Source organism: Bos mutus, chromosome 14 (genome assembly GCF_027580195.1).
Source record: "Bos mutus isolate GX-2022 chromosome 14, NWIPB_WYAK_1.1, whole genome shotgun sequence".
Taxonomy (NCBI): domain Eukaryota; kingdom Metazoa; phylum Chordata; class Mammalia; order Artiodactyla; family Bovidae; genus Bos; species Bos mutus.
In genome coordinates this window covers 54,939,504-55,516,219 of record NC_091630.1, presented here as the reverse complement: position 1 = coordinate 55,516,219, position 576,716 = coordinate 54,939,504, and the positions used below count along the sequence as shown (strand labels likewise).

The 576,716-nt window shown below is 42.3% G+C and overlaps 2 protein-coding genes and 1 pseudogene across 9 annotated transcripts; 2 read left to right on the top strand and 1 right to left on the bottom strand.

Annotated features, from left to right (window-relative positions):
- Nucleotides 1-33,345: 33,345 nt before the first annotated feature.
- Nucleotides 33,346-54,740, top strand: LOC102283447 (SKA complex subunit 3-like; annotated as a pseudogene).
- Nucleotides 54,741-222,220: 167,480 nt separating this feature from the next.
- Nucleotides 222,221-380,428, top strand: CLVS1 (clavesin 1). The gene is made up of 5 exons (XM_070382354.1): nt 222,221-222,675; nt 272,500-272,674; nt 344,142-344,252; nt 348,611-348,846; nt 379,374-380,428. Exons 1-5 carry the CDS (start codon nt 222,221-222,223, stop codon nt 379,459-379,461), a joined length of 1,065 nt encoding a protein of 354 aa, XP_070238455.1. The 3' UTR covers nt 379,462-380,428.
- Nucleotides 380,429-381,122: 694 nt separating this feature from the next.
- ASPH (aspartate beta-hydroxylase) lies at nt 381,123-568,441 on the bottom strand. 8 transcript variants are annotated; one of them, XM_070382345.1, is made up of 27 exons: nt 568,101-568,439; nt 536,264-536,413; nt 535,479-535,523; nt 533,976-534,044; nt 505,549-505,641; nt 503,909-503,980; nt 499,274-499,363; nt 499,053-499,172; nt 496,186-496,218; nt 494,883-494,939; nt 494,339-494,392; nt 493,855-493,887; nt 490,406-490,444; nt 489,840-489,875; nt 488,528-488,572; nt 474,660-474,701; nt 443,953-444,038; nt 434,597-434,683; nt 429,392-429,542; nt 425,652-425,788; nt 422,723-422,821; nt 418,704-418,793; nt 413,715-413,852; nt 399,025-399,160; nt 392,879-392,970; nt 392,373-392,506; nt 381,123-383,372 (listed from the first exon to the last, which is right to left on the bottom strand). In XM_070382345.1, exons 1-27 carry the CDS (start codon nt 568,210-568,212, stop codon nt 383,222-383,224), a joined length of 2,391 nt encoding a protein of 796 aa, XP_070238446.1. In that variant the 5' UTR covers nt 568,213-568,439; the 3' UTR covers nt 381,123-383,221. The 8 variants fall into 8 exon arrangements, with proteins under 8 accessions (XP_070238446.1, XP_070238451.1, XP_070238447.1 ...); XM_070382350.1 differs by lacking the exon at nt 568,101-568,439 and adding an exon at nt 539,471-539,602; XM_070382346.1 differs by lacking the exon at nt 490,406-490,444 and having other exon boundaries at nt 568,101-568,441.
- Between the last annotated feature and the right edge of the window lie 8,275 nt (nt 568,442-576,716).

Here is a 576,716-nt window from a genome sequence, read left to right as displayed (position 1 = left end):
CATCACTGCTCGGGGTTCTTATAAACTGCAGTCACAGAGGGTGGCACTTCCTGCCGGGGAGGAACCTCGGCCTCTCCCTGACCTCTCTCATTTTCCCTTGCTGTCCATCTTGGAATCCCTCTCTCATTTGCATCGAGGGCCTCGTTCTGCCAACCTCAGTACACCTGCCCACCCACCTCACCCCTTGTCCCGGGCAGGGAAAAGACAGCATGGTTTGGAGGAGGAGGCAGGGGACAGACAGACAGTACAAGGCGGGCTGTGTCCACCTCCCAGTCCTCTCTGGGCCATTTGGCTGCCCTCAGGCTGATCCTCCCCAGAACCACTCAGGGCCTCAGGCTGGCAACATTCCTCAGCTCCACTGGTCAATTACATCATCGAATAAATACAGGTGGAAGAAGCAGGGGTTCCTTCCTGGCCCCTTTCTAGAACCTTCCTTGAACGACATGATTCCTGTCCGCAGCTGCAGCTGACTGTGTGTGTGTGTAAGGGCGCCACTTGAGACCACAGCCCCTCCTTCTCCAGCTCCAGACTGCATTCTGCCTCTCTCCCTCCCTCCCCCTCTCTCTCTGAGGCCCTCAGTCATCTTCTGTCCGGGTTTTTAAAAGGGGAAGGATTGGGAAGCAAACCCAAACTCTGGTTTTTGAGTGGGGAGAAGCCTTTCACATGAAGAAATAAAAGAATGTGTGTTAATAGCTCAGAAAACAATGGTAATATTTAATTAACCTTTTGGAATGGCTTCTCTGCAAATGTGCACGTGTCAGCTCATCCTCAGAACAGAGGGACTGTGTGTGCCGCTGCCGAGATCAACAGGCTGGTCCGTGCCTTTCTTCCGTGGGGACTTCACAGGGTGGGGGGTGGTATGGGTGGGGTGGTGGGGAGTAAGGCCTGCTCCCCTCCCCCGCCCCCAAATCCCTTGTTTTACTTCAAAAATGCATGCGATCCAGCTGTCCTCATCAGGGCTGGATGTGGCCTGTGGGGCTGCACAATTGAGGAGCCCAAGTTGCAGCCTGCCCCCCTCCCCTATTATTGCAACAGACAGGCCGTGGGCTCTGGGGTTGGGGGATTAGGTCTGCTGTCAGCAGAGATCAGCTCCAGGCCCTTGGAGCTCTCCCCAGGCCATGCATATCCACAGGACAAAGGGATTTGGCTCCTCTGCAAGTGTCCATTCTCTGGCTTTCCTAGTGATCTTTTTTCTTTAAAAGGCAGAGTGCCCCTCTTGTGGTGTGACAGGAGGCATCCTGTCATGCAGAGAGCTCTAGGGTTGGCTCATTAAAACATCACCTGGTTGAGGTAAATCAGCGTTGATGGGGTTATTTAAGGTATTCCGATCATGGAGCTGGTGTGTCAGGCTGAGCAACTTGTTACTCCCATCATGGGCTAGATGGAAACCCCTCTTTTCTTGCTCTGCACCCCACACCTGCTTTAATGAGCAAGCCTCACAAAGTGATCAGAAGCCTGAGTTGATGGGTGGTGACCGATAGTTTTCATTTTCTTTTATCAACAGCAGTAGCAGAAAGAGTTGAGGAGGGTGGTATTTTGCTCTTTGGGACTTTCAGAAAATAGAGTTCTAACATCAAGAAAATGGATATGGAACACTTGATTTGTACTTTTAAACTGTATGTTTCCATCAATCTAGCACTAAGATGCGTTTTGAAATCTTTAAGAAATTTCTCTAACTTGTAAAAAAAGACTTTTGTTGTTTCTTTTATGTCCTTTGAACCATCGAGGAAAAAAAGTTTGGGGATTTTAAAGAAATGTGGCCAATCTGTTCAGCTTTGGGGAGAAATATTAAGGCTTATGAAGGCCTGGCTTCCCACGTGGCTCAGTGGTAAAGAATCTGCCTGCCAATGCAGGAGGCACAAGAGACACAGGTTCGATCCCTGGGTCAGGAAGATCCCCTGGAGAAAGGGATGGCAACCCACTCCAGTATTCTTGCCTGGAAAATCCCATGGACAGAAGAGCCTGGTGGGCTACAGTCTATGGGGTCACAAATAGTCGGCCACTACTGAAGCGACTTAACGTGCGCGCGCACACACACGCACACACGATACTATGCGGCAATGGGCTACAAACACAAAGAGGCTTCATTCATCTCTTAAGAGGCTGATCTGGGGCCAGGGAGTAGCCTCTTTACCAAAGGCATCTTTATGATGCTGAAAATCAGAGGCCAACAAAAGGCACTGAATAGCAAAGTCATCAGTGATGATGGTGGAATCACCACCATGTGAAGGGACTTCTCTGCTGTCCTAGTATTCAGCCCATCTAATTCCCTCAGCTGCTAAACGATCACATTCAGCGATTAGTACTCTCGGAAAATTTAAGCTGACTCCCAGGAGGTGGAGGAAGAAAACTGTGTGTGTGCATACAGAAGACTGGAGCCTGTGTGTGTGTGTGTGTGTGTGCGCGTGTGCATACATTTGTGCCTGCAAGTGCTGAGGGTCTGAGCAGTTTTCTGAGATTCCCCAGAATACAGAAGGCTTGTGGTGCATATGGCAGAGCTGACAAGTACACCAGAAGGTGAGGAAGTGGCTGGAAGCAACGCTAATGCCACTCCATCTGGAAAGAGGGGGACTGTTGAGTACGTCTGGAAAGCATTATTTCTGCAAATAGCTCAACCTCTATCAACTTTCAGGCAGGGATCCCAATCCGCTGCCAAAATGAGATCTCCCTGACGGCTCTGCGGTGGAAAGAGGCCGAGTGAGTGAACGAGCAGCAGAAAGCAGGAAATCTGCGGGGATGGCAGCCGGCAAAGGTACCACACCGCAAGCACCTGCCACGCTCCAAAAAGACAGCCGGGGTTTCATATCGCATTAGGCCGGGGCTGTGCTCGGGGAGGGCCGAACCTGGTGGGATCTGGGCCTCGGCAGCCATCTCCAACAATTTCTCACCCTTTTTGGGCTCAGAAAAGCCCCTGATACAGTTAGCCAAATGGCTTTCCTGCATCGATTTTTATCCCCTTGGGTATTTTGGAGGAAATTAAATCCATGTGTTTCTGATTCCGTTGCCATTAGCACGTGAAAATGCTGTTTTGTGAGAGTTATGGGATGCCGTGGGTGCCTTCTCGCGGTGCCGCTAAATGCCATAAAACCGTCGAGCCAGACACGAAGGTGCGAGAAGCCGGGTGCGTTCTGCCGCCGCCATTTCTCTGCCTCTCCCAGAAGGCGATGTGTTTTTGTCATTTGCATCCTTTCTGAATGTAGCACAACACGTCTTCTCGTGCCTGCTAATCATCCATCATTTCCAGTTTGAATGAAGCCTTATCCGTGTGGATGATGAAAAACTGCCCTTAGCCACGAAGAGCTGGACAGGATTCCTACTGAAGCAGCCACCAAGACTGGGTTTGGTCTCCAAGTCTATGGGCTTTGAAAAAGGCCAGCTGACATGCATCCCCAGAAAGGCCCTCGCAGGCTTTGGTCTGCAACGCGGAGGAGCAGTAAGCTTGTGCTGGTGGGAAGAGTGGGAGAGTCCTGGGCTGTGAGCACAGGGAGGGGCTTATCTAAACCCTGCTACTTTCTGTCTCTGGTCTCTGAACTTCCTCCAGAGTGGTCATCTGATCAAATGCCATTGGTCTAGGGCCATCTCTACGCCTGGCATTCTATGATTAAAACCTGGCTGCTGGACACTTCCCTGATGGTCCAGTGGTTAAGAATCCGCCTTGCAATGCAGGGGACAGGGGTTCAATCCCTGGTCAGGGAACTAAGATGCCACAAGCCTCCGAGGGACTAAATGCTCCCTGTAACTGCTGAGTCCATGTGCTCTAGAGCCTGAACCACAACTAGAGAATCCATGTGCCACAATGAAGATCCTGCCTGATGCAAGGGAGAGCCCATGGACCACAACCAAGACTCAATGCAACCAAATAAATAAATGAATATTTTATAAAAGCCTAAAAAACTGGTCCTTGTGTGCCCTTAGTTATCACATTCATTGTACGATTCCATGTGTTCAGTCCTTAGTGTGTTCAGTGTAGAGGACACAACGATGAAAAGCATGTTTCTGTCTCTGGAGGGAGGAGACTAATTTATGGAGCACTGGCTGTGAGTCAGACCCAGGGCTGGGGGCTTTATTTGCCAATCTCTTGTCATCTTCACAAGAATACTCTAGGCATTATCACCGCCCCCCACCCCATTTTATAGGTGGAATTGCAAGATCAGGAAGAGTAGATAATTCATTCAAAGACACAGTTTGTAAACGGAGGAGTTGGGATATACAGTCTCATCTCTGACACCAAAGCTTTGGTTGTTTTCTCTCCTCCTTACTGTTTTTTGCAGTTTAATGTGATCAATGTTAATTGTCTGATCAGATGTATAAAATGTGATATTTTATGCCTGGAATCACAGAGGAGGGAGTCCTTAATTCTGTTGGGGAAGTAAAGGAGATTTCACGTGAAAAGATACTTGTGTTGGATTTTGTAGGGTGAGCAGGGTTGGCCAAACCGAGATGGAAGATGGGTTGGGAAATGACGGAAGGAATGGTATGTGCAAAGTTTACAGGGTGAAAATGAGAGCAAGGTGTTTCGGGAACTGAAAGTACATCACTCACCTCATTTCTGCAAAACTGATTAATGTTTAAACTGCTGAAACTGTTCTGGTCACATCTCTCCTGTGGATACATTTAAAGCTCGAGTGTGCATTTTCTTATCACAATGATAAGACCTCCAGTCTCCTTTGACCTCCAGTCCAGGCTCCTTATTGCACCTGTTGGGCCAGGCAGGATGACTTCTCTTCAAGGGCTGGGGTGGATTTTGACTTTGACCTTGGTCAACCTTGATGAGCTCTTGGTGGAGAAGGAGTTCCCTAAATTTTTCTCCACTCATGTTATCCTCACAGATGCTTCGTAATTCACTTGCAGTGGAGAAAGTTGAAAGCACAGCTGGTGGCAATTTTGCTTTGAATTTGGAGGTTGTGGAGCAAACAGGAAATTTCATGCTGCAGCCGTGGGGGAGGCCCACTGAGCTTTAGTAACTTACACGGTGTGTCCGCAACCTGCTTCCCATGAAATTGCCTATAAGCGCAGACAACTGGGGAGCGGCCAGTGAGCGGCATGTCTAGAAGTCTCTCTGGATTTTATAATGAGGCCAGTTTCAGCACTTCATAAAACTGCATTGTCCTGTGCTTGGACAAGTCAAACTTGCCCTCTACCTGCTCCCTACAGTCACTTTGCTTTCTGAAGCAGTTTAATTGGCAGTCCACGAAGAGCTGTCTGATCCCATCATAAGGACTTCAGGAGGTCCTAGCTGAACAAACTTTCTGACCTTGGTCTAGAATTTAACCTGTGGCTGGAGTGCCTTTGGTGACATGTCTGTGCTTCTAATAATGTCTAAACTGATCTTTTGGGAGCTGGTATCAGCCCATGGTGAGAATCTAGCACTCCATTTAGACCTAGGGGAACTACTTCTGGTCCAGAATTGTCCCCTAAAGAATAAACTTCATCATCCGTCAAGCGAAGAGGTCAGACCAGATTAGCTGTTAAGGACCTGCCTGCCTGCTCAGTCGCTTAGTCATGTCCGACTCTTTGTGACACCATGTACTATAGCCTGCCGTGGACTATATAGCCTGTCCATGGGATTATCCAGGTAAGAAGATAGGAGTGGGTTGCCATTTCCTTCTCCAGGAGATCTTTCAAGACCCAGGGATTGAATCCACATCTTCTGCATTGGCAGGTGGATTCTTTACCACTGAGCCACCTGAGAAGCCCTGCTAGGGACCTATCCAGCTCTAAAATGTTCCAGTTCCTCTTGTTCTGGTTGTTCTATAGGTTGAGAACCACTGTTTACTCTCAAAGACAAGCTCACTTACCCAGGATCATTCTGAAGATTGTTACAGGTCCCACACCCATTCCAGCTTTCCCTTTTTGCTCCATTAAAGCAAGTTCCAATGTCCTTGGCCATGTCTCAGGACAGTTTTCCCAGACATATCTTCAGCCACATGGATGTGAATCGCAGTAGGAGCCTCTCCACTGTCCTCACATACCACTCCAGTTGTACCTCCCAAAGAGAATGCCAATATGGTCTTGACTGCACTGGGATTGTGTGACTGGGTGTGGACATGGTCAGGTTCTGCCCTTCCAACCTTCCTTCTGTGAGAGTTGAGCCATTTTGGGGAGCTTGCAGCCCACTCTCTTCTCCAGTTGGCATCTTTGGGAGTGTAGGCAGTGTTAAATATGTCGCATACATGGCGGCCAATGGTGAGTGTCCTGGATCCTTTTCCCCTCCTGGCTTGTGCAGAGAGAGACCTGTCAGGTGGCATGGAAACGTTGTTGGCAGGAACCATCGCTCCCTCTATTTGGGAATGAAGGACCATAAATGGTGGCTGCCTTCCAAACTGCCAATAAATAAATATAGAGAGTGTTGACATTGGTCTTCCTGCCAAAAGCCGGGCTGCTTCTGTCCTCTGTGGGGTTATTGAGTAGGCTGTTGAGAGGTAGCCTCTGATCTGTTTAGAAGCTCTCCTCCTCTTGGAGACTTTTCAGTAGGCTTTCTGGTCCTTCTTGGAGAGTGAGACAATCTGTCCAGCATGACCTTATTCATAATAATGATCAGTAATGGGTTGAAATGGAGCCATTTCTAAGGATGGACTGTTGTCAACAGATGTGCACACATGATCAGTCGCTTTAGTCGTGTCTGACTCTTTGCGACCCAATGGACTATGGCCCGCCAGGCTCCTCTGTCCATTGGCTTCTCCAGGTAAGAATACTGGAGTGGCTTGTCATGCCCTCCTCCAGGAGATCTTCCCCACCCAAGAATCGAACCTATGTCTCCTGCACTGTAGGTGAATTCTTTACTCACTGAGCCACCAGGGAATCCAGTTGTCAACAGATACTTAAGCTCTAGTTTGGAATGACCACTGAACTCCTGAGAGGGTATCCTTTCAACATTCAGTGATCAGGAGAGATGGACTTAATTTCTTCTTGACCCACAGACTCATAAGGGTTTCACCTCTATCTCCTGCATTAGAGGATTTTGTACTTTGAGTCTGAGGTCAGACAAGATGGTGGCCATGTTCTCCGTAAGAAAGTCACTGAGAGGAAGTAGCTTGCTCATTTTCACTCTCCTAGGGTTTAATGGGTGCCTGTCACATCATGCCCATTTTCTCAATCCATCAGTCATGTCTGACTCTCTGCGATCCAATGGACAGTAGCCCACCAGGCTCCTCTGTCCATGGAATTTTCTAGGCAAGAGTACCGGAGCGGGTTACCATGGCCTTCTCCAGGGGATCTTCCCGACCCAGGGAGTGTCTCCTGCATTGCAGGCAGATTCTTTACCTCTGAACCATGGGGGAAAGCTGGCTGTCACATCAGGGGCACTTAATAAACCTGTGTGAAATGAATGAATGAACTTGGAGTTTGCTCTCTGCTGTGATCTACCCTCTCAGGCTGCTCCTGATTCTGAGTTACTCTAGAACTGTTCTCCCAGCATGTCGTAAAGCTTGAGAGCGGGTTCTTTCAGAGGCTTCTCTTGCCACCTACTCACGTCCGCCTTCCTTCTCCTCTGGACTCTCATCACCAGCATCCTGCAGGAATCGAGCCTACCCCATGCTCATCCTTGTCCTCTTCTGAAGCAAGGAAGGTCTCAAAAATGTCAAGGAAACGGGAAAGCAGTGAAACATTTTAAAGGAAAGGAGACAGTGCGTGCCTACAAACCCCAGGCACTTTCTCCCTCCTCTTCTTTTTTCCCTTCGGTGTCACTGCTGTCTTGGTCCTCTTTCCCTTCTCCTTGAAAAATTTCAAGACTCTCCAATTACAAACAACTCCCCAAATCTGAGAAACTGAGGAAGAGAAGGCAAAGGATTCACAGTGAGATGAATAGCACAATGGCTTCATAGCTTTTCTTCGCTCAAGACCCAGTGGGGTTTTCTCTCTCGCGGGCTGGTCTCCTGGGCACAGCCTCTGGCCTTAAAGGGCCGCGCACACTTCAATTTTCCACCATTGTTTTGACAGCTGAAGAGCAAAAGAATTAACCCTTTGAAGCCAAGTCTTCCATAGTTCGTTTGTTTACTGCTTTCCTTCAATGTATGATTTATCATCTACCTATTTAGGTATGATGGAAGGACAGATGAATGTACACACACACTGTTATTGGATTTTTGACTAGTTTAGAAATTACTGCCTTCTTTACATAATCTTGTGGCAGCTGAATGACCCAAAAGTTCCGTTAATGGTTTTGAGGCAAGACTTTTGGGTAATTAGGGAGATTCTAGTTTCCAGGAAAGGCTCATCTTTTCAGAATCCTGGTTCCAAAGAACTGTGGATTATTGGTACGAAAGGTTCAAAGGACAGCGTTCAATTTGGGGACTGATATAGTTTACTTCATCAGTTTACTGATAAAGCAGCTTATGCCTCACCGTAACAGTAAGGTTACATAAATGTGCCCCTTATAGGTTTTCACACATTTTAAAGAATATAATAAGCATGTTTGTGTCTATAAACAGACATGAGACCACATGATTGTTGGCTTTTTTTCCCTTCAGTTCAGTTCAGTTTTTTTCCTTAGGATACTTAATATACTTTCATTATTTATATTTTCTAATGGTGTGAAAGTGCCCAGAGGGTGAGTGGCAAAGGAAGAGAGTTGTAAAAATGGAATAAATAAATACATTTAATTTTTCTAAAAATCTGAGTTCATGATGTCTGACTTCTATTCATGTTATCGCTACTCTTGTTGCTTTTTGGTTTTTGTTTTGCTTCTTGACTGTTGTTGTTTTCCACCAAAGCTGTCATTTATCGTGAGAACAAGAGCAGCCATGTGTTGATTTTTCTGGATTCTTCTTGGACACTGTCCCAGTGCTAATGAAGGCCCTTCCACAGTGCTAAAGAGCTGGTGCCAAAATCAGTTATGCTGAAAACAATAGAGGAGAGGGGTATACAGACAGCGCGTGCATCCGTAACAGACGTGTACACACCCGAAGAGCTCTGAACCAATACGTGTGCCTGTGCACGCAGACACACGCTCACGTCTGTGCAAACACAGAACGCTGGAGCTACACGGAGGGGAAGGTGGGGTTGCGTTTTTATAAATGGACTTTTTGCATCTGCTTGTAGAAAATTTTTGTGGATCAGAAGATGAACAGAATTTCTAAGTTTTGCAGTGTCCTCATTTGTATTAGGGACGTATGTTCACCACCTTGGGCTTCCCAGGTGGCGCTAGTGGTAAAGAACCCACCTGCTAATGCAGGAGACATAAGGGACTTGGGTTCGATCCCTGCATCAGGAAGATCCTCCTAAAGGAGGGCATGGCAACCCACTCCAATATTCTTGCCTGGAGAATCCCATGGATAGAGGAGCCTGGCAGGCTACAGTCCATAGGGTCGCAGAGTTAGACGTGACTTAGCACACACACATTCACCAACTTAAAAAATTTCGATTTGAAAGCCGCAGAGGCTAAGTGCTTTCCAGGTACTTCTTGAAGTAGAATCCTTATCTCTTAATAAAACAAATAAAGTCTTTAATAAAGATGATTAGAGATTATTAAAGATTTTTAGAGATCTTATTTGTTTTTTTAAGAGATAAGGATTCTTCTTCAAGAAGCAGCTGGAAAACACTTAGCTTAGGCTCCGCTGCTGTGCTTATATTAAGAAGGTCCTTAGCACTGACCTTCCAGTACTTTTGAGGTGGTGCATTGCCCCTAAATGGGCAGTTTTGTAACTGGGCTCCCTCTCCCCCGCCCCCGACACCCCGTCTGCCTTTCACCCAACGTGCGATTATTCTCTCAATTTGTTTACAGGGTTTGGAGATCGGGACAGAGTTTCTCTGGCGACCAAGCAACCGAGCAATCGCCCTAAAGAGGAGCATTTAGAAGCCATAAAGCCTAAATGCCCTGCCATGCGTCATTACACCACAGTTATTCAAATTTAGTAAATTAAATTAAATAATCTCAAATAACTGGAGTTCGGGGCTTTAAAAATTCATCTCCATGGTGCCCAGTCGTCAATTTCCTTTATTATTATTGTTCATCAAGTAGAATTTATGTTTTTGAGGAATCAAAATCCTTGCTTGCCTCACCAGCCCAAGCGGCTCGGCCGGCTGAGGCGGAGGCCTGGTGCGCCATCTACCGGCCGATTCGAGCACAGCCGCGGGTTCCGGCGGTGAAAGCCGCGTGGCTGCATCGCGCTTGTCACTGTAAACATCACAGGCAGGACTGAGCTCTCAGCTCTTGTGCTAACTGCTCCCTGGGGCTTTGCCGATGTGGGTCAACTTGAAGTCGCGGGGACAACCCAGGGAGATTTGCTGTGGAGGTTGGAGGAGGGTTTTCTGTTTTGGTCTGGTCCCTGTTCCACTGCTCCCATTCTTCTTTATTAAAGGCCAGATGATCTAATCAAACTGCTGTTTACCAGGCAGATCTGGAAAGCCATTCCTTCATTACCAAACACCAGTCTCTGGCCTTGCATAGTACTGCTTCAAGAGGATACTGAAGCACAAACACTCTGCTGATGCCAAGAACATGATTTCCCAGATGAAGACAATGCCCAATCATGCCATGGGTTAAGTTTTAAAAGTATTTTATTTCCAGATAATTTTTTTTTCCCCTTTTAACATCTCTGAAACAGAGTTGAATTCTGGCGTGGTCAGGGCAACTGCAAACCAGCCCTTGGTTTAGAGGCAGGTTTAAACTATGTTCAATGCAGTGATCTTGTTTAGCAAGTCAAAAACCATCAAGGGACGATTGTGTGTTTTAGAAGAGAAATCCCTTCAAAGCAGCATCAAAATATTCTTCACTTCATAAGTCAGAGAAGAAGAAATATCATGTGACACTCCTTATATATATATGTGGAATCTAAAAAATGTTACAAATGAACTTACGTGACAGAAAGAGACTCACAGAAGAACTGAGGGTTGCCAGGGCTGGGCGGGTGGGGGAATATGGGAGGAAGGGATAGATAGGGAGTTTGAGATGGTCATGGACACACTGCTATATTTAAAATGGATAACCAACAAAGACCCACTGTATAGCACAAGGAACACTGCTCAGTGTCATGTGGCAGCCTGGATGGGAGGGGAGTTTGGGGGAGAATGGATACATGTATATGTATGGCTGAGTCCCTTCCCTGTCCACCTGAAACCATCACAATATTGTTCATGGGCTATACTCAATAAAAAATAAAAAAATTAAAAGAAAAGAAAAGGAAAAAAATTCCTTACTTCAAACTTCTTTGACACCTTTGCTTAATCTAAGTTGCTTCTCCAAAGCTACATAAACGTGTCACGTACATGCTTTCACACTTTTTTTTAAAGAACGTGATAATCTGAGCATCCCAGCAAGGGTCCCAGGCAGAGGACACAGAGTGGATATTTATGTGCGAACTTCTATTTGTCAGCCCCACCTCGTCTCCCAGTCAAATGGTTCATTGCAGCAACAGATGGTGTTTGGGGTTTTTTACTGAGTTTGAGATGGTCTATTTTTGTGTTTTCTTGGGACGATTTTCACTATTATTAATAAATTCAAATGGTGGCTCAGTGGCAAAGAATCTGCCTGCCAATGCAGGAGACAAGGGTTTGATCCCCAAGTCAGGAAGATCCCCTAGAGAAGAAAATGGCAACCCACTCCAGCATTTTTGCCTGGAGTGTCCATGGACAGAAGAGCCTGGCAAGCTGTATTCCATGGGGTCGCAAAGAGTCGGATACAACTTAGCGACTAAACAGCAACAACAGTAAATTCAGATGAGACGCCAGAACCACCTCTTAAAACTTAAGCTCGCTTCACCAAGCTCCATGGTTCAGTGTTTTTCTCATCCTCAAAAGTGTTTCTCCCTCCCTCTCCTTAAAAGGAAGCCTCTCTCCCTACAGCACTGTTGCCCACAGTTTCTGAGTACTTTCTTCAGATGTTTGTACAGGAAAAAAGTGTAAGGAAGAAGTTGCCAGGTTGGGAACAGAAGCACATAATTTATAGTCCTTCTGCACGTGTGAGGTTACAAATCTCTGGAGACCGTGAGACCACTTCATCTTGCAAGCAAGAGTCAAAACTAAATAACAGCTTTCATTTGGTTCAAGAAAAGCAGACAGAATGGTGCTCCAAGGTTTTGTTATTGAGCTTGTGTTTAATGCAGAAAATCTCAGTTTTATAGAACCCAGGGCCACAGAGCCTTCCTTCTTGCTACTCAGAGGAAAAACTCAGACTCTTTGGTCAGGTCATTAACCTTCAAGGTGGAATCATCCTTGTGTCATCTGGTGACTGAAGGAAAACTCCTCCATCAATAAATATCCTGACCATGCGTTTCATGTGGTGTTGATAATCTTGCCATTAGGATCAATTTTGTCTAAGTTGGGTCATTGCAGCAACGGTCCTGTTTTCGGGCAAGTTTCCCAAGGCTTTACCAACCAACCAGCACACTGTCTGGGTGCTGTGGCCTGGAGTCACCTTCTTGTGTGTTGGTCTCTCCCCCTGAGCACTATGGCTTTCTTTGTTGCTGTTGGCTGGTTTCTAAGTCATGTCTGACTCAGCAACCCCATGGGCTGCAGCACACCAAACTCCTCTGTCCATGGAATTTGCCAGGCAAGAATACTGGAGTGGGTTGCTATGCCCTCCTCCAAGGATCTTTCCGACCAGAGATTGAACTCGCATCTTCTGCATTGGCAGGTGGTTTCTTTACCACTGAGCCACCTGGGAAACCTGTGACTTTCTAGTTCCTATATAATATAATCATTTGTTTCATGGGTTTTTTCCTCTAATGAATTTAAAGGAGGTGGCAAAGAAACACAGGCATGAACTAACTCCTTCAAGCTCAGTCTTTCGTCTGTTTGGCTTATTCTTTTATGGAGAAAACCAGAAGCAAAAGTGTCTAAAGGTCGTGCTGCATGTGCGTGTGCTAAGTCGCTTCAGTCATGTCCAACTCTTTGTGACCCCATGGACTGTAGCCCACCAGCCTCCTCTGTCCGTGGAATTCTCCAGGCAAGAATACTGGAGTGGTTGCCATTTCCTTCTCCAGGGAATCTTCCTGACCCAGGGATCAAATCCAGGTCTCCTGCATTGCAGGCAGATTCTTTACCAGTGAGTCGCCTAGCAAACTGTCTTCTGTTTCCACTTTACATATCTTGACATCAAAAAAACTTTCCTGTGGACAAATCAAACACTTCAAAACACAGTGCTTTATGCATCTTTTCTGCAGACTCTTAAAATAATTTTGATCAGAGTTACTCTGTATTGGGGCTTTCCAGGTGGCGCTAGTGGTAAAGAACCCGCCTGCCAATGCAGGATACGTAAGAGATGTGGTTCAGTCCCTAGGTCAGGAAGATTCCCTGGAGGAGGGCATGGCAGCCCACTCCAGTGTTCTTTCCTGGAGAGTCTCATGGACAGAGGAGCCTGCTGTGCTGCAGTCCATAAGATCAAAAAGAGTTGAACATGACTGAAGAGACTTAGTGTGCACACATAAGCTCTGTGGACCTGCAAACTGCATCCTTAGGTACTGTGGTCCTCAGTGTCTGAGGGGGATTGATTCCAGGACCCCTCATGGATGCCAGAATCCGAGGATGCTCAAGTCCCCTTATTATAAAATAACATGGTATTCAAATATAACTTACGCATACAGACAGAAGGAACCTTGTGGGCTACAGTCCATGAGGTTGCAAAGGAGTCGGACATGACTTAGTGACTGAAACAGCAAAAACAACCACAACCCTCCTGTACACGTTAAATCAACAATACTTAATACAATCTAAATGCTATGTAAATAGTTGATCCCACTGCAAATTCAAGTTTGGTTTTGGAACTTTCTGGAATTTTCTTTTGAATACTTTGCCCCTGTGGTTCATTGACTCTACAGATGGGGAACAGGCAGATACGGAGGGCTGACTATCCTGGTGTACCTGTGTATACCTCCAGATAGAAGGCTCAGGTGAGAGATTTTGCTAGTACTCTAAAGGTGAGGCCTCATCAACACATGTTCTGTAAAGACTTGCCTGGTTCATCTTCTCATTTCCCCCCGATACAGCTGTTTTTCCCAGCGGGCACTTGGTCAGATGCTTAATTCTTTGCTGTACGCCATGGGCATGGAGTTTCTCCTATCTGGGGTTTGCAGTGATCTTGCAGAAGCTGAACTGGCTTGGTATCAGCAGAACACAGTGAGCACGGCCACCACTCCTGTACACTAGTTGGATCTGGGTCCGTGGACACGAGGAAATGTCTACAACTTTTGGCCAGACTTGGTTTTTCTTTTCTTGTTAGTAGATAAACGTTTCAAAACCGTGTCAGGTCATGAGAATTCCATTTCACTCAAGAGTGTTGAGCATTTTTATTTTCTTTAGTGCACCTCACTATGTAATGTTGGATTATTAATGTCCTGAAGTTTTCTTTTGTGTGTGTATGTAAAAGTGTATACAACTCAAAGTGATTCTTTGAGTTGTATAAAGGGATGGGAAGGCAGGGGAGAAGTGGAGCAAAGAAACACCTTTTATGTGGGCTTGTACTCAGTATACTGAGTTTTGAAAAAGTCAGGTATTATTATTAGTGTCCCTCTAAGAACCTGTGAGGTTACTAATGGATATAGGTCATAGTGACGGCCTTAAATAAACCTCCAGTAATAAACAAATCATGTTGAGTTTTCATCAGATTACCATCATCTCATGCCTGTTCCAATAGGGCAAGGAACACAGGAAGGAAATGAACATGATGGATCATATCCATCAACGCTGTCATGACCAAGAGTGAGACAAACACTGTCTCAAGGGGACTCACAGCAGCTTCTGATAGAAACCAACAAGGATGTGAGTTACATGGACCTTGTACTTTACAGTAAACTCCTGACTCGCCTGCATCATGCTGTGCTTTTCACACACACACACACACACACACCCCTATGGAATAAAAAAGAATTCAGTAGACACTAGGCATTTGCTCTAGGGGTTTGGGGTTACATACTAAGAGGGCTAATCAAATGTCAAAAGTTGGAGTGGAATTAATAAAAAAATGAGTCAAATGAGTTGTCTAACAAAATTATATACGTACGTTACCTCTGCTTTGGGTCTGTATCGCAAGACCCCACATAAATTAAATTTATAGTTTGACCCCTTAAAAACAACTCTCTTTTGCTATTGAGATCTTTAAGGTCAAGTTCACGAAGTGTCAGCACCATGATGATTTACCGTGTTGCGTTTCTTTGCTGAATATTTTCTCTACCGTTGGTGTCTCTTTCTGTTTGTTCCCATTTGCACCAGAGCAAATGGATGGGCTGTGTATTTAGAACATTCAGTGGTTAGAATATGACAAACATCCGCATGGTTTTTCATTTTTGAGTTGGCATCAGCATGTTTGAGGTGATATACTAAATATGTTTATATGAAGTCATCTGAGTTACAGTAACACTCCCCTTGAAGTAATCTGATTCAAATGTTCACATTCTAAAATATGATCTTGTTTCGTGGTGAATCGACCCCTCTGTGATAAGGTATGGTAGGCAATCAAGAGAATATTTTCATGGCATAATAGAAAAGATCCTGATGTGTTTCCTAGCTGGATGGTCCTTGAGATGAATGTGGTGTAAAAATATGATTCGTTTCACAGCTATAGAAGCTGCTCAGAAATCTTCACATGTATTGATGGACTAACAGCTGCAGACACAAGGTGACATCTTTAAAGACAATGACACGGAGGTATCGATTGGGCAAATCTGTCTGGCAAGGCAGCAGTGATGTATAGATAGGGCAGTGGGGTGCTGGGAGAAATCTCTGAATGCATACGTTTGAAAATACCACGTGCAATTCACAAATAATAATAGTTACAACAAAGGCTCTGCCAGTGGCTTAAGGACCCAAGAAGTATGACTTGATTGTTAACATTTCACTTCATTTTATTTGGTAATTTTATTTATTTTTGGCTGTGCTGGGTCTTTGTGGCTGCGCGGGCTTCTCTCTAGTTGTAGTTCGAGGGCTTCTCAGTGTGGTGACTTGTCTTGTTGTGGAGCACTGACTGGCTCTAGGGCACTCAGGCTTTGTTGCAGGAGTTGCAGCCCCTGGGATCTAGAGCACAGGCTCAATAGTTGTGGCTCATGGGCTTCATTGCTCCATGGCAGGTGGGATCTTCCTGGACCAGGGATCGAACTCATGTCCTCTGCATTGGCAGGCTGCTTCTTTACCACTGAACCACCAGGGAAGCCCAGCACTTCACATTAAAGAGAGATTAATTAATGCTGGATCATATAGTAATTCTTATGAAAGTCCTATACATATGACATTAAGATTTATACCAAATGAATATATTTCCAGTGGGATAACCGTGAACAACAGTCAGTAAGTTAATAACAACAAGACATTTAGGATCCCAGGCATTGAAGTAGTGAAGGGAGCAAATTCCTGGCCACTCTGAGGTGTCAGCTGGTGTCAAGATCAATTCTGGAAGTTCCCTGGCCTTTTAAAAAAATTTTCTTTCTTTTTAATTGGAGGATAATTGCCTTACAATATTGTGTTGGTTTCTGCCTCCCCGACCTTCCAATGTGAGCTACCCAGGTTCCAGACTTCTCTGCTGGCCACTTTGCCTCAGTTGGGCCAAAAACGCTGAGAGTGATGTTTTGGTTCCTTAGCTCTTCTAAGGGTGCTGGTTGCTAAGGAATCTCTTAAGTATCACTTAGGAGATCAGCTTCAAAGAAATGCTGATGAACTGAAGCCAATCACTGGGTCCTAGTTAACAAAGAATTGGTGAAGTTTCAGGAACTGAGAGTTCTGTTCTTTGGTTAGTCTTTCTAATCCTTGCTGTCTGCTACCCAAGCTGATTGCATCCTGGAGCTTGCCCTGGCCTTCAGTGGTGTCTAGTAGCAACCTCTCCCCCTGCTCGACCTGGAGGGACTTCCCCAAGGGCACACATCTGTAAATCCCCGGCCCAGGTTCTTCTTTCTGGTCTCTGGCAGGGCACCTTGACCAACAGTGAACTGGTGTCAAATGGGGAAAACGAGAAAGTGTCTATTATACCAGAGGCCCCATTTGAGAAACCATGAGATCAGATAGTAGCCAAGAAATCAGAGATTTCACGGAAGGCGTTAATTTTCTGACCTAGAAGAAGGGCTCTTGATTAGAGCTCTGGATTTTTGAAGTCTGCAAATAATTCAGAATCATTCCTGCTTTGCAAAAAGCAAAGACCTGAGGCTGCTTGCAGCTGGTTCTTTATAAATTCACTTGATAATGCACGAGTTCATGAGAAGAACAAAAATGAAATCTAAACATCAGATATCAATAGGTTCACCTTTCCCATGGCATCTAAGCAAGACCCTTTCTGAGAAGCCAAGAGAGTTTAAATTTCTTTGCATGAGAAAGGACGAGGAAGGGAGAAAACCTCCCCCGACAGGCAGGGGAGAAGGAAAAGAATTCGGAGCAGCTTCAATGGTGGCAATAGTGGTAAAGAACCCTCCTTCCAATGCAGGAGACATAAGAGACCCGAGTTCAGTCTCTGCGTTGAGAAGATCCCCTGAGAAGGGAATGGAAACCCACTCCAGTATCCTTGCCTGGAGAATTCTATGGGCAGAGGAGCCTGGCAGGCTACAGTCCCTGGGGTTGCAAAGAGTCGGACATGACTGAAGTGACTGAGCATGCACGCACTGTGCTAGCACCTACTGCAGGGACGCAAAAGTGACTAAGACCCCTGGACTTCCATAATTAACTCTTAAATTAACGTCAGTTTCTCCCAGAGACTGTAGTTTTATGGAGGCAGGGCCCAAATCTGTTTTGTTTACTACTCAGAGGGTAATAGCTCTATAGCTGTTGTTGTTTAGTTGCTGAGTCGTGTCTGACTCTTTTGTAACCCCATGGATTGTATGCGGCCTGCCAGGCTGCTCTGTCCATGGGATTCTCCAGGCAAGTATATTGGAGTGGGTTGCCATTTCCTTCTCCAGGGGATCTTCCCAGCCCAGGGATCAAACCCACATCTCCTGCATTGCAGGTGGATTCTTTACTGCAGAGCCACCAGGGAAGCCCAATCCCTGCTCAATAATATTTGTCAAATGCAGGAGGATTGTACTAGTAACAAGGGCTGCTGTAATAAACCCCCACAAACTAGGTGGTTTAAAACAACAGCTCTGGAGGCTGCGTCTGCAGGCTTGTTCCTGCTGTGGGGCTGGGGGGAGATTCTCCTCATCACTCCACCCCCAGTGGCTGGCCGTGTCCATCAATGCTTTGCAGCCTGAGGTTGCAGGGTAGCACTGTAATCTCTGCAGCTGTGGTCACATGACCGTCCTCCTTCATCTTTCCTCGGCATTTCCCGCTGTACGGGCGCCTGTCCCTATGTCTCTTCCTATAAGAACATCAATCACATTGGATTAAGGGCCCACCTGACTCCAGTGTGACCTCAACTTACATGTGGAAGGATGTGATTTTCTGTGAAGGTCACCTTCAACTGTGCCAGGGGTTAGGATGTCAACATATCCATTTTGGGGAGTGGGTCACTGTTTAACCCGCAACATCTGGGGAATAGCAGCAGGTTTCTGAGATGACTGCTTGGGAGAATCCTGACCCAGAACCCGGTGTGGACAAGGACAGTTTCCAAGACCCGTTGTCTGTCCTCTGAGAAGTGGACGTGGGTCGGGCCAGGGGATGTCTAGGGCCTGTGTTAACACTCTCAGGTCCTCTCTGCTTCCTTGGCTGCTTGATCAGGCCCCCGCCAGCCTCCACCTGCTGCCTGTGGCTCTCACTCCCTCCACTTGCTCCCTCCCTGACCAGTTATCCCCTACATCCTTCCCTGCTGTGTCCTTCCTTTCCTGTGTCTGTTTCTGCTTCAACTCTTTCTGTAGCTGCATGGACCCCGAGGAGGCTGAAGAAGGGACAAGGTGCCCACCTCTCTCTCCAACTCTTTTTTTTTTTCTTCAAATTTATCTACTTATTTATTTATTTTTGTCTGCAATGGGTCTTCATTGCTGTGTGTGGGCTTTCTCTAGTTGTGGCAAGCGGGGGCTTCTCTCCAGTTGCAGTATGTGGACTTCTCATTGCTACGGCTTCTCTTGTTGAGAAGCACAGGCTTTAAGTGTGTGGGCTTCAGTAGATGTGGCACATGGGCTTAGCTGCCCCACGCATGTGGGATCTTCCTGGACCAGGGATCGAACCCGTGTCCCTTGCATCGGCAGGCGGATTCTTAACCACTGGGCCACCAGGGAAGGAAGCTCCCGCTCCTGATTCTAATGCGTGCCATGCAAAGGGCTCCAGTAGCCGCGAGCAAGTGTCACCAGCTCTGGGGACTTCACTTTGGCCTCTGCAGTTTGACTAGGAGACCATAGCCAACATAGTGGCTCACACTTAAGCACTTGACACGACCCAGAGGGAGTGCTGAATGCTTGATGTGTATCCAGAGACCCAAGCTAAGTAACTGGCTCCAGGTTAACTCGTATGTGAGAGGGGAGTTGGGATTTAACCTGGGTTTATCTGTCACCAACGGTTGACTCCTTAGCCCAGACTTTCTGACTTTGAGGCTCCACCTGGCTCCAGTGAGGGTGTGGTCTCCCTGTGAGCATCTGCCTCCCTGCAAGGCTCCTGCAGCTGCCCCAGGAAACTAGGTCAGTGGTGGGGAGAGGATGGAGGGGAGGAAGGTGGGGCCAGGAGAGCAGCCACTGGAACGTGAGTGGAAGTGAAACTTGTCACTTCTGGGCTGAGGTTTTTAAGAATCAATGATGACTTTACCGCTGTCGTTCCCCTGTCAGTCAGAAGACAGTGGCATCATGAGATGAACCAGTCCAACCTACAGGGAACCTTTGTGTTGGACTCTTACTGGGTGAGAAATACATTTTGATCATGTTAAGCCACAAAAATGCTGGTACTTGTGTTTTTCCCTAACTAACATAGGATGTAAAGCAGGGCACAAGGTCAGGGCGATTTCAGTTCCCACGTGGCTCAGTCTGACTGTCCAACTCCTACAAGTCATGCTAGGATCTGGGACAGAGGGCCCTCTGACACCTCTCCCCTGCGTTGGAAAATGTGTTTGCATCTAAGATCTCCTTAGTAATCACAGAAACCATTGGAAAGCTCGGTGAATCTCTGACTCAGCCTGGTCTCTGGGAGCCCCATGGACTGCCCATTTGATGACAGGTGAACCCTGCCCTGGGCAGCCCCGGGCCAACCACATGAGATTCACACATCTGCCTTCAATGGGGACTTGCTATTAACAGTACCATAGTCTCTAAACACTTCATTCAGAAATAAAATTTTGGTCTTAGAGAAGAAACGCTCTTCTCCCCGAAACTTAGATTGTCTTGAGGAAGAAGGAAATGAGAAGGCACGAGGAGCAAAGTATGAATTGACTAAGTATTTACCTTAAATGGGCTGAAAAAAATCTCGTAGTGACTAAATTATCATCAATTAGCAAGTGTAAGTTTTCCAGCATCAGTGGAACGGGGAGCTCCAGAGATAGCAGGTTTGGTTTCGGAGAAATGAAGGCACTATGTCTTTGCACAGATAAGGGCTCTTTATTTTTTTAAGAAGATATTTTTATTTATTTGGCCATGCCAGGTCTTTGTTGTGACATGTAGGATTTTTAGTAGCTGCACTTGGGATCTAGTTCTCTGACCAGGGATCGAACCCACACTCACTGCACTGGGAGCAAGGGGTCTTAGCCACTGGACCTCCAGGGAAGTCCTGACAGGGGATCTTCACACACTTCATACTCATCTTCTCACAGATGTAGCCACTGGAAATGCTGAGCAAAGGTCTGCTCTCCTCCCATGCTCTCAGAATATCCTGACAAAGCAACCCTGGGGGAGGATTCTGCCCAGAGATAGAGAAGGTGGCTGCCAATAAGACACTCCCTTGTTGGTTCAATAATCACTGAACACAAACTCTGTGCTGGGCTGCAGTTTCTCCAATGTGCTGGGGAAACCTCTGCCTGGTAGGGTGGCTCCTTCTCTCCCTAAAGTCCCCACATCCCTGAGCTGCACTGGCCTGGAGACTTGGCTGAGGTTGGCTGCCATGAAGGCGGGGTGATGAGCAGTAGAAAGATGTCAAGTTGGGTGCCAGGCTTCTGGGTCCAGACCTCAACTGGGTTTGTAACTTTGGGCAAGCAAAGAACCCTTAGGGTTTCTCTCTCTTTCCCTGTAAAAGGAAGATGCTAAAAATGCCTACTTCATTGCAGGGCTTCTCTGTGGATTAAGTGAGATCATTTCTGTAAGCTCCAGTATATATTTGCTCCAAGTCTGCCAAGTTCTGAGCAACCCAGTAAACTGTAGCTGTTTGGGTGGATAGAAAGGACAGAAAAGTTCTTACAGAAGAACAGAGCTGGATGGAATGGAAGCTCTCTGGGGGTGGGTGGGGGGACAGAGGACTGGGATGTGTGGGTTGTGGGCAGGAGGGTCACAGGAAGGGAAAGAAGGTGCACGTTTCCTTTGGCTCTCGACCTGCTGCCTGGCTGTCACTGGGACAAACATTGGTGTTTGCTTGGCTCTTAGCAACGGCTTCTGCAACTATCTTCCCAGGGATGAACTCTTCCTCACCAGGTGCAACCCACCTCCTGCATCCCCCCTCCTCCTCCATCCATCTCCACGCCAGGTTCAACTGGACCCAAGTGCTAAAAGGGCAACATCTGTGCTTCTTTCAGAGCAAAAGACACTAGAATACTTGTGTCCCGGTTATTCTAGAAATGTTCCCATTTCTCTCTATGCCTTTTAAGAAAAGTCATCATTTTTTGCCTTTGGGTTTCACATTGTTACTCCCTCGTTAGTCTGCGTTTGGAGTAGTAAATGAACACAGAAATGCACAGCAGACGAAATAAACCAAACAAATCTCAAAGTTCATGGCTATTGCCTGCTTCCTGCTAAGTCGCTTCATTCGTACCCAACTCTTTGTGACCCTGTGGACTGTAGCCCACCAGGCTCCTCTGTTCATGGAATTCTCCAGGCAAGAATACTGGAGTGTGTTACCATTTCCTTCTCCGGGGAATCTGCCCAACCCAGGGATAGAACTTGTGTCTCTTGCGTCTCCTGCACTGACAGGCAGTTTCTTTACAATTAGCACCATCTGGGAAGCGTTCCTCACGGCTCTTGAGGAACTTGAAATCTAGCAGTGTGAGTGGCATCAATAATTCAGTGCAGAACGGGGACAAGGTGCTGAATGGCTTTTCTTGATGTAGGACAGGCGGGGTTTCAGGAGGAGCTAAAGCAGGAAAACATGAATTGGTGTCTGTTCTAAATGAAACAAGAAAATGAGAGGAAAGATACGAAATTAAGATTTTATGACCGAGAAGAAGACTGAAGTTCTTCTGGACTTGCGTGGAAGGATTCAAGGAAACAAAACAAGATAAATCAGGGGGCAGTGCAGTGGGTTAATTTCAGACAAGGATACCTGATCTTCACAGATGTTCAGAGGCATTGTGTGTTCAGATTAGGGTGAGGGCAGCAGGTGTGCAACCAGCCAGAAAGAGGTGGCCCAGAAGGAGTCTGGACCTAGGGAGTGTGTGCAGCGTTGAGGATGACAAAATTGTGCTGTGGGTAAGACCTGCTTCCACGCTGAGAGATGAGACTATGTCCTGGGGGGTGGGAAGGACATCACAGGGCTGAGTTGTGTGTGTTCTTCATCATTTGAGCCCCTACTGATGCTGTTTTCTTAGACCAGGTGGAAGCCAGGATTCAGTAACGGGCTGCTGCTTCTCCAGGGTTTGGTTATCTTGCCTTCCACCACCTCCGTGTGTCAGGGTCTCTTTTTGAACCGGCTTTCTGTCACCCTCTGTGAGTAATGCCTATGATGCAAGCCTGGCAATAGAATGGTGGCTGGCCAAGGCTCTGACAACCATCAATAGGAGATGTCAGTGACCAGTTAGCTCTTGAGAGGTCCAGGCCCCTCCCTCAAGATTGCAGGCCTTTCAGTTGTAAAAAAACAAAACAAAACAAAACAAACAACCAGGACACTGAAAGAAGGAGTCAGGGAATTGCTCCCCTTGGCAGAAGCACTTCCTCCACTGGCAGGCCTGGGCGTGTGAGACTTGGGAAGGGGCCCACAGGAAAGGCTGAGAGTAAGGGAAAAGCTACATTTCCTTCTTCCCCGTGCCTTCTGGCTCCAAGGGCTCTTCTGTCCTTAAGTAGAAGAGTTGCAGTGCAGAAGTCAGTGCTGACCCCGGTGGGGAAAACTAACAGGGTGTATTCACAGCCATGTAGCTGTGGCTTCAAAATATTGAGTTGGCCAAAAAGTTTGCTCAGGTTTTCCCTCTCTTACAGAAAAATCCAAATGAACTTTTTGGCCTACCCAATACTATGGAATCAAATTTCCCCCAACTCAGTGCTGAAAGTCACAGCCTTTCTTTAGCTCTTCCAAATCTGAGGGCTGGGGCTCCAGCTGGAGAGGGCTCTGACCGTGGGGTCTTCACCAGGTCCTCTGCTGGGTCAGCTCCCCCAAACCTCTTGGTCATTCAAGGGCAGAGGTCAGAGCCAGGGTTGCATCAGGCTTTACCCCAGGCCCGCAGCTCAAGGGTCAGAAACCAACAGTTCTTGACTCAGAGCTGAGGAATCAGGAATGACCCTCCCACATGTGGGACACCTAGGAGTCATTGATTAAGAAGTTTTACCAATTTTATGACCAGTGCTCTCTCTTTTGCCATTTTGGGAGCTTCTTTGTCAAGGCTATTGCCAGTCAGATATGAAAGTGAAAGTGTTAGTTACTCAGTCGTGTCCAACTTTTTGCAACCCCATGGACTGTAGCCTGCCAGGCTCCTCTGTCCATGGAATTCTCCAGGCAAGAATACTGGAGTGGGTTGCCATTTCCTACTCCAGGGAATCTTCCAGACCCAGGGGTCAGACCCAGGTCTCCCGATTGCAGGCAGATTTTTTACCATCTGGGCCACTCAGATGTATAACTGAATTATACATTCAGGTATAACTTTGAGTAAAACTTTTTCAGTGCAACTTAATTTTTTTACTTGCAGTTGTTCTCTGAGGAAGTTGTGTTCAGTGGTTCCTGAAGGAACTCAATCCAGTGGTTGCAAAAAAGCAGCAGAGGTCTTAGAAAAAGAGATAAACATAGGAGGTCCCCAAACTCAAGATCTATCCAATAAATGTATAATAAATACACAATTTGTCTTGAATTTCCAGATGTTTTAGATAATAGAGTCTACTTTTTCAGGCTAATAATTGGAACTAATGCTTTAAATTTAAGGCTACTTCATCAGAAAAGGAGTCTGGAAGCTGAAGATAAGTATTGAGCATATTATTTGAAAATGTATCTATGTATTTTTTTCATTTAAATGATACATATTTTCCTTTTTCATTAAAGTATAATTGACACACAGCATTATATATGTTTTAGGTGTACTACATAATGTTTAGTTAACATCTGTTACCATACATAGTTATGGGGTATTTTTTTCTTGTGATGAAACTTTTAAGGTCTCTCTTAACAACTTTTGAACATACAATACAATATTATTAACTATGATCAGAGGCTGTATGTTATATCCCCATGCCTTACTTATTTTACAACTGGAAGTTTGTACTTTTTGACTGCTTTTTACCCATTTCAACCGGCCCCCACCTCTTGCCTCTGGCAACCACTATCTGTTCTCTGTATCTACGAGCTTGTGTGTTTGTCTGTTTGTTTGACAATTAGTGAGACCGGGCAGCATTTGTTTTTCTCTGTCTGACTTATTCTACTTAGCATAATGCCCACGAGGTTCATCCATGTTGTCCAAAATGGCCAGATTTCATTTTTTTTTAATGGCTGAATCATATTCAATTCTGTAAACATACCACATCCCCTTTATCCATTCATCTATGGGTGAATACTGAAGTTGCTTCTATATCTTGGTTATTGTAAATAATGGAGCAATGAACATGGGGATACACATAGATTTTTGTGAAAATGTGTATTTAAAAAAAATTAGTTTCTGATTTTTTTTTGAATACCCAGAAATTTATTTTTAAGGTTAAAATCTTAAGCATGCAAATTGCATCAAGAAAAAAAAAAAACCCTGAAATTCTTGGTCTTTAGTCTTTTCTTTTGAGGAGAGCTTCAGATTTCCCATCCTGACCTCACACTAGGATGATGAAGTGGATGGGGGAAGGGAGAGTCTGAAATTCTTCCTTCACCAAAACTGGCCTGTTTTTGAGAGTTCAAAAATCAGAGTGTCATTTCCTACTATTGTTTGCATTTTCCAGTCTGAAGTTCTGTTTTTTGTTTTATTCTTTACAAAGTAGACTGATAAAATAAGGGCAAGACATCCAAGAGTAGTTTCGTGTTTTCTCAGGCTCACCACCAGGAGAGAAATTGCCAACACTTTGAATATGATCCTAAAGAAAAGTTGCACAGTGGCCGGGGCTCCTGTAACTGGCCCCGGGGATCTGACCTGTCTTACCATTACTGAGAGTAAGACTGCACCTTCAAGGGGTGGCCAGAATTCTGACAGGGGAATAAGGAAGGTCTGCTCAGTGTAATCTCTAATATGAGCTTGGAGATGCAGGTGTCTGCCCAGAGTAACACAGGGACCGGTTCTCTAAAGTACGGGAGGCCTTCCACAGACTTGTTTAAAGAATAAAGACCAGGCAGACACCCCAGCATTGATGACAAGTGACTTCTCAAGGAGAACAGAGTCCTAGTAAACACAGACTGGGGCTTCCGTGGTGGCTCAGACAGTAAAGAATCTGCCTGCAATGCAAGAGACCTGGGTTCCATCGCTGGATTGGGAAGACCCCCCAGAGGCAGGCATGGTAACCTGCTCCAGTATCCTGGCCTGGAGACTACCACGGACAGAGGAGCCTGGCGGGCTACTGTTTGTGGGGTCGCACAGAGTTGGACACAACTGAAGTGACTTAGTGTACACGCATGTACAAACGCAGACCACAAATTCTTTCCCCTCAAATTCTTTTCTTTTTTAAAAAATTACTGCTTATAAACACTATCTTATGTGTGTGCCAAGTCACTTCATTCATGTCCGACTCTTTACGACCCTACGTACTGTACAGCCCACCAGGCTCCTCTGCCCATGGGATTCTCCAGGCAAGAATACTGGAGAGAGGTGCCATTTCCTTCTCCAGGGGATCTTCCCGACTCAGGGATCAAACCCGTGTCTCTTAAATCTGATGTATTGGCAGGCAGATTCTTTACTTCTAGCACCACCTGGGAAACCCCGTCTTATATATAAACTGGTTTAACTTGGCGACGATGGTAAAAACATGTGTTAGAATAAATTTTAATTCTTTATTAAAGACACTTTTGGGTGCACCTGATGAATTTTTTTATGAGTAGATTGGTCTCTTTAGACCCAGTGTCATGGACTTTGTTGGACTTTCCTGGTCAGGCTCCTCCCTCCGTGATTTCCCGCTCATTCCCGTCCTGCTCCTGCCCCTTCCCCACCGTCCCCAGCCTCCACACCACGCCATTGAGGTCGTGGGTCTTCACAGAGAAGGTTGATGTCTTATCACTTTAAGTGCACTTTGAAAGGCCCCTTAGGAGATGTCGACCCAGAACAAAGTGGGGGGGGGATGGTAGGGTGGACTTTGTTCCCCCGCAGGCCTGAGGAGGGGGAAGAATGACCAGAGGAAATGAGGTCTTTTGAAACTCCAAGATGGGGGTTTGAGAACAATGCAGCCTCCTGGAAACCTGGAGTGTTTTAAGGGAAGTTACCCTCTGTTACAGGAAGAGTGAGCAAGGCGCTGGGTGTTGTGGGACCTCTGGCCCGGGCTCGCAGGGCGGCTGCAAGGGGTCGGCTTCCTGGGAATCAAGAGACCTCGTTTGGTGAGACTCGAACTGCAGGACACACAGAAGCCCCACTCTGCGTTGTTCATATTAGAATGTAGCGTTAAATTGGACCACAGAGTTGATTATGACTTGGCTTTTAAATTTTAAAAAGCTGAACTAGAAGGTTCTTTCCTTTCCCATCCCTCCCCCCTCTCTCCCTCCCCCGCTTCCTTCCTATCTTTCTTTCTTTAAGAGGAAGAACCAGTAGAACTTTTGGTCCATAGACGGGCTCTGACTTGTCCCCCAGCTCCTGCTCTCTCATTTTCTCAGCACGTGCTCTTGGGCAAGGTACTTCTCTCTCTTTGCTCCAGTGATCTTTCCTGTAAAATGTGGCTGATAAAAATGGCTAACTTGTAAATGTTAAAATGAGGATTGTGATTTCTTTTGACTCTTTGGGAATAAAATACTTCTTTCAGAAATAAATAGCACCATACAATTTTGAATTCTGCCTTTCTGATTCAAGATTACCCTCAAATTTGATTGAAGATATCCATCACTGGGGACTTTCCTGGTGGTCCAGTGGTTAAGACTCTGAGCTTTGAAAGGGGCACAGGTTCAACTCCCAGTCAGAACTAAGATCCCACTTGCTGCGTGGCTTGCCTCTTGCCCCCTCCCCCGAATTCCATCATTTATATGCATTTCTTTAGAAAAGGGAATGAAGAGATTTGAGAATATAAGGTGTCATAACTACCAAAGTGTAGGATATGAATTCTAGTTTCCGTAACATGCTTTTGAATGCCCTTTTATTGTGGACATTCTTTTTTTTAATCTGTCCACTTGTCTGTCCACCCATGCATCCCATCAGACCTCCAGCCGGCCATACGATGAGTATTTCCAAACTCCTGTCACGTGTCTGACATGGAACTAGACTCTGGGCCTCTCCGACAAGGAAGGGGAGAGAGGAAGCCTCCACTGAAATCACAGACAGAATACACAACTTGCATTCAATCGGAGACTGACATTTTCAGTATTTCTTCCCCCATAGCTCAGTTGGTAAAGAATCTGCCTGCAGTGCAGGAGACCTGGGTTTGATTCCTGGGTTGGGAAGATCCCCTGAGAAGGAAATACAACCCACTACAGTATTCTTGCCTGGAAAATCCCATGGACAGAGGAGCCTGGTGGGCTACAGTCCATGGGGTCATGAGTCAGACACAACTTAGTGAAACCACCACCAACATTTATATAAAATATGCCCTATACTGCCATGACACCAAAGTCATGCATTTGAGTAGTAAGGTCGCGAAGAGTCGGACACGACTGAGCTACTGAAATGAACTGAACTGAAGCTCCAATGCATTGGCCACCTGATGCAAAGAGCTGACTCACTGGAAAAGAACCTGATGCTGGGAAAGACTGAAGGCAAAAGGAGAAGGGAGCAGCAGAAGATGAGATGATTAGAGAGCATCACTGACTCAACAGACATGAATCCGAGCAAACCAAAGTGAAGGACAGGGAAGCCTGGTGTGCTGTAATCCATGGTATCACAAAGAGTCCGACACAAATGACAGCGACTGAAAAACAACAAAAGCCCTTAATATTTTAAAATATTTTCTAATTTTTATTTTTATTTTGTGATACTCATAATATAAACCTTACTATTGTCACCATTTTTAAGTATGTAGTTCCATGGCATTAAGTATATTCACATTTTTTTGCAACTGTGATCATCCATCTCCAGAAACTTTTCATCTTTCCCAGGCTGAAAAAGTGAAAGTGAAAGTTGCTCAGTCGTGTCCGACTCTTTGTGACCTCATGGACTATACAGTCCATGGAATTCTCCAGTCCAGAATACTAGAGTGGATAGCCTATCCCTTCTCCAGCAGATCTTCCCGACTCAGGAATCAAACCAGGGTCTCCTGTATTGCGGGTGGAGAAGCTCTGTACCGATTAAACATTAGATCCCATTTCTTCCTCCCCCTAGCCCCTGGTAACAACCATTTTCCTTTCTGTCTATGAAGGTAGTGCTAGTGGTAGAGAACCCTCTTGCCAACACAGGAGATAGAAGAAATGAAGGCTTGATTCCTAGGTCCGGAAGATCCCCTGGAGGAGGGCATGTCAGGCCACTCCAGTATTCTTGCCTGGAGAATCCCATGGACAACGGAGTCTGGTGGGTGGACTACAGTCCATTGGGTTGCAAGGAGTCAGACAGGATTCAAATGACTTAGCCCGCATAGAATAGCATGCCCTATGGATTTGGCTACTCTAGGTATTTCATGGTAGAATTCATAAGTAGAATTCTACAGTCTTTTTCCTTTCACAATTGCCTTATTTCACTTAACATAATGTCTTTAAGGTTTCTTCCTTCCCTGGTGGTCCAATGGTTAAGACTCTTCACTCCCGATGCAGGGAGCCCTGGTTCAATCCCTGCTCAGGGAACTAGATCCCACATGACACAGCTAAGATCCTGAGCGCCACACCAGAAGAACTGGCGCAGCTAAAAGTTCCTTCATGTCACAGCCTGTGCCAAAAGGGCAGAATTTTAAACTCCTTGGTTCCCGAAAGTGATTGTTTCTCAAATAGACTTGTTTAGGAAACTGGGACAGCCCTCCAGGTTGGGGGGCCCATAGGCAATGACTGACTGATGAAAGGGTTTGAAAGGCAGGATCTTTTGCATCCAGGTTAGGGGGGTGACTCTGCAGTTCTGTCCATGCCCTGGGGCTCCCTCTATCACACCGTGAATCAGGCGGTACTGGACTTCTCCCAAGACAACAGCCTCGCTCAGCTCTTCTCTCTCCCTTCCACACTTCACTCCCTTGCTTCCTCACCAGTTTTCCTTGTAAGGTGCCCCCTCAACGAATCCTGAGCATCTGAACCTTTGACCAAAACTTTGATCTTCTCCCTCTGTAAGTCCTTTTACCCAGGGAGAAGGCACTCTGTTCATTACCCCATGAACAAAAATAAGAACCCTGGGGAATGAAGCTTCTAATGGCAGACTTTTTAGAACTGAAAGGTGCCATAGAGGGCAAAATGTATTAAAGATCACCTCTTACTTTTTAAATTTTAAATTTTTAAATTGAAGTATAATTAATTGCAGTGTTGTATTAGCTTCAAGTATACAGCAAAGTGATTCTATATATGTATTTTTTTCAGATTCTTTTCCACTACAGGAAAATAATTTATACTCAATATCTTGTAATAAACAAGATATTGAGTATAAATCGTTGTGGTTCACAGCAGGTCCTTGTTGTTTACCTGTTTTGTATAGACTACCCAAATTTCTAATTTAGCCCTCCTCCCCACCCCGGCTATCCCCTTTGGTAGCTATAACTTTGTTTTCTAGGTCTGTGAGTCTCTTTCTGTTTTATAAATGAGTTCGTTTGTATCATTGTTTTAGATTCCACAAATAAATGATTTAATATATTTGTTTTTGTCTAATTTACTTCACTTACTATGATAATCTCTAGGTCCATCTATGTTCCTGCAAATGGCATTATTACTTCTTTCGTGGCCGAGTAATATTCCATTGTAAGGGCTTCCCAAGTGGCTCAATGGTAAAGAATACAGCTGCCAATGCTGGAGACATGGGAGATGTGGGTTTGATCCCTGGGTCAGAAAGATTCCCTGGAGAAGGAAATGGCAACCCACTTCAGTATTCTTGCCTGAGAAATCCCATGGATGGAGGAGCCTAGAGAGCTATAGTTCATGAGGTCGCAAAGAGTCAGACAGTTGGTGACTAAACAACAACAACAACAACAATATTCCATTGTATGTATATTATTTTTATGTTTTGTAATGGAAGCATAATGCATGTACAGGAAAGCACACTGAAATACACACCTTGCTGAATTTTCCCAAGAACACTGCAGAAAGCAGAGGAAAGGCATGATGTGTCACAGACTCTTTTGTAACTCAGCCTAGAAACTGCCATCACTCCCACTGTCAAGTCTGGGCTAAAACTTGGGACACGACCCATCTGTAAGTGAAGGGGAGAGCTGGATATGGGTAAGAATAGGAATTTCTATAACAATGAGCACAAATCTGGCAAAGTCGTTTTGTTCCCCACAGAGTTTTCTTGGGTGTATCAGTTTCTCTTCTCTCCTTCAGTTTTGGTGTCTAGCTCAAACTATTCCAACCCAACACAGAGACGTTGAGAGATTTTGCCTTTATTATATTCTTTCCAATTATGAAATCCAAAGCACTTGATTGATTTGTGTTAAATATCACTAAATGATAGAAAAATCACCTTGACTACAATTTGAGGTTCAATGTGAAACAAAATGGTAGCTAATAAGCATTCTACGACGCATATCTTCTGTAATTTTTAATGGCTTGCAGTGAAATTTTGCATATGGTTAGAGACTTGAAGGACCCATGATTATACCAGAAGACGTGCATCATTTAGAGGCTCACTGATGATACCAGGAAAATGTAAAAATAATTACAGATGCTTTGATATTAATGCACATGGTCATAATGACTGCCATTACTGGATCCAGGGCCACATTCCATAATGAGCCTTCTTGGGGGACTGAGTGTTACATAGAGGCGCCAGAAACACTGTTTCTATTAATGAATTTTAAGCTGTGACAATGGCAATACTGTATTATTCTGTGAGCAGATTCTGCTGAATTCACAGACAGGTGACATTGTGTGGGCCTTAATGTGTATGGAGTGCTCTGTTGTAATAAGTCTGCTATTATCTTTAGCACAATAACGCTGAATGTGCCCGGACGCATAAGTAGGCGCTGTTAGTTAAGACTGGACTTAACTCTTTGTGGTCTGATTTCAGCTGCTTCTCACAGCCCTATTGGTGATTTCCACCCTCAGAAATTCCCATTCTTGTTTTCATTTTACTTTTTGCTGCATTCACTCTCTCCTCTTTCCCTAGTCTCAATCCTTTCTTTCTTTCTCTCTTTTTAAAAGTCATTATGCTGAGTAATATTCTATTGTCAACCTAAAGGGGAGGGTTAGGGTAGGAGATGGGAGGGAGGTTCAAGAGGGACGGGACATATCTATAACTATGGCTGATTCATGTTGATGTATGGCAGAAACCAACACAATATTGTAAAGCAAATTATCCTCCAATGAAAAAATAGAGCTTTTATTGAATTTGTTAACAATATTGCTTTTGTTTTATGCTTTGGTTTTTTGGCCCTGAGGCATGTAGTATCTTAGATCCCCCACCAGGATTTGAACCTGCAACCCCTGCATTGGAAAGCAAAGTCTTAATTTTAACCACCAGGGAAGTCCCTTTATGTGTATTTCTATAACAACTGCCTTTCACATCCAAAGTCTTCTCTGTTTGAAAATAGGTATTTGCCTATTGGGGGAGAGTGTTGAATCCTGTTTGCATCCAGGGAGTCTGTGAGAGATGTCTTCTTGTGCTTTGTCTGCATCTCCCATCCCATGCCCCAGCCTCCAAGGGGCTCCACAGGGCAGGATCATTTCTCCCAAAATAATGCGTCCTCTAAGCCACGGTGATACCCTGGGCAGCAAAGGGACAGTAAACATCACCACTGATTTGAGTGGCACTCAGTTTGCTGGTCCCACAGAGGGGCCTGGGAGGCTGGAGAAACACCCTGGTTCTTGTTGGCCTGATCACACATGGTGCCCAAGGGCTTGTGGACACACAGTGAGACACTGCCAGGAGGGGACACAGGGCCAGCGGGTGGACGCAGGGGTCCTCAGAGCAAGTGCCTTCTCCTCCACGATCTGCTTGAGGATGTCCACTTTGGGGATCAGTCGTGGAGGGCAGCAGCTTTTGGTCCCTTTGGCCTTGCACCGCGACTGGCTGCCTGCCTTGCCCAGGGCCTGCAGCTTTGGCATTGTACGGGGAGAAGCGGGAAGCAGAGCCCAACGCATCCCTGGGCAGCATTTCTGTCAACTGAAGAGGCCATTTAAGCAAAACACTTAATTACCTTTCTGCCTCCCTGCAACCCCTGGGAAGGTCTGAGCCAGTCAGATAATGAGCTTAGAGGGCAAGCAGCCGAAACTTCCATCAGGCTGAGGAGTGACCCCTATCCCATTCCATCACCAAGTGGGGAGCACAGAGGGGAGGAAGGAGCGGGATGAACAGGCGTCGCTGCAGTGCAGCTTCATCATTTCAACCATCACGTGGCGAATTCCTAGGATATTAGAGAGCTGCTAATTCATAGGTGGGGCTTCCCTTGTGGCTCAGTGGTAAAGAACCCGCCTGCCATGCAGGAAACACAGGAGATGTGGGTCAATCCCTGGGTCAGGAAGGTCCCCTGGAAAAGGAAATGGCTACCCACTCCAATATTCTTGGGGCTTCCCTGGTGGCTCAGATGGTAAAGAATCTGCCTGCTGTGCGAGGACCCAGATTTGATCCCTAGGTCGGGAAGATCCCCTGGGAGAGGTCAGGGCAACCCACTCCAGTATTCTTGCCTGGAGAATCCCATGGACAGAGGAGCCTGGTGGGCTGCAGTTGGTGGGGTCGCAAAGAGTCGGACACGACTTAGTGACTAATCAATAGCAACAATTCACAGGAAAGGCAGCCAGGCCTGGTCTTGGAAATGCAAGCAACTTTCAATAGGACGGTCTTGGGAGAGCCCGCAGCTAAGCACCAGCACTGTGCGGCCACTGCCGCTAACCCAACCCTCCGGGCTCAGGTTTCTGGCTGAGAAAATGAGGACTGGACACTGGACCCTAGCTCCACAAGGCACCTTTAGATTCTGTAATGCTAAGGGAAGTTGCTCCAGGTGCAGTGGGGTTGGGAAGACAGGGCCTCCTCCATGCTGGCAGCCAGCCTGCCTGCCGCCAGGTCTGGGGGGCAGTATGGCTGTTTTCCTGAGGGTGTGGGCCCAGCTGGGGAAGCTGCCCTCTAGGGCTCACCAGAACCAGGCCACTGGGATCCTTCCTGAAGAAGCACAGTCAAGTGAGAAAGAGAAAGTGCTGAGCCTTTCAGGTAAGGGCAGGCACTGGCCTTGGGGAAGCCAGGCATCTTCAGAGAGCGGGCATCCATCAGTCCTGGCTGGGAGAGGACTCTGGATCACTTGTCTTTGGTTAAGCTCACTGGCTGTGTTTGGGCTCCCAGCCACTTGGACCTCTGTGTGTCTCATGAGTTCTGTCCCCAGTTTCCCCTGCCTGGCCCTGGCATCTGCCTAGTGCCAGTTCCACTAAAGACTGACACCACACACAGACTCTGCCCACTGCCTGGCCCTCTCCAGCCACTGTCCACTGGGGCCATCCCACGACCCGAAGGTCAGCGCACCAACGTTTACCCTGCTGGTCTGGGGTCTGGCCTCACCTCTCCTGGTCGGATATTACCACTGTGTTTCGGCCTAGGCTGTGACTATGTGTTGTCCCCTGGTCTCTGCAGTGAGAGCCCTAGAGGCTGAGACAGGTGAGTGGGGTGAGAGGGCCTCCCAGCCAGTGTGAGTCAGATTGGGGGGCTGAGCCAGTCACTCTATTTCATTCATTCCCCACGTCACTGAGGGCTGGCAGACCAGCACTAGACACACTAGAACACAGAGACAAAAAACATCTCTCCCTGCATAGTCCAGTGCTGGGGAAAGAGACAGGGACAAAACCAGTATGCAAAAAAATTAAACCAATCAATGAGTAAAAAAATATTAAAAATAAAAAGACTGATGCTGAAACTGAAGCTCCAATACTTTGCCCACCTGATGTGAAGAGCTGACTCACTGGAAAAGACCCTGATGCTGGGAAAGACTGAAGGCAGGAGGAGAAGGGGATGACAGAGGATGAAATGACTGGATGGCATCACTAACTCAGTGGACATGAGTTTGAGCATACTCTGGGAGATAGTGAAGGACGTGACTGAGCAACTGAACAACTACAAGTGAGTTAGAACATAAAAACTCCTGTGGGGAAAACTACATCAGTGAAGGAAGACAAAAAGTACCAGCATCAGGAAGGGTTCTGCACTTTTAAAGACGTGGTCAGAGAAGGCCTCATTGAGGAGGAATATTTGATTCAAAATCCGATAGACATAAGGAAGGAAAGAGGACTCTGGGCAGAGGGGAAAGCAGGTGCAAAGGCCCTGAGGCACGATTGTGCTCTGTGAGTGAGAGGAACGTCGAGGAACTGGTGTGAATGGAGATGTTGGTGGGGGTGGGGTGGTGGCAGAGCTTATCAGAGGGGAGATGGGGAGGGGAGAGGTGAGGGTGGGGGCCCTGAGGGGCTTTGCTGACAGCTGGACGAGGTTTACTCTGAGTGATTGGAGAGTCCCTTCGGGAGCTGACCTGAGGAAGTCATCATCTGACTGTGTTGCGGGTTCATTCTGACAGCTGAGAGGAGAGCCCTCTCATCTTGGTCCAAAGAGGACCAAGGAGAAGACAGCCTCCAGGTTGGGGGTGTTGTGATCATGCTGGTGAGGCATGACATGACTTGACCCAGACTGGCCAAGCTGGAGGAGGCGAGAACCAGAGTCCAGACAGCCTTAGAACAGCCCGATTCACTGACTGCCTGCACGTAGAGTGTGAGAGAAAGCGTGGAAGCACAGGTGTAGGGGGTGGATTTTTGGCCTGAACCACAGTGAACCTGGAGCTCTCCATCCTCATGACAAGGAGACGGCTGGAGGGGCAGTGTAAGTGGGGGGCTGGGGGCTGCATAGACCCCAGAGGACGGTCCATCACCACAGACAAGGAGTGGAGTCTGCAGCCCATGAGAGGAGAGTCCTCCAGGGATAGACTTGGCGCCCGAGGCACAGGGTTGGCATTCAAGGTCACAGGGCAGGATGAGTTTAGCAGAGCGGGGGTGCAGCAGTGCAGAGAGAAGAGAGTGATCAAGGCCTGAGCTTGTGGCCTCCAGTGACAGCAGGTCAGGGAGCCAAGGAAGACCAGAGAGAGACTGGAAAAGAAAGGCCCAGTTAAGAGGGAGACAGGACTAGGGGCTGAACAGGTCGGTATCTTGGGTGGTTGTCCGTCACAGCAAAGATAAGGCCTAAGGATGATAGCTGGTGCCAGCAACATGGAGGCCATTGTTGAGCTTGATTTTGTGTAAAGAAAACCCTTCAATACTCTTTAGCTGTAGCTCCAGCCCCAACCTTAGCCTCTTGGAGAAGGGACGGGCCCAGGCCTGGCTGACCACAGGGATCTCTTCCCTTGGCCTTGGTGCTTATTCAGGTCCAGCCTGGCTGGTCAGACCACCCTCTGGCCTTTTCCTCCTGGAGTTGTTAGGGCAGGCAGGCCTATCCCCTGGAGTTACTAAGCTGTTGGGGTGAACATCCCTGCCTCTGGCAGAGGCCTGCCTGTCAGGTGGACCCACTCCTTCTGAGATGAACAGCCAGATCCCTGACAGGAGCATCTGGATGGGGTCTGTATCCAGCCCTGCCTGAAGCCCGCTCCCGCCTTGGATTCCATGTCACTTCCCAGCCGGTAAGCTCTATTTTAAGCTCCTTGGAATCATCCTCTGTCCCTTGCCTCCATGGGGATTTCTCTGATGCCCGCTCCTGGGGAGAGAGCATAAGGAAGAGTGCGTTGCCAACTCGCTGACTGACCAGCTGGGTCTCTGAGCCATTGGGCAAAGACCCTGGCCATCCTTGACGGGGGTGACCCTCTCAGTGAAGCCTCACTAAGCAACCCCCGGATTCAGGACTTTTCTCTGCTGCTTGGAATTGCGTGGCCGAGGCTGACCTGGGCAAGACCAGACAGGGTCACCTCCCCTCTGCCTGTGGCAGCTTCTGACGCAGGTCTGCAATTGGGAGCAGGTAGGGTTACAACAAGAGATACTAGGCGAGGGCATCAGGTTCCACCTGTGACCCAGGAGGTGATGTCCTGGGGTCACGGGGTTTGTCCAGGTACTGGGAGTTCCCTGGGAGATTATGAAAACCATGACGGGGACTGCCACAGGCCGTGGGCCCAGCATCTGGGGAATGCAGATGAAGTAATGGGAGACCAGGGCACGGGAAGCTGTTGCTAAAACAAACTGACTAATTCTGCTGGCTGACGTTTCTCTGGCTTGGTGCTTTTTTTAAAGGGCCAGCCACACACTCATTGCAGTGTCTTAAAGACACCAGGAACAGAGCGTAATCCGCTGGTGCCGGCTTTCAGCTCTGAAGATCCAGTGTGCCACCTGGGGCATCTTCTCCATGTGTTTTTACCCTTAACAGGTTTAAGTGCAGAGGGGTTGTTTGGCTCATTTCATGGCTCTCTCCTGTGTGGCCAGATGTGTAAGTCAGCTCTGAGAGAGCCCTAATCTTCTCTGCACCCTGACCAGATAAATGATGCTCCAGTGATAATTCCTGGTTACCTAGGCTGAAACTAGAACTTCAGAGAGCTCTGGGTATCAAGACCCCAAGGTCTTGATATAAATCCCATTCATCTAAAATCATTGCCTCATTGTGTGTATGTGTGTGTTAGTCACTCAGTCGTGTCCAACTCTTTGTGACCCTGTGGACTGTAGCTCGGCAGGCTCCTCTGTCCACGGGATTCTCCAGGCAAGAATACTGGAGTGGGTAGCCATTCTCTTCTCCAGGGGATCTTCCTGACCCAGGGATTGAACCCTGGTCTCCTGCATTGCAGGCAGATTCTTTACCATCTGAGCTACCAGGGAAGCCCTATTGCCCCCTTGCTTGCTCCTATTTCAGGATTCCTTGTTTCCTTTGAGAAAACTTCTCTTTCACACCAACCCTTTCATCATCTAATGACACTGAGCCTTCCATCCAATCATATACTTTCCTGTGGAAATGAAGGAGACCAGCTCAACCAACCTCACTAACCCCATCTGGAATCTGTAGCACTTGACAGCGGAGAAGGCGATGGCACCTGCCTCCAGTACTCTTACCTGGAAAATCCCATGGACGGAGGAGCCTGGTGGGCTGCAGTCCATGGGGTCTCGAAGAGTCAGACACAACTGAGCGACTTCACTTTCACTTTTCACTTTCATGCATTGGAGGAGGAAATGGCAACCCACTCCAGTGTTCTTCCATGGAGAATCCTAGAGACGGCGGAGCCTGGTGGGCTGCCATCTATGAGATCGCACAGAGTCGGACACGACTGAAGCGACTTAGCAGCAGCAGCAGCACTTGACAGATGCGGAAACAAAATCTACTTATTGCTCAGATAATTAGGCTTCCCTGGTGGCTCAGCAGTAAGGCTTAAAGCAATGCAGGAGTGCAGGAGACATGGGTTCAATCCCTGGGTCAGGAAGATCCCCTGGAGAAGGAAATGGCAACCCACTCCAGTATTCTTGCCTGGAGAATCCCATGGACAGAGGAGCTCAGGAGGCTCAGTCCATGGGGTCGCAAAGAGTCAGATACAACTGAAGTGACTTAGCACACAGCATGCTCAGATAATTGGAGATAGTGCACGTTACCAGACTAAACACGCTTGCAGGAAGGATGGATTTAAAGTGTTTAAGGGAAAAAATGTTTTAAACACCCTCAAGCACTTTAGACTGACACATTGCACCCAAAAGATGGGTGCCAGGTCCACAAAAATCGTCTGGATTCACAAAAGCAGGGTTTTGAGGATTTCTGGAGGCAGCTGGTATTCACTCTTTTTTTTTTTTTTTACTTTACAATATTGTATTGGTTTTGCCATACATCAACATGCATCCACCACGGTGTACATGTGTTCCCCATCCTGAACCCCCCTCCCACCTCCCTCCCCATACCATCCCTCTGGGTCATCCCAGTGCGCCAGCCTCAAGTTTTCTGTATCGTGCATCGAACCTGGACTGGGGATTCATTTCTTATATGATATTATACATGTTTTAATGCCATTCTCCCAAATCATCCCCCTCCTCACTCTCCCACAGAGTCCAAAAGACTGTTCTATACATCTGTGTCTCTTTTGCTGTCTCATATACAGGGTTGTCGTTACCATCTTTCTAATTTCCATATATATGAGTTAGTATACTGTATTGGTGTTTTTCTTTCTGGCTTATTTCACTCTGTATAATAGGCTCCAGTTTCATCCACCTCATTAGAACTGATTCAAATGTATTCTTTTTAATGGCTGAGTAATACTCCATTGTGTATATGTACCATAGCTTTCTTATCCATTCATCTGCTGATGGACATCTAGGTCGCTTCCATGTCCTGGCTATTATAAACAGTGCTGCAATGAACATTGGGGTACATGTGTCTCTTTCAATTCTGGTTTCCTCAGTGTGTATGCCCAGCAGTGGGATTGCTGGATCATAAGGCAGTTCTATTTCCAGTTTTTTAAGGAATCTCCACACTGTTCTGCATAGTGGCTGTACTAGTTTGCATTCCCACCAACAGTGTAAGAGGGTTCCCTTTTCTCCACACCCTCTCCAGCATTTATTGCTTGTAGACTTTTGGATCGCAGCCATTCTGACTGGCGTGAAATGGTACCTCATAGTGGTTTTGATTTGCATTTCTCTGATAATGAGTGATTTGAGCATCTTTTCATGTTTGTTAGCCATCTGTATGTCTTCTTTGGAGAAATGTCTATTTAGTTCTTTGGCCCATTTTTTGATTGGGTCGTTTATTTTTCTGGAATTGAGCTGCAGGAGTTGCTTGTATATTTTTGAGATTAGTTGTTTGTCAGTTGCTTCATTTGCTACTTTTTATTTACGGCAATAAAACTACCTAAAAACCCTATCATTCGCTCTTTAAGCTAATTTCCTTTGGCCTTCTCCCACCATCATCTAAAAAAGATCGTTTTAATTTATGACTTTACCCTCCAATGAGATATAAATATTCTGGGTGCCACAATTGGATGCTGCTTTCTAAATCAGATAAAGAAAATGTTTTTGAAATTCTTTCCACACTCCCTGTAGTTGGGACATAAACACAAGAGAAGAAAGTCCTGAGGCTTAGAAGTCCATAGGTCTTTTTGTTTTCTGGAAGAGTGGGTTTTATTCTCCCAGGTCTCGAGCTTTTTGGTTCCCATCCTGATGCCAGGAAGGCGAGCAGAAGCTGGCTTTGACTGTGTTTGTTAAGGAAGTGTCAGCTGCTGTAGCAGAAAAATCACCCCATGGTAGCTGCTCTACATGCCACAAGTTTATGTCCTGATTTCCAGACAGTCCAAGGCTGACTCTCCCAGCCAAACAGCTCGCCACCTTATCTGTGGCTTCACCAGGTTCAGCATGTGGCTCTTGATACAGTTTCTGGGGTCCACTCATTCCCATGGCTGGAAGAGAAGAGGGCGTGGAAGGTCACAAGTGATTTGTGATCCAGAGCTGGGATTGGTATGAACCAGTTCTGCTCATTATCCACTGACCATTCGAACAGTGGTGCTGAAGAAGACTCTTGAGAGTTCCTTGGACTGCAAGGAGATCAAACCAGTTAATCCTAAAGGAAATCAACCCTGAATATTCACTGGAAGGACTGATGCTGGAGCTGAAGCTCCAATACTTTGTCCACTTGATGTGAAGAGCCGACTCATTGGAAAAGACTCTGATGCTGGGAAAGATTGAAGGCAGGAGGAGAAGGGGATGATAGAGGATGAGTTGGTTGGATGGCATCACCGACTCAATGCACCTGAGTTTGAGCAAACTCTGGGAGATAGTGAAGGACAGGAAAGGCTGGTGTGTTGCAGTCCATGGGGTCACAAAGACTTAGTTGGACACGACTGACTGACTGAACAACAACAGTCCTCTGTCCGGAGCAGGATGGATGCTGGACCACAGACAGCCACATCTCCCTGCGAGGGATGCAGCTTAACTGCATGCCAGCCTGAACTTATAACAATAGTGTCTGCTTTCTGTGACCACTGCCAGACTCTTACTCCAAATGATGTGGGAATACTTGCCAGGGCCTCAAGAGAGGGTATTAAATTAATTTCCTTGGTTTGCCACTGAGTTTTGCTTACCTCATTAACTTCTAGATTGGAATTCGACATCTTAAAATCTCAGTCTTTAATGACATAGAAAAAGACAGCAACCAAAAAGGAAAGAGTCTGTAGCAAAAGAAGTCTGCCTTTCCCTGTTTTATATATATATATATATATATATATACATATACATAAACCATCTGAAAATGAAAGTAGTAAAATAAAATAGTTTAGTGGTGTGGGGCAGGCCAGATCAGTCTCTCTTTCTGTCTCTACCTCTGTGAGACCGGGGTATCATTTATCACTGAGCGCCTGGCCCTAGTGGTAAAGAACCCGTCTGCCAAGGAGGACACTCAAGTTTGGTCCCTGGGTCAGAAAGATCCCCTGAAGAAGGAAATGGTAACCTGCTCCAGTATTCTTGCCTGGAGAATCCCATGGACAGAGGAGCCTGGGGGTGTGCAGTCCATGGGGCTGTAAAGAGTCGGGCACGACTGAGCAACCAAGTACACACACACACACACACACACACACACACACACACACCCCGCCCCTGACTCTCATGTTTCAGGATGTCAAGCCTTGTCCAGATCCCCAGTCCCTTCCCCCCATGGCTGAGTCATCTCCTGCCCTTGGACTGATGTAGGAAAAATTCTCCAGCCCACCACATGGTAGCTGGGGAGTTTGGGCAACTTATTTAACCTTATTTGTTCTGTGAAGATGGGGTCAATAATTCCCATCTCATGGCATGTCGTAAAGGTGAGGGCAGATAGTGAAGGAGCAATCATCTCCACCAGTGTGACTACCAGCCTCCTTCCTGCCTGTCTCCACGTGGGGAGAGGAGACCTCCAAGGCCTTTGTCCAGATGGTGGAGCTCCTCTCCTCTCCCCCCGACCCCCACTGCCCACGCTTCTCCCAGACTCAACTGCTGTGAGTTCTTTCCATTCAGGCAGAAATCAGAGGGTCTGAGGGCGAGAGGGAATCGGAGCCAGACAAAGAGGCGATTACCCCCACATGACTGCCTACTAAGAATTCTGGCTGGAGAAAGGGCTCTTCTGCAACTTGTTTTTTTGCTAATTCTGCCCAAAGAACCCAAGAGGAAGGCCTTTGGTGTGCAGACGGCCCTGGTCTCATTGTCCTGGTGTAATTCAATGAGGCCAACTCTGGTGTTTTCTATGCTTTATCTCTTTTCTCCTGTATTTCCCTGATTTATCAGCAGCTGTTAACTCCAGTTAGCACCAGTTCCATTGATCAAGTCTTGCTAACGCTAGCGTCTTTTACACACACACACACAACACACCCCTCCAAGAAAAACCTCACCTTTAAATGGACGGTGGGTGGTACACTGTTTCTCAGGTGAGGCCTGAGTATGTGATGGAGAAAGATGAAAATTGCTCCCCATTACCCCCACCCTGCTCTTCTAAGCTAAGTTTAGGAGAATCAATTATAATCCTTAAATCTTCTCATTCTTACATGGGCTTATTTCTTACTTAGCTCTGGTATCCCACTTTGAGCCAGTCAGAGGAAAAAAAAAAAAACCTTTGCACTGGCAATACCACACTCTATGCACCCACAAGGATGAGATTCTGGGATCCATCAGCAAAAGCCCTGGCTGCTTCCCTAGTAATCCTAAAGATCAACAAAAGAAAATTGCTTGAAGTGGGTGGATAAATTCCTTAGAATAATCCTGCCCAAACCCTTCAGAATTCTTTTACAATGCCTTTATATCTCTCAGCTTTCACCTAGGAAGAATCCAAAGTGTCACTAAAAAGAATGTGCCAGGCTGTTGAGAAGGAGCGTGGCAGCTTCCAAAGAACTTGGATTTGAAGATGTCTGTTTGAAGAGTACTTGGAGAAACAAGTTGATGCTAGCTGGAATGCTGAGGGAAAGTTTTAGCCAGGTTTCAATGGGATGCAGAGATAGTCACTTTTTTCACCCTGTTGAAAATGTCAAGGGAAGCAAAATCACCCGGTTGGCCAGGTCAGCATCAGCCCTACTAGAAGCTTGTCTGGTGGGCTGAATTGGAGTGAGGCCTGGGGCCAGCAGGCTGCAGTGAAAGGGGTGGTCTGGCAGGCAGAGCTGGGGCGAGCAGGCCAAGTCCCTGGCAGTGGGCGCTGTGGGCTGCACGCTACGGGTGGGAGATTTTCATGGCATCATGTAGGGCGGGATGTATTCACTGCGAAGAACAAGACCAGAGATGGAAGCTCGTTTGGTGCTTGAGAAGCACATGAGTTAGAGGCAAGGCCAAGGGCTAGATCCTTCTCCAAGTCTTATTTCTAAGCAGAAATCTTCCTACCATAGTCTCCCTTCCTCTGGTCCAGAATATCCCAGACTTCATAGTAACACAGCAAAAGAAACTAGCTGGAGCAGATACTTCTGACTGAGCACCAAGTTCTGTTATTCTCATTATCCGTTGAAAAAAGGGCCCATCCTTTTAAAACTGAAGTAGAATTGATATACGGTGTTACGGTGAAGATCGCTCAGTCGTGTCCGACTCTTTGCAACCCCATGAACTGTAGCCTACCAGGCTCCTCTGTCCATGGGATTTTCCAGGCAATAGTACTGGAGTGGATTGCCATTTCCTTCTCCAGGGACCTTCCTGACCCAGGAATCGAACCCTAGTCTCCCACATTATAGATAGACGCTTAACTGTCTGAGCCACCAGGGAAGTAAGGAGCAAATCCCAAGGGCTTCCCTGGTAGTGCACTGGTAAAGAATCTGCCTGCGATGCAGGAGACGTGGGTTCACTCTCTGACTTGGGAAGATCCCCTGGAGAAAGGAATGGCAACCCACTCCAGTATTCTTGCCTGGGAAGTCCCATGGACAGAGAAGCCTGGCAGGCTACAGTCTATAGGGTTGCAAAAGAGCTGGGCACGACCAAGTGACTAACACTTTCCTTTTCATACTCAAGAAATCAACGGTCCAATGGAGGTCTTTTGATTTTGGTTTGTCTCTAGCCAGTCTGGAATTAAAGAGTTGTCGGTAGTGTAGGGACAAGATTTTGCTTTCAACATATCTTGTCTTTTGAAAGACAAGATCTTTCTTTCAAAGAAGCTGGACAAGTGCAGAGATACGGCAGCAAGTCGGTGATTTTCTCTTGATATTTTTTAAAAAATCACATTAAGGTGAAACTGAACTTTGCCCCCTCTATCTGCCATATGAGAAGAAGGTACCCATGTATTGGTATATACAAACCTGTATTTGATCTAAATCTTCCTAGAGAAAGTGAAAATGTGTCATTACCATTTATTTAGGTTCTATTTAGGTTCTTACAATGGGCCATAAACTCTCGATGCATAAACACCTGATGTGAAGAGCCGACTCATTGGAAAAGACTGATGCTGGGAAAGATTGAGGGAAGGAGGAGAAGGGGGTGATGGAGGATGAGATGATTGGATGGCATCACTGACTTAACAGACTTGCATTTGAGCAAACTCTCGGAGAGAGTGAAGGATAGGGAAGCCTAGCTTGCTGCAGTCCATGGGGTCACAAAGAGTTGGACATGACTTTGCAACTGAACCACAACAAAACTCTTGATACAATCCAACCTATGTACTTCTCTCAAGAACCTAACTGATGCTTAAAGATAAGGAAACAGATTCAGAGAAGATAACTAACTTCTCATCACCATGGAGACAGTGTGGGACAGAAGCAAGTTTGAAACCCATCATGGTACCCAAAGGCCAAGTCCCCTCCTGAAGGCTCTGCTGCTTTGCATTTTGATTGTTCAATGTATTGCTTTGGGCTTTTGAATTTTACATGAGAAATAACCTCCCAGACTCTGGTTCTGCTCTCACCACCTCCTCACCCCCAGGCTGGAGACTAGCCTCTATTACTCAGAAGAACTTATGAAACTCTGTACTTCTTCATATTCAAGCATCAGCATGTCTGATTTTTGTTTTCAGTCCAGAACCTGTTCTATTTTCACAGAACAAAATTCCAGCTCCATTCTGAAAATGAAACGACAGTCGGTCCCTGGAAAACAAGCCAGATCCCGGGTCCCCACTTTAGCACAATCCAAAGTCACGGTTTTCTGGTTGGGTGCTTCCAAGGCCTGTCCCCTTGATAAAGGCTTTCAGAGAGACCAAAGCAGGGGAAAATGAAAGAGACCCTTTCTTTTTCTTGTTGTTCCAGATCAGATAACGTTGCCTGATTAGTTCCTCCACTGTGAATTCACACCGCATGTACCCACATGCCAGCCCTCTGCTAAAGGCCATCAGCTGTATTGCTTCCTGCACAATCATTCATATTTGCCTCACGCCTTCCCTCCTCTACCTCTGTTTCCTGCTCCTCCCCATGAAGCAGCAAAATGCCTGCAAAGAAAATGTGTCAACAGGTGAAATTTATAGGAGTTTCCTGGCCCACACAGAAACATGAACCACAGGCCTCCCCAAAGGAGATATTTTCTTACCCAAGACACTTATCCTCCTGAATACGCTGTGATTCATTCACATCTGAGTTCTCCAGAGACACCAGGTATCTTTTTGATAGAATCAGAGTGTGGAGCTCCCGTTTGGGAAGAGTGACTTTGATGAGGGCCAGTTGGGATTATTTAGTTGCGGTTACAGAAAAACCCAACCCAAACTGTCTTAGTCAAAAAGGGAATTTATTGACTCAGACACTGAAAAGAGAATGCTAGCTACAGACAAGACTCAATTCAGGGCTCAGACTTCTCCGTGGCACCTGCCTAATTTTAAAAACTTTATTCTTTGCTCTGCCTCCCTTTGTGTTGACTTCAGCCTTGGATTTTATGGCAGAAAGGTCCCCGCTAACCCACTTATTCTCTTATATTTTATGCCAAAGGTTTTATGTGACAGTCTCTTCCCCAGAAGATGCAGTGAAAATGTCATTGCACGTCATTGGCTTTGACTAGGTCACATATGGTCCACGAAGATCAAAGGATAGGGAAATGAGACATCCTGATGGCTTAGACCTGGATCACAAGATCCACCCCTGAGACTGGGTGTGAAGTCCACTTTAACACGGTGGCATGGAAATCAGGTACCATCACCAGGAAGACTCCAGTAATGTTCACTGCATCGTGTGTTGCCTTATAGCAAATGATGCATGTATATTATGTAGTGTTTAATGTCCACTGTTGAAGTCAGCTGCGTACCTTGAAAGTAGATAGAACCTGCTCATGTAAAATAAGAATTTATGCCCATAAGCCAGGCTAGTTGGAGAAAATATTATTTACTATTTAACTTTCAGGAGTGAGCCTAGTTTGCCAACATTTTGATGCAAGTGGGTCAGTATAGAAAACACACAAAAGTTCCTCAAAGTCTACAGCCGGACTGGCTTGCATTCTTAAAGCACAATGAGCCTCTGCCGGCTTCGTAGTGAGAACTATGGCAGTGAGCCTTTCTTATTGGTTTCGCTGAGTTTTTGTTTTCTAAGAAGACTGTGATGTTTTAAAGATCTCTGTAGCCTGGTTAGGCTGGTTTTGGAGGACTGCAAGAGTTTATGGCAGAAACTTGAGAGGTCTTTGGAGGTATTTTGACCATACAGACACCAAAAGATGTTCCCTTATAATATTCTTTCTTCCAGTCATTCAACTTCCTCATTTGTCTTTCTAAATAAACATCTGGGATTAGGTTATTCATTCTTCTTATCAATTCTCAATGATAAATATTCATCCTTTTAACCACTGAACAGTTGTTATCAGTTATATACTTCCTTAGATCAAACACTTGGTTGACTATATCAGATCTTCTCTAAGCACTTCACATGCATTATTTCATTTATGCTTCATAACTATTCTATGGCATAGAGACTATGATTACCATTCGAATTGTATGGAAGATGGAACAGATATAGAAGAGGTTACATATCTCTTGTGCTGAGTGAGGTTACATAGCCCAGGGTCACATGTGCTAGTGCTAAGTGCTAAGTTGCTTCAGTCGTGTCCGACTCTGTGTGACCCCACAGACGGCAGCCTACCAGGCTCCCCTGTCCCTGGGATTCTCCAGGCAAGAACACTGGAGTGGGTTGCCATTTCCTTCTCCAATGCATGAAAGTGAAAAGTGAAAGGGATGTCGCTCAGTCATGTCCGACTCCTAGCGACCCCATGGACTACAGCCTACCAGGCTCCTCCATCCATGGGATTTTCCAGGCAAGAGTACTGGAGTCGGGCGCCATTGCCTTCTTCAGCCCAAGGTCACATAGTTTGAGCCAAAGATTTTAAAACCATACTATATAAACAGATTTTGCCCCTGCCCCCCAGGGTATGGCATAGGAAGACATTGAGCGTGCTAAGTCACTTTAGTCGTGTCTGACTCTTTGTGACGCACTGGACTGTAGCCTGCCAGGCTCCTCTGTCCATGGAATTCTCCAGGCAAGAATACTGGAGTAGGTTGCCATGCCCTCCTCCAGGGGACCTTCCCGATCCAGGATGGAACTCATTCTCTTGTGGATCCTGCATTGGCGGGCAGGCTCTCTACCACCAGTGCCACCTGGGAAGCACACAGGAAGACAGACCTGTAAATAAACAAGTGCATTTAATACTATATTTGCTGTGAGAATGATGTGTACAAGGGACAGTGAAGAAGAGAGAGAGAGAGAAAGCAGTCATTTCCCTGGTAAGGGCTGGAGGATTTGAAACAACGGAATCTTGGGAAACATTCTCTAGAGGAGCTGAGGTGGATAAGAAGGTGTTTTCCATCTGGAAGGTGGTGGGGGCTGAGAACAGCGTCACAGAAATCAGAACCCAAGCAAGCAAAGCACAGATGCATTATGGGAGAAATGCAAGCTACCTGGCCTGGGTGGAGCCTGGGGTTCAAGAAGGACAGACATCAGAGGAGACAAGCAGGACCCAGTCCATGAAGGGCCTGGCTGGGACTTGGTCAGGAGAAAATGGGGAACTGTTGAAGGACTTTAAGGAAAAGGTACTGTACTGTATTCAGTCACTTTAGTCGTGTCCGACTCTTTGCAACCCATGGACTGTAGCCCACCAGGGTCCTCTGTCCATGGGATTCTCCAGGCAAGAAGACTGGAGTGGGTTGCTATTCCCTTCTCCAGGGGATCTTCCCCATTCAGGAACTGAACCTGAGTCTCCTGTGTTGCAGGCAGATTTTTTTTACCATCTTAGCCACTAGGGAAACCCATATGGATTATATGCATATGTGTATACACACATATACATTTATAATACCCATATGTCTGCATACCTACAAACATATACACACACATATTAGTGCTATGACACATGTACATGTATACTGTCATTAAATACACAAAGTATATATTCACTCATTGTATGTATATGTATGTATAAGCTATATATTTTGAGCACAAAAAAATTTCCCAACAATAATCCAAACCATTTTTTAAAAGCTCCCACTTTGGAATCAGTAGCTTCCTCCAGGCCTCATGCTATTTTTTTTTTTCTGGTAAACAAAGTTTTCACTTTTATTTATTTCCTATTTTTCCCATTCAGTTTGAAACAAGACAAGAGTGACTCACGCAGCACAAAAATAACTGAGTCGCTACCAAGCATGTGTTCGTGCTCAGTTGTTCAGTGGTGTCTCTTTGTGACCGCATGGACTGTAGCCCGCCAGGCTCCTCTGTCCATGGGGTTTCGCAGGCAAGAATACTGGAGTGATTTGCCATTTCCTTCTCCATGTGGGACACTATATATATGAAAGCAGACTGAGTTGTGTAATATACCACAAGGAATCTTTGCAAATAATTCATTGTCTGGTGTTGGCAAATCCTCTATAATCTTTTTCTTCTTTTAAAAGCAAAACTTTCACAGGCAACTATGCTCCATATTATGTAACAACCTAATTGGGAAAAAAAATTGGAAAATAATAGATACATGTATATGTATAACTGAAAAAAAGTTTAATCTGTATGGAGGATAGGGAAATAACATTCTGTTTATTGTAGATTTGGAGCAAAACTCAGAAACACTTAACCAGAATATTGTAAGCAGAAATCACTTTTGGTTTCAATTCTCATTAATGATATTTTGTGAAGGGCAGGAAAGCCTAGTGTGCTGCAGTTCATGGCGTTGCAAAGCCCGACATAACTTAGCAACTGTACAACAACAACAACAAAAATATTTTGTAAATTTTTAGGCTGCTTTGCTCAGCAATGACAGTCTATATAGTACAATTTAGTTTTAAGTTTTATTTGAAATCCCAGTGTGTCTTAGCTATTCAGGACGCGAATGCTCACAGAGGCAGCAGAAATGTGAGTGACCCTCATGCTATTTAAATATAGCAGTGACCCCGGGGGTGCAGAGCACAGGGGAGATGGGAGTGTTAACTGTCCGTCCCACACACAGCAGCGGGTGCAGAGCTGGGACCGTGGTCCCCGGTAAGAGGTCGCCTTCATGCCTCCGATGCCGGAAGACAGACCCGCAGTCCCCCTCAGCAACTGATTAGTTAGAAGACTATTTATAGACCTCAGCGCTTTCCTCAAGACTCATTCTCAATTCCTGCCCGCCCCTGCTCTCAGCAGACAAACTCACCTTGTGAGTCACTGAGAAAATTGAGGTCATGCGTGTGCTTTCTGGTAACTTCCCACCCTTTACCTACAATTTACCTACACCCACGTCCGTCCTCCCAGCCTGACCTCCAAAGGTAAAGTGGCCCCTTCCCGGGCACACAAGCCTCTCCGGGGGATCTGCGTCCTCCGGGCTCCTGGGTTCATTTCCCACTGCTTCCCCTTCCAGGAGGCTCTCCAATTTCCAGGTCCATTTCCACCGTGGATGCCCCTCTGCCTGTGGAGAGGCTGTGCTCTCATCACTTTCCTGGATTCTGCAGTGGCCTTCTGACCTGCCTCGCATTTCCATATGCCCTCTTTCACAGCAGCAGCCACATGGCATCTTTTAAAATGCAGGATCATGGACAATCCCCAGTGCCAACTCTCCTACATTGCATTATTTCCAGAAATTGTATCAGAGTATAGGTAACTACAGGTGATATTGTGTGCATGTGTGCTCAGCTGCTCAGTCCTCTCCTACTCTTTGTGACCTGATGAACTGCAGCCAGCCAGGCTCCTCTGTCCATGGGATTTTACAGGTGAGAATACCGGAGTGAGTTGCCATTCTCTTCTCAAGGGGATCTTCCCATCCCAGGGATCCAACCCGCGTCTTTTACATCACCTGCATGGGCAGGTGGATTCTTTACCACTAGTGCCACCTGGGGAGCCCAAGGGTGGTATTAAATCCTCTCTACTTTCCCCTTCCCTCCCTTCTCTCCCTTCCTTTCCTCCCTCCCTTTGAAAGTAAAGCCATTTGCATTTGTGAGTAGCTGTTAATAAGTAACACAGTTCTCAGGGTCCACCTTAGAGCAGATGTCTTGAGTCAGTTACCAGGCTTTCTTCCATGTGCCTTGTCAGGGACCTCCCCATCCTCCCCATCCTTCCCTGGCTCAGCTCTCAGCACCTCTTAAAAATTAGGGACACTAGCACCTCCTTGGTTGCTACCTATCTTTTTTCAGTCTTAACGTCCCTAGTCCCTGCCTGTTTTCAGACGTCCCAGCACACGACCCTCTTCCCCTCACAGCACTAGAAAGATTTCTTTTCCCCTCCCTGGATGTCTCTGGTTCTGCCTTCCTCTTGAATGCCTGTGTTTGTGGGGTTCTGAGCAGAACCCTTCTCTCTGAGCTCTCCCGGCTTTCTGTGGGTGACTTTATCCCCTGGCATGTTTTGTGTATAATCTATATCATGCTCATTATCCTCATCATTTTAGTTTCATCCGCCAAGTCTTCGAGAGCTTAAGTTTGTCAGCAATGAGGTTTGCTTACAGCTTGGTTTTTCTAAAATCCTTCTTCTTGTTTTATTGTCAATACTATTAATATATTCCTGAGGACAATGAACGTTTAATGACATGTTGAGATAAAGCAGCACATTTTCTCAAGTCTTCAAGAATTTTTGGTTGCAAAAAAGGCCTTTCGAGGCTCCCGGAGCCTATGGCATTTCCGGTGCTAGGATTCAAATGGGCGTGGGTGCTGAGGCGGAGAACCAGGCTCTTCTATGGATCTGATCCCAGCCTTTGGTGGGAAGCTGCGGTCTCTGGCCATCATCCTGGATGGGGAGACGGCCAGGTTGCAGCTAGTGCTGCACAGAGAGGACAGTGACTTTGAAGATTGTGCAATGAGAATTGGAAGTATGAACTCTAAAGGATGAAGTCAATGTTATTCTTGATAAAGCAAGCTTGGAAAGTCAACAAAGCGTTGGTTTCATAAAGGCAACAAAAATATTGATGAAAAAGAATTCAGTGGATATCATGAAAATGAAAGAGTTTTTCCATAAGTATGAATATAATCCACATGCCAAGAAAAATTCAGTGGATGAACAAGAAGTCACTGACTCTAAACCAGAGTCCAGTTCAGTTCAGTTCAGTCACTCAGTCGTGTCCAACTCTTTGTGACCCCATGAATCGCAGCATGCCAGGTCTCCCTGTCCATCACCAACCCCCAGAGTCCACTCAAACTCATGTCCAACAAGTTAGTGATGCCATTCAGCCATCTCATCCTCTCTCATCCCCTTCTCCTCCTGCTCTCAATCCCTCCCAGTATCAAGGTCTTTTCCAATGAGTCAACTTTTTGCATGAGGTGGCCTAAGTATTGGAGTTTCAGACTCAACATCAGTCCTTCCAATGAACACCCAGGACTGATCTCCTTTAGGATGGACTGGTTGGATCTCCTTGCAGTCCAAGGGATTCTCAAGAGTCTTCTCCAACACCACGGTTCAAAAGCATCAATTCTTCGGCGCTCAGCCTTCTTCACAGTCCAACTCTCACATCCATATGTGACCACTGGAAAAACCATAGCCTTGACTAGACAGGCCTTTGTTGGCAAAGTAATATCTCTGCTTTTGAATATGCTATCTAGGTTGGTCATAACTTTCCTTCCAAGGAGTAAGTGTCTTTCAATTTCATGGCTGCAGTCACCATCTGCAGTGATTTTGGAGCCCAAAAAAATAAAGTCTGACTCTGTTTCCACTGTTTCCCCATCTATTCCTCATGAAGTGATGGGACCAGATGCCATGATCTTCGTTTTCTGAATGTTGAGCTTTAAGCCAACTTTTTCACTCTCCACTTTCACTTTCATCAAGAGGCTTTTTAGTTCCTCTTCACTTTCTGCCATAAGGGTGGTGTCATCTGCATATGTGAGGTGACATATTGATATTGATATTTCTCCAGGCAATCTTGATTCCAGCTTGTGCTTCTTCCAGCCCAGCATTTCTCATGATGTACTCCAAATATAAGTTAAATAAGCAGGGTGACAATATACAGCCTTGACGTACTCCTTTTCCTATTTGGAACCAGTCTGTTGTTCCATGTCCAGTTCTAACTGTTGCTTCCTGACCTGCATATAGGTTTCTCAAGAGGCAGGTCAGGCGGTCTGGTATTCCCATCTCTTTCAGAGTTTTCCACAGTTTATTGTGATCCACACTGTCAAAGGCTTTGCCACAGTCGATAAAGCAGAGATAGATGTTTTTCTGGAACTCTCTTGCTTTTTCGATGATCCAACGGATGTTGGAAATTTGATCTCTGGTTCCTCTGCCTGTTCTAAAACCAGCTTGAACATCTGGAAGTTCACAGTTCATGTATTACTGAAGCCTGGCTTGGAGAATTTTGAGCATTACTTTACTAGCGTGTGAGATGAGAGCAATTGTGCAGTAGTTTGAACATTCTTTGGCATTGCCTTTCTTTGGGATTGGAATGAAAACTGACCTTTTCCAGTCCTGTGGCCACTGCTGAGTTTTCCAAATTTGCTGGCATATTGAGTGCAGCACTTTCACAGCATCATCTTTCAGGATTTTTTTTTTTTTAATTTTTCTAGCGCGGCGCCTTGCCGCCGGTGGACTTTCGAGCCGTTTGCTTAGTCCGCGCCATAGCTAGCCTGCAAGACAAAGGAATTCCATCTTTCAGGATTTGGAATAGCTCAACTGGAATTCCATCACCTCCACTAGCTTTGTTCGTAGTGATGCTTTCTAAGGCTCACTTGACTTCACATTCCAGGATGTCTGGCTCTAGGTGAGTGATCACACCATCATGATTATCTGGGTCGTGAAGATCTCTTTTGGCTCTTCCTTCTGGTTGTTTACTGCTTGGGGTGAGTTTGGCAGAACTTGGGATACAATGTACTACTCAAGTCCAAAATCAGAAAACTGTGAACTACGAGGTGACTTCTCAGAAACAGAAGTGCTTAGAGCACTAAATATTACTTGAATAGTACATTGTATCTCAAGTTCTGCCAAACTCACCCCAAGCAATAAACAACCAGAAAGAAGAGCCAAAAAATTTAACTCTATTTTACAAATAGTCACTAGTAAAAACTCCAAAATGTGCACTAAAGATGGATGATTTTGAGTGTGTAACTCCTAAATTAGAACACTTTGGTATCTCTGAATATACTATGTGCTTAAATGACGATTATACAGTTGGACTTAAAAATGTAAAGACTAACAGTGAGGAGACCACAGAAATAGAACGAGTGCCCAATGATAATGTCTTTGCCACTCCTGGCCTCAAGACCCAGCCGTTGGAAAAAAATGATGCTGAGCACACCCATTCTCCCTTCTGCACTCCTGGTTTGACAGTCCCTTCTGCAAAGAGCAGCACGGCTTTGGTATCCACAAATTCAGTTCAGTTCAGTTCAGTCACTCAGTCGTGTCCGACTCTTTGCGACCCCGTGAATCACAGCATGCCAGGCCTCCCTGTCCACCACCAACTCCTGGAGTTCACTCAAACTCACGTCCATTGAGTCAGTAATGCCATCCAGCCATCTCATTCTCTGTCATCCCCTTCTTCTCCTGCCCCCAATCCCTCCCAGCATCAGAGTCTTTTCCAGTGAGTCAACTCTTCGCATGAGGTGGCCAAAGTACTGGAGTTTCACCTTTAGCATCATTCCTTCCAAAGAACACCCAGAGCTGATCTCCTTTAGAATGGACTGGTTGGATCTCCTTGCAGTCCAAAGGACTCTCAAGAGTCTTCTCCAACACCACTGTTCAAAAGCATCAATGCTTCGGCACTCAGCTTTCTTCACAGTCCAAATCTCACATCCATACATGACCACTGGAAAAACCATAGCCTTGACTAGATGGACCTTTGTTGGCAAAGTAAAGGATGGAGCCAAAGCAAAAACAATACCCAGTTGTGGATGTGACTGGTGATAGAAGCAAGGTCCAATGCTGTAAAGAGCAATATTGCACAGGAACCTGGAATGTCAGGTCCATGAATCAAGGCAAATTGGAAGCGGTCAAACAGGAGATGGCAAGAGTGAACATCAACGTTCTAGGAATTAGTGAACTAAAATGGACTGGAATGGGTGAATTTAACTCAGATGACCATTATATCTACTACTGAGGGCAGGAATCCCTTAGAAGAAATGGAGTAGTCATCATGGTTAACAAAAGAGTCTGAAATGCAGCATTTGGATGCAATCTCAAAAACGACAGAATAATCTCTGTTCGTTTCCAAGGCAAACCATTCAATATCACAGTAATCCAAGTCTATGCCCCAACCAGTAATGCTGAAGAAGCTGAAGTTGAATGGTTCTATGAAGACCTACCAGACCTTTTAGAACTAACACCCAAAAACGATGTCCTTTTCATTCTAGGGGACTGTAATGCAAAAGTAGGAAGTCAAGAAACACCTGGAGTAACAGGCAAATTTGGCCTTGGAATACAGAATGAAGCAGGGCAAAGGCTAATAGAGTTTTGCCAAGAGAACACACTGGTCATAGCAAACAACTTGCAACAACACAAGAGAAGACTGTACACATGGACATCACCAGATGGTCAACACCGAAATCAGATTGATTATATTCTTTGCAGCTAAAGATGGAGAAGCTCTATACAGTCAGCAAAAACAAGACCGGGAGCTGACTGTGGCTCAGATCATGAGCTCCGTATTGCCAAATTCAGACTTAAATTGAAGAAAGTAGGGAAAACCACTAGACCATTCAGGTATGACCTAAATCAAATTCCTTATGATTTATACAGTGGAAGTGAGAAATAGATTTAAGGGACTAGATCTGATAGAGTGCCTGATGAACTATGGACTGAGGTTCGTGACATTGTACAGGAGACAGGGATCAAGACCATCCCCATGGAAAAGAAATGCAAAAAAGCAAAATGGCTATCTGGGGAGGCCTTACAAATAGCTGTGAAAAAAATCCACAAATTATCCATTATCAAAAGCAAACAGTTCATCAAATGATTTGGAAATGAAAGAAAGTGCATTGTTAGCTTCAAATTCAGACAAGTGTTTTGAGAATTTTGCAGGTCCCTCTTCTCCTACGATTTCTTCTTACAAGAATTTTCTCAAAACACCTACACCTCCAGAAGTTACTACAGAAGATTCCAAAAGATATTTGCCAGATTTTGTCAAAATGTAACTCAAACCTAGCAACTCTGGTAGCAATTAGAGTGGTGCCACCCAGCAAACTATTCCTTCCTCGGCATGGAGGACAGAACGTGTGAGATGCTGGCAACAAAGAAAACTGGTGAAGAAATGATGTGGGTCCATCCTTCCATTATAGAAACCGAACAGAGATGAAAGCAAATCTGGTCTCACTTTGTTTTTGACATTCCCCTACGTCTTCCCCCTTTTGAAAAACTGACTCATATTAAAGATGAGTATGGACTCTGATGTCATAAAATTCTTTTTGTTAAGTTTGATTTAATCTAACCTGTCTTGTTGATGTGTAGATCAGCTACTCAGTTTTGAAAGATCATTATTATTTCATTGATTTCAAGTTTACCCTGACTTGTGTAACTGTGTGGTTTAAATAATATTAGGAAGTAGGATAAATTGGAGAAGGAAATGGCAACCCATTCCAGTGTTCTTGCCTGGAGAATCCCAGGGACGGGGGAGCCTGGTGGCTGCCGTCTGTGGGATCACATAGAGTCGGACACGACTGAAGTGACTTAGCAGCAGCAGCAGGATAAATAATTTTTGAAATTTAAACGTTACTGTTTGTCATTCACATGAGACCACCTTCAGTCTTCTCAGGGCTGGACAGTTGTTGCTAGAGCTGGGCTTCTTCCTTGGGATTGGCTCTGCCCATTGTCTCCTCTGATGACTGTCCCAAGTCTTCTACACCTTTTATTTCAACAGTGCTCTTTAAGACACTGTTGTTTACAAAAGACAGCCTAAATTGATTCAGAAAAAAAGGAATTTACAGGCCTCAGTAGCTAAACTGAAGTGGGTGTCTCAAACATTTGGACTTATACACTCAGCTGCTGTCATGTCAGGATGGATGTTTTCCTCTGACTTGTCAATTTCATTCTCTCAAATCAGCCCTTCCAGCACATGACTGTGACCTCCCCAGACTCCCATGTAGCTCAGTGCCCAACAGAGCCCGAGCCTCACCCTCTGGAAGATCCTGGGCGTCCTCCTGAGTGGGTGCTCCTCTCTGAACTATCAGCTGTGCCTGCGGACCTGTCTCTGAGAGCATCAGGCTGCCCTGTCCATGGAGCCCAAGAGCCTTATGATCTACATCGGGCTGATTCAGCAAAGATTATCCTCTTTTATGGTTGTGCCTTGCAAGTCATGTGGGAAGACCCGTCACGTTGTGTCTCTTCATTTTGTCAGAAAATTGTCCCTAAAGAAAAACTTATTCTCTGTCCTAGGAACTACTGTGTAGTTATAATTTAAGTTTTGCTAAGTATAATATTACCTTGTTTTTCAAGGTAAGCTCTGGTCAACCTTATAGTATAATGATGCTAACTCCTGAACTGTTTCAACCTTTTGTACACTGTTTACTGTGGCTTGGTATATATAAGTCCGCAGAGTGGACAGGATTGCTTAAGGAGGACTGAGTATATTCACAGTGTACTAAGGAACGAATCCTGGAGTTCTCATTTTAGAAGATGGAAAAAGGCAGAAAAATCTAGCAAAGGAGATTGAGAAGCAGCCAGGGAAACAGGAAGAACATATTTCAAGAAGAGTGATCAATTTTATCAGTATTGTTGAGAATCCAAGTAAAAAAAGACAGAATTACCACTGGACTTGGCAAAGTCACTGTTACTGACAGCACTGATGAATCTGACGGAGTGCTCAGGACTGGTGTCTAGAGTTGAGTGGAGAGGTCGGAGGTGAAGAAGCAAAGACAATGGACTGAGATGGCTCTTTTCATGAGTTTTGCTCAAGGAGGGAAAGAGGAAATGGTGTGACAACCAGATGGGGTATGAGTTAAACAGGAGTGTTGGAGATGGGAAACAAAGAACATTATATGAAAAAAAAAAAAAAAGAATTTCTGGTTGTTTCCCATCCTCTATCCCTTGCTGACCTTAAAATTTGCTCCTCAAGTTCAGAGGGCCGAGTCCCAAACAAAAATGGTCTCATGCCTGAGCCCTCTACTTTGACCTGCGCTGATGGCATCACCAGTTCCCACTTCTCTCTTATCATCATCAAGCCTCCTTCAAGCCTTCCTTCCCACCCCCCTGAAACAATTATGACAGATCAGTCTGGCACCTCTATGTTTATCTGGATAAAAATGTATAAGCACCCTCCAGTGCCGACAAGATGCAACCTCTGCAGAGGCTGCCAGAGGGGTATCAGAGTTGAGACAATAGGACCATTCCTCAGATGCATGAGATAGATCCAAATTAAAATGAAGTGACTTTTACATTCATCACATCTTCCTAACTTTTCACTATGATTGAAGCTACTCTAAGTATGATGCAAACAAAAGTAGTTCCCAAATTGTAAGCTAATTTATTTATTATCTAATTATTTATCTTTTCTATAAGAAAATCACTTTATTTTTTCTCTTTCTTTTTTATGTTTTAAATTATGAAAGTATGATAACACATTTACAGGAGACTTGGAAAACACAGAACAAGGGTACATATAGTTCCACTATTATATTAAAATTATTTTTCTAAGTAGATAAACTAAGATTTTTAGTTGGAGTTTCAATATCAAAGTCTCAAAAATGACTAGAACAAATATACAGAGAAGTAGAAGGATATCAGATCAGATCAGTAGCTCAGTTGTGTCTGACTCTTTTCGACCCCATGAATCACAGCACGCCAGGCCTCCTGGTCCATCACCAACTCCCAGAGTTCACTCAGACTCATGTCCATTGAGTCAGTGATGCCATCCAGCCATCTCATTCTCTGTCATCCCCTTCTTCTCCTGCCCCCAATCCCTCCCAGCATCAGAGTCTTTTCCAATGAGTCAACTCTTCGAATCAGGTGGCCAAAGTACTGGCGTTTCAGCTTTAGCATCATTCCTTCCAAAGAAATCCCAGGGCAGATCTCCTTCAGAATGGACTGGTTGGATCTCCTTGCAGTCCAAGGGACTGTCAAGAGTCTTCTCCAACACCACAGTTCAAAAGCATCAATTCTTCGGTGCTCAGCCTTCTTCACAGTCCAACTCTCACATCCATACATGACCACAGGAAAAACCATAGCCTTGACTAGACGAACCTTTGTTGGTAAAGTAATGTCTCTGCTTTTGAATATGCTATCTAGGTTGGTCATAACTTTCCTTCCAAGGAGTAAGCGTCTTTTAATTTCATGGCTGCAGTCACCATCTGTAGTGAAGGATATAGTAGACCTGAAAAGCACTACGAATCAATTCAACATAACCAAGACTTACACAATTTTCATAAAATAGTAGGATACAAATTCTATTCAAGTTCCCATAGATTATAAGCTAGGAGACACTGGAACATATCCAGGGGCATAAAACAAGTGCAAAAATTTCATGGTCTAAAAGTATTGAAATTATACTGAGTCTGTTCTCATAACACTGTGGAATTATGTTAGAAATCACTATCAAACGGCATTTGAAAATAATGCACATGGTACAACGTGCTTAGTCGCTCAGTTGTGTTTGACTCTTTGTGACCATATGGACTGTAGCCCACCAGGCTCCTCTGTCTATGGGGATTCTCCAGGCAAGAACACTGGAGTGGGTTGCCATGCCTTCTTCAAGACATAGTACAGTGAAAACACCTAATTTGTGATTGCTCATGAATGTGAATGATTGGTGGAGTACTGGTTTCCCCCACTTATCCTTGCTCCCCTTTCGCATATGCTCTTCTCAGAAAACACCCAGGATGTCCTGGGCCATTGACTCAGCATTGCTGCTTTGGTTACCAATGGAATACGGTGGGCTCCATGGCTTGGACCACAATGCCTCCTTCCCTGCTTCTTTTTATAGTTCAATCAACTCAAGTTCAGAGAATTCTGTTTTCACATATCCTATTTAACTTCCTTCTTCCCCTACATCTTTCAAATCTTTCCAAATTAGATGAGAAAAAAAATGTAATATTAGATTTTCTATCAAGAGTTTGAGGCTATGGAATTAAACAAGGACTAGTAGCCTGCGTGGTTCTCACCGAGTTTAAAATCTAAAGTAGAGAATTATTTATCTTGGATTTCCCTGGGAGTTCAGTGGTTAAGAATTCATCTGCCAGTGCAGGAGACCTGGGTTTGATCCCTTGTCCAAGAGGGATTCCATATGCCACACCACAACTAGAAAGTAACTCCCATTCGCTCCAACTAGAGAAAGCCCCGTGCAGCAGCAAAGACTCAGTGCAGCGAAAAATCAATTAATTTAAAAAAATTATTTATCTCTATGGATGTCTACGTATCTGTGTACTCAATGTGAAATAAAACAAGGAGGGTACTCTGATCTGATTCAAAAGAAAGTTCTCTTAAGGAAAAATCAGTTTTACACATTTCTTTCTTCTTTCATTTATTTGTTTTCTCTTGCTTTCTCTCTCTCTCTCTCTTTTTTTTGGCACCATTTTACAGCATGTGGTCTGTTGATACGCTTTTGCCTTATTTACATGACCCTGTTCTATTTTTTAGTTTCACACAGGGATGGAAAGTGTGTGCATGCCTGGTGGCAGCCTCTTTGTCTCCCATTTGCCTTTTCCTCCTCCCTGTGAAATCGGATCTCTGCAAGAAAGGGCCAAGATCACAGCACGTGTTAGGGAACGCACAGAGTGACCTGTAATCTCTCTCTCCTTCTGTCCTTCCATTTCCTGTCTATGGAACAGGTCAGCCTGAATTTTTCTGCAGCACTGGCAGGATCAAAAGTCAGGCAAAATTGAGCTGTGTTCCACTTTTATTATGAAATAATCGTCATATCTGCATCTGCGTGGTAATACACACACACATGCCCGCAAAATTATCTACCTCCTAAGCATCCATTCACGCTGGGAGAGGATGATGAATGTACCAGATGCTCCCATGTCGTGGTGAGCTCATGGAGACGGGTGGAGCAGGGCAGCTTGCCAGCTGTTTGGGTGGCTTCATCAGGGGAGTGCGTCAGCTCAGTGGCTCCTGCTGTATCACCCCTGATACCCGTTCTAATATGTCCCATTGGAAGAAAGCCAGACCCCTGACACTAAGATTTAGGCCTATTTTTCATCTTCTGGCAATCACATTTTTCCTCTCTTATCGTCTCCCCTTGCAAACCTCCAGCTAGGCCGTTACTGTGTCTCCCCAAGAGTGCTACTAAGCCTTACTCTCAGGCTAGGGCTCCTGTTTCATATGGTTATATTTGGTCCTTGAAATATTTACCAAAACGTATTATTGGGTTTGGGCCAGACCTTGGCCTAGAAACCAGATGATCTCCTTTTCCCAGAATCAATAGCTTTCATCTATTCCTGAGCTCCTAAAAGCCAGCAAGTCCTCCAAAACGAAACACTCGCCAAACTTTTGCCAGCAGACCGAGCCCTGAAGTCAGAGCTGGAAGGGGAGGAGTATGAGAGCAAGCTCCTTGGATCAAGCAAAGTGCTTGTCCAGGCTCCCCTCCTGCAGCTGGCAGAGCATCGGCAGCCTCAGTGGACCCTGGACCATGCCGGAGCCACGTAATGACGCTCAGGGGCCTACGAGTCTGTGCCGCGGGTGTGGCCTGGCGGTGGCCAGCTCCCAGACTCCGTTCTCTTCCCACAGCCTTTGTGTCCTTGAGCTAGACTGAGCTGGCTTGACGAGATCAGACAGGCCCTGCAGTCCTATTGTTTTAACAAGTAGTGCTGGTGGTGGGGGAAGCCGAGGGGCGTGCTGATCTGAAGTTTTAAATAGAACCCCATCCGGACTCAGGACTAGATCCTAGACAGCATCCGTGCCCACACGGTTCACCCAATAGGGGTGCTTGTCTAAAGGGCGCACCAGGCAGCTGATAAAAGAAGCTGTGTGTCACAGGCTGTGGGAAGGAGAGGGGTTTATTTGTTTGAAATTCTGCAGTGTGGTTATTTTAACTATCTGGGGCACCAAGATACACACACACACACACACACACACACACACAGGAATTGCTCCCCTGTGCTGTGTCATGAGGCAGGAGTGATGACTTTATTCCCTAATTTGGAGTAGGACATTTGGGTGCTGTGTTTGTGTGTTTGTTTATCTGCCATCTCTGGCCATAGGGCCATGGCAGGGACCAGGGTGTGGCAAGAGGTAGTATTTTGGTCAGAAACTATGGAAATTTCTAGTTGTAGTTTATACCTATTTTTTATGGCCATTTTGATTTGTGTTACCTGCTGGGTTTTCTATAGAGTCTGTCAAGATTCAGAGTGAAACCTCAGAAGATTTAATCTAATTCATTCTGAAACTGGTTGTATTTTTCACTTTAACAATAAATCTAGTAAGTTCAAGGACAGTTGTTGAACTCAATAATTTTTCTTCCCGCGTTTTTGATGCTGGTCTGTGAAATCCACCAGTGTAGAGACCTCAGGCATTTTTGTGTGTATCAGGCCATTCTTTTTATTTTGGTTTAGTAACTACCCTGAATGATGTTTCCTCTGAAATTTTCTAAGAATTAGATACTGTTAGGTCAAAAGAGTTCTCTGCAGGCACACCTCACCTTACTGCACTTCGCAGACCACTGCTTTTTTACAAGTTGAAGGTCTGTGGCAACCTTGAGTAAACAAGCCTACTGGTGCCAGTTTCCAGTGGTGTCTGCTCAGTATGTGTCATCGTATCCATTTTGATTGTTGATGTTGCTTAGTCTGTCCGACTCTTTGCCATCCCATGGACTGCAGCATGCCAGGCTTCCCTGTCCTTTATCATCTCCCAGAGTTTGCTCAAACTCATGTCCATTGAGTCAGTGATGCCATCCAAACATCTCATCCTCTCTCGCCCCCTTCTCCTCCTGCCTTCAATCTTTCCTGGCATCAGGGTTTTTTCCAATGTCAGCTCTTCATATCAGCTGGCCAAAGTATTGGAGTTTCAGCTTCAGTCCTTCCAATGAATATTCAGGGTTGATTTCCTTTAGGACTGACTGGTTTGACTTCCTTGCTGTCCAAGGGACTCTCAAGAGTCTTCTCTAGCACCACAGGGCAAAAGCATCAATTTTGATAATTCTTCAGTTCAGTTCAGTCGCTCAGTTATGTCCAACTCTTTGCGACCCCATGAATCGCAGCATGCCAGGCCTCCCTGTCCATCACCAACTCCTGGAGTTTACTCAGACTCATGTCCCTTGAGTCAGTGATGCCATCCAGCCATCTCATCCTCTGTCGTCCCTTTCTCCTCCTGCCCCCAATCCCTCCCAGCATCAGAGTCTTTGCCAATGAGTCAACTCTTGGCATGAGGTGGCCAAAGTACTGGAGTTTCAGCTTTAGCATCATTCCTTCCAAAGAAATCCCAGGGCTGATCTCCTTCAGAATGGACTGGTTGGATCTCCTTGCAGTCCAAGGGACTCTCAAGAGTCTTCTCCAACACCACAGTTCAAAAGCATCAATTCTTCAGCGCTCAGCCTTCTTCACAGTCCAACTCTCACATCCATACATGACCACAGGAAAAACCATAGCCTTGACTAGATGGACTTTTGTTGGCAAAGTACTTCAAATATTTTCATTACCATGTTTGCGATGATGATCATGAGCTTGGATGTTACTATTACAAACTTCTGAAGGCTCAGATGATGGTTAGCATTTTTAGCAATAAAGTGCTTTTTAACTAACATAGGTACACTAGTTTTTAAAGAAATAACACTATTGCACACTTAATAGACCATAGTTTAGTGTAAACATAACTGTTACATGCACTTGCACTAGAAACCAGCAGATTTGTGAGATTCACTTTCTTGCAGTATTAGCTTTACTGTGGTGGTCTGGAATCAAATCTGCCGTGTCTCTGGATATGCCTATGCATTTTTCTCATTAAGTTCAAATTTTTCAAAACCAATATCCTGTTATATGATAAATATTCAATGTTAAGATGAACAGCTGCAAATTCAAATTAGCCCAGTTAGGGGCTATTTATATTTGAATTTTCTGAAAACATTTGTGAAGGTTGAAGAAAAAAAAAATAGGTAGGAATAATTGACCTAAGATCAAAAGCATGCCAAAGACTAAGGCATTATTTCTCTGAAAGAGGTTATTTGGAAAACTCAAAACATCTGGTTTATATTATAAAATATAAGCGTAGAAAAAGTAGCAGTCTTTGAGACATCAGCTTTTATATTTCTGGAATTTTACAATCTCTCTGTTCCCTGTTTCTTTAAAAACAAAACGAAACCTCTGTTTTACTGTTTACATTAGTTTCAGTTGGGGAGGGGCAGTGGTGTGAGGCTGGGAGAGTCATGTCACCGATGATATTAAAGGAGACCTGTGCGATTTCCTTCTTTACTTTTCATATCTCAATTCCCTGGCTGTTCGATTGAGTTCCTGAGGTGCTGACAGCTGGTAATACGCTAAACTGCAATCCACTTTCCCCAAGTTATTGATATTTCCTAACTGAGGTTTAATGGTGTGACTTGGCTTAGGTGAAAATGTGCCAAGGTCTTGGGTCTCCTGTGTTTCATCCAGGTTTGTTATAGTTCCAGGAATGTACTTGCCAGAGGCTAGAAAAACCATGTCACCCGCTGGTCCTCCCAAGGCAGGTGGCTGTCAATTGCCTATATTCTCAAAATACCTCTACACAGACCGAAAAAGGGATCCAGCAGTAATTCTTTTTTTTGGGCTATTTGTCCTATTGACAAAAGCTGGTGCATCTCAGAGACTGAAAATTTCAATTCGGCAAAAATGAATAGCTATTTACATTGTAGAAAATCGTCTTTATTTATTTTAGAAAAAGCGTTAGGAAAATAAAAGTAAAAATATCGTGTAGGCTTCCCTGGTGGCTCAATGGTAAAGATTCTGCCTGCCATTATAGGAGATGTGGGTTTGATCCTTGGTCTGAGAGGTTCTCCTGGAGAAGCAAATGTCTACTCACTCCATTACTCTTGCCTGGAGAACCCCACATACAGAGGATCCTGGCATGCTACAGTCCATGGGATCATTAAGAGTTGGACATGACTTAGCAACTGAACAACAAATATCTGGTGCTAGTTAATACTGATGGCTGCATGGCACTATGAACGCATTAAATGTCAGTCATCATGTATGATGTACATGTAAGATAAAATCTTACATGTATTTTATCACAATAAAAAAGTCAGTAGAGAAAATTTATCTTTCTCTAGTGGCTGAGAATGTTGATGTTGACTATCATTGTAGCTGTGTGGTTTCTAGTGAGGTGGAGGTTAAGCTAGTGGGGCCAAGGGGGAATATTTCACACCTGGACTTATATATTGCTGGCACTAAAGCTTATCAATGGCAGGTGGTAGATAATTAGTGTGTGTGTGTGTATATATATATATATATATATATATATATATATATGGTATATCTTAGTAAAGTAATTTCACAATAAGGATTTAACAATTGAAAAACAGTGTGAAGTCCATAATTTATAGTAATTAGTTATTTTGGGGAAATTAAAAAACCTAACAACACATATTGCAAGGCTCACTGACTGCCACTATCTTTCCTGGTTTGTTGTTGTTTAGTCGCTAAGTCATGTCCGACTTTTCTGTGACCTCATGGACTGTAACCTGCCAGGCTCCTCTGTCACCTACACCAAGCACATGTATAGTAATATTCATGAAGTGATTAAAAACTTTGTTCCTTTGAATAAAATGGCCATTAAGTAAGAGAAAGTTAAGTGAAGATAGAAAATGGAGTTAACTTGTGGAGAGTTGGTCAACACATAGCTTTTGACAGAGATGTAACAAAGGAGGAAGTAAGAGGTAAGTGGGGCTTCCTTGGTGGCTCAGTAGTAAAGAATCCATCTTCGAGCAGGAGACATGGGTTTGATCCCTGGGTTGGGAAGATCCCTTGGAGGGGGGCATGGCAACCCACTCCAGTATTCTTGCCTGGAAAATGTCATGGACTGAGGCGACTGGTGGGCTGCAGTCCATTGGGTTGCAAAGAGTCAGACACAACTGAAGCAGTTGAGCATGCATGCATGCATGCAATGGGTAGATGAGCATTTCGGAGTTCTACTGTTTGGGATTCATCTGATCCCTATTCCTTCTTTCCCTTGTGAATGACAGGGGTATTGTATCATCTATTTTATCCAATACATCAGGACCATAATGCCTGTGCTGAAACCCATGAGTTGCCTTCTTAAAATAACACAAATTTCAATTAAAGATATGTTTGCTGAGCATGTAGTTTGCAAAGCATAGTATTAGATGTTAAAATGGAGATTGGTATGGCACAGATTATATCAAGGAACTAGAAGTATTATAGAAAAGACAGGTGTCTGAAAGGACAATCACACTCTAATAAAAGAGGGTGTTAAATGCTGAAAGTGAAATTGGCCTGGAGGTTCACAAAGGAGAGAGAAAGAACCACAAGAACTAGCTTTTTAGTTGTGAGGTTGTGGTGTGTGTGGTGGGTCCTTTTAGAAAGGAGATGGTGTTGGAACAGTGGCTAAGAATTTGGCAAACTGAGAAAGAATTTTAAAATGGCAGAATTGAAAAGATAAGGCAAAGGCAAGGAATAGAAAATGCCCAGGTGTTGGGAAAATGCTGTAATTTTAGTTTGGCTGGCAGAAGGTTGTTTGTAGGGAATCAGTAAGAGTTAAGATTAGGAATGTAGGTTGGCTCTACACGTCAGGACGAGGCATGTTGTGTTTAATCCAGAAAGTGCTGGAAGATACTGACAGTTTCTGAGGAGGCAGTGACATGATCCAAGTCATGCTTCACTGATGGTGAGGACTGAACTGGGATGGTTTGGGAAGAGACCTGCCGAGCGGAAGCTGGTAGAGTGCCCTGTGAGGAAGAGAGAGCAGAAGGAGTCGGGACCTGGGCCAGGCTGGAGGCAGCGGGGGGGGGGAGAAAAAGAGAAAAGGCAGAATCTACATTTGGTTTGGCAACTAATCGGGTCCAGGTGGATTAAAGAGAGTTCTGGAAAGATGGCAACTTGAATGTGTCCAGGCTTCTTCTCCTGAGCCAACGCTTGCTGAAGCCAGCAGGCATACCAGGCTGGAGGGTATGAGGTTGGATGGCCTCGTCTCTGGCGGATTCCAAGGTTGAGGCAGGATTTCTGCTCCGTTTGTTTGACAAGAGCCTAGAGTTAATGGGTAGAGCCTGGGTGAGGCAAGTAAATTGTGTCTTGGTCTGCAGAGATAAGAGTATTCTTTTTATTTTTTAAAACTTTTTATTTTATATTGGAGTCTAGCCAATTAACAATGTTGTGATAGTTTCAGGTGGACAGCAAAGCAACTCAGCCGTACATATATATGTGTCCATCCTCCCCCAGACTTCCCCCTCATCCAGGCTGCCACCTAACAGAGCAGAGTTCCCCGGTGCTAGACAGTAGTGTTCTTACTGCTGGTAGAAACAGAAGGGAGGGTGCTTGCCTTTCAGCCCAGCTTATAAAAAGCTTAGAAGTCATTATTCCAGTCCTCGTAGCAAGAAAAAAATTAACAAGCTGAAAATCAACACCACTTATTAGATCCATCAGAGACCAAAGTCAAAGGGCAAACCGCCCGCCCCCTCCAAATTAGAGCTCTATAGGCAGATTCAGAGGATCACAGTTTATTGGAGCAGAGGTGCTGAAGCAGAAACCTCCGCGGGAATCAGTACCAGGTTCCTTTTACCTAGGGCATCATACCCAGCTTTCAGCAAAAAATTACAAGACATACTGAAAGACACAACGCACAATTTGAAGAGACAAAGCAAGTATCAGAACCAGACTCAGATATGGCAGATGTTGGAATTATCAGACTGGGAATTTAAAACAGCTATGATTAATAGGCTAAAAATCCTAATTCAAAAAGTGGACAACACGCAAAAAGAAATGCGTAATATAAACAGGGAGATGAAAACTCTAAGAACCAAAAGGAAGGCTTGAAAAAAAAAATGAAGGGAAAAACCAGAAATGAAAAATGCTTTTGATGGACTCTCCAATAGCCTGGACACAGCTGAGGAAAGAATCAATGATATTGAAATGTCAGTAGGCACTTATGAAACAATGCAAAGAGATAGAACGAAAAAGTTCAAACAGGATATGCAGGAACCATGGGACAATTACAAAAGGTGTTACATATGCATAATAGGCAAGAAGAAAGAGAGAGGAATGGAAGAAACCATTGAAACAATGATGATTGGAAATTTCCTAAAATTAATGATAGACACGGAACCACAGAGCCAGGAACTTCAGAAAACACCAGGCAGGATAGATACAAAAAGAAAAAAACCCACTTAGACATAGCACATTTAAACTTTAGAAAATCAAAGATAAAACAAATCTTTAAAGAAGCCCCAGGGTGGGATGGGGGAGTACATTATTTTATTTATAGAAGAGCAGGGATAAGAAGGGCTTCCCAGGTGGCGCTAGCGGTAAAGAACCCAACTCCTGTGCAGGAGACATAAGAAACACAGATATCATCCCTGGGTTGGAAAGATCCCTTGGAGAAGGAAATGGCAACCAACTCCAGTATTCCTGCCTGGAGAATTCCAGGGACTGGAGGGCTGCAGTCCATGGAGTCACAAAGAGTTGGACACGACTGAAGCAACTTAGCACGGATGCGCGGATAAGAAGTACTGATACATCAAACTTTTATTCAGAAACCAGACTAGACTTGGATTGTTTACATGTCACTCTCGTGCTGGAAAATAGGCAATAATGTGCTTCGGCTACTCTGAATACAGATCTAAGACCAGGAATTCAATGCTTAGCCAAGATTACGATTAACCGACAGAATGAAAAGAAGATATTGGTGGATTTGCAAGGATTTAAAACTCTTATCACCCAGTGGGATGACTAATTTGTCTTGGTATGTCCAGAACTTTGTCCATCTTAGCACTGAAAAGTCTGTCTCCTGGAAAACCCCTAGTCTTAGGCAAATGAGACAACTGGTTACTGTAAAATATTACACAAGAAGAAAACCAGTATCAAGTGAAAAAAAAAACACAAAACGACTTTGAGATGGGTAGTTTTATCAGTCAGGAAAGATTTTGTGCCCCCTCTTTTACTGGAACCCCTCTTTTCCTTTCTTAGAATTTGATAATATCGGGAACTATTTTTGGTTGGGGGAGGTGAGAATTCAGGTACTGGCGTTTAGGGGTAGAGACCAGAGATATTGCTGAATATCCTATCCTACAACGCACAGCACAGCACCCCTACCCCCAAAATGAAGAACTGTCTTGTTCAAGATGTCAGTAGTGCCAAGATTGGGAAACCCTGGATTCAGGGAAGGTAATTAGAAATGGAGAGAGTTGTGAGTCCAAACCTTACTGTATTTACATATAGAAAACTTAAATGTAAGTGGAGAATCAAAGATTGTCTTGGGACGTGCACTGTAAGAGCTAATAAAAGGTACCTGAAATGAAAAAGGTGAAGTGGGCTTCCCTGATGGTCCAGTGGTGAAGAATCTGCCTGCCAGTGCAGGGGACATGGGTTTGATCCCTGGTCAGGGAAGATCCCACATGCTGCGGAACAACTAATCCCATGAGCCACAGCTACTGGGTCTGTGCTCTAGAGCCTGTGGAACCTCCACTACTGAAGCCCGAGTGCTCTGGAGCCTGTGCTCCCAACAAGAGAAGCCACTGCAGTAAGAAGGCCTGGCACCAAAACTAGAGAGTAGCCCCTATTTGCCACAATTAGAGAAAACCCACGAGCAACAGTGAAGACCCGGCATAGCCAAAAAAATAAATTATTTTTTTTAAAAAGAGGTGAGCTGCAGAGAAATCCTCATGGTACAAAGCTACCTCTGCAAAACCTAGTCACTGAGGTCAGGACAGGAAGCTGGTAGGTAAGGCATTATAGTGTTTAAAAGGGATGACCAATGACCACTGGGTGGGAATGGAACCCATCAGGGTCTAAAGTATCTTGGAGAAGAAAATCTTAGGTATCTTGTTTTCATACAATAGTGAACAAACAGGTATGTCAGTAGGTCCCAGGAAAGGGACTCTGTGGGATGGAAAAGTACATTGGAATTTCCATGTTAACAATGGGTCTAAAAGAATAGAGCAGCAATTTGATCCGATCTTTGAAAAGAAGAGATGTGGTGTAGAAGATCAGTTCAGTTCAGTCGCTCAGTCCTGTCTGACTGTTTGTGATCCCATGAATTGCAGCACACCAGGCCTCCCTGTCCATCACCATCTCCCGGAGTTCACTCAAACTCATGTCCATCGAGTCGGTGATGCCATCCAGCCATCTCATCCTTTGTCGTCCCCTTCTTCTCCTGCCCCCAATCCCTCCAAGCATCAGAGTCTTTTCCAGTGAGTCAACTCTTCGCATGAGTTGGCCAAGTACTGGAGTTTCAGCTTTAGCATCATTCCTTCCAAAGAATACCCAGGGCTGATCTCCTTTAGAATGGACTGGTTGGATCTCCTTGCAGTCCAAGGGACTCTCAAGAGTCTTCTCCAACACCACAGTTCAAAAGCATCAATTCTTTGGTGCTCAGCTTTCTTCACAGTCCAACTCACATCCATACATGATCACTGGAAAAACCATAGCCTTGACTAGATGAACCTTTGTTGGTAAAGTAATGTCTCTGATTTTCAATATGCTATCTAGGTTGGTCATAACTTTTCTTCCAAGTAGTAAGCATCTTTTAATTTCATGGCTGCAGTCACCATCTGCAGTGATTTTGGAGCCCCCCAAAATAAAGTCTGACACTGTTTCCACTGTTTCCCCATCTATTTGCCATGAAGTGATGGGACCAGATGCCATGATCTTCGTTTTCTGAATGTTGAGCTTTAAGCCAACTTTTTCACTCTCCTCTTTCACTTTCATCAAGGGATAGCAAAATCCTGCTTGCCTTAGTTTTGCCAACTGAGGTTCTAAGATGTCACTGTTTTATTTCTGTAGAATATAATTCAGAAATCCATGACCTTTTAATAAATACATGAGATTTAGTTCAAGGTCCTTAATGAAATAGCACAACAATAATTATTGCTTCCCCCTCATCTCAAAACTCATTCACTGTATCTGAAATTCAGATAATTTTTTGCAAAGTATACTCCAAGTATTTTCTGGAGGAGGGCATGGCAACCCACTCCAGTATTCTTGCCTGAGAAAACCCATGGACAGAGGAGCCTGGAGGGCTATAGTCAATAGAGTCACAAAGTGTTGGATACAACTAAAGCGACTTAGCACAGCACAGCACCCCAAATGTTGGAGAAAGAAATGGCAACCCACTCCAGTATTCTTGTGTGGGGAAATCCCATGGACAGAAGGACCCTGGCGGGCTACAGTTCTTGGGGGTCACAAAAAGTAGGACATGACTTAGCAACTAAACAATAACGACATCCCAAATATTGCAAAACTATCCTAGACCATAATCCAAAGCAATATTTTTTGAACAGCTAGATATGATCATTCAGGAAAATGGCTATATTTTTCAAGTTAGTAATTAAAAATATTATTCAAATATAACACTAATGTTTTTAAGCAGCAAACATATTCTAGAACTTTTAATTTCTGAGCCCTTTTAATTATATTTTATTTCCCCCCAATTTAATATTTTCTAAGAGATCTTGATCTTGACTTCCATGCTATTTTCTAGACTATAATCTCCAAGATTGTCAAGGAAGTGCTCAATAGTCAAAGCAATAAAAACAAATTGGATTTGCATGGTGCTTTACTTCTGTATCCATCTAACACTCACCATAGTGAAGCAGGTAATATCATGCCCATTTCATAAATGAGGTCCAAAGTTATTGGACCTCATCATAAGCTTATGATGGTTGCTGTGTTGCGTGCGTGCTCAGTAATGTCCGACTCTGCAACCCCATGGACTGTAGCCTGCCAGTCCATGAGATTCTCCAGGCGAGAACACTGGAGTGGGTTGCCATGCCCTCCTCCAGGGGATCTTTCCAACCCAGTGATTGAAACCAGGTCTCTTATGTCTCCTGCACTGGCAGGCAGGTTCTTTACCACTAGCACCACCTGGGAAGCCCATAACAATGTCTTTATCAATTTTCCTGTCAATAGACAGCTGGATTATTGACATTTTTTGCCATTATATGCCACATTGTCTTAAGCATGTTTAAAGGGACCTATTTGCAAGAGTTCAGTTGGGGCATATACCTAGGACTGGGATTGCTGGGTTGTATGGTATTACTCTTTCATTTTTACCAGATTGCTTTCCCAAGTAGTTGATTGCCACTTTTTCAGTGTCCACCTTACCAGCAGTGGGGCCCTGACTCAGGAAAGACAGTTCTTGATGCTATTAATTTCCGAAGCAGTGATTAAGAATTTTCTAGGAAGCAGGTTCCATGGCTTCATGAACCATCCTGCTGTTTGTTTGGGATCCTAGGAGGAAGCTCTTCCTAATGCCTCCTGTGTCATTTGAGCCTCCCTCCTTTTAAAAATTATTCTCTGTTTATTAATCATAAAAGCATCCTCCAGGCAGTCCAGCTTCTACTTTTTAGCATTCATTCTGACTTTTCCTGTAAGGATATATATCACAGTTGAAAGGTCTTTCAGATAATATCGTGTTCTTGTGTATAACTTGAGATTTAAAGGTCTGACATGCCTTAAATCCACAGTTAAGAACGTGGAATGATTGCATTCTGTGTGTATAGTGCTTTATAATAACGTAGATAGCCAAGTCCACCCTCCAGAAGTCACGTTCCCCTCCCTTTATTAATTATCCTGTCCGTGCAATCTGTGGCAGGCTGAATAATGTCCCACAGGCTTTAAGAATGTTATTCCAGCAGGCGCACTTGGATGGAAAGGGACAGAAAGAGGGTGAAATAAAGCAAGGCTGGTGGGCTCCCCAAACTCCACAGGTTGGAGACAGGCTGGTGAAAGTTCTCAGCCACAAACATGCAGTATCCTTCAAGAAAAAGGGTGGAGTTGTGGACTGAGAGCCACAGAGAGTCATTCCCAGGACCTGAAATGTCAAGGAGTTTGCCTGGTTGCATGTGGATATTCACTGTCTGAGACCCACATACTCCTTTTCTTCTTTGGTTTTTACCCTTTTTGAATGGCACGCCTGTAACTGCTATTCTATGTATGTCCCATTGTTGTTATTGTGGTGCTGGGGAAGACTCTTGAGAGTCCCTTGGACAGCAAGGAGATCAAACCAGTCAATCCTACAGGAAATCAACAATGAATACTCATTGGAAGGACTGATGCTGAAGTTTCCATACTTTGGCCACCTGATGCAAAGAGCTGACTCTTTGGAAAAGACCCTGATGCTGGGAAAAATTGAGGGCAGGAGGAGAGGGGGGCGATGGACAATGAGATGATTAGATAGGATCATCAACTCAATGGACATGAGTTTGAGCAAACTCTGGGAGTGAAGGGCAGGGAAACCTGGCGTGCTGCAGTCCATGGGGTTGCAAAGAGTTGGACACGACTTAGCAACTGAACAACAACAACAACAAAGGAGGAGTCAGAGACAGAGGAAAAGGCCACGAGAAGCAGGGATTGGATGGTGTGGCCATTAGCCAAGGAATGTCAGCAACCTCTAGAAGGTGAAAAAGAGAAGAACAAATTCTTCTCTTGAGCCTCTAGAAATGACCGGATTCTGTTGACACCTTGATTTAGACCCCATGAGACTCATTTTGCTCTTCTGATCTCCAGACCTGTAAGTGATACTTCTGTGTTGTTTTAAGGTATTACGTTTGTGGGAATCTGTTACAGAGCAGCAATAGGAAACTGATGCACTTGCTCTTGCGCTAGGGTGCTTAACTGGTCTTGTAAATTCAAGAACATGAGCTAGAACAGTTGTATGAAAAGATGTGAGAGAGGAGACCTTTTCCCTAAGCAAACCATTTCATTATAATTGGTCAATCTTCTTTTTCTGAAACAAAACATCTTTAAAGGTACTAGAAAGAAGTAACTAAATTACAAAACCTTTTATAAAACGAATGTTCTATAATCTAGTAGATCCTACCTGGGATAAAATACTTCAGCTTTTACTAAAGGTCTAAACTGACTCCATTTAAAAAATCCTCTCTCTAGAAAACCTAAGGCGTCTTGGGAAAGAAACTAAGGATGATGTATGACATTATTTTTGCCAAAATGACAGCAAGATCACATTATTGATATTCTTGTGAAATCCTAACAGGGAAAAATGCCATGGTTAAAGCTTGAGAGATGTTTCTGATGGCACTGGTTATTTAGGACAGGTTTGGGCAGATCTGGCAAAACACTGAAGTAGAATGTATGTGCTTTTGATTTTAGGAAGAACATTCTGTAAGCTGAGGTCTTTATTCCCATGTTTACTTTCTTATTTTAATTGATGAGAGATGCAAGCATACAACATTTAATTCATTTACATTTGGTATACGAATGCAGATTCCTTCATGCTGGAAATTCTTCAGAGGGAGAAATCTGAAGATTCTATTTAGACAACTGGCTTATTAGCTAGTGTTTCGTCTGTTAGTGTCTGACCTTTTTGACTAAATAAATACCAGTTTGCTCTGATGGTTCTTACGTCAGTCACAGACCAGTCAGGAAACCAGACATGCAGGTTACACAGGGGATGAGTGATCTGAGAACCGGTCAAGGGCAGCAGGGAGACCCACTGGTCAGCAGGAGGTTGCCTGCTCCCTTAGCACTAGAGGCCACGGGGGTGGCATTGTGCATAGTTTCCACAGCTGCTGTAATAAACTGCCATAAACTAAATGGCTTATGATAACACAGATTTATTATTTTTTGCTTTTAATTTTTTTTTGGGTGAGAGGCATGTGGGATCTTAGTTCCCAGACTGGGAATCAAACCTGTGCTCCCTGTATTGGAAGCACAGAGTCTTAACCACTGGATGGTCAGGGAAGTCCCAACACAGATATATTGATTCTTGTAGTTCTGTAATTCAGAATTCTGCAGCGGGTCTCCATGGGCTAAAAAAATCACGGTGTCATCAAGGCCATGTATCTTCCTGGAGGCCAGGGAGAACGGTGTGTCCATGATCTGGGAGGCCACTTGCATATCTTGGCTACTGACTCCCTCTCTCCATCTTCAGAACCAGCAATGGCTGGGTTAGTCTTTTTCACATCACATCACTCTGACACCATGTTTCTGCCACCTTTTCTGCATTTAAGGGCCCTGTGTTTACATTGTGTGTGTGTATGTGTGCGTGCGTGTGCGTGTCTGTGTGTGTTCAGTCATGTCCAGCTCTTTTTGACCACATGATGGACTGTAGCCCACCAAGTTCCTCTGTCCATGGGATTTCCCAGGCAAGAATACCAAAGCAGCTTGCCATTTCCTCCTCCAAGAGATCTTCCTGACTCAGGGTTATAACCCTTGTCTCTTGTGTCTCCTGCATTGGCTGGTAGATTCTTTACCACCTGTGCCACCTAGGAAGCCCTTGGGATTACATCAGGTCTCATCTGGAAAATCCAGGCTAATCTCCCTGTTTTGAGCTCAGCTGACTAATGACCTCCGTTCACCTTGATTTTCTATTGTAACCAGTCATGCTTTGGGGGAAATTAGGACATGAGCATCTTTGGAAGCCATTATTTTTCTTTCCAGGGTGTTCTTGGGGCTGGCAGCCAGGGCGATACAGTGGAAGCTGGGCCGAGGCAGGAATTATGATGATGGATGGTGAGGTGTAGACAGAGAGAGAAAGAAATTCCTTGGCCCCACCTTGCAAAATGGAAAGTTTTCACTAAGTAAGCATCTAGTGCTAAAGATCTGACATCTTGCTTTTCCTTAAAAAAAAATATATATATATATAACATTTATTTATTTATTTGACTGTGCCACACCTCAGTTGTGGCAAACCCAGGCCCCCTGCATTCACACGGAATCTAGTTCCCTGACCAGGGATCGAACCCAGGCCCCCTGCATTGGGAACGTGGAGTCTTCACCACTGGACTATCAGATAAGTCCCTCCTTTTATTTATTTTTTTAATGTGGAATTTCAAAATTTTTATTAGCAGCAACAGAGTGTACTGTTCTTTTGTTTTTACTTTGCTGTATATGGGACAACTATACACAATTTTATGAACTGTACCAACGTTATGGAGAAAGAAAGTGAAGTTGTGTCTGACTTTTTGTGATCCGATGGACGGTAGCCTGCCAGGCTCCTCCATCCATAGGATTTTCCAGGCAAGAATACTGGAGTAGGTTGCCATTTCCTTCTCCACAGGAGAAAAGACAAGCCCTATTGAAATTGCCATATTGACCACACACAAATCCTTTCCTTAAGTCAGGTGAGAGTCTGAGTTGCTTGTGTGGGAAAATCATGTGATTAGAGCCATCGTCCATTGGAATTTTTTGTGACAACAGACAGCATGACAATTTGTAATCCAACATCTGTCTCTAGCATTCTTCCTGGATGTGGGCTGAAAGAGGCGAGTTTGGGTGTGTTAGCTTGTTCAACTCCACCCCCTCCCACCAATACTGGGAAAAGATAGCTCAATATAATGTGCCTACTAAAAAAAAAGTATTTTATATCACTCTGTAGAAATTATAGCAAGTGGAATTCCAAGGATCACTGCATGAAAGGATGGTCAATGTTAAATCTATAGATAGTCTCTTTGGTCAAGTATCATAAATTAAAAGCAAGCCCCAGGGAGCCTGGAAGAGGAAATGGCAACCCATTCCAGTATTCTTTTTTTTTTTTTTTTAAATTTTATTTTATTTTTAAACTTTACATAATTGTATTAGTTTTGCCAAATATCAAAATGAATCCGCCACAGGTATACATGTGTTCCCCATCCTGAACCCTCCTTCCTCCTCCCTCCCCATACCATCCCTCTGGGTCGTCCCAGTGCACTAGTCCCAAGCATCCAGTATCATGCATCGAACCTGGACTGGCATCTCGTTTCATACATGATATTTTACATGTTTCAATGCCATTCTCCCAAATCTTCCCACCCTCTCCCTCTCCCATAGAGTCCATAAGACTGTTCTATACATCAGTGTCTCTTTTGCTGTCTCGTACACAGGGTTATTGTTACCATCTTTCTAAATTCCATATATATGCGTTATTGTACTGTATTGGTGTTTTTCCTTCTGGCTTACTTCACTCTGTATAATAGGCTCCAGTTTCATCCACCTCATTAGAACTGATTCAAATGTTTTCTTTTTAATGGCTGAGTAATACTCCATTGTGTATATGTACCATAGCTTTCTTATCCATTCATCTGCTGATGGACATCTAGGTTGCTTCCATGTCCTGGCTATTATAAACAGTGCTGCGATGAACATTGGGGTACACGTGTCTCTTTCCCTTCTGGTTTCCTCAGTGTGTATGCCCAGCAGTGGGATTGCCGGATCATAAGGCAGTTCTATTTCCAGTTTTTTAAGGAATCTCCACACTGTTCTCCATAGTGGCTGTACTAGTTTGCATTCCCACCAACAGTGTAAGAGGGTTCCCCTTTCTCCACACCCTCTCCAGCATTTATTATTTGTAGACTTCTGGATCACAGCCATTCTGACTGGCATGAAATGGTACCTCCTAGTGGTTTTGATTTGCATTTCTCTGATAATGAGTGATGTTGAGCATCTTTTCATGTGTTTGTTAGCCCTCTTTATGTCTTCTTTGGAGAAATGTCTGTTTCCAGTATTCTTGCATGGAAGATTCCATGCACAAAGGAGACTGGTGGGCTACAGTCCATAGGGTGGCAAATCAGACACGACTGAAATGACTTAGCACCCACATACACACCAGAGAGAGGGTGAAGAAGGAAACAGTGAGGCGCCAAGTTGATCTGTTTGTCTTTCTTTCTGGAACACATTTGCTTGGTTGTTTTTTCTTGGGGCCCTTTTCCCCTCCAGGAAGAAATCACCACCTTTTCCCACCATGGTGTTGTGGGCTGCCTTAGCAATGTTGTCTTAGCAGCTGGCTGCTACGCCAGTGTCAGGGATAGCACCACTGGGTGACTGGGTGAATGGCCATGCATTTTCGCTGGAGAAGCAGGGACGGAAGGTCTGCCTTTGTCATCGCCAGGAGAACTCTGAACGTGAAACTCCATCCCAGACAGTGTGCCTGGGAGAGTGGGGTGCCAGTCACCTGGCCACTGCTTCTTCTCCGCGTGACCAGCTCTGTGCACGACTAGGTCTTCTTTGAGGGAAGGAAAATTCATCTCTCTTTTCTTGTTGTCATCCTGGATCCACATTTGGTTTGAATTCTAGAAGTCAGAATTTTATTTTTTGGCCGTGTAGCATGTGGGATCTTAGTTCCCTGACCGGGGATCGAACCTGTGCCCCCTGCATTGGAAGCGTGGAGTCTTAACCACTGAACCACCAGGGAAGTCCATAGACATCAGATCTTTAAACGGACCCTCCTCTGCTGGAATTTCCTGTGGATACAGCGATTTTCTGTTCTGAGATGATCTGTGTCAGAAATGGGACAGGAGTCTGGAGATTGTGTTTTCGTCTCTCTTTTTCCTTTGTCCATCCCTCCCAGTGCTGTCTTTCCCACTCAGCAATGCAGGGCACGGATGCTGAGTGTGTCCATAGGTGTTATCTCCTTCCTATGCCTTTGTTGATGGTGGCAGAGCCCACAGTTAGCATTCCCCAAGCTCTACACACCCTGCTAAGTGCTTTACTGCCTAATGGCAGTTTATCATCAGAATGACTCACAGGCTGTTACTATTATCGTTGTTTTAAATGTGAGTAAACTGAGACTCAAAAGGCTGGGTAACTGTTACCTGAATTATGTCTCCCCTACCCCAGGTGGCACCAGTGGTAAAGAACCCATCTGCCAATGCAGGAAGGGATGTGGGTTAGATCCCTGGTTTGGGAAGGTCTCCTGGAGGAGGAAATGGCAACTCACTCCAGTATTCTTGCTTGGAGAAGTCCATGGGCCGAGGGGCCTGACAGGCTACAGTCCATGGGGTCGGAAAGAGTTGGACACGACTGAGGCGACTTAGCATACAGGCATGCACACCCCAGTTCATAGGCTGAATCCCCAGTGCCTCAGAATATGGCTGGGCTTGCAGATAGGGTCTTCAAAGAAGTAATTACATTGGAATGAGGCCATGAGGGTGGACCCTAATCCAACATGACTGGTGTCTTTATAAGAGGGGATTAGACATAGACACCAAAGGAAGATCACTTGAAGGCATGGAGAGGGCTGCCATCTGCAAGCAGAGGAGAGAGGCCTCAGACAACAACCCTCCTGACCCCTTGATCTCAGACTTCCAGCCTCCAGAACTGGGAGAAAGTAGTTTTCTGTCATTTAGGGGTCCTCTCGCCTGTGGTTGGAGGAGGCAATGGCAATCCACTCCAGTACTCTTGCCTGGAAAATCCCATGGACGGAAGAGCCTGGTAGGCTGCAGTCCGTGGGGTAGCTGAGGGTCGGACACGACTGAGCGACTTCACTTTCACTTTTCACTTTCATGTATTGGAGAAGGAAATGGCAACTCACTCCAATGTTCTTGCCTGGAGAATCCCAGGGACGGGGGTGCATGGTGGGCTGCCGTCTATGGGGTAGCACAGAGTCGGACACGACTGAAGCAACTTAGCAGTAGCAGTAGCAGTCGCCTGTGGTATGTCATCGTGGGAGCTTTAGCAAAAAATCCAGTAACTTTCCTATACCCGTACACCTTGAAGGTGTATACACTGAAGCTCCGATACTTTGGCCATCTGATAGGAACAACCAACTCATTGGAAAGGACCCTGATGTGGGAAAGATTGAAGGCAGGAGGAGAAGAGGGACGACAGAGGATGAAATGGTTGGATGGCATCACTGACTCAATGGACATGAGTTTGAGCAAACTCCAGGAGATGGTGAAGAACAGGGAAGCCTGGGATGCTACAGCCCATGGAGTCACAAGGAGTTAGACACGACTTAGCGAGTCAACAACAGCAAATACCAGGCAAACCTGACTACAGAACCCATATTTTCAATGTAAGTTTCTGAATTTTTCTATAATAAGTTCCAAGTGATACATTTAAGCTTTATTTTATATTCTGAAAGGACATGTTTTAAAATACTAGATATGGTCTCTCCTTTCCTATTAATAATATAGTTACCACAATTTCAAAGTAATCACCCCCAAATCTGACAGTGCTACCCTGGTGTCCAATTTTGTCTAAGTGAGCTATGAACATTTCAAAACAACACGTACTCAATTTTTCTTTAATTAAAGGGACAGAAACAACTATGCAAAACAGCTTTTGGTTTTTAGGGGCAGAAGGCAGGTTTCAGGAAATTAAACAAACAATAAGGTTTGGAAATTCCCCAAAGAGTGGGGCTTTCTGACCCCAAAACAGGGGCGGGCAACTCTCAAGAAGTGGAGCACTTCTTATTTTCCCAAAGGATTGAGAGCCCGGGCAAGGATGGGTGCAGGCTGGGGTGGAAAGTCCACCCAAAGGAGGCCTCAGAGGACTGGACACCAGCTGGTGTCTTTTCCCAACAGGAAGCCTTGGATAGAAATGGGATGAGTGGGCGGCGTGGACAGCGCTGCCAAGGCCATGCCCCAGGGGAGCCAGGTGACACTACTGGTTGATCCCGATCTACTGGTTGGAAGTGTTTGCCGTAGAGGATCTTAAGTAACAGAGCTTTCCAAAAGACTGACCATAATGGCAGTTGGAGACTTGCTCTCACCGCATTCTCTGGCTTACTATGGGTCTTCACAGTAATTAATCATCACAGAGACCCCAAGCATAGACAGTGGAATGTTCGGTGTTTCAAGGCACATCTGGCTTTTTATTTTTAATACTTTAAGAAATTTATTCCATTCCATATATATATATATATACACATACATCATATGTATATTTAAAATATAACTTTAAGATATAATTGCATACTTTATTATTATTATTTTTTATTGTTAATAAAAAGCCCAGTTTCCTGGTTTCAGCTGTAGACCATTCATGGCTTTTCTGAATTTTCACTGTGTTAGTTAGCATGGGTTCTTTCTTCATTGCTTTCTTTCTAAAATCTACCTGAGAAGGACAAGAGAATAATAAACAACAGTTTGCGCTGCATTTATGTAGATTTCAGCAGAAGGAAAATAAAGGATTCAATGTGTGGTCCAGGTAAAAAAAATGTGAGTGGGGGCTTGAGCTGTGACCTTGCATGGAATCAATAGGCTACTTCTCCTTCCGTCAGGCAGAACCGATTTCTGGGGTTCTTTTTTTTTTTCCCTTCAGCAAACGCAGTTACCTAATGATATTAAAATTTTAATTGATTATGCTAGATGTTCTGGAAATGAAAGCAGCAGCCAGGCTTAAATTCACTCAACCCAGTCGCCCTCCAGCCGCCATTGAAGGGAAATTTGACAGCTGTAAACAAATGCTGCCACCTACAGGAAAGAGTTGGGACGTGCAAGCCAGAGTCATCCATCCTCCGCCATCAGGCTCACTGGACGTTTTCTTCTATCCACTTCCCAGTGCGATTTGAAAGAACGGAACTGTACTTATTTGAATTTTTAAATTTTGCTTCAGAATGCAAAGTGAAACCTTGTATTCTGTAGGAAAAAGAATTCTTCTTTATAGTAAAGCTTCAAATTCTCTAACATTTGAATTTGAATCTAAAATTCTCAAATTCTCTCTAATTCCTTTTCCAGCTCTTGCGACCCCATGGACTGCAGCCCGCCAGGCTCCTCCGTCCCTGGGGTTCTCCAGGCAAGAATACTGGAGTGCCATTTCCTTCTCGAGGGGATTTTCCTGACCCAGGGATAAAGCCTGCATCTCCTGCTTCGTAGGTGGATTCTTTACCACTGAGTAACCTGGGAAGCTACTTATAAAAAATAGGATATAAATACTGAAAGAGGAGCCTTGAGAGAAGGACTTATTCGACAGTGTCTGAACTGGTAAGGCAACCACTTCAAATTTTTCTTTATCCACCCCCCCCCACCCCGCCTTCTGTCAGCATGAGACTCAAGAATGCTTTTCACTGTAAAATGTCATTTAGAACAATTTAAATCATTCATAGTAACCTCTGCTTGAGTTCAGGAAGTGGCCAGTGCCTAGGTAACTCCAGCTTGGGTCAGTGTGTTTAGGAAGCATGTCCTTCTATTGGATTAAGCTGTGTCAGCCTGCTGGGCGTTGGGCCTGTTTCTGTGTTATGGATCAACACAGAGAAAGCAGATTTCCTCTCTTCACATTTATGAAGAAGTCATTCCAGCTCCCAGGGCTTCATCCTTCAGGCTACAGAGCCTGGCTTCCGAGATTTGATCCCTACATCCTCCACCCCGTGGCCACCTGCATGCACCTCTGGCTGTGCTCACTCATGGCAAGTCCTGCCTGGACTGCTGTACTCAAGTGTCCATGGCAGACTCCCATGAGGTTGATGGACAACGTCACCTCCATTCTGAAAACCCTGCTCTTTCTAGCCTGTCCAACTGAGACATCAACTTGACCAGCAAAAAGGCCATTTTGTACAGCTGGAGTGATTCGAGGCCGCTGAAAAAGAGTGTAGGCAGTCATTTGAGAAAAGGGTTGTGAGTGTGGTTATGTGTGATGAGCTCTCACAATACGCTGCCTTTTCACCCACAGAAACTAGGACAGCGGCGCTGGTCACTGTCTTCCCTCCCCAGATTTCTAGAGCATGTGGCTTGTGCGTTTTCCTGGGGGTGTGAGCGGAGGCTCTGGAGGAAGACGAGAGTGTTCTCCATGGTGCAGACTGTGCTCCGTGTGAAGCTGGGAAGCCAGCTGTGAGGTCTCTGGGTCTCTCCTTTCTCACGCAGCCTCTGTATGGTGGAGGAACTCACCTTCATGCCTGAGCTTGAGGTCATGTGTTCTCTCCTCTCTACTGAAAGCTGTGCTGAGCGGAGGGTGGGGTCTGCAATCAGTTACATCAGTGTGCTGTGTGCTCAGTCGTGTCTGACTCTCTGTGACCCCATTGACTGTTGCCTGTCAGGCTCCTCTGTCCATAAAATTCTCCAGGCAAGAATACTGGAGTGGGTTGCCATGCCCTCCTCCAGGGGATCTTCCTGACCCAGGGATCAACCTGGGTCTCTTGTGTCTTGGTGGACTTCATTCCCAGGCTGGGTGCTCTGCTCTACTACACTGGGCATTAATTATATTTTAAGTCTTCTCCCTAATTTGAAAAGGGTTTTGTTGTATTATTAAAAGAATATCAAGAATCTGTGATCATGTGGGGAAATGATTTGGAAGCAGTGGATTTGATGCCCCAAGAGTTCTCCAAAAAAGCTCATCTTAAAAGAGCTCACAGGGCTTTCTTGATGGTCCAATGGTTAAGAATCTGCCTGCCAATTCAGGGGACATGGGTTCGATCCCTGGTCTGGGAAGATCCCACTTGCTGAGGGACAACTAAACCCAAGCACCATAGCTACTGAAGCCTGTGCGCCTAGAGCCCATGCTCTGCAACAAGAGAAGCCACCGTAGTGAGAAACTCGTGCATCACAACATTCACTGCAACTAGAGAAAGTCTGCACACAGCTTGGAAGACCCAGTGCAGCCAATATATACATATATTCGTGGGTGAGAGACTCATGGTAGTCCTGGGTCAGGATCTGGGCAATAACTACTAACCACCTTGGGGCATGAATGGAATCATGCATTTACCCTTGGTGATTATGAAGCCTCTGCTCACAAGATGAGTTAGTTTGGAGTAATCATGCAATCAGACTGAAACCCCCTTTTAAGTTTAAAATTTAGAAATGGTATCTATTTGAAGATTAGTCCTATGTTATGTCGGAGCTCTGGTTGTGGTATTGGTGGTTAACTCAGACCAACGTTCCTGCTGGAGCTTTTAATTATGCATAATAACCCTCATACTTTGTTCTTCTGTATCTTTCATCCAGAGGTCCCAGTGCTCTCCAAGCATTATTAACTCATTAATCCTTGCAACACTCCGGGGAGGTGGATTGGAGACAAGGTGATTAACCCATTTTCCAGACAGGGCCATAGAGGCACAGAAGATTTCAGCAATTCCTGGGGTTGCATGAGTCAGGGCTGGGTAGAGAACAGAGCCTTTCTGTGTTCCGTTCCCAGTCTGCCTCCTCCTGGGAGTCATCACCAAGGATCTTGGGAATTGTCTCTACCTGCTTTTTTACTATTGGTGTGGAGCAACACAATGAACATCTTGCGGAAAACATAACCAAAATATATTTTTTTCTTGAAATCTAAAACGTGTGCACTTTAAGGGAAAAGAGATATACATATTAATCACCAAAGTAAAATGGGGTAACTCTTAGATAGAGTCCCAAAGCCCTCAAAGTCTTCTAACATAGACCATTCAACTTTCTTACGTAGAATCAGGAAATTCCATCTGGCCCGGCAGAAGTGAAACTTGAACTTCACAAGAGCTAGGATTCAGTTTGAAACTGAGAAGTACTAACATCTGTCTTTTGAGTTTGACAACCTTTTCTCCTTGGTTTCACTTGAATGCAGGCTGGTTTCACATGGACTTCATTGTCGTTTCAGTGGAGCCAGAGGAGGGGGCCTCTGTGTGATCTGGGTGGGCGTCCAAAGGGCTTATGTCCACGGAGCCACTGAAAGGCTGTGACCTGGGGTCAAAGGGCTCCAGAGACTGAGTTGAAAAGCAGAGTAGCAAGTTCAGTGGGAAGCCCTGAGATTTCTTCGGCCATTGTCTTTATTTATGATTCATTTATTTATTCAATAAACACTCATCGAGTATCTTTTATATGCCAGTTGTTAACCGGGTGCAAGGCATAATGCTCATCTTTCAGGGCTTTGCAATCAAAGAGCAAAGATAAACAAACAGGCAAATAATTATTACATAAAATAAAGAGTAATTGTAGAGATTTTTACAAAGTCTAATTAAGGCAAATTAGCTTGAGTGGCTCAGAAAAATCTTCCAAGAGGCATTTCTTGAAGACCACATGGAGGTTGAGTCTGAAGGATGAAGGGTTTGCTGAGGGCAGTGATGGAGTTAAACTTTCAAGGTTATCTATTTGCTGAAGGTCAGCAATTTAGGACTGACAGCATCTTTTACAGCAGCAGCAAGTGGTCCCTGAATTCCTACTCTGTGTGAGATGGGAATACCAGACCACCTTACCTGCCCCTGAGAAACCAGTATGCAGGTCAAGAAGCAACAGTTAGAACTGGATATGAAACAAAGGACTGGTTTAAAATTGGGAAAGGTTTAAAATTGGGAAAGGAGTACATCAAGGCTGTATATTGTCACCTTGCTTATTTAACTTATATGCAGAGTACATCATGCAAAATGCCAGGCTGGATGAAGCACAAACTGGAATCAAGATTGCTGGGAGAAATATCAATAACCTCAGATATGCAGATGACGCCACCCTTATGGCAGAGTGTGAAGAGGAACTAAAGAGCCTCTTGATGAAAGTGAAAGAGAGTGAAAAGGATGGCTTAAAACTCAACATTCAAAAATTGAAGATCCTGGCATCTGGTCCCATCACTTCATGGCAAATAAGGTGGGGAAAAAATGGAAACAGTGAGAGACTTTATTTTTGGGGGGCTCCAAAATCACTGCAGATGGTGACTGCAGCCATGAAATTAAAAGACGCTCGCTCCTTGGAAGAAAAGCTATGACAAACCTAGACAGCATATTAAAAAGCAGAGACATTACTCTGCTGACAAAATAATGTCTTTGTCATATAGCCAAAGCTATGGATTTTCCAGTAGTTATGTATGGATATGAGAATTGTGATAGATTATGGTGAATGATGTAGGATTCGTGATCTCTGAAGAAGAAGTTTTAGCTTCAGGACAAGGGACTGGCTTGATCACTCGGAGCTTTTGTGTGGCAGAAGTGTTATTACAGTGAAAAAGGACAGAGGAAGCTTCTGACATAGACATCAGAAGGGGAACGGAGGGGGCCCCACTCACTAGTCTTATTAAGGCCTTATATACTTTTACCAGACCCATTCCCACAACATACATTTTAAATTAACAAGATTAGAACTGACAATAGAAAGGTCTAACCAGACCCACTCCCACAACAAATGTCTTAAGATGACAAGATTAGTCAGAAGGTTCTTGTTAAGGAGAAACATGTCTTCCAGCAAGATACATTGTTTTTTTGTTTTTTTTTTTGAGTGAGGAAGACTTTATTGTCTATACCAAAATGGGTATGCATGTGTGCATAGGAATTTTTCCCTGTTTGTGTGGGATTCATGTGCATGACATGGATACAAGTGGTGCTTTAAAAAATTAAAGCAGGAGAACAGGGTCGTGTGGGAGTAGAGCTTCCTGTGGAAATAACATTTGAGCAAGTCCTGAAAAGGGAAAGCATCACATGAATATCTGTGGTGAATGCAAAGGCCCTGAGGCAAGATCCTCCTGGGTTTGTTAAAAGAATAGTAAGAGAAACAGTATATGCAGAACGGAGTGAGCAAATATAAAGAACTGCAATCATGATGGTGTTTGGGGAATGATGGATCAATTGGAGTAGGATATGGCTCCACTCCAGTATTCTTGTCTATTAAAAGAGAAATGAGTAGGGATGATATTTTCAGTGGAATTCTGAAATTTTGAGGGAAGACATAATAAATTCTATATAATTTAATTTAATTCAGTGTTATTGACAATGGAGACTTAAGACCATAAAAGACATTTTGTATTTCAAATGCCTAACTTCTTCACCAAGGTATAAATGATTCCCTGGGGAGAAAATAATTCAATTATCTCAGTGAAAAATAAGTGAGTGTCTTAATTTTGGGTTAGTATATTTCAGGCTTGTGTGTGTGTGTGTGTATGTGTGTGTGTGTGTGTGTGTGTTTAGTGTTTTGCAGAGGTGATTAAATCTCAAGAGCATCATCACAACCTTAATAAGCTGACCCTCAACCTCAAATTCAGAAGAAGTGAAGTGAAGTCTCTCAGTCATGTCTGACTCTTTGCAACCCCTTGGACTGTACCCCACGAGGCTCCTCCGTCCATGGGATTCTCCAGGCAAGAATACTGGAGTGGGTTGCCATTTTCTTCTCCAGGGTACATTGTTTTTAATAATCATTAGTACAGAGCTTAAGGAAAAACATACCCTTGATCAAGATAAGTTGTTTTGTTGTGTCATTAGCTCTGGGCTTAAAGAAAGTTAGTCTTAAAGACTGTTTGCATAACAACTCAAAGTTTAAGAAAAAACATCTTACATGACTAAGACAAAGCAATGTAGAAAAAAACATTTGTCCCTTTCTCCTCCTTGAGAGCCCCAAATCCCTTTCTCCTCTTTGAGGGCCCCAGACTCCTTATCAACCTGCTAAGTCACTTCAGTTGTGTCCGACTCTGTGCGACCCCATAGACAGCAGCCCACCAGGCTCCCCATCCCTGGGATTCTCCAGGCAAGAACACTGGAATGGGTTGCCATTTCCTTCTCCAATGCAGGAAAGTGAAAAGTGAAAGTGAAGTCGCTCAGTCGTGTCCGACTCTTAGCAACCCCATGGACTGCAGCCCACCAGGCTCCTCCGTCCATGGGATTTTCCAGGCAAGAGTACTGGAGTGGGGTGCCATTGCCTTCTCCGCCTTATCAACCTACCTAAGAATTAATGCTCTCAGTTGGACCATAAGGAAGGCTGAGCACCAAAGAATTGGTGCTTTTGAACTGTGGTGTTGGATAAGATTCTTGAGAGTCCTCTGGACTGCGAGGAGAGCAAATCAGTCAGTCTTTAAGGAAATCAATGTTGAGTATTCATTGGAAGGACTGATGCTGAAGTTCCAATACTTTGGCCACCTGATGCAAAGAGTCCACTCATTAGAAAAGACCCTGATGCTGGGAAAGATTGAAGGCAGGAGGAGAAGGGGACAACAGAGGATGAGATGGTTGGATGGCATCAGTGACTCAATGGTCATGAGTTTGAGCAAGCTCTGGAAGGTGGTGAAGGAGGGGGAAACCTGGTGTGCTGCAGTTCATGGGGTTGCAAAGAGTTGGACACAACTGAGAGACTGAAAAACAACAACAACACTTCTGGACTCCCGAGAAAATGAAGACACTAGAAATGATTCTGGTCCTCAGGCAGATTATAATCTGTTTGAGAAAAGAAGGTATATGTTAATGGATGAGTAGCAATAAAATGAGATGTGTAGTTAGTGCTACCGAGGACTCAGATGATAAGCACAATAGACATCCAGAGAAGTGAGGGTGGACCCTGAAATGCTAAAATTAGGGATACTTATGGGAGAGATGGGGGCTTCCCAGGTGGCAATAATGGTAAAGAACCTGCCTGTTAATGCAGGAGATATAAGAGACACAGGTTCAATCCCTGAGTTGGGAAGATGCCCTGGAAGAGGGCATGGCAACCCCCTCCCATATCCTTGCCTGGAGAACCCCATGAACAGAAGAGCCTGGTATGCCACAGTCCATAGGGTCCCAAAGAGTTGGACATGACTGAAGCAACTTAACTCAGCACAATGTTTTCTTATAATCACTTCACCTGTACTTGGCTCCAATTTTCTTGTTTTATATGGGTTAGGCTAGGCTATGCTGTAGTAATAAATTACATCATTTTAAACAAATAAGAGACAATAAATGCTGTTTTTTCAAAAACACAATATTTGGTGGATTGAATGCTCTTAATTACTCACAAGCCTCCAGTTTTGCTCAGAGCAATGGGAAGGGTAAGCCTGAGATACTGGAGACACCCTCTTTCACCTGCTTTTCACTCTCAATCTCATTGAATCCTGCTGCAGATTCCTGGATGACAAAGCACAAATCTCTTTGAGTCCTGACCAAAGAATCTCTTCTAAAGTGTTTCCTAAGCGCCAGAATTTAACTGAAAGGATAGACTTTTGAATATTTTCATTAGGCAGGATGAGAACCTAAGGTGGAGAAGGAAATGGCAATCCACTCCAGTACTCTTGCCTGGAAAATCCCATCGACTGAGGAGCCTGGTAGGCTACAGTCAATGGGGTCATGAAGAGTCGGACACAACTGAGCGACTTTTCACTCTCATGCATTGGAGAAGGAAATGGCATCCCATTCCAGTATTCTTACCTGGAGAATCCCAGGGGCAGAGGAGCCTGGTGGGCTGCTGTCTATGGGATCGCAGAGGGTCGGACACGACTGAAGCGACTTAGTAGCAGCAGCAGCAGAACCTAAGGGCCATGACAATGGCTACCACTGACGATGATCAGGACTCTCACAATGACTTGTTGAAGTGTTGAATTTGATTAATTGCTACTTTGGCTTCCGTCATAGCTCAGTTGGTAAAGAATCCACCTGCTATGCAGGAGACCTGGGTTTGATCCCTGGGTTGGGAAGATCCCCTGGAGAAGGTATAGGCTACCCACTCCAGTATTCTGGCCTGGAGAATTCCATGGACTGTAGTTCATGGGGTAGCAAAGAGTTGGACATGACTGAGTGACTTTCACTTAACTTATTAATCACTATTTTATGACATAAACAAAAATGATACAAGTAAAGCAAATGACTGGTCTAAACTTGGGATAAATCCCAGCATTAAAAATTATACCAGAACTTAAAATTAGTGGCCTAAAATTTTTGGTATTCTGGAGAATTTGCTTTGTCTTTTCCACAAAGCTTTGATTTTCAAGCTATGACTTACTTCTTTTAAATTGTTTCTTTTTTCTTCTTCTTCTTTTTTTTTTTTCAAAATCCACTTGAGATATAGTTCATATAGTAGAGAATTCACCCATTTAAGTGTATAATCAATGGTGTTTTAGTGCATTCACAGAGTTGTACATCCATTACCACAATCAATTTCAGAACATTTTCATCACTCCCAGGAGAAACCTTGTGTTCCTTAGCCATCAATCCCAAACTCCCATAAGCTACCCCCTCCTCCAGCCCTGGGGAACTAGCAAACTAAACTCTATGGATTTGCCAATTGTGAACATTTGATATAGACATATGGACCTTTTGAGTGCATTCTTTGACTTACGGTAATGTTTTCAAGGTTAATCCATGTTGTAGCTTGTATCTGTACTTCATTTGTGTGTGTGTGTGTGTGTGTGTAATATTTTTTGCTTGTATAAGCCACATTTTATTTATCCATTCATCAGTTGATAAACATGTAGGTTGTTTATATGTTTTGGCTATTATGAATGATGCCTCTACGAACATTTGCAAACAAACATTTGTGTGCACATGTGTTTATCTTTCTCTTCAATGTATACTGAAGGGATGTAACTGCTGGGTCTTATGGTAATGTGACCGTAGGTTTAAACATTTGAGGAATGGTCAGATTGCCTTCCAATGTGGTTGTACCATTTTCCATTCCACCCAGTAAAGTATGAGGTTTCCAACTTCTACACATCTTCACCAACACTTCACCAACACATCTTCCTAGTGGGGTAAAGTGATACCTCGGTGTATTTCCCTGCTACTGATGTTGAGCATCTCTTCATGAGCTTATTATTCATTTGTATATCTTCTTTGGAAAAATGTCTATGTAGCTCCTTTGTCCTCTTTAAAAAAATGGGTTGCCTTCTCATTAATGAGTTGTAATAATTCTTTATGTATATTTTTTTCAATACATATCCTTTACCAAATATGTTATTTACAAAAAATTTTATCCCATTCTGTGGGTTCTATTTTTTCACCCCATTCTTGTCAATTTCTGTAAAGAAACCATCTAGGGTTTTGATAGTGATCACATCACATCTATGGATCAATTTGGGGAGTATTATCAACTTAACAATAGCCTTAACTCTTCCAATCCATGAACGTGAGATGCCTTTCCATTTATTTAGTTCTTCTTTAACTTCTGTCAACAATGTCTTATAGATTTCAGGGTATACATTTTATACTATTTTGTTAAATGTACTTCTAAGTATTTTTATTTTTGTTGATGCTATTGTAAACAGAACAGTTTTCTTAATTTCTTTTGTATTTTTCTCATTGCCACTGTATAGAAATACAATAGGCTTTTGTACATTTTTCTCGCATACTACAACCTCACTGAACTTGTTTACCAGTTCTAATAGTTGTTTAGTGTATTCCTTAGGATATTCTATACATTAGGTTGTGTTACCTGCAAATAGAGGTGGTTTCCTTCCACCTTTCCAATCGGATGCCGGTTATTTAAGATTCTTGCCTAATTGACGTGGTTATACATTATAACTTCTTCAGAGGATATCATGGATCATAGTGACAAGCTCCATGCCTCTCCCAAGCTCTTTATTCCCAAATGCCATTACTGGAGTAAGTGGTCATCTGGGGTTTACTACTAGGTTCCTCATCTTAGGAAAAATGGGGAAAAGGGGAAATTGAGAGGGAAAAGAAAGAGGAGTAAAGGGAGAGAATAGGAAGGAGGTAGGTGAAGGAGGAGAAGAAGGGAAAGAACAGAAAAGCTAAGAGTTGGTTCTGAAACTAAAGCCTCTCTGAGCACTGTGTATGCAGTCATGCCAGCAGTGAAGTTGTTGTTTTTAAATTTTTTTCAGTCGATTTACAACGCTGTATTTATTTACATTTTGGCCATACTCTGCAGCATGTAGGATCTTAGGATCAAACTGGCACTGCATTGGAAGGCAAAGTCTTAACGACTGGACTGCCAGGGAAGTCCGTGAAACTGTTGGTTTTTGTGCATGGCCTGAGCACCCCCAGGAAAGGCAAGAGATGGTGCTCTAGGATAGTAAAGGTTTTCATTTTATTCGTGTAAAGCAGAAAAGCATCGAGTCCTTATGCAGGATGGGCAGCTTTAGAGAAAATAGTATCAGGATGGTAAACAGTGCAATGCAGGTTTCCGTGTAGAAAGCAGTGATGCGGTCCTTGTCAGTGACTTTGGGCCAGGACCAGAAGGGGAAGCCTGGTTTGTGTTGCTGCTCTTCCTTGGCCACTAAAGACCATCTATCCGGTTGCAGGTGAACAGTAGCAATGAAGAAGTAACTGCGGGGAGTGCGTTTCCATCCAAATGCCCCACCCCAAATGCGGCTCTTTGCTGAGGACCAAAGATAGCCTGAGGATTATTGACTTGTGATTAATTCATTCAATCTAATTATTGACTTGTTTGAACTTGGGTAATCTGAGGGCAGCTGGATCCAGAAAAAGATTGGTATCTGAAAGAAGTATGATTTTTCAGAGGCTTTGGGGTTATAAGTAAAACGCTTGGAGTACGTGACTTTTCCTAAGAGAATTAATCAGAAAGTGTGCACGTCCGAATGTGGGTAGCGCAGGGCAGTGAACTGTGCCACTTCTGGAACAACAAAAGGCAAACGGGATCCTTGAGGAAATGGGCTGGCCTAGAATTATGAATCACTGAGCCCATTCCTTATAGTGATTAATGATGAATCAGTGTTTTAACTTTGGATGAAATAATAGGCTGCATCCGAGTCGCTCCATTAATCATCATAAGAATTAGGCTTGTGCCAATTCATTACTGCAGGGTCGACATGTGCTGAACAGTTGAGTTGAATTTCAGGAAGGGGTGAACTTTAGGCAAGGGCTGGCTTAAAAGAATGCAAATGTTAGGATTCTATTCCCTCCTGGATGGGTGGGGATTTATAAGTGGAGAATAGATCCTATTATATCATCCCTCCACTGGACCCCTCCTCTAGAAGCGTAACAAAACACCACTACAAAGTCTTTTCCCTTTTGGTATTCAGGGGCGCAATACAGTAGATAACCAACATAGATCATAAAACCTGGGGTATTTTTTTTTTTTTTGCGTGTTTCATGTATTCAGAAAGCGATTAACAATCTACTGGACACTGGGATTTCAGCAGGCATGAAAATAAGCAAATTTAAGCCCACTGCTCTTTCTTTGAAGAACAAATCAACCTTGCGAAATTTCTGCTTTTCTAAAAACTTCTTAATATGGGTAATGAAAACTTGAGCTACAGGCAGCAGAAGGAAGAAACTTGGTCCATGTAAGCCAGTAGTCAGACTGGATTCATCATTTGGTCAACTTCAAAGCTCTTGAGCTGAATGGGAGGTAAAACAGTGGTTTCAACAGATTAAAATTAATGTGCTTGAAAGATATATAGATGGTGTGGATGTCCCTTGTCGTGGTCGGCAGTGACGGATATATAGATGGTGTGGATGTCCCTTGTTGTGGTCAGCAGTGACAGAAAATCCAAGATAAAGCCATGCAGTCCTGGATGCCAGTGATTTTGATGGAGCAGAAAAAGACTCACCCAGGGTACAAGAGAGATCTATTGTTATGTCTTAATGTTATTGGCTGTAAGGATCTTTAAGAATCCTGAAACACATTTGAGTCATCATTTGGAAACTTGGCTTATTCTATGCAGTACAGTTTTTTTTTTTGGTCAAATCAAATGCATATGAGTCTTTTTTTTTTTTTTGGAAGAAAACCTAAGATTGGATCAGAGTTTGAAAGTTTATTTTAAGAGATATTTTTAAAATACAGATTTTCTTAAGATAGATTTCATCAATATTTATAGGAAGAAGAAAAAGAACAAAAGGAATTAGAAAACTTGAATCAATGAGATGTACATTCAGAGTTTTTGTGCATAGTTTAGACACACACACACACACACAGTTTTGCATAAAGCTTCTGTCATTGAAATCTAATAGCTTCTTGACTGATTTCTCTGACCCCAGGTTCTTCCTCACTCGGTGCATTTCTCATACCTACCAGAGAGAACTTCTTAGAACAGAGAATGTGTCTGATGCCTGCCTGACCTCAAACTCCAGTGAGGGGAATAGACACAGCTCCCCACTCCCAAGACCCGGGCACCTATCTGCAGGCATGTGAGTGGAGGATAGGTACAGGGTAGCAGGGCATGGCCTGGGACACCGGAGCCCAATTCTCACACCAAGCACCATCCATGCTCTGAATAAGGCCTCACAGATGCTTGGAGATTGTAATTTGTAAAATAAGTAAGTTAATTTCAAGGTATGTGTTACTGTATTTTTTACATGTGTTTTCTTAGTCATAGGTTATTAAAAATATAGCCATTTTCATGCAGGAGATCCCTGAATTGTGTGTGTGTGTGTGTGCTTTAAAAAGGGAACTTCGTACTCAGAAAGGCTTTCTAGGTGGTGCTAGTGGTAAAGAACCTACCAGTCGATGCAGATGTAAGAGACTTGGGTTTGATCCCTGGGTTGGGAAGATCCCCTGGAGGAGGAAATTGCAACCTTCTCCAGTATAAAATTCCATGGATGGAGTCTGGCGGGCTACATACAATTCACAGGATCACAAAGAGTCAGACATGACTGAAGCAATTTAGCACGCATACTCCAAATACGTAGGAGTCAGCAGCTAAAGGACAAAGTAAGAATGTGTTGCCACCGATACACGTGACACGTCTCACCAACTTGAGCCACAGACTTGAGGAGCCTCTTTCTACTTCTCAGCCCCACCTTGATATTCTCTGTTTACCCCCAGGACTGTTCCGGAGGCTGGTTATAATTCCCCCAGCGGAGTTTTTGGTCACTCCACGTGACATGCTGAATCTTAGATCCCCCACCAGGAATCGAACACACGTCCCCTGCAGTGGACACTCGGAGTCTTAACCCACTGGGCCACCAGGGAAGTCCTCTCACCTCGGGGTTTTTGCCTTCCTTTGCTGCTCCATTCCAGCACTTACTTATCCCTGGATGCTGGGGTGTTTTTCATATCCTACCACCATTTTGCCTATCTACCGCTGCCCATCCACTCTGTCACACCTGCCTTGATGAATCCCTCCTTCACCCCTTCCCCAGCAGAGCAGGGCTCTTTTGTAGGCTCTTGGTTAAGGTTTGTTTAATTGAACGAAATTAAATCCGAAGTCACTGTGCAGATTCAAACATGGCAGGAATGCTGTCAATGGAACTCTCCAAAAACAAACAAAAAGCAAAACGGGGCACAGACACACACCCGCTATAGACAGGTGGCCAGCTGTCAGTTTAACAGCCAGATAGAAGATCTTCCCAAGGGTTGAAGAGATGGCACACAGGAAAGCAAGCTTGACATTCAAAAAGGATTTAGAGTGAAGGCTAAAGAGGTTTTGGGAGCCAAACAGCAAAACAATCCTGGAAACAGGTTCTGAGAGCCAGGCTGGGCATGGGGGAGGCACATAGTGATGGTGAGGATTAGAGATTTGGAAAAGGAGTGCCCAGGCTGCTCCAGACCCCGAGATCAAGGCGCTCCTGGCATCTCTCAGCGCACGGTGGAGGGTGCAGGGGCGCCACAGACCCGGGCAAGTTGACAAGCAGCCCAGGTGCAGGCTGCCAGCCCTGGTAGGCTGCACTGAGGCATTTGGCAATATGGAGACCCCTGATTTTGCTCCCTTCACACAGAGGAGACACAGCTATAGAAATCTTCCTGGGTAAACTCCCAGGTCCTATGAAGTTTATAGGTAAGAATCAGCCTGACTCAGCTTTAAGGGACTTACCAGTGAAGTAGAGAAGAAAAATCCAGGCTCCTTATCTCAGGATGTCTAGAGGCAAGCAGAGGGCCAGGTACTCAGTGTTGATGGAATGAATGAATGCGTGAGAAAATGAGTACAGTGGCCTGGTTTCATGTGATGGCACGCCTGGCGGGGGCCCGAGGCAGTGACGGTCCTGAATCGTTGAGAAAGCCATCTCAGGGGGTGCATGGAAACTGGCTGAATACTACTCCCTCTCTCCTCCCATATGATTGTCCGAAGGAATTTTAGACACTTTGATCAGCTAATCCCTGTTAGCCAGACTGAGGAAGCAGAACAGATACAAGCTAGGAGACAATCTGAAACCATAAGGGTTGGTCTGCAGGCCTCCAGGTGGCTCAGTGGTAAAGAATCTGCCTGCCAATGCAGGAGACATGCGTTTGACCCCTGGGTTGGGAAGATCCCCTGGAGGTGGAAATGGCAACCCACTCCAGTTTTCTTGCCTGGAAAATTCCATGGACACAGAAGCCTCATGGGCTACAGTTCTCTGGGTTGCAAAGAGTCCACCACAAGTGAGTGCACGCACACACACATGTGCACACGAACACATGTGCACGTGTGCACACACACACATACACACCCCCAAGGGTTGGTCTTCACATCGAAGAGAGTGAGAAATTGTCTAAAAATCAGGCAGAATTCAGGACAAAAGCCCTCCTCTGCGCTGTGGAACCCAATGTACTGAGATTCTGGATGTACTGAGATTCTGGGTCTGTGCTGACTAACCTGGATCCGCAGAGAGTCCCCTGTGAAGACAAGCATGAGCACTGCAGCACCTTCTGCATCTCCAGTGGCACAGTGTGGCATCAATTAGCACAAACACGTGTTTGCTGGATTGAACTGAAATGTCATAGGAGCTGCTTTGGAAATGGTTCCTCCACTCTTTGAAGTTTCCAGAACTCAAGTGACTGCTTTCTCCTTCAAGTCGGGGTGGAATTGTGAACCGATGTATCTTTATGATCCCTGGTTGATTGTAAGTTGAAAAGTGATTAATTCAATAAATGTTTACTGAGTGCTTGCTCCACACTTGGGATTCATTAGGGGACAAAGAAGACAGGAATTTCTGTTCTTTTGGGTCTTCCATTCCGGGTAATGACAATCTACACTATTAGCTGCAAATGTACACTAATGGCTACATTTCTCCTTTGTATCAAAAAGAGTGACTCTTGCTTGGTACTTTTGTGTGCCATTCATTTCATTGTGACTACTTAGTGAACCTTTAATTCTGGCATTCAAAGCTCTAAATGGCTCCATGGATCTTTGCTTCAGTCTATTCCAATTTGTCACTCTTTCTGTCTCTGTCTCTGTGTATGTGTGTGTGTGTGCACATGTATCTTTCTCTGTATATACTCACACTCAGATGATACATGTATCTCTAACAACATTTGGAAGAAACGATGAAAGGGAATCTATTATTATACTTAACGTGTGTGAACCTAGCTAAGATCATTAGAACGTCCAAGAAATTTTCTGAGACCCAGCCAAACTAAATACGAGTCCTAATCTAGGGGGTGTATTTTCTCCTGACTTTGTTGTTCCTTTCTACTTACAACCCTCTTGGGTGGCTGTGTCCTATCTCTCTGTTGTTACAAAGCTCAGCTCAGAGTCTGGGGCTCGCTGTTTATGTTTAGAAGACTCTTCTTTCTTCAAGGGGTCAGGCAGCTCTGCTGAGTCAGGGGCCCGTGGGCTTTCCTGTTCAGCCCTGTATTCCAGCTTGCTCATTTCTCTTGGTTCTGAGCCACGTTGCCTGGAGCAGGAAAACAGCCTTTCCTGCAAGATCAGGGAGAATTTTCCTCAGCAAGATGCCTGATCGGAGGGAAAAGGGTGAGCAGGCATTCTCTCATCTCTTTGGGGACTTTAAGCAGTTTTCTCTTTGGGGATTTCTCACCTGCTCTGGCAAAGCCCTGGCCGGTCCTGGTGTGATGGGGGAGAGTGACCAGAGGGGTCCCACTGAGTCAGTGGTGATGCTGTTTGTCCTCAGGCTAGTGGGGGGTTGTACTGGTCCACTTTCTGCTTCCAGTGAGTTTTGCAATTTTCCTCACTCGTAATTTAAAGAAAATACTATTACCCTTAACGTCTAAAGGCTTCCCAGGTAGCACAGTGGTAAAGAATCCGTCTGCAAATACAAGAGACACAAAAGACACGGATTTGATCCCTGAGTTGAGAAGATCCCCTGGAGAAGGGCATGCCAACCCACTGCAGTGTTCTTGCCTGGAGAATCCCGTGGACAGAGGAACCTGGTGGGCTACCGTCCATAGTGTTGCAAAGAGTCGAACACGACTGGGCACACACACAGTTAAGTTTAAAAGAAGTAATTTCCATAAAAGAGCCTGGTTCCTGTAGGCTACTGGGGAGGGGGTGTGTGTGTGTTGTAGTGACCCCACCTGCTGCTGCTGCTGCTGCTAAGTCTCTTCAGTCATGTTCGACTCTGTGCGACCCCATAGACAGCAGACCACCAGGCTCCCTTGTCCCTGGGATTTTCCAGGCAAGAGTACTGGAGTGGGGTGCCATTGCCTTCTCCAGTGACCCCACCTAGGGTTGCCAAATTAAGCAACTACAAGCAGGAAGCCCAGTCTGGGTGGAATTTCAGATGGTAGCTGAAGGACCCTAGTTGCCCCTGAACACAGCCTCCTTACCTGGGAAATTAAGGTTCCTCTGCTCTGCTCCCTCTCTCCCAAACAGAGGCAGTCTGCAGCTCTGACTGACTGGCGGGGCGGGGGGTGGGGGGCGTGGGGAGGGTGCGGTGCACAAGAGACAGCCCGCTTTCTCAGGGAGGGACCCTCAGTGCAGGCCCTGCAGGAGTGTTGCTCCAACGGGCCAGGCAGCAGCCAGGCTCCAGGGGGAGACCCGTCCTGAAAATCTGCTCCCTCCAACATCCCTCCCTCCCCTTCAGAGGCCGGTTTCTCAATGTCACAAGAATCCCTGTCTTAGATGGGAGACACATCTAAGACAGCAATCCATGAATATGATCTTATTTTCTCCTTCCCGTAATTAAAAAAAATTGTGAAGATTTGTAAAAATAAGCAGGATTCTTTTCCTGAAGAAAATGCAATGATGTTTAAGAGAACATTGTCAGATATGAATATTCAGCTTTTGCTGTGCGAAAAACTAGAAAATTTGTGAACATAAAGATCATATTTGTTAGATTATTAAAATTCTCTATGTAATGACGGCTCATCACAGAAGCCAGATGCTCCTCCCCTTCCAAAAGGCATTGTCACTTTCCCCAAGAGAAAATGACTCAGCATTTTTTTTTGTTGTCTTGGAATTTACTTTTGGTAAAGATAGATGTGTCAGATATGTGTTATCCTATGAATTTAGCATGAAAAGATTGGGAGTGGGAAAGAAATACAGGTAGGGTCCATTTGTGGCTTTATCTTTCACATTTTAACTTTAATTCGATTAATTTTTAGTTATCAAATTCTAGCTGTATTTGTTGATTATTTCTATGTTGATTTGAATGCTGCTATTATAATCTATTTGTTTATATATGGTTCCATTTCTGGTCTTCTACTTTCTTCTGCAAACCTTTCTGCCTTGTTCTTTGCTGTTATTAGACTTTTTACTTTTTAATTACTGTGGCTTTATAACATGTTGTAGCATATGGAAAAATGAGTCTTTCTTCTTTTCTGTTGTCTTTTTAAAAACTATTGGCTGTTCAATATTCATTCTACCAAAGAAGTCTATAAATGATTCTTATAAGCTTCAGAGAGTTCCACAGAATAGCAAGAAGAGACAAGAAGGCTTTCTTCATGATTAGTGCAAAGAAATAGAGGAAAACAACAGAAGGGGAAAGACTAGAGATCTCTTCAAGAGAGTTGGAGATATCAAAAGAATATTTCATCCAAAGATGGACATAATAAAGGAGAGAAATGGTAAAGACCTAATAGAAGCAGAAGAGACGAAGAACAGATGGAAAGAATACACAGAACTGTACAAAAAAGACCTTAATGAGCTGGATAATCATGATGGTATGGTCTCTACCCAGAGCTAGCATTTGGAACTCTTATCCAAAGAGAAAGCTAAGCCATCCCAAACTCTACATTTCAAAAACTGCCAAGTAAGGAAAAATAAAAAGAAACCAACTGAAACACTAAAGGGCTCTAGTGTCTAAAAGAAGCTTCAATGACTGCATTTATCTTATGCTAACTTTTCTATAAGAGGCCAGTTAGTAAGTATTTTGGGCTTTAGGGGCCTGCAGCCACTACTCAACTCTGTCCTTGGGTTTTGTTTTTATTTGAACTTTTTATTTTGTAGTGGGGTACAGTGATTAACAATGTAGTGACAGTTTCAGGTGAACAGCAAGGGGATTCAGCCATATATACACATGTGTCCATTCTTCCCCGGAGTAATTGTGTGTTGAAAGCAGTCATAGGTGACAACTAAATGAATGACCATGACGTGCTCCAGTAAAACTTTATTTATGGATAATAAAATTTGGATTTCATATAATTTTCACATGTCATGAAATTTTCTTCTTATGTTTCTTTTCAATTGTTTGAAAATAACAAAGCATTTTTAGGTTGCAAGCCCTAGATAGCAGGTGGCAGACCCTGCCTTTACCCACAGGAAAGACTCACTTGCCTTATGAACCAGGGTACAGTCCTTTGATAGGGCCAACACCACCCAGAGAAACAAAATTAAATAGCAGGAAGAGCTTGATGTGCATTCAGTAAAGTATCATCCGTAGCAAATTGCCCAGAAAACTCTCTGAATTTTGAATCAACTGGGCCTTCTTCACACTCTGAGGGAATGTCTTTCACAGAAATGGTATTTAAAAACAAACAAAAAAAAAGAGATCAAATTCTTAAATAAAACCACTCTGGCACTTAATGGATCAAAAGAAAAAAAAAATGCAATGACCAAGTTATTTTTTTGCCCTGATAAACTTAGTATTTATCCGCAAGCTACAGCACAACAAATTTCTTCCACTTTGAGCAAGATGTTGAAACTAACACCTAATACATTATTCTGAGGTTTTAAAAAAATAGTTTCACATGAGGCATGTATTCACCAGAGTTCTAGACTGGCCAAAATAATTTTGGCTATAGGAAATATCTTGCACATTTTAAAAGACAGTGAATGAAATTATCTCTATTCCAGCCTTCTCAAAGCTCTACATTCGTCTTTTGTTTCTCGCTTTCTAAGTGACATTCTCAAGTCACTCTATTGAAAAGCAACAAATAAAAATAAAACCAGAAAGTTGCCAGTGCTTTCATGTGAGTGTGAAAAATAGCCTCAGAAGGTACCAAAAATCTCTGTGCTCTTCAAAATTCCTTGCAGTTTTCTGGCTTGTCATTTTTAGCCATTGACGTTACTTGCAAGCTGGACTCTGTAACAACTGAAATGATTGTAAGATGTTTTCTGCAGACATTTTTGGAAGCAGCCTTTTGTAGAGAAGACATTAAAACACAGGGTTTCAAGGCACAGGCTTTGGCAGGATGGAGCCCTAGGCTCACAATGCATCTGATGCTTAACCGTGTGTGACTTGGGACAAATTACTCTGAACCGTTAGGAAAACGGGGCTGATAACAGTAATCTTTTACCATTATTGTGAAGCAAAATGAGATATTGTGCACAAAGCATTTAGTACAACGGTTGGCACATGGTAAGGGTTAGAAAAATGGCAGCTTGTGTTATTACAACTATGAGATTTACTGTGTGGTTGTGTGTGTGTGTGTGTGTGTGTTGGAATATATTCCAGGAAGAATCACTGACACGTGTGTCTTGTGGCCCTTACAGACTGATCAGACATGTTCTAGGAAATAAAACCACCGAAGAGATTTTGAAAGGACGTCTCAGTCCATCAGGCCTTTGCAGAAGAATCAAACCTTGAGTGACCAGATCCTGTGAAATCACAGAGATGCTGAGCATTTCAAGTACATTTCTCAGCTGACTGTCAAAGCACAACTTCCTCAACAACAGCAGGGCCGCTCAGAACGGAAACATGCCCACCCACACGCAGGCGTTAGAGCAGTTGGATGTATGTTCTAAGGTTTACACTTGCTTAAAGCAGCACAAAACAGAAACTCTTGAAAGAGCCTAGAGGGGAAAAGAAAAAGGATGCATGAATACGTGCAATCTGTCCATATGGAAGTGCTGCTTTCCCAAAGAAAAGCATGCCAGGGAAATAAAGACGCTGAGACACAATACAGCAAGTCTTCTACGTATGAACTTCTAAGTTGAGAGCTTTCAAAGATGTGAACAGGCGTGCCCGCCCCTGTATGTCAGCTGTTGTACCACTCTACTTTTCAAGGTGCGCATGCTGCCATATCAGTCATGTCCGACTCTGTGCAACCCTATAGCCTGTGAGGTTCCTCTGTCCACGGGGTTCTCCATGCAAGAGTACTGCAGTGGGTTGCCGTGACCTCCTCCAGGGGATCACTGTACTGTACTGTATTGTAAGATTAAAAATGTTTTTTTTGTTTGTTTGTTTTTTGTGTGGTTATTATTTGTGTGAAAAGTATTGTAAACCTATCACAGTACAGTATCATATAGACACCTGTGTTAGTTGGATACCTAGGCTAACTTTGTTGGACTTAGGAACAATATTGGACTATGAATGCATTCTGGGAATAGAACTTATTTGTATACAGGGGACTTACTGTAGTAAGACTTGGCATGGTGGAAGGTAAGAATCAGAATGAATCGAGGCATTATAGTCTCATAAAAAAAAAAAAAACACTAAATTTGGTAAAAATCTCTTCTGAGTTTAACTATAAAACTTCCTGAAGTATCTAAAGCCACTGTCTTCAACAATACCTGTGTCTGTTTCAGTCTGTTGCTGGTAGGCCTAACTTAGAGAAAGAACTCAGGTAAAATGAGCTGATCTGTTTCCTCTAAAGCTCTTTCTGTTTTCAGTTCAGTTCAGTCACTTAGTCGCATCTGATTCTTTGCAACCCCATGGACTGCAGCACACCAGGCTTCCCTGTCTACTCTCCCAGAGCTTGCTCAAACTCATGTCCATCACCATCTGGTGATTCCATCCAACCATTTCATCTTCTGTTGTCCCCCTTTCCTCCTGCCTTTAATCTTTCCCAGCACCTGGGTCTGTTCCAATGAGTCAGTTCTTCGCATCAGGTGGCCAAAGTATTGGACTTCACAGCAAAATAAAGTGTTAGTCACTCAGTCATGTCCCACTCTTTGTGACCCCATGGACTATAACTTGCCTACAGTCCATGGGATTCTCCAGGTGAGAATACTGGAGTTGCCATTTCCTCCTCCAGGGGATCTTCCTGACTCAGGGATTGAACCCATGTTTCCTGCATTGCAGCAGATTCTTTACTGTCTGAGCCACCACGAAAGTCTACAGCAAAGTAAGGAGAAGACTAATGCTGCTAAAGATATGGGTAGGGTCTTGTTGAGAGCTTTCTCACTACAAACCTCTTGGACCATGCAGTGGATGACACCATCACCACCTCGTCATTGCACGGGAGCAGGGAAAGAACCACACACAAGATGCTTGCCACTGATGCAAAATCCAGAGTTTTCCCAGGTTCTCAGGCCATGAATATGATTGTTAAGGAGTTGTCAAACACATTTTTCTGGCAACCTAGTGGCTGGCCTTTGCAAACTTTGGCTTTTGGCTCTCTTTACTTCTTACAGAATCCTATTGATCCATTTCCTCCAACATGCAAAAGCCAATGGCCTATATTAAGAAAACCCAACAAACAATAAGCCAAGAAGTGAAAGGAGACATAAAAGTGTGAGGCTGGTCTCTTGAAGATTCAGAAGGCAGTGAAAGGGATAAAGACTGAAACACACTTCCCAAGACCAAAGATGCTTTGGACCAGCTTCAGTTCCTGGCTCCTTTGCTGAAAAAGGATGCTTGACTCTGTAGTGGCTTTAAGCATGGAAAATGTCACTTTCTGGGACTTCCTTGGTAGTCCAGCGGCTAAGACTATGCATTTCAATGCAGGGGGCTCGGTTTCCACCCCTGGTCAGGGAACTATAATAGATTCCACGTGTGGCGACTAAGATGCGGTGCAGCCAAAGAAATATATAAATATTTTTAAAAACAGTCACTTTCTGTGTTCAACACTAGTGTTTCTGGTTTCCTTGGTTTTTGCTTGCTTTTCATAAACTGCTCAAAAGAGATACCCAGTGCTTTAAAGAGTTTCATAGTTTGTAACCACCCTTTCCTGAAAACATTAAAATCTTTGAAAATAAATTCAACTAGTACCTTTAGAATTACTAGGAGAAGGAGGTTTAGTTGCTCAGTTGTGTCCAACTTTTGCAACTCCATGGACTGTAGCCTGCCAGGCTCCTCTGTCTATAGGATTCTCCAGGCAAGAATACTGGAGGGGGTTGCCATTTCCTTCTCCAGGGGATCTTCCTGACCCAGGAATTGAACCCAGGTCTCCTGCATTGTAGGCAGATTGTTTACCAGCTGAGCTACAAGGAAAGCCCCTTAGAAGCTGCCTTCTTTCCTGATGCAGAGTAAAAATCATGAATTTCTTATGGCCAAAATGAAAAGTTACAACAAATGCCCCTTTGTGCTATTAACCTAAAAAGTATATGTAGTAAATAGATTACAAACTGTTCCCCCAAATTTCCACTTTTCACCAGGAATGTTTTAGAGAAAAAAACTAATATTAAATATTTTTAAATATTAACTTTTAAATATTAAACATTTCTAATGGTTTCAAAATCACTGGAAATATTTATTCTTTTCTTCATTAGTAGTTTAACAATAAACTTGGTTTTCCAAAATTGGGGAAGAGCAGGCTGTGCTGATTTGGGTCATTTGCTTGGAGTTTTATAAATTTCAGGCCCGCCAGTGTCCATGGACTAAACCCCATGAAGGCAGGACCTCAGCTGGGGGTGAGTGACCACAGCTGGTCCCCCGCAGACTTCGAGAGGCCCTTGATTTACATTTAAGTGGGCCTTGTTTACATTGCAGCTCTGGATTCACTCTGAAACAGACTAATCATCAACCTAGACAAAAAGAGAGCTAGCACAGGCATACCAGAGGAAGAGGTGACTGCTTCTCCTTTCTTTAGCTCCAAGCACATACAAAATAAGAAAAGAAAACCCTAAAAAACCCCAAAAAACAAACAAACAAAAAAATGGACTTTGAGTCTCAAAGAGGGGTTTAAAAATGTTTTGTTTCTGCACAACCAAGGCTCAGAGACAAAACATGTCTTACTTTCAAAACACAAACTTCTCCTTGCTAAAAAAAAAAAAAGAAATGGATGAGAATCAGTTGTTCAAAAAGTCAATTTAGTAAAATAACCATGTGTTTTGGAAGATCGCTGTTCATCGGTGGTTATCCTTTTCAGGTTCAAATCTTTGCACAGGAGCAGCCGTCCAAAATTCACCAGCACTGAGTGCGTTTTAAAACGATGTGAATGAGAGCAGCAAACGAAAACACCCAAATGACAAGATTTAGGAGGTCTTAAAACAAAACAAAACAGGCAAAGCACTTCATAGGAGATTCCACGGCTAGTAACTGATCCCTGGAAAGAGATGAATTGCTCCCAAAGTCATTGTTTGACGGGACCAGAGTGAGTCATTTTGTTTTAAAGTTGTTGTGTGCGTGTCTGGACAAGGCCTTCCTTTCTTATAAAGGTGGTATGCTCTTGTATGTTTGATCCAAATTCGTTATTTGTAACAGCCCCTTTATCTCACTCCCTTTCTAGTCAAGCTTGTCTGTTTTTCTAGGACTTGAAACCGCAGCGTGTCACTGTGGTTCCTTGCAGACCCTTTCACGAAAACCCCAGCCTGGCACTCGCTGGCCTGCGATCGTGAGGCAGGCGCTTAGGGTGGCTGAGCCTCAAATTCTTCACGTTAGAATTCCTCCAGTCATTCCTTGAAAATGTAGAGAGTGGCCACTAGAAGCTGGGCGTAAGGACAAATAAGACACAGCCTTGCTAGTATTAACCCTCGTGAGTTACGCTGCGGTGGAGAGCCACACATGTCCATGTTGTGTGTGCCCTAAGCTTTTTGGAAGTGTCTCCTACACCAGGAGAGAGTTGGAGGTGGATGACAGGTTCTCCCTGGGGACAAGAGGAGCAGAAGACGTCAGAGAACAGAGGAGAGGGACTGTTTGGAAAGTCCTTGGCTAATAGTAACAGCAAAGGATCACATAGCACTTACTGCGTGCTGGTCCTGAGCTGGGCGTTGGAGGTAGTTTTCATCTCTCTCCACACACCTCTGCAGTGGTTACTATTATTATCTGTAAAGAGGAAATGACGGACCACAGAGATTAGCAACCTGCCCAAGGTCATGCACGCAGAAGGACAAAGTGAAGATTCTCCCCAGCAATGAACCGGAGACTTCGCTTTTACTAACCCTGGAGCTCTTTCCTACTCCACATGGGTGTGCCTCTGATCCCCCCGCCCCCCATGCTGGCAGCTATGCCCACGGGTTCGACAATGCCCAGGGAAGGGGTAAGGGCTGGGTGGCAGACAGTTTACACCACAGCACAGCCAGCCTATACAAGTCAGGTTTTACCTATAAGGAGTTACTCAAAACTAAAACTAAAAAAAAAAAAAAAAACGTATATTCAGTTCCTCATTTTGGTTTGTCTCTTCCAGATCATATTTCTTTTCTCACTTAGTTCAAACTGACTGAAAAAGACATAAGTGATTTTTTTTTTTTCCCCTTTAAAACACATGATTAAAAGAACACTGGGTCATTTGACCGAGGCACAAGGACTTATTCTTGGGAGAGTTAAAACAAACAGGCAACAAACTTTCAGCTATTGTTTAAATTCTGTCCAAAGGGATTTTTGAATCTAAAGGGTTCATTTTTTAAATTTTTTTCAGGGTCAGAACAATGTCCTACTTAGTACACAGGAAGGTTTTCTATGAGAGAATTTAAAACAGAGATATGCAAATACACTGGGGAGATTAATAGGAAGACACACCTCTGAGACACAGGCAGTGAAATACTATGACAGATAATATATTTTAGTTTGATTTTTCAAAGTTATATAAATGTTCTTAATTAATATTAAAACAACAATTAATGAGAAATAGCCTTGCTGGTTTGATAAATGGAGCAGAGTTTTTTTCAAGGACATTTTTTTTTCCCCTGGTCTGATTCCAAAGTTAATATAGTTTATGGTGAATGGTTTGGAAATGAATGATAAGTGTACAAAGACACAGAGATCACTAAGTTCTGGAAGCTTCCTCAGAGCCCCACCGTGAACTCTGTGGAGGTCTGCCCTGCCAGGCTAGTGTCGTGTCTGTGTCATGACCAGCTCTGTGTCATGGTCTCGCGTCTCTCTTTCCCTTTATTTCAGGGGTCCCCAACCTCCAGGATCGGATGCCTGATGCTCTGAGGTGGAGCTGATGCAATAATAATGGAAATAAAGTGCACAAGAAATGTAGCTTGAATCATCCCTAAACCATCGCCCCCACCCCTGACCCAGGGAAAAGTTGTCTTCCACAAAACCTGTCCCTGGTGCCCAAAAGGCTGGGTTTATACACACACACGTTTAAATACACACGGAAGATCTAGGACGCAACAAGAGTGGGAAAAAAATTAGTTATTTTGAAAGCTCATTAACCAGCTGCTCTGGGGTGTTGATTAATTTTATTCTATTTTTTTAAGAAGATTTTTGGGATCAGTATAACCAAACATGGGGCTTCCTAGGTGGCTCAGTGGTAAAGAATCCACTTGCCAATGCAGGAGACGCAGAAGACATGGGTTCGACTCCTGGGTTGGAATGATCCCCTGAAGAAGGAAGTGGCAACCCACTCCAGTATTCATGCCTGGAAAATCCCAAGGACAGAGAAAGCTGGTGGACTACAGTCCATGGGGCTGCAAAAGAGTTGGACACGACTCAGCGACTAAACAACAGCAACACAACCAAACATCTGATTGTTTTGAGTTCGTGCTGAATATGATCACCCAGGTCCAAAGCTATTTCCTAGAAGTGATACTTGCATAGATACATGCAGTCCTGAAAGAATTACTGTGACTTAACTTCTTCTTGAATGTCATTTAGTCATTGAGGGGTAAGCCTGAGTTACTCCACAGGCATGTGGGTTCGATTGAACTCTCTATGATCCTTTACATGCTTTTCCCCCTTTACTCACAGACTTTATTGTTTGAATATCTGCAGCTATTATTCTATACACAAATTTTACTTTCTTATGAAACTCTACATTCCATATTGCTAGATCACTTCACTTTCCATTTTATGCCACATTTCCATCAAGAAGTATTTCAGGGAATTCCTGCATAGTCCTGTATAGTCGGAACTAGCCACAGAGTTGGGTCTGTTTGATTGTCTTTACCATCTATGCCTTTTTTCTGGAATCTTTTTCTCCCTATGTAGGGCTCCTTTCTCCATATTCTTTTTCTCTAACAATTGCTGTATCTTCTTAACTATCGCAGGCTCCTGCAATACAAAGCTCTGATTTGGTGAGTTATGTAACACGGTATGAAATCCAGGATGTAGAGGAGAAAGAGGCAGAGGGTCCGTGCCAGGGCACCAAGCCACCAAGCGTGGTCTCCATCTGTGCTCTTCCGTCTATACCCTGGAGCTTCTCAACCTGTCCCAGTGTTTCCATCAGTCTTGACTTTCAACAGCTTCACTGATACATGAATAGAATTTGCTTTTTTTTTCTTTGCTGTCTGTACCTTCCTTCTCACTCTCCAGCCCAAACCCCTGCAGAGCGTGTTGCTGAATGTTACCTGCCATATTAACCCGCTTAGGAAAACTGTTTTCTTACCATCAAGGGTTGACCTGGTCCAAATTTGCTGGAGGAATAGATAATAAGCTCAGCATCCTACAGTTTCTTTGATGATTTATTTAAAAAAAAATAAGCAAAAGGGATTCTGATGTTTACACGTTGGCTAAATCTGTGGTTACTGCTTCTTCAACTCTGATTCCTTTTATTTTATTTTACTTTTTTTTTTTTTGTTTGGAAAATTATGCATCCTTGAAAGGACCCATTAAGGTTTCCTTTCAGATCTTTTTTTTAAAATATAAATTTATTTTAACTGGAGGCTAATTACTTTACAATATTATATTGGTTTTGCCATACATTGACATGAATCCACCACTGGTGTACAGGCGTTCTCCATCCTGAACCCCCCTCCCACCTCCCTCCCCATACTATCCCTCTGGGTCATCCCAGTGCACCAGCCCCGAGCACCCTGTATCGTGCATCGAACCTGGACTGGTGATTCATTTCACATATGATACTATACATGTTTCAATGCCATTCTCCCAAATCATCCTACCCTCGCCCTCTCCCACAGAGTCCAAAAGGCTGTTCTGTACATCTGTGTCTCTTTTGCTGTCTCGCATACAGTGTTATCGTTACCATCTTTCTAAATTCCATATATATGCGTTTGTATACTGTATTGGTGTTTTTCCTTCTGGCTTACTTCACTCTGTATACTAGGCTCCAGTTTCATCCACCTCATTAGAACTGATTCAAATGTATGCTTTTTAATTGTAAGCAAGTTGGAGTCTCTACTTATGAATGATCCTCCGAGAGTCAAGCATGATAGAGAAGCCCTATATTACTTAAGGGCACACAAAACATTAACTGATCAGAGAAACAATTGGTCAAATGTAAGAGGAAAAAGGTGGTTTGTTACGTTGCAGTTAACAAATACCTTCTGGAGCATTTTTTTAAATTAAAAAATTCTATTCATTTATTTTGGCTGCCCTGGGTCTTTGTTGCACACAGGCTCTCTTGGATCTCTTGGTTGCTACAAGTAGGGGCTGCTGTCTACTTGGGGTACACAGGCTTCTCATTGCAGTGGCTTCTCTTGTGGAGTAAGACTCCAATGCACAGGCTCAGTAGTTGTGGCAAACAGACTTAGTTGTTCTTCAGCATGTGGAATCTTCCAGAACCAGGGATCAAACCCCTTGTCATCCTCCGCTTTGTCAACTAGATTCTTTACCACTGAGCTACCAGGGAAGTCGGCTGGACTATTCCTCATGAGAGCAGTAGAAATGAATATTGAAAATCTTGCATTTCCTTCCACATCACTGGTCTATTGCTGTGTAATAAGCCAGTCCCAAACTTAATGGTGTCTATTAACAATAATCATTTTATAATTAATCACTGTTTCTGAGGGTCAGGAAGACTTCTCAGGGTTGACATGCCATAGTGTCTACTGAATGGTTTCGTTAGCCAGTAACTGGAGCTGGAGCAGTGTGGGGCTGGAGGATGGGGCTCTGCAGGCATGTATGCACACCCTCCCTTTCTCTCTCTGTCCTTGTTGTCTCAGGGCCTCTCATGTGGTCTTCCCATGCAGGCTAACTTGGGCTTCCTCACAGAATGGCAGCCTCTCGGTGGTAGGACCTCTCTTCCTATGCAGAGACTACGCAGAGACTTGGAGCTTCACTTTGACTGTTTCATCTATTGTTGTTTAGTTGCTAAGTCGTGTCCGACTCTTGGGACCCCATGGGCTATAGCCCGAAAGGCTCCTCTGTCCACAGGATTTCCTAGGCAAGAATACTGGAGCGGGTTGTCATTCCCTTCTCCAGGGGATTTTCCCAACCCAGGGATGAATCCACGTCTCCTGCATTACAGGTGGTTTCTTTACCACTGAGCCACCTGGGGGGTCCTGACTGTTCCAGAGAACCAGGTAAAAACCACCCTGCTTTTTTGACACAATCTCAGAAGTCTTGTAGCACCATTTCTGCTGAATTCAGTGGGTCAGCTAGTCACTGAGGTTGGGCCAAGTTCAAAGGCAAGGTATACACACTGCTACCTCTCCATGGAAGGACTTAACAATTTGCAGACATATTTTCAAAGCACCACGCCTCTCTAACACAATGTTAACATATCCTTTGGTTTGAATCTAAATACATGCTTTTTCCTTTTTAAATGATCCTTACTGAGCAGTTGATTTAAAGAGTTAAAAAGCACATATGTATTGCAAAGTTCCACTGTAGAACAGTATATTCCATAAAATATCAGGAACAACGTGGGGCCTTTGTGTGCATCAGATCGCCCCAATTCATGACGAGCATTCTGTGGACAGTGAATAAAGACTACCAGAGTGAATGGATGAATAGATAATGAATTAGTTCACATATCTGTCATCAATCAAAAAAGCTCTTAAGCCAAATAGATTAGAAGCCAACAGAATGAATAATAATTTAGCATCTTGGGCGAGGAAATAAGTTTCTAAAATATAATTAATATAGCACTGGTTTTGCTTTGTTTTGTCTGTACCTGTAATTTTGTTAAAAGACAGTTATGTATATTCACAGGACTGTCTGATGGGCTGAAGGAAGGCAAAGGAGAGAACAGTTTCTGAAAAACTGTTTTTCATATTTTATTTTATTTAAAATTGGCCTGCATCAGGTCTTAGTTGCAGCATGTGGGATCTAGTTCCCCCACCAGGGATTGAACCCAGGCCCGCTGCATTAGGAACATGGAGTCTTAGCCACTGGGCCACCAGGGAAGTCCCTGAAGAGCTTCAAGAGGCTCTAGGTCAAGTGTTTGAAATGTCCAGACCACAGGCTCCCCCACACTCATCACTGCTGTTGGAGGAATCATTGGAATTCTCTCAGAATTCTGGAAGGTGGTTACCATGGGGCTCCTTGGTGGTCACCCTTGGCCCCTTCCTTTGTCTGCAAATTGCTGCCAGGGCAGGGGTCTAAAGCATATCCAAAATTCCAGATGAATCAAATCATAATAATTGCACTATTCATCAGGTTAGAAGGAGTTTTGGCTCAGGGCCCATTTCAAGCCTGAATGTCCTAAGCAAACCCTTTTTACTTCCAGATTATCAGGTGAGCATTCCCAGGGATCATTCTACACAAGGGTCTGTGCTTGAATCCTGGGCCGGAGACCCCACAATAACCACCCTCAACCCCACATTCCCTCTCTGATGGGCCAGTGTTGTTCCCTGGGGAGGTCACTTCCGTCTGTGACCCTGGGCTGAGATATCGTCATAATCGTGCACACACCATTACACACCAGAGCTTTTTGACCTGAGCATGTTTGTATTTTAAGACATTGCCTCTGGTAGCAGAAGGGAGAGTGATGCCAGACAGGGAGGAGACGAGTGACAGCAATCCCCGCGAGGAGGTGGCTGCAATAATCCAGGTGTCAAGTGGGTCACGCATGGCTTAGGGCACTGGTTCATAATGCAGCTGAGACACAGCGATCAGAGATGAGTCTGCAGACGCAGGGGTGATGCACGATCCTCCTGCTGCCCTTTACCCAGGGCTGAGAGGCAGCTTTTGTGGGGTGGGCCTCACTCAGGACAGGCTTCCCTTATGGAAAACCCTGAGCCGCATTGCTCTTTTCATGAAAATCTGTGAGATTCTGAATTGGAAGAGTAATAACTGCCAACATCTGAGTCCTGCAAGAACCAGCATCCTTCAGCTGCACTGTGAAGGCCTTGTGTCAGCTTAGTGGTTAGCGTTTTTATGCATATAAAGCATCTACCAGGGGCCAGAAGCTGTGCTTAGGACCTCCGCGGTGGTCCTGTGGTTAAGAATTCACCTGCTCCTGGTTTGGGAAGATTCCACATGCTGCAGAGCAGTTAAGCCCGTGCACCACAACTGCTGAAGCCCGCATGCCTAGAGCCGGGGCTCTGCAACAGGAGAAGCCACTACAATGAGAAACCCACGCACCGTGACACAAAGTGGCCCCTGCTCTCTGCAACTAGAGAAAGCCTGCATGCAGGAACGAGGACCTAGCACGGCCCGAAATAAATAAATTTAAGAAAAGAAGAAGATGTGCTTGGTCCCAGGGGCACCAAGAGAGGTCACCCTCAAGGACGTCGCTGCCTACAGGGAAGGCAGACAGGAAAGCAAACAATTTTGATGGAGTGAAATACATGCCAAGAGAGACAGATGTAGAAAGATGCAGAGGTGGAATAAAGGAGGACTCATCAGCTCTGCCCAGGAGGCGGCACCAAGGAAGTCTCCCCCGTAGATGTGAGAGCTGAGTAGGGACTTACAAACTGAGTCTAGATCAGCCACGTGGGCCCAGGGCAGGACACAGGGGCGCAGGTTTCAGGAAGAACCTGGTGTGTGCAAAGGTGTGACTGCACAGAACTGCATGCTTTTTGATGTTGCAAGTAGTTTCTGGTGACAGGTAATGAGGACGAGGTGGGATCAGCATGTGGACAGGCAGGCAGGGGCCAGGTCTTGCAGACCTTTCTTGCAACCTCAGGAGACTGGATGTCACCCCACCATGAAACAACTTCTTGTAGGGCTTTGGGTCCAGGAGTCATGGAGTGACCCTACCAAAGAGTTTGGAGGTTACTCTGCTGAAATATGTTGAAAGGATTGGAAGGGGCAAGATTGGAGTTTGCTAGGTCAGTTTTAGGGAACCTTTGCAAAGGGGAGTCCTAGGGATGAAGGATAGTCCTATTGGCTAGGTGGATAGTTCAAGGGCACAGCTGTGGTGTACTCAAGTGGTGGACAACACGGTCTCACAGCCGGTTGCAGAAAATGAGGGAGAGAAGGGGAGAATCATGCTCTGGAGGTCTGAATTGGGTGACCATGTGCATTGTGGTGCTAACAAGCAGGGAAAGCTGTCTAGAAGTTGTCTATTTCTGGTTGAGGTGGGTGAGTGTTGGGGGATGGGGAGAAAAAAGGGTAGAGATAATGAGTTCAGTGGAGCTTGTATACATTCTCAGTTGCTTAGTCGAGTCCGATTCTTTGAGACCCCATGGACTGTAGCCCATCAGGCTCCTCTGTCCATGGGATTCTCCAGGCAAGAATGTTGGAGTGGGTTGTAATTTCCTTTTCCAGAGGATCTTCATGACCAAGGGATCCAACCCACCTCTCCTACACTGGCAGGCAGATTCTTTACCACTGAATCACCTGGGAAGCTCTCAGTGGATCCTGCTGCTACTGCTGCTAAGTTGCTTCAGTCGTGTCCGACTCTGTGCAACCCCATGGACTGCAGCCTACCAGGCTTCTCCATCCATGGGATTCTCCAGGCAAGAATATTGGAGTGGGTTGCCATTTCCTTCTCCAGTGCATGAAAGTGGAAAGTGAAAGTGAAGTTGCTCAGTCGTGTCTGACTCTTAGCGACCCCATGGACTGCAGCCTACCAGGCTCCTCCATCCATGGGGTTTTCCGGGCAACAGTACTGGAGTGGGGTGCCATTGCCTTCTCCCAGTGGATCCTAGCTTGTGCTAAAAATGCGCTTAGCAACAGGAAAGTAACTCTAGTAGACATGCCTTGGTGACCACTGTGAGTTAAGGATGAAGCCACTGGGGATGCTCAAGGAGCACTCCAAGCCTGTGCTCCCTCTCCTGGGCTCTTCCCCTCACTCTGGCTACAACTGATCTGGGGCTGCAGTGCTCCAAGAATGAGCCCCAGACCAATAGCATCAGTATCACTGGGGAATCACTGTTATTGTTCAGTCACTAAGTTGTGTCTGACTCTGCAACCCCATGGACTGCAGCATGCCAGGCTTCCCTGTCCCTCATTATCTCCCAGAATTTGCTCAAACTCATGTCTGTTGAGTCGGTGATACCATCCAACCATCTCATCCCCTACCGCCCTCTTCTCCTTTTGCCTTCAATATTTCCCAGCATCAGGGTTTTTTCCAAAGGGTCGGCTGTTTGCCTCAGGTGGCCAAAGTATTGGAGCTTCAGCTTCAGCATCAGTCCTTAAAATGAATATTCAGGGTTGATTTCCTTTAGGACTGACAGGTTTGATTTCCTTGTTGTCCAAAGGACTCTCAAGAGACTTCTCTAGCACCACGTTCAAAGCATCAATTCTTTGGCACTCAGCCTTCTTTATGGTCCAACTCTCGCATCCGTACATGACTATTGGAAAACCCATAGCTTTGACTATAAGGACCTTTGTCAGCAAAGTGATGTATCTTCTTTTTAATACACTGTCTAGGTTTGTTATAGCTTTTCTTCCAAGAAGCAAGCATCTTCCAGTTTCATGATTGCAGTTTTGGAGCCCAAGAAAATAAAATCTGCCACTGCTTCCACTTTAGGAAGTGGAATTTGGTTTGGTTTCCAATTTAGGAAACCAAAATTCTTGAATTTCCCCAGGCCCACTGAATCAGAAACTGTAGGAATTGTGAGGCGCTGTATTTTCATAACTCTCCCGGTGATGGCGATGGACACCAAAAAGCTGTTCTCAGGCTGCTGTTTCTGACTGTTGCCCAGAGGGTCATATGAACCTCACATGGAACTCAGTGGCTCTTGATGGTGAGGAGGACTTGTACTTGGAGGCCCCCAGTGACATGGCACACTCAGGTTCTTAGCTCTCACCTGGTTCATGGCAACACCATTTCATGATCTAAGTTCAGACACAAGTCTGGGTTTTCCTGAACACCAATCTGTAAGTTCAGATTTCTTCCCTGAAGATTGTAATAGTCGATTAGATCTCTTTAGTTACTGCCATTTAATTCTACTGATGCCTAATGAAGCATGAGCGAGGGACGGAAAGTGATGGATGAGGCAGCATTCCACATCTCCTCGTGAACGGGTATATGAAAGTGGATGTCATCTCTGTAAGATGGGAAATGAGACTCTTCAATTATCGATCCTCGTCGTACCTAGGACATGTGCAGGCTGGCAGCTAGGAAGGGGTCTGAATCACAGGAGACCCTTATTCAATGGAGAAATGGAGAGATGGAGAAATCCAGCAGACTTCCACGATGCAGAGGATGATGGTCTTTAGAGGGGCTAGCCCACGTTACTCAGAGGCGGGAGGTTAGTTCCTGCTTGTGCTAGGTGATTTTTTACAGAGAGTTTGTATGGGGTCTGGCTGCTCGCCGCTCAAAAGCCAATAAACAGGCCAGTTGGTGGAAGGGAAAGTTGGCTTTATTTCAGATGCTGGCAACTAGGAGGGGGCGAGCTTTATAGACAGAGTCGGGGTGCTACATGCAGGAACAGCATAGTCATCTCTAACAGTCATTTTCAAACTGTCATCAGTGGTCTGGCCAGTTTCATCTTGGTTGTTTTAGGTTCAGTTAATCTTCAGTTCCTGGGTCCATTTGTTTCCATTTCTTTGCAACCAATTCTTAAAATTGTGGCAGTTCATGTCCTGAGTATAGTCTGGTCATCAGGCCATCTGGTCAACTTCTCCACCTGGTGCTTTTGTATCTACAAGACAGCTCACAGGCTATGGCTCAGAATATTATCCATAACCCTTGAGAAAGAACTAAAGGTCCTTGACTATGCTTAATGACTACATTATTATTATTTGGTCTCCTTTGACTGTTTTCCCTTTCTTTTTTGCATTTCTTACTTCTCTGATTCAACTTATTCTTTGACTAAAGGTGTCCACAGACAAAAGGCAGGCAGAGGACACCGTTGGGGGTGAGGGGCCAAGGACAGAGGCTCCTGCTCCATCTTACTTCTGCCTTTCTTCTCAGAGCAGAGCAAACGTTAATGTAATGGGAAAATATGGGCTTAGAAGTCAGGGAGCCTGGGTTTGAATCTTAGGGCTGTCACTTAGCTGTGTGTGACCTCAGGTCTGCAACCAAATCCATTTGAGCCTGAATTTCCTGTTGAGAAAATGAGGACCACAACCTTCCATGGTTGGCGTGAGGTTCAGAAGGAGTTTGAGGAGTATTTGGCACACACACGGGACTCAGCCCATTTTTCTCTCCTCTAAGTTCCCCTGCGAAGCTCCCACACTCTCTCCTTTCCTTGTGTGCCTGGTGTCTGAATAGCTCTCTCCTGGGTCTCAAAGCCTTGTGCTCCCACCAGACCGATTTCTGCCAAGTTCAAGTCTTCAGAACCTCTCTCTCCTCTCCTGCTCCAATAATCACTTCCCTTTGCCAAGGCAGCTTGATGTCGCCATCATCATCAAAGCAAAGGAGTTGAAGGTCCAGGTGAACTTGTCTGGACAAAGCCTTGTGGGTGGTGATGCTCGGTCCTTTCTAGCCCTCACGGGAGCAGATTAAGTCACGAGACTGAGTTGGAAGTACAAGGAGATGACTGGGGCAGGTAGGTGCCTCTGGGACTCCTCTGGTGCATGCATTCTTTCCTGCCTTGACTCATTCACTCATGCAGTGAACATGTGTGATTCTGAAACTGTGCTAGGTAGGGGATAGAAAGATGACTCAGACAGTCCTGGAATTCAAGAAGCTCAGAAACAGAGACTAAGGAAACTAACAGACACAGGAAACTCTTGAAGGAGATGAGGCCTTCAGGAAGGCTTGAGTCTTGGATAAACAAACAGATGAAGAGTCTGGGAGAGGGCCTATCAGATGAAGGGATTAGTGTTACCACTGGCAGATATCAGACCCATGGTGTGCATAGGGAGCCCAGGGGATCCATGGCTGGTCTATAAAGCTTCAGAAAATGTTTGAAGAGGAAGTGGAGAGTCAGGCAGATGCCCATGGATTTTTATCTGAGGTGTAGGAGATACCCTCAGAGAAGGCAATGGCAACCCACTCCAGTACTCTTGCCTGGCAAATCCCATGGACAGAGGAGCCTGGTAGGCTGCAGCCCATGGGGTCGCTAGGAGTCCAACACAACTAAGTGACTTCACTTTCACTTTTATGCATTGGAGAAGGAAATAGCAACCCACTCCAGTATTCTTGCCTGGAGAATCCCAGGAATGGGGGAGGCTGGTGGGCTGCTGTCTATGGGATTGCACAGAGTCGGACATGACTGAAGTGACTTAGCAGCAGCAGCAGCAGCAGCAGCAGCAGGAGATACCCTAAAAGCATTTACTAGGCAGGGTGTGGATGGTCAGATGTAACTACATTTCTAGCTAAAATTTTTTGAGTACTTACCCCTGTACCAAGCATTGTATGAAGAGCTTTACATTAATTGCATCATGTGATGTAGCTTTCCTTGGGTGGAGTGAAGGATGGACTTGGGAAGGAGGGCTGGTGTGGAAAGACTGGTCAGAAGCCCAATAGATGGGTTGTGGAAGGGGAAAGGGACAAGTTGGGGTGACTGCTGGGAGAGTAGTGCCTGAATCCCAGTCTGAGGTGGGGCATGGCTAGGCAGGTGGGGCTTGGTCCCTCTGGGAGTGCTCTGTGGGGGGATGGTGGTCCCCAACTGGAGTGAATATGTGGTTTATCCCTGGACCCCAAATCTGAATGTTTCACTCTTTTCTAGTAGGGACCTCCCTCCACCCCCACAACACACACATGCCTTTGTTCCACAAGCAGATCTCTTTCAGGGAGGAAAGTCCTGGCCACAATGGCTTTCTTCATCTGTGCAATGACAGGTAGCAGGGGCCGCGCTGCAAAGAGAGCAGCTGAGCGTCCATAGGGTGAGATAGGATGCCCTCGAAGGCGGTGAATTTCTGCTCTGCCCCTTTTATATAACCATATGCTCCTTGGCACCGTGTCCCCTCCTGCACAGGTGGTGGTGTTCAGTCACTCAGTCGTGTCCCACTCTTTGCAACCCCACGGACTGCAGCACGCCAGGCTTCACCATCTCCCTGAGCTTGCTCAAACTCATGTCCCTCGAGTCAGTGATGCTATCCAACCATTTCTTCCTCTGTCACCTCCTTCTCCTGCCTTCAATCTTCCCCAGCATCAGGGTCTTTTCCAATGAGTCGGCTCTACACATCAGGCGGCCAAAGTACTGGAGCTTCAGCTTCAGCATCAGTCCTTCCAGTGAATATTTAGGATTGATTTCCTTTAGGATGGGCTGGTTTGATCTCCAATGAGGGGTCATCTGTGATCTCAGCGTCCGGTTAACAGAGGTGAACCCTCTCGGTTAATCGCAGGGCGACCGCGCCTCTCCGCTCGGGGCGTTGCCAGCGCCGCCACAGCCCAGCAGAGGGCAGCATTGAGACATCGACGACGGAGCGGGAGGCCCTGGGGCCCAGCCTGGATGCAGAGCTTCGGTACCCGTGCACTCTGTGGGCGCCGACCTTTCAAGCATTTCTCGGGGGAGCCCTTCCTGCCGTGTGGTGGTTGCCCCGAAAAGGAGCAGGTGATAGGAATGAAATATTTAACAATTTCTGTTGTGCAGAATGCAAATGAGTTGTCATTTAGCATTTTATCAGTTGATGACACCTTCTTCCCGCTTAAAGATGGTGCAGGAGCCGGTGAACGCGGGGGCCTGGTGTCCCCACCGCCCCCCTCCCTCCCCAGCACCGAGAACCTTCTGTGGGGACACCGCCAGCAGCGGGAGCAGGCACGGGAGAGATGAAGGCTGAAGCCAGTAGGGACAAAGGGCTGCCGACCTGGGACCTGGGCAGGAGGGAGGGAAGGCAGGAGGAGGCATTGAGGATGCTAAGGATGCAGGCACGTTTTCAGCGAGGCTGTGATCTACAAGGCGGCAGAGCATCACAGCCTGATGAGGGAAGCTGAGACAGCAGAGTGAGGGGAGGCAGGCGCCTTGCTCTTCCCGTTGGCGACAGGTGTCTCCTTCCATATTGATTCTGTTGATGAGCAGGGAGAAATGTTAAGCATTTTCTTTGTCCTTCATCATCTCCATTGACCTGCCATTCCTCACCTCGCATCCCCGTTGCACTGCAGCAGACTCCTGGGCACACCCTGGAGGCTGCAAGTGACCTTGAATCCTTCCCTGTTTGGCCAGAAGGGCGAGACTGTCTGCATATTCTGTGTTTCCATTCTGTAGATGCTGAATCAGTGTTCCAGACCCTGAGCTAGTCCTCAGCACAGCTCTTGCAGACAGCGTGCTGAGATGTCTCCTCCATGGTCCACAGGCTGTCCAAACTAAGTCAGGAAGAGAAAAATAAATATTGTATATTAATGCATATATGTGGAATCTAGGGGGAAAATGGTACAGATGAATCTATTTGCAAAGCAGAAACAGAGACACAGAAATAAAAAACAAATGTCTGGACACCACCAGGGGAAAGGGAGGGATGGGATGAATTGAGACATGGAGGTTGGCATCTAACACTACTGTGTGTAGAATAGATAACTGATGAGAACCCACTGTAGAGCACAGGGAACTCTACTCAGCGCTCTGTGGTGACCTAAATGGGAAGGAAACCCAAAAGGGAGAGGATATATGTATAGGTGGCTTTCCCGATGGGTCAGCGGTAAAGAATCCACAGCCAATGGAGGAGACATGGTTTCGATTCCCCACTTGGGAGGATCCCCTGGAGGAGGAAATGGCAACCTACTCCAGTATTCTTGCCTGAAAAATCCCATGAACAGAGGAACCTAGTGGGCGACAGTCCAAAGGGTTGCAAAGAGCCAGACACAACTGAGCATCTATATAGCTGACTCACTTTGCTGTACTGCAGAAACTAACACAACATTGAAAAGCACCTAGAGGCTAATAAAAATTTTTTAAAAGTTAAATCAACTTAAAAGGGCACATTTATAGAGACAAAGAGGAGAAGAGTAAGGGCAGTTGAACCAGTTAGAAACACAGAGAAGTCCTCTCTCCTATCCTGATTAAATTATCATTAAATAATAATGATTTCATTCAGTAAACTTTCCTTGCTGCCACAAAAAAAATTGGAATCTTTTCTGTTCCTCGCATCTTTGTATTTCTTTATAGATAGTATTGATTCTTTCCTTCAGATGATTACTCTCAAATCCTGTGTTTTACCCACATTCCTGGCTTTGGCATAAATGAAAGCTGTCTAGTTTGATAATCATGAAGACCATAAAAACTCTACTGCTGAGTCATCTGGCTGTGGAGTGAAGTGTTTCTTCTGCTCTTGTAGAAGTGATTGATATATTTGGCTGGTTGAATCAAATGCCTACCTGGAACAGGTAAGGGAAATGTTTGTAACTGGCCAAAGAAAACCCAAAGCATGGCTTGGAATATGCATGTCATTTTTTTTCTCTTTGAGTTAAATATCTTGAAGTCATTTGAAAGTGTGTTTAGTGATGAGTCATGAGAATAGTGCGATGTCCAGGAAGTCAGGCTCCTCTGTCCGTGTTCCTAAGAGAATGGGGGTGGCAGAAAGAGCGGAGATTTGGGATCAGAAGAAAATGGGTTAGGAACCTACCTCTGCCTTTTGCTAATTATTTCACTTTCTTGAGCTCCTCTGAGCTCCTGTTTTCTCAGATGTAAGTTGGGGTAATAATAACAGTTGTTTCATCGTGTATGCACAACTAGGCATATGAAACACCCGCAGCGTGGCAGATCCTTTGTGACGTCAGCCCTCCCCTTCCTCCTTCGTTTCTTCTTTTCCCTCTCCTTCTTTTTTTCAGGTTACCTCATTCAAAAGAGCATAGATAAACATGGAGACAAGAGCAGCTTCACTCTATGACCTCAGTTGTATATCAACTCACTTAAGAACCACAGCATTCAGAAAATAGCATATATAGTATATATTTTTATATTTCTGTATTTATATGTTGAATATTGACACACTAAACCAGTATTTTGACCAGTATGTATATCATTAACATGACTGTGGAGCCTTTATAAAGCACTGGGTTAAAAGCATACTTTACGTATTGTTTTGGGAGCATACCTAATTAGTTAGGTGCAACCCACATTTGAATTCTTTTCCTGTTGACCAGATTGATCAACAGGTCAGCAGAAACCCTTGCAAAAGGGTGACTGAAACAGGACTTTCTTCTTTTGAGAATGCCTCCTTTACGACTGAAGCGACTTAGCAGCAGCAGCAGCCTTTACAAGATGGACAGTCTCTTGGTCAAGGTTATGAGAGAGAAACAGAGGGGTGTTGTCTATCCATGAGGAATTCCTTGGCCCCAGGGAGGGTGAGAGGCACATGTTTCCCACACAAACCCCAAGGCTGCCTTGAGGAGGGAGTGAGTCACAAGTGAGGGCAGGGGATACTGACACCTTGCTGGATGCCTCATTCAGTGAAAACAGAGTTGCAGAAAGGTTTTTTCCTCTTGTTTTCAGTGACAGTTCTATTTCTAGGAAGTTAAAAGAAACAACAATGGTTATTGCTACTGTGGAATTATTCCAGATCAAAGAGGGAGTGCTTTGTGATTATACAAACCTTGGGTGTGAAAGAGAATGTCATTTGAGGCTTAAAGAAATTCCTCAGCATAGTGGTTAGATAAAGCACATCTAAATTTAGAAATTTAATTTTCAAAATATCTTAAAAAGATCTGTGTAAAATCTCATTAAAATTTTTTTTAATTAAAGTAGCATTGGCTTATAACATGATATAAGTTTCACGTGTACAACATTATATATCTGTTTCTGTGTACCCCAGAGCTTATCACCAAAAGTTTCGTTTCCATCCATCACCGTATCGCCCCCTTTACCCTTTCGCCCACCCCCGCCCCTCCCCTTTGGTCACCACTACTCTGCTCTTTGGGTCTGTGTGTGTGTGTGTTTGTTTAGTTTGGTTTGTCCACTTTTTTTTATATTCCACATGTGAGTGACATTGTATTTGTCTTTCATTTATTTCTTATACAGGTTTCCTTTCTATCACTTACTGCTTTACCCTTGGGGAACTTCTCTACACCCTCAAATAAAAGGTATGGGCAACAAGAAGGATATACAAAAAGCAATAAATGGAGAAGTGCTCAATTCCTCTTTTCTACCTTTTTTTTTTTTTCAGGGATGAGAATTGTACTGCAAATGGCAGACTGATGACCATAAAAGGGACTCAACATTAGATCAGTGATCGTAAAAGTAAGGCTGTTATGGTTTATAACTTTCTAAACCTCTGGTCCCAAATGGATTGTGTCTTAGGCCACTGAGAAAAAACTTCCATTTTCAACTGCAGCAGTACTGTCAGCAACCTCTGGGGGATCCTGGAACATGATCCAGGGATTAAAGTTGGAATTTTTAAGGGGAAAATAAAAATATATGTTCCCTAAACGGGTGAGCCTATGTATAGAATAGGAAAAATTCTAGAACACATATTTAGAACAGAGTTTCAAAAGGGGAGCTTTTATTCAAATTCATGAGTCAGCACCCGTTTAATGCCACAAAGACCTTCTTTCTTTGTTCACTGGGTCTTTTTTGTATTAAATAGCCAGATGAATTTATTTATTTATTATAACCATGGCTTCACTTTTGCACAGATTTGTGCTGAGTTTTTTAAAATTTTTATTTATTCACTTATTTATTTTTTGACCTGTACTGGGTCTTTGTTGCTACGCAGGTTTTTCTCTAGCTGTGGTGAGCAGGGTGACACTTCTACAGAAGGTGTGTGGGCTCCTCATCGTGACGGCTTGTCTTGTTGCAGAGGATGGGCTCTAGGGCGAGTGGGCCTCAGTTGCTGTGGCTTGTGGGCTTAGTTGCTCAGCGGCACGTGGATCCTCCTGGACCAGGGATGGAACCCCTGTCTCCTGCATTGGCCGGTGGATTCTTCACCATTGAGCCACGAGGGAAGCCTGTTCATCGAGTCTTGAATGTGTAGATGTATGTGGATTTCAGCAAGTGTCTTGCATATTTCTCTTTTACGTGGACTGGCTCACTATATTTTAAATGGATTGATAACTGCCTGTCCATAGTCCTTTTCTGTCTCCTCTTGGGAGATATTTTTATCACGAGTCAGTTCTGATTATTGGTGTCATGCTCATCAAATCTAAGAGTGAAATGTAGAAGGCCAGTTAAATCCTAAGGACAATATCTGCACTAAGAAAGAAAGAAAGAAAGAAAGAAAGAAAGAAAGAATTTTAAGCAGGTGGCAAGATGGCTTTAACAGAAAAGAGGTGAAATCTACCTAGGTTTTCCACTTGCCTACCCCTCTCCACTCAAAATGACAAAATTACAGGACACTAGTGATCACAATTAGCAACAGCACACGTGACACACTTACTAAATACACTTAGTTGGCTGAGTGCTTCCGGGGAGAACTAATGAGATACAGGTTTTCAAGACTGATAGTGACTTTGGCGCTCCCGTGTCTGGAAGCACAGAAATCTAGTTAGCAGAAGGATGGAATCCAGAACTAGAGAGTGAGTACACGAACCTGTATCAGTCAGACTGAATTTAGACCCGCTCCAGTATTCTTGCCTGGGAAATCTCATGGAAAGAGGAGTCTGGTGGGCTACAGTCCATGGGGTCTCAAAGAGTCGGACAAGACTTAGTAACAACAACAACAATCCAGTTTTGAACACTATATTTTAAGATGAACACTATATTTTAAGATACACTGATGAAAAGATGTGTATATTTGAAATGATAGAGGAATAGAGATGTTTAACCAAGAGGATAGAAGCCAGCTGTGTCTACATGCCCACACAGGCCTACACAGGCACGCGTGAGCATCATGGTATCTGGCTTTGAATATGAGCGGAAGCTGAGGAAAGAGAGCTGGAAACATGCTGTGTGGTTACAGGAACATTCCTGTTGCAGCTTGAATACTGCCTTCTCAGGGGCTCACAGGAGACTTTTGTAAGCCCCGTAGAAAGCAGCCCTTCCCCTGGCCCCCGCTAGCTCCTTTCTCTCTTGTTCAGTGCTTGGTTGCAGGGCCCAAGCCAATACACAGCACAGAGTAGGTTCCTAATCACTAATAGCCAGAAGAAAGCAAGCAAGGCAGAAAACATGAATGAATTCCAACAGGCAAAAGCAGAAGCAGTGCGTAGAGTTCGGCAGAGACTAATTCTAACTTAATGGGACATGGGATGATCTAGCAGTTGGCGGTGTCTGGGGTTGGAGCCAGTGTTTTCTGGGACGGCTCCCTGTGCCTCAATGTATTCAAAGAGAACCCTGCAGGCCAGGACTAGAGTGAGAAATGGATTCAATGACTTCTACAATTTATTCTGACCTTGAGATTAAGCAAAAAATACTTTTTCTATTTAAAATTTCTCTTCCTCTTTAGGAACCCAGCATTCTGTGACGCTGACCAGACTTATCAGCTTAAACCACGTGGATTTAAACCTCTGGCTGCCACGGGAGAAGCAGAGGTGAGACTGTGGCCACGCTCAGAATCTGTGACCGTCACACTGCTCGAAATCCCCATCCCTAGGAGCCCGAGGAAAGTCACTCTTAACTTTTGTTTCAGTTGAGGAAGGTGAATAATGATACCTTCTTTACGGACATGTTGTGGTCTAATTAAATATTTCAAAAGTATTCCTGTGATCCCCAGATAAAAGACACTGAGTAAAGCCTAAACAACCTTCTTGTTCTCTCTGCAGACACTTCCCTGTGACCATCCTCACTGCAGCACCTGACCGTGTGTGTGTGTGTGTGTGTCCTTGGAACAGATGAGGGGAAGGCCAGAAGAGCTTTATCATTGTGATGGGATCCCCTGAAAGACTTGGCTTAGCTGCCACGCTCCAGTTTCACTCTTATTTATTTCTGGTCCAGCAAGACCTGAGTGGTATACAGGGTCAAGGTCATGGTGCTTCCTGCTGTTCCTTTCCACACTTTTCTAAGCTTGGTCTTCTGAGGCCAGATGCTGGGGAAACCTGCCTTTTCCTATTCTGTGATTCTCAAACTTCTCTGGGTTACTGGGAAGCCCAGTTAGGATTCTATTCCAGCCCCAAGGAAGAATCAGCCAGGGAGCCTGCCCTCCCTCCCATTACAGACCCCTGTTGAGGGGCTTCCTCTAATGCTGCAGTGATGAGGTCCTAGGTGGCTGGGCCAGGACCCCTGGCTGGAGGGGACATGTGCTGTGCTGGGTTATGCAGTTTCTGCCCTCTGGGATGTCATGATCACCCTTTCTTGCCCTGAGGTCCCACCAGAATCCCCAACCACTGTGATCTGCCTGTCCTCTCAGTCCTACAGAGATGTGGCTCTCCCAGGGCCAGCTGGGGCCAGACCCTGGAGCTGCCGTGTAGACGCTGAGAGTGATGCTTCCTCTTTTTATGGAGATCGATACTTTAGGAGCTTCCCAGGTGGTGCTAGTGGTAAAGAATTCGCCTGCCACTGCAGGACACATAGGAGAAGTAGATTCGATCCCTGGGTTAGAAAGACCTCTGGGTTAGGGCATGGCAATCCATTTCAGTATTCTTGCCTGGAGAATCCCATGGACAGAGGAGGTTGGCATGGGGTCACACAAGAGTCGGTCACTGAGGTTACTTAGCACAGCACACTGGGAGGGTGAAATTCTGGGGCAGCTGAAAGTCATCTTTCCCGGCCATGAGTGACAAGCCTCCTGCAGCTGGAGAAAGGGCTGACCCACCAAGGACAGCAGAATGTGAAGTGGAGCCAGAGAGAGAGCTGGGTGATGTTACAGAGCCCTGGATACACCAGGAAGTAACTTCTGGGTGGTGGGAATCCATGCAATTCCAGACCATGTTTGAGCAAATCAGATTTCTGTTTCTTGCAATGAATAAAGTCCAGACTACTGCACTGGCTTCCAGGGTTAGAGGATCACAGACTGTTGTACTTATGTGCACGTAACGGGAAGTCAATGTCAAGGTGGAGAGAAGCAACTGCTGGTGTTCTGACTTGTTAGTGCTGCAATCCAGGTGAATGGGGAGGGCCAGTTCTCAAGTCTGGTGCTGGTCAGAGGATGCTGGAATAAACCAGAACAGGGAAAGAGGCCAGAATGATGAAACTAATATTTCTTGAACATTTACTGGCTTTGAACCCTAGCCTATATTCTTTACTATATTATCTTGTTAATCCTCAGGACAATCTTATGAAGTAGATGTGTATGTGTGAATGTGTGCTCACTCAGTTGTATGTGATTCTTTGCCACCCCTATGGACTGTAGCCTGCCAGGCCCCTCTATCCATGGGATTCTCCAGGCAAGAATACTGGAGTGAGTTGCCGTTTCCTTCTCCAGGGGATCTTCCCGACTCAGGGATCAAACCTGTGTCTCCAGCATTGACAGGTGGATTCTTTACCACTGAGCCACCAGGGAAGCCCTATGAAGTAGATACGCTCCCCATTTTACTGATGAGAAAAGTGAGGTTTAGTGGAGTTGTGACTCTCTTAAGTATCCGCAGCTATGGAGGCAGAACTTTTACTGCAGTGGAGATCAGCCTGATTTTGAAGTTGTTGCCCTTTCAAGGACTCAGAGGGCTTCTTAAAGTGAGAGATTTCGACCTCAAGGAGAGCTGTGGTTCCTATGGAAAGTGTGAAGGGTGGGTGGCGGGGAGCAGCATAAGGGGGTCCTGTCACATGACCTGTCACAGGGCCGGGCATGTAGCAAGTGGTTCACAAGTATCTCCTGGAAGGAGGAGCTCCCAATTCTGGTGCTTTTCCCCTCAGGAAGGGGATCCACTTGACTCTTTCCTTGTACGTTTTCAGATCTGAAATCCTTAAAGTCCCGATTTATTCAGGTTGGAGGGATGAGGGCAGGTGCTTGCAGAGGAAGGGGAGGTTTCAGATGCCCACCTTCTGCCCCTCACTCTGCCTTGTGGGCCCATATGGTGGGGGGAGGAAAATACTGCCCCCTAAGCTGAAATTCCAGTACTTTGGCCACCTCATGCGAAGAGTTGAGTCATTGGAAAAGACTCTGATGCTGGGAGGGATTAGGCGCAGGAGGAGAAGGGGACAACAGAGGATGAGATGGCTGGATGGCATCACTGACTTGATGGATGTGAGTCTGAGTGAACTCCGGGAGTTGGTGATGGACAGAGAGGCCTGGCGTGCTGCGATTCATGGGGTCGCAAAGAGTCGAACACGATTGAGCGACTGAACTGAACTGAACACTGTCTTTTGTTTTTTTTTTTTTCCCCTATTTTTTCTTCTTGGTTAGTACAGGGCTGAGATTCTCTGTAGATCTCTGGAAAAGGTGACTCCTAAAGCAAAGAGTAACTAGTGCTACCCACCAGAGTGTTTTCCAAATCAGCAAAAGTGTAATCAGTACTCGGACCACCCCGAGGAAGCACTTGAAATGGGCAGATTTGCCTTTTAGAAATGCCATTTCAAATGCTCACATATGGATTTTTGAGGCCTAATCAAGGGGATGTAATTAAAATCCAAAATCGCAGTGTTGGCGGAAAGCAGTCGCAAGGCCGAGCCAAGTGGCTGCTTCCGAAGCTGTTGGAAACGTTTACATGTGGATGAAAGGCGGGCGCTCCCAGCTGGCAGCTGCAGGAGGGGGTTGCTCCAGCGGCAGAAGGTGAGGAGACCATTGGAAGTGCTGTTGTGGTTTGCTTTCGGCAGCTGTCAAGGCAGACAGAAAAATAGAGTCCTCCAGTAGTGAGAATAAAGAAACAGGAGAGTCGGCTGGTGCCTCTGATGGGGAGCCTGGGGGAGGGGGAGGAGTGGCAGGGACCCGAACTGGTCCCTGATTCAGGCTCCAAGTCTCCCCAGGAGGAAGGTGGTGGTCTCGGGGTTGAGGGAAGGGGCTAGGGCTGCCAGTGGGACCGCTGCCTCATGTCTGCATGCAGCTGTCCTGCATCACTGGGGGTCAGTGCTTGTCCTGGGTTTCCAGTTGTCTCCAGGATTCTGAGGGAAAGGATGAATTTCTGCTACCTGGTGGGCTTCTGAACCTAGAGTCCTGATGGCATTTCCAGGTAAAACTGCACAGATGGAGTTAGATGGAGTTCAAACAAAATACACACAAAAAGCAACTAGTCCTTTCAAGATGCTTTATAAGCCATTTTAAGCTAGATCCCAAGATTTTTAAGAATGACTATCTGGGGAACTGGAAAAAGCAATCTACAAATCAGAAATGAATATTTTCCTTCTCCACAAAGAAAAGAAAGCCAAAAGGGAAACCTCAAAGAGCAATAACAAGAGTCTCAGTACCATCCCTGCCTTTATTGCTTCTTTTTCAGTGTCTGGTCTTTCTTCCCCTTGAGTGTTTACCATTATTCACAATATTAACAAGGAACCTGAGATCTTTTTTTTTTTCCCCTGGTGGAGCATGTTACTTTATTTTTTAGGTAAGCAGAAATTGATTTCTGTTTACTCTGAATGAAGCTGAAATGAAAGAGGCTGTATTCAATAGCACCATCAAATTCAATGCAAGAAGTATCTTTTTTCTGCCAAGCATTCCAACTCAAAAATCAGAAACAACTGTGTCATCATTCCAGCCTTAAAAACTAAAGCTGCCTAAGTGTATGAGGTGCTATATCCTTTGACAGGAGAGAGGGGATTGTTTTAACACATGGTTTGATCTTGCAAAAAAAAAAAAAAAAAAAAAAAAACAAACCCAAACAAATAAACCCAAAGTAATACCGAGGAATCTAGGCTATATCATGGTTAGGAACAGGGCAAGAAGCCTGCAGATAGCCCTCTGTTCAAATTCAGGATTAGTTAGCTCTGTGTCCATGAGCATCTGGTTGAATCTATCTGGGTCTCTGCTTCTTTAATCTAGAAGATAATAAAGATGAAACCTCTCTCATACTGCGGTTGTGAACATTCAAAGGGATGCTGACCGTGAGGGTCTTAGCACAGAGTTAAGGCCCAGCAAATTCCCTCTCTGTGGTTTTCCAAGCACTCAATATATTCATAAGGCCCCTACATGATGATTTTGACAATGATAACTGCAAGGAAGATTTTCCACCAAGACTTCAAAGAGACCTATCTGCCACGGATTAAAAAAAAAAAATACTATTCTTAAAATGTCAGCTTCCCTATGATAAAAATCACTTTAGAATTTATGAAGGAGAAATAGGAAATTGAAAATCGGTCAGGCTACTTACTCCTTAATTCTGATTTAGAGCAGCCATAAAACTCTAAATATACCTGCTCAGTGCCCTAGCACTGAAGAGGCGTCTATGCAGTCCTCTAGAAATGAGAATAAAGGCCTGTGTTCTGGATCAAGTGGCCTCAGGGTTTCAGGAAGAGCCCGGGACTATTTTTCTTTCAGTGGGGATGGACGACAACAGACTAGGACTATGTACTTCGAAAATGCCAGCAGCTTTTAAAACTTACTCGCTTTAACTTCCTCTTTCTTACCAGAGAGCTTGAGAAACTAAAGTGAGAATTAGACCTCAGGGAGAAACGCCCCCTGGTTTATGCCGCTCAGCTCCCAAGCTTGAATGCTCTTGGGCTTCTTTCGCTGTTGATTTCTTTCTTTCTTTTTTCCTTGCTCTGCCAGGCAGCATGTGGGATCTTAGGTCCCCTATCAGGGATCGAACCTGTACCCCTTGCAATGGAAGCTCGGAGTTGCAACTGCTGGACCACCAAGGAGGTCCCTGGTTTCGTCTGCTTGAGGGCAGGTCAGTTGCTGCTTCTCTGGACACACAGCAGCCCCAGTGCAGTCCTCGTATGTATGAGAATTGATTTCTCTTTCCTTTCCTCCTGGTGGGAAGAGGCTCTTTTTCATGTAAACATATCAAATTCATGTTAAGTCCCCACATCAGCATTCAAAATTTTAGCCTGGGCACCAAAGTCATTTAATGGAGGAAAAAGAAATCTATTCAGCTGGCAGTGCTGGGATAATAGTATCTCTGTTTGGAAAAATAAAGAATCGTGTTCTATCTCACAACACACACACACACACACACAAAATCAGCTGAAGATGGATCACAGACCTAAGCAAGAAAGCAAAAATGATAAAACTTCTGGCATAAAACATAGAGATATCTTTACAACCATGAGGGGGGTATATATATCCTAGAGAGGGCATAAAAACCACAGACCATAAAAGAATAAACATTAATAAATTAGACTATCAAAATTAAAAACTCCTGTGTATTAAAGAAAACACCATCAAGAAAATTGATAGGGCATTTGCAGACTGGGAAAAATAATTCACAACACATACATATGACAAATGACTTGTATCTAGTATATCAAGAACTCCAGCAACTCAGTAATAAAAGAGACAACCAAATAAAAAATGGACAAAAGACTTAAGCACTAAACAAAAGATAATAATGAAACGGCAGCGAGCACATGAAAAAGCACACAGCGTCCTTTAGGAAATGCAAATGAAAATTAAAATGAGCTACTGCTGCACACCCACTATAACAGAAAAAATGATCAATAATGTGGGGTGATTGGAACTCTCATACATTGCTAGCAGGAACGTAAAGTGGCACATCCTGTGTGGTAGTGTTTTTAAAATTAAACTTACACCTACCCTATGACTTAAGTATTTATCTAAGAGCAATGGAAACAACATGAGCAAGCATGTTTAGAGTAGCTTTCTGTATAATACCCCGCAACTGGAAGCATCCTGCATGCTCCTCAACAGAGGGGATCAGCAGACTGTGTGATACGTCTCTACAGTGAAATATTACTCAGCAATGCAAAAGGAACAAACTAATAATATATGCAGCAAGATAGGTGCATCTCAAAAACACTTTGCTAGTGAAAGAAGCCAGATCTCTCCATAAGCCAAAACCTGCCTTGCATGTTCCTACTTATATAACATTCTGGGTAAAGCAAACTGTTGTGGTGACAGAAATCTGATCAGTGATTACTCTTGGGGAGCAAGAATTGACTGGGGAGGGGAAGGCAGGTTTTTTTGGGGTATTATTATTGTTCTGTGGAGAAGGCAATGGCACCCCACTCCAGTACTCTTGCCTGGAAAATCCCATGGGCGGAGGAGCCTGTAAGGCTGCAGTCCATTGGGTCGCTAAGAGTCGGACACGACTGAGCGACTTCACTTTCACCTTTCACTTTCATGCATTGGAGAAGGAAATGGTAACCCGCTCCAGTGTTCTTGCCTGGAGAATCCCAGGGATGGCAGAGCCTGGCGGGCTGCCATCTGTGGGGTTGCACAGAGTTGGACACGACTGAAGCGGCTTAGCAGCAGCAGCATCATTGTTTTGTGTTTTGATGCGTGTTCATTAAGACCGAGTGACAATAAACTCAAAATCTGGCCATTTCACTGTGCATGGATTAACCCTCAGTTTAAAAACAGAAGTTATCAGGGCAAGGTGGTCCAAAGGCCCAAACATTCAGTAAGAAGATACATAAGCACGAGGGACGTACTGTATGACGTGATGGCTGTCAGTTAACTCTGCTGGGTGATAACATAGGAAAGTCGATAAAAGACTAGATCCTATGAGTTCTCATCACAATGAAGAAAGACTTTTTTTTCTTATTTTTCTTTTTCTTTTCATTGTATCTCTATGAGATGATAGAGGCAAACTAAATTTCTTGTGCTAAACGTTTTGCAATATATGTAAGTCAAACCGTTACACTGTATGCCTTAAATCTATACAGTGATGTCTGTCAACTTTATTTCAATAGAACTAAAAAAATTAAAGTCACAGCCAATGGATCATGGGTTGCAAAAAAGAGCTTTCTTTGGCAAGTGCTCCCTGCAGAGGACCGAACAGCACGTAATGAGGGGCTGGATGACTTGAGCTACAGGACAGAGTCCCCTTCACTAGATTAACCTAAAGGGGCAGCAGCAATGTGAGTTGAGATCAGAGGGTGGGCAAGGATAGGAAAGAAAGAAGATCAAGAGAAAGGCCTCATTTGCCTGTCTGAAATGGGTTCTGAAATGCTGGAAGATGAGGGTGGGAATTATAGAGAAGTATGTTGCTGTAGCAGCTGGCTTTGACTGAAAAAGGCAAAGTTTTAGTTGCTCAGTCATGTCCGACTCTTTGCGACCCCATGGACTGTGTAGCCCGCCAGGCTCCTCTGTCCATGGGATTCTCCAGGCAAGAATGCTGGAGTGGGTTGCCATTGCCTTCTCCAGGGGATCTTCCTGACACAGGGATCTAACCTAGGTTTCCTGCTTTGCAGGCAGATTCTTTACCATTTGAGCTGCCTGGGAAGCCCATACAGGAGCTATTATTATTATTGTTTTAATAGCTTTATTGAGGTTTAATTTAACATACAATAAACCACACACATATAAGTGTACAGTTTGTAAATGTTGACTTATGTATACACCTGTGAAGTCATTCCCACAATCAAGGTAATGAGAACACCATTCCCCCCAAAGGAGCTCTTATCATTCACACCATTTTACAGATGAGACAATTGATTTCATTTGTATAAGGTTGCACAGCAGCTGGGTGGGGAGACAGAAGCCTTGTCTGCAGGATTTCAGAACCATGACTCTTCCCACAACACTAGCACGTGTCTCTCTTCCCTTCTCCCCAGCCCTCTGTTTCTCTCTCTTTCTGTCTCTGTCTTTCTGTCTGTCTGTCTCTCTCAGGTATTACTGATCACCCACTATTTGTTAATAGCTCTATATTTAGGGGCTCAACAGTGTCATGCTAAACCAACAGCAGTGGTAAGCAGCAATGACAATGACAACTAACACCGATGACAAGTCATTCCAACAAGCTCTTTAAATATGGTGCCATATTTCAGGCAATGTGACTCTTAAGCTCTCGGCTTTGCAATCAGGTTGACCTGGCTTTGGACTCCAGCCTCCACATTACTGAGCTGTCCTGGATGATTTTAGCAACCTTGTTGAGCCCCAGCCTACCAAAGGCGAAAGGAGAATCGTGATGCCCGTCTCAGAGGTGGTGTGAAAATCTCATGGCAGAATTGCATAGCACAGAGCTTAATAACAGCAAATTCTCCCCAGAGGTCACTGTGATGATGAAAAGCATCCTAACAAGTTGGTAAAAAGGCACATATCCTCAAATTTTAAGCAATGATTTTTCTCTTTTAAGACTACAATTGTTTTTAATGCATATATATGGAATCTAGAAAACTGGTACAAATGGGCCCGTTTGGAGGGCAGGAATAGATATGCAGACACAGAGAAGACTTGTGGACACAGTGGGGGAAAGAGAGGCTGGATGCATAGAGACAGTAGCACTGACATATATGCACTGCCATGTAAAATAGATGGCTAGTGGGAAGCTGCTGCATAGCACAGGGAACTCAGCTCGGTGCTCTGTGATGACCTAGAGGGGTGGGATGATGGGAGTGGTAGGAGGGAGGCTGAAGAGGAAGGGGGCATATGCATACTTATGGCTGATTCACACTGGTGTACAGCAGAAGACAAGACAGCTTTGTAAAGCAATTATCCTCCAATTAAAAAAAAAACTACAGTTGTTCATACACAGGGAGATAGATTACATAAAAGAGCACATGTCAATTTTCCAAAATTCACTGAGTACTTCATGGAACACCAGAAATACTATGTTGTCAAAAAAGGCTAGAGAAAATCAGAAATGGTCAACATCTGCTTAATTCCCTTCTTTATAAGTTTACTTTTACTAAAAGCCTCTTGAGCAAAAGATATGACTATCTTAGACAATAGTTAAAAAAAAATGAAAAAAGACATCTCCATCTAACTACCTGGCTGTCAGGCCAAGAGTGAGTTTCACAAGCTCCTATTAGCCCCCATTTCACTGGGTTTAAATGCCAGGGCTCCATTTCAGCACATAAAAACAATCATCGTTGAACAGATCAGTAAGGAATTTGAAAAACATTTTCTGGGTCTTGTGGTCAATACAAAAATCAAGTTAATCAATTATTATTGAAATAAATAGTGAGTTTGAATGTTGAAGAGATCAGCAGGTCAAGACAGGAGAGAAATTAATCAGTATAAAAAGTGTGGTGGAGGAGGGCCAATTTAAATGGATTTTTTTAATATTAGCAAATGAGAATAATCTAAGCCAGGGCCATTCATCTCTTTTTTGATGTTACTGAAACCTCATCTCGGAAATCTCAGTCTTCTAGATGTGCTTCAGGCAGAGGTCAGGGTGCAAGTTGCTTGCTTCTGAAAATTGGTCCTTTGCCTTCTGTTCAGTACGGAGATGGGATGGCTCACAAAGCTAAGCTTCATTCACCCCTTGCTCCTCATGTGGCTCATTGACACTCAAGCCCAGGGTAACATGAGACTGAAATAAGTCAGCAGGCACTTGTTCATTATTCTTTTTAAAATAAGCATGTTAGGGGAGCAGGCAGCATACTAGAGTCTGAATGTACAAAGGAATAAGGCCACAGTCCTTATCCATCAAGATCTATGATTTTAATTTTAGCTGGAACAACTAAGTTTACCCACTCTAAAAAAATAAATAATAGTGTATGGCCAAAAATAAGCACCATAAGAATGGAATGCCTTCCCAGGTGGCGCAGATGGTAAAGAATCCCCCTGCCAGTGCAGGAGATGCAGGAGACGCAGGTTTGATCCCTGGGTCAGAAAGATTCCCTGGAGGAAGAAATGGCAATCCACTCCAGTATTTCTTGCCTGGAAAATTCCATAGACAGAGGAGCCTGGCAGGCCACAGTCCATGGGGTCGCAAAGAGCTGGACACAACTGAACACACATATACTGCACTGGATAAACGGAATGGATATGAAACCTTCTGTAAGGAAGAAAGCACTCTGAGCTCAAGCTGGGTTATGACGGGGTGGGAGTCAAGAAAAGCTGTATGCAAGAGGTAGATTTCAAGCTGGACCGAGGGTCGTATTTCAACAGGAAAAATGGGATCCAAATAGTAAGAGGATGGAAAGCCCCCTTCACATTCAAAGTCATGCTGATCCATCGTTTTCTCTGCCCAGTCAACCTGTACCACAACGCCTCCCAACCCACAGCTGTCTCGGAATAGGATTAACACATTTCATCCATCACTCTAACATATCAGTCTGGTCTTAGGTTTCATCAGTCGTTGTGTCTTTTGTCTATATTAGCTGTATCCTGCAGGTGTCAGAAAGGGCATATAAAGAGGTGGGTGTTAAGAATGACTCTGGTTTTTGGCTCATGCATTTGGAGGTCTGGTGTTGCTCTTCAGTGAAGGAGGGAGCATTGGAAGAAGACATTACTTGGGTGGAAGATCCTGAGTTCAGTGCTGAGTAAACTGAGTTTGAATTGGCTTTGAGACAGTGGGTAGAGTTAACTGGAGTTATCTTTAGGTGTTTTATTATAGAGGACAGCTATTATCTCTTTTTCAGTATTTCTCTCTATTGGCAAGAGCAGCAAATTTTTACAAAATACATAATGAGCAGGCATTGCTTTAAAAGTGGAAAAAGCCATAAGATAATAAAACATGAAAAATTAAAGAGTTTTAAAAATTAGTAATATTCATTGTGAGATTATATTTTACCTTGATATAATTAGTTTATAGAAATGTAAACAGCAAAGCACCACATTCTGAGACTTCATTACAGAAGATGTCTTCAACTCCTGCAACAAAAGTCTGCAAAAAGTGTAATGGTTCCAAAGGGGAGGAGAATACATGACTTTGAAATATGCTGCTTTGACATGTGGACTATTATGAGCTGAAGGCAAGCAAGACCCAGCAGATTGAAGAAAAACTCACTTTCTCTATCTAAAAGAATTTAGATAGGGGGCCTGGATCCAAGAGAGAGCTATTATCAGAAAGAACCTCTATCTGAATGACCTATCTGTATAGCAGGGCAAGCATCTCATTATTGCAACAAACATCTGCTCTTCTTATTGAATTACCCTCCTCCCCCTTGAAGTCCTGACCTCATCCCATTTCTTAGCCCAGGATGGCAGATAGGCCTCAACTTCCTGACTTGCCCTTGGGTCTCATTTTCTTAGGGGATGCCTGTACTTACATAATTAAATTTGTTTTTCTCCTGTTAACCTATCCCATGTTAATTTGATTATTAGACCAGCCAAAGAACCAAGAAGGATAAAAGTATTTCCTCTCCATCAGCTCAAACACAGTAAAAATTTGTTCCCTGCTCATATAAAGTACAGAACAGTGCTCCAAATTAGTGGGCATTTCCTCCATGGGTGATTCAGGGGCCCTGGCACCTTTCATCTTGTGCTTCCACCACCTTCAGTGTGTGTCTTCTAAGGAGTCCATGCTTGTCTACATCAGCTGACAGTAGAATAAAGAGCATGGAGAATTCTCCATGAGATATTTATCTGCAGCAGGCCTGAAAGAGACACGGACCACTTCTGTTCAGATGCCTCAGCTCTAGTCCTGTCTGACAAATATTAAAAACAAGATCTAAAACTATGGAATGGCTTTCAAGAACTTAATTCCATCTCAGAACAAAGTTCAGAAATGTTTAGTGGAAAACAAAAATTTCTAGCATGAAGCAAGACAAAATTCACAATGTCTAGCATCCAGTGAAAACAAAATTCCCAGGCATACACAAAAACAGGAAAATACAAGCTGTAATAAGGTCAAATCATTAAAAAATGATCTAAACGTTAGAATGTTAGATGTTAGAATTAGCCTAAAACAGCTTTAACTATATTCTATATGTTGAAATTTATTTAGAGAGACATGAAAACCAAAAAAAGACCCAAACTCGATGTCTAGGATCAAACTGTAATGTGTGAAGTGAAAAATACACTGTATGATGAGCTGGGAGGACTGTAGCTGAGTGATTCATTCCATAACCAGGCTTCTTGCTGGGATTCAAAATGATTTCCTGACCATTATAATTACTATGTAACATGGATTTTCAGGGTTGCTTGACAATAGTTGAAACCATGACTGTCAATTCTTCAGTGGTTTGGTTAGGTAAATACTGAGAATGTGGGTTCTGGAATCAGAAGCCCTGGATTGGGCTACTAGATTCAGTAACTGAGTGGCAGTGTAATCTTAGACTATTTACATTGTCTTTCCAGGGCTCAAGTTCTTTATTAGTAGAATGGGAATATTAATGTAAACATATAGCTTTGAGAAAGGCTGTGATGATTTAGTGGCTGAGATGGAAGCTAATTGGGCTTTCCCAGGTGCTGCTAGTGGTACAAGAACACGGCTTGCCAATGCAGGAGACATAAGAGATGTGGGTTTGATCCCTGGGTGGGGAAGATCCACTGGAGAAGGAAATGGCAACCCACTCCAGTATTCTTGCCTGGAGAATCCCATGGACAGAGAAGCCTGGCGGGCTACACAGTGCATGGCGTTGCAAAGGGTCAGACATGACTGAAGCAACTTAGCACACACGGAAGTTAATATGGAAGCCCTGGGCAAGGTTTGGAAGCTGTACAGATGGTAGTTGTTAGTATGACAGCTGTGATTCCAAGTCTTATCTTCTCCCTGGTTGCCACCTGAAATATCATGGCCATGACCTGTTCCCGTGTGGGGTCAGCCCTACGGCTAAGGACTGTGTGAGTGAAGCTGGTGTACAGAGCTGATGGAATGGGGGAAGAGTCGCTGTGCCTTTCGCTGAAATCTCCCTAATGGGCATATATGCCTCTCTGACATCTCACGCCAACACTGCACGGCCTGGGAGGAAAAGGGTCACAGAGAAGTGCAGGGCCAGGCTACCTCATCACTGTAAATGTGCTTGGACTTGGACAAGAGAACCAAGTAGGGGTGAATGGTAGGCGGGCAAGTCTGCAGCTGTCATTGACCTTCTGTGAGACTAAAACATTCAGCTGCATGAATTGATATCCCATCTCTGTAGATCTGCAGGACACATAATGAAATGAAAATGAGATGCAAACACAAACTCCCCCAAGATGCAGTGTCTGTTCCTTCTCGGCATAGTTGAAGAGCTGTAAACACTGAGAGGAAGGCAATGAGGACCAGCATCTGAGGCTGCGCTGGGGGGACAGGCAGAGCTGGAGGGATTGGGAAGGGAAGGAGACAGATCGCTTTCATGAAGTTGGTCAGTCCAAGCAGTGTTAGTCAGATGTGCCGCCCTTGGGGCTTTGCTGGGTGGGGAGTATTCACCAGAGCACTGGAGGACGGGAACAACAACCGTGGAAAGAGAGAAAGACAGGCAGGGGGAAGGGAGGAAGAGAGGGAGGGAGGAAGAGGGAAAGGAGGAAGGGAGGGAGGAGAAGGAGGGAGTCACTGAAGGCGGTTACAACAGATGCCTTCAAAGAAGGTGAAGTGAAGTGAAGTGCAAGTTGCTCAGTCGTGTCCGACTCTTTGCTACCCCATGGATGATACAGTCCATGGAATTTTCCAGGCCAGAATACTGGAGTGGGGAGCCTTTTCCTTCTCCAGGGAATCTTCCCAACCCAGGGATCGAACCCAGGTCTCCCGCATTGCAGGTGGATTCTTTACCAGCTGAGCCACAAGGGAAGCCCAAGAATACTGGAGTGGGTAGCCTATCCCTTTTCCAGGGCATCTTCCTGACCCAGGAACTGAACCAGGGTCTCCTGTATTGCAGACAGATTCCTTACCAACTGAGTTATCAGGGAAGCCCAAAAGAAGTGTGCGATGCTGGCAATTGGACTTTACAAAGTGTAAAATCCCAAACATGTTTCAACTAGCTCTGTAGTTTCAGAAGGGATTTAACTGAGGTGTGAGGAAGGAGTTTGGACAGAAAGGGCTGTTGAGCTGAGAAAAATTGTAGCATCTTCTCTGAGATCTTTAAAGATAGAGTTCGCTAGAATGCTGAGAATGGATGTGTCAAGTTGAGCATCATGGTGGGTTTATTCAGATCCCGCCATTCTGGGCTACACAGCTGAACCACTTTCCTATGTAATGGGCAGTTTGAAATGAAAGGCCTAGAGTATAAAACTGAGAATAACTGCATTGTGATGTTTCCTAACATTCCCCAAGGCATTAAAATTGTTTTCCCATGGAAATCTGACTGATAACCAGTTCCATTCATTCATTCATTAAAGAGTTTAACTCTGAGGTGACATTTGAAATGGGTCATAAAAGATAGAAATTAATTATACAGGCAGACAAAAGAGAGCAAAATGACCATTTATATAAACAATTCATATAATGCCATCTTCATTCCAGCTCAGAGTAACAGAAGATCTGTTCTCAGAAATTTCATTTAAAAACATTACTAATTTTTAAGTGTCTTTTTTCTATTTATTTATTTGGCTTCATGCCTCATGGTATCTTAGTTCCCTGACCAGGGATTAAACCCACACCCCCTGTATCCCTAAGTGGAAGCTCAGAGTCTTGATCACTGGACCACCAGCGAAGTCCCAGAAACCTCATTTTCTCACTGCTTTGTTTATTACATAGCCCCTACTTGAGACTACCTTTCTTCCCTCCAACATTTGCCATCACCCAACGTATGCTCGACTTCCCTTGTGAAAAAGCCTTCACATTGAATCATGTCATGTAGTAATAGAAGAAGAAAGGCAACTCTTTTGTGCTAGGAATGGTAATGCATCAATATATGGTACCCAACTTATTCAATCTTCACAGCAAACTTACTTAGCCACTGAAGCTCAGACAGGTTTGATATTTTTACCAAAGAGCCAGGATTTTGAATCTGGCTCCTGCCTCTTCCTTTACACTTTTCTGGATATGTTCTATTTTCACTAACATCAGCCTAGGCTGGTTGGACCAACCATCTTATGGAAAACAGCTAAAATTAGTGCATGTAATATATATATTCTGTGCGTGTGTGTGTGTGCATGTACTCAATCGTGTCCAACTCTTTGGACTGTAGCCCACCAGGCTCCTCTGTCCATGGGATTTCCCAGGCAGGAGTACTGGAGTGGAGTGCCATTTTCTTCTCCAGAGGATCTTCCTGACCCAGGGAATGAATCTGAGTCTCCTGCATTGCAGGCAGATTCTTTACCCACTGAGCCATTGGGGAAGCTCTATAATTTTGGTGTTCTCTTTCAATATTGGTCTATTTTCTTGGCAATTCAATACTTTTTTGAAGAGAGATATATTTTTATGTAATATATATTATAATTGTAGTATATAGTTATATATATACTATATAGTTAATATACTAGTTATATATAATATATTACTATATAGGATAATATATAATACTATTATATAGTATAATATATAATATGCTTTTATATGTAGTATATATATTATGTATTAATAAAAATATATCTTTTAAAACATATTGGATTGCTAAGAAAATAGAACAACATTGCAAGAGAACACCAAATAAAAGGAAAACAGCATAATCATGAGGGAAGTCATTTTGTCCTGAGATAATTTGCTGAGAGGGACAAATCTTGACTTGTGTTTTGATGGCTTTATGAGGCATGGGGACAGAGAGTTAAATCAAATCTGTGTAAGTATGGAGTCTAATAGGAGACCCTTCCCAAACAGCTGGGACTTCACAGGACTGTACTCTTAGTGTAATGGTGAATCAGAAATGGACCGCTCCTTTGAAGACATCGTAACCTGAGTGTGTATATTGTATACGATGTGTTGAGGTCTCTCCTGAACATCTGGAAAGGTACTCGTTGTATATCGTACTGGGGAGAATTGAGAAAGGCTGTAAGGATTGAGCAAAGTGACAACAATCTGAGTGCTTGGGTCAGCTTGTGGATCAGAGAGCCTGTCTGTCTGGGATCTCCTGCCAGTTCTAGGCTTTGTCACCTGACTATAGCATGCTTGGGCTTCATCATTTCAGAGGCTTAGGTAATAAATGCTAAACTCTAGAACTAGGGCTGAGATGAGCTCTTGGTGAGAAACATTGACTGGGAGTGCAGCAGTCTGGTGCTCACAGATAAACTGGAGTGTGATGCTTGACAGGCAAAATAATACTTGCTACAAGCATTCACCAGGTTGCAGAGCTAAAAATGCTAGTTTTGCCAATTTCAAAATTCTATAATTGGAATAACAGTCATCATATTTTCCCTGAGCATTATCTTTACAGGTCAGGAGTCATGGAGCATATTAGATTCTTTTTTCAATTGATCATGAATTTTTCATTAAATATAAACATTCCTTTTTAGTCAATGAAGATAATATGATTGTGTAACCAGAGATCAAATTGCCAACATCCGCTGGATCATGGAAAAAGCAAAAGAGTTCCAGAAAAACATCTACCTCTGCTTTATTGACTATGCCAAAGCCTTTGACTGTGTGGATCACAATAAACTGTGGAAAATTCTGAAAGAGATGGGAATACCAGACCGCCTGATCTGCCTCTTGAGAAATTTGTATGCAGGTCAGGAAGCAACAGTTAGAACTGGACATGGAACAACAGACTGGTTCCAAATAGGAAAAGGAGTACGTCAAGGCTGTATATTGTCACCCTGTTTATTTAACTTATATGCAGAGTACATCATGAGAAATGCTGGACTGGAAGAAGCACAAGCTGGAATCAAGATTGCTGGGAGAAATATCAATAACCTCAGATATGCAGATGACACCACCCTTATGGCAGAAAGTGAAGAGGAACTCAAAAGCCTCTTGATGAAAGTGAAAGTGGAGAGTGAAAAAGTTGGCTTAAAGCTCAACATTCAGAAAACTAAGATCATGGCATCCGGTCCCATCACTTCATGGGAAATAGATGGGGAAACAGTGGCAACAGTGGCAGACTTTATTTTTCTGGGCTCCAAAATCACTGCCGATGGTGACTGCAGCCATGAAATTAAAAGACGCTTACTCCTTGGAAGGAAAGTTATAACCAACCTAGATAGCATATTCAAAAGCAGAGACATTACTTTGCCAACAAAGGTTCATCTAGTCAAGGCTATGGTTTTTCCTATGGTCATGTATGGATGTGAGAGTTGGACTGTGAGGAAGGCTGAGCACCGAAGAATTGATGCTTTTGAACTGTGGTGTTGGAGAAGACTCTTGAGAGTCCCTTGGACTGCAAGGAGATCCAACCAGTCCATTCTGAAGGAGATCAGCCGTGGGATTTCTTTGGAAGGAATGATACTAAAGCTGAAACTCCAGTACTTTGGCCACCTCATGCGAAGAGTTTACTCATTAGAAAAGACTCTGATGCTCGGAGGGATTGGGGGCAAGAGGAGAAGGGGACAACAGAGGATGAGATGGCTGGATGGCATCACTGACTCGATGCACATGAGTCTGAGTGAACTCCGGGAGTTGGTGATGGACAGGGAGGCCTGGCGTGCTGCGATTCATGGGGTTGCAAAGAGTCGGACACGACTGAGCGACTGATCTGATCTGATCTGATACATTTCAAATCCTAAAAGATGATGCTGTGAAAGTGCTGCACTCAATATGCCAGCAAATTTGGAAAACCCAGCAGTGGCCACAGAACTGGAAAAGGTCAGTTTTCATTCCAATCCCAAAGAAAGGCAATGCCAAAGAATGCTCAAACTACCACACAATTGCACTCATCTCACACGCTAGTAAAATAATGCTCAAAATTCTCCAAGCCAGGCTTCAACAGTACATGAACCATGAACTTTCAGATGTTCAAGCTGGTTTTAGAAAAGGCAGAGGAACCAGAGATCAAATTGCCAACATCTGTTGGATTATCAAAAAAGCAAGAGAGTTCCAGAAAAACATCTATTTCTGCTTTATTGACTATGCCAAAGCCTTTGACTGTGTGGATGATAACAAACTTTGGAAAATTCTGAAAGAGATGGGAATGCCAGACCACCTGACCTGCCTCTTGAGAAACCTGTATGCAAATCAGGAAGCAACAGTTAGAACTGGACATGAAACAACAGACTTGTTCCAAATTGGGAAAGGAGTACGTCAAGGCTGTATATTGTCACCCTGCTTATTTAACTTATATGCAGATTACATCATAAGAAATGCTGGGCTGGATGAAGCACAAGTTGGAAGGAAGATTACTGGGAGAAATACCAATAACCTCAGATATGCAGATGACACCACCCTTATGGCAGAAAGTGAAGAGGAACTCAAAAGCCTCTTGATGAAAGTAAAAAAGTTGGCTTAAAGCTCAACATTCAGAAAATTCAGACCATGGCATCTGGTTCCATCACTTCATGGCAAATAGATGGGGGAAACAGTGGCAGACTATTTTTTTGGGCTCCAAAATCACTGCAGATGGTGAATGCAGCCATAAAATTAAAAGAGACTTACTTCTTGGAAGGAAAGTTATGACCAACCTAGACAGCATATTAAAAAGCAAAAACATTACTTTACCAACAAATGTTCGTCTAGTCAAAGCTATGGTTTTTCCAGTAGTCATATATGGATGTGAGAGTTGGACTATAAAGAAAGCTAAGCGCAGAAGAATTGATGCTTTTGAACTGTTGTGTTGGAGAATACTCTTGAGAGTCCTTTGGACTGCAAGGAGATACAAATAGTCCATCCTAAAGGAAATCAGTCCTGAATATTCTTTGGAAGGACTGGTGCTGAAGCTGAAACTCCAATACTTTGGCACCTGATGCAAAGAACTGACTCATTTGAAAAGACCCTGATGCTGGGAAAGATAGAAGGTAGGAGGAAAGGGGGATGACAGAGGATGAGATGGCTGGAGAGCATCACTGACTCCATGGACAAGAGTTTGAGTAAACTCTGGGAATTGATGATGGACAGGGAGGTCTGGCGTGCTGAAGTCCATGAGGTTGCAGTTGGAGACGACTGAGCGACTGAACTGAACTGAACTGAACTGATACATTCCAGATGAACTCATGCAAAGATTGGAGAAGGAAATGGCAACCCACTCCAGTTTCTTGCCTGGAGAATCCCAGGGATGGGGGAGCCTGGTGGGCTGCCATCTATGGGGTCGCACAGAGTCGGACATGACTGAAGCAACTTAGCAGCAGCAGCAGCATGCAAAGATATGAATTCTAATTTTCTTCATCTCCCCTTAGATGGCAGTTTGCATGTATAAAAATGAACTCATATATAGATAGATACATTATATATGTAATATTGCTAGTGGTAAAGAATCTGCCTGCAATGCAGGAGACAAATGTTCGATCCCTGGGAAGAGTCTCTGGATAAGGAAATTGCAACCCACTCCAGTATTCTTGTCTGGAGAATCCCATGGCCAGAGGAGCCTGGCAGATTACAGTCCGTGGGATCACATGACTGAGCACACACGCGCAACACAGCTGTAATATGACACTGTTTTTCTCAATTTTTTTCCTACAGTTTGAGTTAAAGATTCTGATGTGATTTTTGAGTGTCTTAGGTTTTCCTCTCCCTTAACTCTGATGTAAATTACTGTGTCTTGAATAGCTCTTCGCATGGTGAACAATACATTTGGTTCAGTGGTTTTCTTGCTGCGCCTCGTTGATCTCATGCTCGAGTTCCGTGCTCCTCTGGAGACTCATGCTGGTGGCTCCAGCACCTGTGCTGTGGGAAGTCTTTAACTCAGTCTAGTTTTTATGCAGAAGATGGAGTCTGCCCAGAGACACCAGACATGGAGCTGCCTTGAATTCCAAGTGCATGAGGGGAGCTGGCAGCCTCACACAAGAGAAGCAAACAATGGCTTGGGACACACATGTGGGCTAGGGGAAGCAAAAATTTTCTTTAAGCAACTGTTTTTAGGGAGAGATTGGAATAAAATCCAAGTACAGTATAGCACAGAGTGTTTGTGCCTGAGCTTCCAGGCTGAATTGTCTTTTATTTTCCTCTTCCTTTCTGTTTCATTAAAAAAGTGTTCATTATAGAAAAAAAGAGAAAACTTAAACAACAGAAAAAAAATGACCACTGTATAAAATTTTAACTTGATGGTCTTTTAGAAATTTACTTAATGCAAACACAAACAAAGGAATGTATAAAAATAATGTACTGTTTTGAACCTGCTTTCTGGACTCCCTCTCAAATAATATAACTGCTTCTCTGGTTGCTCAGATGGTAAAGAATCTGCCTGCAATGAAGGAGATCTGGGTTCAATCTCTGGGTTGGGAAGATCCCCTGGAAGAGGGCATGGCAACCCACTCCATTATTCTTGCCTGGAGAATCTCCATGGACAAAGGAGCCTGCAGCACACCAGGCTCCACTCTCCATGACATTTTTCAAGCAAGATACTGGAGCAGGTTGTCATTTCCTTCTCCAGGGAATCTTCCCAGCATAGGCAGGGATCGAACCTGAGTCTCTTGTATGGCAGGCTGATTCTTTACCACTAGCACCACCTGGGAAGCCCTTAACTCTAAGGTATTCTAGTATATTCAAGAGTTCCTTGCTGCCTGTTTAGAGGTGCCTCAACTTTGGCCACCTGACATGAGGAGCCAACTCTTTGGAAAAGACCCTGAAGCTGGAAAAGACTGAGGGCAAGAGGAGAAAGGGGCAACAGAGGATGAGATGGTTGGATGGCATCAATGACTCAATGGATATGGGTGTGAGCAAACTCAGAGAGTTAGTGAAGGACAGGGAAGCCTGGCGTGCTGCAGTTCATGGGATCACAAAGAATCGGACATGACTTAGTGACTGAATAACAACAAAGACGCAGAATCTTGAACCCCAAGTGCAGTCGCATCCTGTCCTTGTGTTTCTTGCAGATATTAAGGGAGCTCTAACACACAACCCACAGTTGTACTCTTGGGAAGCCGATTCCTCTTTTCCTCAAGTTATTTTGGTTTATTTTCTTTGCACCCAGTGCTACTTAAGGCATCTTCCATGCCAGACACCTCCAGGTCTCTTCCATTCCCAGAACAATGCTCCCTACCTCTTTGCACCTTCTTATGTGGAGCAACTTGTTTTCTCAGTTCAGTCCAGCCTGCCCCTCATGCTCTGTCCCAGCAGTCCGGTCCCCTTGTCAATTTTCCGCTCTCCAGAGTCTGCATTAGCAAAGGTAAGGGACCTTCCTTGCTGAGAAAGTCTGCTGAAGGAGGGAGGAGCTGAGCCGGCAAGATCAACCTTTTCTTTAGTGAGTGGGGATGACAGGTCATAAAGGAGGAAATGTGAGTGTTTGGGAGTTAATAAAATTATTACTGCAGCATTAATGTGAAAGTTTTCCAAGACAAATAATAAATGCACACTCATATAGTCACTTTAAAAATAATTTTATTTCTTGATTTAGGCTGTGCTTGGGGCTTCGTTGCTGTGCGGGCTCTTCTCTACTGCAGGGACTGGGGGTTACTGTCTAGTTGCAGTGCCTGGGCTTCTCATTTCGATGGCTTCTCTTGTTGCAGAGTGCGGGCTCTAGGTTGTGAAGGTTTCAGTAGCTGCGGTGTGTGGGCTCAGGAGTTGCAGTTCCTGGGCTCTAGAGCACAGGCTCAATAGTTACGGCGCACATGCTTAGCTGCTCCGAGACATGTGGAATCCACCAGGAATCAAACTCCTGTCTCCTGCATTGGCAGGCGGACTCTCCACCAGGGAAGCCCTCAGATTGTCATTTTAAATGGCGAGATGGTGCAACACTCCATGTATAGATGTTATCCATATATGTATTCTATTTCCTATTTTTGAATATTTAATTTGTTTCACCATTTTTCATTAATGGGAAAAGCTTTACTATAAACATCCCTGCACATATGTCTTTGATTATTTTTCAAATTATTTATTTAGAACAAGTTCCATGAAATAATACTGCTGAGTCCAAAGGTATACAATTAATGAAAATGTTGCCTTAATGCCCTTTAGGAAAGGTTTGATGATTGGCCTTTCATTAATAATGTATAAGATATTACTGACCCTGTAACTGTGTCTATACTAGTTACTGTCATTCTTTTTGTCAATTCAGTGGGCAAACTTATTGTTATTTCATTTATTTAATCATTAGTGAGGTTGATTTTTTTTTTTTTATCATTATTGACCACTGTAGGTCTGATTTTGGGAACTATATATTTATCTTTTATTGGGGAAGAATTGTAATTTAGCATTTGGCAGTGCACAATAAGGTTTTGGAATCTGGAAATGTTTTTTAGAAAGTATTAGCCACAAACAATCATGGTGAAATGTACTAGATTGCAATTTTTCCTTGACTTCGTTTTCAATTATTTGCCTCTGTACCTCACAAAGAAAAAAAAAATACGCCAGCCGAATGAAATTTTGATAAATTAAATTTTGATTTTGATAAATCAAACCTCCTCCTTTGGGTTTGTGATGAGGCCATATTTTCTCAAAATATTGGCCCCAAAGGTAAGAGGCCTATTGTCATTAGGGAATGAGGTAGCTCGCCTGCAGAATGGGGGGCTCAGGAGCCCCAAACAGGTCAGCCCCAAATAGTAGCTCCAGGACAACCCATTCCAGTATTCTTGCCTGGAGAATCCCATGGACAGAGGAGTCTGGTGGGCTCCAGTCCATGGGGTCACAGGGTCAGACAGGACTGAAGCAACTGGGCATGCTCCCACCAGGACCTGTGCAGTGGCAAGTAAGGAAAGTTAGTGTGAGGAGGGTAGATATACTTCCCACAGTCCCAGAGGAACAGCAGTGTCAGGACTCAAATTCAGATCTGACTACAAATCCAGTGCCCTCACCATAAAAAAACAAAGACAAAAAGGAAAGAAAAGAAAATCTAAAAAGCAAAGAGAAGAGTGTGGGAATGATTATCTCTCTTGTAGGATGGCTATGCTTGATAGAGGTGACAGGAAGTGCTTAAATCTTTCTTTCTAGCAAAAAATAAAAGGCTGGGAAATCCCCCGGCCCTACAGTGGTTAGGATTCTGCACTCCCACTGCAGGGACCCGGGTTCAATCCATGGTCACGGAACTAAGGTCCCACAGGCCAGGTGGCGCTGCCAAAAAAGCAGACAAAACCCCCAAGAAACAAGCAAAAACCCCCAAACCAACCCTCCCACCCCCAAAGCAAAAACATACAATATAAAAGGTTAATTTGGTCATAATGAGAAAAGTTATGTTTATGGCATTGCTGTGGTGGGACAAAGAGATTGTTTTTAAGGGTTCGGTGCTTTGGCTGCTACATTTAGTGCCCTATATTTCTTTCTCTAACAATCCAGATTCTTGTCATCCTGGAAGGCTGCTGCCACCTCGTCCTCCAAGAAGCCTCCCAGGCAGGCAAGAGCAGAGAAAACTGCTTCAGCTTTCAGAGCCTGTCCCACCCAACATAGCATTGATCACCTTGCATCTTCTCTTTCTTTCTTAGCATCTGTGGATATTATTCTTATTTACCTATTATAATAAGGTGTTAGCTTCACTAGATTAAAAGTTTAATCTCAGTACAAAACCATTCACATAATAGAGTTTATCATTTATGCAAATTGATTGATCTAAGGGTTAAATGGGGCTTCCGAGGTGGCTCAATGATAAACAATCTGCCTGCAATACAGGAGTTGTGAGTTCGATCCCTGGGTCAGGGAGATTCCTTGGAGAAGGAGATGGCAACCCATTTCAGTATTCTTGCATGGGAAATTTTATGAACAGAGGAGCCTGGCAGGAAACAGACCGTGGAGTCACAAAAGAGTCGGACAGGGTTTAGCCACCAAACAACAAGGATGCCTTAAGACAGCTTTACAGAAGCTTCAACTAATATTTGTTAAGCAACTGCTACTATCTAGGTATTTCTACATAAGCTGTCTTATTTAATTCTTAAAATCATCTTGCCGGGTAGGAGATAGAGGTTTCTTTCTTTATTTTCCCCTTTTTTTTGAGGAGAAAACTGAAGCCAAGAAGAGTTAAATAATTTCTCAGGATTCCTCTGTGAGTTGGGTTTGTATTTGAATTCCTGCTTCCCAGCTTCAAAGCTCATGCTTTTTACACAGAGACACTCCTTCCAGGTTTGATCAACACAACCTGGGTGTGGGTGGAAGAGCTTCTCACAGAGAACTATCATCGCTGACAAGCTTATTGAGGGACCCTGAGAAAAGAAAGGCATCATTATTTTGACAGGTCTTGCTAACCAAAACCCATGGTGCCTATGTTCTTGGGCAAGGACTAATTTTAAAAAGCAAACTATGAAAGTATAGAGATGTTGCCTTTCCACCGAAGCCAAAATTGATGGGTTTTCAGGAAGAAAACTAATGGATTTTTGATTATCTTGCTGGCAAAACATCCACATGGAATTTTCAGGGGCTATCAGCACAAAAAATGTAGTTCTTAATGCATCGAGGACTTCTTAGCCTGTCTACAGAAGTGGATCATTTCTACAGGAAAATATTAAATGTGGGAAGAATATAATGAGGCTCCCTAAACATTCTGTGGATGACATTAGGTGCATTATTGTTTCATTAAAAAAGGAAAGGATTAATTTTATATAACAAAACAAATGGGAAGTCCCGTATATCACTTTGTTTAGCTGCTTGTCTATTAAAGCAATGTCCACTGTACGTGGACTCCAGCTTCATTAAACTTCCTTGAGGCCAAGTTATTTCATGATTGGATGACCTACAGGACTTATTCTATTTTTTTTTTTTCGAATTCTTCACCATTAAAACACTCAAAACCAAACCAAACAAAAGCAAAAAGGGAGTGGCTTATGGATGTCAAGTTTGTAAGCTAAAATTTAAAGATGTATCTCTTTCAGAATCTGCCAAGCCAGAGGAAATCCATAAAGAATAACTAGTGAGGAAAGAAATTTTGGAGATGGGTAGAATTATTTGGCTGAAAAAAACTAGAAAATCTGCCAAGTTTTATGAATTCATACATCACAAGGAAACTGCTTAAGTTTAATGAGGATACTAGGGTTGCAAAAGAGTTGGACATGACTTAGCAACTAAACCACCAGTGAGGATACTGCTTTTTATGTTTTTTAAATTGTATTTTGATCAGAGATAATTACAATATTGTTATGGTTTCTACCATCTATCAACATGAATCAGCCATAGGCATATGTACATCCTCCCCTCTCCTAAACTTCCCTCCCATCCCACACCTGTAGGTCGTCAAAGAGCACCAGCTTTGGGTTCCCTGCCTCATAAAGCAAATTCCCACCAACTAGAGGATAGTGCTTTAAAAAATATTCAACATTTAGAAATTGTGATTAAATATACATAACATAAAATTTTCCATTTTAAACTCTTTTTAAGTGTTCAGTTCTGTGGCATTAAGTACATACACATTATTGTGCAACTGTCATCGCTACCCAAATTCATCATTCCCAACTGGAACTCTCTACTCATTAAGCCATAATTCTGCATTCTCCTCTCTCCCAGCCCCTGGTTATCAAAACGTCCATTTTTTAAAATAATTTTTACTGGAGTAGAGTTTATTTACAATTCTGTGCTAGCTTCTGCTGTACAGCAAAGTGAATCAGTCACACAAACACATATATCCACTCTTTCTAAGATTCTATTCCCATGTAGGTCATCACAGAGTAATGAGTAGAGTTTCTTGTGTTATACAGTTAGTCTCAATTTCCCAATTAATCCCTCCTCCCTTTTCCCCCTTGCTAACTATTTGTTTCTTACAACTATGACTCTTCTGTTATGTGGGAAAAAAAAAAAAAAAGTGAAAGTGAGTCTTTACAACCCCATGGACTGGAGTGGGCAGCCTTTCCCTTCTCCAGGGGATCTTCCCAACCCAGGGATCGAATCTAGGTCTCCCGCATTGCAGGCAGATTCTTTACCAGCTGAGCCACAAGGGAAGCCCCCTTTGCTCTGTAAATAGGCCTACTTGTACCTTTCTTTAGATTCATATATAAATGATATCATATGATGGTTTTTTCTCTGTCTGACTGACTTCACTCAGTGTGACAATCTTTAGGTCCATCTATGTTGCTGCACATAACATGATTTCATTCCTTTTTATGGCTGAGTAATATTCCATTGTACATAATCATAACCTTTATTCTACTTTCTGCCTCTATGAATTTGGTTATTCTAGCTACCTCTCAGTTTTTTAATGGAAGTATAGTTGACTTACAATGTTGTGTTAGTTTCAGGTGTACAGCAAAGTGATTTGGTTATATGTATGTATCTCATATATTATTTGTTGAGCAACTTCTAGGAGTTCTGAGACCCATGCTGTCTTAGGCTCAATCCCAAGAACCGCTGGCAGCGCATGTGGAGGAGTCCAGCTTTCCTCTCCTGAATAATGTAGGGAGGTGGTGTGATGCAGAGCTGGCCTCCCCAAGCTGTGTGCACATCACAATTGCCAGGAGAGACAATTAAAACATATCATGGGGCTGCCAGGGCTCTGGGACCAGGCTCCAAATGTCCCTCAGGGATTCTCATGTACACTCAGCTTTGAAAGCTACTGACGGCAAATTTAGCCTTGGAATACGGAATGAAGCAGGGCAAAGACTAATAGAGTTTTGCCAAGAAAATGCACCGGTCATAACAGACACCCTCTTCCAACAACACAAGAGAAGACTCTATACATGGACATCACCAGATGGTCAACACCAAAATCAGATTGATTATACTCTTTGCAGCCAAAGATGGAGAAGCTCTATACAGTCAGCAAAAACAAGACCAGGAGCTGACTGTGGCTCAGACCATGAACTCCTTATTGCCAAATTCAGACTTAAATTGAAGAAAGTAAGGAAAACCACTAGACACTTCAGGTATGACCTAAATCAAATCCCTTATGATTATACAGTAGAAGTGAGAAATAGATTTAAGGGCCTAGATCTGATAGATAGAATGCCTGATGAACTATGGACTGAGGTTCGTGACATTGTACAGGAGAGAGGGATCAAAACCATCCCCATGGAAAAGAAATGCAAAAAAGCAAAATGGCTGTCTGGGGAGGCCTTACAAATAGCTGTGAAAAGAAGAGAAGCGAAAAGCAAAGGAGAAAAGGAAAGATATATACATCTGAATGCAGAGTTCCAAAGAATAGCAAGAAGAGATAAGAAAGCCTTCCTCAGTGATCAATGCAAAGAAATAGAGGAAAACAACAGAATGGGAAAGACTAGGGATCTCTTCAAGAAAATCAGAGATACCAAAGGAACATTTCATGCAAAGATGAGCTCGATAAAGGACAGAAATGGTATGTACCTAACAGAAACAGAAGATATTAAGAAGAGATGGCAAGAATACACAGAAGAACTATACAAAAAAGATGTTCACGACCCAGGTAACCACGATGGTGTGATCACTGACCTAGAGCCAGACATCCTGGAATGTGAAGTCAAGTGGGCCTTAGAAAGCATCACTACGAACAAAGCTAGTGGAGGTGATGGAATTCCAGTTGAGCTATTCCAAATCCTGAAAGATGATGCTGTGAAAGTGCTGCACTCAATATGCCAGCAAATTTGGAAAACTCAGCAGTGGCCCCAGGACTGGAAAAGGTCAGTTTTCATTCCAATCCCAAAGAAAGGCAATGCCAAAGAATGCTCAAACTACCGCACAATTGCACTCATCTCACACGCTAGTAAAGTAATGCTCAAAATTCTCCAAGCCAGGCTTCAGCAATATGTGAACCGTGAACTTCCTGATGTTCAAGCTGGTTTTAGAAAAGGCAGAGGAACCAGAGATCAAATTGCCAACATCTGCTGGATCATAGAAAAAGCAAGAGAGTTCCAGAAAAACATCTATTTCTGCTTTATTGACTATGCCAAAGCCTTTGACTGTGTGGATCACAATAAACTGTGGAAAATTCTGAAAGAGATGGGAATACCAGACCATCTGATCTGCCTCTTGAGAAATTTGTATGCAAGTCAGGAAGCAACAGTTAGAACTGGACATGGAACAACAGACTGGTTCTAAATAGGAAAAGGAGTTCGTCAAGGCTGTGTATTGTCACCCTGTTTATTTAACTTATATGCAGAGTACATCATGAGAAATGCTGGACTGGAAGAAACACAAGCTGGAATCAAGATTGCTGGGAGAAATATCAATAACCTCAGGTATGCAGACGACACCACCCTTATGGCAGAAAGTGAAGAGGAACTAAAAAGCCTCTTGATGAAAGTGAAAGTGGAGAGTGAAAAAGTTGGCTTAAAGCTCAACATTCAGAAAACTAAGATCATGGCATCTGGTCCCATCACTTCATGGGAAATAGATGGGGAAACAGTGGAAACAGTGTCAGACTTTATTTTTCTGGGCTCCAAAATCACTACAGATGGTGACTGCAGTCATGAAATTAAAAGACGCTTATTCCTTGGAAGGAAAGTTATGACCAACCTAGATAGCATATTCAAAAGCAGAGACATTACTTTGCCAACAAAGGTTCATCTAGTCAAGGCTATGGTTTTTCCTGTGGTCATGTACGGATGTGAGAGTTGGACTGTGAAGAAGGCTGAGCACCGAAGAATTGATGCTTTTGAACTGCGGTGTTGGAGAAGACTCTTGAGAGTCCCTTGGACTGCAAGGAGATCCAACCAGTCCATTCTGAAGGAGATCAGCCCTGGGATTTCTTTGGAAGGAATGATGCTAAAGCTGAAACTCCAGTACTTTGGCCACCTCATGCAAAGAGTTGACTCATTGGAAACACTCTGATGCTTGGAGGGATTGGGGGCAAGAGGAGAAGGGGATGACAGAGGATGAGATGGCTGGATGACATCACTGACTCGATGCACATGAGTCTGGGTGAACTCCGGGAGTTGGTGATGGACAGGGAGGCCTGGCGTGCTGCGATTCATGGGGTTGCAAAGAGTCGGACACGACTGAGTGACTGATCTGATCTGATCTGACAAGGACAGAGAGACCTGAGTCACAGCTGGGCTCTGTCACTGGCCAGATGTGTGACTTCTGGTGATTCACCTGCTGGCTCTCAGCCTCAGCTTCCCATCTGTACATTGGATTTTGGTGAGGAGGACGAGTATTTGGCTCATAATTTGACACCATTTTTATCCATGTAGAATGTGTGACAGAAAAGGGGGCTTATGTTTCTCAGCTCTAACTCAGTTTGTTCACTGAGAAGGCAGGTAGTGCCCTAGACTGAGAAATCACTCAACCCCGTGGCTGTCTAGGCAGCCTGTCACCCTGGTCTTGAAGTTCCAGCTTTCTGCCCCTGGGGGTCCTTGGAAAGATGCTGGCTGATAGATTGCTCAGGGAGCTAGGGGAGTACAGGTAGGCTGGGCAGATGCCCCCTGGTTATTGCAGGTAGAAGGAAGCCAGGAGAGAGCAGTGGGCTCAGGTCTTCAAGAAACTCAACTCCATCCCTGTAACCATTCACCTGGGTTCTTGATCCTTCAACAAACCTAAAAATGAGAAACCAGAAGTTAGCAATGCCTTAAAATATTTTCAGCTTCTCTGCTGGTTCAGATGGTAAAGAATCTGCCTGCAGTGCAGGAGACCCGGGTTCGATCCCTGGGTCAGGAAGATCCCTTGGAGGAGGAAATGGCAATCCATTCCAGTAATCTTGCCTGGAGAATCCCATGGACCGAGGAGCCTGGTGGGCTACAGTTCATGGGCTCACAAAGAGTTGGACTTTATTGCATGTAGATAGATCAAGTAACTTCTCTCTGTGATCCATCACCAGGACATTTGCTAAGAAAGGATATTTACTAGCTTTATAAAATAATGGATTTTTTTCCAGATACACATGCTGATTTTGTTTCAACGGTATGGCAGAATTCTGTAAAGAGCCTATCTTTCATATACTTTGGAGCAAGGTATCCAGATCATTAATTCTGAAGAAAGGGTTCTGACAAAATATGAGATAAATCAGAATAATATTACATTCTTACTCTTTCTTGGCAAGAGCTGCAGTAGTTTCAGAAATTAGCCCAAGGAAATTGCAAAGCTGGGGTGAATTTTGCACTTCAATGACTGAAGTATTTTAGTAGTGCTTGAACAGGAAAATCAACAAAATGTAAAAGTCATCAGAACATATCTGCCAGATATGAAAACTAATTTAGTGAACTGACTGCACACTCTTTTTCTAAAAGGATTGGAGAAATTTTCTCACAAATCCTCTTCCATTTCTAAGCGACAACTAAGGGCGGGTGTGTGGTCACTCCCATTGAAAACAGGGTGGACAAGGTAGAGTGATTCTTGCAAGATTACCCAGCTGGTATGGTTGTGCAAGAACTTAGGTTAATTCTCGTAAAGGTGGAGGTTAGTTTAATAAACTCCACTGCTAAAAAAATAGCATCCATTTCTACAGACACTGATATATTTTCAACCTAGTGATTTTAAGGGAGGTACGCAATGAGTAGAATGAACGGCAGGTGTGTAGATCAGCCTGGAAGTCGCTAAGTTGCTTGCTTCAGTTGTGTCTGACTCTGTGCGACCCCATAGACAAGAATACTGGAGTGGGTTGCCATTGCCTTCTCCGAGATCAGCCTGGAAGGGCCAGTCCTTATCCAGGGCTGACCTCTGAGCCCATCATCCAGCTGTGAGGCTCAGCTTGTTCTCAGGGTGTGGAGGTTGCTCTCTTGACTGCCCAGCCTAACTCATCAAGTTTAGAAAGTTTTACCCCATCTTCATAGAAAATGCTTACTATCACATTTCTATAGGTCTTCAAAAAAGCTGCAAGAGAGATTCAACTATGATAGAACATTGTGTGACTATGTGGGCAATCCTGTAAGTATGAGGACCTGCTTAAAGGTTTAGCTTCCCTGGTGGCTCAGAGGCACCCGGGTGCCTGCAATGCGGGATACCGGGTTCTATCCCTGGGTTGGGAAGATCCCCTGGAGAAGGAAATGGCAACCCACTACAGTACTCTTGCCTGGAGAATCCCATGGACAGAGGACCTTGGTGGGCTACAGTCCACAGGGTTGCAAAGAGTCGGACACGACTTACTGACTTCACTTTCTTTCTTAAAGGTTTAAAGACTGGCTTCAAGCACAACAGGACAACTGCCCAAGGCAGGGGCAGTGGAGATGGAAGAAGGGGATTAATTCAATTTCTGTTGTCTGGGTGGGAGTGGTGAGAAAGAATGAGTGAAAGATGACTGCTATGCTTTTGGACTTGAATGACTGGGCAAACATTAAATGAACTTTGTCAAAGAGGAGGAAGGGCAGGAGTTGAGGCAGAGATGATCAATTTACTTTTGGACATAATTTGTGATGTTGTAGATACAGACATCTAGCAGACAACTGGATAGATAATTTGAAGGTGAGAGTGGTGGACAGAATTCCAAGAGGACTCTTGATGACTCACAACCTTGAATAACCTTCTTCTTTGGAATATGTGTGTGTATGGGGTGACCTATAACTTGCTTCTGTGACCAAGGTAATAAATGGGCTATCACTTCCATGATTAGGTTACATCAAACTCTCTGGTGATTCCAAAACCTCTGAAGATTTTAAAGAGTAGTTTGTGGGTGGTAAATGGTCCTATTTAAATATCTCACCCTACCCTCCCTGCACATCTGGCCCCAAGGAGATGTCCACCATTGTTGATTGTCTCTTTGTGGGATTCGTTTTTTTTTCTCTCATAACTTTGGAAGTTTTTATCATTATTGGGGTGCTGGAGAAGACTCTTGAGAGTCTCTTGAATTGTAAGGAGATCAAACCAGTCAATCCTAAAGGAAATAAAACCTGAATATTCACTGGAAGGACTGATGCTAGAACTGAAGCTCCAATACTTTGGCCACCTAATGTGAAGAGCTGATTCATTGGAAAAGACCCTGATGCTGGGAAAGACTGAGGGCAGGAGGAGAAGGGGGCTACAGAGGATGAGATGGTTGGATGACATCAGTGACTCAGTGAACATGAATCTGAGGAAACTCTGAGAGATAGTGAAGGACAAGGGAGTCTTCAGGGCACTTTGACCCAGAGTGTGTGATTTTAGTCTTATTTATAGCCATGCCCATTTCTGGTCTATGTATTGTTCCTTTTGTTTTAAAGTGCACTGAAGTTATTCAAATTAGGGGTGTGTGTGTGTGTGTGTGTATGTGTGAGATCACTGATGTGTTTAAAACAGAAGGAAGCTTACAGTGTTAAATCAGCAACACCTTTATGAGAAGGGTTTATGGCTATATTCTATTTCCTGTTTCTTTAATCAATGGTTTGCTGCTGCTAAGTCACTTCAGTCATGTCTGACTCTGTGCGTCCCTATAGACAGCAGCCCACTAGGCTCCCCCGTCCCTGGGATTCTCCAGGCAAGAACACTGGAGTGGGTTGCCATTTCCTTCTCCAATGCATGAAAGTGAAAAGTGAAAGTGAAGTCACTCAGTCATGTCTGACTCTTTGTGACCCCATGGACTGCAGCCTACCAGGCTCCTCCATCCATGGGATTTTCCAGGCAAGAGTACTGGGTGGGGTGCCATTGCCTTCTCCGAATCAATGGTTTAGTGGCAACCAAAACACATAATGAAGAATTTTGAGGTGTGGTTGCCTTCTGTAAATATTGAAACCCACTGTGTAGATGGGCTTGGCCGTTTGTGGAAGAGAATAAGGGAGGGAGGAAATGTGGGACTCAGAAGTCAGGTGACACCCCAAATCCAAGGAATATGCCAGCTGAGAGAGGCAAGGTTGAAATAAAAGTACAACCCAGGAAGCTTAGATCTAATCTCTTGAAGGATATGCTGAAGGAAAATTGCAACACTGGTGGGACTGTCATTACTGAACTTGAGTGGGGATTCCATGGACTAAGAACTGGTGTTTCTAGCGCTGTGGGGCGGATGGCCCTGAAGGGACCACACAGCTGCACATCAGCTTGGTGGGCTCAGCTTGCAATGCGGATGGGCCACCAAGTTATGAAACTGTTGGTGAACTAGCCTTACAGTTCATCCATGTTAGGGGCTGAATTGTGTCTCTCCAGAATTCACATGGTGAAGCCCTCACTCCCAGGACCTCAGAATTAAACTGGGTTTGGAGACAGGGTCTTTCAAGAGCAGTTAAGGTACAGTGAGGTCATAGGGGTGGACCCTATTCCAGTCTAACTTGTGTCCTTGTAAGAAGAGGAGATTGGACACAGACATACAGAGGGAAGACATGTGGGGACGCAGGGAGAAGACGACCGTCCACAGCCTAAGGAGAGATACCTCAGGAGAAAACACTCAGCTGACAGCTTGATCTTGGACTTCTGGCCTCCAGAACCATGAGAAAATAAATTCCTGTTATTGAAGCCAGTTCATCTCTGGCACTGTGTTTATGAGAGTCAGAAAACCAATATGTCCATCCAACTCTTTGCACCCCAATTTCCCATTCCTGGGGTAACTTTCTGGTTATAACCTGACCTCGCATGCAGCTATTACTATGTGGAAGGAATTCACTAGCCAGAGCTCATGAGGATTCTGGCCCACTTATTAGCTTTATTTCCCACTGTGAATTAGGTGACTGGCTTTCTGCATGCACTGGTTAATGTAGCAGTCTGACCAGCATGTTTATGATGGGTCAGTCTTGGAACCGACTTCTTTTACTTGTGAATGCTGTAGAATCAATGGGGCTTCCCTGGTGGCTCAGCAGTAAAGAATCTACCTGCAATGCAAGAGATGCAGGAGATGTGGGTTTGATTCCAGTGTCAGGAAGAGCCCCTAGAGGAGGGCATGGGAACCCACTCCAGTATTCTTGCCTGGAGAATCCCATGGACAGAGTAGCCTGGCAGTCTATAGCCCATGGGGTTTCAAAGAGTTAGACATGACTGAAGCAACTGAGCACATATGCATGTATGCTGTAAAATTGAGTTGCTGAGCTCACAGAGCCATTTTCACACTAGAAATGTTTGGGTCATGTTTCCTACTGTGTGACCTTAAGTAAATATTACAAGCTTTTCCCCCTAAGATATGTGCATCACAGATGACCCTATTCTTTACCTCCTTTGTGGTCCAAGCTGAGATGAAGAAACTGGATAAGATTTGGGTACAGAAGGTCAGGTATTCAAAGGACATAGTTTAAAAATAATCTTTAGTGGTTTGTTTTTAGACTGCATTAAATATCCTCCTTATTGCCAAATTCAGACTTAAATTGAAGAAAGTAGGGAAAACCACTAGACCATTCAGGTATGACCTAAATCAAATCCCTTATGATTATACAATGGAAGTGAGAAATAAATTTAAGGGACTAGATCTGATAGACAGAGTGCCTGATGAGCTATGGACAGAGGTTCGTGACACTGTACAGGAGAGAGGGATCAAGACCATCCCCATGGAAAAGAATGCAAAAAAGCAAAATGGCTGTCTGAGGAGGCCTTACAAATAGCTGTGAAAAGACAAGCGAAAAGCAAAGGAGAAAAGGAAAGATATAAGCATCTGAATGCAGAGTTCTAAAGAATAGCAAGGAGAGATAAGAAAGCCTTCCTCAGCAATCAATGCAAAGAAATAGAGGAAAACAACAGAATGGGAAAGACTAGAGATCTCTTCAAGAAAATTAGAGATACCAAGAGAACATTTCATGCAAAGATGGGCTCGATAAAGGACAGAAATGGTATGGACCTAACAGAAGCAGAAGATATTAAGAAGAGGTGGCAAGAATACACAGAAGAACTGTACAAAAAAATCTTCATGACCCAGATAATAACAATGGTGTGATCACTGACCTAGAGCCAGACATCCTGGAATGTGAAGTCAAGTGGGCCTTAGAAAGCATCACTACGAACAAAGCTAGTGGAGGTGATGGAATTCCAGTTGAGCTATTTTAAATCCTGAAAGATGATGCTGTGAAAATGCTGCACTCAATATGCCAGCAAATTTGGAAAACTCAGCAGTGGCCACAGGACTGGAAAAGGTCAGTTTTCATTCCAATCCCAAAGAAAGGCAATGCCAAAGGATGCTCAAACTACCACACAATTGCACTCATCTCACACACTAGTAAAATAATGCTCAAAATTCTCCAAGCCAGGCTTCAGCAATACATGAACTGTGAACTTCCAGATGTTCAAGCTGGTTTTAGAACAGGCAGAGGAACCAGAGATCAATTGCCAACATCTGCTGGATCATCGAAAAAGCAAGAGAGTTCCAGAAAAACATCTACCCCTGCTTTATTGACTATGCCAAAGCCTTTGACGGTGTGGATCACAATAAACTGTGGAAAATTCTGAAAGAGATGGGAATACCAGACCACCTGACCTGCCTCTTGAGAAACCTATATGCAGGTCAAGAAGCAACAGTTAGAACTAGACACGGAACAACAGACTGGTTCTAAATAGGAAAAGGAGTACGTCAAGGCTGTGTATTGTCACCCTGCACAGAGTACATCATGAGAAACGCTGGGCTGGAAGAAGCACAAGCTGGAATCAAGATTGCCTGGAGAAATATCAATAACCTCAGATATGCAGATGACACCACCCTTATGGCAGAAAGTGAAGAGGAACTAAAAAGCCTCTTGATGAAAGTGAAAGTGGAGAGCGAAAAAGTTGGCTTAAAGCTCAACATTCAGAAAACTAAGATCATGGCATCTGGTCCCATCACTTCATGGCAAATAGATGGGGAAACAGTGTCAGACTTTATTTTTGGGGGCTCCAAAATCACTTCAGATAGTGACTGCATCCATGAAATTAAAAGACGCTTATTCCTTGGAAGGAAAGTTATGACCAACCTAGATAGTATATTCAAAAGCAGAGACATTACTTTGCCAACAAAGGTCCGTCTAGTCAAAACTGTGGTTTTTCCAGTGATCATGTATGGATGTGAGTGTTGGACTGTGAAGAAGGCTGAGCGCCAAAGAATTGATGCTTTTGAATTGTGGTGTTGGAGAAGACTCTTGAGAGTCCCTTGGACTGCAAGGACATCCAACCAGTCCATCCTAAAGATCAGTCCTGGGTGTTCATTGGAAGGACTGATGCTGAAGCTGAAACTTCAATACTTTGGCCACCTCATGCAAAGAGTTGACTGGAAAAGACTCTGATGCTGGGAGGGATTGGGGGCAGGAGGAGAAGGGGACGACAGAGGATGAGATGGCTGGATGGCATCACCGACTCAATGGACATGAGTCTGGGTAAACTCCAGGTGTTGGTGATGGACAGGGAGGCCTGGCATGCTGCAATTCATGGGGTTGCAAAAAGTCAGAAACGACTGAGCTACTGAACTGAACTGAACTGAACTGAAATATCTTATCAGTCACTTTAAATTGACTGTATAAAAATAGTAGCATCAAAATTTTTGCCTTGGCAAGGCTATCTGGCACACAAATCAGTGAGAACAGACATTAAAAACAGCTGAAGAGGTGGATAATTGTACCAGAGTCACACTGTGTACCTGAAATTGACAGCCTATGAATTAAAACTCATTCTAAGAGGCCAGCCTCATGATCTAGCTTGTTTCCAATGATCAAAGGTAAAGGTTAGCCAAGGTCTTTTTTTTTTTTAATTATGAAGAAAAATCATTCGACTTTTCATTTACCTACAAACAGGATCCTCCTAGCCAGAAGAGGTATTAAAACACCATCTTTCTCCCCCTTCGTGTCCAGGATGTTGAACACACAGCCCTGAAATGAAAAGTGTAAGTGTGTATGTGTGTTTCTGAGTGCCTTCCTACTCACATACTCACATACTCCGAGTCACTGTTAAGAGAGGAGAAATTTAACTGACCATGAGAGAGCTCAGGTGTCCTCCTAATTTTTAAAATCATGAATGCCTTTAGAATGACAGTTATGACTTTATCAAGGGAGAGCAAGGCTGACCCGGGGAAGGAACTGGCTCCTATGGCTGTGTCAATGGGGAGACGAACGTGGGTACCGTTTCGTCTGACCTGGTGGTCAACAGATCCTTCTCTCCTCCTGCTCCTGAGCCACTCCATCCCTTGTTCACTCCACTTGAGTCCTTCCCCAGGTGTGTAGACATGGAAACTGGGCAGTGGATGTTCAGTTCTCATTTGTGAGTCAGTCCTCCAACACAGGAGGATTTGGGAGACACAAAAATCACCTCTTGGCCTTTGTCTTTTCTTCTGTAGGTCTGCCCTGGGACTTGACATGACTTTACCATCAACTTGAATTTAGTCCTGCTAATGGGGAGCTTCCCTGGTGGCTCAGAAGGTAAAGAATTTGCCCACAGTGTGGGAGATCTGGCTTTGATTTCTAGGTCAAGAAGATCCCCTGGAGAAGAGGATGGCAACCTACTCCAATATTCTTACTTGGAGAATTTCATGGACAGAGGAGCTTGGTGGGTTACAGTCCATGGGATTGCAAACAGTTGGACACAACTGAGCAACTAATACTTTCTTTTTCTCAATATATACCGGAAGGTATACTGGCTTGTCTCACAGGGCAGTAGATTAAATGTTAGCACAGGCTCCCTACTCTTCAAACCCATTAGGATCTCACTGTCACATGGCAAAAACCGTGTGTTGAGGGAATATGACTGAGCTTCTGGAATCCTCAAGACTAGCTTGGGAGCTGCCCCCAAAGACCTTTTGTCTTGCTGGCCAAAACATGCTCTGGAAGCCATCATCTGTTCTCTAAACATATCTGCTTGGCCCCTCTACCCTCTGGTCCGTTTGGAGGAAGGGGTTTAGCAGACTTAGTAGCATCCATCTTATAGCTTCTCCACAAAGACAGAGATGCTACCCTGGGAGGTGGACCACAGACATGCTAACATTAATGTACTTAAATACAGAAGAGAGTCTGATTTGTGGGGATGAACATGGGGAAAACCAGATTGATTTTATCATCCCTCAAAGCAAGCTTATAAGATGGAGGTTTAGAAATAATATTTTTTCCCAAAGAACTTAGACAAATATTGTAGACATAACAAGGATTTGAACACATAGCCCAAAACTAAGGAGGTGGTCCTTAGCTCCCATCTGCAGGACACTGCTTTCTAATCCTATGTAAACACACCATGAATTCTCAGCTATAACTTTGGGAGCAATAGAAATGCATAACATGTTTATGTTTTACCAGAGTAATTTTATAGTTTTGAAAACAGAAGCTTTAAAAAAAAAGAACATAAAATCTTCATGCCTAGTGGTTATTAACTGTGATCGACAATGATTTATACTTATCAAATCCTGAGGAGCTAGTTTAAAAAGAAATCACCTATTGTTATTGTTAAGTGAAATCTTTGGCCATCTTGTCTCAATTCTCCAAACATGTTGGGATTTGAAAGAGATTTTTCCACTGGATTCTCAAATCCTGGTAAGGCAGTTTCAACTCTGAAGCGATACTTCTAAATTCATATCACAGTTCCCTTTACGGTTTTACAGGGAATAAACCCTGGTGAAGCCTAAACCAGCAGCAAAAAAAAAAAAAAAAAAATCCTACTTCGGCTGGAGAGAATGTATTTTGTAAGTCAGTGTGCATATTTCAGGCTATTTGCACGAGCTACAATAGTTGGAGCCACTTAGCTGGGTAACACATCCTAAGGCAAAATGATTGGTTGGAATTAATGGGATTCTGTCATCCACTCAGTGCCTTGGTAACCCCTGGGCTATCATTAATCCCAGGATGCATTCATCTGTCCTGGTGGTGCTTCCCACTGGATAGGAATCACTAAATGTGATGCACAGGAAAAAGTCATGTCCACTATCTCCAATTATACCCTGAGGGATGGTGTAACCATTGGGTTTCTAATATTAGCCCTAAAAATCCATCTTTACTTAGTTCTCAAGACATTTCCTGTAAGCTTTTGAATAAGGAGGAAAAAAGAGTCTGAATTTCCAATTTGAAATACATGGGTGATAACTACTAACTTTGTCTATGCGAACATAATCTCTAGGCTTTTGTTCTGGCTTTAGTAGTGTTGCAGTGGAGCAGAGATGCTTACTGAAGTAAGATACATTCCAGAAATGAAAAAGAAAAAGCTAGTCAAGTCACTTTTTTAAAAACCTACTGATTCTTTTGAAGATAGTTAAATCAATTATAAAGAATAGGTGTTACTTTTAAAAAGAAAATCATCCCACAGTTTATTGTTCAGTAGCATTTGTAGAAGTTGTGTTTCTGAGGAGTGACTGCATTCTTAGCTTGGAACACCTAAGACACTCTAAATGATTTATTTTTAAAATTCAAGCAAAATATCCAGAACTTTAAGATCATTGAAGTTTTTCAAATTGAGCCTTGGCCCTTAAAACTGGAAGATATTTTTCACGTACAGCTCTGTATTTTTGTACATATTGGTGTTGCTTTAACCTGATCAGAGTAAATGGGTGAAGAAATATCAAATTCTCCACTTTCGCATCTTGATGTCTTCTTGAAAGAGGATTTGAGGCAGAACTCTATTTGTCCTTAAAAATCAATAAAGTTTAAGAGTGAAGCATAATCTTGGGTTATTCTAAAGGTGGACTTTCTGCATCAAAACCAGTACCTGTTCACTGGCAACCATGCAGACCATCCTGTGGTGTCAAGATTTCATTTAAATACTGGGCCTGGGGACTTCCCTAGTGGTGCAGTAAATAAGAATCTGCTTGCCATTGCAGGGGACACGGGTTCCACCCCTGGTCTGGGAAGATCCAACCAGCTGAGGAGCAACTAAACCCAGGCACCTGCCACAACTACTGAGCAGGCATGCTGCAATTACTGAAGCCCTCATGCCTAGAGCCTGTGCACCACGAGAGGAGCCACCACAGTGAGAAGCCCATGCCCTGCAACTGGAGAGCAGCCCCTGCTCGCTGCAACTAGAGAAAATCCATGTGCAATAGCAAAGACCCAGTACAGCCAAAGATACATAAATACATAAATGCTGGGCCTGGGGAAGGAGGAGGCTCATCTTGGATGGGTGTGGGGCAGGTAACTGGTTCTGTTTGCGACAGTTAGTCTGGTGTCAGCAAATGAGAATTCATGTTCATCCAGGGAGGACATCTGAAGGTAAGAAGTCTAAAGATGGCACAGCCGAGGCAATGAGTTTCCCTTTGGAAAATAATTAGAATGAATGTGAATTACTTTCTTCTTTTTATTAATTTTTAGTGGAGTATGGTTGCTTTACAATGTTGAGTTAGTTTCTGCTGTACAGCATAAGCGAGTGAGTTATACATACATCCTCTCTCGTTTAGATTTCCTTCCCATTTTACTGGAGTATAGTTGATTTACAATGTTGATGCTTATACCTGTGACTCTATTTCTGTTCTGCAAATAAGTGCATCTGTAGCATTTTTCTAGATTTCACATATAAACCCTATTATATGATATGTGTTTTTCTCTTTCTGACTTACTTCACTCTCTATAACAGTCTCTAGGTCCACCCATGTGGAATAATGCAAATCACATTATTTCATTACCTTTTATGGCTGAGTAATATTCCATTGTGTATATATACCAGATCTTCTTTCACTATTTCTCTGTTAACAGACATTTAGATTGCTTCCATGTCCTGGCTATCGTAAATGGTGCTTCAGTGAACACTGAGGTGCCTGTGTCCTTTCAAACTATGGCTTTTCTCTAGGTATATTCTTAGGCTTGGGATTGCTGGGGAAAATGGTAGTTCTACTTTTAGTTTCTTAAGGAAACTTCACACTGTTCTCCATAGAAAGAGTCCTTCCTAATGATCTGGATTTTTAGAGTTACAGTAGTTCCCCCCTTATCTTCAGAAGACTCTTTAGAGTCTTCTCCAGCACCACAGTTCAAAGACATCAATTCTGTACATGCTAGAATATGAAACTGATTGAGCCAGACAATGTACCTCTAAAAGTATTCAGAGAATGATACTTTCAAAACAAAACTATGATCTGGAGTAAAAAATCCATGAGCCTTAGAGAAATGAAAAAACTGTGTGCCCCCCTCTCCGACCCCCACCCCCATTCACCTACAGAAGTAGTGGGATTAAAAATTGTACTCCCAAAAGAAGTTGAAATTTATATTTCAAATGTAAAGGGTGCTTCATCTTGTTTGTAACCACTTGCTTATACCTGCCTTATATTCGAAATTGGCTAGATGTGAATTTAATTTGACTTCAAGCTTTTCCAGAGAGCAAATTGCCAACATCTGATGGAGTTCATCTTTCAGTGTCCTATCTTTTTGCCTTTTTATATTGTTCATGGAGTTCTCAAGGCAAGAATACTGAAGTGGTTTGCCTTTCCCTTCTCCAGTGGACCACATTCTGTCAGACCTCTCCACCATGACCCGTCTGTCTTGGGTGACCCCACACAGCATGGCTTAGTTTCATTGAGTTAGACAAGGCTGTGGTCCATGTGATCAGATTGGCTAGTTGTCTGTGATTGTGGTTTCTCTTACCTTGGACTTGGGTTTCTCTTACCTTGGACTTTATTTTTCTGGGCTCTAAAATCACTGCAGATGGTGATTGCAGCCATGAAATTAAAAGGCGCATACTCCTTGGAAGGAAAGTTATGACCAACCTGGACAGCATATTGAAAAGCAGAGACATTAGTTTGTCAACAAAGGTCTGTCTAGTCAAGGCTATGGTTTTTCCAGTGGTCATGTATGGAGGTGAGAGTTGGACTGTAAAGAAAGCTGAGCACCGAAGAATTGATGCTTTTGAACTGTGGTGTTGGAGAAGACTCTTGAGAGTCCCTTGGACTGCAAGGAGATCCAACCAGTTCATTCTGAAGGAGGTCAGCCCTGGGATTTCTTTGGAGGGAATGATGCTGAAGCTGAAACTCCAGTACTTTGGCCACCTGATGTGAAGAGCTGACTCATTTGAAAAGACCCTAATGCTGGGAAAGGTTGAGGGCAGGAGGAGAAGGGGACCACAGAGGATGAGATGGTTGGATGACATCACCGACTCAATGGACATGAGTTTGAGTAAACTCTGGGACTTGGTGATGGACAGGGAGGCCTGGTATGCTGCGGTTCATGGGGTCGCAAAGAGTTGGATATGACTGAGAGACTGAACTGAACTGATGGAACATTGAAAAAGCATGAGAGTTCCAGAAAAACATCTATTTCTGCTTTATTGACTATGCCAAAGCCTTTGACTGTGTGGATCACAACAAACTGAGGACAATTCTTAAAGAGATGGGAATACCAGACCACGTGACCTGCCTCCTGAGAAATCTGTGTGCAGGTCAAGAAGCAACAGTTAGGACTGGACACGGAACAACAGACTGGTTCCAAATCAGGAAAGGAGTACGTCAAGGCTGTATATTGTCACCCTGCTTATTTAACTTATATACAGAGTACATCATGAGAAACACTGGGCTGGATGAAGCACAAGCTGGAATCAAGATCGCTGGGAGAAATATCAGTAACCTCAGATATGCAGATGATACCACCCTTATAGCAGAAAATGAAGAAGAACTAAAGAGCTGCTTGATGAAAGTGAAAGAGGAGAGTGAAAAAGTTGGCTTAAAGTTCAACATTCAGAAAACTAAGATCATGGCATCTGTTCCCATCACTTCATGGGAAATAGATGGGGAAACAATGGAAACAGTGAGAGGCTTTATTTTCTTGGGCTCCAAAATCACTCAGATGGTGACTTCAGCCATGAAATTAAAAGACATTGCTCCTTGGAAGAAAAGCTATGACCAACTTAGACAGCATATTAAAAAGCAGAGACATTACTTTGCCGACAAAGGTTCGTCTAATCAATGCTATGGTTTTTCCAGTAGTCATGTATGGATGTGAGAGTTGGACTATAAAGAAAGCTGAACGCCAAAGAATTTATGCTTTTGAACTGTGGTGTTGGAGAAGACTCTTGAGAATCTCTTGGACTGCAAAGAGATCCAATGAGTCAATCCTGAAAGAAATCAGCCCTGAATATTCATTGGAAGGACTGATGCTGAAGCTGAAACTCCAATAACTTTGGCCACCAGATGCAAAGAACTGACTCACTGGAAAAGACCCTGATGCTGGGAAAGATTGAGGGCAGGAGGAGAAGGGGACGACAGAGGATGAGATGGTTGGATGGCATCACCGACTTGATGAACATGAGTTCGAGCAAGCTCCAGCAGTTGGTGATGGACAGTGAAGCATGGTGTGCTGCAGTTCATGGGGTCTCAAAGAGTTGGACAGGACTGAGTGACTGAACTGAACTGAGTCCCCCCCCCTTATCTGTGGTTTTGCTTTTCAGTTTCAGTCATTTTAGGTCCTCCATGGCCTAAAAATATTGCATGAAAAATTCCAGAAATAAATAATTTGTAAAATAAAGTGCACCATTTTAATAGTGTGATGAAATCTTACTCATTTCCACTCAGGACATGAATCATCCCTTTGTCCAGCGTATCCTGCCCCTTAGTCACTTAGTAGTCGGTAGAATCGAATGATACCACATGGTAGTGTTTATGTTCTTATAAACCTTATTTTACTTAATATTAGCCCTATAGTGCACAAGTAGTGATGCTGGCAATTCAGATATTCTATTACTTGGCCCAATTTATAAACTAAACTGTATCATAGGTATTATCTATAGGGAAAAACATAGTATGTTCAGGGTTTGGTACCATACATTGTTTCAGGCATCCTTCTGAGGGTCTTGGAACATACTGCCTGTGGGTAACTGGGGACTACTGTATATGAAGAACACTTGTCATAATGGGAAAACCTGTTTTTCCTTGCTCAGCTTCCATGTTAAATTTAGCTTTTCAGAAGCAGTTCAGTATTCAATCAACACCTCGTTCAAACAGGTAAGTTGTGATAATAGTTGAAAGGACATTACAAAACGAAGTGTTACCAATAGGTCCAGGGTGGCTCAGTGGTAATGAATCTGCCTGCAATATAGGAGATGTAGGACACAAGGGTTCTATCCCTGGGTCAGAAAGATTCCCTGGAGGAGGGCATGGCAACCCACTCCAGTATTCTTGTCTGGAGAATCCCATGGACAGAGGAGCCTGGAGGGCTACAGTCCATAGGGCTGCAAAGGGTCAGACACAGCTGAAGAGACTGAGCATGCACACGTGCATGCACCAATAGGCCCACAATGTCCATCTGTCCTGGACAGATGAGCACTAATGAACAGACACCGAGGCAGACTGCCTCACAAAACAAGACTCTATCATAGACAACCAGTGCCATATTGAGTGAATTCTCATTAACAATGAAGTCCAGGACCTCCTTGGTGGTCCAGTGACTGCCCGACCTTCCACTGCAGGGAATCTGGGTTCCATCCCTGGTCTGGGAACTAAGATTCTATACGTCATGTGGCGCAGCTAAAAAACAAAACAAAAACCCCCAATGAAGTCCACTTGGACGAGAGTAACTAGCCCTTCAAGGATTCAAAGAGAAATGCAATTCCCTTTTTATGTAAGTAATTTTATAATCTTTCTGATCAGGCCCACAGCTGTAATATCTGATTCTGGCAAACTCTGTAATCACATTTCCAGCAAACCTTTGATGTACCCTGAGCTGAAACCACACCATTACATTTTCATGAGAACTTGCTGCTCTTTGCTTCATTTATAAGCATTTTGTCACATTTCCTTCTGTTTAAATAATCCAACTTAAAGAAAAATATCTTGAGGGGATGTGAGTCATTCTTTTTATATTTGTTTTGGCTGTTACAAAAAAATTAGTATTTATTTTCCACAAATGTGATACATTCATTCCCATGTTTACCTTTTTGCCATTGTGTTTGTATCCAAAACAAGACGCTGAAAGAGAAGGTGTATGTTGTTCTTTGACAAAGGTCAGGTGCAAAGGAGTAAATTATTTTGAGATATTTTCTATTGCAGTGAATGGTACACAAATGTTAAGCTTTCACAGTTCACAAATGTCTGGGTGCCAAGGAGGGTAAGAGAAGTTTATCCTGAATGCAGGATTATCAGTCCTAAAATTGTGAACCACTGGGCCAACCAAGACTCTTGTCTAACCTGTGCTAAGACAGTGACTAGACGAAGGAGGCAGCAAGGATAAAGACAGGGAAATCCTCTTTGAAGAAGAGGTGTTTTCTGTTTGGAAAGAAAACACATAGACATACAATACCAGAAGTGGTGGGAAGATAAAAAAAAAACTGTGATCCTGACAAATCAAGGTCTGTGGAATTCTGTGTTTAGTTCCAAATGGAAGTGACTTTTCTGAGAAACATCTGTTTCCAGGTTCCCTCAATTTCAGTGAGTGAGATAAAGCCAACAGTTAGTGGTTTGTTTCATTTACTCACTCACTAATTTATTCAAAATTATTTATTATTTTTTTCCTAGGCAAGACATTGTCAATAGGAAAACAGGTGTCCCTTGGTATCTGCAGGGGATTGGTTCTAGGACCCACCATGGACACCAAAATCTGTGGATGCTTAAGTCCCAGAGTCAGTCCCTGCAACCACCGATCTGCATCCTCAAAATCCACTGACCTAGGATGGTGTGAAGAGCCAACACATTGGAAAAAATCCTGATGCTGGAAAAGATTCAAGGCAAAAGGAGAAGGGGGCGGCAGAGGATGAGATGGTTAGATAACATCACCGACTCAATGGACATGAGTTTGAGCTAACTCTGGGAGACAGTGAAGGACAGGGAAGCCTAGAGTGTTGCAGTCCATGGGATCACAAAGAGTCAGACATGAGTTAGCAACTGAACAACAGGATGGTATAGTATAGGATTTACTATTGAAAAAACCCTGCACATAAGATGACCTGCATGGTTCAAGCCTGTGTTGTTCAAGGTCAACTGTATATCAGAGAAGGAATGGCCTTCCTTCTCTGGTGAGGTTTACACTCAACTGCTGAGACTGGCCCTCTCCTCATGCTGAGCACCCACGTGTTCTCGTTTATTCCCTGAAATAACTCTCATTACTGTATCCCATTGTGAGTTCACTTTCTAGGTAGAGAAACAGAGGCTCAGAGACAAAGGAAAGAAAGAAAGGCAGAAAGTTGGGATTTAAGCCGATGGAGTCTGAAATTAAAACCCCCGTGATGCCATGCTCTACCAGTGGGTGGCAGAATTCTGTTCCTTGAAGCAAAATCCTGGATTTAATGGACAGTTAAGTGATGAAGCATTCCAGTGGTGTCAGGCACATTTCTAACAGCTTTCACATAGGTCCTCCTACCTAATGTTGACATCAGCAAGGAGGAAGTGCTGAGCCATCTGAAAAGGGCATTCTTCTCTAAGATCTGGTTTGTTGTTGATGTTCAGTCGCTAAGGCATGTCTGACTATTTGTGACCCCATGCACCCCAGCACGTCAGGCTCCCCATCCTTAACTGTCTTCCAGAGTTTGCTCAGATTCATGTTCATTGAGTTGGTGATGCTGTCTAAGCATCTCATCCTCTGCTGCCCCCTTATCCTCCTGCCTTCAATCTTTCCCAGCATCAGGGTCTTTTCCAATGAGCTGGCTTATCTCATCAGGTGGCCAAAGTATTAGAACTTCAGTTGCAGCATCAGTCCTTCCAGTGAATATTCAGGGTTGATTTCCTTTAGGATTGACTGGTTTGATCTTGCAGTTCAAGAGACTCTCAAAGTCTTCTCCAGCACCTTGATTTGAAAGCATCAATCAATTATAAAATCAGTTAGTAGGAATAAACTAGGGGGTTGTGTCAGTTCTCAAAGACTTTTTACTAACCCCAGACAGAGACTACCACATAGCCTGCTTTGCTTTTTAGAGTGAAAATGTTAAGTATTCCAAATGTCAATATTAGCAGAAGGGCAGCATGGAGCACAGTGGCTGATCACAAAGACCAATTAGGTCTAGATTCCAAGTCTCCACCCCCTGCCTGTGTGGCCTTGGACCTGTGACTAACCTCTCTGAACTTCAATAATCTCATCTAGAAAATGATCACAAGGAAGACAGTGTCCTCCTTAGAGGTTATTAGGAGAAATTTTGGGAAAAAAGTTATGACAAATCTAGACAGCATTTTAAAAAGCAGAGACATCACTTTGCCAACAAAGGTCCATATAATCAAAGCTATTGTTTTTCCAGTAGTCATGTACGGACCTAAAGAAGGCTGAGTGCTGAAGAATTGATGCTTTTGAACTGTGATGCTGGAGAAGACTCTTGAGAGTCTCTTGGACTCAAGAAGATCAAACCAGTCAATCCTAAAGGGAATCAACCCTAGATATTCATGGAAGGACTGATGCAGAAGCTGAAGTTCCAGTACTTTGGCCACCTGATGGGAAGACCCGACTCATTGGAAAAGACCCTGATGCTGGAAAAGATTGAGGGCAGGAGGAGAAGGGGATGACAGAGGATGAGATGGTTGGATGGCATCACTGACTCAACAGACATGAGTTTGAGCAAACTCCAGGAGATGGTGAAGGACAGGGAAGCCCAGTGGATTACAGTCTACAGGGCTGCAAAAAGTTGGACATGACTAAGTGACTGAGGACATATCCCCAGATCTAGAACCTTTCTTAGTGAGAACCTCCCCAAAGTCAATCAATCTTCAATTATCCTTAGCCCTGGACTTTCTGACCCAACATTAAAAACATAGCTGTTACTATGGCAACTATCTGGCAATATTTTTATATCCCCCCTATGATAAGTGGGGCCTCTTGAGCAAAGCATGACAGCATTAATTACATTATTCATAATAAACCACATTTGATCATCTCTTTAGCTCTTTGTTTAATGGTTGGGATTGTTTTTTTTTCATTTTTGGTTTTCCTAGAATCTTTGTAAGGTAAAATAGCATAATAAAAATTATATAACCACATAAAACTTTAACAGAGGGTAAAATACCGTGGTTATTTTCTAGCATGTCTGAAGAAGACAGTAATTATTCTAATATCTTCCCTCAAACCACCACTTATTAATCAAATAATATTAATGAATCAAGTAGCTCTTTAGCAGGCATTTGAACATTTAAATGTTTGAACCTTTGTAAGGGAATCACTTAAGGGGGAACTGTGCATATTCTCTCTTTGTACTAAGTGAAAAAAACCTAGGAAATAGGTGACATTAGTGTATCTACCAGATAAATTATGCTAGTTGGTCATTTTATATTTCTAAAGGCTAAACGAGAATTTACAGTGTCAACATATTCTGCATATTCTGAATTGATTTGGATCATGAAGTACTCAGGATGGTTTTGTTGTTTAGTGTCTCAATTGTGTCCGACTCTTTTTGACCCCATGAACCCTAGCACGCCAGGCTGCCCTGTCCTTCACTATCTCCCGGAGTTTGCTCAAACTCATGTCCATTGAGTCGGTGATGTTATCCAACCATCTCATCCTCTGTCACCCGCTTTTCCTCCTACCCTCAATCTTTCCTAGATCTCTGTCATTTATATGTATGAAATTTTGTGGGGCACAAACATGTAATGGACTTATTGTTTTTATTCATCATTGCTGTTGGCCATTCTCCACCAACCATTTCTCATTCCTTCATGAAGTTTCAGGAAGTAACCACCCCTCCCCCCCTCCCCCACTGCTTTTTTTTCTATAACAACTTTCAGTTATTTTAAACATCTAGGTTGGTATAGTCTAGTCTAAAACTTCCCACTGGTTTCTGAGTTAATTCTGACCTCCTTCTCTTCCCCCAGAAACAGACCTAGTCCAAGCCTGCCTGCAGCACTCTGTCACCCACCTAAGGATCCCTAGTCTCTCAAAACTGGAGTCTCCTCACCTGGCAGCCCTTCTCCTTGGCTGAAAACGGGCCGACTTCATCAACAGCATCAATTCGACCTCAGGAACATAATATGCCCAACCCCCCTCCATCCTGGGCCGGCCCTCACTCTTGTGATTTGCCGGGGTGGGGGAGCTGCCCAGGGCTACACGTGGCAACATCCACCCCCAGAATGAGATGCCTGTCCCCTTTTATGCATATCCAGCACATGGTTTGGTTTTCTTGGAGACTTTCTCATCCTTTCTTGCTGAGAAGATGCCCCTAAAGACAGCGGCTTCACGGTTAGCGCAGCGGTAGTGAATCCGCGCCTGCCAAGGCAGGAGCGGCAGGTTTGATCCCTGGGTCGGGAAGATCCCCTGGAGGAGGGCATGGCGACCCACCCCAGTATTCTTGCCTGGAGAATTCCATGGACAGAGGAGCCTGGTGGGCTACAGTCCATGGGGTCACAAAGAGTCAGACACGACTTAACAACTAAACAACAAGGACCCCAGAGAGAAACGAATGATTGGAAGGGTGCGGTTTGCCCCTGGCGGGTAAGAGATATTCTTTTCTTCCCTCCATACCCAACTTGGGAAGGCTTGAGAAGAGGGGCTGGGGCAGCAGTTGGATGAAGAGCACAGCTGGTGGGTTGCTTCTTAAGTAAGCCAGGGAGGGATGCCTGGCGAGTAATTATGTATAACTTGCTTGAAATGGGGGGCCACACCACTTTGCTTTCAGACGTTCATCAGGGGCAACAAGGAAAAGCCCACTCAGCCCTAGTTGAGCCGCACTAGCTCCCCCTGGTGGCCGCAGTCCAGGATCTCACGTCTCTGGGCATCACCGACCCCGTGCAGAAGTCTTGCCCAATCCAGAGAGTGGGGAACGACGGTGGCTGGACCCTGTCTCTGGTTGGCAGGCCAGTGTGGGCATCCTGGCTGGAGGGACAGGGCCTCGTCTGTCGAGCGCCAGCATCCTTTGTCCTGTCCTTCCTGCTGGAGAGTCAGCTTGGCTCAGAATCCCTGCAGAAGTAACTGCAGATAATTAGTCCAAAGGAAGAGGTGAATTATCCCTGCTGGGCCCATCTGCATCGATAGAGCGTGTTCAGGCCTTTTATCCGCGTCCAGACAGGCAGGGGCCTGAGGCACATCCGAGGTCTGCTCTCATTCAGCTGCTCGGCAGGAGGGAAGGCCTGCCTCCCCAGCAGCACCACATCAGATCGGAGTTAGGGGGTGTGTGTGTGCACGCGTGTGTTCAGCCGCTCAGTCATGTCCAGCTGTTTTGTGACCCCATGAACTGTAGTTCACCAGGCTCCTCTGTCCATGGGATGTCCCAGGTAAGAATACTGGAGTGGGTTGTCATTTTTTTCTTCGGGGGATCTTCCTGACCCACAGATGTAACTCGTGTCTCTTTTGTCTCCTTCATTGGCAGGCAGGGTCTTTACCATTAGCGCCACCTGGGAGGCCCAGAGGTATATATAACTTGCCCCAAATTGCACAGGTAGACAAGGACAAGCCTGCTCTCTGACCCTGAACATAAACCATTAACCCTTGTGACACTGGCAGAGCCTTTACCAGCTGGGCAGGCATGGGTCTCAGCAGGCAAATAGGGGTGCCTGGAGCTCCCAGACCTCAGCATAAATGGTGCAGTTTTTGCTAGTTTTTATAGTTAGATCTTTAAAAAAAAAAAAAAATCAGAGCTGGCTGAACAGCTGCTGTAGCTCACTTCCACCCTAGATCTCTAAGGAGCCGGCTGTCTTCTCTGCATGGGACGCACAATTCTAGGTCACTTCAGAATGATCACTGTCGCTCTAAATGGAGCAAAGTGAATGCTGTCTTTAAAACGACCAGGCTAATTGCAGCTGTTAGGTGGACCTGGTGACCAGTTAAATAGAAAGTCTAGGAAGCCGACTAGAGAGGGGTATGGAAAGAAATCGTGGAAAGAGCATTTCAGTGGCTTGGCTGTTCTCCAAGCAATTACTGTTTAGATTGTAGAGTAAAGGTTTCAAAGGTCGAAATGCAAGCATGTGAGCAGAACACAAAAATTGCTCTGGTTGCCAGTGGATCTGTGAGTGTCCCCGACATGAACAGAGAAATGACCCACTGCTGCAGACCAGCAGAAGATTCCAATGCAAGGCCGGGGTGCTGCATTGAAATGCCCTCTGCCCTTGTTTTTTAATGTTTTCAGGAGGCAAGAATTTCAGATCACAGTTGCATTTACCTAGTTCTGGGTCATTATCAGTAACTATGATTAAAGCTCAAGAAAATGGAGCTTGAGTGGATACATGTTGTAGTTTTTGTTTTGTTTTACTCAAATTTAGCCCAAATTATCACTTTATTTTCTCAAAGCTTCTGAACATGTCTTTCAGTGAAAAGAAGCTATTATACATCTTGAGGGCAAGATTTTCTAGAGAGTAGAGAGGAGGCAGGTGGGGAAAGGAGAGTTTTCTGTGTGTCTATGTGTGTGCTCAGTCTCTTAGTCGTGTGCGATTCTTTGAGACCCTATGGACTGTAGCCCACCAGGCTCCTCTGTCCATGGGATTCTCCAGGCAAGAATATTGGAGTGAGTTGCCATTTCCTTCTCCAGGGGATCTTCCCCACCCAGGGATTGAACCCAAGTCTCCTGCGTCTCCTGCCCTGGCAGTTGGATTCTTTACCACAGTTCCTCTACTGAGGCTGATATTCAGAGTGTTCAGAGACAGCCTGCATTTGTAAAGACATTGGAAACCACAAATATCAAATATCAGATGAACTGACTTGAAGGTTAATATATGGATGCCCTGTTTCCTGGCACATTCTGAGTCCTGAAGCTGAAACGGAATGTCTGAGCCACTTCTTGTTGCTGGGAATAAAGACTGTCAAGGCCAAGATCCTTGTGACTTTCCTTCTTTGTTTACAGTCCCACCTCCAAGCCAGCAGGCCCATCTACAAAGCAATGTGCCCTCTGGCACGTGGCCAGCTGGGCCGGCACCCCCAGCAGTCAGCTTTCTGAGGGATGAAGTCAGAGGCTGGGGTCCAATCTGCTGAGATGTGCTGTCGATGTCAGGATCTTTTGTGAGGCTGCTGGACCGCTTTCCATGGTTGGTGGGGAAGCAAGAGCAGTGGGTAATGAGTTGGCTGTGCCATAAATCCCCCGGCACCTGAGCCAACCTCCCTTACATTCATCTCAGCTCTGCTGACCCTGATGCTGACGTGAGGCCATGTGCTGCCTGGGCCAAGGGCAAGGAAAGAACAGCATGTCAGCCAAGGGCATGGGAAGGGGGCAGGACAGTCCTCAAACTGGAGAAACGGTGAGAGAACCAGGAGGGCTGTGTGGGGACTGTTTACACAGCAGCAGGCAGTGATGCGGTGACAGCAAGCAATTCGACACGGATGTGTTCCGACCGAGCACTACGGGTCTGGATGGAGAGCAGGTAGGTTCGTTTCCAGCAGTAGTCCTTCTGAGATGCAGCTGGTGGAGGGCGAAACGTCCCCTCCTAGTCTGCCACTTGCTCAGACATCCCCCTGTCCCGGGGACCCAGAAATCTGACCCAGCACAGAGCTCTGGAGCCGAGAGTAAAATTTCACAAATGCAGCCCGGGCATTGGTCCTTGGCGGACGGCCTTTTCTTTTTGTGAAATCCCATCTCTCCTCCTGGGGCTCAGCACCTGCTCTGTTCTTTAATAGCTCCCTGGGGCCCGGATCCAGCTGGGCTGCACTTACAAAAACAAGAAGGATTACAGGTTTCTAAACAGCAACGACGGCAGAGATCATCCAGTTCACTGACCTCACTTTACAAATGAGGAAATGGTGGCCAAGAGAGGCTGAGTTACTTCCCCAAGGTTACACAGCTCGTGCTGGGGAATGGTTCAAATGCATGAGCCCTCACTCATCCTGGGAGAGGTCAGTGGAGCCACCGCTTGCATCCTCCACACTCTGGCCTCTCCAGCGCTGCTGGGCGATGGCCTGGAAGACCATTAATTAATGAACACAATATAAGAAAGTGTTATTAAGGTGGCCAGAGGACCTAGAAACTCTTAAATCCTGCCTTCGATCAATGAATTCTTTATATGAAGTCCCTAAGAGAAATAAATCCATGGGACAATGATCAGTGAGGCAAAAGAGAATATTTTTTAATTAGCCTAGGCTCTGTGCCAAACCTAAGAGAATTCAATCAAATTAAAGTCAAATCAGAGAATGACGCCTGTTTGAAGCAGAGCTTACCTAGGCAGGAATCCCCAGGCCAGAGCGATAAAGTCCATTCTTAGGAAGTTGGGAATGCCTGTAAGGGGGAAATGAAAGATCAAGGTGGTCCCTGGAAAAAGAAGTTCTCCTCTGTTCTAAAAATCTTGATGTCACAGAGCTGGACACAAAAATGGACTCGGGTCACTTTTTCAAACTTGTTCACTTAGTAATTTAAGAGCTGAGGGTGCTGAGGTCTAGAGAGATAAGGTAACTCATCTCTCCAGCTTTGACAAAACTCTAGGGCCTTCAGACAGACCACGTGGGGCAGCCCTTCCGGGGGAAGTGGTTTGATTGGACCCTGCAGAAAACTGAGAAGCTGCCAGAGGGCCCGCAGGGGAGCAGGACCTGCAGTCACACCTAAGAGCTCAACACTTAGAGACGTCCCCACTTGGAACAAACGGCAGAACCACGTCCTTCCCTCTCCAAAGGCTGATGGACTCGGAGACTGGTGAGGTCCAGGGGATTCACAGCAGATCTTCTTTGGTTCTCAGGTTCTGTCATCCATCCTGATGCTCCCGTGGTAAGCATCTGACAGTGGTGAAATGATCGGTTAACTTTTATAGGACTGGTATTTTGATCAGACTTTTATCTTGAATTTTACACTACCTAATATATTTCTTGCTGTTCAATTGGTAAGTCCTATCTGACTCTTTGTGACCCCATGGACTGCAACACGCCAGGCTTCCCTGTCCTTCACTATCTCCTGGAGTTTGCTCAAACTCATGTCCATCGGTGATGCCATCCAACTGTCTCATCCTCTGTTGTCCCCTTCTCCTCCTGCCTTCAACCTTTCCCAGCATCAGGGTCTTTTCCAGTGTCAATTCTTTGCATTAGGTGGCCAAAGTATTGGAGCTTCAGTTTCAGCAGCAGTCCTTCCAATGAATATTCAGGGTTGTTTTCTTTTGGGATTGACTGGTTTGATTTGCTTGCAGTCCAAGGGACTCTCAAGAGGCTTCTCCAGCACCACAGTTTGAAAGCATCAATTCTTTGGCACTGAGTCTTCTTTATGATCCAACTCTCACATCCATACATGACTACCGGAAAAACCATAGCTTTGACTATATGAGCCTTTGTTGGCAAAGTGATGTCTCTGCTTTTTAATACATTGTCTAGGTTTGTCATAGCTTTTCTTCCAAGGAACAAACATCCTTTAATTTCATAGCTGCAGCACTGTCTGCAGTGATTTTGGAGCCCAAATATTTGCTACTAGTTTTTGTGGGTGGTTTTTGTAGATTTTTTTTTTTTTAAATGGCGGGATTGTACCATTCTGGGAATTCACTTCAATGATATAATGCTGGCCTTTCTAGGACCTTAGGGAACACAGGATGAGATCACAGAGTAATACAGCTGGAAGAAACTTGGATTTCCTTCCATAAGCAAAGATACAGACTCTAAGAGAGCTGGTGGACATGCCTGAGACTACTACGTGCCAAAGCAAATACTAGAAATCTGATCTTTTGACAGAATCCTGGTACCTTCGAATCACCAGACTTCTCATCAAGTTTCTCCATGTATTCATTCTCTCGGCAAATATTTATTAATCAGTTAATTTGTGCCAGGAACCACATAAGGTGCTGAGAGTAGGGAAGACTACAGAGAACGCCTCAGTACTTACTGAAGTCAAATTCTCTGTGTGTGTGTGCAGGAGTGAAGGTGATAGAAAACAAACACAGGCATTAATACAATATGGGCTTCCCTGGTGGCTCAGCTGGTAAAGAATCTGCCTGCAATGTGGGAGACCTGGGTTTGATCCCTGGGTTGGCAAGATCCCCTAGAGGAGGGCATGACAGCCTACTCCAGTATTCTTGCCTGGAGTATCCCCGTGGACAGAGGAGGCTGGCAGGTTAGAGTCCATAGCATGGCAGAGTTGGAGATGACTGAGGCGACTAAGCACATTAATATGGTATGATTTCAGGTTTTGATCAGTGTTATTCCAGCTCCCTTATAAGCTTCTCTTGATAACCATTTCCATCCTGCAGATAGATCTCCACTTGTCTCTCTCAGGCATGGGATGCTACGATGTTTGGTTTCAGACACACCTTTTCAAGCAAGTCAACAGAGCAGGAGTAGAGGTCAAATGCATCTCCAGGGAAGCACCTTGTGGACTGTCTGTCCAAAATAACAGAAAGACTTGCCACTGAAACGGTCGTCATTTTTAAAAACTCTGAAAGTTGACCTTGCTATAAAAAACAGACCCTATTGAACAGAATAGAAATACATTCTTTGAAAATCTAAGTGTTAATAACATCTTTGACTTACAGAATACATCATCAATTTCCTCTCACACCAATTTTTTATTATTGCTTTGAGAATAAGGTAGCTCAAATGTTATATTTTTTAGTCTTATTTCTTACTGTGGTAAAACATACATAACAAAATTTATGATTTTAACCATTTTTAAGCTTACAGCTCTATAGTGTTAAATACATTCATGTGGCTGTACAACTAGCTTCCGAGGTGGTGCAGTGGTAAAGAATCTGCCTGCCAATGTAGGAGACATAGGAGTCAGGGGTTTCATCTCTGGGTTGGGAAGACTCCCTGGAGGAGGAAGTGGCAACCCACTCCAGTATTCTTGCCCAGAGAAGCCCATGGTCAGAGGAGCCTGGCCGGCTCCAGTCCACGGGGTCACAAAGAGTCAGATACTGAGCACACATACAACTATCACCACCATCTGTTTCCAGAAATGTTTACCATCCCCAAATGAAACGCTGCTGCTGCTGCTGCTAAGTCACTTCAGTCGTGTCCGACTCTGTGCGACCCCATAGATGGCAGCCCACCAGGCTCCCCCGTCCCTGGGATTCTCCAGGCTAGCTATACTTATAAAGCAATACGTTTCCACTTACCCTGCCCCCAGCCCTCGGTAACCACCATCCTGCTTTCTGTCTCTACGAAATTGTTTACTACCTCATGTCAGTGGAATCATATACTATTTTAAATATTATTTTAAAAGCCCTGACCTACCCAACAGAGGAATCCAACAGTAAATTACCAGCACAAATAACTCTATTCCGACCATTGTTATTGATTGTGATTTTTAGGCATTTTTCTAGTTAAACTGTGAGGTGGTGTTAGAGAAGGAGGCGATTTCAGATCATTTTGACCAAATAAATCACTAGCATTCTCATGATATACAGGGCTTCTAAGTGAATTTAAAAAGGCAAGTTTCATAACCAAGAGATACTTAATTACTTAAATGTCACTGTTTTTCTTAAGACAATTGTATTTATTTTTGGTTGTTCTGGGTCTTTACTGCTGTGTGGGCTTTTCTCTAGTTGTGGTGCAGAGGCTTCTCACTGCAGTGGCTTCTCTTGTGAAGCACAGGCTCTAGGGCGTGCAGGCTTCAGTAGCTGCAGCACAAGGGCTCGAGGGTTGTGGCTCCCAGGCTCTAGAGCACAGACTCAGTAGTTGTGATGCATGGGCTCGGTTACTCTACGGCCTGTGGGATCTTCCTGGATCAGGGATTGAACCTGTGACTGCTGCATTGTCAGGCAGATTCTTTACCACTGAACCACCAGGGAAGCTGGTGGTTATGTTGTTATTATATGTTGTTATTTTTGATTTCCTAATGGCAATAGAAGCTTTTTTTTCTTTTGGTCTTATGACTTGCAAGATTCCCCAACCAGGTATTAAACCTGGGCCACAGCAGTGAAAGCCCAGAATCTTAACCACTAGGCCACAGAGAACTCCCAGAAGATGATACAAGTTTATAAGAGCTTTCAGTCTTACACTGTATGGGCTTGAGATGATGCTTCTAGTGCAAATAAAAAAAGCTTCTCTGATGTTCAAAATTATTTTCTTTCGTGAAATAACACTAAAAATGGTTTTGATTGATCCTAATATATGCATTTTAAAACGGACTAAATCGATTCCAGCTGTACCATTTGATTTAAACAAAACCCAGATTGTGGGGATCACTCCAACAAATGCATTAACAGCATCACTTTCATTTTCTGTCTCTGTGCTAATTGAGTAGACAGATTTTCCCTTCACAGCAAACAGATATTGATAAAACATCTTTAGCTGTTTTGTCACCCATTAAATTGATGACAGGCAGGCCTTCCATGCCTATAAATTTGATCTGTGTTTAGCAAAGCCACACATTTTAAATCTTGACTTTTAAGATTGTGTGTCTTAAATATGTTTTAACTCCAGACCAGAAACGCTTAAATTATGTATGAGTCAAGCCAACTTGAAGAGGATGGGTAAATCGTTTTGGATGCTTTCAGTTCTCTGTCTTCTAATTAAATTAACTTTGGAAAGGCTCCCGTCTGCTCACAAAGTTGAAGCAAGTGGATTTGTATGCACCAGTGCAACTCACAGGCTACCAAGCTAGTAATGTTTGTACCCTTGTTCCAAGAGTGATTACTGAGTATTTTTCAGCAACATAAAGGGCTGGGAGACTGGAGTTTGGAAAATAAACATGCCTGTGTGCCACTTCTTGGCTCCTGCATATGCTCTAAATCGCTTCAGCCGTGTCTGACTCTTTGCAACCCCTTGGACCATAGCCTTGTCAGGCTCCTCTGTCCATGGGATTCTCCAGGCAAGAATACTGGAGTGGGTTGCCATTTCCCCCTCCAGGGGATCTTCTCAACTGAAGGATCGAACCTGCATCTCTTGCATCTCCTGCATTGGCAGGTGAGTTCTTTACCACTAGCATCACCTGGGAAGCCCTTATTGGCTCATACTAACCTGAATTACTGTGTATATTTTGTTCAGGGGTCCTGTGTCTCTATTGGAGGAGACCCGCTTTCCATTGCTATTTTATTAAATGTACACTTATGGTTGTTAATGGTGATGATGATGGTGATGATGATGACTTTTACTGAGAAAGCCACGGACAGGAGACAAGGCAAAGGGAAAGTGTTAGTCACTCAGTCATGTCCAACTCTCTGTGACCGCATGGACTGTGGCTTACCAGGCTCCTCTGCCCTTGGGATTTCCCAGGCAAGAATCCTGGAGTGGGTAGCCATTCCCTTCTCCAGGGGCTACTTCCAATCCAGGGATCAAACTCAGGTCTCCTGCATTTCAGGCAGATTCTTTACTGTCTGAGATACCAGGGATGGCAAGGGAAGATGGGAAGAAATAAAAGCACTAAGAAAAGCAGGGGGCAGAATCAGCTAAAGGGGGCCCACCCAATCTTGCTCCTCTGCTCTGCTTCCACTGGCCGCATTTCAGTTTCATAAACACTATGGACTTTTTTTTTTAAATGGAAACAAAATGTCATTTCAATTGCAAAAGTCTTCATTTACAATGACTTTAACAATGAATGAGAAGTAGATATGCTGGTGAGGCTGTGGAGGAAAGGGAACCCTTAAATAGTGTTGGTAGGAACATAAACTGGTGTAGCCACTAAGGAAAACAATATAGAGGTTCCTCAAAAAAATTAAAAACAGATCTACCATATGCTTCAGTGGTCCCACTTCTGGATATAGATCTGAAGGAAATGAAACCATCATCTTGAAGGGACAGCTGCACTCCCCTGCACATTGCAGAGTTATTCACAATAGCCAAGATGTAGAACAACCTGTGTCTGTCAACTGATGAATGGATCAAGCAAATGTTGTATATGTATACAATGGCAGATTATTCAGCCTTTTAAAAAGGAAGGAAATCCTGTCATTTGCAAAAACATAGATGAAAATGGAGGGCATTATGCTGAGTGAAATAAGCCAGGCAGAGAAAGACAAATACTGTGTGGTATATGTGAAATCGAAAAAAGAAAGAGTCAAACTTATAGAAACAAGGAGTCAAAAAGTGGATGCCAGGGGCTTAGGTTGGGGAAACAGGAAGAGGTGTGAATGGGTAAATCTTGAAGTTATAAGATGAATACAGTCTGAGGATGTAGGGTATGATGTAGTGACCACAGCTGATGACTCTGTGATTGAAATGTGCCGAGGGAGCAGAACTTAGACGTTCTCCCCCCAAAAGGAGGGGGATGGTAAACGTATGAGGCGATGGGCGTGCACGTTAATGGGGGGAATCTTTTCACAACGTATGTGCATATCAAATTATTGCTTTGGTACTCTTTAACAATTTTATATGTCAATTATACTCCAGTAAAGCTACGAAAAAGAAAAGTAAATTTGCTGACTTTTAATCAACCAAGTGCAAAAAATAAATTCTTGATATATAAGTAGTCAAGATAATAACATTAAGAAGAAAGCAGTCCAGCTCAGTTTCCCAAAGAATTGATTATTTTGTATTTTGTGTGTGTGTGCTCAGCCGCTCAGTCGTATTTGACTCTTTGTGACCCCATGGACTGTAACCCACCAGGCTCCTCTGTCCATGGGATTCTCCAGGCAAGTATACTGGAGTGAGTTGCCATGCCCTCCTTCAGGGGATCTTCCCCACCCAGGGATCGAACCCACATCTCTTGTGTCTCTTGCATTGGCAGGTGGGTTCTTTACCACTAGTACCACCTAGGAAGCCCATTTTATATTTTGCAAGATTGTTTTCTTCTACATCCTGGAAAGTACAAAGCAGTGTCATGCACTTGGCAAGAAGAGGAGAAGAAAATGTTGTCTCCTATTACTGAGAAAGTGCCTACACACCAGGAGGGCCTCTTTGAATCAGGCTTGAGGCAAATACTTACTAAAGGCAGTCCAGGGGAGGACTGCGGACCAGAAGACTGAAGCACCCCTGAGGCACAAGGCCAGCAGAATCAATTCTCACCCCTGTGACCCAGACATTAAACCCAGGACACCACCACAGATACAGCTGTTACTCACTGTTCTCCTTGCCCGAATCGGCTAATGGCTTCTGCCTTGACCACAGAGAACATCCTTGGTAAGTGCAGCTAAAATTCCCACTGAGTTTACATCACAGTAAGGAGGTATAAGGGGAGACATTGCTTAGATTAGAACTTCTATTTACTTGTCTAGTGAAATTATTACATAATTAATATTCTTGTTCCCATAAGAGCTTATTCTGCACAACATGTTGCGTTTTGAGGAAAAGCAATGCCTGTTTTTTTTTTTTTTCATTTGACACGTGCCCAAGGCATAGCATAAACCCAGAAGAGTAGGAGGGCGATGCAGAATTCCTAACTCTGGGGCCCAGTAGGTACAAAAACTTTAAACTTTTTATGTTTTTAAGTTTTTAAACATTTAAAAACTTTCAATGTCTGAAGAGGGCTTCCCAGGTGGCTCAATGGTAAAGAATCTTCCTGCCAATCAGGAGACACAAGTTTGAACCCTGGGTTGGGAAGATCCCCTGGAGAAGGAAATGACAACCCATTCCAGTAGTCTTGCCTGGAGAATCCCATGGATAGAGGAGCCTGGCAGGTTACAGTCCATAGGGTTGCAAAGAATCAGAAATGACTGAGCACAACACACACACAATGTCTGAAAAATTCCATAGTAAAGTATCCTGAGCCAGATGTAGGCAAGAATTCTACAGCCAAACTATTTACAGCACTTTAGTCAGAATCTTTGTTTAAAAAAATCACTGTTACAGTGATTTAATCCATCATCTCTGCTTGAAAACTGCAATATATTATTATCAAGTAACTTTGAAGTGCATTGAAGACGAAAACTTCATTTTCGATTTTAAAAATAAAATGCAATAACCATTGCTTAAATACCTGGAAAGTCGAACTGTCTTTCCTAGGTAGGTTTTCTATTTGGGTGAGGGCTCACATGTGAGGGAGCATCATCCACAGAGGGATGGTTTTTTAAAACTATTTCGTTTTGGGGTAGAATCAATTAACAAGGTAGTGACAGTTTAAGGTGCAGAGCAGAGTAACTCAGCTACACTTATACACGCATCCATTCTCCCCCAAGCCCCCTCCCATCCAGGCTGCCACATAACACTGAGCAGAGTTCCTTGTGCTGTACAGTAGGTCTTTGTTGGTTATCTTTTTTGAAGACTGCAGTGTGTAAGTGTTCATCCTCAACTCCTTAACTCTCCCTTTCCCCCATCCTTCCCCCTTCCCACCCACAACCTTAACACACAGTGATTATTTTATGGCAATCATACATTTGTGGATGCTAAGTCGCTTCATTTGTGTCCAACTCTTTGTGACCCTATGGACTGTAGCCCGTGAGGCTCCTCTGTTCATGGGGATTCTCCAGGCAAGAATACTGGAGTGGGTTGCCATGCCTTCCTCTAGGGGATCTTTCCTACCCAGGGATCAAACCTGAGTCTCTTATGTCTCCGGCGTTAGCAAGTAGATACTTTACCACTAACACCACCTGGGAAGCCCAAGTACATTTGCTGGTATACAAATCCCAACATCAGAGGAGCTCTTGACCTTGGCGTTTTGAAAGTCCCCCAAACACAGCAGATCAGTAAACCCTTCAATGCCATGATAATTCTCTACAGGTAGGAACTGCTCTCTTGCTAGCTTCCTTGCTGGGAAAATTGGTAGAAGGCAGTTATCTTGTGCAGTCCTGGGTGGGGTTAAACCTGACAGTAACTGCTGCCAAGGTGTTGAGGGCAAAACCAGAGATGTGACAACAGAAGAGGAGGATGTTGCAGGCAGCGTGTGGTCCTATCCATCCCAGGGAGAGAGATGGCAATAGCCTGGCTCCCGAGGCATCACCTGTGCCTCCGAAGTCACCTTCTAGCTTATCATTTTTTAAAAATTAATTCTTATTGGAATATAGTTGCTTCACAATGCTGTGTTAGTTTCTACCATACAACACAAAGAATCAGCCCCACGTATGCATGCATCCCTCCATCTCCTAGCTTAGACTTTGGGAACAGACACTTCACGGAGCTTCCAAGAGCACTGGGCAGCCTGGACAGCTGCCCAGATGTTGACTATGAGCCACACACGCTGAGCAGGGTGGTACTGGTATCCTGGGCATCCCGGCTGCAGCTGTTTGCACAGTGCTGCATGCATGGGCGCTTTGGTCCAGCTGCAGCACCATCCTGTGTTTCCGTCTTTGCTGGTGGCCAAGGCACAGCTGCTGCAGCAACTCTAGCCAGCCCCCTCCCCCCGCCTTTGAGGAATATGGTCTCCGAGAAGAACGCACGATCAAGCAGCACCCCTACACACGCGCGTTCTGATTTCTCCTCCTCCTCCTGCTCCCACTGTGAATGGTGCCTTTCCCCTGCCCCTTGCGCAGCGAAACTAGGGTGGCAGATCCTTGTTTTCATAATTCTCTGTTCCAGTCCCTTCTTGGTTTCCACCATACCACTTGTGTGCTATGTTGTGTGTTTACTTGCTAAGTCATGTCTGCCTCTTTGTGACCCCATGGACGTAGCCCACCAGGCTCCTCTGTCCGTGGAACTGTCCAGGCAAGAGTACTGGAGTGGGTTGCCATTCTCTTCTCCAGGGGATCTTCCTGACCCAGAGATCAAATCTGGGTCTCCTGCGTTGGCAGGCGAATTCTTTACCACTGAGCCACCAGGAAAGCCCACATGCTAGATTCTACTTATTTGCATGTCTAATCCTTCCTTTTTATAAATAAGGACATGAATGGCCAGAGAGTTAGGGAAGTGTTTGGGATTCCCCATTAGGTTAACAGTGGCATCCTTGGCTGTGTCTATAACATCTAAAGGGCAGGGACATCTGGATGCCCATTTGCCTATAAACAATTCTGACTGTTAGGTGATAAAGCCAATGCACAGCCCAAAAGAAGGAACCCAGCCCTTTTAGCCTTTTCCTCTAGATGCCAGCAAACAGCTGTTCTCCTGTCCTCTTCCTCTTCCTGCACACCAGCTGAGTGGGAAGAAGTATTTTTATCCCTCCCTCTCCTTCCCAACTCCCTGTGCCAGGGATGTGTCATTTCTTTCTTTACTCCTCTGGTGAGGCTGTCGGTTAACAGGGGCTAGGGGAAGGGTGGAGGCGTCTGATCTTCAGGGCTCTTGGGTCTTGTGCATAAAGCGAGGAATGGTCCCTCTTTGTCCAGCTAAAATGTACCCACAGCCTCTGAGCATCCAAGTCCCATGTTTAAACCTGCTGAGTCTTTTTTCTTTCTTCTGTCTTCTACTATCCTAGTGCAGACACGACTTAGCGACTGAACAACAAATCTTCGTGCACTGATGCCAGCTCCCCTTTAGCTCCCCATCGAATAAAAGAGCCAAGTAAGGGATGCTGGGGAAGGAGTAAGGATGATGAGAAGGAGATGCCAAACCCAGAGGTTTGCAAGCTTAGCATGCATGATGATGACACAAGGAGTTTCTCTAAATTTTGGTCCCCAGCCCTCCCTAACTACTTGCCTGTGGATTCAGAAGCTCTGGGATGGAAGTGCTGGTCTCCAGAATCTATATTCTGGCATCCTGATAATATCGTAAAAGCTGGTCTAGCGTGTTTTCCTGTCCTGAAAGAATCAAGTCACCGTGGCTGGGGCTCCCTGGTCTAAGACAGCACTTCCACGTGACACATACTCAGAGGCTGTTTCCCAGGGGATGGCCTGTGGCTCTGTCCAGAAGGATGACACTTTAAAACATTTTTTTACTTTATTTATTTATTTTTGGCTGCATTGGGTCTTGGTTGTTTTGCGGGGCTTCCTCTAGTTGTGGCAAGCGGGGACTATTCTTCCTTGTGGTGCCAGGGCTTGGTGGCTCCTCCTGTTGCAGAGCGCAGGCTCCAGGTACACAGGCTTCAGTAGTTGCAGCACACAGGCTCACGAGTTGTGGCCCGCGGGCTCAGTTGCTCTTCGGCACATGGTATCTTCCCAGCCCAGGGATGGAACCCGTGTCCCCTGCCTTGGCAGGCGGATTCCCATTCTTGTGCCATCAGGGAAATCCCAAGAAATGACGTTTGACCAGCCTCTTCCATTTCCCTTTCTGTCTTTCCAAATATTATCATTTGTCCTGAACGTGCTAATGAGAAAGAGGTTATGAAGCATGGGCTGAGCCATACTATTTCAGAACCCCACACAGGCTAGTTATCCCTTGAATAATAAACTTCATTTCAGAGGATTATAAAGAAAATAAAAGAAGAAAGGATATAGTCTGGGGCACCAGGATGGGTGCTGGGCACCCCTCCACACAACATCATCATCTATTGCACAGATCCAGAGACACAGAAAGCCGGGTGAGAGGGAGGGCCCCACAGCTCACTGTTTCAGGCAAAGAATGCTCTCCCCTGGTGCTGAATCACTGCTTCCTCTCTTTCTTCCACCTTGTGGCAGCAGTTCTCACTGTCCTGTGTTTTTAAAGCATCTCAGAGGATGTGTGGCTTGATGTCCGGAAAGATAGTACCCACCCATCAGATGTACAGTTCACAGGCCTATCTGGGGAGAATTCAGAGGGATTGTTCTGAGATCAGACAACAGCATCACTTTAATGAAAGCATATCTGCTGAACTTGACTTTGACATCAGCCTCTGGAGAGACAAAGATCAGGCCGCCTTCCTCTGCCCACCAGAGCCTGTGTTCAGGATGCTCTCGTCTTTCTGGTTCCTTGTCCTTGACTTGTCCCTTTTCCTGACTGGTGTCTGTCACAGGGTTCGGAGCCACAGTAGCAAAGAGCACTTGTTGCTCTGAGAGCCTATCACACGTCTGCTCCCGCTGGAGGCGATAAAAGGGATGGGGAGGGGTGGTGTGTGCCAGTAATTTAAAATGATCTTATTGACAATTTAGTTAAACCTGCCGTGCTGTACTGTCTCAAGGCAGGAAGATAAATGCACATTCTAGTGACTAAATCAGCTGGCATTTGAAAGAGGAGGAGCGAGAGAGACACACCTCCCTGGGAATCCTGACAGCTGAAAAAGACCCAGAAGAGCCTTGTGTTAAGTAGTCAGCATCTCTGGCACAAGTTTAAAAACCAACTCGTATTTGCTATATTTCACTCAAGATTTCTGCTAAAACTTCCTGCCCACTTTTACCAGCACACAGAGGATAGGAGTTGAGTTTTACACATTGTTATTTTCACCTGCATGCTTTTTTTTTTTGAATATCCACTCTCAATCATTCATAATATTGCAAACACATGATTGTGGTAAAAAAAAATTTCACAGATTATTTTTAGTTGACTTTTACATGGAATTTTGTATTTACAGATGAATATGGGTGTGCTTCATGCTTGGAAAATTCATGCTTAATAAAGTAATGAAGCCCTGCTGGGCAGGTCTCCCTCTACAAATGTTGGAAGGCTGCCCAACTCCTGTCTGACTCCTTTGATGGGCTCTTATCTATAATCCATGATGTGCTTGGATTCAGTATTATCAGCCTTTAGACATTTCGGCTAGTAGGAGAGATAAAGTTAAATGTTTGCATGTCTACCTTTGTCTTTTGACAAAATGAATGGGAACTGCAAATGTTAGAGCACACTGGGTGTGCTGAGCAGACTTCGTGCTTTTGAAAGGGAAAGGGCTGGTAGCACAAGGTGTGGGTTTGAGTCTCAGTTCTGCCCCTTAACAGTATGTGCGTGTGGGCTAAGTGACTTCAGTCATGTGTGACTCTTTGAGCCCACCAGGGTTTAAATCTCAGCTCTGCCACTTATTAGCTCTGTGACTTTGGGTAAATCACTTAATCTTTCTGCAATTCAGGTTCCTTATCCAAAATGGGAACAACACAGTGCCTACCTTTTGTATTTTCTGGTAAAGACAAAATGTGTGTTAGTACACATACGTAAAGTGCTCAGAACAGCACCTAGGTTCTATGTAAGGGTTTGCTTAGTTATCATTTCCTTATGCCTCAGCTAAGCTTCCAAAGCCTACCTTTGACAAATGGAATACTTCCTGCCATATCACTAAACAGGATGTCTCAGTCATCAGCAGTTGCACCTACCACCAATGGTGAGCCATGAGCCCTGAGGGAACTCAGGAAGGACAGAATATGTGCCATCTAACAGCCATCTGGCTGCAACCACTCCCCACGAAGAGCCCAGAGAATACTCAGGATGTGAAAACACAGAAAACTGGCCCCAGATAACTGAGGTGCATATCAAAGGAATGACTTCAGTGAGCCCAGACTCTCGCATCTTCCCACACGTAGAAAAGACCTAAATTCCTTAACTTGGGATATCTGGTTTTCTTTAATTAGTAATCATCTTTTGACGTTCAGACTACCTGCCCTTCATTGCAAAAGTTCTACATAACCTGGCTCCTCCCCTCACCTCCTCACAGCAGTTCTCTCAGGGTTACTTGAGATGCTGCCTCCTGGGCTTGAAGTCCTAAAATTTCCCAGCAAATAAAACATAACTCTCAACTTTTAGGTTGTGAATATTTTTTTTGACACTTTGAATTTGATCATTTTTCACCATTCCAACACCACAGCCCCAGTCCAGTCCATCATTCTAGCTCTGCTGAACCCCTGGGCTCTTCCTACTTGCCTCCCTGTCCGAGCTTTGCCTCTGCTATTGTCCATCCTCTTCAGAGAAGCTGAAGTCCAGGCTCCTTACCTGTGAGTCCCACCTGCTCGGGTCCTGCTCTCCTTTCCAGTCTCATTGCTGCTCTCTATCTCACTCAGGATGGTCTACCTGCCACGCTGTCTCATTGGCATCATTTATTTCTCAGTCCAAAAGTTACCTCCTCTAGGAGCCCTTCTTGCGTCTCCACCATCAGAAGCCTCCTCTACTGGTCACTGCGCACTGCTGTCATATCCTCCTGTCTCCTTCACAGACTTAACAAAATCTGAAGTGACCTTATTAATGGACAGGCCTAGAGGTCGCTGTTCACCTCTTCCTGTAGAATCTCAGCACCTTGACTGTGGGGACTCACTTTGTCTATTTTGTTGCCATGTCCTGACAATGTTGAACTTTATCTGATGCTTGTGATCCTGGAAAACACAAAAGGCTAAGATATCTACTCTCTCCCCATCCTTTGTATTTGATAAATGGTTTGCTTGCAGAGAACCATCTTTCCCCAAAATGACTTAAATAAGGTTTATGGATGTCTCTTTTTTACCTAAAACAAGGCTAGACACAGACCTTCCAAATTTCTATTCTTTGCCTCATGTATGATTAACAGAACTGCTTGTGTCTATGAAGTAATTGGAACAAAATATTTGTTAAGCAAACTTTGGTTAATATTTTCTCCTTTCCCCAGGCCACTGAACTTTGGCCCACCCTCAGCCTGAGCCAGCAGATAGGTGAAAATATTAACACATTGGCCACAGGATAAACTATTCATTGATCTACTGCCTGATCAGACCACTCCTTCACCCCATGTTCCCACCCAGATTCTTTCCAGCCTTTTCACTCCTTCCTATGAAAGAAAAACCCTTGTTACTTAGCTCTTGAGCTCACAGGTCTCGTGGCCACAGCTGTATGCCTGTTGTGATATTCCTCTTCTCGACTGCAAATATTCCTTTTCTCCTTTGCAATAATCCATCTGAATAAAGTCCCTCTTCAATAGATCTGGATTTTTTTTATTGGACAGCTCCCAGTGTCTAAAAGGTGTCTGGCCCATGACAAGTGCCTAATGGATATTTATTATGGAATGAAAGAGAGTGTTATTTGGGATCTTAGTTAAAATACTGTAGCTTTTGTATGGCAGCTCTATGCATGGTAAATCTGTTAAGAAACTGTTGACCTAAACCACCCACCTTGGCCATGATGATGGCCACTTGTCTGAGTTATCACAAGAGGAGGTCCTGATAAGGAACACAGTGCTGCCACTAAAAACAAGGAGGATTTGGGAGGACTGCTGGAGAAGACTCTTGTGAGTCCTTTGGACTGCAAGGAGATCCAACCAGTCCATCCTAAAGGAGATCAGTCCTGGGTGTTCATTGGAAGGACTCATGCTGAGGCTGAAACTCCAATACTTTGGCCACCTCATGAGAAGAGTTGACTCATTGGAAAAGACCCTGATGCTGGGAGGGATTGGGGGCAGGAGGAGAAGGGGACAACAGAGGATGAGATGGCTGGATGGCATCACCGACTTGATGCACATGAGTTTGGGGGAACTCTGAGAGTTGGTGATGGACAGGGAGGTCTGGTATGCTGCAATTCATGGGGTTGCAAAGAGTCGGACACGACTGAGTGACTGAACTGAACTGAAAGAAAGGAGGAGATGCCAACCCATAATATATCCTAGCAACCTCCCAGAATCCTTCACACTGAAACCCATCTTGGCTGAGGGATGCCCACACCACCAGGAAGGACCCTAAGTCAGACCAAATTTGGGCAACAAGCAAGTATTGGCCAGAGACAACCCAGAAACTAACCCTGTCTCCATAAAACCTGAGACTTCAAGCCACTTTGCAGAGCAGTTCTCCCGAGTTGCCATAGCCTGTTGATCTGTGCCTGGGCTCCCCTTTCCAATAAAGTCTTTGCTTTGTCAGTACGTGTATCTCCTTGGACAATTAATTTCTGAATGTTAGACAAAAGCCCACTCTCGGGCCCTGGAAGGGGTCTCCCTTCCTGCAACAAATCCAGCGCTCATTGCTTAACCCCCTACTCATCACTGCTATGAAGCACACAGACAAGGCATGCAGGCCAAGTGTGGGTGGCTGATGGTAGAGATGGCATTGCCATTTACCCATCAACTCATTTCATTCTTATTCACTCACAGAAAAAAACGTATGATCTGGTCCTCTGAAGAGTTCATCTCCCTCGTTCCTCACCGTGACCTTCATTGTGTACAGCTGGGGTGGGATGCTGACTAAAGATAAGAGAACTGCGGGATTTGTCTGCATCTGCAGGAGCCTAAATATCCATGTAATTCAGGGATAGTATTAAAAATAAAACTTTCTACTTTTCCTATTTGTTATCTTATAAACTTTGTATCAAATTTATGTCGTGTTCTTGATTACATTTAAAAATTAAAACCAGCAGAAACAAAACTGCAATAAAATAAAATAAAAATAAAATACTAAGTTGTAAATACTGCTCTCCCAATACACTCACATACACAATCTTCCATTATGTTTAAAGTTTTCTCTACTTCAGATCATCCGTGCTTAGTCTCACTCTTTGGTACAAATAATATAGCTGACTATAATTTTACTGGAAAGATATCTTCAGCCCTGGAAGACACAGATGGCTGTTTAGTTTCTAAGTTGTGTCTGACTCTTTGCGACCCCATGGACTGTAGCCCACCAGGCTCCTCTGTCCATGGGATTTCCCAGACCAGAATACTGGAGTGGGTTGCTATTTCTTCCTCCAGGGAATCTTCCTGACTCAGGGATCGAACCTGGGTCTCTTACATTGGCAGGCAGATTCTTTACCATTGAGCCACCTGGGAAGCCAGAGCAACTCCTATATTTCCCAAATACTGTTTAAACAGCTGTGATTAAAAAAACAAACTTTCCACAGCAGTTTAGTTTTTCCTCTTCTCATGACGAATCTAAGCATCCTTCTTAATTGCAAATATATTAAATGATAATCATGACTGAGGTACATAGCTAACTTGGGTTTATTGCCTTTTTACATGAATAACAATATGAGCTTTCCAAGTCAGTATAATTATGTCTCAAGATCCATAAAATATGCTTTGCTTTAACATAACTGTATTGTCATTTTGAGTTAATATATTTAAGAAAATTCTGCCCAATGCTATTAAGGAATCTTAATCTCAGGACTGGGCATGAAAAAGGCCATTAATTAACTCTTTAATGACGGATTGATCATGCAAAGAGAGTGCCATTGATGAGGTTTGTTGGTTACTCAGCACAATAAAAAAGTCCTGATGCCAGATGTTTGGTGATAGGACAGTCATTCTGAACTTATAAGAATTAGAAACGGCTAATTATAATGGATAAAAAAATTTAAAAACAACACTCAGTTTATTTTAAATGTTTCACATGGCAGGCAATCAGGTAGTTTATTGAGTAACTTCATTGTGCTTGGTGTTGCACAAAGAACTGATGGGTGATTTAAAAAATGGCAGAAGAGCTATTCTTTCAATGCTGTTTTAAAGAATCTATTTTATTTTGTTGCCATTTGCTTGGATTAAACATTCTCTGAAATTAATTTCCTTGTATTATGGATGTACTCCTTTACTCCAGCTGAAATTAGCTCTATTTCCCTGAGTTTAAATCTTCTTGACAGTTATTGATAATGCCATTTCTCTACCCCAATGAATCACTTAACCAAGGACATTCCTTTACATTTTCTCTTTCTGCTTTCTTTTCCTCCTTCATCTTAACCAAATTCTGATTAGTGAGCTCATTATGGTTTGTTCCTGGGTGTTTTTAACATGTAGCAAATCCGAAATGTTTTCATCAAAGCAGAGAAACTGCTACCTCCTTCTTTCAATGTGCTGTTATTGATTTTCAGGGTCCAAGAATTTATCTCCATTTTAAAGATACATCATGGCAAAGGAGAACACAATCACTGATTATTTTTAAGTTTGGGTGACTCAGAACTAGCCTGAAATACATCCTTTCTCTCCAGATAAAGTTGCTTAAAATTTGGTGCTACTTTCTTCGATTGATTAACGCTTGTAGTGGCTTATATCTTCATAATTCATATTATAGACAGTTCATTTCTCCAAGTACAAATAAGGCTGTCAGACAGCTTTAAGACTGCGATCATTGAGTAATACATAAAGAGTGCCACGGAATAAGCAATTTATGGAAGGGCTCTAGGGTGGTGCAAAGAATAAATGAAGTTCCCAAGTGCCCAGTGTGCAACCCAGGAGAGCTCAGATGCTGAGAGATCTTGACTTCAAGCCAAAGAAACAACAAAGACTATGGAATTATGAAAACTGGAGAGGAAAAGAATGATGATCTAACTCAGAGACTGCAAACAGGAGAACTCCTCCGACTTTGTCTAGCCATTTTTTTTTTTTTTTAACTTTGGTTTTGAATGCTTTCAGGTGGTGATTTGTCCACCATGCTTTCCACCATCAACAGTGACGACCTCTGAACTCATTCATGCATTTGTATTACCTGCTTTGCACCTCAAGGCATTTCAGTTTGTGATCCAGTTTTCACAGTAAAAACATGGGAGAACGGTGGAGGTAAGTGATTTGTTCAAGGTAACTGACGAGCAATGTGTTTTATATGTGGGTGACCCCACCTACATCCAGACTGTCCTTCTAGAGTCCTTTGTGTTCATCCTTGGTTACATTTGTCTGAGACATTAAAGTCAGAACCAAATACAAATCTCTGAATGAAATCACAAAAGTATTTTAGAAGAAGCAGTATGAAAAGAAAGCTTAGTTCAGGATGTTGAGTAATTTAACCAAGTTGAAGGAGAAAGCTGGGTTTTGTGTCTTCTACTCAACGCTCTCCTCTACACACACAGACACACACAGACACACACACACACACACATGCACAGAGTTTATTGCTTATTTTGCAAAATGAAGGGAACAACCTGTAAAAGGTGATTAAATTATGGCATTTCTTTCTGTAAGCATAAAGTCAAAATTTCCAAATTTGTAGAAGGTGCTTGCCTTTAAAATGCCATTGATCCTTCAAAAGAACAACCCACTAAGTTAACATGAAAAGTAAAATCTTATGGCATGCTCAGAAATTATTTTCTCTTAGCCATGCAAGATTTCCTTATGTCAAGATGACTCCATTTCAAAAAGATCATTGGGGCTGGCGAAAGAGGGAGCTGTGCTTCTTAAGTTGCTATTAACATGTTTAGCAAAAGCCACCCCCTTCTCCTCCTGTCCTCAATCTTTCCCAGCATCAGGGTCTTTTCCAGTGAGATGGTTCTTCACATCAGGTGGCCAAAGTACTGGAGCTTCAGCTTCAGCATTAGTTCTTCCAGTGAATATTCAGGATTGATTTCCTTTCAGATTGACTGGTTTGCTCCTTGCTGTCCAAGGGACTCTCAAGAGTCTTCTCCAGCACCGCAGCTCGAAAGCATAAATTCTTCAACACTTAGCCTTCTTTATGGTCCAGCTCTTCTGTGGGGTAACCTAAATAGTCCCAACAGGAGATCCATATGAGTTAGAAAGATTGCTTGAAAAGCTCTTGCATTTATGCGCCAGAAAAGTTGTCTTCCTGGCAATATTCTCTTTGGCTTTAGATTTTAATTAAACTAGACTCTGTTTCTAAACAACCCCTGTGCTCTGCAGCATTTTTTCACATTTGTATCCAATTCTTAATCAGATGCATTATAATTGTTTACTTTCACATTTAGCTCCCTCATTTGACTCTGTGCAGCTCAAGGACAAAGGATTATGTCTTAATCAGTTTTGTATTCCTGGCATTTAACATAGTAAATGTGATATTATTGGGAGAAAAGAAAGGAATGACTAAAACCACACAAGATAATAGCTATCTCTGAAGGGACCTGCTTTGTTAAAAATCCAGGTTTTTAGTTAATATATAAAAGCATAGTAAAGAGACAATGGTTGAGCTGGAAGAACTGGGGAGGACAATTTATGTAGGCAATGGTGCCATCAAGGAAAGGGATGCTGGCTTCAGTGCAATGACCCACACAGACCACAGGCAGAGTGGTTCCCACTGACTTCTGATTTTTTTTCTATCCCCATCACATTCTCTCCTTCCCCTGGTGTCTTGCTCCTTACCTTTGCCACCTCTCTGATGCTTGAGTGACCTGGAGCCATACTGAATCCTGTGTCTTGAAAGAGAAAAAGTGAAAGTGTTCGTTACTCAGTCATGTCCAACTCTTTTTGCGACCCCCATGGACAGTAGCCCTCCAGGCTCCTCTGTCCATGGGATCCTCCAGGCAAGAATACTGGAGTGGGTTGCCATTTCCTTCTCCAGGATCTTCCCTACCAGGATCAAACTTGGGTTTCCTGCATTGCAGGCAGATTCTTTACCATCTGAGCCAATCCTTTTTAAATCCCACGTTAACAGACTACAGTCCTCTTTACCCAGACTTTTTACTTTCTGTCAGTCTTTCCAATCTCATTGGAGTCTGATCTTGCTGGCTCATGAGTCTCTTTGTCTCTCTGCCTTTCTATTTCTCTTTCTCTTGTTAACTAGTTCCCTCCTTCTCCCCGTTGATAGAGCATTTACTACATACCAAGTGTGTTCTAAGGAGCTTCCCAGGTGGTGCTAATGGTAAAGAACCTACCTGCCAATGCAGAAGATGTAAGAGACTCCGATTCCATCCCTGGGTTGGGAAGATCCCTTGGAGGAGGAAATGGCAACCCCCTCCAGTATTTTTGCCAGGAGAATCCCATGACAGAGGAGCCTGGCAACCTACAGTCCATGGGGTTGCAGAGTCGGAAACATGACAGAAACGACTTAGCACGCAGGCAAGCGTGTTCTAAGCACCAGCTGAGGGCAGATGTAGAAGTGGGTGATCTATAGGTCGGGGAAGCCTCTCCTTGTATTGATTCCCACTTTCAGTTCCCATTATTGTTAGAGCCTGCTACATGCTTTACATATGTTGCTTCTTTGCGGCGGGAGTGGGGTGGGGGTGGTTTGGAGAGGGGGTGGTTTGGGGAAGGTTCAAATGCATTTATTGTGCACATTCTTTCTATTATTATTACATCAGCAAAGAGTTGGATACGACTGAGCAACTAATACCACCTCAGATCATCAGGCATTAGATCCCCAAGGCTGGGGACCCCTGACTTAGAGGGTCTCCTTCAGAAAAGGAAATTGTCTTGGAATCACTATGGGTGTCTTTCCCTGGACTACAAGGGTGCATGTCTTCTGCCTAATCCCCAAATCCCTGGGCCTCTGGGCCTGGCTGGTGCTGGACACTGGGGCACTGATAGCGCTGCTTGGGACAGAGGCCCCTGTGATGGGTCAGGCATCCTCCCCGACAGGACTCGCACCCTTTGTGTAGGAACTGGTTCTGAGAAACACTGGCTTTGGTGGGGTGGACCAATCAAAGTGCACCTTAGCTTGGGGTAGGGGTGGGGGCGAGGCCAGCGGAGTGGGCGGTCCTTAGAGAACGCAGGGGAAGTGGGGACTTCTGTTGATAAGGCTTGGGGAGAGATATTTAAGCAACATAGGAGACTGGCGACCTTATTACTTTTATTTTATTTTTAAAATTTATTATTTATTTCACTTTTGGGCTGTGTTGAGTCTTGGTTGGGTTCAGGCTTTCTCTAGTTGCTGCAAGCAGGGACTAGTCTCTTGTGGTGCAAGGGCTTCTCAATGTGATGGCTTCTTTTGCTGTGAAGCATGGGCTCTAGGGCAAGCAGGCTTCAGTGGCTGCAGCTCTCGGACTCTAGAATGCACGCTCAGCAGTGGTGGTACACGGGCTCAGCTGCCCGGCGGCATGTGGGCCTTTTCCGGACCAGGGATCGAACTGGCATCCTGCATTGCAAGGCAGATTCTTAGTCACTGGACCACCAGGGAAGTCCCCTATTACATTTAGAATTTAAGATGCAGGTCATAGAGGTTACATTTGGGATGAAAAAAAATTGGGGCTTAAAAAACCTGAATTGTGTTCGCTCACTTCAGTCTCCTTCCTTCTTACAGCACAGCTCTGCCCACAGCACTTCTTGTTCCAAGTCAGCTTCTCTTTAGCATCCAGCTTCCGCGGGGTAGGGGAGAAAGGCCACGCTCGGCCCAGAGGTGCCTTACGTCATGCAATTCTCCCCAGATTTCATACAAAACCTCTCCTCCTCTCTACCTTTTCTCTACCTCTTTCCTGTTCTCAAGGACTAGTTCTCTTCTTTCTTAAGGTCTTCCCAAGGAATGACTTGCAAATTGCAGATTTAGAAGCCAAACCCTTGTGGTTGCTAAAAAGATCTGCAGAAATAATTCCACATGTATTCCAATTGTGCAGAAATGGGAACTCACAGTGGCTGGAATCCATTTAAAGTCGATTTGTAGCACTAATTCCCCAAACCATCATTCTCCTCTGATCTCCTATTAAGATATCCTTTAAAGCCTTGGGGGACTGGAAGGATATAAACTTTAAGTGTATCACAAGGATATAAATTTGAAATACCAGTTCAATAAGATAAATTGGACATATAAGTTGGATGTTTGGTTGGTTGATTATTTATTTATTTATGAATATTATGACTATATATGTAAAACATAATGAGTTTAGAATCCAGTAGACATTTAACCCAGGTTCACAGTCTCAGTAAAATTTGTGGTAAGATTACTGTATAGTTCAGAAATAATACTAGTAACTTTGAAGTTGGTTAGTTTTTATTAGAAGAAATGAGGCCTCATCGAGCATGATAGTATTTGGCATGAAGGCATAAAATTATATGAGCAGAAGACAAAGTGAATTTTAAATATCTTATTTTAAATAGGATAAGAAGTCAGCTTACTTAAATATTTTCTGTACACATTATTAATCACAGTATTCAAAGCATAGGGGCATAAGGATTAATTTTTAAATTAAATGGATAGTTTAGATATGCTAAATAAATAACGAACCTAATTAAATACACACTGAAGTCTAGCCCTGTATTAGAATTTTTCTTTTGGAATTCAAAATGATGTACAATTTCTGCAGAATCCAATTTTAAAAATCATACTGTTGACATTAGATGTTGAAGAGTTATTTTATCATGTTTCATATTAAAATGTTGTTTTATATTGAAATAGAAACAAAACTAAATGGACATAGAAAGATCATTAACTATCTGCATTAACAAATATCACATTATTTTAAAGCAAAAATACTTTAAAAAGTATTTCTTAAGGACATTAGGGATGAAATTCTCTGGACCTTCATTGGTGGTAACACAGCTCCTTTATTTGAAATATAACAGCTCAAAAAATAGAGGTTTTGAAGTAATTTCTATCATCTCCTGGAAGTAAAGTTTATATTAAAAGATAAATTGTGTAGTGTTGATCTAATAGTTGGCAATATGTGATTAGAGGGCTGATATCAAAAATAAGAAAGATAATCCATGCATATTAGAATATGAAACATTTAGCAAAACTGCCACCTGCAATAACTTAGGAGTAAGATTCTATGCTCAAATAATTCAAATAAAATTTCTAGGGGAAAGTGAGTAAAAGACAAAGTGTTAGTGGTGGTGTGTCTTGGTTATTTGTTGCATTTTACAAGACAGTAAAGCTATGACAAACATAGACAGTGTATTAGCGTATTAAAAAGCAGAGGCATCACTTTGCCAACAAAGGTCCGTATAGTCAAAGCTATGGTTTTTCCAGTAGTCATGTATGGATGTGAGAGTTGGACTATAAAGAAGGCTGAGCACCGAAGAATTGATGCTTTCAAACTGTGGTGCTGGAGAAGACTCTTGAGAGTCCCTTGGACTGCAAGGAGATCAAACCAGTCAATCCTAAAGGAAATAACCTTGAATGTTCATTGGAAGGACTGCTGCTGAAGCTGAAGCTCCAATACGTTGGCCACCTGATGAGAAAAGCTGACCCACTGGAAAAGACCCTGATGCTTGGAAAGACTGAAGGCAGGAGGGAAAGGGGATGACAGAGGATGAGATGGTTGGATTGCACCACTGAATAAATAGACATGAGTTTGAGCAAGCTCTGGGAGATGGTAAAAGACAAGGAAGCCTGGCATGCTGCAGTCTGTTGGGTCACAGAGAGTTGAACATGACTTAGCAAATGAACAGCAACAAACTTTCATAAGGAAATGGGGGGCAGACAGTTATTTCAGTTCTCTAAGTCTCATGGATTTCTTTTTATTCCAGATCATAATGTTTTTTTTTCCCTAAATATCTTCTCTAAATACTTTAAAGGTACGTAGTCTGTCTGGCTTAATCAGTTTCATATTCTAAAAGTTCTTTGGAGACATAGACCAGATCTGGTGTATTTATTTGTTCTTTTACCTCCTCGATATATATATATATATATATATTTTACCTTTTATATTGTTTTTTACAAGAACAACATAAAATCAGTCTTTCCTGTCTTTAGCTATTTACTATCTTGTTGTTGTTCAGTCACTCAGTCATATCTGACTCTCTGCGACCCCATGGACTGCAGCATGCCAGGCTTCCCTGTCCTTCACTATCTCCTGGAGTTTGCTCTAACTCATGTCCATTGAGTCAGTGTTATCATCCAACCATCTCATTCTCTGTCAGCCCCTTCTCCTCCCACCCTCAATCTTTCCCAGCATCAGGTCTTTTCCAATGAGTTGGCTATTCACATCAGGTGGCCAAAGTGTTGAAGCTTCAGCTTCAGCATCAGTCCTTCCAATGAATATTCAGGCTTGATTTCCTTTAGGATTGACTGATTTGATCTCTTTGCAGTCCAAGGGACTCTTCAGAGTCTTTTCAAGCACCACAGTTCAATAACATCAATTCTGTGCATGCTAGAATATGAAACTGATTGAGCCAGACAATGTACCTCTAAAGTATTCAGAGAATGATACTTTCAAAAAAACTATGATCTGGAGTAAAAAATCCACGAGCCTTCAGTTCAGTTCAGTTCAGTTTAGTCACTCAGTCTTAGAGAACTGAAAAAACTGTGCCGCCCCACCCCCATTCAGTTGCAAAAGTAGTGGGATAAAAAATTGTGCTTCTAAAAGAAGTTGAAGTTTATATCTTTCAGTTATTGTACTGGGTGCTTCATCTTGTTTGTAACCACTTGCTTATATCTGTCTTATATTCGAAATGTGAACTTAATTGGACTTAAAGCTTTTCCAGAGATCAAATTGCCAACATCCATTGGATCATCAAAAAATATGAGAGTTCCAGAAAAATGTCTACTTCTACTTTATTAACTATGCCAAAGCCTTTGACTGTGTGGATCACAACAAACTGAGGAAAATTCTTAAAGAGATGGGAATACCAGACCACCTGACCTCCCTCCTGAAAAATCTGTATGCAGGTCAAGAAGCAACAGTTAGAACTGGACATGGAACAACAGGGTTCCAAATCAAGAAAGGAGTGCGTCAAGGCTGTATATTGTCACCCTGCTTATTTAACTTCTATGCAGAGTACATCATGAGAAAGGCTGGGCTGGATGAAGCACAAGCTGGAATCAAGATTGCTGGGAGAAATACCAATAACCTCAGATGTGCAGGTAACACCACCCTCATGGCAGAAAGTGAAGAGGAACTAAAAAGCCTCTTGATGAAAGTGAAAGAGGAGAGTGAAAAAGTTGGCTTAAAACTCAACATTCGGAAAACAAAGATCATGGCATCTGGTCCCATCACTTCAGGGCAAATTGGGGGGAAACAATGGAAACAATCAGATCAGATCAGTCACTCAGTCGTGCCTGACTCTTTGCGACCCCATGAATCGTAGCACGCCAGGCCTCTCTGTCCATCACCAACTCCCGGAGTTCACTCAGACTCACGTCCATCGAGTCAGTGATGCCATCCAGCCATCTCATCCTCTGTTGTCCCCTTCTCCTCCTGCTCCCAATCCCTCCCAGCATCAGAGTCTTTTCCAATGAGTCAACTCTTCGCATGAGGTGGCCAAAGTACTGGAGTTTCAGCTTTAGCATCATTCCTTCCAAGAAATCCCAGGGCTGATCTCCTTTAGAATGGACTGGTTGGATCTCCTTGCAGTCCAAGGGACTCTCAAGAGTCTTCTCCAACACCACAGTTCAAAAGCATCAATTCTTCGGTGCTCAGCCTTCTTCACAGTCCAACTCTCACATCCATACATGACCACAGGAAAAACCATAGCCTTGACTAGATGAACCTTTGTTGGCAAAGTGATGTCTCTGCTTTTGAATATGCTATCTAGGTTGGTCATAACTTTCCTTCCAAGGAGTTAGTGTCTTTTAATTTCATGGCTGCAGTCACCATCTGCAGTGATTTTGGAGCCCAGAAAAATAAAGTCTGACACTGTTTCCACTGTTTCCCCATCTACTTCCCATGAAGTGGTGGGACCAGATGCCATGATCTTCGTTTTCTGAATGTTGAGCTTTAAGCCAACTTTTTCACTCTCCACTTTAACTTTCATCAAGAGGCTTTTGAGTTCCTCTTCACTTTCTGCCATAAAGGTGGTGTCATCTGCATATCTGAGGTTATTGATATTTTTCTCGGCAATCTTGATTCCAGCTTGTGTTTCTTCCAGTCCAGCGTTTCTCATGATGTACTCTGCATATAAGTTAAATAAACAGGGTGACAATATACAGCCTTGACGAACTCCTTTTCCTATTTGGAACCAGTGTGTTGTTCCATGTCCATGTCTAACTGTTGCTTCCTGACCTGCATACAAATTTCTCAAGGGGCTGAGAGACTTTATTTGCTGGGGGGGGGGGGCTCAAAAATCACTGCAGATGGTAACTGCACCCATGAAATTAAAAGATGCTTGCTCCTTGGAAGGAAAGTTATGGCCAACCTAGGCAGCATATTAAAAAGCAGAGACATTATTTTGCCAACAAAAGTCTGTCTAGTCAAAACTGTGGTTTTTCCAGTAGTCATGTATGGATGTGAGAGTTGGACTATAAAGAAAGCTAAGCACTGAAGAGTTGATGCTTTTGAACTTTTTGGTGTTGGAGAAGACTCTTGAGAGTCCCTTGGACTGCAAGGAGATCCAACCAGTCCATCCTAAAGGAAATCAGTCCTGAATATTCATTGGAAGGACTGATGTTGAAGCTGAAACTCCAATACTTTGGCCACCTGATGCAAAGAGCTGACTTATTGAAAAAGACCCCGATGCTGGGAAAGATTGAAGATGGGAGAAAAAAGGGATGACAGAGGATGAGATGGTTGTATGGCATCACCAAACCAGTGGACCTGAGTTTGGGTAAGCTCCAGGAGTTGATGGAGGACAGGGAAGCCTGGCATGCTGCAGTCCATGGGGTTGCAAAGAGTCAGGCATGACAGTGACTGAACTGAACTGAAGTTTTTCCATGTCACTTCAAAGGAAATGGGATCCTCTGATGGGCATGTGGTCACCTTGCCCAGGACAGATCTATAAACACTCCAGCTTAATGATGCAACTCTGAATGCTGTCACCTCGAATTAGTGGAATATGAGGTATATTGATATCGTCCAGGTCCTAAATGGGAGATACACCCAGTCAGCCACAGCAGTGATGCTGCAACCTGTGACCTTGGTTCCCTGACTCTCTCCAAGAATCCTCAAAATGACAACAAGAAGAGGAACACATCTGGTGGTGGTCAAGGCAGAGAAGGACTGATCAACTCAGAGATACAGTTTGTATACCATGTATACCTTTTTAGCTGGCTTACTCATTTAGACTTTTGAGGAAACTAATGCTGGAATTTATAAATGTCTAACTATGTGGTTGTGTGGTTTCTCAAGTGCATACTGTTCCTTAAAGAACTGGATGTTTGCTATGACCCAAGTGAAATAGAAATTGAAACTAAAGTTGGAAACTCAATTTCAACTAAGGGCGTATTCTGTAATTCCCATTTTGGCTGTGGCTGAGATGTATAATGGAAAAAACAGGGACCTTTCAGAGATGGTGCCAGGGGTCACAGAGAACAAAGGAATAAGAAGGTTTCCCCAGAGATCAGAGTAAGGCTCTAATAAAAACAAACAAACAAACAAAAAAAACAAACCCTCTAACTCCCAGTGGAGGAGGTCTTAGCCACATCTGCTTAGTGTGATTTCAGAATTACTGGGCTCAGTGACTGCCAGGATCCTTCCCTTTCTAACTGGGAGTATTTGTGTGGTTACCCTGTTCCTCTCCTACTGTTATATGCTGGGTATGTTGGCAGAAGGGGTTGCAAATAATTTGCATTTTTATTCATCTTTAAGACAAGAGGATCACCTCTGGATCAGACAACTCCATAAAACCTGGAGATCTGAACTTGGACCTGGGTGTAGTGAATAAATGAATCTTTGGGGATGGGCTGAGTACATTCTGTGTGTAAGAAGGGAACTGAGATACTTTCAGGAACCACAAGGGTAGACTGTTGCATAAACATTGACTGCTTGCCAAATACCACTGTGCTCACACACATTATCCAGCTCCCTTTGACACAGGTGACTTGTTCTGGCCAGTGGGCTGTGAGCAGAAAAGAAGTGTGCTCCTTGTTCTTTCCAGCTGTGCCAATTCCTCACCTGGCCCTTAGGTGACTACACAGAACAGAGCTCCATTCTTCCCTGACCCCCAAACCCATGTTAACAAAGGAGACACTGTCATGGAAGCCACTGGCAGTGCGGAGTTAATTTGCATTACCTAGCCTATCCTGACTAAGACAAACTCAAAAACTTCAAAACTGGCCTGCATATTAGATAGTAAAAATAACAGTGACAATCTCTTATGATAATATATTAAGATGTACAGCACAAAGCATACATAAGGAGAGCACATAAGGAGAATAAATTATTCTCATGGCTAAGGAAAATATTTTTACTTTTGCAATTTGATCTTAATCTGTATACATTACCCAGTCCTTAAACATCTAATTGCCTAGAAATGTGCTATTTTACCATTGTAATATCATCTTAACATCACTCTTATACATACTGATGTTTCTCTGAGTATTATCCCACCTGTCTGGACTCTCAGACTTCAGTGCACTCTCACATGGATACAGCTTTCGTCTGTCACTAGCCAACTAGCAAGCCTCTTCCCCTTAACCAAACCTAGACCACAGCAAATCCAACATTAACAGGGTCCTTTAAGACAGTGCTGGTGGCTCAGATGGTAAAGAATCCGCCTGCAATGCGGGCTACCTGGGTTCAATCCCTGGTTGGGAAGAGCCCCTGGAGAAGGAAACGGCTACCCACTCCAGTATTCTGGCCTGGAGAATTCCATGGACAGAGAAGCCTGGCAGGCTACAGTTCATGGGGTCGCAAGAAGTCAGACATGACTGAGTAACTTTCACTTCACTTTAAGGCAGTGCATAAATGAGTAACTGATTTGGCAATGTCAGGTATGAGGTCAAGGACCATGAGGGATGCTTATGAGCAGATAAGCAAACTAGACTTGAACCCAAGGGGGCAGGGAGGTACCCTGCAAACAAATATTTAGGCAGCTGAGAAATCTGAGAAGCTGAAAGAGAGGATGAGCAGAACATGCAGTGTATCAGGACAATTTCAATAAGTGTGACTAAAGAAAACAAACCCATCACAGATGCCTCTGGTTAGCAGTTATCAAGAGAAAGCTCTGAGCAAAGATAATTTGGATCCTGGAAACAAAAAGATCCAACACAATGAAGACATATCTACTTAGGAAAGGGCAGTTGTTCTTATAAAGAAATTTTAAGTGTAGAATGGTATTATCATAAGCATATCATAAACACAAGGATAATACCCTTAAGTATAAAGTAAAATGGTACCCTTTCAGTGGCACTTTGGGAAGAAGTTAATCTAGTAATATAGTAAATTTATCTATTCTAATCATAAATAAGGGCTTCCCTGGTGGCTCATTAGTAAAGAATTTGTTTGCAAAGCAGGAGACCACCTCCCATGCAGGAAACGCAGGTTCAACCTCTGGGCAGGAAAGATCCTCTGGAGAAGGAAACGGCAACACTCCAGTGTTCTTGCCTGGGAAATCCGATGGACAGAGGAGCCTGGCGGGCTATAGTCCATGAGATCACAAAAGAGTCAGACATGACTTAGTGACTAAACAGCAACAATTACAAACAGTTAAAAAAACACACACACATTTTTTCCACTCTGATCAGTGCAAGAAAAATTTAAAACTGTTTTAAAAAATTTCAGAATAAAAGACTATAAGGTTTTGTGGTTACTTTGCCTCATCTCTGTGGGCCCTATTACTCGATCAAACAGGTGTACTCTGGGTTTATGATTCAGCCTCTTATAAGTGGGGAGAATTTTCTTCTAAAGATTTCTCAGGAAGGGAAGTACACACAAACTCACATATATGATTTTGTTTCTACAAATACAAATAAAACTTGGAGAGGTTATTACCAATATCATTCAAAAGTCACAATTGATAGTGGGAAAAAAATAAAAAACCTGAAAGAGAACACCATATGAGCAAAGGTAGACAAAATCATCTGGAACTTTGAAAAAGTCTTATGTTATAGGCTAACTAAATACTTAGGTCTTGGCTTATATTCCAATCACTGGTTATAAAACAGATGAGAAGAAGGATAGTTAACATTAGCATTACAGAAGAAAGGAAAGTCCAAAAAGCTTTTAAAGAGATCATGATCAAGAAGAAGTGAACAATATTTGACTGCAAATTAATTAGAGAAAACCTTTTTCTCCTAAAAAGTTTCCATTTGGTGCTAGTTTGCATGTCATGTCCATGATTAACTATACCTTTGAAGATGTCCCTTTGATTGAGCTAATACGTGATCAAAACTCAGCAACAACCTCAGATCATTTTGCTGTACTATACCTTTCTAGATAACTTTCTACACGAAATTCATAGCTCTATAAACTTTAAAAGCATATCTGTATGTAGGGGTTATGTCATTCATTCATTCTTCTATTCCTCAAATATTTATTGAACTTATGTGACATTCTGGCATGCTTCTAGGTGGTTGGGAAGCATTGGTGAACAAGACAGACAAATTTTCTACCACATGGTGCTTATATTCTATTGGAAAGAGAGATATTAAACAGAGAAGTAAATAAATGCTATACCCAGAGTTGGAAGAATTATGACTATTTTAAATCTCTATGAAATATATGATTAAAAAGACTGCATTAAGATATTTAATGTTTCTTTTTTTTTAGCAAATATGAAAACTGTTTAATGGGGTAACTGTATTTGGTATTGCTTCTTTTTAACTTACCATTTTGCAAGCATGTTTCTTTGTCTATAATAGTGTTCAAAATACCTTTTTAATAGCTTCAAACATAATAGGCTATATACAAAAATGTGATGCTTTTATTATTTTTGACAATTTCTATGATCATAAAATAAATGTATGTACATAAATCCTTATATGCATATCTGATTATATCCCCAGGATAAGGTGCATAAAGTAGAATCATTGGGTCTAAATGTATATATATTTTATGACACAAGGTATGTTTGGAAATAGATTTATAGAAAGGTGGCACTTCCTCATCATTATCTCAACAATATGAGATATTGAGTAGACTTAAACCCTCAATCAAAATTACACTATTTTAAATTACATATCTGTGTTTATAAGAGAGGTTGATGAAAAAAATAGGTTTACAATGCATTTACCTTTCTTTAGTGAATTCCTTGTTGTATGTTTGTTCTCCTTTTTAATCTTAGACTGATAGTATATTTCTTTTGATATGTGAGTTATTTTATGGATGAAACATATTTGTTGCAATTTTTTCCAAGTGGTCATTTATATTTACTTTGTTATGATATTTTTAACATTCGAAAGTATTCTTATGCACTCAAACTTATTGCCCTTTTTTCTTTATGATTCCTTCTGCTCCTCTGGTGCTTAGAAAGCCTTCCTTATCCTGAAATCAGTAAATATATTTCTCATGTTCTTCCAGCTTTTTTTTTTTTTATTAAATTTTACTTTCTTATTTCGCTCTTTAATCCAGGTGGAATTAATTTGGTACGATGGGACTTTAATTTGAATCTTTTCCAAATCGTTCATTTTCTTACCACAATTTCTTAATGAAATAATCCATCCTTTTCCCCATAGGTTTGTGGTACTTTTTCATCTGTTACATTTATACACACACACACACACACACACACACACACACACACACAGATTCTCTTTCAGCGTTTGCGTTAATTTGTTTAAAAGGTTCTGTTTTTAAGGTTTTGTGTGTGGAAGCGGGAGGGGGTGATTAATGGTAAGTACTTTTTGTCCCACATGTTGTAAAATTGCAATAATTCTCCGTATTGTCTTGACGGAACCTCGGGGGAGAGCAAGGGTGTGGAGGCATTTAGGACCCAGGGGAAAGCCAAGCTCCGTATAGAAGGACAGAGTCTCGGGCGCACACGCCTCCTACCAAAAATCACAGCCCCTTGGAGCCGGGGCTCTCATTCACAGCTTTCTAGAGAAATCTGAGCCCGAACCTGCCAGAATAGGGGATCTCACCCACTCAGCTCAGCACCGAGGACACCTGCAGAAACACATTACCAAAGCAAGGCTGGGCGGCCGTGTGAAGGTATTTGTTGCCTTTTTTCTCCCTTCTGTATTTGCACCGCTTCCCCGCCTTTCCCCGCTCCTGCGATGCCATGGCTGCGGCGTTTCAGCACTTCGGTGCGTGGACAGCTCCCACCTGCAATCCCTCCGCACACCATCCCTCTCGCACCCCACTCTCACCGCCTCCGTGGTCCATCCTCCTCCCGGCGCCCGCTCAGCCTGCGCTCCTTACACCATCAGCACCCCCATCTCCACCATCACCGTCATGATCTCCATCATCACCAGCGCCGTAACTACCGTCAACACAACTGTGTCTTGTCACTTAGACAAAGCCGGAGGTCCGCAGGATAGAGGAAAAGAGCCCAAGTTTTCAGGCATGGAAAGCAAAGTTCAGGTAGACTACAGCCCTGAAAACAAAGAGAGACGCCTGCTTGAGAGAAAGGGAAAGTGAAGACAGGAGAGAGAGCCCCCAGGCAGGGGGACAGATGGGGTACTTGCCAGACACCAGCAGTTAGCCAGCTGCCTTTCAGCAGATTAGGGACTGTTTAGTTCAGGAAATTAACATGGCCTGGGGTATAGTATTATTCTGGTGAAATAGATGTATACACTCAATCCGAGTTTCTGGTTTTCCAATGGAGAATCACCAGGAAGCAGGGTGGGGGTGACTGATGACTCACATTCACCCACATGCCAGTTTTCTTCCTAAGCGTTTATGGCAGAAACTCCAGAATTAAGTTTTTTTTTTTTTTTTTTTACTAAAATGTCTTGTAAAATGGAGACCCCAAAGGTTAACTCTGTGGCTAGAATGAAAATTAAAATGATGATGATGATGATAATAACCTAACAAATAGGGCTTTTGTTGGAAAGTGTTATTTGTCCAAATGTCTCTTCCTGTCTACTTATTTAATTTCAATTTTCTGATCTTAAACCTCTTTTTGAAGCAGAGAAGATAGATCCTTTGCCCAAATGGCCAAAGTGGTAATGATATTCAGAGCAGATGGTCTGGCTTTGTTCATCCTAGTCAAGGACCGAGTCAGATTTGGAAGGCGAGATTTTTGTGTGCTTTCTCAGTAATCAGGTGATAACACAATTTTCGTATAATAGTAAAGGGTAATAAATAGACTGAAAAAAATTGAAAAGGCATTTTACGTTAACTGTGTTCTACCAGGTTCTGCTTTTAGAGTACTAAGATTTTCTCTCTCAGCTGAAAGGAAGCTGGGGTCTTCGGATATCTTGAAGGTCCAAACCCAAGTCCTAGCACCTCTGATTTAACCGGGTTCATCTGTTTTATAAGAGCCAACATATCTCAGAAAATAAGTGCCTGAGCCTGTCATAAATAAGAATCTTTTGGTGGGTACTCATTTAATTAGTTATTACTGAACAGTAAAATGTTGGGTTTTTAAAGCAAATTGTTTTTCATAAAATCAACATCTTTATTAAAAAAGAGATGGATCATATTTGCATATGGCAATAATGTCAGTCACAAGTAACAACCAAGTTTAAAGCAGAGCACAGTAAATGTTGATTAAAAATTGCCCCTATACATTTATTCTGTCTCTTTAAAGAGAAAAAGCAGCAAGTCGTGTCTAAATCAGCTTGCTCATCATCAGAGGCATTGTAAAACAAGCAAACAAACAAAAAGTCCTCAGAAACAAGTATCTATCTGCTGGAAGAAGTTTTGAGGAAAAAATCATACCAAATACTCTTCTTAAATGAGGAATAGTAGTATTTTGTCAAAAGCTGTCTACTGCTGTTAATTAATTCTATCTGCACCTAAAATTGGCTCACTTTTGAACTCAAATCAATAAAACTAGCAAAAATACCTGGTGAAATGGATTTTAGGGAAGAAGAAAATCTGGTCATCCATGTATTGTCCTTAGATTGGTAATATCCACTGTAAACTGGACCCCTCAGGGCCCCAAGCAACCAGATTCTTAAAACTCCTTCCCTTCCCTTATATTTCTGCAAAGAATGGTTCCACTCAGGCAATTTTAAAAAGTGTACATATAGCCAGTTCTAGCTGCTTTGAACCAGAAACTCAGGCCAGGAATCGACTGTCTTCAATGCTACTTCTTCCTGTACCTAATACAATTTCCTGGGGCTGGGGAAATTGCAAAACAATGCTGCTTCAGTGAGATTTACAGGCATCTGTCTCAGAAGTGATGCCTTTCTTTGACTAAATATTATACCGAGTTTATTAATTTTTATGGAGTGCCACTATCCTGGCTTCTCCCTTCTTTTCTATTAAGTGCTACTTTGCTTTTTTTCATAATTACAAATACAACTTTCTCATTTATATGATGGATTTAAAGGTGAACAGAAAACATATTTTCCAGCAAAGTGGCATCATACATTTGCAGACATGTTCACAGAGAGGTGTATCCTATTAGAGTCATGGAATATAAAGCTGGAAGGGGCTTCGGTTCCAAAAGGGGGGATCTAGAACTCTTCAGAATGGGTGGTGTCTGCTCATTTCTGCAGGCTTTACAAAGGGACACCTTGTAGCCTTGAGGAGTCTACTAATGATTTTACATGTTTCTCCAGCAGAGCCATCCTTAGTAAATGGATCCATGCTCACTTGGATATTCTCTGCTTTCCTGTTACACAATGACCCAAACGAGGTAACATAGACGAGTGTGTTTACAAAGTATGAAATCTGGTCACGTGCAGTCAGCTCAGAAATACCCCTCAAGCCAATAGAGATTTTCTCCCCCATTACATTTTCTTCCAATTTTGGATTCTTTCCATTATTATTCATTTTATCCAGGTTTTACAAGAATAAGCTTCAGAAGATCCACAGTATGAATGACTCTAAAACTGTAGCCTATAACGTCAGCCCCAAGTGTTACATTTCTCTAGAGAAAACTGCTTAATTTTCAATCCAAGTTTTTCTTAGCTTAATGGAAGTTTATCTTCTCTGGCTTGAAACTTCATGGATATGGGAATCAACTGGTCACTCTCCTCTCCACAAAAAGGCTTTCATTTGTTCAGCTAATAAGTTTATTATTTTTAACTACATCTGCTGACTTCCACAGCCCTTTTATTATGTTGTCTCTGGCCAGGTAACCCTATTCTCCCCCTTTATAGACCCATTATCATGTGAAAATGTCTGTGTGGGAGGCTAGTTTTCTATGAGCTTTTCTTCTTCCTGACTTCTGAACCAGTAGGAATTTCCCCATATGTGTTTGAGATGATCCACATTTGTCTTCTGGACTCTTTTAACTAAATACCCACTTTGCAGATACTGTGCATACAACTTTCTCCATCTCTTCTCCCTAAGATTGTGCTGTGTGCTGTGCTCAGTTGCTCAGTCATGTCCGACTCTTTGCAACCCCATGGAACGCAGCCTGCCAGGCTCCTCTGTCCATGAGGATTCTCCAGGCAAGAACACTGGAGTGAGTTGCCATGCCCTCCTCCAGGGGATCTTCCCAACCCAGGGATCAAACCCAGGTCTCCCACATTGCAGGTGGATTCTTTACAGTCTGAGCCACCAGGGAAGCCCCTCCCTAAAAATTATATCATGTCAATTCAGTCTGTGTTATTGCTCAAACATCTTATATAAAGTTCCATACCTGTGTATGTGTCAAGTCCATAGTGTATACAGTGTTCACTATTTTGTAGCTCTGGAGGAAATAAGAGAGAATTTGTGGCAGTTGGGAATGCCAATCCCAGGCTCTGTAATTAAAAGGCATTTTGTCTAATGTGTGGGCTTTCCAGGCAGCTCAGCAGTAAAGAATCTACCTGCAAAGCATGAGACGAGTTCAATCCCTGGGTCGGGAAGATCCCCTGGAGAAGGAAATGGCAACTCATTCCAGTGTTCTTGCCTGGGAAATCCCATGGATAGAGGCACCTGGTGGACTATAGTCCATGGGGTTGCAAACAGTTGGACATGACTGAGCACATGCACACACCACAAACTGCCACTACTTCAGTTAAAAACTTTTCTATCTAACACAATAAAGAGGCTGAAAAACCTCATTCCTTCCTTACATGTTGTCTTTCCCTTTAACTCCTTGTATTACTTGTTCCAAGGCAAACTAAAAGGATAACAATTTTATAGACTGTCCTAGAACAGGACACCATCTTTTGTCAAGCATGTTCACTTCATCTGAGTCCCAGTCTGTTCTATTTCTGCTCCGGCATCTATTGTGGGTAGAAGTTCGGGACGCAAAGAGTCGAACCCGACTGAGCAACTTTCACTTTCACTTTTCAGCATCTCTACTCTGATAGAACTCATTCCAATTGACTTTTATTCTTTCTTAAGAGCAAGACCAAATGGGACAGATGACTGTGTGCTTAGTTGCTATTCTAAAGGGAGCCAAGGGATTCAAAGGAATATTTATGTGGCAAGGGTAAGCCCTGGGGTAGGACTGAGCTAAAGGTGATAGAACGTTGACCATAAGCCAGAGGCTAAATTCTAGCCATACTACACTTTCAGATGATTAAAGGTCTCCCCTTTGTCCTTCCAGATGACTTGCCTGCCCCCGGTACAGATAGCTCTTTTCTGCAAGTTGGTGAATGTTTGATAGAGAGTCAATGGACTGGTGTCCAAATTATTACTCACAGGGCTTGTGTTCCTTTGCCATTACTTATGCAGACAAGTCCTACAAGCACTAATGTGTGTGTTAGTCTCTCAGTCATGTTCAACTCTTTGTGACCCTGCGGACTGTAGTCTGCCAGGCTCCTCTGTCCGTGGAATTCTCCAAGCAAGAATACTGGAGTGGGTTGCCATTCCCTTCTCCAAGGGATCTTCCCAATTCAGGGATAGAACCGAGGTCTCCTGCATTGCAGGCAGATTCTTTACCATCTGAGCCACCAGGGAAACCTAATGGTCAATCTGAAATTCATCATTTGGAAATCAGACTCCTTCTTGGTCAGCACCATCGAATGTTGTAATCAACCAACCTCTGAGATTTAAATATAGGCTCCATTGGCAGTAAGGAAGCATGTTATCTTTCAGGAAAGATTTCAAATAGAATTATACTTGAAAAAAAGATTTTTGCTCATTGTGACTTTTGATTTTGGTTTTGGTCTATCAGCCAGATCTATTTTTATGTTATTCAGTGTAAAAATTCCTTTCAGCATTTCTAGGGGGAAATGCATATTCCATGAAAAAAGTAGAAGTGAGAATTTAGAAAGGTGAAGATCCATAAGTGTTCACCTAATTCAATACACACTAAAAATTCTGAAACATATCTTTCACATTTATTGATGGCTGAGGTAGTTAATTAGACTCTCAAGTGAAAAGTTTTATCACTGAGGTTCATTCTTCATTTTTTTCTTAGAAGAGAAACTCACAAAACAAATATAGGTATAGTTTCTAACCTTACATTTGTATTAATATAAAGCTATGTGTACTTAAAATTGTTCTTTGTATTACCTAGAACATCCCAAAGCAATAGATATTTGATGTTTTGTTCATTGTTATTGATGTTCTCATATTTCAAATAATATTTAGAATTTATAGATTTCATCTTTCTGGTCATGACAACAACATACTGTTTCTTCCCAAATTTGGCCAATTGTGGTCAAATTCCCCAATTCTTCCCAATTTGACCACACCCCTTAATCACTCTTCCTGAGGATTGATGGGGTGTAGGTCTGTGCCTATTGTGAGAATGAACCCGAGAGCATTAGTACCCAGGCTGGTATGGAAACAGCACCTTTTCTGAGTCAGGGTTGGACAGTGAACAGAACATGATCTTCAAGTCAGGAAGACTTGGGTGAGTCTTTGTTCTTCCATCTGTACTTACTCTACCTAAATCTCAGATTTATCATTTTATCTGATGAGTAATAATCCAGGTTTAAAGGTTGTATGGAGATTAGACCACATAATATCAAAGTCCAAGGTATGTAACAAAGAGTCAACACATGTTTGTTTTTTCCCTCAGTTTTAACACTAGCTCATTATCTGACTTAATACCTGGTGTTAGGTGTTCTAAGCTCAGTATCTTTTTATTTTCTTGGACACGCTAAAAGTGTGGTATCAACAAGAATATTACAGTAAATGTAAACCAGAGCTTTTCATTTTCAAAGCACTTTTACCTACATCATTTCACATGGTTCTCAGAATCTCCTAAGGAATTATCTTTATTCCACCTATTGTGGGATCATTGTAATGATGAAAAAAGATAAGTGATGTAAAATGCTTTGAAATAATACTTATGCATATGTACATATTTGTAAATAAGACATGGTTATTATTATTCTGATTGTTTCCACTATATTTAATGTATGTTTCTAAAGATAATGAAATAAGTGAGAATAATAGATTATAAAGTAACTGAAATAGATTTTATTTGAATTATACTTTCTGAAATGATTTTCCACCTAGATTCCTTGGTGCATAAAGACTACGGTATGTGTTTATAAGTGTGTTTATGGGCAAATACACTTTCTTAAACTGAATTCTATATGAGGAAATATACAGATATATATTTTTTTCTAATGGAAATTTGAGATGCAGTATAAATCTGGAATCTGAGGATGCCATGATTTAAAATATCATCATATGAAGACTCTTCTTTTCTCCGCCTCATACAAAAATACCACTATCTGAATTTCTAGCTTGTTAGAAAAAGCATGGATTAGAGACGGAAGTAAACGCCTACCATGGGCTCCTCAGAGACTGTACTGAGCTACTCTTCATATATCTGGAACAATCTCTAAACAAAAGAATCATTTAGGACCCAATCAGAAGTGGAAGAGGAGTTTCTGAGGCTCATAGGAACCCACCAAAAGTGTCCCTTTGGGGTTATCAAACACATTTCAATACCTGGGCCATGCTTGGGACTCTACTAGGAATGCCAAAGTATCAGTCCTTCAAACAGAGTGTCAAGGCTTCTGACTTGTCATTCCCAGTGTCAAGCCCTAGGAACATACATAAAGAAAGCAAAAATCAATAATGGCTTGAAAAGTCACAGATAGCTAGATTTTAAATAGTCCATCTGCCAATGAAAAATGAGGACAAGATGGTAACCGCACATTTGTACAGTCAGATGCTAGGCTACCTAAAACTGTCTATTAACCCCATAGGCATATTTAAGCTTATATAAGAGTAAGGCTGGAAGGGATTTCAGGAAAGGAGAGCAAGGTTCTGAGAGTGACGGTAACTAGCTGAAGGTGACAGAGGTCTTAAGTAGTAAATATTAGAACCTCTCTGCTATATATAAGGATAGAAGAGCACCATAGTAAGGAATATGGGACTTTAGAAATATAAGCTTAAACCCAGTTCTGCTTCTTGGTAACTGTGTAACTCTGGGAAAGTCATTTACCATCTTCTGTGCCTATCTCCTCATCTGAAAAATGGGGACAATAATATACTCATCTCATAAAATTGAACTAGTAAATTCCCAGGTGGCACAAGTGGTAAAGAACATACCTGCCAATGCAGGAGACATGAGACGTGGGTTCCGTGGATCCTTGTGTTGGGACGATCCCCAAACAGGAGGAGGAAACACAACCCACCCCAGTATTCTTGCCTGGAGAATTGCATGGACAGAGGAGCCTGATGGGCTACAGTCCATGGGGTGGCAAAGAGGTGGACACAACAGAAACGACTTAGCACACAGCACAAGAATTAAATAATATACCATGTAAAAAATTAGAGTACGCAAGTGTCTGGGACATAACAAACACAGTGATAATAAATACCAAATTAAAGCAATTATTATTATACCACCAGGACAAAAACCACTCTGACTTCTTCAGGTGATATCAAGTCCAATGTATTCTTTATAGTTGTTTGACCAATTCAGAAACATTGAATGAGAACCAAATCCTTTGTGTGAACAAAAAATATCACAATTAAAAATGCTATATCTGAAGAACATTCTTGTATAGCACAGTATTTTTAGTGCCTTAAATATTAATGATGGAAGTTATTATTTAAGTAGAAGTCTATTCAGATTTCTGAACTGAAGGATTTGACTTTAATGGAAAATGTCTATTTCATCCTAAGCATGAAAACTGGTGACCCTGGCTTGGGCACTCTCTCCAGCAACTCTCACTGTATGCTGAGCACAGAATAAAGATATAGAGTGGAGCAAATTTATTTCAGAGATTATAGATTGGAGGCATAACTATGTGTAGATGTGGGCCATGAAAAATGCAGCTTCAACTCTCCCCCTGAACCCATTGTAATTTATCTTGGAAACGTTGTTGAGTTCTCTGAACTGTAAGGTAAGGAAGTTGCTCCCAGCAGCTTTAAATATTCTGTCAGGGACCAGCCTTTGCTGTGCTTTGTACTCTGAGCACATTGTGCCAAGGTTGGAACCCTGAACCTCACCCAGAATGCTTCAAAGAGGCAAAGATCTGAAGTACAATGTGCCTAGGCTAACTTCTTCTAGGAACAAATTACTTTGTATATAAGGAGGGAAATGAAGGCAGCTGCAACACCTTTTAGGAAAACATTCCTTGAGGTACAGAAACAGAAGGGGAAACCACTTACTCACTCAGTGAACCAACATTGTGACTACTTTATGCATTTGTTCTATATGGATGTATACATACAGCGCCTACTTAGTGCAGGCACTGTCCCAGACACTGAGGCTAGGCAGTAAACAAAATGTAGAGTCTCTGCGCATGGCACAAACCCTCTGTGTGTCAGAGACTGTGCTGGGGAAACACAAATGAGTAAGATCAGGTAATTAGGGAGATTCTGAGTGAGGAGTTTGGAGTAAGGAGGGAAAGGGAAACTGGTGATAAGTGTCATTTTGGTAAGGGTGAGGGGACTACACATGACCTCTGAAGGGGAGAGAGAGTTCCTGGGTGGTGACTCCTTCAGTGATGACGCCTTAAGGGTAAGAGGAGTCAGTCAGTGGTTGTTCTAGACAGAGGGAGCATCTTTGTCCAAGGCCCAAGGGCTAGAGAAGAGACCACAAGTGTCTTGGTGTGGCAGCACGGATGGATGGTGAATCTGGGGACACAGATGGGGACCAGAGTTTCGGAAACCAGGTCCATGTCACAGGGTTTTATATTTCATCCTAGAACAACTGGAAGCTATTGACTGATGTTGATCAAGGAGTGACGTGGGGGGCTGGGATGAATTGGGAGATTGAGATTGACATATGTACACTATTGATGCTATGTATAAAATAGATAACTCATGAGAACCTACTACACAGCTCAGGGAACCCTACTCAGTGCTCTGGAGTGACCTAAATGAGAAGGAAATCCAAAAAAGGGGGGATATATGAATACATAGAGCGGATTGACTTTGCTATACAGTAGAAAAGTAACACAACTTTGTAAAGCAGCTATACTTCAGTAAAAATTAATTTTAAAAAAGGAGTCACATGAGAAGATTTCAATTTTAATACAAAGAATGGACAAGGGAAAGTCAAGGTTGGCAGCAAGGATACCATCGAGAGGATATTGCAGGACTAAACAGATGAGTGGTGACGTGGTCTAAACAAAGACCGTGAAAATGGATGGAAAGAATTGGGAAGATCTGAGAAATATTATGGAAGTGATTGCCTGAATGTGGGCAGTAAGGGAGGGGATGGAATAATAGTTGACGCCCAGGCTTCCAGCGTGGGAAATGACACAGATGATGTCAGTCAGTAAGAGGGGGAGGTGGAAAGCAGATTCAGGATAAGGAACTATGATGAATTCAGTTTTGAACATATTGAGTGTGTGGGACCTAGGGGACATCTAGGTGGGGGTGTTCAGTAAGCAGCTGGATATATGAGTACACCTGAGCATCAGGAGAGAGCTATGGACTGAAGTCACCCACATGTAGGTGGTTAAATCATGGTTGGACCCTGGAAAACAATACATAGAAGTGATGAGCACATAAGAAGATGGAGCAGGAATGAACAGAGGTTGGGAGAAAAATAGGGTACATGGAATTACAGAAAAGAGTGGGAAAATAGTTTTAAGAAGTCATCAACATCAAATGCTAATGGGGTCACCCATACATAAATGGGTGCTGAAATCTCTCCACTGGCAGGAGCGACAGAAAGGCCATGCACTAGTAGAGGGATCATCTGGGTTTGCTCGGCACTGTCCCCAGTTCTGCTTGTTGTCCCAGTATTATTGTTATTAGTGCCTCTTGGTGTCTAAATTTGGAAATAAACTATATGATCATCTCAGCCACTGGTTGGTGAGAGTCAAGATAGATTGCCATGGGTATGCTGTGTGCTTAGTCTCTCGGTCATGTCCAACTCTGTGCAACTCCATGGACTGTAGCCTGCCAGGATCTCTGTCCATGGGGATTTTCCAGGAAAGAATACTGTAGTGGGTTGCCATTTCCTCCTCCAGGGGATCTTCCCAAACCAGGAATCAAACCCAGGTCTTCCGCATTGCAGGTGGATTCTTTACCGTCTGAGCCACCAAGGAAGCACACAGTGGGTATCGAGGTGAATTTGAAGAAGTGAAATTGCTCAGTTGTGTCCAACTCTTTGTGACCCCGTAGACTGTAGCCTACCAGGCTCCTCCATCCATGGGATTTTCCAGGCAAGAATATTGGAGTGGGTTGCCATTTCCTTCTCCAGGAGATCTTCCTGACCCAGGGACTGAACCTGGGTCTCCCGCATTGTAGGCAGATATTTTACCGTCTAAGCCACCAGGGAAGTCCAGGGAAGAATTTGAAGAGGGAGACATCAGACAAGGGAACTTTTCAAAAGAGTGTGGTGAGGTTGTTAAAGAGGGAATTTTAACATCAGATGGACATTGAACTAGATGGATTTTAAACATTCTTCCAATCCTGGGACTAGTTCATAGAGCACTATATTCCTTTACTATCTTCAGTTTTGGAATCAGTGAGAATAAAGACGTTGTTATACTTATTTTCTCACTTTCATAGCTAAATGTTACTTTTAACAAATTACTTTCCAAAGCCAACGTTTTATAAATAAAACTTTTACTATTCTACATTCATTCTTGAAAATGAATACTAATTACCTGAACCCATTTTCATCTATCACAAAGGCAATATAAAGCAGAAATGTGTGAAGTGATTATCTCCCTATAGAAATTACAGCTAGTCCTAAATTAAGTTGAAAGAATCATTTTATCTTTAAAATTATTTTGTATGATAAAGTGTTAATAATTATGTTGTAAGTAAATGTTCTGCCTATTATTGCAAATACTGTTTGATCTAGGAAAGCTAGGGGAAAAAAATACATGCCTCCAAGTTTTTTTAAACCTAATGTCTTCTGATTTTTGGTACTTCTAGGTTAGACCAAACTGATGTCTGAGAGAGCTTAAACATTTAAAAGGAGAAAGATGCAAATAATGTGAGCATTTGTCTGTATACCATTTAGATACAAAAGCCCGAGGGGCTTAAAACAATCATTAAGTATGCTAATCTCTAGTTGCATCCATGTTGCTACCAACAGCATTAATTTCATTCTTTCTTATCAGTTCAGTTCAGTTGCTCAGTCGTGTCTGACTCTTTGCGACCCCATGGATTGCAGCACGCCAGGCCTCCCTGTCCATCACCAACTCCCGGAGCCTAATCAAACTCATATCTATTGCATCGGTGATGCCATCCAACCATCTCATCCTCTGTCATCCCTTATCCTCCCACCTTCAATCTTTCCCAGCATCGGGGTCTTTTCAAATGAGTCAGTTCTTCGCATCAGGCGGCCAAAGTATTGGAGTTTCAGCTTTAGCATCAGTCCTTCCAATGAATATTCAGGACTGATTTCCTTTAGGATTGACTGGTTGGATCTTCTTGCTGTCCAAGGGACTCTCAAGAGTCTTCTCCAACACCACAGTTCAAAAGCATCAATTCTTTGGCACTCAGCTTTCTTTATAGTCCAACTCTCACATCTATATATGACTACTGGAAAAACCATAGCTTTGACTAGATGGACTTTTGTTGCCAAAGTAATGTCTCTGCTTTTTAATGTGGTATGTAGGTTGGTCATAGCTTTTCTTCCAAGGACCAAGCTTCTTTTAATTTCACGGCTGCAGTCACCATCTGCAGTGATTTTGGAGCCCCCAAAAATAAGGTCTCTCACTGTTTCCATTGTTTTCCCATCTATTTCTCATGAAGTAATGGGATTGGATGCCATGATCTTAGTTTTCTAAATGTTGAGTTTTAAGCCAACTTTTTCACTCTCCTCTTTCACTTTCATCAAGAGGCTCTTTAGTTCCTCTTCACTTTCTGCCATAAGGGTGGTGTCATCTGCATATCTGAGGTTATTGACATTTCTCCCAGCAATATTGATTCCAGCTTGTGCTTCATCCAACCTGGCATTTCACATGATGTACTCTGCATATAAATTAAATAAGCAGGGTGACAATATATAGCCTTGACGTACTCCTTTCCCAATTTGGAACCAGTTTGCTGTTCCATGTCCAGTTCTAACTCTTGCTTCTTGACCTGCATACAGATTTCTTAACAGGCAGGTCAGGTGGTCTGGTATCCCTTCTCTTTAAGAATTTTCCACAGTTAGTTGTGATCCACACAGTCAAATCAGGCACCACTTGCCGGGGTCCAGCCCCGGTGGATCCAGGGAAATTCAAAGGAGAGACGGCATTGGCAAATACACTGGCTTTAATTAGATATTAATTAGAGATATAAAGAGTAATAGAATGAGGATAGCTCAGCAGGAAAATTCAGTGGAGAAAAGAGGCTGAGTAGCTTGGTTTACGTAGGAAACCAATAAAACTTCAAGACAAGAAGTTTGCACCACTTACGTAGGCTGCAGGCGTCCTTCCGTTCTCCCGAAGGAGAGGAGACACTGAGGCCTCCCTGGTCGGATCTTAGAAACCCAGGCAAAATTAGTAAGCTTGGCGGGCTCCGCGCTCCAGATGGAAACTCAGCCAGAGTTTGAGAGACAGAACGACATGGGGAGACCAGTCTTTCGAGGAACTGATCCCCATTCTTTATTTTCCAGGGTTTGTTTTTATACACTGAGATGTTATACCAAAGTCACGCGGGGTCAGCAGTCCTGACTTTTATTAAAGTCAGGTGCTTCACACAAATGTATACAGAGGTCTTAGGGGTGTTACATCATCTTCTGGCCAGGGGGCCTGCTGACAATTTATGACCCTCTCCTTGTGACAGCGGTCAGTCAACCAGAACACTTATTTCTCCAGAGGTGATTATTCTTAAAACAGACGCCACCTTCCGAAGGTACCAGATAAAGTTACATTCCTATAGGGTGAGGGTGTAGTGGGTTTTAATTAAGGAAAGAATTTGCTTAGCCTAAGGTCTAATGTGATTAATATCAAAGGTTAATACTTATTTCTTCTATATATTCATTAATGTGTATAAGGGCAGGGGATGTGGAGACTTCGCAGGAAACATTGGCTCAACAAATGAAAAACCCTTCACCAATACAATTTCTAATCAGCCCACTATACTTATACTAATAGTTTTCTAACTTCTCTAAAGAACCTGTTTTTAGAAGGTTTAAAGCATCTTGTGCCTCTCATGGTTGGGAGGCCATGAGCAATCACATGTGGCCGGACAAGCCTGTCAGGCAGGCTAGAGAACCTTCAGAGGAGTTTGTAGGTTGAAACACTCCTATCACGCCCAGGAATTATTATTAACTGGAGCTCTAAGTTAACTCCTTCTCTGAAAGAGGTGGTGGGGGACAGCCCCCAGTAAAGTCAGAGGTGTAGGTGAGCACAAAGTAGTAAAGTAGGCAGGCTCTGGTTATGGGGGTAGATGCTCAAGAATTTCCAGGGGGACTCCTGAGGCTCAATCCCGCCTTTGCATATGTCGAGCCTCCTTCCTCATGACCTTTGCCACGGGTGGAGGTCCTCACGCCGGCTCCCGGCAGCCAAAGGCTTTGGTGTAGTCAATAAAGCAAAAGTAGATGTTTTTCTGGAACTCTCTTGCTTTTTCAATGATCCAGCAGATGTTGGCAAATTGATCTCTGGTTCTTCTGACTTTTTGAAATCCAGCTTGAACATCTGGAAGTTCACGGTTCTTTTTTATGACTGAGTAGTACTCAGTTTTGTGTATGTACCACATCTTTTTTCCATTCATTTGTCAATGGTGTATAGGTACCACGTCTTCTTTATTCATTCATTTGTCAATGGGCATTTAGATTGTTTCCATGTCGTGGCTACTGTGAAAAGTGCTGCTGTGAACATGTATCGTTTTGAATTATAGTTTTGTCTGGTTATATGCCTAGGATTGGGATTGCAGGTCAGAAAGGGAAAGACAAATACCATATGATATCTCTTAGATGTGGAATCTAAAATATAACACAAATGAACCTATCTGTGAGACAGAAATAGAATCACATATAGAGAGCAGACTGGTGGTTGCCAAGGGAGAGGAGGGTGGGAGAGGGCTGGATTGGGAGTTTGGGATTAGCAGATGCAAACTGGCATATATAGAATGGAAAAAATAAAAAAAGCAAGGTCCTACTGCATAGCACAGGAAACTATATTCAATATCCTGTGATAAACCATAATGGAAAAGAATATGAAAAAGAATAACTGAGTCACTTTGCTGTATAACAGTAATTAACAAAGCATTGCAATTCAACTATTCTTCAATAAAAAATAAATTAAAAATAAAGACATTTCACCAAGGGAAAAATGAAACAAAGAACTTAATCATTATCATAAGTAAAGTAATATCTTAGGATAATAGAAAAGTTATACCAAAAAATGACCTTGAAGTCCGTATGGATATTGGGCAAGGAAAGAAGACAACTAAGAGTTCCAAGACCTTTTGTCCTCAGCAGAAGAGTGAAACTGCTGGGAAATGTCCTCACATGAGCCTCTCTCTCATTGCTGTTGAATTGGATTATCGAAGGTCAAGCTTCCAGCCATAAGCCTGTCCTTCCCTCCCTGCTCCAGTTCATTTAGTTCAGTTTGAGTAATTAGGTACCATGGGGTTACAATAGGGTGACTTTTAAAAGCCGCTTTTCACTGTTAAGCTGCAAATGGCTGCCTTTAAAAAAGGGGGTATTTCTGTGAAAGAAACTGAGAAAAGAAGCTAATGGAGGCCCTAATGTCTCTGATTGAATGCCTGTGAACGGCCCCATAAAACAGGCTGCCACAGAGGAGGATTTTTCTCTTTTCTTGGGTAACTCATTAAAAAAGCAAGCTGTCTGACTTTAGACTGTTAATTAGTCAGTATCATTAAAAACTTCCTAAAAGTATTGCAAAGACTTGCATATTACACACTGAAAAGTGAAGGCGAAAGTCACTCAGTCGTGTCTGACTCTGCAACCCATGGTTTATACAGTCCATGGAATTCTCCAGGCCAGAATACTGGAGTGGTACCCTTTCCCTTCTCCCAACACAGGCATTAAACCCAGGTCTCCCACATTGCAGGAGGGTTCTTTACCAGCTAAGCCATAAGGGAAGCCCAAGAATACTTGGTGTGGGTAGCCTATTCCTTCTCCTGCAGATCTTCCTGACCCAGGAATCAAACCAGGATCTCTTGCACTGCAGGCACATTCTTTACCAACTGAACTATCAGGGAAGCCCATTACATACTGAAGGTGTGAATAACGAAATTATACCAAAGACCCTATTTTAAATAATATATACCCTTTATTCTTCTAATCAGCTCTACAGCATAATATACTGCTTTTCTGAGTTCCAGGTCATTTGCCCAGACCTTCTTTCTATCATCTATTTATCTCTGTTGTGTGTATTTGTTTTGCAGTAAGCAATGGCCTTGGTTTGGCTTCTCTTCTGTCTGGCCACCACCACATAGAATCTGAATGTCCAACCATTTTCCAGGAACAGAAAGAAGAGCCTCTGCTTGTCTATTTCAGTGGCAGCTTGGTGGTAAAAAGACTGTTGAATGGGCCACGATTTCAGCAGACCATCACGTGAATGGGACCAGTCTCTTTTCTTCCCAAACATCAGAAATTAAGCACTTTGAAAGGAGATTCGGCCAAGATGACCCATTTACAGGCTGGACTCAGCCCAGAGACTATAGAGAAAGCACGCCTGGAACTGAATGAAAACCCAGACGTTTTACACCAGGATATCCAGCAAGTCAGAGACATGATCATCACCAGGCCTGACATTGGATTCTTACGCACAGATGATGCCTTCATCCTGAGGTTTCTCCGAGCCAGGAAGTTTCACCAAGCAGATGCCTTCAGACTCCTGGCCCAGTACTTCCAGTACCGCCAGCTAAACCTGGACATGTTCAAAAACTTCAAGGCCGATGATCCTGGCATTAAGAGGGCTCTCATCGATGGGTTCCCTGGAGTGTTGGAAAACCGTGATCACTACGGCAGGAAGATTCTTTTGCTGTTCGCAGCCAATTGGGATCAGAGTAGGTAAATGTAGATAGTGTCTTTATTTGGTTCCTCTGTTTCATAAGCATTGTCACTGCATGTTTGGGGCTACAAGCCTTTATGGATAATGGGCTTTTATTTAAACATATATATTCTCTACATCCAGCTTCTTAGATGGTGCCAGTGGTAAAGAACCTGACTGCTGATACAGGAAACATTAACATATGTGGGTTCAATCCATGGGTCAGAAAGATCCCTTGGAAGAGGGCATGGCAACCCATTCCAGTATTCTTGCCTGGAGAATCCCACAGACAGCAGAGCCTGTCAGGCTACAGTCCATAGAGTCGCACAGAGTCAGGCATGACTGAAGCTACTTAGCAAGCACGCATGCACTCTTTATCTTCATCCACAAAGAAAATTTCAAGGCCACGGGTCTTTCACTGACATCAGAAGGTGATTCCAGTTCCACAGCAATGTTTAGGAACACAAGTTAGAATTGTAGAGACCTCAGAAGTTATTCTATTCATCAAAGGGGGCCATATATTTTCATAAAACTGGAATCTGGTCTTTTAGAAGATCCATATAGTCTGTCTTTCATGTTCTCATCTGTAACAACAACAGAAGTGGATTCAGTAGATGGCTTTAAATCAAGTATTTTCAACACATGAAATAATTCCTTGGACCCTGTCTATGAGTTTAATATCTGACATTTTTTTCTGTATGCCAGACCTTTCTACCCAAATGCCTCTGAGCATTTCTCCTGAAAGTCCCATAAAGAACTACAAACTCAACACGTCCCAAACTGAGTGCATCATCTTTCCCGCTCTCCAATCCATCCATCCAGTCTCTTGAGCCAGAAATCTGAGTGTCTCCCTGGACGGCTCCCTGCCATTTCTCCTCACATTTCATTAATTGCTGAGTCCTTCTCCTTTCTTTTTAAAACCGGCTCTTGTTTCTCTTGGCTCCCATGGCTACTGCCCTAGTGTAAGTTCTCGTTTCTCACGTGCATCATTCAGACAGCCTTCTGACAGGCTCCGTGCCTCTGGTCCAGTCTCTTCTGAGCCATTTTAGTCTTTATAATCATCAGATTAACCCTCCCAAAATTCTACTATGTCACTCCTCTCATTAAAATTCTTCAATGACCTGCAAGTCTTCAAGGTAAAATAAAGCCCTTTACAATTCATCTTCTTCACCTCCTGCTCTGCTTTACCCTCTGCTCTTTTTCATGGTCTCTGGTCCAGCTGGTTGAAAGTATAAGCTTGCCTTATATACTAATAATTGTACTATTAGTATTAGTCACCGCCTCTGGACTCACTCCACCAGAGACTTAAAGGAGGGATCAACATTTCGTATGCCAAGTCCAATCAACTTGGACATAACCTGCCCACTGTCTCATACCTATCTCTAGTGTTCTTCTGGAAGGTAGTCTTCATCAACGTCCATCCCAACCCTATTTCAGTGAGGTGTCTTCTTCTGCTCACGTATTTCCACTCAAGTATTTACAACAGCAGTTTAAGAACCACTGTTATTATAGCTGATATTTTTGAACACATATAATCTCATTTAATCCACCCAAGAACTTTTCATGATGGTATTCCTATGATCCCAATTTTACATTTGATGATGCAGGGTTTTGCCAAGTTAAGCAACTCATTCCTTGTCACACACTAGTGAGATACAGAATGGGGGTTGACTTGAGAGCGAGTTCTCTTATCTTGGCTTTATTATAATTGCAGGCCTACGTGTGTGTTCTTTCTTACTCCTCCCAAGACTGCAGTTTCCTTGAGGGCAACAGACTGCACCTTTTTCCTGTTTATCTCTTGGGTGCATAGTCCAATAGGCAATAAATGTTGAATTAGAAAGGATGTATGGATTAATCTCCAAAACTTCTCCTGTGACTTGAGCTCTCACAGGGGTATCATACTGAAATTATGGTACTTGGGGAAACACAGGTTTAACTTTCAAAATATACCAAAGAGTCCCTCACCCAAATGTAATTAAAAGAAATTTCTAGGGTGCTGTTTAGTGCCTCATATGACTAGGCTTCACCCTAAAGATAATGATTAGCGTAGGACACCTTAGCAAGCCCACTGACTGTTTTCTGGTTGAAAAATTGGAATAGGGCAAGCTAGATGGTGAAGGACAGGGAAACCTGGCATTCTGCAGTCCATGGGGTTGCAGAGTCAGACGCGACTGAGTGACTAAACAACAACGAACCCTGAAAAGGTACTGGAATGTTTTAATACTATCAGTCTATATACAGACTGTTCAGATCTGCACCTCAGCCCAGGAGGCCCTGCTATGTCTCTGCTCTGTTATCCCGTAAGTGTTAAGGATGAGCCTCTCCTTATAGTGCTGTACCGATGAGAAAGATTTCCAGGTCTTTTTTTTTCCCATATGCTAACTTGCCATCTGTATATATTTTATTGTGAAGGATCTGTTAATGAATTTGGTCCATTTTCTTTTTTCTTTTAAATTGATGAACCTATTTGCAGGGCAGGAATAGAAATGAAGATGTAGAGAATGGGCTTGGGGGCACAGCAGAGGAAGGAGAGGATGGGACAGATTGGGAAGTTGGGATTGACCTGTATACACCACCATGTGGAATGATAGCTAACGGGAAGCCGCTGTGGAGCACAGGGAGCCCAGCCGGATGTCCGCCACAACCCAGTGGGGCGGCAGGCAGGTGGGGGTGGGAGGGAGGCTTAAGAGGGAGCAGACATATGTACACTCATGGCTGATCCGTGTTGTCATGTGTCAGAAACCGACACAACGTTGTAAAGCAATTATCTTCCGGTTAAAGATTTCCAGGTCTTCACATTCACTCAGACATCATTCACTCGACAAACATTTGATGAGTGTAGACTTGGTGCCGGAGTGTGGGTTAAGTCACGGAGGACATGACGAAAAGGCAAGGTCCCTCCCAGCAAACAGTCCTTTGGGCACCCACTGTCCAGTAATGATGCAAACATAGGGATGGCTGACCCCTACCACAGGAGAATTCCCTCTGAGACATAAGCCATCCACAGAGGACGGGAGCCCTAGTTTTACTAGCAGGAACAGCTGTCCTCTCGGAAAGGACACACGAACATTTTGGATTTTGAAACAGTAAAATCTGATGACTCTGGAGAATGATCGTGCTGACTTCATCGGTGCGTAGTTGTCATACGTGTTCGAGAACTTCCGTCTGCTAAGACACGTGACACACAGAACACCAGTAAGCGATGATTTACACATGAAGAGACCATCACCATAGAGTATCTTGTTTTCTGTTAGTCTTTGGTCCATACGTATCTCCAAATGTGGTGTTAAGAAGCAAGAAGAAACAAGTCTCCAAGGGAGTCATTCTCATCTTTATGATTTGATAACCTTGAACGAGGTACTTCATGTCTCTTCTCCTCAGTTTCCTCAGGTGTAAGATGAAGAGCGTAAACTAGGTAATCTCTGAAACACCTTCCATCTCTAATGGTTCATGAATGTGAAGCTCATTCAGCCTGATCCTATGGATGGAGAGGGATTTTAAAATTCACTTTATAGGTTTCTGATTCACGAGGTTCTTTGAAGTAATCTCTCTCTCTCTCACATACACGTACACACATACTCACTCTTACTTCCACCCCTCCTCTCTTCCTCCACCAAAGGCTGGGTCTACTTGAAGCAGCTTTATTTTTAACTTTTTATTTCATACTGGAGTATAGCTGATTAACAATGTTGTGATAGTTTCAGGCGTACAGCAAAGGGACTCAGCCATATATATGCATGTATCCATTATCACTCCCCTCCTATCCAGGCTAGAGGCAGTTTTTTTTTTTTAATTTAATTGTAGAATACTGTTTGTTCCAAACCATTTTGGCTTTTACAAGAAGGTGAAAGGTTAAGGCTATCCCACTGACAGCCACAGATGATCAGAAGCAAACAAACCTCAGTCTGAACAAGGATACTGTCATGCGATTTACTGGTCATATGACCTGGGTGGGACAATTAACCTCTCTGTTTTCTGACTCTGTTTTCTCACCTGGAAGGTGGGGATGATAAGCAAGGTTATTTAATAATGTAGCTGAGAAGACTGAATGAAATAATGCATTTAAGGTACATAGCTCATTGCATGGTACATGGTAAGCACTCAGTGATACTAAAAGTATTAACATGAATACTATAATGGGCTTATAGTATTCAGTGGTAAAGAATCCACCTACCAATGCAAGAGACTCAAGTTCAATCCCTGGGTCAGCAAGATCCCCTGGAGGAGGAAATGGAAACCCACTCCAGTATGCTTGCCTGGGAAATCCCATGGACAGAGAAGCTGCAGTCCATGGGGTTGCAAAGAGTTGGACATGACTTGGCAACTAAACAACAGCGTCAAATAAAAATAATATAGCACAGATGGTAAATAAATTGAAACCAGAGACAAGAGTATGATATTTGAAGATGGAAGTGGGCTGATGAATCTATCTGCCCCTTGCTGTCTTCAGCACTTGTCAGCTTTCTCCCCAGACATGTTCCCCATCACACAGACGTAGCCTAACAGAGCCCTGGAGGCCTGAAGAGTTGGTGTAGCTTTTCAAAATGATTGCTTGACTCTCTCGGGGAGCCTGAGACAACTGGAAAGCTATTTGAATGTCTCATATGAAAGGTTTACTGAGATTAAAACTGTTATTAATATTTATTAAAACTATGTAAATCTCATTCATCTAGACCCTGGACAGCCTGAGCGAGAACACAGACTGGTGAGTGACGGGGAGTGCTGTCCAGCAGGGGCATGTGCAGAGCCGAGTATGCACACAGAGGCCCAGGAGTCTCTGGGCTCCCAGCGCATCCACCAGCCTCCTCCAGAAACGGGGTCTTGGCAGGAGCTTCTAGACTTCGGTCTTTTCTGAGGCAGCCAGGCTGAATGGAAATGAGCCATATTAAATCAGCACCCACCTATCCATTTGGGCTTCCCAGGTGGAGTAGTGGTAAAGATTTCGCCTGCCTATCCAAAAGACACAAGAGTTGTGGGTTCCATCCCTGGGTCAGAAAGATCCCCTGGAGAAGGAAATGGCAACCCACTCCAGTATTCTTGCCTGGAGAATCCCATGGACAGAGGAGCCTGGCGGGCTACAGACCATGGGGTTACAAAGAGTTGGACATGACGCACTAGGTTGCACTGCCTACTAATTCATGGAAGGAACCCGGCACCTCTGCAGTCAGCAGAGTGTACATTTCAGCTCACTGGCCCAGTGTGTAACAGAAGTCTCAGGGGCCACTCTTGCTCAATGAGCCTTTTGATCTTTCTCACCCAAACTCCCATCAGTATCAGCAAGAATTCACAGCTTTTCCCTTAAGGGCTGATAAAAAAGAAATCTCCATCTTGTTTCTCTCTGAGTTGCATACTTACATGGGGGCCACACACTCTGATGTGCCCAGGAATGCCATTCCCATGGAGGGGAAGATGTGAGCACTGAGGAACCATGTCTGGTTTTTTTTTTGGATTTTGCTCAGTTAAAAAAAAAAGAGTTAAATTTGGCTAAGCTATTTTGGGGCTTCCCTGGTGGTTCAGATGATAAAGAATCCACCTGCAATGCAAGAGACCTGGGTTCCATCCCTGGGTCAAGAAGATCCTCTGGAGAAGGAAATGGCTATCCACTCCAGTATTCTTGCCTGGAGAATCCCATGGCCAGAGGAGCCTGGTAGGCTACAGTCCATGGAGTCCCATAGAGCAGAATTGGGTATACTATCTGGCATGAGGAGCTGTTGCAAGGATTAACCCCAATTGCTGCCGTTGATAGGGTCCAAGAGGCAGAATAAGATAATGATTAAATGCACAGACTTGGAAGCCAGATGGCCAGCTTCAAATCCCAGCCCCCTTCCAACCAGCCCTATGATCCTGAGCAAGTTGATTAAACTCTTATTAACCTCAGTTTCTCACCTGAGATGACCATGATCATAGACTAACATTAGTTGGTAGTCAATAAATAGGCTTCCCTGGTGTCTCTGATGGCAAAGAATCTGCCTGCAATGTGGGAGTCCCCAGGTCTGGTGCTAAAGAACCTGTCTGCCAATGCAGGAGACATAGGAGATGTGGATTTGATCTTTGGGTGGGGAAGAGCCCCTGGAGGAGGGCATGGCAACCCACTCCAGTATTCTTCCCTAGAGAGTTCCAATGGATGGAGCCTGGTGGGCTACAGTTCATAGGGTCATACAGAGTTGGACATAACTGAAGTGACTTAGTATGCACACAAGCAGAGTCAATAAATGGCAGTTGTTTCTTAAGAAAGAACCCCAAATCAGGTAGAGATGTAGGATACTGCCCACAGGATGTTCTAAGGGTGGCAGAATTTGATGCCATGACTAACTTCCCTCCACCTGAAAAGTACAGACAATAGGCTGAGACTCCAAGACACCCTGCTCCAGAGTCCTACACAGTAGCTCAATTGTGGCTGGGAGGCTCTGAGAAGTCACCTGTCCTTTTATTATGCTTATTATAGTCCATTATGCTTTTTATGATTATTATAGTCTCAGGATATCAGAAAAGCACTGGGAACAGGGTGGTTCAGGTAATAAAAGCCTTGCCACAGACTACAGTTGGCTACACTGGTGGCTCAGATGGTAAAGAGTCTGCCTGCAATGCAGAAGACCCAGGGTTTGATCCCTGTGTGGGAAGATCCCCTGGAGAAGGGAATGGCAACCCACTCCAGTATTTTTGCCTAGAAAAATACATAGACAGAGGAGCCTAGCAGGCTACAGTCCATGGGGTTGCAAAGAATTGGACACAACTGAGTGACTAACACTTTCATTTTCATAGATTACGGTAGCACCCATTAGTGCTCTGTAGACAAGCTGGCCCCCAAGTACTTTAGTGGGGGGAGGAAAAACAATCAGAAATGCATTGCAAGTCCAACATAAAATTACACTGGGCATTCTTTTGTCCTTGTATTATTTACAACTAAAAGCTCAAAAATCAGTGGCCAGGTTGAAAAATGAGTTGAAAATTTGGTTCTTTAAGGAGGCTGACACATTGTAAGGAAGAGCCACGTTAGGGTAATTTAGTAGAGAGAAAAGGCAGCTGATGAACAGCTTGATTACTACTTTCAAGTATAGAGAGTTATTATAAGTAGGCAGTGAATCCTGTGGGCTCTCCTTCCCCAACATACAGAACCAGGGACAAAACATCTGCGATGAAGCACAACCATCTGGCTTGAAGACCTGGGAGCCTGAGCCAAGACCTCAGCCCCAGGGCTCGGATCAGGGTGAGGGGCTAGGGTATTTGCCTGAGCACAAAATTGAAGGGGCACCAAAGCACTCATTAATCAGAGTAAATAATATTTAAAAATATATATTTTAGGATCAAAATTCATGCAAACAAAAATTCTTCATGAACAATATGTCAAAACTTTAAAGTAGGCAGGATAGGAATTATTGATTTTTCCCATCCCTTGGGTTCTAGCCTGGCTCCGTATGGCTTTGCCCAGGTCAGTCTGACTTCTCACAGGAAGAGCCTTAAGTTGGCTCCTAGTCAATTACATTACAGTGCATAATACTATATCTCTAGCCCGCCAGGCTCCTGTGCCCATGGAGTTCTCCAGACAAGAATACTGGAATGGATTGCCATTCCCTGCTCCAGGGGATCTTCCGATCCCAGGGATCAAACACAGGTCTCCGGCATTGCAGGCCAATTCTTTACCATCTGAGCCACCAGGGAAGCCCCTTTAAGACTTCAGCTTTCTCAAATGGGAACTGGCAATAACCCTACCCGTCCCCCGTGGTTGCTGTGGGAATTAGTGATAATACAGGTAAAGCACTCGGCACAGTCCTTGACACATCATTAGCATCCAATATATGGAGACAGTTACTGGTACCACTTTCTACTGTAATTAGCTACTTAGTATGCATGTGTGCCTGCTCAGTTGCTTCAGTCACCTCTGACTCTTTGTGACCCCATGGACTGTAGCCCACCAGGCTCCTCTGTCCAAGGGATTCTCCAGGCAAGAATACTGGAGTGTGTTGTTGTTTCATTTTCCAGGGGTTCTTCCTGACCCAGATATTGAACCTGCGTCTCCTGCATTGCAGGTGGATTCTTAACCCCTGAGCCACCTGGGAAGCCCATCTATTTACTGTATGACTTGCTATTGTTTAGTGGGATGGATCCAGGCTTCACTGGCTCTCCCATGCACTCCAGTGACATGCTGAATGGCTACAGTAGTCCGGCTCTGGGCAAATTCCCAAAGGTCCTAAGGAGCCGCCGTTTCCAGAATGGCATCTCACACCAGCCAGTCCCTCCAGGCACGAAATGAAGGGAAGATAGATCTTACTAGGGGACTTGACCTTCCTACTGTCACGGTTCTGGAAACAAGGACACTAACATGTTGACTTTATAATGAAGCAGACAACCAGGAGTCCATCTGCTCTCAGGGCGCAGGCGCTTTTCCACTCACTGCTGTTTTCTGGAGGTGTTCAGCGGCTCCTTGTCCCCTCACACCAGGCAGTAATTGATTTGATGGATACGCTGGTGATTGGGCTCCTTCAAACGTCACGGGTTACTGCTGACCTGTGGTGACCTCAGAAGGGCTGGCATGGCACATGTCCAGACAGCGCTGTGGTGGGAGATGAGCATTAAGGGGGTTTTCTCTTCTGAGTAAAACCCCGAGGCAGTAGGTGGGATACAAGTCTTCAGACTATAAATAAGCCACTTGATGGAGGTTCGCCTTTAGCTTTTGCAAGAGCATCCGAGAGCTTTTTACAAGCAGCAGGTGGTCGGCACCCCATTGGGCTTCGCCATCCTGAGTATAAGAACTTGTGAACAAAAGGGGCCAGATTTCTAACATGTCAGTGCTGAATGCTGGGGAGGGGAGGAGTGTAGTGGAGCCAGGCGCTTGTTATCAGGGCCATGAGAGAGCCCTCCTCTCCAATCTCAAGGCCTGTCAAGAGAGGTTCCAGAAAATGTCTCGCAGTCTGCTCTTTCTATGGAAACATTCCCAGCATCCCTCTGGGAGTGACAGGTTTCCCAGTTGTTGTGACCTTGGGAGTGAGCAAAAATGAACTGAAGAGAAGGAGAGTTATGACAACCACAAAAACAAACGTGTTGAGGCCCACCATGTGGCAGGCAGTGATGCTCTTGCTGCTGCTGCTAAGTCGCTTCAGTCGTGTCCGACTCTGTGCAATCCCATAGATGGCAGCCCACCAGGTTCCCCCGTCCCTGGGATTCTCCAGGCAAGAACACTGGAGTGGGTTGCCATTTCCTTCTCCAATGCATGAAAGTGAAAAGTGAAAGTGAAGTCACTCAGTCGTGTCCAACTCTTAGCGACCCCATGGACTGCAGCCCACCAGGCTCCTCTGTCCATGGGACTCTCCAGGCAAGAGTACTGGAGTGGGATGCCATTGCCTTCTCCAAGTGATGCTCTTAGGTGATCACTATTCACATCCTTGATTTGCAGGTGACGTGACTGAGACTCAGAGAGGCTAAGTAACCCATCCAAGACCACACAGCTGATAAATGGCTACAACAAGCTGGATCTCAGACCTAACACCATTCTGCACAGCTCACCACTAGGCCCCATTTGCCAAACGTGGGGGTCATTCAGTCATTCTGGGGGGCTCTCATTGAGGTACCAGTATGCAAGCCTCTGCCAGAGTCACTCAGGCCCCAAAGACTTGGAAAGGACCTCATCAATCAACAGGTTGTACTCCAGTCTCACCAAAATCTGGCCAATCAAATGTTGAAGATCCTGTCCAACCTCTAACGTAATTATTTAACCATTGTAACGGTGACAACAAAAACAACTTAAAAAAGCCCAACAGAGGAATCTGGATATTGCTTGGAACATGTCATAGAAAAGTGGTCCTAATATGAGTCTGATTTAAGAGAGTGATGAAGGTTCATCTTTGCTGCTTGTTCCTTCCACTAAGATAAGTGTTCATGTGTCAGCGTTCAGCTGGTGAGAAGAACCCCAGCTCTGCAGTTCCAGTGGTGTGACCCTGGTGAGATACGTACCTCCTCCGACCCTTGGTTTCCTCTCTGGTGATAATTGTGTGTCTTTGATAGAGCCGTGTGAGTTAAATGAGGTGCCAGGCAGGAAGGGGTCTGACACACAGAGAACCCTTTCTTTTTTTCCTTAATTCAGGGGGTTTTCCCACTTGTACCTGACGCAGAGTGTGAAATGCCCAAGATAACAATTTCTCATTCAGTTTAAGGTCTTTATAAAATGGACTACATCTCTTTTATGTGCTTTTAAGAAGCTTCTGATGGGTGTGGAAATGAAGTTAGAAGAGTTTACACGTCTTCCTCAACTTGTTGGATGCGTGTGTGGCTCACCACATGGGTGAGTCAAATAGTTCTTCAAATATTTCCTTTAAATCCTCTCCTTCCACAAGAACTCCTTATCAGACATGCTTCAGCACTCACGCTCTAATTCCTCTCAGTTCAGGGCTCAGCTGCCTTCTGCCCACTGTCAACATCCCCTTCGATCGCACCCAGGCCCTTGAAAGCATGCGTGTTAGAAGCATCTCCTGTATGGATTGGATGGACAGCTGAGCAGTGGGGTCCCTGCTCTGAATTAACACGGCAGCACGTGTCCCTGCCTAACTGGGTGGCTGCTCCTCCAGTAGATGTCAGATGTCACACGGCTCCTGCAACCTTGTGATGCAGGCCAGGCACATTTGCGGCAGGAAGGGACCATCAGAAGCGGGAGAGCAAGCTTTTATTGACAGTGTATCTTTCCAGGCCACCTGCTCCTCCCGAATTCTCACTTATAAGCCCAGGAGTTCAAAAGACATGACACTCATTACCTTGTAGATAAAAGAGTCTTCTCTAATGGCTAGAAATTCAAGGGTCTAAGAATAAATTCGTCCTTCCCGGAGCATGGCCTGGATGAAGCAGCCAGCCCAGAGAGAGATTCTCTCAATTATTTAACTTGAAATCTTGCTCCGGTGGCCATGTGTCCTGCTCTTCAGAAGGCCAGAGTCAGTACAAGAGGGGATGGGGAGAGGGCGTTTTTAATCACGGTGCTGCCTGCACTGTGAGATTTTCTCATGGGTGTAGCTGACTTTCTGAATGAGTGCCTAAGAACCTATGCGGCTTCTGTTATATGATGTGAAGCTCTTCTGGGCTGTTAGCTACTTTCCCCAGTTCCCAGTCAGCCACGAAGCATCTTTTGATCACTTTACAGAGAGTACACTGTAGAGCTTCGAAAGAAGCCCCCTCAGTCCCTGAGCCCTGAACCTCAACCAGAGGGTCAGCCCCCAGCTCTCCTGCCCTTTAAATACGGTTCCTGGGTAATCACTCCTGAAGGGTGATATTCGAACCTTAAGCAGCTGCTGGAGATGATTAAATGCCTGCACTTCGCTAAGGCTGTAAATCAAGCTCCCAAGCCATTTATTGTGAGTGTACCATAAGCAGTAGAAGTTATTGCTACTATACTGCAAAATATAGCATCAGACAGGAAAATAAAGAGAGGGTACATTTTGTTGTGAGGGTTTTAAAGTGATTTTTTTTTTCTTTGCACATTCTCTGTTTCTCTTCTCTTTGCCTCTATTTCTTCCCTGGCTCTAATACTTCTGCAGGGTGTCTCTGAATCTAATTTCAAATATGGCACTCCTGCAAACAACAGCCAGCGTCTTCCTGGTTGAGAGTGTGTTGGTATTAGTGATGCTTCCAGGCATTGGGCATGTCCTGTGCCACACTGTGAATTTAATCCTCACAACAGTTTATGGCAGAGAATTATTATCTTCACTTTAAATAGAGGGTTTTTAATCGAGGCAAAATCACAAGGCTGGTTGGTGAGTATCTCTCTGTCTCCTTCTTTACAATTCCTGGCTATGTCTAGAGTCTGCTATTGGGGATTGTTGTCACCTAATCTCTGATCGCACACAAATTCCCTGCTCAGGAATCCTTAAGGGATCCTTAGAAAGCTGTGTCAGTCTCTCTTAAAAAAAAATTGTTTATTTATTTTTGGCTGTGCTGGGTCTTCGTCCCTGCACGGGCTTTCTCTAGTTGCAGAGAGCAGGGGCTGCTCTCTAGCTGTGGTGCACAGGCTTCTCACTGCTGTGGTTTCTCTTGTTGAAAAGCATGGGCTCTAGGGCAAGGAGCTCAGTAGTTGCAGCTCCTGGGCTCCAGAGCACAGGCTCAATAGTTATGGCCCACGAGTTTAGTTGCTCTGAGGCGTTTGGGATCTTCCCAGATTACAGATTGAACCCATGTCTCCTTGCAAGGGCAGGGGATTCTCTACCACTGAACCACCAGGGAAGCCCCTATGTCAGTCTCTTTGCCACACATTTTGCCACAGAAAACCTTAAGAATTTGGCATGACTTTCCTTACTCAAAGGACCTCTTCCGTCAGAGCCAGACTTCTCCCAGTCTTTCCCTCTCCCCACTCATCAAACCTCTTTCCCACCTCTAGTTACCTGGTTTCTACTATTCAGTTTTCATTACCACAGTGAGGTGAGCATGGGCCCTTCATGAGTACTGACAAAAGGTATCTAAGCCAACTTGGAAGCTGGGGCCTCAGAAAAATTTTCCTGGAGGCATTACCTGACTTGAAGGAGAAGTAAGATTGAGCAGGTAGAGGGGAAGAATATGAGGGAGGCTGAGAAAAAAAGAAAGCACCTGGGCAGGGATCTGGGGAAGAGAGAGCTAGCCATGTTGGAAGAACCTCTGTCGGTTGCGGTAAGCACAGAATGTAAGAGCTCACACAGAGATAGAGGAGGCTGGGGAGGTAGACAGAGGCCAGGAGTGAAAGGCCTTGCTGCCACAAGGAATCGGGGCTTCATGCTTGAGAGCAGATCAAACCCTACACCCATTTCAAAGCTCCTCTCCATGCTAAGAACTGTGGTGCTAGAGAAGACTCTTGAGAGTCCCTTGGACAGCATGGAGATCACACCAGTCAATTCTAAAGTAAATCAAGCCTGCATATTCATTGGAAGGACTGATGCTTAAGCTGAAGCTCCAATACTTTGGCCATCTGATGTGAAAAGCCCACTCACTGGAAAAGACCCTGATGCTAGGAAAGATTGAGGGCAGGAGGAGAAGGGGAAGACAGAGGATGAGATGGTTGGATGGCATCACTGAATCAATGGACCTGAGTGAGCAAATTCCGGGAGACGGTGAAGGACAGGGAAGTCTGGCATGCTGCAATCCATGGGGTCACAAAGAGTTGAATATGACTGAGCAGCTGAACAACAACAACTCCACACTAAGAAGCTTTGCCCCTAGCTGGGGCAGCTCTGATGTCTTCCTTTTCTTCCCTGGATGCCTGTCACACTAATCTTCTCTACCGAATGCTTTGTCATGTTCCAGGAAGCTCCTGGAGGCAGGACGCTGGGTGTTATTCTCTTTGGTATCCACAGGTACAGAGTAGGGCTCAACAGCATCCTCTTGGCTAACTGGTGGGGAGAAGTTTCAAACAGTGGAAAGTCCAAAGGGGAGAAGCTCTTTGTAGACTCTCCTTAATGATAATATTCCTGTTAAGGGGGCCAAAGTTGTGTGCAGTTGAACTTGACAATGAAGGAGGAAGAGTCAAGGATGCTCTGTCTACAGTTTGTCTGGTAATTCTCAGTATTACCAGGTAATTCTCAGTAACAGTGGCAGAGAATGTCCTAGAAGCAGCAGGACAAACAGGGCACTTAATGGGAGTCACTTATGCTGGGGTCTGGGGGGCTCCATCCACTGTGTGATGAGCTGAGGTGCCAGTTTCCTCATCTAACAATGATCAAACCAGTCAATTCTAAAGCAAATCAATCCTGAATATTCACTGGAAGGACTGATGCTTAAGCTGAAGCTCCAATACTTTGGCCACCTGAGGCAAACACACAGCCAACTTATTGGAAAAGACCACAGTGCTGGGAAAGATTGAGGGCAGGAGGAGAAGGGTTGACAGATGATTAGATGGCAACATCTACTCAATAGACATAAGTGTAAGCAAACTTTGGGAGATATTGAAGGATAGGGAAGTGGGGCATGCTGTAGTCCATGGGGTCACAAAGAGTCAGACACGACTGAGTGAATGACAACAGCAAATAATGATGTAGGAGAAGACGGTTTCCATTGTTTTCTCCCCATTCTAAATTCTGTATTCTATGTTTGTCATTGTGCCTAAAACCAAGTTGAGGAAAGGTTTCAAGTTACAGAAACCTTCACTGTTCAGGTTGCTTTCTGCCCTGCAGGGCTTATGGAACAGAAATCCAATTCTGGCCTTGTTCTTGGTAAATGGCTTCTTATTTCAACTCCAGGTCCTTTTCATCCTGACAGATTCCGTGGATTATGTTGATCACACATTTCCTCATGAGTTTCTGATGAGTTAATCCATCATGTAATTTTATAACATGCATATTGATTATTCTATCACACCACCACAGCTAGAGTATTTCAGTGTGATATCTGATCTATGAACCACTCGCTGCCCCAGAGTACCAACGCAATGCCTCATTTACTTTAAAGGAAGAGGGTCCCATCCCAGAGAAGTTAAATCTTCAGATAGTTGAGGGTTGCTTTTTTAAAGCCAACTTTAAAATTTTATCTTATTCAGTTGTTAACAAAAAATAAAACAATCTTATAAGGCATTATGAACTCCCTGTGCGCATTCGTGCTCAGTTGCTTCAATCGTGTCCAACTCTTTGCAACCCCATTGACTACAGCCCTCCAGGCTCCTCTTGTCCACAGGATTCTCCAGGCAAGAATACTGGAGTGGGTTGCCATACCCTGCTCCAGCATACATTCCCGACCCAGGGATCGAACCCGTGTCTCCTGTGGCTCCTGCACTGCAGGTGGATTCTTTACCACTGAGCCAGCGGGGAAGCCCTATGTACTCCTTACCCTTGTCAACTATAATGTATTAGTTTTTTAAATGACAAATATAGACTACAAAGAACATAAGCTATTGTGCCCTGGGCTGTGAAATAACTCTTATGTTGAGGATTTGTGGAGGATACGGTCTTTGTTCCCATGCTACATGGCCCATAGTGCCATGCTATGTGCAATTTCTAATCTTTTTTTGTTTGTTTTGCTTCTAGTACCTCTTTCTCCTCTTAGCTATTAATTGACTGCTGTTAGTGGGCTTGCTGCAAAACTCTTTCTCCTAATTTCCCGGGGATTAGGAAGCCAGAAAACGGAGCTGGTTGAATTATATGCTCTCGGTAGAAGATCTGTGGGAAATCCCGAGAAATAAAGTAAATGAGCTGTAGCAGTGCATGAATTTTATAGCATCTCATCTGTGTGCTCAGAAATACAGTTCTGCCTGATGCACCAGCAGGCAGGCATGAAGCACCTTCCACTGCAGATTCTGTTTAGAACTGTGCAAAATGGAAAAACCTGGGAAGTTTTCTTCCAAGGTTTCTCCAACCTTGGATTCATATACTTCATCTCCTCTGATTTATGTGTCCTTCTTCTCTATAATATTTGCCCCAGTCTAACAGAAAGGGACCTATGTTTTCATTTACACTTGGATGAAAACCTTTTTTTACCAAAGTGGTGACTATCCTTTATATTTTTATGTTTAGATTTTCCAAGCTATTAAATGCAAGATTTTGTTTCTCATCCAGAATATCCTGGGACAGTTAGAGCAGCTTAGCTTTCTATGTATCTTTTACTATATCCCAGGTCTTTCCTGAACACCTACTCTGAGGCAATGGGGATCCAAGGAACCATGTCACTGAATCTGTTTCCCAGTGGTCCCCTCACCTGAGCTCCACCCCTTTCTCGCATGTCATATGACCCTGGCTCCACCACAATGACCAAAATATAATTTTTATATTTATGGATTTAAGTTTCGATTTCTTTGGTCCCTTTGGTACCCAGACACCCAGGGATGGCAACAGGAGCACGAGCACTGGCGAGGATCATGAGATCGTAGACACCTAAGCCAGGAAGACACCTGGGAGATGCCTTTGTCCTTGTTTTCTTCAGTGGTCTAAGTAGGCATCCTAGGTTATAGAGTGGTAAAGAACCCCACTGCCAATGCAGGAGACACAAGAAATGAGGGTTCAGTTCCTGGGTCAGGAAGATCCCTTGGAGGAGGGCCTGGCAACCCACTCCAGCTTTCTTGCCTGGAGAATCCCATGGACAGAGGAGCCTGGTGGGTTACAGTCCTTGGGGTCACAAAGACTTGGACATGACTGAAGTGACTTAGCACACACAGAAAGAGACTCTCATTTCTGGATAAAGGGTGCAGCCCAGTCACATTATGAATGGAGCTGTCTCCTGAGATGGGAGGACTTTGTGACCACTGAATAATGTACCACAGAAGCCAGGTTCTGTTAACTTTTTATTCCTTGCAGCACCAAACTGATCATCTATCCTGAATAAGTGCTATGATAGACAGTTGTCCAAGTGGAGGAGGAAAAATAATTGAGGTTAGTAATTCCAAATCTGATGTTCTTTTTAAAATAGACTTGGCATTCAGATACTTTCAAAGGCATTTTTCCCTTATGATTTAGGTGGATTTCACACCCCATAATAAATGTGGCCAGAAAAAATGCTGATTTTATCTTTTAATACTTGAAACCCCTAAGACATGTTCAGTTCAGTTAAAGGATTTTCGATTTGACAACTCTCATGAATACAATATTCAGGCTATCATTAAAAAGTGAGCTGAAGGAGATCTTTCTGTACTGGAGGCAACAATTCACACACATGAATATATCCCACTATATACATCTGTGTGGATGAAAACATTAGATGTAGAGACCATGAGGAAATCCAAAGAAAACCTTTTAAGGAAGAAAGCCAATTTTTTTCTCTTTAGTTAAAAAAAAAAAAAGCAGGGGACAGGGAGACGAAGAAGCATCGTTTCTATATATTGCAGTAAATTTCACCTTGAAATAATCAAAATGAGCTTAAATTCCAGCAATTTAAAATATGGTAAAAGTTGAGCATAAATATGTCCTAACAGCACAGTTAGTGTTTCTGTTGTCATGATAATGCTTTACTGTTTAAAATCTGAGCCTCTATTTTACATTTCTGCCTATTGGAAGAACAGTGAATGGAAAATTTCCGATCACCTTTAGAATTATTTGTAATATAAATATTTTATCTCTTTAAAATTAAAACTATGTATTATCCACTTTCTCAGAGCACTGCATTTATTTGTTCCTCAATATTTAAGCTAAATTACATCACAATGAAATTGTAATTCCAATGCCAACAATGACTTAAAAGTTTCGACTTTTCTGTATGATTTTATTTCTATGTGCACACGGGAAAGAAATGTTTTTCAGATACTTCTGAAGATATTTTTCACTCCCTTATTTTTAAAAAAATGCTTAATATCGGAGCATAGTTGATTAACAATGTTGTGCTAGTTTCAGGTAAGCAGTGATTCAGTTATACATGTATCTACTCTTTTTCAAAGATTTTTTTTTCCTATTTGGGTTATCACCGAATACTGAGCAGAGTTCCCTGTGCTATACAGTAGGTCCTTGCTGGTTATCTGTTTTAGATACAGCGGTGTATGCATGTCAATCCCAAACTCCCAAGCTATCTCTACCCCTACCCTCCTACTCTTCCCTCCTGGTAAACATAGGTTTGTTCTTTAAGTCTGTGAAACTGTGTTTTGTAAATAAGTTCATTTGTATCATTTTTAAGATCCCACATATAAGTGATACCATATATTTGTCTTTCTCTGTCTGACTTATTTCACTTAATATGAGAATCTCTAGGTCCATCCATATTGCTGCAAATGGCTATTACTTCATTCTATTTTTAATGACTAATAGTCCACTGTATATATGTACCACATCTTCTTTATCCATTCATCTGTGGATGGACATTCAGGTTGCTTCCATGTCTTGGCCATTGTAAACAGCACTGCAAGGAACATTGGGGTGCATGTCTCCTTTCGAACCATGTTTTTCTCTGCATGTATGCCCAGGAGTGGGATTGCAGGATCGTGTGTGTGTGTGTGTGTGTGTGTGTGTGTGTGTGCTTGTGTGTGCGCATGTGTATTAAGTTTCCCAGTCATGTCTGACTCTCTGTGACCCCATGGTCTGTACCCCGCCAGGCTCCTTATTCATGGGATTGTCCAGACAAGAACACTGGAGGGGCTGAATCCTCTGAATCTGCCTTGGATGAATTGCTCAGTGTCTCTCACTTGTGTTTTCATGTTTTCCCACTTCTGTTGGTTGTCTCTCAGCAGGAGATAAGTCTCCAGGAAACAAAGATTTGTCTTTGATTATTAACTCCCCTCTCTCCTCACCCTCACTCCCTGAACATTCACTAACTCAGAGGCATGTTATAAGGAATAAATTAAGGCAATAAAATAAATGAAAGATGATCCATGAAGGTTTTGCAAAATGGTGCAGTGTGTCTAAAATGGCATTTTCATTATTATGCCTGCAAGTCAAACCTGTGCATTCTTTTACTTTATTCTAAGAAATGTTGAGTTTCTCTCCCTTTTGATGTTTCTAGATTTTCTCTCCATTTTTCCTCATTCATATTCCCCCAGTATTTCCTTCTAATGATCTTTTTTATTTTATTTTATCAAAGTAATAATGTAAACAGTTTCAAATGCCAAATTTTAATTAGCCTTGAACAGTAGGCAGCATCTCCCTACTTCTTCTTATCTAATTCCCTTGTACAGAAGCAAAGGTTTTCAATCATTTTAACCTATCTTCCAGTATATACTTGCATATTTTTAACTGACATGCATACACTGCTATTTGTTTATTATTTTAGTGTAAGTTACTATTTTGTTATTCTACTGAGAAAGTTTAACCTAATCTGCACATTCTTTCTCTTGTTTCCCAATCTCTTAAAATAGTTAAAAAACACAATGAGGGACTAAATGAATACCTAGTGTTTATATTATTGTAACTGTATAAATGGGCTTCCCTGACAGCTTAGTGGGTAAAAAATCATCTACAGTGCAGGAGACACAGGAGACTTGGGTTCAACCCCAGGGTCAGGAAGATCTCCCAGGAGGAAATGGCAACCCACTCCTGTATCCCAGAGAGAGGGGCCTGGAGGGCTACAGTGAGTCCGACTCACAAAGAGTTGGACACGACTGAGCTAAGTAAGTAGCATTCATAACTATATAAATAATAATCCTAGCTATTAATTTTCTCTAGGCCAGATTACTGGAGTGGGTAGCCTTTCCCTTCTCTAGGGGAATCTTCCCAACCAGGCTCTCCTGCATTGCAGGTGGATTCTTTGCCAGTAGAGCTATCAGGGAAGCCTCCAGTATTCATAACTATATAAATAATATTCCTAGCTATTAATATATAAATAGTATTATATAGTTATGTAAATAGATTCAAGACTATTTAAATAGTATTCATAGATAAGCCACATTAAAAAATAATTATAATTAAAATGTTTTTTTAACAGTAAAAAACTGTGATGACATTTCCTTCCTTATACAACATTCTGCTATCGGCTAAGGCGCTAATAACTTTTGTAAGAGATTACTTGATATTCTATGTATCTAACATGGCCCTTTGCCCCGGCAATGAGCCTTAGACCCTAGCTTTCCTCCATCCTTGCCCCTCTATGTCATGTGATCCCTTGGCCAAGGGAGCCAAGGGGACAGGGACATGCCCACCAGGATGCTGTGCTTCCCTGCCCTCCTAGACCTGGCTTCTGAACCCTGGACTCCAGAATTTCCTGCCCAGATGGTCCCAGGCACTTTCAGGTCCTGATGGTCTTACTGTGTGCACACTCCAAGGCCAAGGACAGATGAAGGAGCAGGTGTATAGCATCCACAGGCTTATGCAAGACCTCTTGTGATAAAGGGTAGGGCTAGGGGTGGGCTGGGGACTGAAAGCAGGTAAAGAATCAGGCTGCAGTGCAGCAGGCCCAGCTTTGACTCCTGGGTTGGGAAGACTCCCTGGAGAAGGGAATGGCACACCAGGCCAGTATTCTTGCCTGGAGAATTTCATGGACAGAGGAGCCTGGCGGGCCATAGTCCATGGGATCACAAACAGTCAGACATGACTGAGTGACTCACACACACAGGCACATACACCCAAACACACCTAATGGTAGAGGGAAGGGTTGGGGTGGGCTGGGGACTGAAGGCGTCCATCCCTGGCCTCTGTGAGTGCCTGGCAGCAATGTAGCCCCAAGAGATGACTGGACTAAATCTCCTCTCCACTGCTTCAAGCACAGCTGCGAATGCCTCTGCTTTGCTTGGTGGGGAAGCCCTTCCTTTCACGGTCGTCCACCCTGCCAGCCCTGCCGTGTTGTGCCACCATCACCTCTCCTCTCCCACGGGTCAGAACCTCTTTCGTTTCTCCCTTGTGTTTGTCTCTGCTCTCTTCTGGATCCCATGTTGTCTTCTTTCTCAGTTTATTTCATTGTTTGTTTGTTTGTTTGTTTGTTTGTTTTGAGAGGGTTTATGGGAGATACACTGGAAGTTGAAAAAGGTTTTATTTCATCCTCACAATAAGTTTGGTATCAAATCTGTTTTGATAGATTTGATACCAAATCTATTGAAACAGGTTGGAAACTGTTTACCTGTAGAATTTTGGAGATTTTGCTTTGTTGTCTTTAAGCTTCCAATATTGCTGTGAAATCCAGTGATACTTGAATCCTTAGTGCTGCACATGGAGTTTATTTCTTCTCTCAGGAGCCATTCTTGGTGTTCTGTCATTTCACATTGATGGCCCTGGTCTGGGTCTTTTCATTTACTCAGCTGAACATTCCATGAGCCCATTCAATCTGTAAATTCAGATGCTTAAGTCCAGGGAAACGTTCTTACTTCATTATTAACTGTTTCTTGTTAAATCGCCTCCTCCATTTTCTCTAATTATTGTTTATGTAACTCCTATCATTTGAATGTTTGAGTTACAAGATTTAATTTCTTTTTTACTCTTTTCTTCCACTCTCTAAATTTGTTTTTTGTGGTTTCTTTTTTGTTTTTGTTTTTAAGATTTTCTTGTTATGACCTTCTCAAACTTCTCTGCATCTTTCACCCATGATATCACATTTTTCCTTTCTAAGAGTGCTCTTGTGTTGTGTTAATAACAGCTTACTCTTTTTTCCCATCAGTTCAATCAGTTCAGTTCCATCGCTCAGTCGTGTCCGATTCTTTGCGACACCACGGACTACAGCATACCAGACCTCCCAGTCCATCACCAACTCCTGGAGTTTACTCAAACTCATGTCCATTGAGTCGGTAATGCCATCCAACCATCTCATACTCGGTCATCCCCTTTTCTTCCCACCTTCAATCTTTCCCAGCATCAGTTCTTCACATCAGGTGAACAAAGTATTGGAGTTTCAGCTTCAGCATCAGTCCTTCCAATGAATATTCAAGACTGATTTCCTTTAGGGTGGACTGGTTTGATCTCCTTGCTGTCCAAGGGACTCTCAAGAGTCTTCTCCAACACCACAGTTCAAAAGCATCAATTCTTTGGTGCTCAGCTTTCTTCACAGTCCAACTCTCACATCCATACATGACTACTGGAAAAACCATAGCCTTGACTAAAAGGACCTCTGTTGGCAAAATAATGTCTCTGCTTTTTAATATGCTGTCTAGGTTGGTCATAGCTTTCCTTCCAAGGAGCAAGCATCTTTTCATGTCATGGCTGCAGTCACCATCTGCAGTGATTTTGGAGCCCCCCAAAATAAAGTCTGTCACTGTTTCCACTGTTTCCCCATCTATTTGCCCATGAAGTGATGGGACTGGATGCCATGATCTTAGTTTTATGAATGTTGAGCTTTAAGCCAACTCTTTCACTTTCATCAAGAGGCTCTTTAGTTCTTCTTCACTTTCTGCCATAAGGATGGTGTCATCTGCATATCTGAGGTTATTGATATTTCTCCCGGCAATCTTGATTCCAGCTTGTGTTTCATCCAGCCCAGCGTTTCTCACGATGTACTCTGCATATAAGTTAAATAAGCAGGGTGACAGTATTTTATCTCTCCAGTAATATTAGTTCTAATACTTCTTGCATTTTCTTCATCTTTTCTAAGCTAATTTTTTTCCTCACGTGTCCTTGATTCTTGGCTAAGTCCTTCTTAAGTCCTTAACAGTTCCAAATGCCTATGTGAAAGTTCAGCCTGCATGGGAGGGACCTGTGAGCTCCATGGTGGTGTGACGAGGTGGCCAGCTGTCTTTTTCCATGAAGGACTCTCAACTGTCAGTATCTGCAGGTCTTTTTTCTTGCTCAGTGCAGCATCCCCAAAGAGAAGTCTTCCCGATCTTCTGACCAGGGGTGAGGGTGGTGCCAGTCCTCTGGGAGCTGAGTATGGAGAAGGCGGGCAGCTGGTTTTACAGTTTCAGAAACAGCCTTTCACTGAACCCCTGCTTGACCTGCGGCCCGGTCTCAGATGGATGTACTGTCCTGGGGCCTCTCTGTTCCAACTTTCCAAGAACAAACTGTCCTTCTGAGTAGGAATTTAGTATCTAAATGCTTTAAACATATCCATGACTCCCCTGGTTTGAGTCACCTGCCCCAGCCTTCAGAGGAGACTATGTTCTGAGCATTTCAAGGAGTTCGTGGTACAAAATGGAGTTGCTTCTTTCTGGCTTCCTTTTTCTGGTCTGTTACTTCAGCAGTCACTGGTCCATCTGCTTTCCAACCTCCAAAATTTGATAATATCTCTCATCTGCCATCATCTCTCCATATGTCTTCCTTGTTCCCAAGGTTTATTCATTTTTAAAAAATTTCTTTACTCTTATGTAAATAAGGTCTTAAGTGAAGAAGAAGTAAAACATGCTCAATCAGCCACGTTTAACTGGAGGCTCTTGAAGATTTCTTTGATTTTGTTCACATATTTTGTTTGTACTTTCCCGTGAGGATATTATTGACAATGTAGGCACTTAAAATATCTATGAGTTTTCTTAGTCCATTCATTTTTATATGCATTTACTGATTGCATTTTTTACTATACTGCTTAGAAAGCAAAAAAGATTTGAAATATACTTTGAATTAGGGCAAGAATACAGATATGACAAAATCTGAACATTTAATAAGGTATATATCCAGTGACAAGTAGGTAAACATCATAGCAGGAAGTAATTATAATCAGAAAACACCTTTAGAAATTAAAGCCCAATCATCTAGGTGTGACACTTGACAGAGTCCTGTAAAGATCTCAAAGGTAAGAGAAGGTACTGACTTAACAGTGTATGACTAACTGGAGCTTGCAAGAAAAATAAAATAGAAAGGAAACTTTGGGATTAATTATCAATCAAAAACCTTAAGTTTCAAAACTAGTAAAAGCAATGACAGTTTAAAATGTTTACCAAGTGCTTACTGTGTGAGAATAAATATATTGTCAAATAGAAAAACAATCTGGGGACTTCGCTGGTGGTCCGGTGATTAAGAATCCGCCTTGCAATGCAGGGTGCTTGGATTTGATCCCTTGTTGTTGTTCAGTTGCTAAGTCTGACTCTTTTCGACCCCATGGACTGCAGCACGCCAGGCTTCCCTGTCCTTCACTATCTCCTGGAGCTTGCTCAAATTCATATCCACTGAGTCAGTGGTGTCATCCAACCATCTCATCCTCTGTGGCCCCCTTCTCCTCTTGCCCTCAGTCTTTCCCAGCATCAGAGTGTTTTCCAGTGAGTAGGCTCTTCACATCAGGTGGCCAAAGTATTGGCGCTTCAGCTTCAGCATCAGTCCTTCCAATAGATATTCAAGGTTGATGTCCTTTAAGATCTCATGCCTTGGAACAAATAAGCCTGAGAGCCATAGCTAAAGTCTGTATTTGGCAAAGAAAGATCCTGAGTGATGCAACTAAGACCTGAAACAGCCAAATGAATAAATAAACAAAAAAGAAATGAAAAAACAAAAAACAAAACCAATTTGGACTTAATAAGGAAGGGCTTTATCCAAGAAGATTATTGTAAGAGGAGGAAATAAGAGGAGGAAGTATTTTTCTTTTTTTTTTTTACAATTCAGGATTTAAATATTTAAGTTATTTAAATCACTTATTTTAAGCTGCACAATGCTAAAGGTAAACCAAAAAGATTTAAATACAACCCACTGCAAGGGAACACAATGAGTGGCTTTTATTTTTTCTAAAACACAAATTTGTTTAAACAAACAAAAAAAAAGAATCACAATCTACATAGCGCAGCCACCCTGTCTGGTATGCAGGAAGCCGTGGGAGACAGTGGTGAGAGGAGCTGGGATGGGGAACAGGAATCTGCAGAAGGAGCTTCAGCTCACAGATGACGTGCAGCCTGGAAACATCCCGAGGTCCCTTGGGTCCCCCTGGTACAGCAGGGGAAGGGGACGATTCCAATAAGGAGGGCATTCGGAACATAAGATCTGTGAGGGTCTCATGGCTTAAGCAGAAAGAGTTTTCATTCCTAGGGAGAAGCAAACAAGGCTAGAAAGATCTGGAGGTGGGAGGTGAGATGAAAGGATGGCCAGATAGAGAGTAGATCAGAGAATGTTTTACCCTAAGACCAAGTGAGACTGAACCAACCTTCAGGGCCCAGGGGAAGGAGAGAACCTTAACCTAATTCAGTTAACAAGCATTTTATTCCTTTGATCAGTGGGGACCAGCAGGTCAGCTGATCATTTACGAGGCAAAGAATGGGGAGCTGAAGACTCTGTGTCACAGGTCAACCAGGGAGGGGGCAGCTGTGTGTCTGATCTACGTCATGTGGGCAGGGGTTTTTTTTTTTTGCCACCAGCCTGCTTTGCTGGAACACAAAGGAGGGGGAGATTGCTTAACCTTTGCTGTTTTCCAGGATCACAGAAACTGGATCAATTTCAACACTGTCCACATAAATAAGCAAGATGGCTACCCCTGAAAAATTAAGTGGCTAACGAGGGCGATAACAGAGTAAAGTAATTCCATAAAGTGTAGCAAGTGCTGTCTGTGAGAAATAAATATGCTGGTTGCCATGGCAATGCAGAGGCGAGGCACCTCACGTGGTGGGGGTTGGGGCAGGCAGCAATGGCTACACAGGGTCTTAATGGATGACCAGGACCTATCAGGTGGAGAGAAGGGTACCAGCTCTAAATCAGCAAGTATCAGCGAAGATCACAAAGGCAAATGTGCTGTGTGAACTTTATGCAGCAAAGCTTATATCCAAGTGGGCTAGGGAAAATAGTCTTTTCTGGCTGACGAGAGATTTTTTCCCTCCTTAGGAGATCAAATAATAACAAAACAGAACTTTATCTCTCACAGAGGGATATGTGAGTCTCTAATTGGGATAAAGCCTGGAAATGCTCCAGGATAAAGGTATGATGAGACTTTATACTCCGAGGGGAAGCTTGAGTGATGTCATAGCAACTGCTGGGAGCAGCTCTGGGTCTGCCTGTGGGGCCTCAATCCAGGCTTCCCAGGTTGCTCAGTGGTAAAGAATCTGTCTGCCAATGCAAGGTTCGATCCCTGAGTTAGTAAGTTTTCTTCAGAGTAGGAGTCTATTCGTAAATGTGTAGTGAAAGCCTAGGTAACACATTTGTATTTATATAGAGTTTACTTTACAGCTTAAGGCTTTGTTTCCCAGTATCAAACTTCATATTCTAAAAAGTAACAAACTTCTGCTTTACTCCTTGTGAGAATCAGGCTGCAACAAGAGCAGATTTCTTCTCTTTTGCTTCAAACACAGAGCAGAGTTTTTAGGAGATCAGATATCCAAGCATCCTGGGGTGGCATGCCCTTCCCTGAAGGAAAATCTGTGTCAGAACTCAAGCAGCAGGCATACCAAGTGTGGTGGATAAAGGGACCCTTTGCGGGGGCGGTGCGGGGGGGGGTGCGGTGCGGGTAAGGGGTCAGAGGCCAGGGTCAGGGCACAGAAGGACGCCGTCTGAGAGGAGAGGCACAGCCCCTTGGAGTAGGATCACTGAGGAAAACAATGTGGGGCAGGGCTTCTCCATGCTTGCTGGACCGTCTTTGCCACTCTGAGCTGTCAGCCTGGGGTGGGGACCCATAGGCAGACCCAGCAGTGCTCCCAGCAGTTGCTATGACATCACTCAAGCTTCCCTGCAAGAATGTAAAGCCTCACCATCCACTCATCCTGGAGAAATTCCAGGCTTTAACCCAATTTGAGACTCATAATTCCCTCTGTGAGTAATAGGGCTCTGTTTTGTTATTATTTGATCTTTGTAGCTTTCACTGTAACTTCTAAAATGCTGTAGCATTTCCTACTTGTAATAACAGGGAAACAAATATGCTTTTTCAAAATGTTGTTGTTTAGTTGCTAAGTCGCGTCTGACTCTTCGTGACCCCATGGATTGTAGCCTGCCAAGTCTCCTTTGTTCATGGGATTTCCCAGGCAAGAATACTGGAGTGGGCTGCCATTTCCTTCTCCAGGGGATCTGCCCAGTCCAAGGATCGAACCCACATCTCCTGGACTGGCAGGAGGATTCTTTACCACTGAACCACCAGGGAATGAGAGGGTAGTAAAACATAGCATGTCCTAAATTTAGAGGCAGGAGCCAGTCTTAAAGCGTTTCCTTGTGGTTTTTTTTTTTTTTTTTGCATCATGCCTTTTCTTGCAAGAGGAATCCTTACCACTCCTGACTGAGGAGTAGAAGTGAGCATAGCTCCCGCTGTCCTGTCACCCAGATCTCTGTGGGATAACATGTGTGAGGGGAGGAGGGGAAAAGGTGGAAAGAGGAGACTGGGGGAAGTTAAAAGTTAATAATGTAGTGGTAACAATAACCTGACAGAATGATAAAGAACAGAAACCCAAGTCCTTAAAAATCAAGAGTAGCCTGGAACAGGGGTCTTCCAACTCTGGGATCAATGCCTGATGGTCTGAGGTGGAGCTGATGTAACAAAAAAAATAAGTGCACAATAAATGCAACGTACTTGAATCATCCTGAAACCATCGCCTACCTCCCCAGTCAGTGGAAAAATTGTCTTCTAGGAAACCAATCACTGGTGCCAAAAAGACTGGGGACTGCTGGCCTAGAAAAAAAAAAAGGTGGGAGATAACCAGGCGGGGGGAAAAAAGCTCATGAATCTGGAGGTTTGTCAAGTTGACAAAGGTGGTGCTGCTGCTAAGTCGCTTCAGTCGTGTCCGGCTCTGTGCGACCCTGAGACGGCAGCCCACCAGGCTCCCCGTCCCTGGGACTCTCCAGGCAAGAACACTGGAGTGGGCTGCCATTTTCTTCTCCAATGCATGCAAGTGAAAAGTGAAAGTGGAGTCTCTCAGTTGTGTCCGGCTCTGTGCGACCCTGAGACGGCAGCCCACCAGGCTCCCCGTCCTTGGGACTCTCCAGGCAAGAACACTGGAGTGGGCTGCCATTTTCTTCTCCAATGCATGCAAGTGAAAAGTGAAAGTGGAGTCTCTCAGTCGTGTCCGACTCAAGCGACCCCATGGACTGCAGCCTACCAGGCTCTTTCGTCCATGGGATTTTCCAGGCAAGAGTACTGGAGTGGGGTGCCATTGTTGTTAGTGCCAAATACAAGCCATCTAAGGAACTCGGTGTTGGAGAAGACTCTTGAGAGTCCCTTGGACTGCAAGGAGATCAAACCAGTTAATCCTAAAGGAAATCAACCCTGAATATTCATTAGAAGGACTGATGCTGAAGCTGAAGCCTCAATACTCTGACCACCTGAGGCGAAGAGCCGACTCACTGGAGAAGATACTGATGCTGGGAAAGACTGAAGGCAGGAGGAGAAGGAGGTAACAGAGGACAAGATGGTTGGATGGCATCACCTGACTCAATGGACATGAGTTTGAGCAAACTCCAGGAGACAGTGAAGGACAGGGAAGCCTGGCGTGCTGCAGTCCATGGGGTCACAAACAGTCAGACACAACTGAACAACAACAACCAGGAATAGTAAAAGAATGAATATACTCTACAGTAGCAAAAAGGAAACAATAAATTAAAACCAAACAAATCTCCTGCATCCAAAAACACAGAGTTGAATAGAGTACGGCAAAAGAGTAATTTGGAAAATGTAAAATGAATTCCATATGAGCCTTTGTGGATAAATGAAGGTTCCAGAATAAGAATTACATATCTTTCTCAGCTTCTGTTTCTCAAATAGAAAGGTCAGTAATTCAGAATTGGATTTTTGACTATAGTAGCTAACAAAGGCCATCCCCTCACCCAGACATCTCATGTTGACTGCAAGATCAAGTTGACTGCAAGATCAGGACTGGTGGCTCAATCCTTGTCTATCCCAACCTTTCCTGTCTCAAAGTCATGAACGCTTTGAAGCAGTAGGTTGGGCCCTGCTTCTGTCCTGGAGCATTCCAGGCACGTTTGTTTCAGAATGCTGTGCCACAAGGAGTGAGCTAGGCAATAATTTCCTCTTGTGATGAGCTCCTGTCTGGTACCCACTGGGTTTGCCGTATCCTTCTGGTTCCTGTTCACCCTACGATCGCCTTCTGCATGTGGTGCCCATTTCCAGTTGGCGCTCTCCCATTCCTCTCCCTCTGACTCACACAGGCTGCTTCAAATGCCCTTCCCCCTCCATGCTCCCTGCACATCCAGACACCACAGCACCTGGCGTGTTTCAGAGACTTCTGCTGCTGTGTCCCGCCTTTCAGATCAGCCCCATCTGACCCGATGGGGTCAGATTATCTGTGATGTGAGCTGGCTTAAGTGTCTTCACATATAGCCATTTAGTCTGCAAAAGAGATGTGCAGAGTGTGCCATTGTGGTCTTTATTTTCAACATGAGAGAACTAAAGGCCAGAATCATTAAATAACCCACCCCAGGTCATACAGGTAAGCAAGCAGCCAAGCTAGCCTCTATATTCTGGTTTGTGTGACATTTAGAGCTTACTTGTTCTACCACCTCACACAGACTACTAGAGAATATTTACTCTAGGGTTTTTACTCTATTTACTCTATTTTAATATTTACTCTATTTTAAAAATGATGATAAAGAAAGAAAAGATTGCAAAAATGGATTTTCCTGAGCTCATACGAGTAGTCAGTGGTAGAACTGATTTTAAAAAGATCTCCCTCCCAGACAAGTAACCGGCTGCAGGAACCTTGAGATTTGACACTGTAAAATGGAGCAATTTCGTCCATTTTCAGCATCTCTGCATTTCCTCAGGAAGAAGTCCATGACCCATGAAGCCCAGTACAACCCATCTTTTCTCACCTCACTTTTTATCCTGATAATGCTGGGCACGGAGCCTCTATTTCTGCAAATATCTCAATGGATTGAATTGTTTTGGGTTAGGGAAAAATTTTAAGGCTCTATACTTCTTTATTTCTGAATGGGGAAATAGGGAGGAAAAAGACTATAATTTGCCAAGCGTCTACCATCCCAGACACTGTAATAGGCACCTTTAAATTGACCAGTGGTTCTCAAACTTGAAGATACATCTGAATCTCCTGTAATGGGCTGTGAAAATCAAACCCTGATGGGCCTCCCTCCCAGAGGTTCAAGCTCAGTAGGCTTAGACTGGTGTCTGAAAACTTGCAGTCTTTTTTTGGGGGGGATATGGATAATTTTTAAACTCTTTGTTGAATGTGTTACACTATTGCTTCTGTATTATACTTTGGGTTTTTTTTGGCCATGAGACATGTAGGACCTTAGCTCTCCACCAGAGATCGAACCCACAACCCCTGCACTGAAAGGCGAAGTCTTGACCAGCAGACAACCAGGGAAGTCCCAGAACTTGCATTTCTAGGAAATCCCCACACTTTGAGGACCTCTAATATTGGCTGATATTTATCTTAATCCTCTCAATGAACCCAGAAGATACTATGATCCTCTTCACTTTATAGAAGAGGAACTTGTGATTCAGATATGTTGGGTCAGTTCCTAAGATTACCCAATTAAATAAGGACACAGGATCCTAGCACAGAACTTTCTGGTTCCCAACCTGTGTCTTTGCTCTTTCAAATATCCTACTCTACCATAATCAGCAGGTTTTCCCAAGGAGCCGCCTTCCTTCCTGCTGAAAGAGCGACACGCTGGTCACTTGAGCTGAGATCCAGAGAGGGAAACACTCAACACTTAGATCCAGTTAGGGTCTCATCACAGCCAGCTTACCCTTCCTTGCTCTCCCTCCTGGGTCACAGGGTTTGGCGACAAAAGGAAATGCTGTGTGTGTGTGTGTGTGTGTGTGTGCGTGTGTTTATTTTGAGGGGCTTAGTCTTTCACTTTTCACTTTCATGCATTGGAGAAGGAAATGGAAACCCACTCCAGTGTTCTTGCCTGGAGAATCCCAGGGACAGGGAAGCCTGGTGGGCTGCCATCTATGGGGTCGTATGGAGTCGGACACGACTGAAGCGACTTAGCAGCAGCAGCAGCAGGCTGCTTTAAGGGCTGACCCAGGTGGTGCTAGTGGTAAAGAACCCGCCTGCGAATGCAGGAGAACTAAGAGACCTGGGTTCAATCCCTGGGTTGGGAAGATCCCCTGGAGGAGGGCATAGCAACCCACTCCAGTATTCTTGCCTGGAGAGTCCCCATGGACAGAGGAGCCTGGAGGGCCACAGTCCATGGGGTCACAAAGAATCGGACATGACTGAGCAACTAAGCACGTCATGCTGCTTTAGAGATGGGGACGAGAGAATGGTGGAGAGTGGGGCACCCCTCGAGGGGTCAGCAGGAGTTGCTGTCACGGGGCGCCTCTACCCTCTCCTTACCCTCTATTAGTGGACACAAGGGGATGGTGGTGACCCAGGGAAAGGTGACATCTCTCGCCCCACAGCAACCTGAGCCCTGTGAACAGTCAGTCAGGTGGACGGAGCAGAAAGGCAGAGGATCCAGGCATCAGCTCGAAGGTACTAGGACTTCTGTTAAGGAGGCAAGAGGTCTTTACATTGGAGCAACTAGGAATAGGTGTGTGCCTGATCACCTGTGGGGAGTTATCAGTCCCCGGTGAGGCACTCAAGCAGTCCATACAGAGCCAGACCTGTGACCTGTGACCTGTGTCTAAGGAAGGTCACTGGGTCACATGTCCCTCAGAGGACACTGACTGAAGGACCCCAGAACTCAAATATTTAGCCTGGATCTCATCAGCAACAGCAGTTCAGGAGCGCATACCAAAGACAAGCTGATGAAGTATTAGAAGAAAGACAGAGAAAGAAAGGGAGAAGGAAGAGAGATAAATAATGAAGGAGACAAGGAAGGGAGGGACCGGGAGAGGAAAAGAGGGAAGAAGAAAGAAAAGGAACTCGGCTACTTTTCTAGCAGGGATGTGTACATTTTCAATCTGGATGAATTTCAATATCCTATTGTTGAAAGTAAATGGAAATTTTGTTTCTGAATAATCTCTTTTTTAACTGTTTCAATACTTGTTAAACTCTGAGGCAGAATATTTTCAGGTTGGCAATTTGGGGGCTGGGAAGACACTTTGTATTTCCTGGGTTTTGCTTTGTTCTGTTTTGTAACCAGGTGTCCATTCTGCCAGCTCAGAGCGAACATCACAGGCAGGATGCAGGCACTGAAGACAATGGCCTTCTCTTAAAAGTATTGTTGGTACAAACACATGCCTTTAAAATGCACTTAGAAGAATAAGTTATGGCCAGAAGGTAAACAATAGAAAACATTTCCTCTTCGGCTTGTTGATGGTTTTGGCGTTTGTCATTCTAGCCCACATCACGATGATTTCTATTCCACTCGTTGCTAAGCCCATCTATCTGTTTAGAGGGAACCAGGTGTAAAGACTGCCAGGATTAAACTGGACAGAGGCGTGAAGCTGTTAAAGATAATAGACCTGTGTTAAACCCGTGAGTGAGTGGAAGGTCCTCTGTCCGAGGCCCTGTGCTCATTGTCCTCCATGGGCCATTTTCCACACATACAATGTGTTCACAGCTGGCTGGCAGTTCTCTTTTGGGGCCTTTGTGAATATGCATGTGCCAAATCACAGGCCTGGCTCCCAAGCTGGGAACCCACATCCGTGCTCGTTTCCTCCAGCATCTCTCAGGAGGGTCCCTCATCAACTCTGCACCCGCCATCTGGTATTGTTGGGGTGGCCAGCTCCCCAAGCACTGCACGCCTCTGTGAATTACAATCCAGGCGGATTTAAGTGTCACTAAGACTGACTTTTCCCTAGGGTTTAGAATTTTGTTTCAGATAAAATAGTATACACAGGAGACAGTCTGGCAGTATTTTCCACCTTTTAAGGTTGGAGGCCAAAGCCAAGGTTGTACCAACAGGTTTTGATAAAGCTACCAGAATCAAATTGATGGCTTTGAAGGGAATTTTAAGAAGACTTGAGTGTGAAGGCCCCTTAGTGAAAACAGCTGCTGTTTCCTCTCTTTGAATGGGGGCTGAGTTCAGTGCTGTATATCCCAGAGGGCTTTTAATACTGTGCATCTTAAGAAAGGCAGATTGAAAGAGTCATGAAAATGTGTTACTTGGCTTTCCAGTGGAAAGTGACAGAATTTCTAACTTTCAGTTGCACGCATGCTAAGTCACTTTAGTCATGTCAGACTCTTTGTGACCCCATGGACTGTAGCCCACCAGTCTCCTCTGTCCATAGAATTCTCCAGGCAAGGATACTGGAGTGGGTTGCCATGCCCATTTCCAGGGGATCGTCCCAACCCAGGGATCAAACTTGCATCTCCTATGGCTCCTACGTTGCAGCTGGATTCTTTACTGCTGAGCCACCAGGGAAGTCCCCAACCTTCAGTTACCCACCTCCCCAAACCCCAGATTCTTAAGGGGTATTTTTAATGAAAGTGTCAGGTGGTCATTAACTCTGTTAGCTTCAGTGGTGAACTGGACTGCACTTGTCTTTCCTCCTTGGATGTCCAGCAGGTTCCACTTATTAGCACCCTCTTCCTCATGCCCAGGTCTCACCCTGACTCCATTCTGCCCCTTGTAGAGGGGAAAGAACTCTCCTCCCCAACCAGAAGGGAGCTCAGGGCTCTTCTGATAGCATCACTGGCCTGGTGGGAGGAGAGTGAAGAGAGCAGACCAGAGTCCTGCTAAGAGGAGAGGACTCTGCCTCAGACTCAACATGGGGAGGTCTTAGCTCCTCTGTGACTTGGCCATTGAAGTCTGGTGTCAGCATGTACTGCCAACACCTGCACTACACCAAGCTCCCTGGACTACCTGCCCGCCTTGCTTGGCATCCTGTTCACCACTGCACTTACCATGGGATACCTACTGTTTGGTTTTCTTCTCGGTCCCCTGAATGGTCAACTTGCAAGCCAAAGATGTACTACCTTCAATTCTATTGTACCTGCATCAGGTATAATGCACAGCACACAGAATTCAGTTACCCTTTGCTGAAAAAATGGGTAATATTTAGTGCATCTTTTCAAAGCTAATTCTCTCACCTAAATCCTAGGAATTTGGCATTCTCCTTCTGATGATACAGATAAGGAACTCGAGTCACAGAGAAATGAAAAAACAACAAGCTTGGCCAAGTCAAGATGATAAATTCAGATACAACATTCAACCCTGCTGTCGGGCTCCAGAGCTTCCAACATAAACCACCACGGCCACACGTCCCAAGGACCATCCAGGGCACAGCAAAAGATTAATCTCTTTAATTCAGTAGGACCAGGTGGAGCATAGAGCTCAGCATATGCTGGTGGGGTTAGACTCTGATTCCAGGAAACGGAGCAAACTAGCTCTGCTGGTAAACCTCTGCCTCCTCTTTGACCCCACAGCAATCTCCTCTCTTCCCCCCAATTCTGGCATCTTGCAGTACAGACCATAGAATGTGCAGCTGGCCTTCTATCTCAGCTGTTCTAGAGTCAAGCATCAGGTCATACACGGGGGTTCTCCATAAATGAATGAATAAATGAATATCCAATGGGATCTGAGATGCTTCTTCCTTTGTTGAACAACCAGCTTTAATATGTTCCTTGGTTCCAATATTTGCCTTGACTTTTTATCCACAAGACATATTTTCATAAGCACTCATCTTTTTTTCTCCTGCTTAAATTGAAGTTTTGCAAAAGGCATATCATTTGGGGTCTGAACTACTTAAGAAAAAGTGCTATCCTAGAAAGAATGAAAGAGTACCATATGAAATGGATAATATGGAAAATTACATCTGCATCTGTGTGACCCACTGTTATCAAAAGGCAGGTGTGTATTTTGTTGGCTTAGAATTGTTCATCTGCTCCTGTGCAGTGTCTCTTTAGTTGTAATTTTCTAACCGATCATATTGAAGGTTTTTGAATAAAAACAAATCCTTTTATTAACCTATATTAAAGAGTGCATTGCTGCACAAGAGCAATGTGCCTGACAGTCACATACCAGAGCCAGGATGAAGCAAGATCCACTTTGTTTTTCAAGACTATGTGCCCCACGGGCTTCCCAAGTGGTGCTAGTGGTAAAGACTGCCAATGCAGGAGACATGAGAGACACGGGCTCAATCCCTGGGTCAGGGAGATTCCTCTGAAGGAGGGCATGGCAACCCACTCCAGTATTCTTGCTTGGAGAATTCTCTGGAAAGAGGAGCCTGGCGGGCTACAGTCCATGGGGTCACAAAGAGTCAGACATGACTGAAGCAACTTAGAATGCATGCATGTGCCCCATACACTTATCAACCACATTTTTTATTATAATTCTTATAATTGTATTTTTTCCATTACTGACAATAACCCTTATGAAAATTATGATAAAATTGCACTTGCATTTTAATTTTTATTCTCAAAGCAAAGACTAGGCTGACATTGCACTGCTCAAGACACTTCACATGAGTGCCCCACACTAGATGCTCTGACAGACCGAAGTTCACTCAGAAAGATCACAGAGCATGTGGGGGACATGCACTTCTAAAAGCAAGAGCTGGGACTTCCCTGGGAATCCAGTGGTAACACTTTGCCTTCCAATGCTGGGGGTGCAGGTTCCATCCCTGGTGAGTGAGCTGAGATCCCACATGCCTCGAGGCCAAAAAACCAAAACATAAAACAGAAGCGATATTGTAACAAATTCAATAAAGACTTAAAAAAAATTCTTAAAAAAAACAGGTGTAAAAATATTAAGATAGACTTCTGCTGCTGCTGCTAAGTCACTTCAGTAGTGTCCAACTCTGTGCGACCCCATAGATGGCAGCCCACCAGGCTCTGCCGTCCCTGGGATTCTCCAGGCAAGAAAACTGGAGTGGGTTGCCATTTCCTTCTCCAATGCATGAAAGTGAAAAGTGCAAGTGAAGATAGACCTCAGATATATGCAAAATGTTTTCCCCTAGAACACAAGTGAAAAATAGACAGGCTTTTCTATAATATTTCTTTAAAAAAAACAAAGAATTAGCCTCCATAAGTTAAACTTTCACAATGGATGAATCACCAGTTGGTGAGGTTAAATGAAACACTTCTGGCCTTTTAGCAAGTTCCAAACACAACACAGGTGTGTATGACACTGCCTGTGTCTTTTAAGCCGCATGGAGATAACCTCCGAACTGCATCATTGAGGCACCTGGTCTTTTTGCCAGTCAAGAAATGTTTTAAGAAAGATTTAACTTTATCTGCTGTATAGACTAATATGTCTGTGGGGTAGTAAATGAACAAAAATCGCATTAAACTGTGGCTTCCCCTAATCCTTCTCCATAGGGTTTCTGACCATGGAAGAGAAATCAGGAGGCCATGCTTCATTTAGCATCCCTCACTTGATACTTTTTCTTTACTTCTTCTATTTCCCAAGTGAGCTATGTCTCCTGCAAGCCTGTGTATGTGGCAGTGTCTGATGTTGTATCGGAACACGCTTTTCTCCTTATGGTAAAGTACGATGCTAATGCATTGCGGGAGTGAACGACTTCAATAAGCCGTTAGTACACTTTTGGTTCCTGAATGGTAGTTTTTATTGCTCTGAAGATAAGCTAATGGTGTAATCAGCCGTCTTGTTAGAAGTACACACACATACAAACAATTGTCAGTCCTCAGACAGCTTAGAAAATGCATATTCTTCTTTACCCTCCTCTTATTGTTTTTATTTATATGCATTGATATCGAAGGTAAAGCAAAAGTGAACAAAGCCATCACCGTGCTGAGTAGGGGAAACGAAGCTGAGAGATTCCTGGTCCACGTGGCAGTGACGGTAGCAAAGCTACGGGGCATCTGTAATTTTTTGTGAAGGCTTTCTCCCTTCTGTCTGCCTGTGCAGCCAAATGGAAATGGAGCACTGCTTGCCTGGTGGGCTGCCACAGTGGGCAGATGGAAATTTCTAGAAAAGTTTAGGCTGCATGAAGGGGTTGGTAGGGAATGAATGCATGTCCTCATCTGTTCCAGAAAGAAGCGGTTTGATCAAGGTGGGGGTTTCATCAATACAGTAAGTCCTCTAACTATAAACGAGTTCTGTTCTGAGAGTGCATTTAAGTCCAATTTGTTTGTAAGTCCAACAAAGTTAGCCTAAGTCCCGAACTAACACAACCAGCTATATAGTACTGTACTGCAATTGGTTTATAACACTTTTCACACAAATGATCTGCAAAAAACAAAGAAAAAGTAAAGAAAATGTTTTCAGTCTTACACATGGCAGTGCCTTGAGAAGAACAGTAGTACCAGCTACGTCACTGCTGCTTTTAGGCTTGCTTCTGGACATCCTGGGCTTGAAATAAAGACACTGGACTACTGTCCTCTATACACTACTGTAAAGTATGCTGTGACGTGCTAAGTCACTTCAGTCATGTCCGACTCTTTGTACCCCATGGATCTTTGCCCACCACCCTCCTCTGTCCATGGAATTTCCCAGGCAATAATATTGGAGTGGGTTGCCATACTCTTTCAGGGGATCTTCCCCACCCAGGGATCGAACCTGAGTCTCCTGCAGAAGCCACCAAGGAAGCCCTGGTGGGCAAATATCACCCCATACTGCTGAATGTGATTAAAGGAGATAGAAACTTCCAGCTCTTTCCTCTGGGAATGTTCTTATGAGCCAGAACTAGAAATATCCTCCTTGTGCCTTGACTAATAGAAGAGGAATGGGTAATAACTCATTAATTTGTAGCAGACAAGGATCAAAGCAAGAGGGAAATGTTGAGATAAAACTTTCCAGAGCCTGGGCATTTAAATGCTTTACTCTGGAAATTAAACTGCTGATATTTCTAAGCAGTCCCTTATAATCTCTGATATTTTGTTAAGATAAAGATAGTCGATGAAATCCTCCTATGGCAAAATCCCAAGTCCTAAAATGTACTTTCTCTTTGTGTGAGTATTTTAAATACATAAATTATGTGTCTACATACATATGCATTGCATTTTCCAAATTTTCTTCTGCTATTCAGAGCAGGATATTTTGGATTTACATTGAAGATAAATGTATGTTGATGTTTTACAGTATCTCCTGCAGTGTAGCTACTGTTAAGTGGCAGCAATAAATAATAACCACCGGCTCTAATTGCTTAGAGAATTGCCAAGTGATAATCTGTGATGTAATTAAGTAAAAGAAACCAATGTTGTCTTTAACCACCTCCATAAAATAATTCCCTAGAGAAGTGTCAGAGCTTCCATGAGTAAGGTTCCCTTACAGAGTAAAATTAACCCTCCAAGCACACTGTCCCTCAGCCAGGAAAAGTCAGCCAGGCCCTGTGTTGATTTTAATGCTGTTCAATGAACTATTAATATGTGGAGCCTCTGAACATTTCAAAACTTACCTTTTGTTTTGCTTCTGATTCCCAGAAATCAGCAGGATGAAAATACAAGCCTGCGTTTTCACCAGGCTTAGTGAGGAGCCACTGGTTTGTAAAGAGAGTTCAGGGAGAGGGTTTGCCACTCTTTCGCCTCCAGTGTGTGTGTGTTTAGTCACCAAGTCATGTCTGACTCTTTGTGACCCCATGAACTGCAGCCTGCCAGCTCCTCTGTCCATTGGATTTCCCAGGCAAGAATACTGGAGTGGGTTGCCATTTCCTTCTCCAGACAATCTTCCCAACCCAGGGATCGAACCCCACATCTCCTGCATTACAGGCAGCTTCTTTGCCATTTGAGCAGCTTCTTTACCATTTGAACCAGGGAAACTCCTATGGTGGCTCCATGACCCACGTCAATTGGACTGGGCTGGGGCCCAGGGAATGTGCAGGGGGGCCCTCTCTGGGAGAACTCTAGGAATCCCCACAACTCTATTCTGATATGTCTGGTCCTGTCAAGTAAATATCATAGGTAAATCACTCAGGTCCCATCTATCTTCTGAAACCTTTCAAAATGGGATTTTTCTGCTGAAGTGAAGCACGTGTTCAGTTCTGGAAGACTAGCAGGTGGGGTCTGCAAAAGGCTTGTCCCCTCTGGACACAAAATATGTTTATTTCAGCTTCAGAAGGATGACCAAACTGCTTATTGTTACTGCAATTTGTGAGCCATCACATTATAGGAGTTGATCAAGATAAAAAATTCTTCCTAGGAAATTTACCTTATTGGAGCCAAAACTCAGAGATGGTGTTAATAGTGGTAAAGGGTCTTCCTGAGGCTGAGAGCTGTGATGGTCATGGGAACCTTATCTCTCTCTGAGAATCCAATGCCCTTGAGGTGTCTTGAGAAGGTTGAAAAGTGGAAGTGTGATAGCCAGATAGAGAGATATCTATCTGGAAATCAGCCAACAAGTGGTATTTCTGTCAGAGTTGATTATAAAGCTATCCCGAATATAACATCTATGAAAATAAGCCTTTCCTTTCCATTATATAATGATTTCCTGTAGCTCTATCCTTTTAATCTTTCATGCACTTGATTGCTTGTTGTTTCAAAAGTGTATGATTAAGAAGGCTAGAATTTTCAAAAGGGAAAAAACCAACTTTGAAAACTTCAATGAGATTGCAGCCTCTCTAAATTCAATCAGTCTGTAATAAAGCTTCTGATGTAAAGTACCCATGTTTTTCAGGGCTGAGACTCCCAGTTATAGACAACTAATTTTAGAGTCTTTGGACTTCTCTTGGTTTTAAGCCTTGGGACTTCTCTTGCTTTCCTGCCAGGATATATTGATCTCTTTATTAAATACAGAGGTTTGGAGTTTTTGTTAGAGATGGGCAATTTTATGAATTAATTAAAATTATGAGATGCTGTATACTTTCAACTCAAGTCACAGGTGTACCTTCCATGAAACGTAACATCTATAGAGTTGTTTTCGTAATGCACTATTTAATTCGAACTGTCTTACACACTATTATCAGAGTTTATGATTTCAAAAAGGAATCTCTTGATTGCAAGAGTGATTGCAGCATATCACCCAGAAGGAAGGACCTCAGAAGGGCAAAATCATTCAAGGCCATGTAGTACCACGGGATGCATATTTTCCTAAAATGCCTCCTCACCTTATTGTCCAATGTCTTATCTTGAAAGTGATGTTATGGCTCTAAGAGCCAGACAGAGGAAAGAATATTCCATTTTAAGCAGTGGCTAGTATATTACCATGAACTCCATGCGAGATCTAGAAATGTCAACTGAATTCCATTGTAAGTAAGAGAAATGTATCCATTCACAGCCATCCACCCACATCAGAGGAGACCTTGCATTTAAGCTGATACAGACAAAGCTCCATGTCTAGTATTAAGTGCTCTTTTGCATTTTGGAGACTCTTCCTAGCTTTTACTTTTCTGAAGCTCCTCAGCCAAAGGAGTTACCAGAATAGACAAGCATGAAATTAATTTTTCATAGTCATTTAGTAATAGATGGAATGCTCATAGCTCACTTCCATCAGAGTGGTTTCTTCCTTCTGTGGCTGCTGCTCCCTATGGATGCTGGCCCAATCCCCATCTAGAGAGCTAATGAAATAAACCTCTTCCATGCTTGCATTTCAGGCTGTCTTAAAGTGGTATTTTGGGATCAATTCTTTCCCAATGGACTAAGAATCTTGTGGTATACCAGACTTCCTATCTGTAAGCATCCATCTAGCATTTATTATTAACTGTTCAAGACTGTAATTCACTTATTGCCCACACTAGGTGAATGCAGTCATGGCCCTCCCTTAAACCAAAATTAATCTTAAGGCTTAGTTTTCTTTTCCATTCTTTTTAAAAAATAATTTTAATTATTTCTTTTTGGCTGCGCTGGATCTTTGCTGCCACATGAGGGTTTTCTGTGGTTGCAGTGAGCAGAGGATACTCTCTAGTAGCGGTATGAGAGCTTCCCATTGCAGTGGTTTGTCTTGTTGTATAGTAGAGGCTCTAGGGCACACGGGCTTCAGCAGTTGTGGTGCTCAGGCTTAGCTGTCCCATGGCATGTGGAATCTTCCCAGACCAGTTACTGAACTGGTGTCCCCTGCACTGCGAGGTGGATTCTTAACCAATGGACCACCCGGGAAGCCCCTCCCATTCTTGTACCCCACAGTACTTAGTAGCATATTATTTTATAAAATATGAGCCATGATGGAAAAAGGACTTAAGGACATACATGTGACATCACTACTTCTAACAATGAGCATGAGAGGCATTGCAGAGGAAGAAAATTTACCCACTGGTGCTTCCAGAGCGGGTTTTGACTATTTTCAGCATGTTGCAGTTTCCAGTGGCTTGATTGAGGGCTTCCCCAATGGCTCAGCAGGTAAAGAATCCTCCTGCAATGCAGGAGACATAGGAAACCTGCATTCGATCCCTAGGTCAAGAAGATCCCCTAGAGAAGGAAATGACAACCCAATCCAGTATTCTTCTCTGGAAAATCCCATGGACAGAGGAGCCCAGCAGGCTACAGTCTGTGGGGTCTCAAAGAGACGGATGTGACTGAGCAGAGACAGAGAAAGAGAATGGGTTGGTTTAACATTTGCCTTCATTCTTTTACTAAGAATCATTACTGAACATCTACTATGTGTAGGTACCAGTGATTTACAGGGGTTCAAAAACAAATAATGCACACTTCCAGCCCTGCTGGAGCTCACAGGCTGTCCTCTTTTGAAGAGAACAGGAAATGTTCTTTCTTGCAGACATGATTCTACTTCGGGTGATATTTCATCACTCATGTGGCAGGAATTCAGACCCCATACAACCATGCACTTCTAGGCACCCCCTTGACAGCCCCAAGGTCAAGTCATATTAATACTAATGATAATACTGTGTGTTGCTTTCTTGGGTGCTGGTTCTTACTATGTAAGAACTAGAAACAGCTACAGCAGCTCTGACTCACTTCCTACCCAGTAGAGCTCCTTTTACCTGTACTGGTATAACTGCCTTTCCTCTCTTTACCTCTATATCTAATCTGTAACTAAATTCTGGGTACTGTCCCTCATCAGTTCAGCTCAGTTCTGTTGCTCAGTTGCGTCTGACTCTTTGCAACCCCACTGACTGCAGCACGCTAGGCTTCCCTGTCCATCACCAATTCCAGGAGCTTGCTCAAACTCATGTCCATCAAGTCAGTGATGCCATCCAACCATCTCATCCTCTGTCATCCCCCTCTCCTCCTGCCTTCAGTCTTTCCCACCATCAGGGTCTTTTCCAATGGTCAGTTCTTTGCATCAGGTGGCCAAAGTGTTGGAGCTTCAGCTTCAGCATCAGTCCTTTCAGTGAATATTCAGGACTGATTTCCTTTAGGATGGACTGGTTGGATCTCCTTGCTGTCCATGGGACTCTCAAGAGTCTTCTCCAACACCAAAAGGTTTGAAAACATCATTTCTTAGGCACTCAGCTTTCTTTATGGTCCAACTCTCACATCCATGTATGTTGCTGCTAAGTCACTTCAGTCGTGTCCGGCTCTGTGCGACCCCATAGACGGCAGCCCACCAGGCTCCCCTGTCCCTGGGATTCTCCAGGCAAGAATTCTGGAGTGGGTTGCCATTTCCCTCTCCAATGTATGAAAGTGAAGAATGAAAGTGAAGTCGCTCAGTCATATCTGACTTGTAGCGACCCCATGGACTGCAGCCCACCAGGCTCCTCCGTCCATGGGATTTTCTAGGCAAGAGTACTGGAGTGGGGTGCCATTGCCTTCTCCCACATCCATATATAACTACTGGAAAAACCATAGCTTTGACTAGACGGACCTTTGTTGGCAAGTAATGTCTTGCTTTTTTAATACATTGTCTAGGTTGGTCATAGCTTTTCTTCCAAGGAGCAAGCATGTTTTAATTTCATGGCTCTTCTCATTTCTCTATCATTTCCATTCCACTCTCACTTACTATGCTGCACATGGCTCCCTTTAATTGGACTCTGTGTCTCTAGTCTCCTAGCTCCAAACCACATAATCCCTGTCACCAGTTCAAATCTTCCTAAAGTACAAACTTACAACCTCTGCATAAACAGCCAGTAGCTCTCCCAGCAAGCAGAATGAAGACGGATCACAACTCTAACCATATTTCTACATTCCTTTTCACTTGTCCCAAAGGCATGGGCAAACTTGCTGTTGCCCCCAAGATAATAGGCTCTATGCTCCCAGAACTTACTATTCACGTGGCCCCTTCTGCCCTTTCCCTTCTATGTCCAGAGTCCAAACTTTCCTTCCATTATAGCCCAATGGAAAATGTTCCCAAACGTCCCAGCCACAGGTGATCTCTTCTTATAAAGCTGAAGCACTCTGAAATTCCTATTACTTTCCACTTGATATCATATTCATTTACATAATAATGAATGCCAACATGACCATCATCAGCTCATTCTATGGACTAGAATGAGTCAGTTGCTCTGCCATGGCTTTGTGTACATTATCTCAAGTTATCATTACCAGGGAGGGAGGTGCTATCAAGCTCTTTTTAGAGATGAGAAAACTAAACTCAGAGAGACAAAATCACTTGTTAAGTTTATACAGAATAGCCAAGATTTGAATCAAAGTCTGCTAACTCCAAACCCTATGCTTCTAATGACTATGCTTCATTGCTTCCCATATATGTATTTTTTTAATGTCTTCTTTTAGTTTCCATTTCTATCTGAAATATAAAAATAATATCCTTTTATCTTTTACATCTGCCATAAAGTGAAATTTTGTCATACCTTTGAATAAATGCCTTCCTGGCTCCTTATCCAGTTCTAGGTACTTCAAAACTTTTAAAATAAAACACTGAGTGATACGAAATTTCATTAGCTGTTTAAGTGAGCAGATAGATGCATCTGATGTTAATTTCATTCTCTTCAGTTCTTGGGGAGGATTTAGAAGCACTTGGACCAAATGTAATAAAATATTGGTTTTATTTATTCAAACCATCTTTTCATTTAAAACAAAAATCTTCAATGGAGGCAACTCTAAAGATGAATTCATTGTGTGTACACCCACCCACACACACACACACACATATGCATACACACACATAGAACATTTATACACTTGCTCACCACAGAAACACTAATAAGAAAGAACCCTGGCACATTGGAATTCAAGAACTTTAGATTCAGTGTCATTTTTAATAATGGATTTGAACATTTTGCATTCTTGTGTCTATATCCTGAGATGGATAAGCCTGTCAAGACTGGTCTAAAGAAACAATCTCTCATCTTCATGCTTAACTTGGGCTTTACTGATGGTTCAGCAGGTACAGAATCCAACTGCAATGTAGGAGACACAGCAGACATGGGTTCAGTCCCAGGGTCAGGAAGATCCTTAGGATGAGGAAATGACAACCCACTCCAGTCTTCTTGCCTGAAAAATCCCATGGACAGAGCAGCCTGGCGGACTACAGTCCACAGGGTCACAAAGAGTCAGACATGACTGCCCAACTGAGCATGCACATTCTTCTTAATTAATCTGGGGCAGGGGAGTAAGATCACAGAGGTAGAATGTGGTTTTCATCACCATATCAAGGGTAATCAATATGATTTATCTCTGTTGTTGTTGATACCAGCCACCTGGCTTAGGAAGTGTGTGTTTGGGTTCTCCTGTAAAGTCACTCTTTCTCCCATTCCACACTGTACTCTTTGAAATAAAAGTCACTGTGCTCAGCCCACACTTCAGGAATGTGGCGCTATGTTCCACCCCCTTGGGGGTGGAGTAACTATATAAAGTACATTTGAAATTACAAAAAGCTGAGAGGATTTCACAACTCAAAGAGAATAAGATGAATAAGAAACAGGGAAAAGATGAGGAAATCCATATGAAGAAGCAAAGAAGTAAGGAATTCAAGCTAATAATCAATGAAGATATGGGGAGTCACACCCCTCAACGGGGATAAAGCCTCATGACCTGAGACACATTCCATTCAACTTTTTGCTGCCCACCCAGTTCCTCTAGAAAAATGAAGTATTCAAACATTTGGAAAGTATAGTGAATTCCAAAATTATTTTGCTTCTCTCCTGGGATCACCCTGTAAGTATAATAATTCTGCATTCATTATTATAAATGTTCTGGTCTTGAAAATGTATAAAATAGTTTTCAGATTTCCATGATTCAGTGTTTTCTTGGGAATGAATACAAGTGGATATGTAATGGAAGTGGTGCTAGCTCTCATTTACAGAGGAGTAAAATGAGAAAACTAAGATCATGGCATCTGGTCCCATCACTTCACGGCAAATAGATGATGAAACAGTGGAAACAGTGTCAGACTTTATTTTTCTGGGCTCCAAAATCACTGCAGATGGTGACTGCAGCCATGAAATTAAAAGATGTTTACTCCTTGGAAGGAAAGTTATGACCAACATAGGTAGCATATTTAAAAGTAGAGACATTACTTTGCCAACAAAGGTCCGTCTAGTCAAGGCTATGGTTTTTCCAGTGGTCATGTATGGATGTGAGAGTTGGACTGTGAAGAAAGCTGAGCACCAAAGAATTGATGCTTTTGAACTGTGGTGTTGGAGAAGACTCTTGAGAGTCCCTTGGACTGCAAGGAGATCCAACCAGTCAATCCTAAAGGAAATCAGTCTTGAATATTCATTGGAAGGACTGATGCTGAAGCTGAAACTCCAATACTTTGTCCACCTGGTATGAAGAACTGACTCATTTGAAAAGACCCCAATGCTAGGAAAAATTTAAGGGAGGAGGAGAAGGGGATGACATAGGATGAGATGATTGGATGGCATCACCAACTCAATGGACACGAGTATGAGTAAACTCATGGAGTTGGTGATTGACAGGGAGGCCTGGCATGCTGTAGTCCATGGGATCACAAAGAGTCAGACATGACTGAGTGACTGAACCGAACTGAACTGAAAATGAGATAGCACTTAAGTGATTGGCTAAAAATCTTCATAATCAATAATATTTATTTTCACTATTCAATGAGAAGGGCTGCCTTAAAAAACTCTCCAAAGATCTACTTCCTGTCAAATATAATAATTCTCCTTCATATTTCTGCTGCATTTGACTTGGTTAACTACCTACTGTCTGATATTGAGTAGCTGTTAATTTGTAACAAACCATTCTCAAACTTAGCGGCTTAAAAAAGCAATCGTTTATTGCTGCTCACACTTCTGTGGGGCAGCTAAAGTTTATCTAGGCTGAGGTCAGCTGGGTGGCTCTGCTTCTTTTGAAGATGTGCTAGGGGGCTAGGGAGTCATCCTTCTTGTCAGTCTAGGAATCTAGCTGTGGCATCTTTTTTTCCATGGCAATGGCAAAAAGTAAGAGAACAAATAACATCTGAGGTCTTTAAGAGCTAGGCCTGGAAGTGGTACACAGTCATTTCTGTCACATACAATCAGTTAAAGCAAGTCACATGGCCAAAGGGCAAGAAATACACTTTATTATCAATGAGGTCAACCACAAGCTAGTGGGTGGATGCTCAGATAAGTGAAGAATTGGAATCAGTAATGCAACCTATTATATCCTTACTTCCTGAAACACTATCCTCTCCCCCTTTTAAAAAACACATTAGTATTGTGATCCACTCACATTTTTTTTCCCTTAACCCTTTTTCTTCAACCTCAGTACTGCATGTAAGCTTCACAAAAAGGCTTAGCTTTCCTAAATTTCCTCATTCTCTCCATGCATGCACTCTTTCTAAAAAAGCTAATTCAGGATCAGACTCTCGAATTCCCTAATGGTCATCTGCAGTTTACCACTGGGCATCTCCACATTTTCCTGTGGAACTGCCTGTCACAACCTTTGGTCTATGCTCCACTTAAATCAATGTTTCTTTCCAATACAAGGCAGTATCTCTAAAGACTTGGGTCTTTAGATCATATATGATACGAATGCAAAAAAAAAAAAAAAAATCAAAGCCAATGAAAACTTACCCTACATTAATAGGAATTTGACATCTCTAAAATTTAGAAGACACTATATCTAAAAGAAGACGATAATGATGAGAACAGTATTAAACACCAATTCCTATGAGAAATGGTTAAAGTTATTAATTTTTTTCAATCCAGAGATTATATGGCACATTACAACCACCACGTTTAGATTATTTAGTGTGTGGTAGAGGAGGACCTGGGGCTTCCCAGGTAGCTCAGTGGTAAAGAATCTGCCTGCCAATGCAGGAGACTCGGGTTCAAGCCCTGGGTCTGGCAGATCCTCTAGAGGAGGAAATGGCAACCCACTCCGGTATTCTTGCCTGGGAAATCTCATGGACAGAGGTGGGCTGGACATAGGTGGACTGGTGGGCTACAGTCCATGGGGTCACAAAGAGTTGGAAACGACTTAATGACTAAACAACAACAACAGAAGGACCTGAGGGGTTGTTTTTGGTAGCGGAACACTCAGTGGTCAGATTTGGGGGAGGAAAAGTTTTGCTTGATATAAGGAAGACATTTGTAGTAAGAACTGTACAGACACAAAATGGGCTGCTACCTGTATTTTTCACATGTCACTCTTATTTCCTAAAATGCTTGTTCCTTTTCCCTCTTACCCAAAATCCTATTTACCCTTCAGGGATTATCCCAAGCTTTCATTCCTCTATAAATTCCGGATTACTCAAATTTTATTGATCTCTTTCAACTCATGTTTCTAATCTCTTACCCGACCACAATTAAATTAAGGGATCTTTGAAAGTAGAAATATGACATACTATTTCTTAACTTCAAGTATTAAGCAGAGCTCTCAGCTTATAATAGCCATTCAGCAAATTTTTGCTGGTTTGCTAGTTTTTTGTTTGTTTTTGTTTTATTTATGTATAGATGATTTACAATATTATGCTAATTTCAGTTGTACAACATAGTGACATGGTTTGGGGATTTTTTTGCAGATTATATTCCATTATAGATTATGACAAGATAATGGGTATAATTCTTTGTGCTATACAGTAAGATCCTTGATGTGAATCTATTTTATGTATAGTAGTTTGTATCTATTAATTCCATGGATCATCGAAAAAGCAAGAGAGTTCCAGAAAAACATCTATTTCTGCTTTATTGACTATGCCAAAGCCTTTGACTGTGTGGATCACAATAAACTGTGGAAAATTCTGAAAGAGCTGGGAATACCAGACCATCTGACCTGCCTCTTGAGAAATTTGTATGCAGGTCAGGAAGCAACAGTTAGAACTGGACATGGAACAACAGATTGGTTCCAAATAGGAAAAGGAGTACATCAAGGCTGTATATTGTCACCCTGCTTATTTAACTTCTATGCAGAGTACATCATGAGAAATGCTGGGATGGAAGAAGCACAAGCTGGAATCAAGATTGCTGGGAGAAATATCAATAACCTCAGATATGCAGATAACACAACCTTTTGGCAGAAAATGAAGAGGAACTAAAAAGCCTCTTGATGAAAGTGAAAGAGGAGAGTGAAAAAGTTGGCTTAAAGCTCAACATTCGGAAAACGAAGATCATGGCATCTGGTCCCATCGCTTCATGGGAAATAGATGGGGAAACAGTGGAAACAGTGTCAGACTTTATTTTTTGGGCTCCAAAATCACTGCAGATGGTGACTGCAGCCATGAAATTAAAAGATGTTTACTCCTTTGAAGGAAAGTTATGACCCACCTAGATAGCATATTCAAAAGCAGATATATTATTTTGCCAACAAAGGTCCATCTAGTCAAGGCTATGGTTTTTCCTGTGGTCATGTATGGATGTGAGAGTTGGACTGTGAAGAAGGCTGAGCGCCGAAGAATTGATGCTTTTGAACTGTGGTGTTGGAGAAGACTCTTGAGAGTCCCTTGGACTGCAAGGAGATCCAACCAGTCCATTCTGAAGGAGATCAGCCCTGGGATTTCTTTGGAAGGAATGATGCTAAAGCTGAAACTCCAGTACTTTGGCCACCTCATGCGAAGAGTTGACTCATTGGAAAAGACTCTGATGCTGGGAGGGATTGGGGGCAGGAGGAGAAGGGGACGACAGAGGATGAGATGGCTGGATGGCATCACTGACTCGATGGATGTGAGTTTGAGTGAACTCTGGGAGTTGGTGATGGAGAGGGAGGCCTGGCGTGCTGCGATTCATGGGGTCACAAAGAGTCGGACACGACTGAGCGACTGAACTGAACTAACTGAACTCCATATTTGATTACATATTTTCTGATTTAATAATCTGCAATATAATAATTTAATAATCTGCAATCATTAGATTTGATTAGAATTTGAATCAGATTGAAATGTTCAGGAATCTGATCATTTCACTTGGTTTCACAGTGGATGTGCTCAGTCGCTCAGTTGAGTCAGACTCTTTGCAGCCCTGTGGACTGCAGCCACTAGGTGCCTCTGCCTGTGGAAATTTCCAAACAAGAATCCTGGAGTGGGTGCTGTTTCCTATTCTAGAGGATCTTCTTAACCCAGGGACTGAATCCACGTCTCCTGTGTCTCCTGCATTGGCAGGTAGATTCTTCACCACTTTTGTGCAAAGCCCCACAAAAGGATACAGTTTCTGATTTTAATGATAGACTGAAGGAATAGATTTTGCCATTACTTAACATCCAGGCTTATATTTTTCAAAAAAAATTAAAACCCACTGAATTTAGAGATCCTTGAAGGTCTTGAATTTTTAGCACAAATAATTTGTTTGGCGAATTAGCAAAATCTGCCATCATTTCTTTGTATCTGGAAATTATTTAAAACAAAAATCAACTGGTGACTGAGAATATATGATGTGGAAGAACACACGCAGTGCTAGAGAATTGTAACTCCAGTCTGTAGTCAGGTCTCCCTGTTGTCATAGTTACCAATGTACTCCAAGCAGACTCCTTCCTGAATCACACTGCAAACCTTCAATGAAAATAAATGACTCTTCAAGCTTTATTTTTCTCTATCCATGAATTGAGCCTACAAAATAGCATGGATCACATGGGTTTTTTTTTTTTTTACATTTTGAGCAAGATATTCAACATACAAAAGGAATAAGAGGTTTAATCAAAACAAGTGCCTCTGATGAAGGTCTTACCTCATTTGCTCAGCAATATTCATTAAGTAAGTAGGTTTTGGGGACACAACTACAATCATGGCCCAGGATGGAGAGAAAAATAAGAGACGCATTTCAATGAAATGCAATCAGCATTGCACTGGAAGCAGAAAACAGAGATTCGTGGAAACACAAAAGAGAGACACCTCATAAAGTTTGGACTACAGGTGCAGTCAGATCAAAAGGAGGTTCCATCCTGTGATTCTCAGTGTTTTGTTCTTATGAAGTTTATTTATCTGGGGGGATGGTGGTGGTGAATAGATTTTATTTTTTCTTCTTTTTTAAATTTTATTATTGGAGAATAATTGCTTTACAATGTTGCATTAGTTTCTGCTGTACAACAAAGTGAATCAACTATATGCATACATATATCCCTGCCCCCTGGAGCCTCGTCCCTCTGAGTCATCACAGAGCACTGAGCTGAGCTCCTGTGATGTACAGCAGCTTCCCACTAGCTATCCGTTTTACACGTGGTAGTGTACATATGTTCTTGCCTGGAGAATCCTAGGGACAGGGGAGCCTCGTGGGCTGCTGTCTATGGGGTCACACAGAGTCGGACACGACTGAAGTGACTTAGCAGCAGCAGTGTACATATGTCAGTGCTACTCTCTCAGTTCATCCCACCCTCCCCTTCCTGAGCCGTGTCCACAGTCCATTCTCTGTGGCTGCGTCTATTCCTGCCCTGCAAATAGGTTCATCAGTTTCATGCACCATTTTCATGAGTTAATATACGGTATTTGTTTTTCTTTTTCTGACTTACTTCACTGTGTATGACAGGCTCTAGGTCCATCCACATCACTACAAATGACCCAATTTCCTTTTCACGGCCGAGTGTATTCCATTGTATGTATGTTTGGTCACTGTATTCCCAGTCACTTTGGGTAGAGGACACCGGTGTTGCCCTGCAGGCCAGGCTCAAGGAGCAGAGTGAGCTGGCCAGGGCTCCACAGGCCGAGTTCTATCATCTGCTGATATTCACGCTCTGCCTCTTTCTGCTTTGGCTGCAGGAACTCCTTCACAGACATTCTCCGGGCCATCCTGCTGTCACTGGAAGTCCTTATTGAAGATCCGGAGCTTCAGATAAATGGTTTCATTTTAATTATAGACTGGAGTAATTTCTCCTTCAAACAAGCCTCCAAGCTGACACCTTCAATCCTCAAACTAGCCATCGAAGGGTTGCAGGTAAGTTCACTGAATGTACTAATACCTTCCAAGACTGTATGTGACCATGTGCTCTTTTCTTATTGCAACTAAAGTGATATTTGTCTTTGAGAAAGGTAAAAGAAAACTTTGATAAAATCCACCTGTGAGAACTCTATTTTTATCCCAGCCTCAGTTTAGATGTTGTTGTTGTTTTTAAATTAGACTCCATTTTCATTAACAGCTCTAAATTACGGTTTCCACGGGTACAAATTACCTACCGTAGCAATTATGAAGAAAGCTTGGGGATGTTTAGCCAAATTCATCTGAGAGTTCACAAAAATTAAAGCTAAAAAACATCTGCTTTATGAGAGTGCTCTTACAGTGCGGTGGCATGGAAGCTTTTCAGGGTTTCTGGGAGCATCTTTGCACAGGAAAATGTGCCTGGTGGGTCCTTACTTCCCCAAGTGCTATATGCCGAGGTGTATATACTAAAGGCTATCACTCCTGGGCAGATAAAGGAAGCAGGCAGAACTCTACTTCTGTTTGTATGACCAGTCATTAGGACTTTGGGAAAAGGGGCTTTTGTACTGGGTAGAGGTTAGGGGAGTCCATCCCTGGGGTCCCTTCTGCTTGAAGGACCAATGATTGTGTGAAAACTAAGTCAGAGGGGCAATGCTGCTTAACTTTGTGGTAACACATTACAATACAAAAGAAAAGGCATACAGGGAGATTCAGAACCAGCACAGAAGAAACTCATACCCATTCTTCATTCTGTAGGAAGATTGACTCAATGGAGTGACTCCCCTCCCAATAGACTGCAGTTACATGCAGCTATGTAGACAGCAAAAATACCTGTTAATTCTCAGATCAGGCAGCCAGTACTCGAGCTCTTCAAAATACAAGACTAGGAAATCCATTTCAATCCCCTATCCTACTCCAGTGTAATGAGTAATTGATGCACCTGCTTTTTAAACTGTGGCTGATTTACATTAGGCTTCTGGCAAATACGTAGCACTTGTTAGGCTTCTGATGAATTTATGTTTATTGAATTGATCTTATTTTGTTGAAAGGGTTTCCTGTTTCAGAACAGGGGCAAGTACACACTGTTCCAAGAATGCCAAGTGGTCCTGGGCAGCTACATCATGCAGTGTGTTGGCGGCACATTTTTAAAGTTGTTTTTGCATTTCTAGATTACAGTGTATCCTGCCTTGCCCTAAAAATCTCAATCACAGACTTTTCTGTCCTTTACTGCCAATCATTTTCTCTTAGCTCCCTTTTTCTCCACCGTCCTCTCTTCTAAGCCTCTGAACATCTGATCTCTCTCTCTCTCTAAAGCTTTTTATCAAAGGGAGTTTTAAAGTAAGCTGCAAGGTTTATTTCATACCCTATAATTACACTGGCCATATCTTCGGGATTTTCTGTGGTAGTACAAGCTTCATGCATTTTTATCTTTCTAAAAAGAGACAATTCATTACATGTGTAAATAGCTGTGATTCAAGTTCTATGTAATTATAATATTTTTTTCATAAATCAGGAAGAAAATGTACTTTTTCCAACCCTGTGTTCCAATTTTTCTTTCTGGAAATGGTGTGGATTATATAACATGTCCCCTGCCAACTTCTCTAGGCTGATGTGGGTCTTACTGAGTTAATGCATGTGAGTGTGTTTTAAAACATAGAGCCGTACCTACATTTGTAAGGTATTTTACAAGAAATACTAGATGACCTTTTGTGGGGCAAGGCAAGTCTACCTGGGCCTTCTCTTGTCATGTACCAGGGATGCATTCCACAATGTTCCATAGCTCTGGCTAAAGAAGAGCCTCTGCTGGGAGAAGGGGAGACGCACAAGGACAGGGTCAGAGTGGAGAACCGGTACTTCCTCCCATCATCTCTCAGAGCAAAGACCTGGACCCTTCTGTCACTGAGCAACGTAAACTCCCTTGACTGGGGGACAGCATCATGCCAATCAGGCTCTGGATTGGGATGCAGCTTTTTCTGCAAATTCTGCCTTCCCAGACCCTAAATACCTGAGATAGGTGCAATTTTTCCAAGAGAAGAAAGTCAGTGGTCCCTGAAGAAGCTGAGCTTGGGCGTGGCTCTGTCCAGGATATGGGCTTCCTGTCCTAACAGTGTTGGCTGGGTTCCTGCCCCACACTTGGTGGCCATCTCTGGCCAGCCACTGGCAACTTCTTACTCCAGGCCATCCTCTCTCAGGCTCTGTGGACATTCAGATGCCATGGTCACCTCTCTTTCAGCTCTCCCAGGGAAATTTTTTCTTTGCAGCAGTTGTTTCCATGCACACTGCAACCAATAATTCCTTTGGGCATTTCAAAATGTCCGAACTGGTAGGAAGCAGAATTCATGCCTTTGTGGTCATGCTATTGTACAAGGAAGAGCCCATACGGGCCTCCATATGCCAACCATGAAAATTCAAGATAAATTCCACACCACTTCTGGGATGGGTGAAGGCATCAACTTTACTGGAGAAAGAAAAAGTCAGTGAGAGATGAGAGGTTGCTGTTGTTCCTTTTACTGCTACACCTTCAGAAAGGCCCAAAGAGGTTTGTGTGTCTTGTAGACAGGCAGAGGAATTCTACCAAACATTTAAAGAAGAGTTAATACCTATCCTTCTCAAACTATTCCAAAAAACTGAAGAGAGAACACCTCCAAACTCATTCTACAAGGCCAGCATTACCAAAACCAAAGACATTATTAAAAGAAAAAGAGAGAAAGAAAATTAGAGGTCAATATCCCTGATAAATGTAGATGCAAAAATCCTCAAAAAAGTATTCGCAAATTGAATTCAACAATACATTAAATGATAATTCATCATGGTCATTGGGATGTATTCCAGGGAAGCAAAGATAGTTCAATATCCACAAGTTAATCAATGTGATACTCCACATTAACAAAATGAAGGATAAAATCACATGATTGTGGGCAGGGGTGGGGAGGGAAGAACAGGCACAACACAAGGATGTATGATACCATAATGATTGATACTTATGATTACACACTTGTCCAAATGTGCAGAGTGTCCACCAAAAGTGAGACACAATGTAAATGATAGGCTTTGTGTGATTATGATGTGTCAACGTAGATTCATCAGTTGTAATGAACGTACAACTCTGATGGGGACTGACGATAATGAGGGAGGCTACGCATATGTGGGAGCAGAGGATATGGGAAATCTCTGTCCCTTCCAGCCAATTTTGCTGTGAATGTAAAACTGCTCTAGAAAATAAAGTTTTAGTGAATAAAAGTGCAATTACACTCAATCATTCAAAGAAAAAGGCATGTGCATAGAACTTTTGTTATGCATTTTATAGGCCAAATTAATGAGTTATAATAATAGTCATGTAGAAGACTACTCTTTAAGGGATCATCAGATTTTCTACATCAAATTAACCCTGGATCAGCCAGTCATGAAATTCTAACAATATATATTGTATATGTTCCTCCTTTTAGAACAGTGGGATATGTCATTGTTTAGAATATTAAGTTGTCCCAGCTACATAGTCTGTGAATATTAGTTCAAAATAACTTTAGTTAAAATACTAATTTTGAGAATGCCTGGAAGTCATTTTCTCTTATTCTGCTGTTTCATCTCTTAAATGTGATAAGTAATGTCTAAAAGAGCCATCGTATCTATTCATTACAACCTGTTTAAATTTTAACCAAACAAAGTAATATTTGTGCCACCATTTTAATATAGCAGAGCATTATTCTCAATTCTGCAGGGAAATTCTGGCAGAAAGAGCAACAGGCTGAAGTCCTGTTCTTGAGTTTTGCAATGTTTCCAAAATCAATTTTTGGAATCATTTCTTATAAATCACTGCTGCCCAACCATTACAATCAACAGACAGCATATATCAATGTTCAGCCAACCCAGATACTTAAAGAATTGACTGTGCCGAAGTGTTTTACTAAGCAAGAGTTACAGGCTATTTACAAAATATTTGGTTCCCTAAGGACCCAGATGTTGTTAAAGGTTTACAGAAGCTTACTTCTGACTCACCAGAGATTTAGAAAGCAGTCTTTTTTTTTTTTTCCTCTCATTTCTGTGCTTATGTTATTTTTGTCTGCCCAATCGAACACTTTATCAACTCATTAACTCTTCATTCCAGTTCAAGGTTTGTGGTATGACTTTTGTTGTTGTTTTGTTAAAAATGGCTTTATAATATTTACATCAACTTTTATTTAAACTCTCCCATGTGAGAGTTGAACCATAAAGAAGGCTGAGGGCCAAAGAATTGATGCTTCACTTTCAAATTGTGGTGCTGGAGAAGACTCTTCAGAGTCCCTTGGACAGCAAGGAGATCAAGCCAGTCAATTCTAAAGGAAATCAGTTGTGAATATTCATTGGAAGGACTGATGTTGAAGCTGAAGCTCCAATACTTTGGCCACCTGGTGGGAAAAGCCAACTCAGTGGAAAAGACCTTGATGCTAGGAAAGACTGAGGGCAAGAGGAGAAGGGGATGACAGAGGATGAGATGGTTGGATGGCATCATCAACTCAATGGACATGAGTTTGAACAAACTCCGGGAAAGGAGTGGAAAAGGAAGTCCGTTGGTTTTCCAACTCTTAACCCAAAGGTGGGAAGGGATTGGGAGCAATGCTCAGAGGCTCAGCTGTGAACCATTCATCTCCTTGGAAGCCCTTTTCATGAAACTGTTTCCAACCTTCATCCATCCTCTCTTGCCTCCTTCCCACATCCTGCTCCTCTCATATCCTACTTTTCCATCCCTTTTCCAAAACACACAATGCATTCACTTGTCTTTGGGGAATCCAAAGTGCCCTATTCACTTGGAAGACTAGAACAGTAAATCATTCATAAAGTCACTGGAAAACATGACAGTTCCTGAGGGTAAATGAATGGCAAGAGGTGATCATATTTTTGGAAAGGCTGGTTGGGAAGATGCATTTCAAGTTAGTAGTAGATTCACACCCAATCAACCGTCTATGACTCAGACAGGCAGGCCCACTGATTCATGGTGTATTCGTTCAACAGAAAATGTGGGTCAGGTATTCTCCTAAACTGGTTGATAGTGGAGAACAAAGCAACCTGGCTTCCTGAAGCTTACATTCTATCATGCAAAGTTTGCAAACCACCAGTCTCAGCATCACCAGGAGCTGGTCAGAAATGCGGAGCCTCAGGCACTACCCCCAAACTTACTAAATCAGTCTGCATTTCAAGTTCTGCATACAAATGAACGTTGGAGAAGCACTGCTCTACTAGCCGGTATGGCAGTGTAATGCGATGGATCTCACCCATAAATGCACAGACTCCCCTGGAGGGTCTGTTACAACCCACATCCCTTGTCCCTATTCCCAGTTTCTGATTCCATAGGTCTGGAGCAGAGTCCATAAGCTTACACTTCAAACACGTTCCCAGGTGCTGCTGCTGGTGGTACAACCAGACAATGCAGGTGAGAGTAGAGTCCAACTATTTGGACTTTAGTCCTGGCTCTGCTACACAAAGACCTCAGGCCTTAGGGTTTATCTCTATCAGCTCTAGATTTTGTTGTCTGTAAAGATGTGGTGGTAAAACAGAACTACCTCACTGGTTTATAAACAGTGCATGAAAAGTGCTTGGGCCACAGATTGTAGCCCACCAGGCTCCTCTGTCCATGGGATTTCCCAAGCAAGAATACTGGAGAAGGTTGCCATTTCCTTCTCCAGGGGATCTTCCTAACCCAGGGATTGAACCCAAATCTCCTGGGTCTCATGCATTGGCCGGCAAATTCTTTCTCTGTTGCCTCAACTTTTGAAAGTTTGAAATTAGATCTCACCAGCTGTTCACTGGCGGAGAAGGCAATGGAACCCCACTCCAGTACTCTTGCCTGGAAAATCCCATGGATGGAGGAGCTTGGAAGGCTGCAGTCCATGGGGCTGCTGAGGGTCGGACACGACTGAGCGACTTCACTTTCACTTTTCACTAAGGAAATGGCAACCCACTCCAGTGTTCTTGCCTGGAGAATCCCAGGGACGGGGAGCCTGGTGGGCTGCCGTCTATGGGGTCACACAGAGTCGGACACGACTGAAGCGACTTAGCAGCAGCAGCAGTAGCTGTTCACTGGACCCAGATAAGGGTGCTCCCTTCTCACCTCAGTCAATGACTTGGGTCCAGTTTGGTGTCACCTGTTCAGACAGTGGCACGTGAGGTGCCTTTTCTTTCTGTTTATGTGTTGCGATCTCTTGAATCATTACCAGAGTCTGCTCCCAAAGCCTCTATAGTTGAGTGATTAATGAGGTTGAACTTCATGTCTTTTCATCAGGACTCTTTTTATCAGTAACATTTACAGTCTTTGATCGATTCTTACACTTTCCACATATTAAAGAATATTAGATACAAATAAATGGCAGAGGGAGGGTATTTTGTATATATTTTGCCAAGAAGGTTCTTAATTCATTCTGAACACTCCAGGGATGCCTGACGAACATTTTCTTCTAAACAAACTACCCTTTACCTTCCCAGGCCACAAAGCTACAATCCTGAGTTTGCAATAGTAGAATATGTTATTACAGAAATATTAGAGGAATAAAATGTCCCCTGTAATATGCTACCTTGTTAAGTATCCATTAAACTCAGGAAGATGATTGGAGGTAATGACACTCCAGTGATGCTGATGGCAGATAGGATGGCCCATTTAAAACAGTTCCAATTAAACAGGTCTATCCCTGGCATGTTGTTGATAAATGGTTTTTCTGGACTCCCATGCATTATAGACCTGGCCAATGCCTGGTTTCATCCATTCAAGAAACCGTTACTAAGACTTGACTTTGAGTCAGTCACAAATAAACAGATGCTGTCCCTACTCTCAGCAAGCCATCATTCAGAGGAGAGGCAACTCTATAAACAAATGATGAAAACGATGTTGCATGTGCAAGAAGGGAGATACACACACCAGGTTAATACAATCCCAGTTCAGGCAGGGGGAGTTAGGAATGGCCTCTTGGGTAAAGCTGCATCTTGACTGATTCTTAACAGGTGAGTGCGGAAGAGCCAAGTGAAAGCAGGCTGGGAGAAATTTCAGGCAAAGAAGGTATTATGGGCAAAAATACAGGGGCAAGTTGTTTTTGTTGTTTAGTCATTAAGTCATGTCCAACTCTTTACGACCCCATAGACTGTAGCCCTCCAGGCTCCTCTGTCCATGGGATTTCCCATGCAAGAATACTGGAGTGGGTTGCCATGCCCTCCTCCAGGGGATCTTCCCAACTGAGGTATCAAACCTGCGTCTCCGGCATTGGCAGATGGATTCTTTACCACCGAGCCAACCAGAGGCAAGATCACAGAGGCAAGACCTCAGTCAATAAGAGAGAAAGAAACAGAATCAAGTTCCTAATCCTGGCATGCACCAGGACCAGGCAAGGAGCCTGTGTGCCCCTGTGCCATGCTAAGGAGCTTGGTCTCTTTCTGCAGGTGTTGAGGGCCATCTTGAAGCAGGATGACAATACAGACTGATGCTTCCCATGGGATCAATTTGGCAGGTATGAGCAGGGAAGAGTCAAAGGTGGGGAACCAAATAAAAGACAACTGCGATCATTCAAGTAAGAAGTAAGAGGTTAAAGTAGGAGTGACCAAAAGATTTCGACAACTACATAGGAAGTCAAGTAAGGCAGTGATTGGTTGTTGGATGCTTGAGAATGGAAAGTGAAAATGGAGGAGTCCATGATGAAGCTTGGGTGTGCAGCCTGGGTGAAGGGTAGGGACGGTGCCAACCAATAAGATGGTGAAGACAGAAGCAGGCAGGTGTGGGAGAGAATAAGCCCTTGACAACACTGGTCTACACCATTCTTACAACACTTTTTTTATCACCCAGTGCTGCAAATCTATAACTTTATCTTCATCGAAATAACCTTAATGCTTATGTCAGGGATGGATAAACAGGCTTTCCCTCATATACTAAATCTAAACAACTGAAATACAGCTCAGGAAAAAAAGAATGCTGGCACTGATTGATGATGGTTCCTTTCACTGTAGATCGTAAACAGCAAGTCTGCCACACATCCTGGGCTTCCCAAGTGGCTCAGTGGTAAAGAACATGCCTGCCAATGCAGGAGACACAGGAGACATGGTTTCAATCCCTGGATCAGGAAGATTCCCTGGAGGAGGAAATGGCAACCCACTCCAGCATTCTTGCCTGGGAAAGCCCATGGATAGGAAGCCTGGAGGGTTACAGTCCAAGGGGTATCAAAGAGTCAGACATGACTGAGTACACACACACACTCCCTGACCTGGGTATTCTAGCTAAATTGGGGGACAGTCTAGTGTTCATGGTACAAGAAATAAGGATAATAACCATAGGGTGAGACAGCATCTTGAAGAAGCTCATTATCTCTGCTCTAGGTTAAACACAATCAAACCTGGTGATGATGATGGTGGTGGTGATGATGATACTTACTGTTAGTCTGGCACTTAAACCACCGTCACCCAGTGCCTAATTTGATCCTCTCAACAGCCCTTGGTTTTCCCAAGTGGCACTAGCGGTAAAGAACCCGCCGGCCAGAGCAGGAGATGTAAGAGATGAGGGTTCGAGCCCTGGGTCGAGAATATCCACTGGAGGACGGCATGGCAATCCACTCCAGTATTCTTGCCTGGAGAATCCCATGGACAGAGGAGCCTGAGGGGCTGCAGTCCATGGGTCACAGAAAGTTGGACACAACTGAAAGCAACTTAGCATGTACAGCCCTTGGTAAGAAGCAGAGCAGGAGAATAACATATCATCACTTAAAAAAACAACACAAAACCCCACAAAAGATTGACTGGATTAATCAGTGAAACATCAGTTCTGAATAAGATTTTAGTTGCCTTGGAGACCAACTAAAGACCCCAGACTTTTTGTTGCATCTCACAAGAGAAGGTGGAACTTGTGAGAATGAATAGCTGATAAAGTGCAGTTTCCATTTACATCAAAGGAAAGTATTTGTTGTTAAGAAACCAATAAGAATCATTAACTCATTTTAGCCCAAAGATAATTTTTCAAAGTGCAGTATTTTGTTTTTATACTTAGAAGGGCCTAATTTTTACACAATAAACTCTTTATTGATGTGTTAATATACATCCAGAGAACCCAAATTGTAAGCATGCAGCAAAGTGAATTTTAAGAAAATGAAAACATTTAAGTAACCAAAAACAGATTAAGAAAAAGAATACTGCCAGTTACTCAGAGGTCCCTCCTTCCTCTGACTCAGTAGCTGACTCCCAAAGGTATCTAAGATCTCCACTAGCTTTGTTTGTAGTGATGCTTCCTAAGGCGCACTTGACATTCCAGGATGTCTGGCTCTAGATGAGTGATCACGCCATTGTGGTTATCTGGGTCATGAAGAACTTTTCTGTATAGTTCTGTGTATTCTTGCCACCTCTTCTTAATATCTTCTGCTTCTGTTAGGTCCATACCATTTCTGTCCTTTATTGTGCTCATCTTTGCAAGAAATGTTCCCTTGGTATCTCCAATTTTCTTGAAGAGATCTCTAGTCTTTCCCATTCTATTGTTTTCCTCTATTTCTTTGCATTAATCACGTAGGAAGGCTTTCTTATCTCTCCTTGCTATTCTTTGGAACTCTGCACTCAAATGGGTGTATCTTTCCCTTTCTCCTTTGCCTTTAGCTTCTCTTCTTTTCTCAGATCTTTCTAAGGCCTCCTCAGACAACCATTTTGCCTTTTTGCATTTCTTTTTCTCGGGGATGGTCTTGAATACAAAATACGCAGCATCAAATAAGTGTTACAAAATACCTGCATTAAATGTATACATTTTACTCTTAAAAGAATCTCTCAAACTTTCCTTTGAACCCCATTTATTTTCTTAATTTGGTCATGTGGTTTCCAAACTCACCATGTGTTAGAAGTCTGTAACAAGAATTTGGTGGAGGGGCTAATTCATATTGACATATAGACTATATCAAGAAATAACAGCTGTCAGCCAGGGAAGAAACACAAAGAAGATTAAAAATTTTACTACCAAAACTAGAAAGCACCATGCTTGTGGCCATGCCACATAGAGCTAAGAGTATCGTATACTGTGGAGCCAGATCATGGTGCACAGTTGTGATCCTGAGCTATCAGAAGAGTTTCAATCACTTTCAACAAGTGATATTGAAGACACCATGGAAATGTGTAAATAGTAGAGAGAGATTTTCCTCTATAGTAGTTATAATGTGATATAGAAAATCTTACAGTTTAAGAGACACTTAGTCACTAGTATAACTTAGGAATCCTAGAAATTATTAATTTTTTGAGTTTTAAAGATTTTTTTAATAGTGAAAATAGCTTCTACATTACCAAGACAAAGCTCTTTAAAGGTTTATATTTCTTAAATAGGAGAACAACAGATGCTTTCAGCACTTTCAGCATTTGAAATCTGTTAAGATTTCTCAACTTGATTTCCACTCCCAAACCCCACTACTGGGGGTTCATTATACATGTTCAGTATAAAAAAATATTTTAAAAATACTGGTGATACTGGAAAGTAATTCAGTTCAGTTCAGTCATTCAGTCACTTTGCAATCCCATGGACTGCAGCACACCAGGCTTCCCTGTCCTCCTCTATCTCCTGGAGTTTGCTCAAACTCATGTCCATTGAGTCAGTGATGCCATCCAACCATCTAATCCTCTGCCTCCCTGCTTCTTCTCCTGCCCTCAGTCTTTCGCAGCATTAGGGTCTTTTCCAATGAGTCGGCTCTTCACATTAAGTGGCCAAAGTATTCATTTAATACTATTTAAAATCTGAGATAATTTTTGATAAGTATGAGTAATATGAATTTGCAAAGGATGAGAAAGAAGTCTCACTTCAATGACTATTTATTCAACTTTTCATTCGCCAGGGTTCCAAGCAGGCATAGGTGAGGGGACAGCTGGTCATGTCCCCAGAACGGGACAAACATTAGCCTGGTGTTTCTTCAGTGCCATGTGGGAGAAAAGGAAAAGTGAAGTGCTAGCCAGGCTCAGGGCAATTCTTGTTGAGCACAAAAGTTGGATGGAATATTTTGGAAAATACCTCCCACTGCTAACGAATTCTAACAATACAGTCATAAAGATGATTTCTCCTGTTTTGATAACATTAGATTTAGGAATTTAAAGATATTTAATGGAGATTATTAACATCATGAAAAAACTTGAAAGATTAAGCTAATGCCAACTGAAATGTCATTAATTGGGAGGAGTAATCCTTGATGCCTTAATCCAGAGACTTATTAAGGATTTGGAAGAAATTATGAATAACTTGTTCCATTAACTGAATGAGGTTTTAATTAAGATATTCTTAGGAAAGCAAAAGGACAGGGCAACTTTTAAGAGGATTTTCAGACTTTGGAAGGGGGAATTCAGTCCTGAAAGAGATGTAGAGAAGAGAGGACCTCATTCAGAAGCTACGAAAAAGACATCTTGAGAGATGTTAATATTTTCTGTTAAAAAAAAGAAAGCCTGAGCACATTCTGAAATATTTCTCTCTGGTCAGAGCATGGTATTGTTGAGTACTTTGGTAAAAAGTTCAATTTCTTGATTGTTCTTGTGTTTTCCTTTTCCTATAATATATTTCTGTAACTTTGCAAAAAACTGAGTGTCTTAATTACAACACCATCCAAAAGAAAGTTGGCCACATTTAATAATTTTGTTTTTATATATGTATATACAATTGATATGTACATACAATTGATACAGGCTTCCCTTGTGGCTCAGCTGGTAAAGAATCTGCCTGCAATGCAGGAGACCTGAGTTTGATCCTTGGGTTAGGAAGATCCCCTGGAGAAGGGAAAGGCTACCCACTCGAGTATTCTAGCCTGGAGATTCTGGCCTGCGTCACAAAGAGTTGACACGACTGAGCGACTTTCACTGATCACTGATACAATTGACATATACAGATACAGTGTATATCTGTATCTATATAATTGATTATTAATTCCAAATGATTTTATCTCTGTATTTTTCACATTTCCATTTTTTTCTCTGCATCCCCAGAGTTGCCACTTCAGTTTGGGACCTCATCAGTTCTTTTTCAAAAGACAGAACAGTTTTTTAAATTGTTCTTTCTGCCTTGTTCTAAATTCTTTTAAAGATTCCATACTATCTTCTTAAAAATAAAATTTATCTTGTAATATACACCATTTCCTTTTAAGTTCAATAAATATTTTTTCATGATAAACTGAAAAAATAAACTTGAGCTTATTGGAAAATTTCAAAAAATGAAGAAGAAAATAAAAATTAACCTTAATTCCTTAGTCCAGACAGGCCCATAATTCATATTTTGTTGTTTCTCCTTTTCACCTTTTATCAAAATATAACTCACATACCATATAATTCACTCATTTAAAGTGTACATTTAATGGTTTTTAGCATATTTACAGAGCTATGTAATCATCACCACAGTCTAATTTTAGAACATTTTTATCATGCCTGCCCCCCAATCCCATACCCACTGCCAGTCACTCCTCATTCATCACTTCTCCACTCCTTTCAGAGCCACAAGAAACTGCTCATCTACATTCTGTTTGGATTAGATCAGATCAGATCAGTCACTCAGTCGTGTCCAGCTCTTTGCGACCCCGTGAATTGCAGCACGCCAGGCCTCCCTGTCCATCACCAACTCCCGGAGTTCACTCAGACTCACGTCCATCGAGTCAGTGATGCCATCCAGCCATCTCATCTTCTGTCGTCCCCTTCTCCTCTTGCCCCCAATCCTTTCCAGCATCAGAGTCATTTCCAATGAGTCAACTCTTCACATAAGGTGGCCAAAGTACTGGAGTTTCAGCTTTAGCGTCATTCCCTCCAAAGAAATCCCAGGGCTGATCTCCTTCAGAATGGACTGGTTGGATCTCCTTGCAGTCCAAGGGACTCTCAAGAGTCTTCTCCAACACCACAGCTCAAAATAGATTTTCCAATTCTGGATGTTTTATATGAATGGAATTAAACAATATGTGATCCTTTGTTATTGGTTTCTTTCACTTAGCATAATGTTTTCAAGGCTTATCCATGCTGTCGTAGCTATCAGGACTTCATTCCTTTTTAATGGCTGAATAATATTCCATTGCATGACTACCCCAATTTTTTTTCATTTTTTAGTTGCTGGCCAATTGAGTTCTTCCTATTTTTGACAATTATGAAGAATCTTGCTATGAACATTTATGTACACATTTTTTTCCAAAGTGGCTGCACCATTTTATATTCCTCCCAGGAATGTATGAGGTCTCAATTTCTCCACATCCTTGTTAACCCTAGCTGTTGTCTCTCTCTTTTTTTTTTAGTTATATCCATATTTGTTGGTGTGATGTAGTATCTCATTGAGGTTTTGCTTTGCGTTTCCCTAATGACTACCGGATACTAAGGATCTTTTCCTGTGCTTAGTGGCCACTTACACCCCTTTTTGGAGAATTGTCTATTCAAATCCTTTTCTAATTTTGAGTTATTTGTCTTTTTATTATTGACCTGTAATACACATATATATTCTGAATACAATTCCCTTATCTGATATATCATTTGCAAATATTTCTCCTATTCAGTAAGCTGGGTTTTCAATTTATTGATAGAATCCTTTGAAGCATGAAAGTTTTTAATTTTGATGAAGTCTAATTTATCAACATTTCTCTTTTCTTGTGTGTACTTTGGTATCACACACACACACACACACAAATGTAACCCAAGGTCGTGAAAGTTCACTTCTATAATTTTTTCTAAGAGTTTCACATTTAGGTCTACGATTCATTTTGAGTTAATTTTTGTGTATAGCATACAGTAGGGTTCCAACTTCAATCTTTTGCATAAGATATTCACTTGTTCAGGCATCATTTATTGAAAATACTACCCTTTCACCATTATATGGTATTGCTTCCCTTGTTTGAAATCAATTGATCATTAACGTATGAATTTCTTCCTGGGTCCTCAATTTTACTCCATTGATCCATATGTCTACATTATGTTAGTATAATATTGTCTTGACTATTGTAGCTTTGAAATAAGTTTTAAATTGTGAAATGTGAGTGGTCCAACTTTATTCTTCTTTTTCTAGATTGTTTTGGCTATCCTAGGTCCCATTCATTTTCACATGAATTTCAGGATCTGCTTGTCAATTTTTGAAAAAAAAAAAGTGGACTTGGATTTTGATAAGGACTGCACTGAATTTCTAGACCTGTTTGGGGAGTTCTGCCATCGTAATAATATTGTCTTCCAATACATTAACATGAGATGTCTTCCCATTGATTTAGACATTTATGTACTTGCAAAAATATTTTATACTTTTTGTTGTATAAGCCTTGTACTTCTTTTGTTAAACTTATCTCTAGGTGTTTTATTTTTTTGATAATATTTTAAATCAAACTAGTTTTCATTGCTAGTGTACTGAAATATAATTAATTTTGCATATTAATCTTATATCTTAACAACCTTGAAGAACTCATTTATTAGTTCTAAAAACTGGACTGCTTAGGATTTTACACACACTAGACCATGTCAACTGAAAACAGATAGTTTTACTGTTTTTGCCATTTGAATGCATTTTTTTCTTTGCTTAATAGCCTTGGCTAGAACCTCTAGTACAATACTGAATAGAGGTGGTAAGAATAGACATTCTTGTCTTGCTCCTGGTCTTAGGGCAAAGCATTCAGTCTTTCACCACTCGGTATGAGGCTAGTTGTACATTTTGTAAATGCCCTACATCAGGTTGGGGCTTCCCTGGTGGCTCAGACAGTAAAGAATCTGCCCGCAGTGTGGGAAACCCAGGTTCAATCCCTGGGTTGGGAAGATCCCCTGGAGAAGAGAATGGCTACCCACTCTAGTATTCTTTCCTGGAGGATTCCATGGATAGAGGAGTCTGGTGGGCTATAGTCCACAGGATTGTAAAGAGTCAGACATGACTGAACGACTAACACTTTTGCATTATATCAAGTTGAGGAAATTCCTATTCCTAGCTTGGTCAGTCACCATCTCCTTTAAAAATCCTTCAGTACATCCCTATTTCTTATCAGACCAAGTTCAGGCTCCATGGCCTAGGACTGAAGCCCCTCCTAGAACTTCCCTGCTTACTTCTCCAGCCTCATCTCTGGACACTCCCTCTGCACCTCCTTTTCCAACCTCATCTCCAAAATGTTGAGCTCTACCTATTGCAAACTGCATGCAGGTCCTAGCATTCCATGTTCTTCATGTCTCTGTTTTGTTTTTTTTTTTAATTTAATTTTATTTAACTTTACACCAACAGTGTATTGACTTTGCCATATATCAAAATGAATCTGCCACGGGTATACATGTGTTCCCCATCCTGAACCCTCCTCCCTCCTCCCTCCCTGTACCATCCCTCTGGGTCGTCCTAGTGCACCAGGCCCAAGCATCCAGTATTGTGCATCGAACCTGGACTGGTGACTCATTTCATATATGATATTATACATATTTCAATGCCATTCTCCCAAATCATCCCACCCTCTCCCTCTCCCACAGAGTCCAAAAGACTGTTCTGTACATCAGTGTCTCTTTTGCTGTTTTGATTATATTCTTTGCAGCCAAAGATGGAGAAGCTCTATACAGTCAGCAAAAACAAGACCAGGAGCTGACTGTGGCTCAGACCATGAACTCCTTATTGCCAAATTCAGACTTAAATTGAAGAAAGTAGGGAAAACCACTAGACCATTCAGGTATGACCTAAATCAAATCCCTTATGATTATACAGTGGAAGTGAGAAATAGATTTAAGGGCCTAGATTTGATAGATAGAGTGCCTGATGAACTATGGAATGAGGTTCGTGACATTGTACAGGAGACAGGAATCAAGACCATTCCCATGGAAAAGAAATGCAAAAAAGCAAAATGGCTGTCTGGGGAGGCCTTACAAATAGCTGTGAAAAGAAGAGAAGCGAAAAACAAAGGAGAAAAGGAAAGATATAAACATCTGAATGCAGAGTTCCAAAGAATAGCAAGAAGAGATAAGAAAGCCTTCTTCAGCGATCAGTGAAAGAAATAGAGGAAAACAACAGAATAGGAAAGACTAGGGATCTCTTCAAGAAAATCAGAGATACCAAAGGAACATTTCATGCAAAGATGAGCTTGATAAAGGACAGAAATGGTATGGACCTAACAGAAGCAGAAGATATTAAGAAGAGACGGCAAGAATACACAGAAGAACTGTACAAAAAAGATCTTCACGACCCAGATAATCACGATGGTGTGATCACTGACCTAGAGCCAGACATCCTGGAATGTGAAGTCAAGTGGGCCTTAGAAAGCATCACTACGAACAAAGCTAGTGGAGGTGATGGAATTCCAGTTGAGCTATTCCAAATCCTGAAAGATGATGCTGTGAAAGTGCTGCACTCAATATGCCAGCAAATTTGGAAAACTCAGCAGTGGCCACAGGACTGGAAAAGGTCAGTTTTCATTCCAATCCCAAAGAAAGGCAATGCCAAAGAATGCTCAAACTACCGCACAATTGCACTCATTTCACACGCTAGTAAAGTACTGCTCAAAATTCTCCAAGCTAGGCTTCAGCAATATGTGAACCATGAACTTCCTGATGTTCAAGCTGGTTTTAAAAAGGCAGAGGAACCAGAGATAAAATTGCCAACATCTGCTGGATCATGGAAAAAGCAAGAGAGTTCCAGAAAAACATCTATTTCTGCTTTATTGACTATGCCAAAGCCTTTGACTGTGTGGATCACAATAAACTGTGGAAAATTCTGAAAGAGATGGGAATACCAGACCACCTGATCTGCCTCTTGAGAAACCTGTATGCAGGTCAGGAAGCAACAGTTAGAACTGGACATGGAACAACAGACTGGTTCCAAATAGGAAAAGGAGTTCATCAAGGCTGTATATTGTCACCCTGTTTATTTAACTTATATGCAGAGTACATCATGAGAAATGCTGGACTGGAAGAAACACAAACTGGAATCAAGATTGCCGGGAGAAATATCAATAACCTCAGATACGCAGATGACACCACCCTTATGGCAGAAAGTGAAGAGGAACTCAAAAGCCTCTTGATGAAAGTGAAAGTGGAGAGTGAAAAAGTTGGCTTAAAACTCAACATTCAGAAAACGAAGATCATGGCATCCAGTCCCACCACTTCATGGGAAATAGATGGGGAAACAGTGTCAGACTTTATTTTTCTGGGCTCCAAAATCACTGTAGATGGTGACTGCAGCCATGAAATTAAAAGATGCTTACTCCTTGGAAGGAAAGTTATGACCAACCTAGATAGCATATTCAAAAGCAGAGACACTACTCTGCCAACAAAGGTCCGTCTAGTCAAGGCTATGGTTTTTCCTGTGGTCATGTATGGATGTGAAAGTTGGACTGTGAAGAAGGCTGAGTGCCGAAGAATTGATGCTTTTGAACTGTGGTGTTGGAGAAGACTCTTGAGAGTCCCTTGGACTGCAAGGAGATCCAATCAGTCCATTCTGAAGGAGATCAGCCCTGGGATTTCTTTGGAAGGAATGATGCTAAAGCTGAAACTCCAGTACTTTGGCCACCTCATGGGAAGAGTTGACTCATTGGAAAAGACTCTGATGCTGGGAGGGATTGAGGGCAGGACGAGAAGGGGACGACAGAGGATGAGATGGCTGGATGGCATCACTGACTCGATGGACGTGAGTCTGAGTGCACTCCGGGAGTTGGTGATGGACAGGGAGGCCTGGCGTGCTGCGATTCATGGGGTCGCAGAGTTGGACACTACTGAGTGACTGATCTGATCTGATCTGATACAGGGTTATTGTTACCATCTTTCTAAATTCCATATATATGCATAGTATACTGTATTGGTGTTTTTCTTTCTGGCTTATTTCACTCTGTATAATAGGCTCCAGTTTCATCCACCTCATTAGAACTGATTCAAATGTATTCTTTTTAATGGCTGAGTAATACTCCATTGTGTGTATGTACCACGGCTTTCTTATCCATTCATCTGCTGATGGACATCTAGGTTGCTTCCATGTCCTGGCTATTATAAACAGTGCTGCGATGAACATTGGGGTACACGTGTCTCTTTCAATTCTGGTTTCCTCAGTGTGTATGCCCAGCAGTGGGATTGCTGGATCATAAGGCAGTTCTATTTCCAGTTTTTTAAGGAATCTCCACACAGTTCTCCATAGTGGCTGTACTAGTTTGCATTCCCACCAACAGTGTAAGAGGGTTCCCTTTTCTCCACACCCTCTCCAGCATTTATTGCTTGTAGACTTTTGGATTGCAGCCGTTCTGACTGGCATGAAATGGTACCTCATAGTGGTTTTGATTTGCATTTCTCTGATAATGAGTGATGTTGAGCATCTTTTCATGTGTTTGTTAGCCATCTGTATGTCTTCTTTGGAGAAATGTCTATTTAGTTCTTTGACCCATTTTTGATTGGGTCATTTATTTTTCTGGAATTGAGCTGCAGGAGTTGCTCGTATATTTTTGAGATTAGTTGTTTGTCAGTTGCTTCATTTGCTATTATTTTCTCCCATTCTGAAGGCTGTCTTTTCACCTTGCTTATAGTTTCCTTTGTTATGCAGAAGCTTTTAAGGTTAATTAGGTCCCATTTGTTTATTTTTGCTTTTATTTCCAATATTCTGGGAGGTGGGTCATAGAGGATCCTGCTGTGATGTATGTCGGAGAGTGTTTTGCCTATGTTCTCCTCTAGGAGTTTTATAGTTTCTGGTCTTATGTTTAGATCTTTAATCCATTTTGAGTTTATTTTTGTGTATGGTGTGAGAAAGTGCTCGAATTTCATTCTTTTACAAGTGGTTGACCAGTTTTCCCAGCACGCTTGTTAAAGAGATTGTCTTTAATCCATTGTATATTCTTGCCTCCTTTGTCAAAGATAAGGTGTCTATATGTGTGTGGATTTATCTCTGGGCTTTCTATTTTGTTCCATTGATCTATATTTCTGTCTTTGTGCCAGTACCATACTGTCTTGATGACTGGCTTTGTAGTAGAGCCTGAAGTCAGGCAGGTTGATTCCTCCAGTTCCATTTTTCTTTCTCAAGATAGCTTTGGCTATTTGAGGTTTTTTGTATTTCCATACAAATTGTGAGATTATTTGTTCTAGCTCTGTGAAGAATACCGTTGGTAGCTTGATAGGGATTGCATTGAATCTATAAATTGCTTTGGGTAGTATACTCGTTTTCACTATATTGATTCTTCCAATCCATGAACATGGTATATTTCTCCATCTATTAGTGTCCTCTTTGATTTCTTTCACCAGTATTTTATAGTTTTCTATATATAAGTCTTTAGTTTCTTTAGGTAGATATATTCCTAAGTATTTTATTCTTTTCGTTGCAATGGTGAATGGAATTGTTACCTTAATTTCTCTTTCTATTTTCTCATTATTAGTGTTTAGGGATGCAAGGGATTTCTGTGTGTTGATTTTATATCCTGCAACTTTACTATATTCATTGATTAGTTCTAGTATATTTCTGGTGGAGTCTTTAGGGTTTTATATGTAGAGGATCATGTCATCTGCAAACAGTGAGAGTTTTACTTCTTCTTTTCCAATTTGGATTCCTTTTATTTCTTTTTCTGCTCTGATTGCTGTGGCCCAAACTTCCAAAACTGTGTTGAATAGTAATGGTGAAAGTGGGCACTCTTGTCTTGTTCCTGACTTTAAAGGAAATGCTTTAAATTTTTCACCATTGAGGATAATGTTTGCTGTGGGTTTGTCATATATGGCTTTTATTATGTTGAGGTATGTTCCTTCTATTCCTTCTTTCTGGAGAGTTTTTTTTTTTTTTAAATCATAAATGGATGTTGAATTTTGTCAAAGGCTTTCTCTGCATCTATTGAGATAATCATATGGTTTTTATTTTTCAACTTGTTAATGTGGTGTATTACATTGATTGATTTGCGGATATTGAAGAATCCTTGCATCCCTGGGATAAAGCCCACTTGGCCATGGTGTATGATCTTTTTAATGTGTTGTTGGATTCTGATTGCTAGAATTTTGTTAAGGATTTTTGCATCTATGTTCATCAGTGATATTGGCCTGTAGTTTTCTTTTTTTGTGGCATCTTTGTCAGGTTTTGGTATTAGGGTGATGGTGGCCTCATAGAATGAGTTTGGAAGTTAACCTTCCTCTGCAATTTTCTGGAAGAGTTTGAGTAGGGTAGGTGTTAGCTCTTCTCTAAATTTTTGGTAGTATTCAGCTGTGAAGCCATCTGGACCTGGGCTTTTGTTTGCTGGAAGATTTCTGATTACAGTTTCAATTTCCGTGCTTGTTATGGGTCTGTTAAGATTTTCTGTTTCTTCCTGGTCCAGTTTTGGAAAGTTGTACTTTTCTAAGAATTTGTCCATTTCTTCCACGTTGTCCATTTTATTGGCATATAATTGCTGATAGTAGTCTCTTATGATCCTTTGTATTTCTGTGTTGTCTGTTGTGATCTCTCCATTTTCATTTCTAATTTTATTGATTTGATTTTTCTCCCTTTGTTTCTTGATGAGTCTGGCTAATGGTTTGTCAATTTCATTTATCCTTTCAAAGAACCAGCTTTTGGCTTTGTTGATTTTTGCTATGGTCTCTTGTTTCTTTTGCATTTATTTCTGCCCTAATTTTTAAGATTTCTTTCCTTCTGCTAACGCTGGGGTTCTTCATTTCTTCCTTTTCTAGTTGCTTTAGGTGTAGAGTTAGATTATTTATTTGACTTTTTTCTTGTTTCTTGAGGTATGCCTGTATTGCTATGAACTTTCCCCTTAGGACTGCTTTTACAGTGTCCCACAGGTTTGGGGTTGTTGTGTTTTCATTTTCATTCGTTTCTATGCAAATTTTTATTTCTTTTTTTTATTTCTTCTGTGATTTGTTGGTTATTCAACAGCGTGTTGTTCAGCCTCCATATGTTGGAATTTTTAATAGCTTTTCTCCTGTAATTGAGATCTAATCTTACTGTATGGTGGTCAGAAAAGATGCTTGGAATGATTTCAATTTTTTTTAATTTACCAAGGCTAGATTTATGGCCCAGGATGTGATCTATCCTGGAGAAGGTTCCGTGTGCACTTGAGAAAAAGGTGAAATTCATTGTTTTGGGATGAAATGTCCTATAGATATCAATTAGGTCTAACTGGTCTATTGTATCATTTAAAGTTTGTGTTTCCTTGTTAATGTTCTGTTTAGTTGATCTATCCATAGGTGTGAGTGGGGTATTAAAGTCTCCCACTATTATTGTGTTATTGTTAATTTCTCCTTTCATACTTGTTAGCATTTGTCTTACATATTACAGTGTTCCTATGTTGGGTGCATATATATTTATAATTGTTATATCTTCTTCTTGGATTGATCCTTTGATCATTATGTAGTGACCTTCTTTGTCTGTTTTCACAGACTTTGTTTTAAAGTCTATTTTATCTGATATGAGTATTGCTACTCCTGCTTTCTTTTGGTCCCTATTTGCATGGAAAATCTTTTTCCAGCCCTTCACTTTCAGTCTGTATGTGTCCCCTGTTTTGAGGTGGGTCTCTTGTAGACAACATATGTAGGGGTCTTATTTTTCTATCCATTCAGCCAGTCTTTGTCTTTTGGTTGGGGCATTCAACCCATTTACATTTAAGGTAATTATTGATATGTATGATCCTGTTGCCATTTACTTTATTGTTTTGGGTTCGAATTTATACACCCTTTTTGTGTTTCCTGTCTAGAGAATATCCTTTAGTATTTGTTGGAGAGCTGGTTTGATGGTGCTGAATTCTCTCAGCTTTTGCTTGTCTGAAAAGCTTTTGATTTCTCCTTCATATTTGAATGAGATCCTTGCTGGGTACAATAATCTGGGCTGTAGGTTATTTTCTTTCATCACTTTAAGTATGTCTTGCCATTCCCTCCTGGCTTGAAGAGTTTCTATTGAAAGATCAGCTGTTATCCTTATGGGAATTCCCTTGTGTGTTATTTGTTGTTTTTCCCTTGCTGCTTTTAATATTTGTTCTTTGTGTTTGATCTTTGTTAATTTGATTAATATGTGTCTTGGGGTGTTTCGCCTTGGGTTTATCCTGTTTGGGACTCTCTGAGTTTCTTGGACTTGAGTGATGATTTCCTTCCCCATTTTAGGGAGGTTTTCAACTGTTATCTCCTCACGTATTTTCTCATAGTCTTTCTTTTTGTCTTCTTCTTCTGGGACTCCTATGATTTGAATGTTGTAGCATTTAATATTGTCCTGGAGGTCTCTGAGATTGTCCTCATTTCTTTTAATTCATTTTTCTTTTTTTCTCTCTGATTCATTTATTTCTACCATTCTATCTTCTAATTCACTAATCCTATCTTCTGCCTCTGTTATTCTACTATTTGTTGCCTCCAGAGTGTTTTTGATATCATTTATTGCATTATTCATTATATGTTGACTCTTTTTTATTTCTTCTAGGTCCTTGTTAAATCTTTCTTGCATCTTCTCAATCCTTGTCTCCATGCTATTTATCTGTGATTCCATTTTGATTTCAAGATTTTGGATCAATTTCACTATCATTATTCAGAATTCTTTATCAGGTAGATTCCCTATCTCTTCCTCTTTTGTTTGGTTTGGTGGGCATTTATCCTGTTCCTTTACCTGCTGGGTATTCCTCTGTCTCTTCATCTTGTTTAAATTGCTGAGTTTGGGGTGTCCTTTCTGTATTCTGGCAGTTTGTGGAGTTCTCTTTATTGTGGCGTTTCCTCGCTGTGTGTGGGTTTGTACAGGTGGCTTGTCAAGGTTTCTTGGTTAGGGAAGCTTGTGTTGGTGTTCTGGTGGGTCGAGCTGGATTTTTTCTCTCTGGAGTGCAATGAAGTGTCCAGTAATGAGTTATGAGATATCTATGGTTTTGGGGTGACTTTGGGCAGCCTGTATATTGGAGCTCAGGGCTGTGTTCCTGTGTTGCTGGAGAATTTGCTTGGTATGTCTTGCCCTGGAACTTGTTGGCCCTTGTGTGGTGCTTAGTTTCAGTGTAGGTATGGAGGCATTTGATGAGCTCCTGTCAATTAATGTTCCCTGGAGTCAGGAGTTCCCTGGAGTCAGGGTTTGGACTTAATCCTTCTGCTTTCAGTTATCAGTCAAAACTTCTCCTTCTATACAGCACCATTGATAAAACATCTAGGTTAAAGATGAAAAGTTTCTCCACCGTGAGGGTCACCCAGAGAGGTTCACAGCGTTACATGGAGAAGAGAAGAGGGAGGAGGGAGTTAGAGATGACCTGAAAGAGATGAGGTGGAATCAATAGAGGAGAGAGCGGGCTAACCAGTAATCATTTCCCTATGTGTACTCCACAACTGGACTGCTCAGAGATGTTCACGGAGTTATACAGAGAAGAGAAGAGGGAGGAAGGAGACAGAGGTGGCCAGAAGGATAAAAGGGGGGAATGAAAAGGAGAGAGATAGATCCAGCCAGTAATCAGTTCCCTAAGTGTTCTCCACTGTCTGGAACACACAGATATTCACAGAGTTGGGTACAGTAGATAGGGGTTAGGGAGGAGACACAGGCGACCTGGTGGAGAAAAAGGAGAGTCCAAAGGAGGAGAGATCAGTCAAGCCAGTAATCTCACTCCCTAGTAAAAAATAGGTACTGAAGATTGGGTTCTTAAAGGTACAAAATTGGTAACAAATACCTAAAAGCAAAAATTAAAAATCTAGAGTAGAGTTTGGAATTTCAAAAATAATGTTAAAGAAAAGAAGAAGGAAAAGAAAGAGAGAAAAAGAAGAAACAAAACAAAGTCACAAAAATTATAAAGAAAATATAGGTACAAAATTGATAACAAATACCAAAAAGCTAAAATTAAAAATCTAGAGCAGAGTTTAGAATTTCAAAAATACAATGTTAAAGAAAAAAAAGAAAAAAAAAAAAAGGAAAGAGAAGAAAAAAAAAGAAAGAGGAAAAAAAAAAGGTCACAAAATTATAAAAATATATATATGAAGTTGGCTTTTTTTTAAAAAAAGGGTCCTTTTTTTTTTTTGCAAAGTAATCAGATCAGATCAGATCAGTCACTCAGTCATGCCCGACTCTTTGCGACCCCATGAATCGCAGCACACCAGGCCTCCCTGTCCATCACCAACTCCCAGAGTTCACTCAGACTCACGTCCATCGAGTCAGTAATGCCATCCAGCCATCTCATCCTCTGTCGTCCCCTTCTTCTCCTGCTCCCAATCCCTCCCAGCATCAGAGTCTTTTCCAATGAGTCAACTCTTCCCATGAGGTGGCCAAAGTACTGGAGTTTCAGCTTTAGCATCATTCCTTTCAAAGAAATCCCAGGGCTGATCTCCTTCAGAATGGACTGGTTGGATCTCCTTGCAGTCCAAGGGACTCTCAAGAGTCTTCTCCAACACCACAGTTCAAAAGCATCAATTCTTCGGCACTCAGCCTTCTTCACAGTCCAACTCTCACATCCATACATGACCACAGGAAAAACCATAGCCTTGACTAGACGAACCTTTGTTGGCAAAGTAATGTCTCTGCTTTTGAATATGCTATCTAGGTTGGTCATAACTTTCCTTCCAAGGAGTAAGCGTCTTTTAATTTCATGGCTGCAGTCACCATCTGTAGTGATTTTGGAGCCCAAAAAATAAAGTCTGACACTGTTTCCACTGTTTCCCCATCTATTTCCCATGAAGTGGTGGGACCAGATGCCATGAGCTTCGTTTTCTGAATGTAGGTTACAAAAGTGAAAATTAAAGGAGTAATAGAGGACTTAAAATTTTTTTAAAAATTGAAAAAAAAAAAAAAAGAAAGAGAGAATGATCATAAAAATAGTAAAAATATATCTAGGACTTTCTCTGGTGTTATTGTGGGGTCAGTTCATTTTCGGCTAGTTCCTTATTCCAGCTTATATTTCTCAAGATCTATAGGCCCCTTCCTATGTAGTCGGTACTAACCACGGGGTTTTAATCTATTGACTGTCGCTTCCGAGGCAGTTCCCTCTGTTATAGCCTCTCCTGTTTGCTGGTCTCTTCAGTGTCTGATTTCCGCCCTGATACAAAGGGGGCGGTGGTGGACACTTTTTTTTTTTTAGGCTCACTTGTTCAGTCGAGCTGTGGGGAGGGAGGGAGGCTGCAAACAAATAACACTGGCTGTGCTCGCAGTGCCTCAGCCACACTGGGTCTGCCCCAGCTCACAGCGTGTGTAGCCTCTCTGCCCACACTGCTCAGGCTCTAGGTTGCTCCGCTGGGAACTATCCGTGGCCGGCCCTGGGCTGCTTGCACCTCCCAGGTCTAAGCCGCTCAGGTTCAGGCACTCAGGTAGTCCTCAGAGGTGCAGACTCTGTTGGGCCTGCGTTTTGTGCCCTTCCCAGGTCCGAGCAGCTCAGGTGATGAGGTGTTTGGTGAACCCAGTTGCTGCGACTTATTGCCTCCCCGCCGCTCGGTTATCTGGGTGTACAACAGGGGCACCTTCTCAGGCGGATGTTGACTGTCCAGAACCCCACAAGTTTTAGTTAGCAAAGAAGCCTGCTTACAGTTTTGTAGATAATGTCTCTCTGCAGCTGCGATTGCCCCCTTCTGGCTCTGGCTGCCTGTCACCAGAGGGGGATGGTTTGCAGCCGGCTATCCCTGTTCAGTCCTTTGTTCCATGCATGGGCCTGGCGGTGTCTTAGGTTAGGGCTGGCTTTTCGCATGGTAGATATCCCACAGTCTGGTTTGCTAACCCAAATTATTTCGCTCAGATAGCGCTTGGGGTATTCAGGCCAGATCCTTACTCTAAGCGATGCAGCCCGCGCTGTGCCTCCCTGCCCAGCCCCCGCTTGGTAGTGGCGGATGCAGGCGTCTTCGCTGCTTCTCCACTGGGGGAGTTACCGTAGGGCTAGTAATCTGTGGGTTTTAATTGTTTATTTATTTTTCCTCCCTGTTATGTTGCCCTCTGTGCTTCTAAGGCTCGGCACAGACTTGGCAGTGAGAATGTTTCCTGGTGTTTGGAAACTTTTCTCTTTTTAAGGCTCCCTTCCCGGGACGGAGCTCCGTCCCTCCCTCTTTTGTCTCTTTTTTTGTCTTTTATATTTTTTACTACCTCCTTTCGAAGACAATGGGTTGCTTTTCTGGGTGCCTGATGTCCTCTGCCAGCATTCAGAAGTTGTTTTGTGGAATTTACTTGGCGTTTAAATGTTTTTTGATGACTTTGTGGGGGAGAAAGTGTTCTCCCCGTCCTATTCCTCTGCCATCTTAGCTCCTCCTCTCCCATGTCTCTGTTTTTATCTCCTGCTTTATCCCTACTCTTTACGTCCTGACTATACTTCAAGACAGCTCAAGACTACTAATTTCAAAAAGATATCAATTACCTAGATCTGGTTTGAGTGCCCTCCATCTATATTCTTATAACACACCGCACATATCACTATGCTAGAGTTTAACACAGTGTTCTGCATTATCAATTTAGGTTTCTGCCTCTCCAAGCAGGATAAATTTCTTATAGGCAGGGGATATATCTTAACCATCTTTCATTCTCAGTGCCTGGAACTCACTCAGTAGTTTGATGGACAGATGGATAGATGGATGTTGAGGCTTATGTAACTTTTTAATATGGAGCATACATAAATGAATACAAAGACTCACACAATCCTAAAGTTCTTAGCAGCCATAAAAAGTAAGAGACCCTCAAGGAAAATGGAGTTGTTCCAGGGTCAATGGAATATAAATGTAGGAAAGTATGGATGGCAAATAAAAAGACATGTCAAGCAAATATAAAAAGTGTTCATTTTACAGATTTTCTCTCAATTACTAGGAACAATGGTTTCTAGGAAACACTTTCCTGGGGACTTTTATCCTTTACTCTTCCTATACCTTCACCAACAATACCCACCACCAGTTATTATTACACATTCCATTCAACTGAAAAATATGATAGAATATATATTATTAGGTAATCAAACATATTCATGTTCAAAAGAAGTAAGAGTTGCAGCCTTTAACTGCAGTAAAAGCCAGTTTCACCACATGGTTGAAATGCTCACACAAAAGATTCAGTGAGACATTAAAACAGTCAATACTAAATGTTAAAATGGGTAGGACAGACAACAGCCATTCAGTGGAGAGAGACTCATTCACAATTATCAATTGGTGTTAGCAATATGCTAGTTACTGGGTTGAGTGTTGAATATATAACGTGGAATGATTCACAATTTGTGTTCAAGGAATTTATCTAGTGAGGGAGTAAAGCAAGTTAACATATAAGTTATAGCTATTCATTCAGCAAATATTATCACAGATACCATCCTAGGGATGCTCATAATATAGCAATGAATTAAAAGACCAAAATCTCTGTCCAGACAGAGCACACATTCTAGTTGAGAGAGGAAGACACTAAGCAGATAGATAAATTATGTAGTATGATTTTTAAAAAATACTATAGAAAAGAAAAAACAGGTTAGGGTAATTGAGACTGCTGGGGCATAGATGTGAAGGGGGTGGAATCTGAAGGAGAGTCACTGTGATTGGCCTCATTGAGATGGTGGCATTGAGGCTAAGACCTGAAAGGAGGGAAGGTTGTTAGCTGTACAGCCATAGAGGGAAGGATGCTTTAGGTGGAGGTGGCAGGTAAGCCAGAGCCCTGAGGTGAGAATACAAAAAACAAAAAAAAGCTCTAGTTCTGAGGTCAAGTGGTAGGAGATGCGGTCAGACAGGGTAGGGTGCCCTGTGGGCCTTGGAAGGACTCGTCTCAGAAAAATGGGGAACAATTGGGAGGTCTTTGAACAGAAGAGTGATGCAATCAAATTGACAGTTTAAACACACAACTCTGGCTGCCTGTGAAGAACAGACTGGAGGCACAAGAGCTTGTGCAGGGCAGCAGGCTGGGAGATGCCTGGCACAACTGAGGCTTGAGGTTATTCTAGTAACTGCGATGAGTGAAAACAGTGAGGGAGTAGGTACATTTTAAGTTAGAGCCACCAGAACTGGATGTATGACTCTCGAAACATATGTATGTTTCAAGATGTATGATTCAACATGTATGATTCAAAGATGAATTCAGGGTTTTCGTGAGGGCTAAAACCTAGGAGATGGGGAAGGATGGAGAGGCAGGCATAGACTGCAGGTGAATCTGACTGGGACAGGGTCAGGAGCTCAGGAGCTCAGTTGTGCACACTGGAAGCTTGAACTCTCCTAAGTGGAGATTCATGCCAGCAGCTGGACATGTAAGCAGCAAGGCAGAGCTGAGCAGAGGATGCTATGGGAACATGTAGGAAGGGCACCCATAGGAGACTTCCTGGGTAAATGACAAACACTGCCTTTCGAAAGGAGGCTGTTGTGATTAAGAAGGCTTCTGGAAGTGAAGTGGGCATTGAACAGGCAAAATTTGGCTAAAGAGAGAATAGAAAGACATAGGAAACATCTAAGCAAGATCCTTAGAATAGGAACAAGCATGGTGAGTTTGTGAGAGTAAGCTGAGTCCTACTGAGGTAAGGCATTCTTACTGGAAACACTGGAGCATAAAAATGATTAAGTGACTTGGGGCAAGAATTTAGGATACCTTGACGGCTAGATTCCTCATCTAGAAAATCAAGATGAGTCCACTGATCAAACCCTGGGTCCCTCCCCAGTCAGCATTCACGTTTCCATCCCAGCATTTTATCCTAAGAGTCTGTTTCCTTTTCTCTCCATCTTCCTAGATTGCAAATTTCTTGAAAGCAAAGACCTTATATGTTGATTTTTATCTATCACAATGATTCACTGGTGGAATTTTTAACAATGTTTTTTCATAGAGTAAATCGTATTTGACATCAGATCAGATCAGATCAGTCGCTCAGCCGTGTCCGACTCTGCGACCCCATGAATCGCAGCACGCCAGGCCTCCCTGTCCATCACCAACTCCCAGAGTTCACTCAGACTCACATCCATCGAGTCAGTGATGCCATCCAGCCATCTCATCCTCTGTCGTCCCCTTCTCCTCCTGCCCCCAATCCCTCCCAGCATCAGTCTTTTCCAATGAGTCAACTCTTCGCATGAGGTGGCCAAAGTACTGGAGTTTCAGCTTTAGCATCATTCCTTCCAAAGAAATCCCAGGGCTGATCTCCTTCAGAATGGACTGGTTGGATCTCCTTGCAGTCCAAGGGACTCTCAAGAGTCTTCTCCAACACCACAGTTCAAAAGCATCAATTCTTCGGTGCTCAGCCTTCTTCACAGTCCAACTCTCACATCCATACATGACCACTGGAAAAACCATAGCCTTGACTAGACGGACCTTTGTTGGCAAAGTAATGTCTCTGCTTTTGAATATGCTATCTAGGTTGATCATAACTTTCCTTCCAAGGAGTAAGCATCTTTTAATTTCATGGCTGCAGTCACCATCTACAGTGATTTTGGAGCCCAGAAAAATAAAGTCTGACACTGTTTCCACTGTTTCCCCATCTACTTCCCATGAAGTGATGGGACCAGATGCCATGATCTTCGTTTTCCGAATGTTGAGCTTTAAGCCAACTTTTTCACTCTCCTCTTTCACTTTCATCAAGAGGCTTTTGAGTTCCTCTTCACTTTCTGCCATAAGAGTGGTGTCATCTGTATATCTGAGGTTATTGATATTTCTCCCGGCAATCTTGATTCCAGTTTGTGTTTCTTCCAGTCCAGCATTTCTCATGATGTACTCTGCATATAAGTTAAATAAACAGGGTGACAATATACAGCCTTGACGTACTCCTTTTCCTATTTGGAACCAGTCTGTTGTTCCATGTCCAGTTCTAACTGTTGCTTCCTGACCTGCATACAAATTTCTCAAGAGGCAGGTCAGGTGGTCTGGTATTCCCATCTCTTTCAGAATTTTCCACAGTTTATTGTGATCCACACAGTCAAAGGCTTTGGCATAGTCAATAAAGCAGAAATAGATGTTTTTCTGGAACTCTCTTGCTTTTTCTATGATCCAGCAGATGTTGGCAATTTGATCTCTGGTTCCTCTGCCTTTTCTAAAACCAGCTTGAACATCAGGAAGTTCACGGTTCACATATTGCTGAAGCCTGGCTTAGAGAATTTTGAGCATTACTTTACTAGCGTGTGAGATGAGTGCAATTGTGCGGTAGTTTGAGCATTCTTTGGCATTGCCTTTCTTTGGGATTGGAATGAAAACTGACCTTTTCCAGTCCTGGGGCCACTGCTGAGTTTTCCAAATTTGCTGGCATATTGAGTGCAGCACTTTCACAGCATCATCTTTCAGGATTTGAAATAGCTCAACTGGAATTCCATCACCTCCACTAGCTTTGTTTGTAGTGATGCTTTCTAAGGCCCACTTGACTTCACATTCCAGGATGTCTGGCTCTAGGTCAGTGATCACACCATCGTGATTATCTGGGTCGTGAAGATCTTTTTTGTACAGTTCTTCTGTGTATTCTTGCCGTCTCTTCTTAATATCTTCTGCTTCTGTTAGGTCCATACCATTTCTGTCCTTTATCGAGCTCATCTGTGCATGAAATGTTCCTTTGGTATCTCTGATTTTCTTGAAGAGATCCCTAGTCTTTCCCATTCTGTTGTTTTCCTCTATTTTTTTGCATTGATTGCTGAAGAAGGCTTTCTTATCTCTTCTTGCTATTCTTTGGAACTCTGAATTCAAAGGTTTATATCTCCTTTTCTCCTTTGCTTTTCACTTCTCTTCTTTTCACAGCTATTTGTAAGGCCTCCCCAGACAGCCATTTTTCTTTTTTGCATTTCTTTTCTATGGGAATGGTCTTGATCATTTGACATACACACCTCCTTATCATATTTTCATTTCAATGCCTTTGGCGGATTTTAATTAAAAGAGAAATACTTGTCTTTACTGAATAGGTGAAAGATCCATTACAATTAGCCTACCTTGTAACAAGTAACCCACTAGAAAGATCGCAGAGAACAGGATTTTTCAAAACAGCAACTATCAAGTGACAAAAGAGCTCAGTGCGCCTCATGCTGTTGAGAAGGCAACTTTGGAAATGTGAAAGCAGAGAGCACAGGTCAGGTTGATATGAATTAATTAAAGAGAGGGAAATGGTGGATTTGCTAAGGGCATTTGTCTAGGTTGCTTGCATACCTTATTAGGATGAAACAACTAATGTGCTAACTATACCTTAGCTAATAAGAACTTAAGCATCTGATGCTTCTCTCTTCAGAGACCTGGTCAGAAGAGCCCTGGGCTCAGCCTGTCCACAAGAGACCTGAGATGTCAGCTGTCCTTTGTAGGGAAGATTCAGTGTCAAGTTGAAGCCTCAGCTTGACAAAATGAGTGGGATGGACTACCCCGGGTGGCTTCAACCAACCAGTTACCGTGATGCAGGGGTGGCCACCAGGACCAAACGGCAGCTCTGCTCAGCATGTGCTGAGGGAAGACGGCTGCCACTTAAGCCGCCAACTGGATATGCAGGAATGTCACAAAGAACTCTCTAGCGGCAGGAGCATATGCACTAATTCATCTTAAAACACGTCTGTGTTAATTAGTGTCCTAGCCCTGCCTCTAGCCCTGCCTCTTCTGACTTAAAAATATTCTCATGCATCTTCCGTGAAATCACAGGATTGCTTTGTTCATTCTGGAGACAGCATCTGAGAAAGCCCCAAATCTGAATATCCATGGTTTGCCTTTCAGTTGTTCTTTCACAAAAAAAAAGGAGGGTGTTGCATGTAAAAAGCAGCTAGTTCAGCTCCCTAGTCAAACAAGGAACCAGGGCATTTCTCAAAATGACCATCGTGTCTCAGTGCCCAGCATACATGCTTCACTTGTACCACCCATTTCTCACACAATATTAAAATGATGTGTGTTCAAGGGTCGAGACTTAATAGAGTTTCTGGTTTTTTGTACTTTACCCAGGACACCCTTATGTAGAACTGACATAGGTTTCTCTCCTGGGGCTGCCATTGTGGAAGACAAAGAGTACAGTCTGGTGCCACTGCCTTGATTCCTGTTGCACCATTGGTGCGAGCAGCAACACAGTGAAAGAGGCAAATAATCTAAAAAATAATTTTGACCTTGTGGCCTCAAAGATCCCTGCAGGATAACAGGTCACAGTTAAGAACTACTGCTGTCTACAAATTCTTTTGTGTGTCTTGACATTCTTGGGTCAAAGGTTCTAAATACTTTAAGGTACCTGATACATATTAGAAATTGCCCTTTAGACGTGATCCATCAATTTGCATTTTCCCCTGTAAGGTATGCACCTCCCTGGTGGCTCAGACGGTAAAGAATTTGCCTGCAGTGCAGAAGACCTGGGTTTGATTAAAAAGCACAGATATGAACTGGATGCTGCTGACTCCAAGTTGCTTGAAAAGAATCAGACATTTGTGGAATGCCAAACACCATTCTGGGTTCTCAGGACACAGAAGTGGGTTCATTTTAGATTGAAATTCTCCCACATTCCCAAGAGTGGAACTGCTGGTGTCGGTTCATAACCTCGGGACCTTCTGGAGTAAAATATGAAAGCCATCTCACAGAAAGCAAGGAAAAATCCAAGAAAGATGTGGATGGGGCTGGATTGGGAGCTGAACTCATCGAACAGATGTCTAAAGAGATGTAGCATGGAGCAATGGGAGAAGAAGCATTTTCATTGACTCAAATCAGACCCTTTGCAGTCAGGATGCAGGAATATAGAACATATCAGATTGTCATTGAAGAGATTTTCAAAGAAGCTCTGAGCACAGGGAACAACTCTATTCTCCAATCCAGACAGCTCTTTGGATGTACAAATTCTCCTTGATGGCACATCGTGAGTTTCTTCCCATGATGGGCCTTAGGATACATCACTACAAACAAAGCTAGTGGAGATGATGGAATTCCAGTTGAGCTATTTCAAATCCTAAAAGATAAAGCTGTGAAAGTGCTGCGCTCAATATGCCAGCAAATTTGGAAAACTCAGCAGTGGCCACAGGACTGGAAAAGATTAGTTTTCATTCCAATCCCAAAGAAAGGCAATGCAAAGGAACGCTCAAACTATTGCACAATTGTACTCATCTCACACACTAGCAAAGTAATGCTCAAAATTCTCCAAGCAAGGCTTCAACAGTACATGAACCATGAAATCCCAGATGTTCAAGCTGGATTTAGAAAAGGCAGAAAAACCAAAGATCAAATTACCAACATCCATTGGATCATCAAAAAAGGCATAAGAGCTTCAGAAAAACATCTATTTCTGCTTTATTGACTATGCCAAAGCCTTTGACTGTATGGACCACAACAAACTGTGGCAAATTCTGAAAGAGATGGGAATACCAGACCACCTGACCCGCCTCTTGAGAAATCTGTATCCAGGTCAGGAAGCAACAATTAGAACTGGACATGGAACAACAGACTGGTTCCAAATTGGGAAAGGAGTACGTCAAGGCTGTATATTGTCACCCTGCTTATTTAACTTATATGCAGAGTAGCTCATGAGAAATGCTGGGCTGGATGAAGCACAAGCTGGAATCAAGATTTCTGGGAGAAATATCAATAACCTCAGATATGCAGATGACACCACCTTATGGCAGAAAGCGAAGAAGAACTAAAGAGCCTCTTGTTGAAACAGGAGAGTGAAAAAGTTGGCTTAAAGTTCAACAGTCAGAAAACTAAGATCATGGCATCTGTTCCCATCACTTCATGGTAAATAGATGGGGAAACAATGGAAACAGAGACTTTATTTTGGGGGGCTCCAAAATCACTGCAGATGGTGATTGCAGCCATGAAATTAAAAGACGCTTACTCCTTGGAAGAAAAGCTATGACCAACCTAGACAGCATATTCAAAAGCAGAGACATTACTTTGCCAACAAAAGTCCATCTAGTCAAAGCTATGGTTTTTCCAATAGTCATGTATGGATGTGAGAGTTGGACTATAAAGAAAGCCGAGCACCGAAGAATTGATGCTTTTGAACTGTGGTGTTGGAGAAGACTCTTCAGAGTCCCTTGGACTGCAAGGAGATCCAACCACTCCATCCTAAAGGAAATTAGTCCTGAATATTCATTGGAAGGACTGATGTTGAAGCTGAAACTCCAATACTTTGGCCACCTGATGCAAAGAACTGTCTCATTTGAAAAGACTCTGGTGCTGGGAAAGATTGAAGGCGGGAGGAGAATGGGAAGACAGAGGATGAGATGGTTGGATGGAATTGCCAACTCGATGGACACAAGTCTGAGTAAACTCTGGGAGTTGGTGATGGGCAGGGAGGCCTGGTGTGCTACAGTCCATGGGGTTGCAAAGAGTCAGACACAACTGAGCAACTGAACTGAACTGATCCCATTGTTTATTGCAGCACAAGTTACAATAGCTAGAACATGGAAGCAACCTAGATGTCCATCAACAGATGAATGGATAAAGAAGTTGTGATACATATACACAATACTCATCCATAAAAAGGAACACATTTGATGATGAGGTTCATCCACCTCATCATCAGTTCTCACAGTGAAGTGAGTCAGAAAGAGAAAGATAAAAATAGTATTCTAATGCAAATATATGAAATCTAGAAGAATGGTACTGAAGAACTTATTTACAGGGCAGCAATGGAGAAACAGACATAGAGAATAGACTTATGGACATGGGGAGAGGGGAGGAAAGGGTGATCCATATGAAAAGAGTAACATGGAAACTTACATTACCGTATGTAAAATAGACAGCCAACAGAAATTTGCTGAATGGCTCAGGAAACTCAAACAGGGGCTCTGTATCAACCTAGAGGGGTGGGATGGGGAGGGAGATGGGAGGGAAGTTCAAAAGGGAGGGGATATATGTATACCTATGGCTGATTCACGTTGAGATTTGACAGAAAACAACAAAATTCTAGAAAGCAATTATCCTTCAATAAAAAAATTAAAAAGAAAAATAAAGCACAGATATTATTTGTATTTTTTAAAGTAACTAGTTATTGTCTTTAGGACTATTAATATTGTCAATGTAGCTTTCTGGTTAGGATTTAGTAAACCAACACATCAATACTCTGGTTGTTTATACAATTTAGTATATGTGCTGCTGAAGCCAGCACAAGTTGTTTATACAATTTAAAAGTCTATTTTCACACTGATAAAAATGGCATTTGAAATTGGAATAAAGCATCTAAAGAAATACTGAACTGCTGATGACAAAGAATTCTATGCAATTGATTTTTAAATCAGTTATTGGAGGAAAAATAAATTTAGTTTAGCACAAGTTCCATTGATTCTCAAGAGAAAATTACATGTATAATAAATAACTCTTGTGATAGTCAAATAAGTCTTTTCAGTTAAATGAGCTTTTTAGTGTATTTTGGGCCTTCTTAACCAACAGTAAAATGGTGAAAGAAAGCTGTTTTTTAAATTCAAAATTTCTAATATATCAATAATAGGCCTAAGTATGAGGAAGATCTCCTGGAGGAGGAAATGGCAACCCATTCCAGTACTCTTGCCTGGAAAATCCCATGGACACAGGAGCCTGGTGGGTTATATATAGTCCATGGGGTCGCAAAAGAGTCAGACAGGACTTAGCAACTAAACAACAGCAAAATGATAGAAAGACTGATGACTGAACAAGTAAGGGTCAACCTAGAGGCTTTTCTTTGCCAAAGTGAGTGTTTTTAAAAGGCACTGCCCATGTCTAAGAAGAGTTACTTGAATTTATTCATTCACTGAATGAGTATTTGTTAAATGCTTTCCATTTACTAGGTTTTAGGTACACAAAACCCAATTAGACATGGACTCTAATCCTTCATTTATTCATTCATCAAATATTTATTGAGTCTTATTACAGGTCAGACCCTGTTCCAGGCACTGAGAATACGTGGGAGGACAAGACAGACCAGGTCCCTGCTCTTCTGCTACCTACAGTCTAGGGTGGTGGGGAGAAGAGGGATAATAAATGATAAACAAGTAAACAGGGCAGCTTCCCAGGTGGTGCTAGTGTAAGGAACCCGCCTGCCAATGCAGGAGACATGAGACACAGGTACAATCCCTGGATTAGGAAGATCCCCTGGAGGAAGGCATGGCAACCCACTCCAGTATTCTTGCCTGGGAAATCCCATGGACAGAGGAGGCTGACGGGCTACAGTCCATGGGGTTGCAAAGAGTCAGGACACGACTGAAGTGACTTAGCACACATACATGCAAACAAGGCCATTTCAGACAGTGATAAGTGCAGTAAAGAAGGTTAAACTAGAGGCTGTGATAGAATAATCAGGGGAGCGGGGAGAAACAGAAGTGCATCTCAAGAGATAAAAGTTGAGCTTACATCTAAATGACACTCGGAAGCTAGACATTCAAAGATCTGGAACAGGGAATTCTAGGCAGAGGAAACAGCAAGTGCAAAGGCCTTTAGGAGAGTTTTTAAAAATCAGCTTGGAAAGACAAGTGGAAGCTTCCTCTTCCTCCCACCCTGCAACCCACCTCCTCTAGGTGTGCTCCATGAGAGGGTAGAATCTGACCCATGTCTCATCTCTAGACCTAGAAACTGACCCACCAGGCCAGGGCTCTGTCAGGGTTTCATCACCTGCAGTAAGCCACAGACTTGATGTCATTTCACATATACAGATGTACTGAGAAATTTTTATAGTTTGCATGGAATGATTCTAGAATCAAACCATATATAAACCACTGTTTATAACCACGAAAACTAAGCTTGAGCATACAAGTACAAATACCTGAGATCCTGGTGCTATTCATCTCAGTGAGAGACTGCCTTCACCTTTGTTGGTCTACTTGGGTGTCGCGAGCAGGTTGAAAACAGTGATCCATAGAGGAAAACATGCAGTGTGTTAAGAAAACCTGACGTCTTGGAGACAGATATCCAGAGTTAATGGGAAACGGTGGTCTCCGTACTGTTGACAGAACACCCCCAATCCTCAGGCCACTCATCAGCACAGTTATTAATCTTTTTCTCCAAGTCAAAGGAAGAAATACATCAAACTTAAAAGCCCTAACGGGAACAGAAAACAAAAAAGGAAACAGTAATCTGTAAGAAGCAGTTTTGAGTTTGGTTTTGGTTTTCATTAAGAGGACTTTCTCAATGATACTACTAAAATAAGACATATTTCAATATGACTGACATGTAATATATATGTTTTGAATAGGCAATCTCTTCACATTGCATGTAAATCAAACAATATAAAAGGGTATTTATCAAATGTTTTGGCCTTATTCCTATTCTTCACTTCCACAAGGGTAACTTCTTTTCTTAGTTTCTTGTGTATGTGTAACAGAAATAGGAATATATATTCATATTTTCCCCTTTTATTCAAATATTATATATTCTATACAGTATTTCCCATCTTGTTTTATTATTAAGACAATATGTCTTGAGGATTTCAGCATATAATTTCATAGAAAGCACATCTTTCTATAATAACACGAAGAAGATTTTCTCTCTCTCTCTCTTTTTTTACACGCGCAGGGTATTCTATTTTGTGGATGTACCACAGTTTGCTAAACATATATAGTATATAGTGAAGTCGCTCAGTCGTGTCCGACTCTTTGCGACCCCATGGACTGTAACCTACCAGTCTCCTCTGTCCTTGGGATTTTCCAGGCAATAGTCCTGGAGTGGATTGCCATTTCCTTCTCCAGGGGATCTTCCCAACCCAAGGATCAAACCCAGGTCCCCTGCATTGTAGACAGATGCTTTACCATCTGAGCCACCAGGGAAGTCCTGCTAAACATTGTCTTTTATAAATGAATACTTGGTCCGATTCCAATCTCTTGCTGTAATGACCACCAATGCAGCAGGGAACAAGTTTGTACATGCAATACTTTGCACATGTGCAATTACATCTGCAAGATAAATTCTCAGGAGTAGGATTTTTGTATAAATTAAAAACTAGCCACTTGTAATTTGTAAATATGCAGAAATATCCCTCCACGGGGAATGCACGACAGTATCCACTACCATCAATCATTATGAGAACACCTCTTATCAAAGGCCTTGCTAGGGCCAGAATGCATTTTCAATCTTTTGGATTTCTGACAGAAAAAATGAATTTCATTCATTTTTCATGGAATGAAAAATGTTGTCTCAGTGAAATATTAATTTGCATTTCTCTGTAACTGAGGTGGGGCATCTTTTCAAACGTTTAACCAGAATTTGTCTTTCCTTTTCTGTTAATTTTCTGCTCATATCCTTTCACTGTTTTCTCTATTATGTTGTTGGTTTTATCAGTTTACTTTAGGGAGGTAAGCTCTTTGTCATTTCAATTGCAACAATTTCTCCTAGGTTTCTGTCAGTTCTCTTTTGATGTTACTTGCAGGATTTTTGTCTATGTTTTGTTTTTGCTAGATAAGAGGAATTTTAAAAATTGTAGTGTTTATCAATTTTGTATGATTTCTGGATTTTCTCCTAAAATTTTACAACGTCTTTTCATTTTGCATTTAGATTTTTATAGCTTATCCTATTGCACAGTGTGGGTTTCTGTTGTTCTCCTAGAAGGCTGCCTGGTTCCAACACAATTTATGAACACATTTATTTCTACTCTTCTAATTATATTTGCCATCTTCACTATATGCCATATTATTGGGGTCTCTTCATGCACAGATACCATATTGCTTTAACTATTGAGACTTAAAAATAAGTTTTAATATCTAGTGGACTTAGTTCCTTTGAGAAATTCTACTCAATATAAATGCATCACCTGTCAAAACAAATAAAGCTGGTTCTCCCAAGCCAACCATATCATTTCCTGGTTCAGAAGTCAGATGGCCTCCATTAGAACCAACTCTTTCACTCTGCTATACTCTCTGCACACCTGCCCCACCTCACCCCCATCAGATTTAAGTTAGAGTCACTATCTGCGGGCATGAAGGACTGTTTTCTCCTCCATTCTCTGAGCTTTTACTTGTAAGGTGGCAAATGTAGTGCTTTTTAAAGCTTTCAGGTGGGTTGGATTTAGAACTGGGCTCCAGTCTGTCGGATCCAGACCCTGAAAGTTTCTCTGAGGAGCAGATAATAGATAACTTTTTATAGATGGATTAAAGGTTGGCTCAGCCGGTAAAAGCCCACCTGCCAGTGCAGGAGACACAGGAGATGGCGGTTCGCTCCCTGGCTGGGGACGATGCTCTGAAAGATGGCATGGCAACACACCGCCGTATTCTTGCCTGGAGAATCCCATGGGCAGAGAAGCCTGGTGGGCTACAGTCCATGGGGTTGCAATGAGTCAACACACTGAGTGACTAAGCGCTGCAAAGAAACGCAGGCTTCCAAGAATATACTTAGGAGAAATAGACATGCATAAAAGGGGTCAGGCAGAAAGGAAAAGAGAGGAAGAGAGAGGGGATGGGAGGGTGAAAGAAAGAAAAGAAAAGAAAATTAATTAGGGGGCAAAGTGATTCCGGGGCCCCAGAGCTTATTGAAGTCCTGGGAATCTCAAAGCAGCCCCGCCTGCCCCTGAGCGCCATCCAGTGACCTTCAGGTCGGGCTCTGAGACTTGCAGAGCCTTTCTGCCCTTCCTGAACCCCAGAGATAGAGAGGTTCTCACTGGTGGTGCAGCTCCAGGGCCTCGGGTACAGCCCTTCTCTGGGAGCCACGAGGGAGCAGCCCCCACGTCCCCACGTCCCAGGGCTAAGCGGGCAGCCAAGAGGGCGGGCACAGGCGCAGTAGGGGTGGGAGGGCGGTGCCCCATGGTCCTCCCCAGGCTCTCCCTCCCTCCAGGCACTCTGCCCCACTGGGACGCCCCCTCGCACTATTAACCCGTGAACAGGCTGGCTCAGTCCAGGCTCCACATCTCAATACTTTTGAGTTCTGTTTGAAATTCCTGGTCAAAGATTTATTTATGAGGCAAATTATATGCTACAACAACATTCACAAAATGCAAAGGATTTGCAGTTAACCCTTGAACAGCACAGGTTTGAATTACAATTACCACTTATTCTCAGCTTTTTTCCCCTGGTGGTTCAGTGATAAGCAATCAGCCTGCCAATGCAGAAGACACGGTTCCATTCCTGGGTGGGGAAGATTCCCTGGAGAAGGAAATGGGAACCCATTCCAGTATTCTTGCCTGGCGAATGTCACGGACAGAGAAGCCTGGAAGGTTACAGTCCATGGAGTCATGAAAGAGTCGGACAGCCAGTTCAGTTCAGTCACTCAGTTGTGTCCGACTCTTTGCAACCCTATGAATTGCAGCATGCCAGGCCTCCCTGTCCATCACCATCTCCTGGAGTTCACTCAAACTCATGTCCATCAAGTTGGTGATGCCATCCAGCCATCTCATCCTCTGTTGTCCCCTTCTCCTCCTGCCCCGAATCCCTCGCAGCATCTGAGTCTTTTCCAATGAGCCAACTCTTCTTGTGAGGTGGCCAAAGTATTGGAGTTTCAGCTTTAGCATCAGTCCTTCCAAAAGAACACCCAGGACTGATCTCCTTTAGAATGGACTGGTTGGATCTCCTTGCAGTCCAAGGGACTCTCAAGGGTCTTCTCCAACACCACAGTTCAAAAGCATCAATTTTTCAGTGCTCAGCTTTCTTCACAGTCCAACTCTCACATCCATACATGACCACTGGAAAAACCATAGCCTTGACTAGAAGGACCTTTGTTGGCAAAGTAATGTCTCTGCTTTTCAATATGCTATCTAGGTTGGTCATAACTTTCCTTCCAAGGAGTAAGCATCTTTTAATTTCATGGCTGCAATCACCATCTGCAGTGATTTTGGAGCCCCCCCCAAAATAAAGTCTGATACTGTTTCCACTGTTTCCCCATCTATTTCCCATGAAGCGATGGGTTACTTAGTGACTAAACAACAACAAAACAAACAGCACTGGAGGTGGGTTGAATTCCCAAATGTAGACCTGCCATCTAGAGGAACCATGGATACAGAGGGCGAACTATACATTACACCAGATTTTCTACTGTGTGAAGGCACCTCACCCTCGAGTTGTTCAAGGGTAAACTGTACTCCCATTAATATTGCAACAGAATTGCTTTTGGCTGCTCATAGCCAATACATGTCTCCTTGATCACAAATACTTACTTGGAAGGAATTATTGATGATTCCAGGAATATAACTGCCATTCTGAACATAGAACTTACCAGAAACTTCATTTCTATTTGAATAACTGATGAGTAACTTAACCTTTGGGGTGGAAGGGATCTAGTCAATCAACAAAACTGAGCATTCTGTGCCAGGCCTCTGGAAAATAATAATAATGCAGCATAACATAAAATTCGAGAGTGTGGGGAAGAAAAAGTAATAAATCTGTGTTCCCGTCCCAAAGTGGTTCACTGTCATGTAACAAAGATAGATATATAAACTAATACAGAGAAAAGTGAGAAGTATGAAAATGAATATGTGCCCAAGATGCTACAGAGCTCTTACAAAGAAAGGGAGTAACCTGGGAGTTCATGCAATTAGGCAAAAGAGACCCCATGACTGAAGTGGGATCTGCAGGGGACTTTAAACAAAAAATAGTTATAAAGGGACTTTCCTGGTGGCTCAGTGGTAAAGAATCTGCCTGCAATGGAGGAGACCTAAGAGACTTGGGTTCCAACCAAGTCAGAAAGATCCCCTGGGGAAGGAAATGGCAACCCCACTCCAGTATTCTTGCCTGGGAAATTCCATGGACAGAGGAGCCTGGAGGGCTACAGTTGATGGGGTTGAAAAGAGTCAGACATGACTAAGAACAGACACACAGAGTTGTTATAAAAGATGATGGAGAAAAACAGAGCACTCAAGCTTCATTTGGAATTGATTAAAAAACTTATTTTTCATATTTTCCATTATTTTTTTCTCTACTTATTTTGGGGCTGGGATATTTTTATGACACAATATGGAGAATAGAATGAGACCTTTTTTTTGAAGTATTATTGATTTATAGTGTTGTGTTAGATTCAAGAATGAAACATCTTTAACACACAAAGATGCTACTGTGAACCTCAGGGTCTCAGAATTGTTTTTCAAGACATACAGCAATGGCCTCCTCCTTGGGTGGAGGCAGTGAATGGGGTCAGAAGCTTCCAGACTGATGCAAGGAAGCAGTTCCTACCTTTACTGTCACTGTTACCAACCTGCAATCAACTGAGAAAAGTTGTGGGGAAAGGTACTGCAGAGGAAAAGAAAGAGAAACACCATCATTAAGATGCCGAGAGTTGATATGATCCAACTGAGCCTGTCTGTATAGGAAAAACCCCTGGCTGACCTTTCTGAGGCACGCAGCTTCCCCCAGGCCAATCTGATGAGGTGTCAGCTATTGCTAGTCCTCTCAGAACCTGTCGGTACTTCAGGTCCCCCAGCCAGGGACGACCGCCTCCTTATCTGGCAGTTTATTAACATATTTTATAATTCATGAAGTTTAACTTATTCTCTACACCCCACAGAAGGTAGCAGAAGTTAGGTGTCATTTGGAGGTTGGGAAATAGAAATAGTTAACCAGGTTTCACCCCCAAGAAAACGGGAGGTTGAAATGCTTCCCTGGACTGAGGCACAAGGCTTTTGGCTTCATTATCCTCACTGGCTCTTGCCTCATCTATATTCTAAGGCCTTTTTCCTCAAACCACTTCCCTCTGCATTTCTCTGCTCTCCCAGGCTTTGTCATTTCACATCAGGCCCATTTGTGACATTATTCATTTTTGCCTTTGACATTTTCCTAAGGGAAGGAGCAAAAAAGGTGGCCTCTCCATCGGTGGCCAGGTGGTCACCAAGTGTGACCTCCTACCAGAAGCAGGGGCATCTGCCCTGGAAGCTCTAGGTATAGGACTGCATGCTCTCAGTCTGACAATCTACTCCATAGTCACAAATTTGTGCTGAAACATTATCTAGTGAAAAAGGGTAAAATCTATAACAAGAAAAAAATCGATGCTAGGAGATACTTTTTTGGCTTTCACATGGTGATGGCTAAGCCCTTCCATGGTGTAGACCTTTATTCAGAGTCATCAAAATAATCAGCTGTTCATCAAGAATGCCTGGACCCTTGTGCACAGAAAGGTAGAGCTACTGGATTACAAGCAGAACTATAGAATTCTAGGGACCAGAGGAGCATCAGCTCTCACTGCGCCTTCCATGGCTGCCAATATGTGGTCCATGCTGCTTGCTCTTCAGAAATGCAAAGCATTTCCAGCAAGTGGCCACCTATCTTCATTGTCAATGTGATGAAGGACACACGTTATCCTTAAGAAGGGGACAGATCCAGCCTTAGGATGGTGCATGAGATGAGCCATTGATGTATAGGAAGAAAAGTTTCTATTTTCTATTTTCACTGCTTTTATCCACACATTCGGTTTATGCATAAGTAAGGCTTCCCATGTGACTCAGCCGATCAAGAATCTGCCTGCAATGCAGGAGACTTTGGCCACCTGATGCAAAGAGCCAACTCATTAAAAAAGACCCTGATCCTGGGAAAGATTGAGGGCAGGAGGAGAAGGGGATGACAGAGGATGAGATGGTTGGATGGCATCACCGACCCAATGGATATAAGTTTGAGCAAACCCTGGGAGATGATACAGGACAGGGAAGCTTGGCGTGCTGCAGTCCATGGTGTTGCGAAGAGCTGGACACGACTTAGTGACTGAACAAAACCAACAACTAAATACAAGTGAAGTTGGTAACTTTGATGCATAGAATCCACCGTTATCCTATCTGTTCAGCCTCAGTGGGAACAAGATGAGGGCCCAGGGCTGGGAAGTGGAGCACAAGGGGCACCTTGAACATCCTTGTCCCCAGAATCAGGCACACTACAGGGTGACTGACCAATAGGACGAGAAGGTAGGAAGAACTAATGAATAGATCAGTGAATTTAAAAAGGAAGAAATGAAGGTACGAACAAGACTACAAATGAGGACCGTTTAAGAAGTGTTTTGGTGAAAATAATGAGGGAAAAGAAGGAATTTTCTCTAAGAGATTTGAGTATGCCTCTGAATAAGCAATGGGAAAAAGAAATTTGCTGACATGCTGAAGACTGCTGGGCTCCAGGGACCTGTAATTGTTTCAGCAGCCAAGGGAACTCCAAGGCTGAACTGAAAAGCAGGCTTCTTTTACCTTCTTATATTAATATAGTTCAACATAATTCTCTGGAACTTCCACAGGGAATTGTGTGCCTGGAGCAGCTGAGTCCCAGAGCTTGATGCTTTAGTTATCCTCTTTATCATTCTATGCATCTCTATAGGTTTTTTTCTGCATACCTTCCTGATTCTAGATGTTCTAGACTTGCCTGTTGATCTTAACTGCAGATCTGCAAACCACCAGTTAATGATGTAATGTCCAAGGAGCCCAAGACAGACTTCTAGAGTTTCTAAGAATAACTCCCTTAGTCCCTGATCTTTGCTGTTTACCGTGAGAAGTGAAAATGAAAGTGTTAGTTGCTCAGTCATGACCGACTCTTTTGCGACCCCATGGACTAGAGCCTGCTAGGCAAGAATACTCAAGTGGGGGTTCCCATTGGCTTCTCCAGAGGATCTTCCTGACCCAGAGATTGAACCCAGGTCTCCTGCATTTTGCAGGAAGATTCTTTACTGTCTGAGCCGCCCTGGAAGCCACTGTTTACCTTGTGTGCTGTGTGCTTAATCACTCAGTTGTGTCCAACTCTTTGTGACCCCATGGGCTGTAACCCAGCAGACGCCTCTGTCCAATGGATTATCCAGGTAAGAATACTGGAGAGGGTTGCTGTTTCCTTTTTCAGGGGATCTTACTGATGCATGGCTCGAATCCTGATCTCCTGCTTTTCCTTCATTGGCCGGTGGGTTCTTTACCACTAGTGCCACTTGGGAAGCCCCAAGAAAGTGGAGATATGTATATACACATACATATGGCTGAGTGAAGTTGTTGTATGGCAGAAATCAACACAACATTGTCAAGCAATTATCTTCCAATTACAAAAAGACATAAATATGAAAAAAAGGAAGGTCTGGCACATGGCAGACACAGGTTTAAAGAAACACACACAGGTTTAAAGAAAAGCTTAAAAAATTATTGGTATTATTTTAGAAATTATTTTTACTAATCATTAATTTATTTTAATTTCATACTTCAAAACATATGCAACTCAATATCTGTGAGTTGAGGAAAAGAGAAATTAAACCTAGCATCACATGAAAGGTTGTTGTTGCTTGTTGGTTTGAGGTGGCGGGTGTTTTGGTTGGGATACAGATTTATTCTCTACTTCTGTTTCTCTATTTCTGCTTTGTAAGTAAGATCATCTATACCAATTTTTTCAGATTCCACGTATGTGCATTATTATACTCATTTGTTTTTCTCCTTCTGACTTACTTCACTCTGTATAACACTCTAGGTCCATCCGTGTCTATAAAAATGACCCAATTTTGTTTCTTTTTCAGTTCAGTTCAGTCTCTCCATCATGTCCAACTCTTTGCAACCCCATGGACTACAGCATGCCAGGCCTTCCTGTCCATCACCAACTCCCAGAGTTTACCCAAACTCATGTCCATTGAGTCAGTAATGCCATCCAACCACCTCATCCTCTGTCATCCCCTTCTCCTCCCACCTTCAATAGTTCCCAGCATCAGGGTCTTTTCAAATGAGTCAGTTCTTTGCATCAGGTGGCCAAAGTACTGGAGTTTCAGCTTCAATATCAGTCCTTCCAATGAGCACCCAGGACTGATCTCCTTTAGGATGGACTGGTTGGATCTCCTTGCTGTCCAAGGGTCTCTCAAGAGTCTTTTCCAACACCACAGTTCAAAAGCAACAATTCTTCGGTGCTCAGCTTTCTTTATGGTCCAACTCTCACATCCATACATGACTACTGGAAAAACCATAGCCTTGACTAGACGGACCTTTGTTGGCAAAGTAATGTCTCTGCTTTTTAATCTCTGTCTCAGTAATGTCTCTGTCTAGGCTGGTCATAACTTTTCTTCCAAGGAGTAAGTGTCTTTTAATTTCCTGGCTGCAGTCACCATCTGCCGTGATTTTGGAGCCCAGAAAATAAAGTCCACCACTGTTTCCATTGTTTATTGTTATGGCTGAGTAAAACTCATTTAACTTGTGCCACCCCAAAACACATATGAGTGTCATACCCGCCATAATTTCAGCACAGTTACAGAGCTCTAGTATGTAGTAATACTAAAAATTAAAACATTCTTGAAGTCAGGCCATTTAAACATTTGTCTAATTCACAGAACACATTAAACTATACTCATTAGCTTAGTCAAACTCATCATGACTTATACATCTTTTCTAGGGCAGGACAAGCACAGAAAATATTCTGTAGGGATTTCTCCTGCAAGGAACAGGGGCTTTCCAACCTTACATAATTATAAATATCTTCCAAAATTCGGTCTGTGTGCTGTTATATAATTCTGCTTGAAAATGTTTTTCAATAAGGGGAATGTGCCCTAAACCTGACCATGTGCATGTGCTCAGTGGTGTCCGACTCTGCGACCCCATGGACTGCAGCCCACCAGGCCCCTCTGTCCATGGGATTTTCCAGGCAAGAATGCAGGAGTGGGCTGCCATTTCCTCCTGCAGTGGATCTTTCCTACCTAGGGATTGAACCCCGGTCTCCTGAATTGCAGGCAGATTCTCTACTGTCTGAGCCACCAGGAAAGCCCAAAATCTGACCAAAGATATGTCCAAAAATAAATGTACAATAATAAACCTGTATGAGCTTCCCAGGTGTCACTATTGGTAAAGAATCCTCCTGCCAATGCTGGAGACACTGGAGATGATGGGTTTGATTTCCCGATCCAGGGGTTGGGAAAACCCCTGGAGTAGGAAATGGCAACCCACTCCAGTATTCTTGCCTAAATTCTATGGACAGAGGAGCCTGGCTGGCTACACCCCATGGATGTAGCTCCCATGGTGTGATTCCACAAAGAGGTGGACACAACTGAGCACACGCACCACGCAAACCTGTGTGGGAAATACTGACAACATATCTGTGCTCCAAATCCAATAAGATGGGCATAGTGTATACTGTCCCCGTGGATTTTATAAAGATTTTTTAGTGTTCCATAATTCTGTTTATTTGCCACCAAACATATACACACAAGCAAAACCTAATATTAATGATACAATGGGTAACAGTCATTTTCTTTGCCTAATTCAGTTAATGGAATTTTTTTCTTTTTCTTTTTTTTTAAAGAGCGATTTGTCTTATCTGGGTTCCCTGAAAATGCTATTTGGGAAAATTTCATCTGTGCCCTCTTGTCTTCTTGCCTCTTGATAGAATTATTAGCTAACAACTAATAGAGGCATTCAGAAAACTAAGATCATGGCATCTGGTCCCATCACTTCATGGCAAATAGATGGGGAAACAATGGAAAGTGACTTTATTTTGGGGGGCTCCAAAATCATGGCAGATGGTGACTGCAGCCATGAAATTAAAAGATGCTTACTCCTTGGAAGAAAAGTTATGACCAACCTAGATAGCATATTCAAAAGCAGAGACATTACTTTGCTAACAAAGGTCCGTCTAGTCAAGGCTATAGTTTTTCCAGTGGTCATGTATGGATGTGAGAGTTGGACCATAAAGAAAGCTGAGCGCTGAAGAATTGATGCTTTTGAACTGTGGTGTTGGAAAAGACTCTTGAGAGTCCCTTGGACTGCAAGGAGATCCAACCAGTCCATCCTAAAGTGGATCAGTTCTGAGTGTTCATTGGAATGATGGATGTTGAAGCTGAAACTCCAATACTTTGGCCACCTGATGCAAAGAACTGACTCATTTGAAAAGACCCTGATTCTGGGAACTATTGAAGGTGGGAGGAGAAGGGGATGACAGAGGATGAGGTGGTTGGATGGCATCACCGACTCAATGGACGTGAGTTTGAGTAAACTCCAGGAGCTGGTGATAGACAGGGAGGCCTGGCATGCTGCAGTCCATGGGGTTGCAAAGAGCCGGACATGACTGAGCAACTGAACTGAACTGAATAGAGGCATCCAAGCACATGTGCTAACTGTAGAGCTACATGTTCCAAATATCACCAGGAGTGTCCCCTTTCCACCATCCAACAGCAAACCATGTTTGACCCAAGACTCTCTCAGGAGAGCAGATTGAACTAAGATGGAAATGTAATTTGAGCAATATCAAAGAATTAGAATAGTTAATTTCCAAACATGACAGCACTTATTTTCCATATGTAGCAAAGGAGTCTCATTTATAAATCAAGAGTAATCTGCAGAGACTTGGGAACATTCATCAACGATTTATAAGATTATTACATGAGACTCCAGATCACAGCCCATCTCTGTCTACACTTAGACACATAGATACACACACACACACTCACCATATAAAATCATTCTGTATTATACAGAGACATACGGTTGAATTCTCTATTGCAATGGAGAGGACGAATTAGCAAATTCATTAATGAACTCCTGTGTTTCCCCCAAAGTCGTCAGCTGTAATAATTCATTTGTTTTCCCAAATCATCTGCCATTATTATCCACACCACTGCCTCTCAGTGAACACTGGGACCTCACAAAGGTTTTACTTTTACTGCAGAGCCAAGACTCCAGGGCACCAAGGGTTGTGGGCAAAGCATAGAGAGTTCTCTGAGCAGTGACTGCTTTGGGCATAGTGAACCTCCTAAAAGACTCATTTCTCATTTGTCTGTTCTACATCACCAGCATCAAATAAGCAAGACACAAACACAAAGACACCAAAGTGGCTTGGACTAACTGCTAAAGTAACATCATTAGCACATAATTCATTTGTTCTCATGCAGCAGTAGAAACTTTCTACTTTTAATTTTTAAAAAACTTACTTATTTTGGGCTGTACTTGTTCTTCATTGCTGCCCATGGGCTTTCTCTAGTTGCAGTGAGTGGTGGCTACTCTAGTTGTGGTGCATAGGCTTCTTAATCAAGCAGTAAGTAGTATGAGTCTTGGCTTTACTTAAGAAAAGGCCCTTGTTCTCCTACATCTGCTAATGGTCAAATCTCACAATTATTCTACAATATGTATAAAATTGCTTTGTGCATGTGCGTGCTCAGTTGCTTCAGTCGTGTCCGACTCTTTGCAACTTTATGGACTGTAGCCCACCAGGCCCCTCAGTCCATGAGATTCTTTAGGCAAGAAGACTGGAGTGGGTTGCCCATTTCCTTCTCCAGAAGATCTTCCTGACCCAGGATCAAACCCAAATTTCCTGCATTTCAGGCTGATTGTTTACCAACTGAGCCACCAGGGAAAGCCCTAAAATTGCTTATTTGTTTTCTTGGATCTTTTTCCCATGGAACTGTGTCTTTCTCAAAGGAGGCTACTCAATCATTTCATCACTGTATCTCTAATTCCTCCACACATACACAGTGGGTCTTGTTAGACAATTGATGACGAAGAGCTGGAAGCACATATGAGTTACTCTGGAAGATTTGTGTGTGTGTATGTGTTTCAGTGGAACTGTTCATATAAAGGAAATGCACATGGGATGTATCCTAAAGATTATGTCCCTTCATTTTATGCAGTGCAAACACAGTTGCTATGAGTTCTTTATCTTCCTGGATATTAAGAATATAGTTTAAAACTGACTACTTATATCTGGGCAAAGGGCTCCAGTAGTTGCTGATCCTCCCTATGGAGCTGATTCAACTCCTCAAATATCCAATTGAGCCTGTACATAGTGGCAGCAGTTACATTAGCCTTGATCCATGAGTCAGAAAGATCCTCTGGAGAAGGAAATGGCAACCCACTCCAGTATTCTTGCCTGGAAAATCCCATGGATGGAGGAGCATGGTGTGCTACAGTCCATGGGGTTGCAAAGAGTTGGCTATGACTGAGCATGCACCTAAGATCCAGCTACACAGTCTGCCTGTGATCAGTGGGATTCCCCTTCCAGAAAGAAGTTCTTGGTTATAGAATGCTGTTAACATTTCAGAAGGACTGAAGAGTTAAATCAGGTTTAGATTAACATCTCAGACCTCGTTCTCATAATTTCCCCCAATTATGACAGCAGTTATAACAAGTTAGTAAGCAAAGGCTGGCCATGCCTTGCTCTTCACCTCTCTTCAATATATTCTTTGTTGCCTGACCTTTCTTTAACTGAGTTATTTGCTATTCATCCTCAGGGAAGAGATAGCTACATTGGTAGAGGATAATATATTTTTATTTCACCAAATATATCTAAGGGCTTTCCAGGTGGCTTTCCAGTAAATAATCTGGCCTGCCAATTCTGAGACATGAGAGAAGTGTGTTTGATCCCTGGGTCAGGAATTGACCCAGAGAGGGAAATCCCCTTGAGAGGGAAATTACAATGCACCCCAGTATTTCTTGCCTGGAGAATTCTATGGACAGAGGAGCCTGCTGGGCCACAGTCCATGTGGTTGTAAGGAGTCAGACATGACTGAACATGCACACACCACAATATATCTAAAGAGGTGTGATAAGTGAAAAAGTTGGCTTAAAGCTCAACATTCAGAAAACAAAGATCATGGCATCCGGTCCCATCACTTCATGGGAAATAGATGGGGAAACAGTGGAAACAGTGTCAGACTTTATTTTTTGGGGCTCCAAAATCACTGCAGATGGTGACTGCAGCCATGAAATTAAAAGATGCTTACTCCTTGGAAGGAAAGTTATGACCAACCTAGATAGCATATTCAAAAGCAGAGACATCACTTTGCCAACAAAGGTCTGTCTGGTCAAGGCTATGGTTTTTCCTGTGGTCATGTATGGATGTATGAGTTGGACTGTGAAGAAGGCTGAGCACCGAAGAATTGATGCTTTTGAACTGTGGTGTTGGAGAAGACTCTTGAGAGTCCCTTGGACTGCAAGGAGATCCAACCAGTCCATTCTGAAGGTGATCAGCCCTGGGATTTCTTTGGAAGGAATGATGCTAAAGCTGAAACTCCAGTACTTTGGCCACCTCATGCGAAGAGTTGACTCATTGGAAAAGACTCTGATGCTTGGAGGGATTTGGGGCAGGAGGAGAAGGGGATGACAGAGGATGAGATGGCTGGATGGCATCACTGACTCGATGGACGTGAGTCTGAGTGCACTCCGGGAGTTGGTGATGGACAGGGAGGCCTGGCGTGTTGCGATTGATGGGGTCGCAAAGAGTCAGACACGACTGAGTGACTGGACTGAACTGAATACATTTTTAAATATTAAAGGGATGGTTTTGATTTTACTAAGTCTAATCTGGTGGGTATTTTGTCCTGACAGCACATCCCAGTTTGGGTAAGACATATTTCAACTGTTCAATAACCACGTGTGCTTAAAGAACCCATACTAGATAGTTCAGGGTTCTAAGTATTGACTGCCCTTCAGCTATGGTTTGTTGAAGGCTACAGAGGATGGCAGGTAGATAGAGAACCGGTTGTAGCTCTGGACCACACATGTTAGAGGAAAGTCACTACATCTAGGAAAGAGCTTCCATTTCTGATGCTTGTGGAAGCATCAGAGTTTGTGGTCAAGATGAACTCAATTGTGTTAAGAGCCATGTAACTCCCGATTTTCATCTGAGAGAGCCCCAGAGTAGAAGATGGAATTATACAGCCTGTCATGTACTGATAGTATATTCATGTTGTCTTAGAGAATTTCAAGCCTCTTTAGTGCTCAATGATTCAGCCAGGGATGAGACAGCTCCTCAGGATTCTAGAAAAATACTGCTGCTCAGATTTCTTAATAAATGCTCATTGGATGAAAGACTGAACCAATAACCCAGCTACCAAGTTTCTGATACACAAAATATTTGTAGCTCTCAGCTAATGAGCTCCTACTCATTTGCATGCTGGTCTTCTGTTTAAAGTGCTCTCATATTTCATCAGAATAATTTTTTCTCTATTGTAAGGTCATAATTTTCATTGGATTATAACATAAATTTCCTTATTTGCAGGGATAAAACTAATTTATTACACTATGCACAATGAGCTGTATTTGGATTCTCGAGTTATAATGTATTTCATCAAGACTGAATCTCAACTATGATTAAAAAGACCAACTTCATTGAAATATAATTCACATACCAAAAAATTAACCCCTGTTAAGTGCCCAATGGCAACCCACTCCAGTACTCTTGCCTGGAAAATCCCATGGATGGAGGACCCTGGTAGGCTGCAGTCCATGGGGTCATGAAGAGTCGGACACGACTGAGCGACTTCACTTTCACTTTTCACTTTCATGCCTTGGAGAAGGAAATGGCAACCCACTCCAGTGTTCTTGCCTGGAGAATCCTAGGGATGGGGGAGCCTGGTGGGCTGCCATCTATGGGGTAGCACAGAGTCAGACACGACTGAAATGACTTAGCAGCAGCAGCAGCAGCAGCAAGTGCCCAATTCAGTGAGTTGTAGCATATTCACAGAGCCGTCCAACCATCACCACTGTTGAATGTCAGAACATTTTCATCACCTGCATAGAAACTCTGTACCCAATAGCACTCACTCCTCTTAGACACTCTGTACCCAACAGAACTCACTCTTCAGCAACCTGCCCCTATATCTCATGTAGCTTCATTTCAATTGGAAAAGATCATCTTAAAGGCCGAATTGAATATTTTTGTGATTAGGAGGGACAGTGGACTTTTTCGGTGCAGTGGTTTCTACTCCCATGCTATTCTCTTACTCATTTGTTCTACAAATATTTACTCAGTACTCTCTGGGGTATAAAGATGGAAGAGAGCAGACAGTGCTGTGTGTTTTATGCTGTTCCTTTTTGAGATAAGCTCAGAGTACACAGACTAGCTCTCTTTTCTGTGCTTGACTGCTGAAAGATCTGATACAACTCTATTTTGCATGAAGTTGGAGTCTAAGCTGCTAAAATACCATCATTTGATATCTCTGGTCCTATCACATGTGAATACATTTTTTCACAAGTTTACTTAGACTTAGAATCTAACTTCAAACAGGAGACTGCACTATATAAGGCAAGAATTTTTGCTTTCTTCCATCTTACACTTTGCCTCAATTCTACTCTGTTTGAGTGGAAACCCAACCAGGGTATAGCCCATGAATACCAACCCATCATTTCCTAGACACACATCATCCAGACACACATTCCTTCCTCCTGGTGGTCCATATGTCACCTTTACATATTCAAAACATTTATTTATTTACTGGTTAAACTGGGTCTTTGTTGCTGCAGACAGGCTTTTTCTAGTTATGGTGAGTGGGGGTTACTCTCAAATTGTGGTTCATGGGCTTCTCATTACAGTAGCTTCTCTTGTTGCAGAGCATGGGCTCCAGGGAGCATGGGCCTCAGTAGTTTGGTGCACAGACCCAGTTGCCCTGTGGCATGTGGGGTCTTCCCAGACCAGGGATTGAACCTGTGTCCCTAGCATTGGCAGGCATATTCTTAACCACTGGACCACCAGTTGTTGTAGTTCAGTCCTAAGTCATATCTGACTCTCAGCAACCCCATGGACTGCAGCACACCTGGCTTCTCTGTCCTTCACCATCCCGCAGAGTTTGCTCCATTGAGTCAGTGATGTCATCCAATCATATCATCCTCTGTCACCACCTTCTTCTCCTGCCCTCAATCTTTCCCAGCATCAGTGTCTTTTCCAATGAGTCGGCTCTTTGCATCAAATGGTCAAAGTATTGGAGCTTCATCTTCAGCATCAGTTCTTCCAGTGAATATTCAGGGTTGATTTCCTTTAGGATTGACTGGTTTGATCTCCTTGCTGTCCAAGGGACTCTCAAGAGTCTTCTCCAGCACCATGGTTAGAACGCATCAATTCTTTGGCACTCAGCCTTCTTTATGGTCCAACTCTCACATTCATATGTGACTACTGGGAACACCATAGCTTTGACAATGCAGACCTCTGCCGGCTAAATGATGTATCTCTGGAAGTCCTCAAAACACTCTTCTGGGTGTTAATTTTTGTTGCATGAATTCTTTGATGTAGCAAAGTCTTACCTGACAGTCAATTCCCACAATACAGAGCCACTGCTAGCTCATGATTTTAAGGCTCACCTGTATATTTGCTAATTATATTCTGTATTTGTCTTATCTCCCTCAAGAGAAGGAGGTTGCCTTTAGAGTAGAGATCAGTGTGTCCCTGCCCCACACCACCACTGTGTCCTGGTGCCATTAACACGGGACAAATGATGGAACTGGTTTAGCTGTCAGGTAGAAAGCTGTGGGTTGAGCCACTTTTTCTACTGGCTCCCATTTTATAGTAAACAATAGCTTAATGGAGAGTTGGGCCCCTGACAGCTGGTTTGGCCGTGTCCCTGCCTTTGGCCTGCAGCCCGGCACCCTCTTTAATGGATGTGCCTCGTGTTTGAGCACCTGCTGTGCGCCTGGCTCTGTGTCAGGTGTTTAAAACACCACCTCTGTCTGTGCTCCCCTGTATCCTCCTTTCCGTCACTGCATTTACCCAAGAATGTAATATGTGCTTATGTTTTCTGTCTCCTTCCCTGGACTGTGAGCTCTTCACAGGCAGAGTGGAGTTTTACCCAGAGCCTGGCACACAGCAGGCTCTCAAACAAATATTTGTTATGTGAATAAATAAATGAAAACACAGTTGTTAGCAGCTATCTGCCTAGCCGAAAATACAACATACCTCTGAAACAATGAGAGAGCAGGACAACATCACTCAAAGTGTTAATTATGCACAGTGGACAACGTGTGAACAAAATAAATTGTGGGTACCCACATAGTCTAAGTAAGACGTGTTTTCATCAGTGCTTTTATATCAGATTTTTATCTGCATCCTTTAAACAGCTTGAAAAGAAATGTAACTTATGTTCAACAGCAGCACTTCACAAAATCACTTTTCTTTGCCTTCCCATCGTCTTGTACTCTTTACTCCTCTGCAGCCTGTCCCCTCAATGCCCAAGTCTCTCCCCTCACCCGAAAGGCCCCTACTTTGTACGTATCTGCTCCTTGCCTTTTTTCAGTGGCAGACTCACTCAGCCTTTCTGACTCCCTTGACTTTCTCTCTTGGACTCATCACCCCAAGTCTGCACTGCAATAAAGAGGCTGGAGCCAACCCACTGAGCAAGAGCCTCCTTCCTTTCTAGAAGTGGGTGGGGTTAGAGGAAGCAGGAAAGAGGATTTATGTGGGTGAAGACTGTGAATACTCCAACAATAATTCTGTCCCTGTTATGATAAGATTATTAAATGGAGGGAATCTACCAGCACTGGTGAAGAACTGTTCTCTTTATTTGGGGACTAGCCACTTGATGTTATAATGTAAATTGCAGCAAGCACACAGAAGTTGTTTATGACCACTTAACCTAAACCTGATGGGATATTCTGTCCCTTCACCCAGCATAGGCTGTAAATCATTCATTTTAGGAAAGGGTTCTCTGGTCATCGACATTCCCTCTGGTTCTTCCAACAGGAGTTTCGGCTTCCAATTTCCACTCAGTCTGTGGCCAAGGTAAGCAAAGGTCCTACCTGGACAGACCATACACACGTCTTCTGTGCTGATGGGTAGAGCTATTCTCCAGGCTGCTTAGGCTAACTTGGCCTCTTTTGGTTTTAAGCCCATTTACCTGAGGAATCCAAGGACCCACTGCTTTGAAATTATATAGTGTGAGTTTCCAACTCAGAGGCAAAAATTCAGTAAAATCATAACATAATATCCATGTATCAGTCAGGATCCAACCAGGAAAACAGAAACCACAATAAATATTTAGAACAGAGGTAACAATTTAACACAGGGAAATAGTGATACCATACAGGTGGTGGAAAATCTGAGCAGCCAAACATGGATGTTGGGGAAAGCTACAGATTAGCAAGAGGGGGAAGCAGAGACCTACCTGAGGCTAAGAGACAAAGGGATCCTGGGGCCCAGGGATGGAACCCACAGAGGCCTGTCCTAAGGGAACGGGAATGTGGAGGAGTGGTCACCAAGGTAGAACCATGGGAAGGGAAAGCCCTGATTTCTCTCCAGCCGCCCCCCCACCCCGCCTCCCACCTCAGAGCTCCTGTTGGCTGAAAACAAATCTCCCTGGTGCACTCTAGCTGGAGATGGGGGCGGGGTCATGGATCTACCCTGAGATAAACAGAGCAGGACACACACAATCCACACGTGAGGTATCACAGAATAAGCTGGGAAAAGCAGGATGTGAAGGAAAGACAGACCTGGCTACAGAAGCAGCCTGACTGCCTGGGCATGCCCCCACCTTCTGCCACCAGAGGGGAACTCAGAAGTGAAGACTCGAAAGAAGGGTGTGCGTGCATGCTAGGTGGCTTCAGTCATGTCCACTCTTTGTGACACCATGAATTGTAGCCCGCCAGGACACTCAGGGCTTATTCTGGGTGCCAGACACAATGGATGAACTGCTCGAATCCAGTGAAGCCTCACAAGCCCTGCAGAATTTCACCAGCAGCCAACTGGGCCCAGAGAGGTTAAGTACCTTGCCCAAAATTACACCCTGTGTAGCTTTAGAACTAGAGCTCCCTGACCACCCCATTTCCATCCACCATGCTGCGTTTGAAGTGTTGTGTTCTCAAAGGTGTACAGAAATATGTCCCTTTCGGCAACCCCATCAGAGGATTGGAGCTGGTGCTGATGCTGGGAAAGCTGATGCTCTTCACCTCCTGGGCAGACTGGCTTCTCAGCCCTACGGTTATCCTCTGTCAATGACACTCTCATTCCCTCCTCCTCAGCCCCACTCCCACCTCCACCTGTAGCCCCAGCAGAAATGTGCATCTCTAACAGCTCCAGATCTGCTCCAGGGAAATAACGGGAAAGAAATAACTGGAGTGTTACCCTGATGGTGGCGTCTCCATTTCAGCAGGAGATCAGTGCTGTGGGAGAGGAATGATTCTTTAATGATGGATCTGCCGGTCGCAGAAGGTAGTGGGGATTAACTCTCACTGCTGAGTTAACACCCGCATAAGTCACAGCAGACTCACTTGCTGAGAAGGCTGACTTCGGATTTTTTTTGGTGTGAATTTGAATTCATTTAATCCTAAATTTGGGAGGCCTCAATAATAAGCAAGAAAAAGAAAAGCTAAAAGATAGATGAGTATCAATTACGCACTGGGGTCTGTGGCCTGTGTGTGTGTGTGTAAGGGTTGAGAGAGAACAAAATAAGAACTTTTATCCCGATTTAATATTCAATTACAGAACCAGAATTAATGGATAAAATGTTAACATAAAATTAAGTACAAAGAAGGATATCATTATAACATACTGAATAAGATCCCTGGAGTCTTTTTCCTCAAATAGAGGATTCCTATTTCTTAAGTCAGAGCTCCAAGGAGGGCCTGTGATGAGGACAGCAAATTTGAATTGTGCTGATACAAAAAGACACATTCTAGGACTTCCCTGACAGTCCGTGGTTAAGACTCTGTGCTTCTAATACAGGGGGTGCAGGTCTGATCCCTGGTCAGGGGGCTAAAATCCCACAGTGCCATGGAGCATGGTCAAAACAAACCAAAAAACACAACTATTTAATCCCTTTGGGGCTGACTGAGACGCTCCATAAAGGTCAGATGATCCCTGATGACATCATCCTGCAGCTGTGTATGTATGTATGTGTGTATGATATCATTAAAAGAATTTTCTTGAAGATAATAGGAGCCTCTGGAAGCCTCTAATCTGAAATAGAATATCTTATTGGTGTAATTTTCAATAAATATAGTGGGTTTTGCTGGTATAAACTATAAAATCCTTGTAAGAATTTGTGTTACTAATAAAAAAACAGGAAAGCCATTTCCCCCAAGGTATTTTATAATGATGGAGGTAGGAAATATCTAATTTTATCAGTAATAATCCTCTCTCACTTGACCCTTAAATTCCTGAAGATTCTCACAGTTGAGTTAAAAGCACGAGCTGTAGAATTTTAAATCTAACAGGTCCTATTAGTGAGATGTTATTTTCTCTGGGATCATTTTTTTTTTAACTATCCCTGGGACTTCCCTGGTGGTCCAGTGGTTAAGACTTTGCCTTCCAATGCAGGAGATGAAGGTTCAATCCTTGATCACGGAATTAAGATCCCACATGCCTTGGGGCCAGGGCCAAAAAACCAAAACATAGAACAGATACAATGTTGTAACAAATTCAATTAAGACAAAAAAAAAAAAAAAACCTGTCTCTGTAAGCTGCTTCCTCCATGGTAAAAATCACTCAATTTTTTATAATGGTTACATTTACTAGAAAGCTGATTGTGATTTTTAAGTTGTGCTCTTAAAATGGCATTCAGGCTAATGCAACATATAAACAAGTGTATAAAACTCTTGTAAAGTCTGTATAACTGCCAAAACTCTTTTGTGGATGTCTTTATGAATCATAAAAATGTGAATACATGATCTCTAGAGATGCTTAAATCGAATGCTGAACTTCACGGCACCATTTGGGTAGTTGCAGCTGTGGTAGGATTTAGCAAGAATTTCCTTCAGATAGTGGAGTAAGTGGCTACAAGATGAAATAGGGCCCATTCTGCGTGGCAGACAGATGAGCTTAAAAAAGAAGTGTATGAGCTAGTTTTTCAAAGAAAAGAAAATTCCCCCAGATCAATGATTTACCCTCCACGTTCAAGGTTTGTTTTTTGTTTGTTTACTGAGCAAAGTGGCCCTCATATACAGGCAGTAAAAAGCAGTCCTCTCTGAGTGTGTGAAATGAGACCTGGGCTTTGTTCAGGTGCCACCTGACTCATTCAGTCCACAGTGATCTACTAGTTATCTCCATGGGTTCTGACATCACTGGCGCCCTGCTCTTAAGACGACACCAAATCAGGGCTTAACATGGTCCCATTTAAAGAAAAGATTCTGCTCTCTCCTAACCTCAGACAAACATAGGTGCACTTGGTTTTACTAAGAGAATGAAAGTTTAGTTTTTACCTGCTGTTCCTGGTTAGGCAGCTTTCCTGAGCATGGATTCTCCTTGCACAAGGAGCTCATGGGTTGGGGCTTTGTGCATTCTGGGGCTCCCCAGTCTTCCAGGGTGTCAGAGTCCTTCATTTCCAGTCACATGCAAGAGAGAAAAAGAACATGGAAGAGTCACATATAATTTGAGTCTGAAAGTGGTGAATCTTACGTCCACCTACATTCCAGTCTCCAGAACGTAGTCATATTCTTCATCTTGTAACAGGTAGGGCTGGGAAATGTAGTTTAGCCAAGCTCCCAGGAGGAGATCAGGGTACTGATGAGCTCCACCAACTCCATCACAAGGAGGAAGGAGCATACCACAAACAAATGTTGTGGTTTTGTCTTAATAGAATCCTTCCTACTGTTTATTTCTGAGATGAGTTATTGGTAGTTTTTGATATGGAAAAGTGCTGTGTATTTAGTGATTAGAAAATAAAGTGTGTTCAAACACAAGAAAATTTCCAGCTGACTCACATCTCCTACAGAATGAGACTGTGTTAAAATTATAACTGTGCTAGTACAATGCTCCCTAATAAGGCAGAACCAGTCTGGTTTAGCTTTAAAACTTCCAGAGTGTTCATTAGAAATGCTTGTTCATTTTGTTCTAATGACAACTGTAACTCTTTACATGACAAAGCTTTCAGACCATGAGAACCGTCCTCTTGTAAAGATCATGTGAAGTGCTCACAGCTAATGCAAGATTAAGGAATTTTAATTAGGATTTGAAGTTTATACTTTGAAATGTTTGTTTTATCTCAGTTAGTAAGCTTATGCAGCTTTAAAACCCCTATGAAGATTAACGCCAGTCCAAATTTTGCTGACATATAGTTTATGTGAAAATACGGTAGGAGATACAAGCTTCAACTATAGGAACTGACAGTCCTGGATTCATATTCATTCAGTCTCTTACTTGATGTGTCAACTTGGGCAAGTTTTTAACTACTCTAATAAGACTATGCTTCCTCATCTGTAAAATTGGGATAATATAGATACATATATTAATATTATACTTACATAAGATTGTAAAGAGTATAATATGAGATAACATGTATAAAATTTCCTGGCAGATACTAAGTGCTCAATTTTTAGCTATCATTATCTTTGTTGATTTTAATGTTTTCCCTTAAATTAGAATTTATCTACTAAGACTTTAATATCTTGTTACACATATTACAAGCTTGGTTACAGACCAAATTTATTTGTGTGGTTAAAAGTTGAAAATTTGCCAAAAGATTTGCTTTGAATGACCTCTGTGTTCCTTCCACCATGCTGCTTTATTTAAGAGACATCATAGTTTTGTGAGTCTCAGGACTAAAGGGTGAAGAAAATCATACCCTCTGGCATTGATTTCTTGGACAAATCAGTCATTCAAGCAATCTAGATTTCTTCATGAATTGGCTTTAAAATAATGAGTCAGTATCATCTATTTACCACATAAGGGCCCCAAGGGAAACATGAAGATGAAGTATTGGGTTCTTATCACAATGTATTTACTGTTTAATAGTCAAATATAAGCCCTTTTAAAGGTCACTGTGGTTAGAGGAGCAGTAGTGATTTTTATGGCAAATTAAGTTTCCTTTGGTTGAGCTCTCTTCATTCTTTCTGGAGCTATTTCTCTACTCTTCTCCAGTAGCATACTGGGCAACTACTGACCTGGGGAGTTCATCTTTTCAGTATCATATCTTTTTCCCTTTTCCTACTGTCCATGGGGTTCTCAAGGCAAGAATACTGAAGTGGTTTGCCATTCCCCTCTCCAGGGGACCACGCTTTGTCAGAACTCTCCACCAAGACCTCTTTGTCTTGGGTGGCCCTACCCAACATGGCTCAGTTTCATTGAGTTGGACAAGGCTGTGATTCATGTGATCAGTTTGGTTAGTTTTCTGTGATTGTGGTTTTCATTCTGTCTGCCCTCTGATGGAGAAGGATGAGAGGCTTATGGAAGCTTCCTGATGGGAGAAATGACACCACCCTTATAGCAGAAAGGGAAGAAGAACTAAACAGCCTCTTGATGAAAGTGAAAGAAAAAAGTGAAAAAGTTGGCTTAAAACTCAGTATTCAAAAAACAAGATCATGGAATCTGGTCCCATCACTTCATGGGAAATAGATGGGGAAACAATGGAGTCAGTGCCAGACTTTATTTTGAGGGGTTCAAAAATCACTGCAGATGGTAACTGCAGCCATGAAATTAAAAGATGCTTACTACTTGGAAGAAAAGCTATGGCCAGCCTAAACAGCATATTAAAGAGCAGAGACTTGACTTTACTGACAAAGGTCCATTCAGTCAAAGCTACAGTTTTTCCAGTAGTCATGTATGGATGTGAGAGTTGGACTATAAAGAAAGCTGAGCACCAAAGAATTGATGTTTTGAACTGTGTTGGAGAAGACTCTTGAGAGTCCCTTGGACTGCAAGAAGATACAGTGAGTCAATCCTAAAGGAAATCAGTCCTGAATATTCACTGGAAACACATGCTGATGTTGAAGCTCCAATACTTTGGCCACCTGATGTGATGAACTGACTGATTGGAAAAGACCCTGATGCTGGGAAAGATTGAAGTCGGGAGGAGAAGGGGATGACAGAGGATGATATGGTTGGATGGCATCACCGACTCAATGGACATGAGTTTGAGTGAGTTCTGGGAGTTGGTGATGGACAGGCAAGCCTGGCATGCTGCAATCCATAGGGTCCCAAAGAGTCGGACACGACTGAGTGACTGAACTGACTGGCTAACTTGGTTGAGCTCAGCTCTGCTGATGCAGACTGGCCAGGCTGGATGGGTGTGCTGTCTGCCCCTTCTCTTCTCCCAACGATCACCTCCTTGAGGACAGTCGCCTCCTTGGACACCTTGCCTGGCCAGCAATGAGATTGCCAGAACCCAGGAAGAATGCAGTCCTCTTATTTGGAGCTCTATTAAATACGAAGTAAAAAAATATATAGTTGATTTTCTAAAAACTTGTCTACCACCTGTGAGGTAGAAATTAGGGTAACCTTTTGGCAGATGTTCTACTTTTGATGACACAAATCTCTTTGGTCTGTAACTACTCTTGTAATAAGTAAGTGCACTAAGATATTAAAGTCTTAATAGATATATTGTAATTTAAGAGAAAACATTAACATCAATAAAGGTACTTTCAGATCAGATCAGATCAGATCAGTCGCTCAGTCGTGTCCGACTCTTTGCAACCCCATGAATCGCAACACGCCTCCCTGTCCATCACCAACTCCCGGAGTTCACTCAGACTTACGTCTATCGAGTCAGTGATGCCATCCAGCCATCTCATCCTCTGTCGTCCCCTTCTCCTCCTGCCCCCAATCCCTCCCAGCATCAGAGTCTTTTCCAATGAGTCAACTCTTCGCGTGAGGTGGCCAAAGTACTGGATTTTCAGCTTTAGCATCATTCCTTCCAAAGAAATCCCAGGGCTGATCTCCTTCAGAATGGACTGGTTGGATCTCCTTGCAGTCCAAGGGACTCTCAAGAGTCTTCTCCAACACCACAGTTCAAAAGCATCAATTCTTGGGCGCTCAGCTTTCTTCACAGTCCAACTCTCACATCCATACATGACCACAGGAAAAACCATAGCCTTGAGCTAAAAATTGAGCACTTAGTATCTATCAGGAAATTTTTATATATCTTATCTCATATCATACTCGTTATTTTTTTAATTTATTTTTTAATTGGAAGAAGATTGCTTTACAATATTATGTTGGCTCTGCCATACAAGAACATGAATCAGCCACAATGACACATATATATCCCCTCCCTCTTGAACACTGTTTACATTTTAGTCACATTTTTGTTGTCTTGGAATACTCTTTAAATTTTAGTCACATTTTCTGTTGTCTTGGCAAAAATTTGATAGGCACATACCACAAGATAGATAATTTTTAATCTAATTTCCTTTCTTCCTTCCTCCCTTCTTTCCTTCCTTTAAATTATTATTATTTTTTTAATTCTTGAAATAGAGATTATCTATTCAAGCTCATTCATAGGAAACAGTGGGGCTAGGAAAAACATAGGGATTCCTGGTGGCAGATAAACCCTTGAAGACTCTCAAACATAGTCACATACATTTATTAATCACCAAATCTTTGGTTAGCTCTTTATAGAAAGCTTTCTTATTTGGCATCTGCAGGATTTTCAGCCTTCCCTGATCTCCGCCTCTGGCTTTCTATGCTGTTTATTAGCTCTGTTCCAGGAAACTACAATAGGGCTTCCCAGGTGGCACTAGTGGTAAAGAATCTACCTGCCAATGCAGCAGACCCAGGTTCAATCCCTGGGTTAGGAAGATCCCTGAGGCAGGAAACGGCAACCCACTCCAGTATTCTTGCCTGGCCAATCCCATGGACAGAGGAGCCTGGTGGGCACAGTCCATAAGGCCATGGAGAGCTGGACACAACTGAGTGATTGAGCACACAGACACGGGAAACTACCATAAACCACAGCAGCTAACCTCTGAGTTCTGTGTCTTTCTCTCACACGAAGTGTCTCTATTTCCCTGTCTCTCCCACTGGACGATAGATGAATTAGAGACAGGAGTAGGTCTGTACTCCTGTACCCTTGCATTTCACTCATAAGAGGAGCTCAGTGTCTGCCGGTGAACTGTTGAGCAGGATCGAATTGAATTGAAAAGAACAGCAAGGAACATGGCATCGGTTGTAGCCAGGGAAGTTTCTGAGCTTGATCTGCTGCTCTGGGCTGGTGTGACAGAGGCCAATTTTGCCTAGTCTGTTTAGAATAATTGCCACAAGATTATAATGGTTCTAGGATCTGCAGAGAAAGAATTTCAATCTCTCACATGTCCTGCTCTGAACCTGCATAAAGAGCCCAAGCCCTTCCTACCACCAAGAGAACACTGAGTTGGTACAGCTTCTCAGAAATCAATGACGCCTTCCAGGAACATTTTTGGTTTCTGTTGTTTAGTCGCTAAGTCATGTCTGACTCTTTTGCAATCCCCATGGACTGTCCATGGAATTTTCCAGGCAAGAATACTGGAGTGCATTGCCATTTCCATCTCCAGAAACATATATTCAAAGAAAATTCATTGTTCATAGTCAGTGGGAGCTATTGCTCAGTGGTTTCCTCAATAAGTATGCTCTGTTCTCTCTCCTACTTGCAACTGATGTAGGTAAAGCATTTGGTGTGTAGCTGCTATGGCATAAGTTCTCCGTTTCCTTGCAAATAGGTGGATATGTGACTTTCACACTAATGAGTACCACGTGGTGTAATAGAAACCCATCGCCATGAAATATAGCATTTTTAGAAGGCTCTCTTGCATCAGTGAAGCCCATTTATGCTGCTCAAAATGTTTTTATCTGTCTGCTTTGATGTGGGAAATGGGCATCATTAGTAGGACATGCACGTACTGAAGAGATAAATCCTAACTACACGCTCGTTTCTTTGTGGTGCTCGCAGACCCATACGTGCAGTTTTATGAATGAAAGGAGATGCTCAGAGCTACCAAAGGGGAAGAGGCAGACACTCTAAAAGACAGCTAACATGCTCATCATCTCTCTTTTCTTCTTTGTCTTTGGGTTTCAGAGGAATTTTAATAGATGTTGGGAGGGTATTTGTGAATTTGAGTGGTCCTATTCCAATTTCCACGTAAGAGCAGTAGAAGGAGGAGGATGGGAGAGAGGGCAGACAGAGTGAGCAGAGCTCCCCAAGCCTCTCAGGGCACCATGATGTTGAGGTCACACATGTCTTAAACCCTGTTGAAAGTATGTTAGCCTGCAGGCATTTCAAATTTTAGCCAGTCACAGGAGCAAGTACTTCATTATCCAGCAGGAAACTCGGCCAACTACCACCTGTAACATCTGTATCTGAACGTCAAAGAAATAGAGAGGAAACAGTTTGCCTCTACGATATTGCTCCTCAATCCTGATCAAACATGAGATCTGAGTGATGCTTAAAGAGTGCCAGTGTGAAAATAAAGTGCCCATTTAAACATGAAGGGTTTTTCTGATGGATTGCAAGAATCACTTAATGCTGTCCCAGACTCCCAAAGAAAATTAAGAAGAGCCTCTCAGAATGTGCTTCTGTATTGTTCTTTCTCAGTCGCTCAGTCGTGTCTGATTCTTTGCAACCCAATCAACTGCAGCATGCCAGGCTCCTCTGTCCTTCACTCTTTCCTGGAATTTGCTCACTCATGTCCATTGAGTCAGTGATGCTATCTAACCATCTCATCCTCCTTCTCTTTTTCCCTTCAATCTTTCCCAGCATCAGGGTCTTTTCAAGACCTGATGAGTCTATTCTTCTCATCAGAGACCACAGTATTGGAGCTTCAGCTTCAGCATCAGTCCTTCCAATGAATAGTCAAGGTTGAGATTTCCTTTAGGACTGACTGGTCTGATCTCTTTACAATTCAAGGGACTCTCAAGAGCCTTCTCCAACACCACAATTCAAAAGCATCAGTTCTTCAGCACTCCTGCTTCTTTATGGCCCAACTCTCATATTTTTTGTTTAACATTTCACATAAAGCAGAAAAGGTCAGCCTTAGCAATGTTTCTACTATGCTTAAGAAAATGGCGACTACTATTTGGGGGAGTTTGAAATATTCACAGTAATCACATTAAAAATTTTTGTTTTGAAGTAATTGTAGACCTACATGCAGTTCTAAGAGATAATACAGAGACATCCCATATAACCTTTATTTAGTTTTCCCCACTGGCAACATCTTGCAGAACGACAGAGCTATAGAGCAACCAGTATATTGACAAGGACACAGTCCAGTGATAGAACATTTTCATCACCACAAGGATCTCTCTTGTTACCCTTTAATCCATCAAACAGGGCATTATCAGTTATTGTCTCCCTGGGAATTCCTTCCAGGGAGTTGACCTTGATTCTTTAGTTAACCTCAGTCCTGAGTTCACTGGTCGTTCCCCTGGCCCTCATTCTGGATCAGGAAGATCCCCTGGAGGAGGGCACGGCAACCCACTCCAGTAATCTTGCTTGGAGAATTCCATGGAGAGAGGAGCCTGGCAGGCTACAGTCAGTAGTGTCACAAAGAGTCAGACATGACTCAGTGACTAACACTTACTTACCTTATCTTCCCTTGGCCCACATACCTGGCACTTCATTGAAAGAGTCATGCCTCGCCCATGTTGCTGTGACTCTGATTCACCCTCTTATTTTCCACAATAAAAACAAACCCATCTCTAATACTTAATCCACAATAGAATGTACAGTAGACCCTCCTCTGTCTCCTCTTTCCTAGTTGAATTTATCCCACTCACTAACTTTCCCAAATTCTTAAAAACTTTTTTTCCTACATGTTCAAACCTATTTCTTATTACTCCATCACTTTTTTGGTCACTGGCACCTGCTTCCTTCAAGTCAGTGTTACTCTACTTTCTACTCTTTCTGGTATCAGATACTTATTTTAATAACACTCAGAGGTGATGCTATTTATCTGATAAAGGGAAATAAGGTAGATGGATGAGACTAGCCTTCTCTGAGTTTTCAAAAAGCCAAGAGGGAATCCTGACCTCAGATTTTCACGTCATTCATTGAATCAGTGTTCCATTTAAGAGGGATTTCGAGGTAGCACTCTTTGAATGTGGAGTTAGAATGCCTTGGGGACTGGTTTGAAAGAAATGCTTGCTACTTTGTCCAGTGTGAACATGTATTTGTGTGACTTAAAGGCTAGAAGAAGGATTGATTATAGTGATAGCACGCCAAGCTACCTCTTGTGTCACTACAATTCTGAAGAAAAATGCTAGAGAGGCATGACTATAAATATTAAAAAAGGACACCAAGGAACACAAACCTGACCTCAGCAACTTAGGGTGTAACTAGAGCTTAGCCAGAGAAAGTGGGAAAAGGAGTCAAAATCCTAGAAAGCCATGACAATGACGATTTCCACCAAGTGCTTTAAGGAATACAATCCAGTGTTTGTCCTATAGGCATACAATCATATGTACGTGCTAAATTGAAGAGGTGCAAGGTCTAAACTGATTTTGAGTGAAAAATTAAAGACACTAAAGAAAGGCAATTTTATGTTTTTCCCGTCTATTCTGTAAACTCTAATTTTTATTATTTGATACTGATTATCTGGTATTATTTCACAAGCATCAAGTAGGCCATCAATTAAGTCCAATGTAAAAAAATATTATCCCATTTAGAAAGAAAGAAGGGGACTTCCCTGGTGGCCCAGGGGCTAAGATTCCACACTCCCAATTCAGGGGGCCCGAGTTTGATCCCTGGTCAGGGAACTTGATGTCACTTGTCACAACTAAAGATTCTGCATGTAGATGAAGATTGAAGATCCCACATGCTGCCACTGAGACCCAGTGCAGCCAAATAAGTAATAAATAAATAAATAATGAAGGAAGTGAAGGGAGGGAAAGGAGAGCTTGGGTAATCATTAGTGCTGTTCATTAATGCTTGTGGTCTTTACCAGCCAGAGGTAGAATTCTACTTATTGATTCCCTAGGACGCAGGCACGTTTTTGGCCTGTGACAGCTGAAGCATGTCACTTCTGGCCACCAGCCTTAAGAGCAAAGGTGTGATCCCCACGTGGTTTCCCGCAGTGTGGTGAGCAGTGCTAACGCACCCAGGGAGGCTGCGTCCCGGGCTGAGCAAATCCAGCCAGCTCCTGCCGACCCCACAGGGACATTTCCTGTGAGGGACAAATACAGCTTCACAGTTTTCAGTGATAAAGAGCAGGCGGTGTGTGTTACTAAAGCATAACATAGGCTGTCTGAATATTAGAAAACAGTAACAGTATGACTTTTGCAGTGGGATGGTAGGTGTTTCTTCGTTTCTTCTTTCTTTTTGTATTTTCTAATTTTTTCATTAATGCTTTTTAAATCTATTACTTTTCTAGAATGGGTAAATTTTTTGTAATAAGGAAATGAATTAATTTAAAATAAACTGAGGGAAAGATAAGTTTTATGATTTGAATATATTTATAATTTGAAATATTATATTTTTACGATAAATACACAAAAATTAATGCCATTTTTTTGTTGTTGTTGTTGTGCCAGTTGGGTTATCCTAACACATAGGCATAGATTGAGAAGTGTTTGAGACCAGAAATCTCATGGTGTTACAAGATACTTAAAATGCGTAACCAGAGATAGAGGAAATCATGCTATGTGGATGACGACAAGCACACCTGCAAAAGAAATTTTAAAATTCACAAATCATGAGTTCCCTAACAGCAAGGGGCCAAAACTGCTCCTTTTTCCCAAGAATCTAATGGTTGACACCATTTTCTTGAACCTGGAGTATGTTTTTGGAGCATAGAGTTTAGTTGCCAAGAACTCAAAAAACAAAATGTTATACGGTCATAGTATCAAAGTTTACTGTCTTGAGATAAATCTGCTCCAGCCCCTACGAAATGCACCTCTGTGAGGATGGTGGATCCCCTGGGGTCCTGGGAGACATTTGTGGGACAGACTATTTCTCCTTTATCTGTGGTTTGCTGGTGAGATTAGGCAAAATGAGTAACAATGATGGGCATTGCATAAAAGATGGTTGTGTTTGTTAATTTTTTTCTTCCCTCACCTTTCCCTGTGCATAATACACACACACACACACACACACACACTCACCCCATTACGAATAATGCAGCCAGGCTCAGTCAAGGATACTAGGGACCTTTGCATATTGACCTTATTACACAAATGGGCTTTCCAGGTGGCTCTAGTGGCAAAGAACCCACTCCAGGTAAAGAACTCCTGCCAATGCAGGAGACACAAGAGAAATAGGTTTGATCCCTGAGTCAGGAAGACTCCCCTGGAGGAGGAAATGGCAACCCACTCCAGTATTCTTGCCTGGACAATCCCATGAACAGAGGAGCCTGGTGGGTGACAGTCCATGGGGTCGCAAAGAGTCGGACACGACTGAGTGACTGAGCACACTTATTGTACAGAAGGGCCTTCATCTGAATTTTATAGAAGGGACCTGAAGAAAAATAAGCCTGTGTCAAAATCTCAAAATCAAAGCATAGGATTTTACATGCATTACTATACATATTTCTTTGCCAATCTGAATGAGAAGCCAACCTCAATAAAATCCTACACCTTTAAGATAGTAGACTCAAAACCAGGATGAATCACAGACAGACAACTGGCAGGTCTCAGCTCTGTTTTATCTTTCAGTCTCTTCTGAAGACAGTGTTGCTGTCTTCGAGAACTGAGTTTCCATAGACTAAAATTAAGACTCTCTAGATTTTTTTTAAAGGTTAATATTTTCTTTGAGATTTTACCTAGTGCCTCTGCAGTATTATTTATAGGGGTTTTCTTCCATTTTACCAAACTAGAAATTTAATAAATAGATTCTCAAGAGAAATAAAAACCTTCTTACTGGCCGTATTCTTACCGAAGGAATGTGTGTAGTTTGGCTGCTCACTGCTCAAAAGCCAATAAACAGGCCAGGTTGGTAGAAAGGAAAGTTTGCTTTATTTCAGATGCTGACAACTGGAGGGGAGGGTAACGGACATTCATCCAAAAGCCTACTCCTCCCACTCCCACCAGTGGCACCCAGTGAGGCAAGAGCTTTTATCGACAGGAGGAGGGGGGCTACATGCAGAAATAGCAGTCAGCTCTGACAGTCGTCTTCAAATTGATCATGGGTGGTCTGACCAGCATCATCTTGGTTGTTTTAGGTAGAGTTAATCTTCAGTTCCAGGGTCCAATTGTTCCATTTCTTTGTGGCCAGTTCTCGGAATGGTGGCAGCTCATGTCCTGGGTACAGTCTGGTCATCATGTAGTTAACTTCTCCATCTGATGTTTGAGTATCTACAAGACAGCTCACAGGATGTGGCCCAGAATATTATCTACAGCCCTGGAGAAAGAACTAAAGGTCCTTGACTATGTTTCATGACCATATTATTATTACTTAGTCTCCTTGCACTGTTTTCCTTTGTTTCCACATTTCTCACTTCTCTGATTAAACGTATTTTTTTACTGAAGTTTTCCACAAACAAAAGGCAGACAGAGGACCTGGTGGGTGGGGCAAGGACCATAGGATTCTGCTTCCTTTCACAACTGGAAAAGATTCTAAAACCCTGGCTTACAGATAAACCCTTTGCTTTCATTCTGCTTCTACAGCCCCAGAACCCACATGTAGCATGTAAGACAATGAATTACAGTTATTTTTAGTTCTGAATTAACAAGCTCAAGAGGCCCCAAAAGACTGAGGTTATTGCTTAGAACTCATTGCAAAGAAAAAACTTCTGGGAAAGGTCTTTCTTTTTAAGAAACCAGTGAATTTTTAGATCCCAAGCCGCACCTAAAAGAGAAAAGAAAATCTTATTAATAACTTTCACCTTTCTGAATTTGCACTTGAAATAGTGTGAACTCTTGACAAATGTACAAATGGGTATAAACATCTTTCCACCCTTACTTGGTGGTTTCATTAAGTTTTCAAAAGATAGAATAAATGAAACAAAAAATACACAAAGACCCGCAGAACGAAGAACTTTAATTGAAATTGTCTAGTTTAAGCTTCAAAATACTACTTTGTACTCTGTAAAATGTCTGAGTGTATGCTAAGTCACTTCAGTCGTGTCAACTCTGGAGGCTTATGTGCGAGCTAAGTTGCTTCAGTCATGTCTAAATCTTTGTGCCCCAATGGACTGCAGCCTGCCAGGCTCCTCTGTCCTTGAGATTCTCCAGGCAAGAACACTGGAGTGTGTTGCCGTGCCCTCCTGCAGGGGATCTTCCTGACCCAGGGATCAAACCCACGTCTCTTGTGTCTCCTGCACTGGCAGGCGGGTCCTTTACCACTTGTGCCACCTGGGAAGCCCGTAAAATGTCTAGAAATAGAGGCAAAATTATTGTTTGTCTAGATAGAGGCAAAATTATTGTTAAGTTTTTTTAAAGGTCAACCTTTAAGCACAGTTCCATGTACTTACATTGGAAACTAGGTCTCAGTGTAGAAAATTCCCAGGGAGCCTATAGACTCAAAGGGTTCTGAAAAAAGTTAATAACTCTCTTTCCTTGTTACTAAAAAAGATCCACACAGGGCATTTCATACACTGCAAGGAGCAGCCAGCGGCCTGAACTGTTAGCTCAGATAGGCGACTTCTGCTTTCACTCCGTCTTGCTAACATTCTACAAAGATGCTTGTTGCCGTAAAATTGACAGCCATAATGTTTGGCAATTCGAATCACGTTAGATGTTCCTTCTTTTTAATTCCATTAACAACAGAGAATGCAATCTTCGGAAGCCCTCCCTCAGGAGCACAGAACCTGGTGCTATGGGACTAGCTCAGGGTTCATGGTCAAGGTCCTTTGTTCTGCGGGTCTAATTAGCACCCAGAGCAACTTCTCAGTTTCTAAGCTTATGCCCTGAGCTGGATTCTGAAATTAGAAACATTTTAAAAAGTATTTATATTTCCTATATTAAAAAAACTAAATTTTACTTTATAAAAACAAATATTTATTATATATTTCTATAGTACATTATACTAATAATATACACCCTTCACGTGTTCATCTGCAAAAAAAGAGGATCTCAGTTAGAGGAGTCTGCTAGCCCATCAGTGAGCATGTGTCTGTCCCTGGAACCTACTGGGGGAGGGTGAGTCCCGGGATGAAATAAGGAGCTAGTTCTGAAATCGGTGAAAAAGAAGCCACAAATATTGAACATTGTCAGACTTTGAAGGACTTCAGGGAGCCCCAACTGTGAACAGCCTTTGAAATCCTTTTCCACCTGCTTCCTACACAGCCTCCATCACCCAGAAGGTTTAGTTATGGTCATGATCCCTCACCGGGCAGGGCTAGAGCTGGAAAGCAGAGATTGAGGGTAAACCGAGCCATCTTGTAGGGCTCGTGAGAACTGAAGCCTGGGTTCTCTGATGTCACAGAGAATCCCAGCCCCTTCACCATCCAGTGCAAATGTCCCAGTGCAGTGTCAGTGGTCACATGATTGTGACTCAGAAATGACAGGCCTGATGCATGAGAGTTGTGGAGCTGCAGGGGAACAGAGACACGATGGAACAGAGGGAACCTTAACAAACGGGAGGTAGGTGTGTTTCCCCTCTCTTCCACCATTCGCTGATGTTTCAATTCCTGAGAAGCAGCAGGCCCTCTAGGAGGCGGTCCTGCTAGGCCCATCTAACCTGTGATGCGTGCTGATCACTGTGTGTTTCTCTCTTTCCACCCAGGACAGCTTTCCTGCCCGCTTTGGAGGAGTCCATTTTGTCAACCAGCCCTGGTACATTCATGCCCTGTACACGCTCATCAAGCCATTCCTTAAAGACAAGACCAGGAAACGGGTAATGAAAGCAAAACCCAACAAGGGGAGGTTCAGAGGGACAACTGCAGAGCCCCTCCACTCAGTCTCCCTCTGTCTTTATTTTTCACTATGGTTGTTGTTTTTTTTTTTTTTTTTTTTGGCTTTTCTGCAGTCCCTGAGCTTTTGAGCCTCAGCTGGAGTTTTGCAAATGGCCTGGATTTAATCAATAATTTAGTGGCACTGGGTTAGTTTAGAGTCCCGGTGACAAACCAAAGGAAGCGTTGAAGGCATGCAAATGCCAGATGCCCCTTTTACAGTAAATGCTTGTCGGAGATGCCAGGTCAAACAGCTTCCTGTTCACCGAATATTTTAAGAACTTACGTTTTGTCCTGCGAATGTGTTATCTCTATGAAGAATGTTGATGGTTTGCCTTTTCCCTCATGACTCTTGGGTCATAGCTGCCAGCTCCATCACCCTTGAGGCCGGGAATGCATTCTTCTTTAGAAATAATAATGCTCACAGGAAAAAGGCTTTTAAAATGTTGATTGCATCAGCTGATGACATTTGGGAAGCCAGCATCCTCCAGCAGATTTTTTCCCCCCTGGCATTCTGATTAGCTGAGAAACCCAGCATTCTTTAACCTCTCTGAATCTCTGTTTCCTCATTTATAAAATGGAAAAACTAACACCCACATCACAGAGTGGCTGGGGTAATTTTATGGGACACACAGCATAAAGTCATTCTTGTAGGAGAGACTCCGGAACACTCATTTATCTTTCCTATTTAGCTCTCTTTTCTTATAAGAGTTCTGATTTCAGCTATCACCTAGCTCAGGGGCACCACCTTTTAAGGGAACAAGAGTCAGTCTTACAGCACCTTATATAGGCTGCTGGGCTTCCCAGGTGGCGCTAGTGATGAAGAATCTGTCTGCCAGTGCAGGCGACGCAAGAGACATGGGTTCAATCCCTGGGTTAGGATGATCCCCTGAGAGAGGGCATGGCAACTCACTCCAGTATTCTTGAGTGGAGAATCCCGTGGACAAAGGAACCTGGCAGGCTACGGTCCAAAGGGTCTCAAAGATTCAGACACAAGTAAAGCAGCTTAGCTCGGATATAAGCCTCTATGTCCCAGGAACTCTATGCTGGGAAGAGCTCAGAGTACTCAGAGGGGAATGATAACGTGGGGGATCCCTGCCACATATACACACTCTGCAGGGTTCCAAACTCCTAAAGCTCAGCTGTTTCCAGATCATTAGGAAACATTGCCATAGGGTATAGGAGGCAGGGTAATTCTCCTGTCCGCAAATGAGTGTGGAACCCGGGACTAGAATTGGCCAGCCTCAGGAGGCAGAGGCATTCTAGGACATTCTGAGATCTGTCTGGGGCTCAGGATGGTGATAAGAGCCGAGAAGTGCCTTATACGGTTCCCAACATGGCATCGTGCTTCCCAGTGGCCTCATCTTCTACTCAGGAAGGAGCCACGGCATTTCCTCCCACAAGGCAACCAGCATGTGTGCTCTGCCACTGAAGGAAGGGGCTTCCTGGTTCTCTGGGTGCAGAACAGAATCTGACAAATGGGGATTCCGCTTCCTACCTGATGAGTTCGTCCACCTCACATGACCCCCAGAGAGAGGGCCAGTTTCAACAACGTGCCTTTTCCTCTGAGAACTGGAAGTTTTGGGTGGGTACGTGGCTACCAGGACCAGTGTTTAGCTACAGCTTTTCCACATTTCAAATACTATAATTCCTCTACTGAGACATTCTGCAAAAGCCAGAATATGTGAATCTCTTAAAAAAAAATTCTTTTTAAAATTCAGTCATACTCAACCATCCAGTGTCAGAAAATGTACATTGTTTCCTGAAGTGCTACAGTATTCTTGTGAAGAATTTTAGTGCTTAGCTTCTTGTCTCCTTCCTCTTTCAATTTGGTTCGGTTCGGTTCAGTCACTCAGTCGTGTCCAACTATTTGTGACCCCATGAATCGCAGCACGCCAGGCCTCCCTGTCCATCACCAACTCCCGGAGTTCACTCAGACTCACGTCCATCGAGTCAGTGATGCCATCCAGCCATCTCATCCTCTGTCGTCCCCTTCTCCTCCTGCCCCCAATCCCTCCCAGCATCAGAGTCTTTTCCAATGAGTCAACTCTTCACATGAGGTGGCCAAAGTACTGGAGTTTCAGCTTTAGCATCATTCCTTCCAAAGAAATCCCAGGGCTGATCTCCTTCAGAATGGACTGGTTGGATCTCCTTGCAGTCCAAGGGACTCTCAAGAGTCTTCTCCAACACCACAATTCAAAAGCATCAATTCCTCGGCACTCAGCCTTCACAGTCCAACTCTCACATCCGTACATGACCACAGGAAAAACCATAGTAAATGATGTCATTACATCACAAGTTAAAATTCAGTACAACAGGGCAAGGTAGGGAGTAAGGCTCTGCCTTCCAATGCAGGGGCCGCAGGTTTGATACCTGATCAGGGAACTAAGGTCTCATATGCTGCAGAGTGTAGCCTAAATTTTATTTTATAAAAAGCAAATATTTATTATATACTTATATAGTACATTATACTAATAATATACACCCTTCAGACATGTTGTGAGTTACGTTCCAGACCACAGGAAAAAAGCAAGCATCATGAAAAAGCAAATCACATGTATGTTTTTTTTTCTGTTTCCCAGTGTATAAAAAAGTTACATTTACACTATACTGTAGTCTATTAAGTGTGCAATAGTATGTCTAAAAAATGTTCATACTTTAATTAAAAGTACAAAACAACAACAAAAATTATAATAGTTATATCAAAGATCACTGATCACAGATCACCATGACTAATATAATAATAATGAATGAGTTTGAAATATTAAGAGAATTATCAAAATGTGACATAGAGACACAAGGTTTGCTAACACTTTAGAAAAAGGGCACCAATAGACTTGTTTGATATAAGGTTGCCACAAACTTTTGGCTTACAAAAAGTGTAATATCTGTTAAGCGCAGCAAAGCACAATAGGCAAGGGATGCCTGTAGTAACAGTGTAATGTAACACTTACATGATATATTATTATACTATATGTACATATTTTAAAAATCACATTTATTCATACATTTCTTCATGGTTAAGTGTGTGCATGTGTGTGTATAATTGATGACCCTGTACTCAGGAACAATTAATGTGCATTGAGCCTGCAACATGAAGAAGTGTGGGAATCGATGTCATTATACAGATGCACTTTGAATAAACTTTCAGGAGTCAATTCCTAAATTACAGGCAATGGTAATTATCGACTTGTGGCTTATCCACTTTATGGATTTGTTTCAAAATGTTATTTGGGGGTGTTTTCTCCCCTATGACTAATTACATTACCATCCATTATATGCTTCAAAGATGCAAACTTGTTTGTTGAGGGTATTGGCAAATCCAGACAGAAATAGAAAACTGTTGCAAAAACATCTCACAATAAATTCCCAGGTCAGTTTCCAAGTCCATTGCTTAAGAAGTGACTGAGATAAGTGACTGAGATTTTTCCTTGTGCCCACACCACCCTGGGAGCTAGGAGAGTATTAAAAGGGTTAAAAAAAAAAAAAAAAAGGTCCCTTTCCTGAGCATCCTGCTCTTCCTAAGGGGGTTGTTTCATTATTGAGTTGCTTAGTCATGTCCAGCTATTTTGCCATCCTATAGACTGTAGCCCACCAGGTTCCTCTATCCATGGGATCACCCCAGCAAGACCACTGGAGTGAGCTGCCATTTCCTTCTCCAGGGGATCTTCCAGACCCAGGAATGGAACCGGTGTTTCCTGCATTGGCAAGCAGATTCTTCATGATTGAGCCAACAGAGAAGCCCTCTCCTATGGGGGAGAAAGACATCAATGAACAAATCAGAAAAACTTAGAAGTCATCTCACAATGAACAGTTAATTTGGAGAATCGGGGAGAGTCAAGTGGGCAGGTGTCACTGGGGCAGATTGAGGAAGCCTTTGCCACTAGATGTAGGCCTGGGAAGGATGGAGAACATTGAGGAGGGTCTAGAGGAAGCTTAAGGAAAAGAACAGTGCAATGTGGTGTGCATGAAGCATGATTAGGGATTTGGAGGGTCTACATTCCTACTCTTTTCATCTGCAGGGATAATTAAGAGATGACTATATGTATAAATTTGGACCATGGCCAAAAATACCCAATTTATTCACGAACTTCATTTTTAAGGACTATTAATTCAGCCCCTTTTCTGAGCAATAAATTAACATTTTATGAAGACTAAGCCACAGACACAAAATTGAATGCCTCTTTAAACTTCATGATCACCAACAACACATCTACTTTGTCACTGCTAGACTGTGTATTAGACTAAGTGCTCGATCATATGTTTTGGATATTTTTTCTCGCTTATTATTTTTTCTTTCCAGATTTTCCTGCACGGAAACAACTTAAACAGCCTCCACCAGCTAATACACCCTGAATTTTTGCCATCTGAATTTGGAGGCACTCTTCCTCCTTATGACATGGGGACGTGGGCCCGGACGTTGCTCGGTCCTGACTACAGCGACGAAAATGACTACACTCACACTTCCTATAATGCAATGCACGTGAAACACACATCCTCCAATCTGGAGAGAGAATGCTCACCCAAGCCAATGAAGAGGTAAGGTCTGGGTTAGCAGAGCCTTCCAGTTAGAGCTCAAGAGGCATTTTTGATATGGGGGCTATTTCGGGTAACCCTGGTAGCTCAGATGGTAAAGAATCTGCCTGCAGTGCAGGAGACTCAGTTTCGATCCTTGGGTCAGGAAGAACCCCAGGAGAAGGGAATGTCAACCCACCCCAGTGTTTTGCCTGGAAAATCCCATGGACAGAGGAGCCTGCCGGGCTACAGTCCATGGGCTCGCAAAGAGTCAGACACGATTGAGCATGCATGCATTGTGAGTTAAGTAATTGAAGACCTTTATAGGCACAGAACTTGAATAAAATAAATTGTAATACATTCTCAGCTGATTTCACCAAAATTGAAAGTAAATGCGGCTTGGCTAGCTCAGAAATACTGTTATCCCCATTGTATGAAAGAAGCAGTAGAAGGCTTGCCCCTTGGTCGTGTCGTGATTACAGTTCTGGTCTTGAGGGAGTCTGTTAATTCACACAGAATGAATGTGGGACCTTTGAGACACATTGGAGGAAAAAGCAACCTGCTAGAAAATGTTGCTATCATCGATGCATTTGGAACCATTTATTGAGCATTTACTTGGCCACAGGCACTGATTGGGCACTGGGAGTATGAAAATAAATAAAGACATAAAAGGAAAAAGACAGAGAACAGGGCCTTGGGAAAATCTGCCAAGTAAGACTTCTAGCAACCTGTTTCTACTGTGAGTGACAGCTGAGCTGGGCTCCGAAGGATGAGAATCAGCAGCCCAGGCTTACAGAGGGGGGAAAAACAAGACAGACAGAGGTGTGGAGGCTGTGGAGGGGTGGGATATTCTGGTGTGGCAAATTGGTGTGAAAGGTTCCGGGGTGAGAGTGGGAATGAAGTTCTACAGATGGCTGGTTGCAGGTGGGGAAGTACAGTGTATGCTGTCAATAGAAGACCACGAGTGAGGGCTTTTTAAATGGATATACAAATAATGTGCAAGTACTTTGTTATTATAATCAGTAAAGCCTTATTTTACCTTTTCAACCTCAAGTCCCCAATCTCAATCTCTATGCCTCCCTACAGGAGGGGTTGGACTGGGGTGGGCCTTTCTATTCTCTTTTCTGTACATTCAGTTCAGTTCAGTTCAGTTGCTCAGTCGTGTCCGACTCTTTGCAACCCCATGAATCGGAGCACACCAGGCCTCCCTGTCCATCACCAACTCCCGCAGTTCACTCAGACTCATGTCCATCGAGTCAGTGATGCCATCCAGCCATCTCATCCTGTCGTCCCCTTCTCGTCCTGCCCCCAATCCCTCCCAGCATCAGAGTCTTTTCCAATGAGTCAACTCTTCCCATGAGGTGGCCAAAGTACTGGAGTTTCAGCTTTAGCATCATTCCTTCCAAAGAAATCCCAGGGCTGATCTCCTTCAGAATGGACTGATTGGATCTCCTTGCAGTCCAAGGGACTCTCAAAAGTCTTCTCCAACACCACAGTTCAAGAGCATCAATTCTTCGACACTCAGCTTTCTTCACAGTCCAACTCTCACATCCATACATGACCACTGGAAAAACCATAGCCTTGAATAGATGGACCTTTGTTGGCAAAGTAATGTCTCTGCTTTTCAACATGCTATCTAGGTTTGTCCTAACTTTTCTTCCAAGGAGTGTCTTTTAATTTCATGGCTGCAGTCACCATCTGCAGTGATTTTGGAGCCTCCCAAAATAAAGTCTGACACTGTTTCCCCATCTATTTTCCATGATGTGATGGGACCAGATGCCATGATCTTCGTTTTCTGAATGTTGAGCTTTAAGCCAACTTTTTCACTCTCCTCTTTCACTTTCATCAAGAGGCTTTCCATACATTACACATAGCTATACGCACCCAGAGAAAATATCTAATATTGTGTATTGTGTGGTCTAGTTCGATAGGGCTGCTGTGACAAAGTACCGCAGTCTAGAATGGACCAGGTGCCTTAAATCAGGGGTCCCTGACCCAGTATTGGTCCAGTACTGGTCCAAGGCCAAAATACTGGTCCATGGCCTATTGGGAACCGGGCCACACAGCAGGAGGTGAGCACCAGGCAAGAGAGTGAAATTTCATCTGCATTTACAGCTTCTCCCTATTGCTCTTCCATCATCCCCGGATGGTAACATCTAACTGCAGGAAAACAAGCTCAGAGTTCCCTCTGGTTTTGTATTATGGTGAATTATATAATTATTTCATCATATATATTATAAGGTAGCGTGTTCACTTGCTCTGTTGTGTCCATCTCTCTGCGGCCTCATCGACTGTAGTCCACCAGGCTCTTTTGTCCATGGGATTCTCCAGGCAAGAATACTGGGGTGGGTTGCTGGACCCTCCTCCAGGGCATCTTCCTGACCCAGGGATTGAACCTGTGTCTCTTACATCTACTTGCACAGGCAGGTGGGTTCTTCACCACTAGTGACACCTGGGAAGACCCTATATATCACAATGTAATAATAGAAATAAAATGCAAAATAAATGTAATGTGCTGGAATCATTCTGAAACCATCTCCTCCTGCCACCCTGTTCCATAGAAAAACTGTCTTCCATGAAACCGGTCCCTGGTGCCAAAAAGGTTGGGGACCACTGCCTTAAACAATAGAAAGTTATTCTCTCACAGTATGGAGGCTACAAGTCCAAGGTTAAGGTGTCTGCAGGTTGGTGCCTTCTGAGGCCTCTCTCCTCGGCTTGTAAATGGCTATCCTCTCTCTGTGTCTTCACTGGGTTTCCCTTCATGCATCTTTATCTGTATCCTAATTTCCTCTTCTTATAAGGACACTAGTCATATTGGCTTAGGGCCCACCTTTTTCTGGGCTCCAAAATCACTGCAGATGGTGACTGCAGCCATGAAGGAAAGTTAGAACAAACCTAGATAGCATATTGAAAAGCAGAGACATTACTTTGCCAACAAAGATGTCTGGTCAAGGCTATGGTTTTTCCAGTGGTCATGTATGAATGTGAGAGTTGGACTGTGAAGAAGGCTGAGTGTCGAAGAATTGATGCTTTTGAACTGTGGTGTTGGAGAAGACTCTTGAGAGTCCCTTGGACTGCAAGGAGATCCAACTAGTCCATTCTGAAGGAGATCAGCCCTGGGATTTCTTTGGAAGGAATGATGCTAAAGCTGAAACTCCAGTACTTTGGCCACCTCATGCGAAGAGTTGACTCATTGGAAAAGACTCTGATGCTGGGAGGGATTGGGGGCAGGAGGAGAAGGGGACGACAGAGGATGAGATGGCTGGATGGCATCACTGACTCGATGGACATGAGTCTGAGTGAACTGCGGGAGTTGGTGATGGACAGGGAGGCCTGGCGTGCTGCGATTCATGGGGTCGCAAAGAGTCGGACGTGACTGAGCGACTGAACTTAACTGACTGACTGTTTGGTCAATATCTTAATAACCTCCTTAAAGATGCTATCTCCAAATATAGTCACAGTCTGAGATACTGGGGGTTAGGACGTCAACATATGAATTTGAAGGGGGACAGACATAGTTAATCTGTCTTTATGTAAGCTCCTTTGATGTTGGTAATGTAGGTGTAGCTCATGTTTTCAGTGCTGTGTCATGTTCCAGAAAGTGGATATATCACAGTGCAGCCATTTATCTTCTGATGGACTGCTAGATTTTTTTCTGAGCTTTTTTTCTCTGTTTTAAGCAGGGCTCAATGAATCTTTTTGATGTGCCTCCTTCGTTCTCATGGGAATGTTCCTCTGGGTAGATGTGGGGTCCTGTAGCTGCTGGGTCAGAGGACTGTGCAACTTAAGTTTCAATCACTGCCTAGAGACCCTCCAAAATGACCTCACTCCCATTTTGGGTGTGTGAGAATATCCCTCTCAGACCCATTAAAAGTGCTTGATATTAGCAGACTTCACTTTTTTTCTCTTGAGTTATAATTGACATAATGCTTCTGAGGTGGCTCAGTGGGGAAAGAATCCTCCTGCAGTGCAGGAGGGGCAGGAGATGTGGGTTTGATCCCGGGGTTGGGAAGATCCCTTGAAGGAGGGCATGGCAACTCACTCCAGTATTCTTGCCTGGACAGTTCCAGGCAAGAGGAGCCTAGCAGGCTACAGACCATGGGGTCACAAAGAATCGGACATGACTGAGCGACTGAGCACAGACAAGGTGTACAATATAATGATTTGACTTACATAAGGATGAAATGATTATCACATACATTTAGTGAACATCCCTCATTTCATATAAATACAAAATTAAAGAAATAGAAAAACCTTGGTTCCGTGTAATGAGAACTCTGAAGACATACTCTCTTAACAACTTTCACATATAACATGAGCAGTTTTAATTCTATCAATCATTTTGTACATTATATCCCTAGAACTTAATTTATCTTTTTGAAAAGATATTTTATTTCTTCACCTGCGCCAGGTCTTAGCTATGGCGTGAGAACTCTTGGTTGTGGCCTGTGCGATCTAGTTCCCTGACCAGGGATGGAACTCAGGCCCCCTGCATCTGGAGCATGGAGTCTCAGCCCCCAGAGCACCAGGGAAGTCCCCTTACTTATCTTGTAACTGAGAGTTTGTACCTCTTGACCACCTTCATCCAATTTTCCCTCCTCCTACCCACTGCCTCTGGTGACCACAAATCTGATCTCCTTTACCATGAGTTGTCTGTCTTTGATGCGGTTTTAATCATAAGCCTGATGGTAGGACAGCCATACGCTATTTTTGTTTTCATTCGTATTTTCCCACCAGACATAGTTAAACACAGTTATGATCTGAGTTTTGTAAGGATCATGGAATTAGCAGAGAAGAGGGACTAAAAGCCATCAGCAGGCTGATATGGGGGCTCAGGTGAGAAGATGAGGCCAGAACTGACGCTGAATCTGCAGAAGGACAGCTAAATTCTGGAGAAGTGTGGGGAAGGAGTACTAACGCAAGTTCGTGCGCCTGATACAGTGAGGCCAAACAAACGGAAACCTTGGAGTTTGGAGCCGAGAAAGGGTTACTGCAGGGTCCTGCAAGGAGACCGGCGGCTGATGCCTAAAAGGCCCTGAGCTCCCCAGAGGCTTTCAGCAAAGCGTTTTTAAAAGGCAGGTGGGCATTGAAACATGTATATTACCATATGTAAAATAGATGACCTGTGCAAGTTTGATGCATGAAACAGGGCACCCCAAACCAGTGCTCTGGTACAACCCAGAGGGAAGGGATGGGGAGGGAGATGGAGGGGAGGTCAGGATGGGGACACATGTACACCTGTGGCTGATTCATGTTGATGTACGGCAAAAACCACCACAATATTTTAAAGTAATTGTCCTCCAATTAAAATTGATAAAATAATTAAAACAAACAGAAAAAGTCAGGTGGGGAGAAGGGTGGTGTCGCAGGGTACTTGGGCAGCTCCTGCACAGTTCTCTGATTGACTGATGGTGAGGTCACAGGGTGGTGTCACAGGGGTTCACATTGTCAGTCCTTAGGTTCCAGGAGGTCTGGGGCTACGTGCTCAGTAGTTAACATCTTCCGTCTGTTGAAGAGGGAAGGGTTTTTCACATCTGCAGAACAGCTCAGGAAATGTGCATCAAATACTGTTACCTAGGTGCTTCAGAGAAGAGCTAGAACAGAGGATATGGGGGAGGGCCTGTCCTGGGAAGGTCCTCTGGGGTCCTGCTGGGTTTGAGGAAGAGCATCTCTGTTGGAGGTCTTCTTTTGGTAAACGGTAAACAGTGGGTAACAGTAAACAAAGTCTGGGAGGAGGAGAAGCTGTATATTTCCTGCTCGGTCATAATGATTACACTCAAATGTCTGGAACACCTCCCTGCTTGGATGGACGAGATCATTTACTCCCCAGGTTACTACCTTCACTGGGAAGTGGTGGTCATGGTGGCTGAGAGACTGTTGATTTTGTGGCCTCTACAGGGAAGGGACTAAGCTTAGCACCCGAGTCCTGACCACCCCTCAGTCCGGACTACAACACAGTGACAGCTGTAGTGACAACTCACACTTTGACACTGTTCCGAGCCCTTAGCTCATTAAATTCTTTAAGTCCTTACCACAACTGTAAGAAAAAGATGTTGTCTTTATCTCATTTTTACAAATGGGGAAACTGAAACATAGAGTGGTTAAGAATGCCCAAGATCACACTGTGAGTAAATGGCCAAGCTGGGTTTCAGACCTGGGCACACTGGTTCCCTGTTCTGGGTTTGTGCCCTCTCTAAGATAGGACACACTGCCTGCTTTTCCTTATACATTCTGTCCTCAACTCTTGTGCTAGGCTTCTCTCTCCAATCTCTGCATGGACAGGAATCTCATGTGGCCTGTCCCTACCCGATCTACCCTAAGACCATCACACCCTAGATAGGTCTAAACTTCCAAGGTGAAGGGCATGAAATTGGAATTTGCCACTCTTTCCCCAGATGATCTGAGTTACATCTCTTGGGTGACCAGACATGTCCTGGCTCCAAGTCCCATTTCTGAGTTAATGTTGAGAGTCAGAGGGGATGACACCCTCCATTATTAGCCAGTGAATTCTGGAGGGTAAAGACTTTGTCTAACTAACTCTTAATTTATCTCACTGCCTCCCCAAGAATCCAACTCAACATCCAGCACACAGTAGGCACAGCAGTCACGCTCTACATGCCCACTGCACTCTGTTGCTCAGTTGCTAAGTCATGTCTGACTATGTGACTCCATGGACTGCAACATGCCAGGCTCCTCTGTCCTCCACTATCTCCTAGAGTTTGCTCAAATTCATGTCCACTGAGTCCATGATGCTATCCAACCATCTCATCCTCTCTCACCCTCTTCTCCTTTTGCCTTTTGTCTTCCGCAGCATCAGGGTCTTTTCCAGTGGGTCAACTCTTCACATCAGGTGGCCAAAGTATTGCTCAGTGCATATAGATGAATTAATGTTGAGTAAAATTTACCATCTCCCAAACCCATTCTTGGTGCATTTGCCCAGTCACTTTAACCAGTGTCAGCTCCCAGATGGAAAGAGGTAATTCTCCTGCTCTACCAAGACTGTCCTGGATCTTGCCTCCTGGGATCTTCTAGGGGAGACAAGATGTGCCCACAAATAACTATATTTCGCTGCAGAGAGGTGCAATGAAGGAGGGGGAAGAATCTGCTGCAATGCTCTGAGGAAGCTGTCATTAATTTCAACCAGGAAGACTTGGGGGAAGTCTTTGGGGAGATAAGCAGAGCTGACCCGGGTTTTGGAGAATGGTAAAATACCAGGCTCTTCCATCCTCGGAATTCTCCAGGCAAGCATACTGGAGTGGGTTGCCATACCTTCCTCCAAGGGATCTTCCCGACGCAGGGACTAAACCCAGGTCTTCTGCATTGCGGGAAGATTCTTTACCGTTTGAGCCACCAAGGAAGCCTGAATATATCAGAGTTAAGATTCAAGACCATGCTGGAGAAGCTGGCAATTGCACACACATCTCATCACCCCTGCAGTCCTACTGTTCTTGGTGGACCCTTGAGGCTTTGCTTGGGGATTTCGGGCAGCAGCAGGATGGACAGAGAGGAGCCTGGTGCTAGTGATGCCAGCAAGAGGGGCTGCTCCTGCTGTCAGACTGTGCCTGCTGTCGGGTGCCTTGCAGACAGAGGTCTGTGATGGCTTAGCAGATTACAGGGGCAGAACAGCCAGCATTCAGAGCATCTTTTGACCCCTAAGGACCAAGTGTTTGCGTGTGCATGCTCAGTCTCTCAGTCATGTTCAACTCTTTTATCACTGTAGCCCACCAGGCTCCTCTGTCCATGGGATTTTTCAGGCAAGAATATTGGAGTGGGTTGCCATTCCCTGCTCAAGGGGATCTTCCCCACCCAGGGATCAAACCCGAGTCTCCTGTGTCTCCTGCACTGACAGGCAGATTCTTTGCCACTGAGCCACCTGGGAAGCCCAGAGGAGACAGGAAAACTGGAAACAACTGGAGGAGACTTTACAGGTCCTCTCTTCCAGTTCCCCACTCCATATGGTGGTCTGTCCTCTAGCACAGTCTGTCAGGCAGCCCCAAGTTGCACTGTCCAGAGATGGGCAGGCAGCTTGTGGGGCAGCACGTGCCTGCTCCAGGGCTTAAGGAAATGTCTCTATATTCTGATGACCCGGTGACCTGGGTCTGACCTCAGGAACAGTGCTGTCACTTCCAGTGGGTAGACATCGTCCATGATCCTAACCCTGCCATGCTTTCCAACAGTCTTCTGGCCCCTTGGGAACCCAATGGGCTTTTGTGAGTGTTCTTGGGGCCTGATCACTTTTCATTATGTGCTTTAGGAGCACAAATGGCCACTGAGCTCCAATCGTCTGGGAACAATGCATTCTGGCACATGTGTAAACTTAAGCTTGTATGAGGTTCTCAGTGAATAAGTGGTCCTAACACCTCTTCTTCCCCAGATAATTTTGGCTCAACACTTAAGCAGAAAAAACTTTAAAAAAATTATTAGTTTAAATGAAATTTTCTCTACATAAATTATTCCTAGAACAATCTGTTCTTTGATACAATAATGACTTTGTGGGCTGAGTTTTAACTTCTTGTTTTTCATTTTATTTTTTATAGTCTATTTCCTTGTTCTCAGGTCATTGGCTGTCACTTTCTGCTTTTGGGATGGTGTGGCTCTGAAGCACCTAATTTCCTCCTAATTTATTTATTACTGGAATATGTTTTACATACAGAAAGTAGGTAGCCAAACTTTTTTTTAGCCAAACTTTTAACTTCTGTCCAATTTTGTATTTTGAGAAGGAAATAGCAACCCACTCCAGTATTCTTGTCTGGGAAATCCCACAGACAGAGAAGCCTGGGGGGCTGCAGTCCATGGGGTCGCAAAGAATCAGACACAACAGTGACTAAGCCCTGAGTAGGCTTTGTATTAAGCTCTAATAAGTATTGACAGAATGTGGTCCACTGGAGAAGGGAATGGCAAACCACTTCAGTATTCTTGCCTTGAGAACCCCATGAACAGTATGAAAAGGCAAAATGATAGGATACTGAAATAGAAACTCCACAGGTCAGTAGGTGCCCAATATGCTACTGGAGATCAGTGGAGAAATAACTTCAGAAAGAATGAAGGGATGGAGCCAAAGCAAAAACAATACCCAGCTGTGGATGTGACTGGTGATAGAAGCAAGGTCCAATGCTGTAAAGAGCAATATTGCATAGGAACCTGGAATGTCAGGTCCATGAATCAAGACAAATTGGAAGTGATCAAACAAGAGATGGCAAGAGTGAATGTCAACATTCTAGAAATCAACAAACTGAAATGGACTGGAATGGGTGAATTTAACTCAGATGACCATTATATCTACTACTGCGGGCAGGAATCCCTCAGAAGAAATGGAGTGGCCATCATGGTCAACAAAAGAGTCCGAAATGCAGTACTTGATGCAATCTCAAAAACGACAGAATGATTGTTCGTTTCCAAGGCAAACCATTCAATATCACAGTAATCCAAGTCTATGCCCCAACCAGTACGCTGAAGAACCTGAAGTTGAATGGTTCTATGAAGACCTACAAGACCTTTTAGAACTAACACCCAAAAAAGATGTCCTTTTCATTATAGGGGACTGGAATGCAAAAGTAGGAAGTCAAGAAACAGCTGGAGTAACAGGCAAATTTGGCCTTGGAATACGGAATGAAGCAGGGCAAAGACTAATAGAGTTTTGCCAAGAAAATGCACTGGTCATAACAAACACCCTCTTCCAACAACAAGAGAAGACTCTATACATGGACATCACCAGATGGTCAACACCGAAATCAGATTGATTATATTCTTTGCAGCCAAAGATGGAGAAGCCCTATACAGTCAACAAAAACAAGACCAGGAACTGACTGTGGCTCAGACCATGAACTCCTTATTGCCAAATTCAGACTTAAATTGAAGAAAGTAGGGAAAACCACTAGACCATTCAGGTATGACCTAAATCAAATCCCTTATGATTATACAGTGGAAGTGAGAAATAGATTTAAGGGCCTAGATCTGATAGATAGAGTGCCTGATGAGCTATGGAATGAGGTTCGTGACATTGTACAGGAGACAGGAATCAAGACCATTCCCATAGAAAAGAAATGCAAAAAAGCAAAATGGCTGTCTGGGGAGGCCTTACAAATAGCTGTGAAAAGAAGAGAAGTGAAAAGCAAAGGAGAAAAGGAAAGATATAAACATCTGAATGCAGAGTTCCAAAGAATAGCAAGAAGAGATAAGAAAGCCTTCTTCAGCAATCAATGCAAAGAAATAGAGGAAAACAACAGAATTGGAAAGACTAGGGATCTCTTCAAGAAAATCAGAGATACCAAAGGAACATTTCATGCAAAGATGGGCTTGATAAAGGACAGAAATGGTATGGACCTAACAGAAGCAGAAGATGTTAAGAAGAGATGGCAAGAATACACAGAAGAACTGTACAAAAAAGATCTTCATGACCCAGATAATCACGATGGTGTGATCACTGACCTAGAGCCAGACATCCTGAAATGTGAAGTCAAGTGGGCCTTAGAAAGCATCACTACGAACAAAGCTAGTGGAGGTGATGGAATTCCAGTGGAGCTGTTTCAAATCCTGAAAGATGATGCTGTGAAAGTGCTGCACTCAACATGCCAGCAAATTTGGAAAACTCAGCAGTGGCCCCAGGACGAGAAAAGGTCAGTTTTCATTCCAATCCCAAAGAAAGGCAATGCCAAAGAATGCTCAAACTACCGCACAATTGCACTCATCTCACACGCTAGTAAAGTAATGCTCAAAATTCTCCAAGCCAGGCTTCAGCAATATGTGAACCGTGAACTTCCTGATGTTCAAGCTGGTTTTAGAAAAGGCAGAGGAACCAGAGATCAAATTGCCAACATCCGCTGGATCATAGAAAAAGCAAGAGAGTTCCAGAAAAACATCTATTTGTGCTTTATTGACTATGCCAAAGCCTTTGACTGTGTGGATCACAGTAAACTGTGGAAAATTCTGAAAGAGATGGGAATACCAGACCACCTGACCTGCCTCTTGAGAAATTTGTATGCAGGTCAGGAAGCAACAGTTAGAACTGGACATGGAACAACAGACTGGTTCCAAATAGGAAAAGGAGTTCGTCAAGGCTGTATATTGTCACCCTGTTTATTTAACTTATATGCAGAGTACATCATGAGAAATGCTGGACTGGAAGAAACACAAACTGGAATCAAGATTGCCGGGAGAAATATCAATAACCTCAGATACGCAGATGACACCACCCTTATGGCAGAAAGTGAAGAGGAACTCAAAAGCCTCTTGATGAAAGTGAAAGTGGAGAGTGAAAAAGTCGGCTTAAAACTCAACATTCAGAAAACGAAGATCATGGCATCCGGTCCCACCACTTCATGGGAAATAGATGGGGAAACAGTGGAAACAGTGTCAGACTTTATTTTTCTGGGCTCCAAAATCACTGTAGATGGCGACTGCAGCCATGAAATTAAAAGATGCTTACTCCTTGGAAGGAAAGTTATGACCAACCTAGATAGCATATTCAAAAGCAGAGACATTACTTTGCCAGCAAAGGTTCGTCTAGTCAAGGCTATGGTTTTTCCTGTGGTCATGTATGGATGTGAGAGTTGGACTGTGAAGAAGGCTGAGTGCCAAAGAATTGATGCTTTTGAACTGTGGTATTGGAGAAGACTCTTGAGAGTCCCTTGGACTGCAAGGAGATCCAACCAGTCCATTCTGAAGGAGATCAGCCCTGGGATTTCTTTGGAAGGAATGATGCTAAAGCTGAAACTCCAGTACTTTGGCCACTTCTTGCGAAGAGTTGACTCGTTGGAAAAGACTCTAATGCTGGGAGGGATTGGGGGCAGGAGGAGAAGGGGACGACAGAGGATGAGATGGCTGGATGGCATCACTGACTCGATGGACGTGAATCTGAGTGAACTCCGGGAGTTGGTGATGGACAGGGAGGCCTGGTGTGCTGCTATTCATGGTGTCGCAAGGAGTCGGACACGACTGAGTGACTGATCTGATCTGATCTACATAGGTATTTGGCTGCAAATATGTTGCTAAGCCGGTACGTCGTATCTAACTCTTTGCGACCCCATGGACTGCAGCATGCCAGGTATCCCCCTGTCCTTCACCATCTCCTGGAGTTTGCTCAAACTCATGTGCATGGAGTTGGTGATGACATCCAACCATCTTATTCTCTGTAGCTCCCTCCTGCCCTCAATCTTTCCCGGCCTCTGACATCTTTTTTCCAGTGAATCGACTCTTCGCATCAGGTAGCCAAAGTATTGGAGCTTCAGCTTCAGCATCGGTTCTTCCAATGAATACTCAGGGTTGATTTGTGAATATGACAAAACTCCAGCCACATTGCTTTAAACAATAAGGAAAATGTATTATTTCACATAATAAAATAACAAAGTAAGGTGGCTACAGGAATGTTTATTCTAGTGGCCTAGTGGGAATGTTTATTCCAGTGGCTCAGTAGTTGTCCCCGGAAGCCAGGTTCTGACCCCTGCATCCAGCAGAAGGGAAGAATTCTCAGGCAGGAATCCACCCTGATTCACACAGGGTGAATCCAAACCAAAGGAGATTTTTCTGCCTGGGAAAGAGGAGGGGATGGCTTGGACTGGAAACCAGCAACTCTGCTTCAGGCTTGGGAAGGCAGATCTGGAATTTCTGCTTCATGAAGCAAGTACATGGTCTTTAAATCAGTCCGTTGATTTTGTGACATCTTTCTCAGTTGTTGGGATTGGTTTATTAGTTACTTTCTTCTTCTAGCCTATATCTCTAGTAAAGTAATTAGAATGGCTATGTTGTTGGTTAGTCGCTAAGTTGTCTCCCACTCTTTTGTGACCCCATGGACTGTAGCCCACCAAACTCCTCTGTCCATGGAATTTCCCAGGCAAGGATACTGGAGTGGGTTGTCAGTTCCACCCTACAGGGGATCTTCCTGACCCAAGAATTAAACCCGTGTCTCCTGCTTTGACAGGCGGATTCTTTACCACTGAGTCACCAGGGAAGCCCCATAGGGGTATAGATATCATTAAAAAGGCTCTCCCATACAGACATACAGAGAAACACATTATCTTGCGCAAAGAACCTCAGTGCAAAAAGTGACAATATTGTACCACCCATGTAGAAGAGCCCATACATAGTATTTTGGTTATTGATTCTACACTGACTTTCTAACTTGGCATGACATGGCAATAATTCTGCTGCCTTAGGTGTGTACTTACATGTAAAAATGTTTGTTCCCAGGATTTTCTCTTTTTTTTAGATATAGATAGCACCATTCATAGGGTTTCCTGGGTAGCTCAGTAGTAAAGAATCTGCCTTCCAATGCAAGAGACGCAAGAGGCACAAGTTCGATCCCTGGGTCAGGAAGATCCAGGAGGATGTAGGAGGAGATGGCAACCCACTCCATTATTCTAGCCTGGAAAATCCCATGGACAGAGGAGCCTGGCAAGCTACAGTCCATGGGGCTGCAAAGAGTCAGGAATGACCGAACCACTGAGCACACACGTACACAGCACCATTCATAGTGTCAAACTGTCAATTTGTGTCATTTCCAGTAATTTGGGGGGGTTTGGTGCAGCCTGAGCATAAATAAAGTTTGGGTGAATATATGCAATAACTCCTGCATTTATTTATTAAACCTTTAAAACTTAAGAGAGAATTATTTTCAGAGAAAGAGGCTTTATTTTTTTTTATTTTATTTTATTTTTAAACTTTACATAATTGTATTAGTTTTGCCAAATATCAAAATGAATCCGCCACAGGTATACATGTGTTCCCCATCCTGAACCTCCTCCTCCTCCTCCCTCCCCATACCATCCCTCTGGGTCGTCCCAGTGCACTAGCCCCAAGCATCCAGTATCGTGCATCAACCTGGACTGGCAACTCGTTTCTTACATGATATTTTACATGTTTCAATGTCATTCTCCCAAATCTTCCCACCCTCTCCCTCTCCCACAGAGTCCATAAGACTGTTCTATACATCAGTGTCTCTTTTGCTGTCTCGCATACACGGGTTATTGTTACCATCTTTCTAAATTCCATATATATGTGTTAGTATACTGTATTTATGTTTTTCCTTCTGGCTTACTTCACTCTGTATAATAGGCTCCAGTTTCATCCACCTCATTAGAACTGATTCAAATGTATTCTTTTTAATGGCTGAGTAATACTCCATTGTGTATATGTACCACGGCTTTCTTATCCATTCATCTGCTGATGGACATCTAGGTTGCTTCCATGTCCTGGCTATTATAAACAGTGCTGCGATGAACATTGGGGTACACGTGTCTCTTTCCCTTCTGGTTTCCTCAGTGTGTATGCCCAGCAGTGGGATTGCTGGATCATAAGGCAGTTCTATTTCCAGTTTTTTAAGGAATCTCCACACTGTTCTCCATAGTGGCTTTACTAGTTTGCATTCCCACCAACAGTGTAAGAGGGTTCCCTTTTCTCCACACCCTCTCCAGCATTTATTATTTGTAGACTTTTGGATCGCAGCCATTCTGACTGGTGTGAAATGGTACCTCATAGTGGTTTTGATTTGCATTTCTCTGATAATGAGTGATATTGAGCATCTTTTCATGTGTTTGTTAGCCATCTGTATGTCTTCTTTGGAGAAATGTCTATTTAGTTCTTTGGCCCATTTTTTGATTGGGTCGTTTATTTTTCTGGAGTTGAGCTGTAGGAGTTGCTTGTATATTTTTGAGATCAGTTGTTTGTCAGTTGCTTCATTTGCTATTATTTTCTCCCATTCTGAAGGCTGTCTTTTCACCTTGCTAATAGTTTCCTTTGATGTGCAGAAGCTTTTAAGGTTAATTAGGTCCCATTTGTTTATTTTTGATTTTATTTCCAATATTCTGGGAGGTGAGTCATAGAGGATCCTGCTGTGATGTATGTCAGAGAGTGTTTTGCCTATGTTCTCCTCTAGGAGTTTTATAGTTTCTGGTCTTATGTTTAGATCTTTAATCCATTTTGAGTTTATTTTTGTGTATGGTGTTAGAAAGTGGTCTAAAAGTGGTCTTTTACAAGTGGTTGACCAGATTTCCCAGCACCACTTGTTAAAGAGATTGTCTTTAATCCATTGTATATTCTTGCCTCCTTTGTCAAAGATAAGGTGTCCATATGTGCGTGGATTTATCTCTGGGCTTTCTATTTTATTCCATTGATCTATGTTTCTGTCTTTATGCCAGTACCATACTGTCTTGATAACTGTGGCTTTGTAGTAGATCCTGAAGTCAGGTAGGTTGATTCCTCCAGTTCCATTCTTCTTTCTCAAGATCGCTTTGGCTATTCGAGGTTTTTTGTATTTCCATATAAATTGTGAAAGAGAAAGAGGCTTTAAAGACCCAAGCTGCACCTCCACTCAGGCCAGTAGAGTGGCCCCAACTTTCCAGGAAATGATCCACCTCATCTATCCCATATATTGGGCACTTGGAGGGGCCCAAGCACTTTGGAGTCTTGTCCAAATACATAGTGGAAGGATTGCTTTTGATTCCTTTGACCAGACGCCTCCATCTACATGTTCCCTAAACTTTCCTAGATCTCATGGGAAAGAAGTGGGACGCTATCAAAAGACACTGTGAGCCAGCCACTTTTATGGGAGGGAGTGGAGGAAGCTGAGGGAATGCCTGGATGGAGTTCAGATTTCTGAGCCAGAAGGAAATTTTTGGCCACGTTGTTCCCCTTTGGGTCCTGCCTGGGTGGTAAAAAGAAGAAAGTCAGTTTAACTGTTTTCAGCTGTCAGTAGAATTGCCTATGACCTTGGTGGTCTTTCAGCATGTCGTCCTCATTTTATGGAGTGAATTACGCGTTTACTGGATAACTACTCATTTCCGGCAGAAGTAATATATCATTATGAAATACAATCTGCAGGAAAAGAATGAGGGGTGTCAGTGTGGGAACAGGAGGACCCTTGTCTTCTAAGCAGTTGGGGCAAAAACAGAAAAGGCTCATTTTACTGTGTGGCCCCGGGAACAGATGTTCCATATGGAGGTCCCATTCAGTAAAACGACATGAGGCGTCATTTCTTCATGAATGCTTCACAGTCCCTGCTGCCTTCTAAGTTGCATTATGACTGATTTATCGCTCAAACACTTCTCACTTTTCTGGTGTCCCTTTATGCCAAGCAGCTAATGCCTGAGATGTCATCACTTCTAGAAGCAAAGACCTTGTGGGTACCCCATGCAAGCCCAGTGTTTTATGTCAGTTATTGGATACCGGAGGGTTGCATGGATGCTGACAGGAATTTGTTAACATTTTCTAAAGATTAAGATAAATAGCTGCCTATCCTCTTCAATACTCATGCATCCAACTGAAACTAATTCCCTGCTTTTATACAGCTTTCTTTATTGTGGCAGGAATGAGGGGAGGGCATCTCCTTACACAAACATCCTATAAAGCCATGTAACATTAAAAGTGAAAGTCGCCCAGTCGTGTCCAACTCTTTGTGACCCCATGGACTGTAACCTACCAGGCTCCTCTGTCCATGGCATTCTCCAGGCCAGAATACTGGACTGGGTAGCTCTTCCCCTTCGCCAAAGTAATATTAGAATGAAGAAAATCTACAATGAATTCAGCCCATAAGAACATGATCAAGGACAGATAAAATGTGTGTGGGGGTGGGAGGTGGGCACATGTTCTCCTCTGTTTTAAAGAGCAACATGACAAATTATGAGATAAAGAATTCTAAGTGCCTGGAAAAGCCAAGAAGTGGGGTTGAATTAGAAGCAAATGAACAGGTGTGGGTGTGACTGATTGCAGTTTCAAGTGCTAAGTGTTTGCTAACTCACAGTGTCTGTTCCGAAAGAGACTCCTGTTTGCTGAAGCCCCATGGTCAGGCACGTTAATTGGAAAGAAAGATGTAGTCTAGGCAAGAAAAGCAAAGAAGGTTTATTTCTTGTGAATACATTGCTGTTGGTAAGCAAACATTTTGTCTGATGCGGATAAAGCTGATGGCATGTATACCCAACGTCTTGCCAGCAGTAGGGCTCTCATATAAGCTTTAGTGATTGTATGGATGAAAACAAATATTTGATGTGATACGTGATGAAAGTCTCATTGAAGTATCATTCATAAAAACTGTGCTGCTCACGTAGAGAATTTCAGGGCCTTTAAGCAAACTTTGCTATAGATCTTATGTGAGCTTAAAGTATCCAGACTACAGTGTTTGAGCTTTCGTGTCAAGGCCATACACGAGCATTGTCGAGTTTTCAGCATCTCATGGGAAATGCCTTCACGTCTCCACTTCTTCCCATGTGCCAGACAGGATACAGATGTTCTTGGACTTATTCTGAAAGTTCTTGAAAAATCGAGCCTTTTAGGTTTTGAGAATTGAAAGAAAAATAGATATTTTTTAAATGGAGAATTTTTAAAAATAGATTTAAATGAATAAAAATAGATTATTATCCCCATGTTATAGATAGAGTTACTGGAGCACATGTGGGCATGCTTAGCTGTGTCTAAGTTGTGTCTGACTCTTTGTGTCCCCATGGACTATAGCCTGCCAGGTTCCTCTGTCCATGGGATTTTACAGGCAAGAATACTGGAGTGAGTAGCCATTTCCTTCCCCAGGAAGATTCTGGCCTAGGGATCGAACCTGGGTATCCTGCATTGCAGGTGGATTCTTTAACACTGAGCTACCAGGGAAGCCACCAGGGAAGCCCAATGCCCTGAGGTTAAATGATTTAGCCCAGATGGCAGGGCTGGTAGGCAGCAAAACATTGTAAGTTCAATTCTCTTCATTCTAAGTCCAATGCTCTGTCTCTTTTACCACAACTGTTCTCACACTTGTGTGCATTCATTCATTCATTTGTTCCTTCATTCCACAGGGACTTGTAGAGCCCTTTTTTGGGGTATTTGCCTTTTCTCAAAGTCCTGCAGCTGTCTGCTCCCATTCCTACCAGCCCTGATTGTATCCTGTCTCTAAGACAAGATTGAAAAGCAACTTCCTCTGTTACACTTTGATGTACTGTGCTAAACCCCATTCTGTGGGGAGAAGCTACAGCTACTTGGGAAGAAAATTTATATCAGGCTAATATAGTAATATCAAAGGAGATGCATTAATATCTTGCCATTTTAAGTCATCTGACTCAAAAATAGACTTACAGGAGGTAGTTTTTATTGAGAACACTAGCCATCCTTTTCAAACTCAGATAGAATGAGTCACCCTCATTGTCTCAGCTGGTGGCAGCTTCTGGCATTTTCTCTACCTGCTTCAGAACATCACATTCCAGTTCTAGCAAAGGGACTTCACAGAGGGTGTACACCATCCATTTCACAGGGAGGAGAATAATTAGGAAAAATTGGGGATGCTCTGAAAGTGACTAGCAGCTCTTCGTGCCACTCTAATTCTAATGAAAGATGAGCCCATTCAAAGCAGGTGGTGCAAGAACCTGCAGCCGTTTGCTGTGTTGCTATTTTTAGATACGATTGGTAGTAGAAAACATTGTCCAGAAGCATCTGTATGTTAAAACTGTACTATTTGAAAGATCATCTGACTGTCTCAGGACACCTGAATCCACCTTGATGTTCTTCAGTTCAGTTCAGTCACTCAGTTGTGTCCGACTCTTTGCAACCCCATGCACTGCAGCACACCAGACTTCCCTGTCCATCACCAACTCCCAGAGCTTACTCAAACTCATGTCCATCGAGTTGGTGACGCCACCCAACCATCTCATCCTCTGTTATCCCCTTCTCCTCCCGCCTTGAAGTGCATGCCATTCCTCAAAACTTTGTAAACCTATACGCACAGTGAACATGGGCTGATGGCAAGAACTGTTTTCTGGTTCACCTACAGACTGGGCCCTAAGATGTCTGCAGACCTCACTCTGATGCCCAGGGTACTACCAAGGAGTTTGGGTACAACACATGCTAACTATCTAGCTATGACTTTGAGCACTCTCATCCCTCAGGTGCATTAAAGTGACTCTGCTTAAAAGAGCGCTTTGGTAAATAGCTTGGTAAAATTAAGAATGTTTTTATAACTAAATAATCTGATTCTCTATATCTATTTTCTAAGTTGGCAGTCTTTTCTTTGGTTTCTTCAAGTGGTCAGACAAGGACTGCCTCTCTTATCAGAAAGGCCAAGTGTCAGCTGTTCATATTCAGAAGACCATATTCAGGGAAATGTTGGTAAAATGATAAACAACATATATGGACCTAGAGAGTGGACTAAGTGAAGTAAGTCAGACAGAGAGAGATAAAATAATACGATATCGCTTATACGTGGAACCTAAAATATGATAAAAATGAATTTATTTTCAAAACAGAAACAGACTCACAGACCTAGAAAACAAATTTATGGCTACCAAAGGGGAAATAACAGGAGCTTAGGATAAATTAGAGTCCTGGGATTATCATATACACACTACCCGATTTAAAATAACCAAGGACCTACTATATAGCACAAAGAAATATGTTCAATACTTTTAAATAACCTATAAGGAGAAAGAATCTAAAAAGAATATATATATATTTATATACTGAGAACTTCCCTGGTGGTTCAGCAGTAAAGAATTCATCTTACAATGCAAGAAACCTGGGTTTGATCCCTGGATTGGGAAGATCCCCTGGAGAAGGAAATGGCAACCCACTCCAGTGTTCTTGCCTGGGTAATGCCATGGATAGAGGAGCCTGGCAGGTTACAGTGCATAGGTCACAAGAGTCAGACACAACTTAGCGACTAAACAACAGCAACAACAGCATATATACTGAATCACTGTGCCACACACTTAAAGCTGACTCAACGTCATGAATCAACTATACTTCAAAAAATACCAGTATCACTTCAGAAAATTACTGTGAGGTTTAAACAAAGATAATGCAGGCTAATGAATTAGCACAGAAGCTGGCATGAAATCAGTACTCAATAAATGGTGTGTCTTTTATTGTTGGTGGTGATGATAAAATGATGACAATAAATATAATAACCAGCCTTGGGGTTGGGTAACTCTCTCATAGGTGACAATTCTAAAAATATCCAATCAAAATGTGTGTTGAAATCTTCTTTTCCAAAACATTCTGAAACTGATTTCGGATGTGACGAGCAAGCTTTGCTGAGGGCCAGCTGGAATTTTTCTGCACACTGGGACACCCTTGGTTGCTCGTGATGAGGTGGCAGCTACTCTCACCTCAGGGAGCTACTCTCAGGAGCTACTCTCACAGCAGGAAGCTGTGGCCTGAGGACAATCATATTGGCAATCAGTTACTTTAAATAAACCAGAATACTTCATGATGACACAGTTGAGTTCAGTTTAGTTGGTCGGTCATGTCCAACCCTTTACGATCCCATGGACTGCAGCACACCAGGCTTCCCTGTCCATCACCAACTCCTGGAGCTTTCTCAAACTCATGTCTATTGAGCTGGTGATGCCATCCAACCATCTGATCCTCTGTTGTCTTCTTCTCCTCCCACCTTCAATCTTTCCCAGCATCAGGGTCTTTTGCAGTCAGTCAGATCTTCACATCAGGTGGCCGAAGTATTGGAGTTTCAGCTTCAGCATCAGTCCTTCCAATGAATAGTCAGGACTGATTTCCTTTAGGAAATCACCTTGAAGTCCAAGGGACTCTCAAGAGTCTTCTCCAACACCACAGTTCAAAAGCATCAATTCTTCACCACTTCGGCACTCAGCTTTCTTTATTGGAGAAGGCAATGGCACCCCACTCCAGTACTCTTGCCTGGAAAATCCCACAGACGGAGGAGCCTGGTAGGCTGTAATCCATAGGGTTGCGAAGAGTCGGACATGACTGAGCGATTTCACTTTCACTTTTCACTTTCATGCATTGGAGAAGGAAATGGCAACCCACTCCAGTGTTCTTGCCTGGAGAATCCCAGGGATAGGGGAGCCTGGTGGGCTGCCACCTATGGGGTTGCACAGAGTCGGACGCAACTAAAGCAACTTAGCAGCAGCAGCAGCAGCAGCAGCAGCAGCTTTCTTTATAGTCCAAATCTCACATCCATACATGAATACTGGAAAAACCATAGTTTTGACTAGACAGATTTTTGTTGGCAAAGTAATGTCTCTGCTTTTTAATAAGCTTTCTAGGTTGGTCATAACTTTGCTTCCAAGGAGTAAGCATCTTTTAATTTCATGGCTGCAGTCACCATCTGCCGTGATTCTGGAGCCCCAAAAATAAAGTCTGTCACTGTTTCCACTGTTTCCCCATCTATTTGCCATGAAGCAATGGGACCAGATGCATGATCTTAGTTTTCTGAATGCTGAGTTTTAAGCCAACTTTTTCACTCTCCTCTTTCACTTTTATCAAGAGGCTCTTTAGTTCTTTGAAAATAGTTATTAAATAGCACCTGGCAGCTTTGAATTCAGTATTTAGAAACTTGTGGAAATAAAAATATCTTTTAAAATATCTATTTACTTCTTTGGCTGCATTGAGTCTTAGTCGTAGCACCTGTGATCTTTTGTTGTGACACATGGACCCTCTAAGTAGTGACACTTGAACGTAGCTGCCCTGTGGCACGTGTGATTTTAGTTCCCCGACCAGGGATTGAACCCGAGTTCCCTACATTGTAAGGTGGATTCTTAACCACTGAACCATGAGGGAAGTCCCTAAAGTTTTTTTTAAAAGGTAAATCTTTTGGACTCATGAAATCTAAATGTTTGGGCTCATACAAATTTTCAAAGAGGCTTTTCAGGTCTGGTCAAAATTTGTTATTTGCTGTATTATGCATTTCTAGAAGGAGGTAAAAACAAATGCTGAGATAGAGAAGTACTTAGACTATTCAAGCAAATTAGCTTAAAGTCAGAACTGTGGAACTTTGAAAAATGAAGTCTAATTATTTTCAAGAACTAATGTTGATTTATCCCAGTCTGGTAGACTTCATGAACTCTTGGGGCTAAAATCAGCACTTTGTCCAGCAATCATCATTTTACAGTTGAAAAACGTGGGATCATAGAAGCCAAGTGAGATGTTCCATAGAGTCCCATAGCAAGTTAGTGACATGGTGACAATTCTCTTCCATCAGCTCATTTCTCCAAGGATCTTTATAATAAACAACAAAAACCATCTGTTAGTAATAATTTTGCTGTGTGTTCAGAAAGAACTTATTTCTTTCTTTTCAAGTAGTTTAAATTTCTTCCTGAAGTCTTTTGATATTATTTATCCATTTAGAGAGAAAATAATGGGATATGTTCACCCTCATCTAAACAATTAATTAATGGAATCTAAACCAATGAAGTTTCTTTCTAGTTAGCATTCAAGCAACAACAGTGTTACTTAGAAAACAGCTCTCATGTCACCCGGGGCTTTGTCTGTATCATTGTGAGGATTAAATGAGTTAACATGTGAAAAATAACTCAGCACACTGAATACTGGCAGTGACAGATCATAATGTTGCTGCTGTGGTCGTTTGGGATGACTGTGAAATTCTAAATGAGGACGAGTATATCACTCTGGTTCAGCCACAAGTCTGACGGAGGGAATGAAGCCTTAGACTAGAGTCGTCCGATAAAAACAACGTGAGCCACACATAGAATTTTAAGTTATCTTGTAGCCACATTACAAGTAAAGAGAGAAACAAGTGAAATTAATTCCAATAATAAGTTTTATTTAACTGAAATTGTTGTTGCTTGGTCCTGAAGCTGTGTCTGATTCTTTGACATACCGCCAGGCTCCTCTGTCGATGGGATTTCCCAGGCAAAAATACTGGAGTGGGTACTCATTTCCTTCTCCAAGGGATCTTCTTGGACCAGAGATTGAACCCATGTCTCCTGCATTGGCAGGTAGATTACTTGTCCCTGAGCCACCAAGGAAACCCAACCCCATGTATACAAAATTATGATTTCAATATAATTTAAAAAGTATTAGATATTTTACATTCTTTTTTTTCATGCTGTCTTTGAAATCCCATGCATACAGTGTCTTTACAGCCTATCTCAATATCTCAACTAGGACTGATCCAGTTTCAAGTCCTCAGTGGGCACATGTGCTGAGGGCTCTGTGTTGGATGGTGTTGCTTTAGACCTATTGACATGTGAGCCCAATTTCCATCCTTTCTGAAGGCGCATGTGTTTTCTCTTGGCTCTTTCTTCCTTGCTCTAAGATTGGTACCTATCATGGTTAAATACAAATACATTATACACTTGAATTCAAGTTACAATGCATTTAGGCAAAAGCTGAATTGTTGGACTCACTCTAAAAATAGTTCACTTATAAAGTAATAGAATATTTATTTTTCTTCCATTGATTTCTTTATATTTCAGTAAGTTATGGCAAATTGTATTGTCACAGTCAAGGGAGGTTTATTTCTTATTTCTTCACTTCAATAGAGAAAGGCTTTGCTGCTTTACATGAGAAATACTTAGGCTAACTGTTAAAAAATGATTTGTTGATTTATGATTTATTGATCTGGTTTCATGAATTTTAATTGTATCATATTGCCGACAAGTATCATTCTAACATTGAAGAGTTTGGTAGCTGAACAGAATATGAGTTTTACGATTATTCTTTAAGACTCTACATCAAGGATATTACTGAAGGCATTATAGCAGGAAGAAACTCCATATTGCTTCACATCATGGAAAACAACTACAAATAGATGCACTGAAAGCTACATAAATAATTGTTCATCAGGTGGAAACTTCTGGGTTACTTTTAAAAGTTATAAGGTAAAATAATAAAGTTAGCTTTCATGTGGAGCAGTCTCATCACTTATTTTGAATTTTTAAAATATTAGTCTTTATCCATTCTCAAATCTTAGTCTGCATTTAGTCTCAGGTCACATGATACATCAGGATACACAGTTCTCTCTTGTAAATTTAATAATGAGGCTTTTGGGAACTTGGAGTTGAATTCATGCTTTGTAACTCGAAGTGTAGATGAACTAAATAGTCCAGACCTTAATTTTCTTATCTGCAAATGGGGAAGAATAGCAGTAGCTAAAAACGAAGGTACACATGTATCAGGCTGACACTGGGCTAGACACTTTCAATTTGTAATTCATCTAGTTCTCCTTACCTCCACCTCCCATGTTGCGGGCACTATCATACTTTCATTTTACACATGAGGGGGTCAAATTTGCCCAAGACCACAAAGCCAGTGGTGGAGCCATCATTCAAGTCCAGGCAGGAACTTACAGGGAGAAATAGAGGTTGAGTAGAATTACTGAGAGACATCTTTAAAAATATCTTTTAAAAAAACCTCACTCTTTCTGGCTAGAAGTGCTGATACAGGTGTACTAGAACATTCAGTTCAGTTCAGTTCAGTTCAGTCGCTCAGTCGTGTCCGACTCTTTGCAACCCCATGAATCGCAGCACACCAGGCCTCCCTGTCCATCACCAACTCCCGGAGTTCACTCAGACTCATGTCCATCGAGTCAGTGATGCCATCCAGCCATCTCATCCTCTGTCATCCCCTTCTCCTCCTGCCCCCAATCCCTCCCAGCATCAGGGTCTTTTCCAATGAGTTAACTCTTCGCATGAGGTGGCCAAAGTATTGGAGTTTCAGCCTCAGCATCAGTCCTTCCAATGAACACCCAGGACTGATCTCCTTTAGGATGGACTGGTTGGATTTCCTTGCAGTCCAAGGGACTCTCAAGAGTCTTCTCCAACACCACAGTTCAAAAGCATCAATTCTTCGGTGCTCAGCTTTCTTCACAGTCCAACTCTCGCATCCATACATGACCACTGGAAAAACCATACCCTTGACTAGATGGACCTTTGTTGGCAAAGTAATGTCTCTGCTTTTTAATATGCTATCTAGGTTGGTCATAACTTTCCTTCCAAGGAGTAAGCATCTTTTAATTTCATGGCTGCAATCACCATCTGCTGTGATTTTGGAGCCCCTAAAAATAAAGTCTGACACTGTTTCCACTGTTTCCCCATCTATTTCCCATGTGAAAGGTAAATGCCTTTGGAAGCAGCAAAAATTAAAAGCGTGGCTATAGATATTTGATGACATGCAGTGGGGAAACTTCCAAATTTTGGAGAGGAAAAGGGGAAAGTAGAAAGAAGAAAGGTAGAGTGAATGGAGGTTGGGGGTGGGGGATATAATAGCAGGAAAACAAAATGTGGCAACTATCAAGGCAGGAACAAAGCCATTGTTAGGGTAGTGGCTACACCACTGAGATAATGACGGCTGTAAACTCCCCGGCTTGCCCTTGAGGTTAAGCTGGCTTTCAGTGTTGGAAAGAGGACCCATGAGAAAAGACTGAAATGTTTATTTTAGCAGAAGTGTTCATCTTCTTGGGTGAAGGCAAAGCCAACAAGTTGGGAGATTACCACTAACGTGATCTGGGCAAAAAAGTCACAAGGCAAGTGGTTCCTCCATGGTTAATGCACAGTTCCTGAACTCGCTTTTTATGAGTGGCAGAGATGTTTTTATCAGTGAACAGTTGAACATTCTTCCCAGAGAGTACTGTGACTCAGCTAAATGGACAGAGGGCAAGGTTTAAGACGGGTATCTCTCTTTGCTTTATTTATGCTAGATTTTGAAAAAGGCAACATATGCTTTCTGTTTTTCAATGAATTTCAAATATTTCATGATAGAATGTGTTCCTTATATCAAAGGCTCATTTTGTGACCAGGTAAATGGAATTATGTCACACTGAAAGTAAAGATGCTCTGGTCCCCCTTCTCAATCAGAGAAAATGCAAACAAGAAAAAAAAAAAAAAAAGACCTGTGTTTAGTTCCTCATGCTCAATGCCTCAGGGCTGTTCAATTGTTACCCACCACTCAGCCAAGACAGTTTATTGGCTGAGATAAGAAACCCAGCATCCTGAATCCCCACTGCCAGTATAAGTATTAAAAAGATTCCACATAGATCTGAGAAATGGAATGTTTTCTGCCATATCAGTAAACAAAGGATATCGTAGTCATCATCAGTGAGCTGGTGAGCCCTGAAGGAACTCAGGAAGGAATGAATACCTGCCATCTAGTAAACATCAGACTGCAGCCGCTTCCTATGATGAGTCCTGAGGAAACTCAGGATATGAAAACCCAGGAAACCGCCCGAGATATCTGAAGTGCATATCAAAAGAATGACTTCAGTGAGTCCAGACTCTTGCATCTTCCCACACATAGACAAGCGCTAAATTCCTTGACTTGAGATACCTGGTTTTCTTTAGTTAACAATCATCTTTCAACATTCAGACTACCTGCCCTTTGTTGCAAAAATTCTATGTAACCTGGCTCCGTGCTGAGCCCCCACCCCCACCACCTCCTTGAAGCACTTCTCTCAGAGTTACTTGAGATGCTGCCTCCCGGGCTGAATAAAACATAACTCTTAACTTCTAAGTTGTGAATATTTTTTAAGTCAACAGATCCAAATCTGACGCCAAGTGAAGGGAAGGGGCACCCGAATGAGGCCTGTGAGTGATGTCACTCTGTGAATGATAGCTTTTCCTCTCTTCTTTTTCTTTAGAGATGAAAAAGAGATGATGCCTGCTTCCCACCCCAATACCCTGTTCTCAGAGTGCTGATCACAGCGACCCCATACCTGTCTATGGGTCTATGTGAGAAATGCATTCACTTCCCAAAACCAAGGGATGGACTCAGAGACACAAAGCACAGTGAAAGGGATAGTTTAACGGACAGTCTTAAAGATCTGGTGTCTGGTGGGCAGGCACACTTGGGACAGTTACAGCAAGCACTTTTATTCCCTGGCAAGCAGATCCCTCCCTGGTCCCTCACTGGCTTAGTACTATGGGGCTACAATCATCTAGGACATCACCTAAGTCTCATAGCATATTCTTTCTTCTCCCTTCCCATCCTAAGTCCATATTTCTCAAAAGTACTTTAGTTTATCCCTTCCCAAATATCCTGTTAGCTTAGGGCTGGTCCATAGGTAAGCTGTTAGGCAAGACTAGCTTTCCAGTAATTTTCCAAGATGAAACTAGCTAGCTGTGAGTGGAAAACCATTTGTTAATAATTCTTCACCCAAGGCCAGCCACTTTGTCCTGAAAATGGACCACTTCAAGTTCCATTTCTTATCGTCTATGACTGGGTAATTAAAGCATTATTTCCACTAAAGAATGAGTATTTCTGAACATGTTCTCACAGTCCTTGGCTATGGCAGGAGACATTCACAAACATTTATCATACTTGAACAATCCTTAGCCATTTAACTCTGTAACTTTATTTACTTCATGCTAATTATTTGGTCTAAAGGGCCTGAAAACTCTCATATCAAAGAGCACATAACCGCTCTGTGTCATTTATGCCTTGTTTCCTTTGCAGTGTTATTTTTGTTGTTCAGTCGTTCAGTCATGTCTGACTCTTTATGACCCCATGGACTGTAGCCCGCCAGGCTTCTCTGTTCATGGGATTTTCCAGGCAAGAATACTTGAGTGGGTTGCTGTTTCCTCCTTCAGGGGATCTTCCTGGACCAGGAATTGAACCCATGTCTCTGCGTCTCCTGCATTTGCAGGTGGATTCTTTACTGCTGAGCCACCAGGGAAGCCTTTATTACCATGAGTTAGTGGCAATAAGTGATTTTTGTTTGAAAGTTCAATATTTGAGAATTTGTTGATTTTTTTTCCCCCCCATGGTGGCTTCCAAAACAGGGGAAGGGAAAGTTTAAAAACAAATCCACTACTCATGAAAATCACAGACAATAATTTGGATGGGTAACACATTTCTAGATCCAAAAGGATAGAGATACAGTGGTAATATGAGCCAAATTAAAAAAGATGAAATATTCAACCATGTACTTTCAAGATGGGAGAGAAATGACTTAACAGCAGCATGTGTAAATATAGCTAAAATTTCCCTTGGCTTTATTGAGTTCCAGAAAGGCTAAGGCAATTTTAGGTGCATTTTCTATGCTTCAAGAGAAGCATACAAAAAAGAAAAAGAGGGAAGCAATAATTTCATTCTTTTTTGAAGTGACATGCTGTGGGCAAGCAGTTGATGAAGAGATGCAGGAGAGTAGTTAAGTTCTAGAAATCTTGAAGGCTCAAGAGGAATTTGGTCAGTTTTAGTGGGAGCAGAGAGAGGGCTGGAGGGCACTTGACAAATATTTTAAGGGCTGTTATGTGGATCGAATGGATTATACATATTCTGGTGATTCCAGCAGACAAAACCAGGAACGGTATATAAAAGTTGCAAAAAGACAGGTTTTAGTTCATTGTAAGAAAAAGCTTTCTAGCAGAGTTGCTCCTCCAAGAGTAGGGAGGAGTAGATTTCTTAAATCATATATATTTAACAAGAAACTGCTTGGCATCTTACTTAATATTTCCTAGTGGATTCATCTAGTGGGTCTCTAAGGTCCTTTCTAATTCTGTGGCTGTGATTCTCTTGCCATGTTGTAAAACAAAGCCAAGTGGCATGAATGAGAAATGCAGTTTAGCGTCTTTCAAGTGGACTGGCCATTAACACCCTCCACTTTCACCAGGGCCTGTAGGGCAAAGCGGTTAGGCAGCTGTCCAAGGTGCTGGATGGAGGTGGCCTGTATGGGCAGTTGTATTCCTGTTTTTCAGTTTTAGGTTTTTATTCACTTTTATTTATTTATTTTAATTGGAGGCTTTTTACAATTTACAACATCGTGGTGGTTTCTGCCATACATTCACATGAATCAGCCATGGGTGTACATGTGTTCCCCATCCTGAACTTCCCTCCCACTCCCCCGCCCCATCCCATCCCTCAGAGAACCTTCTGGGTTTTCAGCTTTTCTGCTTTTTATATAAATCTATATAAATCTATTACCTCCACTGCCCACCCCGCTACACTTGTGGGGGAGTGTGTGTGCATGCACACACTGCATACACAGCCTTTAACTAAAGCAAAGAGAGAAATATGTAGGCAGTGTATAAAACAGCTGAAATATACTACTACCTGGGGCTTCTCTGCCCTGTGCCAGGAGCAATCAAATCCACTTCCTTTTGAAAGGTTAGGCTTGGCACCTAAAGTTGGACTAGACTGACATTTAGAGCGGCTAAATATCGCTGCAGTGTTAGGTAGACCAAGGAATACTGTGATGGTGATAAACCTGTCTTGTTCTCCATTCTCTATTTGTGTTGCCTTTCCTATGTTACTTTCTTTTTTTAATCCCTTAGTTATTTCCCACCCCAGAATGGAAGCAATAATAGCAGCATTCCTTACGGGTATGAAAATGAAGCAACTTCATACATGTAAAGAGGTTACGACTATAAGAGGTGCACAGACGACAAACATTAATGTCATTATATATCGTGCTTGAGGTCATCAAGACCACCCCCAGATGTGATCATCTGCTTGAGGGACTCACAGAAATGTGGTTATACTCACAATTATGGTTTACTACAGCAAAAAAATACAGATCAAAGTCAGCAAAGGGAAAAGGTGCATTGGGTGGAGTCTAGGTACTCTGGAGCAGTTGCAAGCTTCCAGTTTTCCTCCCACTGGAGTCACAGACAGAGCTTAATTTTCTCAGCAACATGTGACAGACAACACAGGCAACGTGTCGTCAACCAGAGAAACTCACCCATGTCTTGGTATCCTGGTTTGTCTGTCACACAGGCAAGCAGAGCATGTGTGACTGACCTTAGCTACTTGGTCTTCAGCTCCTCTACCTCCCCCAACAGGAGGTCAAATTGAAAGGATGTCTCCCCAAGTCCAGGCATGCAAAAATAGACATTCATCATTAATCACATTGTTAAAATAAACCATGTAGCATGGCCCAAAGCCTCAAGTATACAAAGACACTTTATCAGGCAGGATACTCTAGGGGTTAGTTAGTCAAGGGACGGTCCTGAAGACTCAGAAGGTGGAGAGTTTGGGAAACTCAGGTGTACTGAGTTACCCATTTACTGCACTTACATGTAAACCTTGCTTATTTGAATAACCCACTTCAATCATTTTCTTAATGTTTTGAGTGGCTTTTTCTTTTTAGTATATGAATGTTGATTGAATGTTTACTGTGTGCATAGCTCTTATAATCTTCTCTATAAAGTTGGAAAATAATTTCAATCTGGGTTATAAACACAAGAAATTATTATTCCAGTATCAGAAACTAAAGATCACTGACATTATTGCAATATTGGTAATAATAGAGTGCTCCATAAATTTTGACTACAATTACATGCTGAATGCTTTATGTATAATATTAGTTTTAGTCCTTCTTAACAACTCTGGGAGGTAGGTAATAGCTACCTATAGGTAACAGGTAATAGCTCTGTTTTACAGATGAGAAAACCAAGGTCCAGAGTTCTAAGAACTTCCCCAGGACTCCTCAGTTATTAAGGAGTCAAGGATACATTTACAGCCTGATTCTACATCTTGTGCTGTTAACATCATATATGATAGTTTCCTATGACCTTGAGAAATAAAGGCTCTCAAAAGTATTTTGAAACATTAAAAATCCAACCAAATTTATGAGACTTTATACATCTCAAGATCCATAGAATGCTTAGACAAAGGGGCAGAATTGTGGCTAGAACATGTGTTTGTTTTATCAAAAGGAGATCCCTACAAAGAAAATTCCAAGATGCCTGGTTCCCTAAAAACGTGATGTAGAAGACACAAAAAGCAAGGAAAACAGAGATACACAAGGGGGAGAAGTTGTATAGTTGAGTGTCTTGCTTAATCAGGGATCCATGAAGTCTGAAGGCCCTCCAAGATTCCAAAATGGCTCACACCATGAATTGTCTGTAATCACATCTTTTTCCTTCCCCTATTATTAGATCTCAGTCTGTGGTAGAAGCTGGGACCCTGAAACATGAAGACAAGGGAGAGAATGAGAACACCCAGCCACTCCTGGCTCTGGACTGAAACCCGAGCCACCCCGTGCTCCCGACGTCACCAACTCTCAGTGGTATCAGCCACCAGGAAGCACATGTGAAACTGACCACACGACACATGCGTTCGGCTCGACACAGGGCCTCCTCTCCTGCCACCCAGTAATGACTGTCACCAGCCATTGGTCTGAGCAGCCAAAGTTGAACAAAGACTTGAGAGATGCATTTTTGTTTTTCAATGAGGGAATTGGAGGATGAAGCAAGGTAGTCATGGAAACAAGACTCCCCCCACCCCATATTTATGGTATTAAATGAGTTGAAAAGAGAAAAACTAAATTTGAGGCACACACCTCATTAGGACAAAGATTTCTCTAAGGCTTTGAAGAGATGCTCTCCAGTTTTTGCAGTTTAAAATTAAGTGCATTTCCAAGTAGATCCATAAGAATTTAAACTGTGCAGACACAATTTTCAAGTTTAATGTAGTGCAAAGCCCCAGGACAATAGTATCTCCGGTAATCTTCATTCCTACATTGAGTTATTTTCTTTGACCTCATCACCAGCATCCAATCTCAAATTGTTCAGCCTAAGAGCATGCTCTTGTAGGTCTGGCTATTTGCAGAGTCTGTTTATTTTGATATCCTGCAAAAATGATTTTGATGTCACATTTTTGATGAGGCCACCGGCTGATTATCATGAGCTAATTTGAAACAAAGACACACAAATTGAAATATGACTATTTCATCTTAGTAATGTGGCTTCCCACAAGGAATGTATGTCTCTAGAGGGTAGGGGGTTATGTTGAAAATACATATCAGTGGTTAATGAATCTTTTCAAGTTGTCCCACTTAGGTCACTACGGCAAGAAAAGTGCTACAAAAGCATTACACACGCACTACGTCCCCCCACCTCCCTCCTGCAATCAGTTAAAGGTGCGAAGGATGGACCTGGCTGTTGTTAAGGGGGTAGGTATCAAACTTGGAGGAAGATCTTTAAGGACGGCTAAATACACAAGAACTGCAAATAAGAGAAGACTTGGAATGCAGGATGAAATGCCAAAGATCATTTTATTTCTTTGTTTATTTTCCTTAGAAATGGAGTCCCTAGCTATCCATTCAAAGGAAACTAGATAAAAATAAACAGATATCATAGCATATGATATCCTTACTTGTGCCATGTCTCCCCAAACCAGTTGTATGTTTTTAGCTATATCTCTTATTCTCCCAGCCATTTGCATGACATGGGCCTTCATTACTATGACCAGTTGGTGCTCAATGTCAAAGAAAAAATAATTAATAGTTGATAATGAGCAGTAAAACATGATTTTACACTTTAAGTATTTGGGAGGGTCAATTTGTTGGCTAAAAAAATTCAAAGGCAAACTGGCCATAATCATCCTCAGTAGATATTATTACTAATTTTAATAATTTATCATGTCTCTTTCTCAATAGATCTAGTGTTTTAATTTTTTTCTACTGGTAGAAAATGATAACAGAAGAGATTTTTGTATTCCACTCTTGAAATAAAATTGAAATAGAATTTAAAATATTTCCCAATCAATTGCATCACAGTATAAATAAAACCAATTCATTCTGTGTAGACACTTCAAATAACAAGATAGTAATACTGAAATAATTCTACCAATGCAATGACTTTTCTTATATACCACAACATAGGGAGGAAAGATGAAGAATTAAAGCAAATTAGAAAACCCATTTTATTACTTGAGTTTATGAAACAGTTGTGGGATCCAAGTGTTTAAAATGCTACTGGAGTCAATTATTGCCAAACATTTTGCAACAGTAATAATAATTCTGGCTTTCCAATTGGCAATATTTAGAACCCTACTGTAGTGACCTGATTTTAAATACCATATTATAATTATTAAGTTAAGAGTTTGTTTTTAACTCTCTTCCATGATTTCATTAATGAATGTAAGATGATGGCTCAACAGTGACAATGCTACTTTGAATTTCCTTATGTGTATGCAATATACATACAGAACCAAATTCAGTAAGTGACATGAACGTTGCCACGCGAGCACTAGATTGCATTGTCCTTTGTCAGTCCTTTCTTCCGTTCAATAAATACTGAAGGACACACATGCCTTTTTATTTTTCAAGCGTTTGCTTTTCCTTCCGGACTTCGGTAGTTCACTCTGATGTTTTTTCCTCAAATGCTTCTTCATCTATTTTAGAGAGATTTTTCAGCATTGGCAAAAGAGAAGGAAACAAGACAAATATTTTATAGACTCTTCAAAGGGAAGCTAATATCCTTAAAGACAAGCAAAAGCGGTCCAATAGCATTTTAAAGAACTGTTTTTTTTTTCCTTTTGATGATATAAAGAAAGCAACCTTCTTCGTCCTTCAATGGAAAACACAAGTGATTTTTCTTCCTGTGCGTAGTAACCTGTGTGTCATTTCTTTAGCGTTTTTGTTCATATTGGCTTAAAATTCAGTGCATGAATATCATTACATTCTTATAGCTAACATTTCTAGTTAGCTTTGGTTTAAAACACACAAAATTTAATGCATTAATATTCCACTAAACTAATGATGTGGTCATCTTTGGAACAAGTAGGCAACTGTTCTTTCTAAGCAATGGCAAATTTTAAAACCAAACTATCAATAATAATTAACACCTCAAAGTGAAGTTTAAATGGCAGAAGTTTCTCAAGCCAGGGAGATGTCAGAGTCTTTCGAACAACTGTGAAGAGGAAACAGTTTTGACATCCTATACCCAGAACAGACATCCGGGCATTTTTGGCCTTCCACTCTGTCATCCTTCTTAATTTTGCAAAGTTGTGATAGGAATCCTTTCAAGGACCTTCTCATTCACAAGGATCCACAGTGGAAGACACTCTGGATTCCAGCCCTGTTTCATAAATGCAAAGGGGCCAGAAGTCAGAGATCCTAGCAGCCCCGCATTGAGCTGATCCCAAGAGAAAATTCTCACTTGGAGAAATTTTTGTTTTCTTCCCTACAATGCCTGATATTTGTCATTAAAAAAATTTACATGCGTCGTTGTTATAACTAAATATAAAATGACTCCAGATCCTTTTTCAGTGTAAAAAGTTCCTCTTAGAAAGAAATACCATTTTTGACAGTATTTCTGCCATTCACAGAGTGAGAAGAAAAATTAAGACACCAGCTCTTAATGAAGACAAAAAAGCAAAGAGACTCAATAAGTGGGGAGCAGTATGGTTCATAAGACATTGGCATAATTATGTCTTTCGGCTTTGTATTAGGAAAATATAATTTTTTTCATGAGTGCCTTTTACTAAAAATAATTAAAATAGGGACGTCTGAGTTCACCAGGAAAGTTACCATTAAACAGAAGTATTTATGCAGCTTGTCATTAAACTCAACAAAAAAGTAGTGGTGTATGATGATAAACCATCTAGCTACCTTAGGAAAATAGAGTTGCATAGAAAAATTACAGACTAAAGCAATCCATTCACAGTTTCTACACATATTCTCATTAATACTGATTCCCCCTATTCTAAGAGAAAAAAATATCTTTGGCCGGCAAGGTAGAAGCTATCATGGGTTCACCTGGAATCCAGGCATCAGATGGGGGCTGTCATGGATGAAATACGGCAGGTATTTTCTATAAGAATTGCAGTGAGGCAGATATTCCCTTTAGTGTTTTCCATCCCTGGGAGGAGGTTTAGAATTTTTCAGGCTGCAAATCAAGAGAATTAAGGGCTGTGGTGTTTGAAGGTCTATGCCCACATCCAAGGAGACTGCACCAAAAAGGTGGTCTCTCTCCAGCGTGTCCTGAGCCCGCACAGAATGCTAAATTGCAGGAAGGCTGCGTCTCTGATGGGGTGTCAGCTCAGGGTGCCACACATCCACAATGAAGATGAGCCGGAAAGACGCGGCATCCTGCCACACCTCGTGTTCAAAGGAGTCGTCAAAGATGAGCACCTTGCCTTCTTCCCACGTCCTGGAACAGAAAAGCACGTCAGTGTGTGACTCAGTTGCCTGAAGATCAACCCATGGCTGTGTTTAGGAAGGGCCTCTCATGATAACCTCTGCCATAGGACCAGGTAAGTGGAACACACGGGCTGTGAGGAGATCAAACCAGTCAGTCCTAAAGGAAATCAAGGACTGATGCTGAAGCTCCAATACTTTAGCCACCTGATGCGAACAGTCAACTCACTGGAAAGATGCCTGATGCTGGGAAAGATTGAGGGCAGGAGGAGAAGGGGGTGACAGAGGAAGAGATGGTTAGATAGCATCACCAACTCAACGGACATGGATTTGAGCAAACTCCAGAGGATAGTGGGTGTGCTGCAGTCCATGGGGTCACAAAGAGTTGGACACGACCTAGCGACTGAACAGCAACAACAAAAAGTAGAACACAGGATGTGTTCTTTCACTGGCGATTAAGAAAGAACTTCAGGATTCTTCCCGTGAACATCAAGTTTCAGTGCTCAGCGCTGAAGGTGTACACAGGGCAAGGGACTGGAGCTAAAAGTAAACTTATTCTTGGTACAAGCCTAGGCAAGGCTTCTTTATTTCGGCAAGCACTCAAACATGTGCCCCACCAGCTCACTACTGAGGTGACCTCTTGGTCAATGCCTCCATGCAAGAATCCACCTTGCTTGGGGCTGGTGCACTGGGATGACCCAGAGGGATGGTACAGGGAGGGAGGTGGGAGGGGGGGTTCAGGATGGGGAGCACGTGTATACCCATGGCAGATTCATGTTGATGCATGACAAAACCAATACAATATTGTAAAGTAATTAACCTCCAATTAAAATAAATAAATTTATATTAAAAAAAAAAAGAATCCACCTTGCAATGCAAGGGACCTGGGTTCAACCCCTGGTCCAGGAAGATTCCATGTGCCTCAGAGCAACTAAATCCGAGTGCCATGACTACTGAGCCCTCAAGACACAACTAGAGAGTCTGTGTATCGCAACAGAAAGATCCTGCATGACTCAACTACTGAGCATGTAGTTCTAAAGCCCCGGAGCCCATGTGCCTGAGTGCCCTAGAACCCACACTCTGAAACAAGAGAAGCCATTGCAATGAACAGCCCATGCAGCATAACTAGAGAGTAGCCCCTACTCGCCATAACTAGAGAAAAGCTTGCAAAGCAATGAAGATCCAGCATAACCGAAAATAAATACATAAATAAAATTATAAATATAAAATAAAGTAATAATTATTTGCAAGATAAAAGTCCCTTTAGGTTGGATAACAATGGTATCCTCTTGTGCAGAACACCTTGTGTGCTGTCTCACACACCTACCCTAAAATCTTGCACTCACCAAATGAGTTGCTTAGCTCTTTGATTCAATTTCTCTAAAGGTTCAAAGAGTTTCACTGCAGTCCCATCCAAGTATAACAAAAGACACGGGGGAAGGGTGTGCAAAAAACCAAAAACAGTACCTTCATGTTCACAGAGGTGCTGCTCACAGTAGCCAAAAGGCGGGAACAACCCCCATGACCACTGGCAGATGAATGGATAAATAAACATTTATCTATATACAATGGGATATTCCTCAGCCTTAAGAGAGAAGGGAAATCTGACAATGCTACAACATGGATGAACCTCTAGGCTGTTATGCTAAGTGAAATAAGCCACTCACACAAGGACAAATATTGTATAATTCCGCTTACAGGTGGCACCTAGAGTAGTCAAATTCATATAAATTCAGAATTATGTTGGCTTCACTCCCTATGAGTAATTTAACTGTATTTGAGAAAACTGAAAACTTAAGAGGGGGTGTGATAATAAAAAGCTCTAAGAGAATCTGCGAGATACAATTCCTGTGGGGATGACAATTCTCAACATTTATTGAGTGGTAAGGCAATGGCACCCCACTCCAGTACTCTTGCCTGGAAAATCCCATGGACTGAGGAGCCTGGTCGGCTGCAGTCCATGGGGTTGCTAAGAGTCGGACAAGACTGAGCAGCTTCACTTTCACTTTTCACTTTCATGCACTGGAGAGGGAAATGGCAACCCACTCCAGTGTTCTTGCCTGGAGAATCCCAGGGACGGGAGCCTGGTGGGCTGCCGTCTATGGGGTCGCACAGAGTTGGACACGACTGAAACGACTTAGCAGCAGCAGCAGCAGAGAGTTTAAATAGGTTCAGAGTTCCACTGTAGTCCCATCCAAGTATAACAAAAGACACGGGGAAGGGCGTGCAAAAACCAAAAACAGTACATTCATGTTCACAGAGTGCTGCTCACAGTAGCCATAGTAGTACTTTAAGTACTACATTGGTAAGTACTACTTAAAGTACTGCATGTAATTAAATCAACTAAACAGAACATTCTAAGTTTGCACAAAATGACACTTTTCTCTAGATTACGATAGGTATAAGAAAGTCAAAGACTTAGGCATGCTCAATGTGAGAAAAATCTTCAAGCATTCCATTCATTAACTTAAATTGCTTGTAAACTGGGAAAAGATTTTTAGTGTTGGAATGTGCTGGCTGGTTCATTCATGGAACCAGTACCTATAAATGTGGAACATAAGTTAGCACTGGTTTGTGGTTTTGCAGATATTTTAGGCTAAATATGGATGAGAGTAAACCATTGATTAAACAATTTTTTAAACAAGAAATCTGGGAGGTATTCCAAGAGGTTTGGAGTCGGTTAAGGTCATAAAAGTCTATTAGATTTATTATATTTGCCTTGCCATTTTCTTTCAGATATTTTCCCAAAAAACAACAAAGATACTCAGTTACTTAGTGTAGATTCTTAAATGTAGATTTCTTCTGAATATGTTTAAAAAAAATTCAATCACTTATGAGAGCTAGAACGACTAAAAGTGCAGCCCTAATTGGAAAGGACAATAAAATCCCATTCAAGTGACTGCAGACTGAAGTAACTTAGGTTCATCAAAAGGTATGTCACCTATCTGGGAACAGATGAGGGTTTTCCAGAACAAAAAGAAACAAAACACCAAGATGTCAAAAGGTCTTTAGATCTCTTCTGAATGGAAAACAAAGGCTCTCATTGTAATGAAAAGAAAAGAGTTTTTCCAGGCCACTTGCTTTGAGAGCAAATCTCCACCACATACAATTTATGTTAGTCACGCAGTCGTGTCTCTTTGCCACCCTACGGATTGTAGCCTGCCAGGCTCCTCTGTCCAGGGAATTCTCCAGGTGAGAATACTGAGTGCATAGCCATGCCCTTCTCCAGGGGATTTTCCTGACCCAGGGATTGAACCTGCATCTCCTGCATTGCAGGCAGATTCTTTATCATTTGAGCCACCACATACAATTTATGCTCAATTTGTGACATGGGAAGAGGCCTTTAGGGAAAAGATTTTCCAAGCAGCCTTGGGAAGAAGGCTTCTTGGAGGCACTCATCTAGCCTTCCTCTGAGGTTTTAGGAAGGCAGGAGGGAGGTGGGGCGACTGCACCCACTCTTCAGACACCTGCCTCGGCTTACTTTTAGAATTACTCACCATTACGAGGAGACTGTCTCTCCCTGGTTTGTCAAAAGATAGAAAAATATCTGGTCACAAGATAAACCAACATTATGTAATTCCTCAGTTTCTTAAATTATTGTAATTAATGATAATGGTATAATCGTGGCAGCACACACCTAATAACTATAATTTTGTCATAGAATTACCATCAACATTAATAATGCTAAATAATGATATGAGGAGCTTACAGTCTTCCATCTAAAAATTGTATAGATCACATCTCAGTGATCTTTCCAAAAGGTTCTGAGATACACACATGACACGGTTCTAATTTTCCAGCAGAGTGTTTATAGACACGAAAGCCAGTTCAGATGCCTGCAGTGACACTGTGCTGTTGTGGAGGCAGCAGAAAGGCACTAGGTTGGCTTCATTACAGCCAGACCTCTAGCCCCAGATCATGGTTCTAGGGAACATCCCAGTGCCTACAGCTGTTATGCTAATGTTCCCTGCAAGGTATTTCAATAAGCTGAGTGGAATACAGAAAAGGGTCCAAGAGCTCAGGAATAAGGCTGCTGTAACACAGCTCATATTAAAAAGCAGAGACATTACTTTGCCAACAAAGGTCCGTCTAGTCAAGGCTATGGTTTTTCCAGTGGTCACGTATGGATGTGAGAGGACTGTGAAGAAAGCTGAGCACCGAAGAATTGATGCTTTTGAACTGTGGTGTTGGAGAAGACTCTTGAGAGTCCCTTGGACTTCAAGGAGATCCAAACAGTCCATCCTAAAGGAGATCAGTCCTGGGTGTTCATTGGAAGGAATGATGCTGAAGTTGAAACTCCAATACTTTGGCCACCTCATGCGAAGAGTTGACTTATTGGAAAAGACCCTGATGCTGGGAGGGACTGGGGGCAGGAGGAGAAGGGGACGACAGAGGATGAGATGGCTGGATGGCATCACTGACTCGAAGGACATGAGTCTGAGTGAACTCTGGGAGTTGGTGATGGACAGGGAGGCCTGGCGTGCTGCGATTCATAGGGTCGCGAAGAGTTAGACACAACTGAGCGACTGAACTGAACACAGCTCTTATTAATCTTGATTCACGGAAATCCCACAGGTTCTGACTGCATTGGAAATCTTGGCACATATGGAATTGAAATGTAAAACTGCATTATGGCTGCTTCTCTCCTCCTGATACATGTAGACAGAATATATACACACATACCTTCTTTGTTTGCCTATCTGTCATCTATCTACCTACCTATCTTTCCATCAATCTTCCCATCCACCCATCCATCCATCAATCTATCGATCATCTCTATCTAACAGGAGACAGCACTTTTCTGAAAGCTAGGACATCTGTGTCCTTGTTTTGGCCCTGCCAACTAGCCATGTGGCTGTGACAAGCACGTCATCCATGGGCCTCAGTTTCCCCATCCGTGCAATGATGTGGGTGGACCAGATGGCCTTCAAGTCTCCTTTCAGCATGGAAATTCTTTTAATTCTCTGAGTCAAGCTGTTGACTAGGACTTCAGTCTTCACATTACACTTTATAGTATATATTTCACAACACTGATGGGTATGGTGTTTGCTGTTTTGTTTAAAGTCAAAACATTAATTTCAATAAAAGATGGCGAACTTGACAAGTTCTTTTCCCAATAGGTTCTATATATACGCACCCCCAGGGTATCTCTCTACCTCCTCCTGGGGAGCCCAGTTTTGGCCAGGCTGCCACAGGGGCCCCTCCAGGTGGCCAGGGGCTTCTGCACTGCTGATCAGCCCCTGTGCAGCCTCTCTATATAGCCTCTGACTTCCTCCTCTTGGTCCTGGGTCACCAGGTAGCAGAGGGCTAAGAAAGCCAAGAAGGGAGGAGAAAGAAAGGAAAGATGGAGAGAAACTTCATGAGGCCACAGAGCTGGGATGCCTCTCTGCCCTTTCTTCCACATCGGAGGTGAGGGGGCAGGGAAGCAAAAGGAGAAAAAGAGGGAGTGGCTACCTGCGGTGTCCGGCTGCACCCCCCACCCCAGCATCCCTCCTAGCCCCAGGCCTATCAAACCGCAGACCCTGTCTGTTTCTTACCATCCCTTCACCAGCCCTGGCCCCCATATCCTCCATTGACTTTCATCTCCCTCCCCATCTTCGAGCTCCTCAGGGCCCCCACCCCCACCCCATCAGAGTACATGCTGCAGGTTATAAGGACAACCTCCGATGATTCCAGGAGACTTGGTCTCACTCCTGGGAATGTGAGGGGCAGAAGTCCCCATTTCTGCAGCAATTGGAGATGGGCACAATAGAAGCTCAAAAATACATTGAGTGCATTTTACCACATCACACTCTGTAAATACAGCTCTGAATGCATTTATATGGATTACTGTAATACTCAAAACCACACCAAGACATACTTTTGTTCTCCCCATTTTACAGGAAGAAAGTGAGGCTTAGTGAGGTCATGCGAGTTGTCTAAAGTTACACTTCATAAGACGGAACGCCAGGATTTGAACCCCGGTCATGTGACTTTGGGCTTTCCTGGTGGCTCAGTCAGTAACGAGACTGCCTGCAATGCAGGAGATGTGGGTTCGATCCCTGGGTGGGGAAGATCCCCTGGAAAAGGAAATGGCTACCCACTCCAGTATTCTTGCCTGAGCAGAGGAGCCTGGTGGGCTACAGTCCATGGGGCCGCAGAGTTCGACACGACCAAGCAACTAACACCGTCACTTTCACTTTCTCCTCAGCTGAAAAATAGAGTTGTTAATCATCCCAGATACGCAGGATTGTTGTGAAGGTTAATGAGTGAGTGTATGCAGAGTGCCTGGCACGTAGAAAGCACAATGTCTATAATCGCTATGCACTTCCTCCTTATGTATATATGAATACGTATACATAGACATGGAGAGGCATCTGGGCAATATCTCTGAGTACTGAGATCAAAAATAATTTCTTTTCTTTTTTGTGTTTTTTTGTGTTTTCCAAATTACATAGCAGGAGCATGCACCAGTTTTGCCATTGGAAAGTATTATTCATTTTAAATGATAATTTTATTTGTCATGATAGAAGGTTGCATACCTGCAAGCTTATGTCCAGATAAAAAGTGCTATGTTCTGCAGTGAGGGAACCTTTAAACACAGATGCACACTAGAAGGAACTGCAAAACACTGAGGAAACAGCAGTGCGATTATTAATACCTGAGACCTGCGACGCACAAATTGCCACTCTTTCAAAAGTTGAGAAGCTCTGAAAAATTGCTTCCTGTTGCTGAGCACAAGGAAGCCTGATTTCTCGGTATGTGTGCTTATGTTTCCATGCCAATGTTACCACCACAATAACAGCATGAAACTTCCAGATTTCATATTACAGTCTTTCTGTCCTCAGAGTTCATAAACTGACCCTGCTATTCAGCTCTCTAGCTATTTTCACTAGCAGCCTTGCGCAGTGTTTTAATGTCAGTTAATCCATTTTGGTCATAAAAAACACTTTTTGTAATGAAATATTTAGCCTGAGCTGATGAGAATGTAACGCAATGTACAACAAGTACAGTAAGGACACAGAGAAGGACGCTGACCCACGGCAATGAGAGGGAGGAAGGACACTGATGCTTCAAAACTCCTCAGGGACAAGACAGACGAAATAGTCCATCCTCCAAAAATTCGCCTCCAGATCCAATGAGAGTTTGCTGGGAGGAGCGGGTAGCAAACACTTTTTAATATCACTATGAATTTATAAAATATACCACCTGCTTAGGAAATCCCATGGACACAGGAGCCTGGTAGGCTATCGTCTATGGGGTCGCAGAGTTGGACACGACTCAGTGACTAACACTTTCACTTTTCTCTGTCAAAGTTCCCAAGTCTCAGTGGCAAAAAGCTAGCTGCCTGTCCACTGACCACCTGCAGCATTCTTATCTGTGCCTCTCTTATGACTCCTGACTTTTGAGCTGTGTTAGCTCCCTGATTGGACACCCTGGTAGGGTAAGACCCCAACTTGAGTCATCTTGGAATGCCCCTCAGCACTGGGTGCTCCTGCACCAGGTCTGGGCTGGTGGGTGTGTGCCAACAACCAAAGGAATGACCTGCACACTCCCGAACACCTCTCCATCAGACTTCCACTAAGGGTCCTGAGAAAGGGGTAAGAAGATAATAACTTGGTTTCTGCCCTCTAGGCACTTACAGCTCAGTCCCAGAGATTAGACTAATAATATGTACTAATTAATAAAAGCAATTATTATTATAATAAATAAATAATTAACAATCAATCAATAATTAATAAATAAAAGCAATTCCCTGGTGGCTCAGATGGTAAAGAATCTGCCTGGAATGCAGGAGACCTGGGTTCGATCCCTGGGTTGGGAAGATTCCCTGGAGGAAGGCATGGCAATCCACTCCAGTATTCTTGCCTGGAGAATCCGCACGGACAGAGGAGCCAGACGGGCTACAGTCCACGGGGTCGCAAAGAGTGGGACATGACTGAGTGACTAAGCACAGCACAGCAATGGGAGACAAAGAACAGGATCACTGACGACATACCCTGTACCTACTCTAAGAAGTCAAAGAAGAGGTTCCTTTTCTGGAATGAAATCGGATCTTAGTAGTATGTTTATTTTGGACGGGTGAAAAGATGGGCATTCCAGGAGATCAGAGTAATAGGATCAAAGGAAGCTGCCTGAACAGTCACCCTTTCCCTACTCAGGACAGTCCCCAGGCTAAGTGTCTTGTATGCATGATTTAGTCTAATCTGGACAACAATCCTGCAGAGTAGATAGCATCACTGCCTATTTGATAAGTAAGGAGCCTGAGGCTGCAGGGGATTAAGTAACTGGCCAAGGTTACACAGGATTAGCTGGCAGAGCTGGGATTTGAAAAGGCAGCCATTGTGCCATGCTGTGTCCTCTACAGCAAGACACAAATATCACCAGGTGTTTGCTTCAGGAAGGAGACTCTTTGTATTGATGAACAGTTTAAACTGTATAGCATGAACACAATGTGTCATGTGGGGCTTAGCTGACTCTGACAAGCTGACAAGTTAGCTGACTCTGAATGTAGGTTTGTCCACCTAGAAAAAGAAGCAAGATGGCTCATCAACCAGACGAGAGTGATCTGGGGAGAAATGATGAAGGAGGGCCGCCCTAGAACTGGGGAGTATCTCTGATCAATAAGGGGCTTCCTTGGGGCTCAGATGGTAAAGAATCTGCCTGTAATACGGGAGACCCGGGTTGGATTCCTGGGTTGGGAAGATCCCCTGAAGGAGGGCATGGCAACCCACTCCAGAATTCTTGCCTGGAGAATCCCATGGACAGAGGAGCCTGGTGGGCTACGATCCACAGGGTCTCAAAGAGTCAAACACGACTGAGCGACAAACATTTTCACTTTTTTCTTTCACTTTCTGATCAACAGAAAGCACAGAGATGCGACACAGTCTAATGAAGTTGGATTAATACCTCCCACCCTAGGCTATTTCAGTCACAAAAGAAGGGAAATAATCCAGCTGAACGTAGCTTTGCTGTAACGAGCATCCATTGTCAGGGGTGATGAAATAGACAGAAAATGATGGGGGGAGCATACCTGGTCTCGTTGGCGCATCGGATCTTGCAGCCTTCCTTGGGAATCACCAAGCCCAGGTGCATTCGGAGCCTACAGTTCGTGGGTCCTGTGTGCGGCCACACGTGGGTTCCCGGGTGCATGATGGAATATTTGATCTGCACAGAAAGCGTAACCCCTGTTCATCCCTTTATCAAGGTGTGGGAGAACCACTAAATTAAAGCAACAGTACAAAATTACTGTCAATTTTGATTAGAGCCATCACAGCACTCAGAATTTATGTTCTCATCTTTCTTTGTAAAGGAACTAAAAATAAGGACTCCCATTTCCCACACAGCTATAAACACTGAACATTTTCCACTCTCAATGCTGCCGTCAAGGCCATGAAATTGTTTCATTAAAATGTGAGTGAAAAAAGAGACATTCAGTGGGTCAAAGAAAATGACCATTTCTTCGTAAACATCAGCATTTCCATTTATTCTCCTGATAACTGACTGTGTCCTCCCCAGAACTGAAAACATTCTTGGTACCTGTCCTCTTCGGCATCCTGTTGTCTCAGGGAATTTATCTAGTAAAGAACAGGTCTTAGGAGCTCCTTTACAGGCATTTTCATTTTTTCTTCCTAGAACAATGAATGATAAAGCCACTGTCAGGAACAAATCACAGTAAAGCTTTAACTCATCCCATTTTGACCATACACAACCTATATTGTCCTCCTCACTGTGAGAATGAGAAGGCTAGGACTTCCCTGGTGGTCCAGTGGCAAGACTTTGAGCTCCCAGTACAGGAGGCCCCAGGTTCAATCCCTGGTCAGGGAACTAGATTCCACACGCCGCAACTAAGAGTTCATGTGCTGCAACTATGACTCAGCACAGCCAAAAAAAAATAAATTAATATTAAAGAAAAGCCAAAGGAATCAATTTTTAAAAATGAGAGGCTGAATAAACACAAGAAGACACAATGTTCTGTTGCAATAGACAGTGACTGGCAGAGTAAGGAGCAGAATACTCTACTCATTGGCCTAATGGACAGGGCACGTGTTACATGCCTATTTCCCCTCTGTGGCAGGCAGGATAACGGCCCCTCCCAAAAAGGATCACAACCTAAGCCCAGTAACTCGTAAATATATTCGGTAACATGGCAAAGGGAAATTAAGGTTGCATATGACGATGAGATTACTAACCAGCTGACCTTTAAAAAAGGAGATTATTGTGGATGAACTGGATGGGCCCAGTGTAATCACAGGGTCTCAATACACAAGGAGCAGAGAGTCAAGGCCAGAGTGACACAGAATGAGAAAGACGTGACCGCCTATTGCTGGTTCTGAAGACGGAAGGGGACCACAAGCTAAAGAATGTGGGCAACTTCCAGAAGCCAGAGCTACCAGAAGAAATGCCAGAGCCACCAGAAGCCACCCTGATGACACTTTGATTTTAGCTCAGTGAGACCCACTTCTGACCTCTACATTGTAAAGATAATACATCTGGGTTATCTTAAGCCACTAAATTTATGGTAATCTGTTAAGGTGGCCACAGGAAATCAATCCACCCAACCTAAGGAAGCAAAATAGATTAGTGCATTTTCCAGGATTATATGCTAATAAGCTAAACATTTTTCATTGAAATTTAATGTATTTTTCAAAGTACATCTCATTTTTTATGTGCTGATAAAGAAGAGGGAAGGACGTTTCTAGGAGACAGGGGTTTCTCTGAGTGACTGTCAAGAACACAGATGTAGGTAGAGTTTGAAGCACCTTGGACTATGTAACTTTCTTCACCATCTACAAAATCAGTTTCTTAGGAATGACGTACTCAGGAATGTACAGTGCCATTTGCTCTCATGGAGGGGTATAAACGATATGTTTTTTTGAAAGAGACATTTTAACTCCCAGAGTCCATGTTCTTAACTGTGACCTAAGATTGCCCCTATTATTGTTATATAATGTATAATTATTATGTAATAAAAAACTAGTATCGCGATCATTTATCTGTCAGACCTTTGAACACTCACTGATCCTAGTAACAACCCCATACTTAAGGCACTATTTTCATCATCATTTTTCAGCTGAGGAATCTGAGGCCCAGAGATTCAGGAACAGGCCCACATTACACAGTAACAAGTGGTACAGCCAGGACCCCAGCTCAGGATCCTCCGGTTCCAGAGGCTATGCTTTAAAGCATGATTTACCATTTCATTGCATCTTGGATGTGAACATAGCTGTGCAGAACAAACCATTCAGCTGAGGAGAAAATGCCCAGCAGCCAAACACAGTGTCGTTTTGTTATTTTATTATTTCCCACACAGTTTAAGGAGAAGGAAATGGCAACCCACTCCAGTATTCTTGCCTGGAGAATCCCATGGATGGAGGAGCCTGGTAAGCTACAGTCCACAGGGTTGCAAAGGGTCGGACACGACTGAGCGACTTAACTTTCAACTTTCAACACAATTTAAAGTAACTTTTAAGAAGTGATAAACTCTGCTTCTTTGGGGAAAAATAGCCTTAGAAAGAGATCTAAATGCCAATGCAAATCTGAGAAAACCAATTCAATTGAATATTTCATTTACATGTGAAGAATACATTTTAAGAGGGATATTCATGGAGCCACCTTGGAAGGAAAGCTATGATCAACCAATCAGAGACTTTACTTTGCCAATAAAGGTCCACATAGTCAAAGCTATGGTTTTTCCAGTAGTCATGTACATGTGAGAGTTGGACCATAAAGAAGGCTGAGCACTGAAGAATTGATGCTTTTCAACTGTGGTGTTGGAGAAGACTCTTGAGATTCCCTTGGACAGCAAGATCAAACCAGTGAATCCTAAAGGAAATCAATCCTGAATATTCATTGGAAGGACTGATGATGAAGTTGAAACTCCAATACTTTGGACATCTGATGCAAAGAGCTGACTCAGTAGAAAAGAACCTGATGCTGGGAAAGATTGAAGGCAGGAGGAGAAGGGGATAACAGAGGACTAGATGGTTGGATGGCATCAATGATTCAATGGACATGAGTTTGAGCAAGCTCGGGGAGATGGTGAAGGACAGGGAAGCCTGGTGTGCTACAGTTCATGGATCTGCAAAGAGTCAGACATGACTGAGAGATTGAACAACAATTCATGCAGCCGAGGTTTTTAAAGGTCTTGGGTTGTAGCTCTCTGAAGTTTCAAGGCTCTACTGCTGGGATGACAATAGGTTCGTCTTGCATGACAACTCTGATCAGTTGACAGTGGCTACCTAGAATTGTCCAGGTAGCCACTGTCAGCTGATCAGTGTGTTGAGAAGAATTCAGAGGTTCACCTTGAGTTCACCCAGAAAGGCTTTTGGGATCAGGTAGCACTGTCTTCCATGGGCTCTGGAAAACAAAATGACTGCGCATGCGTGGCATATTTGCTAACTGTATGTTTACCGTTCATCGTCGTAGCAATAAATGAACAAAACAGATGTTCTGTGACACCCACATAGCAATTTGAAAGCATCCGTGGGGAAAAATTCATATGTATATTTGTTGATTCTGTCTTTTTTTCTCTAACTCAAAAAAGCTGATCATTTAAAAGGGAAGACTGAAGCTCTGATACTCTGGCCACCTGATGTGAACGAAGAGCTGACTCACTGGAAAAACCCCTTGTGCTGCTAAAGACTGAAGGCAAAACGAGAAGGAGGCAGCAGAGGATGAGATGGTTGGATGGCATCATCAACTCAATGGGCATGAATTTGAGCAAACTCCAGGAGATAGTGGAGGGCAGAGGAGCCTAGTGTGCTGCAGTCCATGGGGTCGCAAAAAGTAGGACACAACTTAGTGAGTGAAAAACAACAACATACTTCAAAACTGACTGGGCTGCTTAGAGACCTTTTGTGATTCTCACTTACATATGGATGGAAACCAAGCTTGAAGCCACAGCTTCAAGGCCTTCAAATATCCAGTAGCATCCTTTCCTAACTAGACTAGACAACCTCAAAATCTCTACTAAGTCAGATCCTATGGGCCTCTTGTCCAGACCTGAGCTCTCAGTGTTGCTAAGCAACAGCCCTACCGCCTCCCTCCCCACATTTTCTTGACCCCTCTGTCTCCAGGCTGACAGGGCATCTTCCTTCATGGACACCATCCTGCTTCTATGCAAGCTATGTTACTGGATGCCATCAAAAGTCCTTAAACTGTGCATTTATTTCCAGAAAATACTGGATTCCTCCCAGAAGACTGGAACCACAAATGAAAGACTACACAGAACCTTAATAAAACTTCCTAAAAGAGAAACTATTGTATGATCACAAAATAAAACTAGAATTAATTTCTAATTAATTGACTGCAACTGATTGAAAAATGGATATATATAGAACACACATACACTTCTAAATTATTTTGGATCAAAATGGAAATCAAGATAAAATGAAGTCTTTTGGGGGGAATAATACAAGTGAAAATACACATTATAGCTTAAGGAAAATAGTCAAAACTTTGAATCAGCTTTGAATCAAAGCCAGAGATCAGTCCATAGTCTTTTTTTTTTTTTTTCAGTCCATAGTCTTAAATGATTTTATTAATGAAGAAGAACGAAAATAAATTTTCTAAGAAGTTCCAATTGAAAAGTTACCAAAAAACCAATAAAATAAATAACAAAAGAACAAGAGGAGGAATAAAAATATAAAATCAGAAATTAGAAAATAATTAAAATAAGGTGAGATGTAATTTGAATTTTTTTAAAAGAAATAATAGATTACTCTGTCAAACTTAAGAAAAAAGAAGGAATATGCAAATTCCATTCAGTGGGAAGAAGGATTTAACAAAGATAACAAGGAAGTAAAGAGTACTTTAAGAAATTACTCGTAAAGAGTACTTTAAGAAATTACTCTAATTCATGGAAAATTAGGTATAATAAAAATATATGAAAATGTGTAAGTTAATAGATATTGTATGGTTCCACTTATATGAATTTTTTTGTGTAAAGTAGTCAAATTCATAGACACAGAAAGTGCACAGGTGGTTGCCAAGGGCTGAGTTTTGCAAGGTAAAATAGTTCCAGAGATTGGTTGCCCAAAAACATGAATATACTTGACTGTACTGAATGTACACTTAAAAACAGATGAGGTGCTAAATTTTTAAGTTATGTGTATTTTGCTACAGTTGAAAATTTTTAAAAAATACACCCAAACATTAAAAGTCAAACCAAATAATTTGGTTGCCACCAACCAAACTGTCTCCATTATTTATTTCCTTTTGTTTAATGTTCTTATATGCCCTACAATGCTTTGCGTATTTCAATTTATTAAAGCACATGGCTTTAGCAGAGAGTATGGTTCCCAAAAATTACCTCCAGGATGCGCACGATTCTGAAGCCTTATTCTAGGAAACTCTGTAGGTACTCTGAAGCATGAGATGTGAATGGAATGGAGGCATCGGATGAACTGGTGAACGCTTACAGCCAACAGAATTGATTCATTTAGTGAGATGCCGATAGACAAAAATTAGCATGCTGTTCACATATTGACCTTACTATGGCTCTGCTTAAAAAAGTCTTGTTGGAAAAAAGCTGACAGAGTCACTTGAAATCCTGTGATCTCTCTTCTTATGGACTTTTCCCTGAAAATATTATTGAAGTTGTTCTTCTTTCTCTGACATGTAAACCTTCATTATGCTGAAAGCATACTAACACAAAGGATGGTGCTTATTTGTCCCACAGTATAAACCATCCTCTACTTTATTTTCTGCAGCTAAAGGTGTGAGACACGTGCTGGGTAGTCTTCAGAATGGATTTACTTTTGTACAGCTATTGTTAACCCAGGTTAATTTGAATTTTCAAGAGAGTTGGAGAGTGCTTTAAAGATAAAATTCAATGCTTCTCATTTTGAGGACAGATTGATATTAACTCATTGGACACACACAGAGTGGGGTGTGTACCTGGGCCTGGGTTCAGCTCAGGGAATGGTACGTTGACTGTGAACCCCTTCCTGTTCTTTTTGGTTTAATTTCCTTTTGGCTGCACTGTGTCTTCACTGCTCTGCTCGAGTTTTCTCTAGCTGTGGTGAGTGAGGGCTACTCTCCAGTTGCGGTGCGCGTGCTTCTCGTTGCGGTGGCTTGTCTTGCTGCGGAGCCCAAGCTTGAGAGCGGGCTTCAGTAGTTGCAGCAAAGGAACTTAGTTGCTCTGCAACATGTGAGATCTTCTTGGACCAGAGATCTTCGAACCCATCTCCCCTGCATTGGCAGGTGGATTCTCAACCACTGGGCAACCAGGGAAGTCCCTTGTTCCTATTCTTGAGGAGCTCAGACACTAGCTTTTACTGAGTTGTCCCTCTGGTGTTCATCACCCCTAACAGCTCTCATGTTGGGATGCATTTCCATGGGACAGGTGCAAAGGAGGCCCAGGGAAGCTCTTTTGTAAGGTACCCATGGTGGGCTTTTCAGTTACATCTATACAGTAGGACTACTCTTTGTAACATATCATTAAACAGGAAAGACCAGGAAAACCCAAACACATTATATATCCAAATACAACATATGCATATATAAAACTATGAATTTGCATGCACACACACACACATAAATGAGTGTTCATACATTTTAAGACGCAATGAACAGATTTTGATAATCTGGGTTTCCCAGGCTCTGTGAAGTATTCCCAGAAGGGCCCCGCCCCACCCTTTCCCATCAGGTCACAGAGAATCATCAGGAAGTCAGGCGCTCACCTTGCTGCCACAGCGTAAACTGACTCCAGTCACCCTTTTCCCTCAGGTTCTCATCTTCAGGCAGGAAGAGGCCATGGGTTCTATCCATCGCTGCAAGGCCTTCATCTCTGATTAACTTCCAGTTTCTTTCTAAGGACTACAGAGAAAATTCTGGACTGAAAATATGCCTGATAATACACCTTAGAGTGACATTCAGCTTTTTGTTCGTTTGTCTGATTAATAAGTAATGAAAATTTCCCTCTCGTCTAGATTTGTTGTTTAGTGCTAAGTTGTGTCTGACTCTTTGTGACTCCATGGACTGTAGCCCGCCAGGCTCCTCTGTCCGTGGGATTCTCCAGGTAAGAATACTGGAGTGAGTCGCCATGCCCTCCTCCAGGGGTATCTTCCCAACTCAGGGGTTGAACCCATGTCTCTTAAGTCTACCTGCATTCGTAGGCAGGTTCGTTACCACTAGCATCACCTGGGAAGCCGATCCAAGACATTCACCCCATCCTGAACGCACCTAAATCGCCAACACTCCCTGCAGCTATTGTAACTTGTTCAAGCTATGAGATGAATCTGTCGATTCTTGTTAAACTGCCACACTGACGGGAGAATTGCTGCTCTAACACATGGAATTACTTTTCAAATGAGGCCATTGGTGGGTGCCTCATACGTCAGGCTCTTCCTCTCTGCCCTCTTGGTATTTTAGAATCTTCTTTCATTTCTTTTGAAAGCTGATTTTAGGGGCATCTTTGGAAAGAGCTGATCTTTTGTTCCTAAAATAGGGCATGAAGCCCTAGGGAAAATGTTAAAGTGATTACATCACTAAATACAAATTTTTAAAATTTCCTTAAGAGCACGCTGTCTTTTACATGTGAAGTGTCATTCCACCCCCTCCTGCCTCCTCTCCCCAGGGTCCCCCTAGGCTGAGAGACTTTTCCATGAGCAGTAGTGACTTAAATTTTTTTTTGTTTGCACAGAGGCGCTGGATGACAGACTCAAGGCTGAAAGGAGCAAAGGGGTGCATGGTCTCCCAGCTGGTCCCCAACTGGAAACACTCCAGTGGCGGCACCACTGACTCCTCAATCTGCTGAGCAAATGCTGCATGGACGTTAGACTTTTTCCCTTTATTTATTTATCATGAAACAGCCACTGGCATGTTCTCTCTAGAGCTCAGTACTTGGAGGCAGAATCTGACAACTGGAAGGATGTGCACTGTGGGTGTTGTGGAGACTGCTGTCCTGAGGGATGACAGGGGACTTGCACAGTGACTGAGTCCAGAGACTCACAGTCCAGCGCCAGAAACTGGCACTGTGGTCCCTCCACCCATCACCTCTGGGGCATCTGTGGAAGGAGGTGGTCAGACTGCAGAGGGCTCGGGGCCCTGCCCCGCTCTGGGGCAGCAGGGTGGCCATGGGTCCCCACTGTGATGTTGAGGACAGACACTGGGCAAGGTACTGGTGGAACAAGGTGTTCCCTGACTGGGTACTGGGCACACCTCAACGGGAGCGCACATCTGATGGCTGGGGAAAACTGGGCTAACCAGAGACTACACAGTTCTACACGGTGACTTGATGAAACACACAGAGAACAGAACCATCACGACCCCCTCCGTGTTCAACAGAGCCACTTTTTCTGGCAAAGTAATTATTGTGCTTGAAGGTGGCTCAGTGGTAAAGAATCCACCTGCCAAGGCAGGAGACACAAGAGACGCGGGTTTGATCCCTGGTTCAGGAAGATCCCCTGGAGTAGGAAATGGCAAGCCACTCCAGTGTTCTTGCCTGGCGAATCCCATGGACAAGAGGAGCCTGGAGGGCTACAGTCCATGGGGTTGCACAGAGTTGGACACAACTGAGCAATTAAGCAAGCATGCTTAATGAATGCACTTGGGAATGTTTTTTGGTTTTGGAAAGACACCAAAAAGAGTCTCTTTTTTGAGCATGGGGGGAGGGAACCTGGAATGGGTCCTGGGAATGGCATTTTCAAGCACAAACCAAGGTACCACACTGTAAAAATTTAATGGTTACAGGAATTAAAGGCCAAATAAAATTTTTTCTTGTGTGCATGCACGAGCGACATAGAGAGAGAGAGAACAAAGGAAGAGGTGGGGAGTGAGGCAGGGGAGGGAGGAAGGACAAGGAAAAGGAGAAGGAAGGGGGAGAAAAGAGGAGAAATGTATCTTTTCTGTAATAGTATCATTAGTCTTCTGACTTGGCATATAACTCAATTTTTTAGGAAATTCCAACAGGAACCTGAAGGCTTGCACAGAGCAGGCCATGCCTACATTCTCCTCTGAAATATTACTTTCTTGACCCTACATTCATTCATTTTGTAAAACTGAAAAGAGAGATTCATAGTGTTGGTATTTGGGTTGGTTGCCCAGAAGACAGCAGCTTCTGATTCACATTTTTTTCCTCTGACTACACAGACTTTAGCAAACAGAGATCTGTTTGTTTTCACAATGCTTCGTGGCCTCATAAACCCGTCATCAGCACTTGCCTTTCAGTTAAACCTCAGCTATATTGGGCACTCCACTCAACTATAAATGGACTTCCCAGTTTCAAGCCTCATTAATCCCACCCTGTGCAGCCAGCTCTCCTTAATCCTCCCCCTCCTTCCAGTGCATGATGGTTGTGCATGCTGGTTTCCTCTTTCTGCAGTTATTCTGCTCACTCCACTTAGATGGCATACTTTTTTCTTCAACATCAAATTAGACGAAGTCCTATTTTTAAAGGCTTCTCCTAACACTGATTTCTTGCAGAAAGCCTTCAGCGGTGCAAACTAAAGCCAAACTAATTCCTTTTTTTTTTTTTTTTTTCATTCCAATATATTTTTTTTTAATTTAATTTTATTTTTAAACTTTACAATATTGTATTAGTTTTGCCAAATATTGAAATGAATCCGCCACAGGTATACATGTGTTCCCCCTATCCTGAACCCTCCTCCCTCCTCCCTCCTCCCTCCCCGTACCCTCCCTCTGGGTCGTCCCAGTGCACCAGCCCCAAGCATCCAGTATCGTGCATCGAACCTGGATTGGCGACTCGTTTCATACATGATATTATACATGTTTCAATGCCATTCTCCCAAATCTCCCCACCCTCTCCCTCTCCCACAGAGTCCATAAGACTGATCTATACATCAGTGTCTCGTTTGCTGTCTCGTACACAGGGTTATTGTTACCATCTTTCTAAATTCCATATATATGCGTTATTATACTGTATCGGTGTTTTTCTTTCTGGCTTACTTCACTCTGTATAATAGGTTCCAGTTTCATCCATCTCATTAGAACTGATTCAAATGTATTCTTTTTAATGGCTGAGTAATACTCCATTGTGTATATGTACCACGGCTTTCTTATCCATTCATCTGCTGATGGACATCTAGGTTACTTCCATGTCCTGGCTATTATAAACAGTGCTGCGATGAACATTGGGGTACACGTGTCTCTTTCCCTTCTAGTTTCCTCAGTGTGTATGCCCAGCAGTGGGATTGCTGGATCATAAGGCAGTTCTATTTCCAGTTTTTTAAGGAATCTCCACACTGTTCTCCATAGTGGCTGTACTAGTTTGCATTCCCACCAACAGTGTAAGAGAGTTCCCTTCTCTCCACACCCTCTCCAGCATTTATTGCCTGTAGACTTTTGGATCGCGGCCATTCTGACTGGCGTGAAATGGTGCCTCATAGTGGTTTTGATTTGCATTTCTCTGATAATGAGTGATGTTGAGCATCTTTTCATGTGTTTGTTAGCCATCTGTACGTCTTCTTTGGAGAAATGTCTATTTAGTTCTTTGGCCCATTTTTTGATTGGGTCATTTACTTTTCTGGAGTTGAGCTGTAGGAGTTGCTTGTATATTTTTGAGATTAGTTGTTTGTCAGTTGCTTCATTTGCTATTTCACTTGCTATGTTCATTCTATCAAGAAATACACATTTTTAAACAGTGAAATATTACTACAAGTTTTATCATGAAAGCAGCAGTCTCTTACTCAAGTTTTCTCCACTCTTCGAGTCCAGTCCCCAGCTAAGTGCTTTAAATATTTTTTCTCAGTTTTACCTGCTTCCATGTAAATAATGTATTTATACTGCTATCTCTTGATTTATTAATTCTAGACTTTATCACTCATTTTCTACCAGGGAAGGGAACAAATCTGATGTCTTCTTTTTCTTCTTCTCCATCTAGCAATTCAGGTCATTTCACAAACCTTTCACACATTTGAGTAAACTCCCATTTGAGTTTTATTGAGTTGTAACAAATATACTTCATTTCACATGCAGCATATATAAATTCTGCCTCCTTTCCTTTGGCTTGATTTTCTAACGCCCTTAACACTGTTTCTTCTTTATGGCCCTGAAAGTGTGCTGTAAAATCTCTTGATACTATGCTACCTTTTGCCAAAACATCATATAAGCTCTTTCTCTGAAGATACCCTACAGCAGCCATCTGCTTTGCTCTGCTCTGAACTGGGTGGTGTCTGGGCTTGCTGGGCCACTGTCATCAAGAACTTCTCTTGACTTCTGCCCAGTATGAGGCTCCCTAATTACTCAATTCTAATCTGAATAAAGGATTATGTGTGTTCCTGAGAAAGGACACACACTGCAGGTAAAACTGAATTTCTATAAATATCTGGTTATTCTTTTTTTTTTAATTTCATTGAAAGTACAGTTGATTTACAATGTTGCATTAATTTCTTCTGTATAGCAAAGTGATTCAGTTATACATATATATATGTTCTTTTCCATTATGGTTTATCACAAGATATTGAATGTAGTTGTCCGTGTTATACAGTAGGATCTTGCTGTTCGTCCATCCTATATATAATAGTTTTCATCTGCTAATCCCAACAACCCAATCTTCCCCTCCCCTAAACCCCCTCCCCATGAACAACCACAAATTTGTTCTCTATGTCCGTGTCTGTTTCTGTTTCATAGATATATTTGTGTCATTTTTTTAGATTCCACAGATAAGTGATATCATATGATATTGGTCATTCTCTTTTTAACTAATCAGAAGAAGCACAAGCTGGAATCAAGATTGCCGGGAGAAATATCAATAACCTCAGATATGCAGATGACACCACCCTTATGGTAGAAAGTGAAGAGGAACTAAAAAGCCTCTTGATGAAAGTGAAAGTGGAGAGTGAAAAAGTTGGCTTAAAGCTCAACATTCAGAAAATGAAGATCATGGCATCCGGTCCCATCACTTCATGGGAAATAGATGGGGAAACAGTGGAAATAGTGTCAGACTTTATTTTGGGGGGCTCCAAAATCACTGCAGATGGTGATTGCAGCCATGAAATTAAAAGATGCTTAATCCTTGGAAGGAAAGTTATGACCAACCTAGATAGCATATTCAAAAGCAGAGACATTACTTTGCTAACAAAGGTCTGTCTAGTCAAGGCTATGGTTTTTCCAGTAGTCATGTATGGATGTGAGAGTTGGACTGTGAAGAAAGCTGAGCGCCGAAGAATTGATGCTTTTGAACTGTGGTGTTGGAGAAGACTCTTGAGAGTCCCTTGGACTGCAAGGAGATCCAACCACTCCATCCTGAAGGAGATCAGCCCTGGGATTTCTTTGGAAGGAGTGATGCTGAAGCTGAAACTCCAGTACTTTGGCCACCTCATGCGAAGAGTTGACTCATTGGAAAAGACTCTGATGCTGGGAGGGATTGGGGGCAGGAGGAGAAGGGGACGACAGAGGATGAGATGACTGGATGGCATCACTGACTCGATGGATGTGAGTCTGAGTGAACTCCAGGTATTGGTGATAGACAGGGAGGCCTGGCGTGCTGCGATTCATGGGGTCGCAGAGTCGGACACGACTGAGCGACTGAACTGAACTGAACTGAAATTGTTCTTACCCTTGATTGAAGGCTTGACTATGTACAGGATTCTAGCCAGTGAATAATTTCTAGGTAAGCTTTTGGACAGCAAAGAGTTCAAACCAGTCAATCCTAAAGGAAATAAGCTTTTGAACATTCATTGGAAGGACTGATGCTGAAGCTGAAGCTCCAATACTTTGGCCACCTGATGTGAAAAGCTGACTTGTTGGAAAATATCCTGATGCTGGAAAAGATTGAGGGCAGGAGAAGGGGGTGACAAAGGATGAGATGATTGGATGGCATCACGGACTCAATGGACATGAATCTGAGCAAACTCCAGGAGATAGTGAAGGACAGGGAAGCCTGGCCTACTGCAGTCCATAGGCTCACAAGGAGTCGGCTACAACTTAGCAACTGAACAACAACAGGTTTGGTTTCTTTTGAATCCTCTCTCCCCAGCTTGTGGACGGCTACTTTCTGTGTTCTTATATGGTCTTTCTTCTGTGTGCTCAGACATTCCTGTGTGTCCAAATTTCCTTTTCTAATAAAGATACTAGTCATATCAGATTAGGGCTCACCCTAATGGCCTCATTTTAACTTTATCTCCTTAAAGGTCCTATTTCCTAGTATAGTCATATTCGTGGGAATAGGAATTCAATATATAAGTTTGAGGGGACACAGTTCAACGTGTAACATTAATGCAGATTCAGGTTAAAACTGGACCCAGCTGAGAAAGCCAACAGCAGATGGGAGGGGATCAGTACGCCAGTAAATCTATTGCAGCAAAACAAAACATAGTCATGGAAAAAATCAGAAAGAGATACATGTTTAACATGTGGACAAAACACAATACAAGATAAGCCTAAGCAAGGTTAGATAAGTAACTACGGGCAAACGCAGACACTGGCAGAAGTCCCAGAGGTGTTTGTACCTTGAAAAGTCCTGACTCCAAACTGAGAGAAGGCAAGTGATCCAAGACTATTCCAGGCCAAGTTTCCACATTAAACCAGAGTTAGAATGAATTGATGACAGTGGTTCATTAGTAAAATGTATACCCTTTTTACCTAATTGTCTAAGACATGTTTGTTAGTTAACTATTTTAGGAATTCCAGATCTGATTTTTTAGAGATAAAGTCAGCTTACTTAAATCTTGGCTAAAACATGCCTATACTTTATACCGTGATGAAAGGACATGGGTAGCAGTGTCCTCTGCCTTTGAGAGAATATAGAAGGGTAGAGGGGCAGCCCCCTGAGTGCTGAGCTGAAGTTATGAAATCCAAGCAAACACCATAGGAAGTGCAATGCTCCCACAGCAAACTGATTTTAATAAAATCTTGGGGAATTAGAAGCATTGATGAAGCAATCTGGTGCTGGTTCCTAATGCATTTTAATCAGATCTCCAGTTTTTCAAGTTCGAATATAAAAATAAAGGAAAACATCTGACATTTCCTATTGGGAAATAAACAAACACCAATCAAATGAGAAAAGCAAAGTCTGTGTATTCAGAGCTTGCTGGAGCAAGGGAGTCTGCCACCATCACCTGTGTCTGGGCATGGGAAAACTTTCTGAAAAAGGGAAGGTTTCATGGAGGGAAGCCCTGATCAGAGGCTGTTGGCCTGGGGAAGCTGTAGGCAGGCTTAACAGAAGTTAAGTCACTCAGTCGTGTCCGACTCTTTGCGACCCCATAGACTGTAGCCTACCAGGCTCTTCCGTCCATGGGATTTTCCAGGCAATAGTACTGGAATGGGTTGCCATTTCCTTCTCTAGGGGATCTTCCTGACCCAAGGATCAAACCCAGGTCTCCCGCATTGTAGACAGAGGCTTTACCATCTGAGCCTGTTCTAGTGATTGGTTGTTGTTCATTCTCTAAGTCATGTCTGATTCTTTGCTCGCTAGGCTCCTCTGTCCATAGAATTTCTCAGGCAAGAACACTGGAGTGGGTTGCCATTTCCTTCTTCAGGGAATCTTCCCAACCCAGGATCAAACCTGGCAGGTGGATTCCTAACCACTGAGCCACCAGGGAAGCCCTAGTGATTGGTGTGTGTCTTAGTCACTCAGTTGTGTCCGACTCTTTGCAACCCCACAGCTCCTCTGTCCATAGAATTTCTCAGGCAAGAACACTGGGTGGGTTACCATTTCCTTCTCCAGGGGATCTTCCCAACCCAAGGATCAAACCTGGGTCTCCTGCATTGCAGGTAGATTCTTTACCGTCTGAGACACAAGTGATTGGTTAGGGGAGCATATTTGACTTTCTCTGGTTGGTGCCAGGTTGGAAATGGGGACAAAAATTAGGAGAGCTGCCAGTTATTAATCAAGTCCTGGATATTTGGGCAGAATGATAACAGAAGTTACTGTTCGGCTTCCAGGATTGTCACTGGAGATAATAATCTGGCTTGCTGCCATCTGGTTCACAGTAGGCTGGCCTCCTGGGCTATTTATTATAGAAAAGGGGTTGGTTTCCCTGGCAGTTTGCTGCAGATGGGGGGGTTGATTCCATTTCTATAAATGGCTTGGCCATCGCCCTTCTGTATATTCAGTCTCTCATTATCTTTACCAAAGGAAAAGGATGACATAAAGTATCGAGTACAGGGTAAGAGAAGAGTCTTGGAGGACTGAACTTCACTCTTTCTGAAGAGTGGGAGGAAAAGAATTTCTTCTCCTCGAAGCAAGGAGAAAATGTCATCCAGGTTGCCAGGAGAGACAGCCAGCCTGAGGTCTTCAAGGACTCAGAGAGCCCTCTGCTCTAGTCCAGGCTGGCAGGGACACCAGCCAACGTCCGCAGTCAGGAGAAGGTAAGAGGGGAAATAACGTTCTGTTGTCCCATCTCTGCTCTACCTACAAGGAACAGTGCACCCCGCTGTGTCCTGAGGGAGTAAAAACCCCAAAGTCCCTAATCTCAAGGGGCTGCAAATCAGACAGAGAGACGCTCTGTTTATATAAAACAAACCACTGATAAATGGATAAGGACATAATCTATTATGTATACATGCACATGTATCTTTAACACATCAATCAGTATGTATGTATGTTAAGACATGGATCATGATGTACTTGATCAAAAATTTTGAAACTGCAAACGTTGTACTAACCTCCAGATGTGGCTTGCAATGGAGTGTCCTGGACTGTAAGTCAAACACTGTACTGGAAGGAGGATCAGAGACAAAGCCAATTTTTAGGCATTTGTAAAAAACTGAAAAGGGGGCTTCCCCGGTGGCTTAGTGGTAAAGAATCCACCTGCAATGTAGGAGACGTGGGTGTGATCCCTGGGTTGGGAAGATCTCCTGGAGGAGGACACAGCAACCCACTCCAGTATTCTTGCCTGGAGAATCCCATGGACAGAGGAGCCTGCATCTGGAGGGTGAAATCTTAACCACTGGACAGCCAGAAAGGTCCTTCAAAGAATTTCAAACATGTCATCTTTTTGGTATGTTGCCATAACTGGCATCACATGCCCTTCTCTAACCTTAGCAGAGTGTCGGCTCTCAGTAAGGGCTCACGTTTAAACCCACAGGGAAACATCCTTGATGGTGGGGTTTTGTTGTGTTTTGCTTTTGCACCTTGTAGGAGAGGAGGAACTGAGGCAATTATTTCATATTTGGAGAGAAAGAAACTGAGTCTCAGTTGGGCAAAATGACTTTTCCAAGGAGTCAGAGCAGACAGCAAAGCTAATCTGTTTCTGAAGTCTCCCTTTAAATCACACAGCCATCAAATTCTGTAAATTCTCTGCACTCCCTGGTCATTTTGTCGTCATTTTCAGTGAAAATACCTTCGGAATTCAAAAGTGTAAAGTCTGATTTAGAAAAACAGGATTAAACTATTATATTAACCTTTAGGGACTGCTTTCAGAACTTCTTTCTACTATGATACTTACTTTCCTATAAAATTGATAATCCTCTTACTTTACAGCTTAATTTCACTGTAAATCTGACACTTTTGCTTCTGTCTCAATCCAATTTATTTCAAAAGCAGTTCAGTGAAAATATTTCAAATATTGAATCACACAGATACAAATGTTGAACCACTAATGTACTCCCGTATTAGTTTTTAATTTTGTCCAGGTGGCATTATTCATACACAATGGACTTCTTAATTAATAAAAGCCATAGTCTGAGGGAATGCGAGGAAGAGTACCATTTTAATCAGTCGTTCTTAGGCAGTGTCACAGCACTGGCAGGTTTTACGGGCATGTCTCCAACTGTAAGAAAACCACAGTGTGAAGAAGGGAAACTTGTCTGTGACGCTATGTATTTACATCAGAGCAGGCGCTTTGAAAATCTCAGAAAAAGGATGTAAGAATCTCCCCTTTTCCAGTGATGAACGCACAGTTAGGTAGCAGGGAATAAAATAGAAAAGGGTTATTCTGAACTATGGTTTTCAGTCGCTATTGGCTCTCATTGCTTTCTCCATGTTATGACAGTGATTTCAATGCATGTATGTTTCCATTAAATAAATCGGATCAAAAAGTTAATCTTAAAAAAAAAAAAAGGAGCAAAAGTCTTAAGTAGGGTGGCTTTTGTCTTACTGGAAGAGATTTCTTTTCCCTTTTCTATTTATAATCTAGAAACACATTAATCCATTTTTGTTTCAATTTCTATGTTAAATACCTCCAAGCTACTTAGGGTTTTCATATTTGTTATTTGGGCAAAAAATTACTAAGTTTTAATGAACATATACCTAAAAGAAAAAACTCTACTGGGCTCTTTTTCTCTCAATTTTTTTCATGGAGCTACACAGCCTCTTAACACCCCTGGTGCACAGAATTGCCAAATTGCCAGCTACACAATAAAGCGAACAATGACAATTCAACACAATGGAAAAACACAGATGATACATTTTGCTGAACATTGTCCTGTGCCTTCAACAAAATTGCACTCTACAGCTCACTGGAACATACAATGAGAATAATTTAAATGAAAATGTGCACTGCGTGGCAGTTAACTGTTACCTAAGAGTGAGAATTTTGGTAATTATTCCAAAAGGATCTTGGCCAAACACGGCAGCTATCCCATCTAAAAGGTTTCCAGCTTACAGTATGAATGCCTGGGTGATGATTCATGATCCATAATAGTCACGTCTGTGATTTGAAAATGGAAGAAAATCTTGATGAGCAAGTGTTTGTCAACTAAGTGGTCTTGGCCCCTGGGTTCCCTCACATAGAAGGTTCTGCCTTGTCATAGTCATCACTGGCAAATGGTCACTTGAAACTATTTCTTTTTTTTAAAGTCGCAACATGTACAATATTAACATTTCTGCAAATAAATGTAGTTTGCAAAGTCAAGCTAACTTTACAATCACAAAGCACAGGCTGACTGAGATTCTATGCCGCTGCGGACCCTGTGATTAATGCCCAGGACTGGCTTTTCTTTTCCTCTTAGTGAAGCAGAGCTTGAAACAGGCAGGGCTGAAATCAAACCCAGAGAAAGGGAATTTTGAAATAAAGACTTAATTGGCTAAAAGAAGAACATGAGACACAAGAGCAGACCTCAGTGACTTAGAGGGTATAGTGGCAGGGACCCGAGGAAAAGGAGACCTCAGTCCCAGTCCCAGCTCTGACTTATTTTTTTGGCTGCGCCGTGTGCCATGCAAGCTCTTAGTTGTAGCATGTGGGATCTACTTCCCTGACCAGGGATCAAACTTATGCCCCCTGCACTGGGAGCATAGAGTCTTAGCCACTGGACCTCCAACGAAGTCCCCTAGCCCTGACTTATTAAATATAAGACCTTGGGCAAATTTCTTAACTTCTCTAGTCCTTAGTTACTCAAATATAAATGGGTACAATAATACCCATCTTAAAGAGTAAAGGTTAGAAATATTATATACAAAAGTGCTCAGCACATGGATTACAGATAAGATTTCACATAGGTTAGCTGTTATGTTGTTATTTCAATAGTATATAAAATTTCAAAATTGGCTCTCTGATATTTCTTAGAAACTAGAAAATATTTCCCTACGAAAACAAGTTAATACATAAATTAAAATTATAAATCATCACAATAACTGATGTTTATAGAGCACTTCCTACTTGTTAAATAAACAGCCATGGAACAAGCACTATTTCCACAGGCACTTTGCACAATGAAAGTGAAGCATGAAGAAGTGTTGTTCACTGTCACAGAGCTAGTAAGGAATGAGATCAAAAATTCAAAAGCAGGGAGTGTGGCTATGGAGGAGATGCTCTAAACCGCTTCACTGTATTGCCATCCACAGAGGACTAGATATATATAATATTCTATTGTATGTAAAAATGGAATACTACTCAGCCACAGAAAAGAATAAAAATTCTGACATTTGCAGCGACACGTATGGACCTAGAAACTATCATACATAGTGAAATAAATCAGACAGAGAAAGAGAAATACTGTGTTATCACGTATGTGTGGAACATAAAGAAATGAATATAACAAAACAGAAACAGACTCACAGATGCAGAAAACAAACTAATGGGGAGAGGGGAGCACGAGGGGCAAGATGGGAATATGGCACCAAGAGATACAAACCACTATGTATAAAATAGGCAACAAGGATATACTGTATAGCATAAGGAATTATAGCCGTTATCTGGTAATATCTTAATGGAGTACAGTAAACATATTGAATCACTATATTGTATACGTGAAGCTAACATAATATTGTAAATATACTTCAATAGAAAACAAAACAAACAAAACCAGGCAGTATGCCTACGGAGCGGATGCTCTAACCTCACTGTTTGACCTTAATGTAGGTTAATTAAGTTAGGTATTCATCAACCCCCGGAAACCTCTTTACTTTTTTAACATATTTGAACTACAATGTATATATCACAGCTTCTCATTTCTTAACATATTTATTGAGACATAACTCACATATCAGAAAATTCGCTCAATTAACTTTTTACAACCCAGTGGGTTTCAGTATATTCTCAGAGTCATGAGCCATAAACACAGTCTAATTTTAGACCATTTCCATAAATCCTTACGCATGAGCAATCACTCACCCTCAGGCCCTCTTCCTGGCTATCACCAATCTACTTCCTTTATTGATTTGTCTGTCTGGACAGTTCACATGGGGGTTTCCCTGATGGCTCAGCAGGTAAAAATATGCCTGCAATGCAGGAGACACAGGAAACATGGGTTCAATGACTGGGTTGGGAAGATCCCCTGGAGAAGGAAATGGCAACCCACTCCAGTATTCTTGCCTGAAAAATCCCATGGACAGAGGAGCCTGGTGGGCTATAATCTGTGTGGTTGCAAACAGTCAGACATGACTGAGTCACACACACACACACACACAGTTCAAATAGGTAGCATCATGTCATACACAGTTCATTTATGTTGTATCACGAATCTTGGTACTTCTTCCTTTCTTATTGCCATGGTGTAATATATCATACTTTGTTTATTCTTTCATTCATCCTTTAGATGCACCTTTGGGTTATTTCTACTTTTTATACTCTAAATAATGCTCCTCTGAACACTTAGGTGCATGTTTCCATATGAACATATGTTTGCATTTCTCTTGTGTATACACCTAGGAGTAGAATTGCTAGGCTGTAACTGTGTTTAATGCTTTGAGGAACTGCCAACCAGTGTCAAAATGGCTGCACCCCTTTGCATTCCCATCAGCAAGAGCATGGGGGCAAGATATTATCTCAGCTTAGTTACATCAGATGTCTGAAAGGGTGAAGCCATTTGTTGCTCAGATCACTCCTACATTTGGAACCTGCTAGATCTCATGGGGTCGGCCAACCTTCGTGGTTGGTCTCACCCTGGGAGGCACTTTCATATGATGTGATAATGGACTGGACTCTTTATTATTAGTGACAATGAGGTCTAGTGAATTGCTGTGTCTGTTAAATGTTAAGACCCTTTTGTTAGAAGGGATCGGTCTGTGGTCAAAATTCAGGGGGTGGCTTCAGATAATATTATAAGAACTTTATCTAGTCTTTGTTTCCAGTTCTTGGCAAAACCTTCCAAAATCCATGAAATTTCTTGAATAAGTGGAATGACCTTTGTCATTTCCTGGTGGCTCAGATGGTAAAGAATCTGCCTGCAATGAGGAGACCTGAGTTTGATCCCTGGGTCGGGAAGATCCCCTAGAGAAGGAAATGACAACCCACTCCAGTATTTTTGCCTGGAGCATTCCATGGACAGAGGAGGCTGGTGGGCTTCAGTCCATGGAATTGCAAAGAGTTGGACATGACTGAGAGACTAACACTCTCTCACTCTGTCATTCATAAAGAGTCTCAAAAGAGCACACTTGAATTTATGCTAATGAGGTGACTTAGTGTGGGGCACCAGATGGCCACAGGAAGGGGCTGGTCACCAGAAAGATGACGTGACTAGGTTGGAACTTTCAGCTCTACCCATCACTGGGAGGGACATGGGTGCTGCTGATTAAGCTCCATAAACACTGGTGAACCACAAGATCTGATGTACTTGTGGGTGGGTGTGCCTGTCCACAGGCCAGGAGGGGGCGTACCCCAGTTCCACGAGGACAGAAGTTCCTGCACTTGGATCCTTCCCCTTCCACACCTCACCTTGTGTATCTCTTCATCTGCTGTTCATCTGTTTCCTTGATAATATCCTTTATCATAAACTTTCAAGCACAAGTAAATGTCCTGAGTTCTGTGAGCCACCCAACACAAAACTCTTTGGGGTGCTCCGTAAGTTTTAAGAGCGTAAAGGGTCCTAAATTGAAAATTCTGAAAACTGTTCTTCCACAAATGTCTCTCTTCACCATCTAACCTGAACTCTTGTCTGCTGGGATGAAAAGATTTGCTTTGCGCTGTTTTCTGCATATGCCCCTGGAAAGAAAATCTATCTCCACCTGGACGGACATTCCTTTGCTTGAGATTCCATCTCTGAATTTTGAGGAGGAAACAGACAAGGACTTGGCAAAGTTAGCACTCACCTTCACTAACTCGGTGTAGCCGGTCTCCGTGGGGGTCCACCACGGCTGGGCTTTCAGTCCCTGCACGTTGTACAGTGAGCGCTGCCACACGGAGGCAAAGTGGCCCCTCTGGTGCCCCAGCTCGTACCACCGATATGCCTGGAAAACCGGAAAGATTGAACTCTAAATGAGGCTGCTGCTGCTGCTAAGTCGCTTCAGTCGTGTCCGACTCTGTGCGACCCCATAGACAGCAGCCCACCAGGCTGCACCTTCCCTGGGATTCTCCAGGCAAGAACACTGGAGAGGGTTGCCATTTCCTTCTCCAACGCATGAAAGTGAAAAGTGAAAGTGAAGTCACTCAGTTGTGTCCTACTCTTAGCGACCCCATGGACTGCGGTCTACCAGGCTCCTCCGTCCATGGGATTCTTCAGGCAAGAGCACTGGAGTGGGGCAGTCTTACTATAAATAACCTAAAGTCACTAAAAACACGGTATGACTTTGTGATAATACATAAAGAGCTTGCTAGTCAAGTGCCCCAATCTGCTAAACACTGGCAAAAATAGTGTTATTTGATTGGGTTTTTGATTAGGACCTATTATTTTAAATAAATGTGTGTATTTTATTTTCACTCCTAGGCCATAAGCTCTCTGAACACAGGACTCATACTGCACTCAGTCTGATCTCCTCAGAGTGTCCAGCAGAGTCTAGGACTTTGTTCAGTGGATAAATCATTGAAGATACAAAAGGGGACTGTGTTTATATTTTAGTTTTCATTTCTTAAATTCTATTTCTATGTTTCCTTTGAAAGGAAAGGAGTATATTTTCACCATTTTTTTTTTTTTTACAGATACCTGCTTTTACTGATTTGGGATGCTAAAAAGGACAGCATTTTTTCCCCCTACCACGCCTGGTGGCATGCAGGATCTTAGTTCCCAGACCAGGGACTGAGGCTTTGTGTCCCCTGCAGTGGAAGCATGGTGTCCTAACTGCTGGACTGCTAGGCAAGCCCAGGACAGCATCTTCTTTCACATGAAGTGTTCTCTGTTCACATGAAGAAGAAGACTGCCCCAAGGAAACGGAGTATAAACCCTCCATTAAAGAAGCAGACGAAAGAAAATAATATTCTGAGTTGGCAATAAATAGAGTGATAGTCCACATTAGATTTTTTAAGAAGGGGAATTTTGTTCCGAGTAATTTTTATCCCTGCCATAAGGGATAACATTTGCGGCTGTAGGCTATAACACAATACAACTTGACTCCAAGAAGACGAACTAGTCTTTACAGGGATGGCTGGCTGCAGTCTGCTGTTCCATGCATCCCCTTCAAATGATGCCTGAACCATATGCTGTCCTGGGGCCTCCCCACACAGCCCTGCGCCCAGCACACCCCACTCTCTTTAGACTGGAAGACAGTTCTAGGATTGTGCTTAATGGTCGCCCCCCCTCTATTATCTGAATTCTGATCTAATGATTGCTTTCGAAGAGTGATTTCAAATATACATCTTGATCAATGAAAACAGGCAGTTAATATCAAGCAGATTAAGAAGACAAGAATATTTTCATCAAACTCCATCTTACTTTAGATGTAAGAAATAATAACTCTTAAAAAAGTAAAAATTCATAGGCCAAAATTTCATTGGTTAGAAAAATCAAGAACCATCTCTATTTTCAGTAACACTTTTCAGCTCATGACTAGCTTTTGCACAAGTACTTTCATTTGATCTTTTCTGTAACTCCAAATAGTTCCATTTTACAAATGCTCAAACTGAGATTGAAGAAGACTAAACATGAAGAACAATCGCCTAGGGCATCTGGCAACTTATTCCACTCTCTCTCTGTCTCTCTGTCATCTAAAAAGAAACTGTCACAAGTGATCTTCTTGTGTAATTATCTTTCTCAATATTATCTCAAACTAAGAATATATGTACTAATCACTCATATGTTTTCCTTGAAAGACATGTAAGTGGTAACCATAAAGTAATTTCTTTAAACATGGCTCACAGTAGTCTGATTTTAAAAATATAGCATTTTACCTTTGAAATTAAATTGACTATTTTAGTTATTTTTGTCCAATTTAAATTTAGTTAATTTTTCAGTGTTAAAGTGAACAACCATATTAATTACAACAGATGATTTTTGGAAATTCGTATTAATTTTTTTAATCATCAGAAATTCATTTTAAGGACATAGTGTTAGAATAGTGAGAAAGAAATTAGTGGAGTTAGAAGTCTTAGATTTCAGTCCTGACTAAACACTCAGCATGCTGGGTGCCTGGGCAAGACATTGTATTTATAGGGCATGTTCAAGTATCTGTAAGAGCTTTTCTGACACTCAAAGTTGGTACTAGTGTGTCAAACATGGCCCTTGACCTTATATCCCTCTGCCATTTAATTTTTTTTTAGCTGCTCAGCTTGGAGGATCTTAGTTCCCCAACCAGGGATTGAACCAATGCCCCCTGAAGTGGAAGTGCGGAGTCTTAACCACTGGACCACCAAGGAAGCCCTCTCTCTCAGCCCCCACCATTTAACTCTTAGAGAAACAAAACTAGGAAATGATATATTAGTCATTAAAAAAAATTATCTCCAATTATAGAGGGGACATAGTGAATTTAGCTAGATTTTAAATTTTTTCATTTTTAATTGGAGTGTAGTTGCTTTACAATGTGGTGTTGGTTTCTGCTATACAACAATGTGAATCAGCTATACGTATACAGACATCCCCTTCTTGAGCCTCCCTCCCAGCGCTCACCCCAATTCACCCATCTAGGTCATCACAGAGCACCGAGCTGGGCTCCCCCTCAGCTGCTTCCCACTAGCCAACTATTTTATACATGGTGGTGTATATATATCAACGGTACTCTTTCAGTTCATCCCGCCTTCTCCTTTCCCCCGCTGTATTCACAAGTCAGTTCTCTGTGTCTCTATTCCTGTCCTGCAAATAGGTTCATCAGTACCATTTTTCTAGATTCCATATTTATATATGCATTAATGAGGGTTCCCTGGTAGCTCAGTGGTAAAGAATCCGCCTGCCAATGAAGAGACTCAGGTTCAGTCCCTGGGTTGGGAAGATCCCCTGGAGGAGGGCATGGCAACCCAGTCCAGTATTCTTACCTGGAGAATTCCATGGACAGAGGAGCCTGGTGGGCCACAGTCTATGTGGTCAAAAAGAGTCAGACACGACTGAGCAAGGAACACTTTCGCCTTACTTTCATACGCTATTTGCTTCTCTGTGGGCTTTTTAAATTCAAGAACTGTGCTATTCCTTGCATTTTAACGATAATTAAGCTGAAAGCACAATCCCATACGTTCAAATTGCAAGCTCCTAACAATGTGTAGTAGTGAATTGTTTGCCCTTGAAGTGAAGGCTCTAAGATGTGAGACTAAATCACAGACTTGTTTTATCTATCTTTGCCTTGGACCATAAGATGTTCAAAGGTAAATTAATTAGTGATGATTACATTTATAGTAATCAGATATGAACATTTATCCTGTGTTAGATACTGTTGCAAAGTCTTTTGTATCCTTCTCATTCAAAGGAAGTACCAGGAATTTACATCTTAAGAGAATGAAGGAACACAAAAGTGACGACTAATCAGCAATTTCTTCCCCCTTCTTTCTCTTCTTCTTTCATTTCTCACTTTATTCCAGTTGATTGATTGGTAGGTCAGAGGGAAAAGGTACAGATACACAGAAATAGATAAAGAAAACAGTGTTAGTCATCCAAATTTCTGTTACCCCAAATTGGGTCATCTCTTTAGCTGGCAATTACCCCATTACAAAACCCTTTGCTCCAACGAACCCTCAATTGTCCAAATAGTACCAAGTTCTTATTAGCTTTAGAAACCAGAAGTTACGTTACCCTCAGATGTCACCTTATTATTGATATATATATGAAATGCATGGTTACAAAAATCCAGGGTCCCTGACTCTAATGAGAGCCCAGCATAGGGCCATGGCATTGTGCAGGATAGCCTAGCAATGTTGTGTGAACCACAGCAGATGGTGAGAGTTTGGGGATTTACATCGTATGATGCCATCATTAATGACCAAATGTTATACTAAAGAAGCCAACACTGAACTCAGAAAAAAGGAATTATGATAAAAGAAAACATGTGATTTATTTTAGGTGCTATATTTTCTGTGTCAGTACTGGTCATTATTATAGCTATAGATGTTCATCTTAAACTTGGTATTAAATATTTCAGAAAGTAATTACACAATTAACCACCAGGTTCAGTCTGCTTAAGAATCAGTTGGATAAAGACTTCATTCTAAAAATAACTACTTTTAAAATTCCAAAATAACATGAATCTAGGCTTCCTTGGTAGCTCAGCTGGTAGAGAATCATCCTGCAATACAGGAGATCCTGGTTTGATTCCTGGGTTGGGAAGATACCCTGGAGAAGGGATAGGCTACTCATTCCAGTATTTTCCCCTGGTGGCTCAGATGGTAAAAATTTCACCTGCAATCTGGGAGACCTGGGTTCAATCCCCAGGTTAGGAAGATCCCCTGGAGAAGGAAATGGCAACTCACTACAGTATTCTTGCCTGGAGATTCCCATGGACAAAGGAGCCTAGCAGTCCATGGGGTCACAGAGTAGGACACGATTGAGCAGCTAAGCACAGCACAGGCAAAAAAATATCTTAAAAGATACTTAAACAATTTCAAGGACATCTCTTCATTTCATAAATTTAAAAATATTTTTTCAAGGCAATATCCATCTCTATAGATACACACACAGATGTACAAACAGGCACACATATACATGCAGACACACACACACACACACTAATTTAGAGATTATTCAGATACCTTATTGAAAGAAATTATAAAAGTCAAATCCCAAAATTTCTTCATAGTAGGAAATGTTAGGCTGTTGCAAAAAGTTTAAACCATGTTCAAAAGTTTATGCTCAAAACATTTTTTCAGTTGTAACTGTCTCACAGAAATCATTGCCCTCCCCTCCTTATCTTCTGTTAAAGAGAACAAAAAGCTCATGAATGCACTATTACCTCTTTGTTTCCAACTCTCTGCATGGCGTCCCCCAGGTGAAAATAAAATCTCCCATCATCAGTACCAGGATCCCCAGATTCTATTCCTTCCTGTAGAAAGGACAGTGTTAGTATTTGTGAAAGGATTAGATATTAGACTTATTAATCCATTGACCTACTAAATCTTTTCTAAGATCCAGAAAATCATCTCAATATTGTTGTTGTTCAGTCTCCCGGTTGTGTCTGACTCTTTGCAACCCCATGGACTGCAGCACCTCAGGCCTCCCTGTCCCTCATCATCTCCCAGAGTTTGCCTAAGTTCATGTCCTTTGCATTGGTGATGCCATCCAGCCATCTCATCCTCTGACAACCTCTTCTTCTGCTGCTCTCATTCTTTCCCAGCATCAGGGACTTTTTCCAATGAGTCGTCTGTTTGCATTAGGTGGTCAAAGTATTAGAGCCTCAGCTTCAGCATCAGTCCTTCCAGTGAATATTCAAGGTTGACCTCCCTTAAAATTGCTTGGTTTGACCTCCTTGCTGTCCAAGACACTTTCAGGAGTCTTCTCCAGCAACACAGTTCGAAGGCATCAATTTGGCAGTTAGGTTACTGGTCAGTATTTACAATGCAGAAGCAAAAGGAGGTGATAAAGTTCAATGTAACAATGCATTCATCATCAATTAACAGTGGAATAGCGCATTAAGTTACCAGGATGCTTTGTGAAGTGTCTCTGCGGGAACAATTGTACTTCAATATCCCAAAGAATTTCTCTGACTGAGTTTCTATCACATTTATTTTGTTCTCCAGATCTGACCACATCCATCTAGAGACTTTTTTTTCCCCTGAACCAAAATGTTTAGTTGCTCATAGATGTTTGAAATGATAGGGACCCAACTGCAAATAATATTTTTTTCCACTCAAGGCAAACATGTCCTCACTTTTCAATGAAATCATTTACAGAACACGATAGGATTAAAGCCAGTTGGAATCTTTGAAAATATAATTTTATTAAACAATTCTCATCCTAAAACACTCAGCTGATTTCTATCCCCACTGTCCACAAAAGAACTGAAATTTAAATTTATGTAAAAACAAAAAAGAATATTAAAGCAAGAGAATGAATTTAGAAAAGTAAAAGAAGCTCAAAGATAAAACGTATTTCAATGTCTAAAAGTCTGCATCTTTGAGGCTTCTTCATAAGAAGCCCATTATCTTTTACTCGGGTGAAATTGTATGCACATAAGGGTGGAGAATAGCAGCACAGAACAGAAGCATCACTCAGGTGGGGAAGAGTTGTGATCCGGGGTTCTTGACTGACGGATGTTCAGGTAAACATCATTGTTCGTTAACTAACCAACCCTGCCCTCTACTTCCTCATCTCTGTGCCAGGAGAGTACTGTTAGGTCGTTATGATGTCAAAGGAAATTTAAGAGGAATATTTTATATCAGAGAAGACTACGTGCCCCCAGGATCATGGCAGGGAATGGGCAGCTTGCTGAAGTCCCATGACAGTCAAGACAGGCTGGGGGGTGGGGTGTATGCCCACTTCAAGGGGGTACCACTGCTCAGCTCCTGTGCTGAGATGTGGGTCACATGTGACCTTTCCAGAGAAATCAGAAATTTGCTTGATTATATAAAATCCTTCAGATTTTCAACTAAGGCAAGCAGTTAAAATTTTTTTTAAGAGAATTATATTAGCCAAATAGAACATGCAAGCTACTTGTAATCAGTGGGTCACTATTTGGGATCTCTGACCAAAGTCACATGAAGGAAATAGATCACAAAAGTGGATCATAAAGGTGTTACTTTAAGTTTATAGGTATATAACCTGCCAACATCCACTGGATCATGGAAAAAGCAAGAGAGTTCCAGAAAAACATCTATTTCTGCTTTATTGACTATGCCAAAGCCTTTGACTGTGTGGATCACAATCAACTGTGGAAAATTCTGAAAGAGATGGGAATACCAGACCACATGACCTGCCTCTTGAGAAATCTGTATGCAGGTCAGGAAGTAACAATTAGAATTGGACATGGAACAACAGACTGGTTCCAAATAGGAAAAGGAATACGTCAAGGCTGTATATTGTCACCCTGCTTATTTAACTTATATGCAGAGTACATCATGAGAAACACTGGACTGGAAGAAACACAAGCTGGAATCAAGATTGCCGGGAGAAATATCAATAACCTCAGATATGCAGATGACACCACCCTTATGGCAGAAAGTGAAGTGGAACTAAAAAGCCTCTTGATGAAAGTGAAAGTGGAGAGTGAAAAAGTTGGTTAAAGCTCAACATTCAGGAAATGAAGATCATGGCATCTGGTCCCATCACTTCATGGGAAATAGATGGGGAAACAGTGGAAACAGTGTCAGACTTCATTTTTTTGGGCTCCAAAATCACTGCAGATGGTGATTGCAGCCATGAAATTAAAAGACGCTTACTCCTTGGAAGGAAAGTTATGACCAACCTAGATAGCATATTGAAAAGCAGAGACATTACTTTGCCAACAAAGGTCTGTCTAGTCAAGGCTATGGGTTTTCCAGTGGTCATGTATGGATGTGAGAGTTGGACTGTGAAGAAAGCTGAGTGCCGAAGAATTGATGCTTTTGAACTGTGGTGTTGGAGAAGACTCTTGAGAGTCCCTTGGACTGCAAGGAGATCCAACCAGTCCATTCTGAAGGAGATCAGCCCTGGGATTTCTTTGGAGGGAATGATGCTGAAGCTGAGACTCCAGTACTTTGGCCACCTCATGCGAAGAGTTGACTCATTGGAAAAGACTCTGATGCTGGGAGGGACTGGAGGCAGGAGGAGAAGGGGACGACAGAGGATGAGATGGCTGGATGGCATCACTGACTCGATGGACATGAGTCTGAGTGAACTCCGGGAGTTGGTGATGGACAGGGAGGCCTGGCGTGCTGCGATTCATGGGGTCACAAAGAGTCGGACATGACTGAGTGACTGAACTGAACTGAATTGAATCAGCTACCTGGCTGATATGGTAGCACTAGCTAGTGTTACAGGCTTCCCCGGTGGTTCAGATGGTGAAGAATCTGCCTGCAATGTGGGAGACCCAGGTTCAATCCCGGTGTCAGGAAGATCTCCGGGAGAAGCGAATGGCTACTCACTCCAGTATTCTTTCCTGGTCTCCAGGACAGAAGAGCCTGGCAGGCTACAGTCCATGGGGTGGCAAAGAGGTGGACACAGCTGAGCGACTAACACCTTCACTTTCACTTTTTCAGCTGGTGTTACTATTTAAATTACAAATAAAAAATTCAGTTCCTCAGTGATATTAGCCACATTTTAGATGTTCAACAGTCACAAGTGGTTAGTGGCTACCACATGAGAAAATACAAATAAAGACCTTTATGGCAGAAAGTTCTGTTGGTCAGCCCTGAGCCAGACCACATGTGATCCTGGTGAACTGACGAGGATTCTGTTTTTATGTGAACAAAAAATGACAACACATTTTATTCTGAATCTTTCAGGCTATCAGGCTTTAGGGGATTGGATTTACTCAGTCTGCATTTGTTACCTCATTTTGTATAGGTTTCCATGAAACCTGTTCAAAGTAGTTTCAATGTATAATTAAATTGCAAAAGGAACAGTTAATTCATTATTGACTGGGGATTTTTTGCTGAAACTAATGCCTTTGGCTGGCAATTTGCTATATAAGTGAAAACTGAAACATCTCCAGTCAATAATGTTTGGGTAACAAAAGATGTATTCATATGTTTCTGGTTGATAATGTGTTAATGCATTGTCCATATTTTAAAATATTTTATCAATTAATAACTACTGCAGTTTTAGGAAGTTCTTCAAAATCTTTTCCAAATAATTTCTGCTCATAACACTTCAAATCTGACACCCTCGATTAAGCTGAAGGTCCACGCTGCCTGTGAATGTCATCGACTGAAGGTGTATATTTTGGTGTTGAAAAGGGTCAGTAGTGCATGCCAGTCAATCTACAATACATAATCAAGGGTGTCCAAATGACTCAAAGGGATCAGAAGAGGGAAAGAGAGGAAGGGAGGGAGTTACCTTCAGATAGGGGATGCTCTCAGCAATCTTGTTCTGTGCCTTCAGGATAAAGCCATAATGCACTTTAGCAAAACCATCATTGGGTGTCACGCTCAGAACCTAAACTCAAAAAAAAAAAAAAAAACCTATTCAATGGACTGTGAATTCTACAAATGTTTTAATTAACTTTGCTGTGCTTGGACTGGATTATGATGCTATAGCTTAAAATGCAATAGTGTTTTTTTCTCATTGCAATACATTAGGCTTAAATGGCCCCATTTCCCCTCAACTCAAAATGTTCAATGCAAAATGTTCTCCAAGAATGGAGAAATGAATGAAAAGGCAATGACCATTAAAGCATTGCTCTAACAATACCAGTAAAATCTCTATCAATTTTATGACTTCAATATTTTTTTAATGATCAGGGAAAGACTGCTTTAAATTAGTTCTATTTAAAGTCAACTCTGAATGGTTATCATATATTTCTTTACATATATGTTTTATGGGCTTCTTTGGTGGGTCAGATGGTAAAGAATCCGCTTGCAATGCAGGAGACCTGGGTATGATCCCTGGGTTGGGAAAATCCCCTGGAGGAGGGCACAGCAACCCACTCTAGTAATCTTGCCTGGAGAATTACATGGACAGAGGAACCTACCTATTGGACTACCATCCATGGGGGTCACAAAAAGAGTCAGACACGAGAGTGAGTAAGTGAAAGTGACTAACACTTTCACTTTTGCGTACAGCTGCTCCAGGACTCTCCTCTCATCTTCATGAGGTCCACATCCCACTCACATACCTGCTACTATGACAGGGGTGGGGTGGGTGACCAGGACTCAGAGGAACCCACAGGGCTGCCCGCCCAGCTCGATTCTTTATGATCACCTACTGCACTTACTGCAGTTTACATGCAGTGCATAACAGATGCACAAGTTGTATTATCCTGTTGTAATTAGCAAACTCTCAGAAAATGACAAATGGCTTTATAAGATTTCTAAAAAAGTCAAATTGAGATTAATACTAAAAATGTTACCGAGATTCTCTCTCTCTTTACATACACATACACACACACATAAAGCATAGACAACAACAAACTGGTTGACATTTCTAGTTCTGCACAAATTCGGCAGGATACACTAACAGGACTAAAAATATCCTTATAAATAATGTTTCACGTGGACATTATTAAAATATCAATTTTTCAGTGAGAGTGAAAATTTTATTGACACTTAAATGAAATTTTGAAAATATCTGAAATATTTCATCTTAAAACCTATTTTAGAATGTGGACCTTCTAGAATGTCTACCATAGGTTAGTACAGGTATACATAAAACAATTCACAGGTTTTTGCTTGAACATTTTTTACTGAAAGAGGATACATTCAAACATGTCTGAAGACTACTGCTATGGGCAGTGGGAACCACTGAAGAGCTAAAGCCAAGGATGAGGGTCAGATTGGCATTTTGTATTGATGAAGATCATAAGAAAACAAGGTTGGGCGGGGTGGATCTATCCTATTTTACACTAGAGACAGTGGGGCCTGAGATAAATAAGAGGATTTGAAAGATACTGGAGATGATAAAGGGAGAAGGAAATGGCAACCCACTCCAGTACTCTTGCCTGGAAAATCCCATGGACGGAGGAGCCTAGTAGGCTACAGTCCATGGGGTCGCAAAGAGTCAGACATGACTGAGTGACTTCACTTTCACTTTTCACTTTCATGCATTGAAGAAGGAAATGGCAACCCACTCCAGTATTCTTGCCTGAAGAATCCCAGGGACCGAGGAGCCTGGTGGGCTGTTGATTATGGGGTTGCACAGTCAGACACGACTGAAGCGACTTAGCAGCAGCAGAGGATGTTAAAAGTAACAGAGATTAGTTACTTGGTACCATATTGTAACCCCTTGATGGCATAATCTGTGTTGTTTCCTTAACCACCATTTCCTGAGCCAGTGCCTGTGGGTTTCAATAAATAAGTGCTAAATGAATGGATAAGGATGAGGAGTGAAGGGAGGCAAGGGGCAGGAAGATGCTGAACCAAGGGTGCCTCAGGTAATTGCTGGTGTTACTAACAAGGAGGAAAGTGAGGTAAAGTCTCCAAAGCCAAGGATGTAGCAAGGTCTCTGCAACCACCTTAAAGTCAGTCTTTGCTGGGACCTCCTTGGTGGTTCAGTGGTTAAGAATCTGTGCTTCCATTGCAGGGAGCAAGTGTTCAATATCTGATCCAGGAACTAAAATCCCACGTGCCACTCTACACAGCCAAAAAACCCCCCCAAGGATCAGACAGCCAGTGCCTCTGAAAGGAGAGTAATTTATGCCATATACCCGAAAAGCTTGTAGTCTCTAGTTTCTCTCCAGTTTGGACTTTAACTGAAAAAAGTACAAGATAATGTGTTTTTAAGTTCTTGAGTTTTTGAGTTCCTCTTCCTGTCATAAAGAACACTTTAGAAAGGTTGTTTGTGGACTGAAATAAATATATGAGTTAAGAAAGTATCACAATTATAGGTTGAAGGCTTTGATGTACCAAATGTTGCTGCTACTGCTAAGTCACTTCAGTCGTGTCGGACTCTGTGCAACCCCATAGACGGCAGCCCACCAGGCTCCCCCGTCCCTGGGATTCTCCAGGCAAGAACACTGGAGTGGGTTGTCATTTCCTTCTCCAGTGCATAAAAGTGAAAGTGAAGTTGCTCAGTCGTCTCCGACTCCTAGTGACCCCATGGACTGCACCTACCAAATGTTAGCTAATATTTAAAATCTTCTGATGAAGCAGAAAAAGGGTAATGAAACAAAATTTAGGATACGTTAACTATAATAAGACTTGAATTTGACTTAATTTAAAATAAAGAGAGTGAATGATCAGGAGTATTAAAGGCAATTTAGAAATAACATTAGAACTCCATGTTCAGAAGACTTTGATTAATTGTTGATAGCAAATTGCTGCCTACTCACCTCTTCATAGACCTTCTTGGCACTGTCATTGTCACCTATCAAGAGGTATCCAACTCCAAGGTCATTCTTTAAGGCAGTATCATCAGGAAATAGTTGAACTAATTTCTGAAGAGTAAGCAAGGATCCTCTCATGTGACCTGATTTGGTGGAAAGAAAACAACAGAAATAAAAATAGCTTCTGTCCACCCTTTTCTTGGCACTACAGATCATAAGAGACTATTCAACAAAGCCTGAGACCAGCTTAACTCTGACTCTGTATAATGATGGCTAAGTCCCTCTTAGGATTTTATCCTGCAGCTCTAAGGGCATCAGTAACTCCCATAAGTGGGTTTTTCAGGTGGCGCTAGTGGTAAAGAATTCGCCTGCCAATGCAGGGGACACAAGGGATGCCGGTTCAATCCCTGGGTTGAGAAGACCCCCTGGAGAAGGAAATGGCAACCCACTCTAGTACTCTTGCCTGGAAAATCCCATGGACAGAGGGGTTCGCAAAAAGAGTCAGACATGACTGAACACACACACACACACACACACACATACACACACACACGGTTCCCATAAGTAGGTACTGAATTTAGTACTGACTACAAATATGTTAAAGACATTCTTATTTTCTAAATTCATCAACATTTACCCTTAATGTCAAATTGTCTCTTATGAAAGTTTTAGTTACCCAATCCTCATTCAAAAAATGTTTTACTGGGGTATTTTTGACATTATAATTAACTTTAAAATTATGAATACAGAACAGGCAAATAAGAAGTCTAATAGATTTCAGGGTCTAGCACCCTGGATGAGACATGAAGAGGCACTGAGGTACTCTGCTTGTCTTCATCTCTCTAGGTCTTCGTAATGACCTAGTCCTGGAGCCAAGGAGACATCATCTGGTATTAGGGGACCCTCTGGTGGACAATAGGGTGCTCTGCCTACACGAACCATGAAAACTCAGCTTCAACTCATTTTAAAGGCTGTCCAATGGATGTTTAAGATTTAGAGGGGTCAACTGTCATCACTCTTTACCCCAGTTGGAAAGACAAATTGTAGGGGTTTCCTCTGCTGGTCCAGTGCTTACAAATCCACCTTGCAATGCAGGGGACACCAGTTCGTTCCCTGGTCCAGGAAGATCCCACATGTCCTAGAGCAATTAGAGCAACTAAGCCCATGTGCCACAACTACTGAGTCCACGTGCTGCAATTACGGAAGCCCACGCGCCTAGAGCCCATGCTCGGCAACAAGAGAAGCCCCTGCAGTGAGACGCCCCCACTTGCCGCAACTAGAGAAAGCCCGTGTGCAGCAACAAAGACCCAGAGCAGCCAAAATAAATAATGAATCTTAAGAAGAAAAAAAAGACAAACTGTATAAGGGAAAATGTGCAAAATGAGAGTCCACATGACAAAATTAATTACCTAAACGGCTTTGTTGACCAGAAACTGAAAATCAGCCAAGATACGCCAGGACCATCCAAAAGCTAATGTAGCTGGATGCTCTACTAACTGTTAGGCATAGACCACCACTCACTGACTCCACCAGCCTCTCCCCATTCACTACTTGCCAGTCTGGGGTGGTTTGCTCAACTATCCATTCCTTCACTGATAAATCTGACTCCACCTTTCTGTACTCTTCCTCTGCCACCTGCCCCGCTTGGGATTACAGTTTTCTTTTGATTCTACACTTGCCCTATGGAGCCACAACAAAGGCCCAGGTGAGAGTCCGTCCTATGTCCTTCTTGCCCCTCCTACTCTGCATCTCCAGGGACCTATGAATCCCTCAGCGCCTCCCCTAGTGAACTCACCTCATTCTCATTTGGAGGAGAAAGAAAGTGGAAGTGTTAGTTGCTCAGTTGTGTCCCCCTCTTTGCGACCCCATGAACTGTAGCCCAGTGGGCTCCTCTGTCCACAGGATTCTCCAGGCAAGAATACTAGAGTAGGTTGACCCAGGGGAACTTTCTGACCCAGGGGAACTTTCTGACCCAGGGGATTGAACCTGGGTTTCCGGTACTGCAGGCAGATTCTTTACCGTTGGAGCCACCAGGGAATTTGGAAGAGAGACTATATTCAAACACTGAAGGCTTACTTCGGAAGAAAGTTAGATCTACCTGGGTCGTCCTTCCCCTGGGGCTGGGAATAGGGTGAAGTAAGCGAGGTGCTCGGTGCAAAGTTTAAGAGGGTGCCAAAAATTCAGTCCCACCCAGACACATGATATCTGACGCATCTTTTTAAAAATAAAAATTAATGTTAAAAATCCACAGGGCTAAGTGAGTCACTTCAGAGCCAGAGGAGAGACAACTCAGTGATACTGGTTTTCGCTTGCATGGAGTTCCAGCCTTGCCTTTCCCACCCTGTTTGTGCTGCTGTAAATTTTCCCTCTCTGGGACTGGCCCTTATGAAGAGACGTCTAAGGGACCATTTCTTCTAGTTCCCAGTCATCGCTTGGCTTCTACTCCCGTCACAGATTTTGGTCATCTACCAAAGCGACACAACCACCCTTAATTCTAACCCTGGGAAAACTGATACAAGGTTCACTTTTGAATGTTTAGGAGCCTCCTCTAATGACAACAAGATAATACATCTATGTAACTTATCCAGCCAGTAGAGAACCCACCTTGGCAGCTACACATGGCTTAGATTTTTTGCTCCTGGCTTATCAATGACATTTTAACTTATTTTTTTTAATGTTATTTTTATTTATTTATTTGGCTGTGACAGGGCTTAGTTGCCCATTGCAAATGGGATCTTAGTTTCCCCACCAGAGATTGAACCACACTCCCTGCATAGAAAGGCAGGGTCTTAACCACTGGACCACCAGGGAAGTCCCCTGATGGCATTTTAGGTGAGAGAGAACCCATTACTGGCCTGATTATAATGAAGTTAGGGCACAGCAAGTGACACACTTGGTTCAAAGTTTAAGAGGCCACCAAAAATTCAGTCATCAAGATGCATGATATTTTATGCACTCTTTTTAAAAGTCAAACAAATGTAAAAAATCCATAGTGCTTTTTCAAAGCAGTTTAAAATTTACTCAGTGATTAAAAAAATTGTTTTTCTATAAGTTTCTTTAAAAAAGACAAAATGTGCAGGTGAAATTTTTAGAGTGCTTATAACTCCTGACATTTCTTATATCTATAAAACTGTTCCACTGATGATTTCAGCTATTATGGATCAGATAGTTACAGTTAAGAGAGAAAAGAAGAATTTGGCATAACAAGAAGTTTTTGACTCTAGACGTATTTGTTTATCGGGCTTCCCTGGTGGCTCAGAAGGTAAAGAATCTGCCTGCAATATAGGAGAGCTGGGTTCAATCCCTGGGTTGGGAAGATCCCTTGGAGAAGGAAACGACAACCCATCCCAGCATTCTTGCCTGGGAAATCCCATGGACAGAGGAGCCTGACGGGCTCCAGTCCATTGGGTCACAAAGAGTCATACGCTACTGAAGTGACTAACACTTAACTATTCATTTATTAGTTATGATTCCTTAGGCAATTCACCCAACCTCTCAGAATTCCATTTGTCTCATCTTTAAAATGAGTAGGGAGCAGGTAGGCAGCAAAAATACTGTCTGTATCTTTGTAATTATGAAGGATTCCTCTTTCAGGCTGACCCAATCAGAGAAATTGCCTGAAATTAGGTAGAAAACTCAGGTTTCCTTCCATGTAATTAAACTCTTCTAAGAGTACATACAAACTTCAGGCTTTTTCAGATAAAAGCACACCGCTTGCTACTGAACTGACTCTTCTTCCATCTCACCTAGAAACTGCTGTCTGTCTGACCTCCGCTTCAGGCTCAGCTTCACCAAGTCTGTGGGGGCATCAGGCAGACTGGCCGCCTCCTGGTAGGTCTCGATGGCCCTGCGCAGGATCTCATTGCTCCTTCTCTTCTCAGCCAAATCATCTTCACACTGGAGGAAGAGAGAAACGTCCCAGGACAAGCTGCATGTGTACTTGCCCAAAATATTTATGAAAAGTTGATGTTGGGACTTGCTTTAAAAGTAATTCAAGACAAATTAAAATTTCCTCTTCATCAAGGATAAAAAAATAAAGGAAGGCAACACAACATGTTATTTTAATAATATGAAGAAAAGTTAACTACTAAGCTACACATGAGAAAGACTATCGTAAAAGCAGGACGAATATATGTTTGGCTGGTGGAACGTGTACCCTGCTATATATCAACATTAATAGTCAGAATTCCAGTCCACAGTTCCTTTACTTCCACTAGCTTATTCCTGTGCTCGTTCATTCATTCAACAACTATACTCTGTCTATGCTATGCTATGTAAGTCACTTCAGTCATGTCTGACTCTGTGCGACCCCATAGACGGCAGCCCAGACAGATGCAAACAAACAAAACATATTAACCCTTTAGAAAAGGGCAATTCACCTTGGCTTGACAGGAAAAAAAGCTTCAAAATATAGAATGATCTGTTCATAACTGCAAATGGCCTTTAGAACAGATCTATCTACCAGAAAAGAAAGTCCAATGTCAATGACTCATATCAGTCATCCTGCCTGCGTAACCTTCTGGATATTCATATGCTGGCTTTTCTGTTTAGGCCTAAGTTTCTTGTGCGTTTGGCCCTAGTGAGTTAATGCCTCAAAACATGATCCTTCCTAAGTGACGTCACAGAATGCCAGAGTCCTAGAGCTGAGAGAGTCCTACTGAGAACATCTTGTTCACCTTCTTCATTTGCCAGCCTCTTCAAGCTACCAAACAGATCCCAGAACTGGAGGGTTTCCTCACGGTTAATTCAAGGACAAATGCCTATCAAGACATTGTTCTCTATCTAGAGAGGGATAAATATCTTCACTAACCTCAATCTGAAATGAGAGAAAGATGATACAACTACACGCCTTGTTCCTTTCTCTCCTCCATCCTTCAAAGTCCTTCATTTTAATGAAGTATCAACATTTCAGAACTTAACAGCATTGGAATTTTAATGTCAGAATTAAAATGTGATGTAATTCTTTAAAGTCTCTTAAATAAAACTGATAGGCTTTGCTTTGAGTATCAACATTGATTGATATTGATCAGTTTAACATCTGTAGACGAAGGATTTGCCCTGAAACTGAACATTTGCTACAGGACATTAACATCACAAAGCGTTTTGTTGATTCAAACTAACCGCCCAATCCAACCTCCTAGGAGATATGGCATTTTCTGCCTGAGAGGCACTAAAGGTTTGCGGAAGACAATAAAGTGAAACGAGCTCATAATTTTGTGTCAGATGTTCAAGGAACTTGGTCAGAATTGATTTTCACAGAGATCCAAAAAATAAGACATTAAATGGCAATCCACTCCAGTATTCTTGCCTGGAGAATCCCATGGACGGAGGAGCCTAGTAGGCCACAGTCCATAGGGTCGCAAAGAGTCTGACACGACAGAGCAACTTGACTTCACTGTAGAAATGATAGATACTGTAGCTTCCATGTTACTTAATGTCACTGAATTTATAAAATTGGTTGGGATATTCCAAAGGAATTGTTTAATCTGCTAACAAAGCATGAAAAGTCATCAGGTATTCCTCCTCACAAAATCTATCTTCTGTTGAATTTTTTTTTTTTAACTCCTATGGGACTTCCCTCACAGTCCAGTGGTTAAGACTTCATCTTCCAACACAGGAGGTGTGGGTTTGATCCCTGGTCAGGGAGCTAAGACTCCACATGCCTCATGGCCAAAAAACCACAACATAAAACAGAAGTAATATTGTAACAAAAATTCATGAAGACTTTAAAAATGATCCACATCAAAAAAACCCACAAAAACAAAAAACAAACAACTAATTCCTATGTATTTAATTAATTTACCATGCTTAAATTTCACATTAATGTTAATATTGGTAACACATTGTAGTATAATAGTTTATAGATAAAATATATTGCTGAGGCATAAATCTCAAATTCCTACTGTTAAATGAGGATATATATATATATAAATATATATATAGTGAGTGTCATGTGCAAAACTACTGCATTTGGTACTTGCAATTAATATCACATATAAAGAAAAATCTAAAGCATGAAACATTTTTGCCATAATTAGCACTTGACCCATTATTCTCTCGAGTTAACGGGCTTTCCTTAATCAAACAAGTGCCAGAACTAGTGGCAAAGCACATCACTTATTTAAATAGGCACCATCTTCAGGTAACAAACACATTCTTTCTTGCTTAACAACAATACAATTTAGCAATTTTGGAGAATTGCTGATCCAATTAATTTATAGAAATGATATAGTTGCTATTGCGTACTGCATCATGGATAAGAGGAACTTCTCTGCATTAAATTTTCACAAATTTAATTTATTAAAACTGAATTAATACAAATTTAATAAGTTTTTAAGGAGGAGATAAGGAGAATTTGAGACTTCCCAGTTGGCTCAGTGGTAAAGAATCCGCCTACCAATGCAGGAGATGTAAGTTTGATACATGGGTCAGAAAGATTCCCTGGAGGAGGAAATGGCAACCCACTCCAGTATTCTCGCCTGGGAAATCCCATGGACAGAGGAACCTGATGGGCTACAGTCCACAGGGTCAAAAAAAAGTCAGGCATGACTGAAATGATTGAGCATGTACACACTCCCAGGAAGGATTTAAGCATCTAGATTTCGAGTGGTTGCCACCTTTAGTTAAGAGCCAGATGTACTTGTTTTATCTCTAGATGTGTTAGTTTTCATGAGAGTGTCACCCACAAGTGACGGCACTGCCCCCTCTGAACAAGTGTTGTCAGCTTCTCCTGAATCTGGAAAATTTCTGCAGCTCAGAATCTGCCATTTCCCAGCAGAACTGACAGTCTCCTCCTCCCCAGGCAGGAGGAGGTTTACTGCCTGACATCTGTACACCAGCCCTGGATTTTACCCAGGGTTCCAAACTGAATAACACCTATGGTCTACTTAACATGTGCATTTGAACGTGTAACAGGCATCACAAACTTCACAGGAACCGGAAGTAGATCTTTGATTTTGCACCTCTCCAAAACTGTTTCAAAACTGTTTCTTGGTCAGTACCTGGCACCATCCTCTCCTTAGACTGCTGAACCAAAACCACCAAATTCATCTCTAAAATTGAAAGTTGCTCAGCTGTGTCTGACTCTTTGCAGCCCCATGGAGTGTAGCTTGCTAGGCTCCTCTGTCCATGGGGTTTCCCAGGCGAGAATACTGGAGCGGGTAGCCTACCCCTGCTCCAGGGGATCTTCCCGACCCAGGGATTGAACCTGGGACTTCTGCACTGCAGGCAGATTCTTTACTGTCTGATTCAGTCCTGCCCTTGTCCACTGCCCCACCTCTGCGGCCGGGACCAGTCCAAGCCAGCGCATCTTGAGGACACCTGCAATGTCTCCTACTTTCCTGGCTCCGACTTGTGCTACCATAATCCTTCTGTACCCAGCAACCAAAGTCATCTTTATTTAAAAAAAGAAAACAAAAACAACCAGAGGGGCACACCCATGCACAAACCCTCCAAGTGCTTCCAGTGCACAAAGAATACAGCCCATGAGCCCCTGGCTTCACCTACCCCACGTCACCTCCCCCAGTACGCCCCTCCTCCAGTCCACCAGGGATAAAGTCAAGGCTGATTCCCTGTTCCCTCTGCCTGGACAGCTCCTTCCTAAACCTTGTCACATTTCAGCCACTTGTCACCACCCAGGAAGGCCTTTTCTGATCACCTGATTATCTTAAGTATCGCTGTGCCACTTTCCTCCTACCGCCTATGAACAAAACATTGTAATAACATGTTCTTTACTCTATGACCTTCTTTTCTTTATGGCATATAGTATCAGGTAAGATGTCCTAATATATTTATTTTTAACACTTCTAATATTCTTTAAATGTAGATTTATCTATAAAGACCTTTAGGGTTTTGCTCAAACGTCACCACCTTGATGAGCTATCTTCCGGCCACCCTATCCAACATTTTAACCCCCCTCACATGTCCTATAGCTGTGCTCTGCTTTATTTTTGTCTCCTGACAGTGTATCCAGTAGCAAGCAAGAGATTCTCTTCTCTGTGTCTTGCATTGTCTTCTCCATTACAGTGAAAAGGCCCTGTGTTTTGTTGATAGCTGCATCTGCAGTGCCTAGAACAGGGCCTGCCATAGAATGGGCTTTCACTACAAAAATTCTGAGTAAGAAACTTAAAATATCTTCCATTGGAATATAAGCTCCACAGGACAGAGACCTCTAGAGTGTTCTTTGAGATAATCCCAGGGCCTAAAACAGTATGTGGCCCATGGAGGGTTTCTGCAGCTACAGCAAGACATGGAAAAGCTTCATGAATTGAGGAGTTGAAAAATGGAGAAAGTCTGATGAGAAAGGGAGGTGAGGGTGGAGCTGGGGAGAAGGTAGGTGGTAAGAAATGAGTCAGCTGACAGATACTACAGAGAGAACCAAGTCCATTCCACTTTCTATTTAACTAGGTGGTGGGTCAAATGGAATGAATGTGAAGGGGATGGGAAATCAGGGATGAAAGTGTTATTCTTTATTTTCTTTTCAAAATCGGAGAGAAACTAGATGAAGGGGGAACAAAAATAGGTTACGAAATTCACCAGTACAAAATAGGAATAATTAATTGCTTATTTAAAAGTGTTTCTTGCTTGAATGTATGCATATGCATGAGAAGCTGATTCTGTATACAAGTCAGAAGGGAAAATGAAATGCAAATAGTGTAGTGTTAGTCGCTCAGTTGTGTCCGACTCTTTGCAGCACCATGGACTGTAGCCTGCCAGACTCCTCTGTTCACTGAGCTCTCCAGGCAAGAATACTAGAGTGGGTTGCCATTTCCTTCTCCAGGGGATCCTCCCAACCCAGAGATGGAACCTGTGTCTCCTGCATTAGTAGGCAGACTCTTTACCACTGAGCCATCAAGGAAGCCCAAAATGCAAATACCAGGTGGTAAAAAATCCAATGATACAGAACATAAGGATATCAAAGCAGTGTCCTAAGTATCAGGGCTTCAGCATACCTGTGCTTTCCCATACCGAGCTCCTGGACTCTGAGGGTACTTGCGAACCAGTTCTTCAAAAGCATTCACTGCTTCCTCAATTTTTCCCTGTTAAGAAGAGTCAATTACATACATAGAATAAATTCAAATGCATAATATAGTTATTTAATAGTCACCAAGTAAATTTTGTTAAAATTTTCCAGACTCCCTTCTGAGTTTACAGTTAACAATCTTCTGTCTTAAAATAAAAAAAAAATAAATAAATAAAAAAAAAAAGATTTTAAATAATTAACTACATGATGGAAAACATAAAACTAAAAATGAACATAAATAGACTTTATTTTTTAAAAGGCAGAACCTAGATAGCATATTCAAAAGCGGAGACATTACTTTGCCAACAAAGGTCCGTCTAGTCAAGGCTATGGTTTTTCCTCTGGTCATGTATGGATGTGAGAGTTGGACTGTGAAGAAGGCTGAGCGCCGAAGAATTGATGCTTTTGAACTGTGGTGTTGGAGAAGACTCTTGAGAGTCCCTTGGACTGCAAGGAGATCCAACCAGTCCATTCTGAAGGAGATCAGCCCTGGGATTTCTTTGGAGGGAATGATGCTGAAGCTGAAACTCCAGTACTTTGGCCACCTCATGCGAAGAGTTGACTCATTGGAAAAGACTCTGATGCTGGGAGGGATTGGGGGCAGGAGGAAAAGGGGACGACAGAGGATGAGATGGCTGGATGGCATCACTGACTTGATGGACGTGAGTCTGAGTGAACTCCAGGAGTTGGTGATGGACAGGGAGGCCTGGCGTGCTGCAATTCATGGAGTTGCGAAGAGTCGGACACGACTGAGCGACTGAACTGAACTGAACTGAACTGACCTGACCTGACTGATGATGTACTATGAGTCTTTGTTAAAGAAATGGCATTTTCTGTTGGCATGTATAGTTCCTACATGCAATCTTTAAAAGATATTTAGGACTTAAGCTGGGGGAGGAATATTCCTGGCAGTTAGAATGTCTGCAATGAGAAGGGCAGTCTCAGTGGGGAATAAGCATATGAGATGAGAGGGGCCACCTGGCCTCGGAAACTGTCACCCACTGAGCATCACGGCTGACTATGCTCAGCTGGTGCTGTAAGTGCCTCACTGCCCCCAGGTCATATGACCCCTCCCGAAGCCCACGTGCGTCCTTAAGAAGCCAGTTGGAGCACCTGTGTTAGGTCTCTGACCACCACTGTGGAAACAGACACGGAGGATGTGCAACAGGTAAGCTTGCCGAGGGTCTCGGCTGCCTCAGTCCATCCACAGTGAGAAATACACATCTCCTGATGTTCTACTGGAAGGCAGCACATCAGGATGTTGGAACCATGAGATGGAGACAGAGTTCTGAGTTGAAGTTTACCAGACCCTTCAGCCATCTATCCATAAACCCATCCTTCCTTGTATAAATGTGAGCTCACTGTGCTTTGTATGTCATTACCTTCACTGAGCAAGTTTTCATAACAACAATAAATGTGGTTGGGCTCAGCAAACCATACAGTACTGCTAGATTGTTACTGACACCTACTTCTCAATAACTTGGCTGAATAGAACCAGGCAACATCTATATTAAAGTCCCTTAAAACTGTGGAAGAAGGAGGGTTTTTTTTTTTTTTTTTTCCTGTCACATGCCCATCACTGATGCTGAGGGTCTAGGTAGAATCTGGGCTCCACCACTTAGGAGACGTGGGACTTCTGGCAAATTACTTATGACTTTGCCTTAATACACCTCATCTGTGAAATGGGTACAATGAACGTACTTGACTACCTTGGGGGTTGCTGTGAAGGTCAAATCTGACAACATCCACAAAGTACTTAGAGCTGCTGCAGAGACCATGGAAACTATTGAAAATTTGTTAGCTATTATTACTACTACAATTGTGGTATGGGGAGGATATGAGAGCCAGCACAGAATAAAATGTGTCCCAGGTAAGTCTCTTACCTGACGGACAGGTTAATGCAAAGACAATGAGGATTTGAAGGCTGAGATGAATCAAGCCAGTAACTTATTCTCTAAGTTAATTGTCAGAAACAATTGTATGGCTATTTAAAATATGCCACACATCTCACAATATTGACTTTTTAAAAAGCTTTATTTTTTAGAACAGTTTTAGGTTTGCAGCAAAATTGAGAGGAAAGTATAGAGAACTCCCATGTACTCGCTACACCTACTCATGCCCTGACTCCCCCATAATCCACATCCTGATTCAGCACAGAGGGACATTTGTTGCGATTGATGAGCCTTCAATGACACAAGAAAATCACCCAAAGTCCATAATTTACATTTGGGTTCACTCTCAGTGTTGTACATTCTACGGGTTTGGACAAATGTATAATGACAGGTATCCAACGTTTTTACTGTCTCCATAGTTTTGCATTTTCAGAAAGTCATATAGTTTGAATCAAACAGTATGTAGCCTATTCAGATTAGCTTCTTTCACTTAGTAATATGTGTTTAAGCTTCCTTCTTATCTTTTCATCCCTATCTTTTCAAGGAGATCAAATCAGTCAATCCTAAAGGAAATCAGTCCTGAATATTCATTGGAAGGACTCATGCTCAAGCTGAAGCTCCAATACTTTGGCCACCTAATGCGAAGAGCCGAATCACTGGAAAAGACCCTGATGCTGGGACAGATTGAAGGCAGGAGGAGAAGGGGATGACAGAGGATGAGATGGTTGGATGGCATCACTGACTCGATGGACATGAGTTTGAGGAAGCTCTGGGAGATGGTGATGGAGAGCGAAGCCTGGCGTGCTGCAGTCCACGGGGTCGCAAAGAGTCAGACCCAACTGAGCAACTGAACAACAACAATTATCTTTCCGTGGCTTAATAGATATTTCTTTTTAGTGCTGAATCAGATTTCATTGTCTAGGTGTATCACAGTTATCTATCTGATCACTTACCGAAGGACATCTCGGTTGCTTTAAAGTTCTGACAATTATTGAAGGTTGCTATAAACATCCACATGCAGGTTTTTCAGTTCAGTTCAGTTCAGTCGCTCAGTCGTGTCCGACTCTTTACGACTCCATGAATCGCAGCACGCCAGGCCTCCCTGTCCATCACCAACTCCCGGAGTTCACTCAGACTCACGTCCATCGAGTCAGTGATGCCACCCAGCCATCTCATCCTCTGTTGTCCCCTTCTCTTCCTGCCCACAATCCTTCCCAGCATCAGAGTCTTTTCCAATGAGTCAACTCTTCGCATGAGGTGGCCAAAGTACTGGAGTTTCAGCTTTAGCATCATTCCTTCCAAAGAAATCCTAGGACTAATCTCCTTTAGAATGGACTGGTTGGATCTCCTTGCAGTCCAAGGGACTCTCAAGAGTCTTCTCCAACACCACAGTTCAAAAGCATCAATTCTTCAGCACTCAGCTTTCTTCACAGTCCAACTCTCACATCCATACATGACCACTGGAAAAACCATAGCCTTGACTAGACAGACCTTTGTTGGCAAAGTAATGTCTCTGCTTTTGAATATGCTATCTAAGTTAGTCATAACTTTCCTTCCAAGGAGTAAGCGTCTTTTAATTTCATGGCTGCAATCACTATCTGCAGTGATTTTGGAGCCCCTCAAAATAAAGTCTGACACTGTTTCCCCATCTATTTCCCATGAAGTGATGGGACCAGATGCCATGATCTTCGTTTTCTGAACATTTAGCTTTAACCCAACTTTTTCACTCTCCTCTTTCACTTTCATCAAGAGGTTTTTTAGTTCCTCTTCACTTTCTGCCATAAGGGTGGTGTCATCTGCATATCTGAGGTTATTGAGATTTCTCCCAGAAATCTTGATTCCAGCTTATGCTTCTTCCAGCCCAGCATTTCTCATGATGTACTCTGCATATAAGTTAAATAAGCAGGGTGACAATATACAGCCTTGACGTACTCCTTTTCCTATTTGGAACCAGTCTGTTGTTCCATGTCCAGTTCTGACTGTTGCTTCCTGACCTGCATAGAGGCTTCTCATGAGGCAGGTCAGGTGGTCTGGTATTCCCGTCTCTTTCAGAATGTTTTTAGGAGAACATAAATTTTCAACTCCTTTGGATAAATACCAAGGAATAAGATTTCTAGATTGTATGCCAAGAGTATGCTTACTTTTGTACAAAACCATCAAACTGTCTTCCGAGGTGGCTGTACTATTTCACATTCCCACCAGCAACAAATGAGGGTTTCCAGGGCTCCACAAGGTCGTCAGCACGTGGTGTTGCCAGTGATCCAGTGACAGTGGCCTTTCTAAAGGTGTACTAGTAGTATGGTCTTGTTTTAGATTGCATTCCATAACATATGAGGTGAAGCATCTTCTCATATGCTCATCTGCCATCTGAACATCTTCTTGGGTGAATTGTCTTCAAAGGTCTTTGGCCCATTTTAAAAATCGTGTTGTTTATTTTTTATCATTGAATTTTAAGAATGCTCTGTGTGTTTTGGATAATAACTTGTAAAACCACTACTTTATTTCTTCCATGAATGATTTTAAGGAATGCAGAATTCAAACTAAATATCTTTTTCTGAGTAACTGTCTTCTAACTATCTTGTATGAGTTTTCTGTGGCCACTATAACAAATGGCCACAAACTCTGTGGCTTAAAACAACAGAAATTCATTCTTTCACCGTCTGGAGAATGGACTGGCATCCAGATGTGGGCAGGGCCATTCTTCATCCAGAGGCTGTAGGGGGGAATCTGTTCCTGCCTCCCGACAGCATTTCTTTTAAAATACGTATTTCTCTATTTACCTGTGCACGTGGTTTCTTTGATCTTCACTGTGGCATGCGGGATTTTTAGCTGCAGCATGTGGGACCTGACCAGGGACTGAACTTGGGCCCCCTGCATTGCAAGTGTGGAGTCTTTGGTCGCTGGGCCACCAGGGACAGCATTTCTTCACTGGTGGACACACCACTCCTGTCTCCACTTTGTCTTCTCTCTGTCTTCCGTTCTGTCTATATCAGGTTTCCCTCTGCCTCTCTCTTAACGGAAACATGGGAGTGAATTTAGGGTCCAACTAAATAACCCAGGATAGTCCCTTGTCTTAGACCCTTTAATCCTATCTGCAAAGACGCTTTCTCCAAACACAGTAACCTTTACAGGTTCAAGGGATTAGGACATGGATATCTTTGGGTGGGGCGACAATTTTCAGCCTATCACATGCCCTACACAACTTAAATTGCAAATTTGGGAGCTATTTTTGTGAAAATCATGCTAAATGCACCATCTCCAAATTTAAAGCATAGGATTAACAGTGTTCATAACAAGTTTGCTTAAGTATTTTTCCAGCTAACACTCTCTTAGCTGGCTATTAGATAAGATCAGATCAGTCGCTCAGTCGTGTCCGACTCTTTGTGACCCCATGAATTGCAGCATGCCAGGCCTCCCTGTCCATCACCAACTCCCAGAGTTCACTCAGACTCACGTCCATCGAGTCAGTGATGCCATCCAGCCATCTCATCCTCTGTTGTCCGCTTCTCCTCCTGCCCCCAATCCCTCCCAGCATCAGAGTCTTTTCCAATGAGTCAACTCTTCGCATGAGGTGGCCAAAGGACTGGAGTTTCAGCTTTAGCATCATTCCTTCCAAAGAAATCCCAGGGCTGATCTCCTTCAGAATGGACTGGTTGGATCTCCTTGCAGTCCAAGGGACTCTCAAGAGTCTTCTCCAACACCACAGTTCAAAAGCATCAATTCTTCGGCGCTCAGCCTTCTTCACAGTCCAACTCTCACATCCATACATGACCAGAGGAAAAACCATAGCCTTGACTAGACGAACCTTTGCTGGCAAAGTAATGTCTCTGCTTTTGAATATGCTATCTAGGTTGGTCATAACTTTCCTTCCAAGGAGTAAGCGTCTTTTAATTTCATGGCTGCAGTCACCATCTGTAGTGATTTTGGAGCCCAGAAAAATAAAGTCTGACACTGTTTCCACTGTTTCCCCATCTATTTCCCATGAAGTGGTGGGCCCGGATGCCATGGATCACACCGTCAGAGGAATAGTGGTCCATGCCCCTGCCTTACTCAGCCCACAGGTGACATCATTCCTAGCCCCGTTTAGAGCCTGCAGTGTGAACTTTTCATGTGTTGAACTTTTAGCTTTATTAAGCTTTCCCTTCTTTTAATTTTTATGATTCCAGCAAATGAATATTTCAGTCTATCATTTCCAATCCTTTTTATGGGGCATAAGGAGGAGTTTTAAACAATACATGTTATTTTAAAAAATCAATGATTGAAATATGATTTGTGCATTTTTGGAGGAAATAGAAAGTGACCTCACACGTTCATGTCACATAGTATCTGAAACAAGGGTGCGACCTGAGACTGGGCCTCCTCTGACCAGAGTATGCCTCAGGGCCACAGTGATCCCAGGGGAGTCTCTTGCATTATTTGAAAACACCAGCTATAAAAACAACCCTAAAAAACTTAATGCCACTGATGATTCAGTTCATAATATGGCTCCCTATTGTCTCAGAAGCAAGAATTGCCTCTGTAGCCACTTCTTCCTCTTTTATTTACCCTGTTACAGATCCATGGTGCTTCTTGAGGATAGCATCATAATTTCTGCAAATAAGCAAGGGCCAGAGGAGAACATCCCATGAATTGTTCCAGCACTTTTATGTTTCACTGACTTACCTGCCCCTTGATAACTGAGCCCTTCTCTACCATTCATTATCATTACAAAAAAATCCTTCTCTAAAGCTGTTCGTTTATTCTTTATCCCTAAAATCACCCCTGAAATAGGTAGCCCCCCCTCGTTTTTCACTAAGGACATACAGCACAGAGAAAGTGGAGAATGCCGAACGGGGTGATAGGAAAAGAAGATTCCTGCCTCATTCCTAGTAAGAAATGCAAAATTTCAACAAAGAATAGTGGGCCTCATTTTACAAAGCTAAATGAGATAGACACAGAAATCATCCAACGTTAATTTAGTGAACAAAGACTTGGGCTGTAATATTCTCTGGAATTACTGCATTTGTATCGGCTGCTGATGAGGGTAAGCCAGGCTTCGGTTTGGGGACCTTGCCATTTGCTAGTTACAGACATCTTCATGCTTGTTTGGGACTTTTCCAAAAGATGTGTGGGAAGCACATTTTTGTCCCACTTCAATGCCTAATGTGGATGTTTTTATTGTTGTTTTTTAACTATGACAATCCCCTATTATTTTTTTTTTTGCAGTCAATGTCTCAATGTCTACTGATTAGAAACCACATTACAGGAAAACCAATGGTATTACACAAGGTATAAATTTAAGTACAGAACCAAGACAGAAATTTTCACAAGAGACAAGTAGAGGCAAACCTTGGAGATCTTGCGGGTTTGGTCCCAGATAACCACAATAAAGCAAATACTGCAACAAAGCCAAGTCCCCATGAATATCTTGCTTTCCATTACATTTAAAGGGTACGTTTATATCACACCAGGCTTCCCTAGTGGCTCAGACGGTAAAGAATCTGCCTGCAATATGGGAGACCTGGGTTCAATTCCTGGGTTGGGAAGATCTCCTGGAGAAGGGAATGGCTACCTACTTCAGTATTCTGGCCTGGAGAATTCCATGGACAGAGGAGCCTGGCAGGCTATAGTCCATGGGGTCACAAAGAACTGGACACGACTGAGTGACTTGTACTTTACATCATACCATGGTCTATTAAGTATGCAATAGCATTAATGTCTAAAACACAATGCACATACCTTAATTAAAAATACTTTATTGCTAAAAAATGTTGATCATCATCTGAGCCTTCAGTGAGTCATAATCTTTTGGCTGGTGGAGAGTTTGAAATTATTTTGAGAATTACCAAAATGTGACAGAGACACGAAGTGAGCAAATGAGGTTGGAAAAATGGCACTGATAGGCCTGTTTGGCACAGGGTAGCCAAAAACTTTAATTTGAAAAAAAGAATGCAATATCCACGAAGAACAATAAAGTGAAGCACAATAAAACAAGGTATGTCTATAGATGATTAAGTGAAGATGCCATTAAATACAGTATAATAGATATTGGGCATGGCAATTAGATGAATATGACTGAGCTGGGAGAACAGATAACTTTAGTCTTGTGTTAATTCCCTGTTTTCAAAAACATAATATCCAGGAACAAATGCAAATAAGATTTTGAATTAACTGATGACAAAGCAAAACATAAAACAGTCACCCTGGGAACTAGAGCTATGTGAGTTTAACCCAAAGTGAGAAGAATCTTAAATCTAAAATCGTTTCACCTAATAGTAACTACCCTAAGTATTAGACTAACTTATTTTTTCTTTTTGCATCAGGGTGCTTTAAAATGAAAACCCTGACTTGTATGCTGCTTGGCAGTACTGATGCTTTAAAAAAAAATCTCTTATCTCATTGTTCATTGTATCTAAGTTGTATCTAAGTCACTAAGTTGTGTCCAATTTTTTTGTGACCCCTATGGACTATAGCACACCAGGTTTCACTGTCCATCACCATCTCCCAGAGCTTCCTCAAACTCATGTCCATTGAATCAGTGATGCCACTCAACCATCTCATCCATTGTCACTCCCTTCTCCTGCCCTCAGTCTTTCTCAGCTTTGGGATCTTTCCCAATGAGTCAGTTCTTCCCATCAGGTGGCCAAAGTATTGGAGCTAAAGCATCAGTCCTTCCAATGAATAGTCATGGTTAATTTCCTTTAGGATTGACTGGTTTGATCTTGCAGTCCAAGAAACTCTCAAGAGTCTTCTCCAGCACCACAATTCAAAAGCATCAATTCTTTGGCCCTCAGCCTTCTTATGGTCCAACTCTCACATCTATATATGACTACTGGAAAAACCACAGGTTTGACTAGATGGACTTTTGTCAGCAAAGTGATGTCTCTGCATTGTAATATGCTGTCTAGGTTTGTCATAGCTTTTCTCCCAAAGAGAAAGTGTCTTTTAATTTTGTGGCTATAGGCATCATCCACAATGATTTTGGAGCCCAAGAAAATAAAATGTCACTGCTTCCACTTTTTTTCTCATCTATTTGCTTATCTCATTGGATCTTTATAAAAAAATCAAGAAGTAAGTACATATTATTCTCATTTTTTAACACAAGGAAACGGAGACTCAGAATGACCGAGTGATTTCCCCAAAGCCACACAACTAAACGGTGATGGAAGGGGCTGACTCCCCAACTGGCTAGCCTGAAGATGAAGTTCTGTTTCTATCTGGCCATTACAGCTACAGCTTTTCTTTTCATTTGATTCACTCCACATGGAACGCTGATGTGCCTGGGGAAAAATCCACTCTATTCAAAGGTTGATTCTCTTACAGTGTTTTTCAAAAACAAACCAAGGGTAATGCCTGTGTTTATTTAACAACGAAACCATAGCACGTTTCTATGAAAAATAGACCATCGACCTACCCTTTTACGGAGTTTTTCTGCAGCATCAAGCTCAGCTTTAATAGTCTTATCAAATTTATTTAATAGTTTAGGCTTCTTTTTCTTCACTGAAAGAAAAAAGAGGTTTATAATTTTTATATTTTTTGTTTAGAAATAGTTACAGCAAATAGTGATTTATAAAAGTAGTAAGAAATCCAGCATTGGTCACAAGCCAATTGGAACTGGAGGAGCGGTTCCTAATTCAACTTCCCACAAGGCTCTCCCCACCCCCGGGTTGACCCAGCCAGTAAATGCCATGCTCAGGGACACAGCCTGGGCCCTTTAACCCATGTGCTCCATGGTGTTCTTGGGATTCTGGGTGAATACTGATATCCTGAAACTCTCAGGAGAGTGTTTCCAGAATGAAACAGTAGGTATGATTACTGAACTCTTTTAATCAACTCCTTGGGTAAGTCCCAAAGACCACTTACAAGATCTTTGAACATCTATAGTGTTTCCAATCAGGTAAAAGTAGGAAACGCCTCTCAAAAGGACTCAAGTGAGCAGGATTTCTTAGTTGAGGACTCAAGACCCTTCTGTTGCAACCAGGACCTAAATTCCAGCATATTCCATACTTTAGCCAGAAGGGACCACCCCACGGAATAGCTTTGTGTCACTTCTGAGGCTAATTTCTCCAAGTAAAACGACTTATTCCTTTTCCTTTGAAAAGGAAGGGGAGGGTGGGACAAATTGGGAGAACAGCATTGACATATAGACACTACCATGTAAAACAGACAGCTAGTGGGAAGCGGCTATAAAGTTCAGGGAGCTTAGCCTGGTGCTCTGTGATGGCCTAGAGGGGTGGGGTGAGGGAGGGAGGCTGTACAGGGACAGGATATATGTATATATGTATAGCTGGTTCACTTTGTTGTATGGTAGAAACTAACATAACATTGTAAAGTATTATATGCCAATAATAAATTTTTTTTAATAAAGAAAAAGAAAAATATACCCCTCCTTTAATAATCAGCTCAAAACCACATTCATTCCACATATCACCCATGCAAGCACTCTATTCTTTTTTCTCTCTCTCTTTCTATTACACGACTGAAGTCCGCAGCACAATGCATACATTTTTTTTTGTGGTTCTTCCCCATATTATATGGGGCTTTTATTATAATAACATCTTGGTCTCTTTCTAAACCATAAAACTGTAGCTTGCCAGGATGCTCTGTCCAAGAGATTTTCCAGGCAAGAATACTGGAGTGGGCTGCTATTTCCTCCTCCAGGGGATCTTCTCAACCCAAGGATCAAACCCACATCTCTTGCATTGGCAGGTGGATTCTTTACCACTACACCACCTGGGAAGCTATTTAGTTTAGTTCAGTCACTCAGTCGTGTCCGACTCTTTGCTACACCATGAATCGCAGCACACCAGGCCTCCCTGTTCATCACCAACTCCTGGAATTCACTCAAACTCATGTCCATTGAGTCAGTGATGCCATTCAGTCATCTCATCCTCTGTCGTCCCCTTCTCCTCCTGCCCCCAATCCCTCCCAGCATCAGGGTCTTTTCCAATGAGTCAACTCTTCGCATGAGGTGGCCAAAGTATTGGAGTTTCAGCTTCAGCATCAGTCCCTCCAATGAACACTCAGGACTGATATCCTTTAGAATAGACTGGTTGGATCTCCTTGCAGTCCAAGGGACTCTCAAGAGTCTTCTCCAACACCACAGTTCAAAAGCATCAGTTCTTTGGTGCTCAGCTTTCTTCACAGTCCAACTCTCACATCCATACATGACCACTGGAAAAACCATAGCCTTGACTAGACAGACCTTTGTTGGCAAAGTAATGTCTCTGCTTTTCAATATGCTATCTAGGTTGGTCATAACTTTTCTTCCAAGGAGTAAGCGTCTTTTAATTTCATGGCTGCAGTCACCATCTGCAGTGATTTTGGAGCCCCCAGAAATAAAGTCTGACACTGTTTCCACTGTTTCTCCATCTATTTCCCATGAAGTGATGGGACCAGATGCCATGATCTTCGTTTTCTAAATGTCGAGCTTTAAGCCAACTTTTTCACTCTCCTCTTTCACTTTCATCAAGAGGCTTTTTAGTTCCTCTTCACTTTCTGCCATAAGGGTGGTGTCATCTGCATATCTGAGGTTATTGATATTTCTCCCGGCAGTCTTGATTCCGCTTGTGCTTCTTCCAGCCCAGCGTTTCTCATGATGTACTCTGCATATGTTAAATAAGCAGGGTGACAATATACAGCCTTGATGTACTCCTTTTCTTATTGGAACCAGTCTGTTGTTCCATGTCGAGTTCTAACTGTTGCTTCCTGACCTGCATAGAGGTTTCTCAAGAGGCAGGTCAGGTGGTCTGATATTCCCATCTCTTTCAGAATTTTCCACAGTTTATTGTGATCCCCACAGTCCAAGGCTTTGGCATAGTCAATAAGGCAGAAATAGATGTTTTTCTGGAACTCTCTTGCTTTTTCCATGATCCAGTGGATGTTGGCAATTTGATCTCTGGTTCCTCTGCCTTTTCTAAAACCAGCTTGAACATCTGGAAGCTATTGCTGCTGCTGCTGCTGCTGCTGCTGCTGCTGCTAAGTTGTTTCAGTCCTCTCCCACTCTGTGCGACCCCATAGATGGCAGCCCACCAGGCTTCGCTATCCCTGGGATTCTCCAGGCAAGAACACTGGAGTGGGTTGCCATTTCCCTCTCCAATGCATGAAAGTGTAAAGTGAAAGTGAAGTTGCTCAGTCGTGTCCGACTCTTCACAACCCCATGGACTGCAGCCTACCAGGCTCCTCCATCCATGGGATTTTCCAGGCAAGAGTACTGGAGTGGGGTGCCATTGCCTTCTCCCTGGAAGCTATTACTCACTCATAAATCTTGACTTGGGAATATGGACTGTATTTCCAAGCACCCCACACTCCAGGTTAACCATCAAATTGTCCCAGTGGCCATAGCCACTGCAAATGCTTCCAGATCATTTTCTTCCCAGTCCCACCCTGTCAGTAAGTTACCCTGTAATAAATGGATCCATTGATTACACAGAGACTCCTGCATCATTTTTTGGTCTCGAAATGCCTTCTCAGTTCAGTGGGCACAAAAGTTCCATCTATTCTCCAACATCTCCCCTCTCTCATCTGTGTGTCCCAGTCGAATGATTTCCAAAAGGAGGGAAGTTTCCTAAAAACCTTAGCCTCCTGCCTCTCCCCACAGGGAAAGTGGTGTGACTTACCTGATTACTGAGCTTGGGGGAAGCGATAAGCTTGTGTAGCTCAGCCCCACCCCTTCCCTTCCTCTAGCACATGTACCTCTATTGTGCTGGGCTGGTAGCATGTGACCCGGGGAGGGGACACACGTGGCAGAGCTAGGGCTGCTGCACGATGCCTGGAGTGAGTGGATATATCCAGTTCTGGGGTTCAAGATTACACCTGTTATTCCTGCTCATTTAAGTCCATTCTTCAATTTGGCTCTCGTCAATAAAGGGCTGACACTTTGATCACTTATTCCTTCATTCCTTGTAATATATATTTTAAATTTCTATTGGAGTATAGTTGACTTACAATGTTGTATTAGTTTCAGGTGTACCGCAAAGTGAATCAGTTACACGCATACATATATCCACTATTTTTAAGATGCTTTTCCCATACAAGCCATTGCAGAGTACTGAGTAGAGTTCCCTGTGCTACACAGTAGGCTCTCACTAGTTATTTATTTTATCTATATACAACTAATAAGAAATAATTGACCTAGTGCGCACATGTCAATCCCAGTATCCCAGTTTATCCCTCCCCTTTTCCTCTTGGTAACCATAAGTTTGTTTTCTACATCTGTGACTCTGCTTCTATTTTGTAAATAAGTTCTCCTGTACCTATTTTTTTAGATTCCACATATAAGCAATATCAGATATTTGTCTTTCTGTGTCTGTCTGACTTGCTTCATTTAGTATGACAATCTCTAGGTCTATCTATGTTTCAAATGGCATTATTTTGTTCTTTTTCATGACTTTAATATTCCATTATATATAACTCCTAGGCATATACCCAAAGAAAACCAGAGTTCAAAAAGATACAGGCACCCTGATGTTCATTCCAGCACAATTTACAATAGTCAAAATATGGAAGCAACCCTAATGTCTATCAACAGAGGAATGGATATAGAAGATTTGGTACATGTATCATTCCTTCTATATTTTTTAAAGTTGCTATCCTTTTTAATTTGTTTATTCTACCTTTCTCTTCTCCTCTCCCCAAACCCCAAGGTCCCCTGTTGTGGAAAAATATGTCTAAGGCAGAGACTGTAAAATAGTGGCCAATGGGAACTTTCAATGGCATATCATGCTATGTGAGCATTCATGTTGAGGACATGGGAAATGAGCTGACACTTGACTGAGACGGGGATTTATAAGTGGTGGGAGTATTGTCATATCACCCACCAGTGATCCATGTCTCTCCATTGCTCACTTTGGTTTTGTAGAAGTGTTGGCAGCAGAATGACAGCAGGACCAGGAAAGCCTGGTGTGCAGAGGGTTTAACTGCAGGCATCAGCACTTTTTCCACGTACGTCGCCCGTGTTGTACAGTTAAAGTTAACACGAAGCTTACTCATTATGGGGGGGAAAACTATTGGCAGCTTAGGACAGCCAAAATAGTTAACAGTAAAATATGCATACATGCTACCGTATATAAAATAGATAGCCAATGGAAATTTGCTGTGTGACTCGGGGAACTCAAAGTGGGGCTCTGTAACAACCTAAAGGGGTAGAAAAGGGTGGGAGGTGGGAGGGAGGTTCAAGGGGGAGAGGACATATGTACACCTATGTCTAATTCATGTTGATGTATGTCAGAAAGCAAACCAAATGGTAAAGCAATTTTCCTTCAATTAAAAATAAATAAATTTAAAAATTAATTTAAAATGTTTGTTAAATAGCCATACTATACTGTGTCAAAATATTTCAATATATCACAAAAAAATAGAACATTAAAAATCTCAAAGCACTTGTTACCAAGAGAAATCACTTTGACCCATCTTTTCCTATATCTTCCTCTTGAGTAGCTGCTAATATTGCTCCTCCCTCTGAAATTCGAGTTTATTTCTATCATGAATATGTGTAAGCGTAAAAAAACCTAAAAAGCGCACAATCTTCCCAATTGTAAAACAAAACAACCACAGACAGATCTGTTCCTTCTTGTTCTGGGAAGCACGTTGGTCTCACTACAGAAACAGCAGTGGATTCTCAGGGTTTGTGATGGGACAGGGCAGACTCTCCCAGGCTTTTGGGGTCTTGGTGTTCTTGTTGACAAGTGAGTGGCTTGGGCTGGGTCCTTAAGGTCTCTTTGAACAAATCTTGCACTTCTAATTTCCAGTTGATTTTAAACCATGTCAATTATCTTTCAAAGCAGGCCTAGAAGTATTGAGCCAGGTTGTTCATTTTGCTAAATTTGGATTTTTAAATGGTTTGTGACTTTCCTGGTAGCTCAGATGGTAAAGAGTCTGTCTGCAATGCGGGAGACCTGGGTTCGATCCCTGGGTTGGGAAGATTCCCCTGGAGGAGGAAATGGCAACCCACTCCAGTATTCTTGCCTGGAGAATCCCATGGATAGAGGAGCCTGGTGGGCACCAGTCCATGGGTTGCAAAGAGTTGGAGATGACTGAGCGACTAAGCACAGCACAAAATGATTTAGGAAGCAGCTGTCTATAGTTTTATTAAACTTCGTACTTTTTCTTGGGATAAGGGGCAGGGGAGGTCACTGCCATTACAAGTCTTTTATCCTTTTCTAAAACCATAAAGAAGGGGGAAAAAAAAAAACAAATGACCAGTTGCATTTCAAATCTTGACTTCCCTTACTGTGGTTGAAACATTAAGAGCAAATGAAATGAAAAAGAAGAAACACTGAAAATATAATTAAAGGCACAAAAAAAGACTAACAGTACACATGTAGATTAAAATTAAATGCAGACTCCCTTTCCATTCCACTTGGTGTTTGCCTACTATGGTATGTGAGGAGACCACAGTCTTACTGGGGAGAAAGATGTAAACAGATAATGAATGCTTAGAGGAATGAGGATATTTGTAAGGGTGAGCTAGGAGTGGTGCTAACTTTTCCGTGAGCCAGCACAGAAAGCTTCCTGGAGAAATGGAGAATTAAAGTACATATGCAAGTAGACATAGCATTCAGGGCAGAGGACAGAGTATTTATTTTGTAAACCTATCACAAGTTTGGGAAGTTGTATTTTCACCATTAGTTCTTTTTCTTGTAAGTCGAAGGCTACAAATCTCCTCCTTGCATGCTAGGGTTTGGTGCAATATCCATGTTGTTGTTCAGTTGCTAAGTTAAGTCTGACTCTTTGAACAAAACGTGGTCCACTGGAGAAGGGAATGGCAAACCACTTCAGTATTTCTTGCCTTGAGAATCCCATGAACAGTATGAAAAGGCAAAAAGATATGACACTGAAAGATGAACCCCCGGATCAGTAGGTGCCCAATATTCTACCGGGGTAGAGTAGAGACACAGCAATATACATGAATGTTCTTATAATGGGAACCTGGGCTTTTCCAGAATTTCCTGACAGTAGAGATCATCCTCAGGGACCCCAGACATGGACTTGCCTTCCCCCCAAATCCAGAAATGTAGCCTTAGTGACACAGAGCCTGCTTTCAGAGCAAGAAGAGCCCTGAAATGCATGTTTGGGGTGTTTCAGTTTTGAAGAGAGAAAATTCCATCCCATCTCTAAGAGGTGCACAGCTAGAATGAGCCTTTGGAAACCATGTGAGGCAAAACGCGGACAGCTGTAGCCCCACTCCACCCAGATGGGGGATGTGGGTTGGTTCCCACGCTGATGGCCAAAGTGTCTGCTCGGCCGGGAGCTGCCATCTGCTTTTGATACAGTATTGTCCTGCTGATTAAGGCCCTTGATTTAATGTCACTCTGAAAAAGAGAGAGGGTAAGAGGTTCTCCCACCAACTCAAGACCCATCTGAAATGCTGCATTTGGTCAAGAAAAACACATCCATCCTGAAATAACTCTATAATTGTTGTTTCCTAGAACCTTTACTGCCTTTCACAAATTGACTCCTGGTGGTGGTTTAGTTGCTAAGTCTTGTCCAACTCAATGGACTGTAGCCCTCAAGGCTCCTTTGTCCATGGGATTCTCCAGGCAAGAATACTGGAGTGAACTGCCATTCCCTTCTCTAGGGGATCTTCCTGACCCAGGGATCAAACTTGAGTCTCCTGCATTGGCAGGCAGATTCTTTACTACTGAGCCAGCAGGGAAGCCACACATTGACTCCTAGTCACTCTGTTTTCACCTCCTCTTTCTCTACCTGGAAAGCAGATTATATTCCTTTTACACAGACTATCAAATTTCACATAAACTTCTGATACTTCCAAGATTTTTCTCATGGTTTTTTGATGGTTTGAGCTGGAAAACCCTTCCTTCTACTCCCAAAGAATACTCTGCTTCAACTTTGGGGACCCGGTTTAAATGCTATTTCCTCTATCAAGTCATCTAAAAATATCTTCATAAAACACACACACATATACACCCTTTCTCTTCTGTGCTCATATAACACTTTGTTTCTGTAAATAGTAAAGTTTCAGGCTGTGTTTAAGTTGGCCATATGGTTATGTATAATGTACACTCACTTCCCCACACCACCCCCACCCAGCTGGATTGTTTATTTCTGTAAGGAAAGAACTGTGTCTTCCTCATAATTTATTTCCAGCACAGCACATGGCCAGTCCCACAAAAAGTCTTCAACAAACGTTTCTGAACAGATATAAATACACACACGTATGAATAAATCAAGATAGTCCATGAAATCTTGCCATTGGTGACAATATAGATGGACCTACAGGATATAACCTTAAGTGAAATAAGTCAGACACAGAAGGATAAATACTGTATGATTTCCCTTATAGGTGGAATCTAAAAAATGAAACAAATGAACAAACAAAATAAGACAGAAACAGAGTCATAGATACAGAGAACAAACTGGTGGTTGACAGAGGGGCAAAGGTTGGGAAGATGGGTGAAAAAGGGAGAGAAGAGTAAGACACCAAACTTCCATCTCTGAAATAAATTAGTAACACGGATGGCATGTCACATAGGGTATTCATCAATAGTATTGTAACAACTTGGTATGGCATATTACATAGGGAATACAATCAATAATATTATAACAACTTGGTACGATGACAGGTGGTAACTAGATTTGGTGATCATTTCATCATGTATAAAAAATACCAAATTACTATGGTGCACACCTGAATGCAATTTATATGTTAACTATATAGCTCAATAAAAAAGGATATTCCAGAAGTGGATAGGATAATGTCAATTTGTAACTTGGGCATATTGGCTATTTCCTGCATTGCAGGTGGATACTTTACCACTGAGCCACTGGGGAAGCCTCATATTGGCTTTTTAAAAGCCAATCAGAAAATTCCAAGCACCCAACATGGAGAATGGGCTTCCCTGGTGGCTCAGTGGTAAAGAATCTGCCTGCAATGCAGGAGCTGCAGGTTAGATCCCTGGGTTGGGAAGATGCCCTGGAGGAGGGCATGGCAACCCACTCCAGTATTCTTGCCTGAAGAATCCCATGGACAGAGGAGCCTGGCAGGCTCCAGTCCATAGGGTCACAAAGAGTCGGATACAACTGAAGCAACTTAGAACACACAAGATGGAGAATAAATTCAGAATAAAAGTACCTGGCTTTATAAAGAGTTCAAAAAGTGTCAAAAAACAGCTAAAGAGGGGATGCAGAAGGAAGGTATGAGACAGACACAATGTATGTGCAAGACAAACCCCACTGCAGATTTTATAGAGAATACCAATATTTATTTTAGTTTTTCCATATATTTAGAATTTAGAACATAATGGCAGAGTACTAGACACAACTAACTAGTAAGCTCTTGGACTGAAAAGTTCAGCTGATTTTAGTAGAACATACAAACTTCACTAAGCAGCCTGCTTTTATGTTCTGAGTCACTGCTTAATGCCTTGTCAAATTACTTGCTAATAATGGTAGTTGAGATTCATGGATCACTTACTCTGCTAGACACGGGCAACTAACCCAGGCTGTACAAACTGTCAACAGTAGGAGCCAAGACTGGAGTCTGGGGTTGTCTTGATTCCACTTGTCTATGCTTTTGACTCTTTTGTTGTCAACCTGGCATCTAACCCCAAAGTTAAGAAACCAGGGTGTTCAGCATGCTTGGAGAGTGATGACAGAGTGGAATAAAGTACTAGTGTAAGTTATTATGTTGTGTAAGGAAGTAGCTGAATTTTGTACTATTTGTCTCAGAGGATAAAGGCCGTGAAATAATCACAGTGATTTTCCTTCATCTTGTGTCTCAAAGACCGAGCATGTTCACATTACTCAGAGAACACCTGGCCAAGCAGGAAGGGCATGGGGAATGGAGTCTGGAGGCCAGGGTGTGAGCCTCAGTTCTGCCTTTTTTAGACAGCTTGCTTGGTCTCAATTTCCTGAAATGGGAATAACATCTAACTCCCCTACCTACCAACCAATCAGTTCAGTTCAGTTCAGTTCAGTCGCTCAGTCGTGTCCGACTCTTTGTGACCCCATGAATCGCAGCACACCAGGCCTCCCTGTCCATCACCAACTCCCAGAGTTCACTCAGACTCACGTCCATCGAGTCAGTGATGCCGTCCAGCCATCTTATCCTCTGTTGTCCCCTTCTCCTCCTGCCCCCAATCCCTCCCAGCATCAGAGTCTTTTCCAATGAGTCAACTCTTCGCATGAGGTGGCCAAAGTACCAACCATAAAGGAACATAAAATATCATAAATGTTCCTCATGGCTCCCATCTACAATACCCTTTTTCATTTCCTCTAAAATACTGCTCTTTAATTAAATGGGAGATTTGTAGGACCTACCTTATTAGAAACATGTTTGAGGAATTAATTTTTTTAAGATACAAGATTTGCTCTACAGTCAAACATTTCCTTGTCAGAGATTTTGGGCAAGTAATAATTTTGCCTGAAAAAATTAAGTGTGTATTTCCTGGGTCAACAAAGGACAAAGTAATTATAGCTCAACTATACTTTCTTTGGCTTCCCGGGTGGCCCTGTGGTAAAGAATCCACCTGCCAATGCAGGAGATGCAGCTTCAATCCCTGGGTTGGGAAGATTCCCTGGGGGAGGAAATGGCAACCCACTCCAGTATTCTTGCCTGGGAAAATCAATGGACAGAGGTGCCTGGCGGGCTACAGTCCACAAAGAGTTGGACATGACTCAGCGACTAAACAACAACAAATACTTGCCTTGCTTCCTAAAGTCTACGATGTGTTTTCAAGTAGGACTACATAAAATATATAGGTATCCAAAGGTAGAATTGAATGAAAAATAATCTAAAATGCAAAATGATTTACGGGAAGGAGAACTAAACTCAAAATAAGACATTGAAGAAGAATGTGTTCTTTATCTGAGATGCAGCTCGAAGCTGAAATAATCATGTAATGCTTTATTGCAGTATTATTCATGTTAATTAGTTAAACCAAGACAGACTCCATAGCACATTTTAATCTTCTTATGTTATAATTGGGAGTTAATTTTGCTTTTCTCTCAAAAGTCAATGATGGATTTCCATATAAAAAGAGAAACCTCTAGTCTAAATTTGTCTGGCAGTGAGGAAATCTATAAATTAAGGCACATGACACAAAAGAAGACAATAGAGCAAAGCATTCAAGAACTCAAGAATTCAGCAAAGCATCAAGAATTCAAAAATCGAGGAATTTTGATGAAATTCCTCCTGCTGGGTACAGGGAACGCAAGCCCATATCTACCAGTGTCCCTCCCAGACACCTGCAGGGGATGAAGGTGGGACCCTCAGTTTTTTTCTCTTTCACTTAAAAATGGGAATTGTGCGAGGTATTCTATTGCTAGGCTTCACACTGGGGTCTGAAATAAATCTGCTTTCATATCAAGAGGGGGTCATGTTACTCGCTGTTGAGAAACTCAATCAGCAGACAGCCGTGGAAGTGTTTCTGAAGGGAGTCTTTGTATCATCACTCTGAAAAAGGAAAATTACTGTGTTTGATCCAAAAAGAACCTTATCTGAGCGCACTTCCTCTAATGTGCTCTATCTACCTTGTAGGTGCATAGTACAGGGAGAAGATGTAAATCTTGGCAGCTCAGGGCAGAGGGTCTTACCTGCTAGCCTAGAAGGAAGGTGGGCCCTTCCTTTGCCTCCTATGTGCTGTGCTTCGTCGTTCAGTCATGTCCCGACTCTGCTATCCCATGGACTATAGCCCACCAGGCTCCTCTATCCATGGGATTTCCCAGGCAAGAATACTGGAGTGAGTTGTCATGCCCTCCTCCAGAGGATCTTCCCAATCCAGGGATCAAACCCAGGTCTCCCGGATTGCAGGCAGATCCTCTACTGTCTGAACCACCAGGGAAGCCCAAGATTAAGAAATAATAGGCTTCTGTTCTCCTAAGAATTAAACATCAACTACATGCCAGCAGGAGTTCAATATTCAAAGCTCAAACCAAACAGTTAACATAAATGTTTTTCAGCTGACAGACACTAATACAACACATAAACACATAAAGGGCAGTTGTTTTCAGTCTGCCTCTTGTATTGAAATAATGTGGGATTCAGCTGGGAGCAGTCAATGGCTCCAGAAAGTATTCTGGCTTATTAAATAGAGTCTGTTGTCTCCCCATAGGGTTATTTTAATAAGTCATACATCCCTCCCCTTCTAGAGTAATCATCCTTTAACAGATGTGACCCCATATGTTAGAGATTTCAGAGATGCTAAATGATGTGTGTTCTATACTTATCAGAGATTCTTTCAGTGTCAAGGTGGTCCATGGGCTTACCAACAGCTGCTTCAGACATTAAGATGGGAGGGGAGCTTGTGGAAAATGGATACATGTATAGTGTGGCTGGGTACCTTTGTGTCCACCTGAAATGACCACAACGTTGTTAATCAGCTATACTACAATAAAACATAAAATAAAAAGTTAGGACTTTCTCGGTGGTATAGTGGATAAAAATCTGCCTGCCAATGCAAGGACGTGGGTTCGATCCCTGGTCTAGGAAGATTCCACATGCCACGGAGTAACTATGCCTGTGAGCCACAACTACTGAGCCTGTGCTCTGGAGCCCCTGTTCTGCAACAAGAGAAGCCATCACAATGAGAAGCCTGTGCACCACACACACACACACACAAAAGCAGCCCCTGCTCAGAGCGACTAGAAAAAGTCCATGTGTTGCAAAAATAAATAAAGAAATATAAAATAAAATAAAAAGTTAAAAAAACTGACAGAGCTATAAAAAGAAAAGTCTCCAAATCCATCACAGATCTTGATACTGCTCATTCAACAATTGACTAAAAAAGTAGAGAGAACATCAGCAAGAATAAAGAAGATCTGAAAAACAGTATAAACCAAGTTGACCTAACTGATATTTCTACAACATTTTCCCCAACAACAGCAAAATACATATCTTTGCAAGTGCACACAGAATATTTTCCAAGCGTCTACCTTAAATTAAAAAATAGAACAAATTAAACCTAAAGCAGTAGAAGAAAGGAAACAATAAACAATAAAATCAACAGCTCAGAAGGCAAAAAATAAAAATAATAAGATCGATAAAATTAAAGTTGGTTTTGACAGAAGATAAGTAAACTGATAAAAAACCCCAGCCAGATTGATCAGGAAAGAGAGAAGAAATAACCAAAATCAGGAATCAGTCTGGTGGTATCACTACAGATTCTACAGTTATTAAAAGGATAATAAGAGAGTATTACAAATAATGTTACACCAATGAATTCAACAAATTAGGTGAAATAAAACCAACTCCTTAAAACAATTATCCTTCAACTAAAAATAATTAAAAGAAACAAGTCTTGAAAGACACAAGCTACTAAGGGTAACTCAAGAAGAAATAAATAACTTGAATAACTTACATCAGTTAAAGAGATTGGATTTGTAACTAAAAACCTTGCCACAAAGAAAACTCTAGGCCCAGTATTTCACAGGTGAATTCCACCAAACATTTAAGGAAGAATTAATACATCATAATACCTTAATTCTCAGAGAAGAGGGATTGTTACCCAACTCATTCTGCAAGGTCAACCTTACTATGAAACCCAAACCAGGAAAGACATCACATGAGGAAAAAACTATGAACTAATTTGCTTCTTTACATAGATGTAAAATATTTCTAAAACTTTTAGCAAAGTAAATCCAATAACATAGACAAAGGATAGTGCACTATGAGATTTATCTTGGAAGTGTACACAGTTGGTTTAATATTTGAAAATCAATGTAATTTATAATATTAATACACTAAAAATTAAAAACCATATGATTGTCTTTTTAGGCACAGAAACAGTCTTTGAATCTAAAACCCAGTCCAAATCAAAGCTCTCAGTAATGTAGAAACAGAGGGAACTCTCTCAAGCTGATAAAGAGCATCAGTGGAAAATTTCCAGCTAACATCATAGTTAATGGTGAAAGGCTGATTTTTTTCCCCCCTAAGATCAAGAACAAGACAAAGATGTCTACTCTCATAACTTCAGTTTGAAATTCTGCTAGAGGTTCTAGTCACTGAATCAGGCAAGATAAAGAAAGAAAAGGCATCCTGATTGAAAACAAAGAAGTAAAACCATCCTTATTTAGAGGTACATAAAGATCTTTCTAGAAATCTGACAAGTACTAGGGAAAAAAAAAAACAAAACTACTGGAATATAGAGGTCAGTCTAACAAGGTTCCCGGATACAAGTTCATTATTAAAAAAAAAAAATCAATTTTCTTCCTTTATACCAGTAACGAACAAGAGAAAACAAATTATAAATTAATACTACTTACAACTGCATTCAAAAATATAATATTCTTAGGAATAAATCTGACAAGAGTTGTCAAAGATCTATACAAGAAAACTTATAAAAACAATGCTGAGAGAAATGTTAAAAGAGCTTAAATAGAAAGAGATACCAAATTCAGAGGCCAGAAGACTCAACACAGTAAAGATGTCAAAGTGAAAGTGTTAGTCGCTCAGTCTTGTCTGATTCTTTGCGACCCCATGGACTATAGCCCACCAGGTTCCTGTGTCCATGGAATTCTCCAGGCAAGAGCACTGGAGTGGGTAACCATTTCCTTCTCCAGGGGATCTTCCCAACCCAGGGATCAAACCAGGTCTCCTGCATTGCAGGCAGATTCTTTACTGTCTGAGGCATCAGAGATGTCAACTCCAGCAGGCTTTTTTATTTGGTAGAGACTGACAAACTAATTTTAAAATTCATATGAAAATACAAACAACTTCTGCTATAATCAAAACAATTGTGAAAAAGAAGTTTGAAATTCTATGATTTCAAGACTTCCTATAAAGCTAGATTAATCAAGACAGTGGTATAGACACAGATAAACAGATCAATGAGACTAAGAGTTCAGATACAGAACAATAAATATCAGGACATTTTCAGTGGAAGTGCAAAGGCAATTCAGTTGAAAAAAAATCTTTTCAGCAAATTCTAATGGAGTAATTGAACCTGAAAATCTGCTCTGATCTAAATTTCTCCTCTGTATTTTAAGCATTCTTAACTCCAGTACTTTGGCCACCTCATGCGAAGAGTTGACTCATTGGAAAAGACTGATGCTGGGAGGGATTCAGGGCAGGAGGAGAAGGGGACGACAGAGGATGAGATGGCTGGATGGCATCACTGACTCGATGGACGTTGAGTCTGAGTGAACTCGGGAGTTGGTGATGGACAGGGAGGCCTGGCATGCTGCGATTCCTGGGGTCACCAAGAGTCGGACACGACTGAGCGACTGAACTATGAACTATTTCAATTTTGATTTTATTATTTTTTTAAGTCTTTGTTAAATTTGTTACAATATTGCTTCTCTATTTTAGGTTTTGGCTTTTTGGTTGCATAAATATGTAGGATCTTAGTTCTGTGACCAAGGATTGAATCTGCACCCCTTACATTGAAAGGCAAAGTCTTAACCATTGTATCACCAGGGACTGCATTTATTTGATCATTTTGGTTTCTTTAGAGGAATGGGTACATCAATTTTCAAACCATTTGACAAACATTTATGAAGTACCTCACAAGGTATTATGCTGGCTCATGTAGGGGACACAAAAATGAACTGGGTATAATCCTGCTATAGATTGAAAGTTTTTGTCCCCCTAAAACTCATATGTTGGAATCCTAATTGCCCAGGTAATCGTGTTAGGAGGTGGGGCCTCCTAACTGGGTTGTGAAAGCTCCATTCACGAGTAGGGTTAGAGCTTCGTAAAAGACTCCAGGGTTTTTTCCCTATCTAGTAAGGACACAGCAAGAAGGTGCCATCTACAAACCAGACTTCTTACCAGACACTAAATCTGTAGCTGCTTTGATTTTAGACTCCCCAGCCTCCATGAGAAATAAGTTTCTGTTAAACTACCTGGTTTTAGCTCACTGGTAAAGAATCTGCCTGTAATGCAGGAGACCCTGGTTAGATTTCTAGGTTGGGAAGATCCACTGGAGAAGGGAGAGGCTACCCACTCTAGTATTCTGGCCTGTACAGAATTCCATGTACTGTATAGCCCATGGGGTCACAAAGAGTCAGACATTTTCACCTGGTTTACGGTATTTTTGTTACAGCGGCTTGAAAAGACTAAGACAAATATCTATCCTCAAATAATGGACATCAGAAAATAAAAACAAAGGATAGTAAATTAATGACTAGAACAGAATGCTGAAAATTATTAGGCAATGGAGAAGGCAATGGCACCCCACTCCAGAACTCTTGCCTGGAAAATCCCATGGACAGAGGAGCCTGGTAGACTGCAGTCCATGGGGTCACTAAGAGTCAGACACGACTGAGCGATTTCACTTTCACTTTTCACTTTCATGCGTTGGAGAAGGAAATGGCAACCCACTCCAGTGTTCTTGCCTGGAGAATCCCAGGGACGGGAGAGCCTGGTGGGCTGCCGTCTATGGGGTCGCACAGAGTTGGACACGACTGAAGCAACTTAGCAGCAGCAGCAGCAGCAAGGATTATAAAATACTTTGGGAACAAAAAGTAGCATGGCATTACTTCTAATAGGAATATCTTGAAACTAACACAGCACTGTAAATCAACTATACTTCGATTTAAAAAAAGAGAGAAATGAAAGTGATAGTAAAAGTCAGAGTAGAAGCTGTCATAGGACTAAGGGAGAAAGTTAAATTCTTGGCTAAATGAAGTGGTTACATTTCAGGAGGAAAGAAGATTTGAAAATAAAACTCTTAGAAATAATTACATTTGCAAATATCAAAGAAAAAGCTGCAACTTCTCACCAGTAAAACTTACATTCAGATAAATTTATCTTCACTTGAATAAAAGTGCATCTATTAATTTCACTGTTTCTAGATGGTTGTGCTTTTTAACAGAATGCACTACTCAGCACGCTGTCACTTAGGAGGCTGGTGACATTCTAAAATATCACAGATCACTGTCAGTATGAAAAACAGGATCTATGTTGTGATTCTTTTTATGAATAACGTGAAGTTTATTTTCATGCAATGGCACAGCCCCCTGTTTTGGGCTTTAACAGATGGCACTCTTTTTACCAGGGTTTTAAACTTGCACACTGGGAATGCAAGCTATTTATACAGTACACACTTTAGCTGATCCTATCTTTGGACATGTTTAATTAAAGAATGAGCTACCAATAGCACAATCAAGCGGACACATGGGAGAAGCAGGAACTTGCTGCCTTGCTGAATACATTATTTTACCCCAGCAATTTAAAGCACACATGGAAATTAATGGCACGATGGAGGTTTATAATAAATCCCCTAAGCATTTAGCTTTTTTAGTTAGCTGTTTTCCAAAGCAGCGTTAATAAAGCTTTAAGGCCCGAGGCAGAAGGAAAGCATAGCTTACTTTTTAATGAGATGCCACTGTAGCATTCTTCAACTAGCTCTTCAATATTCTCACACCTGAATCAGTGTGGAGATGTTCATTTTCTACATATAAATGCTTTTTAGAGGAACATCCCAGAAGAATCAGTATTCTCCTATTGCACTTAAGACATTAAATATACTGGGAGGTGGAGAGGATTAAGTTTATCTGATTGATCAAGAGCCTCTTAGAAAAGGAACATATACAAATAAACAGTATTAAACAGCATTTGGGGCTTCCCAGGTGGCTCAGTGGCAAAGAATCCACCTGCCAATGAAGGAGATGTGGGTTCGATCCCTGGGTCAGGAAGATTCCCCCTGGAGCAGGAAATGGAAACCCACTCTAGTATTCTTGTCTGGGAAAACCCATGGATAGAGGAGCCTGGTAGGCTACAGTTCGTGGGGTCACAAATGAGAAGGATATGACTTAGCAATTCCGTGTGTACATGCTAAGTTGCTTCAGTCATGTCCGACTCTTTGCAACTCTAGGGATTGTAGCCCGCCAGGCTCCTCTGTCCATGGGATTCTCCAGGCAAGAATACTGGAGTGGATTGCCCGACCCTCCTCCAGGGGATCTTCCTGACCCAGGGATTGAACCTGTGTCTCTTAACATCTACTTGCACAGGCAGGTGGGTTCTTTATCACTAGCGCCATCTGGGAAGCCAGACTTAGCAACTAAACAACACCAAATAGCATCTGGATTTGCAGGTCCCAAATTATTTATTTATTTATTTATATTTAAAAGATATTTTATTATACGGACCATTTTTATTTTTTTTACTTCAACATGTGTAAATTTATTGAATTTGAAAATATAAATGCCTATGCAAAGAAGGGTAGCATTTTTACTTTCATGAACAATTATTGCAAAGCTAATTGGAGTATAGTTGCTTTACAATATTGTGTTAATTTCTGCTATACGATAGTTAATCAACAATGCATACACACATATCCACTCTTTCTAAAATTCTATTTCCACATAGGTTATTACAGAGTATTAAGTAGAGATCCCTGTTCTATACAGTAGCTTCTTATTAGTTATTTGTTTATATATTATAATGTGTATACATCAATTCCAATCTCCCAATTTATCAGTCCCCTATCTCCAATCCACCTTGGTAACCGTAAGTTTGTTTTCTACATCTGTAACTCTGTTTTATAAATAGGTTTATGTGTACCATTTTTTAAAAAATCTTTGCTGAATTGGTTACAATATTGTTTTTATTTTTATGTTTTGGCTTTTTGACTGCCAGGCATGTGGGATCTTAGCTCACTGCCCAGGGATCAAACCCACACCTCCTGCATTGGAAGGTGAAGTCTTGACCACTGAACTGCCAGGGAAGTCCCTAGCATACCTTTAAAAAAAAAATAGTGAAAGTGTTAGTCACTCAGTCGTGTCTGACTCTTTGTGACCCCATGGATTCCAGCCCACCAGGCCCTCTGTCCATGGGATACTCCAGGCAAGAATACTGGATTGGGTTGCCACACCCTCCTCCAGGAATCTTCCCAACCCAGGGATTGAACCCAGGTCTCCTGCATTGCAGGCACATTTTTTACCACCTGAGCCACTAAGGAAGCCAAAACAGTAATAGGAGGGAAAGTAACGACAGTGCTTGCTCCTGTCTCTGCAGCAAGACCAGAGACAAAGCAATATGGTCACCTGACCTATCCCAAACTGCAGGAGGGCAGGCAGGATTATCTCTGTATTTTATATGCAGAGGAAGAAAAGCTCCAAGCAGCTAGGAGACTTGTTCAAGATCAAAGAACAAATAAGAAGCTCATGATCTAACGCCAATAAGAATGGATAGAGCTGAGACTAAAACTTCTGGAAAAGGACCCCTTTCGCTGAAGTGCAACAATTTTCTAGTTCTGATGAAGTGACTTCACACTAGTAAGAGAAATTTAAATACACAGAAGGGAAATGTGGATGGTAAGAAAGAAACAAAATGGTAACTCCTTTAAAGACAGATGCAGACTGAATTGGGCTTCCCAGGTAAAGAATCCACCTGCTAATGCAGGAGATGCAGGCTCGACCCCTGAGTCAGAAAGACCCCCTGGAGAAGGAAATGGCAGCCCACTCCATTATTCTTGCCTGGAAAAGCCCATGGATAGAGAAGCCTGGAGGGCTACAGTATATGCGGTTGCAAAAGAGCTGGACATGACTTAGCGACTGGACAACAAAGCAGGCTGAAAAATACTCATAGCTGCCAATTTCCTGTAATGTCACGATGGGCTTCAACCTCCAAAAACCACATTCAGACACTTACTTGAATCTAAAAACAAAACAGTTGTTGTCATTCAGTTGCTAAGTCGTGTGAGACTCTTTGAGACCCTATGGACTGTAGGCCGCCAGGCTCCTCTGTTCATGGGATTTCCCAGGCAAGAACAGTGGAGTGGGTTGCCATTTCCTCCTCCAAAGATACATTTGCCTGTTGCCTACTATCTGGCCTCCTAGTCACAACTTGCTGCTTGTGCCTAATTTTCCTGAGTGTCTGCCTGACCTTAGACTCCAGCCACTCCCATGCTGCTCTAAGCCACTGCTGTGCAGCCTCAATAACGGCAAAAGACTGTAGGATCTAAGTAGACAGAGGGAAAGTAGAAACAACATTCTAGAAAAACATGACTGACATTGTGTTAGGGATAAACAGACTGGCTTCCCAAGCAGAATGTAATCAAATCACCCAAACTGAAACAAGATTTATTTTCACTATTACTAATATTCTCTATTGTCAACACATATTCAATTTTTTAATGAAAAACATAAACATATGGCAGAATTACTGCTGTAAATGTCAGGACAATCTACCATTCTATCAGGAGAATGAAAAATGCTATAGGGAAGAGCTCTGTAATCAGACTGAGATAATTTTCAGTAATGCATTTTTCAAATGAATGTACCCTGCCAATTTGAAGTGTTGTTTAAATAAATGAATGTATTCAACTACAATAGCACTACCTTTTCACAGCACATTTTTTGAAAGCTAGCTTTGGCATATGTGGCTTATATGTCACTCTTTAATTTGCTTTGGTATACAAATAGACAATGTGTTAATACAAAAAAAAAGTGGATTATTCTGATTTGAAGACTGACTCTCATTTCCCATCAATGACAACAAAATTTAGATCCTAATGATTTTAAAATACACCAATATCTGAGTTATTTTCTTAAGAAACTTATTTTCCTCCCCTGATCATGTTGTCATAATCATTACAGAAATGAGTATTGTAAAACATTGAGTGCTCAATGGGAAACATTAGAATGTAATTTCAATGATAACATAGAATTGGCTATTATTGTCCTGGGGTGTATCTGACTGAAGAGCCAGTCTGATGGAAGCAGGTGCCTCAATTATCACCCCGACTACAATAGTTAAAAATCATGAAATGAAAAATAAAAACAAAGCAAATGTGTATTTCAACACAGCTAAAAACCTTTACTCCATTTGCTGAGACTGGTAATATATGCTGAGCTTATTGAAATCACTGAAATTGCTGTAATTAAACTTCTCCCTAAATCAGACTTGTATAAGAGTCAGAAATCTCCCATAATTAACTTATCTGGAGAAGTAATCAGACAATAACTGCTGATGTATTTTAGGAACCACTAAAACTACTGTAGCTGTTGAATGTAATAACTATAATAAATCTTTAACAGCAGTTATCTCATAACCTCTTTTCCCAGCAAAAAGGGTGGGAGGGAGATTGCTTTTTCAAAGCTCTGCTCTGAGTTGGTTTAAGATTGCTACTCTGCTCTTCTCCATTAAGGGAAAGTTACGAAGCCATAGAGATGCGGCCTGAACCGAACCCCAGTCTATGCTATCTCTGAGTGTGCTGTTGATTTGTTGTTGCTGTTGTTCAGTCGCTAAGTTGCGTCTGACTCTTTGTGACCCCACGGACTGCAGAACGCCAGGTTTCCCCGTCCTTCACTGTCGCCTGGAGTTGGCTCAGACTCATGTCCATTGGGTTCGTGATGCTCTCTAACCACCTCATGCTGTTGATATTAATAATGAAAAATAGACAGGGCTTTAGGAACTGAACCAAAGCATCTCTAATAGCTAAAGGCAGAAGACCTACCTACAATGACTGCAGAAATCAATCTTCAGAAAAAAGGAACTGCTTCTGGTGAAATCTATAAGTTTGTCGTGTTTTGCCTGAATGCATTTCTCAATACACACACAGTTTGAGTAGCAGAAAATAGATGCCCTACTGGCTTGAGGTATAACTTGAGAAAATGGAGCTACCAAAGCAACCAGAGACGTCAATGGGGAATCCCAGATGCAAAGTGAAATCCCAGAAGCAAGCCCCAAAATTTGAGTATGAATGCTGTCCAAATTTTCAGCAGACCAGTAAATTATGCACACACAGGGCACCTCTATCCCCACCCAACAGAGAGCTAGACTGAAAAACAGCAGTTAGAAACCAAAAAGCCTGAGCAGAGGCACTAATGGCTTCTCGCTGCAAGGGAGGCAGATTTTTTTTCAGGTTGAGCCCAGGAAAATTAACTGTGTACTCAGTTCAGTTCAGTTCAGTTCAGTCGCTCAGTCATGTCTGATTCTTTGCAACCCCATGAATCGCAGCACTCCAGGCCTCCCTATCCATCACCAACTCCCGGAGTTCACCCAAACTCATGTCCATCGAGTCGGTGATGCCATCCAGCCATCTCATCCTCTGTTGTCCCCTTCTCCTTCTGCCCCCAATCCCTCCCAGTATTAGAGTCTTTTCCAATGAGTCAACTGTTCGCATGAGGTGGCCAAAGTACTGGAGTTTCAGCTTTAGCATCAGTCCTTCCAATGAATAGCCAGGACTGATCTCCTTTAGAATGGACTGGCTGGATCTCCTTGCAGTCCAAGGGACTCTCAAGAGTCTTCTCCAACACCACAGTTCAAAAGCATCAATTCTTCAGTGCTCAGCTTTCTTCACAGTCCAACTCTCACATCCATACATGACCACTGGAAAAACCATAGCCTTGACTAGACGGACCTTTGTTGGCAAAGTAATGTCTCTGCTTTTCAATATGCTATCTAGGTTGGTCATAACATTCCTTTCAGGGAGTAAGTGTCTTTTAATTTCATGGCTGCAATCACCATCTGCAGTGATTTTGGAGCCCAGAAAAATAAAGTCTGACACTGTTTCCACTGTTTCCCCATCTATTTCCCATGAAGTGATGGGACCAGATGCCATGATCTTAATTTTCTGGATGTTGAGCTTTAAGCCAGCTTTTTCACTCTTCTCTTTCACTTTCATCAAGAGGCTTTTTACTAGTACTGTGTATTAGACACCAACAATTTCAGAAAAAGCAAAACAATTCCAGAATTGCTATAATATATACACAGTCTAAGCCAATTTGTATAGATTCCCACATGTAATCAAAAGGGTTCTGGAAAATACTTACAAGTAAAACCAAATGTGTTCCTAATATTCTGAGGAAGAATGACAAATGCCTTTTCCATAGAAACACAGTTACAATGAGACTTGCAAAACTGGAAACTAGGAATTGAATAGGTTTTTGTGGACTGGCGTACAAAACCTCTGAAGACCATAAAATTGCTTCTATGGAAAAATGTGTTCTGTAAGTTTTTCTATAAGTAAGTTTTTCGTGATTAGACTGGGTATGAAATTTCTCAGTTATACCATATACTTAATGGACATGAGTTTGGGTAAACTCCGGGAGTTGGTGATGGACAGTGAGGCCTGGCGTGCTGCGATTCATGGGGTCGCAAAGAGTCGGACACGACTGAGCGACTGAACTGACTGACGGATACACAGTCTGCCTGATGCTTTTGAATTGTGGTGTTGGAGAAGACTCTTAAAAGTCCCTTGAACTGCAAGGAGATCCAATCAGTCAATCCTAAAGGAAATCAATCTTGAATATTCATTGGAAGAACTGATGCTGAAGCTGAAGCTCCAATACTTTGGCCATCTGATGCAAAAAGCTGACTCACTGGAAAAACCTTGATGCTGGGAAAGAGAGAAGGCAGGAGAAGTGGGTGACAGAGGCTGAGATGGTTGGATGGCATCACCGACTCAATGGACATGAGTTTTAGCAAACTCTGGCAAATAGTGAAGGACAGGGAAGCCTAGCAGGCTGCAGTCCATGGGGTCAAAAAGTCAAACACAACTTAGCGACTGAACAACAGCAACATACACAATCCAGCTTTTGACCAAAAATTACTAGACAAGCAAAGAATAAGGACTCTCCTGACTTGTAATCAGGATTTAAAAAAAAGTAGTCAATAGCAACTGTCTTGGTGTGTGCCCAGACCATCAGGTTTATCAGAAAACATTTCATACCAGTGGTTATAAATGACAAAAAATTACAGAAAAACAAGGTGTTAATGACTGAACAGATATGAAACCTTGACAGTGAAATGGAAACTAAAAAAAAAAAAAAAAGAAGAAGCAATTGGAAATTTAAAACTGAAAAAAATAGTAGCTGGAATGAAATTTTTACTAGATGGACTCAACAGTAGATTTGAAATGGCAAAAGAATCACTGAACTTGAAAGTAGAGCAACAGAAATTACGCAATCCAAATGGAAAAAAAAAAATGACACAACTTTCAAAACCTGTAAGATAGTATCATGCAGTCCAACATGCAATTAATTGGAATACCAGAAGTAGTGGAGAGAGAAAGAAGAAAAAAATATTTGAAATAATGGCTATAAAACACTTAATTCACAAGATTTTTTTAAAATAAGGATTAAATTGAGAACCTGCGTGAAAGTAACTTGAAATGTAGTACACTGTAGACATTTAAAGTTCACTCATACTTGGATTTTCCATTTATAACCCCCCTGCCCACCACTTAGGCTATCTGCATCTCATATTATCACTATCAGATGAAGAGGCACTTAAAGTAAATGGAATTAACCACATTTTTTCATACTACAATTATTTTTTCAGTTCCTACTTTGTAATGGCTAACTGCCACTGGAGGGATGTGATAGTTAATTTTAGGTATAAAATATACCAGGCTATGATACCTAGAGAGTTTCCCAGGTGGTGCCAGTGGTAAAGAACCCGCCCGCCAATGCAGGACTTAAGAGAGATGGGTTCAATCCCAGGGTTGGGAAGATCTCCTGGAGGAGGAAATGGCATCCCACTCTAGTGTTCTTGCTTGGAGAATCCCATGGACAGAGCAGCCTGGTGGGCTACAGTCCATAGGGTTGCACAGAGTTGGACACACTTGAAGCGACTTAGCATGAACACATGCATGGTACCCTGATATTTGGTCAAATATGTCTGGATATTGCTGTGAAGGTATTTTTTCAGGTGAGAAGGTATTTTTTTCAGATGAGACTAACATTTCAATAAGTAGACTTTGAGTAAAGAAGATTATTCTCCATAATGTAGGTGGATCTCATCCAATCAGTTGAAGGCCTAAAGAAAAAGACCCCAGCCCCTCCAACAAGAACTTTGCCTCTAGAATGTCTTTGATCTTAAGTTGCAACAGCATCTCTCTTCTGAGTCTCTAGCTTGCCTGCCTTCCCTGCAGATTTCAGATCTGGTGCCTCTATAATGTCATGAGCCAATTCCTTAAAATACATCTCTGTGGCTGTTTCTCCCTCTACACACACACACACACACACACACACACACACACACACACACACATTGGTTCTCTTTCTCTGAAGAACTGGACTAACACTAGGGTGGGGGAGGTCATGGTTCCCACTCTTAAGTTGTTTTGTCTAAAAATTCAGAGGGAAACTCAAAATATGTGCTAAAAATCTGAAACACAGGTTTTCTTGGGAAAAGAGAGGAGAAGTACATCTTCTGGTCCGGGGTAGGTGATATGGGTGTAATCAGGGAAGGTTCTGGCAGAGCTCATCTCTAAGCTCAGTTCTGAGGAACATGAGTTTGTAGTTGTGAAGCAGGGAGGCAAGGAAGAGCATTTGGAACAGAGGAAAGCCATGAACAGGAGCTGGATCTCGAGATGCTTTATGTGCTGTCCTGAGGACTCTAGTGTTTAATCCCTGGGTGATACTCTCCATTTTTGCTCAAATATGTTACATACAGTTGTAAGAACCCCAGGAAAAACTTTGTAGAGATAAATGTATTTTAAAACAAGAAAACGTCTTAATTAGACTTGTTTATTGCCCTTGTCGGTTCTCTACTTTCTTTATGATCATAGAAAACTCAGAAGTATAGATATGAAGTACTGGTTGCATCAAGTTGATTTATCAGCAATAATATAGCCATCCCAGGCTTTTCTCTAAGTTACATAAAAAAAATGTCATTTGTTAGTGTAAATGTGACTTGTTTTCTACTGCCATCTGGTGTTTTGCTGGGGCACTGACTATTATTCTTTAAAACAATACAAATAGTACCCAGGAAATCCTTAAATGCATTCTTAAAGATGTTCACAAAATACAGTTTAAGCACATCCTTGATTGTAATGAATAATATAATTGGGTATTAAATGTTGGTTTAAATCAAAGGAGAATTTCAGGAAAAGACCCTGATCCAAATGCAGTTTTACCTAACACACACACACACACACACACACATACATACACAAGCAAACAAACATTCCCCTTTTGCAGGCATGAGTGTTCTGTTGTTCCTCAAATTTCTTTAAAGGCACACAAATCCTCAACTAGTAACTGACACTTGATATGTATTAAATCAGTAACATGATGCAGACTTTTTCATTCAATGAATTTGTTAACACAGTTTTTTAAGAAGCTTTGAATTATTTTTGACTCCTCTCTTTCTCTCATGCCTCGTATCCTAACCATCAGCATATCCTACAGACCTTACATAAAATATAGGCAGAATCTAAGCACTACTCACCATGTCTACCCACATCCTAATCACACCTCCCTGAGGAACTATGAATATACTTTTCCACCCCCAGAACTCACTTCTCCCATATGGCTGCATAGCTCATGCCCTTGCATCTTACATCTCCAAGCGTCACTGTCCAAGAGGCCCATCAACAGAGCAACACTCCCGACCACTGTCATTCTCTATATCTTTTTCCTGTTTTATATTCTTTTTCATATTTATTTTATTTTTTTGAAAATGACAAATCTCTCCCCACAACACACATACACTAAAATATGCTGTAAGTACTATGAGAACTGGGACTTTGTTTTTATTGAATGTTTTAGCCCCAGTGCCTAAAACAGGGCCTAGCACATAGCAGGTACTCAATATGTACTGAATAAATGAATGAATAAAAATAATTGTTTGAATTGGACATTTCATCAGGCATTTTTGCACTGCATTACATTTCAGCTCACAGTTCTATTCTGTGGGTGTGGAATATAGAATGTGTGGGAAAAGATGACATCCAGTGGGGAAAAACTGATACAGCAATTTTAGGTTAAACAGATATAAATAATATTCAATATAAGAAGCTGGTATCTCCAAAGAGGGCCTGTTTTAGAATTAGCCCTAGTCCAAACTTATGACTCTATCAAAATAAACTAAACAGGCTTCTCTAAAAGAAAAGAATTATGTGACTATTAATTGTAAGGAAAAATAACATCTTCCCCCTCTCATCTGTAGATCTCTGATAAAGAATTTGAGAGTGATAACTCAGTAGAAACTTAGCCTAATAATTCATCCTGAGACAAATTTACAATTACTGTTTTTTAAAAATCTCCATTTCTATTATTGTGAAATTAAAAGCTGGCTATTAAAACATTCCATTTTTTCACTGTGTATCCCAGAAATGGAATATTTCCCTCTCCCTCTGCCATACCAGTTAACAGCATCCTATGGGTTTCCCTGGTGGGTCAGATGGTAAAGAATTTGCCTGTAATACAGGAGACACAGGAGACCAAGGTTCGATCCCTGAGTTGGGAAGATCCCCTGGAGAAGGGAATGGCAACCCACTCCAGTATTCTTGCCTGGAGAATTTCACAGAGGGTAGCCTGGTGGGCTATAGTCCGTGGCATCACAAATAGTTGGGCACAACTGAGCGGCTAATACTTCTGCTTTTTCTCATGAATGTGGGTTAAAAAAAAAAAAAAAAAAAAGATGGAATTTCCAAACCTGACAATTTGCTCAAACAGGATTTTTAGTGAATTTGGGGTAACACTAACTCATTACATCTCTTAATCCTAAGATTCTCCCTGTATGTCACAATCAATAAAAGACTTCAATTGCCAACCTCCTTCAGTTGGTGTGGATATAAGGCCAGCTCTACATGATGGAGAGTAGAAGAGCCAATCAGGTGAAGTTGTTGCAGATTCTCTCCACAAGTTCTATGAAGAAATAGCCAGGGAGCCCACCTCCCACGCCACTGGAAAGCTGCCTAAGGGCTCAGAATCCCGGGAGGAGAAAGCGGTGCAGAGGGTACTAGAGGGAAGTACAGTGCAGAAGGAAGGAAATGCAGCCCTGGAGAGTGAGAAACGCTAAGCATAGCATCTGGAGCAGGGCTTGCACCTGTTTATATCTGCAGTAAGCCACACCCAGCACTCACCCTCCCGTCTCTACCTTTGTCAGAAAGTGCCGGGTGTACCTCCTGGAAGCAAACCAGTCGGTGTGTGAACTGGAAAGTCTCTGACCTGCACAGACACCTGCATGGGCTGGGTGTGGAGGCCCACTGCATGAACAAAGGCAGCTTGACTCCGCCATGGTCTGGCCCCTGACTTCCCCTCCAACTGCACAGCACACGCTCTGGCTTTGTTCGTGGGCTCTGGTTTCTCAGGTCCTTCCCTGCTGCCTCAGGACCTTTGCAGACTGTTTGCTATTCAGAGTGCATTTAGCCACAGTTGCCTTGAGCACGTCACTAACCCCAGAGACCTTCTGAGAGTGAGAACCCGATATGCGAGGCCTGTAAACCATCACAGACGACTTTGTTTTTACTCTGAGCAAGATGTGAAGATGGTGGAGGCATCTGAGCAACAGGGTACCACTTAGGTTTTAAAAGGGTCACCGTGGACTTCCTTCATGTCCAATGGTTAAGAATCCACCTGCCAATGCAGGCACAGGGGTTCAATCCCTGCTCTGGGAAGATTCCACATGCCTCAGAGCAACTAAGCCTACACGCCGCAACTACTGAACCCAGCCCCAGAGCCTATGTTCTGAACAAGAAAAGCCACTGCAGTGAGAAGCCCACATACCACAACTGGAGAGTAGTCCCTGCTCATTGCAACTAGAGAAAGCCCAAGACAGCAACAAAGACCCAGTGCAGGCAAAAATAAATAAACAAAAAATAAATAAAATTCTGAAAGAAAGTTTAAGGGCTTCCCAGGTAGCGCTAGTGGTAAAGAACCCTCTAGCCAATGCAGGAGACTTAAGAGATGTGGCTTCCATGCCTGGGTTGGGAAGATCCCCGGGAGAAGGGAATGGCAACTCACTCCAGTATTCTTGACTGAAGAATCCCATGGACAGGGGAACCTGGCAGGCTACAGTCTATAAGGTCGCAAAGAGTTGGACACGACTGAAGTGACTTAGCATGCAAAGAATGTTCAAAAGGGTCACCGTGGCTACTGAATTGAGAAAGAGGATAGAGACAAAGGAAGATCAGTTAGGAAGTAAGTGGAGTCATCAGGCCAGAGATGGTGGTAGAGAGAGAAGGTGGCAGGAAGAAGCTCGGAAGAGAGAATGGACAGGGTTTGCTGATGGAATGACAGGGAGGCAGGAAAGAGAGATTTGTAGGAGCAGTGTGTTTTCAGGGGAAGGTCAGGAGTTCCATTTTATACTTATTAAGTTTGATGCGATTATTAGATATCCACCAACGGCATCAGGTAGCCATCAGGTCTCCATCAGGTAGACAGGTGGACATACTTGTTGAGAGTTCAGGTAGGGACCTGGGCTACAGTTAAAGCAGTTGACTTTGGCATAAAGACATTTAAAGCCGTGAGATCAGGTGGAATCATCAAGGGAGTGTGTGTAGATGGAGAAATGCTCTGAGGACTGATTTTAGGACCTTCAACGCAGGATGGTCAGGGAAACAGGGGCAACTACCTAAGGAGGCTGGGCAACAGCAAACAGTAGAGAGAGTAAGTAAGTCATGGACTTAGTACAAGATTGGGAGGTAAGGCAGTGTGGAGAGCTTGTGTGAATAGAAGCCCAGTCATCTACATAGAAAAGGCAGCCAACAGTTTCCAACATAGAGGAGAAAACTACAGAATTCAGACATTATTTAGAAACGCGTAGGGGGAAATGTCCATTGACAGATAAATGGATAAAGAAGATGTGGTGCATGTATACAATTGAGTACTATCCAGCCTTTTTCACAGGACTCTGGATTGTTAGAAAGAAAGACATGCAAATATTTACATCTGTAAAGAAATGTAAAAGTGAAAAAAGAACATGTTTGAATAATCTTTGTACTCCCCACTCTACGTTTAGCAACCTTTGTGAACGCTGAATTAAAATGCTACTGGCTTCTTAAATTTATTGTTGAAAATGTTGTTATCAAATAACATTTGATATCACTCATATGTGGAATTTAAAATATGACACAAACGAAACTATCTATGGAACAGAAACAGACTCACAGCCACAGAGAACAGACTTGCGGTTGCCAAGGGGACGTGGGGTGGGGAAGGGATGGAGTGAGACGCTGTGGTTAGTAGATGTAAGTTTTTATAAATAGAATGGATAAACAATAAGGCACTAACTGTGTAGCACAAAGAACTATATTCAATAACCTATGATACACCATAATGGAAAAAAATATTTTTTAAAAAAGCAATGTATATGTATGTATAATTGAATTACTTTGCTGTGCAGCAGAAATGAACACATTGTAAATAAACTATATTTTAATTTAAAACTTAGATCTGTATATTACTTTAATAAAAAATTAAAAACAGTCAGAAAAAAATGCATGAGCTAAATAAATGCCTGCTGCTGCTGCTGCTGCTGCTGCTAAGTCACTTCAGTCGTGTCCGACTCTGTGCGATTCCACAGACAGCAGTCCACCAGGCTCCCCCATCCCTGGGATTATCCAGGCAAAATAAATGCCTAAGGGCTATGAAATAATGGCCAAAAGCCAGCAACTTCATACAGTCAAGTACTGTTTACCTACTGAGTAAGTAAGATCTTCGCTCTTACGTGAACTGTATCTTTTAAATGTAAACACTGCTTTTATCACTAAGAGTTAAAGCCATTTCTGAAACTCCAATAATGTTTAATCATTGATGATTTTACCATTCAAATGATACTAAAAATATAACTGCTACTCTGTGACCATCCATATAATGTTTATAAATTTAACTTTAAAAAATAGCTCCTCACTCTATGTTTAGCAACCTTTGTGAACTTTGAATTAAAATTCTACTGGTTCCTTAAATTTATTAGAGTGCCTCTATAATAAGCTCTTGGAAGGCAGAGATGATATTTTCTTTACAGATGTAAACATTTGCATGACTTTCTTTCAAACAGTTCAAAGTCCCGTGAAAAAAGAATATATTCGAATAATCTTTGTACTTAGAACAGCTGTCAACAAAGGTGACAGTAATAATTAACATTTCCTTTGTGCTTTCCCTGTGCTAGACTCTGCTTTAAGCACTTTACATATATTTTCACTTAATTACTATTGTGGGAACAACAGTCTCATGGTTTCTGGAAGTTGGTACTGTTCTTATGATTCCTATATCACAGAAGAAGAAACTGAAGCACAGAGGTTGGGTAATTCTCAAGACGTATATAGAATGAACAGCAAAACTAGCATTAGATGCTAATGTCTTTCCAGAGCTTTAGCTCTTAATGTTTATGTAGAACGTTAATGTCTGTTGATAAAACCACTGAAATAATAAACACACTGGCAATTTATTTTGACTAGTGCAGAAAATAAGATCACATTATTCACGGATAGTATAACTTCTCCTTATGTGTATTTGAAAGGCTGTTGATTTTAACAATCTCACCTTTTCCTTTTTTTCCTGGCTCATCTGCTTTCTTATTTGTTTCTGAAAGGTAAAGACAAAACAAAATAAATATTGTGAGAGTCACAATTCAAAGTCTCAAATTATAGGACTATCTTCAAATGAGTTCAATTCATAATATTTCTGGGATTAAGAGATACACACTATTATATATAAAATAGACAAACAATAAGGACCTACTGTATAGCACAGGGAACTATATTCAGTATCTTGTAATAATGTACAATAGAAAAGAATTATATATATATGATTGAGTATATACATATGACTCTATCACTTTGTGATAAGTGATAGAGTCACTGATAAGAGATACATCACTGAAACTAACGCAATATTATAAATTAATTATACTTCAATTTAAAAAATTCTGGGCTAACAATTCAATTTTCCTAAATCTTAAATTCTTTACGTATGTAATTTATTATAAAATATTAAGAATTTGAATTACTTATAAAAATCACCAAGCAGTAAGCAGGTTTTGGGTGCCAGGCTGTGTTCCTGGTCTACATAAGGGGTGATGGGGGCCATCTCCACCAATAATAAATGCCTCTGTGGGTACAAACTGAGTACAGAGAAGACTCACTCAAAGCTGATTCAATAGCTTTATTGTCTCTTAAAGCCTATACCGCTTTATAACAGGGACTGTGTGCTTTAAAGAACTGTAGCATGCCATCCTACTGAGAACACTAACCTGACTCCTCAAGGACTTCCTATATCCACAGGTGACCCACAGGGGTGCCCACACTGAGCCCAGGTGTGACACAGCACAGTTAGAGGTAGACCAGTCAATTTCAGTCCCCGTAGGTATTTACCTAGTCTTTGAGAATTTCTAGGTACACATGTGTACTGTTGAGTTGCAGTGGGGATGGGGCAGAGTTTAGTAGTCTGATGAAAAAAATTAGATTCCATTATTTCCCCAGAGTAGACGTGAGAGAGTGTGGGTACCGTGCAGGTTGGGTTCAGGGGTGCAGGCAACATCATTCAATTTCTTGATCCCTAGTTTCCCATATTCATTCATAGAAAACATTTCAATTTTTGGAGGCAAGAGGTAAATCCGAGGCTCCTGATGCAAGGAGAGGACTTTGTATCAGTCACGTGTTTCTCCTTTGAGACCCCCAGAGGAGAGGAAGCAAACCGACCCAAAGTGTGCCAGGCTTGGTGCCAAGCACAAGACACATCTTTTGCCTCCTAACATCCTCTGCAGATGGGCAAAGAAATGGCAACCCACTCCAGTATTCTTGCCCAGGAAATCCCATCGACAGAGTAGCCTGGCGGGCTACAGTCTGTGGGGTCACAAAAGTGTCAGATAGGACTGAGCAACTAAACAACCCTCTGCAGTAGTTCTGAGCTCCTTCTTCATGCAGAGGAGGAGGCTGAAGCTTGACAAGGTAGGGGTCTAAGTAATCAAGGTCAGTGGTGTATTTGACTCCAAAATAGACATTCTTTTCCCCATGCCAGTCTCTAATTTTGTTGAAAGGGAAAAAGAAGTACAGGTCTTGACTTTGCAAAGGGAGGGTTTTAAAAAGTTGGCTAGTGATCCAGTGGTCAAGGCTTCACCTACCAGTGTAGGAAGTGCGGGTTTGATCCCTGGTGGGCAGGCTAAGATCCCACATGCCTCACAGCCAAAAAACCATAAAATACACTAAACAGAATCAATACTGCAACAAATTCAATAAAGGCTTTTAAAAAATGGTCCACATCAAAAATATCTTAAAAAAAATGTTGGCTGCCACACATTTCCTGGTCAGTGCTAATCTCTGTTGAACATTCTAGAATTTCTGACCTTATTAACTGTACCCTTGTCATAAAGGGCTTCCCTGGTGGCTCAGTAAAGAATCTGCCTTCAATGCAGGAGACCGGGGTTTGATCCCTGGGTCTGGAAGATACCCTGGGGAAGGAAATGGCAACCCACTCCAGTATTCTTGCCCAGGAAATCCCATGGACAGAGGAGCCTGGTGGGCTACAGCCCATAGGGTTGAAAGAGTCAGACACGACTTAGTGACAAAACCACCACCATCATAAGGTTAGGCAGTGCGTCATTTAGTAGGATGTACTCTTGAGTTTGAGTAAACTCCGGGAGATAGTGAAGGACAGGGAAGCTTGACACGCTACAGTCCATGGGGTTGCAGAGTCAGATGTGACTGAACAACTCTTGTAGGTATCAGGGATACAAGATAGAAGAGAAGTATCAAAAAATCTCAATTTCCAAGGATATCTCTTCCTGTGGCACCAGCAATGTGTGCAGGAAGGCTGGGAGTGTCCACCCCTCCAATAATCTGTTACCTGGCATATGGCTAGTGTAATTTAGACAAATCAAGCATAAAATGCGTTTCTCAGTTGACTATAGAAAACTAGTGGGTGCTGGTCATGAAGATTTTAGAGCTGTCCACAAATCTTCCCGCCCCCAGGGAAACCAAGGAAGGAAGAGTGGATTGAATTGGTCATCTTTTTTTAGGTTTGTTTGTTTGTTTTTTGACATGGACCATTTTTAAAGTCTTTATTGAAATTGTTACAATATTGCTTTTGTTTTATTTGGCTTTTTGGCTAAGAAGCATGTGGGACCTCAGCGCCCTGACCAGATATTGAACAAATACCCCTTCATTGGAAGGCAAAGTCTTAACCACTGGACCACTGGGGAAGTTCAGAACTGATCACCATTTAAAAAGGTGTGGGAGGCCCCTGGCCAGGTGTGCGCCCTGGAACCAGGGTCATCATCTTTTTTCCTCCTGTCTGCAGTTACCTAGGATGACAAGAGGTGAACTAAGAAGGCCTAGCCCAGATGTTCCAATCCCAGGGCAAAAGCCCTAGGTTCTGTCCCCTTCTAATACCACTGCTTCAGCAAGTTGAGATCTGAGCCAGGAGCTTGGGTGTGGAAAATACACAGAGTAGGGGATTTTCACCTCTGGGGTTTTCAGTGCTTAAATTTAACTTAGGTAAAGTTCTCAAAGAGCTTCAGCTTACCTCACTAGCATTCTGCACAATATAATACAGTATGACTTTGCTATTCTTTAGTCTTTGTACCGGAGAAGGCAATGGCACCCCACTCTAGTACTCTTGCCTGGAAAATCCCATGGATGGAGGAGCCTGGTGGGCTGCAGTCCATGGGGTCGCTGAGGGTCGGACACGACCGAGCGACTTCACTTTCACTTTTCACTTTCATGCATTGGAGAAGGAAATGGCAACCCACTCCAGTGTTCTTGCCTGGAGAATCCCAGGGACGGGGGAGCCTGGTGGGCTGCTGTCTATGGGGTCACACAGAGTTGGACACGACTGAAGTGACTTAGCAGCAGCAGCAGCAACAGTTTGTACCTGGGGCTTCCCAGGGAAAATTCAAATGGCCCTCAGCGTGCCAAAAAGGAAAATGATTGATAACACTTAACTAGATGCCAGGCGTTGCTCTCAACACTTAATGAAGATTATCCCATTTAACTCTGAAAAGTAGTTTTAATTCCATAGATAAGAAAAATGGCTTAGAGAGGCTACGGAATATTGCCAAGAGTTGCAGAACAGTTAAGAACTATTCAGAAGGCCACACTCTACAATAGCACACTTTGCATATTCCAATAGTGGGTGGTCCATACTCTACGCTTAGTCCAACCCAGAAAATGACAGAAGTACAAGCTTACCAGTAACTCAGATTTAAGTCTTAATACACAGCCCCAAAGAAACATAAACTACATGTTTTCTAATGGTGCTAACTCTTTCAACATTATTTTATTAAAGAAAACCTTACTAAAGAGAACAGTATCTTCATCTTTTAAAAACTGTCATACAACCATTAAGAAAAAATCATTTTTGTATATTCAATTATTTTGAACCCTATCATTCCAGCTACTGTGCTAATTTGCCTACCGGCCAATTCTTGTGGGCACAGCTAGTCTCCACCCAGGTCTGTGTGTCCTGAGCTCCTAGTCACACTGGCATCTATTCTCCCTGCTCCAAGACCCAGCCATGGGGCTCTGCCTCTCCCTGACCAGGTCCTGTCTAAGTCACAAGGCCCCTGTCCTCTCTCCACTAGCACTTCCCCAGTCAGATCCTATCACGACATCACCTGGATTCTTACTCCTCCGTTACCTGACTGCCCTCTCTCTGCTTGCTCTTGGTCGCCCCCTAATTGTTTCCACCTTCCACTAGGTGCCCACCTGTACACTCTGGACTCTAGGCTGTGAATGACCTTGACTGGCAGGCCTTGCAGCCTCTCTGACCCTCAGTCTCTTCATCTGTAAGCACAGTAATAACACCCAGGTGCCTGGAGCCCCGACTCCCTAACTCAGCACTTAGCATCGCCAGTGCAGCAAAACGGGCCTGCTTAACCATAAAGGATTTTTCTGTTTCTTCTGAGGGCCTTGGAGGAAAAAACAACACTTTCTAAAATCCCAGAAGCTTCGTCCCTTTGTGTCTCATTCTCCTTGACTGCCCAGAGAATGAAGATCAGAAGAGAATCTTCGGTACCTTTTGCTACCCTTCCAGTCACTCAAACTCCTAGGTTCTCTCAAACAGGCTGAAGGCTAATCCTCACCAAGTGATAGTCACGGAGGACCAGAGTGTGCAGGTGAATGAGTGACCTCGCCAGGGACTTATCAGAACTTCTAGGTGCAGGACAAAAACCAACACAGCATGATGCAGGGACTATTTCATCCGAATTCTGCCCCTCAGATTGTAGCATCGTAGTGAATATTAAACGAAATAAACACTACCTACTAGAAATAAGTAAAGAAAGAGGTTGAATGTACTCCTTCGTGATTTTAGTCACCAAAAGTGCTAGAATACCCTGAAATATTAGAAAGTATAAAATGAACTGATGTTGTTATGGAACAAAACAAAAAAATATATACTCTAAAATAATGACAATACAGAGAAGAATTCTTCTGTATTTTATTGCACTCAAATAACATTAAACAGAAGATGTTTACATTATTTCTAGAAAATCCATTGATGTTTCCCAGCTTGGCATATATTTGTAAAGACAAGGCTCATCCATCAAGATATTTGGAATTAGAAAGTATCTGAATAATGACCACAGCATAATGAATTCTCAGTGTTCAGAGTTCTAGAGATGATTATATACAAAAATCCAGCGAAATTTATCTTATGCATTTATCAGTTCTATGTCACTCCTGTTTCTCTAAAAAAATATGGCTTTATTAAAAAGTAGTGTTCTATAATTTACAATACGAAGTAAGAGCTTTATTAGATTTTTGAGTAGCAACTCTGTATTACCCAGATCACAGCTTCAGAAAATTATTGCTCTTTTACTATGTATTACTTTGGGCTTCACTAACACTACGGTTCAGCATACCTTATTACACTATAGTGACCTCTAATGATAAAAATATAAAATTTCTTTGATTTTAACCCTAAAAGCAGGAAAAAAAAAATCGCTTTATCTTAAAACAATGTGAACGTGATCAAGAGCTCCCCTGACATGTAAATAAAACCACATCTTAGGTTTTTTTTTTTAAATAGCTCATGGTCCTTTCAAAATGAGAATGTAGCTACCTCTTTTTCCTAACAAATGAGCATTTTCATCACAGCAGCCATTTCTGAGCCACACACTAGCCACATTAAAAACAGAAGAAAGTCTCCAGCGTGGAAAGGAAAAGCCTCAAAAGCTGTGAAAGCACAGAGAACTTCTGGTTTCTGAGCACTTTTCACAAACCCTGCTTCATTCAGCCAGAGGCAATGTCTCCTTGATACACAGAGCAGGAATCAGTGTTGTACATGTTACTTTACCAGCAAAAGGAAGAACAACTTTTACATGAGGCACCACTAACTGTTATTTTCTAAGATTTAAACAAATACCAAGAGGATTACAGCTATTCTACAATCACCCCAATGTGCTGAAAAGCGTTTTTGCATGATATAACAGGCTGTTCCTTTCCTCTACATTCTAACAAGTATTTTAATGTCCCCCTTTTTTTCTGAAAAATAAATTACCCACGATAATTTAAACTTTTTTTGAAATATTAAATTTTTTCTAATTAACAAGCTAAAAGCTGCAGGAATCTCAAATGTTGAGTTTTACCCTGAATACTCGAATATAGCAATTTTTTTAATAAAGGTATCAGTGCAGATATATACAACTCAAATCTTCACAGCTAATGATGATCCCATCAGTGTTTTTCAGAGCCCTAAGACAAGGCACTCTTAGTGGCTTTAATTCATGTTTCATGCAGTGTACACAAGTCAGCTGACATAGTGTTAATTACTGATAAGATATATTAAAATCCTGCCATGACAAGTGCTGCTATCTCATCAATGGTTATTAATTACTGTCTGAAAAACACATATATGCAGGTAAGACTAAAAGCTGCATCACAAAAGGGAAAAGAAAAATCCAGTGGACCCACTAAGGCTATCAGAAAAGGACATGCAGGAATGTAACAATACGTGTGATTTTTGTTTCTTAAAAAAAAAAAAAAAGAAAAACACTAAAATGCCAGTGGACTATGGTTCATTCAAAACATCTTTAGTGTTCATTCCCAAAGATCTTGGTCTGCTCAGAAATTACTTCACAAGATCTATCCCAGCCATCTTTTGGAGCGTATGGTTAAGCTGGTCCTCTTGTGGTAGGTAGTAGGGGCAGTCTTTCTGAAGCTTTAAGTATCTGCAAAAATAAGGGGAAATCTAAATTAAAGGACCAACTAGACACAGATTGCGAAACTGCTTCATTTTTACTCTACTTATAAAAAACCACCAATGGAAAGTAAATGTTCTATTTTCGTTTGTATTGTTGTTTTTAATGGCAACTGGGTAAGAATGACTCACTACTTAGAGTAGTTCTTGGGAGGGTTACTTGCAAAGCTGATAAAAACCTGAGGTTCTTTCAAGCATCTGAGAATTACAGTTGAATTTAAGAATGTCAGTCTTTTGAGAAATACATTCAATTTCTTTCTCCCATTAATGTTTTCACTGTATTAAAAAGAAATGCAACAGAGGGGGAAAAATCTAGTATTGTATTTGAAACACGAATATAGGGAGGATTTTTCAAGGAGCAACAAGATACTGTAAGCTGTAGTTAAAATGCATTACTTATAATCTTATATCAATTTTTCATGTTATGGATGATATAAATGGTTGATAAAAATGTATATACTATTTTAAAAGAAGTAAAATTCATTCCTACTTTCAACAAACATTTTCTTATTCCAAACTTTAGTATCAAATTTATTTTACTATTATAGCTACGTTATGTTATGATCTATGTTACAATTAAAGTTAGAAAGGAGATTGTGCACATGAAGACCCAACCAAATTTTGATGTGATTTCTAAAACTGTATTATAGGCCTTCCTTCTCTCCCTCCTTCCTTCCCTATCTATTTATCTACATATGTGCATGTATGTATAACCAGAAATTTTTACATAAGCAGAATTATTTGGTGCTAATGAGAAGCAACCGGAAATTATAGGTATACTTTTATATATCCAAAAGAAATGAATCTTTCCACCAAAAGACATGTATAATGTGTAAGAATGTTCATGGCAAATTTCTTCATAATAGACCAAAACTAGAAACATTCACTACAGCCATCAATGTAGGATAGAATTTTTAAATGGAATACATTTACAGTCAATAATAATAATAAGACCAATGACTCTTCATAGCAATGTGGATGAAACAGCCATGATGGTGAGCAATGGAAAGCAGTCACCAAAAAAGTGTATATATATTTGCATGTGTTGACTTGTGGTTCTGTTTAATCAAATTCAAAGGCAGACAAATCCATCTATGATGACAAAATCAGAACAGTAGTCATCTTTGGTGGGGTCATTACTGAGGGCAGAAGAGGGAAAGATTTTCCAGGGGCTGGAAGAACTCTGTGTTGTGGGTGTAAGAATATATGACATGTACAAGTTCATCAAACTATATCATCAACAGGTGAGTACTTCCCTGTGTATAAATTACACCGCACCAGAAAGAGTTTAAAAAAGAGTTCTCTTAGAGTTTAAACATTAGCTGGACTGTGAGGAATATGCATTTCTATAACCTGTGCAATCAAAAATCCTGGAGACTATGGGAACTTGTTTAAAGTACATGAGCACTGATAAAAAGGCAAATAAACTAAAAGCTTAATCACGATTTTGAAAGACTCAAATCTATGCCCCAAAGTATCTGAATCAGGTTTCCCCCCAGAAGTAGTAGTTGCCCCAGCTGCAAACCCAGCACCTCCAGAGGCCAGTCGTCTCTGCACCTCTCCATTCCTCCCACCTTCCTTATCTCCACTAAAGTTCCATCATTCATCCATTCAAGCCAGAAGCAAAGGAATCAAGCTAGACTTTTCCCGTTAACCAGCCCGTCTCCCACCAATCACCTGCACCCCCAAGGTCCTTGAATCCATCCTGCTCTGCACCTCTGCCACGATTCCCAGATCCCACCACTTGTGCTTAGATGAACATATCTGTCCCCTGACTGGTCTCCACCTCCTTGTGGGACTGCTCTGTTCAAATATGGATCGGATCATGCAACGCCTAAGCTTGAAGTTTTTCAGCAACTTTCTTGCATTTTTAGTGAAAGTTGCTCAGTCATGTCCGACTCTTTGCAACCCCACGGACTGTAGCCCGCCAGGCTCCTCTATCCATGGACTTCTCCAGGCAAGAATACTGGAGTGGGTAGTCATTCCCTTCTCCAGGGGATCTTCCCCACCCAGGGATTGAACTCGGGTCTCCTGTATTGCAGGCAGATTCTTTACTGTCTGAGCCACCAGGGAAGCCCTAAGCCCACATTCAAATTCTTAAACATCATTTATGGGACACTCTGAGAAATGCTGCCTGCCTGTCCACTGTGTCTTCTTAGCCGGTACATGGCACACCGACTTGGTCCTTGTGTCTCAAGCACTTGTGCCCTCTCCCCTCCACATGCTGGCTCCTTCACTTTGGGCAGCTCCTCCAGGCTCAGCTCCAGCATGACCTCCTGCTCTGCTCCCCTGGCCCCCACAGTTGGGTTGGTTCCCCCTCCTCTGGGTGCTGGCCTGGGTATCACTCTGAGAGGTTAATGCTATATTGGCTGCTGTCCTCAGCGGCACATCCACAGGTCTGTGAATCGATACCAGACAGAGATTGCATTCTTCACTGTGTGTCTGGGGCAGAGCTGTAGCATGCATGCAGGTGTGTGTGCTTCAGTCATGTCCGACTCTTTTGTGACCCTATGGACTGTAGCCTGCCAGACTCCGCTGTCCATGGGGATTCTCCAGGCAAGAATACTGGAGTGGGTTGCCGTGCCCTCCTCCAGGGGATCTTCCCAACCAGGAGATTGAACCTAAGTCTTCTGTGTCTCAGGTAGATGGATTCTTTACCCACTGAGTCACCTGGAAGGCCTGAGCCTGTACCATAGGAGCTATTTAATATATATTTCTTGAATAAATGAAAGATCAAATCACTAACAATAATATGCATATTAGGTTCTTATTACCATAAGCTAAGACCTTTAGAGCTGCCAGCCTAAAGCTGGTTGTGGGTCTTATTGATCCAATTAGAAAATGCTTGATGACAAGGTGGGCATGAGTGACAGCTCTGGACAGAGGCAACAGTGAAATCAGCCCCCCTGAGAGAATATTCAAATGTGGATGAGTTACAAATGTCATCTCCATCTTCAGAGAGAAAAGAGCAGCAGATTCAGCCAGAAACATTGATGTTCACACATCTTCATTTCAGATAGCACAATTATCATCACAAAACGTAAGATAAACATTTTTCCCGGCATTGTTGTTGTTCAGTTATGCAGCTGTGTCTGACTCATTGTGGCCCCATGGACTGCAGCACGCCAGGCTTCCCTGTCCTTCACCATCTCCCAGAATTTGCTCAAACTCATGTCCATTGAGTCAGTGATGCCAACCAACCATCTCATCCTGTTGCCCCCTTCACCTTCTGCCCTCCATCTTTTCCAGCATCATGGTCTTTTCCATGGCATGACAGAAAAATTGTTAAAGGAACAAATTAGTCAAATGGTCTTAAAGTATTGTAAGGCAGGGAGTATTATGCTGGTGAACTTCCTAACTGATTTGTTCTTAAGTCATTCAATTTGTGCTATGTATAGTTTTTTTTTAATATTTTTTTCTTTATGTGGATCATTTTAAAAGTCTTTATTGAATTCTGTTACAATATTGTTTTTGTTTTATATTCTTGTTTTTTGGCTCTGATGTATGTGAGATCTTAGCTCCCCAACCAGGTATCAAACCCACACCCTCTGCATTGGAAGGTGAAGTCTTAAGCACTGGACCACCATGGAAGCCCCCACGCTATGTATAGTTATGCATTCAGATTGCTAGAAATAGGCTGTGTGACATCAAGTAAAAATATGACTTTGAGGACAAGGTGAAAACCCACTAAGGGAGCACAGGTTCCAAAATCAATTTTTTTTTAATGTGATATTAAAAATGACTGACTTCTAACATGAGCATGATCAATTTTTCAGATTGACTTTTTACTTCCTTTCCAAAAGGATGCCAGCAAAGCACTTATGGATTTATCAATATAAACAAAAGACGGAAAAATTTAAGCTATTGGACAGCTTACTTTTCCACAATGAATCATAATTAATCTTCAACATTTCTGAGTCTTAAGTGAAAGGCTAATGCATACTAAGACAAACATGCCTACTGCTAAGTCGCGTCAGTCGTGTCCGACTCTGTGTAACCCCACAGATGGCAGCCCACCAGGCTCCCCCGTTCCTGGGATTGGATTTTCCAGGCAAGAACACTGGAGTGGGTTGCCATTTCTTTCTCCAATGCATGAAAGTGAAAAGTGAAAGTGAAGTCGCTCAGTCGTGTCTGACTCTTTGCAACCCCATGGACTGCAGCCTACCAGGCTCCTCCATCCATGGGATTTTCCAGGCAAGAGTACTGGAGTGGGGTGCCAGTGCCTTCTCTGAAAGATGCCTAACGACACACTATCTCTATCACATCAAACCAGCTCTCATAACTCATCTGTTCTTGGGTCTTCATTTCTATGAAATCCTCTAGAGCACAGAAGCTGAGAGTGTGAACTCTTGGAGCCAGAACACAAGAATCAAACTCAGTTCTAGCATTTATCAACTCTGTGATTTCAGGCAGGTTCCTCTGCCTTGCTATGCCTCAGTTTTCTCATCTGTAAAATGCAGATATGAGCATTTCACCTCTGGGGCCACTGACAATACTAAGGGAGTTAATTCATGTGTGTGTCAAGAAGTGCATGACACACATGATGCTTAACCAAAGTCAGCACTCTCTATCCCCTGGGGGGAAGCCAGATACAATAGTAAATCAAGACAATTCCTGCCCCATGGGATTATTATGTCCCATCAATATTGTTTTGAAATTTAATTTGCTATTCTAGGACTGCGTAACCTAGTCTTAGAAAGATCAGAGAAAGCATAGTAATCATCAATTGGATTCTGAGGGCCAGGAAAAAGTGAACTGATATCCAGCATTGTGCAGAGAGCCTCAATCTGAGTTTTCCACGGATTAAAGAATTTTAAAGATTAAAAGGTAGTAAGGTAACAGGCCCCACAACAATTGTTGCTACAGTTTCTGCATCACATATGTCATTCAACACTACTGCAAAAGCAGTCACCTTACTGTACAAAACAGCAACTAATTCATGAATATTATTCCTTCATAAGATTGAATAATTAAATGATGCAACATAAAGTAAGACTAAGAAAATATCAGGAAATAAGCAAACCCAGTACAATCATTACAAGTAACTACTGCTAACTCTCCGCCTCACATCCTCCTTGGTAAAGGACAAACTTATAGCGTGCAGTGCATCACTCAAATTTTTATGACACCAAATGACAAGTGACAACTTCTGGAGCAGGTCTGTCAGAATTCAGCTTCTCTTGATGCACCTCAAATATCAACCTAAAGTGAAAGAAAGTGAAAGTGAAAGTCGCTCAGTCGTGTCCGACTCTTTGCGACCCCATGGGCTATTCAGTCCATGGAATTCTCCAGGCTAGAATACTGGAGTGGGTAGCCTTTCCCTTTCTCAAAGGGACCTTTCCAACCCAGGGATTGAACCCAGGTCTCCTGCATTGCAGGCAGATTTTTTTACCGGCTGAGCCACCAGGGAAGCCCCAATATCAACCTAATTAATTAGTAAATAGTAACAGCCACAGCCACCATTCACTGGGATCTCATTCTATCCTCAGAAAGGATGCATATGAATCAAATCTTCATTTTCATTTGCTTCAGCTGTTAAATATCTCATCAAAAAAAACAGCACCTTATTCCAGCCCCCAGTCCCTTCACCCCTACAACCACTCCTTAGTATTTTATAATTATGTTCCAAGGAAATTTGGGGGCTCATTTATAAAACACCAAAACAGAAGCACAGAGCTTTTAGGTCAGAAAATAATATTATATTTCATACCTTCATTAAAGTCAGGTCGATATTAAAAAAATATCAACTGTAACTAGGAAGAAGTGCTGTAGACACTCGTTATTTTTAGGAAAACTTATAAAACAACTTTCTTTAAAGGAATGCAGAGTAAGCAAAATGCAAATTCAGTAACCTGCTCTGCATTCTCAGGTGAGAAACAAGGCACACTGATGTACTGCTCAGCAATACAGACGAAGCTACTGCTCGGCAATACAGAGGAAGCTACTGCTCGGCAATACAGAGGAAGCCACTGCTCGGCAATACAGAGGAAGCTACAAACGCAGGACAGAGACACCAACTGTCCTGACTCCGCATCTTTCCTAAACACAAAATATACGCATATGCCCAGAGGTTATCATGTCAAAAGTCAGTTTCTCCATGGATTTTGTTTCTCATTCACGTTATGATGCCAACAACGCAGTTCCTTCAGGAGTCATACATACTATAAATGTACAACGTACAACAACTATCAAAACTTAGAACTACCCAACCATTAAATAAGTAAATATGAGCGGTGGTATAACTAAAAATAGTCCTTGATTAGAAAAGGCTTTTTCCCCTTGAAATTGAGTATTTCGACCAATTTTGGCAGGCACAATTATTTCTACCAAAATCAATACTCCTAGTGCACATCATCGCTACAAAATTCACATGAAGCATAAAATGAAAAATATGAGTAAAAATTGAACCAATAAATAAAACAGAAACAAAAAAAAAAGGAAATAAAACACAGGAACAAGAGGAAATACATTTGAGAAAGAGATGTTGACGAATCCTCACTTAATAAAATATTTTTTCCCACTTAGAGAATAAGAGGTTTATATGTTAATTTCTGATTAAAGGAATAGTTAATGTCTTCTCTAAAAGGCATTTGAAAGCATAGGCTTTGATTGAAATGCTGTCCCTGTTCTTTAAACTCGATGATGATGAGGGGGATGTGTTGGGGAAGGGAGGGAAAAGCAGAGTGATGGATGTAACACAGTGGGCTGGTAGGAAGGACTCCAGGGCACTCATTCACAAGTCCCAGATAGCCTGGACCATGTGGGGTGCAAGGATGCTTTTAGGGAAGATGGGCAGTGCGGGTCAGTGGGGAGGACCAATGTCACCAATATATGTACTGTTCAATTTTCATCTGAAGGCAAGTCTGACTCCACATCCTCCATCAGATAGCCTGTCAATCAAAACAAGGGAAAAACCCCACAACCTAACTTCTACTACTATCACCATCTATGATAGCAAAAATCATACAGTGTTTTGATCATGAACACTCCTCAAATTCTAGCTCAACCAATAAGTACTAGACTCTGTCTGATGCGTATTCCCCATTACTTTGGCTCAACTGACCTAAACACACAAAATTTTCCTTTTAAATTTAGGATAGGTATAATTAATCCTCTTCTCTCAGGAATTCTACTCTCCATAGAATTTTCTTCATACAGCATCTTTTAAATTAAACAAAAAAGAAAAAGGAAATACTTGTAACGAAACGCCATACCTGGTGGTACTTCTTGCTGTTCCTCTGCAGGGGGCATGTGCGGTTCTGAAATTATAAATAAATAATAAAATAAATAAAAAAACACTCCATTACAGATTGCTGTCCAGCGTTTCAAGACTACAGATCTTTAAGTTGGCATGATTATTTTTACAGACTGTTTGGGGGTTTGATTGCAATTTATCATAAAGCATTAGGTTTTTGCACCAACACAATAAAGAAAAATGAGCTACAACTTTGTAAAAGTTTGTATATTTCTCAACTTTCCTGAACCACAGGCTTTAGAACATTATCTGCCTAACTGACTAACCTCAAAACTTACTGTCTGGCAAAGGAGATATGAACCAAAGCCCAAGTTTTCACCACAATTTTGCACCAGACTTGATAGGAAAGCTGTTGAAAGATATTTAAAGCATCTTGTTTCTTGTTAACAATACAAAAAATTAAATTCAAATAGAATCTTTAAAATGTATCACTATCCTTAATAAGCTCGTTTTTGAAAAATAATACTCAAGGTAACTTATTCTAAAACTAGCCAAGAATATGGATATGAATTATAACATCCAGCCTTTTTTTGTAGACATCAACCCACTTACAACTAAAGAAACTGTAAGCCTCACGACCCAATGGTATAATGATATATTTATCTGATTGGCTCTATAAAATTACATCACATGTTAGTATCTTCATCCCTAACAACACAGTGGGTGGGCAGGAAGTACCTTAACTGAGACACTATCAAGAAATAAAATTGTTATCTTTCCTTTTGTTCAAGATTTTGTGTAACAGGCTTTGGTCGAAAAGAGAATATTTTATTAGCGTTTTCTAAAACTCAAAATATTTATGCAGCTATTTTAATCATTTTTCTTCTTGCATTAATTTGCTTCTACTTGTGAGAATGCTCAAAACAGTTGGAAATATTTTAGATAAAAGGAAAAAGAAGCCTCATACATATTTTCTCCAACTGAAAGGACATAACTTTCAACCCACTTCAGCCCATGGATAACTCGTTCTCATGACACCACCTCCTCCTACTTAGAGCAGCCCTCCTCACCCTAATATGATACTTTGTACTATACAATCCTGATTTCATCTCCATCACTGCCTTTCTCATAATCTTTACTTTATCATCTCATTGGTCACTAGAGTGCCAGCCCCCAGTGAAAACAGAATTCTAACTCTCTTATTCACTCTCATCCTCCGAGCCCCTGAGCAATGTCAAGACAGCAAATAGTAAGTGTGTGATAAATGCTTGTTGAAGAAATGAATATAACTTTTTATAAAAAGTAAACAGATTTCTATTAAATTAACTTACCTTCTAAAATTGTGTTTGAATTATCTACAGCATGATCTAAAAAAAAAAAAAAATTAAAGCACATCTTACATTAAGCACATCTTACCTACTTTCACAAGTTCTTTAATATATTCGTTTGGAGACCTAAATTTGACTCTTTTTAGATTGGGGTTTCTTATAGAGAGATTCATTAGAATATCAACTTTAATTTCTAAATTATAGTCAAAGAATACATCAATAGGCTGGGATGTCTTTAGTGGTTCAGTGTCTAAGGCTCTGCGCTCCCAACACAGGGGGGCCCAGGGTTCAATCCCTGGTCAGGGAACTAGATCCCACATGCCGCAACTAAGACCTGGTGCAGTCAAAACATAAATAAATATTTAAAAGTCAATTGATTTTAAAAATAGGTTGGCATTATCTCTGCGGACATAAACCTTGCACCATAAACAGGATAAATATATCAACATGATCCAATTCCTTAGTGACTTAAGAATGTCTTGTATTTCTGACTACATCTTTGTTCCACAAGTTATACTCGTTTTCACAAATTCAAGGGGAGCTGACTTGCAGGAAGCTCAATACCTTACCTGAACTTTCTGTCCCTTCATTTTGCAATGGCTCGTACACTACAAAATACACAGAAAAAATACTCCTGTAGCCCAGTATCTCATTAGAACACAAGAGCAGCCATACAGTTCAAAGTCTAGTTTATTCTTGAACCCCTGTGACTTCATTACTAGTAAATGGCAGTTTACAGAGTACAGTGGGGAAGAGTTTGGTTCTGGGGCGAAACAGGCCTAGATTCAAATTGCAGAGTAGCCTCTTCTAGCCAGAGGAACAATTATATATGCTTCCTTCTTGCCAAATGGGGAAAATTAAAGTTCCTCCCCAATCACTTGTTAACAGGGTCCCATACTTTGTTTACCCCTGGGTGGTGCTGAATTTCTCTTTTATCCTTTGTGACTGTAGTGGAGGTTCTGAGTTACCCACAGCTCTGTCTGCTCTACACTCTGGATCCCAGACCTGGCAGATTCTCTACTTCGCAGAGTAAGCGATGCTCAGATGTTCCACCTGGGGCAAACGGCCCTGCCTCCAACCCGAGATGAGGGTTCAGCGGGCAGGTCTTAATCCACTACCTTAACCACAGCCCAGGGCTCACCTCTCTCTGCTCCACTGCTTAGGCTCTTGTCTCTGCCACCATCTCCCCTCGTGTCCGGCTAGTCCATAGCTTCCCTAGTCAGCCTGATTCCTGCTTTTCCCATCTTCCAAAATGCCTCAAATGTCCTCGTACCCTAAGAGCAAACTGTGTTATAGTCCTAGCACAGTTACAAATGTTTTCCCCTTGATCATTTAATAAAGAAAAATATCAAGCATTTACTATCTTTTAGATATTATTCCCAGTGCCTGGGTAGAGTGAAGGACAGTTTTTAATAAATGCTTTTCTATCCTGCTGGTGGAAGACAAAGACACAGTGAATACTTGCTCCCTCTGTCACCCTGAACTGTGTCCCATTTTAATATGCTCTTCTATCAACTGAAAAACAAACAAGCCTTTTCTTTTTGTTGCTGGTGTCATTTTTATTTTATTAGTTTGCTCATTTTGTATGTTTTTCTTTTTTATTGAAGTATAGTTGATTTACAATAGCTCAGTTGGATAGCAAAGTCATTCAGTTATACATATATATGTGTGTTTGTGAGTGTATATATATTTTACATATATATATATATATATTTTTTATTCTCTTCCATTAAGATTGTCCTTGTCCTCTCTCTCCTCCATTTCACAATCTAATTTCTTCAGAGTCATTTGCACATGCTGTCTTCTCACTTCCTCTCCTCAACCCACTCCAGTCTGTCTTCCAGTGCTGACCACATCCCTGAAAAGACTCCTCTAAGACTACCCACGAGCCCTCATTTAACCCAGTGGACACTTCCTGCCTTTATTGAATCAGATCTCCTGGCAGCTCCTTCCCTAACAAATGCTCTCATCCTTGGACTCCAGGGCAACCATCCTCTCCTTTGATTCTCTCCTTTCTCATCGATCTTCATCATTTCACCTTTTTCTTAGCAGGCATTAAAGGTTGCCTTTCATCAGAGTGCAGACACAGCGACTCCTCTCATCTAGCTCTCTCCCCTCTCTTAAACTACTTCAGTCTTTGGATTCAATCATGATGCATATTCCGAAGATTCTCAGACTCAGTCGGGAATAGACTTCTCTTCTATGATCCAAATACCATCCATCGGCTAATCTGATATCTCCCCTTGGATGGCTCAGTAGGCACTACCCGCATAGGCAGACTGCTCATGACCTTTTGGCCCCAAGCCCGTTTTCCAGTCCATCTGTCTTACAAAAAAGCACTCCATCCACCAGGCACATGAGCACAAAAGTGGTCATATTTATACCTTGTTAACATTTTAAATTATATTTATTACAATATTCTGCCTATGAATATATCTTTACTTTCACAACATCTAACTTAGCATTTATCTAATTTTATACTTCTTTTAAATTTGATTTTAGAATTCTCTATATCTAGTCTGCAACTTGCATTTGGAACATGTTCTTACGAGCATATTTGGAAAAACACAATAATGACTGGCAGAAATTAGAACACTATCTCAAATCCTACCTCTGCGTGCAATTTTTAAATTCCAAATTCCTCTTTTCTCCTTTAAATTCAAAATCAAAAAGAAAACCTAAATGCATTCATAGTGGCCAAGTTATTTAATTTATTAAAAAAAAATATTAGTCCCTAGTAGGATTCTTCTGATGGCATCCTTCACATCCCATTAGGACCTGTGGATGGTGATCTTGGTAGGCTCAAATCTTAAAATCACATGTTTAATAAATTAGCATACTAGATCTACACATAGCTCTTCTAATTTTCTTCACTTGAAATTCACCAGCTAACATAAGACCACAAGTTTTTTTTGAAAGTAGAGACTTCATATTATTCATATTTGAGTGTCAAGCCCTAAAATCATCCAGCACACGGGAAGTCCTCCACGTCCGACTCAAGACCTACACATCTCTTCATCCTTCTTGTTTCACAGAAAGTTATTCTCAAATGGCTTCTTTCCTTCTATGGAGTCATCTTTGAGGATATTGAAATAAGAAGGATCCACTGTTGGCTCTATCATTTCTTAGTCAAATGAACATATGCAAAATTACTTACATTCTCTGAACCTTACTTCTTTCATCTGGGGAGTAGTGAAAACATAACCTACTTCAGGAAGTTTAATGAAAACAGCATGGGAAGTGCTGGGGCAACAAGAGCAGCTGCAATTGCCTAAATCAGAATCTGATGCCAGAACTATTTTCTCTATGCCGCTTTAAGTCCAGAATGGAGTTCTTCCATACCTTTCTCCATGGACAGCAGTCATCTTTATTTAATGAAATTAATTTGCAGAAGCAACTAGAGTAGTTAAACTCTGACTAAAGTAGTCTTCACTTCTCTGAGAGCTCAGTTAGTAAACAATCCTCCTGCAATGCAGGAGACTCTGGTTCAATTCCTGGGTCAGAAAGATCCTCTGGAGAAGGGATAGGCTACCCACTCCAGTATTCTTGGGCTCAGCTGGTAAAGAACCATCTGCAATGCAGGAGACTTGGGTTCGATCTCTGGGCTGGGAAGATCCCCTGGAGAAGGGAAAGGCTACCCACTCCAGTATTCTTATGTAGAGAATTCATGGGTACAGTCCACGTGGTTGCAAAGAGTTGGACACGACTGAGCAACTTTCACTTCACTTCAAAGTAGTCTTCAAGCACAGGACTTATATTTAATTTAAAAACAGCCACAACTATAAAGCAATGAGATTAAATTTTCCTGAAAAATTTGTAACTGCTTCCTAAAGCAATGGCAGAATCACTGGAATGGATAAACCATCTCCCGAAGTAAACTCTGAAAACTACCCATTGATTGGCTCCTTTAAGTTATGGTATTTGTAGCTAAAAGTATCACTCTCCATACTTTACAGTCTAACTCTGAGTAGATTTTAAAAACAAGTAGGTAGCTTAATGTTAAAAAGCATTTTCAAACCTTGTTCATCATAGTCTCGGTAGGTGACATCATCTGCAAAAAAGAGAATAAAACCAAAATAAGTATTACTTGAGTCATTACTTTTTAGTCATTTTAGTGAAAAAGCACAACTAAATCTCCAATACAGATTTCTGTTCCTTTAAACATTTAATGACCGTACAATCAGTGAGAAAGGCCTCTGCCCAAAAACAATGATAGGAAAGGACAGATAAATTATTTTCATAAAAATTTCTCAAATTGGCATAAAGCAAGACATGCAGAAGAAACATTAGGAATTAATATCTTGTTTTATTATGAGGTGGGGGTAGATGAGATGAAATATGAAAGCCTGAAAGTCTTTTTGAACAATCTATGCAAAAAATCCTGTATTAGGCGTTAAAATTATCTTTGACCCATGAAAAGAAAAATCATCATGTTAACAGAGCATTGCAACCATAGAGCCGGAAGTAAGGTTTAAAATCTAATGAAAACATTCATCAGGTACCTGTTTCTTGGTATGTTCTTTCAGCATCATCTACTACTACTGGTTCACTGGAATCTAGAAAGAAAAAACATACACCTTTGCCAAACATGAAAAAACATGCACATTGCTAGACACTACTCTAAACTATTTACAAATTAACTCTAATTCTAACAATTGTGTAAGATAGATATTATTATCATTATTTAATAAAATTTAAGCTGAATAATAGGCCATAATTTCCTCTCAAGTCACAAGGATAGGAAGGAGCAGAATAGAATTTTCACCAAATCTGGCTCCACTATATCACATTGCCTCATTCATTCCCAAACATTCTTGCCAGTATTCTATTAATATTTACAAAATCCCAACAGTGATCTGAAAAAATCTCCTTTTTCCCCATTTCTCCATGTAATATTAAACTATATTCAGATATTTGTATAATACCTGGGCAGCCAAAAATGACTCAAGTATTATAAAGAGATCTCTATTTGAATCAGAGTGAATCATTAACCCTGGGTGGAAACAACCTTGGTCACTGCCTGAAACAGAAACATACATTACAGACCTGGATTTTCCTGCTCATACATCATGTCTTCCATATCTTGACTGTAGGCTGGCGAAGCTATAAATCAGGAAACAATTAGGAAATGACAAATATGTTTCAGAAAAGGATTATGCTTGATATTTAAAACAGGAAAAGCACAATTTCTAGTGGAGACAGAAATCAAATCGAAATGATGCTCAAACTTACATTCATTCATGAAACAAACAGGTACTAACTTGTGCTAAATGCCAAATACAAAGATGAATAAGAAAGTTTCCATCATCAATGTAACTGAACCACAAAATCATGGAGCTATATTCTCATGTAATGAAAATTCAATGACATTCACAGAACAAAAAATGAGGCAGAGACACAGAGGAGTGCAGATGAACCCTCCTCCCAGGCACACAGCAGGCACCGGCACAAGAGAGCCTGAGTGAGGACCCACATTCCTAGCCCCTCACTTGGACTCAGCACCTGAGCACCCCCCGACTACACCACAATTCTCATGTTTATAGACACCTATTGTTGAAACGACATACGTCCTAAATGCCAGCCAACAATATGACGTAGTCCCACAGAAAGAGGGGTCTATTCCAACCCTGGGAGAAAAACTGGCCGACACAGGCTTACTGGAAGACGGTACGTTCGTCTCCAGTGTGGCCATACTTTCTGGGGACACATGATATGAGACAAGACAAAACTCTGACTGTTCTGACTCAGGAATTTAGGACTACAAAACATGTAATTTTACAGCATCTTTTTTTCCAATTATCTTCTTAAAAATTTTTTTTTCTATTTATTTTTATTGAGGTATAGTAGGTTTATAATGTTGTGTTAATTTCTGCTATACAGCAAAGTGATTCAGTATGCATATATATATAAATATATATTCTTGTTTATATATTTCCCACTATGGTTTATCACAGGGTATTAAATATAGTCCCGTGAGCTATACAGCAGGACCTGTTGTTCATCCATTCTATACACAGCAGCTCATATCTGCTAATCCCAAACTCCCACAGTACCTTTTGACTTAATAATTCCACTCCTGGGAATTTATCTTCAGGAAGTAGACTTCAAAAGCACAAAATTATATTCATATATACATGTATCTATATGTAGATATGTACATATATCTATATATATGTGTACATACAAATATATATAATTGTGGTATAACGTATTACATAATAATAATCATTTATTATGTATTATGTGATATTTGATATAAAGTATGATAGTTAATACATAATAATCATTTTATCTCTCTTTTATAGGAAAACATTAATTAAAACAGAATAGTACCAAATTAAAATCTTACCTGTCTCTTCTATATGGTAGCTATCTTCAGTTTCTGAAAATAATAACATTAAATAAAGATTACTACCTTAATAAATAGTACATTTATGTATTTTATATGTACATTCTGGATGAATGTTTATCATTGATTTTATTTTGAAAGCAAATAGGTACTAAAACAAACCATGAAAATATCAATAAACATCTGCTAAATATCTTTCACCAGAACTACATTTAGAAATGCCTCACATATTTTTCTTAGAGGATCCACTTAACAACCCCACAAAGATGACAAACACTGTAACTTGAGCTAAAAAGGGAGGGTGATTTAGTCAGAGTAAAGACGGGCTTCCCACGTGGTGAGCGTGGTAAAGAATCTGCCTGCCAATGCAGGAGATGCAAGAGATGGAGGGTTCAATCTCTGGATCAGGAAGATCCTCTGAAATAGGAAATGGCAATCCACTCCAGTATTCTTGCCTGGAAAATTCCATGGACAGAGGAGCCTGGTGGACTATAGTCCATGGGGCCATAAAGAGTTGGACACGACTGTTCTCACAACACAGTGACAAAGGCTGTGTCCACATCTCAACCCCCTTGGCCAATCTATTTTCTAGACATGTCCTGCCATTTTCAGAAGCAAAAGTACAGTCTCTATATGGAAACACAAAGGCAGAACCAAGGGACTATAGATGTTTGGGGAGCTGAAAGGTCAATGTGTCGATACTTTCATCTACATACCTCTGATGGCCAAGTGCTGCCACTCACATGACCTCTGTTAATTTAACAGCTATATGGACATAAGTATTTGTAATTTCTGAAGACTCATAACAAGCAACTTTTACGTTCAAACTGAATCTATGTCCCAATTAAAAATTAGGTCAGAAAATAAAGTTTCTTCAATTTATAAATTTTTTACAAGTGTTTCTGCCCACTCTTGATCTATACCTCCTAACCTCAAAAATATCAAATTCCTTATGTTTCTGATTATTTGAGTGTCTTGATTCAAACTTGTTGTATAAGCATCATCTAGAATATCAACTGTCAATCTTACTTAGTTATTCTGGCCAAAGATGGGAAGGAGCAAGACATTCCTGGGAAATGATGAAATCATTTCATCAGCATTCCTACTCAGAAATGTTTTCCCATAGAAATCATGATATTTATGATATCAGAAGGTCTGAAGCTCAAAAGCTAGTCTGTAAATGTGTATTTTCAATGCACAACACAAGTGAGATCATACACATGTTGAAAAGCATTTTGAACTTAAATTTTCCTCCCAAATTATGCATCTGATACAATTCTGTAGGTTGGTATGGAAACCAAATCATCACTTACGGTGTTATTTCTGTGGAAAAGTGTATTATCTGCTCAACAACAGGCATGAACACAAGCTTTTGGAAATACATTTATTCATAAATTAGGAGCTGTTTGCTTCTCAAGTAAGTTCCCCAATATGTTAAACATTGTGAGAAGTAGATCTATTTAATTCCTCGTAAGGTTTATGCTTTAAAATAGTCCCTGCAACCATTTACCAACAGCATTGTCTGGAGGCTACCTATTCACTCAGTTCTTGTATGGCCTGGACAAGTCCCATGAGCTCTACTCTCTAGCTGTGCTGCACGGGCTTCCCATTGCAGTGGCTTCTCCGGTTGCAGAGCACAGGCTCTAGGGCACATGGGCTTCTGCAGTTGCAGCTCTCGGGCTCCAGAGCGCAGGCTTCAGTAATTGTGGCCCATGAGCTTAGTTGCTCTGGAGCATGTGGGATCTTCCCAATCCAGGGATTGAACCTGTGTCTCCAGCATTGGCAGGTGGATTCTTAACCACTGAACCACCAGAAAGTCCCTCTTGCATCACTCTTTAGAGATAAAACATCTCTCTTAAAAAACAATGTTTCCTTCATACTCATTTTAAGTATAATATGATATACAATTTGAATATTTTCAAATAACAAAAACCAGAGTACAAACATGTGGCTTAAAATCATTTAAGAATTCATTAATGTCTCAAAGGACTACTTTAAGAAGAGTACAGAGAACAGACTCCAAAAGAACAAAGCATGTGGACTTAATTTAGCAGGGTTCTAAATGACCATGGCAGCCTCATATTAAAACAGAACAGAGCAATAAGTATATGAATGAAAAGTTTTCCATACGTCAGTAGTGAATAGCTACCATTCTAACTGGCCTAATGCAAACAGTACAAAGTAAATGACTCAAATGATACTTACATAGCTAGCATTTAATTTAAAATATTGATACATGCAAACCAATCAACACGAAGTTTGGTCCATATGTAGACTACATGGGGCCTGCCTCCTGATTTTCCAAATAAAATTTTACTGGAACACAGACACACTTACTCAACTGGGCATTGTCCAGGGCTGCTTCTGCCCCATGGCAACAGAACTGAGAAGTTGCGATAGAGGTTTTACGGTCTGCAAAGCCTAAAATAATGACCAGCTGGCCATTTACGAAAAAGAAAGGTTTGCCAATGCCTAGGTTACAAATTGCATTCTACCCACTGTAGTCACAGAGTTCATTTTAGATCAAGACCTTTGGTAGATTATTAAGGTCAGTATTTCATCAGTTGCTTGAGTATCTTATAACAAATGGTATTCCAGGATGGAGAGTCCAGTAATTGTACTGAAGGATTTCATTTATATCCTATAAAAAATGCATAAATTCTCAGAATTCCTACTGTGCTTTGAATTAAAAAACTGGGACATCTATTTATTTTAGGGAAAAGACTCATTTTATTGGTTTTTAGCTTCAAGTGAAAGAAAAAAAACTTTAGATAAAAGTTAAATATTGGTTTTAAAAAACTTCAACAATCCTAATTACCAATGACTCATTGTGCTTTATTCAGAAACCAAACACAAAAGTGTTCTACCTTCATGAACGGCTCCAGTTCCCATGGGTTCGAATCTGTCATCTGCATCACTTCCTACAAAGACACGGTCGTCGGGTTGCAGCTCTTCTGCTGGTCCTGGTTCTTGGTGCAGGTTCTCTCCTTGAACAACAATAATGAACAAAGTGACACAGGTCTACGCCAAGGGCCCCTGGCAGCAGCCAACACAAACACCAACGGCCCGTCTGCAAGGCTGCACGTACCCGCTGCAGCTGCTGGGCACACCCTGCCCCTCCTCCGGGCCACTGCACACGCCAAAGCTCTGTCCTCTCTCTGGCCAAAGGCTAGTTCACCTGAGGGGGCAACAGGTCTTCTTTCACTAGAACACCAAGGATGGGACCTCACTTATTTTAGTGGCTCTGTCTGCCCAGCACCTGGGGCTATGATTAGCCATGAGAAGTTCTCAATCCATATTTCCTAAGTGAATAAATACATTCAGAATTCTTACTACATTTGCCTCTTCAATGATCAGTAGATCAAAGATCACCTTGTGATCTTCCACTGAGAACTGACATAAAATTCCACGTAACAGTTTTAGACAACTCTATGTAAATGTTCTACTGCAAAGAACAGCCGACCACCAGCTAAACCACATGTGAGGTCATCAGCATTAGGTCAGATGCATTACTCTTTGCTTCTAAAGGTTTCTGTGTTTAGCCTTTAAGTTATGTCAAGATGCTCATTTTCTGTTGTGAGACTGGCATGATATACGTAACCATTTCTCTTGCCTTGTGTAGATACTGGACATGCTGTGTGACTCCACTGCAGCGTGGGTTCGCTGGTCACTGTGGTCTGAGACATCCTCCCAGTAGTAACTTGACATGGCCTCATGCAGAGGATTTCCCACATATATCATTCTAACCAGAGAACTCAAGTGAGCCCGACGACGGTGTGCAGTGCAGTACCACTCTAGGAATCAGACCATCTAGGTCCACCTGTACCGGCTGTGCGTGACCCTGGGCCAGTTACTTAACTGCTTTGGGCCTAAGATTTCTCTTCTGAAAAAAAGGAATAAGAGTACCTACTCATAGCATTGTTATGAGGACTGAAGGGCTTAGAAAAATGCCTGCTGCTACTGCTAAGTCACTTCAGTCGTGTCCGACTCTGTGCGACCCCATAGACGGCAGCCCATCAGGCCTCCCCGCCCCTGGAATTCTCTAGGCAAGAACACTGGAGTGGGTTGCCATTTCCTTCTCCAATGCATGAAAGTGAAAAGTGAAAGTGAAGTTGCTCAGTCGTGTCCGACTCTTCGCAACCCCATGGACTGCAGCCTACCAGGCTCCTCTGTCCATGGGATTTTCTAGGCAAAAGTACTGGAGTGGGGTGCCATTGCCTTCTCCGAGAAAAATGCCTGGCCCATAATAAATAAGGGCTTCCCCTGGTAGCTCAGTTGGTAAAGAATCTGCCTACAAACCAGGAGACCCCAGTTCAATTCCTGGGTTGGGAAGATCCACTGGAGAAGGGATAGGCTACCCACTCCAGTACTCTTGGGCTTCCTTGGTGGCTCGGCTGGTAAAGACCTGCCTGCAATGCAGGAGACCTGGGTTCAATCCCTGGGTTGGGAAGATCCCCTGGAGAAGGGAAAGGCTACTCTCTCCAGTATTCTGGCCTGGAGAATTCCATGGACTATATAAAAAGAGTCTGACATGACTGAACAACTTTCACTTTCACTATAATAAGTACATTTTATTGTTGCTGTGCAGCTGCTGTTAATATTTACCATCATCGTCACCACAGTGGTAACAATGATACAATTCCACTGCTACTGAACTTTCCTCCCCAAGTGCAGCACGGTGTTCTTGGTCACTTTACTCGATGAGTTCCTAGTCACTTTAGGCACCTGGTGCGGCCCAGTGCTGCAAGCGGGCCGTTAGGCCCTTTTACGTTGACGCTGCTTGTTTTCGGTCTTCTCATCACAGCCTCCCATCTTGTTTCTCACTTCAGATCTTCTGCTTCTCAGCACACCGATCAATTTTTCCTGTCACTAACTGTATGACTCTTTTTTTCTTCTAGTCATGTTCCTTATTTATTTATTCAGTGTAATTTCACAGGGTTTACGTGGGCAGAGCTGAGCTCTCTCGCCCATCTATTCAACAGAAGCGCCTGTTTTCAGCAGAAACACCACACACCGTCTGAGTGTCTCCATGACCCAGGGACAGCCCGCCATGAGGAAAACTGTCTCCTGAAAGCTCACGAGACCTCATCAGAGGCATGGCCAGTGCCCTCTGCAACTGCCGCCCCAACACTATGAGGGAGCAATTATCCAACTTTGAAGGGTGAAGGGCTTGAGGAACTGTGTTAAAGCCACACAGCTAATAAAAGTAACTGCAGGACCAGAACGCGACGGTGAAACATAGAAGGATGGGGACAGAGAGTCTACGTTAGAGACAGCGTCAAGGAGGCAAGCGTGACCTGATAAGATGTGAAGACTGGAACACACACACAAACATACTAACAGAAGACAGAACAAGTCAAAGGTCCTAGGGCAGAGACAGGCCTGGCGATTACAGAGAAAAGAGAGGCCAACTAGGCTCGAGAAAAGTGATCAAGGGGAGAGAGATCAGCCCACAGTAGGCCTGGCCACATCAAACATTGGGTGCAGAGGAGCAAAGATTGAAGCAAAGACCCAAGGGGATGGAAGAGGGGATGGTGGTACTGACACTGCAGAAGTCAGAATACATTTTGGAGGCAAAGCTGAAGGGATTTGCTGATGGATGATGCATGAGAGGGGAAGAGGAGAAAGAAATCAAGGAAAACCCCCAGAATTTTAGCTTCGGCAACTGAATGGATAAAGAGACCACTAACTAGAATGTAAAACATTTATGTAAAATATAAAACTGGAATAAAACATTTTTTTTTCGGTGGAGCTGTGAGATGGAGAGGAATCAAGAATTCAATTTTAGGAACATTTTGAGTCTAAGATATCCATAAAACATGCATATAGAGATAAGAATAGTTATCTTATCTCTAGTTAGTCAGTTATTCAATTAGGTAAGTCCAGGAGCTTAGATGAGAGATCAGGGCTGCAGATATATATTCAGTAGTATTTAAAGCCACGGTCTGTGGTTTCCTGAGGAGAAAGTCTTGACAAAGAACAGATTCAGGGAATCCAGGTGCTAGCCTGGCTCCCTTCCTCCAGTGTCTGGCTTCCTGCATGTCCAGAGGTCCACCATGCCCACGACTTCCTTCTCCTCCAACCTTGGCTGAAACTTACTTTGATCAACCATCTCGACTCACTCAGATCCCCAGTACAATCTCCGTGTCCCATCTTCCTACTGACAATTCCTCCACCTCATTTTCCACTGCAGACAGAATACACAACACTCCTTCACACCCTCCAATGTTTTCAACTTCTCTTAGGATCAAGTAAAAACATTCCTTCCCCTACCTCTCCACCTGCGTTCAGGCCTTTTTGGTCCCTGGACTTTCAGACATGCCATGCCCTCTACTTAAAACTTTGCTGACAACCTTTGACTGGCAAAGCATTGTACCATCCTCCAGCTCCTAAATCAAAATGTCATTTCCTCCAGGAAGCCCCTGGTGACCCCAAAGTCTGAGTAAGTCCCACACAGCATCATGTATTTCACCATCACAGCACTTACCTCATCATATTGAAATCAACCATGTGCTGAGATTGTATCATCCTTGGCTTAGGTTAAAGTTGAAATTAAAAAAAAAAAGATGTAGGAAAGGAAAGCCTGTGTTTGATCACATGGGCAGGTGAAGTAGCTTCTCTAGCTGAGAAGAAATGGTACTAAAAGGACACAGGCTCCTAGACCCCTACTAGCCAAGGGCAAAACCCTCAAACTCAGACAGAGCTGGTCTCCCCAGTGGAGCACAGATGGAGCCTGATGGATGCTTTTATACTTAACCTCAAAATACCCAAGATGGACTAAGATACTTTAGCCGGCCTTCAAAAGCCCAATTTAAATGATGGGAAATTGTTTGTTTTTAAGAAACATAATTTTTTTACTGTAGGGCCACCTTCAGCTCACGCCAACACACTAAAAGTATCAGGACACCACGTGTTCTGCTCTCTTCAAAACCCTCCTGTTACATTTTGGTGTGGTGCGTGTGTGCAAAGTCGCTTCAGTCGTGTCTGACTCTTTGAGACCCCATGGACTGTAGCCCCCAGGCTCCTCTGTCTGTGGGATTCTCCAGGCAAGAATACTGGAGTGGGTTGCCATGCACTCCTCCAGGGGTCTTCCCTACCCAGGGATGAAACCTGCAGCTCTTAAGTCTCCTGCATTGGCAGGTGGGGTCTTTACCATTAGAGCCACCTGGGAAACCCTTTGGGGGGTTCTGTGTTTTTATCAATGGATGAGTCAAGAAACAGTCTTAGCAAATCTGAAAACATTGGTTTCTAGAGTACCATTTAATATTCTCCATACAGAACTTAAACTTTTTAGATGTAAGAGCTAGAGAAATGCTTTACATTCTCTAAGTAAACTGCATGTTTGAGTCTGCTCTACGTAATTAAAAGTTTCTTTTTGCTCTGGTGGCCACACAAGCAGTCAGTATAATTTGAGGGTTGAAAACAGTTCCCAGAGAGCTTGTTATAGTTTACCTGGTTCTCTTCTATTTCCCTCCTCCTGTTGCTAATGTTATTTGTTCTTGATGTATCATTGGTCACGCTATCATTGGTCTCCATTTGTTTATTCTCTTAACAATAAAATGGGGCAAAATAAAACTAGTGCTGTGTTATTTTAAAAACACTTGTCCTCTAATAACTTTTAAAAGCCCGCTCAATTAATACTTAAATTTTAAAATAATATCCAAGTCGTTTTATGCAGTTAACCATCATTTTAGTAATACATGAAACATATTTTAATTCATACCAGGTTCTGAGTATACTGTTTCATCAAGTGACTGAACTTGTTCATATACTTCATCTTCAATATTCTGACGTCCTAAAATAATTAAAACATAACTAAGTTAAGTGTTGGTCACTCAGTTGTGTCCAACCCTTTGCGACCCCATGAACTGCAGCCCACCAGGTTCCTCGATTGATGAGTAGGGGTCAAGGAGGGCAGCTATTTTATTGTGTTTTTAATGAGAGGTATGTACCTCTGTTATAGACTAGGTAGTTAGAGAAGACAGAAGGTAGAGACTCAAATAAGAGGAAAGTTGGGAAGGTAACATTTAAACCAAATCAAATATCACCAAGAAGTTGAAAAGGATATGAGCTGATAACAAACTGAAGGGTTTGGAAGTTTGGGACAGGTTATCAGTAATATGCAAAGAGTAATATTAACAAAGAATAAAAAAAGGAAGAGGGAAAGCAAATGGTACATTTCAAAGTAAGTACCAGCTTTGAAAAACAAGGTTTTTAAAAATTAAATTAGTACAAAGTAAAATTTAAGGTGCTAAATTCAAATACGCATTTAAATTCTGAAAAAAAAAAAAAGGAAAAAAATAATCACTCTTGCTGCAAAGTCAAGGCATGATTACGGCAATTGTACAGGAATGTGAGAGACAGGAACTTCTCCTGGGATTATTTGAACAACAAAAACTGACAGCAACATTTTGATCTTTACTAAAAGGAAGAAAGGTAAACCAAACCAAACTACCAATATATAGTGATAAAATCCACACAACTACCATCTGGATTCAGTGGCTAAATCGCTGGTAAAAATGCAGTGTCATACCTAACATTTTCAATAGGTGGCAAAATGAAACCAAATCTTTTGAGAACTAGAGTAAAAGAAAATGTGCAGAAATAGTACTTCGTAATAAAAACCAAAGCATCAATAGGAAATGAGAGTAATGGAATCAGACTTCATTTACCAATTTATTAAGAGATTTCAGGAGTTTTTATCATATGGGTCACTGGTCCTTGAGTGACTGAGGAAATACTTGAATTCATGTGTGAATTTATGTAGATCTAAACAGGCTTCACAGATGATCCCAGGGAGTCCTGGGAAGAATTTCACTGTAGACAGGAGACTCATGTTAAAAAGACTGGGAGCCCAATAGACCTACTTCATTAAATAATATGACAGAAGAGGGCAAAACTAAATGTCCAAGACCTGTCTAATTTTACTTTCAATATAATATGGCACAGATATCCTGGACTTGGAATCAAGAAACACAGCACTTAGTTCATGATGTTTCAAATATGGTCTCAGACAAGGAGAAGCCTTCTGTGTCTGGACTCTTAATCTCAAAAATTAAAATGATCCTGTGTGGATTTTTTCTAGGAAAAAAAAAAAAGAGAGAAAGAGAGTTTACTATAAAATTTCAGAAGACAAGAAGAAAAAGGTTTGGGTTGGCCCACCAAACCCCTGAAAGTCTGTTCAGGTTTTTCTGTAACATCTAATGGGAAAATGGAACGAGTTTTTTGGCTAACCCAGTTATTTCATTATTCTGCGATCATTGCAAAACAAAATCATGGATAAGACAGGACTCTGGAAGCTGCTACCTTTGGGTACCTGGGATGCAACTAGGTATGTTTGGTCAGAATCAGAGGAAAGCTTACCTGGGCTCTCCAGAACCTGATCTTCCAGCCAAGGGTACATGTCTGCCTCTTCTGGTGGCACTGTTGGCTTTGGAGCAGGTTTTTCTTTAAGGCCTGCATTTTTATTCACAAAATTAACTTAAAGGTTTTTTTTTTTTCTTTTTAAAAATTTTTTGACACATTAAACCAAGTAAAATAATATTTCCCAACACTTCATCAATATTGTCAGTTATTCAAAGATTTCCAGTTTCTATTACATGAGAATATTGATATACTTATAAAAAAATAAAGTTGGAAAATAGTTCCTTCTTTGAATTCACCGGGCCTTTAATAACTCTTTACCTAAATTAACCTTTCATTTAAAAAATAATAAATCATTATTTGAATATTCACAAATCTCTAAAAGATCAAGTCACAAAAAAGTAAGTAAAATAAAATAAAACAAGTCATGCCTGAACTTGGCAAAAGAAGTTCAGTATGGGTTCAATCTCCTCTCGTGTTCATAAGTGAATAAGGAACTTCTAAGTTTTGAACTCCAAATTCAGCAATAAGACAACTAAGATGGTACTGGAACTTTCTACTCTTATTGCCTGCATGCCTTTCTTTGATTTATATACAATTAATTACTCTTCTTGAAAACTATAGTTAAATATAAGGAAAAAAAAAAAAACTCACTATGTACACCCTTCTAAAGTTAACACATGCAATTCCATAAAAAATTCCATAAAAAATATGGAAAAAAAAGTTCTTTTGCTTTTCTTAAGGAAAATAAGACATCAGGATATATTAACACAAAAGATGATTTTAAAGTCAATGCTGCTCTAAAATCTTATATATTGCTAATTCTTTGAGATTTTGTATGTAGCACATTAAAATGCATCCTAAATACAACAATTTTGAAAACTAAATTAGACTGTCATGAGCCTGACAATTCCATTTACCAAACCCTGGGCTCTCTGTTACCCCACTGAGAGTCTTGTACCAGGAGCAGATATTAAAGGGCATGTGCCTGCATGTTAACAGCTGGAGTGAAAAGGTCAGGACAGAACAGAGAGGCCTTTTCTAATTTTAAGCACCTTTAACTCAATGTAGGTATACTGCTGTAATCTGGGAGATCCTCATTTACTCTCCTGCTCTGGTTCTTTGTGTTTTTCCTGACTATTCCCTCTTTTATAGCACTTTATTTTTCTCTCATTAACAAAAACATACTCCTACCCCATCTCCCAAATCCTAAAAAAGACTGAAACAGAGTTCACAGGACCCCACCTCATCACTGATATTTCCTCTAGGAACTCATTTCTGACACTACTTACGCAAAAATCTAACATTAGAAAACAAACACCAACGCATACAATCGTGTTCTGCTCCTAACTATAGATTCCAGAGAGGGCATACACAAATAGGCACAGATCCTAATTATAGTTCACTTTCAGGGGGTGGGGGTAAGAGATGAAAGCCTTTAGTAAAACACATCACATTTCAAGATCCAAATTCAAGGCTGAAAACTCCCCCATGCACTTTTCCACTTAAATAACCTATGCTTACGAGCTCTCAACCGTTACTGGGACAGGTATGGACCTCTCCATGGCCAAGTTTTGCTGAATTAATAGGGTAAACTTTTCATCTTCTGAATCAAGAGATTCATCTTTGCACTTTCAGCACTGCAGAAAGCACCTGGTACATAGCAGGTGCCCAAGGACGGGGTGCACCCAGCGAAGGGCTGCTTTGCTTTTTAAATGGCTGCAGACTTTACAGGGTCCCGGCTCTAGCTGTACCAGAGTGGCTTAGGGCTGTAGAGGAGGGAACGGGGACTCATCAATTTCCCTGCTACTATTTACCAAAGAGATGCCCATCTGAGTTCTAGCATCATCCACCATTTCAGTACCACAAGCCTAATTTGCCCAAACACTTCCAGTTTGTCTGTTGTCCTGGTATAATTATTTCACTCTCAAAAGTATCTCAGGTTGGATGAAAAATTACAAGGTCATTCTACTAAGCCTGTCTGTAGCAGGCTTTCAAACTGTGCTCCATGGGTTCGATAAGCAGTAAAATATGTCCCCATCAAAGAAGAAAGATTTAAGCTGCCTGAAAATCCCATTCATATTGGATTTAGAGAAAACTTTCATTTGAAAAAAAATCTGAGGCAAAAGTGCCTGAAAACTACTACTACACATCAATATCCAGACCCACACTGACCCTAATAACCAGCTGGGAGTTGTCTCTAAAGTTGAAATTGTAAAACATGAAACACAACAGGAGGAAGCCCATAACGAGAGAAAATACCGAGCCGTTTTCTTTTCTGTCCAAAGTGGCAGGTGAATTGTAAATTTACTGACACCTAGTCATGGTGATTTTCCAGAGGTGAAATCAGCGCAAAAATAAACTATTTTGTAAACTTCAAAGAAGCTGAAGTTCTTATTAACATCTTTCCTTCCCTAGACTCTGATAAAGGTGCTAACATTTAATGAAAACGCATTCTAGAATAATTCTTATTGATTTGATAACCCATATGAAAGCTTTTACTCTGGCGTTTCCAATTTTTTTTTTTCTTACCCAAGTCCATTTAGCCCATGAATCCATGAATAAGTGTTCCCCAGAAAACAGTGGTAAATCCATGTCTTGTACAAGAGTTTAGGCAAAAAGTAATCAAAAACTAAACAAGAAAAATAAACACGTGTAAGGCAAAGGAAAGGTTTTCAAACTGGATTTATTGTGAGGTACACATGGCAAGGATGTAGCATTGAAATAAATATTCAGTCAGGTTATGAAATGAATGTATTGGTTTTGACGTTGCTGGGGCTGCAAATAACAAGACACCAACTCACACTGGCTTGAACAAGAAGGAAATTTATTATTTAACAGCAGGTTGGCTGGCTCTCAGCACTGGCTTCATCCTCAGGGTGGTAATCAGGTCTCCCAGGCAGCAAGGTCCTCTTTGAGACAAGACTTCGTCCAGAAGCAAAGAACCACCTCTTCTTCCACTTCTTTCTTAGGCTTGAAGAAATTTTTCCTGCAAGTTCTTACCATTCTTCCCATTTTAATAGTCAAAACCAGAACCCACTTCTATTCCTCCACTGGCAAGAGCAGCAGAGTGACCACAATTGCCTGATGGTGATTACCTAGGGTTGAATGATCATTGCAAGCCAACCACAACAGCTCCTGTATGATTTGGAAGATCATCGAATTCTCTTAAAAACATATCTTGTGTTTAGGTCTTTGTGTGCATAAGATAAATCAGGAAAAAAAAAAACTGAAGGCGAGGCTGGGACAACATGAGAGAATAGCACTGAAACATGTATATTACCATGTGTAAAATAGATGACCAGGGCAAGTTCGATGCATGAGGTAGGGCACCTAAAGCTGGTGCTCCGGGACAACCCCGAGGGATGGGATGAGGACGGAGGTGGGAGGGGGGATTCAGGATGCGGGGGAACACGTGTACACCCACGGCTGAGTCATGTCGCTGTATGGCAAAAACCACCACAATACTGTAAAGGAATTAGCCTCCAATTAAAATAAATAAATAAATTTTTAAAAAGTTTATATTTAATAACTGTGTAATTTTGCCTCCAATTTAATTCAAAATGGAAGAAGTTATAAAAAGTAATGAAATGAGTACTTTAAATCAACTGTTCACAGCAAGTTTAATTACCTGACACAATTATCCTAGTCCAGTATCAACTTAATTTATTCAATACTACCCAACTATACCAGACTACCATGGGAAAGAATAAATGGATTTTCCTTCCAGAAATACAGAACATTTTAAAAGTTACTAAATTGCATATTGCATTCATTCATACAACAAATATTCAGCACCTACTAACTCAAGGTGGGCTTTTCTAGTGGTTCAGAAGTAAAGAATCCACCTGTCAATAAAGGAGATACAGGTTCGATCCCTGGGTTGGGAAGATCTCCTGGAGATGGAAATGGCAACCCACCCCAGTATTATTGTCTGGAAAATCAAGTGCACAGAGGAGCCTGGTGGTCTACAGTCCATGGCGTCACAAAAAGAGTCAGACACAACTTAGCAACTAAACAAGACAAGCTCAACTCAAAGTGCTGTTCTATAGAAAACCAACACACAAAACCCCTATGACCCACAGGAAGGGAACAGTAAAAAGATAAGAAACATGAACTCTTTAGAGTATACGAGATAGGGAAAGTGACAGACCCTTTGGGAAAGAGGGTGGGACTATTCACAACAAACAGATGAGGAAAGGACTTACTGATTAAGACTGAAACAGATTACAGGAGGACATCAGGGACCTGGCCTTATGAGTTATACTAGACAAGAATCTCCAGGTAAAGCTTTGGAGCAGCAAGTACAAAATTCTTCAGCAGGGAAGGTGCTGGGAGTGAGGAAGGACCAGGTGGCAACACAGGCGAACAGCACAGGCCTAGCCCTGAGCATCAGAAAGCTCCCTAAAACCCGGCTCTTACTCTAAGAGTGAAGGATCGACTTTTTACAAGAATTACACACAAACTGCTTCCTCACCAAAATCTGGGGAAATAAGGATTATACATAATATGATGCTTCATAGGATATCACACACTTAGCACATAAAAGCAAAGATATTTTAAAAATGTAGTTCCTCAATCTTTTATATGAATCTTCACTAATTCAATGGTGTACAGATTAAAAAAAACTGATCTTATCCATCCAGGTTACTCCGGCTGCTGTGGTTCATGTGGGAAGTACTCAGGACTGCTACTGCTTCACATGTGAGCAGTCTAACAGCGTAAATCAATACAGCCCAAGAACAATTCTAACAGGTACACGAAATTTGAGAAACATTCTGGGAAATCGATACAGCAGAAAGGCACTCATACTAATTGGCCATGCTAATCCTCGCTGTTGTTCCTGGCTTATATACTCAGCAGATACAATCTTGGCAGGCACCCCAAAAGCGGTCCTACTGCCTCGAACTCTAAGAGCTTCCCTTGACATACAGTAAGAGCCATTCCAGATTCAAATCAACTTCACACAACCCAAGATGGACAGACAGATTCCAGGAAGAGGATGACAAGTCAGAAGAATTAAACACTGCTCCAAAGATCACTTAAGAGCCTGGTTTCAGGACCAATGAAAGGATTCCACAAAGACTGGAATGGAGTAGACTCAGTTTAACATCTCACAACATGAGGTCATGTGTAGGCGCTCAGGAATATGAACCAAGAATTCCATCTGAATTCCATTTGAATCCCATCTTGGACGCATAACCACTGCTACAACTTTGGTCTCCACAAATACAGAAAGCAGGTAAAATAGTACCTCCTTACAAGGCTTTTAAGAATTACATGAAATAATTTAAATCCAGCAAATATACACTTTTTCCCATCAGTTACTGTTTTCCTTTATTTCTTCTAAAGAAACAAACTTAACCCCCGACCCTCCTCCTTTTGACAAGGTGGTAAAAAACAATTATTGAAGCTTCTGGGTTTTTCTTTAATTTTTTTCAGCTTTCTAATATTATTAACAGTGTATACAGACCTAAAATATATTTTAATTATCTATTTTGTATGTTTACCTTTCAATGGGCTTCACCAGTGGCTCAGATGGTAGAGTCTGCCTGCAATGCAGGAGACCCGGGTTCTCCTTTCAATACACATACACTGCATCCCTGTTACTGTCAGTTACTACGATATGTAACTTTACTTAGGCATGGGACTTAAATCATAGTCTAATAACAAAGTTCAGGAATGAAGCAAAATGATGAGCACGATAATTGAAAGGTACACAGTCCGACCACCCGGGAGGATCAGAGAAAGGGAGTACAGACATGACTCAGCTGGATCCTGCAAGTGGATTTAAGTGTGGGAGCACACTGGAGGTAGGGGGAGGTGGGCACTGCAAGCAGCAGTCCAGTTTACTTTTCTCTCCATCCCCTGTTTATGTCAGAGCATTTCATGGCAGGGACTATTCTCACCAGGGCCTAGAACAGCTCCTAGTACATTGCAGAGACTGACTATATCTCCCGTGAATCAATACATGGGAAAGAGAGATGACACAGCATGTGGGGTTTTAATTCATTATCAAAAGCAACACAGAAACTTTAAGTAGATACCTTCTGCTAACCTCTTAGGATACAAGAGAAGTAATGACTGAGGCAAGGAAGAAGTGACAGATAGCCTTCTATGATGTATAGATGGTAACAAAGAGTAATAAACACATATACAAAGTGAAATCAAATGAAAAAGAAAAATAGATGATTTTCTGCTCTGCAGGGCTTACAAATGTAAGTTTTTACAGGAATTGATTTCTACGTAAAAATGACAACCAAAATTGGTAATAAACATCTAATTTATGTGTTTTTATACTCAAGCAAGTAGAGGAGGCAGGGTATGACATGGAAGATTGTTACTAAGGATTTTTTCCAAGTACTCCAAATAATATTTTCATGAGAATAAGCTGTCTTGGTCTGCTACATAATACTCACCCTAAGAACAAAAACTTTCTCTCTAGATAGAACCAGGGTAAAATGTAAAGAGCTTAACAACAAAATAAACCCAATTCACCTGTATTTATCAAATAACAAAGTTCTCTTACATTCCTCTAATCACCTAAAGGTACTGCTCACCAACAACTGGGATGAGTTCTCTCTATTCCTACCATTCTAACTCTGAGATACCCATTCGGGCTCATCCCATTCAACCCTTCCTATTTGGGCAACAGCAGCAGGAGGCACGGAGAGGGCGATGGCACCCCACTCCAGTACTCTTGCCTGGAAAATCCCATGGATGGAGGAGCCTGGTAGGCTGCAGTCCATGGGGTCACAAAGAGTCGGACACGACTGAGCGACTTCACTTTCACTTTTCACTTTCATGCATTGGAGAAGAAAATGGCAACCCACTCCAGCGTTCCTGCCTGGAGAATCCCAGGGACGGGGGAGCCTGGTGGGCTGCCGTCTATGGGGTCGCAGAGAGTCAGACACGACTGACGTGACTCAGCAGCAGCAGCAGGAGGCACAGAGAGAAGAGGAAAGAGGGGGAAACAGTTCCATGAACTGCTGCCTTTGGTTCAGATGAAGTACAGGGTACAAATATTCACGGTGTGGCCTACCCTGCACTGAGTTCTAATTCTTCTGGTAAAAGCACACTAATTTGCATTGAGGGACTGGTCTTCCCATCACCCCACAGTTTTAAGGGTGGTACTCACAGGCCCATGGTCTTGTAGTCATAGTTTTGCGATCCCATCCCCTACTCTGTATGGATAAGGAGTAAAAATGAGCCACAGGGGACTCCAGGTTACCTGAGAAGGAAGACCACCTCCTGAGAGAGTCCAAAGACGGAGAGAGAGATCCAGACCACTCTCCAAGCCCCCAGACCTAGCATAACCATAGGCCAAAACCTAAAAATACCCTTGGACTTTACAGTTAAGTGAGTGCACCAATGCTTTTTTGTCCACATAAGCCAATTTGAATAGATTCCCACATGCAATCAAAAGAATTCTGGAATATACTTAGAAGTAAAACCAAATGTGTTCCTAATATTCTGAGGAAGAATGACAAATGCCTTTTCCATAGAAACGTAGTTACAATGAGACTTGCAAAACTGGAAACTAAGAATTGAATAGGTTTTTGTGGACTGGCATACAAAATCTCTGAAGACCATAAAATTGCTTCTATGGAAAAATGTGTTCTGAGTACAAAGCAAACTTATAAGTAAGTTTTTCATGATTAGATTAGGTATAAAATTTCTCAATTATACCATATACTTAAGACTACATTTTATTTCTTCATTACTTTTTTCTAGGCTTGACATTTCACATCTTCTGTTTAAGCAGTATCTTTTAACTAGGCATTCTTGTGGCTTTATACACATGTAACAATATAAAAGAATTACTTTTATATGTCCCCCTCAAAGATCTCAGTAAAGTAGGACCCAGTACACCCATTTCACAAAAATACATTAGTTGCAAAGGATAAAGGACTTAAGCATGTGTCCTACCATCTGTTGATAAAAAGGGGGAGAGGGAATCGTAGCCCCAATGCTTCCAAATTTTTAATGACTAACTGAAACAACTTGGTAGAATAATTACCACTATTCTGCCCCAAAAAAAGGGAAACATGAGTGTTGACAACATACCAGCCACTCACACACAGGTAATGCCAGCTGTTCCCACAACCACCTTGAGGGAAAGGAGAGGAAAAACCAGCATTTCCAAGATACATTTTATAGTGAATTAACTGAGTAATCAATTTGGAGAACTGTTATCAATGGATATTAACAGAAGAAACAGTGGTGGATACACGAGAAAGGAATTAAAGTCAGAGGACACAGTTTAAATCATCAGACTCATTTCATGGAAAATGACATTTACCATTAACTTAGAACATTAACATTTAAAATCATACTTGTTTATTACCTTTCTTTGTTTTATAATAGAAGTATACACAGGAAGTCCTTATCACCCAACTAATCATTATGAGACCTCTGGAGTTACAAAGTTGTATGGCCATAACACTACAAAATACTCTATAAGCCAACTGTTTGTAGAATTAATTCCCTGGGATTCACTCAAACTTTCACGCTGATGGATATACGTCAATTTCTTTACTAGCTTCTCCCTCATTTTGAAATGTTGCAGGACTCTGTACACAATGCAAATCCATAGAGTGAAACCAAAAATTTTGTTAAAAAAATAAGATTTTAAATGATTACGAGCAATGGTAGAAATAACACATCAAGCTATTAACCACATAAAGTGAAACCAAAAATTTTGTTAAAAAAATAAGATTTTAAATGATTACGAGCAATGGTAGAAATAACACATCAAGCTATTAACCAATGAAACACAGAAGTTACACATCACAACTGAAGGGGGAAAAAATCAATGATGATAAAGTGCTTCCAAAGAAAGTATTTTGAACACTAAAAGATAAAAGATTCCTGGAAACACTGATAGGCTCTCAAATATTTTTGAAAATCTGACCATCTATACTATGACTACTTCTCACATGGAAAGTATTGTCATACAAAGTTTAAGGAAAATTATGCCAACAATATCACTTTTTAGAATTCTATGCATCATCTCTTAGTGCAACTTGAGAAGTCTGTTAGTGATATAAGATATATATACTTATACTTTATACTCTTAGTACTTAACTTTCACTTTTCAGGACTTATTCTAACTCCCAACTACTGTAAATTATGAAATTTTGTCCCTATTTTTAGTTGACGTTTCCAAAGGGTAACCTTTTGGTTTTTAGTTAGTCTAAACTAACCAGTATGAAGCAGCAGAATATAGAAATAATTATGTATGTAGTAAAAAAGCAAGTAAAACTAAGGAAGCAAGCATAATCTTAACCCATTTATCATGACCAAAAGCGTATCTTGCCCTAAGTTTTTCAGGTGAATAGTGTCAATGCAGCTGGGTAAAGTGTTATGTCAACTTCAATAAAATTCAGTTGACAGCTTTATTTACTGAAGAAAATAGAAGGAAAGAATATAAGCCAATTCCCAGTTCATAAGAGCTCTTGAAATGTTTCTGATGTTTAATAGAGAAGTTTGAATTCAATTTGATTCTTGAGCTATGATTCAAAGGAAAATTCAATGATAGAACAAAAATATTTTCAAGTGCTTTGCTAAATAGCAACAACTCAAGTATTCTTGCCTGGGAAATCCCATGGAGAGAGGAGCCTGGTGGGCTAGTTCGTGAGGTCCTAGAGTCAGATATGACTAGGTGACTAAACAACAGAATAATAACAACAACAACAAAACATGTTTATTTGCTTACACTGATTAATTTTTCTAAATTTTTATCACCAATTTCTTAAAGTTTAGCATTTATGTACATTATGCCCTGTAGGATTAACCGTCCTTCAAAAACCAGGGTAAAAATTACCAGAATGCCCTCACTAAAGGTAATTATAATTCTCTGCCCTCCTCTGCAAGGGAGGGGAAAAAAAGTCATCTGTACAGAAATTAACACGAAAATTTGGTACATAAATTTAAAAACTCAATCCATTTATCTTGGCAAGATCAAACGTCAGGATATGTTTTTTAAAGGTTATAATTTTATATGGTTGCTGGATATAGTTCTGCTTTTCATTCTGTTCAGTTATCAGAGCCTCCCTCTTCTTTTCCCAGAAACTCTGTTCTGCAGGAAATGTCATATGGTTTGAAAGGGACACCACCCTCCACCCCCAAAGATTTATGTATAGGAGCCTGCCTGGGAAGACGGACCCAACCCCAACTACAGAATTGGCCACAGATGCTTCCAGACCCAACCAGGACAGCTGGACTCCTACGACTTCTTTCCCAGAGCCAGCCCAGAAAACTGCATCTTTGCACAAGGATGGCTAAACTAGAAAGATTGTTTCCAGGACCTGTGGAAGGCTACCACCCTCATCAAGTGGTAGAACCTCCATGGAGAATAAAGTAAAATATAGGTCAATAGAACTAAGACTTGAGGACAGAGCAAGGAAGAATCAGCTCTGATTACAGGTGTGTACTTGAGATCTATTGATACTCACTTCAAGCCCTACATTTACCAATCAAATGAGCCATAAAATTCTCTGTGGTTTACTGTGCTCCTAGAATTGATCTATAAGAACAACATAATTCAGACTGATCAGCACATAAAACCCCAAATTAACACATGTGACAATTTCTTTGGGCCTCAGTTTTTAAACAATAAAATCATAGGACTGGGTTACAGATATTAGACCGGATATTCTCTAGGCCCCCATGCTGTGTAATTTTATTATATCAGTTGGAATTCTTGTCAACTAAATGAATGCATGTGCTTGGTTTTAAGCAGGAAAAGCTGCCACAATATTATAAAACATGCACAAGACTTCTAGAAAATTTTACACTTAATGCTTTCTCATTTCTGACTTGAAATATCTTTAATTGGGCCAAAATCTCTGCTTTTAAAAGCTCTTCATAGAAAAAGCTGAAGAATTATTTTTTTAAAAAAATAAAATTTTTGTGGCAGCACTTACAATTTTGTTACAACAAACCAGGGTGCTCCCCTCAAATTCAGTAACTGAATTTTGCCAGCAGTCACCATTAAAGACTTAAGACTTCATGCAGAACAGCACAGACTATTTGTCAGAAAGTACTTCTTACTGAAATTTCATTTTATTAAATGTTTTCTGAATTCAATTTTGATCTCTAGTTAGATCTCAGATTGGCAACTCCTTAGAAATGGTAAACAACTATGATACAATCAAATACGAAAAATACGCACCATTCCAACAACAGAACTGAAAAATCGTGATACAAAATGAAAGTACATTATAATTTGAAATAACTAAAACCTTCTATAATGATTCTGAGTCTGTAAAGATATCATAAACAAGTGTTCTAACATTGTTCTTCTACATAAAATTCTCTTTTATCCAAGGCTGGTTCTAGAATTCTCAAAACACAGTGAATACCCAGTGTTTACTGGGGGACAGGAGAAGGTGGGAGACAGATGGTTGGAAAGGGAGAGATACTGAGGAGGGGTGAGGAGTGAGGCGGCAAGGAGGGGTGAAAAGGGAGGCAAAGCAGACTGTACAAGGCCAGGCAGGAGAGAATGAAAGGAGATGTAGAAGGTGGAGCTGAGTGGGGAAGAGCCTCAGGAAGGGGCAGTCCCAGAGAATTGGGGGAGCTGGCTGGGCCATGGGAGTGAGACATGCAGGTGACATCCTGAGGAGATGCCCTCAGAAGAGCTTGGGGGTGGGGGCGCGGTGCAGGAAGAGAAAGACAGGAAGGAAAAGGGGAACGAGAAAAGGAGTGGAGAAAGAAAAGAGTAGGTGAAGAAGAAAGGGAACGCAGGAAAGAGGACGGAAGAAAAACAGCCAACAGAAAAAGAAGGTAACTTCCTAACTCCCTATTTCTCATTCCTAAAACTTACAAATCACTCTGCGTATAAATACTATTTAAAAGTTTAAAATTCTTACTTCACTCCAATGAAGATATTCTATTTTAATAAATTCATTACAATTCAGATTACATATACATTTATCTGGATATATGATCAATAAATTAATAAAAACAGACCTTATTACATCACATTTGTATTACGTATTTTTTAAAAACTTCATCTTTTAAACGTAGGAGCATGAGACAGGTACCTCAATTTCAAAGAATTTATTTGCTGAGCACCAATAAATATATTCATTGGCTACATGACACATCTTCCCCAACTAGAGCAATACTAAGCTTTCTATGCCCTTTAGCAGCAAATCACGATGAAGATTATTACCATTTCCTGAGATGCTGCTGCTCCAGCTTTAGCTCTTTCTTTTCTGGTTATTTCCCTTGGCTAAGTGTGCGTGTTTGGCAGAGCTTCTCTCTTCCCTTCGCTCATCTTTGTCTCTGGGTGCCACTTTACCAGGAACATCCTTGATATTCGTGGATTTCCTCCTGTTTTCCTTGGCTTTAGTACCTTTCTCCAGTCCCACTTTCTCCTTTTCTCTGTCTTTTTTACCCCTAGGAGCCTCTTTCTTGGAAGCATCTGAATCTGCAATCTTCTTATCCTTCTGGTCATCCTCTTTTTCTCTCTTCCCCCTTTTTCTCTCTTCATGCTTGCTTTCTTTCTTTGACTCCAGCTTGTCTTTTTCCTTCTTGAGCTCTTCTTTAGTGAGTTCTTTAACTTCCAGGTTTTCCAATTAAAGGAAAGAATGTTTATTGAAGGCATCTCAATTCATAGACAGCAACTTAGTGCAAAAGAATTACCTTTTTTTCTATCTCCCCATACACGAGATGATCATTCAAAAAGTGACTTTCATCCACTAGTTTTAAATTGGCTAACAACAACAGATGCAAACCTCTATGAGGTATCAGCTATAAAAGAAATGCTAGACTCATATTTTTCTAGCTTGCAATATTGTGTGTTTGTCTCAAAACAAGGTTAACATGCAAGATTAATAAAATGAGCCCATCCACAAAGGCAGCACTTTACTCAAAGTGTTAACAACTCACATTTCACAGCTATTAACAACATAATTAAAGGAACACTGGCAATGTAAGAACAAATTTTCCATAACTTGCAAGTATCTGCACAAAGATAATTTTAAAATCTTTAGCTCTAACAAAAAATTATGTCCTTAAAGTATTTGCATTTGCATTCCTTGGAAACAAATATATTGCACCAATGAAAAGTTAAATACCATTTAATTTTCTGAGTTTAGAAAAATACAATTTCCATGAATGTGAAATTTTAAGGTTGTTATCTATAGTATCTAAAATGACAAAGAGAACTTCTTTTCTATTCTTATTCAACATCATGGAATCAGTATTCCTTTAAGTATATTTTCTGCTATTTTATGTAGCGCCACTCCAAGCTAACACCTGTGCTGTCCATGCTCACAGGAGAGACAACAATTGAATGGAATCTACTGGTGATTCCAAATCTCGCAACAGGTGCTGCTTTCAACTTGCTTTAAATAAAGTTTAACAGTCCTGACTGCAAAACCTTTGAATTTTCAGCTTCTTGCTTCTCTCATTAAGAAATCATAAGAGAAGCCAGGTGTTCACTGTATAGTGTAGCATGTAAGCAGAAACAAAAAAGAGATTTCTTTAATAAAATATGGAGGATGTTTCTGCACATCAGAATCATGTAAAACTTATGCAGTACAAAATGTTACTCAATTCTTCCTCCCAATTTTATTAAAACCTCCTAAAGATACACAATAGAATTCATAAATCACCAACCATCCTCAGAGTCCTCATTTTCCTTCAGCACCATCCAGAGTAACACAGAAAAGGTCGCTGGCAAAGGCAGAATGCAAGTACAAAGCTGGCAGGTCTTACTCTGCACACAGTTTTAAAATATTAAATCTTTAATGTTGAATTTGCCTCTCTAGATCAAGGGGCAAAATTATACTTTATTGGCCATTTATTTCATAGTTATTTACATAAGAATAAAATGGTAAAAATTCTGTTTTCTTCCCAGGAATTATTCAGGTGGGATACTAAAGTTAAAACATTAAAAGTTCTTCATCTTAAAATTAAAGCACAAATCACAAACCCTATAAACCACACAGTAAAAGTCTGACCTGTTAATGTTTCCCCAAAATCAAACTACAATGTGCCAAGCACTGAACACAAAAAAATACTATAAGTTTATATATATGTATAAAAAGCATGCACTTTCCCCATGCCCCTCTCCCTAAAGGACAGAAATATTTACAAGTGTTTCAAGTGAACAAGAAAAACCATGGGGATATAAAATAAGCCTGCAATAATAAGTGTTAGACCATATAGAATGCTTAACAAGTGTAATGATTTTCAGTGAATTAAAATATCAAATACAGCAAATTATATGCTGGCATAATGCAGTGCTCCAGATTGTAAGTTTTCACTTTACTGAAAATTACAAGTTTGATCACACTAGCTTTAATTGTGCTCTAAGGCAGCATCAACAGCTTTTGGAGAAAGGAAATCAATCACTGATGAATTCATCTCTATTTCCAACTTAACTAAAAAATTTAGACTAAGAAATGTTTTAGAAGAAAAGTAGGACGTGTATACTGCAAACTTAGTCTGTGTAATTTAAAGACTATTACAAGGTTTTGATAATTTGAAAAGGAAATTACTTAAAAGCCTGAGGCAGAAATTTCTTTAATGAAATCTTGAGAAAACTACTTATGACCAAAGGTGCACCCAAAACCAAAAAGCGGTAACATTTAGCATTAGTAGCTGCGTCTACAAAACACATCTATAAACTTTCATGCATATTCAAGCATTAAACTTGATTCACTCAAGGCTAATTTGAAAAACAGAAAATACCTTTAGCCTTGGTTTTTCTCTTGGCTAACCCACCAGGTCCTTCTGTTGGTGTTTACAAGATGAAAATAGGTTATAAACAGAAAATAGATAATTAAAAAACTGTCTATAAAATAGTTAAACAGATGCATTGACTAACAGATTTAATTCACCATTTAAAAAATACACTCCTCCAACATACAAAAATATCTATCATTTGTATGTCATTTTAGAACCTTTATCTATAACCAAAAACTACGTTTTTTGTTTTTTTTTTTTTCAAAAAAAATTATTTTTGATTTAATTAACTTCACAACCTGCTTTAGATCTGAAAGAACTGTTGGCTTTAGAAATGTCTAATTACTACTGGGAATGACATTTCCCTCTCACTGGTTCCCGGACGCCAGTGGACTTCTGCTTAGACACGGATGATTAATTACAGGCACCAGAGTTGAAAGGACCTGGGGACCCCACTCAGTCATCACTGCCTCTCAAAAACAGGACAGCACATTTATATAGAATTTTACTTTTTATTGTCTAAATTATCACGGCTTTACCCCCAGAGCTTCAAATTTTTTCTATAAAAAACTACATAAGTAAGAATTATATAGTTATAGAGGGATATACTGACTCATCTAAAAACTTTGCAAAGGCTTTCTATTTCCTCTCTAGGCAAATGAAAGTTCTGATAATGCATTTATTTTTTAACCTTCTAACAAATGTCAGTGAGTTGGACCATAATGAAAGCTGAGTGCCAAAGAACTGATGCTTTTGAGTTGTGGTGCTGCTACTAACGCTAAAGACTCTTAAGGGTCCCATAGACTGCAAGGAAATCAAACCAGTCAATCCTAAAGGAAATCAACCCTGAATATTCATTGGAAGGACTGATGCTGAAGCTGAAGCTCCAACACTTTGGCCACCTGATGCAAAGAGCCAACTCATTGGAAAGGACCCTGATGCTGGGAAAGATTGAGGGCAAAAGGAAAAGGGGGCAGCAGAAGATCTGAAATGGTTAGACAGCATCCCCAGCTCAGTGGACATGAATCTGAGCAAACTCCGGGAGACAGTGGAGGATGAGGAGCCTGGCGGGTTATAGTCGATGGAGTCACGAAGAGTTCGAACAAGACTTAGCGACCAAACAATAAAAACAACAAACGTCAACGCCACCTCCCTACAATTTCATTCCCAGCCAGCTGATGCTCCCAGTTCTATCTTCTGTTCACATAAATGTTTTCTTACACTCATGCATCAGCAAACTTTCCAAAGTGGCATTCCAGGTTGCCAATCCATTTCCTGGGTACACCAGGATGGGAAATCTAGTGACTCCTGCTCATCCCTTGTGGACGCAGCACCATGTACAACCTGTCCTCTATAGTGAAGGTCTCGAGTGTTGTCCCAAGAAAACCCCTACACCCTTTTACACATACAGTAAGTCCTCTACATATGAACAAGTTCCGTTCTGAGAGAGCATTCGTAAGTCTAATTTGTTCATTAGTCCAACAAAGTTAGCCTAGGTACCAAACTAACACAATCAGGTATATAGTACTGCACTGTAATAGGTTTATAATAGTTTTCACACAAATAACACATAAAAAGACAAACACACAAAGATAAAACATTTTTAACCTTACAGTACCTTGAAAATTACAGTAGTACAGTACAACAGCTGGTATATACAAGGGCTGGCATTAAGTGAACAGGCAAGAAGGACTGGAAGAGGGAGAGGAGGTGGGAGATTGTAGAGCTGAATGACAGTCAGCAATAGGAGATGGAAGCTGCAATGTCACTCACGCCTGACACTGATGGAGCACATGTTTACATCTTTGAAAGTTTTCAACTTGAACGTCTGTATGTAGAAGACTTACTGCACTCCTGCTGGAAACCATGGAACCCCCCTCTACGTTTCTCAAAACCATGACCACACTCCCACTTCAAATATGAGATATTTTTACTCCTGTTATACTCTGAGTCCTCCTCCATTCCTAAATCCCTTCCCCTTTCTCTTCATGGAAATTTGTTTCCATCAAATGCGATAGTTCATATGAGAATGGTCATTTATTTTGGTTGAGATATCACCACTGTCATTCTGGAGAAAATAAAGTAATACTATATCTTACCACTGACTACATTAAAAACAGAAATGTGAATTAACTGTTCCATGTGGCTATCTCTATCTGTCTGGTTATTTGATATACATACATAACCAAAACCAGTGTGTATGTCTGACTACTATCTTTCACAGACAAAGCCCAACTGTTTCCTAAATTCTATCAAGAACAGCACACCACCTGGTAATACTGAATGCTATCTTGGACCACTCCCCAATAAAGTTTGTTTAGATAAAATATAAAACTCATTATTTTAATGACAACTTTAAAATTCATGAGTACTACCCAATGTGCAAAAAAAATTAATATAAAGCATGAAAAAACACTTTTAATGATGCTACTGGCCCCCACCCCTGCATTCATTTCTACACATTCTTGACTGGCAGGCCTAGATACTCCCTTACAAAGCAGAGTGGTGGGAATCCGACTATCCCCTTCAATATTATGATGTACTCAAAACTGGTGAAAAGGCTAGAGTTAATTTTTGTCATAAATAAGCCAATATATTAAATCGACATCAGATTAGTTGATTAGAAAAGAAAATATGTGATTTAAAACTTTGCTTTTATATATTCCTAATTCGACAGAATTAAATTACCATTCATATCAATGGCTAGTGTGGACTCTCCCTGTAATACTGTGCAAAATCAACAACGTACCCTCTTTTTCTTCTTTTCTCTCTTTATGACTATAGCCAATGCGCAGGAGGGCAAAAAAAAAAAAAAAAAAAAAACAATTCCATCAAACAATATAATTCATGATAATACAATAATTCCTTAAAAATAATTTCTAAATACTATGGAGAAAGATGTATCAATTGGAGTCTAAAACAGAAGCATCTTGGTACTCTTTTATTTGGATGAAAGTTGTTTTTATTGATAGAATATGTTCTAATTGAAGGCAATGACCAGACAAGCATTACCTTGTGGCTATGGGCAAAAAGAATGGCAAAAAAAAAAAAAAAAAAGCATCATCATGTTTGCTTCTTTTTTGCCCTGTAAGTTTACTTTGATGGTTTTAAAATGATTATTATTAATAGCTCAGTTGATGCTTTGGGAATTCTTATACTGAAAATTAGGGGAAAAAAATTTTTTTTAAAGCAGGTCTTATATTTTTCTCTTAGAACCTGAGACAGTTGCCTAAAAGTAATTAATGTTACTGTGGCAACTGCCTCAGAGACACTACATCAGATACATTTTCCAAGTGAAATGCTACGGATGAAATTAAAATGCTGAATCATGAAGCCAATGGTCGGACCTGCGGTTCCACCACAATTTTAGAAGACTGGCTCCATTACAGAAACCCAAGTAGGCTTTCAGGGAGTTGGTCACAGAATCGGTTGGCTGGGTATCATGTCATATTTAGGTCATCCCAGTCACTCCCACTGTCCCTGGTGAGACCAGTGAGTCACCCCGAGCCTGTTTTGTATCTTCCTCCTGCCTATCAAAGCATCATGATATATTTCAACGCCGATTACCGATGAGCTCCAGATGCCTAAGAGAAGATCCTGTGAGTTAGCCTGTCACTCTAGAACGTGAGTCTAGTCTTTGTAAAATACAAGCGAGGACTTTATACACCAAAACAGAAACCTGATGAGAGCCTACAGTACCGGGAACTCACTCAGTGCTCTGCGGTGACCTCAATGGGAGGCTGACTCACATCGCTGAACGGCAGAAACTAACACAATATTGTAAAGCAACCATACGCCAATTAAAAAAAATAAAAGATCTAGTTGCAAAACACACAAAAAATGAGGCATAACTAAAGAAATACATTTTTAAATGTATAAGTAATACTATGGCAGTAAAGTTTAAAACAAACCAAAAAACACTACACCAATTCTCTTTTTATTTTTAAATAGATGGCATAACAATATTATCATGGACATTTTCGAAAAAAGGAAGCTACAAACCTTACACCCCTCAAGGATAAGGGAAGATCAGAACATCGGAGAATTGAAAGACTAAAAATCTACGAAGGAATTACATCCAGAGAGTGAGAGCATGAACAAAGATAAAATGCAGACTCAAATACAAATGAGATAGCAGAAAAATCACCTGAAGACCTTTACTAGCATAGGTCAGGTCACTGTATTTAAACTTCAAAGTGTCAATCACTTCTCTTGAAAAAAAATATATACCCAATAATGTTTTCACTAATTTAAGCTTTTTTTTTTTTTAAATCAGTGTTTTATTATACAATGAGTAATTCCTAAAGTTCTCATCACCAGGACCAACCCCAGCAAATATTTAATAAATACCGTGTTGGGCTCAGCTTTGAAGAGGAGTCAAAACCAGGCTAACCTCGCTCCCAACTTTAAGGAGTTCAAAATTTAGTTCATATCTACTCCTGTGTGTCACATGGTCATCTCAACAAATAACCAAGGCAGAGAACTCAGTATACTGTTTCATCAATCAATCAGCTTGTGATAATAAAGTCTGCATCACTGAATTTTATAAAAAGTGTGCACATCCATGGTGATCAGAGAAATTTCCAAAGCCCCAAAATGCAGAAAATGACTTGTTTCATAGAGCAGGATCTGATTTAAGATGGGTCTATGGTTTTTCCAGTGGTCATGTATGGATGTGAGAGTTGGGCTGTGAAGAAAGCTGAGCGCCGAAGAATTGATGCTTTTGAACGGTGGTGTTGGAGAAGACTCTTGAGAGTCCCTTGGACTGCAAGGAGATCCAACCAGTCCATTCTAAAGGAGATCAGCCCTGGGTGTTCTTTGGAAGGAATGATGCTAAAGCTGAAACTCCAGTACTTTGGCCACCTCATGTGAAGAGCTGACTCAAAGGAAAAGACTCTGACGCTGGGAGGGATTGGGGGCAGGAGGAGAAGGGGACGACAGAGGATGAGATGGCTGGATGGCATCACCGACTGGATGGATGTGAGTCTGAGTGAACTCCGAGAGATGGTGATGGACAGGGAGGCCTGGCGTGCTGCGATTCATGGTGTAGCAAAGAGTCGGACACGACTAAGAGACCGAACTGAACTGAACTGTCAGTCCCCAAAAGGTGTAACTGTGGGTGTTCAAATTCATATCTGTCTCTACTTCTATCTGCTTTTGCTAATTCTCCAAAATTACAAACATCAGGACAGACAAGGAAACATTTTGTTCCATCTGCTGCTAAATGAGAATAACCAGAATTCAAGCAGAGAAAACAATTTTTCTTACATGTTTGCATTCAGCTCTATACAACAGGGAGGTAATTTTTAGAATAAAGAATCAAGTGCAAGATGAAAAAGCAGGATTGTTGATGTTCAGTTGCTTAGTTGTATCTGACTCTTTTGCAATCCCATGGACTGTAGCCCAGCAGGATTTCCCAGGCAAGAATACTAGAGTGGATTGCCATTTCCTTCTCCAGGGGATCTTCCCAACCCAGGGATCAAACCCATGTCTCCGGCAATGGCCTGAGGCACCTGGGAAGCCCGAAACAGCAGGAATCACCCAGCATTCCATCATGTCCAAGTCATCTGCAACATACAGCAATCTGGCAGCTGGACATCAAGCATCAGAACCCAGGAGATGCCTCTCCAACTGACTTACATTGCACCCCTCACATCCCAGGGGAAATAAGGGCTGAAAGAAACTGAAGTGCAAAAATGAAGTCCTCTGAGTGCCACCTCCTTGCTTTTGCACCAAATTCCAGAGAACTCAGTGCCTTTTCAATTGGACAAACAGCAGTTCCATCTGAGGAAGGGCAGCTCGGAACAGACAAGGCCATGTGAACTCAGAAGTGCTTTCGGTTGTTCCAAACTGGAAACACAGAGTTAAGTACGTGAGTGCTAGGTTGCTTCAGTTGCAAATGACTCTTTGCAACCCTATGGACCTTAGCCTGCCAGGATCCTCTGTCCATGGGATTCCCCAGGTAATAATACTGGAATGGGTTGCCATTCCCTTCTCTAGCGGATCTTCCCAACCCAGGGATCGAACCAGCATCTCTTATGTCACCTGCATAGGCAGGCAGGTTCTTTACCAAAAATATAGAACAATGTAAAATTCCTTAAGAACTATAAACACTCAAACTAACAATTACATTTTTTTTTGTTCCTAAGCTTAAAAGACACAAGCTAGTAAAGTATTTCTATGCTCAAACAGAAAATGACACAATAAATCCTTAGAAGATTAAGAACTATAACATATATAGTAAATAAAATGTAAACGAGACTACTTTGATCAGCTTCAAAGTACTTTATACCAGTTTGGCAAATACCTTTATTTTCTCACCAAAGCAAGCTGTGGGAACAAGTTGAAGGCTGTCACAGAAGTCAGGGGTTCACCAGTTACCTGGATTTTATCATCATCAGAGGCTTTTCAAAGGGCTGATCAGCAGGGGTACCAAAAAAATGGCAAAGGATCCTACATCCTTATTTTTCATTTACAAAAATACAGCATAATTAATTTCTGTACATAAAGTGTACATTAGTATTGTGACAAAAAAGCAGTCTGATGAAAAATTAATGATTCTGAACATTTTTAACACACAAATTTCATTATTTCTCATAAACTGATCAAACATCTTCTAGAGTTAGTAGCAATGAAGCATTAAGAAACAAGACTGCCTTAAAAAATACATCTCAGACACTGGACTAAAGGAATTTCTCTGAGGCTTAAGACTCCCTTTGAACTTAAACCTAACAAACTCTGATCTGTCACAGAACTCAAATTCAAAGTGAAAAAACATTATAAATATGGACAAAGACAGAATAAACTTTCAGAAAGAACATTATTAAATCCTACTCATTTGCTTCAAAATATTAACATTCCAAAATTAGAAGCTTTTGATTGTCAGAAACATTAACAGAATGAAGCATATTCCTTGAATAATTAGGAAAAGACAAACTAGGGTTATAATAATCATTTAAGCGTTAGGAGATCATTGTCCAATGTATAATGTACGTGTGTGGTAAGTCTCACAGTCCTGTCTGACTCTCTTCAACCCCACAGACTGTAGCCTACCAGGTTCCTCTGTCCATGGGATTCTCCAGGCAAGAATATTGGAGAGGGTTGCCATTTCCTTCTCCAGAGGATCTTTCCAACTCAGGGATCAAACAAACATCTCTTATGTCTCCTGAATTGGCAGGTGGGTTACTTACTACTAGCGCCACCTGGGAAGGCCCCAATGTATAACACATGTATCTGTTTCCAAAAGGAGTTATGAATAATGCTTTTAAAAGTAAGATTAGCAAACTAGACAGTTTTCCCCAACACATGTAAATATTAAGTCAAGGGGAAGTTGATAGGTTCTAGGGTTCTGATTTGAAACTTTTACTTGAAGGCTCTTGTTTTGACAGCCTGCAAGAGAGACTTCTAAAAAAGAAACTAAATTGGTCATATTCCCTTCTGAAAAAAATGGTGAATAATCCACTTTCTGAAAGCAACTTGATTAAAAGGGAAAAAATAAGAATAAATATTTGAAAAGTAGAAGTTATAGTTAAATAAAATGTTAAAAAACACAAATATTTTCCAATGTTAAGCTCTATAAAGAACCAAAGCTAAGCTAAGTTTCACAGAGGCTCAAAAAGATGTAAAAACATGAACCACCACTCTCAAAAAGGGAAAAAGAAATAGGAGTCTTGGGTCTTATTGCTCTTAAGCTGTAAGAGCTTTATTTGAGGTGGGGAATGAATGAAATCTAATTTTAAGAAATGCATGTTACCTATGTCTAATAATACCATTGCTCTTGCTATCACTGAAGCAAACTCATTTTAAATGAATTAATTCAAAGGTGTTTTTAAGGTTTTCTAATCACAAAAATAGATTTTCAAAAAAAGAATTACCACTTCAATGAATTTAATTTTAAAAACCATATTATACCTAAGCCAAAGTTGATGGCCAATTAATAAGGTAGTATAGGAAAAAATGGAAAAAGACCGTAATTTAGGATGAATAATTTTAATATGTACAACATTATTTAAGATACATATTCACATTTTCCTTCCTGTGTAATAAGCCTCCTTTAAGAAAAATACAAATTACTTTCTCTGGATGTATATTTGGAAATGAAATTAAAAATAAATTTTGCTTTCATAGAGAGAAAGATTCAGACACACTACTATCTGAATACAGCAATTGAACTACCCTAAGGCAACAACATGGGGTTATTTTCAAAGCACCATGAATACAGAATGTGACACTGAAATCTGTTATTAATCCATCTGACAAATCAACCTAAACAAATTACAATAAAAAATAGCTTTTTAAAGAGCCATCATTTTACACATCAATCATGTTAAGGATCAACAGAGAAGCATTGAAAGCATGAATCATGCTAGCAGTATTTTTATAATCAATCCCACTGTAATCATCTTAATGAACAGCATGTTAGAAGGACAGGCAGCAAGGGTTAATCACAAAACAATCTATTAAGTTTCTGAATTTAGTTCAGTGAGCACATGAGTTGAAACAAAATGATACAGAAACCAATTATACTACCAAGAACATCATTCTCAATGCACTTTGTGAACCACTAGGAGGAGAATGCTGCTTTCCTCAAGTGGGAAAGTCAAGCAAGGGACTAGTTAGGCGCTGTACTGGGGGAAGACCACATGGTTGCCTTGTATTGTCCCATCACGCTGCCCCACTGCATGTTAAGCCCTGGGTGAGCGAAGGAAAGAAAGAAAAAGGAGACTGCTTCGGGGGTTCATAAGCCAGTGACTTCAGCCCCTGCATCAAAGTTATTGGTTATGTAAATCCAAGATGACGCAAGTCTTGCCCTGAACCCCTTCATTCTGTGACGTCCCATCAACGCCATCTGCGGTCTCACTTTCTTCTTCTTCTTCTTCTAGCATTTCAAAAGGAGTCATTATATCATAGAGAAATGAGAGGAAACCATAAAACCAATCTGAACTTTCCTCTGCTAAAATATTAAGGACTTCCTCAAGAGAATCAATATTTTCATTACTGCCATCTTTGGTCAGGCCTACATAAGGATAAAGGAAGAGAGAAAGAGAAAATGAGAGCAGTTAAGTGGAAAAAAGAAGCGTTGGAAGAGTGATCTCAACAAAGGATGTGCATCATGGTCAAAGACATTTACAGAAAAGACATTTTGGAAAATAAAGAAATGGGTTAAGATGCACATCTTACAATCAACTCTCAATCATACGGACTAAAGGAAAGGCGGTGGGATCAATCTTCAGCCTTCCTACCAGTCCCTCACCGGGTTTCTCATCAGAGAATCGAGAACCCGAAAATCACAAAATTGCATCAGCCAAAACTGACTCACCCACTTCAACGGGAAAAGTGAGTAAAAATAATATGAAGATAAAAAGACACTTCTGACAAGCCCCACCTCGCCTCATTTAGCACCCAGATAATATCGAGAGTTGATTATACAAATATTTACATACACCAATAAATATTCACTGAAAATAGAAACATTTGTTTCATCAATTTTTTTCCCTTTAGGAGCTGGAGTTAATTTAGGAAACTCTGGAATTAACATGATTAGCAGGCTTACTGTTCAGCTTCAATAAATGGGTATCAGTGCGCTCCAATTCTACCAGATAATCAACTTAAATTTTAACACTGTAAGATGTCAGCTTTATTATGCTGTGATTACTTGACTCATGGTCCTATAATTCTGACAAATAATAAGAGTCAGCCAGAATTAATAATGATTCGTTCAGCCTACCAATATGAAACGTGATCAGTCACCTGCATGGGGAACATTCCAGAGTTCTCCACTTATCAGCTCCTGAAGTTAGCTTCTACTGCAAAGAGCCCTGATGCCTGCTATTTTTAAGTCTTGGCCCCCATCCGACCCCCATGATGGAAAGAAAGCAACATATATATTGTTTTTATCATTTGCTGTCTTCCTGTGAAGAATTGGCTTTGAGTATGACTAGTCTCTTGCCTCCAGCAGGTCTCAAAGTCCACAAACACTGTCAATCTCTATAATTTTGACAGGGTGGGAAAAAAAAAAATCAGGCTGGAGGGTTCTGGCTGTAAGAAATGTGAACATCCATGACTGTAGAGCTTTCCAGGTTAGAACCACCTAATTCGGTATTCCTGGCTTTGGCAATACAAAATCTGTCCACAAAGCATAACTACTGGCAATCGAGATTGGCAGGTAAGGGATAATAATAAGACAACTAGTCTAATATTAAAGGTTATAGTTTCTCTGTATTAGTCCACAGAAGAACTACACTGTGCCATTCTTCATGTATTTGGGGTGGGGTGGGGGGCACAAACTATAGCTGGTATTTAAATAACTTTTTGATCAACCCAGAATGTCTCTTCACTGAATTGAAGAGTTAACAAAAGCTTTGAACAGAGATCTGTCTTCCCAGTCAAGACTCTATGGAAATAACATTGTTTCTTCTTGTTCAAAAAGAAGCTACACATAGAAGCTGTGTATTTAGAATAAATGCGCATCCCCTGTGGCTCAAGTGGAAACAGTCTGCCTGCAATGCGGGAGACCTGGGTTCAATCCCTGGGCAAGGAAATGGCAACCCACTCTAATATTCTTGTCTGGAAAATCCCATGGACGGAGGAGCCTGGCAGGTTACAGTCCATGGGGTCGCAAAGAGTCAGACACAACTGAGTGACTATCACATATTTAGAATAAATATATTTCTTGTTCTCCATTTTCCAGTATAAGTAATTTCAAGTATTGAATATAAAATATAAAACTTTACTACCCCTCAATATGACAGGCTGAAGTATGTGACAAATGGGCAAAAACATTTGAAAAAAACTAATTACTCAACTATGCCACCTTTCTGTGGTTCTTAAGACAAAAGAACTAGTCTAAAAAGAAAATATGTTCTGGGTACACAATTCTTTCTCTCTAAGAGAAGGCCTGAACCAAGGAGCAGGGTGTGAGTGCCTCTGACTGGGCAACAGCCAGCCTTCCCTTCTGCACACTCATGCACCTGTCAATCTACAAATATTTGTCAAGGCTCTAAGAGTTACCTTCCCTTTTGTTCTCTAGCCATACCTGATGCCAGCTGAGTACCAGTCGCAGGACAAAAGGATAACCATGTGTCATGTTACTCTAAGAAAATGTTACTCCTGAAGCAATGTTACTCTAAGAAAATGTTACTCAGTATTTATTCCTCTTTCCTATTGATTTCATTTGGGAAACATATTTTCAAAGAATACATTTTGGGACAGTATAACTTTCAATCATCCAAACCTAAATCAAAGACATTTATTTTAGAAAATGTGGCCACAAAACTAGGAAGCCATATAAACAAGACCAGGTTTAGAACATTTTCAAAGTATACCATAAGGGCCATGGCCAGAAATAAATAATAAAATGAATGACAGCTATTGATCTTGATATACTCACGTATTTCATTTTCTCTTTATATTTTAAAAGAAAAGCCAAACTTTGAAATGTGAAAGAAATCTAAATATGAATGTATACATTTCCTGAAATGGGTCAAATTTAAATACATGCAAATTTAAGACTCCAGGAAGAAATACTAATGAAATAAATGCCAAACCTATGGAAGTTCAGCATAACTAGGAATATTATCACACCTGCCCTGCCAAGCTCTCACCTAAGCTCTGACTTCCTCCTTTCATCCCTCTTGGGCATTCCCTTTGCCTTAATCCAAAGCTTTTACACTAGAGCTTCAGCTTCTCCAAGCAGAGCATATCCCAAGGTCTAGCTCTTTTTGGGGTACACAATCTGCTCCCCCATAATCTCTCCCTGAGCATACAGAGCCCAGCAGCGCCTGAGCCCCCCAAAATTCACCTGGTTCTTGCAATCACCCTCCAGTAACAGAGGCACAACTCAGCGACAACAACCTCACAACGTAGAAAAGAACTTTAGTCATAAAATTCAATTCCCATCAAGGTCGTATTTCACGCAGAGAATTCAAATGCTATAGAATAAGGTTAGAGGACAAACAGTTCACATTCGTGTCCTTCATCTTTACCAAAGCCACAATCCAACTGTGAATTAGTACACATAATACAGTAAAATAGTGTGTCATAGCCTTTTTGCATGTAATCGTCAAATTACCAAATGAACCTTCATGTTAACCAACTGGGTTCTACTCCCAGTATATGGTTCTTATAAAAAGATCAGGTTACCATTTGCCCATTCCACATACGTGGCTACCCACAAATGAGAATGTTCTAAATTACAGTTAAACTCTTAATGGCTGCTTAAAAATACTAAGGGGAAAAAATTTTTGAAATCTAAAATTCTAAAAATCAACTTATTAATGTGAATTTGCAGTAGAAATAATATGTGCTATAGAAGATATATCATTTTAATTTTTAATAGTTGGTGTTTCCTAATAGACGATAGCTGATTTTAAGCACCTTAAAAAAAATAAAAACAAAAAAACAACCAAATGTAGTAGGTAATATTATTTCTAAAACAAGGAAACTTGGCCCATATGAAGCTATTTTTAAAATAAAAAGCCCTGCTATTCAGAATTTGTCATTTACAGAAAAGTAATAAAATAGAGTAATTAACCACTTAAAGGCAAGCAAATCAGCACTGTTCTAAGTTTTATATGATTTTCTTTCTTTCACATGCCAAGATTATAGTCTTCTGAGGACTTACTGTATTTATAGAAACCCAAATTTAGATATGTAATGACAAAATTATATAGAAAATTCTATTATGGTTAAGACAGGAAAAGAAATTCCATGGGTATTGAACGCTTTCACTGTTAAGTAGCAAATATAATTCTCACTGAGCAGTAACAAGATGACATACAGTAAGTCAAAATTAAAAACTTTTATTATATTTCATTAGTTACAGATGCAGTATCTCCCATTTTTTCATATCCATAAAATATATACAAAATTGTGCAAGAATTTCTTTGTGCTATTATTCTATTAAGCTTAGTATGTAATACCTTACCATATTTGCTATTTTTCTAAAGACTTCAGTGTAAAGTATTTTGATACACACTATGCTATATACTAAACAAAGGAAAAGATGCTGTTTAACAAGCAGAAATACATATCTCATCAGGCCAGATTATATAAAATTTGTATATTAAAATCAGCACCATCTTTTATAGCATAACAGCATGTTAAAATAAATGAAAAAAATATCACCTCTTTATCACAAAAAAACATCTCAATGATTAAGACAGGCATTTCTGGTGATAAAAAAGAAGGGTCAAGACTTAAAAAAAAAAATCAAGAAATCTGGCCAAAGATTACTAGTTTATATTTTAATGTTACCTTCCAAACATCATAGGACATTTTGAGATGTTTACTACCACTACTTTATTTCAAAATGAATTTATGTAAGCTTTTAGAAATTCATGCTTTCAAATGGACATGAAATATGTCAAATGATGCTAAAGAATGGCTGTAATTACCATATCTGAAAACAGACTAGGACATTAAATTTCCAAATGCTACGTTCAAAATATAAAGTGCTTTAAATCTAAAAACACACATGAAATGATATTACCAATTAGGAACATCTGTGCAGGAGCTGTATACTTATTTATTTGCAAAAGTAACTTGAAATGTGAGAGTTTATGGAAAAATAATTATGCTATTCATTTCATCCTAACAAGAATACATAGTATGGGAAAACATCTTCCATAAAATGTTAATGATTAACACAGACATTATTAAAACTTAAATATTATTTTGCTTCCAATATTTCAGCACCACTAACTTTAAAAAAAAAAATGTGTACTTGCCTAATAAAACTTTGGCATCATCCACATCAAAATCTCCATCACCATCAGCATCATAGATTCCAAGTTTTCCTACAAGAGGAGAAGCAGAGAAGGATATGGGAACAAAAGGGAAGCCAAATTTAATAAGGTGTTACTACTCCTTACAGTCCTGCATATTAGTTATTAATGCTACCAAGCAAGGCAACTCTTTGCTCCTTTCATTAAGAAAAGTTGTGCTAAATGATAATCTCACTTAAAAATGAAGACAGTTCACTTAGAGATTAAGGAAACATTCACCTAACAAATATAAGAAATAACTGAGATAATATTTTCTTTCAGGGCTTAACAATACCCTGATATTTAATCATTTCAGAATAATATTTTTAAATTTTATTGCTAAAAATATTTTAGATAAAATTTTCAACATATATAAGGAACAATACGGATCCACTTCTAATAGTTACATGAAATTTAATGTTTCTATAATATAGAAGGTCCTCATATTATCAATATTCAAAACTAAATACCCACAGAGTCTCAAAGACTATATGTAATTCACATCAAGTACAAGTACTAAAAATAAAAGGATAGATTATATTTAATAATAAGGACTATGACAAGCATCATGAATCAATCCTTAAAAAAAGACTGTTCTGGAAATAAAGTATGTAAAACTGGCCTTTTGAAATTACAAAGAACACTTACAGTTATCTTACTTAAAAACATAATTAGCACCAGTCACCTACTACTAAGGAAAAACAAAAAGACTTAAAACAGACAAGCTGAAAAGCCAATACAAGCAGAGAGTTCCTCCTTCAAAAACAGTAAGTATGAATTTTAAGGCATAATAAAGTTTTATTATCTCAGCACTGTTATGTTCAGCATTTCAAATGTGAGTCAAATACATTCAATTTCCTAAAAACATCCAAAAATCGACATGATTTATAATTCATCACTGGACAATGGATGTGAAGAGGTTTATTAATTTCACATTTTTAAACAATATTTTAAACCACATTCACAAATACAGTATCAGTACTAAAACACTAGTTGGCAACACTGCTGCCATTTCTTATTAAAAAGTAAATTAACACATTGCATAACAGCATGAAGAACTTTGGGAGTAGAATAGGTATGACCAACCTGGACCCTCCCAGAGCCCTTAAGAAAACATTTAACTTGCTATGTCCTACTTAGGAAAATATTTAACTTGCTATGTAGAAGTCTGGTTTACAAAGCACACATATATTGAAAATGATAATAGTGAGAGAGAGAAGGAAGTTATCATTTCTATATCTAAGAAAATATAAATGAAAAGCACTGGTCTGCAGTTTAGGCTACATATAGTACAGTTCAAATAACATTAAAAAGAACCCAGAAACTATACTTTCTGAGAAATTTAAAAGGGAAAATTGGTCCTATCACTTACATTCTCTAATGCAAGTGATAACTAAAATAGTAGCCTAAGGGTGCAGTTTTAGAGACTAACACAAGTAGACTTAAAATTCAACTCCAAGAGCCTACCTTGAAGTACCTCTGACAAGTTATAACGGAAGTCCTTTGCTTTGGCTGCATGCATGTAAAAACACAAAATTGTTACTTGCGTTTAAATATTCTGAAATTAATAATGATGACAGCACAAAAAGTTAAAAAACAGTGACCTCTATGTTTTTACATATTTACAATGTTGAATTTTATGTCAGGTGAATTTTACCTCAATTACAAAAAAAAAAGACTTGATCAAGTGAAACCAAAGAATCATCAAAGTAAAAAAAATCATGAAAAACTGCAGTGATTATGGGGAGAGAAAGGGGAAAAGAGAAGGAAGGAAGACAACTCTCAGAAGTCACACAACAACCTCCTCCAAACAGTGTACAGGGCACACCTACACATGAACTCACACACAGACGTGTCCTCCCACAATTTCAATGAGGACACAGAAGGTATGCTTTGAAATGCTTTCTTTAAGTCAGGGTCTTGCCAGTTGTGTTTATGATCCATTCACAGGTCCTTGAATAAATTCAGTGGCTTATGACCTATTTTAAAAATTCATAATATAACAAAATGGAATAGAAATGATAGACTATTCCATGTCATGGGAGTGTGTACTGTTTGATACAATTTTTCTGTGCAAACAATGTAAGTCTATTTTTACTTCAACAGATCATGTTCAAAGAAGTTGAAAGAAGTTGAAGCCATCACTCCAAGCTAACCCTGCTAACGTCCCCTTTTCTTCCTTCCCTTCTGAGAACCACTGGAAGGCTACAGAAATTAACAGTACTAAAAAGAAACAACATGAAGACCCTTACCTAACACTTCTTCATAATCAACAAGATCAAACCAGACCACAGCTACTGATGTCCAGACTCCGAGCAGTGCAATGACCATAAACCATGTGAAAAATGAACTTCCAGAAAGTCCTCCTTTCCTCCCATTCTTGAGTCCTCCCTGTTTCGTCTCTGTTAAAAAATAAAAGAGGGAAAATGTCATTATATAAGAAGAAAAAGTTTTATTGAACCTCTTTTCACTGAAATATTTCTCCAGGAATTTGATAGTGCTTACAATGCTAAATCACTTCAAAGTTAGTTGTCGTTTAAATTCTTAAATCATGTTACACAAAGATTCTGAAAATGAAAAAGACTTACGGTTCAACACAAAACCACATACCTAAGACCCTAATGTTGAAATAATGAAAGAAATAAACTACTAATGACTATTTTTAAAATAAAAATTGCTATGTGTGTTCCAAGTTCTGTATCCAAACAACCTAAATAGAACCTCCTTCAAAGTTCAGAGTCTATCAACAGCTTTCCTCAAAATGCTCCATATTCTTAGGCAGAGAGCACAGAAGGAAGGAAACTATTTATAGGAAATAGAGGTCAGGGAAGAAGAGAAGCCAAGCAGTGCAGTTCAGTGCTCCTTCTACAGAGGATCCAGTGGGACCCACAGACACAGGGGAAGGTTTTCAAATCGGTCTCGATGCAGAAACACCTTTGTAAGTTCCTGCTCACCAGAACTGTCATGTATCACATTTGATACATTTAATATATTTTATGTTGTTGTTCAGTCCCTAAGTTCCGTCCAACTCTTTGTAACCCCATGATCTCTAGCCCACCAGGCCCCTCTGTCCATGGCACTTCCCTGGCAAGAATACTGGAGTTGGTTGCCATTTCCTTCGCCAATATTCATTTTAGAGGATTCTAACAACTTCAATCAAGTTTCCTAACTTACAGGGTTGGAGGGCGGGGGATAAAACAGGAGCTTGAGATGAACACACACATACTACTATATATAAGATAGACAACCAATAAGGACCTACTGTATAGCACAGGGGACTCTACTCAATATTCTGTGATAAACTGTACGAGAAAAGAACCTAAAAAAGAATGAATATATGTATATGCATAATTGCACTCTGCTGTATACCTGAAACCAACACAACATTGCAAATCAACTAGACTCCAATAAAATTAAAAAAAAAAAAAGTTTCCTAACTCATTGAACAAAATTAAATAGACATTAAAGACAGCCTAACCCAAAGGAGTTAAAGCAGTACGTGCTGATGGAAGAAAGTGCCTAGAAAATATTTGAATCTAGCAAAAGTAGACATAAGAACTTGAAAAGAATGGCAGGAAGCCATTTATGATTGATGCTTATTGGTGACCAGACCTTAACTATAAAACTTATAGTCCTTAACTATTAAAATAATCTTTTAGTACAAAGTAATAATGACATTCAAGTTAATTCTGCCATTAAACCATTGTTTTAAACTGTTTAACAGTGCAAAAAATGTATAAAAAATTTTGGAAAGATTTTTATTCAAATTTTTTTTTATTAAATGGATTTATTGCTTAAAAGGTAAATGTCAAAGAAAGGGTAAATGTTACTTAGCTAGAACATGAAATGATTAGCATTATTTTATCCATCCCTTCATAATGTCAAATAAATTAGGTATTACTCCAGTAGCATCAATCTTTTTACTGTTATTATTTACTAATTCATGAAGGAACAAAACAGTAAATTACAGAAAGGTGTCTTTTCTGAACCATCTTTTTAGTGGAACTTTTAAACCGACACCAAATAACACATTCTTCATACGTCACTTTGTAAATATGGTGTGCTTAGTCCCAAAGGGTAGATCGGTTTCTGTCCAACCAAACTAAACAGACCATAGTAAGATAAACCCTTCTAGAGAGTTTAAAACTCCCCAAGCATATGTGAAACTAGTACTCTGCTCCAAACATATTTTGGAAAAACATCTAGTAGTTTGTCCTTCTTTTCTAAGATAAGATGAAGATGGGGCTAGGGACAAGCAGAATTTTATGTGATGAAGGAAAGGCAAAATAGAAGATGTACCCCAGCATCTGTTCAATTACATAACTCGAACTATAAGTGAATTACAAATCAACCATTTAATGAGCTTTGGTAAGCATTATTTTAGGGATGTCATATTTATACTCCAAGACTGTATATACATTTAAAGTTTTAAAAAACCGTAAACGCAATTCATCAAACTGATTACTTTTTTGCATTACAGAATATCACACCCTTGGAGCCAAGAACTGTTATAAAAGTGGGTCAGAAGTAACAGCTGACTTTGCTTCACTCTGTAGATTAAGCAATCCATGGAGAAGGGGAGAAGTGCCTTAAAAAAGAACTAAAAATCAGAAACAGATCTCATATTCTTCTTTATCAGGATGGTCAAGTGATCCATTTTCACCATTTATTTAAAACAGTGTTCAAAGCAGAGAGACTCATATTCTCCACACTAATAATAGAATCCTTCCAGTGACTGCCTAGGTAGCTGAGAACTGCAGCAGTTTCAACATGTCTATTTTATGTTTCTTAAACACATTTTTGACATAATGAGCCAATACAACTTGCCTTCCATTAAAAAGACTATCTTAATTCACAAAGAAAAGCAAAAACAAACACATACAAAAATGTAAATCAACACACCATTAAAGAACAGTTGAAGGTTAATGATTCAATTTGAAAAAACAAAATAAAATCCCTAAGTCCTTTCTTTGCATTTGTCGTCTGCTTCACAAAAATTAGGTCCATTTCCACATATAAGGCTCTGCTTCAGCCAACTAAGTATGTTCATTAATACAAGACAGGAATCATAAAGCCCTTAAATTTCCTAAAATTTTATATGAAATCTAAATGCACACAATTCTTTAAAATCACTGTAATTAAATTCTAAGACCAAGACAAACCACTTGTTCATTTATCTGAAGTTTGTAAAATGTTGTCCCTGATATTACAATACAATAAAAGATATTCTAGGTTAAGACTCTAAAACTTAACATTAATATTAAAGACAGATTGGTCCATGAAAAATTAAACTACTTGAAACACTGAGATCTCCAGGAGTTTGAAATGGAAAACATAGAAGATTCAGTCAAAGCACTTAGCCAAAAATATCTGAACAGCGCACAACTGAAAATCAAGCTAAAAACTGCCGTCTTGTTTCCAAACCACTTTTAACCCAAAGAACAAAAATATAACTTTACCTTCTGCCATTTTGATTTCTTCAATCCATGAATAATATATATGGAAGGAAAAAAAAACCAAAGCCCTGTGAGCAGGTATCAGGCACGACACAGGCCCTTTGCTACCTACTGGCGCTGTGGACAGGCCAGCAGTTCCTTGGGCAAGGCCTCTAGAGCTGAAATTGGACCTGATTGCAAACTCTGCTCACCAGTTATTTTTAGAGGCCTCTTCCTCAGGGCCAAATACTGCTAATCACTTGGGCTGAAATGCTCTGCTAAGTGTATGACAGCCTTTCTCCCACTTCTGGGATCCCTTTCTGAGTTGATCCTATTCCCCAACTCCAAAATCTAAAAAAAAAAAAAATCAAGCATGCTTAAAAAATAAAAGAGAGGAAAAAACGTGCTGCCAGTTTGGGTTTTCTGAAATCAGTCTTCAGTGCTTTTAGCCAAATACCAAATCATTCAAAACTGAAATAAGTCTTGCTATAAAATGTAGCCCCATGCCCAGCAACAGCTTGAATTGACCCTTGGGAATCTAATCCAATGCCTATGTAAAAAGTCCATTATTTAGTTTGTCCTAATGAAACAGAGCCCTAAAAAGTAAGAAATGAATCAATGCTCTAGAATTCTGAATCACAGACAATACCTTCCCAAGACTAATTCCCTCAACAGCAAAAGTAAAGTGACAATAAAAAATTGTTTCCTAGAGAAGGAGGGAGAGAGAGCTGGGGAGGAAGACATGGTGGGCAGGGGAGTAGACAGGGAAAGAAGGAACTCTTCACCAGTAAGAAAATCATCTAGGAAACACTAGATAAATCATCTCAGGAAACTGGAAAGAGATTGCATAACTGTATTCTGATTTTTTTTCATCTTCTCCCTACCCCCCTCTCCAAATATTCTCTTCTGGGAAATAAAACCAGCCCAGTTTATTCACTGATTTAAGATTTGTTGTTGTTTTTCAGTTGCTAAGTCATGTCTGACTCTGTGACCCCATGGACTGCAGCACACCAGCCTTCTCTGTTCTCCACTGTCTCCTGGAGTTTGCTCAAATCCATGCGCTAGTGGTAAAGAACCCATCTGCCAGTGCAGGAGATGTAAGAGACGCAGGTTCAATTCCTGGGTCAGGAAGATCCCCAGGAGGAGGGCATGGCAATCCACTCCAGTATTCTTGCCTGGAGAACCCCATGGACAGAGGAGCCAGGCGGACTATGGTCCACAGGGTCTCAGAGTTGGACACGACTGAAGCAACTTAGCACGCACATGTCCACTGAGTCTGTGATGCTATCTAACCACCTCATCCTCTGCCACCCCCTTGTCATACTGCTTTCAATCTTTCCCAGTTTAGCAGCTCACAGACTTCATCAGAGCTCTGATCAATACACTAAATTAATTTAGCACACACTGTATCTAGAGCGAGGCAGCAACCTTTAAAAGTTGTTCATGAGTCTTGAATTTTTTCAGTCAAACTGAATACTTCACACACAAATGAAACAGATAAATGTCCTGAAAAGGAGTCAGCACCTATGATGCCAATATTCAATGGCCCAGAGCCTGGACAGAGTGAACAGAGCAGCAGGGACACCTAAGCAAAACTGACCAGGGTCTTAGGTGCCCTGACCAAGAGTCATTCCTCCCTTCAAGGATCTGTCCTGCTGAAGTCAGTACTGACTAAAATGTTGAATGATAAAGAATCATCTGTTGATAGGGGTTTAAGATAGATCACCATCATACAGATTTCCTAGACAAATATTTCAGAAGCTTCTTTTGTTGTTTTCAGAGAGGAAGTGAGAGTGACTGGAGGCCCTTCTTGGGAACACTGGAAACCAAGCCATCATACTTACAAGTGCGTAGCCCATTTCAGACTCAAGAGACCTCAATTCAAGTTTCAAAACCTTTGATTTGAGGGTAGTCATCAAACATCTGGGCCTCCGTTTCCTTGCCCATAAAAAGTGTCTTGGAGAATTTCTGTTTTGTAAGTTCACTAGCATCATCTTTTTCTAGATTCCACATATAACAGAAGTCATATGATATTTCTCCTCCTCAGTCTGATTTACTTCACTCAGTATGACACTCTCTAGGTCCATCTATGAAGATGCAAATAAATGAACTTAATGAGGCCGGGAGAAGGGATAGTTATAGACTTCGGAATGGACATGTACACACTGCTGTATTTAAAATGGATAACCAACAAGGACCTACTGTATAGCACAGGGAACTCTGCTTAATGTCATGTGGCAGCCTGGATGGGAGCAGGGTTTGGGGGAGAATGGATACATGCATATGCATGGCTGAGTCCCTGAGTTGTTCACCTGAAACTACCACAACATTGTTAATTGGTGATCCCCCAATACAGAATAAAAAGTTTAAAGTTTAGGGGGAAGAAAAGTGTCTTGGCACGAAGGAGGCCTGCAAATATTTGCTGAAGTCATGCATACGGCACATTGTGATTGGAGCCATCTGGACTCATGCACAGGTCTGCTCAGCCCCAATTTACAGCTCTTTTCATGGCCCTGGCCTGCCAACAAGCCTGCAGAGGCCACGAGGGCTTCCTCTCTCCCTTTATGGGCCTGGGCAAGGCCCTAATTCCAGGTGTGGGGCCAAACGTCAAACCAAGACAAGAATCACAGCTACTGAGTATGGGTACACCTCACCCCGAGGATCCTTCCATACAGCTCCAAATAATTCTTCTCCACAAATCTTTATCACATATATTTACACACCCTAGAGTTAACCTTCTCCTTGTTTCTTCCAACAATTTTACAGGTATTGCAGTAAAATATCTTACCTCCTCAGTTTCACAATAATGGCAGACCTGTTACTCTAGATAGGGCCATTAGGATGAAATCTCTCTAAAATAACATTGCTTAAGGAAAAAGAAAACCTGAATTCCAAGTAACTATCTCTTATAATTGTTGCTTGATTGCTAAGTTGTGTCCAACTCTGCAAACCCATAGACTGTAGCACACCAGGCTCCTCTGTCCTTCACTATCTCCTAGAGTACGCTCAAATTCATGTCCGTTGAGTCAATGGTACTATCTAACCATTTCATCCTCTACTGCCCTTCTCCTTTTGTCTTCAATCTTTCCCAGCATCAGGGTCTTTTCCAATGAGTCGGCTCTTTGCATCAGGTGGCCAAAGTATTGGAGCTTTGGCATCAGTTCTTCCAGTGAATATTTGGAGTTGGTTTTCTTTAGGATGACTGGTTTGACCTCTTACAATAATAATTCAAGTTTATAAAATCTTTTAAATCAATAAAATTTGCATATAGCAAATCATATCTTTATGACCCTAGCAAAGAGAAATGAAGTAATATTAACTATTCCTTGTAACAGCTGCTGGAACTAATAGCAAACTCCTAGGTTCAAGCAAAGATTAAACTTCTACAGTGTGCTCTGAGATTTTTACTGTCAGCCTGACATCACTGGAGACCACAAGAGCGAAGACCTATGTCCATGGAGTCCAGTGCTCTTCCTCTTCTAAAACTGACCAGGTGAAAACCCATCAGGATTCTCACAGGGCAAGAGTGATGACTTCCTCCAAGCCATCCTCCTGATGGCTTACCCAATCAGCTATCACTTACAGTGGTGCTGCTCAAACCAGAGTCACCTGGAGGACCCATCAACACAGATTGCTGGGCCCACCTCACAGTTTCAGTTCTGTAGGTCTGGAGTGGAGCCCAAGATTATGCATTTGTATTGATAACAAGGTGATCTGATGGTGGTCCAGGGACCACAGAAAAAGAGAATCACTGCATCCCTAGTGCTCGGGTCTGGAACAAGGGACTGAATCTGTCTTGTTCATTAATGTACATCTGCCTTGCACCTATTTGTTAAATAAGTAGGTAAATTCTTTCTCGAATCCTTGCTGTTACAGAGTAATCAAACTTCTTCCTGCTAACACTTCAGAAATAAGGGAGCAAAGGGACCCAATAAATATTCCAATAAATGTCAGGTCACTTCAAGCCTCCTCATCTCCAGGAATTTAATGATCCTAAAATTCATTCGTAAGTGGAAAAGATCTATAAATTATTAAGAAAGAGAGAAATCAGGGAAAAAGTCCAGTAGTTCCCAAACAATGGTGAGGAACCCCAAATCGTCTAGGACCAAGAGCTCATTGCTCTATGTCAGACAAAGTCCTCACTGATCAATCCTGGCTTCGTGACACCCAGCTTGAGCACAAGAAGACCTGAGCATGAAGGACCTGTGTAGTCCATTCGTCAGCCCACTGGCCAGACGCCCGAAGCACCTAACACCTAAGGCACCCCCGACACCTTTCCCCACTGACCCTGGGAAAAGGCATGAAAGACTGGAGGAGTGACAAGGGGCTGCCATGGGTTTTAGAGTTCAGTAAAACAAAATGAAGAAAGCCGTTTCCATTTGCATCAGGATAAATGAGGAAAAGAGAAACAATTAGCAATAACTATCTAAATCAGCTCCCAAACAATTTTTGGAAACTTTATTAATCTTTGGAACCCCAAGTTGGGAACCACTGCCCCAACGTATACTTCTGTCTGGATTACTGCTGATTCACTGCAGAGAGAACAACTGTATCAGAGCACAGGCCCATCAACCCCACCTAATGACTCTGTGGTAGACCAGAACTCCACTAGTAAGAAGCTAAAAATACAACACAAATGGGAGCTAAGCCCCAAATGCTCATGCCAGGCCTAATGAGCAAGTTCCTAAAGTGTCATTAGTTCTTTCTACAGAGAATTTAATAAAGAGAGAAGACTTAGAAACAAAAAACACCCCCAGCTTGTCAATCATTTATCTTGTGTAGGTAACAGCTATTAGTATGGTACTGAAATTCGGTCTCCTGCAGAATCTAGAGTGGTAAAAGGTACTTTTAAAAAAGTGGTGGTGTCCATTCAGAAACTCTGAGATGATGGAAGTTGTTTCAAAAAAATAACACAAAAAAGTTGTTGTTGTTGTTGTTGTTTTTCAAAACTAAAAACGACAGAAAAGCATAACCCTACTTACTTATGTAGCTCTAAATCCGAGGCAATGAGACTGGTTCACAAAGCCATCATGTGTGACCACCACCGATTTACAGCTGTGTCCCTGAGGACTTTTTGACCTTAATCCATTTAGACAGCAAAAGATCTGCAGCCATCCTTCCCAAGAGCCCACACTTTCTAGGGTGAAAGAATTCAGCATTTACAATAAAGTGCCCAAGAGATGCAAGAAGGAAGTAAAGAAAAGCATTAGCAAAAACTATAAGGAAAGCTCAGGCTTCCCTGGTAGCTGAGAAGGTCAAGAATCTGCCCGTGATACAGGAGATCTGGGTTCGATCACCTGGGTCAGGAAGATCCCCTGGAGGAGGGAATGGTGACCCACTCCAGTATTCTTACTTGGAGAATTCCATGGACAGAGGAGCCTGGCAGGCTACAGTCCATGAGGTTGCAAAGAGCTGGACATGACTGAGCGACTAACACCTTCACATATAGAAAACTCACGTGATAAATTACAAAACATATGCATTTTAAAAATTACAAGAAAAAAAGCAGTTGATGCAATTATGTATCACAATATATTCTGGGGACAAGCTTCAACCTTTTACTAAATAAGTTAATAATAATGAAGCTGATAAAACATAATAAACTAAAGCAAGAATGCCTGTAATTGTAAATTGCATAGTAAAGAGTTAACTTTACCCAAACAGAGGTCTGGCTTTTGCCCTTGTCTATTTGGAGGTCCCTGACATGTCCTACCCAATAGGACTGATTGGTTTCCTTGAGTGCTCTGGCCAGTGGACAGTCTAACAGTGTGATTTGCAGACTGTATGACTATATATATCAGTTAAGGGCAGCCATGTCCAACACTTTTGCAATCCTATAAACTGTAGCCTGCCAGGCTCTTCCGTCCATGGGATCTTCCAGGCAAGAATACTGGAATGGGTTGCCATTTCCTTCTCCAGGGGATCTTGCTGACCCAGGGATCGAACCCACGTCTCCTATGTTGGCAGGCAGATTCTTTACCCCTGAGTACCAGGGAAGCCCAGTAAGTGATGAAGGCCCAGTAAAAACTCTGGGTACCAAAGGCTCGGATGAGCTCCTCTCATTGGCAATACTCTACATATACTGGAAACTGACGTCCTTGAGGAAAATGGGAGCTTTGTGTTCAGAACCTTCCCACTTTGCCTTGAGTCTCGTCCTTTGGCTAGTTCTAATCTGCAGCCTTCCACTGCAATTCAATTGCAATGGTGAACAGAGCACAAAAGAGGAAAGTTACCCAGTTCTGAGTTATTCCCACAAACTATCAAGCCTGAGAGTGGCTGTGGGGACCTCCTAGGCTGGCCTTCTAGTGGCCAGCTGGTCTGAAGTAACAGCAGTCCTGGGGACTGGCCCACCCTCAGCCAACCTGAGCAGAAACACAGAAAAGCAGGAAGGGCAGCTACAGAGAAAAGGCAGCAATTACCCAGCAGTGTGCACTCCCCTACCCCACACACCACCCCCGCCTCCTTCCGCTTCCTGCAAGGTGTCCTAGCTTCCTTCGCCTGAGGAGGGCAGGAAGAGAGAACCAGGGTATATACCATCATGCCAGCATCTCACTCAAAAAGGCTGACTGCCAAGCAAGGGATTCGAAGGAGCAAGAGAGGGTAGGGGGCTCTGCCAGGAGTGGATGTCCCAGAGGGCTAGAAGGTCCCACCAGACCTTCCAAAGAACTCACAGGGGAAGTGTTTGGCTGCCTGTCACTGTATAGTCCATGGGGTCTCAACGAGTCAAAACAGGACTGAGCCACTTTCACCTTCACCTATTGTCAACCATGGACAGTTGGTCTTATCAACCAGCAAGAGACTGACAGGGACCAATGAGACGAAAGAAGATGGCTTTCCCTCTCTTCCCCTCTCTCCGTCTCCCATCCCCAGCACTCCCAACAAACTAGAGCCTGGAAGAGACAAGAAGGACACTGCCCCAAAGCAGACCACACGGAGAGAATGCAAACATCACTTCTCCCACTGCAGGCCCTTCTGCCTTCCTGCCAACAGGAGAGGAGAAATTCTGCACTGAAAATGAGGTCATACTTAAAGCAGACAGACTTCCAGAAACGCAGAGTGACTGGGGTGCTAAGGAATCCACCCCAGAGATGGTCAAGAGCCTCTGCTACCCAGAGATTAGTCCAACTAACCACAGTGACTGGAGGAAAATGAAGCTTCATGGTAACACCCAGCCAGACAAAGCCTACTAAAGAGAGCAGCTATAAACGTGGCTGCATGTTAGGCCGACACACAAAAAGCTGCCAGGATTTGACTATTTGGGGCCCACAAAAATGGCTATTTCATAGGATTCGAACAAACAATACATGAATATTTGAAAAGTATTTTATTACAAAAATTTCCCAACACACAACAAAGCTGAAAGAATTTTATGTAGAATATTCATATGCGTATCACTCAGTTGCGATGATTAACATTTTATTATCTTGCTTACGTTATGTCTATTCATTCCTCAATATTCATTCATGGATCCATTTTACATGTCTAACACATTTCAAATTAAACCTGTAGACACGAGCACACTGCCCCAAGTATTTCAGCTTCTACATCATAAACCACAGTCCAATATTTATCATTTCACATACAATTTACATAAAATGAAATGCCCTAATTTAAAGCGTACACTCCCTGAGTTTTCACAAAAATATACACCATGTAACCCAAATCTCTTATCAAGACACAGAACACGGACACCCTTACCAGCCAAATTCCACAGCAACCCCAAGCCCAGGGACAGCCCCATTGTTTCGCTTTTTTTTTCCACTGGAGGTTAGTGTTGCCTGTTCTTGAAATGTCATTAAAAATGGCGTACCTGGTATATGCTTGCTGCTGTGAGGCCTGTCTCCCTGAGCTTTACATTCTGAGGGGCCATGTCTGTTATAGGCAGGGGTGCTGCATGGCTCCCTGTTGCTGGGAAGTATTCCGCTGGACAAATTCACCTGAGTATACCAGAGTATTCTCCTACTGGTAGAAGTCTGAACTGTTGGCAGGCCTTGAGTGTTACAAATAGAGCTGCTGGGAATATTCTTGTGCAAGAACATTGCCTCCATATTAGAAATAAAAGCTTGCGCTTCTCCTGGGAAATAAATACCTAGGAGTGGAATTGCTGGGTCACAGGGCTCAGGCACACTCACTACGGCAAGAAACTGCCAGATCTTTTACTCCAGTGGTTCCACCATGTTATATACACACGAAAAATGTGTAACAGTTCTTTTGTTCTAAGATGTTGTCAACATTTGCTGTGGTCAGTCTTTTTAATTTTAGCCACTCTGATGAGTATGCAGTGGTATCTGTTGGTTTAATTTGCATTCCCCCGAGGGCCAATGTTCCAGCACTTTTCTCCTGTGCTCACTAGCTATTTATTTCTTTTCTGTGAACTGTCTACTCAAATCTTCTAAACATTTGCCTATTTTTTAAAATGTTTTCCTAAGTTGAACTGTAGGACATGTTTGTATTGCCTGGATAATGGCCCTTTAACAGACAACATGTGTTACAAAATTTTCTCCCAGGCTGTGATTGACCTATTCCTTATCTTAAAGCATTTTTTAATGGGTAAAAGTTTCCCATTCTGATGTCTTAACTCGTTAATACATTAATAAAGTTAATGAATTAATTTTCTAGGTATTTTAAATATATTACGAAATCGGAAAATGTTACTTAAACCTTGACAGGGTTTCCATGCCTTACGTTCTGAAATGTGACTGATTTCAGCACTTTTACACAAGCACTGTGTGTGTAACACAAACATTCACAGAAGCCACGTTACCGGCTCAAAGTCTGTGCCCGTGAGAAGGACAGTCCAGAAATCAAAGTTCGGGAATGTCAATTAAATGTCTGCTAGCCACAGACATCACAGAGGTAAAGCAAGAGCACTTTGATCATTTTAAGGAATATTTTCATTAGCTCCAATGAGTCACAGAAAGTTTCCAAGCTAGTTGTTTTTCCCTTAAATTTGACAGGATGGATTAAATCTAATTCCTCTACCACCCAACAGCCCTGCCAAGACTGACCTCTTCTTTCAAAAACTAGTGTACTTGTGTTTTTATCTACGTGTTTTCCCCAAACTGCTCATGACTCCACATTTAAATTACCCATCTGTTGTGAAGGAAGAAATCAGCTTCTCTTTACTGTGATTTTTCACCTTATCCACCTCCTAAGTGCTACAGAATATCACAAAAAGCAACATATTTTAGGGGAAAGGCATGTAGTTTACCCATGAGACTTTGTGGAATAAAATCTATCTTAATCTTTTAAATCTTTTAAATAAAAAAGACATCAACAATTCAAAGGTGGAGTGGGCTGTTTGAAGGATACTATTGCAATAAACTAGGAAGGTTTGAATATAGACTTAAATCAGTTAACAGTGCTGTAAGTAGTGTTAAACTTTCTGAGTGTGATAATTATATTGTGATTACATAGGCACATATCCTTGTTTTTAGAGGAAACGTGCTGAAAAATTCAGGAATAACGTATCATGATTTAATTAAACAGTTCAAAGGCAAAAATGGTGTGTATGTATCTAGAGTGACCTATAGAAAATGCAAAGCCATCAAAACAACTAGTGAACCTAAACAAACTTTTCTTATAACTATCTTGAAGGTCTGAATTTTTTCACACTAAAAAGTTGGGAAAATCCAGATTTCCAGGCCCATTTCTAGTCCTGAAGAATCAGATATTCCAGATAAGGTATTCCAGATAAGGGTTAAGAATGTGAAAAGTCTCCTCCCAGGTTAATTCATGATTGGGTTCTGGATAAGTAAAAAAAATTGAAAAATTTTAAAACTTCAAGTTTTAAGGATGCTTCTGGAGACCCTCAAAGAAATCTGATTAGAAAGTGCATTTAGGTAATACTGCATCAGTGCTGCCTTTCTGATGACTCAGACGGTAAAGAACCTGCCGATCTGCCTGTAATGCAGGAGACACAGGTTTGATCCCTGGGTCAGGAAGATCTCCTGGAGAAGGGAATGGCTACCCACTCCAGTATTCTTGCCTGGAGAATCCCATGGACAGAGGAGCCTGTGGGCTACCGTCCATGGGGTCACTCGGCTGAGTCACTAACACTTTCACTTTCACCATGTCCTTAGGAGGGCTCAGGGTAGGAAGCAGTTAAGCCAATTAAACTGTCATGATGTTACCTTCAAAGAGGTCCCTCTTTGAGAGAGAGAGACAGAGAGATGAGAAGGGAAGGAAGATCAATACACAAAGAGAGCAAACGTGGCCAACCGGCAACAGTTGGCAAGTCCAGGTGAAGAGCATACAAGCCTTTCAATGGTCTGAACTTTTTGCTGTCAAATAGGTTTGAAAGTTTCAAAACAAAAGGTTAGACAAATATAAATATAAAAACAAAATTGAATTGATTTAAAAATAAATGGAAGGAAGGAATGAATGAAAGAATAAGTGAAGTCAAGGATCAAGTCCTAAACCCAACAGTAATGGAAAGAACACCAATTCCATGTCTGGCCTCCGATTTAGGAGAAACCAAAGGGAGAATGCTCCCCACTCCACGTCTCCTTCATGCAGGTTCTACCAACAGATCTCCACCTGCTCACTGGCCATTTCCACTGGATGCCCTGGGTTTCACCTCTGATTCATCTGGGATTATAAGCCTAACTACTCTGCCACCTCCTGGATGGGGGGGGGGGGGGCGGCTCCATCTGAGCCAGCATCCCCTGGGTTCTCGCTCCTACCCCACACTCACCCCAAGATCTCACCCGAAAGGCACTTCCTCCCACCAGTCATCTCCACCACTCCCCCACTGAATAGGTACTCCCTCAAATTCTGGATGCAACCCAACCTATGCAGAATGGGACGGTCCCCTCCCTCACTCTGGTCCCCAATTACACTAACACACAAGAAGATTCCTAATCAGACCCATCAAGCAGGCAGCACCCTCTGAGACCACAAGCAATTAAAAAAACCCAACCCAAACAAAACAAAACATTAGGCCTTCTCGAAAATACACCTACTGCTTCAAGCCTGTTCCAGCTTACCCTCAACAATGAGCTGACTCTGCAAAAGTGTGCAACTCTGTCCACCCTCCAAGCCAGGCTGTCCCTATAATGTCCCTTTCCCTTCCAGGACTAACTGCCCTCCCCTCTGTGCTCTTGAAATTGACATCGACCCATGAAATCGGTAATGTGCAAACAAACGCAGTGCAGTCGCCAGTTGTGACCCACACTCTATCACAGGAGCGATGCTTTGCCATCTGAGACATACGGTGATTCTCAGAGATGGTGTTAAACCCTTGGTGGAGTCAGGAAAAATAACGAGATTGTATCCTGACCACTTGTCTACAAAACTCATCAAAATGCACAATGAGACGTTGAACCTGTATACCTGCAGTGTCTCCCACTGTCCACGGCTTTCTTCTCTATCCACTGAAAAATGATTTTTAATTCTAGAATTTGCCTGGGATTGTCATGAGACATCAGTTTAGAGCTGGCCTGAATCTACTTTTCTTTCCTTTAATAAAAACAGGCCATTGGTCCCTTGAGTTTCCCTGTCACCTCTTCTAATTTGCAGGACTCCCCAGAGTATAACTGCCCAGAAAATGTTAGCTGGGACTGCGGTTTTGAGAGTCCTGAAAAGTCTCAGCTAGTTCATATTTTAGTCTTCCTTTCCCTACTCCCTGACCACACGCACACTTCATCCATCCAACAAGTATTTACTGCTCTGCGGCCCAAAGGACAGTGACCTTGCCAGGGGCTGATGTTAAATCTGTTCTGACTGCTATATCTGCTCCTTGCAGAGCACAGCACCTGGACAGAGTAAACCCCATGAACTTCACTGGATGATTCACACACACACACACAACAATGTAAATATAAATGTTTTCATGCCATCTAGATGGTAAAAATTGAACTGATGCTTTCAAACTGTGGTGCTGGAACAGACTCTTAAAGAGTCCCTTGGACAGCAAGGAGATCAAACCAGTCAATTCTTAAAGAAATCAACCCTGAATATTTACTGTAAGGACTGATGCTGAAGCTCCAATACTTTGGCCACCTGATATGAAGAGCCGACTCATTGGAAAAGACCCTGAGCTGGGAAAGATTAAGGGCAGGAGGAGAAGGGGATGATAGAGGATGAGAAGGCAGGTTGGATGGCATCACTGATTCAATGGACACAAGTTTAGGCAAGCTCCAGGAGACGGTGAAGGACAGGGGAGCATGGTGTGCTGTAATCCATGGGATCACAGAGTCGGACATGACTGAGAGAGTGAACAACAACAGATGGTAAAACAAATCTAACACACTCCCAGGTGGCACTAGTGGTAAAGAACCTGTCTGCCAATGCAGGAGACATGAAATGCAGGTTCAATCCCTGGGTCAGGAAGATTCCCCAAAGGAGGGCATGCAACCCACTCCAGTATTCTTGCCTGGAGAATCCCATGGACAGAGAGGTCTGGCAGGTTGGAGTCTACTGGGTAGCAAAGAGTCCGGCATGACTGAAGCGACTTAGCAGCAGTAGCAGCGGCATTCTGAAAACAAAACCAGACCACAGGCTGCTTCTGGGTGAGGGACAGGAATGACCAGGACAGGTCCAGCCAGGACCCCACGGGCTTCATCCACTCAGCTGCCTCAACCTCATACTCCAAGTCTGTCCCTTTCCTCCCTATCCTGCCCCAGTTCAAAAACCAAAGTGACAGTCAATGTCACCACATGCTCAGGTGTCCCCTAACTCAACTCTCACTGACTCATTTTGCCCTAACTTTCATATCCAACACCTCCCTCAGCTCCACCTTCACCAAACAGACTGGCCCCCACGCACCCGGCTGAGGTCACCTGGAATAAAATTCACCAGGCACCCGGCTCACCAGCCTGCACTCAGGTTCCACTGCATAAACAGTCGCAAGCACTGGTCTCTTGGCTGTGTTCCAGAAAAAGCCAGCTAGTCTGCTGCCAAAGGTTCCTAGGAGTATGACCCAACAAAATCTGACCAGCTGAAAAGGCTGAAGTTGCAAAGCTTTATGCCAGTTACTGAGAAGCTAATGTTTGGGCAGAAAGCACAGGTATATTTAACAGGTGCTGTCCTGACAGGGTACAGTATCTTCCCAGGACTGGCTAAATGTCTGTAATACCATCTTGGATAAAAGTCTTGCCCTAAATAGAACATTTCAAATAAATAACTCAGATTAAACAAATTCAGCTCAACAAATAATTCAGATCAGCAGAACAAGGTGCTTTCAGCTCTATAATCTAATAAAGATTTTAAGACACAAAGTTATCAGAATCACAGGATGGTAACTTTTTAAAAGGTTTTCACCATTTTCTCCATGCACCTGAATATTCATTCCTTTGACTAATAACTCTTGAAATCCCTGCTGTACAATGAACAGAGAAGCCACTTTGCTTACAGTCCAGTGGAGGAGTAAAACAGAAATAAAATAAAAGTTCATTTTGGTGAGTACTAATATTAGGGTATTTAGGATGGATGATCAATGCAGGAGATGCAGGTTCAAACCTAGGGTCGAGAAGATCCCCTAGAGGAGGAAATGGCTACCCACTCCAGTATTCTTGCCTGGGAAATTCTATGGACAGAGAAGATGGGTGGGCTCTAGTCCATTGGGAACACAAAGAGTCGGATATAACTCAGTGACTAAACAACAACAACATTAGGCTAAAGGAGTATACTTTACAATGTGGATATAAGACAATCACTTGGGAAGAACCATTCTCTTGAATTTTAAAGATACAGCACTTTGAAGTACAATCCTCTTTATAAATGTTATTAATAGCATTGGGATTCCCTTGTGGCTCAGCTAGTAAAGAATCCGCCTACAATGTGGGAGACCTAGGTTCAATCCCTAGGTTGGGAAGATTCCCTGGAGAAGGAAAAGGCTATCCACTCCTGTATTTTGGCCTGGAGAATTCCATGGACTGTATAGTCCATGGGGTCGCCAAGAGCCAGACTCGACTGAGCAACTTTCACTTTCACTTATAGGTTTCTATATTTTTTAATCAGGATTGTCAAACTTTAGTCTTAAGAAGGAAATCTCCATAACTCTTACAAATGAATTTTAAAAGCCAAAACCAAAAACTAAAGGGAACAAAAATTTAGCAGTATTTCAGTATTCACATAATTTTAGCCTATCAATGAGTCACATTTAAGGCTAAAGTGAGGGAAAATCAAAATGCTGCAGAACAAATAAATGCCTGCTTCTGCCCAAACGTTCCTCCTAATCAGAATGAATGAAATACGAATGCTTCCTACTGGCCTAAGTACTTGTATGTCGAAACTACCAGAAAGGACTTGCTCATTTTAAATAATTCTCCACATCTTAATAATTTTTATTTCTTTAACTCCAACATTTATAAACATCAAGAGGATTTTTCAGTCTGTCTTATGGCCCATAACATAAATGTTAAAAAAAAAAAAAATCCATGCATGTAACACATAATTCTGGAGCACCTTTTACATTCAAGGCAGTGCGGAAGAAACACAAAAAACACAGCTTACACCATCAGCACCCTTTTGATCTGTGAGAGGGAAGTAAGACTTTTCCCTGTAAATTTGTTCACACCATATTTACTGAGTGCCTACTATGCACAGACCATCATTTAAGTACTGGAGATGAAAAGAAAATGGAACATGGTGTTTACCTACACCAAACCCTAGGAGTAATTCTCCCAGCTCTAGCAAGTACTCTTGACCAGGGTGAGTGAGCTTCGACCCACCTCCCGTTTTTGTATGAACCAGGGCCTAAGAATGGTTTTGGCTTTTTAAATCAGTTGAAAAGAAATCAAGAGAAAAATGTAGTAACATAAAAAAAAATGTTAGCGACTGACTCACACTGTTGTACAGCAGAAACCAACATGACACTATAAAGTAGTTATCCTCCAATTTAAAAAATTAGGGAAAAAAAAAAAAATGATAGTTGTTTCCAGGGAGATCATGTGATCACCATGCCGACCTCTGATCAGAACAATCCGGGTAACCCATTACCAACCACCGGTGGTGAGACAGGCAGTGTGGAGCCAAGGAGCCCTGTTCTATGCAAAAGAGAAAAAGGCTCCTTCTCCAGCCGAGTGTGAACAGGGAAGCAAGAAACCCCAAGGCTGCCAGCTGCCATCTTGAGTCCCAGAGGAGCCAACCTCAGGATGACAGACACCGACACCGAGAAGTCATGTGCTCTGAGGACTTCCTGAACCACTGATCCTACCACAGCTGGTACGAGCACACCACATCTTTCTTAATGAAATCAATTCCTAACTGTTTACGGGGCTCTGCGTCTGGTGTCTGTTCCTAACACAGATCATAAAGTTTTTGCCTTTATGATCAAGCAAGAACGAAAGACAGCAGATGATCACAGTACAAAACTAAACATCTGTTCTGTTCAAGGGGGTATCACCATCACCATGTACCACAACTGCAGTTGTTAAGAAACGCTTACTATGCATCAGTTTGCATAAGTGTGAGTTATCTCCATTTGAGAGATGAAGAAATATTTCAAGATGCTGAGAGAGGTTTGTTGACTTACTAAAAGGTCAAAAACGAGTGGCAGAGCTAGTCCTCGGGTCCAGTGCAGTCTAATACTGTGTTGTCACACTTTTCTCATCTGCTAGAAGGCAATGGCACCCCACTCCAGGACTCTTGCTTGGAAAATCCCATGGATGGAGGAGCCTGTTAAGCTGCAATCCATGGGGTCGCTAAGAGTCGGACACAACTGAGCGACTTCACTTTCACTTTTCACTTTCATGCATTGGAGAAGGAAATGGCAACCCGCTCCAGTGTTCTTGCCTGGAGAATCCCAGGGACGGGGGAGCCTGGTGGGCTGCCGTCTATGGGGTCGCACAGAGTCAGACACAACTGAAGTGACTTAGCATTGCACAGCATAGAGGAACCCGTGGATCAATGAGGATGCTAAGACAGTACCTGCAGAGGGCGCTACAGACGCTCATGCTGGGGGTGGGGGGAGGAGGGTTGCAAAACCCACCGGAAAGATGATCAACAGGAAGGTAGAACTGATGGGGTACCTGCATCTTAACAGACACACAGGAGCCACACAGGGAAAGAGCAAGTGTGGGGCTGTCACAGAAGAAACAGCAAGGACAAATGCAGAGACCTCAGAGAGTGACCTGACGTGGGTGAATTAATATAAAGAGAGCAGTTTAAGATTGGCTAGAGAGGGTAAGCGGAGAAGGCAATGGCACCCCACTCCTGTACTCTTGCCTGGAAAATCCCATGGATGGAGGAGCCTGGTGGGCTGCAGTCCATGCGGTCTTGAAGAGTCGGACATGACTGAGCAACTTCACTTTCACTTTTCCCTTTCCTGCATTTGAAAAGGAAATGGCAACCCACTCCAGTGTTCTTGGCTGGAGAATCCCAGGGACGGTGGGGCTTGGTGGGCTGCCGTCTATGGGGTCGCACAGAGTCGGACATGACTGAAGTGACTTAGCAGCAGCAGTAGAGATCGTAAGAGGGGCAAGATCATGAGGAACCTGCTAGATGGTGCTAAGGAATCTAAACTACACCTTGAGGACCAGGAAGACTAGGCAAGGTTTTCAAATAAGCGACATGATCGAACTTACACTTTATGAAGATGACAATGCCTGAAGGATGAAATAGGACCAGTTATGAGTCATCTAACTCATTACTCCTTGGAAGGAAAGTTATGACCAACCTAGACAGCATATTCAAAAGCAGAGACATTACTTTGCCAACAAAGGTCCATCTAGTCAAGGCTATGGTTTTTCCAGTGGTCATGTATGGATGTGAGAGTTGGACTGTGAAGAAAGCTGAGCACCGAAGAATTGATGCTTTTGAACTGTGGTGTTGGAGAAGACTCTTGAGAGTCCCTTGGACTGCAAGGAGATCCAACCAGTCCGTTCTGAAGGAGATCAGCCCTGGGATTTCTTTGGAAGGAATGATGTTAAAGCTGAAACTCCAGTCCTTTGGCCACCTCATGCGAAGAGTTGACTCATTGGAAAAGACTCTGATGCTGTGAGGGGTTGGGAGCAGGAGAAGGGGACGACAGAGGATGAGATGGCTGGATGGCATCATTGACTGGATGGACGTGAGTTTGAGTGAACTCCGAGAGTTGGTGATGGACAGGGAAGCCTGGCGTGCTGCAATTCATGGGGTCGCAAAGAGTAGGACACGACTGAGCGACTGAACTGAACTGTACTGACTGATGAGTCATCTAAGGGCTCCCCTAGTGGCTCAGAAGTATAGATATGCCTGTGATGCAAGAGATCACCTGCAATGCAGGAGACACGGGTTTGATCCCTGGGTTAGGAAGATCCCCTGGAGGAGGACATGGCAAACAAGTCCAGTATTCTTGCCTGGAAAATCCCATAAGCAGAGGAGCCTGGCGGGCTACAGGCTATGGAGTCACAAAGAGTTGGGTGTGACTGAGCAACTGAACAACAACAACAGTAAAGCACTTAGGCTAAATCTAATCAAAGAGGCATACCACTTTGGGATAAAATTATAAAAAGTCACTGTAAGACAAATATATAGGAAGTTGCACCATGTTTATGTACAGAAATACTCATTATTATATGTGTGCTCTTGTCCCAATTTGTGCAAACTCCAGGAGATAGTGAAAGACAGGGAAGCCTGGCATGCAGCAGTCCATGGGGTTGCAAAGAGTCAGACATGACTTAGTGACTAAACACACACACACATATTTGTCCCAAACTGTTCTATAAATTAAATACAATCCCAGTCAAAATCCTGAAATATTCTTCATGAAACTTAACTTGATGTGCAGATTCTAAAAAGACACAGGCAAAGAAAGGTCCCCAAACAGTGAGGACAATGATGAAAAAGACAGGATAGAAGGACCTGCCTAATTCCACATACCAGGAATAAAACAGTCACAGGTATCTAGACACAATAGGTGATACAGCAGATTAGTGTAGAAAGAAGACACTTCAACTAATGGTGCAGGACATTTTCATTATTCATCTTTAAAAATATCAGATCCCTACCCAACAATATATACAATAAAAAGCACACCCCATCGTTTAGACATCTAAATGTAAAAGGCAAAATTCAGTAGTTTATAGAAAAAAAGAAAATGTTTTATGATCTCTGTTGGAAAAGATGTCCTAAATAAAGCACAAACCATAAAGAAGAAAATAGAAAAATGCTATTATCAATGGATCAAAAATCTAAAAATTCTATTCAACAAATTATACTACAGAAAATGACAACATGAATAATCATAGACTGGGAGAAGCCCTTTATCACACAATCAAAAGGTTCAAGATAAAGAAATTCAACAAATCAAAAATGTAAATTATATAGAATTTAAAAACCTAGACAAATAGGTTATATATATATATGTATATATATTAAAAAAAATTCACAGGAAAGAAAACTCGAATAGCTATTCTCACTAGTAACCTCATTGGTGATGAGAAAAATACAAGTTTAAAACACAAACACTACTTCACATGCACTAAACTTACTAAACTTGCAATATTAAAGGTTACCAAGTGTTGGTAATGTGGTTGCTGCACACAGGTAGCTGTTTTCATGGTGGGTGGGAGTGTAAAGTGATACAAGCACTTTGAGGTTGGGGAAAAAAAGGTGATACTTGGTGAAGTTTAATATGTGTATTTGCTATGACCCAACAATTCCAATCCTAAATTATGCTCTAGGAAAGGACTTAGACATATACAAGGTAATAGACAACTCCAAGAGGGTTCAGGGCAGCAGTGTTTGAAAGAAAGCAATGAAAACAAACAAAGTGGTCCTGGACTCCAGGATGGCTAAAGAAAAAGCACATTCATATAGTGAAGAACTATATATATGAAAACATAGAGCCAGTTTGGTAGAGTCTTAAGCAAATAGTGTCCAATAGTTGACAAGTATGAGCCTATTTATAAAACTTTTGACATGCACTAAACAAACGTACGGGCTTCCCTGGTGGCTCAGTGGTAAAAGAATCCACCTGCAACGCAGAAGATGTGGGGTCGATCCCTGGGTTGGGAAGATCCCCTGGAGGAGAAAATTGCAACCCACTTCCATATTCTAACAGCTGGAATCAAGATTGCCAGGAGAAATATCAATAACCTCAGTTATGCAGATGACACTACCCTTATGGCAGAAAGTGAAGAGGAACTCAAAAGCCTCTTGATGAAAGTGAAAGTGGAGAGTGAAAAAGTTGGCTTAAAGCTCAACATTCAGAAAACAAAGATCATGGCATCCTGTCCCATCACTTCATGGGAAATAGATGGGGAAACAGTGGAAACAGTGTCAGACTTTATTTTTCTGGGCTCCAAAATCACTACAGACGGTGACTGCAGCCATGAAATTAAAAGACGCTTACTCCTTGGAAGGAAAGTTATGACCAACCTAGATAGCATATTCAAAAGCAGAGACATTACTTTGCCAACAAAGGTTCGTCTAGTCAAGGCTATGGTTTTTCCTGTGGCCATGTATGGATGTGAGAGTTGGACTGTGAAGAAGACTGAGCGCCGAACAATTGATGCTTTTGAACTGTGGTGTTGGAGAAGACTCTTGAGAGTCCCTTGGACTGCAAGGAGATCCAACCAGTCCATTCTGAAGGAGATCAGCCCTGGGATTTCTTTGGAAGGACTGATGCTAAAGCTGAAACTCCAGTACTTTGGCCACCTCATGCGAAGAGTTGACTCATTGGAAAAGACCCTGATGCTGGGAGGGATTGGGGGCAGGAGGAGAAGGGGACGACAGAGGATGAGATGGCTGGATGGCAACATTGACTCGATGGACGTTGAGTCTGAGTGAACTCCGGGAGTTGGTGATGGACAGGGAGGCCTGGCATGCTGCGGTTCATGGGGTCTCAAAGAGTCGGACACGACTGAGCGACTGATCTGATCTGATCTGATCCATATTCTTGTCTGGAAAATCCCATGGACAGAGAAGCCTGGTGGGCTATAGTCCATGGGGTCACAAAACAGTTGGAAACGATTTAGTAACTAAACAACAGCAACAACAAACAAATGTATATGTATCTATACATACACACATATTTCTATACATAGGGATATAGATATATTTCCTGAGCAATTTTCATAAATATAAAATTTAATAATATATTTTATACAAATGGATATATAGTATACAATATGCAACAGAATATTATATTAAGTTATATATGACTATTACACTATATATATCATATTTGCAGCATAACATTATGTTATCTAATATATTACTATCTATATTATATGGTAGTCACTCAGTCTTGCCTGACTCTGCAACCCCAAGGACTGTAACCCACCAGGCTCCTCTGTCCATGGGATTTTCCAGGCAAGGATACTGGAGTGGGTTGCCATTTCCTTCTCCAGGGAATCTTTCCAACCCAGGGACTGAACCTGGGTCTCCTGCATTGCAGGCAGATTCTTCACTGACTGAGCCACGAGGGAAGCTATATATTATATAATATATATTATAAAGCGATGTATGACAATGATTATCACAAAATGTTTAAGATTGTAAAGGGATAACACAGGAGAGGAGAAACCAAGAATTTGGTAGTATTTTACTTTCTCATCTGTATGGTGGCTACATGTAAGTCACTGCATTATTTATATCTATGTAAACATCTTAATATATAATATTACAAATAGATAGTTTTAAAGAGCAACACATAGAAATATTTACATTCTAAAAGAGAGATGGCTCTCCATCAAAAAGCAAAATGCGTGAAATAATTTGTAAATATAAAATTCAGTAACTGACAAGCATCTTATTCAAATTGATTTGACTCAAAAAATGGAAAAGTTAAATGCAGGTATTCTTTCAATAAACACAACACAGATTTTTATTTTCATGTAAGGGGAAAAAAATTAACTCTAAATAAAATTTACCTGTGAATCTAGACCAAACAGACTTTCCAGTAGACCAATTCAGGAAAACTGAATTAAAAACAGAGTGTGAAAGACAGCGTGAGAAACTGTACAATAGCAATATAATAAACAAGAACCAAAGTGAGAGACAGGAGAGAACAAAACAGCCCTGAGTCTGCACTAGGTCATGACAGCAAAGGCTGTCAAACCTAGACAAGCTATGAGAAATAACAGTTATATAGTACTGGTGACGCAACAACATTATTTTCTCCAGTCATATTTTCTCACTCAAAATTAAGACTGATGCTTGCTGGCTCCCATGCAGAATGAGTCACGGGGTTAAATCTGTAGGAACACATGCAGGAAAGAAAGGCTGGCGTCTTTCCAAGCACAGCAACAGTCGTTTCCACTCTGCACTAACTAAACACCCCCCACCACCACCCCCAGGCCCTATCCGCGTTAAGAGCATGGAGAGCATCCATGGCAGATGAGGAAGGCCACGCTACAGCCAGATCGACCAGGCGAGACACCTGGATTTCCAAGGGGGCCAGAGACCAGCCCCAAGCCTTCAGAAGATCTTGTGTAAGTATCTTTTCTAAAGACTTACTCACCAAGTAGCCTCAACATTTCCTCTGAGTCTAAAGGAACTTATGGTTCCCAGGGGAAAGGATGGGGGGAAGGGATAGTTAGGGAGTTTGGGATGGACATGTGCACACTGCTGTATTTAAAATGGATAACCAACAAGGACCTCCTGTATAGCACAGGGAACTCTGCCCAGTGTTATGTGGTGGCCTGGAGGGAAGGGGAGCATGAGGGAGAAAAGATAGCTGCGTATGCAGGGCTGAATCCTTTCCTGTTCACCTGAAAACTACCACAATATTGTTTGTTAATCAGCTATGTGTGCGTGCTAAGTCACTTCAGTTGTGTCCAACTCTATGCAACTCTATGAACTGCGGCCCACCAGGCTCCAGTGTCTGTGGGGTTCTCCAGGCAAGAATACTGGAGTGGGTCACCACGCCCTCCTCCAGGGGATCTTCCTGACCCAGGGATCAAACTCGCATCTCTTACATCTACCTGCATTGCCAGGCAGGTTCTTAACCACTATCGCCACCTGGGAAACCCCAATTGACTATACCCCAACACAAAATTTTAAAAAATTATTTTTTAAAACAAATTTCCTTTGATTCTAATAGGTTATCTACAGCAAATTTGTCCTCAGGCGTCATCAACCTGATCAGAACTAAGTTAGACTCAGTGATCTGCCCTTAAAAGATATCCACATCAGCCAAAGGTAACCAAGACATACCCTTGAAAAGCAAATGTTAAATGCAGAGCAAATGCCTGAAGCACTCTCATTAAAAAACAATAATGACTAATGAGGAAATACTACCTTGGCTCCTAGCGCTAGCAGAAGAAACCGCTAAAGCAATGGACTTCAGAACAAGGCCTCTACAGTGGCACGTAGAGATGAGGAGAAGGAAGAAATGAACATCCTAATCTCTGGTCCTCTAGTAGAAACGGCCAGATCTGCAGGACTAAACACCAGACACGTATCCACCAAGATTTATATTCAGAGCTGCACAGATGCTTGAGCAGTGGATACTGGAGCACAGGAGGAGCCTGAGCACCCCCACCTCTCCCAACAGATGGCTGAGGCTTTCCCAGGGATCTGGGTAAACCGTAGATGGGTTCTCTGTACATACAGAATTTATTAAAGGGAAGCTAATTTTAAAATGTTCTGTTTATCTTAGGACAGAATGAAATGAAACCACACAGGAGATGCAGAAATACCCCCAGACACGAACTAACTTGTGTATTTTCAGAATATTAAAGCAGTATGCTGGAGTAACATCAAAAGACTGAAATAGATCTGAGCTCTAGTAAGAGAAAACAGTGCAGCTCCAGAAGGGATCTGAGGGTAAATCCTAAACTTGAAGGCTGACGTGCACCCCAGAGGCAGCCAGAAATGTGTCAAAGGGTACTCAGAACCCGCTATGAACATGACTTCTAGGACATCCACTTGACTCAAACAGATGCTACCCTGTATGACAAAAATTCATTTCCTAAATCATAAAAAATGTTTCAAGCATGCAATAGCCTGCTTAGTTCTACAGCCTTATATATTCTCCAAAGTTTCATAGGCACCTTTACCATTACGGGTACTTTGATGAAAAACCTGAGCAACAGAAAGGCATATAGAATTGATTTTAGGGCTGTCACAACCCTGAATAATTCTTTCCATTTGAGACCAGGTTTAAAAATTTTGAGTGACCTGCTACACAGTTCTTAAATGGCTATGAATCCAGGTCATCAGATTTTCCCAAACTACAATGTCCTTCTGGAGAATAAAAAAAAAAAATGGGCGGGGGGTGAGGGGTGGGGTGGGGGGCGGGGCAGATATTCTACTGGGACCAAAGAACTCAGAGGTTAAATTTTCAATAGTAACTAAAAATAGAGTGGAAAGCTCACATGATTCTTAATCCAAGCTACTCTGTTGCCAATCAGATGAAAATGAGAATCTCTCATTGTCTAGTAATCTCTCTGAGACACATGATTTTAAAGTAAAGCTAAAGTATAGATCTCTCCTTTTACTTCCGAAACCCAGGTTAATGTTTGGTCATTTAAAAATTGTGTGCAAAGGACTTCCCTAGCGGTCCAGTGGTTAAGACTTCACTTCCAGTAGAGGGGTTGCAGGTTTGATCCCTGGTCGGGAGATAACATCCCACGTGCCTTGTGGCCAAAAAACTAAAACATTTTTAAAAAAGACAAGAAAGAAAAGAAACAATACTATAACAAATTCAATAAAGACTTTTTAAAAAAGGTAACTATGTTGAAAAATAATAATTATGTGTTCAAGAATTCCCTCCCAATACTTTTTAGCACTTGGTTCCATACAATCTGAGCTGCCCTGTGGCTTAGACAGTAAAGAATCCACCTGCCAACATAGGAGCCGAGAGTTCGATCCCTGGGTTGGGAAGATCCCCTGGACAAGGGAATGACTACCCACGCCAGTGTTCTTGCCTGGAGAATTCCAGGGACAGAGGAGACCCACCATGGGGCCTCAGAGTCGGACACAACTGAGCGACTAACACTCATTTTTCATACAATCTGGCCAGTTGAAACTGCTGTTCAAATGAACACAAAACAGCACACAGTTCCTCTGGTGGAAGAATTATGGCCTTCCTATCTTTTCATTCTAGACTGACTCACAAACGATTAACTGGCACAAAATGATTAAAGGAAAAGAATTTCACCAAGGCCTCCTCGTTCAATGGAGTCAGAGGGCAAACAGAAATGTATTGTGTCTGTTAATTACTAAGCAGTCTAAGATATATTGAAAGCAATAAGGAAGAAAAAAATTCTAAATGATTAACATGCATCAAAATCAAACATCTTCAAATGTATAATTTTACAGATAGTTCATCAATGCATTTAATTCTAAATACAATCAGCCTAAATAAGACTGCTGCCGCTGCTGCTAAGTCACTCCAGTCGTGTCTGACTCTGTGCGACCCCATAGACGGAAACCCACCAGACTCCCCCGTCCCTGGGATTCTCCAGGCAAGAACACTGGAGTGGGTTGCCATTTCCTTCTCCAATGCGTGAAAGTGAAAAGTGAAAGGGAAGTCGCTCAGTTGTGTCCGACTCTTAGAGACCCCATGGACTGCAGCCTACCAGGCTCTGCTGTCCATGGGATTTTCCAGGCAAGAGTACTGGAGTGGGGTGCCATTGCCTTCTCTGAAATAAGACTGCTAGGGCCTGACTATTACTACTAAATTTCAAAACCTGCTGTTAGAGACTGTGACAGAATTAAATAGCAGTGGCTGAGCATTTTAAATTAGTTGTCCATCAATGGTTCATTTCCTTCTCCAGGGGATCTTCCCGACCCAGGGATCGAACCCCTGTCTCCCGCATTGCAGGCAGACGCTTTACCCTCTGAACCACCAGAGAAGCCCTCTGAGTATGTACAGGGCTCTTAAATTTAAAAAACAAGTAGATGATACAGCTGAAACTTGAAAGAGGAAAAAGTGTTCTACAGTGACACCTACTGGTGAAGTGTGATGTGGTGGCACAACACTATTAGACAAAGGAAATAGATGTTTACATCCCCTAGCAAGTTAGAAGCTACAGGGAAAGACTGAATGACATTGCAAAGGGAAACTCTAAACAAAAGCATTATATATACCAGGGTCTGTAACTACAAAATAAGTATAAAAGCACATCATGATCCCTGTTGATCAAAGATCTTCAAATCAATAAATCTGAAAGAGGTTTCCCTTGGCCTCAGTTGGTCAAGCAAGTCAGTTTTTCTTATGTGTGAGTTAAAGGTAAATGGAGAAGGCAATGGCACCCCACTCCAGTACTCTTGCCTGGAAGATCCCATGGACGGAGGAGCCTGGTAGGCTGCAGTCCATGGGGTCGCTGAGAGTCGGACACAACTGAGCGACTTCACTTTCACTTTTCACTTTCATGCACTGGAGAAGGAAATGGCAACCCACTCCAGTGTTCTTGCCTGGAGAATCCCAGGGACGGGGGAGCCTGGTGGGCTGCCATCTATGGGGTCGCACAGAGTCGGACACGACTGAAGCGACTTAGCAGTAAAGGTAAATACTTCCCAGGAGGTGCAGTGGTAAATAATCTGCCTGCAATGCAGGAGGCTCAGGGGAATCATGGGTTTGATCCCTTGTTTGGGAAGATCCCTGGAGTAGGAAATGGCAACCCACTCCAGTATTCTTGCCTGGAAAATTCCATGGACAGAGGAACCTGCCAGGCCATGGTCTACAGGGCCGCAAAGAGTCAGACATGACTGAGCACAAACACACACAAAGGTAATATGTTCAATTTACTCGTTTCTTTCATATTTTAAAGAATAAAACTGGAAAAGGCAAACTTGAGCTCTGCAAAAAGCTAAGCATTTTATCAGTTTTCAATTTAAGCTGAAGGCTTAAATAAAAAGCAGACACCTGCTTTAAAAATCTAACTTTTATATAAACCTCCAAGTTTCAGTTTCAAAACACCACGTTTGAAAAAAATGACCACCAAGATCAACAAAAGTCCAGATAATCACATTTTCCCTAAAATGAATGTTTCAAAGGACTGGGTCCTCTTCCACTCTACTTTCACATACAAATGTTAGAAATAATAACGTTTAATGTGACTAGTGTCATCATGTCCTTCAGAATCTCAATGTAAAACAACTCAAAAAACATTAGCTGAGCCCATGTACTTCTTCTCAAACTAAGATTTTCAAACATGCTGTTTCAAATACAACTGTAGTCAAAAGTTAACTGGTGATACCATAGGAAGCATATTTTTCTTTAAAAAAAAAAAAAACAGGTGTAATATGCCATAGAGAGCTAGAAAGAAAAGATAATCAACTTCGACTCCAAGATTCCCATAAAATCTTACAAATTAGAGAACCTAAAATCCAGGAGATGGTGAGGGGCAGCAAGGCCTGGTGTGCTGCAGTCCATGGGGTCGCAAAGAGTCAGACACAACTTAGCCACAGCACAACAAAAATCCAGTACAATGGTCAAATGAATAAGAGAAAACCTGGTTTTAGTCTTGGATCATCCAATAATCAGTTGGGTTTCTAAGAAGTATATAACCTTTAAGGATTCAGACAATCTTTCCAGGCCTCGTGGTAAGGCCGCAGCCAAGATTCCAGTTTCTGTGATTTCCCCAGCATGTGGTATTGACTTGGGCATCAATGTGTACACATCAATGACAGACAGATACAGCAAACAAATAGAAGTGGCTCCATCTTTCCGGTATCGGATCACACGTTCCACTGCAATGCAACTGCTTACAACAGAAAGAAACCTCCTTTCATCTCCTGTGCCTTCCACGTGGCACACAGTCAGAACTCATCACTGACTGAAAAAAAAAAAAAAATAGCTGCGGAAAAAGAATGCTCGTTATGTAACAAGCGAGACTCCAATGTCAACTGTCTGTGGATATTTTGCTGGTAATACAGGTACCTCTCTCATTTCCACATTCTCTTTTATATACTATGTCTGTTTCACAACAATTACAGGATCAATGTGTAAAATGCTTAAAAGGCTGTAGATCCTCAAATAGGATAGAACTTGCTCTAAAATGCTGGAATATCAAAGTTCGAATGTGTTCATTTTGGTCCTAACATTTCCTAAATGTATCACCTACCTGTTAAAACTGATTCAGATCTTGAACCACTGGGGATGGGGATACAATCAATACACACTGTCGATGCTAATTCTCACCAACAACAGGGCATTTAATAAAACAACTGCTTCAGATATAGTCAAACCTCTCTACCCAGAATTGCAAAAGGCAAAGTCGATGCTAATTCTCACCAACAACAGGGCATTTAATAAAACAACTGCTTCAGATATAGTCAAACCTCTCTACCCAGAATTGCAAAAGGCAAAGTGGAACAAAGATGATGTGCTTTGCTTGTAAATGGCTAAAAAACTTTTGAAAACAACATTAAAGTGTCATTCATCAGCTTTCTCTACTTGGAGCTGAAGTTGCATGAGTTCTTCTCATTTAGATATTTTAAAAAGTGTAGCCAGAGCCCGCCCTTCATCTACCCTTCTGCCTGTTTAAGTCAACTGACTGGCATTAAGGTTAAGTGACAAAGGAATACAAAGTTTACTTATGTCAAAGGTGAATTAATATGTTTTCTGTGGAATTCAAACTATCTTTTTTCTCTACAATACAAAATATTAGTTCTCAGAGTGTAAATTTATTCAATGATTTCAACTGCACTATTTTCATCATTTAAATTTAACTATTTAAATTCATTCACTCATCAAATAATTTTTTATTGAGCATCTATTAATGGCCAGATTCATTCACTCATCAAATAATTTTTTATTGAGCATCTATTAATGGCCAGACTCAAAGAGTTGGGAAAAGGAATCAACCAGAGGGAATGTGTGAGACATGAAGGCAATACACATGAAAACAAATAATTTCAGAGAGTGGTAAGTGCTATTTAAACAAAAGCTCTTTAAAGGATGACTATAGTCTTCTGATTTACTCTTTTGATACAAGTAAATAACATTCCTTGCAGACCTCAGGAAACAAAGAATCTAGAATCATTTTAAAAGGGAAAGTTTATAGCTCAGATTCAATACACATGTGGATTGCAGTTTTAATATTCTAAATATGAGTCAAAGGAGGTATAAAAGAAACGAGAACCACTGAAATATGAGATGAAACAGATTTACAACATCTGTTCTCTCTCTCTTTGCTGGATAAGCACAGAAGGAGAAAGGTGAATATCTTTTTTTTTTTTTAGAGAGAAGACAAAGGGAAAAAAATAGAGAAGCTTGCCCAGTACTTATGGTATTCTGTTATATTTAAAGGCAACTACAACGCACGATAAGAAAGCTACATAAAGGCAAAAATATTTAAAATAATCTTCAAGAATATTCAAATCACTCCCCTCTCCCCCGCCCCACACACACATCCCAGCAGCCTTATTCTGCTTTGGGCTGCACTTAAAAGCTGCTGGTTTGGCAAGAACTTATTTTCTGACTTTGGCTCATTTCCAAACTCTCCAAAATATGCACGGCCAAGGTAAACTGTTTCTCTTACGCCTATCATCAATTCCACAGCGAGCCAAGAAGGAGTGGATCGACACAACCTCCATCTCGGCTGCGCACTGCAGGTGAGGGAGCGGCCGGGAAGGGGCTCCCTGCTCTGCCCGGCCCCTCCAGCCCACCCGCCAGGCCCACCGAGCACGGCCTCCGCCCCGTACCCGGAGGAGGATGGAGGAGGCGCTCGGCGGCATCTGGGGAGGTGGACTCGCAGCGCTCACGCCCCCCACCCCCAACGGAGCCCCATCCTCCGGGCCACCCGGACCCCGGCTCTGGAGCGCCTCTGACCTCTCCGGGCCCCGGGGCTGCTGCTGCCGCCGCTGGTGCAGCCGGTCGGACTGCCAGAGCTGCTGCTGCTGCTGTTGCCGCCGCCGCCCTTGGCATTCTTGCGCGGGGCCATCGCGCGCACCGCTGGAGCAGGCAAGGGTGGGGGGCTCCCTCCGGGCGTGGGGGGCGCGGGCGCTGCAGCGGGTGAGGGCCGCAGCTCCTGAAGCTGCACGGGTGTCTCGGCACCGCCCGCAGCGCCTCCGAGGACTTTTCGCCCGCGTGCCTCCGGCGCGCGCTCGGTCCTCGCCTGCTCGGAGCTGGTGACTGCCCTCCCGGCGCGAGAGCGCGCCGCTCACCCGCCCTGAGGCCACGCCCCCGTCCGGCGAGCCCCACCCCTCCCCGCCCACAGAAGGCTGAGTGACGGGATATACAGCCAGTCACAAGGGCCTCTATGAGGGGGCGGAACCGTGCCGCGTTTCCCCGCCCCGCTGCAGGCTTAGGGCTGCTCTGGCGCGACGCTGCGGCCTGTGAGAGCCAGCAGCTTTCGACTTTCCAGTCTGTCCTGGTCCTTTGGAACGTGGCAGACGTGGAAGGCAAGAGAACTCTCGCGAGCTTTGGCGGACCCTGTACAATGGGGATGGGGCGGGGCGGGCGACACGTGTGCAGCGTCTGGATTAGAGCTCACCCTCTCCTGGCTTTTCACCGGGAATTTTGTTCGTGTCCCACTTCCCTGTGCACACAGAAAGCCAAGTGAGGCAACGTCCCTTCTTGCGAAAAAACTGTATTTGTCAGTATTAATATTACGACATTTCTGAAATGGTAATGTTAGAACTAACTAAATGCTTAAGCCATACGCAGTTGGTTTTAAAGCAGGGGGTTACTTCTTTTGTGCCATCAGCGTTTTCAGATCTTAGTTAAGAGGTGCAAATGTAAAGCAAAAAGTTCGTTTCCTTGCCCTGCTCCGCAGCCTCTATCTGCAATCTCTCTCTGCAGCGCTGACGTCTTCATTCCTCTCCCTTGATGTCCCCACCGTGGGTCCCCCCCCACCCACCCACCCCGTGCAGGGGCAAGTAGCCTAGGCCTTCAGCTGCTTCTGACCACACGTGGTCTTAATAATATCTGGATCCCTAGACGAGCCAGATAGGAGCTTGAGATCAGTCACATCGTCTGTCATCATCTTTGTGTCGCCAGTCGCCAACACAATGCCTGATGCAACAGACAAGCCAGACCTGTTCAGTGATTTGATACATTTCTGATAACTTAACACTCTCCCCAATTCTTGACCATGTTTCAGAGCACCGCCTGGGAGTGTCTTAAGAGCGCCAAGGAACCAGAGCCAAGGTTGCAGAGTGGCACCTGCTTTTATCCTTCTTCTCCAGTTCTGCCACTGTGCACTGTCAGGTCCTTGGCCTCACCGGCCTCTTCTGGATTCACAGAAGCCCAGGGGAGGGTCGCACTGCATAATGAGACGGCTTCTCTCTCCTTTTTGTGAAATTATGTTAGATAGTTATCAAGACAGAGCAGGGCAGCAGAGCTCACAGGGTTTCTACTGAAGCAGCTTGTTCAGTTTTTATCTCATGGCATCTCCTTCTGCCTTCACCCTCCCTTTTTCTCATCCAAATCTGTTAACCAAATCCCTTAATCCCTTTCTCATCCAAATCCCTTAATCGTTATTTCATTGGGTGGAGGAGGGTGGAGAGCTGGACTAAGAGACAAATCTAAGTGAAAGAGCTTAATATAAAATTATTATGAGAAATGAGCTGAGCAGACAATGCTGAAGATACTTGAACTCTTAAATTCTGACAAAAATCCTTGTGGTGTCTGTTTCTTGAGTGTGAGTTAAATAGGCCCAGAGAGGTTAAATTAAGTAGGTAACAGAGCTAGTAAGTGATGGAGCAGGGATGCGATATGGTTCCATCTGGCTCCAGAGTCTATGGTCAGAATTCTCCTTCCAAGGACAAGGTTCAGTTTTGAGCAGAGAATGTCTCACTGGCTCCTTCTTCTCTTAGCAGATGTCCCTGAAAGCCTCCTTGGCCCAACTGCAAAGATAGGTCTGAAAAAACTTGATGGTGGTTACTTAGCAAGGTCCACTTCTTTGAAGAAATCAACTTTCTCTGATAACAGACTCCAAGATGTCATGGAATGATGTTTTCCAGAAACCATCATTATATTTCAGAATACAGTGAAACCATTTTCCTGTATTTCCAGAAACCTGGTACCACTGATAAGATACATAGCTGGTTATCTTAGCCAGTACCAGACCAAAATAGAGGCTTTGTAAACAGAGATCAGGGGAAGTTAGAGATTTCCTGACTTCCTTCATGTAATGTAAGAAGCAGCTACAATGATATTTATATGCTCACTATTATAAAATAAAACTTATAATAATATTCATGGCATTCCCTGATGGTGCAGTAGGTGAAAAATTCACCTGCAATGCAGGAGACCCAGGAGATGTGGGTTTGATCCCTGGGTTGGGAAGATCCCCTGGGGAAAGAAACGGCAACCCACTCCAATATTCTTGCCTGGGAGATCCCATGGACAGAAAAGTCTGGCAGGCTACAAAAAAATGGACATGACTGAGCAACAACACACACAAACACATACAAATAATGTCAGTTATATATATTTACAGCTGTATATACTTACCTATTATGAGTATTAAAAAACACAAAGCTTACCTTGGACCCATGAATTTCTTTACAGAAATCCTTTTCTCAGCATCGAGGTGAAGAAGGTTAGGAAGTCAAGGTACCTTTGAAACTAAGGGTTGCAGCTCTCCTTAACAGGAGCCTATTCTCCTTTCTGTGATTTCTGAGTCAGCTATGAATGAACCCTGGATGAAGCAATGTTAAAAGGACCATAAAGACAAGACTTAACTAGGACAATGTATTAAAATACTAACTTAATAGAGCTTTTGAACTAGGCCAAATGTGCCTTTCAGGTATTTTCATAAACTTCCCATTGGTTTCACCACTGGGATTTGCAAGTGAGAACTTGAGGGCAAGATTTGTCCTAGTTGTTTTTCCCTCATGTTGACCCTTCACAGTCTCTAGTTAAATGCTTTCCAAATTAAATATTTCTGGACTTATGAAAACCTAGTGTTTTAAAGTTGCATTTTACCTGCTTACTAGAAAGTGGCTCTGATTTACATGCAGTCTTGCTAATATAAAATTCTATTATTGCAAACTAAAAATAAGTATTTCTCTATCATTATTTATCATAGTAAATTCTGCTCAAGTGAAAAAAAATGAATGTCAACGTATCATGATGATTCAGTTGTGTATTTTCATTTTGCATTAGTAGAATGTGTTGCAATGAAGGACATGTCTGTAAATACAAGAACACTTTTAAGGCATTCTGTACTCAAAGTGTTCTCAAAGCAATTATTCCCATATGAGTTATATCTCAAAAAGTAAATGTACTGTCATTTTCATCAAACAGCTTGTCTTTATATTACTATAGAAAAATGAACCTGGCTAGTGTCTATCTTATAAATACATGGAATGTATTTCTATAAGAAGGCATTTTAAATCTAGTCAAAAATAGATCAGAATTGGAAATACTGCGTTGTGATATGGAAAAATAATCTGAAAACATACTAGCTAAGAAACCTATAGTTTCATTTTTCATTTCAATTCTTTACATTTTCCATCAGAATTTGTGGTATTTCGTGCCAAATTCTCTTCCTAAAAAATAAAAAAAATAGCATCTATTCTCTATAAGTAATCTATCATCTATAAGTAATCTATCATCTAGGTCTTAAGTCTCCTAGTCTAAGGAAGTAATAGAATTAATTGATTCTACTTACATCTAAAAATTAAGACCAGAAAGGAACTTAAACATGGAGAGAAGTCAAATAATTAGAGAATAACTACTGATTATAGGCCTGGTGATTGTATGGTATATAAAAAGAAATATTTGTGTGATTTAGGAGTCTTTAGAAAGTATTAGAGAAATCAAGAAAAAGAAAAAGGGAGTGGAAGGGTCCCAAAGATTCAGTTTATTTTCAAGATAATTTTACTTAAACTATAGTGGCCATAAGGACGTAGAAATGGGTTCCTTATCCAAAGAAAAGTATCCTGAAGCTAGTTTCTGGGATCCTCCAATTTCATCAAGTCTGGATACATAAAGCAGATGTATTTGCCTTACAATAAATAGTGTTATTACGACATGCAACTGGAATCAATTAGCCAACTTAAATTCTTGATGCTGTTATTTAGTCACTGAGTTGTGTATGACTTTGCGACCCTATGGACTGTAGCCTGCCAGGCTGTTCTGTCCATGGGATTTCCAAGGCAAGAATACTGGAGTAGGTAGCCCTTTCCTTCTGGGGATCCTCTCAACCCAGAGGTCGAACCTGCATCTCCTGAGTTGACAGGCAGAGTCTTTACCACTGAGCCACCAGGGAAGCCCTGAATTCTTGACACCTGATGGAAAATCATGCATATTTTACATAAAATTGTTATTGGCCCAGCCCTCTTTATACTGTCATCATTCTGACTTGAACCTATCCTGCAATTTCATAAGCACATGATAAACATTACTGAGCCTGTACCAAAAATTAAACCCTAAGAGACTTTGCCAAAAACGTGCTAGCATGGAAAACAGGGAGTGTCTCTTTGTACCAATGCAACAAGATTTTATTCACCTAAAGGCCACTGTAATATATTTGAAATTCTACAGTATTTCTTTATTTTAAGAAGTATGATATCCATTGCTTTTAAAAGTGATTGTTTATCATTATATGATGACTGTACACTAGTAGAGCTGAGGATTCTCTTAATTCTTCATGGAACAGCTTCAGCGCTGACTTCATCACTTGATGAATTCATTTCTCTTGGCAAATCCCTTTGAGTTAGAGACAGAGACACCAATATTCTAGATGTTCACTACAGCTACTCCTCCCAGTACCAGAAAGCACATATATCTAGTAAAACAGTGAAATCCTTTCCAAGAAGCTGTGTCAAATTATGGGATTCTATTTTCTTTGCTTGTTGATGGCATCCTTGTGTGTGTGTCAGCCGCTCAGCTGTGTCTGACGCTTTGCGGCCCCATGGACTGTAGTTAATTCTCCAGGCTCCTCTGTCTATCGTATTCACCAGGCGAGAGTACTAGTAAGAGTATGTTGTCATTCCCATCTCCAGGGGATCTTCCCAACCCAGGGATCGAAACTGGGTCTCCCACATTGCAGGCAGATTCTTTACTGTCTGAGCCACCAGGGGAGCCCCCCGATGGTATCCTCTTTGCATGTAATTTTTTAGCTCCAGTGCAAAAGAATCTAGGAGTGAAGCTATCAAAAGTTATCCTAGAAGCAATTGTGTAAAAGACTAAGTGTAGATATTTTGACCAAAAGAGTGTTTTTTTATTTTCTTAAACTTGAGAAAACTGAAATCAAATGTCAAAAGCTTGATAGTATACATGTGTGTATGAGTGCTAAGTTTCTTTAGTCGTGTCCGACTTTTTGCGACCCCATGGACTGTAGCCCGCCAGGCTCCTCTGTCCATGGGATTCTCCAGGCAAGAATACTGGAGTTGGTTGCCATGCCCTCGTCCAGGGGATCTTCCCCACCCAGGGATCAAACTTGTGTCTCTTATGTCTCCCTCATTGGCAGGTGGTTTCTTTAACACTTGTGTCACCTGGGAAGCCCATATACTATTGAAACTATGAATAAAATAGATGACTAATTAGAACCTAATGTTAGAGCACAGGGAACCCTACCCTCAGTGCTCTGTGGTGACCTAAATGGGAAGGAAATCTAAAAAAGAGGGGATATGTGGTAAACATACAGCTGAGTCACTTAGCTGTACAGCAGAAACTAATACAACTTCATAAAGTAACTGTACTCCAAAAAAATTAATTAAAAAAAAAAAAGAAAAGAAAGTCAAGTTTCAAGTGAGAAGGAGCAACTTCCAGTATTAAAGATCTATCACAGGACTCATTAGACTCAAATTCAGATTCTCAGAAGCAGCAGATCCGTATAAGCAGCAACTCAGACTGAATTATGCTTTTTCCGGTCTAATTTCTGCTGTGCATGCAGGCAGTTGTAGAGGGGGGTGACCATCACCAAGCACTGTCATAGGCCCCCCAGTCTCTTACCAGCCTTTGCCTCAAGGCATCGAAGAAAGATGCCCCACTCCTTCTGTTAATCTCCAGTGACCTTCCCCCTTCAAAGCTGTCCATGATGGTGTGATAGTAACCCTGTTCCATCTAGGTGCCCCTGTTGGCACACAGGAAAAGGGGGGTGTGCAGAGTGTGGGTGCCTACTGGTCCCTTATCCCTTGGCCTTTTCTCCCCGGCCCATTAATACAACCAGCTGAGAGATTTTCAACCTGTGAGATGCTGTGAACTCAGAGATAAAATGCCTTCCATGGAACACAGAGATAAAATGCCTTCCATGGCTGAGGCTTAGAAAGGAGGTGAAAAGGCCTGGAGTTATTAGGAAGAATCTCCATGGAGTAATAGAAAGCCCCGCCTCATCCTAGCCCCACACTTGGGGACTCACAGTAAAAATACAAGGTGGAAGGGTGGAAGAAGGGCAGACTCAGCATGACTGGCAAAAAAAAATCCTGGCCTGCCTCTGGCTCAGATCTTGCAGAATAACAACTCTGCAAATAAATAAGGCCCCTTGCCAGAGAGACTGGCCAAAAATGTTCTATTGGGAGTTGGGGGAGGGAAGGTCCTACCAACCCTCCACAGAGCCAGGGAAGCATGACTGATGCTATCCACCTCTGGGGCCCACTACTCTCCTCATTCAGAAAGCCCTCCCTCCAGTTGGTGTGCCCCTCTTCTCAGTTATTCTAGCAGGAGTGGAGGGGGTTTCTTTCAGTCCTAACTATAAGCAGGTTGTAATTAGATCTGTTCCCATCTCAACACAACCACAGCCTACACAAGGTAGGCTGGCCGGGCGGGGCAGGTCAATGGTGGCCAATAGAACATTTTGTGATACCTTCTCTAAGATTCCAAGATCCAAAAGGCTCCCCGGTACCCAAGGCCATAATTCTGCAGTTGTTTTGCTTCAGTTGTGTCCTAGACGGCCAAGAGCTGGAGTCAGAACCTAGAGCAGGAAGTGGTGTCTCCCCCACTTTTGCGGAATCGATCCAGGGATGATGACTAAGGGATGATTTCCCCATGTGGTGTCTGACCTTTCCTCCCCCCATCTACTTACTTCCTCATCTCCAATTCGTCCCACTCACAGTGTCCCAGTAGAGTTAAAAGAGCTGTAAGGAAGGCTTCCTTCCAGAGCCTTCCCTGGTGGTCCAGTGGTTAACACTTCACACTTTAAATGCAGGGGGTACGGGTTCAGTCCCTCTTCAGGGAACTAAGATTCCCACATGCCTCTGGCGTGGCCAAAAAGTTTTTTCAAAAAAGGTTTCCAGAGGTCCATGTCTTCCCATCTGTGGATTTCCGGCCACAGCCATGATCAGGCCTTTTCTTTTCTTCTAGGGAGCAAGCCACCGGAGTCCAAGGGCCAGTGCTCATGCTCAACCTCAGCATCCGCCAGTGCCCTCTCTAAGATGGGCAATCTTGGCATCCAAGGCCTTCCTCTCTGTGTGGTCCCCTCCAGGGTGACCAGGAAGGCTTTGGAAGATTGGGGAGCAGGGCCTCCTACAACACGTGGAGAAACTTAGCTGCCTGGTAACCAGAAAATGCACTCATTGTGTCCTCCATTTTGAAGCTGGTGCTTCCTTTTCTTTGAATCCACATCCTACTTGTTTTGGACATTGGCTAATAGGGTAACCTGTGCTTTGGGCCTTCCCAGGTGGCTCAGAGGTAAAGAATCTCCCTGCCACGCAGGAGACATAGGTTCGATCCCTGGGTCAGGAAGATCCCCTGGAGAAGGAAATGGAAATCCATTCCAGTATTTTTGCCTGGAGAATCCCATGGACAAAGGAGCCTGGAGGGCTACAGTCCATGGGGTTGCAAAGAGTCAGGCATGACTTAGTGATTAAACAACAACCTATGTTTTAGGGGTTTTATTTCCCTGTAATCTTTGAGATTTTAGCAGTTTGCCATAAAAACATGACAAAATTGTCAAGGCTTTGTCTTTTAGTATTGTGACCTTTTTCTTGAAAGCTAATTTTGATGTGAGAAAAAGATATGGCATCTGAAGATTTGTGTGAGGAAGGAACCAAGATGAAGGGTTAAAAACAGATAAGGTGTAAAATGCTATTTTTTTAAACCAGTTTCCCTAGTCTTATGTAAGTTAGACAATCAATTAATTGCTTGTGTTTTGATAAGATAACTATGTCTTTTATAACTATATTTTTAGGTACTAATTAAGTACTTTTAAAGATATTGATAACTATATATTGTTTTAAAAGTAATTTTCAGATCATTTGAGCAAATTCCCACATACAAAAACTAAGGGGAATCTTATTTCCCAAATTCTACTAACATTTCCTATTTCTTACTTGTAACTCTGGGATTCTGGCCTTTTAAAATTTTGTCCTTGACATTTACCTGAATAAGCTTTTCCAGCATCTTCATTGCTGCTTTCTGTATGCATTAAGGCTCTTCAGGTTACAAATGAGGTTTGTTCCCGGTTTCTTAATTCTTCAATAATGGCATCTGCCCTAACCATTTCCTAGGAAACCGAATGTACATACTAATCTGTAATCATGGAGCATTAACAAT

Bases quoted from the DNA above. Each gene is read 5' to 3' on its own strand.
- CLVS1 (XM_070382354.1), top strand. From the start codon at position 222,221: ATGGGACCAGTCTCTTTTCTTCCCAAACATCAGAAATTAAGCACTTTG. The intron at 272,675-344,141 runs GTAAGTTCACTG...CTTTCCACCCAG, and splicing joins TAGCCATCGAAGGGTTGCAG to GACAGCTTTCCTGCCCGCTT. The intron at 344,253-348,610 runs GTAATGAAAGCA...TTTTCTTTCCAG, and splicing joins AAGACAAGACCAGGAAACGG to ATTTTCCTGCACGGAAACAA.
- ASPH (XM_070382345.1), bottom strand. From the start codon at position 568,212: ATGGCCCCGCGCAAGAATGCCAAGGGCGGCGGCGGCAACAGCAGCAGC. The intron at 505,642-533,975 runs GCAAGTACACAT...ATAAAAATGCAG, and splicing joins TGATGCCAAAGTTTTATTAG to GCCTTAAAGAAAAACCTGCT. The intron at 413,853-418,703 runs GTAATAGTGCAT...CCGGTTTTCCAG, and splicing joins AGAGAGTTGGAAACAAAGAG to GCATATCGGTGGTACGAGCT.